The sequence below is a fragment of the Balaenoptera acutorostrata genome, chromosome 6 (genome assembly GCF_949987535.1).
Source record: "Balaenoptera acutorostrata chromosome 6, mBalAcu1.1, whole genome shotgun sequence".
NCBI classification, from domain to species: domain Eukaryota; kingdom Metazoa; phylum Chordata; class Mammalia; order Artiodactyla; family Balaenopteridae; genus Balaenoptera; species Balaenoptera acutorostrata.
The window spans coordinates 107,147,466-107,635,052 of NC_080069.1; the positions used below are offsets into that span (position 1 = coordinate 107,147,466).

The window sequence follows — 487,587 nt, forward strand, 5'->3', positions numbered from 1 at the left end:
ACATTTAACAAGAATGCATTCCTGTTTGATCAAATACCCAGGTACCTGGACCAGATGGAGAATGGTAGACCTAATTCATCTCCATCAGAGAGCATTTAATGGGCACCTATTTGGGCAGATATTATCCCAGTCACTGAGGGCACAAGACATAGAATCCTAAAAGGGCAGGAAGGGACTACCTTTTATGAAGGACATGCCACATACTACCATGCTTTCCACACAAGACATTGTAAAATTCTTGTGAAATAGATATTGTTATCCCACGTTACAGATCAAGGAAAGAGGAAGGAAGGGCAGAAAGAAGGGAGAGAGGGAGAGAGGGAAGCAGTAAAGTAGGGAGGAAGGGAAGAAAATGGAGGGATGAAGAATTTGAAGCTCTGTAACTTGCACAACTCCTGACACCTGGTGAATAGGCTCTCCACCCATTTTCCTCCATCACCTCTAATCAAGCTTTCACCTTCACATCTCCATCAAAGTTGTTCTTATTAAGGTTATCATTGACATCCACAGGGCTGTACCAAGTAGTCAATTATCAGCCCTCATTTTGAGGTCCATCACCTGTTAGCAGCATATAATGCACTTCATCACTCCCTCCTCCTTGAAACACTTTTTTCACTTGGCTTCCAAGACATACACACTCTCCTGGTTCTGTTGATGCCTCACTGCCACTCTTTCTTACTCTCAGCTGACTTCTGCTTATCAACCTGGTGTCTTGATACTGGAGTTTCTCAGAACTCAGTCCTTGGACTGCCTCTGTTCTCTGTCTACATTCACTCCCTGGGTGATCTCATGCTCTCTCATTGCTTCAGATATCATCTGCACACCAACAGCTCTTTTTCCTTCCATTCTGGATCATTTCTCTGAACTTCAGATTGGTCTATACAACCAGGTACTTGATATATCTCCTTGGATGTCTCAGACTTACTTTCAAAATTAAACTCCTTATCTTACCCATTAAACCCACTCCTGTGATGGACTCCCAATCTCAGTTCTGGAAGCTCCATCTTTCCCATTGCTCAGAACAACAACAACAACAACAAAAACAAACCCCTTCTATTTCACTCATACCCCATACCCAGTATTACAAGATATCTTGTTTGAGTTACCGTCAAAATACATCCTGGTCATCTCCATGGTCACCAGCCTGATGCAAGCCTCCGTTGTCTGTCACCCAGATTACTGTGTGGTCTCCCTCCCTTTGCATTTGCCCTAAAAGTTTGGTCTCAACTTGGTGTCCAGGGTGATCCTGAAAAACCTATCAGTTCCCCCTTTATAACTCTCCAAAGTCTTCTCCTCTCACTCAGAGTGAAATCCAAAGTTCTTAAAATGACCGACAGGGCCCTACTCCATCTGGTCTCACGTCCTGCCCTGAACTCATCACCCACACATCCCGCTCCTCGGGCACTCACTCTGCTCCAGTTCCACCGGCTTCCTTGCTATTCCCCCTTCCTGGAATTCTGTCCCTTAGACATCTACATGGCTGACTTCCCCAACTCCTTCAGGTCTTCACCTCAATATAACTTTTTCAGAAGGGATGTAATTGACCACTCTACTTAAAATTGTAACCCTACCTCAGCATTTTCTATCCCCCTCCTTTGCTTTATTTTTCTCCATAATGCTCACCATCATCTATTATTTCATACATCTTATTTGTTTTGTGGTTTTCCTCTCTTTCTCTCTCTGCACACTAGAAAGTAAGCTCCTTGAGTGCAGGTTTTTCTGCTGGTTTTCCACTGCTCTATGTAAAGCACTTTAGAGAAGTGTGTATGATATATTGGGCCTTCAATTAATATTTATTAAGTAAATAAATCCCAACAAGTAAGGAAAGGGAGGCATCAGTAAGGTTTAATATAGGCAAGGGAGGCTTCATGGAGAAGGAAAAAAAAGTTTGTTGAGTACTTATTGTGTGCCAGGTACTAAGTTAATATCTTACATCCATTATCTCATTAAATCCTCCTACAACCCTGTGAAGTATTATTGTTGTTGTTGTTGTTTCCATTTTACAGAATAGAACACTATAATGTCAGAAGGCTAATTCACCTTCTCAAGGTCACTACAACAATTTGTATAGACATCCAGAAGTCAGCTCCTTTTCTTTCTGGTTCCCAACCATGGGATACAATTTTAGAAATCTCTCATGGGGGTGGGGCTATCCTACTTAAAGGAAGGAAAAAAATTAAAGGAAGGCATATATAAAAAAGAAAGTTTTCCTTAATGTTAATATTATTTATTTTTGTCAATAACTATTATGATTTAATTCTTATAATAATTCTGTTATAGTATGTGCTATGTCCTTAGGGGAGAAGAATGAACAGAATATTCCCTGCCCTCAGTGAGATCACAATCTAGAAAAGCTGACGTTAATACAAAAATGAAAGTATTTTAATAGCTTTGTGCTTTAGGAGCACAGAGGAGGGAGCAATTGATTTCACGAGGATGGCGTCAGACAAGGAAGACCTCAGAGAAAGAGGACATCCAAACTTAATCCTACGGGATGGGGAAGACTTTGTAGTCCAGGCAGGGTCGCAGCAGAAGCAAAGGATGGAACCGTGGCAGAGTGGGAAAGAGCTTAGGTACAGTAAAGAGAAGATGTATATGTATAACTGAATCACTTTGCTGTATACCTGAAACTAACACAACATTGTTAATCAACTATACTCCAATATATAAAATAAAAAGCAAAAAAAAAAAAAAAAAAAAAGAAGGTGGGTCTGGGACTTTTCCCTAAGGGCAATAGGAAGCCATTGCAAGATTTAATCTGGGAAGTGGCCTTTTCAGGTCTGTGCTTAGTTGAGATCACTCTGACTCTCATCATGGAGGATAGGTGGCAAGGAAACAAACTGGGGACAGGATGCTAGTATAGGGGGCCTAGCAAAATCTGGGGAGAAATGATGAAACCAATGCTGGGGCAGGAGAAGTGGGAATGATGGATGATGATGATGTGGGTATACACATTTAGAGTGTTAAAATCAGCTGTTCATTAAATTGCCTGGGAAGATTAAACAATTCTGCTACCCTGGACACAGCCCAAATCAAATGAATCAGAATTTCTAGGGTTTAAAATAGTTTATAAAGCTCCCCAGATGATTTCAATGCATAACCAAGTTGGAGAACCACTGGTTTATGAATTACTGGTATGGATGACTAATTGGATATGACCAAGAAAGAAAAAGGAAGACAGAAAGGTAAGGTTTTCCAGCCCACATGACTTAAAGAAAGGCTATTGTTTCAGTGACTTTTCTAAAGAATCAGACTGGCTCCAGCTAGTACTTGATGAGTAGCCTTGGGCAAATGACACATGTCTCAGCTATAGAAAATGGTAAACTTACCTTATAAAAGTATTGTGGGGATTAAATGAGATAATGCATTTAAAACACATAGCATGGTGCCTGGAACAATGAAATTTTTATTTCATTTATTTATTTAATTCTTTTAGGCAAAAATGAGTCTATGGGAAAAGGAATGGTTTCCAGATGAGGGGTACTAAGTTTGGATCTCATCATACCATACGACTTAAGAGTGTCTGTAGGATATCGAATAGTCACTTGGAAGTAATACTTTAGTGTTCAAGAGGTAGTTCAGAACTATAGGTACAAATTTGGTACTGTTTAGTGCTAACATTGTTGGCATGTAAATGTATATGGCCACATAAATGTATCATATCATTTGGAGGGAGAGTAAAGTGAAAGGAATGGGTGAAGGACTAGTATATCAGGTACAGGCAGATCATTTTGAACCTCAGTTTCCTTCCCTATAAAGTGAAGATAATGGTAAATCATGCTTCAGAACATTTCTTGGAGAGTTAAATACGATAATACGGGTAAAGCACATTAAAAATGTGGGCTATAGGAGGCATCAAAGTGCATAAAAGCCAGAAGAGAAAAAAGGGAACAAATTTTCAAAAGAGCATTTTGTCAAGGAACAAAAGAGTCCCAAATTTGAGGAAAAGATCAATTGTGTCAAGTACATAAAATAAATCATTTGGGACCACAGTGTTCTCACTGGTATAATGAGCCCTCGATTAAAGGATAATTACATAACTTAATTTATTGTCCTACCTTATTTAGTTTTTTTTAACGTTTTATTGGAGTATAATTGCTTTACAGTGGTGTGTTAGTTGCTGCTTTATAACAAAGTGAATCAGCTATACATATGCATATATCACCATATGTCTTCCCTCTTGCGTCTCCCTCCCTCCCACCCTCCCTATCCCACCCCTCTAGGTGGTCACAAAGCACCGAGCTGATCTCCCTGTGCTATGTGGGTGCTTCCCACGAGCTATCTATTTTACATTTGGTAGTGTATATATGTCCATGCCACTCTGTCACTTCATCCCAGCTTACCATCCCCCCCCCCCATGTCCTCAAGTGCATTCTCTACGTCTGTGTCCTTATTCCTGTCCTGCCCCTAGGTTCTTAAGAACCATTTGTTTTTTAGATTCCATATATATGTGTTAGCATACAGTATTTGTTTTTCTCTTTCTGACTTCCTTCACTCTGTTTGACAGACTCTAGGTCCATCCACCTCACTACAAATAACTCAATTTCATTTCCTTTTATGGCTGAGTAATATTCCATTGTATATATGTGCCACATCTTCCTTATCCATTTGTCTGTCGATGGACACTTAGGTTGCTTCCATGTCCTGGTTATTGTAAATAGAGCTACAATGAACATTGTGGTACATGTATCTTTTTGAATTATGGTTTTCTCAGGATATATGCCCAGTAGTGGGATTGCTGGGTCGTATGGTAGTTCTGGTTTTAGTTTTTTAAGGAATCTCCATACTGTCCTCCACAGTGGCTGTATCAGTTTACATTCCCACCAACAGTGCAAGAGGGTTCCCTTTTCTCCACACCCTCTCCAGCATTTATTGCTTGTAGATTTCTTGATGATGGCCATTCTGACTGGTGTGAAGTGATACCTCATTGTAGTTTTGATGTACATTTCTCTGATGATTAGTGATGTTGAGCATCCTTTCATGTGTTTGTTGGCAATCTGTATATCTTCTTTGGAGAAATGTCTATTTAGGTCTTCTGCTCATTTTTGGATTGGGTTGTTTCTTTTTTTGATATTGAGCTGCATGTGCTGCTTGTCTATTTTGGAGATTAATCCTTTGTCAGTTGCTTCATTTGCAAATATTTTCTCCCATTCTGAGGGTTGTCTTTTCGTCTTCTTTATGGTTTCCTTTGCTGTGCAAAAAGCCTTTAAGTTTCATTAGGTCCCATTTGTTTATTTTTGTTTTTATTTCCATTACTCTAGGAGGTGGGTCAGTAAGGATCTTGCTGTGATTTATGTCATAGAGTGTTCTGCCTATGCTTTCCTCTAAGAGTTTTATAGTGTCTGGCCTTACATTTAGGACTTTAATCCATTTGGAGTTTATTTTTGTGTATGGTGTAAGGGAGCATTCTAATTTGATTCTTTTATGTGTAGCTGTCCAGTTTTCCGAGCACCACTTATTGAAAAAGCTGTCTTTTCTCCATTGTATATTCTTGCCTCCTTTATCAAAGGTAAGGTGACCATACGTGCGTGGGTTTATCTCTGGGCTTTCTATCCTGTTCCATTGATCTATATTTCTGTTTTTGTGCCAGTACCATACTGTCTTGATTACAGTAGCTTTGGAGTATAGTCTGAAGTCAGGGAGCCTGATTCCTCCAGCTCCGTGTTTCTTTCTCAGAATTGCTTTGGCTATTCGGGGTCCTTTGTGTTTCCATACAAATTGTGAAATTTTTTGTTCTACTTCTGTGAAAAATGCCATTGGTAGTTTGATAAGGATTCCATTGAATCTGTAGATTTCTTAGGGTAGTATAGTCATTTTATTGATTCTTCCACTCCAAAAACATGATATATCTCTCCATCTGTTTGTATCATCTTTAATTTCTTTCATCAGTGTCTTATAGTTTCCTGCATACAGGTCTTTTGTCTCCTTAGGTAGGTTTATTCCTAGGTATTTTATTCTTTTTATTGCAATGGTAAATAGGAGTGTTTCTTTAATTTCTCTTTCAGATTTTTCATAATTGGTGTGTAGGTATGCAGGAGATTTCTGTGCATTAATTTTGTATCCTGCTACTTTACCAAATTCACTGATTAGCTCTAGTAGTTTTCTGGTAGCATCCTTAGGATTCTTTATGTGTAGTATCATGTCATCTGCAAACAGTGACAGCTTTACTTCTTCTTTTCTGATTTGGATTCCTTTTATTTCTTTTTCTTCTCTGATTGCTGTGGCGAAAACTTCCAAAACTATGTTGAATAATAGTGGTGAGAGTGGGCAACCTTGTCTTGTTCCTGATATTAGTGAAAATGGTTTCAGTTTTTCACCATTGAGAATGATGTTGGCTGTGGGTTTGTCATATATGGCCTTTATTATGTTGAGGTAAGTTCCCTCTATGCCTACTTTCTGGAGGGTTTTTTATCATAAATCAGTGTTGAATTTTGTCAAAAGCTTTTTCTGCATCTATTGAGAATATCATATGGTTTTTCTCCTTCAATTCGTTAATATGGTGTATCACATAGATTGATTTGCATATATTGAAGAATCCTTGCATTCCTGGGATAAACCCCACTTGATCATGGTGTATGATCCTTTTAATGTGCTGTTGGGTTCTGTTTGCTAGTATTTTGTTGAGAATTTTTGCATCTATGTTCATCAGTGATCTTGGCCTATAGTTTTCTTTCTTTCTGACATCTTTGTCTGGTTTTGGTATTAGGCTGATGGTGGTCTCGTAGAATGAGCTTGGATGTGTTCCTCCCTCTGCTATATTTTGGAAAAGTTTGAGAAGGATAGGTGTTAGCTATTCTCTAAATGTTTGGTAGAATTCGCCTGTGAGGGCCTCTGGTCCTGGGCTTTTGTTTGTTGGAAGATTTTTAATCACAGTCTCAATTTCAGTGCTTGTGATTGGTCTGTTTATATTTTCTATTTCTTCCTGGCTCAGTCTCAGAAGGTTGTGCTTATCTAAGAATTTGTCCATTTCTTCCATGTTCTCTGCTTTATTGGCATATAGTTGCTTGTAGTAATATCTCATGATCCTTTGTATTTCTGCAGTGTCATTTGTTCTTTTTCACTTCTAATTCTATTGATTTGAGTCTTCTCTCTTTTTTTCTTGATGAGTCTGGCTAATGGCTTATCTATTTTGTTTATCTTCTCAAAGAACCAGCTTTTAGTTTTATTGATATTTGCTATTGTTTCCTTCATTTCTTTTTCATTTATTTCTGATCTGATCTTTATGATTTCTTTCCTTCTGCTAACTTTGGGGTTCTTTTGTTCTTCTTTCTCTAATTGGTTTAGGTGTAAGGTTAGGTTGTTTATTTGAGATGTTTCTTGAGGTAGACTTGTATTGCTATAAACTTTCCTCCTAGAACTGCTTTTGCTGCATCCCATAGGTTTTGGGTTGTCATGTTTTCATTGTTATTTGTTTCTAGGTATTTTTTGATTTCCTCTTTGATTTCTTCAGTGATCTCTTGGTTATTAAGTAGTGTATTGTTTAGCCTCCATGTGTTTGTATTTTTTTACAGATTTTTTTCCTTTAATTGATATCTAGTATCATAGCGTTGTCGTAGGAAAAGATACTTGATACGATTTCAATTTTCTTAAATTTACCAAGGCTTGATTTGTGACCCAAGATATGATCTATCCTGGAGAATGTTCCATGAGCAGTTGAGAAGAAAATGTATTCTGTTGTTTTGGGATGGAATGTCCTATAAATATCAATTAAGTCCATATTGTTTAATGTGTCATTTAAAGCTTATGTTTTCTCATTTATTTTCATTTTGGATGATCTGTCCTTTGGTGAAAGCGGGGTGTTAAAGTCCCCTACTATGATTGTGTTACTGTCGATTTCCCCTTTTATGGCTGTTAGCATTTGCCTTATGTATTGAGGTGCTCCTATGTTGGGTGCATAAATATTTACAATTGTTATATCTTTTTCTTGGGTTGATCCCTTGATCATTAGTAGTGTCCTTTTTTGTCTCTTGTAATAGTCTTTATTTTAATGTCTATTTTGTCTGATATGAGAATTGCTACTCCAGCTTTCTTTTGCTTTCCATTTGCATGGAATATCCTTTTCCATCCCCTCACTTTCAGTCTGTATGTGTCCCTAGGTCTGAAGTGGGTCTCTTGTAGACAGCATATACATGGGTCTTGTTTTTGTATCCATTCAGCCAGTCTGTGTCTTTTGGTTGGAGTAGATAATCCATTTACTTTTAAGGTAATTAACAATATGTATGTTCCTATTACCATTTCCTTAATTGTTTTGGGTTTGGTATTGTAGCTCTTTCCTTCTCTTGTGTTTCCTGCCTGGAGAAGTTCCTTTAGCATTTGTTGTAAAGCTGGTTTGGTGGTGCTGAATTCCCTTAGCGTTTGCTTGTCTATAAAGGTTTTAATTTCTCCATTGAATCTGAATGAGATCCTTGCTGGGTAGAGTCATCTTGGTTGTAGGTTTTTCCCTTTCATCACTTTAAATATGTCCTGCCACTCTCTTCTGGCTTGCAGAGTTTCTGCTGAAAGATCAGCTGTTAACCTTATGGGGATTCCCTTGTATGTTATTTGTTATTTTTTCCCTTGTTGCTTTTAATATTTTTTCTTTGTGCTTAATTTTTGATAGTTTGATTAATATGTGTCTTGGCGGGTTTCTCCTTGGATTTATCCTGTTTGGGACTCTCTGTGCTTCCTGGACTTGATTAACTATTTCCTTTCCCAATTAGGGAAGTTTCCAACTATAATCTCTTCAGATATTTTCTCAGTCCCTTTCTTTTTCTCTTCTTCTTCTGGGACCCCTATAATTCGAATGTTGGTGCGTTTAATGTTGTCCCAGAGGCCTCTGAGACTGTCCTCTATTCTTTTCATTCTTTTTTCTTTATTCTGCTCTGCAGTCATAATTTCCACTATTTTATCTTCCAGGTCACTTATCTGTTCTTCTGCCTCAGTTTTTCTGCTGTTGATTCCTTGTAGAGAATTTTTAATTTCATTTATTGTGTTATTCATCACTGTTTGTTTGCTCTTTAGTTCTTCTAGGTCCTTGTTAAACATTTCTTGTATTTTCTCCATTCTATTTCCATGATTTTGGACCATCTTTACTATCATTCCTCTGAATTCTTTGTCAGGTAGACTGCCTATTTCCTCTTCATTTATTTGGTCTGGTGGGTTTTGACCTTGATCCTTCATCTGCTGTGTGTTTCTGTGTCTTCTCATTTTGCTTAACTTGCTGTGTTTGGCATCTCCTTTTTGCAGCCTGCATTTTTGTAGTTCCCGTTGTTTTTGGTGTCTGCCCCCTTTGGCTAAGTTTGGTTCAGTGGGTTGTGTAGGCTTCTTGGTGGAGGGGACTGGTGCCTGTGTTCTGGTGGATGAGGCTGGATCTTGTCTTTCTGGTGGGCAGGACTGTGTCCAGTGGTGTGTTTTGGGGTGTCTGTGACCTTATTATTATTTTAGGCAGCCTCTCTGCTGATGGGTGGGGTTGTGTTCCTGTCTTGCTAGTTGTTTGGCATAGGGTGTCCAGCACTGAAGTTTGCTGGTCGTTGAGTGGAGCTGGGTCTTAGAGTTGAGATGGAGATCTCTGGGAGGCCTATTGCCGTTTGATATTACATGGAGCTGGGAGGTCTCTGGTGGCCCAGTGTCCTGAACTTGGCTCTCCCACCTCAGAGGCACAGGCGTGACACCTGGCCAGAGCACCAAGACCCTGCCAGCCACATGGCTCAGAAGAAAAGGGAGAAAAAAATTATGAAAGAAAGAAAAATATAAAATAAAATGAAATAAAGTTGTTAAAATAAAAAATAATTATTAAAAGAAAAAAAATTAAAAGGTAACAAAAAAAAAAGAAGAAAAAAAAGGAAAGCAAGAATGAAGAGAGCAACCAAACCAAAAAACAAATCCACCAATGATAACAAGTGCTTAAAACTATACTAAAAAAACAAACAAACAAAAAACGGACAGAGAGAACCTTAGGCCAAATGGTAAAAGCAAAGCTATACAGACAAAATCACACAAAGAAGCATACAGATACACACACTCATAAAAAGAGAAAAAGGAAAAATATATATATATCATTGCTCCCAAAGTCCACCGCCTCAATTTTGGGATGATTCGTTGTCTGTTCAGGTATTCCACAGGTGCAGGTACATCAAGTCGATTGTGGAGATTTAATCCGCTGCTTCTGAGGCTGCTGGGAGAGATTTCCCTTTCTCTTCTTTGTTCGCACAGCTCCCGGGGTTCAGCTTTGGATTTGGACCCGCCTCTGCGTGTAGGTCGCCTGAGGGCGTCTGTTCTTCGCTCACACAGGACGGGGTTAAAGGAGCAGCTGCTTTGGGGGCTCTGGCTCACTCATGCCGGGGGGAGCGAGGGGTACGGATGCGGGGCGAGCCTGTGGCGGCAGAGGCCGGCATGACGTTGCAGCAGCCTGAGGCGCGCCGTGCGTTCTCCTGGGGAAGTTGTCCCCGGATCATGGGACCCTGACAGTGGCGGGCTGCACGGGCTCCCGAGAGGGGTGGTGTGGAGAGTGACCTGTGCTCGCACACAGGCTTCTTGGTGGCGGCAGCAGCAGCCTTGGCGTCTCATGCCTGTCTCTGGGGTCCGCGCTGATAGCCGCGGCTTGCTCCCATCTCTGGAGCTTATTTAGGCGGTGCTCTGAACCCCCTCTCCTTGCGCACTCCGAAACAATGGTCTCTTGCCTCTTAGGCAGGTCCAGACTTTTTCCCGGACTCCCTCCCAGCTAGCTGTGGTGCACTAGCCCCCTTCAGGCTGTGTTCACGCCGCCAACCCCAGTCCTCTCCCTTGGATCCGACCTCTGAAGCCTGAGCCTCAGCTCCCAGCCCCCGCCCGCCCCGGCGGGTGAGCAGACAAGCCTCTAGGGCTGGTGAGTGCTGGTTGGCACCGATCCTCTGTGCAGGAATCTCTCCGCTTTGCCCTCCGCACCCCTGTGGCTGTGCTCTCCTCCGTGGCTCCGAAGCTCCCCCCTCTGCCACCCGCAGTCTCCGCCCAGGAAGGGGCTTCCTAGTGTGTGGAAACCTTTCCTCCTTCACAGCTCCCTCCCACTGGTGCAGGTCCCATCCCTATTCTTTTGTCTCTGTTTTTTTCTTCTTTCTTTTGCCTTACCCAGGTACGTGGGGGAGTTTCTTGCCTTTTGGGAAGTCTGAGGTCTTCTGCCAGCGTTCAGTAGGTGTTCTGTAGGAGGTGTTCCACGTGTAGATGTATTTCTGATGTATTTGTGGGGAGGAAGGTGATCTCCGCGTCTTACTCTTCCACCATCTTGAAGGTCTCTCTGTCCTACTTGAAATGTGAGATTCCTACCATTGAAAACGGAAGTGCAGTCAGTCACAAGATTCAAATACCATTTCTCAAGAGAAAACAGTTATTTGCTGGTTTTAAAGTGGAAATCAATTTCTTTCCTGGGTCCTCACTGAAGAATTCATGTGTGATGTAATGGGAGGTGTCCTCTTCAGTATCTCTAAAATGCTTTTCAAAATTAGTTTTATGAGCCTCCTCCTCGTAAAGTCTCTCTGTTTATACTACTCCATAAATGCATATTTACTAGGGACCAGACAATAATAATAGTGTCTAATATTACCATAATAATGAAATCAGCCACCATTTAGCGAGCATTTATTATGTGTCAAGCACTGTGCAAAATATTTTTATTTACATTGTTTTCATGCATCCCCAGAAGAAGGGAGAGGGCAAGAATTATTATCCACACTTTCCATATGGTGAATCTGAGGTTCCAACAGGCTGGATGACCACCCAAGGTCAAACCACTAATAAGTGTATGGCCAGGAAGCCTACTCACTTCCAAGGTCTGTGCATTTAGTGCTACTTTGCTTCAGAGTTCAACCTACTGTTTTGTAAACATGGTTTTCAATATGAGTGGTTAAGGTAGAAATCAACTGATGTTATCAATGAGGGAAGAGAAGCTCTGAAAGGTGAAATGCATTTCCTAGGGTCCCACGAGTCTTTTGACATGAGGTGCCATATGCTCAGCCCCTTCTGGCTAAAACTGTATTGTGTTCTGTTCTATCAGATATGACACTGGTTGCCATGAACAGAGAACAGAGGTTCTTACGTTCCTGCCTTCTTATGGGCAGAGAATATTTTCAGGAAGGTATTGAAAATGTCAGGCAGATTGGTTTAGTTATAACTCCTGACTCCTAAGCAATCAAAAAACGTATTGCTTTCTACTTATTTTTTCTGCACAAAGCACTAATTTTACTTTTAAGGTGAGTCAGAGAAGAAGACTCTTAGTGGAAGAGTTTTCACCTAGATCATCTGGTTCAGTAACACATAATAAAGGCACACCCTCTCTGGGGTAGTGTTGTCAGTCAATCTCCTTGATTTCACAATTTACATTCTCTATCTCTCCTCAGCTACAAAGAAAAGCCCCTCCTGCACTTCAAACAGCAAAGTCCTGCCAATACCCTGCCCACATCAGTCTCCATTCAAATGCCAGCAAAATGACCCCATGGTTAAAGGTAGTGAGTTAACGAATCAGCATCCTTTAAGATGTTTTTTCTTTTAACTGACACAGGGAATTGGAATGACCATCTTTGAGAAAGAGGCAATGATGTAACACAGCCTATTATCTAGACCTTTGGGACCTGCTGACAGTCCTGCTTTCGAATCTGGCCCAGTTGTTTACTTGCCGTGTGTCCTAGAGTAAGTCCCTCACTCTCTGAGTCTCAGCTTTCTCATTTGTAAAAAAAGGCAAATTAATTGCACCTATTTCCTATGATAGTTGGGAACGTTGTTACGGTGAACGTTGTGTGTTTCCATGTGGAAGGAGGCCCATAAGCAAACACTTACTTGTAGGTTCTCACTGCCCCTCATTTGTATAATTGGGATGAAGAACAAGGAATTCATAGTTCAGCACCATCCCTTTCCTCTTTAGAATCTTCCTGTCTTCTGAGAACCTGTGATCAGGTTTGCCCTCTGTCATGCAGTAAACTAGTCAGTGATGGTCCTGCACATGCCCGAGAGGCCTGGGGATATCCAGGGTTTCTGTGACCAGGTGGATGCCTCTGTCTAATTCTGAAAGAACTCCACTGTCCATTCTTAAACAGCTCTTTCAGTAATAAAGCCAACATTTTGCTCTCTATCAGCCCAGTCCTTTGTGTAACTTGGTTACACAACTTCAGAACTTGGGAGACTCCCTAAATTCCCAGTGGGATTTAAATAAAATAATATGGGTGAAGTGATTAATACAGTGCTCTTGGTTCTGTTTAGGAGGCATGTTCTCAGGTGTACTTTCTTCTAATGTGAACTTTGTGTGGCTTAGGAGGCAGCATTCTAATTGATGCATCTATTCCCCATTATTAATAATTAGTAATTATTGAGAATTTGCTAGGTGCAAAGTTCTGTGTTTGGCACTGTGTATAATGCAGTTGTGAAAGAGTGAACCTCACCCCGCCCCCGCCAGGATTTACCAGGCTACTGGTGAGAAAAAGAAAAATGTGTGCATATTTGCACAACCAGGCAGGAAAGAAATATACTGCAAGGGAAAGTAGATGAATTGCTAAGAGAAGCTGGTGTATAGCAGGTACAGTTAATTGTTTTTATTCAAGAAGAAAGCAGTTTTTAATTTTTTTTAATCATGAAATTGATGTAAGGCCTTGGGAAAGCTCCTTATTTTCGTTGGGCCTCAGTCCCACATCTGAAAATAGAGGAGGGTCATTGAATGACATGGTCCTTTAGAGTCTTCCCAGGCTGACATGCTTCAGTCCATTCTCTTCCTCTTTCTCAAGGTCTGTAAGGGCAAAAAGGCAGGGGAGGATCCTTAAATAAACCTCATGGTGCCTTGGGGACTAGGCTAGGAGGCACGGGGAGGACAAGCCCTGCTTCCCTGTGCCCACCTTACCTCTGCGTGGTTTCATTTTATCCCAGTTCATCCCCCACAGGAGTGATTCATGCTTCTTGTTGGTGACATGACACCACTCATGCCCTCCTGGGTACCGTCTTCACTCTGTCGTTAGTCAAAACTAAAACCAGCTTCAAAGAGAACCAGGTGTGTCTCTGGTCTTGCCCAGGCAAACTGTAATGAGGCAACACCAGATTTTGGTTCCATCTGTATGTAAGCAGAGAGTCACCAGAAGTCCCAGGGGGAGCCCTACCTGGGGTGCAGAACTTGGCACTTCCGTGCTTCCCATTGGGAGAGGGTGAAGAGTGGGGTAGAAGGAGCACATGGTGTATTCAAAATAGCCCATCCACTTAGGTCAGTACTGGACTCCCTCAGATCTGAGGCCAAGTTAGGGTGAGAGAAGGAAAAGATATGATGATGATCATAGTGATTTTTTTTTTATTTTATTTATTTATTTATTTATTTATTTATTTATTTATTTATTTATTTATTTTTGTCTGTGTTGGGTCTTCGTTGCTGTGCACAGGCTTTCTCTAGTTGCGGCAAGTGCGGGCTACGCTTCATTGCGATGCACAGGCTTCTCATTGCAGTGGCTTCTCTTGTTGCACAGTATGGGCTCTAGGCACACGGGCTCAGTAGTTGTGGCTCACGGGCTCTAGAGCACAGGCTCAGTAGTTGTGGCAGACGGGCTTAGTTGCTCCACGGCATGTGGGATCTTCCCAGACCAAGGCTCGAACCCATGTCCCCTCCGTTGGCAGGCGGATTCTTAACCACTGCGCCATCAGGGAAGTCCCGAGCATAGTGATTATTTATTGAGTATCTACTATGTGCTAATTACTGGTCTAAGTGCTTTATATACCATTCCTTTTAATTCTTGAAACGACACTATGAGGTAGTTACATTATTATCCTTATTTTACACATGAGGAAACTGAGGCACACAGAGTTGCAGTAACTCATCCAAGGTCACACATCTAGTAAGTGGCCGAGCTGAGATTGAATTTTTGTCCATCTCCAAAATCTCTGCCCTGTACTGCTATTTTATATGACATCCCTCTTATGAGGTCTGTGTACGACAAGACAGTTGTTATCCACTGGCCTCACTTTTCCTTGTCTAAACAATGGCTCTTTGCCTCAATAGAAGTTTTTTTTATATCTGCTTTCTTCTCTCTATCCTGGCAACAGTGCCCTGGTCCAAGGCAATCTTCTTTCTCATCTAAAGTAGGTATTCTTACCCACTCATCTTCCACAATGAAGCATGTGGGATATTTCTTAAAAGCAACACTGGTCCCTGATCTAACCCTTACCTAAACTCTTCTGTCGCATAGCCCCTTTTACATGCAAAACAGATCTTTCCCATTCCAGTCCCGTGTCCTCCTCCAGCCTCACCCCTTGCCCCTTTTTAAAATACACTTTATTCTCTACTCAGAGTAAGTTTCTGCTGCTTCTACTAAGTGGCATAATTTTCCCATGACCTTGTAACTTAGCATGTGCTGGTCCTTCAGTCTGATCTTGCGCCATCCCCAATGCACCCCACCTCAATAATTCCTCTTTATCCTTCACTTGTAGATATGCCGCCATGGATGTCACCGCTACAGGATGACTCCCCTGATTGTCCTTATCCAGATTTAGGTGGCATCCTATGTGCTTCCACCACAAGCTGCACAGACCTTGTTATACCTTCTCTCCTATGTCCATGTTTTTATTTCTTTATTTGCCTCACCAGATTGTCTGCTCTGTTAGAGCAAGGACTGTGCTTCTCATTATGTCCCCTTTCCCTACCTCCATTATATTTGTTGAATGAATGAAGCAATAAATAAGAAACAGATGAGAGAGATTCAGTGTTGGTTATCATGGAAATTAGAATCCAGTCCCACTGTTTCCCTCGTGCTCCAAAGGTTCTTGGCAATTTGGAATATAAAAAAGCTAACATAGAGGGAACTGCAGCTCATGTTCAAGTCACCAGTATTCCCACCCTCCTTATTGGACTCTTGCTTCCTGAAAACAGAAGTTATAGTGCCTGAATGCAGTGGGAAACTCAGCAGATGTGCTCTAAGCATGTCACACATCTGCCTGGAAGTATTAGAGCTGGCTGGATTAATAATGCATTAATAGCCCCACCATAAAATACCATAAGTATTTTAGATAACAGAAAAGAAGCCCTTTTGCCCTTGAATGCACTTTGATGTTCACTGAGAGAAGGAGAGTCTCTCAAAAGCAAGAGGGGAAAAAAAACAAAAAAACTTCGAACTTTCTTATACCAGGAAAGATTGGAATTTTCAGACTTCACCTCATTAAGAATACTGTGCAGTTTCCAGTCCTCTGAAGACCCTCGATAAATATTAATTGAATGTGAATTGAATTAAGTAGAAAAACTATTAATGATTTGTTTTTTTTCCTCAGAGCAATTTAGGGAGCACTAATAGCTGCCTATTACCTTTCAATAATGAAAATTTCTGTGTCAGGTATAGAGGAGGGAAAGAAGTGAGATGGGAGAGAGGAGAGATTACAATCAGACAGATCTGGGTTCAAATTCCAATTATGCCATTAAATCTCTGTGTCTTCTCAAAGGACTTATTCAAATGAGTCTTGACCTTCTTGCCTATAAACTGGAGATATTGATACTTATTTTTTAGATATTATGATGTATTGTGAGAATAAAATATATAAATATTTTAGACTCTAAGTTAGAATCTACATTAAAGAAATCACTCATCTATCCATACAAGTCATGCCAACATACTACCATGTCAACATATTCAGACATTTCCATCTCTCTCTCTCTTTCTGCATTTAAGTATACTTTATTTAAAATAAGTGATTGTTCCCTTCCAAGATTCTCTTTCTGGGCTAATGTCAGGAAATCGATTGTTCTATACCACTTGAAGACTCTGTTTTCACCTCCTAAGTTTTCCAGGTTTCTGAGAGCACCAGTCAGTTACATAGGGGATATATTTCTACCTCTGGACTGAAGGATTCCTGGGATTGGGGACTTTTAATGATAAAATCAGGAAAGTCCCAGACAAACTGGGATAAGTTGGTCACACTACTTCCTAGCTTTGGCCCAGTTGAAAAATAGACTCAAGTGTCCCATAGGGAACAAAACCCACTTCAGAACTTACCACATGACAGCAACAGCTGAGAAGAGCAAGCATATCCTAAGCTTAAGTTAATCCAAAAGAGGGGGAACTTCCAGGCCAGATGGAAACAGCAATTTTTAACACCCTAATTGTCCAGTAGAATAACAAGGCTCATCAGAAGCCAGACTCCTACTGTCTCATTAATCAGGGAAGAATGGGTAAGAGTGGGAATGAGTAAGAGAAGGAAAGAAGGTCTGGCCTGTTTTTCTCTTCAAGAAGTCCCTTCACCCATCTGTGAGGAACTAGGAAGTAGATTTCTTGGTTAGGACACTATGTCTCTTCCAAGTCTCTACCTAAGATGAGTTGTGACATCGGCATGAATTTGAGACACCAGGAGACTAAACTTGAGTCCTGGCTTCCCATGAGCCCCAGCTGTGCGATCTTGGGCAAGTCATTTACTTTCTCAAAGTCTTAATGGGGAATTTAACATATAATCTGTTTAAAAGAGCTTTGCAAAGTACTGGATGAATGTTTTGGTTTGTATCATTTAAAGCAGTACTTGTCAACTGGGGGTAATTTCACTCTCCTCCCGGTGGACATTTGGCAACATCTGGAGGCATCTTGGGTTGTCATACTTGGGGAGAGGGCCGTGTGCTATTGGCGTCCAGGGGGTAGAGGGCAGGGATGGTACTCAGCATCCTACAATACACAAGGCAGCCTCTTATCACCTCCCAAAAGATAAATGTCCAGACCCAAATTGCATGGGTTGAGAAGTCCTCATTTAAAGTTGATCTATACTAATTGTCTTCTGCTCCACAGTTTAAAGGTAGTATCTGAATAAAAACATTCAAGGGGATTTTTTTTCCCCACATGATCAACCAGTAATAGTCACCAGTGATTAGATCCATCTCGTATTCTCTTTCGATGCATCCATATCAGGGGTGAAGATATTTGATTCCTTGATCTATTGGCTTTTCCGAAGAAAGCATTTGTTCATGTGCATATGTGTATATGCGTGTGCATGTGTGTTCAACATCCTCTTTGAATACTTTTTGGTTTCACCTATAAAATAATAGTTTGTGAAAGACCATAACAGGCCTGTGAAACTGTAGAATGATATTTTATGCTGGAAATGACACTGTCCATAGCCTCTTACAACTGTTGCATATTTACCAGGATTCATAAAATTTTCACTTACCTTAGTTCATCCTCAGAGCACCCCTGTAAGGTAAGAAGAGCAGAAAATATCAATATTATCCCCATTTAACAAGGAAGCAAACTGATACCCAGGAATTCCATGACTTGCTTAGAATCACAAAGATATTAGGTAGTGAAGATTTTTCTGTCTCAACACTAGAAAGTTAGCAGGTCTATATATGAAGCCGATATATATATCCATTTGTGCTAAGATTATTTGTTTTGGTTTAACATTTCAGTTAAAATCAGCAAATGTTTGTTAAGCATGGACACTAGGTTTGGAGAGACCCAAGTGGCACAATTACTGCCATCAAATTTTCAGAGACTAGTTGAAATTTTTATCTAAATATTGGCTGGATATAATAATGTTAAGTAAAATTGTGTTGATCTCTAAATTACTAGAAGGAACAGATGTTCAAATGAATTTGCTAGGAAAACTGTGTCATCACATGAAAGTTAATTAAGAAGTTAGCATAAATAATTAACTCTTTCCAACATGACATATGTTATATACTAAAACATGCATTTATGCAGATATATTTTGTATTCCCAGTTGGATTTTAAGGCCTTTGAAAGTAGTGACACTTCTCATATCACATGTAGGATGTTGCCTAGCTCATATTTGGGCCATAATTTAAAGAAAATGCTTGCAAGGAGGAGGGACGATGACTGAATATATTGAAAAGATGGCCTAGAAAACCAAGGAAGAACTACATTGATAAAGTAATAATTATATTTAAAATGTGTGGTGGTTTATGGTTTTAAATGTTTTCTATGATTAATATCACCCTTCCAAAGAAGTAGGACTCTTTACTGCATTGAATGTATGTATTCCCACTTACTTATTAAATTTTCTGTCAGCAAGGAATGGAGAAGAGCCAAAGAAGACAGGCTTGTATTCCAACCCTGTACTTGGAACTTCCTTCAAATTTCCCCTGGGACACTGAAGTAGATTCTTCTCTTTGCCTCACTTCTGGGACAGGGTTGTTGTGAAGATCTAATAAGACACCTCTGTTCGTGTTTAGCCATTGAGTTGACCATGTAGTATCCTAAATTGACCTAACTGTCATCCAAGTGCCAGTACGTTAAAGGTTCTCCAAGAACTGATGAACTCATCCATCAAGAATATAACCAAAAAAAAAAAAGAATATAACCAACTGAGCAGAAAAGCAATTTTAAACAAGCATCTCTTTAAGAAGGAGAAATAGAAGGAGAAGGCTGGTGGGAAGAGGGGTGAGGGGAGATAAAAACATATCAGGAAAGGGACAGGCAACACCTCCAGTTCTTTGACCCCTCTAGTTTCTCCCTATCAGTCATGCCCAGACTTCACTTCCTTCTTCCTTCCCCAGCTTAGATTCTGGATGCCCACTTTAAAGGATTCCTTTATCCATAAACTATTTTCATTTCCTTCACCATGGAACATTCACTGACCTCTCTGGGAAAACTATCCTGAATAAATCCAAAGATCTTCCTTATTGGTGTTGCCATCTGCACTCTGCTGCTGAACACTGGGAGAATAAATAATTGCCCAGTCCTGTGGATTGAAGCTACAATAAGTTCATAGTCCCAAACCTCACTTTAGCCCTCAACACGGAAAGCAGTCTGTCATGTTTCCAATCACACTGCTACTCTCAGGCTTCCTGCTTTGCAACTATTTCACCACCTCCTCTTGGTCTGGAAGCTCCATCAATTCTTTCTTGGCTCTTCACAGATAAACCCTCCTTTATAATAGAAGCCAGCACAGGGGAATTCCTTCAACATCCTCACACAAGTCTTCAAGATAAGCTGCCTATCCATCCTCTGTCCTCTGTTCCTCCTGTCACAGAAAACATTTGTGTATGTCTCTTCCTTATTCTCTAAAGATAATTCCTTCATCAGAGTTCTGGTGAACTTCTCCAGTACTTTGTCCTTTTAGCAGTCTCCTCATTATATATCATCAGCCTCACTCCTCTTTCTCCCATGAACTGTTCCCATCAACAGTAGAGTTTAGTTCACCCATGTTAAGATATTGAAGTTTCTCTCAGATTAACAATTCATTAACAATTCATTCATTGCTCATCTGAATGGCATACGCCAACATGTAATGTGCAATTTGTAAATATCAGTTGATGAATCAAACTTGCTTTGCCCCACCTCTCCACTATGTAATTAGCCAATTCATCGAAGACTTCACTGTTGCTAAATCCCATAAATGTTTCTCATTTCTTATATAAATGGTAATTCACAGCATATGACACTGCGGTCCCCATGTCTCCTGATGTTCTCTTTTCTTTCTCTAACAGCTCTATTGAGATACAATTCACACACCATAAAATTTACCTTTTAAAAGTACAATTCAGTGTTTTTTTAGTATGTTTACAGAGCTCTGCAACACTAACCACTATCTAATTCCAGAACATTTACATCACTTGAAAGAAATTTCATATCCTGTAGCAGTCACTTTTAACTACCTTCTACTCAGTCCATGGCAACCACTAATCTACTTTTTACTTTTTTTTTTTTGTCTCTTCTGGACATTTTAAGTAAGTGAAGCAAATCAATGTGGTATTTGTTACTGGCACCTTTCACATAGAATAATATTTTCAAGGTTAATTCATACCGTAGCATGTTTCAGCATATCATTCTTTCATGGCTAAATAATATTCCGTTGTATGGATATACCACATTTGTTTATTCATTTATCTGTTGATGGATATTTGGTTTGTTTTTTTTTTTAACATCTTTATTGGAGTATAATTGCTTTACAGTGGTGTGTTAGTTTCTGCTGTATAACAAAGTGAATCAGCTATATGTGTACATATATCCCCATATCTCCTCCCTCTTGTGTCTCCCTCTCACCCTCCCTATCCCACCCCTCTAGGTAAACACACAGCACCGAGCTGCTTTCCCTGTGCTGTGCGGCTGCTTCCCACTAGCTATCTATTTTACATTTGGTAGTGTATATATGTCCATGCCCCTCTCACTTCGTCTCAGCTTACCCTTCCCCCCACCCATGTCTTCAAGTCCATTCTCTACGTCTGCGTCTTTACTCCTGTCCTGCCCCTAGGTTCTTCAGAACCATTTTTTAGATTCCATATATATGTGTTAGCATACGGTTTTTGTTTTTCTCTTTCTGAATTACTTCACTCTGTATGACAGACTCTAACTCCATCCACCTCACTACAAATAACTCAATTTCATTCCTTTTTATGGCTGAGTAATATTCCATTGTACATATGTGCCACATCTTCTTTATCCATTCATCTGTCGATGGACACTTAGGTTGCTTCCATGTCCTGGCTATTGTAAATAGAACTGCAGTGAACATTGTGGTACATGTATCTTTTTGAATTATGGTTTTCTCAGGATATATGCCCAGTAGTGGGATTGCTGGGTCGTATGGTAGTTCTAGTTTTAGTTTTTTTAAGGAACCTCCATACTGTTCTCCATAGTGGCTGTATCAATTTACATTCCCACCAACAGTGCAAGAGGGTTCCCTTTTCTCCACACCTTCTCCAGCATTTATTGTTTGTAGATTTTTTGATGATGGCCATTCTGACTGGTGTGAAGTGATACCTCATTGTAGTTTTGATTTGCATTTCTCTAATGATTAGTGATATTGAGCATCCTTTCATGTGTTTGTTGGCAATTGGGGTTTTTTTCCTACTTTTTGGCTACTATGAATAATTCTGTTACGAATATTTGTGTACAAGTTTTCGTGTGGGAATATATTTTCATTTTTCTTGGGTATATTCCTTAGAGATAAATGTGCATTCGGATCTTTTGCCCTTTTTAAAATTATGTTATTTGTTTTTTTACCAATGAGTTATAATAACTTTTATATATTTTGGATATAAGTCCTTTATCAGAGATATACTTTCCAAATATTTTCTCCTAGTCTGTGGATTGTCTTTTTATTTTCTTGATGGTGCTTTTGAAGCAAAAAGATTTTAAACTTGATGAAGTCCAGTTTATGTAGTTATTCTCTTTTCATTTATACTTTTGGTATCATATCTAAGAAAGGTTTGCCTAACTCAAAGGCATGAAGATTTAATACTATGTTTACTTTTAAGAATATTGTAGTTTTATTTCTGATATTCAGGTCCATGACCCAGTTGAGTTAATTTTTCTGTATTGTGAAGGGTCCAACTTCATTCTTTTCCATGTGGATATCCAGTAGTCCAGCACTATTTGTTGAAAAGACTATTCTTCTCATTTTGGTTTGTCTGAGCAACCTTATTAAAAATCAGTTAACTGTAAATGTAAGGATTTATTTCTGGACACTCAGTTCTATTTCATTGAGCTATAGGCCTATCCTGATATCAGTACCACATTGTCTTGAATATTATATCTTTGTTGTAAGGTATGAAATCAAGAAATATGAGTTCTTCAGCTTTGTTGTCTTTTTCAAGATTTTTTTTGCTCTCCTGTGTTACTTATACATCCTTAGGAGTTTTAGGATCACCTATTTTTCTGTGAAAAAAGGCAGCTGAGATTTTGATAGAGATTACATTGAATCTGTAGTTACACTTAGGAGTATTGCCATCTTAACAATGTTAAGTCTTCCAATACATGAATGTGGAATGTATTTCTATTTAGTTAGGTCTTTGATTTTTTCAACAATGTCTTGTTTCAGTATACATCTTATACTTCTTTAAGATATTTATTCCTTGATTTTTATTATTTTGATGCTATAATAAATGGAATTGTTTTCTTAATTTTCTTTTTGAAATGTTTATTGCTAGTGTATAAAATACAATTGATTTTTGCCTATTGATACTGTATTCTGTAGCCTTGCTGAACTCACTTATTAGTTTTAAAATTTTTTTGTGGATTCCTTAGAATTTTCTATATAAATAATCATGTCATCTACAAATAGAGATAGTTTCATATCATTCTTTCTAATCTGGATGACTTTTATTTCTTTTCCTTGACTTATTGTCCTAGTTAGAACCTATAGCAAAAGTCAAATAGAAATGGACAGAATGGACGCCCTTGTCTTGTTTTTGATCCTAAGATTTCAGTCTTTCACTGTTAAGCATGATATTAGCTGTTGGTTTTTCTTAAATGCCTTTTAACAGGTTGAAAAATTTCCCTTCTATTCATAGTTTGTTGAGTTGTTTTATGATGAAAGAGTATTGAATTTTGTCAAGTCATTTTTAGGTGTGTATTGAGATGACAGTGTGGTTTTTTTCCTTTATTAATATGATATATTACGTTGATTGATTTTTTTAGATATTAAAATAACCTTATATTTCTGGAGTCTTTGAGTCAGGTCAAATAAAGGCAAGCTCTGTGAATGGGGTATTCCAGGGAGCTTCCAGGCAGAGCAAATAGTAATAATTCTCTGAGAATGGGACTTTTGGGAGATCTCTAAACTCTGTCCCTACTAAGCTGTGCTTTTCACAGCTACCATGATTATGAGGCTGTTGGTTTTCATGGCTACTGTGTGGGAAGAAGGAAATAGACAAAGGACATGTTAAAATGCCACAAAGCTGCTTGCTTTTGTTATTGAGATTCATCTGTTTTTCTTCAACAAACACTTCAGATTATTGCAAGCTCTTGGTTAATTTCTAGAATTCTGAAAAGGTTGATTTTGACAGTTTTTCCAGTATTCTCCTTGCTTTGATGGAGGAGTGGATTTTCAGAGGTCTCTGCTCTGCCATTCTGGAAGTGATCCTCCTCCTAATTTCCTCTTATCTTTCTGGCTACTCTTATGAAATTTGAAGGCATCCCTCTTAATGTGCCTGACCCATTACTATTGTTTTTGTTTATTTTTCAGGTTTCTGTATTTGGACTCTCTTTCCTGCTCTCACAACTTTCATCATCTTCTCAGATGTCCTGATCCATTGCTATGGCTTCACTTAGCATCTCCGTGCTAGCAACTCCACATTTGTAACTCCAGCCCAAATACTTGCTCTGAACAGCACACTCGTACCTCTGTCTCTCAGTATACCTTGGAGGACCTACAGGCATCTCAAACCCAATCTGTCCCAAACTAAATGCATCATTAACCTTTTTCTCCTACCTCATATCTGGCACTACGGTATATACACAGCCAAGAAAACCAACAGTTACCCTTGACACCTTCCTTTCTTTAACCCCTCCAGCAAATCGAATGATCATTTTATTTGATCATCCCATTTTTGTGCTTCTTGATCATGTTACTTCTTTTCTGGCTCCTTGTCACATTTAGAATTGAATCCGAGTGCCTTAATGCTTAATGGGGTCTACAAAGAACTTCAGGATTTGGATTCTGTCATCTTCTCCAGTATCATCTCTCCCTATTCTCCCAGGCATCTTAAACTTTCTTTCCCATTATATTTTGCATAAGCTATTTCAAGAGAAATCCTTTGTGCTTTTGTTAGTTCTCACTTTTTTTTTTTTTTTTTTTTTTTTTGCTTATGCTACCTTGAGTTGGATCCTGTTGCTTGGAATCAAAAGATCCTAAATAACATGCTAAGCTTCTCAGTGTAGCTGCAGCATCTGAAACCTTGTTTTACTCATTATTCTAACTTCACTCATCAGTGTTTCCATACTCTTAGCTGAACTGACCAGGCTGCTGAGACACCCACTGCTGTCCATGCTTTTCTGTTCCATCTTCTCGGTGTGTCCTCTTACCAGCAAAACTCTTTCATCTCTGCTTATACTATGCTAAGAGATTGGTACCACCCATTATTTCAACCCCTGAAGAGAAAGTTTCTCTCTGTCTCACTCACTCTTTTTATCTCTCTTCTCAAATAGAATTCCCCTTCTGATCACTTCTCCCAGGAGAGGAAAAATATGAATATTCACTAGCGAAAATGTACATCTAGTATATGAAAGTCTATTGTCCTTGAGGCAAAACCCTTCTAGGCACTTTTAACTCTTCTGCGTCCAGTATGTTTAGATTATATAACCCCTTTGAAAATTGTAAAATCAAGTAAGATGGTTATTCTTTATTCTAACTCTGGGGGAATTTAGGTCCTGGGTTCCTTATTAGTTTAAATTCATGTGCAATGATCATGGGGGCATCTCAAGGTAATACACTGTGGTCTGGGTCTGACTAGCATGTGTTGTAACCCTTTTTTCTCTTACTTGCTAGCTCCTGATTTTGATACAGTTTTTTCACCACTTAATCCCAGTTTCGTTTTTTAAAATGTATTTATAAATGGGGCAAATTCAGTCCAAATTCAAGATGATTGGTAGAGCTATGTGAATGGATGTGAAAAGCCTAACCCTGGACCTTATCAATGGTAGCCACTCAATAGATGGCAGCTTAGTTTACTAGCATTATTGTGATTACCCAGCCTGCAACCTCTGTTCTGTTAACAGATTTCAGCCCACTAATCTTTTGTTTCTTCATCCTAATCCTTCACTTCCTCTGACTGTTCCTTTTTGGTTCCGAGCAAACAGGCCACTTGTATCTGGATCTGGCAGATTCTGAAATCTCTGCTTGGCTTTGTCAGACAAGTTCAGGCAAGTACAGACATGTCCACGAGTTTCTCAGAAGGTTGACTTTGCCAAAGCCAGAACGCCACTTCCCCTCCCTTCCCAGTGGGTCCTGTGCTCCAAGCTGTTGGACATAAGTTCGTGCTTTCGAAACTTCAGTATTTACACAGAGTCTGTGCCTCTGATTTACCCAGTGTCCAGCTGCTGACACTTATCTTGAAATTTCTAAGTGCAAGACTGCAATCAAAGTGTCAGGGCACAGAAATGAACAAATAAAGATGTTTGGGGACTGCCTGCTTTTCTCATGCGATTTGCAAATTTTTCTTGGCTTGCGTAATCTGAGGTGGCTGGGACCATGGGCCCCTTCATTCCTTGGCCCAGTGGTACAGCACATGGCAATGTTACAAATACAGGAGCTGGACATGCAGGAGGGGCCTCACCCCTGCTAGGAAAGCGTCCACCTCTGTGCCTCCCAGACAGCGTTGACGCATTCAGACAAGCTGGACAAAGAACGTACAGTCTACATTCCCTGGCCTTTGAAGGGAAGATGTTGCAATGTACAGGCAATTGGAGTGTTTGCCTAATTCATCAAAACATTCACATTTGCTAGTAATACAATGCATCTATGATGAGAAGGACCCAAGGGGAGCTCTGTGGATTGAGGGTAAAATGGCTCATGACTCCTAATTTCTACCATTTGGCTCAGCTTTGAAGCAGCCTTCCCTTCATTCATGAAAGTGTTGCAGTGTTGTTTAAAATGCATGGGCTTTGGAACCAGATGGATCTGTGGCTCAAACTTACTAGCTGTGGGATCTTGGGCAATATAGCCTTTCTAAATTCTCTTCTCTCATCTGGAAAGTAAGGGTAGTAAAACTAAACTCAGAGTTTTTATGAGGATGCTTTGAGATAATGTGTAGTGCTTTAGCAGAGGAACAGACACGGTAAGTGCTATAAATGAACTTTTATCATTCACTTGCTTTATAAGCACCTACCGTGTACCAAGCACTCTGCTGGGCCCTTCCCTTAACAACATTTTCCACCTTAGAGTTGGTGGAACATTTGAATGGGGGTTGGGAGACAGGGAGAAGCATATTTCAAAAGAGGCAAAGAAGGCTTGAGTTTCATGCCAGTATCACCTCTGACTAATCTACATGGTTTTAGACAAGAGACTTCTCTCTAAACCTCAGTTTCCTCCACTGTAAAGCAGATTAATTATTGCTATTCCACAGAGCAAATGGGACAATAATAATAATAGTAGTTATTATTATTATTATTACAGCTAGTGTTAATATAGAGCTTATTAGTTTCCTAGCACTTTCTAAGCATTTCAGATTTACTGCTTTATTGAAACTTTGCAACATCTCTAGGAAGAATTATTATACAAATTTTACAAATGAAAGGACCAAGGGACATAGAAGTTAAATGACTTGTCCATAGCTACCAATCAGAAAGCAGCCAGTCTGGCTCCAGAGTCTTTTCTCTCAGTCATCACATTTTGTATTAGGTGGACTATAAAACCCAACATAAATATGGAGGTTTATTATTAAACTCTGGAAAATTCTACCTAATGAACTACACTTTGCTTCTATGATTGTAGCACCCAACATGATTCTTTTTAAGGCAACTGAAACAATTGCTCTACAATGCATTTATTCCCAACAGTTTATTGTGAAAATGTTCAAACATACAGACACGTTGAAATATTTTACAGTCAACATATATACCTACCATCTAGATTCTACAGTTAACATTTTGCTATACTTGACTATCACATACCTAACCGTCTCTAGACCTCTCTCCCTCTGTCCGTCCGTCTGGTTTGTGATACATTTCAAAATGAGTTGTACTCATCACCATACTTCACTCAAATTCTCCAGTATGCATACCATTCATTAGAATTTAATATACTTTATGATTTTTTTTCTTTTCCAAAATGTGTTTTAGGTTCCATATCTGGGATGAAGATTTGACAACCTCAGAAAATAATTAAACTAACCTCAAACCATGGGGTATTTTACTTTTAATAATATCATTTTATTATTGTTGTTGTTGTTACTGCTATTGTTGATTTTCACACCTGTTTTTTTTAACACTAAGGGCCAGTCTGCTATTGAGCTGCTTTCTTCCCAGCTCAGACCTTCCATTTCATCCCAGACATAATGACTCCTGCTCAGTTTTTCCCACTCCCACCCTCACCCTCTTGTGCCCAAATCCAACCACAGTTTGCTCTCTGCCAGACCGCCATATATCCAGTGGCATTCCAACGCTGCCACAGAATTCCACATGGTATCCAAGTATCTGTCTGACCCAGCCAATTATTACAATAACACCTTATATTTAGTTAGTGCTGGTTCATTATTTCATTCAGTAAGTATTTATCAAAAGTCTATTTAACCAGGTGACCAGGAGAGGGAGAGGCAGAGAGTGGGCAGTGGGTACTGAGGAACAAAATAATTAAATCAATCAGCACACAGTTATTGCATGACTTCTGTGTACAGAGCGTCACCATCAAGGAGTTTATAGCCAAGATGAAGGAAGAAAACAAAAGCTCAAGAAATAACTGGAGACCAGCTGTAGAGGGAGAAGCAAGCAAAAGGTCTGTTTGTGTGTCTGTCTGCCAAAGAGATGTAGAATAAGGATTTGATTGGGATTTCTGGAGAGAAATGAGGCTGTAAATAAATATTGGATAGACCCAGGGCCATGTACTAGTGGAGGGACGAAAGAAGGCTTTTTTGAAAGGAGGAAAGAATTATGTTAGGCAGTTGTTAAAATGTCTTAGAATATGTGGAGGAGTTGAATGATAACATCAAGGATTTAGAGCTGGAAGAGATTGCCACAAGGATAGATTCTATAAAATTATAAAGATGGCTATGTTGCAGCATCGAGACCTTTTCTAGGATTGTTGAGGCTGAACTTGTTTGGCAACATGCTAGGTACCCCAGAGACAAAGGTGAGGACTGTTGTTGAACCTGGTGCGTGATCAGCACTGCCCTTGAGCACGCATGATGGCTTTGACTGAATAATAAAAAACATCTTTTAGGGCAAATTAATTTTTTAGATTGATCTCTCTCGGCAGGTTAAAAACAAAAACAAAAAAACCCCTCATTTCACCAAGCCCAGACACACAGCTTGGGGAGTAGAGCACAGATTGGATTTCAGCCCCGACTCATACTCTCAGGCGAGTATGACATGACAGCCCTGCCCATGCTTCCAAGCAACATGACTGGGAGAGGAGAGAAATGAGTTTACCTTGATACACCAAAAAAGGAGTCAGTAGGTGTCATCAAGGGCATGCAGGGGGTGAAACCATCTCTCTGGGTGGCTGTGAAGTTGAACGAAGGCATTAGAAAACCTCCAGTGCTCTCTCCATCTTGAGGGTTTGGGGGCTGAGACGCTATTCTATGGTAACCTCAATTCCTCCCCCCCCCCCCGATTACACTGCCCTTTGTATACAAACAGGGTCACATTAAAGATGATAACACCTATTCTGCATAACAAGGAATTCCAACTGCAAATCTCTACATGTTGACTCTCTGAAGACAGCAGGAGATGTCATACATGGGTGACAAACAAACCCATTTACTCTTTGTGGTACTTTATGGTGTCACCATGCACGTCCTTTACTTTCTCAGTGCCCCCTCTTTTATGGTGGACGACGATGAGTCCGCTTGGAGAGGGGCTCTCAGCACTTCCAAGGGTACTGTTGTATTAGCGTGCTCCCAGGACTGGTACTTGCAGATGCTCTGCATTTTCAGGCATCTTCAAAACGCCCCGGTTTGACTGTGGTCTCCCTCAGAGTGAGGAGGAGGATATTTGCACCCATTCTGTGCCGGGTTTCCTCTCCTGGGCACTGCAGATGCCCTCTTTGTACTTTTGTGCCCCACAGAACCTTTGAATAAATAGCTCCTTCAACTTCAGTCCCTGGACCATGCCAGACACATCATAGGCACCCAGTTGTTCTCACCATTCCTCTTTCCTCTTTCTCTGCAGCCTTCCCCACTCCACGCCCTCTAACCAGTGCAAACTACACATATAAATAAACACACACCTGGCCAGCTCTCCAGACATGTATGAATCCCAGTGTCAGCCTCAGTTTGGGCTCATATTGCTACATAGTAAATCTATCACGAGTATTTGTGAAGTCCTCACAGGATGCCCAAATGAACTGAGTTCTTGGGATACATTTTAGATGGAAAATCAGTGGACCCTGCTGTGCAGAAATGCAGTCAAATAAGGACAAGTTTACTTTTAAAACATAACTTTGACTTTTTTTTTTTGTTTTACAAAATAAAACAGTCTCATTTTAAGCATTTAAAAATTCAAACAAAAATGAAAGAAAAATAAGGACTGAAAAATCTCACTTATCCAGACAAGATACGTGCTAATTTTTGATTTTTATCATTCCAGGACTTTTCATAATTTATTTAACTAGGTCAGAAGTTGGAGAAGTACAAGTTATTTCTAACATTTTGCCGTTGTCAACCATGAACGTTCTGATAATCGTATCTTTGAGGAGATCCATGATTATTACCTTAGAATAAATTTCCAGAAGTGAAATTAGTGCCACAGACCTCCACAGTATATTCCATTTGGCAAGTTATGCCAACTCCAACTTCAAATTTATCCCAAATCCCAGAACCGTTCACCAGTTCCACTTCTACTATTCTGCTCCATGTCCTCTTAACTCCTGGTCCACTTCCCCCTAATCCATCACCCTAGAACTTCTCTCCCTAGTGTACCACTCTAGTTCACCTCCCCCTAATCCATCATCCTGGTCTATCTCCCCCTAGAACATCTCCCCCAGTCCATCACCCTAGAACATCTCCCCCTAGAACATCTCCCCCAGTCCATCACCCTAGAACATCTCCCCCTAGAACATCTCCCCCAGTCCATCACCCTGGAACATCTCCCCCTAGAACATCTCCCCCAGTGCATCACCCTAGAACATCTCCCCCAGTGCATCACCCTAGAACATCTCCCCCTAGAACATCTCCCCCAGTCCATCACCCTAGAACATCTCCCCCTAGAACATCTCCCCCAGTCCATCACCCTACAACATCTCCCCCTAGAACATCTCCCCCAGTCCATCACCCTAGAACATCTCCCCCAGTCCATCACCCTAGAACATCTCCCCCTAGAACAACTCCCCCAGTCCATCACCCTAGAACATCTCCCCCTAGAACATCTCCCCCAGTCCATCATCCTGGTCTGTCTTCCACTAGTCCATCACTGTAGTCTATCTCTCCTCCTCTTTACTGCCATAGTTTGACAAGTGGCTTCCCTGTCTCTACATTGACTCCTTTAGGTTTTTTCCCCCACCTATCAGAATGAGAAATCTTTTAAATGTAAAGGCAGACCATGTCAATCTCCTACTCCTAGAACACAGATTCAATCCCCCATCATGGCCTTCAATGTGTCAAAGTTCTCTAAGAGGTAGCCCCATCCTATGCCTAAGGTCTCCTCTCCCTGCTACGTCCTCCCCACAGGCACATTCCTCTCCAGCCAAACTGGCCCTCCTACTGTTCTTTGAATGAAACATGCTCCATTACTGCCTCAAGACTAGCTTTTTCTCCTCCAGAAAGCTCTTTATCCTGATCTTTATATGAGCCCCTCCATTAATTCATTCTAAAATAGTTTACCACCCATCACTCTCCCTCCTCCCCACCTCCAGAATTACCTTGTCAACACCCTGCTTTATTTTCACCATAGCATAAGTCCTCTTATTATAAGTGTACTGTCTCCCCACACTAGAATTTTAGCTTCATGAATCCTTCATCATTGTGCCCCCAAAAAACTAGAAAAAAGTAACCTGCCTTACTAGATGTTCAATAAATAAATATAAGTTGAATGTATAGATGAAAGAATGAATTATTATTCTATTAAAGTGTATGCAGAATATTAAAGTTTTAGATGTCTATTGCCGAATTGACCTTCAAAAAAAGTATATCTTACCTCTGCTCTCACTAGCAGAAAATTAAAGGAGATAGTTTTAATTTGATGTACCCAGATTTCCTTCATGTTTATTTTCTTAACATCTCCACAAAATGTTAAAAGTGCTATTGGTTAGGAAAGAAGTACATTAGATAGTTCATCTCATTATAACTTTCCCTAGAAAATGACTCAAAATAAGTGTAATATAAAATTCTCTGAAGGGACTTCCCTGCTGGTGCAGTGCTTAAGAATCCAACTGCCAATGCAGGGGACACGGGTTCGAGCCCTGGTCTGGGAAGATCCCACATGCTGCAGAGCAACTAAGCCCGTGCACCACAACTACTGAGCCTGCGCTCTAGAGCCCGCAAGCCACAGCTACTGAGCCCATGTTCCACAACTACTGAAGCCCACACGCCTAGAGCCTGTGCTCCGCAACAAGAGAAGCCATCACAATGAGAAGCCCACGCACCATGACTAGAGAAAGCCTGCATGCAGCAATGAAAACCCAACGCAGCCAAAAATAAATAAATTAATTAAAAAGAAAAGTTATATATAAAAAAAAAACTCTGAAGAGTAGCAGAATTTTCCCCATAACTGAGCTTCCTTTTCTCTGCTTATAACTATATGTGTGAAGCGGGCAAGTAAAAGATGAAAAAAGTCAAAGTAGGTAAAACTTAAAAGACAGTTTGGTATTATGAGAAAGTTCTTGGTCCCTCGAATCAGACCTATCTGAATTCAAATTCTAGAACCACTGTTTACTGACTGAGCAACCAGGGACATCTCTTAATACCTCAGTGAGACTCAACGCCCTCATGTACAGAATGGAGATAATCATTGCTCCCCTTTCTGAGTTGCAGTTAGGATTAAGTAAAATACCAGGCAGGGTTATTTTATTGAGCACATGTAGAGCAGGGTCTAATGTGCACCATAAATGAAAGCTATTTTTATCTACATTCTTGTCATGTTGGTGACTTCAGCTGCTCATTGTGAAACCTTGAGGAGAAAGGATATCATGAGATAGAAGAATTGTCCTCCAGTATGTGAGGAGTCATTTTGTGAATGAAGGGGATGCATTTAGGAAAGAACTAAAGTTACAGTTTAACAGACCCTGGGGAATAAAGGAACTTGGCTCTCCAAGCTAGATCTGTCCAGCAAATAATGAGGTTCATCATGAAGCAGTACACACCTGAAGAGGCTAGAAGGACAGGCATAGGTAAAATTTGACTCTGGATAATATCAGCTCTGAACTGTTCTTGATGCTTAAATTTCTCTATCAGTGCACCTGTGTTTTGCTTGTCAATAACAGAGGCATTTAAAGGAAGAATTTTCCAATAGCTTCTGAGACCATGCCTCTCCATCTCCTTCTCCATTGATACAGAAACTTGGCCTTGGGCATTCATGGGCAATTATGAGAGAAAATTAACCCCAACATTCTTACTATCTAAGTAGTTGACTGGGAGTGTGAAAATGCCAGTGTTCTGTGAAAACTCTTGTTTACTAAAATAATTTGCAGCTCCCAGGTCTTTGGTTGTCAGCAAATTACAGTAAGAATAAAATAACTTCTTTTATTCTGAAACTTACTAAGGAAACCCAACCCGTCGTCCCCTCTTTCTTCTTCTTTTAACACCTTCCCATCTTTAGTACTGAGGTCAGAGAACTAGACAGTTCATTGGGTGAAGACTTAACAGAAATAGAGGATTTACTGGTATCTGCCCAGTGAATTGTAGTTTCGTATTTTCTCCAAAATGGCTTGCATATATCTATTCATAAGTCCTATAGTAGAACATCACCAGGGTTTACCTAGCCTTCTCAGCCAAAACATGTGCTATGTAACTCCAGTCCCTATAAAACTCTTGCTTACTGAATGACCTTGAGAAAGTTGCTCTCGCTCAGTCTCTAAGAATCATGATTAACAGTGCAGGCTTTGAATCACACTGACCTGGGTCCAGATCCTAGCTTTGCCACTCACTAGTTTTTTGACCTTGGATGACTTTCTTAACCTTTTAGAGCCTGAGTTTCTTCATCCCTAAAATGACTATTGCAATAACTGTTCATTCCTCATAGAGGCAGCATGACCATTAACTGCAATACCATAATACACAGTGCTTAACCAAGTGCCTAGCACATTATAAGAGCTCAATAAATGTTCCATTATTATAATAATTATATAAGTATGTCCTAGTCCTAGAGAAGCCTTATATAAATAAGCTAGTGTCCTCAATTCTACATCATTAGTTGAATCTTTGTGACAACATGGCTGTTTTCCCAGTCACCCAAGCCAGAAATGTTTTATTCATAAACAAGGGGTCATCAGAGTTCTATCATGAGTCGGGCGCTGTGCACATTGTGTTTCAGATGCGTTTCTTCCTCCCAGGGTTCTTACCATTTGCAAAGTCATCTTGGACTTCTTCCTCTCTGAGACCCTTCCCCCAGCCAACAAGTGACTAAATTCAGTTGATTCTACTGCCTAAATACCTCTCCATCCCATCAGCTCCCCTCACTCCATCTCACTCCCACTAACCCTCACTTCTAGTCGCATCATCTCTTGCCTGTATCACCACAGCAGCATCTTCACTATTTTTCTCGGTTCCAGCCTCACACTCCCGCCAGCTACTCTCCAGTCAGGCACAAATGAGTTGCTCAAATACAAACACAAGCCTTATCCTGCTCAGAACAAAACTCAGACTCCTTGACATTTCATATGAGGTCTTTCGTCATTTGACTCCATTGGCCTCTAGCCCGATTTTTGGCTGCTTTCCTACGTGAGCAGGCTCTGACCCAAGAAGCCACTTAAAATGACCCGAATATGCATTTGCTATTTCACGTTTTATGCTTCCAAGCCTTCCCACATACAGTTTCCTCGTTTCAGAAGGCCCTTCCTCTCTGCCTACTGGGAAAACTCACTCTTCAATATTTATTTCAAATGTCACCTCTACTGTGACCCATCCTCAGAGCGTTGATCACTTCATCTTCCGAACTATCTCTATACCTTGAATCTACTACTCTTTGTTTCTCTTAATTATTCATTAGTTTTCAGGTCAGATGTCACCTCCTCAGAGAAGGCTTTCTTGACCACTCCCTACCCCCAAAGAACCCCACAGCCATGAATTTCTACACCAAATTATTTCTCCTATGACTTCTTGCTATTTACAAATATAGTTCACTGAATCTTATGAACAAACTTTTGCAAAACAACCGCATAGTTGTAAAACTATAAAACAACAGTTTTTCTCATACTACAAGTTAAGAAAAATGATCATGTATTTCGTTTTGCATGCAAAAACAAAACAAAATCTTTACCATCTCAAGGAAATGCTGGACTAAAAACATGCGAACTATTCAAACCTTTAAATGCTCCATGTTTTATTTCTACATTAAGCCAGATCAGGAGAAAATCACATCCCTGGACTGTATTCTTTGGGCCCCCTAAAGAATTGTCTTGTTTGGAATTATGATTTAACACTGTTGTCAGCGTTCATCCATGCTGCTGCTATTATAAAAAACAGATGTTTGCAGCACATCTTTTGGACTCTTGATCAAAGTGCTACTGAGAACATCTTCCAATGTATTGCTCAGTGTCTTTTGTGACAAGTTCATCTCAGAAGTAAAACCCAGGACACTGTATGTAACCTATGTTTTCTTCTGTTAAATGCCAACGGATTGATACCCATCCTGTTTCTCTCTTTGCTTAGGCGTCCAGGAAACTCAATGCTCATTTTGACACTCAATTGCCATAACTTAACCAAGATTTTTTAAAAATATACTTTTATTTTCTCTTTCCATTACTAACTCCCCTGCCTCTTTTCCAGATTTTAAAATGTGACTTTTCCCACCTACTAGCAGGATTTATGGCCAAGAGAGGTGTGTGGTAGTAGAAAAAGCATGCATTTTAAAGTCACACAGTACTGAGTTTCAAGGTTGGCTCTGTTCGTTATTAGATGTATAACCTTAATTTCCTCTATTCTCAGTTATCTCAACTTGAAAACCAAAACATAATGCCATCTAGGTGTGGTTATAAATATTATATGTGAAAATATATAATATAAGAATACTTACTGCAGTCCTTGAGATATGAGTCTATTTTCAATTATGTTTGTTGCCTCCTCAAATCCTATTGGAAAGTGGGGAATAAATGTACGGACAAATGATAAAAGGGAGAATAACAGTGAAGGCAACAAGATTGCCCACGATCAGTTGTGTAACGGATGATAAGAACTTGATCTTGGATGACTTCATAGAGAAAGTAAAATACTGGGCTTTAAAGGATGCAGAGGATTTACATACATGAAGACTACAAAGAGGATGTTCTGGATGGGTGAGGCTTTGGTAGGAAAGAGTGAATTGAAAAAAACTAAAGCAGGCAGACCTGATTGTACGTTTATGAACAAAAGCACCAGAGTAAGTACTACAATGAAAAGTTAAAAATTCAGAAAGTTTCTGTTTATACAATTGAGACTCACTGAGCATAGAATGAACAGTTAATTTCTTAGAATATTAAAGGGAAAAACAAGGGTGATATTTGAAGCATTCCTCTCCCTCCTCAAAGTTTAAACAATTGAAGATACAGAAGCTATAAACAGAAGTAGCTCTAGGAACCCCAGGATTATCCATTCACTCTTCAGAAGCCAAGGAACAGATTCACGGAACTAGAGAGCAGAGGGGCTATATTGGGTTCTCAGCATCACCTAGGGCTGCACATCTGAAGAAGAGAAGAGAGCGGTCCAAAGTCTCCAAACAAGATAGGGGTAGAATGGGGACCAAACTTCAAGTTCCTGACTCCCAGTCTGCACTGGGACTCCTGCTTTGTCTGTACGCCAGGTCCTCTCCATCGCCAGGTCACCGCAATCTATCCTTTCCCATCTGAGTATGTGAAAGGGAAGTTTGTGTAAGAAAAATATATTTTTATCTTCTACCTCTTGAATCTTGATCCATATTAGTGACAAATTTTATGGTGATCAATGAGGCCGAAGAGGTCTGCATCATGTGCGGAGCAGGCTTCTTGCTCATGTGTACGTCTGGATCTGAAATACCAGAAGAAAGGGTGTCTTGAGAGTCTGTTGTGCGGTTGCCAACTGAGTGTTTGAACTCAGATGGATCACATGCAACACTTCAAATGGTCTTCAGCTCAGTATCCAAACATTTGGTTTCTTATCTATGCTAATTCCAAATTTTCTAAAGTAGCTGAAAGTTTATTGTGGATAAGTTCATACATGCCTGAAAAAGATGCAGCTGAAGTAGGTTTCACTTGTTGGGTGGGGCTGGGATTTGCCTTCCCAAATGTGTAAGAAAAACGTTTAAGTAGAATGAAGAGAAATAATTCCTGGAAATAGAATTTTTTTTTTTTTAATCTAGAAAGAATATAAAGATGATCTATTCTGGAGATGAACAGTAAGTAGGTTGAGTAGTCAGCTGCTCTCTAGTGGAATGTGTTGAGGATCCTGAAGCTAAACTCTTGCATATCATGAGAGAAGATCACGTAGATTGGTGATGTCTGCCATGAGCTTGGAAGGTGTTGGTGGCAGCACACAGGTCAGACATAAGCCATCGATGATCTGATCTAATGCAGTCACTCTCTAAAGTCAGAAGGTAATGATGACTAGGTAGGTGTCATCCAGGTGCACAACCTACATTTTTTATGGGCTTCTCTTACATGACTTTTTATCATGCTGGGATGACTTCAGACCTGTTATCTTCCAGTTGATAGAGAAGAGGCTCACTACCGCCCATCAGTTTCTCCATGTGTTTTTTAACTTGAAGCAAAAACAAAGCTATTAGTGAAATAAGGTCTCTTCCCATCCAAAAAAAAAAAAAAAAAAAGGTCTCAGATGGGGCCCCTAGACCTCCATGTGGCCTTGTCATGGCATCTCAACTCTAGCCACTCCACTGGAAGAACGTTTGGATTCCTCATAGATGTTCTCAAGTTAGAAGGAAAAGCCCAGCCTTTCCTGCCTTTCTCTAATTGATGCTTGTCTGCAAAGAGAGTAAACAAGGCCCAGATTTTTATTCATCTGTGGGGTTGTGGGTAGCTGTTTTTTTTTCCCCTTGAGCCTGCCTGGTTCCATATTACATAAAGGAGAATTTTAGAAAGAAGAGCCCTGCCTGCATGCGGGGAAGAATCAGCCAGGCTACACATGCTTGTGGCATATGGGAAGAGACTCCAGCAACGTGAGCAGTGTTGGACAGATGTGCTGAGGAGGGATGCTTAAGGAACAGAGTCCTCTCCTCCATTTTTTAGTTCTTCCAGCTGATCCCACCCAAACAAACCCTTCTTAGTATGTCAGAGCCACAGATGGACAGAAAGCTGCCCATACTTTCTGTCTCTCAGTCTCTTATCCCCTTTTTTTCCTTAGTAGGATTTGAACTATGGCTTCAAATGGCTTTGAGCTTTCCTCCACTAATTCCCTAGACTTCTAGGGAAACATACACCCCCACAAACATGTGTGGACAGAAATAAACATCTCATACAAAAGAATATAAACATCTGGGTTTCAACGCCAATTTCTAGGATCCACTGTGTTTTCCAAGAAGGGGAGGCTAGTGTCACCTGGACCTGAATAGAAACACGTCGTAAAGGTTTAGAAAATAAAATTCAAACAGTAGAGAGTAAGAAGCCCAGGGATGTGCCAGATGGGTTGGACTTAATTTTAGAAGATCTGAGCACTAGCCCTGTCTGTCTGTCTGTCTGTCTCTGTCTGTCTGTCTGTCTCTCTCTCTCTCTCTCTCTCACACACACACACACACACACACACACGCACAAACTGCATGTTCTTGGGAAAATTATTGTCTTTTCTGGGCCTGAGTTCCTTCTCTATAAACGTTCTCTGCCATCCAGCCTCTTTGTCCCATAATAGCACTTGTTCCTACAGAACTTTGTATTCAATTCCGTTGCCTGATTGTTCCCGCTGCATTGGACTGTGATATATGCTTGGTCTGCTAATGTGAGGTGAGAGAATCTGAGTTTTAGAGGCAGATTTGGGTTAAAATCCTGGCTCCACCCCCTCAGATGTATGACCTTGAGCAAGCCATTTCTCCATGATTCATTTTATAAAGGGAGGAAAACAAAACATGGTGATGATAATGTCTACTTACTAAGGTTCTTTTGAAGGCCGAAAGTTAGAGCACATTCTTGTAATGTCTTGCAATAGCCTACAATGGAAAATAATTTGAAAAAATATACATATATAACTGAATCACTTTGCTGTATACCTGAAACTAACACAGTATTGTAAATCAACTATACTTCAATTTTAAAAAATCAGGGCACATATAAAAATGCCTACTTATGTGTAGTCTTAAGATACAGTAAATCTTACTTTCCTTAAGTTTCCTTAATATGTAGCATAAGCCTGGCATATAGTGGGTATTCCAAAAATTCATTTTGGAAAGAAAAAAAGAGAGTGAAACAGAGCAAGAAAAAAAAAGAGGGGAGAAGGGAGAGGGAGGGAAAGATAAAAGGAGGGAAGTAAGGGAAAGAAGGAGGGAGAGAGAAAGAAAAGAGGAAGAGAGGAAAAAAAGAAAAACAGGAAGGAAGAAATAAAGGTGGATAGGTAGAAGGGAAGAAGAAGTGATGGAGGAGGAAAGGAAATAGTGTTAGTCATGCCCTCTTCATCAGCCTGTTAGTTCCTAAGGGGCACCTGTGGCATACTCATATCTTTACCCTCAATTCCGAGTATTGACATTAGCATATCATAACTACTCAAGTAATGTGTGCTGGCCAGATTTTATTAATCTTTAAAATGAGGATAATGATACATGTCACACTTTATATAAGATTTCTGTAAGCATCGGATGAAATGTTGAGTGTGAAAATACTTCGTAAATATAGCAAAGGTGCTGATGACAGACCTCGGGTCTGATCTAAGATGTTAAGCTTGTCCCAAGCCCCTATTTGTATAATCTAATAAACTGGGAACTGAGGAGACTACTTAGTAAAAGTAGGTACAGACATATGCAGACACATTTAATAATACTCTGTGTGTGGAAGGATGAGCAGAGGAGAGAGCTGAAAACTGGAGTATACAATCCAGTTGGACAATGGGTTTGCTGAGAAAGAATGCATCATAAAAGAAGAAGGAGCTTGGGAAGTAAAAGGTGGGTAGAATGGGAAGAGCTGTCTAAATAAGCTCTAAGCTCTTTATCACTTAGGAACCCAAGCAGCCCTACTGTGGGACTTCACCAAGTAAAGGAAGAAAAAATCTTCTCCCTTAGCAGGAAAATGATGAGTTGCCACATAGGACTGGGGGCATGGTATACCAGATGACTAAGTGTAGTCTGTGCCAAAGAAGATGTCCATGTAGACAACTTTGTGCAAACTCCACAGTGCAGAGGCTAGAGACAATGATTTATCACAGTTTTTTTATGGTAGATACCAGTGGTTCATGGTAGGGAGCCAACGCTGATAAAAAATGAAAAATAATTAGACCAGTACTTAGCAAGAGTAAGTAGTCAATAAATTGTTAACATCAATACTATTGTTATTAGGCTGGCTATTGCCTACAAAGTTAGGGTAGAAATTTGACAGCAGGACCTCAGGGGTAATCCCATCCTACTGGAGGATGTCTCCATTCAATTCACTAAAATTTCTGAGCTCTTAATATTGGCAAGGCATTATAAGGGTTATAAAGATTACTGCGACTTTCCTGTTTTTTTCAGTCACAGAAGATCAAAATTCATGAGATGCCAATTAACAAAACTATCAGTGAGACAGAGCAAAGAGTAATTACACCCATTAATTGTTAAAAACTGTTGTGACCTTTCAAAGGAGGGGATTATTTTACCTAAGGGGAGGGTCAGAACAGACTTCATAAAAGGGAGGTTTTCAACAGCCTTGGAAGAATGCATGGGGTTTGGACACACACACATATGAATGAAGGAGGACGGATATTTTAGTGAGAGGAGGAAGGAAGTACAGAGAAACATACAGACTTGTTACATGTGACAAGAGGACTGAGAAATGAGGCTGAAAATGTAGGCTAGGAGCACAGGCAGAAGGTCTTCAGAAACTCTTAATTTTACAGGCAATGGGGAAGCATCACATGCCTTTTTTGAATGGACTGTAAATTCTGTACAGATAGAATATTCAGTTTTGTGTCTGAATTTCTCATGACCTTAATGTAATGACTGGCAAATAGCGCTCAATTATTGTTTAAGTGAATAGTGGGTGGATGGGTGGATAGATGAACAGATGAATTAAATAACAGTTATGGAAGATGTGCACCCAGCTGCCTTGTACTCATCTGCTTGTTTATTCATTCATTCATTCATTCCTTCAGTATTTAGTCAATATTAAATAAACAGATATTTCAGAAACTGTGCTGCCTGCTGTTTGTGCCTTGAACCTGACAGCAATTCTCCTCTCGACATAAGCCCAGGGAAGACCATCTTGCCTACCCTGTGGAGAGAGTAACTTTTAATGTAGGACACCCTGCATATTGGAAGCCAGGGATTTTTTTTTTTTTCTTAGTCATTTTTGTTGAATCATTGAGTTGATTTTAATAAGGAGGACAATTCTTTAAAACTTTGGATCCCCCCAAAGCCAATTTTTATGTTTCCCCAAGCACTGCAATTGAGGCTGCTCTGCCTGGCTATTAATACTCTAATGGAACTGCGCGTGCCCTCTTACAGAGGGGAAATCAGACATTGGGCTGAGCTGATTAGAAGTGATGGCATGGAGCTTCTTCCTGAGAACGGAAGTCCTGTAACCTCAAATACCAAGGACTATAAATCTCAGCAATATATAATGATAATTGGTTTGAAAGGCCTAATCGACACAGAGAACGGAAGCCAAGAGCAGAATGCTCAAAACTGGAAGCACCGGGCCTCCGCCTCCTTCCAGAAGGAGATGTGTCATTCTCTCCCTCAGTGCTGGGAACAGCAGTAAAGGATTTAAAAAGCTGACCTTCACTAAAGGCCAAACTGGAGGCCCTGCCTGATGGTTAGTAGGGTCTAAAATAGAAGTCTATCTGCAGCACATTAAGCTGGGAAACTGGTAAAAATCTGGATTCCTAGCTGTGATTTTAGACATAGTGAATCAGAATCTCTGAATTTGAGCCTAGAGGTTAGTATTTTTAACAAGTTCCTAACTGACTCTTATGCGCAGTGATGTTTGAAGACCACTGCTGCAAATTTCAGTCTCCATCTAGTGCTCTGTGAGATCTTCCTCAGTTCCCTGCCTCTGTGTGATAGTGGAAACACCTCTGATCTTGGGTTTAACAAACCCATGTTCGAGGGGCTTTCAGCAAGCTCTGACTTCTTTCTCCAAACCCCTTTCTCCTGATTTGCAAAATGAACAAACAAAGTCTGCCAGGCTATGTTCTTATAAGATCCTGAACAATTAGGCAGAATATGAAAACATGAGGACCTGGTAAAGAACCAATATTATTGGTCATGGACTTGAAACATGCATAACTTTGGAGAATGTAAAAGAAGGATTTGGTATTATCTGTGCCTCAATTTGAGACTCACAAAGTCAAACCTTTTTGAGCTCAAAGGCAGGTTGACTGAGATACAAAGCATTGGGCAGTCCTGGACTTGACTCTCAGCCACATTGCTTTTAAGCTACAGAGGCTTAGGCAAGTCACTTAGCCTCCCTCAGCCTCGAATTTGTCATCTGTAAAATGGGCATAAACCATCTGCCTCTTGTAGTTACTGTGTTAGAGATATTTATGTAATGTATTTGGCATGTATGAATACTAATACATGAAATCAGTGATGATGACACAAGCTGGCTTGAAGTGGAACTGCTAAAGCCTCTCATAACCTTCCTTAGCCACGCCCCCATTATTTGATGTTGGACAACTGACATTTTCTCTATCACGTGTAATACATCATGCAAGCTTCAGGTTCCTAAGTTACCCCTTTCTAAACAGATAGTCACTTAAGTGCTCCCACCCCAAAGAAACTATGGAGTCCTCACTCCATAACTATTTACCTGTTTAACATTTATGTAACTTTGAGGAGGTCGCTTTCCTCCTCTGCACAATGGCCATACTAACTGTACCTTTATTAGGATAAGTGATGCTAAATGTTGTAACAGATAAACCTTGAAATCCTAGTGCATCCTTATTAAAGTGAAAGATTATTGTCTACTCACGTCTTAGTCAAGTAAGAATTAGCCAGGTTTGGGAGATTTTTATCCATGCAGATTTTCAGGGACTCAGTCTCCTTCCACTTTGTGGCTCCCATCTTTAACACGTTGTTGCCAAGGTCACTGCAGAAAGAGAAGGGAGACCAAGGAGACAGAATGCCAGACACTCAAGTGCCTCAACGCAAAAGTGACACATCTCTTCTGCTCATGCTTCACTGACCAGAGCTGCTCACTCTGCCCCATGTAGATGCAACAGGGGCTTGAATAAAGTCTCTGGCAAGCACTCACTTCCTACCACCAACTTTACATTATGAAAGGAGAGTGCAAATCTCTGTCTCAGCCACCATTACTAAGTCATAAAGTTGCTGTGAAGATTAAATGAGAAAATGCACATCGAATGCTTAGTGCAGAGCCTGGTATATAGCATCTAATCAATAAATGTTAACTGAAGCCATCGTTCTTAACGCCACAAGGTTAATTTCATTCTTTGTAAACACTAGTGGAATCCTTTGGATGCTAATGACTTATTTAAATACCAGATTGGCTATCTTGATGATCTATCCTGATTTTAGTCTGATTTTCATTAATTCATTCAACTCACACTTATTGAATGACTACTGAGTACCAGCAGTGAACCACACTCTCCCTTTGCCCAAGCATTACATGGAATGGTGGAAAGGACATGAATACTATGCAAACAGTTACTTAAATGGTTGTTTAAATTGTAATTGCGATAAGTTACATGACAGAGAAGTACAGAGTACTAAAAAAGTGCATACCTAGAGGACCAGCCTAGGCTGTAGGTTAAGCAAGGCTTCTCTGAGACCTACAGAATGAATGGAAATTGGCCAAATGAATAAATGGAGGAAAGATTTTAAGCAGGGGGAACAGACATGAGCCTCTTCTTTTGGATCTCACTAACTCAGTCCTGGGGATCATTCAGCTTGGATAGCAGACCTCATGGAATGTTCCAAAGAATCATCAGTTTAAAAATACAAATAAATAAAAGCATCCTGGTAAATATGTCCACAAAGAACATTAGCAATGTACAAAGAATACACAACATCCAAACACTTTAGCAGCTCTAAGGAACTTACAAATGTTTTTATGCAATTACAAACTTCCTTTTCTCTTCTTTGAAATCTTCAACAAGTCTTTCTGTACATAACTTTTCTCAGCTTGATTCCAGTCGCTGAATGTGTTCAAAATAGAAATATTTTTGTGATTTGTCCTGCTCTTGGCTGTATATCCACTCCTCGCCAGTTCTTCCAACACCCATCAAAATGCAGAAATATCTTATATTAGATGTTCTTATCACAGAAGAATAATAATAAATAAGAAGTCAGGAGGAAACTTTTGAAGGTGATAGATAGGTTTATGGCTTAGATTGTGTTAATGGTTTCATGGGTGTATACTTATCTCCAAACTTATCAAGTTGTATACATTAATTATGTGCAGCTTTTCGTATGTCAAAAATAATAACTTTAAAAAGTGAAATAAAAATGCAGAAATAGTGTGCACATGTGGACTCCTGAGCACACACACACACACAACCTGCATAAACAGAGTAGGGGAGTATTACTGGGGGTGATGGAGAGTTCTACTAAGTAGACTGAAGGATTTTATGTCCTGGCTCTGCCATTTGCTTGTTGTGTGATCCAAACTCGTTAACACGGCATTCAAAGCCCCTCGTGGTACCCAAATCTGAGAGCTCAGCACCTTCCGCCATTCTTCCCTGCATGTGCCCTCAGTTATAACCAGAGCAAGCATCTCAGGTCCCTGATGGATATTGTGCATCCACTGTTTTATACATGATGTGAGCATGTACCACCTGAGATGCTCTCCATAAGCACAGCCTCTGTCTCCACCCTCTTCCACGCACAGTATTACTGAGCAGCTCGGGATCCTGCTCAGTATTAACATGGATCTCAATCTCTATCATTTAACTTTTCTTAATCTTATATTTGCCTTATTCCCTGTGTTCCTATTGCTGTGCTAAAGCCACTGGTAGCAGTTGTTGAGATATTTTCTAATTATTTATGTGCCTTCCTCTCTCACTAATCCATGTAAATTCCCTGGCAGGGGTCGATTGTGTGTGTGTGTGTGTGTGTGTGTGTGTGTGTGTGTGTGTGTGTTTCCCCAACACCTAGTGCAATGTCTGATTGCACATAATGGGCATTTAATGCATGTTTGTTAATCACATGCCTTTTCTAATCATTTGTCCTCTCTGAGCCTCAGATTTTTCACCTGTGGAAATGAAAAATAATACCCTACTTAGTTCACTCATCCTCCTGTTAAATGAGAACATGCATGTATGGTGCTTAGCAAAGAGTCTACCATAAAGTACGTGGGAGTGATTGATTAACAAACATTTGCATGCCTACTATGTCCTAGATCAGAAGCGTAAAAATTCTTTGCCGATGATTAAGCACTCTACAAAAAGAGGCATATATTTAATAATCATAATGAGATTATTACAACATTAAGACAACTACGTGCATACATTGCTGCTTGTTTAATTATAATAATGATAATAATATGAATAACCCTGTTCATGCTCTTGAAGACTAACGAGAAGAGTAAGGAATGCAGAGTTTGTAAACACTGGGGTTCTGAACAAGGTGATAATACTTGATGCATAACCAGTTATGAATTCCAGGGTCAGTGAATTTAATACATTTTATATCATTGCAAATGTTTGCTCTACTCCCAGGGAAGATTAAAAAAAATATTCTTGTGTTTGGCTCAGAAGCTTGCTTCTCTCCTGGCAGTGTGCATCAGACTAAATGTCACTAGAATATTTCAGCATATGTGGGTAAATATTTACACTCATTTTAAACAGATATTCCAAATTCCTTGTTGTTTTTCAGCAGAGGCCTAAACCTGGTGGTAAAAGTCATGAATAGAACTTTTTCATTCTCACTAAGTGAGAAGGGACTTTTCAAGGATTCTTGCCTCCAGGGTGCTCTATTTTTCTCCTCCTTTCTCTTTGGGTTGAGTTGTTGGAAGGGAGAACTGGCCCTCTGCCATGGAACTCTCTACCAAGCCACTTCGAATTATTGCTACATGGTACCTGAGAGCCAGTAGAGATTCAGCTGTGATCTCAGGGGGAAAAAGATATATAAAGGAAAAAAATATGGAAGCTATGATATGAAGAAGTTAACTCTTGGAAAAATGCACAATGCGTAGTGTTATGGCCTTGGGTTGCAAATGAATGGACAAGGACTTAGACCAAACTTCTGATTCTAAGAGGAATGAGAAATTATGATTGGAACAAATCAAAGATTGTACTTGTTCTTTGGAGATGTAGAGAGCAAAAAGGGTACATCAGTGGGAGGATATTGCTGGATTTGCAGGTTGATGACACACAGAGATTGGGTTATAGACGTTTTTGTTTGTGTTTGAGATGCACGGAAATGTTGTGTATGTGTATGTATATCTGTATGTATGTATGTATTAGCAATTTCCCTTGCTTTCTAAAATTCATCAGTAGTAGAGGCACTCATTTAGAAAAGGAAAAAAGACCTCTGCTAATAGAGCAAAGGAAGAAGCTAGGCAAAGCTTCAGTCTTGTCTAATGGGCTACTCTGAAGCACCATTGATGCCACAGAGTTGCCCCATCTTGAGGCAAGAGGATCCAGTTTTATGATCCTGTATCAGTTAATTCTTGTGTCTGCAGGGTTTCCAAGGGGTTTGAAGGTTAGGGCTACCTCCTAGGCTGTCTGAGTAACTCACCCTTGGCCAAGAGAAATTCTCTAGCTGTGAGTTCAGTGATCTGTTTGTGACTCACAACCGCTGAGGGATGGAAGGGAATCTGTGTGGACATCAACAGCAACTACTATATCGGGGTTGAAATCCATAGAGGGACAAGTTAGAATCATAGAGTGCTGTAAATTCAGAGACAGAGGAGCTGGTTCTTTTATTCTATTGATACATTGATTAAACATCCATCCATTTTCACTGGTAAAACTGCTATGCACCAGGAATACAAAGACCAGAGGCAGCCACTGTGTATTCTGCATCCTAGTGTAATCGGGGTAAGAATTCCGCCCTAGAATCTAATCAAGGGGAGAAAAAGGACACAGAAAGTCCTGATGACAAGACAACACTTAAACATACTTGTGCACCTGCTAAGTGAGCAGTCCTACGCTTTGTATCATGGAGGCAACAAGGATGTGTAAGTGTGGCTTTCACTTTTGGGAAGGCAATGAGTGAAAAGGGCTTCATAAAATACAAGGCATGATGTACTCAGTGTCTCATAAGAAGCAGGAAGTTTAAGTATGGAAGGACCCAGGGGAAAGAGAGATCATCAACTGCAGAAATCATGGAAATCTAAGAATTGACATTGGAGCTGACTCTTAAAGGATGGGCGGGCAGAATATGAGCATACGTCAGTGGGGGAAAAGGTATTCCAAACAGAAGGAATGGCTTAAGTAAAGGTAGAGAGAAAATATAGTTTCACATAAATTGTGCTATGTGATTGCCAAATCGTGAAGTTTTGCCGGAATAGCAGGTTAAAAATAGGGAAGCAGTAGGAGATGAGCATGGAGAAGTAGGCAGACCTTCAAATCTAGGCAGATGAGGATATGAGAACTTGATCTTCAAAACACTGGGTAGCTATGAATGAATTCTGAAGAGTAAAAATTCATAATTAGAGCAGTCCGGTGGGAGGGTAAATTTGGCAATGCAGAAGGCAAAGACTGAAGCAGGAAAAGCTAGAAGAGACTAAAGTAAACTACATCACAATTCTGCCTGACATATGGTTACTTGTCATGGGGTTGTTAGAATAGAACACTTCAACACGAATAGTGAACCTTAATGTAAACTAGGGACCTTAATTAACAATAATTTACAAATATTGGTTTATCAGTTGCAACAAATGTACCACAGGAATGCAAGATACTAATAATAGGGGAAAGGAAGGGAGGGGGGAGAGGAAGAGGAGATATATGGAAATTTTCTGTACTTTGAGGAGGTATATGGAAATTTTCTCTACTTTGAGGAGGTATATGGAAATTTTCTGTACTTTATGCTCAAGTTTTATGTAAACATAAAATTGCTCTTTAAAAATATGCAATTTTAAGAAAATCTAAAAAAACAAAACAAAACAAAAAGACATCCCCACCACTTTTACCCAGCCCTTTCATCTGGTCAATTCTTACTCATTTTTCAGAATATCAGTTTAAACAGAGCATTTTTCTCTGTTCCTCTAATAGTTTAGATCCCTTCTAGATGGTTTCATACCACTCTGAACTTATTCTTAACTCTATGATCATCCTTATAAGGTTGATGACTAGGAATATTCTAATTACACTGTTATGTGAATGATAAATGCGTTTTATTGTATTAATCCACTGAGATTATGGTGTTTCTCATAGTAACTAAAGTTGCTTACTCTAATATATGTGTTCAAAAAATATTGAGCATCTTATGGATTAGGCTTGTGTGTGTTTTATTTACCCTTAATTTTCTAATGCCTAGAAGAACACCTGACTCGTAGGAGGTACTCAGTAGATATTTACTGATTGCATGTTTCATTAAAAATTATTTTATCATAGATACGAGATATTGGTTAAGACTGTTGGCTTGGAAATAAGATAGTCTTTGGTTTAAATGTTAACTTGTCTTTTCATTTTTGCTTTGTGATATTGGCCAATTCATTTTACATCTTTAAACATTTCTTCTGCTGTGTAAATTGGGAATAAAAAGATTTCCTATGCCATAGAGTTGTTGTGAGAAGTAAATAGGATATTGTATGGTCTTAGCCCAGGTTCCCCAGAAAACAGAGCTTGATGCGAGGACTAAGCACAAATGCTCGGTTTCGGCAGGTGCCATCTCAGGGTAGCAAGAATGTGAGAAAAGTAGAGGGAGCCGTGGAGGGATGGACATAAATGCAGGGTGATACACCACACTGCTCTCCACTGTTTGATGATCGACCATGAGGAGACATGGCTGTATCATGAGAGGTGGATCCACTTGGTCTTTTGGGCCATCTCTAGGCAGTTAGTATAGAGAATCCATTCCTCAGAATGGTCGATATGACAGAGGAAGGAAATGGGTCTCAACCTCCCCTTCTGCATGTGGTTTCTCACCGTTAATATCCCATGCTTCTGGACTGCTGCATTTGGCTCTTTTGACAACTGCTCAGAAAATCTGATCTCCTACCCCGTGCTATGCATTTCACCCAAGTCTGGAAGTAGTAAAGGAAACTTGAAAGTCAGGACATGCAGCAGGTCAGTCTGGCTTTGCAGGGGCAAACAAGGGGTGGGAGGCTGACCTTCCTGGGGAAGCTGCTGGCCAGATCCAAGAGGCAGGAAGCATCCACACCCGACCAGAGGTAGTTGGCCATAAAGGCAAGCTTGTGAAACTCCCCTTGCAAAGGAGCTATGATAGCTGACATGCTATATTCTCACATACGGTATATGGCATACAGTAAGGGCTGAGTAAAGACTGAATTTTGTTTGAAATATTCATTGAATGAGTGTGTAAGTGAACAATAAAATCAATTTTTAAAAAAATTCTCAGCTCTTAGACCTAGAGAGGATCTTAGAGATTGGCTGTTCCAAATTCCTCTTTTATAGAGGACAATACTGGGGCTCATGGAGGCAGATTACTTTTTGAAGGTCTAATGGCTTCTGAGCAGGCATTCCAGAATTCTCTATAATCGCTTTATGCCGTGCTCCAGTAACTGCAATGCAGTGGAATCCGGTAAGCATAATGAAGGCAGCTATCTTCGTTTTCAAGTACTCAGAATGTGTCAAGCACTTTTCATCCCCCTGAGGTATTTGCTATCCCTGTTTCATATGTAGGAGAACCATGGTTTCAAACGGTAAAATACCCTGCCCTATTATTAAAAGGTAAAAGTCAGAAAACAAACACAATCTTGCTGTTCCTGATGTTCTTACCTTCTTTCACTGCATTACACAAACTGTCATGCTAGATGAGGAATTTCCCCTCTTGTGATTCTTACAAGATTCATGTGCAGAGGGGAGATGGAAGTCCCATAACACGTAACAAGAAACAGGGGCACAGAGGGAAAGCAAGAGGAGTGAGCCTTGGACCAGCAGAAAATTTAAAACTGAGATTCCCCCTTCTCCATCTGCTGTATTTGCCACTTTTTTTTTTTTTTTTTTTTTTACAAGAAAAAGTCCCTTCTGGGAAAGACTCACTCAACTCCAGATACTTTTCCAAGACATTCTTGGAGCTGAGACTAGCATATCCAATTTGGCGGCGAGAAGTGTGATTTTAATTAGGCCATTTCCCTCTGGGGACTGGGGGCTCTGTTGGCTGAACTTCATAAAGAAGCATGTGGGTGGGCAGGGTGTAAGGAGCTCAGAGGTGAGGAGCCTTCAGGACAAGCCTCCCGAGGGGACTGGCTGTCATTTTGTGAAATTTTCCCTATTCCTTCTTCCTCCTAAAGTAATTGGAAATTGCTGCACCCGGGAAGAGATGTGGCCTCCTTCAGATAGGAAAGGGCTTTGGAGCTCTTGGATCAGAGCCAGCTAATATCCAGGGCATTTGTTTTTCAGCCACAGGGCCCCTGTGTGGATCAGTCACTCAGTCCGGACAGGTGTCCACCTTCCTTGCCCCAGGGAATCCCTTTGGGTCCTAGAGAGACTGCTTGTGCCATTCCCCAAGTGAAAAGTTCATGTTCCTCCTGGTCATGAAATAATGTGGTCCCAACCTTCCCTCCCGGGGTGTGTCCAGTGATTTAAGGCTTTTGACTTCTGCACTGGAGAACGGTACAGAGATAAATTGTTGGCTACCGACAACGTCTCTTCCAGGCTGCAGAAAGCCAGGGCAGTGCAGCTGTGGGTGGGCTTGGTCATTCAGGAGAGGCTGGCCAAAAGCCGCCTAGAGGATGGAAACCGAACAACTCTCAGAAAAACCGAGACTTGAAGGAGGACCCAGGAGACATCTCCTGCAAGTCTTCCCTGGTTCTTTAATCCTCCTTTGAGAACTGGACATCCACTTCTGATTTCCAGAGAATCAGAGGGGATTTTTCTAAAATGCAAATCCAATCACCTCAAGTTTCTGCTTTAAAACACCCTAGTGGGTCCCTGCACCTTAAAGTCCTTGCCACTGTATCAAGCTTTCTTTATGTTGTGGTTCACACATCTCTCTCCAGCTTCGTCTGCTCTTCTTCCACACCCACCCCCTACAGTTCCCAGACTAAATTATGCCCTTCACATACTCGTCCATACCCTTCCCTGCAATTGCAATAATCTTTAAGGCTTCTCTCCTGTCAGTGGGCTCCCATGCCTTCCATCCCGAACCCCTCCTGTAGTTGCTTGGCTAAGTTTTGCTCATTATTCATGTCTCTGATTAGAAGATTAGAGGAAGGCTTCTCTGGAAAGCCTTCCCTGAATATTCCTCCCAGACTCATTGGCAAAATGGGAACACCTGTTTTGACATCTATTTTAACACTTAACATGCTCCATTATAATTGCCTGCTTAATTTGCCCTCCCTATTCACTGTAAACTGTGAAACTAAAGACCAGGTTTGTGTTTTGTTGATCATTATATTCCTTGTTGAGTGTCAGACATATTTTAGGCATTCAGTAAATATCTGTTAAATTAATAAATGAGACCCCAGAAGGCATCCTGTTAAACCTTTAATGATCTTCATCATTTCCTGGGGATTAAATACTTCTCTTGAAAATCTACAGAACTGGGGGGATTGGTGCAGCTTTTCACCAATAATTTACAAGCAGCCCATAAGGACTGCTGGTAGTAAACGGAACTTTAAAATTTTTCATACACACTGAGTTTTGGTAATACTTTAAAATATTGATATGAAGTATGGCAAGAACAAGTGTGGGCACACTGTGTTAGGTCTGTCCTGTCTGTATAGTTGCTCAAAGGGATACACGTGAGCACGTTAATTAACGTGATTGGATTCTTTTGCATTCATGATACACAACTAAGAGATTGGACATAGGAATGATGGTAGAGAAGAATGTAGGCATATTCAGGAGGTAATGAGACTCTGCTAAGAGAGAGACAGCTGTCCTGTGTTTTTCCAATAGGGAGAGTGCTAAGCTAAACCTCGAAAATGATTCAGCCAGGGTAAGAACCAGGGGACAGTCAAAAGGAGAATCTGGCTAGAGGAAAGCTTATTTGTAGTTGGAACAAGGCAATAAGAAGAATAACTGGAATAAAGGAAAGTTTCAGACCTAAATTTTACAAATACCTTTCCACTCTGGGCAGCATTCTATGCTTTATGGAACATGGATAGACTCTGAAGGTCCCAGGGAACCTCAAAGTTGGTTTCCACCCAGATCATCAGTTTTAGCCAGAGGGATGGCAGAACGTGCCATGGAGATGGTTATAGAACTAAAGACCTCACGAAGGAATTTATAACCATAGGACAGAGTGCTGACAGTTGACTTCCAGGCTCAAATGATTGCCATGACCTAGGTTATCTCTCCCACTTGCTTCTTTCCTGTTACATGAGTTTTACATCAGGAGGAGGAGTAGAATTGACAGAAATCCCCCAACACTTCTATTCTTAGGCACTCCTCATGGCCCCTTAACTTAGCAGAGGTGAACAATAGTTCCTCATAAAAATAATGGGCATAATCCTTTCTATTTTCTAGTATAGTAATTCCCAGAGTGACTTCCGCAGAACATCTGTTCTGAGAAATGTTCATAGATGCTGAATAAAAAATGGTTCCAGGCCAAAAAGTTTGGGAAATTATACATGTTGTAGTCCTTTCGTAGGTAAGCATATTGTACATCAGGACATTTAGGACTTTGGTGAGTTCTTTCAGAGAAAACAATCAGATACTCCCCGTTTATTAAACAATAAAACTTTTTTTTAAGAAATACGAAATTAATATTCTACTGAAAAAACATTTAGGGAAAGTCTAGTACATCATCTAAGGATTGTGATTGTAGGTACTCAAATATCTTTACCCAATATTTTGTTTATAAAATTAATAAATAAATAATTTGTCTATTGACTTAATCAAAATTGCATGTTAACTAAGCAGTCATCTGTTATTATAAATGTTTGTGACCTATTTTGTATTGCCTCTGTTGTTTTGGATAAAACATAGTTTCTATTTTATATTGAGAACTAAAAAAATTAAAGTTCACAAACATTTGTATAATGTCCTATAAGTGTAAGATGCTGAGTTACACATTAACACAGGAGATAGTAATAATAATAACCTTGTAAATAGTAATGGCTTTCTTTTATTGAACCCTTAAATATGGATCAGAAGCTATATTGGGTACTTTTACAACTGTTTTCTCATTTTATACTCCCAATAGCCCTATAAAGACTATGTTATTATTATCTCCATTTTAGAGGTGGAGAAACTGAGAACCAGAGAGTTTAAGAAAATTTCCCAAAGTTATACAGCTAGTAAGTGGTATAGACTGATTATGTAATTGGTGCTCTTGACCTTCAACAAACTAGTGTTCTAGATCATAGAAATGAAGGGTTTATGCACACCAGGTCTTATTTTTGTTGCTTCTGGGAAAACGGTGCTTTTTATTCCATCTAAGATCAGAGTGAATTCTCTGCCCAAGCTGAACAAAGCATTAGGGGGCCTACCAGCCTTCATTTAGAAAATAGCTTGTAAAAGTGGGATGCAACAAATGCAACCCAGACTGGAGCCCTGGCTCTATAGATGAACATTATCTGTTACTGTTCTCCAAGAGAAGAATTGTTTGAATGTCTGAGGTTGGGTCTTGGGGTACAGTAATGGACCAAGAGTTCTGCACAGTTGTAATTAACATCCTAAAATGCATCTGAGAAGATGTTTGTCATTCAAAGTCAAAACGAAACGAACCCTTGGCCAACTCAGAATTCTTAAACAAATGAAAGAGATTTTCTTGGGTGCAAAACTCCACATGGGTTATAAGGAAACTTCCCTCTTTTGACTAATGGAAGTCCTTGGTGAAGACATTTCAGGGCCGGGGAGCGGCTTTCAAACCAACAACCCTGTCTTGAATGTCTACTGTGTGTTTCATTCTAAGGTGGACAGAATTAGTAAGACTCCTATAATCTAAACTGTCTTCTCCCTCTCTACCTCAGCAGCCAGACTTTCTATTCTAAAACACAAAGATGATCATGCCATACCCTTCTCAGAACACTCAATGGCTTACCATCACACTCAGTGTAATAAATCCCTATTTAAGTTTGAGGGCTTACATCGTTGAGCCTTTACTTCACCTCTCCAACCATACCTGCAGAGGTATACCATGAAGAAATGTGTCAGCAAAGTAAGGCTTTGGATCCTTCTGTCAGGAATGGGAACTATTTTGAAGTTTTAAACAGAGGAGTGACATAATTAAGTATTTGATTTACTTTATTTTTCTTTCATTTGTCCTGATCACATTCTCAGTGACACCGATTATATGTATGTTTTATCTCCTTTGTATGTCTTCTGTAAATATTTTTTCCAATTCTTTTTTTTTTAATATTTATTTGGCTGTGTCAGGTCTTAGTTGCGGCATGTGGGATCTTCATTGCGGTGCACGGGCTCTTCATTGCAGTGTGCAGGCTTCTCTAGTTGTGGTGCACGGGCTTCCCAGAGCATGTGGGCTCCGTAGTTGCAGCACGCGGACTCTCCAGTTGTGGTGCACGGGCTCCAGAGCTCATGGGCTCAGTAGCTGAGGTGCGCAGACTCTCTAGTTATGGCGCACGGTCTTAGTTGACCAGTGGCATGTGGGATCCTAGTTCCCCGACCAGGGATTGAACCTGTGTCCCCTTCATTGAAAGGCAGGTTTTTGACCACTGGACCACCAGTCTCTCCAATTCTCTTTTAAAATTGCTTTTAATTTCTTTAGCTCACTTTCCTCAAGTCTGTAGGCTTCTATAGCTCTAACATTACATCTACTCATAGAGATGGTGCTTTTAATGCAGGTTTCAGTGATGGTTATATTTTTCACTTTTATTTCATTCCTGACCTTTTTGTGTAGTTCATTTATCTTATCGTTGTTGCTGCTGTGCCTTGAGTCCCTAAATCTTTTTTGAGCTTTGAATTCACAAAAAATTTGTGTTTACATCTTATAAATGCGGCAAAATATTTGGTAACAAATATTATTTTATCTGTGGTAACATTTTTGAGGGTATTCGTCAGTTGTCAGTCCTTAAATTTCCTTTTCCCCTTTCTTCTTGCTGGTATTTTAGATACTATGTTGACTTTTCTTGTATTAACATCATCATTGAATAAGGTTAGTTTTTCCTTTATTGCTTTTTGTGGAAAATTAGTGGTGATGGGAGAGAAGTGCCACTAGTAGAACTCACCTGCTCACAGTCTAACCCTTTGTAATATATAATACTCTCTGTGTGTGTGTGTGTGTGTGTGTGTGTGTGTGTGGAGGGGTGTAAAAATGAGAAAGAAGTATAAACTTTTTGTTTTGTTTTTATTGAATTTTGTTGGTTTTAGAGAAAAGAGTGGGATTAGAGATACATTCAGTTTTCCTTCTTAAAAAGCAAAATGAAGCTATGTGTTTTCAAAGATCATTCTAGCTACACTGAACAGATTGAAGGGAGGCAACGAATGAGGTGAGGAGCTGTAAGGAGACTATTATAAAAGTGTATATAAAATAGGATGGCTGATGGCATTGGAGATAGAGTGAAGAGAGTGGAGGTAAAATCGATAAGACCTGATGATTGTTCCAGGCTGTGCCCTCAATAGCCTGTGATCTTTTCAAAGGCTGAAGATATGCTTATCCATCTATATACTCCCAAGGACCTAAACCAGGCACTGAGTATTTATTACAACCAGACAAGAATGCATATTTTAATTCCAATGAATTAAAACATTGTCCTGGATTAAATATTTTCCATTTCTCCTTAGAAACTGCTGAGATCACAGCGGGGGAATTTGCGTTATACCTTCTTCTGGGGAATGTGTGTGCATGTGTGAGATTTTATAGCTGTTTTTTTAAAAAGCCCTTTAATGCTCTGGAAGTAACTGATGTGATAAGTGGCTTCTCTCTAAACATGTTTCCACATTTTAAAAATGGGAATAATAATAATATGCTACTACTAATAACAACTTGATGGGTTTTTCTTGGGATGAGTGAGCAAATGTTCAGTGTGCCTCTCACAGGCCTGATTTCTTCTAGGTGCTCCCTCAGGGAGCCCCCATTTACTCTTTCTCTCTCCTTTCCGTACAGAGCATCTCAGGCTTGGTTCGATTCTTACCTTAGTCTTGCCGGTATTGCCTCTCTGTACGACAGTCGTTTCCACAGAGTTTTACAGTTATCTGTTTATGTGCTTGTACCCCTACTAGGCCAGTGATCATGACACTTTATCCTTGTATCTACCAGTACCTCTATGTAAAAGGTCTTCAGGACATTCTTAATGAATAAAATAATTGGTTCCTAATGGCAGGTCATTCCTATCATGACTGAGGATGCAAATAGCCCTCCCTACCCCCTTTCTTAGAAACACAAGGATTAAAGCAAGGCCACCCACAGCCTTTGATCCTTGGGTTTAATAGAGAGGCTCAGCAGTAACAGAAACAACCCAAATATGCTGTATTTGGAAGAGTATGTTTCTCAGACATACGGGCTTCTGTGAGCAAGAGTCACAAGCTGTCATGTTTTGGTGAGTCATGAATGGCTTTAGTGTCAAACCAGTTCCAGAAGAAAAGGAGAAAATGGCTTTAATTCATGAAAGAATACATTCCATCAGAGAAGACACATATTTCGGAAGCAGAATCCAGCATCTTAGGAAAACACAGTCTCTCTCTATAAATGTGTAAAATAAAGCAAAATTGCATTATCATCCAACAGCTAGATTTTTTTTTTTCTCCTTTGAAAGTGTAATTTGTTCCTTAGCAAGCCCTTTATTTTTATTTGGGAAATTGAATAGTTGTAACTAGCCCAATGGAATTGTGCTTTGTAAAAGCTGGCCTCCGACAAATCAGTGTCACTTCCTTGTCTCTCTAGTGGCGCCATAGCTCATCCTAGCAGGACAGGCAGTTGGCAGTTGTTTCCTGAACTCCTGCAAGGTTCTCAGCAGTGCATTAAATGATGGATGGCTAGAAAGTTGGTGACTGAGGATGGGGAGGGGAGTGTCTACTGTTAGTTCAGTCACCATTTTATTGAAGCTGGCAGAAGAACTATTGCCCTTCCTGAAGTCTAGCAATGCTTTTATGAAAACAAGCATTTTTGTCAACTAATTTGTTTTTATAGCCAAACTAAATGCTACGAACCAAGCGAAAATTCCAACTTGGAATTTTACCCCTTGTTTGTTATGATGAGGGAGTTAGCTCCGTTTTTCTGGAGGCTAGCTATGTACCAGGTACTTTGGATGTTCTACCATGTAACTCTTATTTAAAAAGAAAAGGTGGTGAGTTGGGGGGAGAGGAAAATTTAGCCTGGTCCAGAGAAAGTCAGAATTATCTTATTTGATTGATAGATTTATTCTGTTCTTCCTTAATTAATTTAAAAATTATTAAAACTATATATTATGTATTGTACAAAGACCAAAACATTTAGAAAAGAGATACCATAGGCAGTGGTTCCCTTTTATACCCTAGATTATTATTATTAAAAGGGCAGCCACATTTTAACATTCTTATCTTTTTATTTTTTAATTTGGATTATCTTATGGTTGTAAGCATTTTTTTTACTTTTTTTTTAACTTTTTTCTTACAAAAGATAAGAGTTATATTTTTTTCACACACACACACACACACACACACACATTCACATACATCCTCTAATCATGACCTTCCAAGTATAATTATATCAAAATAATACCTAAAACACTCTAATGGGTCCCTGGTATACTTACATTGAAGATCTTGCCACTGCATCAAACTTCCTTTATTCTTTTGGCTAAAATTACATTCATTCCCATACAGTTGTATAGTTACAGAATTACTGTACCCAGCTGAGCCACCAGTTTTTACATCGTGATTACATTTCTGTTTTTGTATAGTTTTTTATTTGTTTTTATTGGAGTTGATAATTGCCTCCTTTCATAATTTGCTTAGTTTTTAAAGTGCCTGCCATTATAGTAATCTGTATTTTCAATAGAACCGCAAAGCTCCTTTCAGTGTGAACAAAAACAGTACTTAGTTCAATCAGTTCTAGTTTGTTTTTGTTTTTGTTTCTTCACTTGAATACGGCCCTTCTAATGTTCTGTCTTCTGGCTCCTATGTGGAATGGTTGTTCCCTAGGTCTTTTATCTGTCATCCTGAGACTTTTCATCTTCATCATTCTGATATTTTCCTTTTCTTCTCTTCTCCTGCATTTGGTCCAAGTTTTCTTAAGAGGAAGTCTTCCTCTTTCTTGCTTTACTCCCTCAGTTTTTTGGGAGCATATCCTCTAATAGATTCTTGAAAAAAAAAAGGTGAATAGGGGGCAAATTGTTCAAGACCATGTATGTCTAAAAATGTTTTCATATCAAAAAGCATTTATGGATAATGTTCAAATAGAAATTTAGGTTGCAAGAAGAAGCATGATAGACCACAGGGCCAGAAAGGTGAGGAAAGACCAGATCATTTAGGACCTTCTCAGCCTTGGTAAAAGAAGTTTGAAATTTATTCTGAATGAAATGGAAAGCCATTGGACAGTATTGAATAGCAAAATGTCAAGATATAATTTTGATTTTTTAAAGTGTTCTTTTGCCATCATATAAAGATTAGACTAGGGGGAGAGAAGATGGCGGAAGAGTAAGACGCGGAGATCACATTCCTTCCCACAGATACAGTAGAAATACACCTACACGTGGAACTGCTCCTACAGAACACCCACTGAACGCTGGCAGAAAACGTCCGACCTCCAAAAAGGCAAGAAACTCCCCCCGTACTTGGGTAGGGCAAAAGAAAAAAGAAATAACAGAGACAAAAGAATAGGGACGGCACCTGCACCAGTGGGAGGGAGCCGTGAAGGAGGAAAGGTTTCCACGCACTAGGAGCCCCTTCGCGGGCGGAGACTGCGGGGGGCGGAGGGGGGAAGCTTCAGAGCCACGGAGGAGAGCACAGCCACAGAGGTGCGGAGGGCAAAGCGGAGAGGTTCCCGCACAGAGGCTCGGCGCCGAGCAGCACTCACCAGCCCGAGAGGCTTGTCTGCTCAGCCGCCGGGGCGGGCGGGGCTGGGAGCTGAGGCTCGGCTTCAGTCGGATCGCAGGGAGAGGACTGGGGCTGGCAGCGTGAACACAGCCTGAAGGGGTTAGCGCACCACAGCTAGCCGGGAGGGAGTCCGGGGAAAAAGTCTGCAGCTGCCGAAGAGGCAAGAGACTTTTTCTTGCCTCTTTGTTTCGCGGCGGGCAAGGAGAGGGGATTCAGAGTGCCGCCTAAACGAACTCCAGAGAAGGGCGCGAGCCGCGGCGATCAGCGCGGACCCCAGAGACAGGCGTGAGACGCTGGGGCTGCTGCTGCCGCCTCCAAAAAGCCTGTGTGTGAGCACAGGTCACTCTCCACACCGCCCCTCCCGGTAGCCTGTGCAGCCCGCCACTGCCAGGGTCCCGGGAGCCGGGGACAACATCCCCGGGAGAATGCACTGCGCGCCTCAGGCTGGTGCAACGTCACGCCGGCCTCTGACGCTGCAGGCTCGCCCCGCCTCCTCCGTACCCCTCCCTCCCCGCGGCCTGGGTGAGCCAGAGCCCCCGAAGCAGCTGCTCCTTTAACCCCGTCCTGTCTGGGCGGGGAACAGACGCCCTCAGGCGACCTACACGCAGAGGCGGGTCCAAATCCAAAGCTGAACCCCAGGAGCTGTGCGAACAGGGAAGAGAAGGGGAAATCTCTCCCAGCAGCCTCAGAAGCAGCGGATTAAAACTCCACAAACAACTTGATGTTCCCGCATCTGCTGAATACCTGAATAGACAACGAATCAGCCCAAATTCAGGAGGGGGACTCTGGGAGCAGGAGATATTAATTTTTCCCCTTTTCCTTTTTTTTGTGAGTGTATATGTGTATGCTTCTGGGGGAGATTTTGTCTGTATAGCTTTGCTTTACAATAGCTTTATTTTACTTCACTATATTATAGCCTCTTTCTTTCTTTCTATTTTTTCTCCCTTTTACTCTGAGCCGTGTGGACGAAAGGCTCTTGGTGCTCCAGCCAGGCATCAGGGCCGTGCCTCTGAGGTGGGAGAGCCAACTTCAGAACACTGGTCCACAAGAGACCTCCCAGCTCCACGTAATACCAAACGGCAAAAATCTCCCAGAGATCTCCATCTCAACATCAAGACCCAGCTTCACTCAACGACCAGCAAGCTACAGTGCTGGACATCCTATGCCAAACAACTAGCTAGACAGGAACACAACCCCATCCATTGGCAGAGAGGCTGCCTAAAATCATAATAAGGCCACAGACACCACAAAATACACCACCAGACGTGGACGTGCCCACCAGAAAGACAAGATCTAGCCTCATCCACCAGAACTCAGGCACTAGTTCCCTCCACCAGGAAGCCTACACAACCCACTGAACCAACCTTAGCCGCTGGGGACAGATACCAAAAACAACGGGAACTACGAACCTGCAGCCTGTGAAAAGGAGACCCCAAACACAGTAAGATAGGCAAAATGAGACGACAGAAAAACACACAGCAGATGAAGGAGCAGGCTCAAAACACACTGGACTTAACAAATGAAGAGGAAATAGGTAGTCTACCTGAAAAAGAATTCAGAATAATGATAGTAAGGATGATCCAAAATCTTGGAAATAGAATAGACAAAATGCAAGAAACATTTAACAAGGATGTAGAAGAACTAAAGAGGAACCAAGCAATGATGAAGAACACAATAAATGAAATTAAAAATACTCTAGATGGGATCAATAGTAGAATAACTGAGGCAGAAGAAAGGATAAGTGACCTGGAAGATAAAATGGTGGAAATAACTACTACAGAGCAGGATAAAGAAAAAAGAATGAAAAGAACTGAGGACAGTCTCAGGGACCTCTGGGACAACATTAAACGTGCCAACATTCGAATTATAGGGGTACCAGAAGAAGAAGAGAAAAAGAAAGGGACTGAGAAAATTTTTGAAGAGATTATAGTTGAAAACTTCCCTAATATGGGAAAGGAAATAGTTAATCAAGTCCTGGAAGCACAGAGAGTCCCATACAGGATAAACCCAAGGAGGAACACGCCAAGACACATATTAATCAAACTGTCAAAAATTAAATATAAGGAAAACATATTAAAGGCAGCAAGGGAAAAAAAACAAATAACACACAAGGGAATCCCCATAAGGTTAACATCTGATCTCTCAGCAGAAACTCTGCAAGCCAGAAGGGAGTGGCAGGATATACTTAAAGTCATGAAGGAGAAAAACCTACAACCAAGATTACTCTACCCAGCAAGGATCTCATTCAGATTCGATGGAGAAATTAAAACCTTTACAGACAAGCAAAAGCTGAGAGAATTCAGCACCACCAAACCAGCTTTACAACAAATGCTAAAGGAAATGCTCTAGGCAAGAAACACAAGAGAAGGAAAACACCTACAATAACAAACCCAATACATTTAAGAAAATGGGAATAGGAACATACATATCGATAATTACCTTGAATGTAAATGGATTAAATGCTCCCACCAAAAGACACAGGCTGGCGGAATGGATACAAAAACAAGACCCATACATATGCTGTCTACAAGAGACCCACTTCAGACCTAGGGACACATACAGACTGAAAGTGAGGGGATGGAAAAAGATATTCCATGCAAATGGAAATCAAAAGAAAGCTGGAGTAGCAATTCTCATATCAGACAAAATAGACTTTAAAATAAAGACTATTACAAGAGACAAAGAAGGACACTATATAATGATCAAGGGATCGATCCAAGAGGAAGGTATAACAATTGTAAATATTTATGCACCCAACATAGGAGCACCTCAATACATAAGGCAAATACTAACAGCCATGAAAGGGGAAATTGACAGCAACACAATCATAGGAGGGGACTTTAACACCCCACTTTCACCAATGGACAGATCATCCAAAATGAAAATAAATAAGGAAACACAAGCTTTAAATGATACATTAAACAATATGGACTTAATTGATATTTATAGGACATTCCACCCAAAAACAACAGAATACACATTTTTCTCAAGTGCTCATGGAACATTCTCCAGGATAGATCATATCTTGGGTCACAAATCAAGCCTTGGTAAATTTAAGAAAATTGAAATCGTATCAAGTATCTTTTCCGACCACAACGCTATGAGACTAGATATCAATTACAGGAAAAGATCTGTAAAAAATACAAACACATGGAGGCTACACAATACATTACTTAATAACGAAGTGATTACTGAAGAAATCAAAGGGGAAATCAAAAAATACCTAGAAACAAATGACAATGGAGACACGACGACCCAAAACCTATGGGACACAGCAAAAGCAGTGCTAAGAGGGAATTTTATAGCAATACAAGCCTACCTCAAGAAACAGGAAACATCTCGAATAAACAACCTAACCTTGCACCTAAAGCAATTAGAGAAAGAAGAACAAAAAAAAACCCAAAGCCAGCAGAAGGAAAGAAATTATAAAGATCAGGTCAGAAATAAATGAAAAAGAAATGAAGGAAACAGTAGCAAAACTCAATGAAACTAAAAGCTGGTTCTTTGAGAAGATAAACAAAATTGATAAACCATTAGCCAGACTCATCAAGAGAAAAAGGGAGAAGACTCAGATCAATAGAATTAGAAATGAAAAAGGAGAAGTAACCACTGACACTGCAGAAATACAAAAGATCATGAGAGATTACTACAAGCAACTATATGCCAATAAAATGGACAACCTGGAAGGAATGGACAGATTCTTAGAAATGCACAAACTGCCGAGACTGAACCAGGAAGAAATAGAAAATATGAACAGACCAATCACAAGCACTGAAATTGAAACTGTGATTAAAAACCTTCCAACAAACAAAAGCCCAGGACCAGATGGCTTCACAGGCGAATTCTATCAAACATTTAGAGAAGAGCTAACACCTATCCTTCTCAAACTCTTCCAAAATATTGCAGAGGGAGGAACACTCCCAAACTCATTCTACGAGGCCACCATCACCCTGATACCAAAACCAGACAAAGATGTCACAAAGAAAGAAAACTACAGGCCAATATCACTGATGAACATAGATGCAAAAATCCTCAACAAAATACTAGCAAACAGAATCCAACAGCACATTAAAAGGATCATACACCATGATCAAGTGGGGTTTATCCCAGGAATGCAAGGATTCTTCAATATACGCAAATCAATCAATGTGATACACCATATTAACAAATTGAAGGAGAAAAACCATATGATCATCTCAATAGATGCAGAGAAAGCTTTTGACAAAATTCAACACCCATTTATGATAAAAGCCCTGCAGAAAGTAGGCATAGAGGGAACTTTCCTCACCATAATAAAGGCCATATATGACAAACCCACAGCCAACATTGTCCTCAATGGTGAAAAACTGAAACCATTTCCACTAAGATCAGGAACAAGACAAGGTTGCCCACTCTCACCACTATTATTCAACATAGTTCTGGAAGTCCTAGCCACAGCAATCAGAGAAGACAAAGAAATAAAAGGAATCCAAATCGGAAAAGAAGAAGTAAAGCTGTCACTATTTGCAGATGACATGATACTATACATAGAGAATCCTAAAGATGCTACCAGAAAACTCCTAGAGCTAATCAATGAATTTGGTAAAGTAGCAGGATACAAAATTAATGCACAGAAATCTCTTGCATTTCTATACACTAATGACGAAAAATCTGAAAGTGAAATTAAGAAAACACTCCCATTTACCATTGCAACAAAAAGAATAAAATATCTAGGAATAAACCTACCTAAGGAGACAAAAGACCTGTATGCAGAAAATTATAAGACACTGATGAAAGAAATTAAAGATGATACAAATAGATGGAGAGATATACCATGTTCCTGGATTGGAAGAATCAACATTGTGAAAATGTCTCTACTACCCAAAGCAATCTACAGATTCAATGCAATCCCTATCAAACTACCACTGGCATTTTTCACAGAACTAGAACAAAAAATTTCACAATTTGTATGGAAACACAAAAGACCCCGAATAGCCAAAGCAATCTTGAGAACGAAAAATGGAGCTGGGGGAATCAGGCTCCCTGACTTCAGACTATATTACAAAGCTTCAGTAATCAAGACAGTTTGGTATTGGCACAAAAACAGAAATATAGATCAATGGAACAGGATAGAAAGCCCAGAGATAAACCCACACACATATGGTCACCTTATCTTTGATAAAGGAGGCAAGCATATACAGTGGAGAAAAGACAGCCTCTTCAATAAGTGGTGCTGGGAAAATTGGACAGGAACATGTAAAAGTATGAAATTAGAACACTCCCTGACACCATGCACAAAAATAAACTCAAAATGGATTAAAGACCTAAGTGTAAGGGCAGACACTATCAAACTCTTAGAGGAAAACATAGGCAGAACACTCTATGACATACATCACAGCAAGATTCTTTTTGACCCAGCTCCCAGAGAAATGGAAATAAGTACACAAATAAACAAATGGGACCTAATGAAACTGAAAAGCTTTTGCACAGCAAAGGAAACCATAAACAAGACCAAAAGACAACCCTCAGAATGGGAGAAAATATTTGCAAATGAAGCAACTGACAAAGGATTAATCTCCAAGATTTACAAGCAGCTCATGCAGCTCAATAACAAAAAAACGAACAACCCAATCCAAAAATGGGCAGAAGATCTAAATAGACATTTCTCCAAAGAAGATATACAGATGGCCTACAGACACATGAAAGAATGCTCAACATCACTAATCATTAGAGAAATGCAAATCAAAACTACAATGAGATATCATCTCACACCGGTCAGAATGGCCATCATCAAAAAATCTAGAAACAATAAATGCTGGAGAGGGTGTGGAGGAAAGGGAACACTCTTGCACTGTTGGTGGGAATGTAAATTGATACAGCCACTATGGAGAACAGTATGGAGGTTCCTTAAAAAACTACAAATAGAACTACCATACGACCCAGCAATCCCACTACTGGGCATATACCCTGAGAAAACCATAGGTCAAAAAGAGTCATGTACCAAAATGTTCATTGCAGCTCTATTTACAATAGCCAGGACATGGAAGCAACCTAAATGTCCATCGACAGATGAATGGATAAAGAAGATGTGGCACATATATACAATGGAATATTACTCAGCCATAAAAAGAAATGAAATGGAGGTATTTGTAATGAGGTGGATGGAGTTAGAGTCTGTCATACAGAGTGAAGTAAGTCAGAAAGAGAAAAACAAATACAGTATGCTAACACATATATATGGAATCTAAGGGAAAAAAAAAAAAGGCCATGAAGAACCTAGTGGCAAGACGGGAATAAAGACACAGACCTACTAGAGAATGGACTTGAGGATATGGGGAGGGGGTGGGGTTAGATGTGACAGGGTAAGAGAGTGTCATGGACATATATACACTACCAAATGTAAAATAGATAGCTAGTGGGAAGCAGCCGCATAGCACAGGGAGATCAGCTCGGTGCTTTGTGACCACCTAGAGGGGTTGGATGGGGAGGGTGGGAGGGAGGGAGATGCAAGAGGGAAGAGAAATGGGAACATATTGTATATGTATAACAGATTCACTTTGTTATAAAGCAGATGCTAACACACTATTTTAAGGCAATTATACTTCAATAAAGATGTTTGAAAAAAAATAATAATAAAAATAAAATAAAAGAAAGAGATGAAAAAAAAAAAAAAGATTAGACTATAGAGGGGTCAAAAGTAAAGCATAAAGGTCTGTTGAACATGCCTGATATAATCCACGTAGAAGAAATGTGTGTCTTAAACTTGGTCGGCAATGGAAGAAGGGGGTAGTGGGATGGTATGAGTATGATGTGAAGAGTGATGCCATTTGCCAATATAAAGAAGACTGGGAGAGAAATAGGTTGGGGAGGGGTGATAAATGGATAACATCAAGAGATTTCTTTTACAACACATTACTTTTGAGAGGAGATGCCAAGTAACAACTTAGATATCTGAATTTGGAATTTAGGGAATTTAGACATGATATTTAAAGCTATGGGACTGGATGAGACTATCTAGAATGAGAGTTTGCAAACTACAGCCTGTAGAACAAACCTAGCCACTGCCTATTTTTATAAATAAGGTTTTATTGGAACACAACCATTCTCATTTTTTTCATGTAATGTCTGTGGCTACTTTCATGCTACAATGGCAGAGTTAAGTAGTTGGAACAGAGACCACATGGCCTCAAAACCTAAAATATTTACAAGCTGCCACTTTACAGAAAAACCTTGTTGAGTCCTGACCTAGGGAATAAGTATAGGTAAAAAGGAAAAGAAAGTCAAGGACGAGCTCTGTGATTTCCCATCATTTAAAAATTGGGCAGATGAGGGTGATCCAGCAAAAGACACTGGAAAGAAAGTGAGGAGAGGAAAACCAGGTAAACCTTAGGTCCTAGAAACCAAAGGAAGACAGTGTCTTAAGAAGGGAGTGTTTAACTATGAGAGATGTTGCTGAGGGGTGAACTAAGGTGAGGACTGAGATTTGGCCACTGGGTTTGGCAAGATGAACTGTAATGTCCTTGACAAGAATCCTTCATGTGGAGTACTAGCAACCAAGTCTAATGGGAATGCATCCAAGGGAGAAGGGAAGGTGAAGAAGTGAAAATAGTGAATGTGTGTGGTAAGAACACTTAAGATGAGACCTACCCTCTGGACATGGAAACAATCTAAATGTCCATTGGTAGATTGATGGATAAAGAATATAAATAATATTTTGAGCTTTGCTATGAAAATTAGCAGAAAAATGAGGTGGGAACTGAAAGGAGGCAAGGGGTCAAAGAAAGTGGAGCAGGTTGGTTTGTCAGGAAGTAGACTTTGAGATGGAGATTGAGATGAGGAGAGTTTACTAGGTCATGTTTTTTCAGAATCAACATCTTTGGAAGGGAAGGCAAAATTGAACAGAAGGTGAAGTTGGCTGAGAAGAAGTCCAACAAAAGCTTCAACCAAATCCAGGGAGAACTTAGAAGCTGAGATGACCCTTCAGAGACATCCTTCGATGAAGGGAGGAGGGTCAGGCCTATTTACACCCTCATTGATCAGTCATTGGATGAGGGCTGCCCCAGGAAGGAGGGACTCTCTTGATCAAGGTGGCCTTGCTCCACAAAGGCAGTTCCTTAAGAGGCATGAAAACTGAGAGCTATTGATCAGCAGCATTCCCAGTGGCTAGAAGAATAAGTCTTTCATTCCCAAAAAGGGCTCTGAATGGCACATTCTAGAATTCACTTTGGAAGGGGCTTTAAAGTATGGGACTCCCTGCTATCTTTTTTAAATCTTGTCAATGCCTCTCCCAGATTGTCCTTCACAGTTTATGGCCTCTTTACCAAATTGGAATCATGGGTGGAAAGAAACTCATTGAGCCTCTAATCCAACCGTCTGCCCAGGACAAAGACACCTTCTATAGATGATTTGCCTTGTGCTGTCCATCTCTGTTTGCAGGCATCAAGGAGTAAGGACTTCAGCATATGTTTCTAGTATTGAGTAAAAATGGTTCTCCCTGTAATTTCCATCCTCCAGTTCTGGCTCTGTACTAACAGGATAGGTATAATTTCTCTTTTGAAGGAGAGCCTTTCAGAGATTTACAGGTACCTTTTAGTCCTCTTTCCCGACCTACCTACTCTTAATACTCCTCTTCTGCCAGCCAGAAGTGTCCTTCATATTCATTCAATTTAATCAGCAAACCCGTATTGACTCACTGGCCTAGGTGAGGCACAGGGACAAGTATGTACCCTAAACACCAGGAAATAATTTCTAGTATTTTTGTCATCCCACTTGCTCTCCTGTGTCATTTCTAACCTAAAGTGGGGTGGTTCCTCTTGGTTCAGGATTTACTCCTTGCTCCTCTTTCTTTCTCATGATAGATTCTCTCCATAGAAAAGCTTCCCAACAGATACCATTTACCGAACACTTACCCTGTGATAGGCACTACACTAAACACATTTCAATCATTCCCTCATTTAATATAAAGAAACCTAGAGGTAAATACTGTCATTATCCCTGTTTTACAGGTGAGGAAACTACGTCTTTAGAAACTTAGGTAACTTGCCCAAGGTCTTAACTAGTAAATAGGGGAGAGAAGAGTCAATTCCATGTCTGTCTGACTCTACAACTTGTGCCCTTAACCGCTGGGCTAATCTCTCCATTACCAAGGCTCTAAAGAGCATCCAGTGCCAGTTACCCCCAGGTGGATATCTGCCCTGTTTGGATTGAATTGCATCCCCAAGAAAGATATGATGAAGTCTTAACTCAAGCTTCCCATTCTCAGCATGTAAATTTATTTGGAAATAGGATTGTTGCAGATGTAATTAGTTAAGATGAGGTCATCCTGTAACTGAGTGGACCCTTAATCAAATATGACTGGTGTCCTTAAGAGAAGAGGGAAATTTGGACATAAATATAGAGAAGATGGCCATGAGAAGAAGGAGGCTGAGATTGGAGTTAGGCTGCCACAAGCCATGGAATGCCTAGGGCTACCAGAAACTGGAAGTGGCAAGGATGGGTTCTCTCCCAGAGCCTTCTAAGGGAGCTCAACCCTGCCAACATCTTGATTTTGGAATTCCAGCCTCCAGGACTGGGATACAAGAAATGTTGGTTGTTTTAAGCCACCCAGTTTTTCGTCCTTTGTGATGGCAGTGCTAGGAAACTAAATACAACCCCTCTGTCAGGCCTCTCTGCTCTGCCTCAGACTCATTTCCTACTGTTCCTCAGTATCTCTCTTTGATGGGCTCTGAGGCAGGTGGCACTGGACATGTTGAACAGAACTTCACCACCTTGCCTGCCCTCTTCACCGTGCTCACTTTCCAGTGCTCTCTCTGCTCAATTCTCAGTGCCCACCTTCACACAGTCACTCACTGAAAGGCCGTCGTTTACTTTTCATCCCTTTTAAGATATTTATTGGGTGCCAGACACTGGGAGATGTGGTGGGGACAAGAAAGAGAACAATTAAGGTAGCTGATGCTTATGTGAAGCTCTTCTCAAGGCTTTGCACACATAACCTAATTTATACTTCGCAGCCATTCCATGAAGTAGGACTAGTCGTCCACCCATTTAACAGGTGAGGAAACTAAGGCACAGAGAAGTTGAATAAATTGCATGGAATCACATAGCTGACCACTAGCAGGACCAAGATTTGAACCCAGGCAGTCTGGCTCCAAAGTCCGTGTACTTAATGACTAGGCTTTCCTGTCTCTTGGGAGGAAAGAGCTCTTACTTTCAGGGATGATAGAGAATTTTAGAGGAGCTAAAATATTAAAGAGATAATTATGTGAATGAATATAATGTTATAAAATGTGATAAGTGATATGAAGGAAAATTAAACAGCATTAGGAGTGAGGCTGGAGGACCAAGTTTCCCCAGAGAAGAGACACTTAGAGTGCGATCTGACCCAGGAGTAATATTTTGCCAGGTAAAGAGAGCAGAGAAGAGAATTTCATGGCACAAGGAACAACATACATAAGGTCTTGTGATGGAATCAAACCAGACACTTCCCCTTCCTTCATGTCCCAAGTCCAGTTGATCACTGAGTGCTGATGGATCCATTTCCTAAACATTACTCTACCTCTCTACTTTTGAATCCATTTCTTAAATATTTCTCAATCTCTCTACTTTTCCACAGTCACTTCTACACAACAGTAGTGACCTCCTAACTTCTCTCTGTATGTCCACAGCTGAGTCCCCAGTCAGAATGACACAAGGCAGCCATAGTTATCATTTGAATGCATATTTGATTGGGTATCTCTCCTGCTGAAAAGTCTTCAGTAGGGTCCCCTCGCTCTCAAATGATTTCCCAAATATTTGCCCTAGTGCTATGGGCACCTGAGATTTCAGTCTGTCCCTGAGGTTTCCATCTGTCCGGTGTCCTTTCTCAGCTCTGACAATAGCAGTCCATGCTCTCCTCCTTTGCCTTTGGAAAGCACCTCTATACCAAATACTTCAGGAGATTATGGTGGCTCTATCAGTTATAGGACCTTGCCCTCCAGGCCACAGGGGTGAGCATATGACTAAGAAGTGATCAGTTACTGTACCCCATCTCCTTAGTCACAGTGATTTGTCTGAAGCAGTGGTTTTCAAAACTGAGTGTGCCTGGAGGGCTTGTAAAAACACAGATTGCCAGGCCTCACCTCGGAGTTTCTGATTCAGTTGGCCTAGGGTGGGGCCTGAGAATCTGGGTTCATAACAGGTTCCAAGGTGATACTGTTGCTAACATCGAGGCTGAAGGTCAAGTATAGGCCAGAGAAAAGCCACAGAAGTTCGTATGTACTCAATACAGGAGAGAAAAGTTCTCCCTTTCCTTTGGAATCTATCGCTACAGAGATATTTGGAGCCATAAATGGCCAAAACCTATCAATCCCTAACACCTGGAAAGAGTCTGTCTTCAGGGTGAGATAACGTGGCCAAAATAAAGAGGAAAACAGACCTAAAAGTTAAGGAGAGTTTGTGCATCGTGATTTTAGACCCTGGATCTAGTTACCACCAAAGCTAGTGTTACTTCTGTTTTTCTTTTTTATAATAATATGAACAAAAACACTCCATGTTATACCCCCCAAGCTCTACCCCTCACTCCTGTCCCACACACGCTTTCTTATTCAAATGAGAATTACAGTATTTTTTTCAAACACTTGTAACAGATTGGCCCTGATTATAAATGCATGGCCTTCAACACCCTGTCTTATCTGTTCCCAGTCTATTCTACTCTGCCTCATCCAAATTTGGCAGCCTTTCCAATTTCCTTTGCCTCCCTGAGGACCTTCGCACATCTGTGTGGTTTATTCCAGAAACCTCTCCCCCAACCCTCCTAATATTCCTGCCCACCTAACTCCTGTTTATTCAGGTCTTCAAGAAGTCTTCTCTCACCAAATAGGTTGGATAAGCTTGGTCTAGGCACTCATAGAGCTACCTTTAATTACCACACAATACGTATGGATCTGTGTAATTAATTTTTAAATTTATGCCTCCTCCACTAGAATGTAACTTTTATAAAAGCTCAGACCTATGTCCCATTTAAAACTCAATCAGAAAGAATAGATAGATTGTACTTTATCAAAATTGAAAATTTTTGTGCATCAAAAGACAGTATCGACAGAGTGAAAGGCCATCCACAGCTTGGGATAAAATATTTGCAAATCATATATCTGATAAGGGATTAGTATCCCAAATGTATAAAGAATTTCCACAACTGAACCAAAAAATAAGCAGCGTAATTAAAAAATGGGCAAAGAACTTTAATAGACATTTGTCCAAAAATGTTATACAAATGGCCAATAACCACATGAAAATATGCTCAATCCCTAATCATTAGGGAAATGCAGTTCAAAACCATAATGAGATACTACGTCATACCCATTACAATAGCTGTTATGTGTTGGAATTCTTGTGCACTGCCGGTGGGAATGTAAAATAGCACAGCTGCTATGAAAAACTGTGGCAGTTCTTCAAAAAATTAAACATAGAATTATCTTATGATCCAGCAATTCCACTTCTGGGTATATACCCAAAAGAATTGAAAGCAGACTCAGGTAGATCTCTGTACATTCATGTACATAGCATTATTCACCATAGCCGAAAGGTGGAAGCAACCCACATGTCCATCAGCATATGAATGGATAAACAAAATGTAGTATATACATACAATGAAATATTATTCATCCTTAAAAAGGAAATAAATTATGATTCATGCTGCAACATGAAAGAACCTTGAAGCCTTACGCCAGGGGTCCCCAACCCCTGGGCCATGGACCAGTATCGGTCCGCGGCCTGTTAGGAAACGAGCCACACAGCAGGAGGTGAGCGGTGGGCGAGTGAGCGAAGCTTCATCTGCGGTAGTTCCCCATTGCTCCCCATCGCTGGCATTACCACCTGAACCATTTCCCACCCCCGCACCACTCCTGTCTGTGGAAAAATTGTCTTCCACGAAACTGGTCCCTGGTGCCAAAAAGGTTGGGGAGCGCTGCCTTACGCTAAGTAAAACAAGCCAGACTCAAAAGGACAAATACTGTATGATTTCTCTCACTGGAGTAGTCAAATCCGTAGAGACAGAAAATGGAATGGTGGTTGCCAGGGGCCAGGGAAAGGGGAAATGAGGAGTTATTGTTTAATGGGTACAGAGTTTCAGTTGAGGAAGATGAAGAAATTCTGGAGATGTATGGTGGTAATGGTTACGCAACAATGCCAATGTGCTTCGTGTCACTGAACTGTATATTTAAAAACGATTACAACAGAAATTTGATGTTATATATGTTTTACTATAATAAAAAACAATAGCATCAATCAATAGCCTACTATTCTGCGTGGCATATGATAGGTTCTCAATAAACATTATTGAAAAATGAATAAATAGTAAATGAATCAAAAAGTGATAAATCAATGAATTATTAAAAAATTAAAAAGTAACTTTATAAACTTTAACATAGAAGGAAAAGCACGACCTCTTTGAAATCCAGAAATAGTTTATAAGACGTTAAATATACTAGTATTATCTTATTTTCCTAAGGACAAAAAAATACACTCAAGCATACACACAGAAAAAAGTCTGCAAGTTCCATCCATTAACTGTGGTTATTTCTGGTGCAGAATTATGGGTGATGGACTTTTAGTTTCTACTTTATATATTTTAGTACTCCGAAAGGTTTTAAAATAAGCACAAATTACTTCTTATATTAAGAAGTAATCAATACATATACTTTCATTTTGAAAAATAAGTGCAGAGTTTGAAATGAAATACCACACTTTCAATGTGGTCTCACCAGAGCATGTTGAAGATGGCCATCACTTGCTGAGTTTGGGAGGCTGAACTTCTAATTTAAGAGGGATGTATCACATGCCAGACCCCAACAAGGTGTTTTCTGGCCTCAGGTTAATTCTGGAAAGGTTAATTACTCTCACAGCCTAGCAGCCCCACTCTCTGGAGATTTTTCTGGACAGAGCATGGTTTTCAGTACAAAAGAATGAGGGCATTGGAACTTCAGGAGACTATGCTCAGAAGTAACCTTTTGCGTAATGGCTATTTTAACCCTCCCTCATCCATCCCACACATTGCACACAGTTTGTCTAACCAGGAAACCCTACCCAGGAAAATCAGGCCTCAGGTGGAAAGTAGGTGGCATTCAGCCTGGCAGGAGGGATGTTATTGGTGAGTCACATCCGGTGGGAGCTTGAGGAGCAGCTGAGGCACCTCCCTGTCTTGATTTTGTCAACAGTGGTACATGAAGTTCACACTGAAGCCATGGATGAGAATCCAGGGGCTGTTTTGGGAAAAATGACTATGCAGAGAAAGAAGTGGATTCTTCAATGATGCCGTGACTTTTAGTAAATGCAAAGAGACTATGGGGAGTAAGTTTGGGTGCAGTGTTGTCTTGGAGAGAACGTGGAGGGGGAGAGGGTTTTGGATAGAAAGAGTCCTCTCCTGTTGGTCAAACACACCAGATGCTGTTCCAGGTCTGCCATTAACTAGCTCTGGGGTTTTGGACAAATCATTTAATCTCTTTGAATTTCTCTTTCCTCTGTGAGGCAAGGAGTTTGAACCAGGTGATTACCGAGGTATAACTTAGTGTGGTAGCAACAGCTTGATTGGGTTTCATCTCCCAGCTGTGCCACTTATTAGCCAAGCATCCTAGAGTTAGTCCTCCTGCCTTGCAAGGTGAGCCAAGAGTGCAGCGTGGTTCACCACATGTTTAGGTGCTCATGGCAGTGCCCTTCACGCTACCATGAATGAGATCATATCCTACCCACCACACTGCTTTTTTTAGTGGCAGTTAATAATCCTATGTGTTTATATATGTGGACCACCCAAATTGTGGCTAGTCACGGACGTGGTGTGTGGGCCTGATGGAGTGTGAGAGTGTGCATACCCCTTCAGGGATCATTCTCACTTATCAGCTAATGGAGACACAGAAAGGCTAATGAACTTGTCCAAAGTCATACAGTTAGTAAGTGGAACAACTGAGATTTGAACCCAGGTTGTTTATTTCCGAATCTTTTGCTCCTAACCTCCATATTCCACAGCTCATCCTGAGTGAAATGTCTTATGAGCCCCTCATTCTTTTTTCCTGTGTATCACAAATCAATGGAAACTTAACATCTGAAAACACCTTTCAGTTGCCTTGACATTTGCACTTCCCCGGGCCTTCCTGAGAAATGTTCACACTCCAGCCACTTTTGAATAATCCTTGCTTGGAGTTTGCATTTAAGAAGGATCTGCTTGAGCCATGGCACACATTGATGTGCATTTCTGAAAGTGTAGGAGTTTTCAAAATATTCTAAATCACTTCCCTAAGAAAAAAAGCCAGAGGAAATGAATGAGTCATGCTGATTAATATTTGAACATAAACATTTATTGGGAAAACCTGCAGAGAATGTGGGCTGGGAAAATTCCTTTGCCCCCATACAATGTGTTTGTAAGTCATGGGGATTTGCCTTCCTCTGTATTTCCTGTGTACCCTTCACTCAGTTTCTCTGCTGCTTCAGCCAGAGACCTAGATCAGATCTCATCACAACCCTTTGACTGGTTTCTCCCTCCCTTCTTAGACAAAAGTCGGTTGCTATTGATTCCTTGACTTTGCCACTTATTTGTTCCAGAATCATCCATGGTTCTTCTTTCCCTACTGGTACTGGACCTTGGTACTCAAGATCTTTGTTATCTGACCCCAAGCCATGGACCGTACATCATGTCTACCTATTTTTCTCCCTTACCTGTCCTTTGCTCCAGCGGTACTCGACTGCTCCATGTTCACTGAACACGTTCTCCATCCTTTATGCTTTTGTGACTGCTGTTCCCTTTGCCTGGGATGTCCCTGTCTTCATCCTTCATTCCCAATTCTCATTTTTCCTCCAAAGCCTAAACTCAGTGTTACCTCTTAGATGGCCTCTTGCATTGATTCCATCATGATTTCATCACTCAGTCCTCTGAACCCCAGTCTGCTTGGCTGGTTGCTCTGTTATGGCTCTTAGAATGCAAAGTTTGGGTCTGTGAGTGCCTTAATACCCCATCTAGCTGTAGCACCCTTACCTGCCCAGTGCAAAAAAAGATCACACTGGGAACTGGATATAGGACCCAAGTATTCTGACTCCTATTCCTGCATCAGGAATGACTCAACATTTATTCGACACATATTTTGAGCACCAAGAACTGTACTCTGACTAAGGGATCTCATTCAAAGTAAAAGCCCATGGCTTTGAATGGCCTTTAAAGCCCCACATGATCTGAGTCTTCACCCCTGCTCTAACCCTCCCTCACTTGCATCCAGCCTCATTAACCTCTTTTCTGTTCCTTGAACATGTCCCCACCTCTGTGTTTTTTACTTGCTCCTCCTCCTGCCCAGAATGGTCTTGCTGTAATACAGAGCTGCCTCCTCCTCTTCCTGCTTCAAGTTTTTGCTTAAATGCCCCTTCCTCTGTCAGGCCTTGTCTCACTACATAAAGAAAATCGCAGTCACCTCACATGTTGACTCTTCTTATCCTTTGCTTGATCTACTTCCCTCTTTAATGCCTATCGTCCTCTGGCTCACTGTATACATTTTTTTCTATTCATTTATCATCTGATTCTGCCACTAGAACATTAGGTGTTCTATTTATTGCTGAACACTTCATACGTAGGGAAGTACCTTACACATGATAGGAGTCTTATTACTATTTATTGAATAAATGAATGAATATAAAGTTGAACAAGACATGCTTAGCCTTTACCCTCTTGTTTCTCATGAACCACTGGGAGGATAGGCTTGATTCAACACCCAACTGAGAAGTGTTCTGGTCTGGGAAGTAGAGACAGCCAACTCAGACTAGGACAGCCAAGGAAAATAAGCAAGTCATTATCCTTGCCCTAAAAGAGTTATGACTTTCCAGAGGGATAAATAGATAAATAAACAAATAAATACCAAACAATGTGGAAATGACTTTGCCAAAGGACAAAATAAACTCTCTCTTGTGCACATCTTATCCCTCCCACTGTCTATAACCTCCTTGAGGAGTTGGTTCAGAACTAATTCATCCCTTTTTCTTCACAACCCACCAACACTCCACCCCACCTCCCACCATCCCCCAGGTACAGTGACTAGAGGGAGGGAGCATGCAAGAAGATGTTTGATGTGTGAATGAATGGCTCCTGAAACAATATGCAAGCATGTAGTCCCTCTCACCCTTAAGCAATAAAAATGCCAGTGATGATTTGGCTGTGAGATGATTGTATTTTTCTGTTTATCCATTTGGCTGGCACAGTAAGGCGGGGACTTCACGGACATTCACTCACTGATATATGGCGTGATAAAAGCAGGCATCTGCCTGTGAAGAGCAGTTCTCCATAAAGCTCTTCTGAGAAAAACAGGTCCAGTAAACTGAGCTCACACCCATTACTGGAGATATCTCCAAATTTATTACTGGAAGCTGTATTAGGAGGAGAGTTGACATAGCTTTCTTCTGGTCAATTTCATCAATGGTGATTCGGAAGGCATGAGATCATCTAAACCATGGAAGACTTGTTGCCCTCATTCACCCACTGGAAGGCTGATGCAGGCTGCTGTGACCTGAGGGGACACTGCCTGCCTTCGATGACTCCCTTGTCTTCAGATTAATAGATGAGAAAACTGGGGCCCAGAGGGGGAGGTGATTTGTACAAACTCAAACAGCTACGTTTCAGCAGAGCCTGTACTAGAACCCACCATCTGCTGCATGTTGGTTACCTAAGCATTGCTTGCATACTTCCAGTGACAGAACTTAACACCCACTTGAAACTTCCAGCTTTTTTAATTTTAATTTTTTATTAATCTATAGTTGATTTGCAGTGTTGTTAGTTTCTGGTGTACAGCAAAGTGATTCAGTATATGTATGTATGTATATATATATGTATATATATATATATATATATATATATATATATATATACATAAACACACATACACACACGCACACGTATTCTTTTTTTTTTATTGGAGTATAATTGCTTTACAATGTTGTGTTAGTTTCTGCTGAACAGTGAAGTGAATCAGCCATATGTATACATATATCCCCTCCCTCTTGGACCTCCCTTGCCCCCCCATCCCACCCATCTAGGTCATCACAGAGCCCCAAGCTGAGCTCCCTGTGCTATACAGCAGGTTCCCACTAGCTGTCTATTTTATACATGGTAGTGTACTTATGTCAAACCTAATCTCTCAATTCATCCCACCCTTCCCTTCCCACCCTGTGTCCACACATCCGTTCTCTATCGTCTGCGTTTCTATTCTTGCGCTGCAAATAGGTTCATCTGTACCATTTTTCTAGATTCCACGTATATGTGTTAATATACAATATTAGTTTTTCTCTTTCTCACTTACTTTACTCTGTATGACAGGCTCTAGGTCCACCCACATCTCTACAAATGACCCAATTTCATTTCTTTTTATGGCTGAGTAATATTCCGTTATATATATGTACCACATCTTCTTTATCCATTCATCTGTCGGTGGACATTTAGGTTGTTTCCATACCCTGGCTATTGTAAATAGTGCTGCAGTGAACACTGGGGTACATGTGTCTTTTTGAATTATGGTTTTCTCAGGGTATATGCGCAGTAGTGGAATTGCTGGGTCATATGGTAATTCTATTTGTAGTTTTTTAAGGAACATCCATACTGTTCTCCATAGTGGCTGTATCAATTTACATTCCCACCAACAGTGCAAGAGGGTTCCCTTTTCTCCACGTTTATTGCTTGTAGAGTTTTTGATGATGGCTATTCTGACTGGTGTGAGGTGATACCTCATTGTAGTTTTGATTTGCATTTCTCTAACAGTTAGTGATGTTGAGCATCTTTTCATGTGCCTCTTGGCCATCTCTATGTCTTCATTGGTGAAATGTCTGTTTAAGTCTTCTGCCCATTTTTGGGTTGGGTTGTTTGTTTTTTTGATATTGAGCTGCATGAGCTGCTTGTATATTTTGGAGATTAATCCTTTGTCCATTGCTTCATTTGCAAATATTTTCTCCCATTCTGAGGGTTGTCTTTTTGTCTTGTTTATGGTTTCCTTTGCTGTGCAAAAGCTTTTAAGTTTAACTAGGTCCCATTTGCTTATTTTTGTTTTTTATTTTCATTACTCTAGGAGTGCATCATAAAAGATCTTGCTGTGATTTATGTCAAAGGGTGTTTTTCCTATGCTTTCCTCTAAGAGTTTTATAGTGTCCAGTCTTACATTTAGGTTTTTAATCCATTTTGAGTTTATTTTTGTGTTGGGTGTTAAGTAGTGTTCTAATGTCATTCTTTACATGTAGTTGTCCAGTTTTCCCAGCACCATTTATTGATGAGGGTGCCTTTTCTCCATTGTATATTCTTGCCTCCTTTATCAGGTTCAGTGCAATCCCTATCAAATTACCAATGGCATTTTTCACAGAATTAGAACAAAAAATTTTACAATTTGTATGGAAACACAAAAGACCCCGAATAGCCAAAGCAATCTTGAGAAAGAAAACTGGAGCTGGAGGAATCAAGCTCCCTGACTTCAGACTATACTACAAAGCTACAGTAATCAAGACAGTATGGTACGGGCACAAAAACGTAAGTATAGATCAATGGTAATGATCCTTAGAAAGCCTAGAGATAAACCCACACACCTGTGGTCACCTGATCTATGACATATATATTCTTTTTCATTATAATTTATTATAGGATATTGAATATAGTTCCCTGTGCTATACAGTAGGACCTCAGTGTTTATTTATATATAATAGTTTGTATTTGCTAATCCCAAACTCCTAATTTGTCCCTCTCCCACCCCTTTTCCCCTTTGGTAACCATAAGTTTGTTTTCTATGTCTGTGAGTCTGTTTCTGTTTGTCAAATAAGTTCATTTGTATCACATTTTAGATTCCACATGTAAGTGATATCATATGATATTTATCTTTCTCTGTCTGATTTACTTCACTTACTATGATAATCTCTAGGTCCATCCTTGTTGCTGCAAATGACATTGTTTCTTTCTTTTTTATGGCTGAGTAATATATATATATATATATATATATATATATATATATATATTACACACCACACCTTCTTTATCCATTCATCTGTCAATGGACACTTAGGTTGCTTCCATGTCTTGGCTATTGTAAATAGTGCTGCTATGAACATTGGGGTGAAGCTTTCAGTTTTTATACTGGTGTGACTAATAGGACTAATATTTGGTTGAAAGCACTCTCATGAGGTGAGAACAAAAGTAATAAAATTCCAGAAAAATGAATTAATTCAAGAGAAGAGTTAGTGACAGTGATCAATTTGTTATTTCATTTATTCAACCTAAATTACATATCTACCAGTAACCTGTCTTGAGTACTAAGGATTCAGAGTTGAACAAGACATGGCCTCTGCCTTTCTGCCAACGTGGTTTGGAAATGTGGCTCTTAGGGTATTAATAGCTAAAGTAAATAAAGAAGTTTGACTTGTACATTTATAATGTCTATAAGAACTTGAGAGTTGTGAGGAATGAGGGGACCATGATTCAGGGCAAGAGAGATGTCCAAGGGTCATGGCTGGCTCCTCAGATACCCAGTCTGGACACCCAATTTTAAACTCCCCCAAAGTGTGCTTGATATTGTTGCCTAGCCAAAGTCAAGAACTAGAGTATAAGCTCCCCCAAATCAAGGTTTATGCCTGATTCATTCCTGTGTTTCCAATGACTAGCTAGACTTGACACTTAGATGATGCTTAGCACATGCATTCTGAACTGTTGGATACAGACGTTGATGAATTTCACAAAGCAGCAGAAAATCAAAGGCCAAAAAAATATGTGGTTTAGACTCCAAGTGCCAATAAAATGCCATCTCAAGAAATTAGTGAGGATGGAATATCAAGAATGGTGAAGTAGGGTTTGTGCTAGATTTTGATTAATGATAATCCTTCTCATCTGTTTGGTGATTTAGATGGCATTTCTATATCCACAATATCAATCTAGCTTGCAGCAAGCTGTAAAGTTGGCAGGGATTATTTATTACCCCCACTGTAATAGGGGCAACTGGCTCTTGAAAGGATTCACCCATAGATGTGCTTCCCTGCACATTATTTGTGCTTTACATCAGCATTTTGCAATTATTGGATTCTTAAAGTGTTTTCAATGTGAGCAAATTAGACAATGTGGTAAATCATTAGCAAAGATGGTTACAACAATTCTATCATCGTTGTATGTCCACATTTGTCAATGTGTCTTTGCCACTACTCCTATTAAGAAGTGGAGTTTATTTCTCCACCCTTTGCATTTGGGCTTGGCCATGTCAGTTACTTTGGACAGCAAAACATTAGCAAATGTGACAAAAGTGGAGACCTGAAAAGTGCTTATACATTAGAGCGTATACTTTTTTGTCTCTGTTGGAATCCTGAGACCACACCACATTAGAGCTCAAGCTCACCTGCTGGAGATGCATCCCAGTTAACAGCCTATTACTTTGGACAGCAAAACATTAGCAAGTGTGACAAAAGCGGAAACCTGAAAAACGCTTACACATTAGAGCATATACTTTTTTGTCTCTGTTGGAATCCTGAAACCACACTGTATTAGAGCTCAAGTTCACCTGCTGGAGATGTATCCCAGTTAACAACCTTCCGACAGCCAGACCTGAGTGAGGCCATACAAGACCCTCCAGCTCTAATAAAATTTCCAGTCAGCTGCAGCCATTAAAGTGACCACACATGAGGCCAGCAGAAGAAACACCCAACAAGAAACCAGTCCAAATTTCTGAACCATAGGATAGTGAGAAAATGAAAAGGTGTCCTAAGCCCCTAAATTTTAAGTGGTTTTATAGTGAAAGAAAACTGGTGCAAAGGATATTAGTAAAACATTAAATAAGATATAGACCCATCTTGGATTCCTTATGCCGTGAGTGTGAATGGAAGGAGAACAAAACTTAAGTAATTCCCTTGTGGTACATATAGGAGGAAAGGCATTCAGTTTTCTGATGAAACTAAACAGTATAGGACTATTACCCTTCTCTGTTCATGGCCAGAGTAAGAAGATAGATTAATTTGGAAAGGTACTTCCATCTCTATTAGGAAGCCCCCATAGCACATTATTTATGTATGTAGGACACTGTAGCCAGCATCCACTGAGACTCTCATTCCAGAGATCCTGATTATCCATTGAGACTCCAAATATAAGTAACTGTGTGGAAGGGTGGGAGGCAGTATCTAGAATTGATTTGGGGAAAAACATCTTTCATTATACCCACATTTGTTAAAGCAGGGGAGCATAAATAAGTCTGGCCTTAAGATATAACTTATACCTATAATAAAATACTTAGGAATAAATTTAACCAAGGAGGTGAAAGACCTATACTCTGAAAACTGTAAGACATTGAGGAAAGAAATTGAAGGTAACATAAATCAATGGAAAGGTATACCAGGCTCATGGATTAGAAGAATCAATATAGTCAAAATGTCCATACACCCAAAGCAATCTATAGAGTCAATGCAATCCCTGTGAAAATACCCATGGCATTTTTCACATAAGTAGAACAAATAATCCTAAAATGTGTAAGGATCTACAAAAGACTCAACTAGCCAAAGCAATCCTATAAAAAAGAACAAAGCTGGAGGTATCATGCTCCCAAATTTAAAACTATATTATAAAGCTATAGTAATCAAAAAGTATTGTACTGGCACAAAAACAGACACATTGATCAATGAAATAGAATAGAGAATCCAGAAATAAAACCACACTCACGTGGTCAATTAATCTGTGACAGAGGAGGAAGTGTATACGATGGGGAAAAGACAGTCTCTTCATTAAATGGTGTTGGGAGAATTGGACAGCTACATGCAGAAGAATGAAACTGGACCACTTTCTTACACCATATACAAAAATAAACTCAAAATGTATTAAAGACTTAAACATAAGACCTGACACCATAAAACTCCTAGAAGAAAACATAGGTGGTAACCTATTTGACATCAGTCGCAGCAATATTTTTTTGGATATGTCTCCTCAGACAAGGACAACAAAAGCAAAAATAAACAAATGGGACTACATCAAACTAAAAAGCTTTTGCACTTTGAAGGAAAACATCAATGAAACAAAAAGGCAACCTACTGAATGGGAGAAGATATTTTCAAAGATATATCCAATAAGGGATTGATATGCAAAATATATAAGTAACTCATTTAACTCAATATCAAAAAACAAAAAAAAATGTAAAACATGGGCAGAGGACCTGAATAGACATTTTTGCAAAGTAGACATACAGATGGCCAGTAGTTGCGTGGAAAGACACTCAACATCACTAATCATGAGGCAAATGCAAATCGAAACTGCAGTGAGATACCACCTCACCTGTCAGAATGGCTGTTATCCAAAAGACATGAAATAACAAGTGTTGGTTAGGAAAGGGAACCCTTGTGCACTGTTGGTGAGAATATAAATTGATGCAGCCACAATGAAAAACAGGATGGAGTTTCATTAAAAAAAAAAAAAACTAGAAATAAAACTACCATACAATCCAGCACTTCTGCTTCTGAGTATTTATCTAAAGAAAACAAAACCACTAATTTGAAAAGATATATGTACGCCAATGTTCATTGCAGCTCTTATTTACAGTAGCCAAGACGTGGAACAATATGAATGTCTATCCATAGATGAAAGGATAAAGAAGAAAGAAATGTATAAATTTCATAAATACATATATATATACACAGACACACTTTTAAAAAGGCAAATATATATCTTTAAAAAGAATGAAATCTTGTCATTTGTGGCAACATGGATGGAGCTGGAGGGTATTATGCTAAGTGGAATAAGTCAAAGGAAAACAGATATTGTATGATTTCACTTATATGTGGAATCTAAAAAAACTAATGAACAAACAAAACAAAACAGAAATAGACACAGAAAAGAAACTCGTAGTTACCAGAGGGGAGTGGGATGGGGGGAAGGTTGAAATAGGTGAAGGGAATTAAAAGGAACAAGCTTCTAGCTATAAAGTAAAAAAAGTCACAGAGATATAATGTACACGTGTAAGAGATATAGTCAATAATATTGTAACAACTTTGTGTAGTGAAGGATGATAACTGGAATTATTGCAGTGATCATTTCATAATGTATAAAAATACTGAATCACTATTTTGTACACTTGAAACTAAAATAATATTGTATGTTAATTATAATTCAATAATAATAAAAGGCATAACCTATGCCTGGTCAAAGAGATATTTTTAAAAAAGAAGCTTTAAAGGAAATGACCATATAATTTACAGTGCTAAGACACTAAAGGAGTGCTAAAAGTATTAAAACAATTACATTATTATTTTTATTATACAATTAATTTATATTAATACATACAACATCATGTCATTTGCAAACAGTGATAGATTCACTTCTTCTTTTCCAGTTTGGATTCTTTTCATTCCTTTTTCTTCTCTGATTGCTATGGCTAGGACTGCCAAAACTGTGTTGAATAAAAGTGGCAAGAGTGGGCATCCTTGTCTTGTTCCTGATCTTAGAGGAAATTCTTTCAGCTTTTCATCACTGAGTATGATGTTAGCTGTGGGTTTGTTATATATGGCCTTGGTTAGTTTGAGTTATGTTCCCTCTATGCCCACTTTCTTAAGAGTTTTTATCGTAAGTGGATGTTGAATTTTATCAAAAGCTTTTTCCTCGTCTATTGAGATAATCGTATGGTTTTAATTCTTCAATTTGTTAGTGTGATGTATCACATTGATTGATTTGTGAATATTGAAAAATCCTTATAAAATCCCACTTGATCATGGTAGATGATCCTTTTAATGAATTGCTGGAGTCAGTTTGCTAATAAATGTATAATTACAGATTTTTTAGAAATATATGGGGTTTTTGCCTAACAAATTCGTTTTAATATGCTGGTGGACCTTAAAATAGTGCTATGCAAAAGCTATTTTTAAAAATTAAATTTCTTAAAAAACCAACAAGTTCACATACACTTTCAGAAATGTTCTTTTTTTTTTTTAACACCTTTATTGGAGTATAATTGCTTTACAGTGGTGTGTTAGTTTCTGCTGTATAACAAAGTGAATCAGCTATACATATACATATATCCCCATATCTCCTCCCTCTTGTGTCTCCCTCCCACCCTCCCTATCCCACCCCTCTAGGTGATCACAAAGCACGGAGCTGATCTCCCTGTGCTATGTGGCTGCTTCCCACTAGCTATCTATTTTACATTTGGTAGTGTATATATGTCCATGCCACTCTCTCACTTCGTCCCAGCTTACCCTTCCCCCTACCCGTGTCCTCAAGTCCATTCTCTACATGTGCGTCTTTATTCCTGTCCTGCCCCTAGGTTCTTCAGAACTATTTTTTTTTCTTTTAGGAATGTTCTTTTTTTAAATTCCATGTATTGATTACCTGAAAAAAGGAAACACTTTTTATCAGTGAATATTTAGATAATATAGTGACTTTCTTTGTCATACCTATATCTAATTTGGTATCACTGATATTTTCAGAAGAATGGTTTTTGCTCTTAGTATGGTCTTTTTTTGTTTTGATATTTTCTTTAAATTGTTTGAAATCTTCTCAATCTTATGGTTAAAAATTTTTAAATTTTTGACACCTTCAGTTGACTCTTTCTGGTAGACCATAAAATTGAGAAAATACTCAGCAGATACTGAGGTACCTGGGAAGCTCAGAGTAATTTCTGCTAAGTAGAAGAAATTATCATCTCTATTTTTCACATTAAAATGTGTAAATACTTGAACCAAATAGTTTTTACAAGTACTATCTTTTCCCCTCAATTTAGCCAAATGGCTTTTTCAACAAATATTCTTACAAGACAAAACTCATCAAATATGATAGTAAACTTAGATGCTGCAAAATTGTGCACCTTCTCAATTTCATTCTAGTATGGTACAGAATATAAAATTATCCAATTAACAAAAGGAGCAGCTCTTCGAAGGAAAGTCACTACAAATCTAGATACTTCCAAATGACATTTAACCACCCCTTCTGCCACTGTCCATAGCCAATCATCATCATCTAGCAGCCATCTCAAGACAATCTTTAAAAGTATTTTCAAATAGATTCAGAAACTCAGTACTTAATTTTTCTTTTTTTAAATATATACTTTTTAAAATTTCATTGATAACGAAAGGATTTTTTGAAAATTTTAAAAGCATTAACAGAAAATTAAATCACTATAGTTGTAGGTTTACACCATATAATAAATTATAAAAACCCCTGTAGCAAGTCCAATTTGGAACTGTCTCTATGGGAGGACCACTCAGTCTTTATTTTTGACACACATTTCATGCATACCTCATCTATTTATTTCTCACTGACCTGCCTGGCCATTTCCTCTATCTCATAGCCTGTGACAGAGCCCATGGCATTACTGCATGGTTCACCAAGTGGCCAACAGGGACAACGCCGCTAAATTGTTTTTCTAGCGCCTCTGGACACAGGAAGGATACAGCTTTTCCTAGTCAGTCCTGTCTCAAAGGAAGTGTTGGTTATTTTTAAGTGTAGAAAGAGTCTGAAAAGAAAAATGAGCTATGGATGATTGTCATTTAGACTTAACTCTAACTTAAAGGAAGACGTCAGTGTACAGTGTGTCTCACACTCTATTAGATGAGGCCATGGTGAAACGTAGAACACAATGTGAGCGTCTTCCACACCATTCCAACTAATTTAAATGCAACTATCAGTAATGCTTTACTAAAAATGGAAAACCTTGGGTAGATGGTAACCTCAGACAGTAGAAAAATTTGTCTCAGGCAAACTGAGTTCTATGGTCACCTTGCTTTAAGGTGTTTCCTTTCTGGCAGATCCATATTCCCCCAAAAAATGGTATTTGACTTAAAATCCTGGTTGAAAATAGTCTTATTTGATTGGCCTTGAATAGGTAAGAGGAAAATTTAAATTAGGATAAATATCAAGAACTATAAAATATTTGTATTCAAAATGAAAAACAGACCATCTTGTATGCACATTCCACCTTTGTTAAAAATACATCCAGAAGGGAAAGTGACTTCCCTCTCATTGCATAAGTGCACTTTGGAGGAGGATGACATACAGATCATGTGGTTCCTTCTAGTTTTTTTTTTTTTGTTTGGTGTTTCATTGGGTACCGTTGTTGTTATTTTAACAACAGCAGCGGATGCTCCACAGTCTTGAGGTCAACATTCAGACTCCTTAGCTTGGAACTCAAGACCCTTCATGATATGATCCCCATCTATTACTTCAGGGTTATCATCCTCGAGCTTCTCCTTTAGGTTCTTTCTTCTAGTCCAAGTACAATTTTCATTTCTTGTAACATGTTTCATGCCTCTGTGACTCTGCATATGTTGTTGCCTCTGCCGAAAATCTGCCTTAGCCCGTGTCTTTTATTCATTTAGCAAGTATTTACTGAGTGGTTATGTTACTTCAGACTCTGTGATGGGCATGGTGTGTCAGTTTGTTTTTAACGAGTAGATACATAAATGAATGAATGAGGCACCTTTTTCAGTTTTAAGAATGGGCAGGCACTAGAGCGGGGTGAGGTGTAACATTCTAGGTATAAGGGATCACATGAGCAGATAGCATAGAAGCAGACTCAGAGATTTTTTTTCCCTCTTTCTCCCTTACTCTTTGGTTTACTGCAGGAGAAAAGGACAAAACAAGAGTTGGAAAGTAGTCCTTACCTCATACCATTTAATTATTCTTACATTCCAGCTGATCACACCAGATGCCTCAATAGAAAGTAAAAAAGCAGACAATGACATGGTTCCAAATGGCAGAATCATGGGTAGAAATAGGACCATCTTTAAGGACAAGCTTAAATGTCACCTTCTCCAGGAAGCGTTCCTTCATATGCAAACCTACTACAAAGGGTACGATCTCTCCCTCTTTTGTCTTCCATAACACTTTATAGCCACCATTTTTTAGCATTTATTTACTTTTATCTTGTATTTATAGTGATTTATGTCTCCTTCTTGAGTCCTTACATACTTTAGAATATTGTGAGCTATCTGAGGACAAGGCACCAAATTCATTCATTTTTGCAGCGCCTGCCAACATGTCCTTAGTGTTTGGCAATTTGATTGGAAAATCTAATCTATTATTTGGATGCATTTTAGCTTAACCATTTTCACTCAGTTGCTTGCAAAACGTAGAACTATTATTTCTTATATGTGTATAACACTTTCCAGCCCCTTCTTTATTGGCCTCCAGCCACATCAGTTTGGTTCCTTAAGCACACCAAATTCTTTTCCACTTAATGTCTTTCACACAAATTGGTTCTTCTGCCTGAAACACCAGTCTTTCCCCCTGGTACATGTGTGTGGACACACACACACCACAACGCCCCACACATACACCTTCTGCATAGCCGGGTCTTTCTCAACTTTCAAGCCTTTACCTAATTGTGAACTGCTCAGTGAGACTTTTCCTGGACCACTATACAGCTAGCCCTTCAAATGCCCAGGTTCCTCACATGCAGATTCAACCAACCTCGGATCAAAATATTCAAAGAAAAAAAATTCCAAAAAGTTCCAAAAAGCAAAACTTGAATTTGCCACACATAGGCAACAATTTTTATTGCATTTACATTTTATTTACAACTATTTGCATAACATTTACATTGTATTAGGTATTATAAGTAACCTAGAGATGATTTAAATTATAAGGGAGGATGTGCATAGGTTACGTGCAGATACTACACCATTTCAAATAGAAGACTTGAGCATCCTCAGATTTTGCTATCTATGGGGGTCCTGGAACCAATTCCCTGTAGATACCGAGGAATGACTCTGTTGACTCCCCTTTGCTCAGTATACTTTCCCATGCCATGATACTCCCCCACCCCTTCTTTCAGTGCATTTTTCAGTTTGTAACTATATACTTATTTGTTTGCCTCCTTGTTTATCATCTGTCTTTCCAACTATATTATAAGCCCCCTAATGGCAGATGAGCCTATTTTATTCACAAGTGTATATCCGGTGCTTAGCATAGTATTTGGCATATAGTTGGCATGCAACATATGCTTGTGAAAAGTATAAGCTTCAAAATGCTGTTACAAAACTTGCTGCTACTTCCAAGTCTTCCTACAATCTGGAAGTTGGAGATGGGCAATGGAAACATTCCTATTTCACACAGAAGCATGCTAAACCATAAAGGAATGATTAACAACCAGCAGTGAATCTGTGAAGAAGCTGTTCTAATCTCCTAACTTGTAACCCATTACCTACAACCCCAGGCGAGCTCTCCTGCCCTTTTCAAATGAGAAACAAAGTTAACAAGTGCCTTTAGCATGACTTTGACCAAGGACTGCTCAGGAGACACTTTGAGGGATCTCAAATGCCCACTTGGGCAAGCTGCCTTCCATCAGAAGCAGGCACGTGTTGTGGGCTCTGAAAGGGGAAACCTTCTCTGTGTCACAGCTGAAAGCAGCACTTTGGATATTTAAAGCAATCCCTCTTTTAAAAAATTAATGACCTGAAAGGGGAGAGAAGAAGCTGCCTATGTAATATGGAAAGAGGAGCTGAATGACCACAGCCCTGGTCCCTCTCCAAATGATGTCATCATCAGTCTAGATAATAAATTTGTAACAACGTGGCTGAAAGAGATGGGACACAATTTCAATATAAGTCAAAGGAGCTGGTGGCAGCAGAATCTAAGGGGAGGAATTTTTAAAATCTGTCTGGCCTCTGGTTTTCTATTCCCTGGGTAATTAGATTATCCAGAGAGCAGAGCAGAAACCACAGTGAGCTCTGGCTCTAGGAGCCTGGATGTGCCCAGCCCATCAGAACAGGCAGAGTGGCCAGCGGGCCCTTCTCTGCTATGAGTCTGCTGAGCACGCCCTTCTAGTTTGAAAGGGGAGAAATGGGAGAACACTTGATTTGTTTTTTTCAGAAGTCAGCCAGTCACTTAACATGTATCATAAGACGTGATCCCAGAGAATGTTTTCCCTCACCGTAGAGGGCCATACCATCTTTCTTGTTCCTTTCAGGATCTGTTCCTGGTGATTTCTCCCTGGATTGGTCTGGAGTCTGCATCCCTTACCATGTTTATGTTGATCTTGGCTATATCACATATGCTTTAAATTACTCGAGGGTGTCTTGTTTTAAAGTATTTTTCATTTCATTCTTAGTGTCAGAATGTGATAGAGCTCAGTTATGGCGGCAAATCTAGTCCCAAGGTCTTATATGATCTACTGTCTAGCGATTCTCACAGATCCTCATAACTATAAATGTTTGATAAGAAAATGAATTAACGGGCTTCCCTGGTGGTGCAGTGGTTGAGAATCTGCCTGCCAATGCAGGGGACACGGGTTCGAGCCCTGGTCTGGGAAGATCCCACATGCCGCGGAGCGACTAGGCCCGTGAGCCACAATTACTGAGCCTGCGCGTCTGGAGCCTGTGCTCCGCAACAAGAGAGGCCATGAGAGTGAGAGGCCCGCGCACCGCGATGAAGAGTGGCCCCCACTTGCCGCAACTAGAGAAAGCCCTTGGACAGAAACGAAGACCCAACACAGCCATAAATAAATAAATAAAATTTAAAAAAGAAAGAAAAGAAAATAAATTAACAAATGTGTAAGTTTGTAAGAAGCACATCACCACCTCTTTTATGTCAACTCCAGTGCTTTCCTAGTCCCAAAGATAGACTGGCAGCCAGTGGGTCCATACGTTCAGGATTCAGCCATCTCACCTGGGCACTGGCAAGTCCACTTCTGTCTATTCCCATCTTCGTCCAAGCCACTGTCGCTTCTCTCCTGGCCGACTGCAGTAACCTTGTAAAGTTTCCCCACAGTCATACTTTTTTCCTTTGGTTTCCAACAGTCTTTTAATTTATGCATAATAAATTCACATGTAGTAGAAAAGTTGTCTTTTTATTTGCTTAATTGGACAATACCAAAAAGGTATTCTACACGTTTTGTCACAAAAGGGGTTTTGCTTTTATCAGAAATGAATATTTTGTATTTGTCTATGCCTTTGTTAAATTAACAGAGACATTATTGATACCTTCTAAACTAAAAGCAAAATCAGAATTTCAGGTAAACTAATCATAAAGATCATTAAAATAAAGCAACCATAATGAAAGCCCCACGGTCATATTTGCTCCCCTCCATCACATTTTCCATAGCCAGTTTGGTTTTTTAAAATATTAATTGTTTTTTGTTACTCTCTTGCCTAAACACTTCAATGGTTACCCACTGCTCCCTAGATAAGGGCCAAGATCCTTCCATGAATGGCCCATAAAGCCCTGTGTGGTCTGTTATCTGTCTGCCTCTCCCATCTCTCATTAAAGACCCATGGCTTCCTTGAGCACTTTCTTCAGCCACACTGTCTTTTAATTTTCTTCATCATGCCTTGCTCCTTTTCATCTCTAAGACTTCACATTTACTGCTTCTTCCATCTGGAATGCCAGTGTATCCTCACTCACACCTGGTTAATTCTAATTCATGCTTAGCTCTCAAGTTACTGCGTCACTGAAGTCTTCTTTTTTTTAAAAAAAATTATTTATTTATTTATGGCTGTGTTGGGTCTTCGTTTCTGTGCGAGGGCCTTCTCTAGTTGTGGCAAGCGGGGGCCACTCTTCATCGCGGTGCACGGGCCTCTCACTATCGCAGCCTCTCTTGTTGTGGAGCACAGGCTCCAGACGCACAGGCTCAGTAATTGTGGCTCACGGGCCCAGCTGCTCCGCGGCATGTGGGATCTTCCCAGACCAGGGCTCGAACCCGTGTCCCCTGCATTGGCAGGCAGACTCTCAACCACTGTGCCACCAGGGAAGCCCTGGAGTCTTCTTTTAACCCATTCCCTCAACCAAAATCAGTGTGCGCACGCACACACACACACACACACACACACACACCCAATAGCCTTTCTCACAATACCTTGGCATCTCCTCCCACTCAACAGAACCTTTTCCATTTATAACAATGTTCGTTTCTATATGACCAATTGCCTAACTGATTGTAAGATGTGGACGGGGCGCTGTTCACTTCCCAGAGACTAGGGGGGAGCATATGATCAGTAAGCACTTGTCGAATGAGTAGAAGACAATTTGTCTCTGGTTTCATGACCCTGGGAAGTCAAAGTCATGAGTTCAGTTCTGAGGAGCCCAAGGACACACAGACCATACCCCTTAACAAAGATGCTGATAAAACGGAGGTTTGAAGAGGTTAAGGGCCTTGCCTGAGGTCACATAGTTTGGATTTAAAGCCAGGTCTGCCCAACTCCTGTAATCTGTTTCTTTTACACTTCACCGTAGGGCCTCATCTTCTGACTATTTAGAAGTAGTTTCCCTGCAGCCTGGAAATAAAGCAACAATTCAGAGGACATACTTGGTGGATGTAGGACAGAGGTGTGATTCGTGGACATAGGAGGGAAAGTCATGGTGGAGAAGCATTTCACAGAAGAAAGGGGGTCCTGTGTGACGGAGTGCAGGGAAGTTTTTTTCCCTCTCGGGTTAAGGTGTAAAAATATTTCTCACTAATATTTTCTTGACAGTAAAAACTGAGTTATGATGATGCGTTAATATGTAGAAATATTAGAACGCAGGGTGTAAGTTGTAAGAAAAAGCGAGATATCTGTCTTTGGAGTATCTTGCCAGATGGCTAGTGGAGAAAAGTTTAACTTCAGTTGAACATCTGGTGAAACTTTCTTCACATCTGCAGCTTTCCCCTACCTACCCCCCCATACCCGCCTCAGTAAAGTTCTTCCTATGGAAATATCTAAAATTGGTAAGAAATCAAGTACTTAAAAAAATCAAGTGACAGTTTTCCTTTTTTCACTTGTTTATATTCTTCCAAACCGTCTTAAAGAGAACTTCGTGAATTTAGTTTCTTAATGTTTTAAATGTTTGAAAAATTGTAAAATTGCATGAATAAGAAATATGCGTGAATGAATTAAGCTTACTACCACACTCTTGTGAGAGAAAGGATTTGCTTAGCAAATAAATAACTTTGATATTGTTGGAAAGAACGTTTAAACACCAAAAGAGAACAAGCTATTCACAAGCACTTTACATACCAACCCCTGAGAAGCTTATTACAAATCACCTGTCTTTTATTTACTAAGATATGTCCCTAGAGACACCTACTTGGCAACTCTAGTTTAAATTAATATATTTTCTTTAAAAGATAATCTGCATTTACTTTAAAACTTTGGGTGATTCAAAGCATTACAGATTCATACCGATAGATATGTATTAGTCAGAATTAGGAAAGCTTCAGAGTGTTTACGTAATGCCTTCTATTTGGAAGTCTGTTCAAGGGCTGCAGAATCTCAAGCTTCTTTTCTTTCTTCTCTGTCTCTTTTTTTCTGTGTCCCAGTTTCTAATGCATGACTCTGCTTACTGTAATTGAATGCTTGAATTTAGCAGAGAAGGTATACAGAGCAAAAGTACATCAACAGCAAGAACAGCAGCAAAAATTGAAGTTGCCTATCGAATCTTAGAGTTCAATATTTTCGGTTCTAAAAAACTAACCAGCGTTTTAAAAAAATTTATCACAACACAGTGGTAAAATGTCAATTATGTGTGTACCATTGTGTAGGCACTAGAGAGATATAAGTATGTTCTAGATCTTCAGGAGTTTACTCTTGTTAGGGAAACAATATCTTGCAATGTATATTGATATAGATCAGTGGTGACTTTGCTCCCCCCGCCCCCAGAACATTTGGCAATGTCAGGAGAAATATTTTGGTTGTCGCACTTGAGAAGGGGTACTACCGGCCTCTAGCACTTAGGGGCCAGGGACGGTGCCCAGCATCCTGCAATTGCCCGGAGAGTCTCCCACAACAAAGAGTTATCCAACCAAGAATGTCAGTAGTGCCACAACTGAGAAACCCTGATGTAGATTTGATATCAGTTCACTAAAATATGAGATCCTTAGGTGTAGGACTCCTGTGGTCTTTAGCTCTGAATCCCCAGTGCCTAGCCAAGAGTCTTGCACATTTAAGCAGGTATTAAATGTCTGGTTGTTACATGAATGAATGAGTAAATGAAGAGCAAAATTGGGGCATGAAACAGAAAGACCACGAATCTCATCAAAAAAAAAAAAAAAAACTAGCTATGTGGGTGAGAATCCTTTTTCATGTAGAAGTTAGTTTTCAGACCACTAGTACTACTGATACTTCCAAAATGGCTACCTTTTATTGGGAGACCACTGTTTGCCAGATACTTTCATCATATGTGCCCAGAAATAACCCCCAGATATATAGCAGTTCTCCGTATTCCCAGTGAGAAGATTAAGACACATTTGACCAGCTCGAAAATATTAATTTTAGGGATGAAGATTAAATAGTTAAATATCTACTTATGTAATTGATTCATTTAGATATATTTAAAATTACATATTATATTAATATGTTAATTTAGAAATATGCTTTTTCCCCCACACTCCTTTATTTCGTAAAACAATTTTATTCAAACTTTAGACATGCATGTTTCAGTATTGCTCGGTCATTACATCACCTTTTAAAATTCCTTGCATCTAAGTTGTTTCAGATGTAGTAGTTTTTTAAACTATATATAATTCTATTCACTCATATTTTTTTCTCTAAGCCAAAGGCACTCATTTATGTATGATTACGAAAGGTTACTCTTTTCTTCCTATAGATAAAATTATTCAAGATTTTCACAATGGAACCACTTAGTGTATTGCTCTTAAAAGTGCTATCTACAGGACTTGTTTATATGCAAATCTTGCCTAAAAGACCATCCTCCCTCTCACCCCATTCTCCCACCCGCCTGTCCTCTCCACCCACACTTCACTCCCAGGATGGGGCAGTTACTAAATATGTGTTACATTCAATTGCCTTCTTTTGGTAACTGCTTTTGTTAGATGATTTCATAAGGATCCAACCCTAGCACTGATCAAGGTAGTTACAGGATGATGAGCCTTCCCCAAACAAAATTGGTTATTCAAAATATAGTAACTGAGAGAACATTGTAAGCCCTCAAATGAAAGGCGATTCTACTTTATGGGGCACAGTTTTGAGGGGAAAACTCTTACCTGTTATTGAGACATATACAGTGTAGTTCCCCCTTATCCGTGGAACATACATTCCAAGACCCCCGTGAATGCCAGAAACCACAGATAGTACCGAACCCTATGTACACTATATTTTTCCAGCATTACTCTGCACTTTAGGGCCATTATTAAGTAAAATAAGGGCGACTTTGAATGCAAGCACTGTGATACTGCAACAGTCAACCTGATAACCAAGTTGGCTACTACGTGACTAATGGGTGGGAAAGACTGAACAAAGGGATGATTCAGGTCCTGAGAAGGACAGCTTGAGATTTCATTGTGCTATTCAGAACTATCGCAAATTAAAACCTATAAATTGTTTATTTCTGGGATTTTCCTTGTAATATTTTCATACTTTGGTTGACTAGATAACTGAAACCATGGAAAACAAAACCTTGGATGAGTGGGGACTACTGTACAGTGCATTTTCTCACTGAATCCCAACAGCAACCCCAGTTTTCCTCGTTATTTGTATCCCATCCTTATGAAGCTCAGTGTTGTGGTCATGCAGGGTCCAGGCCATGTGGCTAATAGGAGCTGGACCACAACCCACACCCAGGTCTCTTAGGCCTCAAAGACGAACCTACTTATCATTTACCCAAACAAGTTTTCGTGAGTGGAAACCAACTGGGAAGGTGTTGCAGGGGAAAGGCAAAAACATAAGCAAAGGAGAAAAAGTAAAAATTCCCATGACACTTCTTCTCCTAAGTTCAGTTTCCTTTCCAGTTGATGTCTAAGGCATTTGCTAAAATGAGTAATATTTTTTCTGATTTTGTACATTAGACATGATTAATTTAACACTCCTTAGAAGTTAAGAAAGATTCCTAAGAAAGGTTAATTAGGATCTAGGTACTGAATGCCATGAACTCTGGTAGTCAAAGTTAGGCAAAAATATTTAAGGTTTCCATTTTAAAACTAAACACACAAAAATAAAATTTTAAAACAAATTCAAGAAACTAAAATATCACTTTCATCAAAAGTCTTTGAGTAATTTTTTCCAATGATAAGACTATTGGTTATAGCCTTCCTGAATGTGATTTGAGTTCTAGGTTTCTTCATCAATAAAATTACTAAACCACCGTGCTGGTGTGAGGTTGGAGGAGATAAAATATTTGAAGCACAGTGCATTAGGCCTGGTTCACAGAAAGCAGTCAATCAAAGTTAGTTCCTCTGCTTTTGTTCTATTCTTCTCTGATCACTTCAACATTTAGACCAATAGTAATACTTGAGGAAGAGTAGCAGAGATGAGGCTGAAGATGTTGTAATGGTTATAAATGGAAAAAAAAAGAGTTAACATGAATATCTTTGTGTACTACAATGTTTGCATTGATGTTAGTTATAATTTAAAGAAAATCTTAGAGGTCTAACCTGACTCCAACCTAGTATCTGAAACTCAATTATGGAGCTGCACCACCTTCAAAACTCCACTACACCCATTGGATCCTGGTTTCCAGTTCCATGCTGCTTAAACCTGGCCATAGTCAACCAGCAGAAGGCAACACAGCTTCCTTTCTAAATCCCACCACAGATTGGCAAGCGTGTTACATTTGATGAATTTCAGATGTGTTTGAGGCAATGGTAATGAAAGACAAAACAAGACCATTGAGTTGGTAGCAAAAGGTCCTCAGAGGATACATCAGTTCCTTAAATGCAGTAAAATAAATGTTGCCATTGGTCTGTAATAATTAAGAGGAGACAGTTGCTGGAAAGGGTCTTAGAGATTACCTTTCCAACACAGTTGTAATGCAGATGGAAGAACAGAGGTCCAGAAAAGAGGAAAGACTCGCTCAGAGTTGCACAATGAATCATGACAGAACAAGAACTAGAATTCATATCTCTTGGGTCTCTAGTAACTAACCAGATATAAATACATGGATACATACATACATAGCCATTCCTTAAGAAAGCACTCTTAGGGCACTCATAATTTCACTTTGACATCTTTGCACAAAGGCTGTTGTAGCATTATGACCTAAATAGGAAAAAAGTGACATCACTTCTAGGACATCTGCCCCTAGTAGGTAGCATCTAAGACCCTTGCCAAGGACACCTCCAATCTCCTTGGACATGCTGGGTCAGCTACTTGCTTGGCTGACATCAGCCTGACTCACACCTTCAGAAGTGGCAAGATGTGCACAGTAAGGAATGAAACAAACTCAGGGTCAAAGCTAGGTCAAGTTTTCCAAAATCATCCCCAAACCCCTTCAGCTAATTGGAAATTGCTGCAGAGAGCCTACCTCTACTCTACAGCTGAGCAACAAAAATGCCTCCAGTGGAGACTTTACCTCCCAGAGGTGAGCTGAGATCATTTCTGGCAATGTAGCGCTCCCTGTTTATTTTTAGATCAATACAGTGGAGCTCATTGGTTGACTGCTGGGCACACACAAATCATTTGGAGCTACAGCTCTGAAAAAATGTCTTCTAAATAAGTGTTCTTTAATCTGTTTCTGTCAGCATTAATAATATGACGTCTACCGAGCTCTGCTTTATTGTTCATGTACACATGTATGTGTGTGCGTCTGTGTGTTGAAGGGACATGTGTAGAATAGAGATTGGCCCTGGAAGACACTTAGTAATTGTCACTTCTTTTTCATTCATAGATTTATTCAGGTTTCTTTAATAAATAACTATTGTGTTTTACCACATGACATTATCATGAACTGTTGGCTAAAATAAAATAATCAATAGAATCATTTCCATTATTAAACAAGCAAGTATTTACTGACTGCTTTCTGTATAGTAGACATTGTACTAAATCCTCGGGACATACTGTCAAATGAATAGAGTCCCAGGAACAGAAGAGGACATAACCTAGTGAGGGAGGGAGCTGTATAAAGAAAAAGGATAATACAGTATGGTCAGTGATAGAAGAAATGCTGCATAAAGTGCTGTGTGAGCAGAGAGAAATGAGCAATTAATTCTGCCCAGGGAAAGTAGGGGAGGATTCCTGGAGCAGAGGACAACTGACCTGGGGTTTCCCAAGGGTTAGGAGGAACAAAAGGATAACAAAAGAGTTTTTCAACCATAGGAAACAGACCTCATCTTCCTTCTCTGGAGGATTGAAGCTTCCTGGAAAAGGGAGTCTGAGAAAGCCCTTGGAGATGCCCTAGCTGACCCATGGCCAAAAAGAGAACCTCTATGTCTCTAGCCCTCTTGATTTGGGCATCTCTCATGAATCCAAAAATTGCTGCTGTAGGAAAAAAAAAAATGAAGGAACCCATGTGGGTTTGGAAGGTGCTTTCCCTCTGAATCACTGCTCTACAACACCCAAGCAGGACTTCAGGCAGGGGCAGAGTGGGTTTCCCTAGGCCCAGCCAAAGTAAAGCTTTTTCAAACCTAAGATTTAGAGGAGAAAAATGAAGACTTTGTGTGTATGATGCTGGAATAATCAACCTCACCTTTCTAAATTCAGTAGTGCTGTTAGTATATAGACCCCAAAGGACTTGGAACAGTAGCAAAGCTGTTGGGGTGCCCAGGAGCAGGATTCTAGAATTAAGAAAGCTGTGGGTTGAGCCCCAGCCTGAGATTTTAAAGGCCTTTGTTCCATTATCAGTTCTGCCACTCACTGTCTGGTCTTGAGAAAATGGCATTGCCTTTTCTAGACCTCACTTTTCCCTAATAAGATGGTAATTGAATTACCCCTTCTTGTGTGATTCTTAAATTTAGGATTCTAAGAGTCTGTTTAGACATGTTTGCAGCCTAATGGATCTCATTAGATTTGGACCCTTCATTGGAAAGTCAACCATTTTGGCCAGATCTTGATGGAAGCTGTCTATGCAAGAGGCTGGTGAACCCACACCTTCACAGAGAGGGACACCCCTCAGTGATTGCGGTAGATTGCATTATTTGTCTATAATTTTTCCTTCCCTCCCTGACTTTGCTATCCTTCTCCAGAAGTATTCTCCCTGGACCCACTGTCTTGGGCCAAATTTTATGACTTACTGGGGACAGTGGAATGTGGGCAGAAGTAATAGTATGTCAGCTTCAACCTGTGACCTTAAGAGGCATGGCAAATTTATGCCAGCTTTTTGGAGCTTCTTCCCTCTGCCAGGAGATCAGCATGCCCCAGAGAGCCATTGCTTCTTCAGTCTGGGTCCTGGCATGAGCATTTTGGAGCTGACCTGAGCCCATCCTTAAGCCTAGAGCCCAGCAGAGCCCAGTAAAGCCCTGCCATATGATGATACACAGATTACTGTATATACTGCAACTGAGTTGCATCAACTGTGTACCTGTTAGCCTGGAATATGTTTTCATTGTTTTAACCCACAGAGAATGGGGATTGTTTGTTATGGAACAGCATTATTTCAGCCAAAAGCTGGCTAGTGTGCTGATCCTCTTTGGATTAGACTCTGTAGATGGCCCTGCAGTGCTGTGGAGTAATGCACTGTATTAGTTTCCTATAGCTGCTGTAACAAATATTAGTGGCTTAAACAACACAGTTATCTTATAGTTCTAGAGGTCAGAAGTTTGAAATAAATTCCCCAAGGCTAAAATCAAGGTGTTGGCAAGACTGTATTCTGTCAGGAGGCTCTAAGGAAGAATCCATTTCCTTGTCTCTTCTAGATTCTAAAGGCTGCCCACATTCCTTGGCTTGTGGCTCCCTTCCTTCATCTTCAAGGACAGCAATGTTCTTGTCACATTGTCGTCTCTCTGATTCTCTTTTTCTGTCTCCATCTTCAAGTTATAAGGACCTTTATGATTATGTTAGGTCCATGCAGATAATTCAGGATAATCTTATCTCAAGGCCAGCTGATTAGCAACCTGAATTCCATCGACAGCATTAATTCCTATTTACCGTATAACCTAACATGTACAAAGGTGCCAGGAATTAGGAGGTGAGTGTGTTTGGGGGTGTAGGGAGGACATTATTCTGCCTGACATAGGAACCGTTGCTAATCCTGTACTCATAGAAAGACAAGAGTGCTAAAAAGAAATGATACAAATGAACTTATTTACAAAACAGAAACAGACTCACAGACTTAGAGAACGAACTTATGGTTACTGGGGGGAAAGGTAGGGGGAAGGGATAATTAGGGAGTTTGGGGTTGACATGTACACACTGCTCTATTTAAAATGGATAACCAACAAGGACCTACTGTAGAGCACAGGGAACTCTGCTCAATGTTATGTAACAACCTAAATGGGAAAAGAATTTGAAAAAAACTAGATACATGTATACATATAACTGAATCACTTTGCCATACACCTGAAACTATCACAACATTGTTAATCAACTACAATCCAATATAAAATAAAAAGTTAAAAAAAAAAGACAAGAGTGGAGGGAGCATTTGCCTTGTGGCTCCTGCCGATTCCTCCAAACCCCATCCTATAAACCAAACCAAAGACTAGGTATAGGAAATGTTTTTGGTGCCCCACATTATATACCCTCAACCTCTTACCTTAGTGTGACTGTGATGGGTAGTTCTGTGCATTTTGATTTCAACCCGCCTCAAGGGTACACTACCAACTTCTCCACATTTCTCCCTTATGGCCTTTTCTGGAACTACAGAAGCCTGCTCAGTTCCTATGCAGACATAGCCTTCACTGGCGGGGTGGAAGCTGATGAATAAATGCCCAGCCTTCTGGGAGGACATGGACAGGGAGGCTCAATTCACATGGTTTCTAGAAGGGTCTCAGCAGGACTATAATAATCCTCAGCTCAATAACCCCCATTGATTAGCTTTTCCTTATTCTCTGTCTCTCTCTCTCTCTCCCCACTCTTTATCCTACTTTCTGGATCACCTCCCAAATAAACTGCCTAACACCCAGACCTTATCTTAGACTCTGCTTTGTAGGAAGCCAAGCTGATACTCCATATTTGGTATTGGCTGAACAACCATGCCTCAGGATTGAAAGAACCCTAACCAACACCCAGTCTAACTTGTGTAGGAATATCTAGACCAGCTCTTGTGATTCAGGAAGGCCGTCTAGTCTGTAACATCTCTCAGCAGAGGTTGTGCAGTCTCTGCTTATGTATCTCCAGGGATAGGAAAATCACTCTTTCCTCACGTTGTCTCATGAGGCAAACCATCCTAATGTAAGACAGCTATCAGTAAGAATGTGCTTCCCTGAGAAATTCTCTCATGATTCCTAGTTTAGTTTTAGTAATCCTTCTGTAATGTCATATATTCTTTCTTATAAAAATGCTCAGAGACTTAGAGACCAAAAAAACAATGCAAACTAAAACTTTCCTTCTTCATATTAAGCCTAGGGCCTTCAACAGTACCACACAAACTCAAATATCCTTACAATTGATGAAATCCTCTTTGCCAGTATACTTAAAACTTCATAGCTAAGGGGAACATAATATTTCATGAGTAAGCAAGGTAAATTGGTATAAAAGCTGGGTTCAAAAGTCAGCTGTGTCACTTGTTACTTCTGTGTGCATGAGGAAATAAGTGTCGCTTGCCAAGCCTCAGTTTCTTCATCTGTAAGATGGGGATAATGAGACTCCCCTCAGAGGGTTGTCATGAGAAGAAAATCTATTAACACATGAACTACCTGGAAAAAGCTCTGAAATGTTGTCATTGTTCATACAAATGATTCAGTTGTTCAATTTCAGCTCTGCCTCTAACCAAGCAACAAAACACCTTCACAATAAACATGGAAGTAGAGCCAAATTTATAATAAATTATGTCTTCACTTCTAAATGACTAAGATATTCTGTACTGAAATGACAAAGACCATGGTGAGTTATAGTACTACATTTCTACTGCACCTTTGTTTTGTTTGGTTACGGATGCTATGAATCAACTTTATTACATGGGACCAAATGTTCCATGTCCTGACACTTTTCAGTCTACAAATCCTGGTCCTTGCCACCCTTGTCCATGTACCGCTTCCCTTATGTAATAACAGTACAGCAAATTTCCCTTGATGTTATCTCACAGCAAAGAAAAATGGAGGTTCAGAGGAGGCGAGGTACTTATTGACTTGGTGAACTGGTGTCAGAAAATGGGTTGAGAATCTGAGGCAGAACAGTACTTGCCAGTGGTGCAGCAAGTACAAGGGCCCTGAGGCTGACCTTGGCCTGTTCAGAGTAGCACAAACACTGGTGTGTCTCTAGGGAACCAAGTAAGGGGGATCGTGGTAATGGATGAGAGCAGAGAGGTTAGCAAGAGTCTGATTCTATGGGGCTTTTTAGGATATGGGGAAAAGTTCATAGTTTATTTTTAGTAAGATGAGAAATTTGGGGAGGTTTCTGAAGGGGAGTAACATGATCTGATTTCTGTTTTTTAAATCATGAAGTGTTGATAATTGACGGTGGAGAGGGAGAGTGTCCCAGGGAGACTGGTTAGAAGGCTGTTACAGGAGTCCATGCGAAAGAGGATGCTGGTTTGGAATAGCGTGGTAGTGGTAACAACAGTTGGATTCAGGACATACTTTGAAAGTAATGCAGTTAAGATGCGGGTTGAATTGGACATAGATTGTTAGGGAGTAAGAGGAATCAAGAATCACTCCCGCCTTTTGAGCCTGAGCCGTGGGGAACGTGGCGCCATTTCGGTGAAAGTGGAAAACTACACAGACGCCGCGGGGATGTGGTACAGAGGGAGGGCAGTGGAAATCAGAAGTTCAGTTTGGGACGTATCGCATGGGAATTGTCCTTTAGATATTCAACTGTAGGTATCAGTTATGTAATTAAAGGGTTGAATCTGCGGATAATTGGTGAGGTCACAGTATGAGAAAAGAAAATGTGGGACTCATCAGCATATGCATGGCATTGAAGGCCCATGAAGTCAATGGGACCACCGAGTGGTGGAAGTGTTCCTAAAGTAGGGGAGGGCCTGACACTGAGACCCAGTCTCCCCAGGTGTGGAAGAGGAAGAGGAAGCCTGTAAAGGATGCTGAGAAAGAGAGGCCAATGAAATAGGAGGAAACTGAGAGCGAGTAGCAACCTGTATGCAGACTGGAGGAAGTATTTCAAAGAGAAAGTGAGTGACAGAGTCAAATGATGCTGATAGAATAACTAAGAATAACTAAAGTGGCTGAGAGCCCATATAATACACATTACCATATCAATGTGCCCTGCAAAAAAAAAAAAAAGACCTCTAACTTTATTGAATGCATTTCCCAAATTGATTTGCCCAAACCATATTTTTCTAGTTAATATCAGTTACCATGCCTGGAATACTCAGTTCATAAAATGATGTTGTAGATACAAGGAAAGGAGAAGGACTGATCACCTGTGACTCCCATTCCCAACTCTCTCCCCTTCCTTTTAAGAGAGATCCATGAGAATTGTAAAGGGCAAGATGGCGTGCATCCTTGCAAGTGTGGGTAGCCTTTTGGTCTGACGTCAGTTAGGCAAGGCCTGGTTTCTTGGGTATGAGAAGACATCACATATGAAAATAAAGCCACAAGCAAAATCCAAACCACAGCATTCAGAGGTTTTCTTGTCACAAGCCAGGTCCGAACATTGGCAGTGCTACTCCAGAGGACCTGATGCAGTGTGGGCAAGACCTTGCCTGGCCTCAATACTACCCTCCCTTCCCGGAGTCCACATTCCAGCGTTACTTAAAGAGAAGTGTCAGAAAAGATTTTTCTTTTCCAGATCATTGGCATATGTTTGCTCAGATCTATTTTGAGGGCATTAGCTCAACATTGCTGTCTTTTCTTCCCAAAGAATTAAGAAGAGTATTTCAAAACCACATTTATTTTCTCTCTCTCTCTCTCTTTATTCCTCTGTTCTCCCTATTTTCTGTCCTTGCTCCTCTGTCCTTCTTTCTTCCTTGACCTACTTGAGTTTGGCATGGATTTTATCTGTCATGGCGTGGAAAAGGCTGTTGGTGCCCAGGACTTGCTCCACTGCATTGCTGACCCTTGGCTTTCTTAGCATTCATTTACATTGCAAACCAGAGAAGCTGCAAAGGATGTAGAAACTTCTGTCAACCAACTCAATGCAAAGCTCGTGCTTACTGATCTCATCCTATATATTAGGCAGGATCTTTGTTGAAGAAAAAAGGGAAAAAGATGGACAATTACTGAAAGTATGAGATACATGTTTTCCTTGCCAATAGCTATCAAAAGGTTCTTCTTACTGAATCCATACAACCACTCTGTAAGGGCAGCATCATTATCCACATTTTATAGTTCAGGACACTTAGGCATACTGAGGTGAGGGGACTTGCCCAAGATCAGTCAGAAGTGGTCCATCAGCCCAGGCCTTCCTTTCTCTATGGACCAAGGTTTGCACTTGAGCTGACTCCGTAAGGGATGGAGAGAGAAGCAGGAAAACAATGATTGTCTTCTATGAGGAAGGATAGTTTATTTAAGAACACAAATAAATATAAGATGCAATACCTCTACCTTTTTGGTAAAAATCAGCTTTAAGCACATCCCTCTTCTTTGTTTGTTTTTACATGATCCCTATCTACCAGGCACTAGGCTGGACACTTTGCATGATCCCTGAAAGTCAAAACAACCTTGTCATGTAATACTTTTAGTTAAAAAGAAAATGCATACTGTTTTCCTTTCTCCTTTCCTTTCTTCCTTTTGTTAAAATTCCCCTCTAAGGTACTCAGTGACACAGAATATTTTAATGATCATACTGGCCATAGACACACGTACCCTAGAAGAGTATCAGCATTTACTCCCAAGTTCTTTTTCCCAGATTGGAAAAAGGTTATCAATGTCCCCATTTGACACCTTAAAAAAAAAACATATATACTGAGGATGGCGTGAAAAGAACCTGTCTCATCATCTTAAAACATCTCCAATTTTTTTTCCTATTTCTCAGCCAGAAGTTCTCCCTAATTTGGCATCGCAAAATGAACAGGAATGTAGGAGGAAGCTTTTATTTCTCCTAGAAAATATGATCTGCTCCTGTTTTGAATCACCTTCAAAAAACTAGATATTTGGTCCTACAAAGTTGTGTTTCCACTGCAAAATATGGGAACGTTTACATATTGGTGAACTGCAGTAAATATTAGATTCTTTCGGCCACCTTGTTTCTCAGCTCCTACCAGCAGCCTCGGTACCAGGCCAGTCCATATTTTAATCCAAGGCAGCTAGCCACTGTTCCTTCCAGGGGCCCTACTCAACCTACCCAGAGAAGGACGGAGGGGACCTCCTACCCACCCCATCGCACGAAGGGCTATGCTCTTAATGAGTGTATGATACCCTGGTCTTTCACTCATTCCCTCCTGGCTTCAGAAATGAGGCAAAGGGATCAGATATGACTATGGAATGAATCTGAAGTGGCAAAAAATAAGAAACCCATACACTCACACACACACACACACACACACACACACACACATACATCAGCAGTCCAAGTTGTTTTTGGTAAGTTGCTTATAGCGTAGTCATTTATCAAGACATCTATTATGCACACACCTAGAGAAGAATGAAAGTCATGGGCTTATTCTTTCAGGAGTCCAACTAATCCTTCTTTAATGGCTGGTACAAAGACTTGTTCCTCTCCCATCAGTTTTGGGCTCTGAAGGGCACTTACGTGTTCCACCGAATTATACCGGATATATTAAATTAATTCTATTAGCCAGCTTATCCTATAAATCTTTAACCCAGCCCTGATACATATGCATTCACTGGTATAAATGACTTCAAGCAATTTCATAGCTTGCTCGCTGGAGCCGTAGCTACATTGAAAGGTGATCCAGGCTCTGACCTTACTGCATTCCTCAATGTTAAATAATCGGCTAAATGGTTACAGCCCTTTTGCAAAACGGGGTAGTGCATTCTCTTCTTACCCCCTCCCACTCCATTGCTAGCTTGGAATTTGCCTTCAAACCAACTGCAGTACCCATGAACTGTAATGGGCAAAAACAAGAGATGTGAGCAGCAAGGTCTCCACTGAAGACTGAATGTAAAGGAAATCCAGGAATGCTGTTTCGAAATCCTGCCTTTGCCCTTGTTGTCCCCTAACCCCTACCCATCTACCTGGCATATGCTCACTTTCACTCTGTTTTCTAGGAAGCTTTTCCTACCCACCCACCACGGCTCTACTTAAGTGCCTCTTCATTTTCTTACAGTATCTTGTGCTTACCTCTATCAAAAATAATCACAACCATAGTAGTACAGTTAGTCCCCGTTCCGAGAGTGCGTTCCGAGAGTTCCGTTCAGAGAGCGCGTTCGTAAGTCCAATTTGTTCGTAAATCCAACAAAGTTAGCCTAGGTACCCAACTAACACAATCAGCTATATGGTAGTGTACTGTAATAGGTTTATAATACTTTTCACACAAATAATGCCTTAAAAACAAACACAAAAAATAAAGAAAACATGTTTAATCTTACAGTACAGTGCCTTGACAACAGCTGGCATACAGAGGCTGGCGTCAAGTGAATGGGCAAGAAGAGTTACTGACTGGAGGAGGGAGAGGTGGTGGGAGATGGTAGAGCTGAAAGAGCGTCAGCAGTAGGAGACGGAGGTCCAGCTGCAATTTCATTCACGTCTGATGTTGATGGAACGCACATTCAAGGTCTTTGAAAGTTTGCAACTCGAAGTTTTGTTTGTAGGGGACTTACTGTAGTAGCTAACATTGAGTCTTTACTATATGCCAGACACTTTTCTAAATGCTTCATAAACATTACCTTACTTAATCCTTGTTACTACCCTATGAGGCAGGTATTAGGCTTATCCCAGCTTACGTATGGGACAACTGAGGCACAGAGTAGTTCAGTAACTTGCTCAGGGACACAAAGCTGGTAGGAGGTAGAACTAAGACTAGACCCAAGCAAGCGGTCTAATTCAAGTATAACAACTAATACTGTTGAGTGCTAGTTATGGGCAGATGTTCAGTTGTCTATGTGCTTTATCCCATTTCATTCTTCAGGAAGTCACGTGCAGTAGTGATGGCATAGTAGACCCATTTTACAGATGCAGAAGTACCATGATGGGTTTGAGTCCATATAGTGAGTAAGTCTAGATCCAGGATTCAAATTCAGGTTCTCTGTTCCTAAAGCCCAAGCTTTCCATCACTATGCCTTAATATACAGTTTTGTAATTGCTTATTTATTTTTCAGTGAGCTTTCCTTGTGCACAAACTCAATAAGATTTCATTTTTCTGTACTGACCCCCCCCAACACAATACCTATGATGTGCCTCTTTTTATAAATGTTTGCTATACTCACGTGACATGAATATATTTTGAGGCTAGCCCTGTCAATTTACATCATCAGGGGATAGAGAACTTCATGGGGCAGGAGACCATGTGTCTTAGCTTTGTCCATGTGTTTGCTCTGTTCTGCCTTTCTGAAAGTTGGTGAGCATGTAGAAATCTCCATCCCCTCCTTTCCCATGAAAGTGCATAAGATCTGGGTAGTGGAGCTCCAGTGTACATTACAGGGCTAGGCTGGTGTAGTATGACCCTGATATCTCCCAGTATCGAGGGCGTTTTTTTGCGTGTCATGCCAGAACTGCACCAAGTGGTTACAGCTAATCAGAGTAGACTTCAGAAGAGCAAAAGCTGTAGAGTCAGAAAGTTCTACATTTGAGTCTATTCTTGGGGTATCTTACTCTGGAGAAATGACTTAGCTTTGCTATGCTTTGGTTGCTTGTATGAAAAAAGAGTAGTACTTACCTTATAATATCCCCGGTTGATTAAATGAGATTATATTCATTAAGTACTTGACACAGTGCCAGGCACTTCATAATCTCTCAGTAAGAGGTAGCGATTATAATGATTATGCTAGGCCATCTTTGCTTTTCTTCTACTCACCTCTTGGCCATTTTCTTTGCTCTCGTATGCCCAGTTGTAGTCAACGTGTTGTTCTATGAATATTTGCAGAACCTTTTATTAATGAGAAGCAAGAAACTTTCAGTAATAACCTTGTGTTTATGGAGTCCTTGCTATGTGCCAGGCGCTGTGCTGAGTACTTGACACAGGTTAACACATTTATTCCTCACCACACCCTATGAGGTAGGCACGGCAGTTTTCCCCATTTTACAGATGAGGAAATAAAGGCTCAGAAAAGCTAAGCAGCTGGCCCAAGGTCATGCAGTTAGTAAGCGGCAGGAAAGGGATTCCAACTGAGGCAGTCTAACTCTACAGCCCGATCTCTTACCCAACCTGGCATGCTAAAATTTCCTCCACGTAATCCTGAGTTAGGTCTCTTGTTTTTAAAACGGGTGACAAAGAAGAGCAAACACTTGGAAGGTCAAATTTACCCAGCTGTAAGCAACATTTGGAAGTTGGCTTGACAACGTGGAAATCTGTTTGTTTGCAGGCTTTTATGAGTAACTTTGTTGAGTCCCTTTGCTAGCCGTCTTCTGTGTACTCCTTACAGATGATCTTCAGTGAACTTGTGGGTTCTGGGAAGCAGCTGGATGGTTTGCATAACTGCCTTTACACTTTTCTGGCACAGATGTCAACTGTTCTTAAATCTGACACAGATAAAACTCAGTGGCTGTTGATTAGACTCTTGACACAGTGCTCTCCAGTTTTCCTTCTATCATATTTGACTGCATTCCACGGTGATGCTGGTGACCTTCTAAGCTTTCTCTGAAACCTTATCGATGATGCAATTATACGGCCTCTCAGTGGGTGTCAGAAGTCCAATTTGGATGAGGCGCCTCCTGCCTCCTTCTTGCGGATTCAATCCCTAATTCCAAATAGGTGCCCTCCTCAGACTGTCAGCCGTCATGTTTAAAACGAATGTGGGATTTGAAAGGCTAACTTAAGGATGGGCTGGAGCTTGTGTTACAGAAAGCACTGCCAGCATGCATCTTCTCATATGTTTCTCCCACTTCCAGGAAAGCAGTATTCTGATTTTTAATAGTTCCACGTTCAGAAGGCAGTCCAACTGGAACAAGGAACACACATTCCAAAGTAGACTTGCAACTTCTAAAAGACATTCGTGTTTGCTCTACATGGCAAAACGGCTCAGTGAGAGACCAGAAGAGTTCATGAGCAAGCCGCAGTTTGAAAGATGGTGAATGTACATTGTTCTCCCTTTGATTAGGTGGGATGAGTTGTATGCTGCTGAGGTTTGGGCCACATTTAGGAGATGGTATGGTGAGTCACCTAGAGGACCTGCCATTTAGAGTGACAGCAAAGGCTTTCATACATGAGATATGGCCAAGTAGAGAAAGAAAACAACGGTGAACTAAGATTCAGGAAACTGGAGGGGTAGTCTTCCATCACGCCTGGCGTAACCTCAGCAGATCCTGCCTCCTCTCTGGGACTCAACTTTACCATCTGTAAACTGAGAACATGGGTCCTGAGATCCCTTTCTGTAGGAAAAACTTTCTTGTTCTATGTAGAGCCTGCAGGAGACAGCATGTACCCCAGAGCACTTCTCAGGATGCAAAGTTGGTAATAACTAGGTGTCAGGAAGAAAGAAATGACTTTCAGCTCTGTTTTCAAGGAGAAAAAACTCACCACTCATTGGCCCAAGGAGGCAGCCAGTATTTCCAGAAGTCTGGTGTTAACTGATCTCAAATCTGAACGCTTGTGAATTATAAGGCCAATTTTCCAATCAATTCTGGCTGAAATTCAGAACGCTTGTTGAGATTTAGGGGCTGGTGAGAGGACAGAGCTGCAGAATTGCCAGGGATAATTTCTATTGCCATGTTCTGGACACAAAACAAGTCCTAGTGATGATAATAATATTAAAAAAATATATACTGGCAGGGTTGCAGAGTAAAAGTAAGAGTAATCCAATCTGGATGTAAGGAATGCATTCAAGCCCATTTCCAAATCAGTAACAGGCAGGCAGGATTTAATCCTTAATGTATTTTTAACATCTTATAAAAAGCTGTTGCACTTGGTGCTTTATTTGTTCTTTAAAGGGGGGAAACACACTCAACAACAATGGCAAAATTTTCCTCCAACCTGGAAATAGGTTACAGAAAGCTTTCTGATGCTGTTAGTCAGCCCCACTAGAAGGTGGTGGTTTTGCATTTATTACCACTATTTAAGGTTAGTATTTAGGAAGTAGGACCCATCCAATGCCATGTCAGTGTAGGGCTATTCAGTGTCTCCAAGATTTCAAAATTCAATAATTGTCATTATAATTACCAGGAGTTAAGTACCTACTGTGTACCTGGAACAGTGATGACCTCTTCACATGGAGCCCTAATGGCTTGGGACCCCATGAGGAGCCATTACTATCCTGTTTCAGAGGAGGAAATAGACCCTGAGCAGTTAGGAAATTTATCCACGGGCCTGTAGTTGATAGCTTTGAGGTTCGAACTCAGTTCTGTCTGATTCTGGAACTCATACTGATTCTGGAGTTCTGTGCCAACACTATAGGATGCCTGTGACCTATTTTCTGTGACCATTAATTTGACACCTGGTACTATTTGAAGCGTCTCCCATGAAGCTCACACTTCACCCAGTCATGGTGCAGAAGTAAAGTTGTTGGCCAGTAGACTGATAAAGACAGCAGCTGAGTGTGGGAAGTTTTGTTTAATTTTAAACAACTTAAAATGTAGTGTATAAATAACAATATCTTTCCAGTTATAAAAGCAATATGTATCCATTGTTAAAATTTTGGAAAATCCAGAAAGTCACAAAGATGAAAGTAAAAGTTATCCCTCATCCTGCAAATATGAGAAAACCATGGCTCACATTCCTTATTCTGCATTACATAATGGTTAAGTGCTCAAATTCTGGAGCCAGACAGGCTTAGGTTCAAATCCCAGTTCAAGCAATTATTAGCTGAATGGATTTGCATATATATATATATATATATATGATTCATCTTTTTGTTTATTTCAAATTTTGTTTTAAAATAACTTATGAATTACATCACTTAGAAATGAAACTAATAGCCAACACTTCTATAACATTGACTCTGTGTCAAGTACTGCTCTAAAGCTTCATAGATAAACTCATTTTAATCTTCAGAAAAACCCTATGAGATTGTCCCCATTTTATGGGAAATGATGAGGAAACTGAGATAAAGAGAGGTAAAGGATTTCCGAAATCACATAGCAAGAAAGTGTCAGAGCTGGAATTTGAACCCAGTAGTTCTAACTCCACAGCCCATGTTCTTAACCATTAATGATACTACTTCTGGTATTATTTAATATTATTATTGTTTCCTTCATAATTTTTATTTTACAAAATTGGAAACATACCGAGCATATTGTTTTGTTATCTGCTTTCTTCATTTAACAATATGCCTTGAACTTGTTTCCAAGTCATTAAATACTTTTAGGGAACACAATTTTTTGATGTCTGCGTGGTATTCAATTGAATGTCTGAAATGTAATTAACTTAGCCAAATCTCTATTGTCAAGCATTTCAGATGTTTCTAATTTTTCACTGTAATAAACAATGCTGAGATGAACATCATTGTACATGCATTCTCTGGTTATTTCCTTTGGATAAATTCCTAGAAATAGAATTGCACAGTCAAAAGAGTATGATGGCGTTTTATGTGGATATTGGTGTTTTTTGTTTCATTTTTGAGAAATTGCAAATCTCTCTGTAACCTCACCACATCAGGAATACTCCTGTAGCAAGGGAACTATTAAAAGTCACAAAACTAGCATTAGGACACACACATTACACATAACCCAACATTTATTGCATATAAAACCAGTGGTTCATCAGAACAGAATTCGTGCTAATTCATGGTAACAAAATGTAATAACTACTTAACCCTACACATTGGGACAACCCTACTCCAGATTCTGGAGACAATCAGGTTCACAGAGTGGTGAAGGGAATAGCGATTTATTGAGCAATTAGTACATGTCCACACCAAATTCGGTCCTGTAGTGACCCTGCCTTGGGCGATGGGAAATGTACTTCACAGATAGGAAACTGAAAGGTTATATGACTCACCCAGTGTTGTAGAGATAGTGAGAGGCTGTCAGTATGAGACACACTCCTGCCTGTTTTCACTTTGCCCCTTCCATATGCCAACACACTACCCCGAAAATTTAAGAATTCTATATCTGGACTTGTCAGGGGAAATGCCACTGTGATCTCGGGTTCCTGCAGCCAGACTTCAGTTTTGGGGTCCTAGGTCTATTATTCATTTCTGTTAACTTCAACTGAGACAGTTTAGCCTCAAACCTCACTGCACAGGTCTTTCCACACTGTCAGTATCACTCTCTCTGTCTGTCTCTCTTTTTTCTGCAAAGGCCACTGACTTTATTGATTTAAAAAACTCTACAAGGACAGTGACTGATCTGCTAAAAAAGGAGCCAAATGACATAAAACAAACCAGAGGTGAGGGTAGGGGTGAGGAAAGGGGCCAGGAATCCACTCAGAAAAAACTGGTAATTGTTGACAGAAAACTGGCAGGGCAAGGAAAAAGAAGATGGATGCAAGAGCAAGAATTTCAAAAAGGTTGGCGTGGTGAGGGGAGAGAACTCTCCAAAGACCCTGGGGTGCATGGAAGATGGTTAGGATAGCAGTGATCTTCTCCTTGTAGAGGCTGGGGGAGGGGTCCTCACTTGGCTGCAAAGTTGGGTGTTCATGGGGTGACAAATTCATCCTCCTTTGCATGGGACTTCTCCAGTTGTATCACTGAGAGTCCCTCATTCCAGGAAAACCAGGACAGTTGACCACCCTGAGTGGTCACTACAGGATAATCCTGGGTCAGACATTCACAGATATATTTTTCTAAAGAATCAATTAATCTATTCCTTCACGTTCATTCACTCACTCCATCCTTCATGCCTGGTCACTGGACAGCCGTCTCGTACTCACCTTTGTACTCTAGCTGCAACTGAGATGGAGGAAAAATTGACTTCCATTCTTCCCTTGGTTAACTGTTTCCGAGAGGAAAATGACAGAAAGACTAATTCTGTTGTGGGATAAATGCAGCAGTGTAAATATGGAGCAGGCACTAAAAGGGCACTAGGAGGACACTACCATTTAGGAATATGAGAAAACAACTTCCCGGAAAGGGGATATCTGTGCTCAGTACCGCAGGTCCTATGGGACTTGGGCACTGGAAAAGATGGTCCAGGGAGAGGGAACAGCAGGAACAGCTCGGAGAGAAGGGTTTGGTGCATTTGGGAAACTATAAAGAGTTGAGAATTGCTAGAACGTGGGATAAGGGATGCATGGGGTAAGGGTCCTAATGCCAGGACCCTAGTCAGAGACAGAAGGGAAGTGGGGGTGGGGGTGATGTTTGCTGAAGAAACTCGCATCCATTACAGGAAAAGCTGCAGTTGGGAGGAGGCGCAGGGATACAAGACCATAGTAAGACCTAATGCAGAAAACAGGAAAAAAAAAAAAAATTGGGACCTGGTGTTTTGGGATTTTATTTACAAGGTGACAGTAGGTCATTTGTTCATTTATTCTCCAATTTGTTCACTAAATTATATTTATTAAGCGTTTACTATATGCAAGAAATTGTTTTAGATGCTAAAAATACAACAGTGAATACAAACAAGGTAAAGTTCCTGCTCTCATGGAACTAGGATTCCATTAGGGGTCTAACAAACAACAAACAAATACATAAATAAAGGAGTTCACCTCAGCTAGGAACAAATACAATGCAAAAATAAACAGAGTAATGTGACAGCAAGGGGCTGAGTAGCAAATGTGATTGGGTTGTCAGAGGAGGCTTCTCTGAAGAAATGTCATTTGAGATGCAACCAGAAGAATGAGAAAAGCTAGTTGTGCTAAGATAGTAGAAGATTGTTACAGGCATGGGAATAGCAAGAGTAAGACAACAGCAAGCTCAGAAGGTTGGAGGGATAGAAACAAAACCAGTGAAACTGGAAGCTGGGAAGTGAAAAGGAGAAGAGACAGGGATGAAGTTGGACCATATAGAATAAGGCCCTGCAGACTGGAAAGTTATTAGAAGTTTATCAGCAAAAGAGTGGTCATTCAAACTAGGGCTTTCTACATACACACACACATACACACACAGCATCGTATACATCCCCATAGACCACCATTCAGTGTCCTGTATTATAACATTCCAGCTTTATGACCATGGGAAAGCCATTTAACATACTTACTATATACCAGGCATATAGTGGTAAAGAAAACAGGCACAGTTCTTATCTCCATGGAACCTTGTCTCTCTGAAGTTTGGGTTCCTGACCCAAAATAATTCTCATGTCGTAAAGATTATAATGATCCAATAGGGTTACAAGAGACAAACACCAACTCAGTGCCTGCTACACAGAAAAAGACCAATAAATGTTAAGCACTTACCCCTTCCATTATGAAACCATCATTCATGAGGCCAGCTCAAGGTCTTTTTCTATATTTAGCTAGTGCTATCTTAGTTCAACCCAGTTAAAAGTTTCAAGAATAGATCCCCCCTTGGAGAAGGGATGCATCCACATTTTGGTATTCTCACTGCTCCCTTAGACTTTCAGGGGCTACTAATTCATTCCAAACGCCAGTCATGATAACCCTAATTCCTTTTTCTAAAGAATTGATTACAAAGTTAGAAAAACAGTGAGGATGACCAAAGGTCAGCATGTCACTAGATGTCCCTGTGTTGATGGCCAAAAACAGTGGAACACATGTATATTCAGGGTAGAAGTTGAGGCTATGGCAGATGCCAGATGGAGAATCTTTTTGGCTATTAATTTTTGTTTATGTAGTATCTACTCACTTCACTCACTGGAACCAGCATTATGCAGGGTCATGCACTACGCACTAGCTATCAGGAATGGTTACTTATTACTAGCTCAATAGGTGGACAGGGGCATGTCATTTCCGAAGGAAGCCATTTGCAGGTTTTTCCTGCACTTATTTTCCCATGTTCAAAAATTCTTAGAAAAGTGAATGATTGCTGATAGGTTTCAGAATTTCTTTTACTTGAGCAAGCTCCAAAGGCATTTGGAAGTTTCTTCAGCCATGCAGGTTCCCAGATTTGAAAATCTAGCATCTAGCATCATCAAGCAATCACTTCTCAACCCCTACTATATGCCGTATGTTGCATGCCAGGAAGTGGTTCACAAAAATGATATGAACTAGAATTTTGTCCTCAAGTCATTTATATTCTAGTGAGCATGGCTTCCCACTGCCTTCAGGCTAAAGCTTCAACTCCAAGCAAACCCCCAGGAGGTCCTTGGCAGGCTGCCTCTGCTCCACCTTCACAAATCCTCTGGCCAAATAAAGGAGTTCTCTTTCCCTGGATACTTCTTGTACTTTACAGCCACTGCAATCATGCCTCTCCTTAAATTTGTCCCAGATGATTTCCCAGGAACAATTTGATGTAGTGAAAAGAATACAAATATCAAATCCAGGTTCTGCAACTCACTTGCTGTGTGTCCTTCTGCAGGTCAATTTCCCTCTCTGAGCCTCAGTCTCCCTAGCTGTTAAATGAGTGGGTAGGTCTATATCATCTCTACTCTTCCTTCCATCGCTGATAAATTCTAGGATTCTAGAGCTAGGTGTAGAATGAACAGGACATCTCAAGAAATGTTCAGCATGACTTTTCAGACCAAGAGAAAAGAAACATCTTTCTTCTCAATTCTGTTTGCCCAGAGTGGTGAAGATGAGGTCGGCTGAGCTAGTCCAGCACACTATGCATGCTATTTACCTGCTTCTGTTTCCTGATGGGCCTCTAATAACACTGACTGAGGGCTTACTTAATATCATTCATCAGCTCTCACATCCTTACCCCAATTCTGAGAAGTGTGGATTATTATTTCCATGTTCCATGTGGATGTATGGAGGCTCAGGCAGGACATGTGACTGAGGTTGTACAGTAAGGCAGGGAGTCAGGATGTAAATCAGAGCTCAGCCTCCTTCTGGGACAGCACAAAGCCTCCCCTGTTCAGCCCATGTCCTGTCTCTGATCCTCATGTCTGGGTCTCCATGCAGAAGTGGCTGCATCAGAAGAGCCTTTGAGGCTGAGAGCTGTGCCAGCACACGTTTACACTGACTGGCTTCCCCTCCACGGGGCGGGGCAGAGGCTAGCTCTGTATGTGATATAGGGAAACCACAACAAGGCAATCCCTGGAACTATAAAATCAAATTAAATCAGGGATTCTGGCTGGGGATTTAAACATCTTAGCCGCTCTGATTTCTCTGGAGAAGCCGGGAGACAGAGCCAACTCCCAGCATGCACTCTCTCCCCAGTCATAGCATGTTTTTTGCCTTAGGTTCTCAATCTGGTTTAAGTTGGCCATTTGGAGAGGAGAGAATTCCTGGGCTTGGAGAAAAGAGAGCTTTCTGGGCTTGGGGAAGACTTTTGTCTGCCAGTCTATTCTGCTCACCATGCTAGGAAATCTGGAATGCTGGTGGGCTCTAAGGGTAAATAAAAAGAGGGCTGGCTCCCGTTTACTGAGCCTGGGCAGCCCTCCAATGAGCTTCACACCTGTTAATTCCAACCGCAGTGCCATCACAGCAACACAGGCAGGTACTTTCCTCATCGCCAATTTAAAGATAAGGGAACCCTATCTTTAGGCTCCGAGAGACAAAATAACTCCTCCAAGGTTATGCAGCTGGCAAAGATGAAGCCGTGTTTCAAATTCTGGATCATATGAACCTCTCTTCTTTTAAGCCACGTGACAATATCACCTCCACTCCCATCCTGAAGAGAAATTTAAAAAGAACAATCCAACCTACCCCAAAGGAGACATTAGTTTACAGCTAACTGGAAGTTTTTTTTCGGGGGGGGCGGCAACATATATGCATACTTATGACAAGTTTTCAGACTGACATTGACACTCAAATAAATCAAAACTCCTAGCACAAACCATTTGGTAGGAGGAAGTGTACAAACAAAGCATAATTGAAGAGGGGAGAAAAGGAGAAATATAGAGGTATAATGTGTAGTTTATAACTGATGATATTTTACATGACATAGTAATTTAGCTTGGAGATTCTGCAGCAGTCTAGCAAGACTGGAATCTCAAATAATGTTAGGCAAATTATTTAACCTCTAATTCTTTCTCTTAATTTAAAGAGACAATAATAATATTGCTACCTAACAGGGTTGTAGTGAAGATTAAGTTACTATATACAATGAGCTTAGAGGACTAGTTGAGACAGTTAATTATATACATGTCTTATTTTTAACTGGCATATTGATATATAGGTCATATGCCATACAATTCACCCATTTAAAGTGTAAAATTTAGTGGTTCTTAGTATATTCACAGAGTCGTTGACTATCATTACAATCAATTTTAGAACATTTTCATCATTTTAAAAAGAAACCCTGTGTCTATTAGCTGTTACTGCCTATTTCCCCAAACTCCCTCGCCCTAAACAATCACTAATTCAGTTTCTATTTCTACATATTGGCCTATTCTGGAAGTTTCATTAAAATAGAATCATGCAATACGTGGTCTTTTGTGGCTGGTTCTTTCATTTAACTTACTGTTTTTACAGTTCATCTTGTAGCATGTATCAGTACTTCATTTCTTCTTATGGGTGAGTAATGTTCCATTGTGTGTATATACGATATTTTCCATTTGTCAGTTGATGGATGAGTTGTTTCCAATTTTTGGCTACTATAAATAATGCTGCTATGAACATTTGCGTACAAGGATTTTGTGGTCAGTTGTTTTCATTTTTCTTGCATATATAGCCAGAAGGGGAATTGCTGGGGCATACAGTAACTCTATATTTAACTTCCTGAGGTGGTGCTAGACTATTTTTCAAAGCAGCTGCACTATTTTGCATTCCTACCAGCAATCTTTGTCAACACTTGTTATTGTCTACTTCTAATTTTATCCATTTTATTGGGAGTGAAGTGGTAACTAACTGGGGATTTGATTTGCACTTCCCTAATGGCTAATGATGTTGAAGATCTTTTCATGTGTTTACTTGCTGTGTGTTTATCTTCTTTGGAGAACTATGTATTCAGACCCCTTGCCTATTTTTCACTTGGGTTATTAGTCTTTTTACTATAGAGTTTTAAGAGCTCCTTACATATTATAGATATAAGTCCCTGATGAGATATATTATTTGCAAATATTCTTATTATCTAAGATCATGAGTTGCTGAAAGAAAAGGGGTTTTTATTCCTTTGGATCAGGAGCTTTGGAGTCAGTTCTGAGTTTGAACATCTAAGATTACCAATTCCTAGCTGTTTGACTTTGGATTGGTTACTTTGCCTCTGTAAAGTGGGACTACTAATTCTGAAGCTTCAGTTTGTGAGGATGAAAATAGCTAATATGTGTTTGTGTATGTCACAATGCCGAGCATGTAGGAGGCATGGAACAACCTGGATCTGTTATTATGGTACAGTACATCAGAGTTCAAAGCATTTTTGTGATAATTGACTTATTTTATTTTCAAGACAACTGGGACATCTGATAAGGTATTGATTATTAGTTTTATTTTATAACCTAGATCACTTGCTTCAGGAGGTTAAGTAATAAGCCCAAGAGACATAGCAGTTACATGATAGATCTAAAGCTCAAACTGCTTTCTTCCAACTTGAAGTTTAATGCTGTATTCAAAGGACTTGGTGGGACATATCATGTTTTTGTGTGTAACCAGAGGATGGAAATTTCTGGGAATTGAAGCAGCAATCCAAATAGGCAGGTTGCAAGCAAGTAAATTAAAACATAATCAATCAATCAAATCTCCTCTGGCTAAAACAGTATCTTCCACTCCCGAATTCTATCTTGTAATGTAAATTTGCTCTTCTCTCATTAAGAGATAGTGTTTATTCCCCTTCATTTAAATCTGAATTGGCCCTTTGATTTGACCAATAAAATATGGCAGAATTGATGCAGTGTAATTGCTATGAAGAAGTCTAAGTGGTCACATGTAACAGCCCACATGGAAGAGACCCATGACCCTTGGCTGATAGCCCCAAATGAGGTTCCAACCAGCAGCCAACACCAACTGCCAGCCACGTGAGTGAGGCCATTGTGGACCAACCCCAGCCAATATAAAGTGAAGCAAAATAATCACTCAGCCAAACGAAACCCAGAATCATAAGCAAATAAGTTTTTGCTGTAATCCATTAACTTTTAGGATAAATTGTCACATAGTAATGGGGAGGCAAAACCACTTGAAATTCTCAGGTAAGGAAGCAATGTCAGAATATTGTTTATTTACAATTTGATATAGCTAAAGAAATGCATGCCTTTTCTACTTTACTCAACTATAAGTAAGGTTTTGTTACTTCTGGTTTTTTTTTTTTTTTTTTTAAATAAAGCCATTGAAGGTTTTATTTTTTCCTTTTTGGCAATATATTTGAGCACTTTAATTCTAGAGAAAATATAACTTCTAAATAGAACATCGCATCTGAATTTTTACTTTATCTTTTATCATATTTTCTTTGACATTATCTCCTGAACAAAATGACTGAAATTTTAAAAGGCCAAAAATGTCCTTTGACAAAATGTCCTATGACAAAATTGTTACAATGTCCTATGACAAAATTCATTTAAAAGTAACAATATCAAAAACCTTTCTATTTATTTTTAACATCTTTATTAGAGTATAATTGCTTTACAAAGTTGTGTTAGTTTATGCTGTATAGCAAAGTGAATCAGCTGTATGTATACATATATCCTCATATCCCCTCCCTCTTGCGTCTCCCTCCTACCCTCTCTAACCCACCCCTTTAGGTGGTCACAGAGCACCCAGCTGATCTCCCCATGCAATGCAGCTGCTTCCCACTAGCTATCTATTTCACATTTGGTAGTGTATATATGTCAATGCTACTCTCTCACTTCGTCCCAGCTTACCCTTCCCCCACCCCGTGTCCTCTAGTCCATTCTCTACATCTGCGTCTTTATTCCTGTCCTGTCCCTAGGTTTATCAGAACCGTTTTTTTTTTCTTTAGATACCATATATATGTGTTAGCATACAGTATTTGTTTCTCTCTTTCTGACTTACTTCACTCTGTATGACAGACTGTAGGTCCATTCACCTCACTACAAAAAACTCAATTTCATTTCTTTTTATGGCTGAGTAATATTCCATTGTATATATGTGCCACATCTTCTTTATCCATTCACCCGTTGATGGACACTTAGGTTGCTTCCATGTCCTGCCTATTGTAAATAGAGCTGCAATGAACATTGTGGTACATGACTCTTTTTGAATTATGGTTTTCTCAGGGTATATGCCCAGTAGTGGGATTGCTGGGTCGTATGGTAGTTCTATTTTTAGTTTTTTAAGGATCCTCCATACTGTTCTCCATAGGGACTGTATCAATTTACATTCCCACCAACAGTGCAAGAGAGTTCCCTTTTCTCCACACCCTCTCCAGCAGTTACTGTTTGTAGAGTTTTTGATGATGGCCATTCTGACCAGTGTGAAGTGATACCTCATTGTAGTTTTGATGTGCATTTCTCTAATGATTAGTGATGTTGAGCATCCTTTCATGTGTTTGTTGGCAGTCTGTATATCTTCTTTGGAGAAATGTCTATTTAGGTCTTCTGCCCATTTTTAGATTGGGTTGTTTGTTTCTTTGATATTGAGCTGCATGAGCTGCTTGTATATTTTGGAGATAAATCCCTTGTCAGTTGCTTCATTTGCAAATTTTTCTCCCATTCTGAGGGTTGTCTTTTCGTCTTGTTTATGATTTCCTTTGCTGTGCAAAAGCTTTTAAGTTTCATTAGGTCCCACATATTTATTTTTGCTTTTATTTCCCTTACTGTAGGAGGTGGGTCAAAAAGGATCTTGCTGTGATTTATGTCATAGAGTGTTCTGCCTATATTTTCCTCTCAGAGTTTTATAATGTCTGGCCTTACATTTAGGTCTTTAATCCATTTGGAGTTTATTTTTGTGTATGATGTTAGGGAGTGTTCTAATTTCATTCTTTTACATGTAGCTGTCCAGTTTTCCCAGCACCACTTATTGAAGAGACTGTCTTTTCTCCACTGTATATTCTTGCCTCCTTTATCAAAGGTAAGGTGACCATACGTGCATGGGTTCATCTCTGGGCTTTCTATCCTGTTCCATTGATCTATATTTCTGTTTTTGTGCCAGTACCATACTGTCTTGATTACTGTACCTTTGTAGTATAGTCTGAAGTCAGGGAGCCTGATTCCTCCAGCTCCGTGTTTCTTTCTCAGAATTGCTTTGGCTATTTGGGGCCCTTTGTGTTTCCATACAAATTGTGAAATTTTTTGTTCTAGTTCTGTGAAAAATGCCACTGGTAGTTTGATCAGGATTCCATTGAATCTGTAGATTGCTTTGGGTAGTAGTCATTTTATTGATTCTTCCACTCCAAGAACATGGTGTGTCTCTCCACCTGTTTGTTTCATCTTTAATTTCTTTCATCAGTGTCTTATAGTTTTCTGCATACAGGTGTTTTGTCTACTTAGGTAGGTTTAGTCCTAGGTATTTTATTCTTTTTGTTGCAGTGGTAAATGCGAGTGTTTCCTAAATTTCTCTTTCAGATTTTTAATCATTAGTGTATAGGAATGCAAGAGATTTGTGTGCATTAATTTTGTATCCTGCTACTTTACCAAATTCATTGATTAGCTCTAGTAGTTTTCTGGTAGCATTCTTAGGATTCTCTATGTATAGTATCATGTCATCTGCAAACAGTGAGAGTTTTACTTCTTCTTTTCCAATTTGTATTCCTTTTATTTCTTTTTCTTCTCTGATTGCCATGGCTAGGACTTCCAAAACTATGTTGAATAATAGTGGCGAGAGTGGACATCCTTCTCTTCTTCCTGATCTTAGAGGAAATGCTTTCAGCTTTTCACCATTGAGAATGAAGTTGGCTGTTGGTTTGTCATATATGGCCTTTATTATGTTGAGGGAGGTTCCCTCTATGCCCACTTTCTGGAGAGTTATTATCATAAATTGATGTTGAATTTTGTTGAAAGCTTTTTCTGCATTTAATGAGATGATCATATGGTTTTTCTCCTTCAGTTTGTTAATATGGTGTATAACATTGATTGATTTGCATATATTGAAGAATCCTTGTATTCCTGGGATAAACCCCACTTGATCATGGTGTATGATCCTTTTAATGTGTTGTTGGATTCCGTTTGCTAGTATTTTGTTGAGGATATTTGCATCTATGTTCATCAGTGATATTTGGCTGTAATTTTCTTTTTTGTGTGACATCTTTGTCTGGTTTTGGTATCAGGGTGATGGTGGCCTCTTAGAATGAGTTTGGGAGTGTTCCTCCCTCTGCTATATTTTGGAGGAGTTTGAGAAGGATAGGTGTTAGCTCTTCTCTAAATGTTTGATAGAATTCGCCTGTGAAGCTATCTGGTCCTGGGCTTTTGTTTTTGGAAGATTTTTAATCACAGTTTCAATTTCAGTGCTTGTGATTGGTCTGCTTATACTTTCTGTTTCTTCCTGGTTAAGTCTCAGAAGGTTGTGCTTTACAAAGAATTTGTCCATTTCTTCCTGGTTGTCCATTTTATTGGCATATAGTCGCTTGTAGTAATCTCTCATGATCCTTTGTATTTCTGCAGTGTCAGTTGTTACTTTTCCTTTTTCATTTCTAATTCTGTTGATTTGTGTCTACTCCCTTTTATTCTTGATGAGTCTGGCTAATGGTTTATCAATTTTGTTTATCTTCTCAAAGAACCAGCTTTTAGTTTTATTGATCTTTGCTATTGTTTCCTTCATTTCTTTTTCACTTATTTCTGATCTGATCTTTATGATTTCTTTCCTTCTGCTAACTTTGGGGGTTTTTTTGTTCTACTTTAGCAGGTGTAAGGTTAGGTTGTTCATGTGAAATTTTTCTTGTTTCTTGAGGTAGGATTGTATTGCTATAAACTTCCCTCTTATAACTGCTTTTGCTGCATCCCATAGGTTTTGGGTCGTTGTCTTGTTTTCATTGTCATTTGTTTCTAGGTATTTTTTGATTTCCTTTTTGATTTCTTCAGTGATCTCTTGGTTATTTAGTAGTGTATTGTTTAGCCTCCATGTGTTTGTATTTTTTACAGATTTTTTTTCCTGTAATTGATATCTAGTCTCATAGCATTGTGGTCGGAAAAGATACTTGATACGATTTCAATTTTCTTAAATTTACCAAGGCTTGATTTGTGACCCAAGATACGATCTACCCTGGAGAATGTTCCATGAGCACTTGAGAAGAAAGTGTATTCTGTTGTCTTGGGATAGAATGTCCTGTAAATATCAATTAAGTCCATCTTGTTTAACGTATCATTTAAAGCTTGTGTTTCCTTATTTATTTTCATTTTGGATCATCTGTCCATTGGTGAAAGTGGGGTGTTAAAGTCCCCTCTATGATTGTGTTACTGTCGATTTCCCCTTTTATGGCTGTTAGCATTTGCCTTATGTATTGAGGTGCTCCTATGTTGGGTGCATAAATATTTACAATTGTTACATCTTTTTCTTGGATTGATCCATTGATTATTATGTAGTGTCCTTCTTTGTCTCTTGTGATAGTCTTTATTTTAATGTCTATTTTGTCTGATAGGAGACTTGCTACTCCAGCTTTCTTTTGCTTTCCATTTGCATGGAATATCTTTTTCCATCCCCTCACTTTCAGTCTGTATGTGTCCCTAGGTCTAAAGTGGGTCTCTTGTACACAGCATATATACGGGTCTTATTTTTGTATCCATTCAGCCAGTCTGTGTCTTTTGGTTGGAGCATTTGATCCATTTACATTTAAGGTAATTAACAGTATGTATGTTCCTATTACCATTTTCTTAATTGTTTTGGGTTTGTTATTGTAGGTCTTTTCCTTCTCTTGTGTTTCCTGCCTAGAGAAGTTCCTTTAGCATTTGCTGTAAAGCTGGTTTGGTGGTGCTGAATTCTCTTAACTTTTGCTTGTCTGTAAAGGTTTTAATTTGTCCGTCGAATCTGAATGAGATCCTTGCTGGGTAGAGTCATCTTAGTTGTAGGTTTTTCCCTGTCATCACTTTAAATATGTCCTGCCACTCTCTTCTGGCTTGCAGAGTTTCTGTTGAAAGATCAGCTGTTAACCTTAAGGGGATTCTCTTGTATGTTATTTGTTATTTTTCCCTTTCTGCTTTTAATATTGTTTCTTTGTATTTAATTTTTGATAGTTTGATTAATATGTGTCTTGGTGGGTTTCTCCTTGGATTTATCCTGTATGGGACTCTCTGTGCTTCCAGGACCTGCTTGACTATTTCCTTTCCCATAATAGGGAAGTTTTCAACTATAATCTCTTCAAATATTTTCTCAGTCCCCTTCTTTTCTCTTCCTCTTCTGGAACCCTTATAATTCGAATGTTGGTGCATTTAATATTTTCCCAGTGGTCTCTGAGACTGTCCTCAATTCTTTTCATTCTTTTTTCTTTATTCTGCTCTGCATTAGTTATTTCCACTATTTTATCTTCCAGGTCACTTATCCGTTCTTCTGCCTCAGTTATTCTGCTATTGATTCCTTCCAGAGAATTTTTAATTTCACTTATTGTGTTGTTCATCATTTTTTGTTTGCTCTTTAGTTCTTCTAGGTCCTTGTTAAACATTTCTTCTATTTTATCCGTTCTATTTCCAAGAGTTTAGATCATCTTTGCTATCATTACTCTGAATCCTTTTTCAGGTATACTGCCTATTTCTCCTTTATTTGTTTGGTCTGGTGGGTTTTTACCTTGCTCCTTCATCTGCTGCATATTTCTCTGTCTTCTCATTTTGTATAACTCACTGTGTTTGGGGTCTCATTTTTGCAGGCTGCAGGTTCCTAGTTCCCATTGTTTTTGGTGTCTGCCCCCAGTGGATAAGGCTGGTTCAGTGGGTTGTATAGGCTTCCTGGTGGACGGGACTGGTGCCTGTGTTCTGGTGGGTGGGGCTGGATCTTGACTTTCTTGCGGGCAGGGCCATGTCCAGTGATGTGTTTTGGGGTGTCTGTGAACTTAGTATGATTTTAGGCAGCCTCTCTGCTAATGGGTGGGGTTGTGTTCCTGTCTTGCTAGTTGTTTGGCATGGTACATCCAGCACTGGAGCTTGCTGGACGTTGGGTGGAGCTGGGTCTTAGCATTGAGACAGCGATCTCTGGGACAGCTCTCACCAATTGATATTACGTCAGTCTGGGAGGCCTCTGGTGATCCAATGTCCTGAACTTGGATCTCCCACCTCAGAGGCTCAAGCGTGACACCAGGCCAGAGCACCAAGACCCTGTCAGCCATACGGCTCAGAAGAAAAAGAAGAAAAATGAAAGAAAAAAATAGTAAATTAAAATAAATTTTTTAAAATTATTGATATAAAAAGGTAAAAAAAAAAAAGAAGAGAGCAACCAAACCAATAAACAAATCCACCAATGATAACAAGCGCTAAATACTATACTAATATAAACATAAAAATCAGAAACAAATCAATCGCAGACAACAAACCCCAAGTATGCAGTTGCTCCCAAAGTCCACCACCTCAATTTTGGGGTGAGTCGTTGTCTATTCAGGTATTCCACAGTTGCAGGGTACATCAGGTTGATTGTGGGGATTTAATTCACTGCTCCTGAGGCTGCATGTAGAGATTTCCCTTTCTCTTCTTTGTTCGCACAGCTCCTGGGGTTCAACTTTGGTTTTGGCCCCACCTCTGTGTGTAGGTCACCCTCAGGCATCTGTTCCCTGCCCAGACAGGAGGAGGTTAAAGCAGCGGCTGATTAAGGGGCTCTTGCCCACTCATGCCAGCGGGAGGGAAGGGTATGGTAGTTATAATTGGAATGTGGGGCGGACCTGCGGTGGCAGAGGCCTGCATGACGTTGCAACATCCTGAGGTGCTCCATGTGTTCTCCTGGGGAAGTTGTCCCTGTATCACAGGACCCTGGCAGTGGCGGGCTGCACAGTCTCCCAGGAGGGGCGGTGTGGATAGTGACCTGTGCTTGCACACAGGATTCTTGGTGGCTGCAGCAGCAGCGTTAGCGCTTCATGCCCGTCTCTGGTGTTGAAGGTGATAGCCGTGGCTCGTGCCCATCTCTGGAGCTCGTTTAGGTGGTGCTTTGCCTTCTGTGGGCACATGGAGAAGGAATCCCCTCTCCTCGCACACTCCAAAACAATGGTCTCTTGCCTCTTAGGCAGTTCCAGACTTTTTCCTGGACTCCCTCCCTGTTAACCTTGGCACACCAGCCCCCTTCAGGCTGTGTTCACGCAACCAACCCCAGTACTCTCCCTAGGGTCTGACCTCTGAAGTCCGAGCCTCAGCTCCCAGCCCCCACCCTACCTGGCAGGTGAGCAGACAAGCCTCTCGGGCTGGTGAGTGCTGGTCGGCACTGATCCTCGGTGCGGGAATGTCTCCGCTTTGCCCTCTTCACCCCTGTTACTGTGTTCTCCTCTGTGGCTCCAAAGCTTCTCCCCCATCCCGCCTACCCCTGTCTCTGCCAGTGAAGGGTGTTCCTAGTGTGTGGAGACTTTTCGTCCTTCACAGCTCCCTCCCCAAGGTGTGGGTCCCATCCCTATTCTTTTGTCTCTGTTTTTTTTGTTGTTCTTTTGCCCTACCCATGTGCGTGGGGATTTTCTTGCCTTTTGGGAAGTCTGAGGTCTTTTGCCAGCGTTCAGTAGGCGTTCTGTAGGAGTTGTTCCATGTGTAGATGTATTTTTGATGTATTTGTGGGGAGGAAGGTGATCTCCACGTCTTGCTCCTCTGCCATCTTGAAGTTCCCCCCTAAGGTTTTGTTTTACTGTATTCCCAGGAATTCCCAGAAAAGACAATCATATTCATCCAGCCATGCCTGTTTGCATCCATCCATCCATCCATCCAACAAATATTTAATGAATGTCTACTGATTTTCTGGCATTGTGTTAGGCACTGAGTATATAGAAATGAATGAATGAGAAACCACAATCTCCTGCTCTTGTATACAACTAAGGAGAGGGAACAGATATTGAACAAGTAACTAAGCTGACAGACTGGAAGGAAACAGGTATCAGAAGTGCTTATAAGAGAGAATATTAGGCTTTCCTACAGGTCAGGACTAGCTTTCCTATCAAGAGCCAGTTGCTTGGTGTGTGAGAAGGTGACTATTTCTGTTTCAGTTACTACTACTGCATCATAACAACCTCTTCCCCCATGTCCCCCAGATAAAATAGTGTTATAAAACAACAATTTTATTATACTTATGAATTCTGTGGGACACAGCAAAGGGAGGATGACCTGTCTTTGCTCTATAATGTCTGGGGCATCATCTGAGCAGACTCATAAGCCAGGTATCACTTGATAGCTGGATGCTGGAAAATCTTGGGATACCTTCACTCATATGTCTTGCATTTGATGTTCGTGTCAGCCAAGACCTCAAATGGGCTGTCAGGCACCGCCCTTAAAACGTGGCCTTTCTACGTGCTCTGTCCACATGGACTAGTTTAGACTTCCTCTCAGCATGACAGCTGGATGCCAGGAGTAAATACCTCAGAGGAGACCTAGGTAGAAGCTAGGGAACTTGCCTTCTATGACCTCGCCTCAGATGTTACAGATGTCACTTTGTCACAGCGGCAAGTCCACTTAAATTTAAGGGGAGAGCACCTAGGCCCACTGCTTTGATCAGAGCAATGTCAAAGTTACATTGTGAGAGGAATTTTTGGAATGGGAGAGATGATTGCAACCATCTTTGGAAAATACAATCTGCCTGAACATGTATCAGAGCAGTGTTGTTCTTCGATATTTAACTATGGGGAAACATATTTATAGTCCTTAACTTTAACAGCTACTCATGTGCAGAAGCCACGTAAAGGCTGAGAGGTTTTGGATCTCTAAGATCCAGACAGAGTATTTCAGGAGCAAATTCCAAGTCCAGGCATTTATATAATCCCTTCCTGAGAAAAGGACCAAAGAGGTCTGTCTCTTTATTCATGATGATGTGACAGAAAGGTCTAGATTCTTCCAATTGATCACAGATCCTGAAAGAAACCAACTGCTCAAATTATTTTTAAAAGAGGATCCATGAGTAAATATGCTTTGAAAAAGTCAAAAACTTTATTAGATCGGAAGGGCTAAATGAGTTATCAGGGATGTGAATTCCTCAGCTCATTCATTAACTTGATCTCCAGGAAAATCATCTCAGCCTGGATTAGATTACTGTCCTATCTGCTCCACTCTAATCTTGGGATCACCTCTGCAGCCCCCACAGCACTTGCTGGGTGGATTATGGTTGCCTGCTTATTTATTTACCTCCTTCATTAGATGTGAGCTCTCTGAGACTAGAGACCAGGTCTCATAAACTGCTGTATCCTCGACATCTAATTATCTCATGTTCAGTAACTGAAATAATAGTCATGTGTCCTATCTCTTGCTAACAGCTTTTCCTGGACCAAAGTTCTACAACCCATAACTATTAGAAACCCAGTGAGAACTTTTCCATTAGGACTACTCAAGCCATATCAAAATTCCAAGGAAAAAAATGGCTGATTCTAGGACAGGGAAAGGAAATATACAAGATGATCCAGCAACAGTTTGTAGTGCCAGGAAGTAAAGAAGTGCTCAAGAAATAAACAAACATAGCCAAAGCAATCTTGAGAAAGAAAAACGGAGGTGGAGGAATTAGGCTCCCTGACTTCAGACTATACTACAAAGCTACAGTAATCAAGGCAGTATGGTACTGGCACAGAAACAGAAATATAGATCGATGGAACAGGATAGAAAGCCCAGAGATAAACCCACGCATATATGGTCACCATATCTTTGATAAAGGAGGCAAGAATATACAGTGGAGAAAAGACAGCCTCTTCAGTAAGTGGTGCTGGGAAAACTGGACAGCTACATGTAAAAGAATGAAATTAGACCACTTCCTAACACCATACACAAAAATAAACTCCAAATGGATTAAAGACCTAAATGTAAGTCCAGACATTATAAAACTCTTAGAGGAAAACCTAGGCAGAACACTCTATGACATAAATCACAGGAAGATCCTTTTTGGCCCACCTCCTAGAGAAATGGAAATAAAAACAAAAATAAACAAATGGGACCTAATGAAACTTAAAAGCTTTTGCACAGCAAAGGAAATCATAAACAAGACGAAAAGACAACCCTCAGAATAGGAGAAAATATTTACAAATGAAGCAACTGACAAAGGATTAATCTCCAAAATTTACAAGCAGCACATGCAGCTCAATATCAAAAAAACAAACAACCCAATCCAAAAATGGGCAGAAGACCTAAATAGATATGTCTCCAAAGAAGATACGGAGATTGCCAACAAACACATGAAAGGATGCTCAACATCACTAATCATTACAGAAATGCAAATCAAAACCACAATGAGGTATCACCTCACACAGGTCAGAATGGCTATCATCAAAAAAATCTACAAACAGTAACTGCTGGAGAGGGTGTGGAGAAAAGGGAACCCTCTTGCACTGTTGGTGGGAATGTAAATTGATACAGCCACTATGGAGAACAGTACGGAGGTTCCTTAAAATAACTAAAAACAGAACTACCATATGACCCAGCAATCCGACTACTGGGCATATACCGTGAGAAAACCATAATTCAAAAAGAGTCATGTACCACAATGTTCATTGCAGCACTATTTACAATGGTCAGGACATGGCAGCAACCTAAGTGTCCATCGACAGATGAATGGATAAAGAAGATGTGGCACATATATACAATGGAATATTACTCAGCCATATAAAGAAACAAAATTGAGTTATTTGTAGTGGGGTGGATGGACCTAGAGACTGTCATACAGAGTGAATTAAGTCAGAAATAGAAAAACAAATATCATATGCTAACACATATATATGGCATCTAAAAAAAAAAAATTGGTTCCTAAGAACCTAGGGGCAGGACAGGAATAAAGACGCAGGCATAGAGAATGGACTTGAGGACACAGGGAGGGGGAAGAATAAGCTGGGATGAAGTGAGAGAGTGGTGTTGGCATATATACACTACCAAATGTAAAATAGATAGCTAGTGGGAAGCAACCTCATAGCACAGGGAGATCAGCTTGGTGCTTTGTGTCCAGCTAGAAGGGTGGCATTGGGAGAGTGGGAGGGAGACCCAAGAGGGAGGGGATATGGGGATATATGTATACGTATAGCTGATTCACTTTGTTATACAGCAGCAAGTAACACACCACTTAAAGCAATTACCATCCAATAAAGATGGTAAAAATTAAGAAATTAAAGAAAAGAAATAAGCAAACAAACAAACAAATCCTACAGTGATGAGTGTCAAAAGGAGCCAACTGAAAGAGATGCCTATGGCCAAAGCTCCAACATTTTGAGCAACAAAAGAAATGAAGTAGCACTGGATTATAACCCTAAATAGAAAATAAATATTCATGAGTCCATACTGATGTAAATAAATGATTGAATAAATAAAGAAGTCAGTTAGAAGAGACAAATCTCCCACCCAGAAGGATATCGAGTAATTTATGTAGATTACCTCTGCCCTCAGGGAGGTGGAGACTGATTCCCATTCCTTAAGTGTGGGTTCTATAGGGTTCCTCCTTTCCAATGAGCACGATACAGAAAGTGAATAAACAAAGGGTAACTGTACAGTGGAGAAACCTGACAAATGGTACCTCAGCCAGGTGATCAGGATTAACATCAACAGTGATAAGTTACATTGATAGTATGTACCCTTAATATGATGGGATGGAAATGGGACTTTACCTCTGTCATTTTCCTCCTTCAAATACACAACCTCAGTCTAATCATGAGGAAAAAAAACCTCAGACAAAGCCCAACTGAGGGGCGTTCTACAAAATACCTGACCAGTACTCCTCAAAATGGTCAAGATCATCAAAAACAAGGAAAGTCTGAGAAACTGTCATAGCCAAGAAGGACTTAAGGAGACATGATGAGTAAATGTAATGGAGTATCCCAGATGGGATCCTGGAACAGAAAAAGGACGTTAGGTAAAAAGTAAGGAAATTGGAATCAAGTATGGACTGTCATTAATAATAGTTTATCAATATTGGTTTGTTAATTATAACAATCATACCAATGTAAGATGCTAATAATAGAAAAAACTAGATGTGAGATATATTGCAATTCTGTACTATCTTCACAATTTTACTGTAAGTCTAAACCTGTTGTAAAGTTAAAAAATTAGTTTAAAAAAATTCCAAGAAAACATGTATATTTTAAAACCCTGACTTTCCCAGTTGAAAACAGAACTCATATAAACCACCAACACAGCAAAGTCAGTAAGTAAAGGACTCTTAATCTTTCAACATGCTGAAGCACCAGCAGACTTTAACATTCTGATTCTCATCTTGTTCACTGAGTGAATTGCAGCAGGGGAGTATAGGAGGTGGGCATGAAGTTGTCTGAAAACTTTTGCCTTAAGGTCTGGTGCAAAAGACCATCTGAAGTCTGGAGCAAAAACTGTCTCAATCTATGTAAATATCAGGAAATTAAATTCCATATGTGTGTGCCAGATGCTTTCAGCTGCCACAGCTGTGCGCAAACGGTGAGCAGACAGTTTGGATTGTCAAGCAGGAGTGTCATTCTTTGCAAAGGAGAAGGCTGCGGCTGCCAGTTGGAGGTCAAAGGGTAACATGTACGAGTGACTTGAGTCCAGCAATCTGACAAGTTAAATCACTGGACAGTTGGGAATTCCTTGTGAGGCTTAAAAGTTGGAAGAACTTGTTAAGTGTGTCATGGTCTTTGGAACCGGAGATTGCCTTTGAAATACGTTGTTTATTTTAGAAACCACATTAAAAATGCACGTGTATGATGAGGACAAGGATGGCAGGGAGATTTCCATTGTGATTAAATATGAATGGTCATTGTAGGAAAGAAAAGAACATCATCACATATAAAAAGAAAAAGATAATAAAGTGTGGTTATTATGAATAGAATTGATACATATGGGATAGCTTTTAAGCTTTCAGCAGGTGTCCCAAACCTCTCTAATGCCTGTTCATTTGGTTTAAATGCTGTTTAAATATGAAGATAGCAAAAAGCCTGGGAGTGACTAATATTTCAGAAATGAGTGGTAGAGCATAAACATTTCGGGATTAGACATAAGAAGTGATGTATAAAAGTTCCAGGTCTAGGGGCTTCCCTGGTGGCGCAGTGGTTGAGAATCTGCCTGCTAATGCAGGAGACACGGGTTCGAGCCCTGGTCTGGGAAGATCCCACATGCCGCGGAGCGGCTGGGCCCGTGAGCCACAGCTGCTGAGCCTGCGCGTCTGGAGCCTGTGCCCCGCAACGGGAGGGGCCGCGATAGTGAAAGGCCCGCGCACCGCGATGAAGAGCGGTCCCCGCACCGCGATGAAGAGTGGCCCCCACTTGCCGCAACTAGAGAAAGCCCTCGCACGAACCGAAGACCCAGCACAGCCAATAAATAAATAAATAAATAAATAAATAAATAAATAAATAAATAAATAAATAAAATAAATTAAAAAAAAAAAAAAAAAAAGTTCCAGGTCTAGCCATCTGTGAGAGGATGGGAAGATAGGAGACCTAAGAAAGGGACCATTTTCAGGAAGAGCTCTCAGTATCAGGAGATTAGAATTCTACTTTGAGCTCTGTCACTAGATTTCTTAGCACATTGTTTCTTGGCTGTGAAACATGAAATAGAGCTGAGGCATTGGCGTTTAAATCCCTGAATTTGAGTTCCAGTTCTGTACCTTGTTAACTCTGTGACACTTGAAAAATAACTTCATCTCTCAGGACCTCGATTTCTTAATCTGTAAAATGGTACCACATCTCTCAAGTGTGGTGTAGAGAATTCAATTAGTGAGTCCATTTAGAGACCTTAGCCCAGCGTTTGGTGCTTGCTTAATAAATAGCACCTGTTTTTCTTTCTAGGACTTACACAACATTCAAAGTGACCTTGAAAGACTAGAATGCTAATCGGAAACCAACAGAGAAGGATTTTGAAAGAGTTAGTGTGAGACTGAATTTAATGCAAAACAAATCAGTGGCACAAGGTTGGGATGGTTCTTTGGATTTAGGTATGGATTTGTGGAATGAGAAGCCTGAGACAAAGTCACATTTCCAAAGTTCATTCCGTCTGGTTAGTCTAATAGGGTGTCCAATCATTTATGTAGTCAGAACACACCAATAGCATTGGCTTTAATTCTGAACATCTCATTATAAGAGGGGTATTGACAACCTAGAATCCCAAAGAAGACTGCGTAAGATCAAAAATATTTTCAAAATGTTGTTACTTGGCACAGTTGCTGGATAAGTTTGTTTTTTGTTTTTTGTTTTTTTAACCATCGGGAACAGATGATTCATGATGTACACGATAGCCCTCTCCAAATATTTGGAAAATACCTATATAGATAACTATGAAAACCACTTAGTGGCACTTTGAGTGACAGGTCTTGAGTCAACACAAGAAATTCTCCATATCTTATTTTGTCCTGCCTTCTGAAATATCCAAAACCTCTTCCTCCATCCTCATTCTCAGCTGGTAGCCTTGCTTGATGTTTCACCAAAAAAATGCAACCAATCAGGAGATAATGTTCACAAGCTCCCACTCTCACATCTATCTACCTCACATTTATACCAGTAATCTATTTTCTGACCTGCTACAGACTAGGTGTTTTCAGATTTCTTAGCCAAGACCGAGATTTCTACCTCTTAAATAGACCTGTCCTCTCTCTCTCTCATCTAGTCAAAAACATTGCTCTGGCAATTCTCCCCTCCTTTCTCCTGCATCATTAATTTCCCTTATCTTCAGGATCTTTCCTGTGAGCATGTAAAATTGGTATTATTTCTCCCATTATCCAAAAAAATGTTTGACCCTATTTTTCCATCAATAACCATGTATGTCTCTTTCCTTTTATACAAAAACTGGAAAGAGTTTCTAATTTCTCTCCTTCCGTTCTCCCTTGAACTCACTTCAGTCAGACTTTTACCCACACTACTCCACCAAAACCACTCTTACCAAAGTGATCAGTGATTACTGTGTTGCCAATGCCAATGGTCCATTCTCAGCCCTCATCTTGCTTGACTTCGCAGCAGCATTTGGGACTGTTGATCTCTCTTTCCTCTTTGAAACACTTTATTGTCTACCAGGAAATTCCTTTCACCTGGTTTTCTCCCTTCCTCTCTGGCCTCTGGCTGATCCTTAGTCTCCTTTAAAGATTCTTCCTAATCTCTTCATTTCTAAGCATTGAATGTCTAGGACTCAAATCTAGGATGGTGTCTCTCTGTCTCTGCTTACTCACTGGTTAAGCTTACACCATTCCAGTCCTTTAAAATGCCATCTCTGTGATAACTCCAAGATTTTACCTGCAGCCTGGTGATATAACCCCTGAACCCCAGATTTTTATAACCAACTGTCAACCCAGCATCTCCACACAGATGTCTCATTTGGTATTTAAAATGAACTGTCCAAAATGGAACTTCTACTGTTTCTCCACCATACCTGTACCAAACCTGCCCTACCCGTAACATCATTTTGTACATTGTGGATCATGGAAAGGCCACCTTTTTCTTTCTTAAGGCCAAAGCACTTATAATGGTTTTTTTTTTCTCTCTCTCTCTCTCCCTCTCTCCCCCTCTCCCCCCATCCCTCCCTTTTTTCTCTTTGTCTCCAATCCATCCATCTTTGGCTTTACCTTCTTACCATTTCCACTGCTATCTCCTTGGTCCAAACTTCCATATCCTTTCACATGGATTATTTGAATAGCCCATGATCTGTTTAACCTGTCTCCACTCCTGCTCCCTTCAAAATGTGTTCAATGTAGCAGCTAAACTAGTCTTTTAAAACTTGTCATAGCATGACGCTCCTTACTCAGATCCCTCTATAGGTAACCTCTCCCATTCAGAGAGTGAAAGCCAATGTCCAAATCATGGCCAATCGGGCACTACATGCTCTGCCCATCACCGTTGTCCCTCTGACCATCTATCCTAAATATTCTTCTTTTTTTGCTCTCCACTTCAGCCACATTCCTCCACACTTCAGGTATCCTGTCACCTTTGAGACTTTGTGTTCGTTGTTCCATCTACTTTGAATGCTTTTCCTTCAAGTAGTTTCATGACTTACTTCAGGTTTTAACAGTGACATCATCTCGTTTTGACCCTCTCTGGCCATTTACCTCCCACACCTCCAACAGTTCCTGTCCTCCTTTCTTGTTTTATTTTGTTCTCCTTAATATTTTTTAACAGTAACATAGTATGTGTTTTGTTTGGGTTTTCCCCTAGAATATGAGTGTCAGCAATGTTTGTCTGTTGTTCACTGACACATTCTCAGCACCAAGAACAGCCCCCTGGCTTATAGTATGTATTCAACCAATATTTAATGAATAAGTGACTGGTTGGAAGGATGGATAGATAAGCTAGACTTCTTAGGAAGGTGGTAAGCTCCCTGTCATTGGGCATACATCATTCAGGGATGCTGAATATAAGACTATTGCATAGGATTGGTGATTTCCAACTCCATGATTATACGAATGTTACAACTTAAGCGATTTGGAGATTTGGATGTAACTATGTGGTATTGACAATTATAGAGGATAAAACAGCATGACGTAATGTTTACACCTTAAAATAATCATGAAAGTGTAGATGGCATAACCTTATTTTATGGATGAACCACTTGTGTCCCAGAAGTTTCAAATAATCTGTTCTATGTTACATAGCTAGTAAGTGACAACAGAGAGAACTAGTGAAAGTAGCTCTCTCTAATAAACCACACTTAACCCTGGCTTAAAGTCTGGGTCTGTGTAAAATCGTGTGGGCAATAATAATTATTTTTTACCGCTGCGCCTATAGTTGAAATTTAATTTAAAGAAGACTCATTTTATATTGATTCTGAGGAAGTGTTTCTTGCATTAGGCATAGGTGCTTTTTTACCTATGTAAATTATTTTTTAAAGTATCTTTTACTACAGTGTTTCCTAAGAAAGAGAAAATTTTGAACATGGTTCCAAAAGGAGTGTCATGCTTTAATTTATTTTATATATGGAAGCAGGTAGAGCATTTGAAAAACATTCTGCCTTATTGTCCTGAGCTAAGAAGTAAGATCTAGATCTCTTGCTGTTCCTTTTACCAAGGGTTATAGATTTGATCACAGGAAGGTGAGGTAATGAGGCCCAAGGAGGTGATGATTCAGCAGCTGAACCACAAACAGACCCTTAAAAACTCCTGAATTGGAGACCAGAGTGCTCACTTTCTTCTGTGGTGACAAGGGAGTGACCTGGGGTTTGGCTCATAAAGCCCTCGTCCCTTGGGGCCTTGTGAAGAGCACAGGCAGCTTCTGTCTTTGGGTAGCTGAACCCTGGAAGGGGCAGGAAGAGCAGTTCAATCCTCAGGTGGTGGTTCCTCCCCCTAGGTACAAAGTACATTTTACTAATGCTTTGAAATGGAAAGAAAACCACATCTTCAGCTCCTGAGGGAAATCCACCCTGTTCAGTATCAGGGATGGTCACATCCTGGCTGTTGCCCCTTAAGCCTTCTTGGGATTCAACCCAGCCACCCGGCCTCTACTCCAGCCCTCACTTCCATCTGGCAACATTACTGGTCAAGCTGGCTTGTACCCCTAGTGATAATTTTAAAACCACATCTCAACCTACACCGTCCATGTTGAGAGACCGAGTGACTACATCTTGCCCTGCTCCTTTTCCTTTTCCTTTTTTGTTTTCAACCCACATGGAAAATTCTCTCTCTTAAAAAGGGAAAAGTCATGGGCTTCTGACATCATTATGGAGAGTGTGTGGATCGGAGCACTGGGACTCTGATGCATTTGCTTACAGAATGTTGGGAGGAATGAGGGGCGTGTATGTGAATCACTCAACACAAGGTGAAAACATTGGTGGAAAAATCCAGCCACCTGATGACTCTGAAATTTATTTAAATATAGTATCCATGACCCATGTTTCCAGAGAATTTAAAACAGTGGTTTCCATTGACCACACTATCCAAATTCCAAAGAATCACATACTTAAGCGTTCCTTTATGGACTTGACACCAGAGGAGGAGGAGGAGAGAGGAGAGAGAAGGGACCAAAGTAGTTCAGAGTGATATGTAAATAGCTTAGTGATATGTAAATGTGGGGGTGTGTGTGTGTGTGTCTGTGTGTGTCTGTGTTTGCAGAAGCTTGTTGGCCTCAAGGGGAATACAAAATATTTGGGGCGCGCCAAGGTATATGGTTTCTTTTACATTACGCTATCATATTGGGAAATCTTTCAGCCTCCCCTAGCATCCAAGACACAAAGAGCTTAAGACACAAGTTTGCCAACAAAAACTACCGTTTCCAATGTCACTCCTGTGGGGCCCAGCTCAACACCACTTGTCAAAGTAGCTTCCTGTACCCATTGCTCACCAAATGTCCTTTGTCTCTGTAATATGCTTGGCTCATAGTTTTAGAAGCTAACATTTTCTAACTGGGGGCTTTCTGTTGATGCTGGAGGGGAGAAGAGCAATACAACAAAGGTAGGTTTCCTAAGTGGTTCTGAACTTTCAGTGTGTAGTGGTCACAGAACCTGGGATTCTTCAGCTATTTTGTGCAACTTTGGAGTTTTACAGAAACCTCTCTTGGCCCTCCTCCAGTTTTCTCTCTGTTTTGTTGGATGTGGTTGATCTGTTAGGACATATATTCCCAATTTCCTCTCCTCCCCCTTCTTTGACGAACATCCTCATACTATTTACCTTTTGTATTTACCCCTTATACACCATATTGGATTTGTGAGACCTTTGGTTTTCTGGGTTCAACTTCTTAGAACCCATTTCTTTTCTCAGTCAGACTTTATGCTGTCTTCTGTGTCTGGATTTTTAAGAGCAATTGAGGTGGGGAAGGTATAGTTGATCTCTCTGAAGAAAGAGTCATACTATCCTGATCTACATGCAGTCTCCATCCTACAGCTTACCTCTGTTCTCTCCAAATTTTTCTAGAAAAGTTGATCTTTAACCTTGCTTTTACTATAACCTTGCTTTTACTATAACCTTGATATCTTTAACCTTGCTTTTACTATAAAGTAAACTAATTATATATAAACTTGATATCTTGATACCTTTAACCTTCATATCTTTAACCTTGCTTTTACTATAAAGTAAATTAATTAAATGTGAAATTTTATTCATTCATTCATTCAATGAGCCCCTATTATGAGTTTAATTATTATTTTCTCCTCTGGATGGTTCTTCTGCCGTGAACAATTTTCTCTCTCAAACCTGCTGCATTTAATAAATATAAATCATTTTCCCCCTGGAGATAGGCCATATTGCTACAATGAATTAACTTGAGTCTGGTCTAGAGTACTCAAATGTGACATTTGAGTTAGTCTTGGTGACCTGAAAATGAATGAATGCCTTATCCCATAAGGCTTAGAACAATGAAAGTCATTGGTAACTCCAGTATAACCCTCAGTGATAGTTTTCCAGTATGTCCAGGGATAACCTCTTGCAACACTCATTTATTTGGTTTTATCAAAAGAACGTTTTAAGTATCTAAATCCAAATTATGTTCAGTGAACACTTGTATCATTTTCAAGTCTAAATTTTTCACTCTGTTCTTTTTCATGGGTTCTCTAACTGTATATTCCACTGTTTACTGGGCAGCTCGAACTTGGATTCCCACAGGAGTTTCTAACTTGGCATGCATGCCTAAAACTGAGCTCATCCTTCTCTCCCTCTACTCCTATCCCAGTGGATGGTAGGACCATCCACAAATCACTTAACCAGAAACCAGGAAGTTATTCTTGACCCACTTTTATCCTTTACACCTTAAGCCCTACCATCCCCAGAATCCTAGAAAGGCTACTTCTTCAAACTTCCCTACATCTGGCACCTCCACTCCATCTTGCGGATGTTAGGCCCTTTTTACCATTTGTTCAATTACAATAACCTCCTAACTGGCCTCTGTACTTATTATACCCCTTCTATTCTATTTGGTAACCAGAGTGGTATTTCTTAAGCACCACTCTATAGCTTAAATCCTTCACTAAGAAGTTCCTCATTGTCCTCAAGAGAATTTCAAGTGATTCTTTTTGTTAGATACAAGCCCATCTATCTCTTTGATAGCATTGCCTTCCATAAGCACTCTCTGCTATAAACATACTAAACCTCCTTTAATTTTTCATATGAGTCGTGCTTTCTTGCTCAAAGATGTCCTTGCCTTTCTACATGCTTCTGCTTTTGCTTTGGAACCCTCTCCAGGGGCACAAATCCCGGTATCCCCTTAATACCTCTGTGCTGAATTCATTCATTAAATGATTACTGAGTCTCTCCTCCATGATAAGTGCTATGCTAGGCATTTGGGATCAAGAATAAAACACCATCCTTTTGCTTCAATTGTCAGAGTACATAAGAGAAATAAGAGTATAAATAACTACAATGGATGGTAAGCTGGAAAGAAGAGGATGGCATAAAGGAAACAGTTGTGGTTGACCAAAAAAAAAAAAAAAAAAAAAAAAAAAATTTTGCTTTGTAATAATCAAAGCCAGGCGGCACAGTGACAAAAACTGGGTGTCAGAGGTTTTACAAGTTCGAATACAGGTTGCTCTTACATGCCCAAGATGAGTGCTGAGTGCATGTTTACTACAGTAACAGTTTGGAACCTTGCTCTGTGATCACAGTGTAAGCATTTGTGGGTTTTTTGGTTTTTTGTTTTTCTTTTTCATTTTGAGGAAAATAGTTTTATTCTAATGTATTTTCCATCTGATCATCAAGTATTTTTTCCATGCTTTCTTTTTTTAATTAATTTTTATTGGAGTGTAGTTGCTTTACAATGTCATATTTCTGTTGTACAGCAAAGTGAATCAGCCATCTGTATACATATATCCCCTCTTTTTTGGATTTCCTTCCCATTTAGGTCACCACAGAGCACTGAGTAGAGTTCCCTGAGCTGTACAGTAGGTTCTCATTAGTTATCTATTTTAAGCATTTGTAGCAAGGACTGTTGTTAAGGTTTTTTTGACAGTTACAAAAATAGGAAATCTTCTGTTTAGACCAGAACTTGAAGTTCATCTATCTTATCCCCCAACAAATGCTGTAATCTCCTCAATAAAATTCTCTACATGTGGTCTTTCAGTCTCTGCTTGGATATTTCCTATTGAGAGAATCCCACCGCAACTTTGAAGAGACAAAGAGTATTGTGTTTAGAACTCAATGATAAGTGTTCAAACCCTGCTTCAGTCATGCATTGACCATAAGAATGCAGCTAATTCAATTTCCCTCTCTGTTCATCTCTGTATTAGAATGAACTGTAGATTACAGGGCTAGTTATTGAAAAGTGAGAGAGAAAATAATGCGAAAATTCTCAGCACTGCAACTAACACATAGTAGGTGCACAATAAACAGTAGTCCCTAGTACTGTGTGATGCTCTCTCCTTTATAAAATACCTCTTAGGACTTCACTCTTACATGGCATTTCTGCTTTTATATGTGGCTAGTAGCTATAAAGTTTGCCATCTTGCTTATTAAATCTAACTAACACCCCCCTAGAGATGCGTAATCAAGTAATTTTGGCATGTAAAGTAAAATACAGCAAATGTTATTGCTAGGATTATTCAGCTGCCAGGATGTCTTATAGTGGTACTCAGACGATGGGTTACATAGGAAACTCTGGGGTAAATAAAATGAGTTTTTGCAAACTTGTAAATGGTTCATTTAACCTTATTCTTCAGGGAGAGAGAAGAAAGGCTTCACCTACCTCCTCCTTGAAAGAATGAATATTAAAATTTTGCATTCAGCAGCTCAGGAAGTTTTTTTTGTTGTGGTTTTTTTTATATTTTACTTTTTTATTAAAAAAAAGATCTCTTCTTAGCCTCTGGACACATTCACAGAGATCAGAGAAAATAAAAATATTAAAGTATTTTTATTGTCTTTTACAAATCTTACCCCTGCTAGAATGTTAGCTTTGTAAGACAAGAACTGTATGTATATTCTTCAATGTACTAACACTGGCAAACTGAACAGAACTTGGCCCAGAGTAGTTAAATAAAATAATTCTTTTTAAATATGCTGATATTCTTATGTCAAGTAAGTACTTTAGCAAAACAGTCTTCATTCTAATGTTTTACATGGAATGGGCGACTGAAATGGGAGAAAAGGACAAGTGTTCAGACACTTACGTATGAGGCTTTCAGCATCTTGTAGAAAAAGACAAAAAAATTTAAGGAACAAAGTAAAGATTGGATGTCCAAATAGAAACTCATAGTTAACCTATAAAATAGTTTTCAGCCTTTTAACATGACAATATAGATAGATTTGCTGACATGAAATAATGCTAAAAATACAGTTTTGGTTGAAGAAGGGTATATGCATAATGACATACCACATTTTTGTGGTATTTCGTTTCCTTTCAATTATTCTATGTGTTAACTTTATATTTTTTTAAAAATCTTTTTACATGATGTTGATTAGAGAAGGCTTTTCCATCAGGAGAAGAATTTCCTATCTTTTTAATTTGTGACAAATGTAGTTTTTGCAATTGGCGTTGTCTTGCACCAATTTCCTCCAGAACGTTTTATTGACACATACCTTGCTTGACTACCCCAGTTGGGCAAGGTCATCTCAAAAACTTGTGAATGTTTAGCTATTAGTAATCAGTTGTATTGGATGTATTTAATATATATTGTTCTCTTTGGAAAACTCAGTTTGAACACATGTTGGGAAATGGCCTTAAATTTCTCTGTCTAAAAAAAATTATCTAATTTTTGCTGTCTCCCCACCCCAAACCACCCCCATTCTTTAGAATGATGTTAGCATAAAATCCACATTGCTTCTTAAAAACAAACAAACAAAAAGATGAAATTAGCTATTCTTTGGCAGAAAAAAATAATTTACTATAAAAAGTATCTTAAATATGTGTTTTGATTATAAGAAGATAAAGAAAAATAAATTTAGACAATATTTTTTCAGTGTCAGAAATAAAATGTGCCTTTTATTGTTTTTGGGTTTTTTACTTTTTTATGGAAATATGATTTACTTACAATATTAGTTTCAGGTGTACAACATACTAATTTGATATTTTTATAGATTATACCCAACATAAAGTTATTATAAAATACTGGCTATATTCCCTGTGCTGTACATTACATCGTTGTGTATTATTTGTTTTATACATAGTAGTTTGTATCTCTTAGTCCCATTTATTGTTAATGATACATATAAAAAAAAATCTATTCAACATTGAATGTGGGGTTTGGGGGCATACAGGGACAAATATATTATCACCGTGGTTTTTGATATACTCTTAGACTCCCCCTCCTCCCTGGAAACCACCATTCTACTGTATGTTTCTATGAGTTTGCCTATTTTAGGTACTTCATATAAGTCAAGTCATGCAACATTTGTCCTTCTGTGACTAGCCTATATCATTTACCGTGTTGTCTCCAGGTCCATTCATGATGTTGCATATGGCAGGATTTTCTTAGCACTGAATAGTATTACATTGTACATATAAGCCACATTTTCTTTATCCATCTGTCAATGGACATGTATTGACTATTTTGAGTAATGCTGCAATGACTATGAGAGTGCAGATAGCTCTTTGCGATCCTGATTTCAATTCTTTTGGATATATACCCATAAGTGAGATTGCTAGATCATATGGTAGTTCTATTTTTAATATTTTGAGGAATTGTCTTACTGTTTTTCATAGAAGCTACACCATTTTACATTCCCACCAACCAACGGTGTACCAGGGTTCCAATTTCTCCATATCCTCGCCAACAGTTGTTATCTTTTGTTTTTGTTTTTGTTTTGATAATACCTGTCTTAACACAAGTGAAGTGATATCTCCTTGTGGTTTTGATTTGCATTTTCCTGATGATTAGTGATATTGAGCATCTTTTCGTAAATCACTTATTGGTGATTTGTATGTCTTCTTTAGAGGAATGTCTCTTCAAGTCCTTTGCCCATTTTTTAAATTGTTTCTTTTTCTATTGAGTTGTTAGAATTTGTTATATATTTTGAATATTAACCCCGATTAGGTATATGATTTGCAAATAATTTCTCCCATTTCATAGATTGCATTTTTACTATGTTGATTGTTTCCTTACTATGCAGAAGTTTTTTGGTTGCTGTAGTCTCACTTGTCTATTTTTGCTTTTGTTGCTTGTGCTTTTGGTATCATCTCCAAGAAATCATTACCTAGACCAATGTCATGAATTTTCCCCCCATGTTTTCTTCTAGGATACTCACGCTTTTAAAGTCAATAAGTGTTAACTGAGTCATTTGATCCCAGATCTGTACTTGATGGGTCATTGATGAGAGGTGTGACAATTAAAGCCTGTGGGCCTCTATTTGTGCACCTAGGAAATGGGAGTTGCTATCTGACACACACTTCTCAAGGTTGTTGACAGGATTTAATGAGATGCCGTCTGTAGAACTGCTCTGTAAACTGTGAAATGTTAACACAGCAGTGAGATAAGTTTTTGTTGAGAGAAACACAGCTTGGCTTGAGGATGCTGTTAATTGCTGTTAATGGGGATTAACATTTGTGACAGTTTTTGATAGCAAATTAAATCAGTCACCAGCCTCAAGAAGCCCCTGGCCCCCAGCCACAGCCCATCACTCCACTCGATTTTCATTGCCACACTTTTCACTACGTATTTGATGTTTCTTGTGTATTCTTTCGTTATGTCTGTTTCCCCGTATTATAATGGGGCTGCCACATGAGTGGTGACCCTGTCGATCATACTCAGTGATCTATTCTCAGTGCCTGAAATAGTCATGGTCACAGAGTGAGCACCTTGTGTGATTATGGAATAAATAAACAGGTGCATGAATAAACAGACTTGAATGTTCTGGGGCCTAAGAATATTTGAAAAAAAAAGGTACTTATTTCTATTTTCCAGATTAAACTCAGAGAGGTTGAAAATAGTTAGAAAATGACTCTAAATCTCATGTCTTCTTTCTTCAACGTATTGTAAGTAGTTCTCTTGTGTGGTGCATCAATCTGTTAAGGCTGCCATAACAAAGTGCCACAGACAAAGTAGCTTCAAAAAGAGGAATTTATTTTCTCAGAGTGCTAGAGGTTAGAAGTCCAAAATCAAGGTGTTGATGGGTTAAATTTTTTTTCTGAGAACCCTCTCTGATTTGTAGATGGTTGTCTTCTCCCTTTGTCTTCACATGGTCTTCTCTCTGTAACTGTATCCAAATTTCCTCTTATAAGAAAACCAATCATATAGGAATAGGGCTCACCCTAATGACTTTTTTTAAAAACTTAAGTACCTCTTTAAAAACCTTATACCGAATGCAGTCACATCCTGAGATATTGGGAATTACGGCGTTAGTATATGAATTGGAGGCAGGAGGACATGATTCAGTCCATAACAGGTGGTGATTTGAAATACCTGTCTTGTCCTGTTACACCTTACATGCTAATGTCTAATTATTTTGAAAGACTTTCTGTAAGCATTATCACCCAGGATTTTCATACCTACAATCTGAAGTGTACTGGGAAGATCTCTTTTTGAAAATGAAGACAAGGCAACTCTTTTCTTCTTTTTGAAAAAAACATACTGATCACCTACTTTATGCTAGTCGCTGTCTTATTTAAGGGTCCAAGAGAATAAATAAGACAAGCAGAGCACTTCCTTTCAAGGAGTAGCCAGTCTAGTAGAGGAAGAGGACAAGTCAACAGAGAAGAATGATGCAGGGTATTCTCTGCTGTGACAGAAAGAAACATGGTACTCTGTTGGAGCGCAGAAGGGCAGCTAATGGACTTATGGTGAGGTAAGCCTTCCAAAAGGGAGTAATTCCTAAAGAGCCTTGAAAGGCAAGGTAGACAGGCAGGGGTAGAGAGGGGTAAGTATAGAGGATTTAATGGTGGTCACCCCAAAAGATATGTCCACTGGAACCTCAGAATTTGACCTTATTTGGAATAAGAGTCTTTGCAGATATATTTAAGGTGAGCATCTTGAGATGAGATTATCCTGGATTAGGGTGGGCCCTAAATCCAATGACAAGTGTCCTTCTAAGAGACAGAATAGGGGAAGACAGCAACAACAGAGAGAGCGGCCATATGAAGTCAGTGCAGAGAAATTGGAGTGTTTGTCTACAAGCCAAACAACGCCAAGGATTGCTAGGGCAGTCACCAGAAGCTCTTGTGGTGCATGAGCTTCTGGTGAGGCATGGAAAGGATCCTCCCTTAGAGCCTCCTGCCAATACTTTGATTTTAGACTTCTGGAGTCCTCAACTATGAGAGAATAAGTTTCTGTTGTAAACGATACAATTTTTTTGGTGATTTGTTACAGCAACCCTAGGAAACTAATACAATAAGTATTCTAGATGGGAAATAGCATTGCAGAGTTTTAGTGGCAAGAATCTTGGCATGAACTACAGGTGGTCTAGGCTGACCAAACACGGTGTGGATCAGTGGTGATAAGGGAACACCTGCAAAATAAGTTGGGGCCTGACCTTGATGGGAAAGTCACTGGGATAAGGCACTTTCACATTTTGAGATCTGAATTCCCTTTTCAATAAAATGAGATGGGGCTTCCCTGGTGGCGCAGTGGTTGAGAATCTGCCTGCCAATGCAGGGGACACGGGTTCGAGCCCTGGTCTGGGAAGATCCCACATGCCGCGGAGCAACTGGGCCCGTGAGCCACAATTGCTGAGCCTGCGCGTCTGGAGCCTGTGCTCCGCAACAAGAGAGGCCGCGATAGTGAGAGGCCCGCGCACCGTGATGAAGAGTGGCCCCCACTCGCCACAACTAGAGAAAGCCCTCGCACAGAAACGAAGACCCAACACAGCCATAAATAAATTAAGTAATTAATTAAAAAACAATAAAATGAGATGGTTGGGCTCAATATCTTTAAGAACTCCTTAAATTAAAATAATAGCACTTCTACAAAGTCAAATAAATAAAATTAATTTGGTGTGGTAGTGAGAACATACCAGAAAGTCCAAAATAAGTTAAAATTTAAATTCTTACTAAGAAAACAAACAATACCTGAGGCCTCTTGCATTTCCTTCTTTGTCCTTCCATCTACTTCTACTTCTGCCCAGGTCTTTATTAAACCAGAAGATGGAATCTTCTGGAATCTAAGAAGATGAAGAGTGAAAGCCTACATGTGAACAGGCCATGCTGGGATCAGATTTTATTTTTCAATGGCTCTTGGGAGCCATCTCAGTTCTTTCTCCATTCATAGTCCCTTGCTTGATTCCCAAGCCATGGGGAGGCATAAAGCGCCATCACTGGCTTGAAGGATCTCAGAGTCCAATGGGGCGGACAAGCAGGGAACAGATAATTGTAACCAAAAGGCGTAAACATGGCACTGAGGAGCAATAGAGAAGGGGCAGGAGAAATGCAAAAAAGCTTCTCAATGGAGGTGACCTGTGAAAATAGAAACCATGTGAGCAAAGACGCAGAAGCTTGAAGCAGCATCATGAATTATAGCAACATTCAAGGCAAGGAGACACAGTCACAGGTGGCAAGTGGTGAGACAGAGAAGTGGGATGGATTTCTCATGACTTTGCTGGCCATTTGAGGCTTTCTGATAACTTCCACCGTCTTGTCCAGTTCTAGGATTTCTGTGAGACACCTAAATCTATTGCCCTCATTAGTCCCGCCCATCCTCCTATCTTTGTGCATGTAGAACTCACTATACAACCACAGACTCTCCTTACTCAATTCCCAGGTTAGTGCTCCTACACCATTCATGAGGACACTCTTTGTTCCCAGAGACAGAAAACCAACTTGAATTAGTTTATGCAAAAGGAAGGAGGTGTTTATTTGTTTGTTTGTTTGTTTGTTTGTTTGTTTTATAAATTTATTTATTTATTTATTTTTGGCTGTGTTGGGTCTTCGCTTCTGTGCGAGGGCTTTCTCTAGCTGCGGCAAGCGGGGGCCACTCTTCATCGCGGTGCGCGGGCCTCTCACTATCGTGGCCTCTCTTGTTGCGGAGCACAGGCTCCAGACGCGCAGGCTCAGTAATTGTGGCTCACGGGCCCAGTTGCTCCGCGGCATGTGGGATCTTCCCAGAGCAGGGCTCGAACCCGTGTCCCCTGCATTGGCAGGCAGACTCTCAACCACTGCGCCACCAGGGAAGCCCTGTTTGTTTGTTTTTGTCTGATGTAACTGAGAAGGACAGGAGTTAAACTGGAAAAACTAGAATGGTTTCTCCATGAAGCCACTAGCAGCTTTAATGATCAAATTTTCCCAAGAAAAGAAAGGGGGAGATTTTTCCTCCTGGTTTCAGTTGGGAAACAAAAATCACGGTCTAGAACACTTATTGGCTCAGTGTCAGCCAGTCATTGTGTTGAGCGGTGTTTCCTCTAGAGGACACGTTATTGAGGGGAGGGGAGGTGGGAGCTGGGGGAAAGGAGAAATGGCTGGATGGCTGCTTAGAGTAGGAGTGGAAGGTATGGAGTAGGACAGCATAGACGCGGACCCTGGGATGGTTGTCGTGAGCTGTGAGGCCATCCTAATCTGTGTCACTGCACCATCCCTTCCTTTCAATACGCACCTTTTAATACAGTGGGTCCTCATGCAGAGCCTATTGCTGAGTCCCACAAACCTTCCTGAAACACAGTTCTAATGAGCATGGAAGGCTGACTTTGTAATCACAGTGAATTAAGAGAACACAACCAGAACTGTGGGTGAGGAAGCAGGGGGAGGCATTAGTTGGAGGCAGGTAGGGACAGGGGAAGAGAGGAAGAAACCTCCACAAAAACAGAACCATCAGGTCCCCTTAATGGAAAAGGAAATAGCTCAGCACCCCTCAGGGATGTGCTGAGAGCATCCCTGTGGGACCAGAAGACCTCTAATGTCCCTCCAAGATAGAACACTCAGCGAGGCTGGGTTTGTGGCTTCAAGAAGCAACACCTGGGCAGTCTTTCACCAGCATGTAGGATCACTCGTGGCTCTGATGGTACCCCCCCACCCAACGCCTACATGGCAGGTAATAAAAGTCAGGGATGCCTTCTCCGGAGGGCAACACAAGGTTGTACCGGCCCGTGCCTGAGTTCAGACCAGGTTTTTGGAGTCAGGTGGGCGTGTGTAGATATTTTTAAGCTACAAGACTCAGTGACACTGAAAGAGCCAAACAGCTGAACCTTTCTTCCAGTTTTCTGAAGACACACATCAGTGTGCAGGTTTGAGTGAGGAGTTATGTTCCCTTGGTCCTCAGCCTGGGCCCCTCTATGGCTCTGCCAGAGGTGGGGATTCGTGGGAGGACACAGCTCATTGTGGCAAACCTCAGCTCCCCGGCATGTCTGGCTCTGGCAACCGCCAAAGGTTAAAATAATTTTAATAAAGTCTTAATGAACAGCTCAAAGCCTCGGAGTTATTCCTAGGTCAGTGGAGTTGAAGGCAGAATTCTGGGATCAGTCCATTTTGTTAGAGCCGTTTACTGTCATGGTTCATGTCAACCACTTACCCACAAAACATTGGCAGGGCATTAAAGTTCATATTTATAGTAAGGATAAGAGTGTTCACCATGTGCCAGTAACTGTGCTAAGCACTTTGCAGACATGATCTCATGTAGTCCTCACAACAATGCTGGGAGAGTGCTCTTACGGTTATCCCTATTTTACAGGTGAGCACACTGAGGCTTAGCAAAGTTAAGTAACTTTCCCACAGGGATCTAGAGAGTAAATGGCAGTGAGTGGACTCAAATCCAAGTCTCTCATACCAACTGCAAGCCCATGTGTTTTGTATGTTTGCTCATTTTTTTGCTATGTAGTATGTACTCCTTACCCATGGGTCAGGCCCCGTGTCACTTGTGGGGACACAGAGATAAATAAAATCATATTTCTATCCTCAAATTGCTCACAGTCTAGTAGAATAAATAAGTAAACCATTATAATACAGTAGCATATTAAAAAATGTCCTAAGGCAAACCTGGAGAAGCTGTGAAAATACTGAGGGAAGGAGATTAACCCAATCTAGGGCATCAGAGGTTTCCCCGCAGGGATGATTCTGAGCCAGGTTTTGAAGGACGAGTAAGACTTGGTCGTTTGAACAAAGCAGGAATGGAGTGATCAAGTCATAAGGAATCAAGGATTTGGTGTATTTAGGGAGCTTCCAAGTAGTGCAGTAAAGCTTGAATTTACATTAAGCAACGGGGAGCCAGTGGAGGAGTTTATCTGGGGAGAACTGAGAGCTGCAAACGTAGAAGCTCACACTGGCAGCACGTTGGGCTACTAGCAGCAGCGAGCTCAGAGCTGGGGCTCCGGTTAGAAGTTGGACAGCCACGCGTACTGTGTCTCTTTCGGCATCAGTGCGCATGCTGCCTGTGTGAAAACTGACACGCGTGGCCAGCGCCTGGCTCCCAACGCACCTGTTTTCCATCCGCTCATTTGCACCTTAGAGCGTCCAACTGGTCTCCTGTAGGTCCCTGCAAAGTTATTCAGGCACAGAAGTTGAAAAAAATATCCTAAAGTTTGTTTTCTTGTGGTTGCAGCTGATTGAAACCACATTTGTCAGAGTGTAAGGAGGAAAATACCCCGGTATTGGAAGGCAGCGTGTCAGAAGAGGTGAACGATTAGGTGTCTTCATCTGTGCTACGATATCCTGTGCTGATCCAGAAACTGGCCTGCTGGAATTCTTCCTGAGGCTGGGAATATAAGGAAAGATCCTTGAGTCATGGAAAGTCTCCCCGCAAAGCACCACCACCTCTGGTGGGACAGTTGAGCTGCTTGTATCTTCCCATAAGCCCACACCTTTCTTCTCCCACAACTCCTATGAGTGTGGCAAAGGTTCACATCCTGCTTCGCCTCCAATAGGGGAAGAAATAAAGTAAATCACCCAGTGGAGGAAAAGGAGCTGGTGTGATTGATTTATGAGAAAAGAATGGTTACAGGAACTATGTAGTGCATAGTTGGATAAAGAGCTAAGGAAAACAACAGGAACGTTTGCACCTTTGGAGAGCAGCTCTTGGGAGATGTCAGGGGAAAGGGGTACAGGTGATTGGAGACAGAATTCAAAGAAAAAAGGGAGAGAGAGAAACGAACAGGTAGTGCCTTTCTGCAGATGAGAGAGTGTAAGGACATTGATTAGTTTAGTATTCATAGTCATATTGTGAGATATTATTAGTCTCCTTTATGGAAAAGCAACTTCCACTCAGAAAGGTTGAATTATTAGTCCCCGAAGTAACACAACTAGTAAACAATGCAGGTGAGTTTTTGAACTCAGGTGTGTTAGACTCCCGACCTCCTGTTCATGAACTTACCACATAAGCAGGGAATCTGTATTATTTTTATTAAAGTATAGTTGATTTACAATATTGTGTTAGTTTCAGGTGTACAGCAAAGTGATTCATTTAAATATGTATGTATATATCTATATTATTTTTTCAATTATTTTCCTTTAAAGTTTATTACAAGATACTGAATATAGTTCCCTGTTCTACACAGTAAATCCTTGTTGTTTATTTTATATATGGCAGTCTGCATTTGTTAATCCCTTGCTTCCCAATTTATCCCTCCCCCACCTTCCCCTTTGGTAACTATAAGTTTATTTTCTATGTCTATGAATCTGTTTCTGGTTTTAAAATAAGTTCATTTGTGCTATTTTTTAGATTCCCCATATAAGTGATATCATATAATATGTCTTTCTCTTTCTGACTTACTTCGCTTAGTATGATAATCTCTAGGTCCATCCATGTTGCTGCAAATGGCACCATTTCATTCCTTTTTTATGGCTGAGTAATATTCCATTGTATACATGTACCACTTTTTCTTTATCCATTCATCTCTTGATGGATACTTAGGTTGCTTCCATGTCTTAGCCACTGTAAATAGCGCCACTATCTTTTAGAATTAGAGCTTTCATCTTTTCCGGATATATACCCAGAAGTGGGATTGTTGGATCATATGGTAACTCTATTTTTAGTTGTTTAAGGAACCTTCATACAGTTTTCCATACTGGCTGCACCAATTTACATTCCCACCAACAGTGTAGGAGAGTTCCCTTTTCTCCATACCCTCTCCAGGATTTATTATATATACACTTTTTGCTGATGGCCATTCTAATTGGTGTCAGGTGATACCTCATTTTAGTTTTGATTTGTACTTCTCTAATAATTAGCGATGTTGAGAATCTTTTAATGTGCCTGTTGGCCATCTGTATGTCTTCTTTGCAGAATTGGCTATTTAGGTCTCCTGCCCAGTTTTTGATCGGGTTGTTTGTTTTTTTTGTTTTTGAGTTGTATGAGCTGTTTGTATATTTTGGAAATTAAACACTTGTCAGTTGCATCATTTGCAAATATTTTCTCTCAGTCTGCAGGTTGTCTTTTCATTTTGTTTATGGTTTGCTTTGCTGTGCGAAAGCTTTTAAGTTTAATTAGGTCACATTTGTTTATTTTTGTTTTTGTTTCCACTACTCTAGGAGATGGATCCAAAAAAATATTGCTGTGATTTATGTCAGAGTGTCCTGCTTATGTTCTCTTCTAGGAGTTTTATGGTGCTGTCTTATATTTAAGTCTTTAAGCCATTTTGAGTTTATCTTTGTGTATGATGTGAGAGAGTGTTCTAACTTCATTGATTTACATGCTGCTGTCCAGCTTTCCTAGTACCACTTGCTGAAGAGACTGTCTTTTCTCCGTTGTATATTCTTGCCTCCTTTGTCATAGATTAATTGACCATAGGTGTATGAGTTTATTTCTGGGCTCTCTATTCTGTTCCATTGATCCATATGTTTGTTTTTACACCAATACCATGCTGTTTTGATTACTGTAGTTTCATAATATTGTCTGAAGTCTGGAAGGGTCATGCCTCCTGCTTGGGATTGCTCTGGCAATTCTGGGTCTGTTGTGGTCCCATATAAATTTTATAATTATTTGTCCTAGTTCTGTGAAAAAATGCCATGGGTAATTTGTTAAGGATTGCATTGAATCTGTAGATCGCTTTGGGTAGTATGGCCATTTTAGCTACATTAATTCTCCCCATCCAAAAGCATGGGATATCTTTCCATTTCCTTGCATCATCTTTGATTTCCTTTATCAGTGTTTCATAGTTCTCAGCGTATAAGTCTTTCACCTCCTTGGATAGGTTTATTCCTAGGTATTTTTTTCTTTTGATGCAGTTTTAAATGGAGTTGCTTTTTTAAATTTCTCTTTCTGATTATTTCACTGTTACTGTAAAGAAATACAACTGATTTCTGTATATTAATCTTGTATCCTGCTGCCTTGCTGAATTCATTTATCAGTTCTAATAGTTTTTGTATGGAGTCTTTAGGGTCTTCTATATAGAATATCATGTCATCTGCATATGAGAATTTTACCTCTTCCCTTCTGATTTGGATACCTTTTATTTCTTTTTCTTGTCTAATTGCTGTGGCTAGGACTTCCAATACCGTGTTGAATAGAAGAGGTGAGAGTAGTCATCCTTGTTCTAGAATTTAGCAGGAAGGCTTTCAGCTTTTCACCATTTCATATTATGTTGGCTGTGAGTTTGTCATAAATGGCTTTTATTATGTTGAGATACGTTCTCTCAATACCCACTTTAGCAAGAGTTTTTATCATGAATGGATGTTGAGTTTCATTAGATGCTTTTCCTGCATCTATTGAGATGATCATGTGGTATATGTCTTTTCTTTTGTTGATGTGATATATCACATTGATTGATTTGCATATGTTGAACCATCCTTGTGACCCTGGAATGAATCCAACCTGATCATGGTGTATGATCCTTTTTATGTGTTGTTGGATTTGGTTTGCTAATATTATTTACTGAATATTATTAGCCTCCTTTACAGAGGATGAACTGACACTCAGAGGTAATAAATTATTAGTCTCCAAAATAATGAAACTAGTAAATGGTACAGGTGAGTTTTTGAACTCAAGTCTGTTAGACTTCCAACCTCTTGTTCTTGAACTTACCACATAAGCAGGGAATCTGTATTTTTGAGGTTGGCTGATGAGATGTAGACCTGATAATTTGATCAAGTCTGATTTTAATACTTCAGTGCAGTTCTGTATGTGAAACTAGGATTTTAGTCTTTACTGTATAGTTCAACCAAATAAAATAAAAATATCATTGAGGAATCAAGTCAAGAGGGAAATCAAGTCATCCTTCTCAAAGATTCTAACCCAAAACAATGAAAAACAGCCTAGAAATGATCATCTCATCTTTTGGAAGAAGAAGTGTGATACAGAGGTTTAAAAGATTGGCCTCAGTTTAAATTATATATCTTCCCATCTTCAAGCCGGATGATCTTGATCATGTTGTATGTTTTTTTTCTCTCTCTCTCAGCTTAATTATTTCATCTGTAGACTGGAGATGGCCTTTCCTACCTCACAAATTAGTCACTAGAATTAAATGGGACAGTTTTGTAAAAAAAGAAATAACTAATACAGGGCTTGGCAAACACCAGGTACTCAGTAAATGCCTAGTGGCTTTAAATTGTTGTCAACAGCATGAAATGATGATGATATTGTTGCTATTATTGCTATCGCTGTTTCCACAGCTACTATTATTGTTGCTGCTTCTAAAGTCTTCTGCCTCTAATAAAGAAATTCCCTTGATTACTTCTGATGGAAATTGAATGTCTAGTTCTTTCTTTGATTCTCCCCCCCAACACACCCCTTTGGCTTTTTTCCACTGAAACAGAAGGAGACCGTCAGAGAAGAAATACACACACAGGCACACAAATGCTTAACAGCCAAAATGGTGGAATGCATCTGCCAAAAATCTACAACTTTATGCCAGGGGCAAACATGTGACTTTATTTTCCCCCACTAGGATGGACTTGTGCTGTCACAGCAAAAATTGATCTTCTGTTTGTGGGAAATTATACACAGTTCCCTCTTGTCTGTGCTGGGGAAAATTCAAGTCCAAATCTTTGCTCACAGATTCTGGCAAGTGGCTTCTGCTTTATATCTGTTGTGTTTTTTTTCCCCACAAATATTTATTGAGCACTTATTATGTGCCAGGCACAGGGCTAGTCATGAGGAATATAACATTGAGCAAAAGCCTACTTGACCCCTGCCTTTGTGAAGCTTTTAGTCTGGGGTGTGGGGAGGAGGGGAAGATAAATGTGAATCAAATACTCATAAAAATGTGATTGCAGCTAAGATGAGAAAGATAAGACTTGAATAGATGAAGAGAGAGGGAAAAATGTCTCGGTCATCGTTATAAGAAATGCTGAAAACCTTAGAGAATAAAAGATTGACAAATTGAAGAGAAGTGATCTGAGTTAGAAAGGGTCTGGGGCTTTGATGTCTGACCTGGGGTACAATCCCAACATTGCTGCTTATGGTTTAACTGAGTCCCTCTGAACTTCAGCTTTCTGATCTGTTAAATGGAAATAATCCTTGTAAGGCTTAAAATAAATAATGCATAGGAGTCTGTTCTCTGTCTTCACAGCTCTCCATGCCTCTGCTCCCTCGTTAACTCCTATACACATGTAAGGTTTAATTTTAAACATCTTTTCCTCAAGAACGTCTTCTTTGACCCTCCTAGTCTAGGCTAGATCCCTCAATCATATACCACAATAGCACCATGGCCTTGCTCTTTCTGCACTTACTACACTGATCATAAAATATATTTTCGTGTATATAACTGTTTAACGTCTGTCTCCCCCGCTTAACCTTTGATGATGGGGACCACGCATCCCCAGGTCTAGGCACATGGCTAAGCCACAGTAAATTTCAATTTGTTTGGAATAAAGTTGAACAGTTGAATGTGCTGGGGAACACAAGCCTGGCAGAGAGCAGGCCTTTAGTAAAAGGAGTTGTGATTGTTACATTGGTTGATGTCAGTGGTACAGAATAATTTTGCATGATGGAAATCACTGTCAATAATAATAAAGGTTAACCATGACTTAGGTTTATGGCTATGACTCCCCTGTTATCTTACAGTTCAAGAGTTTCTGCCTTCATCCTCTTCTCGGAGACAAACCTTACCTGAACTTCTACCACTTTTACTGTGTTATCCTGTCTATCCTCACTTCTCAACCATACTCCACTTAGTAGATGCTGAGGTCCCTGAAGGCAGAATCACCCTATTTGTTCTAATATCTGAAGTCCCTGGCTCAGTAAACTTGTGAGATGGAGTCTGAGTGACCCAAAATCACCATTGATTATAAATTCTTATAACCTTGCACTGGCCCAGCACTTACAGCTTCCAAAATACTCATACTCATCTTTTTACTTAATCCTCACATTATACCCATTTGTTTGATAAGAGAACTGAGATTCATTGATGAAAGTGGAGTCCCCATATCCAAGTCCCACTGCAAATGATTTAAATTGGGAATCTCAAACCAAATGCCCTCTAGGTAGCTGAATGGAATACAGTATGCTGGGCGGTGGTGCTGGATGGTGGAGGGCCCACACTGCAAGAGGAGCAGTGCCCATCAATCGCTGGCAGGCAGTGTTGCCAGATACACCATTTTTAAAAAACAACAATGAGAAATCTGGATTTTTATATGAACCTCACCACTTTTTAGTGTTGGCGTGTGATTCAGATTCTTTTAAAACACATTGCAGTCCAAACAAAACACAGCCACGGGTCGAATTCAGCCCCTGGACCACCAGTTTACAAGCTATGATTTAAACTTTAGGATCTTCCAAAATAGTTTGCATCGCGCATCCCAGAGGGCAGAGTCTCAGAGCTGGGCAGTCCTTGGACTCGGTGGATACAACTGGGTGGCTCTCAAGTATAGTCCACTGACTAGCAAAATGAGAATAGAACATAGTGGGCATTTTAATGTCCTGACTTGGCAGAATTAAAAACATTTTGTATTCCACTCTTGATTTTCTTAAAGTGTGCTCGTCTGTGAAATCCAGAAATCCGGAAACAAGTGGTTTAGCAGAACCCTCACTTTTTTAAAATTTTTTTTTTTTGAAAGGATTTTCTTTTATTTATTTATTTATTTATTTATTTATTTATTTATTTATTTATTTATTTTTGGCTGTGCTGGGTCCTCGGTTCGTGCGAGGGCCTTCTCCAGTTGCGGCAAGCGGGGGCCACTCTTCATCGCGGTGCGCGGGCCTTTCTCCATCGCGGCCCCTCCCGCTGCGGGGCACAGGCTCCAGACGCGCAGGCTCAGCAATCGTGGCTCACGGGCCCAGCCGCTCCGCGGAATGTGGGATCCTCCCAGACCAGGGCTCGAACCCGCGTCCCCTGCATTAGCAGGCAGACTCTCAACCACTGCGCCACCAGGGAAGCCCCAGAACCCTCACTTTTTATGGAAGAGAAGACAAAGATCCATGGACGTTAATTATATGAGCCCAACCATCAGGTTTAGGAGGACTCCCGTCCTGTGTAAGGCGTCTCACTTTGCACAGCTCTCAAAGTGTTCAGAACCCTCTACCTCCTGACTCCGCTGGCAAAACTGTCACCTCCTTAAGGGCAGGAGTCCTCTCCTCCTTGCCTTGTGTTATCAGAAGGGATATGCATACAGTAGGTGCTTTTTCAGTACTTGTAGCTCAGATGTCTGCCCCATCCTCTCCTGTGAAGTTCTGCTCAAGTGTTCACAGTTTTACTGAAAACCCACATCTTCAACAAAAGCCTTCTCAAATCCCTTCAGTTCAAATATTTTTTCCTTCCCTGTGCGCCTATGAAATATTACTGCCTCTCTATCATTACTGCCGCCCTGTGCTAAAGTTACCTTTGATTTATCTGTTCCTGCAGAAAAGATTGTAAGCCAGTGGTGGGCAGAGCCCATGTCTTATTCAGCTCTTCATCCTTCCCACAAAGATGAGCTCAGTATCTTGTTCAAGGAAAGTATTTAACAAGTATCTATTGAAGTGTTTTCCTTTCAATGACCGAGCATAGTGCTGGCACATGGCAGGTTCTTAATAAATGTCTTTTGATTGCTGTTCCCTTTTAGAAGTTAACACAATGCCCAGAATGTAGTAGGCACTCAAAAAAAAATTTTTTTTTTTTTTAACGAATGAATGCAAAAATGCCCTGTCAGGCTAAACACAGAGACCTTTCTTGAAAAACTCTAGGGAATTTTCAGAAAATTACCACCTCAGTCCAAATACCCCTATTGTGAGATGTGAAGGGAGGGGAGTTCGGTGCTAGGGAGTCTCTTGATAGTTGCTTGAGGCAGGGCAGGGGCTAGAGTGAATGTTCTGTGGTAGAAAGTTAAGAAGGTGTTTGCTTGTGGGGCCATGCAAGTCTCGATGAGGCCCTTGTAATGATGAAGTGAGCGCCTTACTTGCCTTCAACTCCCCAGTTCCAGCCTATCTGAGGTGTATTGTTGGCTCCGGTATTAGTCAGCTCCATCTGCCATGACACAGTACCACAGAGCGGATGATGAAAGCAATAGAAAACATATTTTTTAATAGTTCCAGAGGCTAGTAGTACAAGTTCACGGTGTCAGCAGCTTTGGTGTCTCCTGAGGCCTATCTCCCCGGCTTGCAGATGGTTGCCTTCTTGCTAGGTCGTCACATGGTTGCTGCTTGGTCTGTGTGTTGTCTGTGTCCTAATCCCCTTTTCGTATAAGAACACGGGTCATACTGATTTAGGGCCTATGCGTATGACCTCATTTTACCTTAATTACCTATTTACAGTCCCTGTCTCTCAATACTGCCTCATTCTACCTACTAAGGGATTAGGACTTAAACATATGAATTTGGAGGGGGACACAGTTCAGCCAATAATAGCCCCCCTAGCACCACAGCTAATAACTTGTTTGATCTCTCTGAGATGTTTTTTTACCTTGGGAAATTGAAAATTGTAATGAAACCATTAAGAATGTCCAAAGAAGGTTATGTGGACTTTTATACAAAGTAACAATACTTGCTCCTGCAAGAGATAAAAAAAATCCCTTCTTCCTGCCATCCGTCCCTGTACCATGCCAGCACCTTCGACTACATCTGTCCTCTACCTGTAGCATCAGGCAAAGAAAATTTACGGTATGCTAGACATCTCTGTTTATGATATATGAATTTTGTGATGCAAACAGGCGGGGAAAGAAGAGAAAGGCCCTGAATCATTTATGTTGCCCATAAAGCACAGTTACAGACAGTATCTAATTTTAAATGCCCATAATTTCTTGTAAAAAATGATTTAAATTATAACAACTCCAGAAATAACTTTAACTGAGGGATGACAAAATGTTTAATTTACTGGAGGAGATTGTCAGTGGACCCTGGCAGGTTGAAAGGGACAGAACTATTTACCTGGATCATCTTTAACTAGGATAACTGCTAACTATGCTAAAAATAAAATAATAATATTTTTTAAGTATAAGGACAGGACTGGGAACCCTTTGAAGTTAAATATTTATATAGTTCTGTGTAGTTCAGAATATTCCAGAAACATGCTGGTGTGCTTTCTTAGGGCATGCATTATCACTTGAGCTGTTCAAGTAGTTCTCAGAATCTCCCCTGTCTTTCTTTTGGAAGCACTGGAATCAGTGCCTCAGCTCCTGTGGGCCTGTCACTTTGGGGCAGGCAGGATAGACTAGGAGGGCAGTAAAGGCAGTATGAGGTGACGAGAATGGCAAAAAGAGAAAGATATTAGTTGGGAAAGAAGGTTGCTGCACAATGAAGCTGGCCAGGACCTATCAAGCAATCCACCTTCAGAGTTAAGCCTCACCATGAAAGCATCATGAAGACATGCTCTCTGAATGGCCAAACCAGGCAACCTCCTTGTCCCACAACTTGACTTTCCTGTTTTCTAAACCTTGGAATCTTTGTGTTACATTCTGAACAATATTCCAAAATTTATTTTCTGTTTTATCAATTCTTTCTTCAGTTGTGTCTAAACTGCTGTTTAAAACTCTTTTCTGGCTTTATACACTTCAGATTATCAGTTTAGTTTTCAGTCTCTAAGTTCTCTTTTGAAACATTCTTCTGCTTTTATAGCGAGATATATATATGTGTGTATGTATGTATGTATAATTCAGATTGTTTTATTATCTCACATACTTGGAGTTGCTTCTTCTTCCATCTGCTGTCCTTTGTAGTGGGCTGTTTCTACACATGATTATTAATATTGTTTTTGGCCTCATACCCTGTGGAGGTTTCGTTTTTGTGTCCAGAGGGAGAGTTCTCATCGTGGTGCTCAGGGCATAGAGGTCAAGCCTAGTCCTGCTCAGAATTTCCAGCAACAATTTAAAGGAGGTTATCAGGTTTCTGAAGTGGAGACTGGATTGGAAGCCTAGTTAATAAACTGGCCTAGAGTCAGGGTCCCAAGAAGATCTGTTGGGTCAAGTTCAGCAAGATATGCGAGGACAACAAAAATGCCATGCTCTGCCTGTGAAAAGCTGCCTGCAGTTTACCGAACTTGTCAATTGCTTTTCTCCCTTTGAAGTCTGGCACTTATTTTCCTGCCCAGCCCTTCACCTTTCTCCTGTTAATTGCCTGCTACTAACCCTTCAGGTCCAAATCTCAATGTTTTTTGGCTCTGGAGAGTCTTCCCTCATTACTGTCTGGAATAAATGTCCTTCCATTCTACCACAGTACAATGGTGTCCTATACTTTCCTCCATCATGGTGTTCATTACACTCACTGATCCTTACTCTCTCCCCCATCATTCAGTAATTTCATTATTAAGTAAAATTCTTAAGGATAAGTATCGTATTTTAAGATAATGATTAAAAAATAGCCACTGTATTGAGCACTCACTATATGCCAGAAAGCTAAAATAAGAGTTTCACATATACTTTATCTTTTACTATTCACCAACTTACAAAATTAGGCATTTTTATCTCCACATTAAAGATGATGAAAAGGAGGCTCAGAGAGGTCAAGAAACTTTCTTAACATGATTCAGCACATAAGTGACAAGTACAGGATCCAAATTAAGATCTGTCTCCCACGCTTGTATTCTTAAAAATGTGCTATATTGTCTTTCCATACCTGTATCCCCATTACCTATAGAGTAGATGTAAAATGCATATTTAGTGAATAAATCCATGTGAATTCCTGGGTAGTGGAATAACAAAACTTTCCAGAGGAAAAGGAAAACGGGAAATGCAATGTTCTGGTTATATATTGCTGCGTATGAAACTACCCGCAAGCCTCAAAAAACAGCTCTTCTGTTTATCTCATGATATTGTGGGTCATTTTGTACGGTTCGGCTGGGCAGTCCTTCCACTCCGTGGGGCATCACCTGGGGTCATTGGTGGTACTCAGCTGATGGCTGGTCTGGTCTGGAGGACAATTTGGTGGAAGAGTCTGGAAGGCTGGGCTTAGTAGCTTGGTCCCTCTCTCTCTTCATGAAGTCTCAAGGCATCTCTACATGATCTCTCCAATGGAGTAGCTAAAATTCTTACATGGCAGCTCAGGGCTCTAGGAGACCAAGGTAGAATCTGCCTGTCGTCTCCGAGGCAAGGCTTACAACTGGCACAACATTACTCCCACCACATCCCATTGGTCAAAGCAGTCACAGGCCAGCCCTGATTCCACAAGAAGGGGAAACAGACACTGTATCTCAGGGAAAAGTGTCAAAGAATTGGTGGCCATCTTTATTTCATTACATTCAGTGGCTTAAATGACAAAAGTGGTGCAGTAAAAAAAAAATGTATCCTTTGATGTAGGGGTACATAGTACTTATCTCTGGGCTAAATCAGGTCTCTTATTATCCTCTCCCATAGCACCCTGATCTTTTCTTTTCTTTTTTTTTTTTTTTTGTCCTAACTACTGGACCGCCAGGGAATTCCCCACCCTGATCTTTCCTTGCCCTGTCCTCATCACAGAGTATGGTAATATGTTTCACTTGAGATTACATGACTGAAGCCTGGTTCCTGCTCTAAACTGTTAGCTCCATGCGGGAGGGAGCATTTCTGTTCTGTATGCTACTGTACACCCGGCAGTCAGCACAGGGGCGTACACACGATGGGCACTCAAGAAGTATTTGTTGGATGGATGGACAGATGGGAAGGAGAATGTGTAGATGGTCCTTCTGCCCACTGGAGAAGGTGATTAGACCTCATTTCACCCTTTATCAAAAATTATCTTTGAGGTTCCTTCTAGCCCTGACATCCTGTAATTCACCAGCTCGTCATATAAGATGACTGCAAGGAGAGCAGAGGCCAATGAAAGGATAAGGCTGCCAAGAAAGCTAATGAGATCTCAGGCTCTTATGAATGAAAATGCTGAGTCCAAAACAGTATGCTGAGCAATGTTCTGGCCTCTAAGTGGAAACCACCTCTGCTTCTGGGCACAGCACTTTTAGAAAGATTTAACAAATTAAAAACTGCCCAGGGGTCACTATACTGGTGAGTGAAGGGCCCAGATGTCATAGAGAAGTTGAAGAAATGGAATATTTTTTCCAGAGAAGAAGAGACTTCAGGCTCATCATAAATATATGTAAACACTTGAGTTGTATTCTTAAGGCGGAAGAGGTAGACTTGTCCTGTGTACCCAGAAGGCAGAAAGAACTATAACCAACTGTTGAAAATTATATGAAACGAAACTTCTGTCCAACTGAAATAAATTTCTAACCAGCTGCCTGATAAATGCTATAAAGTTTGGAGAGACATTGAGTTCTCTAACACCAGAAGTATTCAAGAAAAGATACCTTTTGCCTAATATAGATGTCAAAAAGAGAATCAAAGCACAACTTATGACTGGACCCAATGACCTGAACTGCCAAAGAATGATGCTGGGTGGTATTAGTGGATTTGGAACCAGAGGACCAGGGTTCCAATGTCAGCTCTACCTCTTTGATGTGATGTCAGGCATGTAACTCTGTCTCTTCAAGATGAGGCTGGTGAGAATTAAATAGGATAATCCATATAAGTACCTAGCATGTCAAGTGGGGCATAGTAAACTTCTAACAAATGGCAGTATTTTAAAATTATTTCTATAGTATTATTGCATGAAGGGAAGAAGACAATAAATATTTTCTGAACATCTGCCTTAAACCAAACCATACATGTATGAAAGTCTTTATACAGATATATTTTCCCTTTCATGACCCTGTGATGTAATTAGTTGTTAAAATTCCCCTTCTACAAATGAGGAAACTGGGACTCAGAGAGTGGAAGCAACTCACCCAAAGTCACGTATTTAGTAAGTGGAGTTTAAATCCAGATACTCTCACCCCAGAGCTTGATATTTTAAAATTTATCTAATATAGCCTTCTGCAAGTATGTTCTCTTATCCTAATGATGCCATTTTTTGTTAAGTATTATGCAAAAAATTGTATTATTTCCTCCACTAAGCCAAGATTTTCGGGGGCTAGGAATTACACTCATGTGCTGTTTGTACTCTGTATTTCTAGCTCAATTCTTGGCACATGAAAGATCTCAGTTTTTCTTATGCACTGTAATTTTGCTGCAAATTTATTTCAGAGAAGATGATTTCTTATAGTATATATTTGGGGCTGTTGGAGGCTAGACATTGAAAGCCTACAGTCCATAGCCATAGTCCATATTTTAATATTTCTTTTGGGTGATCCTCACCCCATCTACCCAATCTGACCAGCAAAGGACCTCCCTCCAAGTTCATCTGCCTGTGTTTCCAATTCAAAGCATGTGTAATTCAAGGTAAGTTGAGGGACACAAGCTTGTCCATTGCTAATTATGTGGCTTTTCATAAGTTATTTAACATCTGAAAGCCTCAGTTATCCTATTTGCAAATTATGTACAATAAGCCCTCTCTTACAACAATTTTGCAGGGATTAAATGAGATAATGTAGCAGAGGCAAAACTATGTGTTCAGCAAAATGTTTCATTTTCTTTCTGGGAACATGGGTAGTCTTCCCAGCCCCTCTATATCTAAGTGACAGTATTAGTGCTTAAATGTAGTCAAAAGAATGGAGCAGTTGTGATATGGGCCAGTTCCAGCTCTAGACCTTAGAACCTTCTACTCATTGATACGTCATGAGTTGCCAGCTAGATGTAAAAAAATATCCAGTGGGAGACTCTGAGGTCCTGGAGGAGAGCTGAGAGGAAAGGTACCACTCAGAGAGAGGAATGCTGCTCCAGCCACATCGGACTGTGATAAAAGCAGTATAAAAATGTTTATTTAGGGATTGTTTATTACAGCAACTAGTAGTACTTGTTGCTGTATAAGCACTCCATAATAAGCATCAATTGTTTGCATCTTATTTTCCTTCCCACTCATTTAACAATATGCCAAAGTAAGGGCATTTTCAAGTATTAATTTCATTACAATTTATAAAGCTTCTCATCTACGTGCAAAAAAATATGTATTTATTTGAATTTTGCAACACTCTAGAACTGGCAGGGAAACACTGCCTTCATTTTTTAGTTAAAGAAATTCAGAAGAATTAGGAGGAAAGGAGAACTCTTGTATGTGTGTTATCTGTGAGCCTGATCGCCAAGTAAATGCTTCATTTAAAGTGCCTCATCCCTGGTAATGGAGATCGTTAATACTATTTAAACATTTCAGATGAGGACACTGATACTCAGAGCAGGACCCAAGTTTGCACAGCACAGTTAGTGATAAAGTTAGAAGTTTAACCTGAGCCAGTGTATCTTCAAAATCTATGCCCTTTGAACATGTAGACAGTCTAGCCTCTCCAAGGTCACACAACTAGCCTACCGCCAGAGCTCAGAGAAGATTGCAGAAGTGTTGAGTCCTAACCCATTTCCTCTTTCACAACTCCACACTGCCTTCCTCTGCAGATAAAGGATCTACCCAGTCGTAAGTGCTTACCATAGCCACCCAGAAGATAGGAATCTTTTCCATCTGCATCTCTTCTCAATGAAAACATTTGTAGCAATGCCTGACTGAATCAATCAATCAGATTTCAAATACTTAGAATTAACTGTGATGACCCCTTTATGAAATCAAATAAACCAAAAGAAATACGCTTTTTACATCCCAATAAATAAATGTATCTTCCACAAGGGAAAACGTGGGTGCCATTTGCCGTTGAGTAACGTGGCAACAGATGGAACTCAGCGGGAGGCACAGAAATCCATGGGTGTTTCCTGTGGAGATGCTGTTTGCCAGAAGAAAGCTGAATTGTGAGGCTGTTTTATAGCAATAAAAATAAACAACGTTATTCAAACATAACTAATCTTCCTCAAAATATTCTTCCTTCCTTGGTGTTTTTGTTCTCACCAGTGTTTGGGGAATCTCTCCGTAGGTTTGAGTCACCAAACACCTATTTTGATTTTTTTTTAACGTTTTATGTTTAGAATCAGGTGTGTCATTACCCACTGAGAGCTTAGTCATCCTTTCTTGGGGTCACATCAGTGCCTCCGCCCATCCCGAAGTCTAGCTTTTCAGCCTCAATTACCTCTACATCGTTCTCTCCACCTTTGACTGCAGCTCCTCCAGCTGCCCAGTGATCCCTGTATATGGCTTGTATCATCCCATCTTTATATCTTTGTCAGTCTTCCCTCCCTTTTGGTTTTCTCACCTTCAGAGCATCCTAAGAAAAATCTCTCCATCTTTCCACATTCTCCCTCCTTTCTAAAACAAAAACAAAACCCTTTTATTTATTTGTGTGTTTTTTAAAATAACTTTCTACCTGCAACATTTCTGTAGATGTTCATTTATCTTAATTCTCCAATTCCATTTGTTTTTAACATGAGGAAAAAAATAAGGGCATTTTTAGGATTTGCTGAGAGACAAATGGCAGGAATGCAGGAAACCAACATGTTTGGAGCACTTGAACTGTGCCTGGCATTATGCCATATACTTTACAGATCTTACCTTATTGAATGCTTACGATGACCCTGGGAAGGAGACTGGCATGTTCCTGTTTAACAGTTAAAGAACACAAGACTCAAAGAGTTTCAGGAATTTCCCCAAAATTACCCAGCCATAAAATAAGTGGTCCTGTGTAGGATTTAGAGGCAAAGAGATCTTGACCCAAATCCAAGGACACAATTATATTCAACTTCTGTCACTGAGTAAACGAAGAACATAAATACCAATAGGATTGTTAAAGAAAAGAGAAACATACATATTTAACTCTAAATTTCAGAAGGACCCACATTATCTATCCTTAGTTTCATGGAGACTTGGATTCTAAACAGTGTCTACATGACCTATCAGTGCCTGCTTGACAAGCCAAGCATTTTTTTTTTTTTTTTGGTCTCTCTCAATCTGAACCAAAAAAAATGTAGAGGTTGGTTAATTTGATGCCCCCTAGGAGACCTGACCAACTTCTCCTTCTATCTATTACTTTGGAGTCTAAATAAGATTAAACCCAGTAAATTCCCAGTAGTCAAGGAGGAAAAGGAGAAGGAAGAGAGGGAGAAAAAAGAAAGATGAGAAGAAGAAAAATTGTACACGATTACTCATGTTCTACAAAACACTTTCTAATTCCGTTTTTTATTACCTGAAATGCTTCACCTGTCAGGAGTGTGAAAGTATCCTCCTTTGGGAAGTAGGAATATTTCTGAAGAAAGGAGTATCTCATATACATATTAGGTATATTCGCTAATGGAAGAACTCATCACCACTTACAGTGTTACCAAAGGGATTGAACTGAGGCTGATCAGTTGTTGGGATCCAGCTGCCATCTTGCAGGAAATACAGAGGGCAAGGGAACAAGATGTTTTGTGCCATGAGTGTGCAACTAACAAAATCCAGAGTATGTGATACTCCTCAAATGCCATAGGTTTTCCCACAGATGAAGTGTAAGGAAAATCAAGAGGTAAAAGGTGAACTATAGATTAAAAGTCTCATTAAATTTTTAGAAAATAATGGGCAAGACTAAATCATAATCTCTTGGGATGCACACTTGGGAGACAAAACTATAAAGAAACGGAAGTGACTAGAAGGAAGTCAGGTTGTTATTTTGTAGGGGAGAGAGAGGGGGTTGATTTGGGACAAAACACAGTGTAGGGCTTCTGAAGCAGTGGGTAAAATTCATTTTCTTGACCTGGGTTCTAGTCACAAAGGTTTTGGCTTTATAGTGATGAATTAAGCCGTACATTTGTTCTGTGTGGTTTTCTGTATTTGCATTATATTTTTCAATTAAAAGAATAAAATATCCAATTAAGTAATTCCCTGAGACTCTAACTAGAAAATTGGAAATTCATCTTAGCCAAGTATTGAATTCAATAATGGGGAGATTTCCTCAATCTATAGAACATAAACAGAAAAAAGTAAAGCAAGAAAATATTTCCTCTTGTGAAATTTGGAGTCACATATGCCTGGACTCAAAGCATTCATTAGATCTGTGATTTTGGCTAAGTTTTCACCCCTTCACTCTCTCTGAGCCCTAATTTCCTCATATTAAGATGGTGATAACTAGATCTTCTGCAAGGACTTTTTATCAGGATTAGATAAGATTACATGTAAAAATAAATTAAATAAAAAAATGCCTGAAATAGAGCCCTCATGCAGGAAAGCCTCAAATGACACCTCTGCTTATTAGACACAAGTTTTAAAATATTGATCTTTTGACTGTGAAATGGGTTCAGACAGGACGTAAGTTGTGAATTAAAGCTGGAGAGGAGATTTAAATATTTCAGCTCAGGAAGCAAGTGATGATCCAGTGCCCAGGTATAGATTCACAGGGCAGCCAACAGGAACCTAAAATAGTTGTCAGCAAATGGAAAACAGGCACTGTATGAGAGACCCTTGGCAGTAAAACTGGTACAGACACTAGAATAAAACTTAATTTTCTCTTCTGAAGTAGATGTTTGCATTTCTCTCTGGGGGCCTGAGGGGAGTGCTATCAGATACCACCTAGCAAAGTATTGAGTTTGGTCCTCCTTGAATTCATGAAATAAATAGTCCACTTCTTATCAGGTCTGTTGTCTACTGTCTTTCAAACTCTGAGAGAGATATATGGCATGGGGATGTCAACTCATTCAATATCCACTAAATGTCAGATTTTGTGCTATATGTTAAACATGCATTATCTATCTTTTTAAAAAATATATATTTATTTATTAATTTATTGATTTGGCTGCACCAGGAGGGATCTTTAGTTGCGGCATGAGAACTCTTACTTGAGGCATGTGGGATCTAGTTCCCTGACCAGGGATCGAACCCGGGACCCCTGCATTGGGAGCACTGGACCACCAGGGAAGTCCCGCGTTGTCTGTCTTAAAACACACACATACACAACTTAAGAATTAGATATCATGGTTCCATTTTAGATATGAAAAAAACTGAGGCTCAAGAAGTTTAGACTACTTGTCCAAAGTCATAGAACTAGCAAACAGGGGATTGAAACTAGAGTTTATTATGACAGTTTCTAGGCTATACTGTTTAACTTAACATCTCCAAAAATACATACATAAATAAATACATATATATAATAAAATGTATTAAACACAGAAATACATATAACACAATATATATTTATATAGATTAGCCCAGGGCCACCCAACAACTAGATAACCAGATGATAGAAGCAAAGATTTGACCCAGGCAGTCTGACTGAAGAGACCTAACCTATATTCACACTACTGTGATGCCTGTAAATAGAACATCCTCTCTTTCCTTGGGAAAGCAGGAAAGCATAACTCCAAACCAGAATAGAGATGACTAAGTAGTGAAAAGAATATCTGGGAGTTCAGCAACCTCAGCTCTTATTCTGGTTCAGAAACTAGATTTTTGCGTAACTGGGGCAAGTCATTCATTCATTTTTTTTTTTTTTTCCCTGTATAAAAGTATTTTATTCCAAGTCATTCTTTCTTGACTCTCAGTCTTGTCAGAGATTTTTCAAAATGTAAGGAGAATACTGGGGAACTCCTGAATTTCTGTAGGGTCTGTGAAGGGGTAGGGGTGGAACCAGTTAGATAATGCCATGAGAGAAATGAAGAGAAACTAATATAGCACTTAGTAGGGCCCCCCCCCAAAGCTTAGTATTGCATCTTTCACATATATTAGCTCATCTAATCTTTTCAGCAACCCAATGAGGTAGGTATCATTTCCCCATTCTATAGATTAGATAAGCAAGATTTATGAAAACTGAATAAAAGGATTTGAAATTCAAGTCTTGTTGACTTCAAAGTCAATTGTTGATCCAACCCATCCCCCCACCCCCCACCCCTGCCACTCTGGAAGAGGAGAATTTCTTTCTAAAGCCTCAGAGGTAGAACAGTTCTGAATGATGAGAAACTGAGCCCCTGACACTGCATCAGAGTCATCCGGGGCTTAGATTAACAGTAAAATTTCCAGGTCCCACCACAGGCCAACCTCTTTAGAGCAGCCTGGGTTGTGTCCCAGAAATATGTGTTTTAATGAGCTTTTTGCATGATGCTTATGAACACTGATCTTATAAAAGCACTTTGTGAAAGGAATAGTGAATGGAAAATCGGTAGCCTCATGCTGTGAACACAGAAGTAACCAAGATTAATCACTGGGGCTATGGAGGAAGGTAGGATATGCACATATGCATAAATGTGTGTGAGCGTGTGTTTATGCATATGCGTGTGTTTGTGTGTGTAAGTATGTGAGGGGTGGGAGTGCATGCATGCCTGAGTGTGTGTGTGTGCGTGCATGTGCGTGTGTGGTGCTAAAAGACACTGGGGAGAGGAAAGAAAAGACAATCCTGTGTCTAAAGGACTGATTCATATATTCACTCAGATGTCAGGTCTTCCCAGATTATATCTTGAACCATTCTATTCAAAAGCTCATCTATCATTATTCTCCATCCCTTCATCCTGCTTTATTTTTCTCTCTAGCCCTTACCTTATCATATGTTACTTATATTACTTCTTGGTGCATTTACTTTTTGTCTCTCCTCCGTAAAATGTAAGCTGCATGAGGGCAGGGACTTTGTTTTGTTCAGTGTCCTACATCATCATCTAAACAGGGCCTGGTATGTTGTAGAATCTCAATAAATGCTCGTTGAGTGAGTGAATAATAGATGGCCTTCCAAAGAAGTTTAACTTAGTGAGTTTGGAAAATCATCTGGGGCTGGCCATTAAGAGAAGGATTAGGCAAACTTCCCGCCACATCAGTAGGAGGGAGAGGATTCCAGGGGAAGCAGCTCAGTGAAAGAACCTAGAGAAGTCTCTACCACCTGGGAACCTTAACAAGATAATTTTTCTCTCTGAAAATTAGTTTTCCAAGGAATAAGCGTCTTTACCTCCTGCATGGTTTGGGTTAGGAGAGTTAAATGTGAAAATGCTATAAAGGATCTAGCACAATGCTGAACACGAAGGAGAAACTTAGCACAAGTCCATTCCTTGGGGAGACACTATAATGAAGTAAGTAGTCTAGAATGCAGCTCTGAAGTCATTTTGCTCACATTCTTGTTCTGGCTCCACCATTTCTTTACTGTGGGACCTTTGGAAAGTCACTAAATCTCTTTGAGTCTTCGCTCTTTTATCTGTAAAATTTGACACAAATGATACCTGTCTTTAGGGTCATTGGGAAGAGTAAATGACTGGCCATAAAGTAAGGCCAGGGAAGGTTTCCTGGACAGGGTAATACATGAACTAAACCTTGAAGGATAAGTTGGAACTAGGTAGGTGAAGGGCTGAGATACAGTGTCCCAGACAGAGGATCAGCATTGCCAAAGGCATGGTCAGGAGAGTGAGCAAGGCCTGTTTGCATAACCAAAACTAGTTCAGTGCAGTTGAAGCATTGGATCTGAAGTGAACACTGGTAGGAGATAAGGCTAAAATGGTAAAAATGGGCATAATCTGAAGGACCTTTCAGATAAGTCAAGCCAAGTAGGGAGCTTGGTCTTTATTCTAAGAGCAATGGAGTGGCATTCAAATATTCTGAGGAGGGGAGTAATTCCTTTCATTTTAGAAGATCATTCAAGGAGAAATGTGGAGAATGAGTTAGTGAAAAGGCTAAAGGCCAGAGAATAGTTAAGGGATAGTCATAATCATGGAGGTGGGTGACGGATGATGGTGGCCAGAAACAAGGCAAACACACCAAGGAGAGAGCAAGAAAGATGTGAAGAGAGCAAGAAGGCATTAAGAAGACAGACTCACAACCAAGTGTTGATCACAGAGAGATTTTCTAACATAGGTTGAAGGCAATCTTCATAAAACTTGTGTAATTTTCCCAAAATAACAACTCAGATTTTATCAGCAGGACTTAAATGTTGGCAATGATAGTTACTGGTTCAGGAGGAGAGGCAAGAGAGATCAAATTTTTGAGTACATTTTTCATGCTCCGTGAGGCAACACAATGAACTTCATTTAATATTTACTGTAACATTATGTGGTAGATGTTGTAAGCTCGAGTTTACAGATAAGTTTGAAAACATACCAATTTTGCAAAATATGAATGGGGGAGCTGAAATTCATACCTAACTTTCTTCGACTGCAAAGCCTGTATATTTTTATGAGTGTAATATTTCAAAGGACATAATAAACACCTTCAAGATTCTAAGGTGCTTCCCAGGTGACAGTCATTCAACAAACATTATTAGCATCTATTATGTGCCGCTGTTTGTACTTGGTGTAGGCATAGGTAGTGATAGACTAGATAAATTCCATGACTTCAGAGAGCTTTTAAATGTGTATACATAAAGAAAATGGAAGGTAATTTAATGTCTTAGGAGAGTAATGGTAAACAAACAGGAGGAGCAGATTGAGTTATAGGAAGATCATGAATTTGGGTACTGCCATACCGAATTTGAAATGCCAGAAGAAGATTCTATGTGGGGATATCTAGGATATAGGAGTAATATATTTAGAAATAAGCTACATGGTTGTGGTGTTTGAGATCTTAAGAATAGATGGCTTTGCCACTGATAGGGTAGAGTCTGGAATAGTATATTCCAATATGCTCCACAATCTTTACTGGGGACTTCCTAAGATGAAAATAGGGTAGGTAGTGTATCCCAGAGTGTATTCATCATAGAATCCTTTCAATAGAGAACCTTTCAGAATTAGTGTTCCATAGAACATACTTTAAGAAATTCTGACCTAGACCAGCAAAGAGAAGGTACTCTATTGATGAAGACAAACTAGGTTTTGCTCCAGTAACAAGCAGTGTCCAATTCTCAGGGGTTTAAAATAACAAAGGTTTATTTATTGCTTATTCATCATCAGTTGGTGGAGGAACTTTACTAATTGCTGTCACTCAGGGATCCAGATTGGTAGAGCAGCCAACATCTTTAATGTTGTTGGTCTTTGCATCAGAGGGAAAAAGACCTCTGGTTGGTCTCAAGTTCATCCATTAAATTCCCTGGCATGGAAGAGGCATATATTACTTATCTTTACAACTCATTGTCCAGGACTAGTCTTACGTTCCACTTGACCACAAGAAGATTGGGAATGTGATCCTACTATGTGCTCAGGAGGCTTATCCTGCCATACGATTAGAATTATTTGGTGAGCACCAGTAACATCAATCCCAAGGAAAAAACCTTGAGGAATTTCTCTACGTATAGACCAAGAGTAAGAATCTTGAACAAAGGGATAATGAGAGAGGTGGAGTGAAGGATTTCTGAGCATAATTCAAGAAACAGATTTTCTTGGGCTCTGATATTAAAACACTCTTTCCAAGCTTTTCTTTCAAATTTCTTTCTCCTTGGAAAGGGCAACAGGGATTACTGGAAATTCTGTGCGGTCTAAGTTTGGCTATGATATTCTAACTTTTCACCATTTCTTCTTCCCATCTAAGGTCACATCTTTTTGGATGGAGGTGTTGATTCACCATGTCCTGAGTCCTCACCTGTGTCACTCTTTCTTCCTGAAATCCCTCCTCTTTCATGAACTCTTTCTAGTTAATCAGCTTTTCCTTTTTCTCATGGTTTAAGGAGGTTAGACAAGAATCATCCCATTTGACCTTTGTGGATTTCACTCCTGGTGTTCTCTTGCTCAGAGTTTAGTGCACGCCTTCCAGGAGCCCCACCCCTGACTAGTGGATGACCTGTCCTGCTGTCTTATCCCATGCCAACCACCCTGATCAACGCATAAACCAATTTTTTTCACCTTACTTAAGGTAACATGATATAGTGTAACACACAGAATTTGGAGTCAGATATACTGAGTAAAATCTGGCTCTACCACTTCTATCCCTGTGACCTTGGGTGAGTTACTTCTCCCCTCGTGAATCTTCCTTTTCTCATCTGTAAAACAGGGTCAGTGGCACAAAACATCACAGACCAGTTGTGACGATCTTAGGAGAAGATGGCAGTGCACAATTATCAGGTCCTGTATCAGCTGACTATCACTGCATACCAAACAATACAAAAACTTAGTGGCTCAAAATAAAAACAACTTACTGTTTTCCCCAAGTCTTTAGATCCATTGGAAATTTCTGATCTGGCCAGGCCTGGAGAACCTCAGGTGGGCTCACACATGTGTTTATAGTCTGCAGGTGGGTCCACTGGGTCTGGTTGGTCTAGGACAGCCTCACTCATCGTTTAGCAGTTGGCCAACTGTTGACTTGGACAACAGGGGAGACGTGATCATGTGTCTTTCATCATCAAGCAGGCTAGCCTGCACTTGTCTTCATAGCAGCTGGCAAGGATTCAAAACAGAAAGTAGAAGTATGCAAGGCCTCTTGAACCTAAGTCCAAAACTGGCACAAGGTCATTTCTGCCACATTCTTTTGGCAAAGCAAGGCCCAAGACTAGCCCAGATTCAAGGGTTGGCAAGGTAGACTCCACCTCTTGATGGGGGAAGCTGTCAAGTGGCATTACAAAAGGTGTTGATACAGGAATGAGTGAGACGTAGCTGTTTTTGCAAGCAGTCCCATCCTCTTTCTTCCCCTCTCAAGTCTTTCCTGTCGTGCTCTAGTTCTGGTCGAGCTGATTGTGAGCTTCTTGAAGGCAGGCACGACACATGATACATCTCTATGTTCCATGTTTCCTGAGCATCAAATGAACACCAGCACTATCATCACCACCATTTATCAAATGTCGAACTCATTCCACGTTCTGTTTTAATCACTTTTCAATGTATCACCTTGTCCTTGCAACTGTTCTATTTATAATTGTTACTCTTCCCTGTCTTCCCATTCCCATGCACTTAGTAGGTGCCCAATAAAAATCTCTTAAATGAACCTTTTGTTCCTGCCCCAAGCTATTATGTGGGGTTAGCACCTACTTTGTGTTTCCGGGAGATGGGGCCAGAAGTGGGACGATGAGTCATTCGTTCCCATGTCTGACTTCTCCCAGCACCCACTTCCGTGGCTCACCTGTCTCACCTCCAGTTCACCCCACAGACGCATTATCCTGGGTTGAATTCATGAACTCTTGTAATATTTCCCATGCCCTGAAGTGCCCATATTACTCATTTTGCTCACCCACACACCTCCCACTCCCCTCCACTCATGTCTTTGCCCACAGTCCTCCCAGCCTTTTGCTTATGTGAGTTTATCATAGTTATTTTTCAGAGAGAGATACTATAAACCCTTATGCTTAGTCATAAATAGCAATAAAAATACCAATGTCTTTTTATTGCCAAGTACTTGTCCTGACAGCTCATTTGATTTCTGGAACCACCCTGATGGATATGTGAGGCAGGTACAATAGTCCCTATTTACAGGCATCAAAAGCAAGGCATGGAGAGGTTTTAGTGGGTTGCTCGAGGTCACATGAATACAATGATGTTCAAGATGAAAAGAAAACTAAGGATTTATGACTGATAGACCAGCAATAGTTCAATCCTCTTAGCATTCAACCTCATCTATTCTGCAGTTTCTCACATTTCTCCAGCTTTTCATTCTGTTGTGCAGCAATGCTAACCGAATATAATCAAGGAATACCTAATGGATGTTGACTACCTGCCAAGCATAATTCAAAAATGGAAGGCATGAGAAGTCTGTCCACCTTAGGAGAAACACTGTGGTGTTGTACACGAGTGTTTGGATTTCGGCAACACTGATTTCTAATCATGTTTCTATCCCTTGCTCATTTTGCGATCTTGAGCAAATTGCATAATATGTTTGATCCTCAGTTTCTTCATCCCTTAGAAGTGGGTATTAACCTTCGCACCACAGGTTTATTAGAAAGATTAAATGAGATGATGCAAATAAAGCTCTAACACATAGGAGCCATTCTGCAGGACATTATTGTTGTTGTTGTTAATAAATACGAATGAGGTAAGAATGAGTCATGTTAGTCGATTGCTCAGCTCTCTCCTGTTCAGTCTTTATCACATTTATGTCTCTGTTATTCATTCCGTGTTTGTCTTCTAAAACTATAAGCCTTTTCTGTTCTACATGCCTAATTCCAGGATGACCTTTCTAGCTCAGAGGGGTAATTTGGAACATAAGTGATATATTTGGGTCCCTTAAGTGTCTTTCTTCCTCTTATGCAAAAGTGGATATGAGCTAGAAGGAATGGTAACTTAGGATAATATCCAAAAAACCTAGGGAGGCAAAACAGTGAGTCCTTGATCTCTGGACTCAGTTTCTGAATAGTAAACACAGCAGCCTGGACCATGGTGCTAAGGAGGTCAGTTAGTTCAAACCCTCATGATCTAAAATTCTTTGAAGTCAATTTTACATGTATGATAGCTTTCTTACTTTTTGAGATGTATCAAAACCCACAAAAGTTAAAGACAGAATCTAGACAAATCATAAGACTCTGCCTCAGGTGTTTCATGTTCCACAACACTGTAATAATAGGTAAATCAACATCTTTCTTATATTTGTTTTGTGCCTTTTTATTTACAAGCAGGTTTGTGTTTACTTCTTTCTTACTTAGCCCTCTCGACACTGTGTGACAGTTAAAGTGATACTGTAGCTCATTTGTAAAACTAGAGGTGAAGAAGTTGGACTCAGAGGGCTGAAGCAGCATGCCCAATTTATTGAGTTAAACATCGGAGAGCTGTCAATCATACTTCAGTAAAGTGGTTTAGAAAACATAACTGGATGTTGAATGCACTGACACCAGTGTTTTTCCATCCCAGTCCAGCCACCTCTCTACCCCAATGGCTGTGCTGCAGTAAGATGAAATGGGATCAAAGCTGGTCTAATCAAGGCATTTGCTTCTACACTCAGCTATGCAGGAACACTTTAAAGCATGGCTTTTTTCCTGAGGATTGGAGAGTTGGAAAGAACTGAATGGAACCGTAGAAGACAGATGACTCTGATGAAGGAGCAAGGAAGGAACTTAATAATTCAGTGAAATTTAATGGGCTTTCAGAACATGCCAGCAATCTGTTCCCATTCTCAAACCAGATGCCACCAAGCCAGCACTCTTCCTGTCTGCCTGATCCATTTGGGCAGTCTTACTGGGGGGCAAAGGAGGGTTTTTCCTAGAAGGTGGAGAAAGGTTTCTTCTGAGAAGCTCAGTGTGAATGCTGGGACCTGATTTGCGCAGATGTTGGTGGGACTCAGTGAGGCAGTAAGAATCTTAGGGACTTCCCTCCTTTTGGACCCATTGTTAGACACTAGAGCAGCAGAGATGTCCTAGATACAGTTTCCTGGCCTCATCACAGCTAGCTCACATCTGTGATGTCATGATGTCCATTACTATTCTGGAGGTCAGTTTCCCATCTGTAAAACAAGGAGGTTGATCTCTTGTCCCTGAACGTCCTTTGAATGGATTTCAGTCACTTAGTAAAGTGAACAGTTCTTGTCAGGGCTCCTTTGGGTGAGACAGGCTAGTTGTATCACTAACCTTGAGTAGATTAGTCTAACTGAGGCTATTTCTTCATCTGTAAGATAAGCATAAAATGATGGCACTTGGCTCCTACATTGTTGAAAGGATAGAGTCAGTTCTTACATGTAAAATTCTTTATTGCAGAACTTAGCACCAAGTACTCAGATTTTAGCTGCCATTGTTATCATGATTTGCAGTCTTCATTCTTTTCTTAATTAATTTTTATTGGAGTATAGTTGATTTACAATGTTGTGCTAGTTTCTGCTGTACAGCAAAGTGAATCACTTATACATATACGTATATCCACTCTTTTTTAGATTCTTTTCCATATAGGTCATCATAGAGTATTGAGAAGAGTTCCCTGTGCTATACAATAGGTTTTTATTAGTTATCTATTTTACATATAATAGTGTGTATATGTCAATTTACAATATCCAGGACATGGAAGCCACCTAAATGTCCAACGACTGATGAATAGATAAAGAAGATGTGGTACATATATACAGTGGAGCATTGTCTTTATTCTGATCATTATACCTTTTCTGCTGCCCCGTGAGCCTCTGAGGACAGAGAAAGATGTGAAGCAAAATAGCATCCCTGTGGACTTCTTGGGCCTCCAAGAAAAATGGATATTTTCCATCCTCGGGGCTATCGATTAATAATATTTTCTTTGGAAAGCAACTCCCCCAAAGAGAGAAGTATTTAATTTCCAACATAAGAAAAAAGAAGGAAACAAAGATTAGTCACAGCCTTAAAATGTTCAGACGCCATCAGTGTTATTATCTCAGCAGCCAGGTACCCAGCGCTTCCACAGCTATTTAACATGATGGGGAGTTGCTGACAAGCTTCTCAGCAGAGCTCTCACTTGCAGGTGTACAACCACGGTGTTAGCTAGGATTCTGTTTGAACAACGTGCTCTTCTCATGCCTAAATGGAAGGGCTTTTACTTTCAGGGTACAATGGCTGCTTAATATGGAAATGCTGGTTTTCAGCTGCCCATATGTCTCTGCTAGTAGATCACCCAAGAAGATCTAAGCTCCCCTTCCCTAACACACTGGGGTGCTTACGTTCTATCAGATGGAACAGAGTCAAGTGTCTTTTGGTTGGTCTCTCCTTTCATTTTGCAGCATTTTATCACCAAACAGGCTCAGTTTCTTACTTGTCTCATATCCTTCTATTCAGATGGTAGAAACAGTGAGCTGGGACTGTGTGTCTCCTTTTTTTATTTGGTTATTTATCAACATAAAACATACTATATAAGAAAATTCAAGCAACGTAGAAATTTGCCCATGAAAGTGTAAAATTCCTTAGCCAACCACATACCCCAACCTCTACAAGCCCATAACCCCAAAGATTGTGACTCTTAATGGTATAATGTGTAACCTTCCACACTTTTGTCTATAAATTTATAATTGTACTTAGATGAGGGAAAAAAGCTGCTGTATTTGGTAGGATTCATTGTATAAAGGACATTTGTTTGGGAATATGTAAGAAAGAAAATAGGAGCCCCTAGTATGGCTAGAAGAGTTTGGGAGGAAACATATAAACTCAGGAGTTAGGCTGCTACCCTGAAGGTGGAGGACGGGCTGGGAGAGGGCTGGAGGAAGGGAAGGAAGTGACATTGAAGTGACACTGAAGCCAGAAAGATGGCAGAAAGCCATACTTGTTTCAATGCCACCCTCTAGGCTCAATAATAACTCTACAAATCTTTAGCAACATCAACCCAAAACGAGAAAAGATTTGGATATGAGATGATTCTTGGAGATATAGGTAAAAAGATTGAATTTTGTATCCCAAGTTCAAATGGTGTAAAATGGAAGCAGCATGAGTATATGTAGAAACATGCATATGGAACAAAACGTGGGGAGAAAAGTCCTGAAACTTGCAGAAACCGTGGGGAAGATTTTTAAATATTAAGACATGGAATTTAGATTAGGACCAACATTAACTGCGCTTCAGGAATCAAGGGTTCTAGGGGTGGGGCGGGGTGGGATGGGTTGGGAGATTGGGATTGACATGTATTCACTGTTGATACTACGTATAGAATAGGTAGCTGGTGGGGGCCTACTGTATAGCACAGGGAACTCTACCCGGTGCTCTGTGGTGACCTGAATGGGAGGCAAATCCAGGAAAGGGGGGATGTATGTATGTGTGTGGCTGATTTGCTTTGCTGTACAGTGGAAACTGACACGGCATTGAGGAGCAACTGTACTCCAGTGAAAACTAATTAAAATAAAATAAAACTGTAAAAAAAAGAAGAATCAAGGGTTCTCAGCTGCTGATATGCTGTATTATACGTGTATATATATGCATATGCATGTTTACACATGTATGTGTGCATATAATATATACACACACAAATACATATATATGTACTATTGTTTTGCAACTTGCTTTTTCACTCAGAAATAAATAGTGATATATTGTATTTCAGAAATATTTAGTGATTGCCTGCAATGAGTCAGACACTATGCTACAGGCACTGGAAAACAGCCATGAAGAATCTTTCCATGTCAACACCAACAGATCTATATCATTCTTTTTAATGACCACATCAAATTCCTCAGTGGAAAGTTCTGTTTTGTTTTGTTCTGTTTCGTTTTGGTAACAAGTCCTCTAGTGATAGATACTGAGGTTATTTTTAGTCTTAGATATTATACACAGTGCTCTAGTGTACTGATATATTTGTGCAAATATATATGTGCAAATACTTTTGGAGGTAGCTTGCTTAGGCAATACTGGAGGAGTCGGGGCACATGCATATTTTAAAATTAAATCAGTGCTGCCAAACTTACCTCCAAAAAGCTAATGTCATAAAAAGTTTACTGTATTAAATCTCAAAGAACTGAAGACTATTGTAGAAGCAAAATCCCTGTTAGATCCTGTCAAGAATACTGATGATAATAATGCTGATGATGGTTAACAATTATCATATTCTTACAGTGTACCAGGTTTTACTCTGTACCTTTTAAACCTTGGGGGTGTTACACATGAGATAAAGGAGGCTCAGAGAAATAAAAGTAACTTGCGCAAAGATACATGGCTAGTGAATGGCAGAGCCAGGATTTGAGCCCTTTTCTTTCGTACTCCAAAGCCCACTCTTCCACTTCAACTGTACACAAGGGTTTGCCATGCACTAGTATCATGTGTTCCACTAGGGAAAACTGCATAATAAATGAAAGGGTTCAATGACCAAACGATTTTGGGAAACATTTTATATAGTCTGTACATTTTTGAAAATTCACAATATTCATTAACTAAATAAATCCTCTGGAAGAAGGTTTTACCAAGCCAAGTAAACATTTCTCAAACTTATTTAATTATAGAATGCTTAGATTAAAACCTGTCTATTCTGAGGAACACACTTTGAAAAATGCTGTGTTCATTGTACAGTGTCTTTATGACTTATCCATGGAATCTCAGGAGTTTTTGAATGGTGTTTAACATCACCTGCACTGAAAGATTGACATGGCCTCCAACCTTTGCCGGCCAGCCATTTTCATCTTAAGACACTCCCGTTGTTAGAGAATTGTGTCTTGTGTATTTAACCCACATATCCCTGTGACATTTAATCACTGACTCTAATATTACCCATCTGTAGTTTCACATAGTGTATTGAATGCTGCTTACCCCTTCAGATTTCTGAAGCCAGTGGTCACATCTTGGTCCATCCCTCATCATCTTATCCCTACACTTCAAGGTCCAAGTTTTTCACCTGCTCTTATCTGGCTGTTTTGTTTTTCTCATTGCCTCATTCTCAAAATGATTCTCTCTTTAGTGTGTTACTCATGGTCTGTTTTGTCATTAAAGTGTGATACCTAGAGCTGTACACTCCTTTCCAGATGTGGGCTGATCAGCATAGATGAGGACAGAACCAGACTTTCCCTCACTCTAAACATTCCATTGCTATCGACACACCCTAGTTTGGGACAATTTTGGTTTTGCAGCTGCAGCACACTAGGAATTAACAATTCAGCCTCCTAGATAGCTATTACTTTGTGGGAGCAGGGGAGAGGGAGGCTGTTGACAGTGGCGACTTCTGAAGAAAGCAGATATATAAGTGATTATGAAGGTTTTTTCAATATGTTTCTGACCCCAAAGGAATATTTTGCTGGCCTAAAGAGATCTCTCTATTCTTAGAGAAGTCGGTAAGTTAAGGGGCGGGGGGGGGGGGGGAGGGGGGCGTGGTCTGGGGGAAGACGTAATGAAGAGTAAAGGATAATTATAGGAATAATTTTGGCAAATTTCGCAGGAAAGAAAAAAAATTTAAGGTATACACCAAAAGAAAATAATTAAAAATAAGAGTAAGAAGAGGGTATAACTAATGTTTTACATGTCTCCTCTTTTAAACATAACCTAAAAGAGAATATGATCCCTAGTTTAAATGTGCAGAAACTGAGGATTTGAGAAGTTAAAAGACTTGTCCAGTTCTAATCAGCTGGTAGGTTATAGAGTCAAGATTTCTGCCTAAGTATATTTGATCCTAAAGCCCTAGAATTCTATAATTCTAAGACATTTTCCTCAAAACGCCTAGGTGAATCCCAGTGGTGCTGGGATAGAGCAGCAACAGTCAGTGAGCCAAGGGCAGAGGGCGGGGCGTGCGGTCCTGGGCAAGGCGCAGCTTACAGAGACCTGAAATAGCCATGAGCAATTGTCCAGTAAATCAGCCCCCTTCACAGCCTGCCAAAAAGAAACTCTCTCTCGGTTCCCCCAGCATGAATTAATTCTGAAAATCAAAAGGCTTATAGAGAACATGTTGGAGGCCTCCTATTAGGCTGCCTTGAACTATACTTTTGAAATTCTCTTGTTCCTTCTTTTAGGTTCCTCCGATCCTGGGGTTACCCCTGCAGTGATGGAGGAGCTACATAGGGCTTGCTGGTGTAATTTTCCTGTGTACAGGTTGGGGTTGGCCAAGCTATTCTTGATACTATCAATCATATAAAGATATACCATTTATTGAATGCTTATGTGCCATGCACATCACCCAATGATCAAATCATATTTTCAAGTTTTATTATTGTCATTTTAAACATCTTTAAAACAACAGCAACAACGACAAATCACAAAGGAGCAGGCGGAAGCTTTTGGAGGTGATGGTTAAGATTAGTATCTTGATTGAAATAAGAATTATTATTCCCATTTTTATCTATAGGGACACTACAAAGCCAACTGGCCCAGATTCCCAGAGTAAATAAGGAGAGGAACCAAAATTCAAACTGAATCTGTCTGAAATCAAAGCCTAGTTAACCCAATATTTAACCTGAGGCTTCTCAGACTTTGAAATGTATTGTAGTCTCCTGGGCTTTAAACACACACCCCAGTTCAGATTCTGATTTAGTGGGTCTATGTCGGCCATGGTATCTATATTTTGACAAGCACCACCAGGTAATTCTGAGCACTATATTTGCAAAGAAAACTTTTTGAGACTATAAAGACAGCCCTTTCTTGGTATGAATTTTCTCCTTTCCCCAAAATGTGAATGTGGTCTCCTTCTAATTAAAAAAAAAAAAAAAAAAAGCTGAAAAACTGAAAACAAACAAACAAAAATCCATGTCCAGAGAGAGGAAAAGTGAGTGAGGTTAGGACACTGAAGGAGGATGAAATTATCTTTCCTGAAATCATGACACTCAGTGATTTCTAGTTTAACTTGAACAGTGGGTTCTTATCAGAGTGATCTTACTTTTCTTTGTCCTACTGGCTTCCTGAATTGCTAATTGGAGCATTCCTTGGACCAGAGACAACACAGTGGCAAGAAAGAGGGAAAGCAGTGACTGGGCAGGGACTTGGCTGAGAGATCAATTGCCTCTTCCCTCCTGTCCCTTCCAGACTCCTGCACCCAACAGGAGTGAAGAGAACTGAACAAAAGGGGCCAAACGATGAGCAGTTTCCTGTGGGATATGAAATTTATAACTTAGGCATTGCCTGGAAATGCCATAAGAAATTAATATTTGTTACAGAAACAGTGGGGCTGCATTAATATTTTAATGGCGAATACATATTTAATCCAAAACTCTGGTTGGAAAGAGGACAAGATAACCATGGCAGGAACAGTTACACCACCGAGTTAGAGATGTTAATGATTCATCGGCTCTGCCAGTGGTGATAATGCCATACAGTGTATCCATTATGCAATTCCTTTGAAATATTAGTAAGTCACACCTCAGAATCCAAATCAGGAGAAATGTTGTTTATTGTTTGAGAGTCAATATGAAGCATTAGACAGAGCAAATCTTTGGAATCACGGGAGCCTGGAATTGGGTACCAAGTCTATGGTTTACTGGCTGAGCAACTGGAAAGAAGTCCATTCACTTCTTTGAGCTTTATCTTCAAGGTGAGATCAGCACCTACTTGATAGGATTGTTGGCTGCATACATTATTCACTCAATTGTTTTCTTTTTTGGTTCTCCTTAAAATATGGTTAAAAATATGGTTAAAAAAATTGAAGGTGGTTGCAGTGTCTCTTAGTTTAGCACCATGTCTGCTTCTCAAAGAAACACAATGAAATTTTCATTTTCCTGCTTCTCCTGGATACTTATGTCTATCATCATTATTTTTCAGTGAAAATTTTTATAAGTGGTTTGGGGAAAACTATCTCTCTAATTAAAAATCCAATTCTATGTCTATCATCAAAAAATCTACAAACAATAAATTCTGGAGAGGGTGTGGAGAAAAGGGAACCCTCTGCACTGTTGGTACATCATTAGGGATGTACTAATCTCTATTAGTACATAGCTGGAATCTACAAAACACTTGTAAAATAAATTTTTAGAAAATACCTTCAATGGAGAAACATACTACGTTCATGGACTGGAAAACTCACAAAGTAAAAATGTCAGTACATCCCAAATTGATCTATAGGCTTAATGCCTTTTCTATCAAATCCTCTGAGGATTTTTGTAGATACAGACAAGCTGATTTCAAAACTTATATGAAAAGCCAGAGTAACTAGAATAGCTCAAATGATTTTGAAAAAGAAGGATAAAGTTGGAGAAATTACACTACTTGATTTTAAAACTTACTTTATGGTTACAATAACCTATGCAGTGTAGTGCTGATGGAGGGATAGCCACATAGATCAATAGAACAGAATAGAGAAGCTAGAAATAGATCAACACAAATATGCTCAACTTATTTTGGAAAAAAGTGCAAAAGCAATTTCATAGAGAAAGATATCCTTTTCAACAAATGGTTCTGGAACAACTGGATACAAGAAGCAGGGGAGAGAGGGAGGGAGGGAGAAAAAACAGTAGGAAGAAAGGAAGGAGTCTTGAACTAAGCCTCAGATCTTACACAAAAATTAGCTCAAATGGATCATAGATCTAAATGTAAAGCATGCAACTATAAATCTCTTAAAAGAATGCATAGGAGAAAACCCCTGTTACCTAAGTCAACTGAAAAATTGTTGTGTGATTTCAAAAGCATGATCCACAGTAGAAAAAAGAAGTTAAATTAGACTTGATAAAAGTTAAAAATGTTAGACACTATTAAGAGAATGAAAAGACCAGCCATAGACTAGGAGAAAATATTTGTAAATCACTTATCTAACAAGGAATTTGTGCCCAGAATATACAAAAAATGCTTTAAATGCAAAGATAAGAAAACAAGCCATCCTACTAGAAGATGACAAAAGACTTAAGCAGTTGCTCCACCAAATGGAATACATAGAAGTCAAATAAGCACATAAAAAGATGTTCAGCATCATTTGTCATTAGAAAAATGCACATTGAAATCACAATGAAGGACCTCCCTGGTGGTCCAATGGTTAAGACTCTACGCTCCCAATGCAGGGGGCCTGGGTTCAATCCTTGGTCAGGGAACTAGATCCTGCATGTTGCAACTAAGAGCCCGCATGCTGCAACTAAAGATCCTGCATGCCACAACTAAAGATCCACCACTCTGCAACGAAGATCCTGCACGCGGAAACGGATCCCACGTGCCACAGCTAAGACCCAGCACAATCAAATAAGTATTTTAAAAATAAATAAATAAATAAAATCACAATGAGATGCTACTGCACACTTAATAAAATGACTAAAGTAAAAAGTCCAGTAGTAATAAATGCTGGTGAAGATAGCTCATACATTGCTGGAGAAAGTGTAAATTGTTATAGTCACCCTGGAAAACTGCCAAGCAGTCTCTTACAAAGTTAAACATACACTTACCATGTGACCCAGTAATGGCCCTTCTGGGTATTTACCCTAGACAAATGTCCCAGTGTTATGCAAAAGCCTGTATATGAATGTTCATAGCATGTTTATCTGCAATTTCAAAGCACTGGAAACAATTCAATGGACAAACAGAATGAATAAACAAACTGTAGTACATTCATGCAATGGAATACTACACAGCAATAAGAAGGCACAAATGATTGATACAGCCAACAACTTGGATGAATCTTAACGTTGTTAGGCTGAATGTAAAAAACAAATCTTAAATTATTACATACTGTATGATTCCATTTATATAACATTTTTGGAGTGACAAAATTACAGTAGTAGACAACAGGTCAGTAGTTGCCATGGTCAGGGTTGGGGAGATTAGTGTGACAACTAAGGGGAAGGAATGAGGGAGTTTTTGGGGGGGATGATGAAATAGTTCTGTGTCTTGATTGTGGTAGTGATTATACAAATCTATACATACTATAAAATTTCATGAAACTATACAACCCAAAAAAGTGCATATAAAAAACTGATGGAGTGTGAATAAGGTCAGTAGTTTAGAAGTGTTATGCCAGTGTCAATTTCCTAGTTATTTTAATGTACTGTCACTATGTAAGATGTTACCATTGAGTGAAGAAGGATGAATGGCATGTTGGAACTCTCTTTACTGTTTTTGAAACTCCTAAAATACAAGAAGAAAAGAAACTTGAATATCCTACTCATTGTCATTTAACTCTAATTGATTTTTTTTTCCTTTTTTCCCTGCTCCAATGAGACCATAAGCTACTGTCTTCCAATAATCTCAGCAGTTCCCCTCTCCCTTTGCCCAGCTGTCATAGAGAAAGTTTTTAACAACAACAAAAACGTGCTACTTTGGATAAAAATGTACTAGTAACTAAGCTAACAGTAAGAGCACTGCTCCCTGTCAATAGTAGATCCTCCCCTTTGATAAATCTTCACGGAATGTCTATTATGTGCATAATGTCACAGTATGTGTAAAGACGGGAATAAAGGTATAGAAGCATTTATCCAGATGAAGAACCAAGGAAGTGGAATAAGACAGAACACAAATTATTATTATACAAAGCAGAAAGTCATTCTTGGCAAGGAGAAAAATATATTGCAAAGCAGGTTCAAAGTAGCAATAAATTTTAATTCATATATTGGAGTTCTATGTAGAATTTCACTGGAGGAAAAAAGATGTATCCATTGGTAAGAAACTGGGGGAAAAAAAGACCAAAACCCACTGTGATAGATGACGTCAGTGAACTACAACAAAACTTTAAACATTCATCGTTCTGTGCCTCCTTCTGGATAGAATTAAGTCATGGAAAAAACTTGTGTGAGCATTCACCTTTTTGTTTTTCCTGGAAGAGTATTTGAAGGATACATGGGAGAGAAGGCATGATGGATGGATGCAAGATGGAGAAAAAGCCAGCAGCCTGAACTCAGCAGTAAGAGTCTGTAGTTCTGTTGAAGTTTCCGCTTGGTCATGGAGGGAAAGCAACCATACAATTCCCTGCCGGAGGCTGTACAGAATGCCTTACATGTCTAATTTCATTTAATCCCCACAAGAACCCTAGGAAGTGGGACTTGTGTCAGCAACAACAGAAGTCACCTCTGCTTGTCTTAAGCAACAGACCTTTGCTGGGCAGTAGACACAGAGTCCTCTGTGGGCCTCTACCACCTATGCATGCAGACTCTACTCCTGGACGTCTCTGCCTCACCTGAGCAACCTCTCTCCCTCATTCCTTCATATGTGAACCACTCACTCAGCCTCCAAACTCCAAGGCAGGAGTATCCGATCAGCCAGATCCAGGTTATGCCCTCCAGACCAGGACACCTAAAGGGATGCAAATCCCCACATTGGCTTCCCTACTTCCCTCCAAGACTCACAGTGAGGTCCCTAAAATTGGGAACAGTTTTATATCGATGGTAGACCAAATGATAATTACTGTAGGTACTATCATGCCAATTTTATAGGTGAAAGCACCGAGTCTCAGAGAAGTATAAAAATTGTCCAAAGACTACATAGCTAGTTTTTTTAAAAAACACTTTATAGATGTATGATTGACATGTACGAAGTTGTACATATTTAATGTATACAACTCAGTGAGTTTGGGGATAAGTATACAGCCATGAAACCATCACTGCCATCAAAGCCGGAAACATCACCATCCCCTCCCAAAGTTTACTGCCACAGTATCATGACTATTATTATTGTTCTTATGGTAAGAACACTTAACATAAAAGCTGCCTTCTTAGAAAATTTAAGTGTACACTACTGTATTGTGAACTGTGGGCTCTATGCTATATTGTAGACCTCCAGAATTTATAGCTTATATAACTGAAGTTTTGTGCCCTTTGACCTCCATTTCCTCCCAGAGCCCCTGGTAACCACCATTCTACTCTTTGCTTCTATGAGTTTGACTATTCAAATTCCACATACAAATGAGATCATTACAGATGTGTCTTTCTGTGTCTGGCTTATTTCACTTAGCATAATGTCCTCCAGGTTCATCCATTCATGTCCCAAATGGTAGGGTTCCCTGCTTTTTTAAGGCTGAATAATACTCCATTATATACATGTCATGTTTTCTTTATCCATTTATCTGTAGATGGGCATTTGAGTAGCTTCCACTTTTTGGCTATTGTGAATAATGCTGTTATGAACATGAGTGTGCAGATATCTATTTGGGTCCCTGTTTTCAACTATTTGGGTCCCTGTTTTCAACTATTTGGGGTATATATATACAAAAGTAGAATTTCTGAATCATATGATAATTCTATTTTTAACTTTTTAAGGAATTGCCATACTATTTTCCACCTTTTACATTCCCTTCAACAGTGAGCAAGGTGTCCAATTTCTCTACTTTCTCAACAATTATTTTCTGTTTTGTTTTGTTTTTGACAGTAGCCATCCTAATGTGTGAGGTAGGTACCATTGGATAATTTTTAGTGCATGTTCAAGACTGGCTCCCAGAGTCCCCTAGTGGGATAATAATCCCAGTTGCCCACACGCAGTGGTAACTTCCTTATTCATTTCCTTCCCTTCCTTGTCATACTTTCCTGCTCGTCTACTGGTGTTTCCTCATATTACTTCCCCAATAAACAGTTTCCACTCAAATTCTTACCTCAGGGTCTATTTCTGGGGATCTTGAACATATGTGAGATTATGTTTTATCCCTTAGAGTACTGCTTGACACCACCTACCTTGATCAGTTATGTTAGACTAAGTTGCTTCTCAACCTTAGTTTTACAAAGGATTACCTGTCCCCACAAGCAGTCTGTGGTCAGTTAACTTCCTAAATACTATGAACATAATCCATGAACATAATCTAGACTCTTAAAGAAATACAGGATTCTTTCACTCTATCCCATAGATAAGAAACCTTCCTTTCTTTGGTATACTCAAAACTCATAAAACTGCACAACTTCAGAGGTAAGTGGGAGCTCACAGAACTACAGAGCAGTTGTTTTAAAACTATGTTCCGTAGATTCCCCAGTGTTTGGGGGACTCTACACATGTATATTGCTTTTGGTACAGCACTCTGGTCACAGTTTCTCCTGTTACCTCTATTAGAAAATATCCAGAATCTCCAAGGCAAGTTTGGTGTGTTTTTTTTTAACATTGTTATAAATATCCACATATCTTTGTCAATCAGGACTTTATCAATACTGTGTCACCATGTGATAGCTCCAAATTTCTTGATTTTTATATTAATCAAGACAATGAAAATATGAAATCATTTCCAGGAAAAAACCACAAATTGCTGTTTTTTTCTTGGGTATATGCTGGGGGTTCCAATATAGTTTGATTAAACATTAACCAACAACCAGTAAGGTTTCCATAGCCATAAAAGTTTATAAACCATAGATCTAGGTCAAGTCCTCATACAATTTATAATTTCCCTCCACAATTTCTTGACATGTGTGCTGAAACATGACAAGTTCAAGAAAGCATCTACCTCCTGGGGAAGTCTGCTTTATTTTAAGATATTTCTGATTGCCATGAAGGTTCCTGTTTTTCCCTCCTCTTGAAATCTGCCTCCCTGCAACTTCCACTCTTCCATCTAGGAAAGATCTTGTCTGCTTACTCTTTCAAGGCAGCCTCCAGACCTTGTTGGGGTGGCCCAGTGTTCTCATACAAGCAGGCAAGAACCCTTGCAAGTATTTGAACTCTTGTACCTTTGACACCCAGTGAGGAGAGGGTCCCCCTTCTCCTCCATTGGCTGGCAGCAAGCCTTTCCTCTCCAGTCCCTCTGTAATGCTTAGGAAAGTGATGGCAAAGATATGGATTTCACCAAACTTAATCAGAGGCTTAAGCGAATCAACAGGGGTGGGGGTAAGAAGGGAGTTAGGGGTGCAGAGAAGGGGTTGCAACTTTCCAGTTCCACAACATATGGCAGTAGTTTTGCTGAAAGCTCAAGACAGTATTTATTTCATACAGCGACATTGCCCCAAGAGGCACACAGGCCAAATTTCTAATACGTGAACCCTAAATCCAATTTTTCAGAGCTCCTCCTCTTCCTCTGATTTTCCTCCCCCCACCCCCCAACTCCCCTCCGTGCTAGTTTCTCCTCCTTATTTTTTTGAAGACTCCCTGTTCTCCTTGAAAGCTGGGGCAGAATGAATGGAATGTTTTGATTTACTACAGGCCCCCTGAATTCTATTTTCCCAAATCAATTAATTTCCACACATTCTGACAACAGAGGGGTAGTAGCAAGAGCTGAGGCGGGCAGCGGTTGGGTGGTGAGAGGTTAAGGTATAGCAGGGGGTGAGGGGAGTGGGAGACTGGAGCTCCCTGGAGGGGTGTAGCCAGGGGAAGATAAATTACCCCTGTGCTTGGTGTTGAGAGAGAAGGACTGGGGGAGAGCTTGGTATCTGAGATGAGCGCACTTGAGTACTGGGGGCGGGGGGTGGTCGGCCGTCAATCAAAAGGTTAAAGAAAATAGAAGAAAAAACAGGCAACTTTATTCCAAGAAGATAGGGAACCAGAGAATTAGGCAGTCTCCTAGCTCGCCTGCTTGCCGGGGGCCGTAATTACGTTTTGTTGCTTGCCCCTTTACTCCTGCAGCTGCATCTCAACCAGAGGTAGTCAGTGGTATTTCTCTAGAGCAAATAGTCAAGAATTCTGGCGGGAAAGATGCAAAGAGGAAACTTTTCTTTTCCATCTTCCTTTGTTTCCTTCTCTTTCAATCTCTTTTATTTCTCCTCCTTCCTTCTTTCCTCCCTTCCCTCCCATTTCCCATTCTCCCTCCTCACTTCCTTCCTCCCTCCCTTCTTTCTTTTCTTTCTTCCTCCTTTTTCTCATTCTCTCCCTTGATCACTCTTCCAGAATGTACTAAGCAGCTATTTTGTGTGAGATTCTATATTAATTATGATAAGACCAGAGTTCTAAGATACCATACAATTCAGTTGAAAAGACATTGCCTCATCAAGAAGCTCTGTGCTAGATGCTGGAGATAGTGGATCTAAAAAGAAGAACACAGCACTGACTGTGAACTCAAGAAATACATTGCTATGTAGGGGAAGATAGACATGTCATTACTCATTTGTTTATTCTTTGAATCCCTATGTGAAGTGCTGGGACTTTTGACTAGTTTTGAATCTATAACATGTAAGACCATGCCTAGTCACTAGTTGACATACAATAAATATCCAATGATGAAAACAACTACATTTATTAGAACACCTGTGATGTGTCAGATATTTTGCATGCTTTTTTGTTAATCCTTCCTCCAACCTCATAACAAAGATATGGTTATTCCCATTTTACAGATGAGAAACAGAGGCATAGAGAGATTAGGCAGTTTGCTAATGTTAAACACCACTTAGAGGTAAAATTAAGATGCTGATTCAGGTCTGCCTGATGCCAGTACAGAATATTTTCCTACTCTTCCATGCCTCTTTCTGCAAAAATTTATGAATAAAAAACCCCCCAAAACACTAGGTATTCATTTCCAGTTGATGAGATTACAACCTTCCTAATTCAAAAAAAGAAATCATAATTGGTAGGAAATCTAGGTTGTAATGTATTTTGCATTGCATGAACTTTATAAATCATGAACACCCAAATTTTACTATTACAGGCTTCTACCTGCATGATTGAAGGACCCCACATCATCCAGCTGCAGTGTCTTTCTAGTTTTTTTTTGGTATCAACATACGCTCAGTAGTTAGTTAACTCCTGTTCCTCTGTTCTGGTCCCTTTGTTGGTGTCTTCTGCACAAAGTCACTTGGGATAGTTGCTCACCTTTAACATGGCATTCATGACCCTGAAAGGGAGTAATGTGCTCCTGCTGAGGATGGTGTATCCCAGGGTCCCACAGAATACATCGCCAAAGACTAACACTCTAATTCCACAGCATGCCCAAGGTGGATCACCAGGGAGGCTCTGCTCCTGCAGTAACTGACTCATCACATGTCTTCACCACCATCTCAGCAATCAGTAGGAGCTCCTCGAGTTGCCAAACCCGGCTGTTTTGTCTGCAGTACACCTTACTTACATCAGAGCCAAGCTGTGCTCCAGTTAGAAATAAGGAGGTTACTCCACTCCTCAACTCTGCACGGCTCCATCACCTGAGCCTGAAGGAAGTTTGCTTGTATGCAATAGATTGACTGCAAAAGTTTTCACTCCCCCCTGCATCAATATCCTTTTATGGTAAACCCACTAACTCTGGGTTGGGCCATGTGACTGACCAATGAGATAATGACAAACTTGATGTAAGCAGAGGCTTGAAAAAGTGCTTGCAAGAACATGCCTGGAACAGACTGCTAGAGAAGGAGGCATGTGAAGCAGAGGTAGTTGGCCCAGCTAAGACTATTGTAGATTTGCCAACACTCAGCTGATCACCTGAATCCCATGAAGATCAGAAGAACTGCCCAGTCAACTCAGACTTGTGAAAAATAACATGTTTATTTAAAACCACCACTTTTTTGCCGTGGTTTGTTATATAGTTATAGCTAACTTATTTATTTATTGTGAGTGATGTCTCACAAATTTTTCTTGAAAACAGATTGCTTAGCTCTTGTCAGCAACATTTCTCTCTAAAGGGTCAGAACCCATCTGAGAAAGAAGCATCGTCCTCTACTTTCCACCTCCTGTACTGCCCTCTCCTTCCACCTTTTTCCCCAGAGATCTGTGTATGAAACTAACCTCTGATGCTATCAGAAAGCAGATGATCTGTTACCCATTCTACTCTTCTATTCTTTACTTTTCTCCCTTCTCCCTTTCTCCTCTTTCCCTGTCTCTCTCTTTCCCACGTTCACCAGGGTACCAACCTACTTGCTCCTCCTTCACTAAGAGGGAAAAAAAAAAGAAATACAAAGCACTCAGATAAATTAATTCATGCAAATAGTTGCCTATGGGTCTACCAAATCTATCACTTCATTAGGCATACATAGACAAGGCTAAATTCCCTTTAGGCTAAGCCAGGATCTCACAACAGAAGAAAGAAAGATATGTAAATATAATTGATATATACTAGTATATTATATATACACACAGATGTGACTTGTAGGAATTAGACACAGTAAGATTAAATCAATAAGAATAAGCAAAGGAGATTGTGAAGATTAAAGTCAGAGAAGATTGCATTACGCAAAAATACATTGTTACTACTGAGAGCAGGTGTCACTACTATTTTGGCCGCTGTCATACATTCACATCACACATACCTTCATAATTTTTCTTAATGATTCTCAATTAGCAGGATAATAATTAACAATGGTTTTGTGCCTGCATCTTGTCTTATAATTTTGCCAAGTATACCTGAGAAGTTTTGACCTTCCAGGAATCCATTCATGGTACCTAGTAGGGGAACAGCCCCAGATTTGCCAGGCCATCCTAGTGGCATCAAAGTAAATCAGTCCTGCTTCTGCTTGCATGTTTCTAGGAAGTTTTCTTAATTTCCCTGATACCTGCAGACAGGCCCTCTTTTCCTTTGATCCATAATTTTATTTTACCTATTACAATCAACATCAAGAACAGCATACCTTAATTCTATAAGCCAGGAAAAAAAAATAACCTCTACACTTCATGAGCAATTTCAAATCGCAAGCAATGAGCTTGTGAAATACAAGGACCAATTCTGAGCATGTAAGTGCAGTAAAAGGAGCACCGGGCTAGGAGTCAAGAGGCACCAGTTCTAATCACAGCTCTGCCCCAACTGACTTGGTGAACTTGGACAAGTTACTCCAGGCTGGAGTTTAGTTTTCTTGTCTATTTGTCTGTGAAATGCAAAGTTGTACTAAATGTTCTTTAGGACTCTAACTTCAAAAACGAAATGAGTCAATCCTGAGGTTCTCAGACTGTAATGCAAAACTTGAAGCAGCACTGCTTGAGAGGTTAGCTATTGGAATCCATCACCGGACTCCAAGACACCATGATCTTTTGCCTGGACCACTGCAATATATCCGGAATTGATATTCCTGCTTCCGCTCTGTGTTCCTACAATTTATTCCCCAGATAGAGTCCAGAGTGATGTCTGTAAACACAGATGACATTGTGTTTGCATTATCCGTTGAACTTAGAATAGAATTCAAGCACCTACAAGGCAAAACTTGGCCCTTGCTTTCACCGTCAGCTTCACCTCCCACCATCCTCCCAGACTGGAAGCCAACAAGGAAACAGCAACTTCCATCTTGCAACTACATGGAACTGAATTTGTCCAGTAACTGATATGAGCCTGGAAGTGGATTGTCACCCAAGAGACCCAAGAAGGAACACAGCCCTGCTGACATCTGAATTTTGACATTGTGAGACCTTAAGCAGAGCCCATTGGACTTTTTGTGAGCCTCAGCCAAGCCAAACTGGACTTCTGATGTACAGAATTGGGAGATAATACATTGTGTTTTTTGAAGCCACTAATGGCATCATGTTTTTTTTTTACAGCAGCAATAGAAGACTAACATAAGAGACAGAGCTCATCTAAGAGGAGCCCATGAAGAAGGAGACCCTCAATCTTTTTTTTTTTTTTTAAACATCTTTATTGGAATATAATTGCTTTACAATGGTGTGTTAGTTTCTGCTTTAAAACAAAGTGGATCAGTTATACATATACATATGTTCCCATATCTCTTCCCTCTTGCATCTCCCTCCCTCCCACCCTCCCTATCCCACCCCTCTAGGTGGTCACAAACCACCGAGCTGGTCTCCCTGTGCTATGCGGCTGCTTCCCACTAGCTATCTATTTTACATTTGGTAGTGTATATATGTCCATGACACTCTCTTACCCTGTCACATCTCACCCCACCCCCTCCCCATATCCTCAAGTCCATTCTCTAGTAGGTCTGTGTCTTTATTCCCGTCTTGCCACTAGGCTCTTCATGACCTTTTTTTTTTTTCCCTTAGATTCCATATATATGTGTTAGCATACTGTATTTGTTTTTCTCTTTCTGACTTACTTCACTCTGTACGACAGACTCTAACTCCATCCACCTCACTACAAATACCTCCATTTCGTTTCTTTTTATGGCTGAGTAATATTCCATTGTATATATGTGCCACATCTTCTTTACCCATTCATCTGTCCATGGACACTTAGGTTGCTTCCATGTCCTGGCTATTGTTAAATAGAGTTGCAGTGAACACTGTGGTACATGACTCTTTTTGAATTATGTTTTCTCAGGGTATATGCCCAGTAGTGGGATTGCTGGGTCATATGGTAGTTCTTTAAGGAACCTCCATACTGTTCTCCATAGTGGCTGTATCAATTTACATTCCCACCAACAGTGCAAGAGGGTTCCCTTTTCTCCACACCCTCTCCAGCATTTATTGTTTCTAGATTTTTTGATGATGGCCATTCTGACCGGTGTGAGATGATATCTCATTGTAGTTTTGATTTGCATTTCTCTAATGATTAATGATGTTGAGCATTCTTTCATGTGTCTGTTGGCAATCTGTATATCTTCTTTGGAGAAATGTCTATTTAGGTCTTCTGCCCATTTTTGGATTGGGTTGTTTGTTTTTTTGTTACTGAGCTGCATGAGCTGCTTGTAAATCTTGGAGATTAATCCTTTGTCAGTTGCTTCATTTGCAAGTATTTTCTCCCATTCTGAGGGTTGTCTTTTGGTCTTGTTTATGTTTTCCTTTGCTGTGCAAAAGCTTTTAAGTTTCATTAGGTCCCATTTGTTTATTTTTGTTTTTATTTCCATTTCTCTAGGAGGTGGGTCAAAAAGGATCTTCCTGTGATTTCTGTCATAGAGTGTTCTGCCTAGGTTTTCCTCTAAGAGTTTTATAGTGTCTGGACTTACATTTAGGTCTTTAATCCATTTTGAGTTTATTTTTGTATATGGTGTCAGGGAGTGTTCTAATTTCATACTTTTACATGTACCTGTCCAATTTTCCCAGCACCACTTATTGAAGAGGCTGTCTTTTCTCCACTGTATATGCTTGCCTCCTTTATCAAAAATAAGGTGACCATATGTGCGTGGGTTTATCTCTGGGCTTTCTATCCTATTCCATTGATCTATATTTCTGTTTTTGTGCCAGTACCAAACTGTCTTGATTACTGTAGCTTTGTAATATAGTCTGAAGCCAGGGAGCCTGATTCCTCCAGCTCCATTTTTCGTTCTTAAGATTGCTTTAGCTATTCGGGGTCTTTTGTGTTTCCATACAAATTGTGAAATATTTTGTTCTAGTTCTGTGAAAAATGCCAGTGGTAGTTTGATAGGGATTACATTGAATCTGTAGATTGCTTTGGGTAGTAGAGTCATTTTCACAATGTTGATTCTTCCAATCCAAGAACATGGTATATCTCTCCATCTATTTGTATCATCTTTAATTTCTTTCATCAGTGTCTTATAATTTTCTGCATACAAGTCTTTTGTCTCCTTAGGTAGGTTTATTCCTAGATATTTTATTCTTTTTGTTGCAATGGTAAACGGGAGTGTTTTCTTAATTTCACTTTCAGATTTTTCATCATTAGTGTATAGGAATGCAAGAGATTTCTGTGCATTAATTTTGTATCCTGCTACTTTACCAAATTCCTTGATTAGCTCTAGTAGTTTCCTGGTAGCATCTTTAGGATTCTCTATGTATAGTATCATGTCATCTGCAGACAGTGACACCCTCAGTCTTCCTCCATCTCTTATGCCTGATTTTCCATTCTTAGAACTTTTTATTCTTCTCTCAAGTAACACCAATCTTAAAATTCAAATTAGTCCCAGCTTCTGGATGAAATCTCAGGTGATGTTACTGGCCTGCCATTATGCACAGAGACAGCAAAATCAAGCTCTTAGATGTACCAGGTTGAGTTCCCCTGGAGTCTTGGGACTGATGTCTGGTACCACACTTGAAGATGGAAAGGACAGATGGGACATGTTCAACATGGGAAAGAGCCTGAAGATTATGAAAAAGAAGGAAATGATCATTTTGCCTAGAGAGAAGGGAGCTCAGGGGAGGCAAATGTTTTATAGGTTCAGGAAAACAAGGAAACAGACTTATTTTGGCATCAGGGAAGAAAAGTTAAACTGATGGGTACATATGCTGGACAGCTTAGGGCCCAGAAAAAAAAAAATGCTAGCCATAAAAGTTGTTCAGTGCTGCCTTAGGAAGTACTTAGACTGAGGATGTTGTGCTGGGAGAGCCCTGCCAAACTGGCAGAACTTGGAGCACTTCAGAATCTTGGGCCAGCCTTCTCATTTTATCAATGAGTGATCCAAAGCCCAGAGAGCACGACTTGTCACGTGACCTTCCGTCTTTCACCACGACGAAATTCTGTTTAAATGACCTGTTTTATGGGATTATGAAAGGCCCGTGGGAAAGACCATCTCAGAGAACACGCTGCAGCCCTTCAAGAACTGTCTTACCTTCCCCTTCTCTCTAATTCGGGATCTAGCTCCGAATAAATGTAAATGGTACATTTACAGTGACCTAATCCTACTGCTTATATGCTTTGAAAAACAAAACAACCAAACAAAAAACTTCCAGGGGGCTTCCCTGGTGGCGCAGTGGCTGGGAGTCTGCCTGCCAATGCGGGGGACACGGGTTCGAGCCCTGGTCTGGGAGGATCCCACATGCCGCGGAGCAACTGGGCCCGTGAGCCACAACTACTGAGCCTGCGCGTCTGGAGCCTGTGCCCCGCAACGGGAGGGGCCGCGATAGTGAAAGGCCCGCGCACCGCGATGAAGAGCGGCCCCCGCACCGCGATGAAGAGTGGCCCCCACTTGCCGCAACTAGAGAAAGCCCTCACACGAAAACTAAGAGACCCAACACAGTCATAAATAAATAAATAAATAAAATAAATAAAGTATTAAAAAAAAAAAAAAAAAAAAACTTCCAGGATTTCCAGTTCTTGTCTGACCCCTCAAGTAAAAATCCCCAGGCTTCACATACATCTGGAACTTCTATTTCCTTTTGTACTGTGTCTTGAAAAGGTATTTCTACAGCAAATCAAGATGCTTAATCAAGTCCAATCAAGATGTTCAAATCCTATCTTACCTACTGAAAGGGATGCAAACCTTCATTTATTCACTCACTTGAAAACATGAGTTCCTTCCATGTTAAATATAAGCGTTATAGAAATGAACAAGATAAAATCCCCACCCTCTAGTAGCTTCATAGAGTAATGACATGGGAAGGGACCCCTGTACCCTACTGTGTCATAAGTGCTATAGTGTGGGACTCTCCAAGGTGAAGGGAAGAGGAAGTGCAGAGTCCTGAGGCATCAGGAATGGTCATGCCCCACATACAGTTGGACTGTTGCACCGGGAGCTTAAGGATGGATGGACTGACAACAGATGTGGGTGGGACGTTTGGCTGAGACTATGCATGCCATGTTGAGGAACTTGTATTTTATTCGGAAACTAATGTGCATTAGGGGATATTTTTAAAGGAAGGAAAGGACATGGTGATATTTTGCTTTTAGAAAGAGACTACTGTTACAAATGGGGAAGACCAATTTCCCATAATCCCCATAGTAACATCCAATTTTATATTATGCTAAAAATTATTCCACTCATTACAGTATGTTCAGTGGGCTCCTCTTTTGGCTACATAATGTAAGCTACTAGTTTTCAAACTATATATATATATATATATATATATATATATACACACACATATATATATATACATATATATATATAGTGATTAAACAATTTTTATAATATTTGCACATTCATATTCAAAGTAGCATTATTCACAGTTGCCGAAAAGCAACCCGAGTATCCATCGACAGATGAATGAATAAACAAAATGTGATATATACATTATACATACAAAGGAATAATATGCAACCTTAAAAAGGAAGGAAATTCTGATACATGTTACAGCATAGTTGAACCTTGAGGACATTATGCCGAGTAAAATAAACCATTCACAAAAGGACAAATATGGTATGATTCCATTTAGATGAGGTACCTAGAGTCATCAAATTCGAAGAGACAGAGAGGAGAATGGTGGTTGCCAGGGGCTGGAGGACGAGAAAATGGGAAGCTATTGTTTAAGAGACACTGAGTTTCAGTTGTAGAAAATAAAAAGTTCTGGAGATGGATGGTGGTGATGGCTGCACAACAATGAGAATGGATTAATGCCACAGAACCGTACATTTGAAAATGGTTAAAATGGTAAATTTTGTGCTATGCATATTTTATCACATTTAAAAATTCTATAATATGTAAACAGGAGGCAAAATTCAAATCCAGTTCGGACAGAATTCTGGGGTAAATTTCCACACTGTCCAACCTGTCAGTCACTGTCTTCCTTCCATCTTCCTCTGGATTACTTCTCAGCTGCATTTCTCCTCTTAAAAAATGATATACCTGTCCTCTTCTGGTTCATATAAAACAGAGACCAGTTCTACTGTTTGTCAAACCCAAATGACCAGAAGGTCTGTGAGATCATTTCATACAACCCACATATTTATTTATACCAGGAGACAAAATTGGGCCAACTCTTGTCCATTTCATTCTGTTGAATCAGGGAAATTCCATCTCTCTCATTGCGTGTGATCATACTCCTAGGGCCTCAGGTAAACGGACAGTCTGCCATAAGTCTCCCTCATACTTGGCAAGAGACCAGGAGCTCAGACATCTTCGAAGAGAGCGAGAGGGAATGTCTGCGAATGGAACCATCCCAGAGACCTCTCTGGACCACTCTTGGTTGGAAACCAGGGAGGATGTTTGCTGCAGAGTAGGACTCCAGGAACCTAATGCCTGCTGAGATGACACCAGAAGACAAACCAAGTGAATAAATGGAAGGTGTTATCAGAAATAAATGCCATGAAGAATTAGAGGAAGGTAGAGCAGCCCAAGTGCCACAGAAAGAATGCTAAACTGGAGCCAGGTGTCCTGGGTACAATCTGCTCTGTGATTTGGGGCAATTATCTTCACCTCTCTGAGCCATAGGAGCCTTACTTGTAAAATGAACACACTACAGAGTTATACACATAGGAAATGAGATGATCCTTCGGGTATGCTAGCAAGAGGTGGTCCAGCTCTACATTATGCGCACATCTCTCCTTGACACACATCTGTGCATCTCTCCTGCAAAAGCTAATACCACACATTTTCCCCATGTATGTCACTATCTTGCTGAATGCCTACTGTGTGCTAGATGTTGTGCTGACTGCACATCTTAGATCTCATTCTTGCCTTTACTTTCAATTCATGAATTGCTTTTGGGATTTCCCTCTGACTTCTTCTTTCAAGTCCATCTTGTCTTGCAGGTTTTGAACCATACCTTGGAAGAAAAATTGTCATTCAAGTCCTGACTATGGCTAGCACCAAATAATGCTCACAGGTCTCCTAGAGGTCTTCCTTTCCTTACTCGTTCCTAAGTGGGCTTGCATATTAAATTGTCATGCTACTCACTACACTTACTTATCTGCTGAGGGCATCATATCGGGTGGGGGACTAGCCAGGGCCTTAACAGTCAGACAAAATGATCATCATTTCATTTCTCCAAATGATTCTGACTCCCTCTTGAAGATTTCTTTAAGTGATGCCTTCAAAGATCATTTTTTTTTAAGAGAAATTGCAAGGCTTTGAAGTATGTTGAGCAGCTGATAGTATGTATGTATGTATGTATGTATGTATGTATGTATTTATTTATTTATTTATTTATTTATTTAATTATTCATGGCTGTGTTGGGTCTTCGTTTCTGTGCGAGGGCCCTCTCCAGCTGCGGCGAGCGGGGGCCACTCCTCATCGCGGTGCGCAAGCCTCTCACCGCCACGGCCTCTCCCGTTGCGGAGCACAGGCTCCAGACGCGCAGGCTCAGTAGTTGTGGCCCACGGGCCCAGCCGCTCCGCGGCATGTGGGATCCTCCCAGACCAGGGCTCGAACCCGTGTCCCCTGCACTGGCAGGCGGACTCCCAACCACTGCTCCACCAGGGAAGCCCCCAAAGATCATTTTTAAATGCACATTTAGAAAATGTTTATTCTTTGGGGGAAGAAACAATCAGTAGATGATATTTACACCTGATTATGTCCAATAACCAGGGACTGGCTTTCAAGGATTTTAAATGTGGAGAAGACATTTGAGATCATTTGGGCCAGAGGTGGTGAACTTAAATGTCCGCCAAGGCCAGGAAGGGAAAGTCAAATATTCAGGCAGTTTGTACAATGATGTGATAAGAGCTGGGTTGGAAAGTGAAAGGATTCATGAGAACACAGAGGTAGGGAACATAACCCAGCCTAGTGGTCACAAAAAGCCTTCCAAGCCTGAGAAAGAGTTACAAAGGAGGGTGATGGATCGATGGATGACAACGAGGACAGCATTCCCTGGAGTCTGTAACCAAACCGCACATTCCCAAGGGGAAGAGGGAAGTTATCATTTGACCATCCCAATAGGTGGCATTTTAATAAATTCCAGCTTTGTGTTTTGGGAAGAGGCATAACACAGTTTATTTCCAGCCTTCCTGTCATTAAATACATTGAAGAAACTGAAAGCCCATTTGTCGGTGATGGCATTGAATGAACTCAGTCTCCAAGTGGGATTCAAAATGCTGTCCTGGTTGACAGATTTTTGGGAGAACAGACTTTGGAACCAAACCGTTGGTGTGTGATGCCTAGCTCTACCACTTACTAGTTTGCGTGTTCTTGGGTGAGTTCTTCTTACCCTTTTCTGTGCTTCAGTTTTCTCCTTATAAAATGGGAATCATAATAGTACCTGATTGTAGGGTTGTTGTAAAGATTAAACTGTAAAATTGCAAAAAGCATTTAGAATGGTGCCTGGTACCTAGTAGTCATTTAATGTAGTCACAATTATAACTATTATAGAGGTTGGATTCAGTGATCTTTAAAGTCCCTTCCAGTTCTGGGATGACATGATTCCACAGGGAGATCATTAAATCTGAAGGTCTATATATGCATTTGCAGTGGGGATGAGGGGATGGTGAAAACAAATGAAAAAGTTAAAAACAACTCTAGTGATGAGGAATCCACCTGGTGGATTCAATGATGCTTTCAGTGAGAGCTCCCCATCCTTTTTAGAAGTTGAGAATTGTTCATAAGAACAGGAGAGAGAGATAGGGAGGGAGAGAGAGAGAGAAAGGAAGAGATAAAGAGGAGACAAGTGATGAAAATTTCCAGTCTGGAGGACCAGAACTAGTTTGTTTGTTCATTCAACAACCATTTTGTGATCATCTTCTATGTGCCTGGACTTGCCCTAGATGCAGGGGTACACGAAGGATTAAGACGCAGTGAAAGCACTAGCGCTAAAGGAAATCGGGAGAGACTGAAGTAGAATGGAAATGTGCCATTAATGCCACCTGGGATGCATCCAGGTCTCTGTCATCTCTCATTTGAATTCCTGTAACAGCCTCCTGACTGACCTCCTTGCCTCGCATCTTGTCCTTCCTCACCCACTCTCCTCGTTGCATAGCAGAGGGCTCTAGACGATGCAGATCCGTGCCACTCCGTTGTTTATTTAGTGTCGCCATGGTCTACAGGATCTTACAGCATCTGGTCCTGGTACACTTCTCCTGGTCCCCTTCTTGCCTCTCCATCCCCACCCCCATCCCCGCACTTTCTTCCCGTTCTTGAACCTCTCATAGCTTACCTCCAGGCTTTCACAGTACTGTTCACTTGATGGCAGCAGGCTTCCCCTGACACAGCCTGGCTAAATCCTACTCATCCTTCAAGCCTTGGCTTAGATTTCACTTCCTCCAGGAAGACTTCTGGGATGCCCTCTGATATATGTACACACACAGACACACTCACAGATCTAGATTAGGTGACCCTCCTCTGAGACCCCTCAGTGCCCTGTACCTCCCTATTGGAACACTTATCATAAGGCTTTCTAATGTCCCTTGTCTCCCCTAAACACTAAGCTACACACATTCACCTACCATGACTGTCTCGTCCACCACTTGCTCCCAGCATATCCCAGAGTCTCTAGCACAGAGTCAGCGCTCAGAAAATGTTTGGTGCTGTGCCTTTCCGTCTAGGAATGGCAACCCAAGACCATGACCAGTGAGCTCCCCAATACCAATCTCTCTGTCCCCCACCACTGATCTGAGAGCCTAATTCCCCCCTACTGTGACCCTCTCCTTCTGCACAAATCTTTCTTCCTCTCCTTCTCTTTTACCTCCCATCAGTTTTGGAGCCAGTCTTTGCTGTGCTAGACTTGTGTTCACTTAGAAGCCATGGCTAAACATGGCCACACCAATCCTGGCATCCAGGCTTCCAATCACCCAGATCCTTGGTGACCTGAAAACAAAACATCTGGGCAACTGACTCATCTTGGTTTTCTTTTCATCCACATGGTTTGGCACTAGTTAGGACTGCTGAAGGTTGGGCACTGAATCCCTGATGCCGTGACAATTTTCCTCTTGTCTCTTGAAATCATCAAAGACTTGTATACATGGGCGAGGCTTTTTTAATCAGGGAACAGCTGGTTGTGGTGGGGGATCTATTTGTTGCACCCACTATTAATTAGTAACATCTTAAAAAGTGGAACCAGTAAAGGGAAAAAGGAAAGCTTCTGACTGGGAGGAAGAATTGGAAGCCATATGTAAAAGCTGTGGGCAGCGAAGGCTGGATTCACATGGCATGACTGAGGATTCTCAGGTGAAAGGCAAATATTTCTCCTCCATGACTTTAGAGAATGAAGTTGTGATCAAAAGTTTCAGGGAAGATGATTTTAGACTATCAACAAAAAGGACTGAATCAGAAGATACTATTTTTGTTGTTGTTTTGCAACAAACATTTACTATACACCTATGCATTCTGGGCCTGTCCCTCAACAAGGCATGTGAAGAGCAGTTATAAGACAGAGTTCTTGCTCTCAAGGAGGTTACAGTGAAATGGAGGAAAATTGACAGAAAACCAGAAGATGCAGTGTTTAAGTGCAATGACACACACGTGCATCGTGGGAGCAGAGGATCAAGGCATCTTTTTTGGGTTTCAGACGTGGTACTACCACTTACTGATGAAGTGATCTTGAGTAAATCTCATAACCTACCTGGCATGATGCGAGTGGACCTAAAAGGATTTAATATAGGCAACAGCATTTTGTAAACTTGCAATTGATTTATCGGGGTTAATGTCCACCATTAAACTGTCCCAGATTCACACAGGGCAATCTTGTAAGTTGTTGAGCTTCTGGTCATTAGAAGTATTTAAGGAAGCCAGATGGCTTCCTGGATAAGGAATGTTTAAAGGGAAATTCCTGCACTGGGGAGAAGCCTATAAATGCCTGAGGATCTCTTATTTACAGCACCTTGTTGTAAATAAGATTAGTGAATTTGATTCTGGTTCTAGAACATAGAAAGTGTGTCAAAGTCAGGAAGCCAGCAGCCATCTGACACTGAAGAATAATCTACTCCGACCAATAGGATCAAGAGGGCCACCCCTGACCCCGCGCTGGCCTTGGCTTCCTGATTAAGAATATTTCATCCTAGGCCACCAGCAAGGAGGAAGGGCAATTTCCCTCTTCATTCTCCAGTGCCCCTTGATCTACTTCCAAAGTTCCTTTTTCTAAAATTTCTGCAACTCCTCCTTCTGTCTTATCCTTCTCTCATCACCAAGTCCTGTTGATTTTACTTCCTAAACATATTTTGATCATCCTCCAGGCATTACCTTTGTTCAGACCTCATCATCTCTCACATTAGTCCTTTGGTGTCTAGTCTTGTCTCTTCACTTCCAGCATCCACCATATTCTTTGAACAATAGCCAGAGTGATCCTTTAGAAATGCAAATCTCATAATATCAGTCCCTTATATGAAACCATTCATTATCTCCCATTGGCCCCAAGATCAAGTTCAAGCTTGCTGGACATCTCATAAGGGCTTTTGATCAACATGCACACTATGCCCTGGTCAGCCAAACCAACGGTACCTTTCAAATTGTCTGTCTGAGACCTTCCACAAGATCTTTGCACATGCTGTTTCCTCTATTGGGAAATGTCAGCCCTCTCCCTATATGTTTAAACTTGTGTTTTCTTCCTCTTTCAAACTTTCCCTAACCTTTGCCCTCTTCACCCCTCATCTAAGTTAGAATTAACCATTTATCCCTTGAGGATTTCCAATACTCCACGTGCACCTCTACTGGAGCAGTTTAAATGCTTCATTGCACTCATTTCTTTACAAAAGTATCTTTCTCTCTACACTGTGATGTCTCTGAAGCCAAAGACTGCATTCCCAGTTGCCTGACATAGTGTTTTTCAATTAAGAAGTGAAACTGCCCAACTACCACTTGATGTTAAAAAATAATAAGCAAACTTACATATTCATTCTTAGGCTTTTTTCATTCTATAAGAAGTTCCAGGCACTGAGCATTGAGCCAAAGATAAAATCAAGCAGATTTTAAGATCTACCCTCTTTCTTCAAGTAGCTCATAATCTCCGGACAGGAACCTGCTAATTAGACTATATAATTAGTGTCATCATGGAGATCTGAAGAATAATCAAGTGAGGCGAGATTTTTCATTTTCCTGTGCCACCTGAGGGCATGGAAAGCATGACTATCAGAAGCCACATCATGAACAAAACATTTCTTCAACAAGAGATAGTCCCATTTATGTTTCTGTGGGATGAGGACACAGATTAAGGGTGAGCTGCTGATCTTTAACAAAATCTCGACTCTGCCCATCAGGGTTCAGATGGCAGGCATATGGGCAGTAGCCAGGGCTTCTCTCCTCCTCTGTGGAAGTTGCAAGCCAGTAGCACTTTGCCCCACCTGGGACCCCATCATCATGAAGGAGAAGGATTCAAGGAGCATATCCAGCCTTTGATGGGTCACCATCTGGAGCTGTCAGATTTCTTTCCCCCAGGAGATAAAGGTGTTGTTTGGAGCTTATTAATTCAGAAAAACAACAACAACAAAATATATAATTACCTCAAAGTTTTATCTGGGAGGGGTGAAAGTTGCAATACCCATGCATAACTTCTCTGAGCAGGTGGCTGTTCATTGAGAACAACGTGAAGGGCATAATAGCCATTCTGCAAGGACGAGGAACACTAATGAGTACTTTTTAAATGGCATGTTAATCTGTGTGGCAGACTTGCTTCTGCTTTGTAGAGACGTGTAGCTCCTTGGATCAGAACCACGCCATTTGCAGAAGCCATAGAATTCCTAACAGTGTCATTATTATGACTGACAACGAGTTGGGCTTATTCATTATCCTAACAAAATTTCTAGGCTTTAAAAGTGTTTCGTGAGCATATCCCACAAAAAAAGATTCAGTTGGCCTAGTGCTATCTACAGGGATTAAGGTAGAGAGGACTGGGCACTTTCATAGGACTCAGGAATCCTGGGATCTTGTCTCAGTTACGCCCACGGTTAGTTGACATCCCCCCCTTCCTCTATTTTCCATTCTCTAAAATGGGGATGGGAGCTACTGGACAAGATAAGCTTCTTTCTAGTTCTGCCTCCCTTGGCATCTGTTTCCACGGGTTTTATTAACTCAGTTGCATCTCACTCCACAGTGATAGTATAATAAAATATTGTAAGGAAATGTTCAGAGGAATTTCATTAGAACATCAGAATTTTCACACTGATGAGATCAGGAATATAGAGCTCTTTGAGTTCTATGGTGCTTAGACCCTACAGTCCACTTTAGTGAAGTCTGATGTTCATTAAAGTGTTTGAATTGTTCCCGAAAGTAATGACAACCATGTCAAACAGGTGACAGAAAATATCTATTATACAACTACTATGACTGTAAGGGATCAAATCAAGTACACAAACTGTACTTAAGCAGACTAACTAGTTGCCATTGTGGCCTGGTTCAGTACTCAGATTATTAATACTGACCATGATAATTCCTGTCTGTCTCTGTATTATGTTCAGAAGACTTTTCAATTCACACATGGTATTTCTTAGTGGATAAAGAGAGCAAGCTATGCAGGGCTGAGTCCTCTTCTGACAGATACTAGCTGTGTGATTTCAGGGGATAATAGTTGTGAAGCTTACAGCACAGCATCTGGCATAACGTGAGTGCTTGGTAAATGTGGGATTAACTGCTGTCATTTACATGTGACCTGTGAGGCAGGCGGGAGGTGGAACAGTTACATTCATGTCCCAAGTGGCCCACTGACCAAGTTTGCTTTAGGCCACTTCTCCTTACTCCTGAATCTATGTTTTGTTCCTGTAATGGCATGTTACTTAAGAAGAAAGAAGGAAGGTGTGTGTGAGAGAGAGAGAGAAAGAGAGAAAGGAAGAAAAGAAAGAAAAATGAGTCCAGTAGCATTCCTTGCTGGTGGTCCCAAGTAAGCAGCGTTTCATTCTACAGATCTGAATGTCAGCACCTCCTGCAAAGGTTCTATTGCCATTATCAAACTAATATTTAGCCTCCCTGGTAACAGACAAAAGGACAAACCTGTATTTATAGCAGAGTATGATACCTGGGCAGAGAGTTTGGGAGCCATGTTAGTGGACAAATCAAGTTCACAACTCAAGTTCGCTTGCTAAGGGGGTGTCTCAGTTTCTTCTCTGCTTGCCTGGCAAGGCAGACACACAAGATGTAGCACAGAGAAAATGACAGGTGGAAATGCAGAAATTATATATTTATTTGCATCAAATTCTAGGTTCCCAGGTTACCTTCCCTAGTCCCTCAGGAGTCTGAAATCTTTTAAAAAAGAAAAAAGAGAGAGAGAAAAAAAAAGTTGCAATGAAAATAAAGAATGTCATTTCTCTTAATTCCCACATGAACTATAGACTGAGAATGAATGAGTCCATTTGGATAGAATGGGATCCCTTGGAACGCATATCTGTGGTTGAAATTGCTCCTTTAAAAGTTGCGTAACTCTCCGTCTATCATTCCATGGGTTCCAGGCATTGGCAACAGGCTGGCTGCGGCGTGAGATACAGACACCAAAGGCAGACAGCCACATCACTGAGCACATACTCTGGTCCAGGCGCTGTGCCAGGGGCTTTAGTGCACTATCTCGTTCGTGCCTTGCCTCACAACACTGCGAAGTAGGCAATTTTAAGCCCATTTACAGATGAGGAAACAGAGACCCAGGGAGAGGTGAGGTCATTTGCCCAGGAGCATGCATCTTGTAATGGACAGAGCCAGGAACTAAACCCATGCTTGTCATGCTCCAAAGCCTGTTTCCAAGACACGAACCCTCCCCAGATCCTTGCATCCTGCTTGGCTGGAGAGGGCATTTGCATAAGACTGCAAAGCTAGAAAGCTGCTTCTGCAGGAGATACTCCCATGAGCAGGGTCTGTGGATATATGGAATCATCTCATTTTCATAACCACACTCTGAAGTGAAGGAGGCATTGTTATTTCCATTTCTCAGATGGTGAAACTGAGATGCAGATGGTTAGAGTGATTGTCAGAAGAATAATGGTGGGATGGCTGCTCAGGTGTTCAAAGAACTTTTCCTCGGGGGTTGGCCTTGAAGATGAGGCGATGAGGGTCTCTTTTCTCCTTCTGATGACTGAAAATGGAAGCATTAGTGGAGAGTAATTAAGAGCAAAGTCTTCAGGTCAGTGCCTTTGGCTAAAATCTCACACAGCCCCCAAAAAGTCATTTAGCCTCTCCTGGTAAGCCTCAGGCTCCCCATCCGAAAAGAACGACTAAGAATCGTGCTTATTTCAAATGGGCATTGAGAAGATTTGATGAGTTCAAGCTTAGCAGAATGCATTGTCTTAGCAAACACTAGCTTGGCGAAAAGAACGTAGGTTAGAGTTTTGGTCTGGACATATATCTTCTAGCCAGGTGATTTGGGGTAAACTGCTCCCTTTTTCTGAACTTGGATTTCCTCATCTTTTAAAACAAGCAGAGCAAAACCAACCTAATTGAGTTGTTGTGAGAATATGTGCCCGCAGGTCCACGCATGGCATACAGAAGGCACTCAACAAGTAATGCTATTCTTAATGGGTATAGATTGATCTCCTCAGAAAGCATTGCTGGATTAGTTTCCCATGTCTTCACTGAACAACAATTAATTGCATGCCTTCAATCTCAGATGATATAAAAAGTGGCCAATTGGACAGTGATTCTGCAATTCCTAGAAAAAACAGAGCCCATTGGACTTCAAGTCCTAGCCCACCATTCTGAACTGTGCCAACAGTAACATGGAGTGACTCCACAGTGTCAACGAGAATGAGGGAAGAATCAAGTGGAAAGGACTCTTAGGGGGAACATCATCCAGGGGTCTTAACAGGATTCCCATTGGAATCAGGATGATGATGGTCAGCCCTCTAAGATCCGACGTAAATTATCAACATGGAGTAACGACTGGTTGGTCACAGGCATCAACCAATCAGAAAGAACATTGGCCCTAGAGAACAGAATAGACAGCGGTCCTAGAGCACAGCCGTACCGGTGCACGCGTGTTGGCTATCAGACTGGGGGCTGGGTAATTTTCTACCGCCAAAATCTATCAAGTTTTCCTTTTGATAGATTCTCAAAAGGAAAGGGAAAGGATTTGTCTAAGGCAACACAGAAATTTAGTGACAAAAATGAGAACACAGCCCAGATTCTTGGCTCTTACAAGAACTCTTCAACCAGTCTAGTCTACCTCATGGTCGTCATTGAACACCACAGAAACAGGTCCAAGCACAAACTGGTCACTTCTCAACATGACCCTGCACATCAACTTTATATGCCCCTTTCTTCTGAAGAACACCAAGCTCTCCACATATACTAGGGCCATTGCCTAAGGCTATTATTGTTGTTGGTGGTTGTGGTATCTATTAATTGTTTGAAGTTAGTGCTTTCATATGTGGTCCAAGTCAGTCGATGGTCTGTCTTCTCTCAGGATTGAGTGGTGTTCTCTCTCAATGTTCATTTCAGTAGTGTTGCCCGTTGATTTCACTGTGGAGGGCTGGCCACTGCTGGTTCTCTGTATCTGTGGATCTAAGGACAGGCTTGGGGCACTGCACAGTAAATCTCCAACTGTTTGAAAGGAACTTTTAAATTTCTCATTGATGTCATTTGTCCTAAAGGTTAAAAACTTGGGCTTTGGAGGCAAGCATACCTGGTTTTTTGTTGTTACAAATTCATGGGTGTTCTAAAGCTCCTTTTCTTCTCTGTAAAATGGAGGTAGTCATATTACCTGCCTCTTAGTATTGTTACAAAGATTAAATGATGTTATATATAAGCACTCACCACCTATAAGCAAACAATAAATTTCAACTATTAGAGACAAAGATGATAATTTGAAAGTGAAAAATCGTGTTAGACAGCTAGCCAGACCTTGGCACAGTGCCAGGCATATAGTTGATAATTGATAAATAATTGTTGAATGAATAAGTAAATTATCATCATCTGCATTAAGAAAGGCAGTGTTATAGTGGAAAAAATATTGGCTTGGGAGCGAGAAAACCAGACAATTATCTCTTTGGAGTGGTTTAGATGTGTGACTTTGGGAGAATCTCTTCCTCTCTGTGAGTCTTCATCTGCAAAGTGAGAGGGCTAGACTTAACAGGAGGCAAGGCACTTTTAATTTAAAAAAATATATATATATATTATATATATATATATATATGTCAATGGGCTGATGCAGCACATACTAACATCATCCTCATATTCGATCTAGGTAGAGTTATGTCCGCATGACAAGGTAAGTAGCAATACAAGGTAATGCATGATAGTGCTGGCTGAATGGTTTGAAGATTAACTGATTGGTGGAGGGTGTGAGTGAGCTTTCCTGAAAGAGCTACAGCTTTCTTCAGCTGAGTTTTAAGAATTTGAAGGACTCCACATATAAGTGATATCATATGGTATTTGTCTTTCTCTGTCTTACTTGCTTCACTCAGTATGACAGTCTCTAGGTCCATCCATGTTGATGCAAAGTGGTACAAATGAACTTATTTACAAAAGAGAAATAGAGTCACAGATGTAGAAAACAAACTTATGGTTACCAAGGAGGAAAAGGGGGAAGGGATAAATTGGGAGATTGGGATTGACATATACACACTACTATATATAAAATAGATAACTAATAAGGACCTACTGTATAGCACAGGTAACGCTACTCAATACTCTGTAATGGCCTATATGGGAAAAGAATCTAAAAAAGAGTGGATACATAAATATGTATAACTGATTCACTTTGCTGTACACCTGAAAGTAACACAGCATTGTAAATCAACTATACTCCAATAAAATTTAAAAAAAAAAAAAATAAAAGGCACATGCAAACGAATAGAAAACAACAACAACAACAGAAAAGAATTTGAAGGACTCAAGCTGAGGTAAGATGAAAGAAGCAGGGCATTATTCTGGAAGTCACACGTAGGCAGGAGTTACAGAGGTTCCCAAAGAGTTCACCCAGTGTTCACTGATCTCCTATTCAGCATAAACCATAGGGAGTTAACCCCATGGGGGATCTCAAAAGGCAGAAAACTCAGGCTCATCTTTAAGAAGCTTAAGACCTGTCACAGAAAGCAAGACAAGGACATAAATCCAACAGTGTAGGAGAGGAAACAAAGCTAAATAATCCTCTGGGAATGATTTATTTTAATATTTAATAAAGAATAATGTTATGGAGAAGGTGACATTTGCACTAGATTGGAGAAAAGCACGTAGGTTAGAGTTTGGGTTTGGACATATATCTTCTAGCCAGGTGATTTGGGGTAAACTGCTCCCTTTTTCTGAACTTGGATTTCCTCATCTTTTAAAACAAGCAGAGCAAAACCAACCTAATTGAGTTGTGAGAATATGTACCCACAGGTCCATGAATGGCATACAGAAGGCACTCAACAAGTAATGCTATTCTTAATTGGTATAGATTGATTTCATCAGAAAGCATTGCTGGATTAGTTTTCCATGGAAAGGCCTTCACTGAACAACAATTAATTGCATGCCTTCAATCTCAGATGATATAAAAAGTGGGCAATTGGACAGTGATTCTGCAACTTCTGGAAAAAACAGAGTTGAAAGCATTGTCCATTATGTGACTTAAGGCCTCTTCTCAAATAAGCCACAGGATACATTTGTCCTGGAATTAAGTGGAAGGGTTTATCACACATTTTATTTTCCATTCAACAAAAAAAGGTGAAACATACCGAATGAAGAAAACTCCCACCATTGCCCATTTCTGATTTCTCACAAAGCATCCTTTTCTGCAAGATTATGGAGATATTCTGATTCCAATTTTAAATGTACGAAGATTAAAGGTAGATTGGGGCAGGCACCCGCCAAGCAGTTAAGAATGTGGACTTTGAAGTGAGATAGACTTGGGTTCACGTGTCATAAAAATCCAACCAACTTTACTGAGCCTCATTTTTTTCTTTTAATCAGCAAAATGGGAATAAGAAAAGCTACAGATTGTACTTTTGAGGATTAAATGAAATCATCTATGTAACCACTCAAGATAGTATCTTTCATAATAAATTCTAGGTAATTATTATTAGTGAAGAGAATAAAAGATAGAATTCTTAAAATTACATGTTTTTCTACAAATAGAAAAAAAATGCAGTGTCCAGCAGTGATCATCGTCAACTAAAATTCTCAGCTTAAGAAATGCCTTGGGCATCTGAGTTGAATAAAATGAAGCTCTTTGGTGTGCGTGAGCCGAAGGACCAGGGTTGGAGTCTAGAAGTTGCTGTTTCAGCTTCCTGGTCATAAATCTGCAGGAAGACTAGAAGAGAACTCCAGTTCATTCCAGGGCCAGCACTCGGGGACACAAAAGTTTCAAAAAACTAGAGAGGAAAGCATCTGGAGCTCGCCAGCTGCACCTCCAGCCAGAGTGGTCCCTAACCCCCATCTAGCCATCCCCACCTCAGGCATGACAGTGTGATCATCGGTTCTCTTTTCTTTGTGGTTTTGTAGAACAGGCAATTATTAAATCCTGAGATTAATTTTCTTTTTCAGATGGAGCTTGGAGATGCTAAAAAAAATACTCAGGGGCTGAAAGTAAAATTTATTTTTTAACATGATTTAAGAAGATAGAAGGATAGGCAGAAAACTGCTGAGCAATTCAGATAAATTAGGTTCAAACCTACCTCCTAGTTTTGTGAAAAGTTGAAACAGCACAGTGCCGGACACATAGCTGGTGCTCAGTGCAGACGAGTTGTTATTACTGCTGGCGTGATTCTTACAATTGTCAACTCTAGTTCATGTGTTAAATGAGCATAATTAAACTCCTGTACGGGAGGAAGTAAAGAAGCTAATGTTTCTCCAGCACCCACTGACATATGTACTCGTCACTATGCAATAGGATACCCATCCCTATCGTCTCATTTAATCTCCCAGATGACCCCATGAAATCTGTGAAAATGAAAAATGAGATTCAAAAGGTTAAGTGATTCTTCTTAGCCCCCAGAGCTAGAGCCCAGAGTGCTAGATCCAGATTGGCTGAGCTCTCTACTATTTATTTAGTCTCTGTGATTCAGGATTGTTTTTCTTTTTCTCCTGTAAAATGGGATGATTATCGGACTTCCTCTGTCAGCTTGTTCTGAGGATTAGATGGACTTATTCCTATAAAAAGCATTTAAATATTGCTTGGAACATAGTGCATACTCAATAAATGTAAGCTGTTATTAGAATTGTTCTTTAGCAAAGGTAAGATGTGAATCCAATTTCTTCTCCAAAGCCCACATTCTTTTTAGTCACCATCACATGGGCAGCCAGTGAACTTCAGTAAATCTGTCTGGGTGTCCACAGATGCATCATCTGGGGAAGGGGAGGCTGGCAAAATAAAGAAATTATGCATTTACTAAGAGCCTAATATGTTCATAGCACTGACCTTATTGGCATCATAGGAAGAACTAAAGAAGCATAGAGAAGCAAAAATATATACATACATACATCTACACATGTGTATGGATTTACAAGTCTCTGTGTGTGTGTGTGTGTGTGTGTGTGTGTGTGTATTTTTTTTTTTAATCATATAACCAACGTTTCCTTACTAAGGTTCATGGGAACCAAGTTCTTTTTTTTTTTTTTTAATATTTATTTGGTTGCACCAGGTCTTATTTATTTATTTATTTATTTTTTATATTTTTATTTTTGGCTGTGTTGGGTCTTCGTCTCTGTGCGAGGGCTTTCTCCAGTTGCGGCAAGCGGGGGTCACTCTTCATCGCAATGCGCGGGCCTCTCAACTATCGCGGCCTCTCTTGTTGCGGAGCACAGGCTCCAGACGCGCAGGCTCAGCAATTGTGGCTCACGGGCCCAGTTGCTCCGCGGCATGTGAGATCCTCCCAGACCAGGGCTCAAACCCGTGTGCCCTGTATTAGCAGGCAGACTCCCAACCACTGCGCCACCAGGGAAGCCCCGTGTGTGTATTTTTTTTTTTTCCTGAACCAGCAGCTATAGTTATGTGCAAAGTGCTGGACTAGGCATTTGGGGAAACACAAATATGAATGCAACAGACTCTGTCCCACACGAAAAGGGAGACAAGCAGATAAATAATTAAGTGTGATAGTTGGCTTTGGGGATGTGCCCAGAGAAATTCAGAGGAAGTTTTATGAGAGACCAGAGGAGGGAGCCCTTCAGGATGGTGGGGGAGGGGTGTGGTGATATAACTGTCCCTTGAAGATCCTTACCCTAGATGGGTTCTAATCTTGCAGGAAAAAAACATAAACAGGACACCAGGAACAAAGGAGGATCCTATCTAATCAAGTTCCAGATTCTACCAGACAGACAAATGCTTGCCTCGGAATTCTGAGGTAAGAATAATCCTTCTGGCTTGGAGTAAGAAATAGGTGGGGCTCAGACTATAGATGAAAGCTGACAAAAGCCTCAGGGGCCGTGAAATGTAGATCCTTGGAAAGGAGGAAAGGTTGCTCATTTAATGAGCTCCTCCAGCGTATCACAGAGCACAGCATGCTCAGGACAGCTCCGTGATAAGGTCACTGAGATCAGAGAAGTCCAGTGACTTGCTGAAGGCCATAGGAACCCAGGACGGGGTGACTCTGAAATGCATACTTTGAACCAGCCTCACTCATTCAAGCCCTTCCCAAACTTTATGACTCCACTTAAATGTTGCCCTCCAAATTTCCAGTGAACCCTTATACCTCCTTGGCAAAATGCCTTGCTTTTAGTTATTACCAAATAAAATGAATATTGAAGGAGTGTATCCTAAGAGTGGAGGAACAGTTCTTTTTGTTCTAAAAAGTAGTTTTCACAGTGAAATTCCCCAGAAACAAGGGGCCTTTTGGGGGGGTGGGAGGGAATTGACCAAATATGAGATGATTAGATGGGAATTATTGCCATATTCCAGTAATTAGGGGCTCCATTACATTTCAGGTTTGGAAGTGATCTTAGGAATCTTCGACTCCTGATCTTTCCTTTTACACAGGAGCAAACTGAGGTCAAAGAATTCACAGTCAGGATTAGAACTCAAGTCTCCTAACTCTCAAATGATTGCTCTTTGAGCACAAATGATGAAAGGAGACGGGCCAAATCCACGAGAGATTAAGGGATGGAGTAAAAGAGGGATGACAGCATTTGATACATTATTTGTTATATATAAATAAATAAGAATGTCATGCATAAACCAATGATAAGGGTGGGTCATGAACCAAGGGTTACATTTCATCCAGTTCTATTCGCTCAGTTAAAAACAAACACATACATGCGTACATAGATACATACAGGCATAAAAGTAAGTGTGGCTTCCAAGACAGGTGGGATAGAATAATAAATGTATGTTCCATGAAAAGACCAGTGAAAGGCGTTGCCAGTTGCTTCCAACGCATTTAGGGGCTGAGGTCCAGAAGCTCAAGGAGCTATGAGACTTGGATCTGTCCATTCCTTCCCATCATGCCTGCCACAGGACAGAAATGGTGACTTGGCCTCCCAGATTTTTGTTCGTCTTTGACAACAACAGTGGAATAAAATGGATTTATATAGCGTTTTTATAGTTTACAAAATATTATACCCCAAAGTATATTTTAACCTCAAAACACATTTGTGAAACACATATCCCATTTTAAAGGTTCAGAAGTGCAGGGCTAGCTAAGCGACTCGCTCCACTGATACATGGTGGAGTGAGTGGGACTTAGAACTATAAGTCCCGTGTTTTCACTCCTGGTGGGAGAGTTGACAAAGTCCCAAATGTCTAGGAATACTCAAAACTATTGTATAAAATGACTTAGAAGCCCTTGGAAGGAATACAGTTTCCAAATACCTAGTAGCCACAATTGAAGTGAATTAGTAGTCAGGTTCCAATCTCTATTGAGAAAACAGGGGGATTTTTGCAGGATATAATATACGTAGTTCAATATAGGTCTTATTATTATTATTGAATGTCAATCGTATGACTTTTATAAGTGACTTGGAGTTGCAGAAAGTGAAAGATTTGCCTAGGCAAATTCCTCATCCATGGCATTCTGCACCAAAGATCATCTTCTTTCAGCCCGTCTCTGGAAACATATTTAGGCTATAATGCCATTTTCATTTTATAACTGGAGAAGCTGATTTCATACATTCTTAGGCTAAGACTATATGGCAAGTTCTTCCCAAACCAAGATCTGAATCTGGGATCTCCCGTCTTCAGAGTAGTGCCATAATCCCTGCACACCACATTCCGGCTTTTATAGGGGACGTCTGAGTCATTCGCTCATTCGACAAATCCGCATACTTTCACCAACACATATTCTCCACCGGTGTCCACTCTCCCTGAAGCATGCAAGAATGACCCCAGCTCTCAGGCAGGATCTGGAGCAGCCCTGAGGACAGGAACACATACATGGGAGGAAAGTCGAGTTAATTCTTCCAGCTCACTATCCCCATGCAAAGCTCACACAGCATATTTTTATCACTACATTATTTGAACAGACCTGTAACTAATAATTTGTAATCCACCACTGCTAACTCATTTTAACTTATTAAACACTTGGAAGGGAAAAACAAAAACAAAAACAAAAAAGCAAAAAAAAAAAAAAAAAAAAAAAAAAAAGAACTGTTTTGCCATAAGGGGGAGCCTTTGAGTTCTACAAAGAGGGGGAAAAAAAAGAACAAAAATATATTACATATATGTCCCAGTTCAAAACAGATCTACAAAGCAGCCAATGGTTAGATCCTTACCTGTGACTTGAACAATGTCAGAGCACCTGAATTTCTTAGGTCGAAAAAAGAAGGCAAAATAATAGGGGTTTTTTTTTCATTTTTTATATAAAAATAAAATAATTTCTAACAACCAACAGAATATTTTTAGGAGTGTTCAGGAGTATTCAGAGACCTAGTTGTGCTGAGCGTAAAGCTTCGGGAAGGCAAATGCCTCAGAAAATGCCTTTCCTGGTTGCTTCTGATGGTTCCGTGAGGGCTTTGGGACAACATTTGGACTAGCTGAAGCCAGAAAGCACCCGGGGCTCAGAGAAGAAGGGCACGTTCATCATTGTATAACTTTAAGGGAATTCTGAGAGGGAAAAGGAGAAAGGGAGAAAAGGAGAGGGAAGGCAAGAGAAGGGAAAGAAGAAGGGAAAGAGGGAGAGAGAGAAAGAGACAGCATTACAACAAAATCTGAGAATCAAGTTTCAAGACTCTTTATGTGCTATAGAGAAGGATGAGGTTTACCAGCAAAGTGCAAAGGGGATCCTGAGAGAAGAGATAGATTTTTCTCCCGCCAGGAGGAAAAAAAAAGGGGGGGGGGGGAGAGTGAAGGAGGGAAAAAAGCAAGCAAACCAAAACAAAAACAGGAATGTGTGTTTTGAGCAGGAATGAGGAGAGCTGGGAGGACCATAAGGGGGTGTGTACAGAATTTCATTAAATTGTTACTTTAAGATTGTCTTCTTAAAAAAAAAAAAAGGAGGGGGTGGAGAAGCGGAGCGAAGGAGGCAAACGGGAAAGTGGAGGAAGGCTGGGTAGCTCGGCCTCTCCAAACTGATTGATTAGTCATGATCCCCGCAGTTTTAACTGGGACTCATTCAATTGGGAAGGTGGAGCGCTCGGGAGCAGATTAGCATACGCTTGTTTACTCATCTTCTGAGGGATTTTTCCCCCCTCTTTCCTTTCATTTTGTGAAGAAGGAGGGAGGGGAGGGGGGACGGGGGGGGAGAAGGGGGCTGTGGCTTGTGTTATAAAGGACGCAAAAAATAAATAAATTAGAGCATCTTTTGGGGGGAGGGAATTCAGCGGATCAGTGTCTTAGAGGAGCTTTTTTTTTTAAGAGCGAGAAATCATATAAAATAAAATGAAATAAAACAAGGAGGAAGGCAACCAGCTGTTAGAGGGGGGAAATAAGGCAGATAAAGGAGCGGGGAGAGAAATTAATTGCCAACCAGGAGGAGTTGGGCTGTATTTTTCAAAGGTGGGGGGAGTGGAGCACACACCTTGAGGAGGAAAGCGAGAAAGAAAAGAAAAAAGCAAGTGGACGGGGGGGCTCGCCCAAGAAGGGTGAAGAAGCGAAGAAAGTCGAGGCGCCGAGGCTCCTAAAGCTGGCAGCTCCGGGCGGCGGTGCAGGGGCGAAGGGGGGGCGGGGGGGACCGTCGGACATGCGGCTCTGGAGTTGGGTGCTGCGCCTGGGGCTGCTGAGCGCCGCGCTGGGCTGCGGGCTGGCCGAGCGCCCCCGCCGGGCCCGGAGAGACCCGCGGGCCGGCCGCCCCCCGCGCCCCGCCGCCGGCCCGGCCACCTGCGCCACCCGGGCGGCCCGCGGCCGCCGCGCCTCGCCGCCGCCGCCGCCGCCGCCGCCGCCGGGCGGTGCCTGGGAAGCCGTGCGCGTCCCCCGGCGGCGGCAGCAGCGGGAGACGAGGGGCGCCGCGGAGGAGCCGAGCCCGCCGAGCCGGGCGCTCTATTTCAGCGGGCGAGGCGAGCAGCTGCGCCTGCGGGCCGACCTCGAGCTGCCCCGGGACGCGTTCACGCTGCAAGTGTGGCTGCGAGCGGAGGGGGGCCAGAGCTCTCCGGCGGTGATCACAGGTAGGCGAGGGCGCCCAGGCGGGCGCTGCACCGGCCCTGAGGCCCCAGGGGCGCGCGGGTGCTTGGGCGCTGGTGGCGGGATCGTTGGGGGCTGGCGGGTGTGTCTGTGCGGGAGCCGCTGTGCCGGCGGCGCGGCGGCTCCGGGGCGAGCTGCGAGCCTCACTTTGCCCCATCTGCGGAATGGGCGCACTCGGAAGGCGTCTCCGCCTAGTCCCGCTGGAAGAGCGCAGGGAGCGCTCCCGGCCTCCCGGAGACCCGCAGTTGGTGAGGGCTGGTCCCCAGGGAGCCTCGTGCACGTGAACCGTGTTTTGGATGGTGAGAGGTACTGTCTCCGTTTGGGATGGAGGAATGACCCAGTTGGGATGCATGTGAAAAGTGGCTAGGGGACCGTTGATTTCTTTGGCTTTTTAATGGAGGTGACCCTCCCCCTTTACTTGGCCCCGTTACCCTGAAAGCCTACGAGGACAAGGTGGTTGTGATCGCCAGGACTTAGAAGTCCTCGAAGTGCCCCCAAAGTTGCTCTGTGGTTGCTGCCTGCCTCTGGGATTCACCCCCTTACCCCAGGCACACACAGACACGCGCACACACATTGCCATCCCATGTCCTCGCTTTCAAAGCCTGTCACTCGGGGCTGGGGTGAGACTTTGATCACGCACACCCCGCCAGTCCTCTCCCGACTAGGCTGCGAAACGGGGCGCTTTTCTCATTTGGGACTTTTACGAGCCCGTAATGAATTTGACTTCTCCCTCCTCACCCCCCACCTCACCCCCCCGCCGCCCCCCGCCCAACAAACACACACACACACCGTTCTACAGCAAAGCCTGTAGTGAAACCGGACACTTTGGGAGGGTTGCAAACCTTAGAAATGCACCAACATCCATTTTTTCCCCCTCCTAATGAATCTGTGGCAATGCCTTTAATAAAACTGGGGGGCGGAGGGGGGCGGCGCTGGAGGAGAGAAGGAAAGTTTTGCCTCTTCTGGCTGGGAGATTCCCTTCCTGCACAAACAATCTTGCCATGTCCTAGGACGTCTCAAAGTGAGAGTAGGGGTTCCCCTTTCGCTGCAGCCAGGAAACGTGTGGAGGCGTTTTGCGATCCCACCCCCTTACACACACTTTCTTAGAAGGGAAAGCTCTGAGTTCTTCCGGCAGTCCGCTTCTTTCTATCTTGGCGTGGACTTTCTCAACCGTTGCGCTAACTCTGTCCTATTTACATCAAGTCCATTTAGAGGACCCAAACTCCGCTGCTATACCAAGAATATGCCCCCAAAGCTCCCACTCTCCCGCTACCAAGCCGAGAGCTAGAAAGTGACTTTCCCCCATACCTGACGTCATCACATGCTGCTTTTTTTCTTTTCTTTTTTTTTTTTTTACCCCCCCCCCAACCCAGGAAGGAGATGGAAACTGAGCTTATTCACTTTTAGCCCTCAAGCCCTAGTCAGCCAGAGGGGGTTATAATGTAGAGTAGAGGGGAGACGTTATTCATAATAATAATGATGATGATTATAATTCAGGGCTGTGGTATGTTTACTTCTGTTTCGGAACATAGGAAAAACACAGAGCCTGCAGATTGGAGGGTTTTTTTGTTTGTTTGTTTGTTTTAAATGAGTAGATCTAATTTTTCCTAGTCTTTACCTGTCATACCAGTGATTTGGAAGGCTTCTCCTCCAGAGAGGAGAGTGCAGGGTTATATAGGTATCATCAATGAAAAGGTAGTAAATACATTTTTTCAAAAAAAAAATATATAGCACCTGGGATTCCACAGGAACCTGCTTTATAAATGTCTGTAATTCAGACAAGGAGCCTCTCTTCACACACGCTCTTTTGAGGACTCATTCGCTCTCTCACACAAAGATTGTGCAGTAAAATCCTTTAATTGGATGGGGGACGTTAGGTTATTATTGCTTGTATAAAATGCCTGGTCCATTTTATGTGTGGAAATAACATTCCTCTCAAAACGAGGAAAAAAAAAAAAAAAGTCACTGCTGCCGTGTAGCACCAGAAAGCTCAGAGCTTTTCTCCCGAGGATTCTGGTGGATTTTTTTTTTTCCCTCCCCTAGTTGAGTCTGAGCCAGATTTGCGGTGTGTAAACACCTGGCCTTGAGCCAGAAAAGACTCATTCTGCGTATCCTCCACACGGTACAGACTGTTGGACTAAAAAGAACCTGCTTCTCCTTGAATTAAAAAGCAAACAAACAGAGGTTCTTTGCAGAAGCACTTTTTCAGCTCCTTCCTTCGTGTAAGTTCAGGCTGGGAGAGGCCGGGCCGAGGTGGGCAGTTTGGATGCCGGTGCCAAACCATGTCCTCCCGCTGCGACCTCGGGTGCCCAGTTTGCTGCCTGACCTCTGCTGGCTCTCTCTGGCTGGGCGTCACCACTTTCGTAGGAATCCCTGGTCACCTATCTTGAGAGAGCAGGCATCTCTCAGCAGGGACCGCGCTGCTATTTCAGGCAGAGGGTTGCTGCCTTGCTGTCAGGCCAGGCTGCCTTACATCACTCTTTGCTGCAGGATTCAATTGGGTTTCGTAAAGGTCTAATTTTATGGTGCTGTTAACCGGGTTTGTCGTCTGGCAGAGGCAGGCCTTGCCGCTCCTGGTAGGCGGGCTATGCTCCCAGATCCGCCTGGGATGCTATTTCTGCCCCGGTTCAAACTTCACTGACACCAGTTCAGACAGGCGCTTGGAGAGGCAAAGGGAAGGAGTGAAGGAGCAGTTTGCTTCTGAAGCTCAGAAAACATGCCTTTTATTTTTTCCAAAAGGGAAGAAGAGAAATATATATAAATACATATATATATATATATATTTATATATATATTAATAAATAAAAATGGGAAGGCTTATGCAGGCATAAACAAAGCTAAAGTGAGAAAATGCCTGTGTGCAGGAGTCTGAGGGTTGAAGAGCCCATCAGCGATGGATGGTCTGAGGGTTGAAGAGTCCCTTTAAGGCGATTGTGAAGAGGGTCCTTGGAGGTTACCCAGGCCAGTTCTTCTCTCTTTGGCCGAATAGGGAGACAGAGACGCGGAGAGGGAAGGGATGTGTGCTGGACGACACAGCTCCCCAATGCCAGGAGCTAGGATTTGATCCTGGGCATCCCCGCTTTCAGACCTTACCCGCTACACTGCTGAGAGAAGGTGTCTGAGAAGCACTGTCACCTCCGACCCCTCACAGACCCACCACCGAGGCACAGCCCGCAGCCTCGGTGCTCGGCAATTTGGGCTCCCTTTCAAGTCTGGGGGCGGGGGGCTTCCTGACACATCCCTTCGCCTTTGTACCATACCAGGCAGGATCCAGACCCTTGCCCCTCATCCCCAGCTGCCCTCCCCCACCATACCCCTCCAGTTTGACAGAAAGAGAAAAGAGGAAGAAAAAGAAAACAATAGACCCAATTTGCTGCTCCATGGAGCAGAGGCCCTGAGCAGCAGTTAATCTTGTTAAAGTTTCTCCTGACCTGTTAGATAAGTGAAATGTGGACCCCACAAGTGCTGCCCTCCTCCCACCCCCAGCCCTCAGTGATCCAGAATCCCTGCTCAGAAGGAGAAAGGGATTTACCTGAATCCCCTCCAGCACCTCCGCTTTCCACGCTTTTTTCTTTTGTTCTAAATGTTGGACTGTTGAGTTTACCGGCTACTCAGAAGAGACTTTTTATTTCCTCCCTTCTGCAGCCCCTACTTCCCACAACCCAACCAACCCCCTAAAAAGAGTGCCTGCATTTCCCCAACTTCAGAATTGTAACAGGGAAGGCTAGATTTCAACAAGTTCATGTATTAACATGGTTCTCCCCACAACATTCATGGTGACACCTGGGGTCTAGGATATTGCAATAGTTAGAAGCCAGTTTTAGTAGCTGGGTTGCCTCTGCGTGAATCTACCCCTGCCCCTAACTGGTTGTGTGACCTTGGGAGAGTTAACTGATTCCTCCGGGCATCAGCTTCTTCATCTGCAAAGTGAGCATAGCACGAGTACCTGACGCGTTACATGAGCTCATACATGGAAAGTGCTTAGAACTGGACTTGGTAGATAGTAAGCACTCAGTAAACTTTGATCTTATTATTGGACATGATTTTCCAATGACCTCAGTCTTGGCTTTATGGACTGAGGACACTTAAAGGCAGGAAGGAAAGCAACTCTTCCTGGGTGCCTCCGAGGTGCCGGGTACTGCGCTTGCCTTGTGTCTGCGAGTTTCACCCTCACAACCGCCCTGGAAGGTGGACGTTGTCACCTCTGTTTTCCAAATGAGGAAACAAAGTCTCGGAAAGTTGAAGCGACTTAGTCCAAAGTCCCACGGGCTCTTCCAGTGGACAGAGCCCAGATATGAACTCGAGTCTTAAGTGCCTGTTTCTTCTTCAGCAGTCTTTTTGGAGAGAGAAGGAATGACCCCCATTCCCTTCTTTAGACCTGCTGCAGAATGTCGCCACTCTTTCCTGCATCTCTTTGTGCTGACCATACGCCTACAGATTAAAGGGAATAAGACATGAATCTAAGTCTCACGTGGAGCTCTGGGTTTGACCTGGCAGATCTGTGTTTCTTTTCACGTCAAATTATCAGGCAGACTGGGCTTGGAATTTCTGTTGCCAGTGACTTGCTGTGTGATTTGAGTCAAGTCACTTTCTCTCTCTATCCCTTGGTTTCCTCCTCTGTAAAATGGGCATAATGATATCAGGACATTGAAGTGGAATAAACAGGCAGAAAGCACCTGGCACAGAGCCAGCTCATATTAGGGATTCAGTCAATGGTAGTTGGATCTGGTAAGTAACCACCTTCCCTTTCCCAATTTGCCAGCTTGGCCTTCAGAAAGTAGGACCTGTTTGTGCATTATTAGGGCTTCCCCTCTTAAGTTGCTGGGGAGTCTATCTAGAGTAGACAGTGTATCTTGGGGAACAGCTGGACCCCTTCAGATCCCTTCCTTGAACTTTGATTTCCTTTTCTTTGACCTATTTGGATGACCCCTTGGTGATAAGAGCCAGAGGAGGTCCAAAACCACGGAACCAATGAATAGGAAAACCAGTTAGCATCCAGAGGGAGAATGCACCCTCAGGAACAGAAGCCAGTCTGGTCACAGTGGGGTCCAGGTCACAGCTGTGTTGTCACATGCCTCTTGCTCCTTCCCCAGATGCCCTCCGACCTTCACGTTCCCTCACTCAGCCATTCACGTGGACAGATGGGGTAATGGAGGCTGCATTGCCCTTGCCCCTCTACGCAGAGGAAGGCAAACTTGAGGCTCAGAGGTGCGGGGCTCAGGAACACGGGATATGCGTGGTCAGCTGGGAATGGACTGAATCAGGCAGCTCATGGTACAACAGGGAAACTGAGGACCAGTGTCACGCAGGGGCTGAGAACTAAACTGTATTCACAAAGTGCCCCTCTCAAGGTAGCCTGGGAGATTGTTTAGTCCAGTAGCTCCCGTCCCCCATAGCACTGAGAATCATCAGCTTTTTAAACATCCTGATGCCCAGGCTGCATCCCCGGGATTCTGATGTCGTGGGTCAGGGGTTGGCCTGGGCACTAGTGTTTTTCAAAGCCTTCTCAGGTAATGTGGAAGGGCCACCAGTGGGGAGAATCACTGATCCAGTCTGATGTCTCCCTGCTCTGCAGGTGGAGAAACTGAGGCCCAAGAGGGGAGTAGCATTTCCTGCTTATCCAGCTGGTTGGTGGCAGAGCTTTGAGAGAACTTTAGCTATCCCAATTCTGAGTGGCCAAACACCAGAAAGGACCTTTTTTCCATTCCCAATTCCCCTGCTGACCCTAAATGCCTAGGGGGGGGGGGCGGGGTGGCACTGACATTCCATTTTTCCAAAGCTGGTCCTATATGTGAAGCCACACCCTCTCCTTCTGGTGCCTCCTTTAAAGTGCAGACAGTCCTAGAAAGGGGGTAACACATGGAGTTCCATGCATCTGATTTCAAATGGATGTCTCACCGTGCTTGAGAGGGGAGTTTTTTTCTGAGCAGGAATAAGGAGTGTAAAGGAAGGCGGGAAGCCCTGCTGTGAGGCATTCCCCACTTTGCCCCGGGCTAGTCCTTCGGAAGGCAGGCAACTGTTCCTGTTATTTCAAACCCCCTCACCTTGAGATCACTGTGAAACCAGCACTGGCTGCAAGGTGTCTTAGATGAGGAAGAGAGATGATTCCCCAAGGACCCCAGGTAGGAGGACCCCCTATACAAGCAGCTTGTTCCTCGTCTACCTATCGCCCAGGACTTAGGAATCTAGCGGGTGCCTGCTTCTCCCCTCACCTGCCGCCCTTTCTCTGGAATTTAATTTCCTTTTCCTCAGTGTCTCTTATCTTTTTTCTTGCTACACTGAGGACTCTCCTTCATGGCTTGATGCATTTACTGGAAATGCTCAACTCAGAGCTGACTTGTGGGTCTTGGCCCCTTGGCTCCTTTGAAAACCTGGAAATGGGACCTAGGAGCTCTGGGCTCAAGTCCTGGCTTGGTCTCCTGTGAGCTGTGTGACCTGGGGCCTCTGGGGAGAGAGTTTCAGGTGTGGTTACATTCAACATCCGTATCTTGCGGGTTGTCACGGGAACCAGGTGAGACGATGGCAGGAAAAGCTCTAAGCCAAGATCAGGGCCCAGTCCATAGGTCGACAGTGGTTGGAGGATCCAGAAAGTGAGAGATGTGAGGGGTTTGTACAATCAAGGTCATACCTGGAAAGGCACCTTTATTATCATTATTCACACTGCAAATGATAAACAGTGATCGAATGAGCAAACCTTTTCCTACGCGTGACCTCGCTGGAGTCCTTTGATGTTGGAACTTAACAGGTCTGCCTTACTTGCTGTGTGACCTTGACAACTTAACTGCTCCTCTCTGTGCCTCAGTGTTCTCAAGGTGCACACTGAGGGGTAGCAGTGGAAGAAGGGCTTTCAAACTGTGCCCCACAATCTTAGGAATGCCCTGGGGAGAGGCTGAAGGGGAGCCCTCTGTCTCCCCGCATCTTCCCTTCACCTCTTCTGCCTAAACTGTGATTCTTCCAGATTTCTTTTGAAGGAATGTGCAAGTTTCTCAGTGACAGAGTTTGAATGGACATGGACTGACGTTGTTAACTTTGTTAGGCATCATAACAGTATCGTGATTATATATTTTTAAAGATCCTAATCTGTTAGAAATGTGTACTGATGTATTTATGGGTAAAATGACGTTATGTCTATTTTGTTTGTTTAAAGTGTTCCAGAAAAAAAAAAATAGGATGTTGGGAGGAAGAGTGGTAGATGAAAGAAGATTGGCAGACTGATGATTGTTGAAACCAGGTGACAGAAACGACAGGCTTCAGTACTTTTTTGTCTGTCCCTCTGTGTGTGCTTGAAGAATTCCGTCATAAAAAGTTTAAAAGGGTTTGAGAGCCACAGGAGGAGCTGAAGTCTTAGATCCCTGCGTGTTCTGTGAGCTGACAGGTTTCCAAATGCATTTCTGCAACTTGGAGCAGGTTAGGGACTCTCCCAAGGTCACACAGAGAATAACTGAAAGTCAGCGTGCAGTCCAGGCTTCTGACACTAGGAGCTCCCTCTGCCCGTCTCCCTGCACACCTGCAAACTCAGGTGACTGACCATCCTGGGAGAGCTTGAGGGGAAGGAAAGGAAGGACGGGAGTCTTAGGAGGGGCATGTCGGAGGGGCAAGTGGCTCTTGCAGCACAATAAGTAGTTTTTGAGTGAGGGCATTCCTTGCTGTGTGGAACCCTTCCACACACTGCGAAGCATTTCACATCCTTGGTTTTGTGCATAAGAATTGCCTAGGATCTCCTAATCATTGTGACAATCCAAAACACATTGTGACCATTGACACGCCCAGGCACACACATACACACACTCACATTTCCACATACCCCTATTTCTCATTTTTCTGGCTCCTTATTTCTCTGCATCTCCCATTGCCCTGGAAGCCTTCTAGAACCTTGTAAAGCCTGGTGCAGGCATGGGGGGTGGTGAGCTGCAGTTGACTGATCTCAGAAAGAATTGACACGCTCAGGCAACAGGGGAAAGAAGCATATGTTTACTGAGGAAGTATTTTGTAGTGATTGATGGTAGAACTCAAGAGTCAGAGTGCCTGAGTTTGATTTCCTGATTCTCCCACCTGCCAGTTATATGACCCTGGGCAAGTTACTTAATATCGCCAAGCTTCACTTTCCCCCCTGTAAAATGCGGATGATACTGGCACCTACTTCATAGGGTTATTTTGAAGATTAACTGGGCTTCCATGTGGAAAATGCTTAGTAATGGAATCTAGACGATGGGTAAGCACCCAGTAAACGTTAACTCATATTGGTTTTATGTGTCCGGCCTCGCTACACATTATTTCTAATTCTCTCAATAACTCTATAAATTAGACATGTTTATCTCCTTTAGCAGAGCCAGGAATTGCCTTTCCCTCCCTCACCACTCAGGAAAGGTTTATTCCTATTATCTTAACATAAAACAAAAACTAAAAGGAAAGGCAAACAATAAACATTTCATTGTTTCCTATTACAGAAGCAATGTGTGTTCATTGTCGAGAATCTAAGAAATGCAGATTAGAAACAAAGGACAAAGTAAAATTTGTCCATCCCTGCCCAGGCATTCAACAAGTATTTGGTGAGTTTCTGCTACATGCCAGGTACAGTTTTTAGGTCCTCAGTACAGAGCAAGGAACAGAAGAAAATATCTCTGACCTCAGGGAGTTTATATTCTGGAGTGGGGGGTTGAGAAGGAGGAAGAGACAGAAGATAAATGAGTGAGCAGATACATCACGTAATGTCAGGTGAATGTTTATGAAGAAAAATAGAGAAGGGAGGAGGCCTCAGGGCATTGAGCAGGAGGAGTGGGGGTGGGGCTGGGGGATGTCAGGGCCAGGCCAGGTTAGTCCTTAGCTTGCTGTGTGACTTTGTGCAGCTCACTTTCCTTCTTGGGGCCAGTTTTCCTCATCTGAACAATGGGAGTAAGGAGGAGTGTATCAGTCTTTGTCCTTGAGACCCATCTAGCAGAGATTCCCAAAGATTCTATAATCCCCATCAGGACTGACCTAAGACAGAACTGCAATGTTAGTAGTAGTTCCAGGAGTGCAGCTTCCTCTGCTCGGTGGTGCCTGTGCCCCTCAGGGGCCAAGTGCCCACACACTTCCTGCTTCCTCTCCCTCAGCTACACTCATTCTTTTTTTTTTTTTAATTAATTAATTAATTTTATTTATTTATTTATTTTTTGCTGTGTTGGGTCTTCGTTTCTGTGCGAGGGCTTTCTCTAGTTGTGGCAAGAGGGGGCCACTCTTCATCGCGGTGCGCGGGCCTCTCACTGTCGCGGCCTCTCTCGTTGTGGAGCACAGGCTCCAGACGCGTAGGCTCAGTAGTTGTGGCTCACGGGCCTGGTTGCTCCGCAGCATGTGGGATCTTCCCAGACCAGGGCTCGAACCCGTGTCCCCTGCATTGGCAGGCAGATTCTCAACCACTGCGCCACCAGGGAAGCCCTATACTCATTCTTGAAAAAGGCCATGGTGTCCCATCTTACTAAGGTATCATTGACTGATACCAACCTAGAATGTTGCTCTTCCAGGTACATATATACTTTGTCTCCTCAAAAAGCTTCCTATCCAAAAGCAAAGTACCAGTGGGTAGAATTTCAGTCAAAGACTGACTGAAGACATTATGTAGGGAATATTGGTACTTCCCAAGAGCTGGAAGCCATCTCGTTAATAATAATGCTAATAATAGCTGCCATAAATGTTTTTAAAAAACTCACTAAGTGACCTTCCCAGTGATCACATCTTGGCTAATGGTTAGAGTACTCGAATTTCATAATTTCTTACTCTATTGAAGCCATTCCAGGCAAGTTCCTGGACACTGGTGTAAGCCACTGGCCTTTTAGTCATGCTTATCATTTTAATCACGTCACTTCATGATTAAAATACTAAAACTCTTGAGTCTGTAGCCATCTGTTTGCCTATTTTACTTCTGGGAATCCCTAGCACTGTCATCCCCAGATTTTTCTTCCAACAAGAGAAAGAAAATGTTTTCCAGTATCATTTGTCACAAACCCAGGGTCCATAGAACCTGGAAGAGTAGGAGAGGCGACCCTGTTTCAGTTTTGCAGAACCTGAGAAGGTCCCAGGTTCCAGTCCGTTTGAAGGGAACAGAGACAGAAACTCTAGGAGGTGGGGGTGGGGGGTGGGGTAACAGCTTGGGATCTGAGTATGTGGGTAGGGGGAGCATATGACTAATTGCAGATCCCTGATCTAATCTTTTGCCTTCAAGAAACTAGTGGTCTAACCTGTACCTGTCACCTTTGTAATCAAGAAACTCTTCCTATATCTGTCCCACATCCATCTCTCCTTAATTCTTTTTGCTCTATAAACATGAAATGTGGCTGAGCAGAATATAACCAGATGTGTTTGTAAAGAGGGGGTTATTTCCCCCCATGAGATTGGAGATCTTTCAGCTACAAAGGCTGATGAGAGTACAGAGAAAGGTATGATAACAGACCAATCAGGAACAAGGTGGCTTTGCCTTAAGAGATGCAGAGTACACAGAAAACGTAAAAAGGGAATACATACTCTACTCTGTTTGGTGAAGAAACATTCATGTAAGTCCAAAGAACCAAGGTATGTGAGAGTCAGAATCTAAACCATTTATTTCAAAGATGAGACACCAAGGGGTGGTGAAGAAGTGACTTGTCCAAAGCAGTGACCTTGCTGGGTAAGATCCTCTATCTTCTGAGTCTTAGGCCAGCGCTAGGTCTGCTTCTCTCCTGACTTGGCATGCTTTCCCATGGAATAAATACCATCTCTCTGCTGATGAACATCATTTATCTCCAGACTCTGCTGGACTGCGGACTCATAGATCTAGCTGTCTACTGGAAATGTCAACCTGCACTTCAGACTCAACATATCCAAAATGGAATTGTCTTTCCTCCAAAATTTCTTCCATCCTCATCCAGTGTCACCTGCTCTAGATATATCTCCCATCATGTTTATTCAGTCATCAATTCCTGTCTATCCTGTCTTCTTAACATTTTTATAGCCAACCTTCCCCCTTCTTAGCTTAGGCCCTCTTCATCTCTTGCTTTGACTATTTCCTTAGTATTGTAAATGCCCCCTTCTCTGAGCCTCAACTCCTACACATCCTTCAACTTCCCACAGTCAAATCTTTCTAAAATGCAAATCTGACTGTACTGCCTCTAGCTATAGGCCTTTCAGTAGTACTGGAATTATCTACAGTTCCACCAGATAGATGCCTTAGGCTTTTTTCCCATCATTTTCATTATATAACATACCTCCTAAATCCCCAGGCACCATTTTGCAGGACACTTAAGTCTCTGTAGGATTCTGCTCAATGTTCCGCTTTTCTGGGAAGCCCTTTCTGACTCTTCCCCAAGTATAACGGTTCCCCCCCTCCCTTATCCATCTACCTCTACTATACCTTCTGCACGCGTCTATCGAAACACCTGGAATTCTTTATCACATTTCATTCTCTGCATATTTGGGGTCCTCTCAACTTCTCCACTGCCTAGCCAAGTGCCTGGCTTATAAAGGAACTATAGGTATTTTTGTTTAATGAATGCATGACTGGATAAGAGAACCAGCTAAATTTCTAATGATTCTGGGAGAAAGAGCTTGGGCATGTTACATTACGTAACCCAAAGCACATGACCTGGCCCGTGCGTCACACTCAGAAACATTACACAGTGGTTAATTCCATTTCCCCTTGAGCAGAGAAGTCAGAAGGGAAAAAGATATCCGGCCTTCCAAAATGGGCGGGGGGGGGAGCAGTGTATTTAAATGCCTCCTCAACTCACATTTTGGCCTTTCTAATCCAAGCCACGTTTTAGCCTTGGTCTTGCCCTCTCAGCCCTTCGCCTGTTTGCAAAGCATTTATTTTGTGTGTGAACTGCAGCACGTAATCCCAAGCTTTGCTCTCCTCTCAGATTTCACCCCTCTCCCCTTATCAGGTTCTTTTCAGGTCTCGAGTGTCCTGGCAGTCATATCTGTTGCCTGCGTTTTCATCCATTTCCCTCCTTTCTGATCAGCGGGCCTTCTTCCCCTCTGCTTCCCTTGATCTTGTGAGACCTTGTGGTGACCTCGGGATCTGGAATCCTCTATCCGCTGTTTATGTACCCTTGGGGGAGAGCACGCATTCTCAGCAGTAATAAGAGTAATAAAAGCAGCTAGCTTATAATGAGCACTTACTATGTTCTGGCACTGGGCTGAGTGCTACACTTTGGACCCGTTGAATTAGGTTTAGAAAGTGACGTGACTTGCTGAAGACCTTACAGCTTAAGGATGGTGGAGCTGGGGTTCAAGTCAAGGCCAGTTTAATTTTATCTCTATCCTCAGGGCCTAGTGCATTGCTTAGAATACAGTAGCTGTTCAGTAAATGTTCCATGAGGGGATGAATATGTGAGTGAATGATGCATGGATAGATGGATGGTTGGGTGGATGGATGATGGTACCCCCAGTGGCTAATGCAAACATCTAGAGATTGTAGAACAAAAAGGGAAGGAGTGGAGGGAGAGAGAGATGGAAGAAAAATTGGAATGAACATTATAAGACTTTAAAGAGATTGGCTAAGAAATCTCTTTGTTGTGCAGAATATATTTTATTTGCCAGTGACTTTTGAGCAAACAGACCATTTATGTCCACCAGAGCATTTCCCAGTCTACCAGGAGATAATACACTTTCAAAGATTCTCTCTGCCAAAAACATTTCTGGATTCCTCTTTCGGGAATCAAAACCTGGGGCATATTCCCCCAAATATTCTCAAAGGAAATACACTGTCACCCTTTGAGGATGGACCTGATACATTCTGAACCAGTGTGGGACCTATGCAGGTAATCATGCTGCATGAACTATGGGGTTCTGAACAGAAGAATGACTCTGGAGTTAACAAGGCTGATTTGTGATGTGCTCTCATTGGAGCCGATTAGGCCTCTGTAGAGCCAGTGGTAAGCTCTCAGGATGACCCCTTTACAGAACAGCCCCACTGGGCTGATTAGAGCTGATCTGCTAGAAACAAATATGGTATCTTGTTCATCCCTTTCCCAAGACATTAGTTTGCTTTTTAAAATCTGTTCAGTTTATAAATGGAGAAACTGAGATCCAGGCAAGTTAACTTGTTAAATTAAGCTAAATTGAGTTGAGTAAGGTTAAGCAGCAAACTGGTAGCAAAATTGAAACTAGAATTCAGATCTCTTGACTCCCAAATCAGTGCTTTTTCCGCTGGACCACTTTGTTTTCCTCTACGGTGTTGGATGATGGTTACATCTGTGGGTTCACAGCAGCGAGCTTATTAGAAAATGTCGTACAGCTGTTTATTAACTTTTCTTAAGTATTTCTTACGTGACAAACCTCTGTCTTAGGCATTCTGTGAAGTTCAATAGTAAATGGCAGTTCATTTAGAGAGGTAAACCTCCCTTCTTTCTTTCCTTCCTTCCTTCCTTCCTTCTTTCCTTCCTTCCTTCCTTCCTTCCTTCCTTCCCTCCTTCCTTCCTTCCACCCACCCATTTATCCATCCATCCATCCATCTGTCCATCTATTTGATAGATAATTATTGAGCAATCTTTATGTCTTTGTGTATTACACATCAAGCAAGGAAATGGGGATTAAAAAGAAGAACAGGGCACAGTTCCATCCCTTGAGGAACTCCCAGTCCTAGTGGCAGAAGCAGACTGGTAAACAGATACATGACATGGTAACTGCTATAACTAAGCAATTAATAGAGTCCTGGAAGAGCACAGAGGCAGAAAAACTGCGTTGTTGCACACCCGTGTTTATTATGGGGGCTATAATGTGCTCTGAGATTTCAGAGGCGTACGAGATCCCTTCCACCTGCAACGGTTGGAGAATTGTTCACGAACAATGAACATGTTCATGTACGTGTAGTGTGTGCCTTGCCCTGCATGTGGATATACCATGCATGCCATTTTAAATGTAGAGACACAAATCAAAGTAGAACAATAAACACTTTTTGATTCATGTCTCAGCTGAGGACCTTGACCTAGAGTAGCTTTGAGGAGTATGACACTAGGAAATGATTGGACAGTTCAATCTGTCACCACCCGAATCCAATCCAACAGCCCCTTATTGCATTTATCACTCTGTTGTGTGCCTTCATACTTGTCTGTCTTTCTCCACTTGTCTCCAAGCTCCTTAGGAGCAGAGACCATTTCTGTCTCCATCCCTGCTTTATTCCTACCTGTCGCACAGTACCAGCCATGCCAGTGGTGCTTGGTAAACTTTGTTAAATGAATTGGAGATGGCTCCAAATAAGGGAGAAAAGAGGGTGATTGAAAGTGGGTGCTGTGAAGGAAAGGTGCTTCGAGAAATGATACGAGCCTTAGGAAGGACCAAGCAATGTGGGCAAATATGTTATGAATGATATTAGCCATTCGATATGGCTCTGGTTTCTCTGAGCCAACCCGCTACCTGTATATATTCTTCCCACCTTTCCCTGTTCCTGAGCCTCCCTTCTTCCTACTAAGCCAGCCAGTGTACCATTCTGTTGGTTTTAAGTCCTTTTCCCCATGGTTTTCTCTCAGCTTCTCCAATCCCATCCCTGGAGAGAGCTGTTAAAGAAGCAGGTGCAATTGTGTGGGATGTGCCCATGCTGTTCCTGCAACCCTCACCTGTGCCTTGGAGACCTCCCAGAGGATATGAAAGCAGAGTGATGGCGAGAATCAAGTCTGCCATGCTCAGTGCACCTTCCCAGGGCCTGGCGCATTGCTGGGGTTCAGCAGATACTTGAGTGAACTTCTGGATGAATAGATGCTGTAAATTTGCAATGCATCTGGTCCAGTCTGCTCAGTTCACAGATGGAGAGAATCTGGTTTCCAGAGGAGGCAAGGAAATGATCCCAAGTTCCATTCCAAATTCCGGACAGAGAAGGACTGGAGTCCAGTCCTCCTGACCATTCCTTCTGTCCTGCCATATTGTCCTGGAATTTGGGCCCAGCTCTCTTGAACTTGGTCACAAAGATTTCAGATCATTGAATCCTATAGTTGGATAGGGCCCAAACTATCCTTTTTACAGCTGGGAAGTCTAAAGTCCAAAGAGCGGAAGAGATTAGACCACCCCAAGGCTTCCAAAAAATTTTTTTTTAAAACTCTATGTGTCTCCATAGAGTCAACAAATACGTAGTATGTGCCCAGTACTCGTAGAGCTGCAGCACGGGGCAGGACAGAGCAGGTCCCCGCCCTCGTGGACTCTCTCTTCTTGTGAGGAGAGAAAGACAGTAAACAGGAAAACGATTGTAAGGGCTTGTATATTAATAGTGACAGGTGATAGAAGCGGGTGCTATGGAGAATGACTGGAGTTGAAGAACATCTCTGTAGGTGACCAAGCTGTAGCTTGAACGACAGATGGGGAGGAACAAGCTATATGAAAAGACAAGTGAAGAGAGTTCCAGAGAGAGAGAGAGAGAGCTGGAAGAGGTAACACATAGACCATGAGGCAGGACAAGCTCAGGGTTGAAGGAGCAGATATTCAAGCCATTGGGAGTCATGTGTGTCTGGAGCTAAAGGCAGCCCACGTCATGGAACGTGGATTTTAATCTAGATGAACTAGGCAGTTATCAGAGTTTCAAACAAAGAAGTTACAGGATCTGGTGTATGTTTTCCAAAGATCACTCTGACCTCTATGTGGAAAATGAATGGCATGAGACCAAGAGTAGAATCTCAATTATACCACTCTTGTGGTGTGAATTGATTGTTGATATTATTACTTTAGTTATGACTTAGTGTTTTGATTGAGATCATTACCATTTCCTTACTAGTATCATTACCAACTACAATACCTGAATAGCACTAATATTTGAGATCAATAGAGGAGGTGGGGGGGTTCCTTGCACTTTGTTCCAGGAGGACTTGAAGAGATTTGTGAACCCCAAGACATTTTCTGTAAAAATTTGAGGCTGTGCACATTTTTCTGGGGAGAGGGTCGAAAGTTTTCATCACTTTCTAAAAGGGGTCTATGGCCCCCAAATGATGACTTAAATGCCTAAAAGAAGGGGACATATGAGGTCATTTCCTGAAGCCTGGTCCCAGCTCTAAAATCTGAACATTCTAGGAGATCTGTGAAAATGAGAATGTTGATGTGGAGTTGTCATATCAGACTGAGGAATTGCACTTTCCTTCATCTGTACCCTTGCTGGAGTAAATAGAATTGGGGACTTTTTTCCCTCTGAGGAGTAGTTTATTCCTTAGAAATATAATCTACAACTTTGTTTATTCAAACTCTGGTCTCTGAGTTTTAAACTAGGCAAGTTCACTTCAAATGTGGCCTTAGGTGGTCCTGATCATAATTATTCACTGTGGATTTTACCCATGAATCTGTGAATCCAAATATCCATCTACTCGTCCATCCATCATCATCCAACCATCCACCCACCTACCCTTCTTCCTTCCCTCGCTTCCTTCCTTTTCCCTTCGTCCTTCTCTCCCTTCTTTTCTCCCTTCCTCCCTCCCTCCCTCCCTCTCTCCCTCTTTACCTCCTCCATACTTTGATCTCTCCATCAACCCATGCCCTCACCAATCTATCCTTCTGTCCATGTAACCTTCTATTACCAGGCGCTATGCTAGGGCTAGGGCAGGAGTTAGGAGACTCCAGTTCTTATTCTTCTGCCACTGCGACACCTTGAAAAAAATCTCCTGAGAAACCTCCATTGCACCCGTCACTTCTACTAGAGTACATTTTGAAAACCTCACTTCAGAAGCTGAAAACTGCTTTGAGAAAATTAGCTATGCCTGCTTAGTTACATAATTATAAGTATTTCCAGTAGAGCTCCGAGTCTGGGTCTAGACTCCTGGAGGCTTCTTTATCAACACTAATATTTTAGATCAATAACAGATTCTACCCTTGGGTCAGCAGGTAGTGGGAAACCAATAGAGAATGTGAAATAGAGGCAGGGCTCCTTGGGAAAGGACAGGCTTTATAAAGGGAACAGAAAAGGGAGCTAACCGTCACCTAGCTCCGGGGACTCTCTTTGCCCACAAACCCCAAAGCCCTGGTATAGTGACTCTGAGCCTTCATGATCCGTGTGTGCCCCTGGATGCATGATGTAGCAGGAAGCCCTCGTGGCATGGGGTTGTTTCAGTTTCCGAAGCATTCGACATGTACCTATCATATTCCCACTCGCCTTGTAAAACAAGCATTTTCATTTAATACAGTGAGGTCTTTGTATTCTCAACAACAAACACATGGTCTAAGGCTCGCGGACACAACCTGCCTTTTTCTCTAACACTCTCCCCCTCACCCGACTCTGTCCACCCTTACAAAGCCCAGCGTCAGCAGAAATATCTGTTTACAAACAAGGGCTCCCAGAGAACAGTATCAGTAGCTCAAACAAACCTCTAAAACACGCCCCCAACTCTGTCCTTGGAATCCCTGTGAACAGGGTATATCCCTGGCAGCAGCTTTTGTGGAAGGCTTCCTGCCTTTCCATCTTTCCATCTGTCTTCATGTCTGGCTTCTCTGTCTCCTTCCACTTATTCATTAAAACCGTGAGGATCCTGGACTGCAGAGGCAGTTGGATGCTGGTTTGGGCCTCATGGATATTTGGAAAACAGAGCCCCGACAGGGAGTGGCCTGAGAACAGCAAGGCAGACCCACACACATCCAGCCTGCCGTGTCATCTGAAGCAGAAGCTGATTGAAGAAGGATTATTAATTGGGTGGATATGATAGTCACATGATGATCATACAGCTCTAGATCATTTTTCTAGGATTATCAGCAACTGAAGCAATTCTTTTGTTACTCTCTCAAACTTGAGTCTCCTATAGCTCCCTATTACCTACACATGGTAATGATAATAGCTAACATATTTAGCACGTAATATGCGCCAGACACTGTTCTGAGGAGTTTGCATGTATTAACTCTTTAATCCTCACAAGGACCCTTTGATGTAGATACTATTATAATCCCAGTTTTCCATATAAGAGAACTGAGATACGGGAAAGTTAAGTGACTTGCCGAAGGTCACACAGCAAGTACTGGGTAGAATTAGTCCCCAGAATCCAGGTTCTAACCATTCCTCCACAAACCTCTCTAGATCAGGTCAGAGTTCCTTAGCCTCACATTCAACTTCCTCCTCAGACGTTGTTTCCTACCATGACATTTCCTAGTTCCTTATGTCAGGGGTCCTCAACCTCAGCACAGATGATGTTTTGGAATGGATTATTCTTTGTTGTGGGAGTTTGTCCTGTACGTCGTAAGATGTTTAGCGGCATCCCTGGTCTCTACCCACTAGATGCAGAAGCAACTCCCCACCACCCCCAGCTGTGGTGATCCAAAATGTCTGCAGAAACATCACCACATATTCACTGGTTGAGAACAGTTGTCTTACCTGGACTCACCTGATTAAACAGAATTATCTGGTGTTCTTAGAACACTCTTCCCACCTCCATGCTTTTTCACATTTAGTTTCCCCCTTGACCTTGCAGGGTCCTTGGCCTCCTCACTATCAGTCTTTTCTCTGTTCCAGAGTCAGTTCCTCAACATCTTTTACAGCCAGCGAGGAAATACTAGCCTGTCTGGGTTATTGATCTGCTTGTTTTTATGGTTTTCTGTTTAAAAAAATGGTCACCGATTCCAAACTTTCTATTTAGAATCCCCTGAAGATTCCACAGGAGTCTTGAATTAAAAGCTCAGTTCATTCCATGCATTCAACAATTGTTTATTGGCTCTACCTTGTGTCAGGTCCCAGGCTAAGCACTCAGAGTATGAATTCACAGGAGGTACAATACCTGCACCTCAAGAGTTTATGTGATAGGCTATCAGAGGTGGAGAAGAACTTAGAGATTCACTCTCCACTCTCTCCTAGTTGAGTAGATGAGGGAACCAAGCCGCGGAAGGCAGATGATATTTCATCAAGGTCAATTAGAGACCAAGCTCAAGGCTGAGCTAGATCATTCTCCACCTAGCGGAATAAAATTTAAATTCTGAAGTCCCAGGCGGCATCTAAATACCATTTATCCATCTGGAGTTTTAAAGAGCTCCTTTGAGTCATAATTTATGATTTTCTAGCAGATATCAAAACAATAGAAAATTCATATCTGAAAAGTCTATCAGCCCTCTTTTCAAAATTTTGCTTACATTCCCTGCTTTTCATGATAAGTCTTTAAGGCTGAATGGCTCCAGATTGCCAATGAGCACTGGACAGGGAGTCCTGAGATAGGAGTCCTCGTTCTTTCAGCTCTGTGGCCCTATCGATAAGAGCATCATGAAATCGCTAGCTAATGATCCCTACCCCCATGGACTCTCTTTCCCAAAACCCACCAGTGATTCCCTATTGTCTATGGAATAAACTTCAGATCTCTTGGCATGGCATTCGCAGCCCTTTGCAATCGAGCCTTAGACGCCCCTCGCTATCCCATTTCCCTTTATGTGCACGCACCCTCAGTTCCATCAAAAGCAGATGTCTTCTTCGTCTCCAGAGTCATCTTCCGGTGACTTCACAGCTCTTGCTTTTGCTCATCCTTCGTCTTCTGTTAGAAGGTCTTTGCCCAGCCTCCTCCCCGCCGCCACCGGATTCCTGTTCCTTGTGCAAGCTCAGTTCTTGTGTCACTCGTCCAAGAAAACTTCCCGGAGCCTCCTTGTCTGATTCAAGTGTTCCCTCCGCTGAGCTCTTTGGCTTATACCTCTACTAGAACTTACTCTATTATGCTTTCTTTATTTGTAATTAAAAACTCCATCTCGTCCTCATGTAGTCAGTTTTCCCCGGCTGGGCAGCATAATTCAGAACTCAAGTGTGTGAACCCTTGAGACTAATTGCCTGGGTTTGAATCCCATCTCTGTCATTTGCCAGTGAGTTACTCAGGCTTGGGCAAGTTAGTTGGGCTTCTCTGAGTATCATTTTTCTCACCTGTAAAATGGAGATGACAGTACCTCCCTGCTCGGATTACCGTGAAGGGTACCTGAGCTACGCCACGCAAAGAGCTAAGCACGGTGCCTGGCACGCAGCAAGGGCTTCGCAAACGTCAGCTCTCACTGCCCTCCCTGCTTTGGAGAGTAATTCCGGTTGGCACCAGCCCGGCAGAGCAGGGATCTGCCTGTCTGGCCGCGTCCCTTCCTTATCTCCCTTCGCCATCTCTCTCCCTGAAAGGCTCACCCCGGGCTGGGTGGCCGGATGAGGTGATGGCAGCCTCGCCCCAGAGAGGAGCTTTTGTTTCCGGAGCTCAACCCATACTGTCTGGGGTGCGTTTTTACATAACTTGCTGTGGGCCTCTGTCACTTAACGAAATTTACGTCATTGGACTCGCCCATGTGGGAATCTTCCCCATGCCTTTGAGCTCCTTGGATTGGCTGCAGGTGCTCCATGCCTCCTCCGATGCGTTTCTGTAGATGCAGACCCAGCTTTTGTAGGGATGGACCCAAGGCCGACTCATCCATTAGCTGCAATTGGCACAGTGCCTGAGGTCCACAGTACTTTCAAGGGGCCCATAAAAATGGCTTAATTTCTTTTAAAATCAGAAGAAAAAAGCTAATACAATAATAATATATATGTAATAATGAATCCACCCTCTTGATAATATATATCTTTATACCAATACAATCATAAAATATAATTATGTATGTTTAGAGAGGAAGGAAGAAGTCCCCAGGGCCCATGAAAGTCATGATCCCACCCTGAATGAAAGGAATTTGCCCAAGATCAATAGTACCTTAGTGGCAAATCAGGACAAACGTTCATGTCTCATCACTCCCAATTTAGAAATCTTTTCCCTGTGTTGAAGAAAAGCCCTGGAAGTGATTTCACCACAGTCTTCTTTCACAGATGAGAAAAGGAGGCCAGAGAAAGCACGACTTGCCTCAGGTCACACAGCCTAGTCATATGGCAAACGGCTTTCCCGACTTTTTTCTTTTATACTTTTTATTTTTTGGGGTGCATCGGGTCTTAGTTGCGGCATGCCGGGATCTTTCGTTGTGGCGCGGGCTTCTCTCTAGTTGTGACGCGTGGGTTCCAGGGCACGTGGGCTCTGTAGTTTGCCGCACGCAGGCTCTCTAGTTGACCCTCTCTAGTTGAGGCTCAGTAGTTGTGGTGCTCAGGCTTAGTTGCCCCACAGCATGTGGGATCTTAGTTCCCCGAGCAGGGATGGAACCCGCGTCCCCTGCATTGGAAGGTGGATTCTTTACCACTGAACCACCAGGGAACTCCCCTTTCCTGACTTCTTGTTGCTCTTTTTAGTATTTTACACAGCCAACCTAATGCCCACCCATGCCAGCCTCCTGTTAGATGGATGGAAAATTTGAGGACCAGGAAATAGAGGGGCTTAACCCAGTGTCACAAAGATGCCTATCCTGCCTCCAAGTCAGGACTGTTATTCCAGTTCTATAAAGATGGGTCCAAACCTCAAAATCTTCAAATTGGGTTTCTTCACAAGTCTTGGCATGTATTTCATTTGTTCATTAATTGGTTCATTCACTCACTCATTCATCCATTCAACAAATGTTGATTGAAGACTTACATCCTAAGCACCCTGTGAAGGCTCTAGATTCAGAGTGGTAAACAGATGTGTACTCTTTACCCTCTCAGAACCTCACTTTCCCCACTTGGGTGAGAAGAATCACAGTTTCTTAGAGAGTTCTGGGAGAAGCAAATGAAATAATTAAGATCCTTTGTACACTTTAAAACTCCAAAGAGCGTTGAGAATGCTTCCTGTATCGTTATAATTGACAGAGTGTATAATTAATACGGAGAAGATTTAAAACATTGACTGTAGGAGGAAATAAATATTTAATTAAAAAATAATTTCTGCTTATGCTTATCCCTACACAACGTTAAGACATTGGTTAAGCATCTGGCTTTGGAGTCAGAGAGCTGGGTTCTAATCCTATTTGTGTTATTACGAGTCAAGTGACCTATGCCCAGCCAATGCAACTCTGAGTCTCAGTTTCCTCACCTGTAAAATGGGACCAAGAGGACTTATCTCGTAGAGTAGTTGTAATGATCCAGTGAGACGATGCACGTAAAGTTCTTGGCTTTGAACATGGCACGTCATCAGTGGTGGCTCTGTTTATTTCTCAGTAGGTTCATGTGGCTTGGAGTGGCATTAGAACAAATCAGAGTAATGATCCTAGGGATAACGTAAAGAAGCAGGTGTGGTAATAATAGGTCTTCCTAACTGCATAGTATCAACTCTTACTGTATCTATGTTGCCTCAACAGAAGGCCTGGCATTAGCATTAGGGAACAGCAGGTCTCTCACCAGAGAGTATAGCTCAGTGCCTCGAATGTCTAGCCAGGGCTTGATACAGTGGATGCCCCGGTGAATATGTGTTGAAAGAATGGGTGAATGGATAGACTAATAAATCAGGCAGGACTCAGGGATGCTGATTTATGGAAAAGAAGAGCCAAGGGTTACACGATGGAAAGCCTCAGACACCTCTAGGCTCTCCTGGGGTAAAGGGTACTGAATAACTCTGTGGGTTCCTGCAATCCAGATCCTGCACCACTGGGTGGAAAGGAAAGGGAGCTGATTTTGGCTCACTCTAGGTGAGCACTGAGAAATGCCCAAAGGTGCAAAGGCCTTCTTCAGGTGATCGGAAGTTCTCTGGTTCTGGAAATATGCACAGTCACTTGTAGAGATGTACAGGCGATTCAAGCAGGAGGTTGGGTGGTAAAGGTCACGTAATGACTTTTAAGGGAACCTCCGGTCCTGACTGTGCCCGATTCCATGAATGTGAAGAGTAAAGGGCTTGGGGCTGCTGTGAAGTGTGAGGGTGGCCAGAGGCTTCCATCTTGACAGTTTTCTGTGAAGCAGTGCCATTGCCTCTTAGGGTCGGTGAGTGAGCAGGGAGAGCCTGTAGGTCCTCAAATCATTGAAAAGACCAAAGGTAGGCGCCCTTCTCCAGGGCAGCTCCAACATCAGCACCGCTGAGTCCACCAGGGGCTGGTTCGTGCGACAGTAACTTTTGAAGGTGAACAGATGAAAATACGTGACTTCCTCCTCCTCCTCTCTTCCTATCCTCTTCATCCTCTACCCCCACCTCCTCCTCTTTCTTCTTTGTCTTTTTCTCCCTCTCCTCCTCCCACTTCCTTTTTTTAAGTTGATATGCACCAATTTTGATGACAGTGTGTGAAAAAGAGAGCGATGAACAGGTCTCTATTTCAGAGGACAGTGTCAGAAAGGTTAACGTTTAACAGCACAGAAGAAGAGGGGAAAAAATGTTCCCAATTCTGAGGAAAAGGAACAGCCGTTTATTATTAATACCAATTTAGAAAGTGTAGCTAACATTTATCATGTGCTATGCAAATGAGTATTTGTATTCTCGTACTAAATCCGTAAAATGTCACTATGCCTTAAGTACTGTTATTATCAGTTTACAGTTGAGGAAATTATCAGGGAGGTGAAGGGATTTTGCCCGAGGCTACATAGCTAACAAGCAGCAGAGCTGGGGACTCCACAGTACAAGTGCTTAATGCTTGTTATATTGCCAGAGCCCATGTGCCAAGTCTGGGTACATTCATTATCTCATTAGTTACCCCTACAACCAGCAGAGGTAGATAGTATCATCCCCATTTTACAGATGAGAAGACTAATACAAGGAGAGATGCCTTGACTTTCCCAAGTCGCACAGCTAGTGAATGGCAGAGCCAGCATTTGAATGTACATTCTTTGGTCTCTAAAACCCTGACCGTTCTATTTACACAGAGCCTGATTCCATGTGAGCAAAGGAGGCCAACTGGCGAGGAAAGATCCAGAGGGAAACACAGGTGCACCTTGAGCCCTTAAGAGCACTTTGCCATCCCAAGCACATTATATAAGTCTGTGTATTAATACAGCAAATGGATTTTTAGGAGCCCTTAGACATATTCTTGTCAACCTTGCCTTACATCTGAATGGCCTTAAATAGTTTACAAGGAAGTATGCATACATTTATCTCCTTTCTCTCTCAAAAAAGACCTTTGACGTATATAGGAGAAGACTTTTTAATCCCTGGAATACACATGGGAAAACAGGCTCAGAGAGCTGAATGAGCTCATCCAAGGTCACACAGCTAGTAGAAGAGTGAGTGTCAGGGGTTTTTCAGGTAATGGTTCCCAGCAGGGAAGAAAAAAGAACACAGGCAGAGAGCAGACACGGATGCTACCGTGGATGCCGGCCATGCTGTTCCTCCTGGTCCTGCAAAGGCAGATGTGGTCCCACCTATTCACCCGCACGGCCAACACACAGGAGGCGCCTGAGCTAATCCTGACCTGCTGAATTGCTCCAAAGGGTCACTCCTGATGCTCCAGCCTCTCTCACACCAGGAGACAGGGATGTCCAGAACTCAGTAGAGTGTGGATAAGCCTCCAGCCAGGCGTTGATATGATTTATTCCAAGCCCCCTCCTTCCACTGAGCCTAAGAGCAACCCTTTGAGGCCAGGTGGGCCCGGAGGGATGAGGGTGCTGAGGAGTAGCCCCTCAGGCGCCCACCTCGGTGACGTCTCAGCCCTCCTCCGAATGCCTGGTGCTGCCGAGTCCTCCAGGGTCGTCTTGGTGGTCCTCCCCCACAACTGAACCAAGTGCGGGGACCATGGGTGTACTTAACCCAAATCTGTCTGTTTTAATCACCCTCCTCTAGACAGATAAAAGCTTTCCATAGGATTGCTCTCTCAGGCATTTCTCTGTGGCTTTGATACCAGCCATTAAATCATGGAAGGGAAAACAAAATGAAACAAAACAAAAAAAGGACCAGCTCCAACCTTTAGCGTTTAATTTTTTTTAGCCTCCTGAAAGAAACCAGATTGTTGACCTAAATTCCCCCCTTTCATCCCCACATCCTCTCACCTCTGCTCGTATTCCCCTGGCTGATGTTCCACAGCTAGTGGACATCCTTAAGTTGGAGGGCCTGAAATGGCCTTCCTTTCCCTCCTCCCCGTGCTCCTCCATTACCTTACATCTCCCACAGTAGGAACCAAGGCTGGGACGTCTGAAGGACTTGCGATCTCAGAGTCTCAGGGAGTCTGAGATGGAAGGGACCTTTGGGGCCATCTGATGCAACCCTCCTATTTCACAGGCAGCGTTTGACGATGCCCTGGGAGGGGGGGTTGCTGCTTGCCCATCGACCCACAGCAGTGAAGTGGCAGAGCTGGAACACAAGAACCTTGACCGTGGGCTAAGAGTTTCTCCCATGGAAGGAAAGCATCCTGGAAGAGAGCTCTGGCTTTAGAGTCAGCCCGCCTGTGATTCCAGTGCTCTCTAGCTGGGATCCTTGGAGGGAAATCACTTAGCTTCTCTGCACCTGTTTCCTTCTCTGTCAAAAGAATATCAGTAAAGCCCACTTCACCGGGTTATTATGAGCACTAAATGGGATGTCTGTGCTTAGCAGAGAGACTGCTACCTAAAGGCTTTTAGCAAATTCTCGTTATATTATTATCATTACAGTTGTCCCTTGGTATCCACAGTGGATTGGTTCCAAGACCCACCACCGATACCAAAATCTGCAGATGCTCAAGTCCCTTATATAAAATGGCATAGCATTTGCGTACACTCTCCACACATCCTCCTGTATACTTTACAACATCTCTAGGTTACTTATAATATCTTATGCAATGTAAATGCCAGTGCACGGCGAGGTCCCCATAGCTGAGGTCCTGCTCATCTGTGGGGGGACTGAACTTGAAATCAGGAGTCTTGAGTTTCAGTCTTTCCTACCACTTAGTGCTGTGTGACCTTGGGCAGGTGACCAAACCCCTCTGAGTCTCAGTTTTCTCATCTGTAAACAGCACCTATTATACAAGGTGCTGTGAGGGTTATGTGAGACACCTTGGCCCAGAAGCAGCTATGTACATGCTCAACGCACAGCAGGGGCTTTAGAAGTGCACATTCAAGCTGGAATACAGAAGCATCCCTCTCTTGTGAGGAAAGTTTCCTGTGTGGTGACGACACCACCCATTTTTGTATCCTCCTAATACACTTTGCCCTGCTCCCAACAGGATAATCGAGTTAAGTTGAGGCAATGTGTTGTAACCAAGAAGGATTCTGAGCTGGGCACAAGGCAGTGAAAGATTTTAGAGAAATTTCAATGGGAGAGCTTAAAAAACTTGTTGAATGGTCATATTATAGTTCGCTAAGGTTACCATAACAAAGCTCCACGGACTGGGTGGCTTAAATAGCAGAGATTTATCTTCTCACAATTCTAGAGGCTAGGAGTCTGACATCAAAGTGCCTGCAGGGTTGGATTCTTCTGAGACCTCTGTCCTTGGCTTGTAGATGCCCATCTTCTCCATCTTATGTCTTCATACTGTCTTCCCCTTGTATCTGAATTTCCTCCTCCTATAGGGACAGCAGTCATAATGGATTAGGGCCCACCCTAAGTGACCTCATTTTAACCTAATTATCTCACTAAAGACCTTATCTCTAAATCAGTTCATATTCTGAGGTACTAGGGGCTAGACTTCAACATATGAGTTTTGGGGTGGGGACACGTTTCAGCCCGTAACAGATGGAAAAGAAGATGGCAGGCAGCCAGGCGTGTGACGGCAACCTCGAAGAAAAGATGAAGAAAAAGAACATTGCAGTATAGAGCCCGGACATTGGAACAGAGCTGGGTCAGAAACCAACAAGCAAGGAGGCTAGTGATGGAGGTTCAGTTGCTGGAGGGCAAGGCCGGGAAGGCATCCCAAACTCCAGATAGTCAACCAGGCCCAGGCGAATCTTGCGTCCCAGTGAAGTGCGACAAGCCAGGTAGAACAGATGAAGCACTGGTAATAAAGAACCACTGATTCTCAGTCCATTTCTTTTAGGTCCAGGCAGAAGAACAACACAGAAAGCAGCCTCCTGGCTTGCAGTTTAACTCAACTTGCTTGTGTTGGCGCTGCTGACCTTACAGAAACATTTTTGGAGGGGGGGCATGTCCTCAAACAGCCCACAGTAAAGTGTTTGGCACTTGGCACTTAAATGCAGTGATGTGATTAAGAACCTGGGCCTGGGAACCCTATGGACGCGGATTCTAAGCTGTGTTGCTTTGGACAAGCCGCTGCCTTTTTGAGCCCATGTTTTCTCTGCAGAATGGGCTGCGTTGATAGTTTTGTTGTGAGGATTAAGTAAGAGAATTAAGCACTTTATTAAGCACGTGGTGCTTAGTAAGTTTCTAAACAAAGGGTAATGTGCTCTTATAAGGGACACAGCAATAGCGAAGTGTCCCTCCTTCCCTCCCTTCCTTTATTTTATGCTTTCAATGACAGACTCTATGGAGTACCTGCAAGGTACCAGATGCTGTGTTGGATGCTGGGCATTAGAAATGAACCGAACAGACATACTCAGGAAACAGACATTGAATGCGTAATTACGGAAGTGATGAGTTTTTGGACGGGGAGGAGTATGATGGATGTGGAGGAGGAAGATTTGTCTGTACCCGGGCTGGAGCGCTGTGGTCACACAACACTGCCCTGGGGTAGTGACATTACAGTGGCCCTGAGAGGGTGACCCCACAGCCCATGGGATTCTCCCACTATGGCCCTGGCATAGGTTTTGGGAGACTCCCTACAAGCCTTCTGCCTTTGGACTTGCCTCCTTCATACATGCTCTTCATCTCTGGGGTGAGATGAGACAAAAAAGAGGCAATAAAAATAAATAAACATCAAGCTTCTGCTGGAATATGAAGCCCTTTTCCCAGCAAACCTAGCTGCAGGAAGATAGGGACACATTAGAGAGGCCAGCTGACCAGGGTTCAAGTGACAGGTGATGGTCATGAGACCCAGGGCAGCCCCTTTCCTGGTCTGGGCCTCTACTTCTCCATCTGTGCAGGTGCCCCAGTCACCTCATTGGCTGGTGAATGGGCTCTGGCACTTTCACTGCCTGCTGCTTCCGTGTGCTTATAGCTTTGAGGCAGGTTTATGCTAATTCGATGTAGATGCTGTGCAGGATGGCCTGTGGCCTTCCGTCTTGCCCCCTGCGGACGCATCCCCTGAGATCCACCTCTAGTACCACGCAGATGGTGCCGACTTCAGACCAACTCTCACTGTTTCTTTCACTGTGTCTCTCTGTCTTCCTGGAGAACCGTGGGGAAGGATGGCATGGAGGTGTGGTGGGGTTCACCTGTGTCTTCCCGAGAGCAAACACTGTTCCTTGTCCGGTATGGAGACTCACAGAGGACGATCGTCCAAGCATGCAAACATTGGCGATGACATGAGGCGTCCAATTCAAATCAACAACGTGTTTTTGAAGCATCTCCTACTTACAGGGGACCATTCTAGCAGTGGACAAAAGAGCTCTTAAATTGTAGCGGGGCGATCATTTACTCCTAACCCCTCCTTTTTCAGAGAAGGGAAATGAGACCTGGCAGCATAAGAGGTGGTGTGACTTGTCCCCAGGCAAGGTCATCCAGCAAGCTGAGCCCAGATCTCTGGGCCCAGATACCTGGTTCTGGGCTGGTGATACATCAGTGCCTCCCTTCCAGCCCTCTGAAATGTGACTACTGTTGATTACGTTATTTTTGTACAGAAATAAATCCCATTCACCACTACACCCCACCCCCATCCCTATTGAAGTTCAGTGATTTCCTTTCACCACTAACACTCCAGGTAAATATTTCCCTCTGAACTTCTGAAGCCACTGCTTCAAGGTCCTCATTTCCCTTAATGTGCTTCCTCTTGGTTCCACTGAAACGAGAAAAGAGAGGGTTCTCTTTGCCCTTCCTCTCTGCTTCCCGGGGCTAAGCCACCTCTTGGTCCTTCGCTCCGTGTCACAGAGTCTAGCCTTTCGCACTGCTACCCTCTTCTCTCTCAACTGCAAACGGCGGTGGCCAGAGCCCGGGTCCCCAGCCCCGGGAAGGTCCTGAACTGAGGGCACCCTACAGATGTGTAAACAGTTTACCTTGCTAACCCAGCCAGCCGCCTTCCAAAGGCAACAGGAAAACCAGGACTGAGAGCCCCTGGCAAAATAAAAACCTGCAGAGAGAGAGAGGGAAAGAGAGAGGGAAAAGGATCCTGTTTCAGATGTGAATTTTCTCATTAGAAGAATTTTCTGTTTAAGGGGGAGGGGTTGGCCAGGGGAGGAAGAGAAGGTGAGCTGAGAGGTGGGATGGGGGGCACAAGCGGGGGTTGCTCCAGGGGCCTGTGCGCTCCTGCTTTCCGTAGCCAGCAGCAGCAAACCTGGGGGAACTCACTCCAAACCTGGAGTCAGAGCTTTGGCCTCGGTCAGTGGGGAGGTAGCTTTTAACATGCAAGCCTCATAATAGTAGCAAAGCCAAAGGGGATTTATGATTTCTAAGTAGAGTTTGCCAGTGGATTTGAGGAGGACTTGTGCTTTTTTGAGCCCTCATCCTACCAGCTCTTGATATATCAGTCAGGATGCCTTTAGGGTACCCTCTCTCTCTGGTGTTTCTGTATTTTGTTTTTAGTCATTTTCTACTTTTCATCCTTGACATCACTCCCAGACCCTCCAGCATCTTAAAAATGAACTCCCATTTGGACAGCCACTGTATGCCAAGAGTAGTATAGCCACTATGTCTTTTAAGTATGACAGCATACGTAAAGAGAGGTACAGATGAGGGAATTTAGATCCACAGAGGTGAAGCGATCTGCCCCAGATGTACAGCCAGTAATTGCTGTCATCAAATTACCCGGAGTCCAAAGATCCTGCCCTTTCTACCTGACCAAGAACACACTCTGTCTTCTGATTCTCTCTGTCCTTTATCCAGGGAGACATAACTCAGTGCCTTTGATTCTGTTTGTCCTTTTCTCTTCTCCCACTCCGTTTAGAATCATTCGTGTGCTCATTCGTGAGGCACTTGCTGAGTGCCTGCTGTGTACAGGGCATAGTGCAAGGTGCTGGACAGGGTACAGATGACCCAGACAGAGCCATCACTCTCAAGAAGCGTCCAGTCTAGGGGAGACTCCAAAACCAGAGAACAGGTGTCTAGTTTCTGAAAAGTAAAATGAATTCAGAGGAGAGAATGATTGCTCCTCAGAGGACCATCAGTGAAAGCTTCTTGGTAGTGGTGGTTTCTGTTTTAGCCATTGGGAAACTTGGGAACACAGAAAATCAGACTTGACCCAGCATGTGGGGGGGGACCTCATTCAGTCCCCTCCTTTTCCAGGGAGAGAACCAAGACCCAGAGGAGCTACTTGGTGCTTCATCAAGGTGTGAGAGCAGGTTGACATTGTAGGAGACCCTGGCCATTACGTGAAAGATTATAGGACAGGAGGGGTGGTAGGAGAGGTGTAGGCAGACTTAGATGCCTGGCCAAAACTACCATCTATGTCAGCTGCTAACAGAGAGATTTACACAAATTCTAAGGCCCCAGTGACCACAGAGGAGTACAGACTGTGTGGGCCTCCTCTACCGATTTTGCTGGAAGCCGTCTGTGCTCATTTCATGAGTGCTAATGGCAGATGCACACTCAAAGTTATGGTGATCGCAACAATTCTCCAGCTGAAAAGTAGGGACTGTGCTTCTAAATGAGCATCTTTTATTCATTCTCCTATTCCTCTCTTTCTCCTCCCACCTGGCCTCATACATCATCCGACATTTAAAATACACTCTTAATTAGAAAGTCTTCTTCCACATCCAACTGGCTGTCCATGCCAGGGACACTGGGTATATTCCAGAAAGACTGGGAATGGGGGTTGGTGAGTATAAAAATAATTAGATCCAGAGAGAATCTGCTAAGTGACTTCTCGGGGTTCCTGGAGTAAGTCTAGAGATGTCTGGCTTGGAACTTTCCCAAACGCCCAACTAAACCTTGGGACACCCCCAGGCAGGTGGTTTGATCCAGATAGATCCCTGGTGGCACTGATGAGGGAGTGGGAGGTACCATAGAGTTAGTCCCTAGGACAGTGGACCCCGGGTCTGATGGATCTAGGATCCACTTACCAACCAGTTGACCTCAAACCCATCCATCTCTTTACTTCCTTCAATTTCTGTTTCCTCCTCTGTTAATATCAGCACCTTGGGGGTGCTACACGGATTAAATGAATTAATGCGTACACAGACCTTAGCACAATGCCTGACCTGCGATAGAGGCTTGGACGATTTTACTTAATGAAGGCATCCCCGACATCTTTTTGTGTTAAGAGGATGCTTTTTATTTTTTGAAATATTAGCATTGGTGTTAGAGAAAAGCAAGCTTGAATTGGCTCTCAGGAAATTTGTCAATGACTCTATGTAACCTAACAAATGCCTTCCGTTCTCTGGGTCTCAACTTGCTTACCTTTCAAGTGAAGGAGTTGGAAGTGTTTAAAAACCTTTCCAGCTCAGAGAGTAAGCATGTCCGCCTTTCTTTGGGGGTGAACGTCGGGGCTAGCCAGGACTCCTGTTACAGACAGAAGCTTTACTAGGAGCTTTGCAGCCCTTGACCCTCACTTCTCCAGGGAACCTTCCCAGCAATCCACCACCGCTGATCTTTGATGAGTGCTGGTGGGTGATGTACGCCCCAAGTTTCGGTGACCGTGGTCCGAGCCGTCCTTCTAAATGAGCATCTTCTATGCGTCATCATCTCTTTGATTCTTCTCTCACCTCTTCCTCTCACCACCTATGTCATTCTACACTTAAAATACGCTTTTAATTAAAAAAGTCCTCTTCCCCATCCAACAGTTTTGCAAAATCAAAGGTTTTCAGATTTTAGTTATTATCACTGTTGTTTTCTTTAGCTCAAGTACCTATTCTGCAAACAGATATCTTTCTTGTATGCCCCATACTCAGAACCAAAAAAAGTGAAACCACATGGGTTAAAGTTGTGGTGAGACCCTCCCAAAGGCAACTCACCTGTGTTCTCCCTTCCTCTAGCCCTTGCCTTGCCCTAGAGGTTGGTCCCAGAGGCTCGGCTACTCACTGCCAGGATCCCACTGAGCACGGTTTGAAAACTTCCTGGTCTAGCACATCCTGATATAAATTTTATCAGAGAGAAATAACTTACCCTCCTCCTTCCTCCATCCTTTATTTACTCATCTTTCTCTTTTGGGGCCACATAGGGCTATATGACAAATGTTCTTATGCCTCACGTGACCGAGGATGGGTCGTGGGCATTCACACCGTCAGTGACCAAGGCAACAGAGACCCACGCTACTTTTTCTCCTTGAAGACAGACCGGGCCCGGCAAGTGACCACCATCAATGCCCACCGCAGCTACCTCCCAGGCCAGTGGGTACACCTGGCTGCCACCTACGACGGGCGGCTGATGAAGCTCTATGTGAACGGTGCCCAGGTGGCAACCTCTGGGGAGCAGGTGGGTGGCATTTTCAGCCCACTGACCCAGAAGTGTAAAGTCCTCATGCTGGGAGGCAGTGCCCTCAACCACAACTACCGGGGCTACGTGGAGCGCTTCAGCCTATGGAAGGTGGCCAGGACGCAGCGCGAGGTCCTGCTGGACATGGAGACCCGCGGCCTCCACGCTCCTCTACCTCAGCTCCTCCTCCAGGAGAACTGGGACAACGTGAAGCGCGCCTGGTCCCCCATGAAGGACGGCAGCAGCCCCCGCGTGGAGGCCAGCGGCGCCCACGGCTTCCTGCTGGACACGAGTCTGGAGCCGCCTCTGTGCGGGCAGACGCTGTGTGACAACCCCAAGGTCATCTCCAGCTACAACCAGCTGCCGCGTTTCCGCCGGCCCAAGGTGGTGCGCTACCGCGTGGTCAACCTCCACGACGATGGCCGCGAGAACCCCACGGTGAGCCGCCAGCAGATCGATTTCCAGCACCGGCAGCTGGCCGAGGCCTTCAAGCGCTACAACATCTCCTGGGAGCTGGAGGTGCTGGAGGTGAGCAACTCGTCCCTGCGCCGCCGCCTCGTCCTGGCCAACTGCGACATCAGCAAGATCGGGGACGAGAACTGCGACCCCGAGTGCAACCACACGCTGACCGGCCACGATGGCGGGGACTGCCGCCACCTGCGTCACCCCGCCTTCACCAAGAAGCAGCAGAACGGGGTGTGCGACATGGACTGCAATTACGAGCGGTTCAACTTCGACGGCGGGGAGTGCTGTGACCCCGAGATCACCGATGTCACCAAGACCTGCTTCGATCCCGACTCTCCGCACAGGTAAGAGCCGGACTCCTCCCCCTTTTTATCCCTGCGCGGCTCCTGACGCCCGGTGGGGTTGCGGGAATCTTCCAGTTCACCCAGAAGATCGACCAAGTAATCACAGGGACCGTACCCCTAACCAGAATATTTATGGAGCGCCTCCTGTGGGCTGAGGGGAACTCTTAGGGCCCTGTCTTTGCAAGGGGCTCAGGGTCTACACCGGGCCACCTGGGCTGAGGACAAATACCTGCATCATAAAGAGCTGTGCTGTCCAGTGCTGTAGTCACTGGTCACGTGTGACTGTTTAAATTTAAATTAGTGAAGATGAAATACAGTTTAAAATCCAGTTCCTGAGTCACACCAGCCACGTTTCAAGAACCCAGTAGCCGCCCGGGGATAGTGGCTACCACACTGGACAGAGTGATAGGACCGCTTCCATGACCGCAGAAGGTTCTGTTGGGCAGAGCTGGTCGAGCTGGGATTGGCTGGGGTCAGACAGACTGGGTTCAGGTCTATTTCCTCACTTTGCGACCTCTTACAAGGTATTTCCTCATCCGTAAAATGGGAATCAATGGTATCTCCTTTGTCAAGCTGCTTCGAAGATTGAATGAGGGCACGTAAAGCACATGTCTCTTCTAGGGGCTAGCAGGTTATTACCGCTTAGTAAGCGTATTTGTCATTTCTTGAACAATGAAAGGCAGCATGTGCCGTGTGTACAGGAGGTCAAAGAGGAACAGCTGACTGGCAGCCTGACTATGTTGCGGAAGGCTTAGGTACAGTTTGGACATCGGAGATCAAGTTGGGGGAGAGAGGAGGACACTCGAGGCAGAGGAATTTCATATACTGCTGAGAAGAGGGCGGAAAGGGGAGTCTTCTGCCTAATGCCTGACTTAGCCTCTGCCTTGTGCTACAACTCTGACCAGCAACCCCAAAGAAAGACCCGAGGGGGAGCCGTGGGTGATCTGTATTTGAGGTGGGACTCAGGGGAACTAGTTCTAAGCCAGAGAGACAGTCCACATCAACTTTCCTGATTTCCCAGATTCACGCTGAACTTTTCCATTCTGTCCAACTCGCAGGACCCTGGACTTGCTGATGGCTCGAGCACGTTTGCCGACCTCTGCAGGTTTTGTGCTGACTCTTCTCTTTATGTCTCTCTCACAAGAGCAAGGGCCTCCCATGCATAGACAAAATACCTATGTGCAAAGGAATGACGACGCTGGCAGGAGAGTGTCGTGCCTGGCACCAAGCCACAGAGCGCGTCAGCTCAGCCTCCTGGCACCGGGAGGGCCCCTGGACTCTCACCTTGGCTCAGAGACAGGAGCAGCCCGTGTGGGAAGAAGCCTTGGTGTGTGGCCAGTTCCTTCGAGGTCACAATGCACTTTCATCTCTGCTCTCATTTGGGCTTTGACAGAATTTGATGAGGCAGACTAGACAGGGTTAGCATTTGCATTTGACTGATGGGGAACTAGAGGGCCTTAGAGAGCGAGATGACTCAGCCGCAGTCCCAGGTCAGGAAAGTCATTTGGCTAAATCACAAATGCAAGCCTTCCGAGATGAATGCAGTATGTGCGCTGCTGAGCTAGACCCCAGGAGTTAACCGGTGTGCCCAGGCAGAGTGGGCGTGGGGGAGGCCTAGGGGCCAGGAATACTGGAAGTCATCCACTTATTTGTACATTTATTCATTCATTCGTTCATGCAACAAATGTTTATTCAGCACCTACCAAGTACCAGGAAGGTGGGTACCCTTATCCCTGCTTTGCTGAAGGAAATCCAGGATTCAGAACACGGAAGGGATTTACCCCAGGTCACTCAGCTAATAAACAGAGAGCTTGGATTTGAATCTTGGTCTGTTGACTCCAAAGCTCCCACTGAAGGGTGGGGGTGGTATTTTTAAGTCCAAGGAACAGTAAGAGGCAGAGTCAAAGGACAGGGCTGACAGGCAGGGTGGCTTTCCTAAAGCCTTGGGAGAAAACTGCTGAGTATGACTGAGTCAGGACCCAGGGCAGCTGGCCTTTGTGGCGGGCACTCTGTGCTTGGGTGCAGGGGCCGCGGGACCCCAGGTCCCAGATAGCTCACAATCAGCAGACAGAGCTGGCAGGCACCAGTGGCCTCCTCGTTTCTAAGTCACGGGACCACACGCCTAGAATGTCCGTGAGCAGCCATGTGCCAGCGCTGTGACCACTCACGCCAGGGCCTGTTTGTTTGCTGGCTGGAAAGTCATGTGTCCTGGGTGAGCCCCACCGGGAATGTGTCATCTCCTGATGGAGCTGGGGTGACAGCGTTCTGGCTGAATCAGCTCTCCCATGTGCAGAGAGAAACCTGTGGAAGTTTGTGGAGAAATACTTGCTTTGTGACTTCAAAAAAACAAAGAGGGAGGGAAGGAGGGAGGAAGGAAGGAAGGAAGGAAGAAAGGCAGGGAAGAAGGGGGGGAGGGAGGAAGGAAGGAAGACACCTGCAATAGAAAATGAGATTGACATTGTCTAGGTGATTTTTAATGAAGAGCTGAACTTATCTTTTACCCAGGATGTGCTCCTGCGTTGCCCGCCCCCCTCAATGGGTAAAGACAATAAAGACAATAGTTCAGTTACTACTTCTCAATCTATGGTGAAGAACCAGTTTTGTTTCCTATACGTTGCAGACCAATACTTTTGTAATATACAGAAAAAATGAATTGCTGTAACATGAATTCTTCACCCCAAGTATGATGAAGCAGTGTCAGAGTTCTCCAAAAGTTCCTAAATGCCTTCTCTCCACTTCTGAACTTATTGTGACATAGACTAGTAAGAAGCAGTTTGTGCACTGCTTACTTTGAGTAGCACTGATTAAAATTCACCATTCTGAAAATTTATGTAACGGTTCCCTTGAGTAAAATAAGATCCACCAGTAATGCAGCTGGGCAGATTGGCAGCGCCATCAGAGAATTCCCATTTCTTCTAACACGTTTGAGCTCATTCTTTATCTCCTAGTCCTTGGGCCCCGTAGTCCACGTTCGCAGGAGCTCATGTGTTACAGGGGAGCACCCAGTCCTAGCAGAAGGCTGCAGAAGACATCGAGATGGTGTCCAATGTCAGACCTAGAAACATCCTCAGAGCTCAGTGGGTCCAAATCCCTTTTCCCCCATAGAGGGAAGCTGAGGCCAAAGCTCACATGGTTCATTAGTGGTCAAACTGGGGCTAAGGATGCTCTAGATTTCTAAGTCCTGTAAGGTTGCTCTAGATTTCTAAGTCCTGTAAGGATGCTCTAGATTTCTAAGTCCTGGTCGTCTGCCGTGGCACAGCTTCTCAGAACTACCCTGACATTCTTGCCATTCCCAGATACCTGCCCCCCTCATGTTCTGTCCTTGCTCTCTTCTTCCCTAATATCCCTGAGCATTTGGGATTATGAAGTGCTGAGTGAGTGAGTTTGGAAGAGAATCGGATAAGGGCCTTGGGTTTTCATGAGCCACTGCAGAACTATTAGAGCTACACTGGCCATGAGTTCTCCTTATTAAGGACAGCCAAGTGAGGATGTGTACAAAGAAGGGGACTGGGGCTGCGGGGGGCCCAGGAGCTGTACTGTATAACTACTTGAAGATGTTTGGCTTGGATGAGAAAATTCTCTCAAGGCCATGGCCATAGGGCCATAACACAGGTACTTCAAGTCTCCAAAGGCCTGTCCTATGGAAAAGGGAACAGAATCATACTATATGGTTTCTAAGCCATGGCTGGGACCAAAGTGATGCAATTACAGGAGGCAGCTGAGTAGCAGCTAATGTCATCCCCGATCAGAATGGTCCTGCCTGGGGAGTGCTTCTCTGCAGGTGAGTGATTTTCCCTCCACCTGAGGCATGCACAGTGAGGTTGTAGCCAGGATTACAGCAAAGGTGGAGAAGGTGGCCTTGATGGTCTTAAGGTTGACCACTGCACAGCCCAACTTTTTGCTGCTGTCTTATTCCAAGTCATTTTAGGGAATCAAATGGTGACTGTTTGTATCCTCTCTAACAGGCATTTATTGGGTATATATATAGCCCTGCGGGCCTCTCTCCTGTTCACCGGGGATGTTGCAATGAGTGGGGCATGTTTCTCACCAATGAGAGGCTTCCACGTTCATGGGGGACTCATATTCAAACATGAGAAACTCTGATCTGTGGTTTTAGAGACACACAGTGGGTCAGGAGACCTAGAAAGCAGAGGTGTATGCTGACTAGGGAAAACAAGGCAAATCTGCTGGAGGAGGCATGATTTGAGTAGTCATCTGGGAACAGACAGCACCGAGAGAAACAGAGAGAGAGAGAGAGAGAGAGAGAGAGAGAGAGACAGTCTGCACCAGTCAGGGTCCTAGCAGGAAACAGATGGCACGTTCAAACGGAATAATTCAGGAGAGTTGAAGGAGGGGCTGTTTGGAAGGAGAGGCTATTTACAACAGTGCAGGCAGGGTTCAGGACAACCAGCAAGGCAAGGGTCAAGTACAGTGGGGACCCATTTCCATCCTTGGCCTGTAGGGGCAAGAGGAGGAAGTAGTTACGGAACCCAAAGAGAGTGGCTGAATGGCGAGGGTGTCCTGGCAGCAGCTGGGGCTCTCAGCAGAGAAGAAGAGGCAAGCTTCAGCCCCCGGGCCAGAAGAGAACCAGAGACGTAGATTTTACGTGATCATTCTCTTGCACCTTCCAGTCTTCTGCCACTGCTTCCCATTGGGGAACCAAACTGGAAGTCATGAGGCAGAGGCATCTGTCGATGACACACCAGGAGGCCAGCCTCCCAAGGGCACGGAGCAGGGTGGAGAGGGGTCAGGGGATGGATGCGGATGAGCGAACAGAACACGACCAGAACACAGAGAAAGCCAGTCCATGCAGAGGGTGCGGCCTAAGCAAGGAGGAGGGGGCGGAATGGGATGAGGAGGGGCTTGGAGAATAAGGAGTCATTCAGTGTGGCTGGGACCAGACCATAAGCAGAGAAGGGTTCAATTTATCTCATGGAAAACTCTAGCCAGCCTCTCTCCCTTCCTTCATTTCCTTCTTATTTTCTTCCTTCCCTCCCTCCTTCCTTTCTTCCTTTTTTTCTTCTTTTCTTTTCTCTGTAAATATTGGTTGAATGTTCCTTTTGTGCCAGCCTAGTCCCTGCTCTATGGGAGCTCACCATCTAGTGGATAAGACAGATGAATAAACACACCACTGCCGTCACTGGTATGAAAGAAGGACCCCCAGTCTCAGCCAAGAGGAGCTGTCTGGGGGCGGAGTACAGGTCTTTTTATCAGACTGGACAGTTAGAAAAAGACATTCCAATGAATCTTGGCCATTCTCTACAGTAGTGGAGAGGAGCCAGGTAGGCAGAACTTCATCTGCAGCCATTAGAAATGTCTACAGACAAGTGAGCGTGTACTTCACACATCTTTTTATAAATGAAGAGGAATACCTGGATATTAATAGAAATCCCCAGTTTCAGGAAATCCAGGGGCAGCTGACACTTTGGGCTGTACACACCCCACTGTGGGAAGGTGTTGCAAAACACCCACCAAGTTCCTGCATGGACCCCTCCAAACCACAAGCTCTGGCACCGTTAAGTGAACTTCACCTTTGTCCTTGAACATCTGTTCATATGGAGTAGGACAGATAGAAAAAAAGAGACTTCCCTTACACCCTGATGGCTCACAGGGAAACCTTTTCTTTGTCTTCTCCTTATTATTATTTTTAGTGTAGCAAGGGCATTCCCCTGGGGCCATGCTAATTTTTTTTTTTTTTTTTTGGGACCCAAGTTGGCATTGCTGGAATCTTTGGGAAGGGCTGGAATACGCCTTGAGGCAGCCTCCTTGACCCCTCTGCTGGCCTCGGTAGTTCTCAGTCTCTTCCCCTGCCCCTTATCAGAAGCCATTAGATGATTTGCCTTCTAATGAGAAACTCTGTTGGGGTCTCTCACTTCTTTTCTGGAATGATCTCATGGAACATATACTTCCTTCTCCCCTGGTCCCTCCAGATCTGGCACGGTTGCGTGGAATCCGGGACCCTCCACCGAAAGGAGCAGTGGAGTGGTTCAGCCCATCCTGCCGTAGATGGCGGAGAGTGAGCTCCCGAAAGGGGCAGCACCGACCCACGCCTCACAGAGAGAGTGGGGCCCCGGGGTCTCATCTCCTACTCCCAAGGCATTTCAACCCACTCCATTGCCTTGATGTCTTAGCCGGCAACTTGAAACTTGGAAACAATCTATTTAGGATGGTCATGTTCTTACTCATCATCCATATTTTGTTAAGGCACTTCGATATCCAAGGTACTGTGATAAATGCCCTAGGGATCCAAGATATAATCTTGTGTCCTAGAGGTACTTGTATGCTGTGGTTTAATTACATTTTGTTACAGTCATTCAAGAGATGGCAAGAGAGCAGATGATTCAGTTCCAAATGAACCACACAGATGATAAGGCTTACGTGAGCTCTGAGAAAAGGCAGGTTCACCATGGTTTGTAGAGATTAGGAAAGGTTTTCTGGCGGAGAAGTTTCCAGCGTTCGTAGGCTTTGGAGTGATAGAAAAGAGCAAGGTGAGAGCAGAGGAATTGAGGTGGGAAGCTGTAGGGAAGATATAAGAAAGAGGCGGGTCTGCTTGGGACTTCATGCAGGTAGATGCTCCCTTTCGATCATCAGGTTGTAGAGCTCCCACAGTCAGACTGATATAGAATGAAAGAAGAATTCAGGGGAAATAGATTCGAGCCCTGACTTGGCAGCTTCTTAGCTGTGCAGTCTTGGGCAAATCTGTTAATCTCCCTGAGCCTCCATTTCCACATCTGTTGAAAGGGAATGATAATAATATCTGACCGCCAGGATCACACAGTTGCCTTGAGGGTCACATAAAAAAAATATCCCAGAAAGAGTTCTGGGAAGAGTTAACCAGCACGCAGATGAAAGAAGGCATTGTTATTTTTTCAGTAACTTTGTTCATTCTTTTCCAGTAATCATGTAAGAGAAATTGCTTGGAATTTTATAATCAGAATATCTGAGTTTATTTAACGTGACTAACGTTCATTAAAGCAATAGCAGGAGTCAGGCCTGGTGTGGTGGAGAAATGATGGGTGTTGGAGACTGACCAGAGTTTGGGTCTTGGTTCCTTGTCTGACCTTGGCCTGTCTTTCAGTAACAGTTGCTGACTTCTCATCGGTAACAATTGGGTGAGAACAGCTATCCTGTGTCATGTCATGAAATTTAAATGGAGCCGTGGTGTGTGAAACACCTGGGACAGTGCCTGGCACATAGTAGGTGCTGGGGAAATTTCCCTCCCTGCTCGCATGCACACGTGGGCTCCTCTCTGCCAGCTTGGTTTTACAGAGACTGCAGGCTGATAAAGAAGGTCTGGCTGAAACTGCAATACAAACACTGAGGGCATTTACCCAGATTACTTCCATTCTTAAAATGCTAACTTTTTTTTTTAAGGACTGGCCACAGAATTGGTCTTTTTAAATGAAGACCACATAAACTTACATCAGACTCATTGAGCTTACACACTAGTTTACTTTGAAAACACCCCAAATGTCTAACTGTGTTAGAGGATGCATTTCCGCAGCATGGAACGATCCCAGGCAGTGCTGGGATTGGTCATAGCGGGTGGTATGCTGATTTGGTTGAAGTTTTCTGGATTTTCTGACCACGTCCAACCCACATGTGTGCTTGAGTGTAGATACACAAACACCCTATCCAGGCCCCCTGGTCCACATTGTCCCGTTTTCTTTGATTCGGTCTGGGTTTCCCTCCTGCTTTCCTTCCGAACAAAGTCTACCTTGACTCACAGGTTCCATCTGTGACCCTTGTGCACGTGTGACTTTGGTCTTTGAGAGCAGATGAGAGGGGTGATGGAGAGCAGGAGAAGAACTGCTCGTGGCCCCTAAAGTTGTGGTTAATGGAGGTGCCCAAGACAGTGATCTACGGGGAAGAAAGGGGGATCAGGCAGTCCAGCAAATAAATAAGAATACAAGTTTCAGAGACACAGTGGATGTGAATCAAGCCACTTAACATTTCTGTGACCTTGAGTGAGTCTCTTCCTTTAGCAGAGACTCAGTTGCCTCCTCTGTAAAATCGGGAATGAAAGGAACATTGGGTGGTTTAGAGGATGCAGTGAAATTACACCCGGGCAACCCTTTAGGACAGCACCTGGCATTTAGTGAACACTGAAATAACAACGGTTGTTTGGGGATTTTCTGTCTCTGGGAAATCTTCTGACCTCTGACATGCACATCCCCAAACTCCCAGCCCCTCTCAGATCCTGAGCCCCCTCGCTAGACCCTCCAGGCCGGAGTGGGAGTTGGATATGACCTAATCACTCTGTATTACCAAGGGCCCTTTGATTTTGGCTCCTGTAGGTTCCATTTTTAAAAGATTTTCTTTCCTCCCAAAGCCATGCTAAATGCTAAATGCTAATGTATTCATTTTCCGAAGAGATAAGCAGCAGGCCACATGAAGCGTATGCATTTCCAACAAAAAGCAAAGGCCCGTCCGGGGTCCCAGGATCCCATTGAGTAGTTTACGCGCACGCGTCCTGGGGAGGGAGCTGCAAGCCAGGCGGGTGCCCACAGCGTGCTCAGGACCCTCTGGGCAGTGCAGGATGGGCCTCGTTTTCCACTAGCGCCTGGGACCCTGGCCACAGCACACCCATCTCAGAGTTTACACGTGAAAGTGGGAACCTTTTCTCCAGGACACCCCAGGGAGGCCCCCAACATGCCAGGATTGGAGCTGCTCCCTCTCTCATGCCTTTCCTAGAGGTGCGTTTCCACCCCCAGTCCCCTGGACAGAGGGATGGAGCGCGTGGTTCCCTTTCGAGGGCCTCAGAGGGAGGCAGCCGGCTTTTTTTCCACTCTGGGTTTGGCTCGGTCAGCACCCTCATTTTCCTTTCCGCATCCACTGGTGACGCTGACCGCTCATGACAGCCTCAGCGCTCGGTCAGACGCCCTCCCAGGTTAGGAAGCAAAGCGGTTGCGGGTGTGAGGGTGGGTTGAACAGACACCGGTACCTTTTGTTTCCGTGAAACGCATTTCCCTAAATTGATTTCAGCCCGGCTGGTACCTTCACACTCACCGCTGGCCGATTTTCCACCTCCTAAGAGGGCACCCCTCACACCTCCGCTCTCACTTTCTGCGGACACAAAACCACTGTGTGGACAGCCGTGCGTGTTGCCCACGGGTTTGTCTGCAGACCTTGAACAGGCTCCCGTTTACCCGTTGTTATGGAGGGGCGTTTTCTTTCTCCTTCCCTCTCTGCTTCTCTTTCTCTCTCTTTTCCAGGTTCTAGGTCGTTTTGTTGGTCTGGTGGTGGAGGGTGGAGAGTGAGGGGATTAGTGTCTCTGTTTCGAGCTTCTGATGTTTGTGATTCCAGCCTTTTTTGAGCTCAGCCAGCCAGCCAGCCACAGCTCTCAGCCTTGAGCTTGGCTTCTCACTGCTGAACTATGTTTATAGCCACCGAGGGCAATGGTGACTTCCACTCCACCAAAGCCTGGAGTATCTCAGAACCGTACAGAGGGTGGAAAAGCGACATGAGGGAGTTTGCCTGTGGCTTGGCACGGCTCAAGGAAGGAAGTGACTAGATCCTTCCAGTAACTTCCTAGCCAGCATGGAGTAAGTCACTTCTATGACTTCAAATTCTGCATCTGTAAAATGGGAGAATTGGGATAGAAGAGTTCTGAGGTCTGTTCCTGCTCAGACATTATAATTCTGGTACCAGGCTTGTGGGACTGGAGCTAGAGTAAAAAAAGGCGGGGGTTTAATATTGAAAAAGGTACAAATGCGTTGACGCTGGAGGCATATTAGGGCAATAAGACGGTCCCTGCCTTCAAAGTGTTTGCCAGCCCCTGTATCTAATTGAGTACGACCTGTATGCAGTAACACTGAAGGAACAATTTTACTCTGTGACCAGTTGAAAAAAAATCCTACTCCTGTCACTCAAGTCCTAGCAGTAGCCTAAGGAAAGAGCCCCACCTTGGGCAGTCTGCATGTCTGCTATTTTCTTTTCCCTCAAGCCCTGAATGTGGCATCCTCTTTCCAAAAATCAATTTGAATTTAATTCTACTTTCGACATCCTGACATACAGTGTCATTACTGTCCAGCGTTATTTCCCTATATGTGACCTCTGACTGTCACATGACCCTTTGAGAGCTGTCTCTTTTTTAACCCCTCAAGAGACCCAAATTTGTGACAGTCACTAGACTTGTTCGAGATCATCCAGAGAGAGCTACATCTCTTATAACAACTGTATAGTTCTCACTTTAGCTACCTCTGTGATTTGCTGAAGGCTAGGTGATTTGTATGGGCCCAGACTGAAATCCAGAAGTTGCCATATTGACTCGTATTGATGATAAGGTTGTAATTCTTGCTCTATCCTCCCCAAATATAAAATTGTTGGGTCAATCTTCACATCACTTAAGTTTTACATGGCTAAAACTTAGAGGAAAACTACACGGTCTACTGAGATATGCCTGTACCTAGAACTCTGTGGCTACTGCAACTTACAACATAGAGGTGATTTGTCTTTATTTAACTGCACATCAAGTGTAAGACCAACCACAGGACTGTCAGCAAGCCGTGTATATTCTTCTTAGTGTGGTCAGTTGTATTATTTATCAATTGTGGTTTTCATCTTCCAAGAAGAAAGCCAGGAGGTGGAAAGAAATAGCTGAGGGCCCTGGAACTGCATGCTTCTGTTATGAAAGCAATAATTCGACATGCAGTTATCACGTTACTGTCCTGATACTTTTGAACACGCCATCACACTTCGACTGTTGGTCTTCCTTACTTATCAGGGGATTCTTCAAGTTTAATGGCTTCTCTGAAAACAAGTAAACTTGGAGTCCCTGGGGCTGTCAAAGCAGAGGTTGTAGAGCCCCCAGGAAAAGATGTTAGGAGAGTGACTGTTCATTTGTGCGTGCGTGTGTGTGTGTGTGTATGTGCGCGTGCACACACGTGTGCACAGGCATGTCTACCCTGTGCAGCCACAATGCTAGGTGCTGGGGGTACAACCATGAGCATTTCACAAGATAGGTGTGATTCTGCCCTCCTGGAATTTCCTGCAGGTAAATAAGTAGCTAGTTGGATAAGTGCTGCTGTGGAGAAGTCCAAGGTGCTGAGGGAAGAGAGGATGGGTACTTGACTCATTAGGGGTCAGAGTCGCTTCTAGCTGGGTCCGGAAGGATGGGTCATGTTAACCAAGTGAGTGGAGCTGAGCTTTCCAGGAACCAGGTGTTCTGACACTTTGCCTTCTGCCCCAGAAGTCTCTAAAAGCCATTTTCAAAAGACAAATGAAAAAATAGGAGCTGAGTAGTTCCTAGTGAAAAGTATTCATTTTAAATTGGTGTCCTTTACTCTGAGATTATTTTATTCTTTCCTTTAGAGTCCTACTTCAGTACCCTTTATTTTATTACGTGAGGGTCCACATATATGAGGGTTTCACCTTTTGAATGCTTTACTTATTTGTCAAAATTAGAAATTGCTACTTTCACCTCAATTTTTTAAGATGATCCAAAGATCTGAGGACCTCTCCATTAGCCCACGCTCCCTCTCTGAATCAGCACCTTTCTCTCCTCCTGTCCAAATCCTCAGGGTTCTCGATCCCCACCCCCATCTCCTTTATGATCCTATTGTGCAGAGAGCTTCAGGCCAGTGATTTTCCTAAGGGTTGACCTTGACCTTCCACGTGACATGGCAGAGGGCACAGCCCCAGAGTGACAGAGCTGATGGGCCTAGAGTTTAGGGCAGCAGTGGTAGGGGTGGGGAGAGTGGAGTTGATGTATACAGTCTGAGAATCATGAAGGAGAGACATTCCAGTAGACCTCATCAGAAGCCAGACCCATCCTTTCACCTCCTCTCACTCCCGCCCCCACTGAACATCAAATTGTTCCTCGTGCGTAAATGCCTCTCCTTCTCAGATATTCTCATATCCACCCACCCCCTTTTCTGCAAGCCACTGCCAATGCCTTTACTTTTATCCCTCTTCTAGTCCATCATCCACATTCTTCCAGAAAGCTCTTTGGAAAAAAATGAACCAGATCATTTTATTCTCTTCCATAACAATCTGCCAGGGTCTACTTAAAGCTTTCAGGATGTTGCCCATCTTCCATAACCTGGTATACAAGGTCCTTCCTGATATGGCCATCGCTGACCCCTCCGGCCTCATCTTGTGAAGTTGCTCCCATGCTCCCAACTTGGAAACCACAGCAGAAGACTTGTAGTGTCTCACTCTTCTTATGCATTTTCAGGCCTCTTGGCTTTCTGGAGCTTTTGCCATTTTCCCTGTTTCCTACACTTGGTCCAGGGTCTATTCTTCCTGTGAAAACCTCGATGATATCTTATCCCCCTTCACGTGGATAGGTGTCATTCCTCTGTGCTTCCATCACATTCAGCACTCCCTCTGTTGTAACACATATCATAAGAGAAGGTAAGAGACTAATAGTTATAGTCTGTGGGATTCAACAGACTGGGGACCATATCCTGAATTTGACATCTATGAGTAAGAGGGAGGATCTTGGAAAAGTGGTGTCACCCCACTGAGCCCTGGTTTCTTCCCCTGCAAGTTGAGGATACTCATGCTTAACACATAAGGTTTTTGTAAAGCTTCAAAGAGATAATATAAAAAAGGACTTCAACAGTGCCAGTGTATAGTAAACTCCCCCAAATGGCAGGTTTTATTAGTATTATCAGATTGTGTTGTGATCATCTGATAATTTGTCTTGCTTCCTTCATAAAACTGCTAACTCTTTGATAGTGAAAAGTGTTTCTCATTCATATTTTATGCCCAGTTTCTAGCTTAAAGTATGGTATATGATATAATCTCAATAAGTATTGGAGAATGAAAGAGGAAAAGACTAAATAAATAATATGCAAGGAGAAAGGAAGTTAAGAAGGAAAGAATGAAAGCGGGCAGGCAGGCAGGGAGGGAGGGTAGAGGAAAGGTAATGAAAGAATGACTTATTCAGTAAAATAATGAAAGAATGGTCAATTTTTCAGTTGATCCTTCATTGGTACTGTTACATTTTTCTGAGATTGCATGTCAAGCTTCCATATAAAAGCTGTTATTTTTGAAACCAATCATTCAGGATTCCGAGAATTTAGTAAACTCTCCAAGCAATTTTTTTTTCCTGTGCCTCTTCTTACAAGAGAGGCAGCGTTAGGCATTTCTGACAATGAAACTAAGCAGGAGAATAAAGTCCAGATCATTAGGGCCCTTGGGATAAAAGTACAAAATCCAGGTTTTAGAACTGGTCACAGTTTGGAGAAATCTTGTTATTTGGAACAAGGATATGGATGCAATAAACATTCTGAGGTTTATCTTGCTTTAATGACTTGCTTTGAGTGGCTTTGATCTTTATATTTGATAATCACTTTCAAATGGTCTGGTGTGTTCTGGAAGTGGAGGAGTGGTTCACGGAACTGAGATCCTCCTTAGGAATGACAGACTGCAATCAGAATTTGGAACTAGGCAGTGTTACAGGACTTTCTCTATGAGTTGTAGAAACAGGGCAACTGCCTATGAGGAAGATAAACACACTGGTCCAGTGATGGGAACCAGGGTTCACTGATGGGAGGGAGACACCGTGAGCAGTGGGACCTAAGATCAGTTTCCTCTAGCTCCATGGGCAAGCTAAATGGAATTGTGCATCTTGGGGCCTTTTCATGAGTTGGGCACTCTTTTAGGGACTTTCTTGTGTATTACTTCCTTGGATTTTTTTTTTTTTTTTTTTTTTTAATGAGGATCTTGAATCAGATGCGTATGTTTGATTGATTGATTGATTGATTGATTTTGGCTGTGTTGGGTCTTCGTTTCTGTGCGAGGGCTTTCTCCAGTTGTGGCAAGCGGGGGCCACTCTTCATCGCGATGCGCGGGCCTCTCACCGTCGCGGCCTCTCTTGTTGTGGAGCACAGGCTCCAGACGCGCAGGCTCAGCAGTTGTGGCTCACGGGCCCAGCCGCTCTGCGGCATGTGGGATCTTCCCAGACCAGGGCTCGAACCTGTGTCCCCTGCATTAGCAGGCAGTCTCTCAACCACTGCGCCACCAGGGAAGCCCTCCTTGGATTTTTATATTCCACTTTCTAGGTTGAATTTGATCATCCCCATTTACAGATGAGGAAATTGAGGTTCAGAGAGATTGAGTCCCTTCTCCAAGGTCACAGGGCCACTTGGTAGAAGAGGGAGGATTTGAACCCTAGTCTGCCTGTCTCTTAAGATGTGGCTTTTTTCCAAAAGAAAAGTAAGGCCAAGGATGATGGCAGTCAGACAGGCCTTGGTGTGTAATTCCAGAAGAAAATAGTAAATACAAAAATATGCGTAACCAACTTTGACATACGTATGCCCCGCTTTCATATCATTGATTGAAGAATAGACTTAAGTCCAGAACCTTTCTATCTAGAATTCTATCCAAGAACATGTAATTATGAAAGTACCAGAGAGTCTTACTGTGTAAGACTGTTCTCTACATGGGCTACAAGGAGAATAAGGGTCCAAGGTATTCTATTTAAATGTTACACTGTCATATTTAAATAAATTTCCCTTAAAAACAAAGATGTGGCTTTTTCTGTAGCACTCTGCTGCCCTTTCCCTTAACTTGAAAGAGTTGTCCGCAGCCTCTAGCTTGGAAATGGCCTGTTCTCAGCTAGGAGCAGCTCAGGCAGACCCTCCTCAAATTGAGGGCGTCAGCACATGGCTGACACTATCCCTATAACCCACCTGCACCTATCAAGGGCCCAGGGAGCAGGACTTCGGCAGGGCACCGCTCAAAGATCTCAGCTATCACTTCTGCAGTGGGGAGTCAGTTTGCTCTGAGTGGGAATAGAAATAGGTGCTGGTCAGTCTTGATCTGGGCTCACTGGAATCCGTACCTCTGACCAACCATCTTTAAAATGGGAGAGCCAGAGTATTATGCTTCTAGAATTGGAAAAAACTTGAGCCTTTCATGATTCCATTTGAGGGATTGTTGTTGTTGTTCTGCATTTTGAATGTAGTTCCCTTTTGCTTCTCATTCAATAAAACAGGCCCTGACAGCCCTCTCATTGAGATTATTACAGTTGTACCATCTCAGGCCAGTGCATTTAGGAAATATGTTGCTGGCACTCACCAGCGAGTGAGATGCATAAAGAAAATATTCTAATGACAGTTGAGTTGAGAGAGCTTTGATCTCCCTCCAGAACTGCTCTCATGGCTTTGAAATGCAGTTTTGGCAGAGGGGTAAAGTCTGGGCACCTTGGCTGGGCCCCCCTGAAACTGACATTCCAGGGGACCCACAACCTTCTCAGGAGGAGCCAGGTACAGGAGCTGTGCAGGAAGAAAAGAGACACCAAGACACCTCTCTTGACAGGCAGTTGGGGACAGGATCTAAGTGAGGAGGGACTTTCCAACTTAGCCCAACGTTTCCCAAACTCTATTGGTTATGCTGTTATTTGATTTTTGGCAAAGGCAGAGGTGGGACGGGGGGAAAGGATTACGATCAGATATGTTTGGGAATACTTCATACGCTCTCTGTCTTATTCCCATTTCGTATATTAAAGGCTCTGAAAATTCTTGCAATTAAAAAATATATGTATTTAACCTTGTTTAACAGAGCGTGTCCAAAGCCATCTGACCTGGAAACCCTTTTCCTTTAAATATGCCTCTGCTTCTTGTGGATTTAGCCTTCTATACACGGTGATTTAGAAAACACGGGTAGTTCACAAGCTCACTGAATAGATGGGAACTCTGAGCTGTAGACTAGGCAGCTGAGCATCATGGGAATGGGCCAGAAATCCAGGCAATGTAGGTTCTGCACAGGGTGTCCAGCTGAGGAGGAGGGTGGATGCTACAATCCTTCCCATGCCGAACTCTCCAAGCTGTGCCCCCTTGCAAGGAGCTATGTCCCACCCCCACCCCCCGAAGGGAGAGGCGACTTTATTAGTGGGTGCAAAGGTGCTGTCACATACAGGCTAGTGAAGAGAGGTCTACACCCCTTATTTGATACCTTGGGGAAGTCGCTTCACTTGCTTGAGTCCTGGGCTTCCTCATCCTGTTTTGAAGTTATGCAATTTACAGGAGAGATAGGTGCTCAAAAGCTGTCAACCAGAGGTAGCTCTATCTCTCTTTTTTTTTTTTTTTTAATTTTAATTTATTTATTTTTATTTATTTTTGGCTGTGTTGGGTCGTCGTTTCTGTGCGAGGGCTTTCTCTAGTTGCGGCGAGCAGGGGCCACTCTTCATCGCGATGCGCAGGCCTCTCACCATCGCGGCCTCTGTTGTTGCGGAGCACGGGCTCCAGACGCGCAGGCTCAGTAGTTGTGGCTCACGGGCCCAGTTGCTCCACGGCATGTGGGATCTTCCCAGACCAGGGCTCGAACCCGTGTCCCCTGCATTGGCAGGCAGATTCTCAACCACTGCGCCACCAGGGAAGCCCCAGCTCTATCTCTCGAAGGAAAGTTTTGGGGAGACACAGAGCTGATAAAGACTTGACTTCTCCCTGCTTGAAGCTTACCGCAGCCTGATGGAGAAGACAGTGACGATAACACAGAGCAGGGTGATAGGTACTGGAATCCAAAGTAGGGGACTCTGGGGAGGGAGAAGTCATCTTCAGCTAGAAGTGGTATTGATGATTTTGGTGTTGCTAATAATTTTCATTGTAATTAATATAATAATAATGCAATCAAAATAGCCTAGGCTAGTCAATGAGTGTCTTCAAATGTGCCAGACACTGTGCGAGGAACTTTTTCTGCACTGCCTCTAGTCCTCCTGACACCCCTGAAGGGTGGACATCATCGCCCCATTTTACAGGGGAGGGTGGTCACGAGTGGACACATGGTATACATTACATGTAAGCTGAGCTTAGCAGGGAGGGTAAGATTTTATAAGGCTGAGATTCAGGAAGAGCACTCATAAGGCAGAGAAGAGAAACTGATGGACATGCTTCATGAATGGGCATGATTGGGGAAAACCAGAGGTTCTCGGGATGAGGAAACCGTAGTAACTTGAGTTGGACTTTGTGGGAGGGAGAAGAAGATTGGGTGGTAGGGATGAGACACTGAAAGCCGAGACGGGGAGAGCCACCCGGAAGGCAGACTGTCAGTTTAGGTTTCTTCCCAGTAGGAGGAAATAGGAGACCAGAATATGGAGGGGACTTTGTGCCAGGCTGGTGCTCGTTTCATCCCTCTGGTATCCCCATGAGTTCGCTGAGACTCAGAGAGGCAGGGCAACTTGCCCATGGATCTAGGTCTGTCTGTCTGTCCAACTGAGTAGTACCTGCGCATAAATTAATAAAGACACAGAGTTTTGGATTTGGATTGATTTGGGGGGGGGGGGATAGTTTTTTTTTTTTTTTAAAGAAATTTCACCAATTTATAGTATACACAGGGGACCAACCTCCCCTCAGTGGCAAAATGGAAAGCAAGTGGCCCTGAGCAAACCCTTTTCCTCCTCTTATCAACCCATCTCCCTAAACTCTAATGATCCTTCTCACTTTGACCTTCTCTGCTTTCTCCTCCATCCATCAACAGAGGGAATAAACAAACCTTAAAGAGATGGGGGAGGAAGGTAAATACATGGATTCGTGTCCCTAGGATTTTCCCCTGATACTTTTGGGAGACACCCAGCTTGGCTCTGAACTGGTGGGAAGGCCTCAGCCAGCAGAAGGAAATCTTTTGGCCACAGAGCCGTTTTCCTTTGTGTGGGTCCCCCCCTAAAAAAGAGCCGGAGAGGAGAGGGGCCAGTGGGGTCAGGGGCCTGAGTGGTCCCTCTTTTGGGAAATGGGGGCTTCTCAAAGTGTGAAGGAAAAAAAAAAAAAAAAAACACCCACATACAAGCAAGGGAGAGGCCTCAATATCCCACATCTCTGCCCTGGGCCAGGATGAATACCACCCCCTGAAAAGATTGGTTTCTGCAATTACATGAGAATAAACAACCAATTAAAACATCTCCCTGCCCCTGCCCCACCCCTCTCTTCCTCTCCTGAAGCTTTCTCAGCCTGGAGCAAAGGGGTGAAGAGGTGACTTTCTCTAATAGCATTTGTGTTCTCTGCCTGAGAGAACGCTTGATGGAAATGGACAAATCAATTAGAAAATAATAAATAATGTGGAAAGGGCCGATCCAGGAAAATCTTGGCTTCTCTGTGTTTTCATTCTCCTCCCACGCATTGTTTCCTTTCACAGTGGCCCTGAGTGAGCTTGGACTTGAGGGTGAGGTTGAGGGAAGAATTGGACACATCTAGATTTGGACTTGGCCTTGTCTGTATTTATGTGATCTCTGAACCCCTGTTCCTTCATCTGCAAGATGGGGATAAATAATAGGAATTGCTAAACATTTCCCGAGGGTTTCTACGTGCCAGGTATTATTCTAAGCCCTTTACACTTTCTTTATTAACATCCTAAATCCTCAGAACAACTCTAGGAGGTAGATACTATTATCATCCTCGTTTTGTGTATAAAGAAACTGGGGTGCAGGAAGTTAAGTCAATAGCCCAAGGTGACCCAAACATCCAGTGGAAGAGCTGGATTCAAACCCAGGACTCTGGCTTGAGAATGAGCCATCTTACTCACTCTGCTACGTGACTTCAAATACTGCAAAGAGATGGGACAACAGGTGTAGCTAGCACAGGGGCTGGCACACAGCAGGAGCCTACTGCATGCTGTCTTTGTCATTCCTCATCCCCACTCGGATCAGAAAACTCATTCAAACTCGTTATGAGGCTTCTAGTCTAAGAAGCTGAAGTTGGGATCTCTGGGGAGAGGAGGTATAGCAGCAAAATTTCGGATCAGTATTTGAGCTTCTGTGGCTGTCCTTGGAATTACTAGTCAGCTCAACCTATACACAGATGTGCCGTTTCTAGGCCTTGCTTGTGTCTCCAACTCATGCTCACCTGTTTGGGAAAAGCTGCAAAAGTTACGGTCACCTGACTATCATGGGCTGTTGATCCCATGGGTGGCCAGGAGGGCGCTGTAGGTCTCAGACATATCCTGTTCCCGTCGGAGTAGAGGTGTAGGTTTGCGACCCATAGAAATGCCCTGGGAAGCACCGGGCAGCCGTTATTAATCCCAGTATATTGATAAGGAAACTGAGGCCTCATAGGAAGGAAGTGCTGAAGCTGAGACTGGGACCTAAATATTTCAGATTTTCTCTTTCCCAATGTAAATTCAGCTCCATCAACGTCTCCTGAGCGCTTGCCCAGTGTCAAGCCCTGTGCAGAGAACTGGGTAAACAGAGATGAATTAGGCACATTCCCTGCCCCCTGGGAGCCACAAACAGTGGTAGGTACAGACAGGTAGAGTATTTGGAATGGTGTGAGAGCAAGTACTCATAGGAGGTAGATGAGTACAGAGATGGTAAAGGGGGTGGAGGTGAGATGGGACTCAGGGAAGTCTTCCTGGAGGAGTGGTACCAGAATGGACTTCGGATTTGTTCATCAGGGGATAAAATGGGAGCAAAGTCCCTGACAGAGGGAACAGCATGAGTAAAGGCACTGAGGATAAAGGCACTGCATCTTGGGGGGCTGGCGGGGGGTGCTGACAACACACAGTGGGAAATTCAAGAGAGGGAACAGAGAGAGAAGAAGCTAAAGGGGGAAACGGGGTCTTGCAGGCCCTGCTGGGGATCTCTGACTTTACTCTTTCGCATGTGGGATCCCCTTCTGTGATTCCAGGAAGGAAAGAGAAGGGCAGCATCATTAGTTTTCTACTGGCCAGGCTCTGCACCAAACCCCCGTGAGAAACCACACTGGGAGAAAGGGAAACTCTTCCAACTAGCTGTGTGACCTGAGCGAGGTACGAAGGCTCTGTAAGCCTCTTTTTCCTCCTCTGGAAAATGGGGATAATAATACCACCTACCTCGCTGTTATTGAGAAGATTAAGATGATAATCCATGTAAAGTCAGACCACATGAAAGGGCCCAACAAACGTTAAATATCATTATTCAGAGACTTTATCTCACCTACTACATCAGGCTGCCTGCTTGCTTATTTATGTATGTTTTTATTCATTGATGCATTTCCAACTTTACTCAAGAAATGCTTACCAGCTGTTCACAAGGGTCCCTAAGATAGAGGATGGCAGACATAAAATGGGGCTGAAAGAAGCATGAGGGTGAGCAAGATCCCTCTCTCTATTTAGAAAACGATCCATTAAATAATATGCCTCCAAGAATATGCAATGGAGAAAAGGCAGCCTCTTCAATAAGTCGTGCTGGGAAAACTGGACAGCTACGTGTAAAAGAATGAAATTAGAACACTCCCTAACACCATACACAAAAATAAACTCCAAATGGATTAAAGACGTAAATGTAAGGCCAGACACTATAAAACTCTTAGAGGAAAACCTAGGCAGAACACTCTATGACATAAATCACAGCAAGATCCTTTTTGACCCACCTCCTAGAGAAATGGAAATAAAAACAAAAATAAACAAATGGGACCTAATGAAACTTAAAAGCTTTTGCACAGCAAAGGAAAACATAAACAAGATGAAAAGACAACCCTCAGAATGGGAGAAAATATTTGCAAATGAAGCAACTGACAAAGGATTAATCTCCAAAATGTACAAGCAGCTCATGCAGCTCAATATTAAAAAAACAAACAACCCAATCCAAAAATGAGCAGAAGACCTAAATAGACATTTCTCCAAAGAAGATATACAGATTGCCAACAAACACATGAAAGGATGCTCAACATCACTAATCATTGGAGAAATGCAAATCAAAACTACAGTGAGGTATCACCTCACACCAGTTAGAATGGCCGTCATCAAAAAATCTACAAACAATAAATGCTGGAGAGGGTGTGGACCCTCTTGCACTGTTGGTGGGAATGTAAATTGACACAGCCACTATGGAGAACAGTATGGAGGTTCCTTAAAAAACTAAAAATAGAACTACCATACGACCCAGCAATCCCACTACTGGGCATATACCCTGAGAAAACCATAATTCAAAAAGAGTCATGTACCACAGTGTTCACTGCAACTCTATTTAACAATAGCCAGGACATGGAAGCAACCTAAGTGTCCATGGACAGATGAATGGATAAAGAAGATGTGGCACATATATACAATGGAATATTACTCAGCCATAAAAAAGAAACGAAACTGAGTTCTTTGTAGTGAGGTGGATGGACCTAGAGTCTGTCATACACAGTGAAGTAAGTCAGAAACAGAAAAACAAATACCGTGTGCTAACACATGTATATGGAATCTAAAAAAAGAAAAAAGAAAAAAATGGTTCTGAAGAACCTAGGGGCAGGACAGGAATAAAGACGCAGACGTAGAGAATGGACTTGAGGACACGGGGAGGGGGAAGGGTAATCTGGGACAAAGTGAGAGAGGGGCGTGGACATATACACACTACCAAATGTAAAATAGATAGCTAGTGGGAAGCAGCCGCATAACACAGGGAGATCAGCTCGGTGCTTTGTGTCCACCTAGAGGGGTGGGATAGGGAGTGTGGGAGGGAGACGCAAGAGGGAGGAGACATGGGGATATACGTATACGTATAGCTGATTCACTTTGTTATACAGCAGAAACTAACACACCATTGTAAAGCAATTATACTCCAATAAAGAGGTTAAATAATAAGAATAATATGCCTGTGACTGACCCAAAGCTTTATCATTCCTATTCTGATGGGAGAATCATACTCCACAAGGGAAGCGTTCTTATTTATTGTGCACCTACGATATGCCAGTCTCTTTCCAAAGGCCATTTCTTTCTCTCTCCAGCATATGTTTGTTTGGTGTATTAAAGAGCTGATGATCGTAGCGTGGGGAATTAATTTAATTTCCAAACATGTCAGTCTATATTCTAAATATCTACAATGGCAGCTACCCCAAATACCATATCCCTTAGCCTATTTTATGGACAAAGAAATAGAGGCTTACAGAATGCAGAATCATCTATGGGAGGCACATAATGCCCCAGTCTAAAGAGCATAAGTTTCCAAGCTAGACAGAATTGGCCTTGAAACCCAGTTCTGCAACTTTGGGCAACCTGTTTAATCACTTTGGACCACATGTTGCTTATCTTGAGAACAGAGTAATAACACCTCCTTGCAAGATTTGAGTAGAGATGCAAAGTAGGCCTCCTAGTACAGCTTCGTATTTGCCAAATACATGGTCCGAGGTCCATAGTGAATGAATGACATAGGGAAGACGCCAAGGCTAGAGTACATGTTATCTCTTCCATGGTCTGTTCTCAATCTATATCCATATTATGTTGCCCTACCATCAGTCCATACAGCAGAGTCCTTAGGGGCACAGGTGTTGACTTTAGATAAATCTAGGTTTTAAACTGAACTCTGCTATTGTTTATAAGCTGAGCAATCTTCAAGTTTCTTTTTTTTTTTTTTAATTTATTTATTTAGTTAGTTATTTTTGGCTGTGTTGGGTCTTCGTTTTTGTGCGAGGGCTTTCTCTAGTTGTGGCGAGCGGGGGCCACTCTTCATCGCGGTGCGCGGGCCTTTCACTATCGCGGCCTCTCTTGTTGCGGAGCACAGGCTCCAGACGCGCAGGCTCAGTAGTTGTGGCTCACGGGCCCAGTTGCTCCGCGGCATGTGGGATCTTCCCAGACCAGGGCTCGAACCCGTGTCCCCTGCATTGGCAGGCGGATTCTCAACCACTGCGCCACCAGGGAAGCCCCAAGTTTCTTAAACTCACAAGGACTTAATTTTTTTACCTGTAAAATGGGATTATCTCACTTACCATAGAAGATTGTTGGAGGCAGTCAGTGAGGCGATGTTTATAAAATGCTTAGCCAGGTGCCTGGCACAATCATGACTCAATTAATTTGGGAGGACCTGTTATTTGAATACTACCTTTTTTTGGACGGTGATGACAGCCAAGGTTCTTTTTCTCTTACAGAGCATACTTGGATGTTAATGAGCTGAAGAACATTCTTAGACTGGATGGATCAACACACCTCAATATCTTCTTTGCAAACTCCTCGGAGGAGGAATTGGCAGGAGTAGCAACTTGGCCGTGGGACAAGGAGGCCCTAATGCATTTAGGTGAGAATTAGAAACTTCTTCAGGAAGAAATTGGATTAGTACAGGAATACGTTTAGTAGTGAGGATGGTGATGATGGGGACCATGGTAGTCATGATGGTGAACAACCTACTTACTTATCACTTGTTAATTTTTCAAAACTCTTTAGCATTCCTCATCTTTCACCCATCAAGTGATGCTTTGAGAAATATCACAATGTTATTAATCCTGTTCTACCAATGGAGAAACTTAAGATCTAGAGAGGGAATGGGACTTATCCAAGGTCACAAACAAATCAGCGGCAGAACCACAACTGGAATTTAAATTTCCAACTCTCTTCATCTATTGCTTTCTCCTTTTACCCCCTGCCTCTTAGTTCATGCAAATATCTTCTCTACCTAGTAACCACATTGTGCTGGCCCAGCCAGTGATGGGTTGACTTGAAAGATGCCAAAGAGGCAAGAGAGAGTTTGTAAGAACTCGCTGTTCCTCCATATTCCACCCACCAACACCACCAGGAACTCTTCTTACATTCAAATTATGCACATCCATAAACAAGACATACGTTTACACAAACCAGTCACCAAAAGTCAGAAATGACAATGGTTTCTGAACCAGGCCCTGTAAGCAAACGTTGTTCTTTAATTTTAATTTTTCCATGCTCTCTTCCAATACACGTCTATAGGTAGACATGCATTTTTCAACTTGTGCATATTTGAAATCATAGCATACATGCATGTGTTCTTTTTCACTTAATATTCTTTTTTTCACTTAATATTATGCTATCTACATTTTCCCATGTTGCAACAGTCTTCAAAATTACTTCCCACCCAACTTTTTTTCATTTAACATCACAAGAGGAAAGCATCTCTCTAGGTTATGTCCAGTTCTCTAAAGACAAGATATTTTTTAATAGCCACATAATGTTCCATTGAGTGAGAGCACTGCAGTTTATTTGGCTATTTTCCCCTTGTTAGAATGTTCCTATTATTTACACCAGTGAATAGTGATGACTCAGTGAGTACCTTCATCTGAGAATGTTAGGGCTCAGCAGAGTGATGGTGCTGGATCTTTCCTCGGGCCTGTCTGGTCTCCTGGTGATACAGCCAGAGTCCAGTAGCTGCTCTAAATCCACAATATCTTGGAGATAAGGGACTCTGCAACTTCAAACAATAAAGTTGTGTTGAGTCAAACTCTAGACTTAGTTCCCTCCAGACCACTATCTTTTCCTAGTTGTTTTTAAGAGAGCGAAACCAGTTTGTGTGTCTGTGTGTGTGCACACACACATATGTATGGTTGTGTAAATAGATAGAAACAAAAATAAATATCTAGCGGTTCTGACTGGGTGGATTTTTATGCCCTAGGAGACATTTGACAATGTCTAGAGAAAATTTTGGATGTTACAAATGGGGGAATGCTACTGGCATCTAGTGGGTAGAGGCCAGCGATGCCGCTATATCTCCTCCAATACCCACAGTAAAGAATTATCCAGCCCCAAATACCAGTAGTGCTGTTGTTGAGAAACCCTGAGATAGGTGATGGCTGGATAGACAGACAGACAGGCAGACCTAGACAGACAGGGGCGGGCAAAAGAGAGTGTGCAGCTTAGGCAAGCTGAAGCTGATTAGCTTATGTCACATGCCTAACATGGTGTATGGGAATCTTGCTGGTCCAGGGCCAAAATACATGGTTGTTCTTAGCTGTGACTTAACAGGATGGCCTTAGGCAAGACCCTTTCCTTCTCCAGGTCTCAATTTCTTCAGTTTTTAAAGGAATAGGTTAGACGTAGAGGGTCTCCAAGGACCCTTCTCAGTGCTGAAATTCCGTCCTCTTGGAAAATCAACCAAAAGGGTCATGATCAGAGTTTTAGAAGGGTTGAACAGCAGGCTTCTAAAATTAGAGAAAAATACTCCTGATAATACTGTGAATTTCAGACACTGGCTCAGGACCAGGAATACAGAAGGCTATAAATCCATAGCATGTTATAGTATTTCAGGATGATGTCAGCCTCAAGCTATTTCACCTTTTAAGAGAAGCAGTGGAACAGGACTCAGGCTCTGTGCTGTCACCCTGTGAAAAGGGGAGAGTTGGGAGGGGATGAGGTGAACCAGACAGAGCCAGGCTGGACGTTAAGTCTGCAATCCTGTCATTATCCCTGGAAATACCTCCGGGGTCCTGCCAGCCTCCCATTCCCCATTTACCTCAATGTTAAAGCTTCATAGAAAGACAGAGAATCATTGGCGCTATCTATCGTAGCTGTTTATTTTAGAGCACGCCAGAGATGCAAAGTCACTTTCCCAAGATGACACAGCCAGTGCGAGACAGAGTGAAGATTGCAATCCATGTCAGGCTAACTCCAGCTGGCCTCCAGGCTGCCACCTCCCCATCCTGAGACATCTCGATCATAAGCAATTCCTCTGCAGTAGGCCCAATCAAACCCAATTTATTAAAACCATATATATATATATTTTTTCACCCTCTTTTCCTGCTGTTATGCCATGATCCCTGGAAAAAGCCTTGGGTGGGAAGGCGATTATGTTTCATATTATGATTGACAGAAAATAATTGAGAGAGATTTCCTGTCTCAGTTTCTCTTCCTCCCCGCCTCTGCCTGCCCCTTCTCACATACACACGCGCGTGCACACAGCCCCACACATCCTCTCATACATCTTTATCTTTGTGCTGGAAGGCTCTGAGCAGTTCAGAATTAATAGACTCCGTGAGCCCCATGGCTGAGCAGGCTTACCCTCCCAGCAGCTCAGTCCAAGATAAAACTACCCCCATGCCTGCTCCAGGCTTGCCAGCACAAATCAGCAAGGCCCTGGCTCCTCTCCACTCTTTCGTAAGATCCTGCTCTGCGCACAGTCACTGCTTGCAGGTTGCTCAGACTTGCATCTTAACCTTCCCTTAAACACACTTGGATTTCCTTCTTTTTTCTTTGGCCACTCCGCGTGGCTTGTGAGATCTCAGTTCCCCGAACAGGGATCGAACCTGCGCCCCCAGCAAGGAAAGCACCGAGTCTTAAACGCTGGACCGCCAGGAAATTCCCCACACTTGGATTTTCCAGTTGAAATATCTCTCTGCCAGCCTGTATGTATTTCTCCAGTGCCTAAAAATGAACATAGAGCCATGCTATCCATTGATTTTCCTGACATCTGGTCCATCTATCTGCCCAAGTGGAGCAAAGCTCAATCTTTTAAGACGTGGGGTAGATTATTGCTTCTCAAACTAGAGCGCACAGGCAAGTCCTCTGGGGCTGTTGTTAAAATACTTATTCTGATTCTGTAGGTCTGGGGTGGGGCCTAAGGGGCTGCATCTTTAGTCACCCTCCAGGTCACGCTGCTTGTTCTTGAGCTACACCTGGAGTAGCAAGTGGTTAGACAGCAAGTAAGGCACTTGCTGTGTGTCAGGTGCTGTGTTGGCTGCCTACGTGTGATTACTTTGGCCTCGTAAACCATCTTTAATTGGGTCGGCATTCAGCAAATACTCAACATACATTTAATGAGATGCCATATTCTGGACCCTGTGGTGAACATTAGCAGTAGAACTCAGATTAAGACCCCTGGCTTTGGAACCCAAGGATCTCGGGTTCAAATTCCAGCTCCCCAGTTACTAATTCGATCATGGGCCAGTTACTTCACCTCTCTGTGAGTCAGTGCCGCTCTTACTGGGTTGTGAGATGATTCAGTGTGATTATACACGTTAAAACACTGAGCACAGGGCCTGAGGATACATAATGAATGCTCAAGAAACAGTGGCTATTTTGACCAGTGTTGTAATGGTGAGCACGCCATGGTGCTGGACGTTATGAATATTCACTCTCAAAGGGTACAGAGCTGCAGAAATGGGATTCAGAGATGGCAGTTGACTTGCTCAACTTCACAGAGTTAGTGAAGGCAAAATGAGAACCGGAACCGAGGTGTCTGGCCATGAGGGCTTCATTGAAGCAAATGCGCGTAGAGTGTTTGTGAACCAGGGCATGCCACGCTTCCTAAGAACTTGCAGCTGAAATGTTGGCCAGCCCAGAAATCAGAGTCCTTGAATTCTAATTATGCCACTTCTTCTAAGTAGTTTGAAATTCCCTTGGTTAAGTTGCCTCACTTTTTTAGGCATCGGTGTTTTCAACTGAAAAGTGAAGGGAGTGCACAAAATGACTTTTGAGACTCCTTCCTACTCAATCAGTGATTAACACCGCAAGTCGTAACAGCTCTCAGCAGTGGAGTCATAGGGTGGAGAAGCCTGTGGTTACTTTGGGCGGTACCCCACTGACTCTTGATTGGTTTGGGGATCCCCGCATCAGGAAGCAGAATGCCTAGTTTGCCTAATGCTCTGGCTTTCCCCTTGCAGGTGGCATTGTCTTGAATCCATCTTTCTATGGCATTCCTGGGCACACCCACACCATGATCCATGAGATCGGGCACAGCCTGGGCCTCTATCACATCTTCCGAGGCATCTCAGAAATCCAGTCTTGCAGTGACCCCTGCATGGAGACAGAGCCTTCCTTTGAGACCGGAGACCTCTGCAGTGACACCAACCCAGCCCCAAAACACAAGTTCTGCGGTGACCCGGGGCCAGGGAACGACACCTGTGGCTTTAACAGCTTCTTCAACACTCCTTACAACAACTTCATGAGCTATGCAGGTAAGGCCAACACTCTGCAGGGTGCACGGGGCTGGGTGTCACACGTGGCCTCTGGTCCTGGCTCAGAGAAGCCTCGAGCAAGCTGCTTGCCTTTTCTAAGATTTCTTCATCCCAACAATTCCTCATCCCAAATAATCAAGATAATATTCCTTCCGTGAGCACCTCGTGGATACAAGGAAGATGTTGTATCTGAGGGCTCCTCAGAAGGAAGCTCACCAGGACTGAAAGTAGGGAAACCTGCGTAGAAGGCCCAGCTCTGCCACAGGGTCACCTAATGCCTTGGGGTCTGTCACATGTCCTCTCTGGGTCCCGCTTTTCTCAAGAAAATGGAATCTTTGGAACTGACCTCCAAGGTTCCTCCTAGTTTTGCAGCTGTAATTTTCTAAGCTGGTGGTGGTTGAAACTTTATTTATTTATTTATTTATTTATTTATTTGAAACTTTTTTTTTTTTTAATAGGGCTTTGGGGAATCCTTTTTTATTTTTTTTTAAATTAATTAATTTATTTATTTATTTTTGGCTGTGTTGGGTCTTCGTTTCTGTGCGAGGGCTTTCTCTAGTTGCGGCGAGCGGGGGCCAGTCTTCATAGCGGTGCGTGGGCCTCTCACTATCGCGGCCTCTCTTGTTGCGGAGCACAGGCTCCAGACGCGCAGGCTCAATAGCTGTGGCTCATGGGCCTAGTTGCTCCGCGGCATGTGAGATCTTCCCAGACCAGGGCTCGAACCCGTGTCCCCTGCATTGGCAGGCAGACTCTCAACCACTGTGCCACCAGGGAAGCCCCTGAAACGTTTTTTAAAACATAGAACTCTCACATGCTCCTTTAGTATAGAAAAAAATAGAATGCTTTTGGTTTTGCAAATATGAAATTATTACATAAGTTGGATATGTTTTTCTCCTAACTGCATATATCCTTTCAAAGCCCTTTTTCATACCATCAGTAACAGCGTTAAAGACTCATTCTTTGGATTCTAGGATGCCCTGTACTTCCTTTTAGTGTATGTCAAGGCCACTTCCAGCCCTTATAACATCTTCGGCAAATTAGAACAAGATATCCCTTCCTTAGTGCGGTCACAGCCCTCACTACTGGCCGCCTAACCACGAGCTTTTGGGTAAGGCACCACCTGCAAAACTGCACATGGTAGCCCAGCATCCAATTCTATTGTAATATTCAACTTAAGTGTTTCGTTCCACCAACCAAAACAAGCGAGCTCTGTGAAGGCGAAGCTTGCCTCTAATACATCACTGTATTCTCAGTGCCTAGCACAGGGCCTTGTGCTTTAAAAATGTTTGTTAAGAAGAAAGGGAGGAAGAAGGGAAGAAGGGAAAGAGAAAGGCAGGGAGGGAAGAAAATGAATAAATTCTCTAATAACAGGCATATAAAATTGATTCTTACCAACAACAATATTTCTACATGTAAAAAAGCTTATTGTTCATAAAGGGCTTTAATATACACCATCTTATTTAATTCTCACAAGAAACCTATGAGGTAGGAACTATCACCATTTCACAGGTGACAGACAGTACAATCCAGAGGCTGACTGAAGTCTTTGGCCCCAGGTCGCACATCTGACTCAAAGTTTTTTTTTTTGTTTTTTTTTTTACTATGGAATTGCTTAGTTAAACCTCTAATTTTATTTTATTTTTTTTAACATCTTTATTGGAGTATAATTGCTTTACATTGTTGTGTTAGTTGCTACTGTATAACAAAGTGAATCAGCTATACGTATACATATATCCCCATATCCCCTCCCTCTTGCATCTCCCTCCCACACTCCCTATCCCACCCCTCTAGGTGGTCACAGAGCACCGAGCTGATCTCCCTGTGCTATGCGGCTGCTTCCCACTAGCTATTTTACATTTGGTAGTGTGTATATAAGCCTATGCCCCTCTCTCACTTTGTCCCAGCTTACCCTTCCCCCTCCCTGTGTCCTCAAGTCCATTCTCTACCTCTGCGTCTTCATTCCTGTCCTGCCCCTAGGTTCTTCAGAACCACTTTTTTTTTTTTTTTTTTTTTAGATTCCATATATATGTGTTAGCACACGGTATTTGTTTTTCTGTTTCTGACTTACTTCACTCTGTATGACAGACTCTAGGTCCATCCACCTCACTACAAAGAACTCAGTTTCATTTCTTTTTTATGGCTGAGTAATATTCCATTGTATATATGTGCCACGTCTTCTTTATCCATTCATCTGTCGATGGACACTTAGGTTGCTTCCAAGTCCTGGCTATTGTTAAATAGAGTTGCAATGAACGCTGTGGTACATGACTCTTTTTGAATTATGGTTTTCTCAGGGTATATGCCCAGTAGTGGGATTGCTGGGTCGTATGGTAGTTTTATTTTTAGTTTTTTAAGGACCCTCCATACTGTTCTCCATAGTGGCTGTATCAATTTACATTCCCACCAACAGTGCAAGAAGGTTCCCTTTTCTCCACACCCTCTCCAGCATTTATTGTTTGTAGATTTTTTTTTAATTTTTAAATTTTATTTTATTTATATTTTTTATACAGCAGGTCCTTATTAGTCATCAATTTTATACACATCAGTGTATACGTGTCAATCCCAATCGCCCAGTTCATCACACCACCACCCCCACCCCTGCTGCTTTCCCCCCTTGGTGTCCATACGTTTGTTCTCTACATCTGTGTCTCAATTTCTGCCCTGCAAACCGGTTCATCTGTACCATTTTTCTAGGTTCCGCATACATACGTTAATATACGATGTTTGTTTTTCTCTTTCTGACTTACTTCACTTTGTATGATAATCTCTAGATCCATCCACGTCTCAACAAATGACCCAATTTCGTTCCTTTTTATGGCTGAGTAATATTCCATTGTATATATGTTTGTAGGTTTTTTGATGATGGCCATTCTGACCAGTGTGAGGTGATACCTCATTGTAGTTTTGATTTGCATTTCTCTAGCGATTAGTGATGTTGAGCATCCTTTCATGTGTTTGTTGGCAGTCTGTATATCTTCTTTGGAGAAATGTCTATTTAGGTCTGCTGCCCATTTTTGGATTGGGTTGTTTGTTTTTTTAATATTGAGCTGCATGAGCTGCTTGTATATTTTGGTGACTCCAAGTATTTTTTTTTCTCGTTTACTTTCATGCCTCTCTTCAAATGAGACATAGCTGATGGCTGAGTGGGATATTGAGCATTTTGGGTGGCTTTGGAGCTCTGTCCCACAGAGATGCTTCGGGGGGCTGCCCTGAGTGGCTGTGTGACTCTAGGCCTCCATCTCTGCTTGAACCAGGGGAGCCCCCTTCCAACAGTTTTCCGTTTCTGTTGGAGTTTTGCCTCAGATTGCATTTGAAGAGAGGATTTCCCTCCTGAAACCCAATGAATTCGATGATTGCCCATGGGTCTTCCTGGTTTCCCATTTGGGCTGATGACCTCTGGGGGCCTCTCCAGTTTAAGGTTCCTACAGTTCACACCTGAGGTCTCTTGAAGGGTCAGTACACACCCTTGGCACCATAAACGGTCCTTAGGTTTGGGTCTCTAAAAAAGACCCGGGTACTGGGTATTTCCTCAAAAGCAGATTCCTACTGGGCTCCCATTCCCGGCCAAGCCTGCATCTCACATCCGGTGCCCTGTCCTCTCACAGGGCCCTGCTTACGTTCCATTTCTATAGCACCTTTCCTTGGCCAGCTCAATGCACATGGAAAATAAACAATAACATGAGTTTGGAAGTTTGCCGGCCTCTTAGGGGTCAGGAGCTGCCACTAGCTACCAGACCCCCATAAACTAAATCTTTTTTTGTTCCCCTTTGTACAGATCTAAAGGGTGATTGATTTAATGTTGTTTTTTTAAAGGAACCCCTCAGCTCAGTGACCCATTAACAGCAGAACTAATTCACTGAGCTACGATAACAAACTTACACCCGCAAAAGCATATTCAAGGCAACCACGAACTTTGAAATGTTTGTTTTCCTTAGGATCTCTGATAGATGAGGTGACAAAAGCAGCTGGATGAAATTCAAAATGCAGACCAGGATCGGGTTCTCAGGGCTGGGGAGAGCAATGCACAGGGGGTTTGCAGTCAAGGCAAGAGGGTGGAGACCTTGCCGGCTCAGCTGCTCCAAGTTCCTTCCTTCCTGGGTCCTCCAGCTTTCTGCAAAGCTGTATGTGTTCTGTGTCTGTGCTGCCCTGTATGGTAGCCATTAGCCGCTTGTGGCTATTGAGCACTTGAAGCACGGCAAGTGAGACCGAGGAACTGAATTGTTAGTCCTAAGTAATTTTAATTAATTGAACGTGGCTGGTGGCAGGTCTACAGAAATTACTGAGTGCCTGTGGCGTGCCAGACACTGTAGGAAACACTTCTTAGGCTTGTCTCATTGAATCCTCAAGATAACCCAATGGAGTAAGTGCTATTACTATTGCACCCATTTTACAGATGCAGAAAGTGTGGCTTAGGGATTTTAAGTCACTTTCCCAGGGTCACACAGCAAAAACAAGGTATGCCTTCTATTGCAGAGCCTGCATTTAAGCAAGAATTATTTGGCTCCCTTTCTGATACTGGGGAAGTTTAAGAGAGTCCCAACTGCTCAGGTTAAGCAGGCACCAAGCAGGTGATGGGGCAAGCCAGGTCGAGCACCGGGTGAGTGCTGTCACGTTGAGCTGTTGGATAATCCCCGGGCAGATAGAAGGGCAGCAGCTCCGATTTTACTTCCTGAAGGTAATAGGCCATAGGGAGCCAACCAAGAGGACCCTCCAGGCCTTGCCTCCTCAAGAGTGTGGAAACCAGGCCTTCCCCAGCCTTTGGGAGCAAGTGTCTTGCCACCGTTGTTCTGTGTGTCTCTCTTAATATGCATATACGTTTTGACCCAGCAGCCCCACCTCTAAGAAGTATATCCTAAGGAAATAAATCAGTTGATGTGTTTAAAGATTTAGTCCTAAAAATGTTCTTAGCAATGTTTATTCTCCAAATATTAATTAGGCATTTATTGTCTGCCAAGCATAGAAAAGAAGTGCTTTTATACGTGTGAAAAAATAGAAGCTTCCTACAAGTCCAAAGAGAATGGGTTGCTGAAGTAAATCACAAGGTACCTATATGATAGAACATTATGTGACCACTGAAGATGCGTAGCAGATGGTTGAGGGGCACAAAGCAGAGTAACATGGTGGTTCAGAGTGTGAAGTGTGGAGTGTGGAGACCAGCTTGAATCCTCTGTGTGCTAGCCTTTGACCTCAGGCAAGTTACTTCTCTCTGAGCCTGTTACTTCATCGATACCATGGACGTTAATCACCCCTACCTTGCATGACAGTAGGTGTGATTGTACAGGTGAAGGCTTTAGATCTGTCCTTGGTACTATAACTCGTGCTCAATAAGTGACAATTAGTAGGATTATTTGTTCACTGTTTACCGTGAAAACAGCCCAGAGCCTAATGTATAGCGTAAGACCTGGAATATATATCATATATCATCACAAGTATATATATGATGTTTGTGATGATAAGAATTACAGAAATTCCCTGTAGATATTCACATCCATCTACACATACATATATGTGTATACTAGATATTAATTGTATTATCTCTAGGTAATGTTTATGGTAATGTTTATTTCTTTGCAGTATTCTTGGCACATTCCAAATGCTCTACAGTGAATATAATCACTTATTGCTGTTGCTATTATTATTATTTTTAAAACAACAAAAAGGCAGAGACTTTTACAAAGGGCAACTCAGTTATTCACGCACTGGAAATGGTAAGCTTGTTAAATGCTTTCATCAGCTGTAGGAAGCAGTTAGCATCATGATTCCTTATTTAACAGCGGGTAGAAATGAGGCTGTCAGGGGTCAGCATTGTGCCCGAGGCTCCACAGGGAGTGGAGGCCCTGAACCTCCATGCTCTGTGCCCTTCCAGCTACGGATGGAAATTGTTCTTGAGAACAAAGTTTGATTAGAAAACTCAGGGCACAACTTCAACAGCATGGGGACTGGTGCAGACTCCCAGAATACTGAAATGCCCCCAAAGTCCTTTCTGCTTGGGGACAACGTGGGGACAGAAGAACAAGATGGGTTGGCTGGTCCTAGAGACCAGGATCAAGTGGCCACGGATATCAGGAGGGAAAGCCTGTGATGGCAGAAAGCTAAGAGGGGCTGACCCGAGACGTTAGCTAATTGAGGCAGAGCCTTTATGATAAACAGAAACCCTTACCTCACCCAAGATTCTGGTAGCAGTTCAGTCTCTAAGTGATCTACCCTGGGAGGGACATTTTCCGACTTCAGCTTTAAAGTTCAGATACAGTTCTGTTCTCCTACCAGGTTCTATCACCTGTCCGTTTTTCAAACTTTTTTATTGACAGACATGGAAACGGCTAATGTTTAAGTTATAAAAGGAAAATACGCTTCTTTGGGGGAAGAAAAGCAAACAAATCAGAATGTAGAGAGGAAAAAAATTGCACTTTTTCTTCTTCACTCATCTTGATAAATGTGTTATACGTTCCAGCTCATGGAGCCCACACCACAGCTCTAAGTAGTGGGGTTGATTTAAATGTCCCCAATTTACACACAAGGGACCTGAGTTTTAAAGTTACTTCCTTGTTTTGGAAATGACTGATTAGAATTCTCTTCTGTGCATGTGTCTCAAGGTACAGAGTCATCCCCCTACTGACAGATGGATGTGTTATTTCTAATATTTTTACTATGTAAATGATGCTTCAAAAGACATCCTTGTACGTATGTTTTCCCTCGTGTTTGTTCATGAGTATCGATCTGTTGAATTCCTAAATGGGATGTTGTGAGATCAAAGAGAATGAATACTTTACATTCTGTTATCTTTTCCTGCTTCTAGTTTTCCAGCACTCACCCACCTCAGCGCATATGCATGCGCGCACACACACAGGCACTATTCCCGGTCCCGAGGCAGTGAGCATTCACTGAGCATTGGTCATACCTCTTGATGTTGCACTTTTCATAACCCTCAGCAGTGTTCTGACATAAGCACTCTCGTTATCGTCATCATCTCCACTTTACAGATGGGGAAACCGAAGCACTGAGGGCATAAAATCATTTGACTCCGGATTCCTGACTCCAGGTTCCTCATGCATGAATCTAACTACAGAACCCCTACTTCCTTTGCCATCATGTCCTTCTCCTGCCTGTAACCTATCCAGTGGCTTTTCCAAAGCTTTCAGGATGAAGTGCAGAGTTCACAGTAACAAAGGAAAATGCACCTGATGATCTAACCCTTCTTAGACCATCAAGTGCATTTGGACTCTATTCTCCAGGCAATGGGGACCCATAGAATGTTTGGTATCCAGGAATTTACATGGGGGTATCTGGGCTTGAGAGTGAGTTGTGTAACTAGTCACTCTTTTACAGTGTTTTCCAAAGGACACCCAACGTATGAAAGACTTCCCCAGGGTGCTGGAAAGGAGACTGTCAAAAATTGCGAAGGGGATCAGAGGCAGCTTCTGTGTATAACCTCCTTGTACCCCGTCCCTTCTCAAAGCTGGATTCTCAAGGTCATGTCCAACTGCCCAGCACCTGCCCAAAGTTATTTTCTGTTTGTTTGATAAGGGGAAGTGAGTTTATGCTGCGGGATTCCCAGTGGCGGGTTTGTTTTAAGATCTAGTGATCTCCGTGCTCCGCCGTCTGGGGCCCAGCTGCGGAAACCCTGACCAGGCGGACATGTCTGGGAAGGGGTGTTTTTGGAAACGAAGCCAAAACAGCGCCTTGCTCTGCCCCTGGGGCAGCTGAATAAAGCTGTTGGAGGGAGAGATGGGAGTCCAGCTTCTTCCTTGGGGCGGGGAGTTGGAGGCAGGTGTGGATAAGTCTCGGGTCGTGGCCTTCATTCCACATCCTAGAAAAGAGAGACTAGAATTGAAGGTCGTTAGATCTAAAGACATTAAGAGATTGTATTCCAGCCCCCTCAGACTCAGGCTCAACTCCTGTTTATCAAGCACCTGCAGGATACTTTGCCTAGACAAGGTCTCGTGTACCCTCAGAAAGAAGTTCTCATATTGATTAGAAACGTGGCCTTGGAGTCCAGACTGCCTGGGTTTGAATCTCAGATCTGCCCCTAGCTCTGTGCTCTTTAAAAAGCAGGTAGACCTCTCTCAGCCTCAATTTCCTCCTCTGTACAATGCAGAAGTCACAGTATTTACTCCAAGACTAGTGGGAGGCTTATATGTGTCCAAAGCACAGTGCCCCATGCCTGGGAGTTTCCCGGTGATAGCACCGTGCAGACAACGTCATTGTCCTTGTATTCCCGCCGTGGACACTGAGCCTGGACTGCTTCTGCGTCTGCCTGACTCCTGGCCTGTGCCTGCTGCATAGGACACATCGGCTCTGCAGGCCTGAGCTCCCCCTCCCGCCCTGCCTCAGCTTTCTTTCTCAGTCTTAGCTGTGCAACCTGGTTGACCTCCAGAAACCTCTCCGGTGCATCTGCCTTCCTCAACATGCCGACTCCTCTTCATCAGTAGTCAGCGTCACAGACCTGAACAGCCTTATAACCACCTTGACCCACACAGCGAACTGACCTTCACTCTATAACTAGGCAGGTAGCTCCTTGAGGGCAGGAATGTTTTACGTTTCCTTGGCCCTTGGCTTAGAGCAGAGACTATGGAACCGATGCTCAGAAAGCTTGTTTGAAGGCCAGTATCACTGCATCAATAAATAGCACAATTAATGAATGAGTGGGTGAATGAATATGAAGGCGTGAGTGAAGGAACAAGTGAGTGCGTAAAAGAAGGAGTGAGTGGGTGAATGAGTGAATACGCAAGAAAATGAGTGGATGAGTGAGACAGGTTGAATGATTGGTGGGGGAGGGAGCGGTTAAGGGAATGTGTGACTTACTGACCAGTGGATTCGGGCCCCTTGGAAAGCAGCTTTTCTTGCCCTTGTCCTTATCCGTGACCTCCCTCTCCAGGCTCAGACGTGCCTTTTCAGTTCTGTCCTCCCTCCCCTTCCTCCTGTTCCCTCTCACCTGTCTCCAGAAGTGATGACTGCACTAATTTGTTCACAGACCATTAACTCCTGAGCACTGGAAGAGGCCAGCTCTGAGTTGGCAAGGGCTGGGGTGCTGGCTCCCGGTCCACCGGGAGACATCATCATTCTCTTGCCTGCCCGCCCGTTGCAGCGAGGTTCTTATCTCTCCCTCTGCCCGCTTGCAGATGACGACTGCACTGACTCCTTCACGCCCAATCAAGTCGCCAGAATGCACTGTTACCTGGACCTGGTGTACCAGAGCTGGCAGCCCTCCAGGAAGCCGGCGCCTGTCGCCCTTGCCCCCCAGATCGTGGGCCACACGACCGACTCCGTGATGCTGGAGTGGTTCCCGCCCATCGACGGCCACTTCTTTGAAAGGTGAGTGTGGCCTGTGAAGTGTTGATGCCCCTCTCTCTCTCCTGCCAAGAAGAGGGAAACTTGGAAGGGAAGCAGCCTTGGAGAGGGATTTCACTGTGGTTTTTGTTCTTCATCTTGTTTAACGAGTGCCCGCAACGACTAACACAGTGACTGGTCCATAGAGGCACGATGTAGATTCGGGGGTCAGGGAATACATGAATGATTGCTAACAGAAATTAATGAGTAATGATGCATATTTTAAGTGGTGAATATGTAGCTTCATTTTATTATTAAAAACATGGAAACCCTCTGTCACCAGAACCTCCTCTGGGATGGAGGTACTGGTCTCATCTCTGTGAGCTCGGGAGTTGAAGTTGCCTCTGGTTAATGGGCTAAACACCTTCCTATACGTATAGTATATGAAGGGTACATTATACATGAATACACAGGCATATATATACACATATATATATAATTTATTTTTTTAAGGCTTTTAGCTTTCTCTTGAATCAGCATTAAGCTGAGCAGGGCTCAACACTGATTTTTTTTTTTTTGGCTGTGTTGGGTCTTCGTTGCTGCGTGGGCTTTCCCTAATTGCAGTGAGCAGGGGCTACTGTTCGTTGCGATGTGTGGGCTTCTCATTGCGGTGGCTTCTCTTCTTGCAGAGCACGGGCTCTAGGCACAGGGGCTTCAGTAGTTGTGGCACACGGGCTCGGTAGTTGTGTCTCACGGGCTCTAGAGCACAGGCTGAGTCGTTGGGGCGCACGGGCTTAGGTGCTCCACGGCATGTGGGATCTTCCTGGACCAGGGATCGAACCCGTGTCCCCTGCATTGGCAGGTGGATTCTTAACCACTGCGCCACCAGGGAAGTCCCACATATATTTTTGTATAATTAGAATCTGTGCCTATGCCTAGTGTTGTTTTATAGAACTGAAGGTAGAATTTTTAGAAGATCAGAGAATGATAAACTGAGACACAGGATACCTCAGTTCAGCTCCTGTCTGCCACTCACTAGCGGTATGGCCTTGGGCAGGTCACTTTCCCTCCCTGAGTCTTATTCTCCGCTGAAAAGTGGGTCTAATGATGCCTCCATGGCCTGAAGGTGGAAACCTGAATCAAACGGTTTCTTGTGCTGCCTTTCAGCATCGGGACTCCCTGAGGATCTCAAGCGTTAGGGGACTTTAAAGGGTCATGAAACGTACTACGATGTTGACCTCTATTTTTGTTGGAACTTGGCTATAATTTAGGGTAGATTAGTATATTGCCCCCCTTCCAGCCCTTCTTGGGTATGTTTTATCCAATAATGATGATACAACACTGATGATGGTGGAAATAATAACCAGCTAATGATTAATTATTACTCTATGGTTGTGGTTGTCACCGTTTATCGAGTGCTTACTCTGCACTGGATTCTGTACTAAATGCTTTCTATACAGTCTCATTTAATCTTTCCAGTAATTCTATAAAAGGGGAATCAACTTCTGCATTTGCCAGATGAGGCAGGGACTGGCACACAAAGAGGTGGAGAGATTTGACCAAAAGCCCATTGCAGGTGGTGGGAGCTGGGCTTCGACTCACATTTTGCGGTGTCTTATCTTAGGCTCTCATGTTCTTTCATTAAGTCTTTCCAAACCTTGAATTATGAAGGAGGTGTTATACCCCTCCCCTCAAAAAAGGCCACAAACTGTGGCAAGGAGCTCTCACAAGTATGGGTGTATACGTGTGTGTGTGCGTGTGCATGTGTGTGTGTAAAAAACATACTAGATCATGGCATCACATTAAATTCGGGCTCCAATTTTCCACACTACTATCAGTCCCTGAATCTAGAACCTTCATTTGACAGCTGGCTGGATGTGATCACGGGGAAAGGAAATGCACTCCCTAGGCCCTCTGTAGAAACCCCCCTTCCTCTTCCCCAGCCATCCTCACTGGGAGCTTAGAGCTGGGGTTGGGAAACCTCATGTGACACTTCAGAGCAGGCTTTCCAGCAGCCCGTAGATTTATTTATTTTTTCTGTGGCAATGAGGAGTATCAGACTTTTGGTCAAGGCTTGGCCTCGATTCCACTTAAAAATGGAAGTTTTGTAAATGAAGCTTCCTGTGTATGTATTCAATGTGTATCTCATCAAGCGGCCATTGTCCATTAAATAAATACCATCTGATGGTTGGAAACCTGTTGGAGGGTTAATTGTTGTGTAATGAGATATGTCTCCATTACATAGTGCCCTCAGCTTCAATCAATATGTTTTTAATAACCTATAGTCAGTTGGTACTTGAGGCTCATACAATAGCTATTCTGTTCAGTCTAAGATTTCACAGCGGAGTTATCATATGTTAAATTCAAACTGACATTTTAGAAACATGTCTAATTAGGGTTAACAGCTATGTAGACCATAGTCTATGGCTAAAGGAAGTAGGTCAACAAGTTCAATAAATCGTTGTAAAGGAATGGAACTATCACTCTCCCGTACACACGGAGTTCATACTGGTGGAAATTGGCTTAGTACAAAGTGCACGAGCTTTGATGTCAAGTTGTCTGTGTTACAGTCTCAGCTTCACCACTCCCAGCCTATGGGACCTCGGGCAAGTCATCTCCCTTCTCTGATCCTCTCTGGCCCTCTGAGTCCTGTTCCATAAAAGGTGCTAACATGCTTACTGCACCTGGCTTTTGTGGGGAATTCAACAAGATGACCTCTGTGCTGTACCTAGCGCACACGCTCTGTGTTCAGGAAATACAAGCTCCCTTCTTGTACAGCTTTCCAGAGCTGTTGAGCTACTTGAAAAGTTCTCTTTCCCTGCAAAATCTCTGGTGTTTTCCACTACATTCATCAATGCCAACCTCTCGCCCCTGGCCATCCTCATGTCCTCCTGCTGTTCCTCACATCTGTGGTCTAAGAGAATACAAGGGTTTTCCTTAAAAAAACATATTCAGGTCCTCCCACAGCCTGTGTCCTCACACATGGGCAACTGAATAAATAATTCAAGGCCACCCCTGGCTTTTTTAACTCCTTTATTTTCATCTGTCTTGCAAACATGTGTTGACTAGATGGTTGCATTTTTCTGAACAGTGGGCTGTGGTGTATTGGAAAGAATGCTGGACTGGGGACCAAGAGACCTGGGTCTGAAGTCTTTGCAGCCTCATCCATTTCTTCTTCCTTTTCAGCCTCACTTTTCTGATCTGTAAGCTCAAGGGGATCTAGCCTTTCTCAACCAAGGTTCCTTTTCCAAATCTCAGAACACAGAAAATGACTTGAGTAACTGTTTTCTCAGTTCTCCTAAGGATGGTACATAACTAGTACCATTTTAGATGCATAGGAGAGAGGTTAATTCATTATGTACAGTGGATGCCTTAGAGAAGCACTGTTCAATAGAGCATTCTGCAGTGTCCAATATGGTAGCCATTTAGTCAACTGTGGCTGTGGAGCAATTGAAACGTGACAAGTTTAAATGAGGAACTGAAGTGAATTCTACATTTATTTAATTTTAATTCATTTAAATTTAAATAGCCACATGTGATTAGGGGCTGCTGTATTAGACAGCACAGATTTGGAGCTTTAAACTTTGATTCTCATGGAACCTGGGTAAGAAAGGTGATCTCTTCCAGTGTCAGCATCCTGTATTTCTCTCTATGATTTCAGTGTGTGCGTGTGTGTGTGTGTGTGTGTGTGGATACAGGTGCCCATTAAAATCAAAGAAATGCCAAAGATTAGAAACACATATTGTACGCTCCCTGAATGTGTGTAGGATCCTGCCTGATTTTGGTAAAGCCCATTTTGACTCTATGACTTTCTGAGCTATGATTTTGGGGTGGTTACTTTGTACTTATGATTCTCAGTTTCCTTAACTATAAAATGGGAACATCACCCACCATACTCAGGATCACCCACCTTTGCTTTTTAGTTACTGACTTTGCTTTTACTTGTGCCCAATTTATTCTTCCTTCATCATTCAGACTGATCATTTTAAAATGTGAATTAGGTCACGTCACCCATGCGTTATAACCCTCCAGTGGTTTCCCGTTACTTTTATGTGTAATCTAACACGTAGTCTACAGCACCTTCCATGATCTGGCCCTTGCCTTTCTCACTGCTCTTTCCTTCATCTGTGACTCTTGCCACCCAGGTTTCTTTCAGGACCCCTATTTACCAAGCCCTTTTTTCTTGCATAGGTCCTTTACATACCTTTAGACTGAACCTGGAATGCTTTACTCCCACTCTTTGTGTCATTCTTCACCATACCTTGACTAAGATCTTCTATGATTATGCCAATCTAAATAAGCCCAGCACGCTCCACCCCATTATTCTCTCCTACATCATCTATCAACTTTCCTTCTAGAAATGATGAATCTGTACTTTTATATCTATTTATCTGTTTGTTTAGGGACCGTTGCCTCTGCTGGATGGAAAGCTCTTATGAGGGCAGGTACCACACCAAATGTACTCACCCTTGTGTGGATAATGTCTGGTAGTTGTACAGTGCTAACAACCAGAGGCTGTTCAATGAGTATCCACTGAATGAACAGATGAAATATTGAATGAACACATGAACCAGTGATTGAACATGAGGGAATACACTTGGTAGAGCTCTGTGTAAATTAGGCACATTTATTGTCAGGTGGATGATGGCTTACTCACTCATCAAAGTGTTTATTGGGAACCTACACTGTGTCGAGAACTCAGTGACGTGCAGGTGACTATATGTGTATCATCTAAAACAAAGCATCTAAAGAAGTAGAAAGGCTCAATTACCATTAAGGTCGGTGTGACTCCCGATTCCATGCAAGGATGTTTGTAATCTCACTGTCGTCATAAAGCCAGTCCTGTGACTCTGAGTTGCTATGCATGGATTGTGGTCATTGTAATGGAACCAGAGTGGTGCTGAGCGCCTCTCTCTCCACTCCTCATCCCCTGCCTGCAAGCATATCTGTATAATCATCATTATTGCTAGTCCAGGAGTACCTTATACATACTGAAAATATATAGAAAGTTCAGAAAACCAGAAGGAATAAAAGTAGGGGGGAGGAATCATCCTGTGTTCTACCACCTAGAAATTACTGCTCATCATATTTTGTTGCATTAAGATTATTAGAAGAGCATTGAGATGCTGCTATAGATACGGTTTTGAATATGACTCTTTCACTTAACATGATAGCTAATGCCTTTTTCCATAAAATTTAGTAATCTTTATAATTATTTTTTATAAAAACTACTTACCATTCCATTGAGCAGATTAACCTTAGGCTATTTAATCATTCTCCTATCACTGAATATTAATGTGCTTATAACATTTCTACCTATGTATGTTTTCATATTTACAGTGATAAAGCTGAGGACGCAGAATCTGCAATTTGAGGGTCTAGACTAGGTGAATCATGGGTCTTAGCAACATATGGGAGTGACTGGTATTTATCCATCCATCCATACATACATACATTAAACTACATATGTTGACCACCATGTAAGCAGATAAGCAGGGACATGAAGTGTTCAGATTTAGGTTTGGGGCTGAGCTCCCTGGCAGCTGGGTGGAGGAGGAGTAAGGACCACCAGCAGACTGTGATGTTGACAAGCATGTGAGCCTAGGGTCTACGGAGGTTCCCTATGAAGCAAAAGCCCTAAGACTTGAGATAGGGTTCCTCCGTTGTATCTTTCAGGTAGCCAAAGTATAGTGATTCTTCTAGGAAAGAGGTATTGGAAGGACCATTGCATTTTGAGAAATAATGGGTTGGGCTATGACATTTCTTGACATTTTCCCTTTCCAGTCCCTCTGTAGGAGTTGCTCAGATTTACAGAGTTTTGGGCTCGCTCACCCTCGTACATGAGGAGAGGGCTTAGCCCCTCCCTTCCCAGCAACTGTCTCCTAAACAGGAGCCAAGTCTGGAGAACAAGTAGGATCCCAGAGGCTGTTGTGGCTAAAGGGAGATTGAATCCAGACACATAAGACACTAGATGATAGGGAAAGCCACCGTAATATTCTACTTCTGGGGCTGGGCTGGTCCCATTGAGGGATTGGCTTGCCCCTTGGAAAGCTGCTAAAATGAATTAGATGGCATGGTTAGGAAACCGTTTTTGACTATAAAATCAAAGAGTGACTCATCCAGCCCCAGAATGTCAGGGCTAGAAGATTCTTTAGGCATCATCTAGTTCAGCCCACTCATTTTCAGGTGAAGGAACTGAACCACGCCTTCTTCCTATTTAATACCTAGGATACTGGATGGTTCCTGCATATGGTAGGTACCTGAAAGATATTGTTAAAAGAATAAAATTTGAGGTCCAGTGGGGCAAAAGATTTTCTCACAACCACACATCAAATCTTTCAAGGGAACTTTAAATGATTGACGAAATGAAGATTAGTGCAGGTAGTAAGTTGATTCTGGGCTGCTTAGAATTAAAGTGTATCCCCCATCAGAACAGAAGCCACTTAGGGCCAAACAAGGCCCTCGTGGGCAATGGGGAAGAATTTCACTCATGGTCATATTCTGGAAGCTCTGGGAAAGATAGGGAAGATCGGAGAACATAGATTGGTTTGTAACCTCTGCCTTTGGCTTAGTCAAGCCAGGGACTCATTCAACTGTTCCTAAGTCGGTGCATTTTCCTTCTTTCCTTGGCCTCCTAGAGAATTGGGATCAGCATGTGACCTTTGCCTGGAAGGGAGAATCCTGGTGCAATATGCCTTCAACGCCTCCTCCCCGATGCCCTGTGGCCCATCAGGACACTGGAGTCCTCGGGAAGCAGAAGGTAAGCCAGCCTGAAAGCTCTTTTGCTGGTTGGGTGTGCAAAGAACACTTTTGATGTAGTTGGAGTTTTATGATTTTAATGGTCTTTTTCATGTATATCTCATTTGATCTGAAGATCACCCTACAAGGCCAGTACTTTTTTTTTCTGTCTTTTTTTTTTTTTCCTCAGCTTTATTGAGATATAATTGACATATAACACTGTGTAAGTTTAAGGAGTACAATGTGATGACTTGATACATGTATGTATTTCAAAGTCACCACAGTAAGGTTAGTTAACACATCTGTCACCTCACACTTCTGTTTTTGTTTTTGTTTTTTTTTGGTGAGAACATTTATCTAAGCAATTTTCAATACAGTATTGTTAACTAGAGTCACCATGCTGTATATTAGAACTCCAGAATTTATTCACTGTATAACTAGGAGTTTGTACCCTTTCCCCTACATCAAGGCCAGTATTCATGCATTTGTTCAACACGAGTCTTTTGAGCACCTGCACTGTCCTAAGCACATCATGCCTCTTTACATATGAAGAAACAAATTCCCTGAGGTATTCAGTAAGTGCCCAAGGCCACACACCTGATAAGACACAGTATGTGTATGTTTATATATGCCCCAGACCCTGATATCCTGGGAGGGCATAAATAAACAAGGTCACATTAGAATCAATACACATCACTAGCCTTTGATTCTCCTACAGTTACTTCTGGGGTACCCAGGGCCTTCTTACATGTGTCACAACTCTTCCTCTCGGTTTCCTTCCATGAAACCTCCTTTTCAGGATCCATTTATCCGCAAGGCGCTAGAAGGAAGCACCTCATGACCGCCCCGGTTGTGGCCCCACCCATGACCAGACCTTCCCCGCACAGGGACGCCTCCCAGGCCTCCCCAGGGGCCAACAATCTCTGTGCCACCTTACAGCACAGCTCACTGCCCCTCCGTCTTCTAGAGAAATGAAGAAACTGCCTTTCACCCAATGCTTTGTTGCACTCTCGCTTGGCCCTGAAGGAAGAGAGCTTGCCACTTAGAGAATCTCGTGGAGAATTGCCTATTCCGTTTCCTCCTGCAGTGTCTCTTTCTTGGGGGCACAGGTCTAGCCCCTGAAGCCGGGCTGGCGGAGATCCCGCATTCTCCTCTCAGTCCTCCGTCTCGCCCTCCTTTGCCTTCAGAGACTTCCACGTAGAAGCCCCCTCTCTGTCCTTCATTCTGCTCTGCAGGTCGGCTCCTGGCAGCTGTCTTTGGGTGGGGACCCCAGTCCACCAGAGGGAGCAGAATCTGTCTCCTAACTGAGGTTCAGTGAGAACTCCCCCGTCTCCCTTTATATTTTTAGAAAGAAGCTTGAAAAAGAAAAAGCCAGAGATAGAATAAAGCAAGGGAGAGGGATCAGAGAGGAAAGTGAGGGAGAAAAATGACAGCGCTGTGCTCTGTTATCTTCTAAAATAGCTTAAAATAAAAATGAGAGTCGAACTGGGGAACTCTAAACAAATTCATCCGGGATGTAAAGCCAGAGGGGTGCCTGGGAGAAACCCTTAGCTCAGCCTCACAGAACCACAGGCTGTCAGACGCGGAAGGGACGGCTGGGGTCATCCAGCCCCAGGCCCCACCCCGGGCAGGAATCCCCTTTGTGCCCTCCCTCACCGAGGCTCTCCCAGCACCAGCTCGTGTATTTCCTTGGCCTTCCCGTTCTAGCTCCATCTGTTAGAAAGTTCTTCCCGAAATCTGCAGTGGTAACTTTTTCACCCAAACCGAACCCACGTTGGGTTCTCACAGGAGAAGGTATGGGTCTCTTCCATGCAAGGAGTGAACCCATCTCATCTCTGCCCACCGTAGGGACGGTCCTGGGCACACGGACTGGGCAGAGCTGACTGTCTAATAGGGGAGTCAGATGAGTACGCGGGCGATCACCATCGGGCGTGATGAGGCTTGTGCCGCGTAGGGGGCCTCACCCCGAATGGAGACTCACGCCACCCAGGAAATGTTAACACACCAGTGAACAAGGTACATTTAAGAATATGAGAAAGAAAAAAAAGAAAAAAGATAAAAAAAAAAAGAATATGAGAGAAGTTGGATACATTTAGAGCACTGGTTTTCTCAGTGTGATCTGGAGGCTTATGGGGTTCCTAAGACTTTGTAGTGTGTCCTCAAAGTCCAGAGGTATTTTCATAATAATGCTATGCCGCTGTTGACCTTTTTCACGCTCATTCTTTCCTGAGGGTACAGTGGAGCTTCCCAGCAGCTGCATGGCATGCGATGTTTTACTGCTCTGCTAGCTAACGGGACGCATACTTAGGTGTTCCTGTGTTTTAAAGTTTCTCAGTTTTAATCCACAGTGTGGTAACGACTAATAGATATAATGTACACAAACAAAAGCTCTTCAATAATGGGGTAAGAACTTAAGTGGGTCTGGAGTATGAAAAGGGAGGTGTGGGTGAGGGAGAGGTTGGACTGCGGTGATATGTGTCATGTCCGGATGAGGATGGGTTTGGATTATTCTGAGGGCAGTGAGGAGATGCCACGTGCCTTGGCAGGTGCCTGGAGCGTGGTGAGGTGTGCCTCTTAGCAAGATCGTCTGGGCTGCTCTGTGGCGAAGGGATCGGGGGAGGAGTGGATGGGGGGAAGGGCGCGTCCAGGTGGCTGTTTCAGGAATCCAGCAGACGGATGGCGGTGGCCTGGATGAGGTCAGTGGTGGTGATACTGGAGAAGAATCAACGGAATTGAGAGAGATTTGGGAGGAAGCAGTAACAAGACTCTACCCTGAGACGTTTCTGGCTAAAATCATCTTGGTTTGTTCTACCACTTGAATGAAAGAAATAATTTCCTGGTATCTCCCCACACCTCCATCCAACCAAACTGTCAGTTGGTTAGGTCTGTTCCTGGTTCATCCCTGACCCTCTTCAAGCATGATATGCAGAGTGGGGTCCCCCTGAAGTGCTGAGCGCCCCCTGTACCCTGAGCTGACTGAGGCCTCCAAGGAAACCCAGCAGCCCCGGGTTTTCCTTCAGGATATGCAAATTTAGTACAGGCAGGCCAGGAAAAGGCTCTGTTCTTTTTTTAGAGCATCCTATTACAGACTCTGTGATCCATTTGGCTCAGACCCTTTTAATATTCTTAAAGAAATAAACTTTTCCATGAGCCAAACTCTGCAATTTATTTCTCAACTCATTTTCATCCTATTTATCTTTGCGTGTTTAAGTTTTTGGACTTCCCAAACTAACATAAAACTCCCCAGTCTGTGAGCGATGCCAGAGTATCTTTGGGGTTGGGAAGGAGCATGGGTGGGGGGGGGGTGACGAGGATGGGATTTTGGTCCGAGTCTGGCCATCAGTGTGCTCTGTGCCCTTGAGTGAGTCACTTTGCTTCTCTGAAGATAGCATCTTATCCGTAGAACAAACGTCCTTTCCAGCTGTGATATTTTAACTCCATATTAACATGATATTAACTCCATATTAACGTTATTATTAATGTTTTAACATTATTTTAACTCCATATTAACATGATAGAAAATTCTTCATTTAACAGATATTTACTGCACATTCACTATGTTCCATTAACTCCATTTCATGAACTTCAGGTAAATATAATCACAGAGATTCTTGCCTTTGGCCACAGAACATGGTTGTACCAAGAAGAAACCTATTTTCCCTTCTCTTGAGCAAAAACTATATTTCATAGATGAATATTTTCTGAGGTATTCAATACCATGATATGCTTGTAGCTCAGGAATTAGATAGCTAGATCTGATCGACTCAAATTTCAGTGAAGATCACTTACGCAAGCCTATAATACATTGCAACTCCTGGGTTTTCCATGAGAGATTAACACATGGCACTGGCTGTTTTCATTCTTACTTGTATGAATATTTTCCCCATTTTTCTGCCCAGAATATTTCAGGTGTGCTAAAGTATTCATCTAGAAAAAGCCTGGCGCCAAGTTGTTATATTTGTGTCAACAGCTGCAGTGTATATACACAACGATATGTAATAGATGTCTGTATAGATCATGATAAATGTAAATTTAAATCAGCATAAGTATGTATAAATATATTTCACATACATATATGGCCTCATCTCTAGTGGATAGCTTATATAAACATGTAACTTTTCATTTTGTCAGCATATATACAAAAAGATGTGTATTGGTAATGAAGTAACAGTTCCTTTGTACTTTTCTTCCTTCCCCCTTCCTTTCTTCCCTCATCCCTTCCTTTCCTTTCCTTTCCTTTCCTTCCCTTCCCTTTCCTTCCCTTCCCTTTCCTTCCCTTCCCTTCCCTTTCCTTCCCTTTCCTCTTCTCAACCCTTCTCCCAGATTTATCACCACACATCCAATTAGTTTCCCAGCTGTATCCATTTTTCTTCCGTAGGGACACTGATTTGTCCTCATCTCTGATGTTCCCTTTGTACAAGCAGCAGTTGTGTATTATCTGAATTAGTACAGCAGTTTCTTAACTGTTTTCACTGGAGTAGAAGCTCCATGAGGGCAGAGACCATGGCTGCAAAACCTGTTTTTCCAGGGACTATAGCCTAACACTGGACACAGACCAGACAGTCAACAATTATTCCCTGGATGGATGGATGGATGGATGGAGAGTACCTGTGACTCTAAACATTGGTTTTTCTGAAAGACAACTTTCATTTGCTTGCTTCAAATTCTTCAGTAGCTCCCCAGCTCTCTCAGCATAAAGTTCAGTTTCCTTAAAGTGATGTACAAGACCCTTCATAATCTGGGTTCGGCTTCGCATGCCAGCCTTACCACCACTTACTGCTTTCCCGTTGCACTCAAAACCACAGTCATCTTATTTCACATTCTCTCTCAACTGTTCCCTTTGTTTGGAATACCTCCTTTTCCCAAGCTTTCCCTTGTTAATTCTTCCTTATGTTTCAAAACAGAGCTAATGTACTTGTGAATATGTTCCTCTATTAAATATCTCATCCCATTTGAGTATTATAGCACCCCTGTCGGGTAGGCATCATTAGAGTAGGTGATACAGTGAGAAACTGTATAGTTGATATTTTAACCCATCTTTCATTCCTTCAAAGCTTGGCATGATCCCTGGACCAACAGTATCACATAGTATCCTACTCCCCACCAAGGAATTACTTAACCATCTCAGGCTCTGTTTCCTCTTCCGTAAAATGAGTTTCATAAGACCAACGTCATAGACTTACGGCCAGGATGAAAAGAGCTGAGGCATGTAACGTGCCTGGCACAGTGCCCAGCACACAGTGAATGGTCAGTGCGTGAAGCCTGGTATTATTAAAGGGATTGCTGCCTTTTTGATGGCTTGGACTCAGTGCCCCTTGAGGCTCTTTTGTACATCTAAAAGTTGGTCTCTGATAACCAGACAAGCACACGCTTTGCAAATATTTCTAGTCCTGTTTACTTACTAGAGCATAATGACCAAGCTCACTTTCTTGTCCTTTGGAAAGCATTTGGTCCCTCTGTTGATTAACAGTAAACCAGGGATGAAAGCATGAGCCAAACAGATTTGTCATCTTTGCTCTCCTGGGGCTCCCCACCACCGACAGGCATTTTCTCCGAGGAAGGGAGGAAGGTTGCCCCATTCCTTGCCAGTTGCGGGAGAGCCCACGGTGGAGGGCGGGGGCGTGTTCCCCTGGCACCCGCCACGGCACAGTGGGCTCTGATACTCCATGGAGCCTTCGCTTGCTTTTTCAGCTCCATATTTGAACAAGATAGAAGATTCTTCACTTAACAAATATCTATTGAATGTCCACTATGTTCACTATTTATGTGCCAGGCACTGTGTTAAAGACTGAATATGGTACTGAGTGAAACAGAGCTACAAAACAGAGACAAAAATGACAACTATCTTACAGGATTTTGGTAAGAATCAGATAAATAAATTAATGGCTAGGGAATGTGCTCTGTAGGTATTAAAACGCTGCCCTCAGTAAAGCTTTTTGAATGAATAAGTGATATATGAGTACCAACAACCCACAGAGTCAAAAGAATCAGGAACTCTTTGGGTTGGAGAATCGATAAGAAGAAAGGCTTCAGCCTAGGTAGGGAGTCTTGTTTGTGCCTTTGACTTAAACAACCGGTCTCTTCTATCCAGCATTTGCTGCAAGTAATAAATGAACCTGACCAAGGAGAGGTGGAGGGAATCTTGTAGTTACATCCATCTCTTCTTGTTCTGATGTGTTATATCTAAAAAGTCTTTTGAATTTTCCTTGTTCTCCGCCCCCCCAGCCCCCTTGCTCCCATCTCTTTTTCTCTTCTCTTTTCCATCTCCACTGGACATCTTCTCTCTTCTCCCTTGGCTGGGCAGTGGCAAGGAGATTGGAGGCATTTACAGCTTTCACTGGAATGGCTTTTCCACCCAAAATGGCTTTCTAGTTTTCATACTGTGGTGATTCCTATTATGCTGTAACATTATCAAAACCTTTTCGGACAAAGATTGATTTTTTTCCCTTTTGCTTTAGAAATGTCCAGCATCTCCACCCCCCATCAACCACTGATGCTAAAGAATGTGGCTGATAGGACAACCTGAGATCCTTCATCCTTCCCTCACCAGCTGATGTGTATCTCTTGCTAGACACCCTTAAATAAATTAGAGGCAATCACTGCATTAAGTCCTGATTACTTTTCTCAGCAGTGCAAAGGAGAGCTCTCTGAGGGTCTAGGACTAATGATCTCAGCAGAGAAAAATTCAGAAGTCGCTGCAGGCTGAGATCAGTGGGGATGAGGCATCGTCTCCCTGGGGAAAGAGTAGAAGAATCTCTCCTTCCTTCTCCCCCCTCCTAACCATCCCTCCCCTTCCTGAGTCAGACTGGACAGAGCTCAGAGAAGCTCAGTGGTATGGAATGACCTCATGTGGAGAAGGGGAGGAAAAGAGATAAGATGGCTCCAGGGCTGTCTTCCAGCTCTGTCATTCATGGTTCTAGACAGTTTCCTCCCAGAATACTCAGCCCAAGGGGCAGAAGCTATCGTTACTTACCTCCTCTTCGCTGGAGGTTTCTGGCCCTTCTGTCATTCCAAGCAGGTTGTACCAAAGGCAGTGCCACAGGGATGCTAGTTTATTTTAGTGGCTCTTGCATTCAGTCTGGAGAGCAACGAGGAACTTCAGGACGAGACAAAACTAGGCTCTAATGCCGACTGTTACACTTCAAGCTGTGAAACTCTGGTTAGTTCACTCCACATTTCTGAGCCTTAGTTGCCTCATCTCAGAAATGAGTCCTTGCAAGAATTAAACAGGTTCAGAGGACATAGTGAATGTTTAGCAAATGTGCGTTCCTTTCTTTCCATCTGAGGCAGAAAAGCCTACAAGTAATAAATGAGGTGGGACACTTTGGGCACCAACACAATCATAAGACACTTATTTGAATGTAGTTTTGACCAGATGTCTGGCGATTCGTCCAGATCTGTATCGCAGGTGTGGGGATGAGCTGGGTGCTGTGCACACAGCAGATTCACCAAGACACTGAGACTCTTCCCTCTCTTTTTACCCTCTCTGTGAGCTCCAGCCAGGCCAGTGTCACCTGAGGTCTGCAGGACACTCTGAGGACTTTCCAGAACTCATCCCCTCATCTCTTGTCCACAGGTCATCCAGATGTTGAACAACCCTGTAAGTCCAGTGTCCGCACCTGGAGCCCAAATTCAGCTGTCAACCCACACACAGTCCCTCCAGCCTGCCCTGAGCCACAAGGCTGCTACCTTGAACTGGAATTCCACTACCCCTTGGTCCCTGAGTCTTTGACCATCTGGGTGACCTTTGTCTCCACTGACTGGGACTCCAGTGGGGCTGTCAATGACATCAAACTGTTGACTGTCAGTGGGAAGAACATCTCCCTGGGCCCTCAGAACGTCTTCTGTGATGTCCCACTGACCATCAAACTCCGGGATGTGAGCGAGAAGGTGTATGGCATCCAGATCTACACGTTGGATGAGCACTTGGAGATAGATGCGGCCATGTTGACCTCTGTTGCAGACAGCCCACTCTGCCTGGAGTGTAAGCCCTTGCAGTACAAGGTGGTCCGGGATCCTCCTCTCCAGGTGGACGTGGCCTCCACCCTACACTTCAGTAGAAGATTCACAGACATGTAAGTGCGCTCTCTGGATCAAGTGGGTGGGCTGTAGAGGGATGTAAGGAGGGTCGGAGAGGCCTGCACTGGAAGGAGGTTCATCACAGCCAGACTCACTTCTAGGGATTTGTAACCTGCTGTTGGGTGTAGAATTGTCTTAAGGCAGAGTTGATATGGTGGGAAGAACAATGGACAAAGAACCAGGAGTCCTGAGTCTTGGTGACAGCCCTAACATGTAACTCTAAGCCTCTCTGACCTCTCTGCAGCTTAGTTTTCCCAACAGTAAAATGAGGGAGGCTGGATGAGAGTAGCAATGAGAAAGTCATGTATTACTAATGAAAGTACAAGAACCGAAGTTTGCTAATGATTTCCCTCTTATATTAAATTGAAGAGTATTCATGCATTGTGATTGCTTTTCCAGCGGGTGAGAAGGGGGTGAAGTTATAGCAGGTTGGCTGGGAATTGGGCGTGTTCCTGGATATTTGCATGAGAATATTGCTGGAAGGTGAACGTAACCAGTAGCAGTCCTTGTCTTCCGGTGTGGAAGAGAGGCTCATACCCATTGGATCCTTAGGAGCCTTGGCAGCTCTAGGTCTCCATGATTCTTTTGGGATACTCATTGCTTTGATGTGAGATACTGTTTGTCCTTAATATTCCTTTCTCAGCCCACCTCTCTATCACCTCTTCCTCAAATATCCTAAGGATTTATGTTTTATGAGAGGGGCTGCCTTACTTTGAAGTCCTTAGTGCTTTTCCTATATGCCAGACAACGGGCTAAGGTCTTTGCATCTTTTACTTATTTCATCCTCCCCACAACCACAGCCCTAGTCTCCTTCTCATTTTACAAAGAAGGAAACTGTAGCTTAGAGATATGAAGTCACTTGTCCAAGATCACATACTTAGGAGGTGGTGAGATCAGGATTGGAATTCATCCTGACTCCTAAGCCAGTGCACTTAACCACTGTTCAATTAAAAACGTGATTCCAATTTCTGCTTTAATCTAACAAATGAGGGAGCCTTAGCTACACCGAATTTGGGTACCAAGAGTCTATGAAGTCAACCACCAAACATTGGTTGAACCTCTTCTATGTACAAGTGACATGGGTGGGGGGAACACTTTGAGTATTGAAAAGAACAATAGCTCAAGAGTCAGACACCTTGTGTCTAGCCCCAGCCAGCCCACTTGCTAATGTTAGATAAATCAGTCAATCTCTTTGAGCTTTGATTTCCTCTTCCGTGTGATGAAAATGTTGAAGTCAATGGTTTCTCTGGGCCTTTTGTGGCACTTTCTTTGGTTCTAAGATGATACAAGACGCAATCTCTGCTCTGTCTACTTGAAAATATTTGCTAAGCCAAATATTATTAATAGAAACCAAGTTCTGGGGGAAACTTTTAATCTTTTTAAAAGACAGAACCACTTTCAAACACTTTACCAGCACTTCCTTTTACAATGCTGGCAATTAACGTGCACATCGCAAGCAAACCCTTACCCATTCATGGACTCAGAGATGAAGAACAGCTGTTTAAGAACTCAGAGGGAGCACTTGGTTTGTGTTCGAGAATGTGCTTAAAAGATCGTCTTGCCTGGAAAATATTCTATGACCCTGTCTCTTTCATCTCCTCACTTGTCTAGAACGGTAAAGTTCTATAAATATGCATCCACTTAACATTTCTGTATAAAACAATGAGGTGAAGAAATAATAGATGTCTTAAAACCTCAGCTTAAACACAGCTTTTTTTTTTTAGCCTTGAGTTGTGAGCCTGTGAGAGCTGACACAGGTTGATAAGTGTGGAATTGTGGAAGTTAAACTGAAGGAGGAAAAGCACCCTGAATTCTGTTCTCAGCTAAGTCGCTGACTTGCTGTGCATTCTTAGGCTAGTCACTTACTCTTTCCCGTGCTCAGAGGCCTTAAATCTATAAGGAGGAAGTTGTACTAGACTAGTGGTTCTCAAAGTCAGTTGCATGTTACAAAAATTGGGGGCATTTTAAAATCACCTCCAGCTCACTTGCATCCCCGCCTGCTTCCTCCTCCTGGCCCTGCCCCAGGTATTGATCTAATTGGTAAGGAAGATAAGGCCTAACCATTAGGACTTTAAAATCTCACTGGATTATTCTAACATGCACCCAAGTTTAAGAACCACTGCACTAAATCAGGCTCTCACAGTGTAGCCCCAGACTGGCAGCATCTGAGAATTTAGAAAGGCCATGTTCCTAGGTGCCAGCCCAGACAACTGAATCAGAAACTCTGAGTACAGGACCTTTCCAGATGATTCTGGTGGTGGTTGAAGTTTAATAGTTACTGCTCTAAATGATCTTTAAGGCCCAGGAACCTCCAAGGTCTCTTTACTCATATGAGTGACTACTCATTCAATTTACAAGTTTGTACTGAGAATGTTCTGTGTGCCAGAGTCTGTGCTGAGAGCTGTAGATTTCAGGGATGACTCAGCCCTTGCCCCTTTCCTGTCGACACTCACACTTCAGTGCTGAAGACCTTAACCACTTGGTAAAAACGCCAATTCCTATGCCAGTTTGCTTCCAGAACCACCACTATTCAGGTCTACATTGTGTACCATTTGTTCTTTCATTCCCAACAAATGTTTCTTTGGTCCCCACTGTGTTGCAGGCACAAGGTCTAGACTGAGGCCTTCATTGACCTTCCTCTTTGTCTTTCTTGAGTCCCAAGGAATTTATTGGAGACCTGGGCTGGGCCAGGCTCCACTTCCTGACTTGAAAGTTCTGTGAGACTCTGAAAAAATAAAACATCATTCCAAGTCAACCTACCATTTCAGCTCCTTTATCTCTTGGTAATTCGAGTTCTAAACTCCAACACAAATACCTCTTTGTGTGTGTGTGTGTGTGTGTGTGTGTGTGTGTGTGTGTGTATTTTACTGCTCTCACATTTTTTCCATATCAAATAAATTGGCTCTTAGACAAGTTCTATATAAAGACTGTTTTGGAGAAAAAGAGGAGAGAGAAAAAAAATGCTTTCTTTTTCTTCCCTGGCTCAACCCATTACATGATTCCCTTTGACCTTTGTCTTCATTTTTTCTCTCAACAAAAATATTTATTCTTTCTGTTATCTATACTGGAGATAGTTTCCCAAGGTATGACATTGATGAAGGGAGAGGCTTCTGTGCTTACCCAATGGATGCTTCTCGTAGACTGATTGCTTTTGGCCGGTACAAGGGAAAAATGGGGACTGTCTTCCTTAAGTGGAAGCCTCTGCATTGAGTGAGGACTGACACTGACAGAGGAAAACGGAACCAGTGCTGACTCTGCTTCTAACTCACTATGTGACATGAAGACACATTGCATCACCTTTTGGGGCTTTATTTTTTCTATCTGTAAAATGACGGGACAACATATGAAGCTTTTCTCTGTGGATAGGAGTTGTTCTTAGGTGACTTTTTTTTGTTTGTTTTTGGTAGTAAAAGGGACTCAGCAGAGATTGTTTATCTCTGAATCAGTACCCAGCGTGGACCTCACCGGTTCTGGATGGCCTAGTGAAAGGTGTAGTTTGTGAATAATTATGATAACGATAGTAATAACAATACCAATAACCATTTACTGAACATTGACTCTGTTTTAAGCGCCTGACACATATTTCTGAGGCAGGTGAATCTCAGAGAAAAAGCTGAAGCTCAGAAGAGTGACTTATCCAACCTAATACAGCTGGTAGTGGCAGAGCCAGGTTTAAAACCCAAGTCTAATTCCAAATTCCACCTTCTCAACCACAGTACCATACCACCTCCTGCTGTAATAATGCAAAGGCAGAATTTTAGAGCTCAGACGTGCATCCAAGCTGGCTACAGTTCAAGATACAGGAGGTAGAAGGCAGGATTACAACGCACAGGCCACCAACCCTCAAGCCGTTCCTGAGACCCACTCTTGGAAGTCCGGCAACATGAGGTACATGGCCAGGTCTTTTTGTGTCTGGCTGGGAAGAAGGAGCAAGGATACTTCTGTTTCTAAACTTGACTGCCAAGGGCTTCTGCACTGGGCAGCATGCTACTTGGGTCTGTATGGAATCTCCAGATTTCTCTAAGAAGTAAAGACTCTGGATCAAACTAAGCCCTTTTTTTTTGGCTTAGAGGAAATGAGATATAAAGCAAACCAGGAACAGTGAATAGCAGCTCACTTTCAATATTCGTCTATTCATCTGTTCGTCTATCCATCGTTGATTCATTCAGCAAATATTTACTGGATGTCTATTACACACTATGCACCATGTTAGGAAATGATGATACAGTGGTGCCAGGACAGGCATGGAGTCTGCCCACATGGTGTGCCCACTCTTTGGGAAGAGAGGGGGTTAGGAAAGCAGTAGCACTGCAGTATAGTCAGTGCCCTGATGGAGAAAACAGAAACAGAAAGTCAGTGGTTTCTAACCCAAACTTGGAAGAACTGAGCTGTAATTGAGGAATATAAACTCCTTGAGGACTGGATTTTTGCTGGTTTATCTGCTGGTGCAGTCCCAGTGCCTAGAACAATTCCAGGCACAAAGTAGGCACTCAGTAAATATTTTTGAATATTTGAATAAATATGCTCTTTGAATAAAGAATGGGAAGGAGTTTAACAGCTGAAGAGAAATGGAGAAGCGGTAATTTACTAAGTACCTACTATGTGTCAAATGCTTAACTAAGGGCTTTATTTAAGTAATCTCATTTGACTTAATCTGTACAACGACTCTGCAGCGTAGGTGGTCCTATCACCAAATTACAGATAAGAACCTGAAACTCAGAGATTACCCAGCTATCAAGCTGTGTAACTATAACTGGGGTTTACACGTAGATCCATCAACTCCAAAGCTAGTGCTCTTATTCATTCTCTAGTTGAACAACTATGTTTGTGTTGCCTACTTTGTTTATGCCTCTCTGTTCTTAGAATCGTTGATTTAGAGCTAGACATATTCTTAGAAGTCATCTCTCCCAACGAGCTTCTTTGTGTGTCCCAATTAATTAATCTATTGATTCTTCTTTCACATTCAGACCTGTTAAGCTGCCAACATAATCTCTATTTCACCTCACCTCCTCAGTATTCTCAGTATAAGTCTTGGGGTAAATGAATAAACATAAAGGAAGGACATATTCATATGATCAGGGTGGAAATTGTCACGAATATGAGTCCACATTTTACAAATCAAATCTCAAATCTCTTCCTCTGGATTCCACATACTCAGAACCCCCATCAATCAGCCGAAAAACTTTCTAGTTCACTCATCAGTTCATTTTCTCAGTGAATATTTGTTGATTTCCACCATGAACCCAAGTACTTTGAAGGCACTAACGATGCAGTAGTGAACAGAGCAGAGAAGATCCTTGCTCTCATTGATCCCTGTGATGTAGTTGGAAGAGACAAACCAGAAACACTACATAATATCTCAATTGGGTAGGATTTAGTAATTTTAGATAGGTGGTCAGGAAAGGCCTCTGTGATGAGGTGACATTTGAACAGAGACTGGAAGAGTCTCCTAGTGACTCATAATAAAGGCTGGGTGACCTGCCATCATTGAGATCCCAGCCTGTTTGGAACATAGGTGTCTTATAACGTGATCCTTGGTCCTTGATCACTGTTTGGCTTATCTTAGATTTAACTGTGCCTGCGTTTTTTCTCTCACCTGGTTCAGATTCTTAAATACAAAATTTAGCATGCTCATTCGTAACAGAGTCAAGGGTCCATGAATGCTTGTCAGGTAAATGAGTGAAGAGTGAGTCAGCAGTAGAACCTCTCAGAAAAAGGGTCTCTTGCTTCCACGGCTTAGCCGTAGTATTGACACGTGATGCCATAGTAAGCCTCAGAGGGTTGGGAAAGGTTAGACCAAATCGGGGTCAGCTGAAGCACAGGTGGCTCCTTCGTGCTGTTTCTATGACTCTCAAGGTGAGTCACCGTTTCATTTTTTTGTCTCAGCCCCATTTCTTTTCCTGGCTCCTTCTGTATGTCGCCTAGTCATGCATTCTTTGTTCTTGTATGTATTCATTTTTTCATTCATTCATCAACCAAATAGTGAAAATCTAATTTAATCATATTCAGTGATACTTTATTTCACAGATATTTACTAGGTGTCGGTTCTGTGCCATGCTCTATGCTGGAACTAGAGATCCCTAGTCTTATGAGCACAGAGTTTAAAGGGGGAACGGGCAAAGAAATCAGGTGATTATACTGCAGCATGAAAAGTGTGTGGTGTGAGGATCATAAGAAGGGTATATAAAACACAAGAAGCGTATCTAACCCGCTTGAGATGGTTTAGGAAGGTTTCTTGGAAGAAGTCATGTCTAAGCTGAGACCTGAAGGATGAATAAAAGTTGATCGTTGAAGAAGTTTGCCATAGGATGGATGGTTGAAACCAAGTGGATGCTTAGCAAAAACTGATAAATGAATGAATGCATAAACGAAAGAATGAATGAACCAACCTACTCTACTTCATGGCAGAAGAGCATGTTCAGTCTCAGATCAAATGTAGAAATGTAGTAATCTGAGCTATCTATCCACTTTGGTCCTTAAATCTACTTCATTCCTTTTAACTGCTACATAACATTCCACAGTAGGAATGTGCTACAGGTTATTTAGGTGTATCCATGGCCATGACTACTCAACAAAATGGAAGTGCTTTGTCTTTGCCCATTTGATGGGTAAAACATGACTTCTCATTGGTGTTCCTGTGATTGATCATCATGAATGAGCATCTTTTCAAATATTGACTGGCTATTTACATTCCCTCTTCTGTTACTTGTCTATTAATATCTTTAAGTGGTGTCTGGTTGTTAATCTTTTCACACCTCAGTTTTCCCATCTGCTAAATTGGGATTTTAATGTCAGCCCTCCTGCATATCCATCAGTGTTACTGGAATCTAGGGTAAAACGGGTAGTCAAGCGGGAACTAGCATTTATGAAGAAGTTACTCTTAGTAATCATTTATTCTTTGATATATTTCTCAAATGTTCCTTGGATGGGAACCATGCCACATTCTGAAGATACAATGGTTATGAAAAACCAACCCAGTTTCTTACCTCAGTGGAGTGTAAATTTAGTCACTGTGTTAACCACCATCACTTATGCAGGTAGCATTTACTACTAGCCATACTAGCATCCCTACTGCTAATAATTACCATGTAGTAAATACTTCATGTATGCTCAGTATTTTTATAAGCCTACCAATGAGGTGTAGTTATCAGTATGCTTTATTTTTAGATGGGGAAGGTCAGACTCAAAAAGGTAAAGTCATTCATTTAAGGTCCCACAGTTAATAGATGCTCGAGTCAAGTTTTACATCTCCTTGCCTGACCCCAAAGGGCATGCCTGGCAAACTACAGAGCATAATCATTGCTATGACAGGAAAAGGACAAGGTGGCATCTTTTTTTTTTTTTTTTTAATTTATTTATTTTTGGCTGTGTTGGGTCTTCGTTTCTGTGCGAGGGCTTTCTCTAGTTGCGGCAAGCGTGGGCCTCTCACTATCGCGGCCTCTCTTGTTGCGGAGTACAGGCTCCAGACGCGCAGGCTCAGTAGTTGTGGCTCACGGGCCCAGTTGCTCCGCGGCATGTGGGATCTTCCCAGACTAGGGCTTGAACCCGTGTCCCCTGCATTGGCAGGCAGATTCTCAACCACTGCGCCACGAGGGAAGCCCCAAGGTGGCATCTTGATGGATGGAGAAGGTAGATGTTAAAACTAGCTTTTCTCGTTTCCAAGAAGCAACAGAATAAACACACAGAAGAGAACTTTTTCTTTTTCATTTAGGTTTTGAACATTTAAGTAGATGAGGAGGAACAGGTTTGGCACAGTGTGGGCATGGTCAGACCAGCACGGTTTCCAGGAACCTGTTGTTGAAATGCACGCTCCAGGCTGGCCCCCTTTCTGAGCAGGGCCTTTCCCCACACCTTTCCAGCATGGCCTTGCCTGCGTTCCGATGTCCACCAGGACGGATGAGCAGCGTCAGGATTGATAGCTGTTCCTCCAAGTCCAGAACAAATACTTCCGTTCCGAGCCCAGGCTAGCAGTGTACATAGTCAGCACAACCTTCCTCTGTTTTTGGAAGCCAGGCATCACCCACCTACAACTCCCTCTCATCAGTCTTAGGCCAAGTACCTCTCAGAATGAAATACAGGTTCCAGGAACATTAGGGTAAACAAAAGGGTTTAGCAAAATCCACAGATCTCTGGGGTCAGCAGTAGCCGTAGAAGTGCTGACTGTCTCCAGGTACCTTCACGATTTTGAAAGTATGAAGGGCCCCTGGTTGGTACTAACACTACTGAGGTCACTTATCTAAATTCCTGTGGGTCAGTCTGATGCATTACTGGACCATTATCGTGTCTCTTCTACATTCTAGTGTCTCTTCTACAGATATTAATTAAGACTCACAGAAGTTAAGTGATAGACCCAAGCCTCTGTTGATAAATTTATTCATTCATTTGTTCAGTCTTTTAAGAATAAGTGCCTTCTGCATGTCCGTCTCCATGCTGGCACTGTAATCGTGAATCTTATAACTGGATAGGGGGGCTGGTCTGAATAATAGCCCAAATAAAAATATAATTACAACCTGAAGATTTATTATTATGGGAGGTTATAATAGAGCATAATGCCCCCTCAAATTAAGGGGGGATATACAGAAGACGAGACTGGAGTTGTAAGCAGGGGCCATATTGTGAAGGGAGTTTATGTTATGGAGTTTGGATTTGTTCACTGGGAAGTAGAGGACTAAACCAATCAGATCTGTGTTTCGATGAAATTGCTCTTGGTGCTGTGTAAAGAGAGGATTGAGGAAGAGTGAGAAAGTCCATTTAGAGCTTATTGCTAAAGTGCAAGCCACAGATGATGGTTATCTATCTGCAGGAGAAGTGGATGAATTGGAGGAATGTTTTAAAAGTAGAACCAACGGGACTTGGAGATGCATTGGATGCAAGGGTTCTGAGAAGGAGCTGTCCAGTGACTCCCAGGTTTCTGGTTTGAGTATCTGGAATGAGGGAAATGTTATTTCCTGAAATGGAGGAATAGATTTTAATTTAGTGTTTTGTTAGTGGGTGGAGTAGATCAAGAGCTCCTTTGGAAAACAATGAGTTAGTGAAGTCGGGTTGCAGTGGGTGTCCTGATGTCACCTGCTTCTTTGTTCTTTTGCCTTTCTCCCTGTGGGTAGGTGGGACAGACTGGACTTGGTTGTATGGGCACCGATTCCTGATTTTTAAGAAAACAAGTAAATGAATAGGAACGAGAAGGAAAATAACAGCCGTCAGAGTAATTACAGATGTGGGAATAATGGAGGAATTTATCTCACACTGGGCATTGGCAAGAGGAGTGGACAAAATCCATTCAGTCTGTGCTCAGAGATGGTGAGAATCCTCAGGACAGAACATAGTGGGTTTATGTTGTATCTGTTAAAGCAGGAACCTCAGACATTACTTAGGAGATGCTGAATTTGGGACCAGGAGATCTGATTCCCAGGCCAGCACACAACTGTCTTGCTGCATGACCCTGGGCAGATTCCTTCAATGCTTTGAACCTCAGCTTCTATCCCTGGAAAAAAGTGGGTGAAGATTCCTATCCATACAGTCTCACAGAGGGTGTCCTGAAAAACTAATGAGCTAATGGACTTGCAAAAACATGATGCAATGTGGGGGAACTATAAAGATTTAAATGTTCATGATTCGTCCTATTGTTTGGTTTTCATTAGGCTTGTTCTTGGCCAGGCCGGAGAGTAGGTGTGAAAGACAAACACACAGACACGCACAGACACACTCATGAAACAGTTTCCCGTTCAACTCTACGCAGAGTTCAGTGCTGGATTAGAAGAAAGAAAAGACCATTGCACTTTAATCTCTGTAGCTGAGCTAAAGAAAAAGAGAGAAAACCCATCAAAGTGCTGGCCCTGGAATCAGGAGACATGGCTTCAAGGACCGATCTCCTGAGATTTTCCCTATATTACTGGCTCATGATTCCCCATCTGTGGGCCCAAGTCCCCCTTCTGTAAAATGAAGGCCTAGGTAAATGACTCCGAAAGTCATTTCCAGCTCTGACATTCTATTCAGACCCTCCCGGAGTTCTTACCTGCCCCGAGTATGTCTAATTCAGTAAGAGTAGAGGGACCAGGCTGCATGTCCCGTGCGAGCTCAGAGACTGGCCATCTGTAAAGAAAGCCTTCCAGGTGCACTGGGGCCCTCAGAGCTCCTTCTTGACCTACTTTCTCTCTCTCTTAGGGCTTACCGATTGTTTCCATTTGGGACAATTTCAGAATGTACTGGTGTATTTTTCCTGGTCAGCGGCATTTTGACTTGACAGTGAGATACCAGAGATGGGAACTAGGTAACATTTGCCATATTATCTTCAGCTTCTTTGCAAGGACAGGCATGAAGTAGATGGTCAATAAACAGGTCAATAAAGGCATGAATGAATGAATGAGTAAACTCTTCGGCAGATCAATAAGTGGTCAGAAATTTGTGGTAATACAGATGATAGCTGGTATATTGGAGGTCTTCCTTTAAACGTCTAAAATGGATTAGTTACCAGAGGGGCAAAAGGATCAGAGAAAATCTTATAGCACGGTCTCTTCTCCTCTTGGGGCTGCAGTCCCCCTAAAGGGAAGGGATGGGGCCAATGTCAGTCAGTCTACCATTCACTCCACAGGCATTTCTTTAGCACTGTCTTTGTAATGGGCCCCGTGCTGGGCAGTGGAGAGAGATAAACCGGGCAGTGAAGAACAGTCCCAGCCCTCTGGGAGCTTCATCTAATTCATATGAGAAGGGGACACCTAAGTGGTAACAAAAGTGAGAAAGGTGTTATGATAAGAGAAGCACAAGGGCTAGGAAATCCTCACTCAGCTAAAAGGTCAGTGACATCCTCCTGGGAAAGGTGGCGTCTACGCTAAGGCCAGACCATTTAGCCAGGGAAGGGAGGGGGGACTGTTTGCTCATGGTGGCTGAGGGGTCAATTTTGAGGAGGAGAGTTTGAGCAAAGAGGCCAGAGGGATTGAGAGGAGGCCGGCAACGTTGGTTCTAGAGTGCCGTGCTAGAGGGTCTGGACTTCATCCTGAGGGTGGTGAGGACCTGTTAGGGGTAAGAGAGAATCCTGATCGGGTTTGGTTTCAGGACAGCTCTTTGGCTGTGTGGCTGTCTGGGCAGATGTAGGGATAGAGGCACAGACTGTAAATGATGAGGGAGGTAAGACAGTGTTGCCAACACTGAAGTAGAAGATGGCCCTGGTCTAGGGTAGTCAAGGCGGGAATGGAGAGAACTGGATGGGGCTGAGCAGTACTGATGGGATGGATGTACCCCGTGACTGGTCAGAGGGAGGAAGCAAGTGAGTGGGTCCTAGAAGTGCCTATGTTGTTGGCGTCACTGAAACGCATACTGTGGAGATAGAGGGATGTTTGGTTTGGGATGAGAGGGGAGGAGTTCAAAGCTGTCTTCCCATTATCAGCCTGTGAATTGGTGGGGGCAGACAGCTACAGTTTGCTTTGAGCCATAACATTTGTGTCTACAGATTCAGGAGCAGGTGCGGTGAGCTTGTGCATGTGCACGTGTGTGTGTGTGTGCATGCATGACTCTGTGTGTGTGTGTGTGTGTGTGTGTGTGTTTTGGGGGGTGGGCACACAAGACCTGTGAGACCACCTGTTTTCATCATCCATCGATTCTCAAAGTGTTGTCCAGTGTTCTCAAAGGTCCCCTGTTGGGGTCGTGGGGTTAATCTTCCGCCACACTAATACCTATAACGTTACAAGGCATGGGCTTTGTTTTCCACCCAGGATTAATCATTCACTCATGGGCTTTAATACAAGCCAGACACCACCTCACTGTGCCTCATGCAGAGCAATGCCAGTGCCCCCTTCCATTTTAATGCTGCTTTCGCGTTCTTGTTGTCAGAGTGGGAAGTAGGTTTTTTTTTTGCCTCAGCTTCAATATCCTATAAACTGAAAAGTTTGAATTCTTCCATCCAAGGATGTTAGTCACAAAATGCCAGGAAAGCTGGACTCTGCCATTAATTTTCTGCATGACTTGGGGCCACTTATTCCCTCCTTCTCTGGGCTCTAGCATCCATCCCACAGTGAGACACTGAGCAACCAATATCCAAAGCCTGATTTCTACATTTGTGTGTTTCCTTCTTGAGCTAAGCTCCTTGTATACAAACTCAGTCCCCAGAAGTTTTCAGCGGAGAGAATTCTGAGGTGCTCACGCCTCCTCCTGCCTAGGAATTAGACTCAAAACCTCTCAGACCTGGAAGGAACATTGAAGCACCGACACTCTACAAATGAGAGAATTGAGCCCAGAGAGGGGAGGCCACTTCCTCAGTCACACAGCCCTTTGGTGCCCGAAGAGGGAATTGAACCTAGGGCTCCTGATTCCCAATCCAGGTGTGCCTTCCCCCAACATCGCAGAGTGCTGGAGTTTGGCCAGACCTTGGGATTCAGCTTGGAGCTCAGCTCTCTCTGATCATGAAGAAGTCTCCGTTGGCTGCTCAGAGTGAAATCATAGCGCGCTGACATTAGTAACGTCATGGCAGCTGGTGCTGGTGAGGGGGGTGGTATAGGAAATGAGAGAACGCATTTGGCCAAGCTCCGGGTCCACGTGACCCTCCAAGAGCCCTCATTTCAAAACAAACTCAATCTTTTAAGTTCAAGTTCTCCCCTCTCGTCAGAAACGTGACTTCCTGCTTCTAAGAAGCCAGGCTTACAAAAGGGCTCGGAAGACTTCGCGGACATCAAATAGCTCTTACAAAATAGCGTTTTGATGAGTTAAGTGTAAATGAATCAGAAACATAAGGATTACATTTTCCCCAAGCGCACATGGGTTTCAAAATTCGAGGGGAAGTGTAGTTTGCTAACTGCACGCCGACTTTCACCGAATCCAAAGCATTCATGGGGAGGGTGGGGCTAGGGGGGCGAAGAAAGAGATGCCCAGCCCCCAAATGGTTTTAGATGTGATGCCAAATTCGAAAATGCTGTTGGGCTCACCCTCTGCCAGTAATAAAATCGCTGGCCACCCAGAGAGGCCACAGGAAGGAGAAGGGAGGCTGCTTTCCCCACTGGCCCCTGGTCCTCAACAACTGTGTTCAGTTAGTGCCGCTCAATCACCAGCTGTCACTGGGTCCCTCTGTTGACTCCTGGCCCCCGTGTGGCCTCCATTTTCACACTGTGCTGCATGCCTTGTTTACCTCCGACTATATCTGGGGTTTTGGCTCCCAGGGGTCTTGGCGACCGGTCAGTTTGTCACAGGCCCCTGCTCTGCAATCAAGAGACCTGTCCATCACCAGCAGGGGTGTTTGGGGAAGCTGTCACACATCACCTTTGGTTGCGTTCAGGAAAAACAAGAGTCCCTTGTAGTTCTTTTCCTCTCTCCTTTCTTTAATGCTATCCAGGTGTGGCGTTTCCCCCAAACTGGTAAATGTCTTCCCTTCAAATCTCAGCCTGACACAAACAACCAGTTAACTCTCAGGGCTGCTGTGACCTTATCCCAGGATTTGAAACTCTGAATCTTTTATAATTTCCACATTGTCCCCCCATTCTTTCTCTTGTATTTTATTTCACTGCACCAAGAAAGTAGAAAATCATTTCAGTTGGTGGTAAAAGATGATTAAAACAAAATAACAAAGGTCTTGGCTGCAAACTGTTAGTTTTATTAAATGTGCTACTGAGTTTTAAATTGGTACCAGGGCAAATCTTTGTACAATTATATCCAAGGCTGCTGGAATTAATCAGTTGCATGTATACATTTGCTCCTTCCTGAGCCTTATACGGAGTGAGGGCGGCATTGTCAGTCTGAAAAGAATGAGCTGTGTGTTACCTGTGCGAGAGGGGTGGACCCTAGTCCCATTGGGAGGGATACACATGCCCAGTGGATTCTCAGATCCCTGCCTTCTCATTCTTCATTCATTTAATCCAGACCACGGGTTGGAGCTCACAGTGGTCACCAGGAATAATAGTGGATGGATATTGTAAGACCGAAGTCCATTTTCCCAAACAAAGATTCTTTTCTTGGCAATGGAATCTCACCATTCTGAGATTAAGATTTTGTTAAAGCAAAGCTTTAATTTCCACACGAATGGAAAGGGCCGCAGTCTGCTGAGTGCCGGTCGGTCGGTAGGAGGGTAGGTGGCAGTGGAGGGAACCCAGGCTGTCTGAAGACCTGGGTGCTGGTTCAGTATCTCGACTACTGCTAATACATCTAAGTTCTGACTTCTACAGCTGGAGGTGTGAGACTTGGGAAATCATTGCATCCAGTCCCCTGCTTTTACAACAGTGGGTTTCCATCACTCAATGACTCAAACCCTAATATCTCGCCTCAGAACCTTCCGCCATCTACCTTACCCTCTCAACTGACCATTCTAGTAAAACTTTAGCACTTCCTTTGGCTTACCCTGCAGGCCAGTCTTAATGCACTGTTCTTTATCTCAGAAGGTTAACCTGTGTCCTGTTCTGTGCTGTTTCTATTGCTCAGAATAACATGCTTATCATTTATGTCTTGACATTCTCCTCATGTGCACTGTCTCAAACTATTAATTCCTTCAACGGATGTTGTTGGAAACCTAGTCTGTGCCAAGCGCTGTGCTAGGTACAGAGATGTAGCAATGAAAGGCTAATGTTTTTTTTTCTGTCCTTAGAGCGCTTAATGTACACCATGGAAGACAGGCATCTGATTACAACAAAGGGTGTGAGTTTTATCATAAAGTATGGGGGGATATGGACACTTGTAGAAGGAATCAACCTAATCTAGGTGTCAGGACTCTCCCTTTCTCATCCTTCTAACCACTATTGGGCCCTCCTCTCTGTTGGTGCTCTTCAAGCTCTGCCTTGAATTACAGTCAAACTGTACTTGGCTTATCCTCTCTTTTGCCCATTGAACTATTTGAGACCAGTGATGGTGGTATCTTCTTCATCTTTGGAATGACTCCTGCCGGAAGCTCCATACATGCTTTTTATTTGAATTGCACAAGGAAAACAAGGTCCAGAGAGGAGAACTAATTCATCGAAAATCACAACCAAAGTTAATGGAATAACCATAGTCATTTTTCCTGACGTGGTCCAGGTGATATCCACAGTGATGTCAAACTGCCTTTCAAGTTGTCCCTTCCCAAGGGCAGAGGATATTCTCTACTTCAAATAATCAACAACAGCCCTCTTCCGATAAAACATAAGACCAAAGTATCTCTCAACCTAGAACAAAAGTAAAGTGTTCTCTTAAGAATTCAGGGTGATACCCAAACAAAATTGGAATTAAGGAGTATATTGTTATCACATGTAGGAAAAAACAGTGTATGTAACCTTAATGTATGAATGTTAAGAAATTCTTTGGAGAAGACTACACACAGCTTCAGTCATTCAGTGAGGAAGGATATTTTGTTGTAAGTTTTAGTTCTTTTTAATCAAAATAGAATATGACAACGTCTAGCATAGTGCCAAAACTTGGTAGGAACTCAATTTATTCCTGCATCAGTCCATCCCATGGGCAGATATTTGGTCTTTCTACTTTTCCCCCAAACCAGTTATCTATACTGCTACCAAAATGGTCTTCCACAAAACAAATATTATTATGCCCTTTGACTCAAAAGCCATTTCTGTCCTCCTTCTCATGACGTGGCTTCTCCTTACCCCTCCTGTCAAGCCAGTATACCTTCTTGGAGAAGTTCAGACTCCTCCTCAGCCTGTGTATGATATTACTCATGCTCGCTACAGACACCTACACTTTTTAGGCTGCGTTAAAGCCATTCATTTTAAAGTCTTTTCTTCCCCAGAAGCCTATGAGCATCCTAAAGGCAGGACTATATTTTACTGATCTTTGAATCCAAGAAACCTAGGAGAAGCTGGGACAACCCAGTGAATGCTATTTGGATGAATGAATGGATGAACAAATGAAATGATATAAATATATTTATCCAGAATTTGAAAAAGTAGTCAAAGCCATGAAAGTAATTAACTAGCATAAAGCTAACTAGCTGGGTCTACTTCTCCTATGCTCCTTTTTTTTTTTTTTTTAATTTTTTATTTATTATTTATTTATTATTTTTTATTTTTGGCTGTGTTGGGTCTTCGTTTCTGTGCGAGGGCTTTCTCCAGTTGCGGCGAGCGGGGGCCACTCTTGATCGTGGTGCGCGGGCCTCTCACTATCGCGGCCTCTCTTGTTGCGGAGCACAGGCTCCAGACGCTCAGGCTCAGTAGTTGTGGCTCACGGGCCCATTTGCTCCACGGCATGTGGGATCTTCCCAGACCAGGGCTCGAACCCGTGTCCCCTGCATTGGCAGGCAGATTCTCAACCACTCACTGCACCACCAGGGAAGCCCTCCTATGCTCCTTTATTCATGAACACTAGAGATGAAGTGGTATTGACATATTCGTGATCTTATATTCATAGAAAATTGTATGTGTTTGTGTACGATTATACATAAAAAGATACATGAAGGGATGCTGACCAGAATGTTCTTGATAGCTGCCTCAAGGTGATGGAATTTGATATAATTTTACTTTATTTTAATTCTTTTACATAGTGCTTCAATTTGTTAAAGCAAGTATAGGTAATCTTTATGGATAGAAAAAAAAAATAAAGCAGTTGGGATAATATACTATCCCTACTCAATTAAAAAAAAAATCGGCTCTCACCTAGCAATATGTTAGTGCTTAAGCTATTTTGCTCTATAATTCTACATAAGAAATAAAATCTACTTTAGTCTGAGTTGCAGCTTCCTAAAAGACTTTAGGACTATAATGGGGAGCTTGCGTTATCTTCAGATAGTTTCAGTGTTCTGTGCTTGATTGGATATTAATGCATTGCTCACTAGCATTTACTTACCCAAGGAGTCATCTCAATATCATGGAAAGGTCAAGAGTCCTAGAGTCAAACGGCATGATTTAAATTCTGCTTTATAATTATTATCTCCCTGACCTTGGGCAGATCACTGAACTACACTGAACCTCAACTGCACAATGCAAATGATTTCTACCTTACAGGTATATTTTAGAAATTGTATGTGGAAATATGGTGGACTAACAAACTAAAAATATTTCCAGTACAAACCTCTATTCCAGATAAAATACAATTGATACAACTAGCATCCTTTAAAATGCATGACTGAGATCAGAGAAGTCGAAAAATGTGTTGCTAAAGGCAAAAAAAAAAATGGAACTGAGAACTAGACAGGTAAGCCCTGAATCTAGTTTTATTGATGTAGTTTGGATAAGGGAGAGCCATCAGTTTTGGCAACTGAGTGGATTGAATATGCTTGCTTATTCTAGGAGTGGAGATTTGGCCCTGAAACTCTGCAGGGTGGGGACTTATAACTAAGGGCTTCAAAATAAGGTTAGGACCTCTGAAAGTCTACATGCTTAGTGAAAGAGTATACTAGGGAAAACATATCTATGTCTATGTCCTATACCTCAGAAAGATTTGAGGTTTGAGTTTACACTGCTTAGTATGGTCTGGGAATGCCTAAACTGAAAAACTAACTGGAAAAAAAAAGAAGAAGAAGAAGAAGAAATCGTTCTAGACAAGTAATGTTCCAAGGGTACCTAGAAGTTATCCTCTGAGGGAGGATATAGACTTGACCTTGGGGACGCATGATTGTCACAGATTAAAACCCAATGAACATGAGTTGACATGTCAAAATTAAAAACACAGAAAAATGCAAAAATATAAGAGTAAGGGTCAGAAATCAACATCAGAGTTTTTATTAAACTTTGATTTTGATAATAAGTATGCATATTTGTATTTTAGTATAACCAAAAAAAGAAATATAATTAGAAAATATAGTCTGCAAAAATTAGATGGATGGACTAAGAAGGGCTAAAGAGTAGAAATAAAGAAATCCAGTACACCCAAATGAAAGCGAGAAAGGGGGAAAATAAATAAGCAGAGAAAAATAATGATAAATGGAAAGCACAAAGAAGATGGGAGAAATAAATCTAATATACTAATCAGATTAAAGTCGACTATGAAAATGAAGACTCTCAGGTTGGATTTAACTAAGGCTAAGTTCACTGAAAGGTAAAAGGTAAAGGAATGCAAAATATTTGCCAGGCAAATACTAACCAAAATGTTCATTAATATTATTATCAGGCAAAGGAAACATTAAGACAAAAAAAAAATTCTAAGATAAAGAGTTCACCATATAAAGATAAAAGGAAGTTATATAATGATTTTGAGCTTGGATATACCAAATAACATGACCTGAAAATATATAAATCAAACATGACTCTTACCTTAAAAAAAGTGATAAACCTATAATATTATGATATTTTAACATACCTTTCTCCATAATTAATAGAACAAGCAAACTAAAATAATGATATAGATGATTTTGAACAACACAAAAAATATGTCATCTGATAAAACTATATATAGAACCCTGCTACTGAATTAAGTATAAATATTTTCTTCTAGGATATGTAGAACATTTTTTTTTTTAATTTACCATGTCCCAGGCCAAAAAGTAGATCTCAGCAAATATCAAAGAATCAATATCACATAGAACAGTATTTCTGTCCACAACACAGCACATAAATATATAAACAAGTAAACAAGTGGACAAGTAAATAAATGAAGAAGATAAAAAATTTTGGTCAATTAAATGTATGACCAAAAAGCAAAAATCTTACACAAGTTACTAGCAGACAGAGTTTATCAATGTATTAAAACCCACACAAACAAACACACGCATTGTGTCAAAGCTGGATTTTCCTAGAATAAGATGAGACTTTAAAGTTAGATGGTCTATGAATGTAATTCACAATACCAGCGTATGAAATGATGTTTTAAAATAAAATTGTCTTACTAGATGCAGAATTTTAAAACTCTTAATAAAATCAGGTCCCTTCATGATAGAAAACGAAACAAAACTAGTAACACCATTGGCTCTACCTAAACCAGCTTGGTGAGAAATACCAACAAAATTTCTGAGGATTGAAAAGGGAGAAACTTGGGACTTCCCTGGTGGCTCAGTGGTTAAGAATCCGCCTGCCAATGCAGGGGAAAACAGGTTTGATCCTTGGTCCAGGAAGGTCCCACATGCCGTGGAGCAGCTAAGCCCGTGAGCCACAACTACTGAGCCTGCACTCTATAGCCCGCGGGCCACAGCTACTGAGCCCACACGCCACAACTACTGAAGCCCGTGCTCCTAGAGCCTGTGTTCCACAACAAGAGAAGCCACCACAATGAGAAGCCTGCGTACTGCAATGGAGAGTAGCCCCCACTTGCCGCAACTAGAGAAAGCCCACACGCAGCAACGAAGACCCATCACAGCCATAAATAAATAAATAAATAGATAGATAGATAGATAGATAAATAAAACTATCATTATCCTCATCTATAAGAGACTACAAAGAAAAATTAATGAGAATCAACAAGTTACTGGAATGAATAAAACATTCTGTGAGAACATATGAATAGAATATCAATTTATAAATTATTTTTTGTCAGCTACAAGACATGAGGATACAAATATAGATATACATGCACATGTGTGCATACATGTGTGTGGATGGATAGGTAGATTAAAGCTATCATTTACTATAGTACTGACATCTATAAAATGCTTAGAGTTAGGAATATATCCCTAATAAAAAATCATCACAATTTTTATGAAGAAAGCTTTAAAACTTTACTGAAATCATAAAAGAAGACCTAAATAAATAAAGAGATAAACTGTGTGTATAAATGGGGGATACAATGTCATAAAGAAGTCTTTTATCCTCAAATGCATCTATAAATTCAATGAAATTGGAATTAAAATCCCAACAGGCATTTCAAAACATGAAACTAAAATTTCACATGAGAGAGCAAAAGGGTCTTTTGACGGAGAAAACCAAAGTATAGAATGGACTTGTAGCATAAATCAAGACTTGTTTAAAACTATGGAAATTAAGACAGACTGCTATTGATAAGATAATAGAAAAAAATAGACTAATGAAACAAGATAACCCAGAAAAAAAAAACTTATCTAAGTTCTGAATGATATATGGCAAAGACAGCATCACAATTCAGTAGTGAAAGGATTAACTTTCACATAAATAACGTCAGACAAATGATTCATCCCTATTTGGGGGGAAAACAATCCTTACCACACATCATTTTAAAAACTATTTGTAGTTGATTGAAGCCATACATGTAAAAATAAAAACTTAAAGCTATTGAAAGGAAATAGGGGAGACTATTTTAATACCTTGGAGTAAAGAAACATTTATTCAACAAGCCATGAAAAGGACAAATCAAGAAGGAAATGATTAAAACATTTTATTCAACAAAACAACCTAAACAGAACGAAATAAACAAAAACAAAACTAGGAGTCACAGACTTAGAAATGGTATTTGCAGAACTTTTAATTACAAAGGATTAGTATCCAGTATCTGTAAATGCATGACATATCAATAAAGAAAAAGAACCCAATTTAAAATAGGCCAAAGTGATGAACAAGCAATCAGCATGCTAGAAACATATGTGGTGAGCAAACACATGAAATGATACTCAGGCTTGTTGGTAATCAGGGAAACACAAAGTAAAATAGTAATTAAATACCATTTAATACCCATCAGATTGGCCAAAAATCAAATGTTTGGTGGAATCAAGTGCAGCCAGGGACCTGGAGCAATGGGAAATCTGCTGGTAGGTGTGTTAATTGGTATAATGATTTTTGATAATAATTTGGCAATATCTAATAAAATTGAAGATGCAATTATCTTCAACCTAGCAGTACCACTTTAGATATATTTCCTTCAGAAACTCTTGCTTTATGTGCAAAGGGACATGAACACAAATATTTAAGGCAACATTATTGGAAATAACAAAAAAGATTACATAATAATGATACTACTAATAAGAGAGATATAACCCAGGTGCCTATCAGGAAAGAATGGTCAGATGTAGTATGTTATGTTCATACAGTAAAAGACTTAGGTCCGTGAAAATAATGAGCTAGATCCACATGCAGATCTATTGATCATCTACATGATCAATATGTATGATCTCAAAAGCAATGCTTGGTAAAAAAAAAAATAAAGCCAGATGCATAAATAATAAATGTAGTATTAAAACATCTAGGAAGTTCAAAACATGCAAAACAATACGTACGTTCAAGAAGTATGAAAACATTCATGGGAGAGAGGGAAATGGGATACAGGAAGAGCACACGGGTAGGTTGAAAACAAATATATAAAACAGTATATTTTATTTCTTTTACACCAAAAATAAAAGATATGGAGAAAATATGGCAAAAGTTGACCAAAAAAAAAAAAAAAGTTGACAAAGCTGGGGAGTAAGTGTATGGACATCTGTTATAGTGTTCTTTGTACTGTTCTATGCGATTAGTATATTTTCTATTTAAAACAGTCGTAATGATATGTATAAAGTCCCTTGGCACATCATCTCAGGCTCAAAAAGTGATCATTTCCTTCTCTTCCCATGCGTGGCTGGAAGGTGGTATACAGAGTGCCCAGGCATTACCCTCTCACCCTTAGTCCGAGGCAGCACTGGAATACTTGGGCTCTTCCTAAGCCGGAGGCATCCTGGGTGGTCCCCCTACCATGTCTCCCAGCTCAGTCAATCTGGGTGGTAGACCTTGAACTACACCCATTCTCAGGGCAGAATTTTAACTGCTGAGGCAGCTTCTAGCCTGTAGAAAATCTCATGGCAGAAAGATGCAACACTACATTCCTCATTAAATTAGAGCTGCTCGTCACATTCTTCCCAGATTCCCATTTTGTAGATGAAGAAATGGGTGCTCAGAGAGAGGAAATGGCTTGCCCATGGTTAGTGAGTCAGTGGTGGTATTTAAAAGGATGTGTGTCTCTCCTGACTTCTAGAACTTTCCAACTGGTCTCTGTATGGATACTCTACTTGATTCCAAAACTAGGTCTTTTAACTTCTATTCTGCTGTATTTTTCAGTTTATAACAGCTGTGGCTTCCATCTCCAGATAGCACTGTCTTGGGATGGAATTAGACTTGGCTCAAGTCCCTGCCCTCTGACAAAAGCAGTGTGACTATAGGCAGATAGCTTAACCTTCCTAAGTGTTACTTTCCTTATCTGAAAACTTTTCATAGTAATTATTCAAGGGACTGTTGTTTTGATTAAATGATAGTATTCCTATGAAGGCATAGTGCCTGGCATATGATAAATAGGAAACAAATGGAAACTACAATTGCTATAATTATTGCAGAAGGTGGAATATCAAAAAAGTATAACACAGTTTAGTTACACAGACTATTTGGAGACATAGAGTGTGATAAATGAATGCTATAATATGGAAACAATAGGAGGTCAATAAGGAGTAATCAAGAGGCTCAGAGAGAGTTTCCTAGAAGAAGCAAAATGGAATATTTCCATTGTGCAATGAGGTTCTCCCTCCCTCTTTCTCCTATTGTACTTTCATAGTTCTCATTTTATCTTCACATTGGTATGGGACAAGAATCATATATCTCAATTAAAAGATAGAAAAACAGACCGAAAGAAGTAAAGTGACTTGCCTGTAGATTTCAGAGGGGTTTTTAATTGACCTATCATGATATTAATTACACACCATAATTTTAAGAAATAGACGTTTTTGCCAAAAGCTAAGTCATGGGGTACTTAGGCTCCTTAATAACATATATATTCTTAAGATAATGATTTTATAATATATAACTAAATTTTCTATAAGGTTGTGCTCCAAATTTGATACACATTACCATCAATACATTTTCTGAGGAGGAACACTGAAAAATCATACCACTTAGGAATGTCAGTATTTTTGTTTCTAATTGCCAGAAATGCAAACCTAAGGCAGATATGTCATTTGAGACATTTGTGAAACAATGATGGTTAAACATTAAAAAAAAGAAGTCATACCAAGGCTGCAAAAAAACAACCCTTCTAAATAATCTCATCACATTTAAATACTGTCATTTAAATTTACTAGCTAAAAACATGAAATTAATCTGAGATGCAGTGTGAAGAATTAATGATTAAATACTAGTGGAGGTTAGCTTTTTAAATAAGGATAAAATAAAATGGCCCTCAGAATTCTATGAGAGAAATCAGAAGTGATGAAACTAATCACGTTTCAGATGAAGTGGTAAAATTTTAGTTCCAAACAAAGAGTAAATAGGAAGTTTCAGCTTGGTAGCATGCTCCCATCACTGCACTAAATGGGGAGATATTGAGCTGGAGAGTAGCTTTGGATCTAAGCATATTCTGATGGTGTTGGAAAGACTGGAAAAGGGAGATGCTAGAGGCAGGAGGGCAAGCCAGAGGCTGCTTCAGCCATCAAGTTTGGGATGTAGGTGGCAGCAGGGGTGCAGAGGGAATGACATGGAAGCTGTTGGGTGGGGGAAATTGACAAGGCTTAGGGTCTGCCTGGATGTGGGAGGCTCAGGAGGGGAAGGAGTTCAAGTGACAGCGTAAGACTTTCCAGATGGTTTTCAGAGCAGCTGAAAGGAACAACTTGACATAAATGTCCTACTTTTAGACCAACCATGAAATAGGTCCTAACCTCCAGCAAAGCCTTCAGAAGCCACTACCCTGTCCTTCTGGAAGAACTCTCTTCTACCTTAGGCTCTTGAGAAAAGAGCCCTAGTTTAGCATGAATGGTAACCTTAACTTGGAGAACATGTAGTTTTATCACAAGAATTGTTCAGTGGAAAAATATAATCTTTTTAATAGCATTTGTATCCTGTTCTTTCTTCCCTAGCTTTTTATGAAGGGAATGACTTGGGCTTCTGTTTTCCTATCTGAAAACTTGGGATAACAACCCCTGCTTCAAAGAGCCGCTCTCAGGCTTCTGTGAGATAACGATGCATGTGCCATGCACACACAGTTTGTAAGGAGGGTTATTAAGGTTCCTCTGCCAATCAGATATGTTCTGTATGATGCTGGTGGGTAACAAGGAGGACAGTAGTGGAAGTTACTGGGGGACAGATTTTGCCCCAGGGTAAAGACACACCTTCTGGGATCCAGAAATTGCAGAAGTTGAGAATAGCCACCTAGAGAGAGAGCAAGCTGCAGGCAATGAGAGTGTTCTAGCCAAACGATGTGGTAGAAACGAGACTTTCCATCAACCTGTGGCACACATGATAGATGGTAGCCTCATTAATCTTCATGGGTTTACCAAACCAAGCTTATATATAGTTATCTGTCACTTCTGCCCTTCTAGGAAAGAGAGCATAGCATAATTCCAGTGAGTGAGAATGTTGATAGTTCAGCAATAATTGTAATGGGTTAACATTTGTTAACTATCTATCATTGGCTGGGCACACAGGTGCTTTATATATGCTCTTACATTCAATCTGTGGGGAAATGCTGTGAAACTAGGTTTATGACTAATTTGAAATAGGCTCCTGCCTATGACTTCTCAGCTGGCAAATGATGAAGCCAGGATGGAAGCACATGTTTGCTTGCCTCACAGTGGTGTTTATTGAGAAGGAGGAGGAGGGGGAGGAGGGGAGGAGGGAGGGCAAGGTATGGGGAGGAGGAGAGCATTCACAAATATTAGCAGAGCACCTAAATATTATCATCCATAAATCATTTGGACACACACCACACATGAAAAACACAATGTAGAGAAGTAATTTTCACACTCTCACGCTTTTCCACAGAAGTGCTCCGTGTGCTTCAGACGGTGACCATATGCCCCCGGTGGCCTGGGAGGTAGCCTGAAGAAACTTCTTTATTTTATTCCATAACACGGTCATGACTGTTTAATATAAAATGTACCTCCATATTTTAGAGAACATTAATGTACAGTAGAATGCATGTCATCTTTATCTTGTACCTTCATGTTTCCCCTGGGAAAATCACTCTTCCCCCTGCCACAATATTCCAGCTTTAGTAGCATTATCTGAAAATGTATACATTCATTAGTCTAGAGGTGGTTAAAATATCCAGTAAACTTTTTTAAAGGCCTATAATTATACCAACAAATTAGCATTTCGGAGGTTTACAAGGTACCAGTTATTCACACATTTATACATACAGTATCTCAAGATTTTTATGCATTTCATCCACTTAGTTTTCATTGACAGAGCACTGCTGGAATCCCCAGGGACTTCTGGTCTACCCTCAATATTCCTATCTGCTTCAGCACTGCTAAAACAAACTCTCCTTTGGGTAATAAGCCCAACATTCTCAGGAAGGCTGTGTTCCTCACCAGCCTCCTTCAGTGCTCATAAACTCCAGCTCATCATTGCGTTGAGAGTCAGGAGACGTTGTCTGACTGTTGTCGCTGCACCTGCTATCTTATTGGACTTATCCAGACAGCCCTAGCCCTCAGAGCAGCTGAAACAACAGATGGGCAGGAGGACTTGAGATGTTTTTGACACTGTCCTTTTGTTTATGGAATTCCCCCCCCCCCTCACCCCAACTCTGGAATCTGATAGGAATTCTCTTCATGACCATTTTGTGTTTTTTCCCATGACACATTTTTATTATTAAAAAGTAAATAATTGGTGCAGAGGGAGATGAAAGAGAATAACGTTTCCTTTTGAAAATGGTCAAAAAGGAAATGAGGATGGTGATTTGGTCATGTGGATAAATATATCTTTGCCTGGAAGATAATTGGCAGTAGCCAGATTCCTTTGATGGCAGGGGAATTCAAGCAGGGAGATGAGAGGGGATAAGAAGGGGAGGGAGGTACTCTGGTGTAAGGTTGAGTGTGAGGAAGGTAGAACAGGTATTGCTCTAGGAGGTCTTGAGAGCAAAGGAGAGATGCAATCTAGGCAAATTGGAAAGCTAGCAGGAACCAGTGCCTGGAATTGCGGTTCCAGGACAAGATGCCCCTTTGTAAGGAGTGAGATTGTTAAAACAAACCTGAGCTAGAGATTAGGGAGGCAGAATGCAGGATATAATTTAATGTCATATGGTTGTAAGCATTTTGCTCAATCTCTCTATGCCTCAGATCCATCATCTGTAAAATAAACATGAAACTACTAGTACACATGTAGTATTGTTTTGGTTCTCAAATGAGAAAACACGTGGAAAGTGCTTAGTCCCGGTCCTGACATTCAATTAATAGACGCTGCTATTATTATTATTTTAGTCAAGAGTGAGAGGCACAGGGAGGAGCAAGTGGCAGGGAGATGGAGAATCACTGGATGTGAAACGTAAGGAAAGGGCTTGCTTGCTTGTGATGGAGTTTCTGCTCAGATCTTTAAAAGAGGGCAGTAGATCAGACAATGCCCACAGAATCTCACATGGTGCTTTCCCACCTCTGTGCCTTTGCTTCTCCCATTTATTTTTCCTGGATGGCGTTCTCACAAACACCTTCAAACAGCCACATACCGTACAATTCTTATCCACCAGGGATATTGTAAGGGTTAAATTAAAGATAAAAAGGACCTAGTAATATTCACGGTAATATGTCATTTTAGTGACATTTAGATGCTACATTTTAGTGTAGTCCATCATGCATGGGAGAGTGCCTTAATCACAGTAGACATTAAAAATTATTGGATAACTAACTTATATGTGGAATCTAAAATATGACATAAATGAACATATCTATGAAACAGGAACAGACTCACAGACATAGAGAACAGCCTTGTGGTTGCCAGGGGGGAGGGGGGTGGGAGAGGGAAGGATTGGGAGTTTGGGATTAGCAGATGCAAACTAGTATACATAGGATGGATAACCAACAAGGTCCTACTGTATAGCACAGGGAACTCTATTCAATCTCCTGTGATAAACCATAATGGAAAAGAATATGAAAAAGAATATATATATGTATAACTGAGTCACTTTGCTGTCCAGCAGAAATTAACACAACATTGGAAATCAACTATACCTCAGTAAAATTAAAAAAAGAAAAAAACAAATAAAATTATTGGATAATTAAATGTGCATGTGATATCAAAAACAAGGAAGACTGGTAGACATGTACTCAAGGGGATCCATTTTGTCTGTCCCCAGCCTTGCATCTGTATAGCTAATAGTCTTCTTTATGTTTTCCAGGGATCTAAATCTTGGCAGTGTGTACCAGTACTGGGTCATCACTATTTCAGGAAACGAAGAGAGTGAGCCATCACCTGCTGCCACATACATCCATGGAAGTGGGTACTGCGGTGATGGCATCATCCAGAAGTAAGTAGGCCTAACTAAAGAGAGGGGTGGGAGCGACGTTAAGTAGGCCAAGAGATGGTCAGGGTGCCAAATAGAAGAGCTTATGGGGTACTCTTCAGGGTTGAGCTGTGAGTTACCAGGGATCCTCAGCAGTCTGCCAATTTGTCTGCAAGCAGTTCGCTGGCCTCAGAGAAAAAGCAATGATTCTTTTCTGAACAAACACGTTTCTCAAGCATGTAATACAATATAAGATTTCCATAGAGCTACCATTATGCACTTACTACCAGTATGCTCTTGTTCCTAATTGTTTTATGTGTACTACAAGGATTCTATTAGTTTTTTCCACCCCAGGCCACATTCACTTAACAGGACACAGTGCACCTAGGTTAAAACACTTTTACATTCTTTGCTGGTTACCATTTACATTTCTTAAAACTGCATGTTTATTTATTATTTCTGTTGTATCGTGTTATATCAACAATTTACAAACTGGGTCAGAGCCTTATAAAAACAGCAGAATATTTCAACGCTCTATAATGTTGAAACCATAATAGTAAACAGTACTCCAGAGTGAATATTGAATGTGATTATAAGTTCAGGGAGGCAAGTGTAAAGATTCCACACGAGCAGCCAAAAAAGGAAGAGTGTGATTAGAAGATGTAAAGCTGTGTGTCTAAAAAATGGATTTTATTGGATCATCAGTCCATCCATCCCCTGTCCACAGGGCAAGATGTTATGCAACTGAGAAATAGTTGCAAGAAGCCATCAAGACTTTTGCATTGTTGGAAAAAAAAATAAAATAAATCTTTGAGTATTTTTTCCTCCAGAATAAGCACAAAGGTATTTTCGGTCACTAAATTGAATGGTTTTCTCCCTAGAGATGAAAAAGAGACCAAGAATCATGCACAATTAAGTTCCTTATTGCTAAAATTGTGTTCTTTATTGTGAATATAGTTACAAGTCACACTATTGCTAAGGGACTTTTAAAACTATTGTCAGGTTTAATGATAAACGTTACGTATGGAGATGACACAACAAGCTATTGGCAAAGTTCCTTCATTAAATGGCACTGTTGGGCGTCACATAATATCTGTGCAACATGGAATTGCAATGACTATTTCTGTAGGGGGAGGGGCACTCTAAAGAGAATTTGTTTCACAGTTGGATGAAACCACTGATGTACAGAACATGAATCGCCTCATAGGTATAGTTCATATATGAAAGAGAAGGGCTCGATGACTGTTTCTTTTGGTTTATCATTGACACTAGTGCTTGAGGTCAAGAGCAACTTAATTTGGTACTGATGATTTTGTGGTGTGTAATATACACTGGAAACCTGCTATGAAATGAAAGAACCAGATAGGAACACAGCAAGGATGACACAGTGATGCAAGGAAAGAGTTTGTACAAGAATACCCATCTGCACAGACATCTGTTATTGGCCAGCAGTTTGCTTTCTGATCATGACTCAGCCTTGAAGGGAAAAGTAGATGTCCAGAATATGATCAGATGCGGGCCAGTGAGTTACAACTGCCCAACTTACTGTGCAAAAAGATAACAGTATGTGTAAGATGCTGCACCCCCATACACACTGAAGTATGCCAGCTGTTACAAGAAGGGTACTAAGTCAAGTTTCTGAAATAACGAATGACTTTTTTTTTAATGTTGACATTGATAAAGGCCAGTAATGATTATTTGCACAATTTCAAGTGGCTTGCTGAAGGGATGTATCTCAGGGATATATATTCATGTCTTAAATGTCCTGCATCTATAATTTCAAAGCTGAATTACCTAGATTTCCATACGGAGGAGATAATATAAGGATTTTTAAGGGTTGAATTACGATACAAACCACCTGATTGCCAAGAATTTGACTCCTCAAGCATAGAAGATAAAACTCCTCACTTGTCAGAGAATGAAATTGATGGTGTGCTGTCATGTGTACTTAAGATCCTCCTCCAAATGCAACAACCAAACATGAAGATATGGTTTCTGGTGCTTAATGTAACCGAAGTGGGCAAAGGGAAGATAGTCACTGTTTTCTCCCACATTAAGACATCGACTTCTAGCTTTTGATGCAGCTGTTGTCTGATGGAACCCCGAGCAACTGAGCAAGACAATCTCCAGGGAAAGTGCCCTGTCATTTGTGGGTACAAGATTGAGCTACATATCCAGAATATCCAGGAAACAGTGACGGTCATTGCTGACAACCCATAATTGTGATTTGGGATTTTCTAATTTAGCACAAGGAATAAAAAAAGAAACTCACTAGATGTAGGAACTGATCTATTGTTCAGTCTATCCATTTTGGAATCAGATATAGGTACACTGGTAAAATACCGCAAACAATATTATTCTTCTCACTGATCTAAAACTACTAGTAGTAGTAGTAGTAGTAAATTTAAATAGTATTCTTAACAAAGATTTTTAGTATTTTTTTACCTAGAATTAATATCCTGCATAGATATCAAATACATGTTGAATTACCTGCAGGTACCAAATAGTTGTTGGCATACTTTATAGAAAACTGAATGCAGCTTATGGATGATTCCCTAAGCAAAAAAAACCAAAACAAAATAAACTTTGAAGGAAAGAAAGGATGCCGTCTTCGCTAATTGGATTTTTCATGGGATGATCCCTGCTAATTTACTGTACATATGCAAAGGAATTTACAAATAAATACAGATAGACTCAACACTCAGTGAGGGCCCTGATGAATGAAAGCACTGGGTGAATCTTATAATGATAATTATAAATATTTATTGAGACTCTACTAGGCAGGAGGCACTGTGCTACATTATGATCTCCTTGGGTCCTTCCAACAACCTTGTGAGATAGGTCTTATTACCATACTTTACAAAAGAGACAACCTGCACACAAAGACTAAAATGGTTTTCTGAAACTTACACACCCAGTAAGGAGCAAAAGCAATATGTGAGCCCAGGGCCCAGGTTCTCATCTGGATTTACCATTGCCTTGCTGTGACTGACAGCCCTGCAAAACTAACAAGTGAAGGAGTAACCGCGTGCTATCGGCTCTGTCCCAGACACTGTACCAGGCGTCAGGGTGCTAGGATGACAAAGACTCTGTCACATCCTTTGGCATCTTAAAGCCTAGGATAAGGTGCTCTCAAGTAACAGGCAAAGGCAGTCAGTTTGACAAGTGCTCTGATAGATGGAGCCCCTTGTCTTTGGACTCAGAGAAGATGGCCACCCACTCCAGCCTGGGAGGTCAAAGAAGGTTTCTCAGAACCTGTCTATCTAATGATAGATCTGTCATGCCTAGAAGATGTTTGTGGTGACCCTAATGTTTTGCTTAAACCAATAGAACATATTGTTTGGGTGGTGAGGGAACGGGTTAGAAGTGTTCTTTGTGGCTTAGGGAAACCAGCCCAGGTTAAAAAAAAAAAAAAAAAAAAAATCTCTCCCCAGATAACCCATGAAATAGCTAAGAAGCACAAGGCCACCACCAATTTCCAGTGTGCAAGATTCGCTCCAGAGACTGGAATATGGGCCCAGCTTGGAATATATCAACAGAATTCTTTTCTCATGGGTTTGCAGACAGGAGAGAAATTGGGTGGCTCTTCAGAGATCAATGCAATGTCCTAGTCATTGTGAGGATTGATGACAAGGCACCATCCTGCTACTCTGACACCTCCTAAAAGCAACAAACATTTCCCAGTGTAATTGCCCGGGTGGAAGGCAAAGTCTGAGGCTTCTTCCATGCTGGGACAGGTCCCAGCTGGTCTCTGGGGATGAAGGGGCAACTGCCACACACTCTGCGGAGACCTCCCAGGACAGGTGGGTGGGCATGGGAACTGTGGCTCTCTGAGCATCTACTGTATGTCGCACGCTGGGCCAGCCGCCTTAAGTTACATTCCATTTTTGCACCAACGCTAAGGAGTAGGTGTAATTACCTCCATTCTAGCCCATGAGAAGACTGAGATTCAATGTCCCGAGCAGCACTGTCCAATGGATTTTCCTACAATACTGGAGATAGATTCTGTGCTGTCCAATATATTTGCCACTCACTACATCCAGCTATGGAGGACTTGAAATGTGGTTACTGTGACTAAGGAATGGAAAGTTTAATTATTTTTAATTTTAATTGATGTAAATTGTCAAAGATAGAAATATCAGAGAGAGAGAGAGAGATTAAGGGACTTGTCCGAGATCACACAGTTTGGAACATGGGGCTCTAAACCCAAGTCTCTGTTACTAAAAGGATGGGAGGGACCTCTCTGGTGGCTCAGGGGTTAAGAGTCCGCCTGCCAATGCAGGGGACACGGGTTCGAGCCCTGGTCCGGGAAGATCCCACACGTCGCAGAGCAACTAAGCCCGTGCGCCACAACTACGGAGCCTGCGCCCTAGAGCCCGCGAGCCACAACTACTGAGCCCACGAGCCACAACTACTGAAGCCCGCGCTCCTAGAGCCTGTGCTCCGCAACAAGAGAGGCCACCGCAATGAGAAGCCCATGCACTGCAACGAAGAGTAGCCCCCGCTCACCGCAACTAGAGAAAGCCCGCGTGCAGCAACGAAGACCCAACGCAGACAAAACTGCAGATAAATAAATAAATAAATGGATGGGAGTTTTCCAGAAAGTGGTAACCCATCCAAACTTGCCGTTGTTACTCCTCCTTCTCTTTCCCTAGGTCCAATTCAGAGAGCATTGCTCATTTTCTGCCCATCCTAACCACTGCAGAATCATCCTTAGGTGATGGAAATAATTCCTAAAAAAAAATGAGAGGAGGCGTTTTTATTTCTTAACAGCATAGGACACAGGCCTTAGAGTTCTTGACACTGTGAAATGACACACCCAATGGAGAAGGCAATGCTTTCTGATCTAAGGAAGATCAAACCTGAACATGTGGATGGAAAAAATCTTTACCTTTAAGTGCACTGGGGGTATGGGGATAGGGCTAAGGCAGGGCATAGTGAAGAACAGCATTTATACTTTAGAGGCTCCAAAATTTCCTTCAAGTCCTCAATTTTAAAGTGGAAGTGATGGGACTTCCCTGGTGACGCAGTGGTTAAGAATCCACCTGCCAACGCAGGGGACTCGGGTTTGAACCCTGGTCCAGGAAGATCCCACATGGCCGCGGAGCAGTTAAGCCCATGCGCCACAACTACCGAGCCCGTGTGCCACAACTACTGAAGCCCCCGTGCCTAGAACCCATGCTCCGCAACAAGAGAAGCCACCACAATGAGAAGCCCATGCACCACAACGAAGAGTAGCCCCTGCTCAATGCAACTAGAGGAAGCCCACGCGCAGCAACAAAGACCCAACACAGCCAAAAATAAATTAAAAAATTTTTTTAAATAAATAAATTAAAAAAATAAAATGGAAGTGAGATTTCCCAGACACACTGGAGCAAAGTCTGTGCATCCGTTTGTTCATTCATTCATCCTCTTACTCCCATCTGACTTGCTAACTTAACTAAGGAGATCTCAGCAAATGGGTTTGAAGCAGGAATTCTACTTTGTCATCAGAAACACAGTAAGGCAAACATAATAGAATCTCACAAATTCACCTTGTACGCATCTCATTTGGAAGAAACGGAAGCTCAGACAGGGAAAGGGACTTGCCCGAGGCCTCACCGGAAAGTTCATGGCCCCGGAGAGGGACTTTTCCATGTCCAGCTGTGGGTCTGAAGCTGATCTGACAAATTTCCCCTCTATATCCATTCTGCAGAAGCCAAGGTGAAGAATGTGATGACATGAATAAGATCAATGGGGATGGTTGCTCCCTTTTCTGCCGACAGGAAGTTTCCTTCAATTGCATCGGTAAGTCTTTGTCCTTTCTCTGGGCCTGGCTGGAGAAGTGCAGAATGGCTAGTCAGTTACAGTAACAGCAATAGTTATAACTAAATGATAATTCACTCCTTGATGTTACACATATTTATTGAGTACCTCCTAGGGGGCCAGGCACTGTTTTAGGTACTAGTGAATACAGCAATGGAAACAAACAAAATGGCAGGTATCCCTGCCCTCATGGAGCTTATGATCTCATAGATGATGGTGATGATGGGTAACCCTTTTGATCAAGCTTTACCTTACATACGTTATTGCTCTTCTTCATGCCAACTTCCAGGATAATTATTAGCATAGATTTTTAAGGCTTTTATTCTTACTTTAGAGATGAGAAAAATCAAAAGCCAGAGAGATTATAAAACATGTCCAGAGTCACACAGGTTAGGATTGAAGACAGAACCAGGACTCGAACCTGATTTTGTCCGATTCCGACACACAAGCTCAGTTCATTTTGCTCTACAACCTCTAGCCAGGATCCAGTCTCTCTGACTTGAGAAAAGAGAAATAACAGACCAGCCTGTGTTTAGAAAGCAAATGTCCTTTTCCCACCTTTATGGAGTCAGATGGGAAATTTGTTTTCCTCTGCCTTCCCCTGGAGTCTGGCTGATCTTGTTGTTTTAGCCCCACTTGGGAGGCCCTGGTCAGCCCGGGGCTGGTAAACAGACGGGGACTGGGGGGCAGGGATGGAATTCTGAGCTGGCCCAGATGAGATCATGCTTCCTTTAAGATGCAAATCGATACCTGAAGATCAAAGGTCCCCTGGCTAATCCCTTGGGCTGGAGGTGAAAACTAATCACAATTCATTTGCAAGTACAAAAGAGAGAGGTGTTCCGTCTAAGGAAGGGATGAAAACGTTGGTGGGAAGATTTCTCACTGAAAGGCAATTTTCTAGGAGAACCAAAGGGGAGGAAATGTCATCGGTTCCTCGCGTTTGCCGCACGTTGCAGGCGAGCTTTTAGACCTTTCTTCCCCTGGTATATTGTGAGCTCTGTGAGGTTTTTACCATGTATCATTTACCTCGTATTCCATTCTCAGACACATTTATTGAGCACCTACTATCTCCTTGGCACCAAGTGTGGGCTGAGCAACACAATAGAGGTGTCCCGAAACTGTTTGTGGATGGAAAGAAAGGAAGATATGGAGGGAGGAAGGACAGGAGAGTTTCCTGTCAGGGCCTTGGGTTTTTAAAGGGCAGAAGATTTTTTTTTTTCTCTTCTCTGTTGATTTGAGTATGATTCATAATAAAACCTTGATATGAGCCTAGTGGTAGGGTGGAAAGAGCCTTGGACTAAATTTAAGAAAACCAGGATCTCTGGTCCCAGCTGTGCTGAGAACTTGCTGCTTGAAGCTGGCCAAGTCACTTCCTAGACTGGACCTCAGTTTACCTCCCATAAATTGAAAGGATTGGGTTAGGTGGTCTCTAAGAGCCTTATCTGCACTTCTGTTGTATGGTTTCCAAAGTGTGTGACTATTTCTCATAATCGTGAGTTCTGCTTGAACCAACTCTTGGCTTTGCCATCATCCTCGTGACGCCCAACATTACTGTCAGATCTTGCTGGAAGATTTCCACCTGTTTTACTGGCACTAAGATGGCATGTGACTTAAGCGCTTATGGGAAGAAGGTACGATGTGGTTAAGTTAGGATATGGTACTGTGCATGGAACAGATCTGCAAATTACAATCCTTGGGCCAGAACTGGCCTACTGCCTATATTTGTAAATAAAGTTTTCTAGAACACAGCACACGCATCTCTTATTATCTATGGCTGCTTTTTTGCTACGACCGTAGAATTGAGTGGTTGCAATAGAGACCCTATGGGCCAAAGAGCCTAAAATATTTACTCTCTGGCCCTTTACAGACAACATTTGCTGGTCCACGGATTTGGGGGTCATTGATACTATTGGTTTCTGGAGCCTAGTGTAAAGAGGAGGTGAAAGTTATGACGTGGTTCACCATTTCTTAGAAAAATAACTGAATTTTATACATACAGTGGTAGGGCTTCGGGGACTGTGAGTCCGGTCCTATCTTGCTTTAGCTCTTTGGGTATTCCTTCCCCACCTACACTTTGGCCAAAATGACTGGAATAGATCATGATTTTTCAAGCTGCGTTAACTGAAAGGCTTAAGAGGAGAGGAGTGAAGATGAGGGAGTCACCAAGAGGATGAGACTCCGAGCCTCATAGATCCACTTTATATACTGTTATTCTCTAGTAGATCCTAAGTGTTCTGCTGCTGATGATGATATGTACTGAACACCTATTGTATGCCGAGCACGTTTATAACTCTCATTCTCCTAACAACTCTTTTCGTGCCCTGCTTTTCAAAAGAGGAGGCTGAGGCATGGGGAAGTGAACTGAGGATATTCAGTGAAGTGGTAGAGCTGGGACTTTCACCCAGAGAGCCTGACTCCAGAGCTTACTGTGGTGAGCTTCCTGCAAGATATTTTTTACAGGACAGCTCTTGGTCTTGTAGGGCTTTGGCGGTGAGCGAGGAACCATACTACTGTGGAACAGTTCGTGTAATGAATTAATGGAATGGAATACAGAACTGTCGGTGGTGTGGATGGTGTCCAGGGAAGGCTGTCTGTTCCCCCTGCGTATTGAGTTTGGTTGTGTTAGAGGAAGGACCTCAGCTATGCACCCCCCAGCTCACCATTTAGAATTCCATTATAGAGACACAGAGATTCAGGACATGCCAGGAAGAAAAGAGTCTGTCCAGAGATCCCAGTGCCTAGGAACTATATTCCAAGGACACACTCCATGGCTTTGAGTCTAGAAAGGCATCTTCCTCAAAGAAGAATAGTTGGAAAATAGACAGTGAATCCGTGGCTCCCAGAAGATCCAGGTTTAATGAGTCAGAGAAATGAGACTGGAGTGTGGGAGGCTTTGCTGGGGCGGATGTTGTTCTTATCACTGCATATGTCAAGATGGTGATCAAGATGGTAGCCAAGAGAACAGGCTTGAACAAGACTGACTTGTGTTGATACCCTGGCTTAGACATGTGACCTTGGCTAAGCTTCAGTGTTCTCATCGAGAAAATGGTAACAGTCCTGGGACTTAATTGTGGAAGATATTTACCAACATTTGGGGGCACTTATTATCTGAATCCCTTTCCTAGATTTAGGAAAGAACTCTCCTTGTTGTAATAACAGTGAGACAGAGCCCCACGACAGAAGTTGGTAATGCAAGCATCTCCTCCTCCCAGTCTCCCTTGTAGCTGAATGTGGGCATGTGACCTACACTTTCCCCCTGACCCCCAATCATACACACCAACCCAAGACTGAATCATAAGACATAGGGACCCTGCAGAAGTCATTTTGATGAAGATGGCGGGAGTGACCACAACCCATGTGTTTCCAAAGTACCAACGACAGCATCTAGTGTTAGTGCTGAAATGACTTTGTGTGGCCACAGCTCTGAGATGTCTTCACAAGAGCAGTCCTGGGGGCTAATCCTGAGCTTGGAATCAGGCTTCAAAACACTCTCCAACCCTCCTAGGGAGTCTTCCCTAAGTATCCAATATACTTTGAATAGATTTTGCTTGTTTGCTTGTTTTGCTTAAGTTAGCCAAGGTTGGTTTCTGTTGATTGTCACTTAGAATCCCTACTGAAGATTGTTGTCATAAGATGCTGTGAGGTTTAGCCCCATTCCTAGCAAGCTGGATGTGCTTACTGCGCACTAACCATTACTTCCCTCAGTGTGTGTTGGGGTGGGGGGTGAGTGTCAGCCACAACCACCATGTATGGCTACCCACCAGGTGGCATGCCTTATGTCATGCACCTTTGTTTAATGTGAGCCTGTGTGAGGTCTCTTATGTCCAGATGAGGGATCTGAGACCTACTAGGCTGCCTGAAGTTGCCCAAGGTCACACAGTTCATAGAGCTATGATCCCATCTCCAGACGGAGAGCCTCAGCATTTTCTACTCTGCAACTCTGCCTCCCCAGCTGAATGATTCCCTTCCATCCTTCCTTCCATGTTTTCTTCGTCCCTTCCTTTTCTTCTTTTTTATTTTTTTGTCACCGACCATTTAGTCGGGCTAATGTTTTCCCTGGCTTTGGTAACACCAGTGTGAAGGTGGGTGACAGATTTATGGTGGCATTCTCATTCACTTTGCAGGAGCCCACACATCCGGAAGTATTCCCAAGGTGCCAATGTGTTATTATGCAACACCCTGGGACTTCCCTTTCCCACTTTCCCACCCCCAGAGCCCTCATCCCCAACACATAATAAGTTGCTTGTTAAAAGGAACACCACCCACAAGACCTCTTAGGCAATGAGTCTACATCCCCGGCAATGTGGAACTTATCTTGTCCTTTTCCCCCCTTTTTAAAATATAACATACACCAGGCCTGAGGTTTCAGTTAAAAAATGTGGTATCAGTGAAATGATAACTCCCCACACCCCATCCCAACAGGCTCTGGCTGGAGGCATTGTTCGCAGCGTTGGGAATTCTGTTTCTAAAGCACTGAGTCATAAACTACAGACAGGCTGCTGATAAAAGCTGAAGGAGGGAAGGTAATGGTCAAATTAGTCAGACAAAATGTGAAGCATCCCCAAAAGGGGTTATACTCAGTAATATATCTTGAGCGGGTGCTGGAAATATGCTACCTTCGGAGATGGCGTTTAATCCATTACAGGAGATGCGATTGTGGAGGACTTCTCATGCTGTGTTGATTTAGCACCCTGTGTCTTTCAGGAGAGCTGGGTCCAGGTCTTAGCTCAGACTTGAGAGCCTGGGTTGCAGCTTTGCATCTCCCCTCGGATCCTCAGTTTCTCCCTTTGTGAAATGAGAGTGATCGTGCTGAGGGCCCTAAGGCTTCTTTCCCTGTCTGCCAGGGAGGAATCCTCCATCTGTCAAACATCCATTTAAGGGCTTTGGGGTTTCAAATCCTGCTTGATGCTGATATATAGTTAAGAAAACAAAGCAAACGGACCCCCACGTTGTCTTTCCCAGACACACACACATACTCCCTGCCTGTCTCTTTTTCCCGCTCCCTCCCCTCTCCCCTCCTCTCCCCCATTCCCTGCCATTAGCATTACTTTGTCTCTGGTCGGACACAGCATCTCCAGCCCTGTCCTAGAGCCAGGGCCAATAACTCAATTATCTGTGAGCAGATAAGGGGGAGGAGGAGGGATCAATCCACTTCCCCACCAGTCACTGGGAGGGGCGGGGGTCACCGAGCCTTGTGGCCCCTCTGTCAGGCTGCCCTGGCCTGCTCCGAGCCAAGGCGAGAAAGGAAAACAAGAAGATGAATCGCCATGTCTTCTTGGTGGATGTTCTGATGAGACTTTAGAACAACAGTGACTGAAAAGGAAAACAGCATCTGGTAGGGGGAGGTGGGGTGGAAGCGGAGGAAGAATGGGCTCTGCTGGGAGTTGCGTTTATTATTATTTTTCTTTCTAACAACATGAAATCATAATAGATGATCCACCTCTCACCTTAAAAAAAAAAAAAATTGAAATTGAAAAAAAATAAAATAAAACTTCTCCTGGCTGCACGTAGTCCTTCAGACCTTCCTCTGTGGAAAATATAGTGACTTTCACCAAAATACCTTCTTGAAATAAAGCTTCTTTTAACATGAAGACAGGTCTTTAAAAGAAGAAAAGAGAAATGTTAGTGGTAGTCATGGGAGTGGTGCTGAAGGTGATGATGGTGATGATCTGTCAGCTAGCATGGGTGACATGCTTAGTCCTGGCATAATGACACATGCCGTAATGATTAAGAACATGGATTTTGGGTGAGAAGCCAGGCCCAGACCCATTTTATCTGTGCCTCAGTTTCCTCATCTGTAAAATGGGTTCGTAATAGTTCCTGCTTCTCACAGTTGTTGTGAAGGTGAAATGAGGCTCTGTAGGTAAAGCATTTTAAAACAGTGGCACCTATTAGGTGTTATATATGTGTTTGCTAATGCTGCGATTATTATTGTTATTAATATCATTAATTTGAAAGCTATATCAGTCTTCCCAGGAACCCTATGAGATAAATAATGTTATTATCCCAGGAGTGTAGAGGAACGAAAATGAGGTTCAGAGAGGTTAAATAATTTGCCCAAGGTCACACAGCTAGAAAAAGCAGAGATGGGATTCACAGTACCTAGGCAAAGTCTGCGCACTTAACCATGAAGTTATTTCACTTATCAGGCACCCAACTGTACCAACTTCTGTGCTTAGAACCCTTCTTTCAAATGATTCCATTTACCCTTCCAGCAACTCCATTTAGTCAGAATAAGACTGCCCATTTTGCTGATGAGGGAACAGGGACACTGAGGTGAATTGCCCTAAGTCATACAGGCAAGAGGCTCAGAGAAGGAGACCTTAAATCCCGTCTGCCTGCTTCTAAAGACCGTGTCCAGTATCCAGACGAACCCTCGCAAAAGCAGTAGATAGCCTCTCTTTTTCACTATTTCTGCTTTGTTGCCACTGACACAGCAGGAAACAAAAGTGAATGCATATATCCTTCCTGTGCTTTTTCATGAGTCATGAAGATGACAATTTTCAGTTATTATCCCCCTGTGAACATTCCACTACACAAAGCCCATGCCCCTGACATAGCGCCATTCTGTGTTTTGGACTGTATTTTTGATTTTAACAGCTCTCCCTCCATTGAATATGGCCACACTGTTTTTTAGCCTAGGAGGAGTTTGACACTTTGTCCCGTTGTCATGGCAATGTGTTGGCGACAGAGGAGCCTGAGTTCAAAGGTCTATTGGTTGTAATTACTACCTGGGTCATCTTGGGCATCTCCCACCCACTCACTGAGTCTCAGTCTTCTCTTCTGGGAAATGGACACAATCACAACACAGTTATGTTTAGAGGAAGACGGAAATAGCGCCTATAGAGTGTCTAGCACAGTGCCTGGCAGTTAGTAGACACTTCTGCTGTCTTCGCCTTCCTCACTTCCCATCTCAGTTGTGGGGGATGCAAAGGCCACCTGTCCGTCTCCGGGAAGAACGGTCCTGAGCTACATCCTGCCATCATGAGAAGTGGCTGAGGCCCCTTGATCTCAGTCTCCCCAGCTGTAAAGTGATGGGGGTGAGCTAGATGAGCTCCCCCAGGCTCTTCCAGCCCCGACTTCCAGAATTTAAATCCCAGATCGTTATTGTTTTTAAACTGTGCATTTTAAAAGAAATGAGGGCTTGGGGAGGAGAAAGGAATTCCTTTACCCCGGAGGGTCAGAGGGGGTCACTGAGGGGACAAAGACTCAGGGAAGGGAGGTGATGGGGCGGACGGCTGCCGTGCAGGGTGGGCCCAAAGATCTGAAGTCCTCAACCGGGAGGTCTGATGGACGCATTCAAACACCCTTGAGTCAGCACCAGTTAGGATCAAGCCTGCCATCCAGCCTCAGACCACGGCTTACCACCTCCTTTAGAAGCCCGGGAGGCCTACCCCACAGAGAGGCCAGTCAGGAATGAAAAGAAACAGGATGGCCTCAGATGCCAGAAGGGAGGAATTCTCGCCCTCAGTCCAGGTTGGCCTCCTGACTCCCAGGGAGGGGTCAGGCTCAGGAGGACTCGGAGCTTTCCTGAATTCAAGGAATTAAGACCAAACTTTGATGTGCGCATTTGAAACGCAGCGTCCAAGGCAGGTGAATCTGGGTAGCCAAGAACCAGGGCTTCTTTGTGGCATTTAAAGTGACCAGAAATCTACCTGCCCATTCAGGTGCCTTGATGTGCATCTGCATCTGTGCAGTCATGACCGAGGTAGCCCAGGAGAGGGGAGAGGCCTGGGGGGCAGGGGCCTTTCCTAGCTCCGGACTCTCTGCGCTTTCTTGGGGACCATGGTGGGTTGGAAGAGACATTCAATATTCATGAGCTGTGATCTCCACTTGAAGGGAGTGCCCTGGGGGAAGTTGAAATATTAAGCAAGTGAGGGATGTAGGCCTAATTGTATCCTCCTTTTCTTTTTTGGACAGAGAAGTAATGTGCTTAAAATAAAATGATAGATGGGCAGTCAGGACTCTGTGAAACCCCACCGCTGTGGTCTGCAGGATAAAGCGGCTGTGTGCTCTAACATATGCCATCAGACCCAGGCAGGGGATGGTGCAGATTGGCTGCTGGGTCACGTCATGCCATTTATTCACACGTTTATTGAAGGCTGCTGTGTGCCGAGCGCTGTGCTAGTTGCGAGGGAAGTGGCAGTGAACAAGGAAGACCAGGGAGGCCAAGGAAATGACACTAATGACTATTTAAATGTAATTGTTGGAAATGCCACTGAGTGGAAATATATGGGGGTTTGTAAGTGAGGGACCTCCTCACGTCGAAGGGCTAGGAGAGCCCTCCTTGGAGACAAGACATTCAAGCTGAGACTTGAAGGTTGAATAGGAAGTGGACAAATTAGGGTGATGGGGAGCAGGGTGATGGAGTGAGGGTTGCAAGAAGTTCAGACTGTTAAATCCTCGAGGCAGGAAAGAGCTTTTGAAGGGGTCAGAGAAAGTCATCATGGCTGGATGGTAGTGAGGGAGGGGAGAGAAGAGGCTGGACCCTGCAGGCTCTACTCCTCCAGTCCCTGAGGACCCCAGGGAGGCTGCTGCTTCCCGGCATGAAAGGAGGAGAAGGCACGTCCTCTGTGTGCAGTCTATACTTGCAGCCACGCGCTGTACTGGGCACAGGAGGCAAATGCACGCTTGCCTAGATCAGGGGTCAGAAAACTACTGCCCGTGGCCAAACCCCAGGTGCTGCCTATTTGGGTAGATCGGGTTTGACTGAAACACAACTGTGCCCCGTGGTTTAGATATTTGCTACTACAGAGACAGAGTTGGGTAGCTCCTAGAGACCCTGTATGGCCCACAAAGCCAAAATATTTACTATCTGGCCTCTTACAGGAAAAGTTGCTGACCAACTGCTGGCATAGATGGATGAGTCTGTAGGTGGGTGAAAGAATAGCCAATGAGGGAGGTCAAGGCAGATGAGAGACAGAGAGGGGAGACTGTCACCTCATCCATCTCGCCCCTCAGCCTGCAGCAGCATAGCAGTAATTATATTCACTCCCCACAGTTTTTGTGTACACGTCAGTTTCCCTCACCCTTGAAAGAAGTCATCCTGCCCATCCCTGTGTTCCCAGCATCCAGCTAGAGCCAGGCATTGTCTGATGCACTGGATCAAATGATACTTCAAAGCAGAAAAGAGTGGCCAGAGGAGCCCAGGCAGCTTACTGCCTAAAGCTGCAGACAGCAGCCTGGACCCTCCCTGGGCTGTAGAAACCGGCACGTTCATGTTTATTAAGCACCTACTACGTGGTCTCATTTCAAACCCACAGCATCCCTGACAACCAGGCATTCTCATCACCGCTTTCCAGATGACACAGCAGAGCCCCCAGTGTTTAAGTGACTTTTGAGAAAGTGACCTCCATTCAGTAAATGTTTATTGAGCTGGAAAACCAACACAAGAGGACACAAACTTTCGCAAGTGTCACTGCCATGCCAGCAGTGTGCCACACACAGGGCTCTCCTCTCTCCTCTCTCAATCTTCTCGGGGCTGCTGGAAGGCAGGGATTATTACTCCCATTCTACGCAAAAAGAAACTGAGGCTCAGGGAGATGAAATGACTTCCTTAAAGCAGGTGGTTATTAAGTGGCAGAGCTGGGATTTGAACCAAGAACTGCCCAACTTCAAAACTAGAAGAGCCAGTGCCCTCCTTCAAAATACCAGACCTTCTGAACCAGTAGAAGAGATGACATATGGATATGTGTTTCCAGCCCTCTTCCATCTCTTCATCTCAAACAATAGTCATAACAGTAGAAATTGCTCGTTATGAATTGAATGCTTTTCCTCTGTTAACTCCTTTGACTAATTGTGTTGACCCTATAGATAAGGAAAAAGCAGAGAGATGTTAAGTAATTAACCAAGGCTCCCAGTAAGGGATTCCAGCCCTGGAAGTCTGGCTCTTAAACCCTCAGGTTGAACCACTAATTTATGCTACCTCTTCATCATTAAGATTATCTAATAAAAATGTGTACTCTCAAGAGCTGAAGAGCCTACCAGCAAACAGATAATGAGAAGGGGAAACAATGAAAGGTGCAAAAGGAATTTCACATGACAGAAGGATCTGAGGGTCTCTTTAAGAAACACTGTCTGAAGTGTTTGTTTACAGATCATTAACTCCTCAACAGAGGAAGAACTAAAAGCGATTTTTTTCTTGGCTGCTACTGATTAAGTACCAAGGAGAAATTAAGATAAAGCAAATCTGAAATTATAATAATTTTTAAGGGACTGGAGTTTCAATTTTAATTTGCCAGGAAGAAAGATAAAATATTCCACACCCGGTGTCTGCAGCTCCCCTTACAAACTCTAGGGTTGCCTTCTCTGGCCTCGAGGCAACAGCCTCAGGGGTCCTGCAAAGACAGCTGGAAGCAAATATGTTCCATCTCACACTAGTGTTTGTCTCTATTAAGCTCCTGCTACATACAAAGCTATGTACTAGGCAGGATGCAGATGGGAGTGACAATTGGCCCAAGAAGAAGTCCTTCATTGGAGGACTCCAGAGGGCAGTGGTCCTTAAAGATCTGTAGGGATCGGTATGAGGGGGCCCCAGAAGGAGTGGGAAAACCCCTGGTTGGGGGTGGTGAGTCTGTGAAAGCTTCCTGGACAGCTGGCCTCAGTAAGATAGGGTGCAGGGGCTCTGCTGATATAAAGGTCCAGAATGAGGGTTCTCCTGCAGTACTGTGAGTAGACCAGTTGACCTGACGCAGCAGCACAGGGGACTGCTTCTTAGCTCCAGGCTTGGTCCCCAAGCATCTTTTGCCGGCTGTGGAGTGGGAGCTATGTTCCTTACTTTATAGGGCAGCTGTGATATAGTCTTTCATACATTTCTGAATTTATTCATGACATATTTGTTGAGCACCTCTTACGTGTCAGGTTCACGCTAAGGCACTGAGGTTGCCAGATCTGCTGGGCTTGGGACAGATCCTGTTCTTCAGAAAGTGATCAATATATATCGATCCTTAGGGTTATTAAAAATAATAATCTAGTTCTTACAAGTAGAGAACACCCCATCCCTGGAAGAGATCAAGCAGAAAGTTCAGAACCATCACTCAGGGAGGCCATGAAGGGGCTTCTATTAAACAGCATGATTACATAGACATACTCCAGTATTTTTCCTCCCTCACCTTACCTGGTTCTTTCTTGAACTTAACTTCCAAGGCCTCTGAAATGTTACCTTCTTCCAGTTTTCCTTAACCTCTCTGGCCATCCCTACACAGACATGTTCCGCCTACCTTTTAAATATTCTTTCTCCAAAGTTCCATGATGAGCTCACTACCCCTTCTACACACCCTCTCCCTGACCCCATCATTCAAAACCAAGGACTCCAAAATCTGTGTCTGCAGTCTGAGGCCTTTTTCCTGACCTATGGACTTGTATATCAAATGATTCTATCCAATGCCCTGCAGGCACTCAAACCCAGCATATCTGATACAAGGCTTACCATTTTCTCCCCACACCTGCTGCAACTCCTGTTTTTCTCAATCTCAACTGCTGATGCCACTAGCCAACCAGACATTTGAACTAGAAGCTTGGGAAACCTCTTTCACTCGTCCCTCTCTGTCATTTCCCACATCCGAACAGTCGCCATTCTGCCCATTTTACTTGGAACACTTTTTCCCCCCAAATCAGTCCTGCTTCTCTCTCCCTACCTGAGTCCCCCAACTCCCCTCACTTGAGCTCCTGCCTGGACTACTGTACGAGAACTCGAACAGGTTCCTGGCTCCCCATCTTTGCTTGCACCAATCTGTCCTCCAGTATAATGAGAGCAAGCGTCCTAAAATGCAAATGTCGTTCTGTCCACCTCCTTTTAAAAGCATCAGGTGGCTCTGCATTGCCCTTGAGATAAGTCTCAATTCCTTACCGTGGCATTCAGCATCTTCTGTGCTTTGCACCTACCATCCTGTTTCCAGCTTCCTCTCACTTGCTCAGAGAGGCCCCCCCCCCCCCCCCCCCCCCGCCACCGCACCTGGAATGTATGCCCCACCCCCATTCCTCCTCCCAGAGACTTAGCCCAGGAGTTGCCTCCTAAGGGAAGCCTTCTCAAATCTGGGTAAGATTGGGTCGGGGTGGGGGCGGTCCCTCCTCTGTGATCCTACAGCATCTCCTACCTCAGAGCAAACTACGGTGCAGTCAGTAACTTACTTACTTGCCTCTCTTAGTAGCCCCTGAGCTCCTGGAGTGCTGAGCCCCAGTTTAATTCATTCGACTTCCCAGGATTCATTCCAGGGCCTGGCACATAATTTGTAGCTCAGTAAATATAGAATAAATGAGTGAAAGAAGGATATATTTCTTAAGAGACAATTTTATTCTTCAGGCAACAAAGTGTGGTAGAGCTTTGTTGGTCTTTAGAGTCAGACAAACCTCAGTTGGACTCACAGCCTTTCCACTTTCTAGCTGTCATCTCGGGCCAGACGTCTCAGTCTGAGTAGCTCAGTATGGTGGTTCTGTGCCCAGGCTCCGGAGCTTGGTTGCTTGGTTCAAATCCCAGTTGTGCCACAAAAAGGGGTGTGGGCTACTTTAGTTTCCTCATCTATAAAACGGCAGTATTACCATACTGTGGACATGCCACAGAGCTAGAAAGCACCCTAGGAGTGTTTGCCATTAATGCTCTTTGAGCTTTATTTTACTTTCCTGCAAAGCAGAGACAGCTGGAATGGTCACTCCTTCTCTATCTCACAATACCGCCCATGGTCATAACTCTGACAAGGTCCACACGTTTTAGAACATTAGCAGAAGCGGCAGGCAGTACCAGTGGCTTGGGTGAACTCTGTGATAACCCCCAAATCAGGCTGCTTTTCAAAACCAAGTCCCAGTTTCCGCTGGCTTCCTTTCTGGGCGGGAGCCTAATTAACTAGTAGCTGGAAAGAACTGCAGGTAGGCCGCCCCCCAGGCAGAGAATTCAAAGGGAAGTGGAGAACTGTGTAAATAACACTGCTTTAAGGGGCATTTAAGCCAATGGTCTTTGTTAAGGAAATTGATGGCTTTGTAAGTACTGCCTCTGAAGGGAGTACTTGAGTTGACGGTCCCTCATCTCCCCTCATAAATTCCCTAATGGACTGTGGGCCCAGAGGCTGGGCCCACGCCTGTTCGATCCCTTGCCAACAAAAACTCAGATTCCCCTTGAAAAAAAATTTTTAAAGGTTTAACCAAAACATGAGTTACTGAGCCCGTGCAGTTTAACTGGCACAAGGTAGCCGAGACAGATTGTTTCCTTTAGGGAAGGGAGACTCCTGATTCTTCACAGAATCTTTTTTCATGCTAGATGCCCGCCATGCTAGGCGTTTTCTATACTGCTTCTCATTTTCATCCCCCTAACGTCTGGGAAGAGTCATTATTTCACCAATTGCCAAAGAAGAAACTGGGACTCAGAGATGAAGTGCTCTGCTCATCAACACCCGGCTAATTAGTGAAGAGCAGGGATGTGCCCGCAGCTCCGTCAGACCCCTGAGCCCCCAAGTACCACAAAATCACAGGGCATCTCAGAGAGAATCAGATCAGCTTGTCTCATTAGCTCCTCCTCAGCATCCACATCCACACAAAAGACATGAACTGGGCAGCAGGGGTGGATGGGAGGGTATGGATTTTGGAATCACAGTAGTCAGGGTTTGATTCCTGAAACCTTAGGTAATGCCTTACCCTCTTTACACATCAATTTCCTTGTCTGTTAAATGGGAATAGTAATAGCACCAAATACATAGGACTCTTCTAGGATTAAATGACATTACATATTTAAAAACATTTAACATTGTGCATGGTACGGACCAGGTCATCCAGTCATTCACTTAGCAGATACCCTTATTGCATGGTAGCTATCATTTTTGTTTGTTTGTTTTTATTGAAGTACGGTTGATTTATAATGTGTTAATTTCTGCTGTACAGCAAAGTGATTCAGATATATATATATATATTTTTTTTTTTTACTTATATTCTTTTCCATTATGGTTTATCACAGGATATTGAATATAGTTCCCTGTGCTATACAGTAGGACCTTGTTTATCCATTCTATATATAATAGCTTACATCTGCATGGTAGCTATCATTTTAATTAGAGAAGTAGAGAAGTACAGTAGAAGCAGTCTTCTGTTGGAAGACAAAGAGAGGGGCAAGTAGCCCTCCTGAGTGGATCGCTAGAGGGATTTTCCAGAGGAGTGTCTGGTTAAATATGGATAAAGGATGAATGGAGACTAGTCATAGGAAAAGCAGGGTTGGGAATCTGGAGGGAGCTTCTGCACAGGTGGGGAGGTGAGAGGGAACATGGTCCGTTCAGCCTGTCTGGAGCTAAAATTAGATTACATTAGAAAGAAGGCTGCAGAAGCAGACAAGGACCAGATTATGCGTTGTTAATTGTCATCAAGCCTCTGTCAGAAAATGCTGATTGAATAACTCAGTACCTTCTGAGGTAGCCAATTTCATTTTCAGGCCAACTGTAGTTTGTTAGAAGAGTTTTTTGCTGTGTCCCCTCTGAGCCTTCTCTCATTCAGGTTAAGCAACTCCATACCTATATGAGCATTGCTTAGTGATGGCATCTACCTTGGGCCCCATCCTCTGACCATATCCTAGTTCATCAGTGGCCCAGAACTGGTCTGTCCAGCCATCTCTAGGATCAGAGGGGGCTTCTCTGACCTCTGGTCTAGGATCGACTGTCTTCTCAGTAACGTAATCTGCGATCTCACATTCTTGTTTGGGCCAACACCTTCTCCAGTTGGTAGAAACTGATCTCAGAGTGACTGCTACTCTTTGGGACTTTTTTTGAGCATGAATAGTTATGCTGACCCTTATCTGTCACCTCTGATGAAAAACAACAGTGGTTCTGATTGATATTTTCAAATATTCCAGGTTAACTCTTAAGATCTAGGACCAATTCCCCTTCTTTTCTATCTTTCTTTCTCCTTCTCTCTCTTCCATCTTTCCTTCCTTCTTTCCTCTCTTCTTTCCTTATTGGGAGGAAAGGGAGAGACATACACACACATTTCTATAAAAAACAAAAAAATACAGTTCAATAATACAAATCAAACATATAGATTCAAATTAACATGAAGTCTTCTCCAGGAACAGAAGAGTGGTCTACCCATCGTGCAAGATAAAGAAAACTTACGTCAGTGCAGTTCTGCCTCTTGACTGGGCTTCTGCTCTTTAGAGCACTGCAGCATGTGTTATAACTCGGAGAATAAGGAAACTGTGGCTTGAAGGCCTCATCTTTTTGGTCTTATCTTAACCACCTGGCAGGGGGACAGTCTTCAAGGCTGGCCAAACCGACCAGGGCCCAGGGTGAGAGGGATCCATTGTGACACTCCAGTTTCTTGTGTGGGAACGCCACCAAGAACCCAGCACACTGTGGTCACGTTAGTCACTACAGTTATGCCAGACCGGGGTAACTGGCTTGGTTTTCATGTGGTGCCTTCGATTCCTTGGCTGCTGTTAACATAGCATCCACTTGTCCAAAATTCTCTCTTCTCTGACATCTTGAGGATGCCTTAACAGATTGGTGGGCTGCTTGTTTTGCAGGATTGAAGAATAGATATGCATATGTGCATATACTGACTTTTATTTGAATGCACTGTTTTGCTTTATGCTCACATACATGGATTTCTCACAGACCAATTTCTGTTTAATATTGCATATTCCCAATATTTATAGAATGAGCCTTAATTAGCCAATCAAACCCTTGGCCCATAACAATGAGCTGTGCAGCATGCAGTGAGTTACTTAACCTTTCTGAAACTCTGAAACTTTCACTTGCTGTGTTTGCAAAAGGAAGCATGTAGACTAGATAATTTCTAAAGACTTTTGCAGTGCTAAACCTTTATTCATTCACTCATTCATTCAGCAAATATTTCCTGACTGTCTTCTGTGTTCTGGGATTGGAATGCAATAGTGGGCAAAACAGCCTGTGTTTCTGCTCTCTTGGAGCTGCCATTTTGCTTTTGAGAGAATGCAGTGATCAAGGAAACTTTGAAGAAGCCATATAATACTATGTAGAAAATAAAATAGACTAGTAGAGTAGAGAGAGACTGGAGTGAAGTTAGCATGGTTAGAGAAGACCTCATTAGGCAGGTGATAATCGAGCTGAGACTGACTCAGTGAATTGGAAAGGCCATGTGATGATTTGAGAGATGAGTTCTAGATTGTACCTGCGATAATAAAATGTAGAACAACAACATGCTTGAGTGTTTTCCATAACACTATTTTATCTGATCATTACAACCACTTTCTCTAATGGGTAGGAAAAGTGATATTGTCATTTTTTTTTAATAGACAAAAAGAATGAACCCCACAATGATGATGTATGTTGCCCAGCACCAAACATAATCTGGTGACAAAGCTGGGCTTCAGATGTTGATTTCCGGTCCCTTGTTCCATCTGCTTTTTGTCATAGTCATCTTCTGCATTCTTTGGAGAGTTCATCTGTACCCTTCTCTGTTTTAATTTTGCTGAACCCATTTCCCCATCTTCAGACTGAAAAATGGATTTAATGATTAAAGGAAAGGTACAAAAATCAAGAATCAAATACATTTTATTGTTTTTTAAATTTATTTATTTTATTTATTTATTTTTGGCTGCGCTGGGTCTTCTTTGCTGCTCGCGGGCTTTCTCTAGTCGCGGCGAGTGGGGGCTACTCTTTGTTGTGGTGCGCGGGCTTCTCACTGCAGTGGCTTCTCTTGTTGCAGAGCTCGGGCACTAGGTGCGTGGGCTTCAGTAGTTGTGGCACGTGGGCTCAGTAGTTGTGGCTCGCGGGCTCTAGAGCGCAGGCTCAGTAGTTGTGGCACACAGGTTTAGTTGCTCTGCGGCATGTGGGATCTTCCCAGATCAGGGCTTGAACCCGTGTCCCCTGCATTGGCAGGCGGATTCTTAGCCACTGCGCCATCAGGGAAGCCTGCAAATACATTTTAGAATGAATCAATTGAAGGGAATCATAAAACAGTTTGATTTAACTTTCTTTTTTACTCAAGGGGTAACTGTAGCCCAGAGAGGGAAATGACTTGGTCAGAGCTATGGGTATTTTAGTGGACATTTATTTTAGACTCCAGTTCTCTTGACCAGGCTGCTGATCTTGAGGAAGTGTCCCATTCTTTCTCCCTCCCTCCCTCCCTTCCTTCCTTCTTTCCTTCCTTCCTTTCTTCCTTCCTTCCTTCCTTCCTTCCTTCCTTTCTTCCTTCCTTCCTTCTTCCCTTCCTTTCTCTGTCTCTCTCTCTCTCTCTCTGTTTGCTGTGGAGTGATGAGATCACATTAAAACCCCTGATATTCCATTTGTAGTTTGCTATCTTTTATCACCCTTTTTTTTTTTAACCATTTTTTGCCGACTTTCTGCATATGAATGTTTCAGATTATTCTTCTGCATTTATTATTAGCTTATGTCATGCAAAACAAATCTCATTTTGTTACTTCCTGCTCATACTTTTAAAGGCCTTTGGGTCCTAGGTATCACCCTTCCTCCTGTCCTGTTTCATGGCCACTGTGTCATTCACTGTGGTACTGAATTTTACCCCTCTTTCATATTATGAGATCACGCTGGCAACCAAAATAGACCTAGCTGAAAATCATTCAGGGCTTTGAACATTCTGCACTGTTAGATGTATTGTCATTTATTAGGATCACTATCTTTGCTTACAATCTTTTTAGGCCATTCAAAAAACTATACTAAATTCAAGGTGATGTAAATGTATCTTCAAGTTTCAATTCATAAGACCATCAAATCTCTTTATTAAATTTCAGTCTAGTGTGCACCACCTTTTCTCTCCAGATATTCCATTTCTTTGCAGATTCAGTCAAGAAAGAAAATAAAACAATATGTAGGACAGATGGTGAGATGTCTTATTGGAAAAAAATAACATGGGATGCTTTATATAGAATTGGATTTTCCTCCTCAGTATGTGCTAGGATTTATAATATGATATCATTATAATTAATATTTTCATTAAAATCTTTCTACAGTACAATCTACTGAAACAGATTCAAATCAGGTTTGAGACTTCTTCAATACAATCAATAACAGAGATTCTGAAACTCGAAAGAACTTTGTTAATTCATCATTTACTGAGTACCTGCTATGAGACTGGCATTGTCCTAAGAATTAGGGGTGCAAATAGAAGTGTGATTGGGGCCAGCCCAGAAATATCTTACAATCCAAGAGCTATACACAATCACTCATTCATTCATTCATTTGTTCATTTATTCTTTTTTTTTTTTTTTTGGCCACACTGCGCTGCATGAGGGATCTTAGTTCCCTGTCCAGGGATCGAACCCATGCCCCCTGTAGTGGAAGTGAGGAGTCTTAACCACTGGACCGCCAGGGAAGTCCCTCATTCATTTATTCTTAAATATCAATTACATAATATGGGGAGGCAGTTTTCTTGATCCTAAAGAAAGAGGTACATTTTGAGATAAGCTTCCATGAAACTCATGTCATCTAGAAGGAGGAGAACAATAATAAATACAATTTATTTTTAGATAGTAATACTGTGAAGAAATAAAATAAGATTGTGTGCTACTTTCTAATGGGGATGGAGGAATAAGATGTGAACTTACTGTAAGTAGGCAGGGTTGTTATTTGAGGAAGTAATGTTTGAACTAAACCCTAAGTGCAGAAAAGAAGAGATTGTGAAAAAAGCCAGGGGAGAAAAAGTGTTTCAGGTAAAGTAAATATCAAGTTCGAGTTTTCTGGAGCAATAACAAGTTTGGCTTATTTAAGGAATAGATACTTGTTGAATGGATGGATGGATGGATGAGTAAATGAATGGAAGGCAGTGAGCAAGAAGGATAATAGTAGGAGATGGTCAGATAAAGTGGGGACTTGGCCGTGATACAGTCTTTGGATTTTGTTCCATGCGAGGAGTTTTAGGTTGGAGAGTGGCCTGATGTAGTTTATGTTGTTAAAAGAGCACTCTAGCTGTGCTCTGGAGGAGGGAGGATTGGGAGCAGACATAGAAGAGAGACTGGTTAAATGAGCATTGCCATAGTGATGGTGGCTTGGATTAGGGTGGTAGTGATGGAGCAAAAGTGGATCTTTCTGGAATATCCTGAGATCAAAGAGTCTACAGGATGGGCTCATGAACTTTGTGTGGTATTGGAGGATGAACTGAAAAAACCAGAGATGACTCAGAAGGTTTTAGTCTGGCCATTGCCAGGCAATGTTATCATTTACTACGGTGGGGAAGAAAGGACTGTGGGAAGAATCCATTACTTTTGTTTTAGACATGTTGATTTTGTGATGACTTTAAATAGATATTTAAGTAGAGATGGCATTGCAGGCAGCTGGGGCTCAGAGAAGAGGTCATCGCTAAAGAGATGTTGGAGTCATCGGCACATCCACACTCTAACATTTTTATTTAAATATTGGGACTGGATGAGAGACTGTAGATAGATAAGAAAAAGAGGGCCCAAAAAAAAAAAAAAAAAAAAGAGGGCCCAAGACCTCACCCTGAAAGCTGGCAGCATCTAGCAGAGGGAAGCAGAAGACAGCAAATGAGTCTGTGTGGGAAGAGCTGAGAGCCAGAAGGGGCTAGAATGACACGGTGGTGTGGAATCCAGGAGGGAAGTACTTCAAGAGGAAAGGAGTGGGCGATTTCTTCACATGTTTCAGGACTGTTGGACGTCATAGTTAGTTTTAGCAATGCTGAGGTCAATGGTGACCTTGACAAGATTGATTTCTGTGGGGTGGTGAGTTCAGAAGCTAGATGGGAGTGAACCGAAGAGTGAATTGTCGGAGAGAAAGTGGGAAATGCAAGTTTAGATAACCCTCAGTAAATTTCACTATGAATCATGGAAAGGGAAACGGGAAGTAGAAGACAGAATGGTAAGGATATGTGAACTGAAGGGAGGCTTTAATTTTTTTAATTTTTAAAATGTGCATTGCTCCCTTTTTTAATTAACAATTTTTACATAGGCAATATCCTGCTTTGCTGGTTTGGAAAAAGAGAATCGTGACTCAGGGAATAAAGGGAAATGGTTTGTGCTAGACAAGTAGTGATGCAAAAGAGTGACAGGTCAGGCTTCATGAGGCTGAAGGTGCTAGAGTTAAATCTTGATGCAAGACACAAAGGCGAGGACTACTAGCCTTTCAGGCTAAGGAAATAAGAGGGGAGTGGAGAGCTCTGAGGCATGAGTACTGGGAAGGAACTCTATGCTTTTAGAGTGGAGGGGTGGTTGGAAATGAGAATAGACAGGGAAGTTGGAGCTGGATTACAAAAGGACTTGAGTGCTAGATGGGGAAGCTCAGATTTTGCAGGAGTCAATTAAGAATTTCAGACACGGTCCGATTTAGGTTAGTCACTCATAGGCTGCTTTATGAGAAGGTGTTGAAGTGGGGAAGACCCAAAGCCAATTATGAGAGTGTTGTAGGGGGCGAGTGGACAGAGGAGGGGCTGTCCTGACGGTACTCTCTGTGGGCGTGGAGTTGGAGTGATCATTTGAGACTACGTCCAGATTCACTCTTCTTTTCCTAGTGCTTTGGGTTTGCTAGATGGTGGCTGGTTGTCACAGTGAAACACAGGAAGGAACTTCTGGCCCACTTTGGTACGTGGCCGGCCCTTGAAGGAACCAGAAGCCCACTGAAGCTCCTCAGATTCAGTAGACCTAATCGGCATCTGAAGCTTGTTAGCGGATTCATGGTTCTTTAGAAGCCCTTCACCACCCTGTCTTTTGTACTCTGGACCGGCTGATCTGGTGGCGGAGGTTAAGAACAAACCTTGGTTTGAATAGAACTAAGTGAGGTCAGCGATGTGGGTTTGCCTTGAAGCCTTTAAAAGATAGGCAATGTAAAATCCAGATATTTCTGTTCCAGAGGAAACATTTACCAGTACAGCTGCCACCCTGCCTCCAGCTTCCCCTTTATAAACCTTCAGGGGTTAAGCACTCCACCCAATTTCCCCTGTTCCAAGAAGCTATTATTTGGACACAAAGATTGTGCATTTTTTTGGTCTCTTTTTGTTGTTGTTTGGATGAATTGTTATGCGGCATGAAGTTTGTTGTGGTTGGACCCATCCTAAACCAACAACTGAACTTAAAAAATACTATTTTTTCTGGTGTTTAAAAAATAGAAAAAAATAGTAATCATTGGACTAAAAGAGAATATCCTAATGCCAATCCTGTTCTCTCAGCTGGAAATAGAAACAGATGCTAACTTCTCAAAAGCTGACCCATCTTCATAAACAGGAAGTTTAGAAAGATAGGTAAATCTACCCATCCTTTGGAAGGCAGGCCACTAAAAAAAGTGTGTGTTCAAATTCTTTGCGTCCTCCTTGAGTCCTAAACCAAAGCCATCTCCTATTACTTATAACTCTCATCTCTCCACCTGCAGGTAGTCTTATTTTTTTCTCAGTGGGCTCTTGACTTAGTAACCCCATTAGCTTCTCAGACTTGTTATACTTAGCCCATACCAGGGGCTGTTGTGAAAAGTGAAATCAGAGATTCCCAAAAGTAGTATTGAAACTTCGTTAAAGATAACAAGCTATTTTGTTCCAGAATTATATACTGGAAACCTGATCTGGTAAGGTGGCATGGTGCAGTAGAAAAGTCATTGTATTATGGGCTTAAGAACCAACGTTCTGGCAAATTTTCTTCTGAAGGCTTCAGAAAATTGCTTCAACTTTGCAAACCTCAGTTTCCCCATACGTAACGTGAAATGGTCGCGTTCGGCTCCAAAGTCGTCATCATCATAGACCATTTATTGATCACCTGTTATAAAGTGCTTTACCTGCATTTACCATTAGTCTATAAGTTCTGTGGGATCCTCAGGATTCCAGTGGTATCACAAATTACCAAAGTTCCTAATCAAGGTAAGTTAATCAGTGTCCCCCAGTTGGGCTGAAATAGTTGCGCTGTAAGTAATTATTTTCTTTTTCCTCAGGTTGTTGCTCCCCCCAGTCCCCACCCCCCTTTTTTTTTTTTTTTTTTTTTGGTTTACTTGGTTCCTTGCTGTTTATATTGAAAATAGCCCATGCACTCTCTTCAATCATTTCTATTCTTGAAGATTCCTTAGGATCTAGGGCTGGGTAAATAAAAGTAGACATTTCTAATTAAGAAGACTTCTCCTCCAACCCCTACCTCACCGCAGTATCATCATGGTTAAGAATAAGCCCTGTTCCTTTAAGACTTGTATCACTTTCCATCTCTAAGTCTATTATGCTGTTTGAACATACCCAGCACTTTGTCGAGGCAGTCTAAAAGCTAATCTTGTTTTCATTTTACAGATGGGGAAACTGAGGCACAGGGAGATGATGTAACATGCCCATGCTTATCCAGTAATCAGGGACAGATAAGGAGCTTGAATCCAAGGCTTCTAACTTCAAGGATGAAAACTCTTAACAATAGCTCAAATGCCAGCCTTTGCTTATACTTAAAAGTAAACTTGTTTTATCTCACTGAGACTTGGCTTTCCAAGCTTTCAAACAGGGGTGACAATCCCTGCTTATCTCAGATAGTGTCCTTCAGACATGCTTCAGGAGTACAGAGGCATGGCAGTTCAGCTTGATGCTCCAGACAGATGGAAATTGAAAATTAAGTCATTGAGAATCAGCATCAGCTGTGTCTGTCCAGTTACAGAGTGTCCATCTGCCTTGGTCTCTTGGAGCTGAGCTCATCTCTGGCAACTGAAAGCGCAACCAGGGAAGACAGACCTGGCAGTGTCTCCCCACCAACATCAAATCTCCTAGCTGGTGAGAGCAGATTTCTGTGTCTCACTACATGAAAGAGAGCGAATCTGAAATGAGGAGTGCCCTCGTACCAGGGGGAGGTGGGGTAAGATGGAGAAATTGGACTTCCCAGTGGAATTCCGCTGTAAGCTAGTCACCACTGGTGTCCCAGTTCCTTTCCCTTCACCCCGAGACCCAGTCTAAAGAAACGTTTCAAAAGGTACAGAGCCTAAACTATATTTGGACGAGAGTATGTGCATCGAGGGTGCTGAATTTTCCTCATTCATTCATTCAACAAGTATTTGTTTTCACAATACCCCTCCCTGTGGGATGTATTATTATCAATGCCACCTAGCTACTACCTGAGAAGGCAGGGGGCAGGATGCTCAGTGGACCTTGGTATTGACTTCAAACTCTGTTCCCTGAAACCTGCTCAGCTCCCAGCATAAAGCATTCAAGAAGCACCAAGTAAAATGGTGTAATGAAAACAGGAAGGCTGGTTTTGTTTTATTGTTTTGTTGTTGCTGCCTTTGTTTTTCCTGGCCACACATTTGTATTCCATTCCTCACCCTCCTTTCTTCAGTGCTGGGGGCATGGGAGTAGAGTGGGAGAGAGAATTCCCCAGATGAAGACTGGCAGATGCAGCTCAAGGGCCCCTGGGACTCTAGTAGCAAGAGAAACTGAATAGCAGAGTGCAGGGATGTTATTCAAAAAAAGGGACTCACAGTAGCTTTGTCAGCAGAGTCTTGGGGGAGAAAACAGTTCTCTCTCTCTCTCTCCCCCTCCCCCTCTCTTCCTCCTTCCCTCCCTCTCCCCTTTCCCCCAATTTCCTATCCCTCTGCCTATCTATCAATATATCAACTATCTACATACTACATATAACTGCCTATCTAAGTACATATTTACCTACCTATGTCTACCTCTGTCTCTCCTCCAGAACCTCCAGGGTCCACTGGCTCTAAGCAGACAGATAGATTGAGGTCTTCAACATAATCAGGAAGAAATTAGCCCTCACAAGAACTCAACGGTAGCCCCCGTTCCTGCCACTCTGAGGTCTCTTTGATGAGGAAATGAATCAACTTATCGTAGAGAGCAGATCATGGGTGATCTTATGATAATCTTACCCTATTTGGCTTCATATTCGAGGAAAAGAAAGGTGGTACCAAGAGTCTGGCAACCCCGTGACCTTATCCTCAAGAGGGTGTGCCTTCGTCATTCTGTAGATATGGTGTGCAAGGGGAAGACCCCTCTGCTAGATATCAAAAGTCCAGGATCCTACTTCTAGCCCTAGCACCAACTCTCTCTGTTGTCTGGAAGCAGATGCCTTACCTCCTACGGCTCTTAGTTTTCCATTCGATAAAATAGGTGAAGGGGCTGGGATTGTACACATCATCTCATGAAACCACTGAAACAATGCTGGATAAATATTATCTCCATTTTTTTTTTTAATGAGGGAAATGAAGTTCAGAGAGGTTGGGTTATGTAAGCCCTGTGCTGCTTGTATATGGCAAAATTAGGATTTGAACCTAGTTTAGCCTGATGCCAAAACCTATGCCCTATGCAGTTCCCTTTATTGGGTTTCTCAAGAGTAAAGTCTGGACTGATGGCTCATCGCTCGTGGATTGGGCCTGAGTTTTATTATATGTAAGTTGGCTACGTTCACCAAGAGGTTGGAGCTACTGAGAAGTGCTGAGCCTGTATTCTTTCCATGCTTGAACTGCCAGGCATGCTACTGCTCACTGGAGTCCTCAGCTGGCTCAAACTCATCCTTAAATAATTGAATTATAATGGATTGATTTATTCTGGCTCTTTTGATAGTATTTCACTATGTAAACTGTTTGCAGAAATAAACAAGGGATTTTGGAGCTTGGAAGGGGCTCAACATTCTGCTGCCCCTGAATTCAGTGATTCCTTTTTTCAGATAGTCAGCGTCACAGAAATCCAAGTCTTATTTCTACTTGACCCGGGCTCTTTCTATTTGGGGGAATGCTGCTTGAAAGGTTTTCAAGTGAGTACTGATTTTACAAGCTGATTCAATTCAGCCACTTAGGAATAAATTGAACCCTTAGGAGAAGAGTATTTTTTTTCTCTTGACCATTATTTTATTTTATTTTTTTAAAGGGTTTTTTTTCTTTTCTGTTTTTTTTTTTTTTTTTTTTGATGTGGACCATTTTTAAAGTCTTTATTGAATTCGTTACAATATTGCTTCTGTTTTAAGTTTTGGTTTTTTGGCCGCGAGGCATGTGAGATCTTAGCTCCCCGACCAGGGATCGAACCCACACCCCCTGCATTGGAAGGCAAAGTCTTAACCACTGGACCGACAGGGAAGTCCCTTGACCATTATTTTAGAATAAAGCTCATTCCTGTCCACTTCTTATGAAAGTTGTACGGCTATCTTGAGAGGTTGTCCTGGCTGGGACAGTGATTTCTGTATTACAGATGGGAAGCCAGAAGCTGAGAAGTGACGCTAATTGTGCAAAGTTACATAGCTAATATAAGGGGCAGAAGCCAAACCCTGGTTAGAAATGGGGCTTCACTCCATTATTTTGTAGTAAGTAGGGGAAGGATGGCCTAGATCAAGCAGTATCCTCAGGGTGACCATATGTTCTGTGGTATTTAGATTTTCTCAGGATATGTGCCTATTGCCTGGACAGTTTTTACTAGCATTCTCTCTCACTCTCAAAGTGCATTATTTGGATGATAAATTATAAGGTCACTCCAAAACACTGGATAGGGACTAGATTTTGAGGAGCTCACTGCATTTTGAAGGAGCTGCTGTATGTAAACATGATGGCCGCACGGTGTGATAAGTGTAAAGGTGGGGATCTTTGTAAAATAGGAACCCACATAGGAGGGGGCACTTAGCTTTTCCTAGAAGAATTGGGCAAGTATCACAGAATACCTGACATTCAAGTTATTAAAAGTTGGGCAGGATGATCTCTTTTGGATGGCTACCTCCAGATTTCTCCTTGTGTGGTTCTATATTGTAACACCAAGAAACATGTACTGTATATGTCCTACTTACTTAGAAGGCATCCAGTGAATTCTGTGCTTCTCTGATCTTTGTTCTTGCAGCTAAGTGAGCATCATTGCAGCCAGCTGCAGCTTTAAATTGTCCCAAGCAGAACTCCTTGCTGGGATTTGAATTACATGGGAGCTTGAGAACTCACTTGGCCTTTAACTGAAACACCTAATATATCCAACAAGGCCCTAGAAGCCTAGCACATTAGACAGGAGGGGCTCCTGGAGTCTCGGTAGTTTCGTCCCCTTCAATGATGATTGAGCCCAGAGAGGGAAAGAGATTTGTCTAAAGGAACAGAGCAATTTAGTTACAGACCTGGGACTGAAGCCAGAGTCTCTCATGTATCATGCACTCTTTATGTCAAACTGTAATCCTCTTTAGAGTTAAATAAACCTCAGTTTGAGACTATGAAGTTCTGTGGTGGCAGATAATGTACCCAGAACTTGGACAGTGAAAGCCTGAGTTTGAAACTAGGATCTGGCATGAACACACTGAATGACCTTGGGCAAATTATTAAAGATATGTGGGATCTCAGTTTCCTAATCTGGAAGACTAAAATAATAATTTAAATAATAACATCTTTCTCACAAGCTTGCTGTGGGGCTTATTTGGGGTAATGAAGGTGGAAATGTTTGTCAACTTTTGTTTGTGTGTGTGTAGTAAAAATCACATAATACAAGGTCTACCTTCTTAACAAATCTTTAAGCGTACATACAGTTTTGTTACCTATAATCACAATGTTGTACAGCAGATCTCTAAACCTTATTCATCTTGCATAACTACAACTTTATACCCATTGAACAGTAACTCTGAAATCTCAACCCCCTCCTGCCAGCCCCTGGCAACCACCATTCTACTCTCTCCTTCTATGAGTTTGTTTTTCATACATCATATAAGTGGAATCATACAGTATCTGTCCTTCGTGTAATGTCCTCCAGGTTCATTGATGTTGTCACGTATGGCAAGACCTCCTTCTTTTTAAAGACTGAATAATATTCACCTGTGACTCTCAGTGATGGGTTGACCACACTGATGATTCTGCTCATCTGATTCTATAGCTGCTGCTGATAGATGAGGCCAAAGGACAAACATTGATCTGGTCTCTCCCTTCTATGTCTGTCTCCTGTAGATGAACCCAGCCGGTGCTATTTCCATGATGGTGATGGGGTATGTGAGGAGTTTGAACAAAAAACTAGCATCAAAGACTGTGGTGTCTACACGCCCCAGGGGTTCCTGGATCAATGGGCATCCAACGCTTCCGTATCCCATCAAGACCAGCAGTGCCCAGGCTGGGTCGTCATCGGCCAACCAGCAGCATCCCAGGTGAGCTCCCAGCCACACGTGACATTTCCTGCAGACATTCTGAATCTCTGCCCTGCCCCTCAAGGTTGCCCATCACAAAGGCAGTGTCATTGGACATGGCCACTTGACCGTATCTCTAGCCAAATGTAATTTTTTTTTAAATGCATATATAGGGAATTCCCTAGCAGTCCAGTGGTTAGGACTCCACGCTTTCACTGCCAAGGGTACAGGTTCAATCCCTAGTGGGGGAACTGAGATCCTGTAAGCTGCGCAGCGTGGCCAAAAAAAAAAGGCGTATATAACTTTATTATATTTTTATCAAATATTCTTCCATAGGACTGTACCATTTTATATTCTTATCAGGAATGTATGAAAGTGTTTATTTCTCTTCAATTTTAACAACTGAGTGTATTGTCAACTTTTGGATTTTTACTATCTCCATAGGTAAGAAAATGTCATCTCGTTGTTTTAATTTGCATTTCTTTTACTATAGTGAAATTGAGATTCTTTTTGTATGTATCATGGTCATGTTCCTTTCTTTTTCTGTGAGCGGTCTCTTTATCCCATTTTTCTATTGGGACTTTGGTCTCTTTCTTCTTGATAGTTAAAAGTGGTTTATATACCAGCGAGATGAGCTCTTGTTTGTGATCTATGTTGAAAATATTTTCGCCCAGTCTGCAGTTTTCCTTTTGACTTTGCTTATAATGCTTTTTTCAAAATTTTTTATAAAGTCGTATTTTTAAAACAATTTATTGATATGTAGTTGATTTACAATGATGTGTTAATTTCTGCTGTACAGCAGAGTGACTCAGTTCTACACATATATGTTCTTTTTCATAATATTTTCCATTATGGTTTATCACGGGATATTGAATATAGTTCCCTGTGCTATACAATAGGACCTTGTTGTTTCTCTATTCTATATATACTAGTTTGCATCTGTTAATCCCAAACTCCCAATCTTTTCCTCCCCTACCCTCCTCCCCCTTGGTAGCCGCAAGTCTGCTCTTTATGTCTGTGAATCTGTTTCTGTTTCATAGAAGTGATATCATATGGTATTTGTCTTTCTCTTTCTCACTTACTTCACTTAGTATGATAATCCCTAGGTCCATCCATGTTGCTGCAAATGGCCAAATGCAATTCTAAGGTCTCATGAGACCTGTTTGTCAGCAATTGGACACGGAAGGGTTAAGGGCAAGAGACATCAGCATAGTAGGGGTAATGACTGTCCTCCTGTGTCCCTACCTATTGTAAGTTATATTTGGGGAGAGCTCCCCATTTTGGATATACCACTGGAATTCAGTGGGATAAGAACAAATTCTTGGGGAGAGTCTCACTTTTGAGGGGGGCAGAGTGTCAAGTTGTGTGCTCCTTGAGCACTCTCCCGTGAATTAACAGTGCCTCTACCATGAATTTGCTGTGTGACTTTGGGCTAGTCTTCCCACCTCTCTGGGCCCCCATTTTCCCCATCTTTAAATTAGAGAATAGTTGAGCTGGATGATCTCCAAGGACCTTCCCAACTCTAAAACGCTGTGACTCGTTCCTTAGTCCCCGAATGCACTATTTATGTCCCAGGGTTCTTCCCCAAGGGACTGTCAGGTTAGTTGAGGGAGCAAGAGTGTTGGGGCCACCAGAGCTGATGTGATTCTAGGGATGGCCATACTGTCCCCAGAGCCCCCTTTCCAATTATCCTGCTGAACAAGCACCTGCCTTCTTCCGAGATTCCTGTTTCCCAGAGACACGACTCAGTGCTTCCCACTGCCTGGCCCCATAGCTGTTTCTGAGGCCGGCCTCCCTCCTGGCCTTGCAGATGAGCCATTACTCCTAGCCATTCCTCTCTAATATTGCTTCCCTGACTCAGGGTCGGTGGGGTAGTTGGGGGGAGGCCTGGTTTCTAGATGAAAGAGAAATGTGACCTTCTTCTGGGGCCCAGTGAAAATCATCAGAAGAGGTACAAAAGGAGTCCAACCTCACTTACAGTGTTTATTTGATCATTTTTTCATTTATCTGATGGTGTTTACATGCATTAGATTCTTTATTTATTCATTTGCTTCTGACTGCCCCAAGGAGGATGGAAAGAAACGGAAGCGTGGTATTCCCTGACGTTTCCCATGTGTAGTGCCAGCCGGGTGCATGAATGAATGAATGAACAAACGAATGAATGAATAAATGAGTGCTTGTGTAGGCCTCATCCTGCCCCGTGCCACCTCTGTATTTGCTGTATCCATCTCTGGTTACACCCGCACTCTGAACTCTGATTACCTGTTTCTGTGTCTGGCTCCCCCTTTAGACTGCTAGTTTTGTGAAAACAGTTTTGAGGTTTTATCCACTTTGTTCCCCCATCTTCAAGCACAGGTCTAGATAAGACTAGGAGTTCAGGAGATGTGTATTTAATCGACTGTAGATACACACACACGCACACACACGCACGCACATTGCTACCTCTCTCACACAGAGCGTCCTGCTTCAGGCACAGCAGGGCTGGCCAGCAATAGAGCCAGGAATTCCAAATTCAACACCTCCATCCAGTTCCTAGAAATGTTTTAAAAACATCATTCAAACAAGGGGTATTATTAACACACTCAGAATCTCACATGAGCAAGTGTTGAGGTAGCAGCTGTGCTTAAAAACCACCCAAAGTTTATTGCTACTCATGTGAGAAAAGGAGAGAAAGAATTTTCCAGTCTTAGCATTTGAAAAGAGACTTTGCGGGGCAATTATTCCAGTCTCCTAAGGAGGGGGCTGTCAGGAATCATGGGTGATTATCTCTTCCTAAACAAAAATCCAATTAAAAAAAATCATTATAAATACTGGCTCTTCCATCTACAAAGAGGAGATGAGGAAACAAAATCATCCTATTGAATTATTCATTGTAACCAATTTTATTTTAATGAAACCGACTAGGTTCCATTACTCTGGGCTTGGACATAATCTTTGTTACAAGGAGACTTCAGCTGTAACTAAATTTGCCGTAATGAGATCAGCTCACTGGAGAATACAGGGTCAGGGTAGGGGATGTGTGTGCCGTCTGGGCGCAGGGCTGGGCAGGGCGGCCTGGAGGCCTGCAGAACAAAAGTCCCCCCCCAGTTCCCTGTCTCAAAGCAAGTGCCTGGAAGTCATTCACACACCGCCCCCGTCACGCGCAAGCCAACATGTGCGCACACACACGCACAACCTGCATAACTCTGAGTAAAGGCTCTTCCTGGCGTGTAAACGTAGCTCCCTTCTGACAAGAGAGAAGAGGAAGAAGTCTAACCGTGGCCTTCATTACCCTGTACAGTGATTAGAGGAGGCTGGTGGTTAATTTTCACCCTGTCAGGGCCTCCAGTGAAGAGGTTGATGGCTTGAGAGAGGGAGTTGGGGGGTGGTTTTTAGACGCACCGTGTGTCCCTTACCTTCCCTCAACACAATTATACACTCCTCCTCCTCCTCCCTCCTCTCTCTCTTTCTCTTTCTGTTTCTTTTACACACATACAGACAGGCACGCACACGCACAAACACATGAACAGCCTACAGGAACAGACCGTGTAGATGCAGGGGCCCCTATCCAGAGAGTGAGTACCAAAGCACAAGGAGGAGAGTGGGGGAGGGAACCAGCAGTTGTCGAGGTCCACCAGCCACTGTACTGGGCCCTCATACACACTTCATAGCCAACCCCCTCGCCATTCTTCAAGGAAAGAATTATTACCTACCTCTGAGAAACTAAGGGGTGGAGTGGTTTCTCCAGGGTCACACAGCCCATAGTGGAAAATCTAGGATTAAAAGGATCTCATGGAAGGTGACATTGGGAGCTTGGGAATATGTGGTCCTGTCCAAGAGCTGCAAGTAACTGGATTCCTGCAAAATATCACTGTGAATCAAGCAGAGAGAGTCGTGGATGGACAGATCTTCGTGTTGGTGGTACTGTGCACACCCCATTGAAGTGCTTGAATTCTCCTCCTCCAGACTTCCCGGGCACTGCCCACACCTTGAGTTCAGGAAGCTCCCATTCCCTGTCTCAGTGGCCCTGTTCCTGGTACCCTGGTGTTCGCTAGGATGCTCCATCAGGTTGGGGAGATGAAATGACCTCAGTTGTGTCCGTTGCCTTTTTACAAACCAGTTTTGTCCCACTCTCTGTCTTTCCCTGATGTTGCAAAAGTGATAAGTGCAGGTGTTTGTTGGAGGTCTGTGCCGAGGTCTGTGCTGGAGCCCGCGGAAGAAACCAAAGAAGTCAGAGACCCAACTCTGACCTTGTTAGCGTGCAAGACTTAAGTGTGAGGCTGCTCTCGAGAGGAGTAGCCCTGTCGGAGCAAGAGGGCAAGTGATCACCGTGACTACTGCAGAGACGCCGCACTCTCTGTGGTAGATGCGTCTAGAAGATGGTTGAAACTTCCGTTTTCATTTTTGTGTGAGCCCTCCACTTCTCATAGTTCCCAGTCTCTCTTCTCCCAAATTTGGTTACAGCCAAGCTCCTCCACCCCGAACGTTGAGTCTTCTATCCAAATGTTATCAGGAGTATCAAAACTTCCCAGCTCTGCACAGTGAGCTGAACACTCTGTAATAAGAGACATTCTTTGGATGTTTTGGCCATGCACCTTTCTGGCCCATCTGGAATTCAAGAGGTCCCTGAGACAGAACAAAAATGGAAATGAGTCGAAAGTACTGAGTTATCTCTCTTCTGGGAACCTCAGCCCGATTTGGTTTAAGTGTTTGCAGAGATCTCGTCTTGTTCTCATTTTGTCTCCACGTCTCACCTTTCTCCGGTGCTTTACACCATAGGCCGCCAAAGTGAGATGTAGACATTCCTTCATCCCGCCCCCACCGCCTGCATTTCCACCCAAGCCCGTTTCCTCCTGTCCAAACGGGTCCCTCCCTCCTCCTGCAATGGCCTACGGGGGCATTGGAGGCATGAAGACTATCAGAATGCACAGTGCTCTCCCAGGGATTACAGACCTTCAGTCAACCGACCAGTGTATCTGGTTGATCCTTTGAGGGTAACATTTAGATTAAGCATTTCCAGGGCTGTAGTTTAAGGGCCAAAGTTAAGAAAACCTTTCTAAGAATGAGAGCTGTCCGCAGTGAGATGAAGTGCCTTGTGCTACAGTAAGCGCCCCATCACGAGGCACGCAGGCTGCGCTGGTGATGGCACAGGAGATTCCTGCATTAGGAGGAGGACAAGGCCTGAGCATCTCTCCTTGCTTTGTGATTGATTCTGACTTTGTATCCACCAACCCATGGTGAGGAATATCAGTTCTTTGCCACCTCACTTTGAGTCGCTATTACCTGTTCCTTGGCATGTCCCTAAGATTGTGTGCCTCTATTAAAATGCAAATCATAATTTATCTTTAGGGATTAATTCATTTATTCATTTGATTAAGTGGAAATATATATGAATCCTCCGCTGAGAAATGTGAGCAGGTAGAGAACATGGGCATTCGTGGGGTCAAGTGGAAATCATGCAGATGTGGCTTTGCCCTCGTAGCTTTTCCTCTTACTTGGGAATCTTGAGCAAATCATTCCTCCAGGAACCTCAGTTTTCTCCTCTAGAAAGAGGGAATGATAGCCTCTACTTGGTGGGGATTAAGGGAGTAAATGCAGAGAAAACTGTTCTGTTGTTGTTGTTCGTTTTCCACTCATTGGGTAGTGCAAATGTTAATTCCCTCTTCCATTCATGTTAGGCCCGCTGCTGCACGCCCTCAACCCCAGAGCCACCCACGGTGACCCACACAGCACAGAAGCTCAGTCAACATCTGGTTGAGTGAATAAGCACAGTTGCATTAACAAATGCTTCCCGCGTGCTCAGGACTGTACCAGGCATTTTGAGAAACTCCAAAGAAGTGCTGGTCCTTTTGTAGCCCTCAAAGTGCTCACTATTGCATGGCAGGGGTGTGTCCAACTGGAAATAGCAGCCAAGACCCAAGAGTATGAGATTTAGAGGGAGTTTCCCTGAGGAAGAAACCACACTGCTATCAGCTTACTCAGCCAGCAGGGATGAAAGCCAGCATGCAGGGGTGGAAAAGTCCTTTGCCCACTTTCAGAAGGTCCTGGACAAATTATAAAAATAACATTTACCAAGTTCATCCAGGCTCTGCATCAAATTCCTACTTAACTGCTACAAGAATAGGAATCGCTGTTCTCACTTTACAGATTGGGACAGTTAAGGCTCAGGGAGCTGAGTGACTGACGAGTTTGGGGGTTCACAGTTCTAAGAGGCAGAGGCAGAACCAGGATTCAGGCCGCTGTGTTCATCATAGGAGCCCAGGTGCAGGACGAGGCAGCTTACGCCTGCTGCCATGGCTGACACAGGAAAATAAGTGAGGAGAGCTGTCTTTTGCATCTTTTCTTACGTAGTGTGCTTTCAAGGAACACAAGGAAAGTGGGAGCCCCCCCGCCAAGGACCCCAAATATTGCCCTACTGTTTCTGCCATGCTTCCTACATCTCTATCTAAGGGCAGTCGTTCTTTTGGGTTAAGTATTGCCCTCTCCAGAAAGTCATTTAAAAAGCGTGCATGAAAATACGGGAGAAACATAGGAAATGTTTTAAGTTGCCAAGCCCTGAGTGTAAAAAAAAAAAGATTTCTTAGATTTTGGATCCAATCCATGTCTAATTACTTCTGGGCTATGGGAGAGAAAATGAAGAAAAGCACAAACAGGACAATTGTAGATGGAGGAAGAAACTTTGCTCCATTTACAGGTTTGTCACAAACCATGTGCTGTACCCAGGAAACCTTGAGATGTTAGTAAGGGAATCGCATTCCTCGATGGCTCGCCCGGAGAGCAGGGACCATTTATCTGTGCTTTCTGCATCCTTGTGTCCAGAGGAAGGGAGCAGAAATCCACCGGGTTCTCTGGACATAAGGGTGAGAAGTGTTTCCACAAGCACCGACAATGCAGTGTAGGAAGTGCTGGGACAGGGGAACCGAGGGGAGGGTGGGGAGATATTTCCTTTGGGAGTGATTGCTGAGCGGTGACTGGAAGGATAAACTGGGGGTAGGAGAGGGGTGTGCAAGGAAGGGCATGTCAGAGAGAGAGACAGAGGCAGACAGAAGGAGACAGACAGACATCCAACAAAAGGCCAATAAGAAATTCAGGGGAAGTCAAGAGAGATGGGCTTTGAAAATGATGCGGGGATGTCCTTCAGATGCTTGAAATTTAGACTTTATCCCGAGTTCGAGGGGTTCTAAGCAGGGGGCCAACAGATTAGATGTTCATTTGGGGATGAAGATTGACATCTATGAACATCTCCTGGGTGTCAGACCCTGGACGAGTGGGTCGAAGCACATTTTGAAACTGAGAAGTTTTGTTTCTCGTCTCTCAGAATGAAGAGCTGCCTTCAGTGCGGGAGGTGAAGGATCTCCCCTGTGCCACTCTTTCTTCTACTTCTTTCTTTTCTTGCACCCGCTACTGGCATTGCATTGAAACAGCCCCACGTGGAAATTTTGCATGGACGAGCAATTCTCTGATGCTGTTCAGATGATTATATTGGCAAAGGGCAGGGGGCAATCGTGGTCTCAGCACCCAGTGCTGAGGTCACTGCTGAGACGTGTCCCTTCACCGGCGTGTGCAGGTCTTCTCACTGGTGAAATGGGACAGCATCTGCCAGTAGAGGGAGAGGAGGGAGGCCAAGGGGATGTGCCGAAATGTCAGAGAAGATTCCAAGCAGTTTTCCCAAATACTCAAGGGATCTGCTTTCTTCTGGTGGTTTCTGAATAATTTTTCAAGAGCACATGTGTGAGTCATCTAAGGAGACAGAACAGAAAGTCCCATGGTCTGTTACAGTCTGTCCCATTGGTGTGGGGCACCCAGAAATCCCTCCAGGAGAGCAAAAGCCAGCTCCTGCATCAGAAAGGGGCCCCCTGCACTGGTGGCTGTAACTCCCCGAACTTGTCCTCAAAACGTGGGCTGGGAGGGACTTTAAATCTACTAAACTGTTCAGGACCCCAGCAAAGGACTCCAACAGACTCTCCACCCCCTCTTCTTCTCTGCCTCCTTAACTCCTTCACTCTTTTGATATTTATTCAAACTTATGAAATGTCAGATGCTATGATTGGCCCCCCAAAACTTTGAGTGATGAGAGTTTTATAGAAAAAAAATGAGATTTAGGATCAGCTCAGCCTGGCTTCCAGTTCCGGGGTCACCACTTACCAGCTCTGTCACTTTGGGCAAGCCGGTTCTCTTTGCTTCTACCCAATCTCTTATCAATAAAACAGGAGTGATAGCATCCATGTGGCAGATGCTTGTCAAGGATGAGACAATTGATCAATTGATCCACAAATATGGTTTTCCTTCTGATGGCAGCTGAAAACTTTTTAAAGAAATGCTTCTTTCTGCCCATGAAGCTTAACAACTGTGGGATCCAGTTAGGAACAATTGAGTTTTGGGTTTTTTTGTTTTTTGTTTTTTTGGCTGTGTTGGATCTTCGTTTCGTGCGAGGGCTTTCTCTAGTTGCGGCAAGCGGGGGCCACTCTTCATCGCGGTGCACGGGCCTCTCACTATCGCGGCCTCTCTTGTTGCGGAGCACAGGCTCCAGACGCGCAGGCTCAGTAGTTGTGGCTCACGGGCCTAGTTGCTCCGTGGCATGTGGGATCTTCCCAGACCAGGGCTCGAACCCGTGTCCCCTGCATTGGCAGGCAGACTCTCAACCACTGCGCCACCAGGGAAGCCCCAATTGAGTTTTGTGTTGTTATTTTTAAAGGAACACTCTTTGGGACATAGAAATCTAAGCAGAGAGAGAGACTTTGAAAGTCTCTTGGTCTTACTTCACTTAATTAAGATTTGGCTTTGACTAAATAACTTCCCTAAAGCCCCCCATCCCCTATCTGTTATGAAAGGATTCTGATATTTGGATTCAAAACCCACTATAATCTTCTTGTGAACCTACTATGTCCAAAGCATCCTTTTCAGCAGGGGGTTGGGGTTGAGATGGATAATTCAACCGCTGCCCTCAAGCTGTCTGTAGTGTCCACGGAGGAAGGGGAACACTGGAATAGGTACCTCTAAGAAGAAAAGAAAAACTTGGGCAAACTGCTGTGATACATGGACACACGGAATAACCCTTAGAGGGACATACGTTGAGGGGGACGGCTGTGCGTGAATACAGTGCCTGGCGTTTGCAGCAGACATGCGTGGGTTACCAGGGAAGGTGCTACATGGAGCAGGGAAGGCTCTCACTTGCCAGTTGACTCTGGTCTTGCAGCCCAGGAACAAGCAAGGCTTTGTGGTTCGGGGCTGCTTCCACTGGCTCTTCACGGAGAGCAGACACAGCTGGGCCAGTTTACCCCACAGCCCGTCTAGGAAGACCCCTAGGTCTTCGTGGTCCCTGCTTCTCCAAGCCTGACCCACTCCCATCTCACTGTCTGTATCCTCCGCGTCATCTCTCCCTCCTGATCCATTCAGGACCAGACTCCTGCCTTCCATCCCTGCCATCCACTCAGACTCCCTCCAGACCCTTCTCCATCCTCGTCTTTCATTTTCTTTTCTTTTCTTTTCTTTTTTTAAAATTTTTATTTATTTATTTATTTATTTATTTATGGCTGTGTTGGGTCTTCGTTTCTGTGCGAGGGCTTTCTCCAGTTGCGGCAAGCGGGACCCACTCTTCATCGCGGTGCGCGGGTCTCTCACTGTCGCGGCCTCTCTTGTTGCAGAGCACAGGCTCCAGACGCGCAGGCTCAGTAGTTATGGCTCACGGGCCTACTTGCTCCGCGGTATGTGGGATCTTCCCAGACCAGGGCTCGAACCCGTGTCCCCTGCATTGGCAGGCAGATTCTCAACCACTGCGCCACCAGGGAAGCCCTCTTTTCTTTTTTTTAATTATTGTTGTTGTTTTAAGCAGGGGCACCGGTGTTTAGCCAGCATGGCCTTTGCTGTGTAATTTAGTTTCGTGTCCTGTACCCAAGAAACATGTAAAATATGTAAACAGCGTTCGCTCTCAGAGATTGTAATGCGCGTAGGAAGCAGCGGCCGGTCGAGCTTGCTGAGCCCGCTGCTTCGGCGGTATTGGATTCTGTCCCCAAAACCACATGCTCATTTCTCTAAGTCTGGAAGTAAACTTTCTCAAGCCAGGCCCAAAGGATGGGGTTCCAAGGGGAGTTGGATGATGGTTGTGCATAGGATTTTGCTTTTGGTGTGTGTGTGTGTGTTCATTTGTTTGTGTGTGTTCTTCAAACCCCCTACCCCCCACTCTCCATCCCAACATCCTTACATTTTTTTTTTAAACAATGTTTTTTTAAAAAATATTTTAATTAATTAATTTACTTACTTATTTATTTTTGGCTGTGTTGGGTCTTCATTTCTGTGCGAGGGCTTTCTCTAGTTGCGGCAAGCAGGGGCCACTCTTCATCGCGGTGCGCGGGCCTCTCACTATTGCGGCCTCTCTTGTTGCGGAGCACAGGCTCCAGACGCGCAGGCTCAGTAGTTGTGGCTTCACGGGCCCATTTGCTCCGCGGCATGTGGGATCTTCCCAGACCAGGGCTCGAACCCGTGTCCCCTGCATTGGCAGGCAGATTCTCAACCACTGCGCCACCAGGGAAGCCCATCCTTACTTTTTAAATTAACCTGTATATGCTATCTATAGAACCAGATCAAAAAGGGCTTTCCACCCTCTCCGCCACCTTAGGCATGGATTTCTTAAAACGCACCTAATTCTTCAGCCAGATCCAAGTGCCAGATGCTCCTGGATATATTGGTGCGTGTTCATTTTTTCAGGGAGAGATGGACTGAGAGAGGCAAGTGAAAGGCACCCATGCTGAGAGGTATGCTTCTCTGCCAGGGTGGTCCAAGAAAGACTTCCCTGGGGCTCCTGCCCACCCCGGAACCCTTTACCCAAACCGGACCTACGTATGCAGCTGGTGGAAGGGGATGCTTGGCTGATGCCCGCATTTCTCTCCATCCTGGGAAAGAGCCTGAGTTTGGGAGAGATCTGGTCTGCTGGCAGGATACTGCTCTCAGGAATGTGGATGCTGCTTGGGTGATGCCCAGGTCTGCAGTGTAGCCTCCTGGGGCAAGGGGTCCAGGAAGAGAAAAGCAATGCAGAGCAATGTAAGGAAGGAGATAAACCGACATGCATCAGGGAGCTATGGTCAGGAGTTTATATTCCAGAGAAGGCAGAACTGTGTCAGTGTTGAGAGCCCGGGCTCCAGCTCAGCTGTCTGATAGGACTTTCATTGACGATGGAAGTAGTCTATATTGGCACTGTAGCCTCTAGCCACCTATTGTTTTGAACCCTTGAAATGTGGCTCAGGAAAGTGAGGAACTGGATTTTTAATCTTAATTAGTTTAAAATTAAATAGCCACAGGGAGATACTGAGCAACCCTACTGGAGCAGGTCTAGAGTCTATCACATCCCAGTGCTGCCACCTACAGTGAGATCTAGGGCAAGTTACATGGTCTCTCGGCCTCAGTCTCCTCATCTGTAAAATAGGAAAATCAAGTGGCAATTGTGAGTCTTCCAGAAAATTGCACACATAAAACACTTGGAATTTTGCTTGGCATACAATAACTGCTATCTACATGTATTCAATTCAGTTATTGCATTAAACCTTTATAACCAATCTGTGTAGTAAGAACTGTGTTCCCATTTCACAGATGGGGAAGCAAAGCTCCACACAGGGTCCCCTCCTCCAAGTGGTGGAACAGGAGGAAAGCCAGTGCTTTCAGGCTCCACAGCCCATGCACTTTCCAGGATACACACCACTTTCCCCAAGAATTTTTTTTAAATGTGTGGTCACTGCCGTGTGTTCCAAGATGAAGAACAAGGCTTGGCACACAGTAGGCATGCGATAAATACTTAAAACTAAATCTGCACTTTGTTCTGTTAACAACTTTGCACAGAAAGTAGGAAACAGCTACTGGAGGCCAGGCCCCAGGAAAAAGGCTCTACCCTTTTGCCTCTTATTATTCTGGTCTTAGGGATGTTCTCATGACTAGATTTCTATGGATATTGATGGAAACATAAAGGGCTGTCTGTCTGGCTTGAGAGTGTATGGTTCGCCTTCAAACAGGCCTCCCAGTGAGAGGCCCAGCCAAGGAAGGTGTGAAAGAGCAAGAGAAAGAAGGGAGGAAGGAGAGGTGGGGGAGAAGGGAAGAGGAATACAAAATTAAGGGAACTATACTCAATATTTTGTAATAGCCTATAAGGGAAAAGAATCTGAAAATTATATATATATATATATATATATATATATATATATACATACATACATATAACTGAATCACTTTGCTGTACACCTGAAACTAACACAACATTGTATTAACATCAACTATACTTAAAAAAAAAAAAAAGGCCTATTACAAAGCTACAGTAATCAAAACAGCATGGTATTGGTATAAAGAGAGACAAACAGATCAATGGAACAGAATAGAGAGTTCAGAAAATAGACCTCCTAACATAAAGAAAACTGATTTTGACAAATGGACAAAATATTTGAACAGACACTTCACCGAAGATGCTCAATATCATTAGTCATGAGAGAAGTAAAAATTAAAACCACAGTGAGATATTGCTATACATCTATTAAAACGGCTAAAATTAAAACAGCTGACCACATCAAGTGTTGGTTAGGATGTGGAGGAACTGGAACTCTCATACACTGCTGGTAGTAATTTTAAAAGTACAATAACTTTGGAAAACAATTTGGCAGTGTAATCCAGCCATTGTATTCCTAGGTATTAAAAGAAAACATGTCCATTCTAAGGGTTGAGAGATATATATATATATGTATATGTATATATATATATTCATAGCAGTTTTATTCATAATAGACAAAAACTGAAAACAAACCAAATGTCCATCAGCTGGTGAATTGAATAAATAAACTATGGTATATACATATAATGGAATGTTGCTTGATAATAAAAATAATGAAGGGAGAGATGAAAAGGAATGACTAAACAATAATAAATGACAGTAATACCAATGACATAATAGTACTAACAATAGTTGATAATAATGATAGGAGCAGTGTGAATGGTCCAGCTCTCAAGGCGGTTACTCCATGTCAGGACCTCTAGCCAGAGGTTCACACTGTTTTAGCACATTTATACCCACCAACCCCTCTACGAGGTAGTGGCTAACTTTCACTGGTTTTCAGAGGACTAAATTGAGACTCACAAAGGTTAAGTAATTTACCCAAGTTTTTTCTACAACTAGCCTAGGGGTGGGGCAAGGAAATCTAGAATTCGACCCCAAGACTGTCTTCCTCTAGAGCCAGGAGGAAAGAAGGAGGAAGGGACGAAGGAGGGAAATGTTAAGTGTGTTTCTGGCATGCAGGTCTGTGTGTAAACACTTGCACGTGCAAGAGCTCTTTCAGTCCTGAAACAACCCTTCAGAGTAGGTACCATCATCTGATTTTGCAGTGGAGGAATTCAGGCTCCTTGAAGCGCTCAAGGTCATGATGCCAACAAATGGCAGAATATGAGATTCCAGCCCACATCTCTTCAATGCGTGTGACTTCCACTGCTCATGGAAGGTTCAGGAAAGTGGCAGGTGTAGGATTGTTGAGGAGATCACATTGTGGATCCCAGATCATGCTGGGATGGTTCCCATGGACAGCGTCTCAGAACAGCCGCTTCAACACCCTGCCTTTTTTTGCAGATGTGTGCCGCCTTGTCCAAGGGCACCGCTAGGGGAAAGCATCACTGCGGATAGTCTCCGTCCCTCAGAGGAATCTGCTGGTGGGGTGGTGGACACTTACGTCAGCAGTATCTGTTGGGCATTTGATGGGCAAAGCCCCCAGTTTGCATATCAGGGTCACTATCCCTACCTCTGAAATCTGGAGAGGGAGGCCAGAGAGAAATGCCACCCTTCTCCTTAAGAATGAGCGCCCTTATTTGAGCTGGAAGGTCAGCAGGACACTGATAAAAGCATAAGTGATCCCTATCCTCTTGTTCCTTGCATGCGTCAGAACATTGCATCCTAGGAGAAATCAAACTGAAGGCAGCCCTGGCAAGATGACCGCCTGCTCTTCGAAAAGCAAAGAGGAGAGGCAATCACTCAGTGGTTTCCAGGGTGATAGGAGGGGATCAGAAAACCCTGAGGTCTGCAGTGAAGGGCAGAACCCAAGGACAAGGCACCTTGGCATCAAGTGGGGTTCCCTGCAGGCAGTGTGACTCATATTTCATCTTGGTCACAGCTTGGAACACACAGGTATTTATTAGGAAAGCAGGAGAAGAGGAAGAAGGGGAAGAAGGGAGAAAAGACACAAAAACAACCTGGAAACTCCTAGTTCTATGAACTTGAGAAAGTCTTGTTCTTTTAACACACAGATGTTTTTAAGTGAAAAATCACTCCTTTGACCTTTCTTGAATAGGCCAGTGTGGTCAAGACTGCCATTAACCACTGCTCAACTATCTTTAACCAAGGGTTTCGGTGACCAGGCACCAAGCTTGGATGTGGTCACCACTTTCCTGATTAACCCATGGACATCTCAGGGCTCCCAGAGGAGGCAAAGAAGAGGTCTGGTGGTTTCTTAAAACATCCTGCTTCATTTGAGTAGCTCTGAGCTGAGAGTTGGAGATTTCCGTGCTTCAGTGCTTTGCTCCTGAGTTGGCCGTGTCTCCCAATTCCACTCTAGAGCCAGTAAAGAGGGCATTTTAGAGTGAAGCTAACTGGATTTGTGTTCTCAGTCTTTGATATCTGATTTTCTAAACAGGAAGTTTTGGGGTGCTGGATTTAGAGCAGACAGCATTGGTTGCTCCTATTCTAGAATTATGATATCCTGGTATTCTGGTCTAGAACTGGAAGTGTTTCCATGCTCAACGTCCTGTTTTAGAACTGACAATGCCTCTGGGCTCTGAAATACAAATCACGATGCTGCAGGATTCATATCTGAAGCTGGCAATGCCTCAGGATTTTCATCTTGTGCTGGCAGTATCTCTGGGTTTCGATCCAGAGTTGAGTGAACATTCGGGTTGAAGCTAACAGCATCCTCTTGATCTGATCCAGAGTCAACGCTGCTTTTATATCCTGACCTAGAATTCATGAAATGTTGTTAATTGCTTTCAGTACAAATTTTTTTTAAAAAGAGATTTGGAAACACAAAGTTAGCAATGTGTTTTTGAAAATATAATGTGTTCAGAACTGTGTTTGCAGCAAGATTCTACATCTTGAACTTTATCCTTCATGCCTCTGTTATTGACATCATCTGGGAAACTGGGTTTGCCATGGCTCAGCTGTGGCCCAGTTTTTCTCCTTCTCTTGCCTTTTTTTCTCCAGCCCCTGCTCTTCAGAGCCCACTTGACATTAAGATTCTGCATTTCAGGCCCGGCCCTTGGGCATGGACTGTCCCTCCTTTTCCATGCCCCTCTCAACCTGAACGGACCTCGAATACGGAACCCACCACGCTGTTGTGTGGGTGTTTGCTGGGACAATCCTTTACCCTCCATCACATCCCCCCAGGGTTCTGGGCGCTCTTTGGGAGAAGGGATTTTATCTTTATTGCCTTTTTTCCCCCTCTGGGATCCATTTTCCTCATATAGACCACGGGAGATAAAGAACCTAACTCGTAATAAGTGCTGTGTAAGTGTACGTTGAATGAGTGCATGAATGAATGAATGAGTTGGTGAGAGAGGAATATAAGAAAAATTTGAGCTTTGGCTGGAAGAAAATTTGTCTTCCACAGGAAAACTGAGATCTCTGGGAACCCCCAAAGCCCTGTCCCTCACCCCTAAAGAATTTTAAGACGGTCCTGCAACCCACTCTTCTAACCCTGTCAGCATCTTACTGTCGGAGGAGACACATGTACCATGAAGTCACCCACGGACCATCTGGCCGGGGATCCCGTGTCCCTCCTCTGCTGCGGGAGATTACGTAAGCTGGACAGCAGCCTCCAGATGTTAGCAGTTTCTGCTCATTTCTTTCCTCCCTTTTCAGCAACAATAATAATAATTAAAACAAACACAGGCCTCATCCCCTCCCCGCACCCCTGAAATTACAAACAGGTGGGCCCAGATGCCCTTCCCCTCCAAAGGCCGAGTCTCGAAGTCCGGTCCCGAGCCTCGGCAAGGCCTGCCCTGCCCTGAGCTGGGCAGCCAGACCAGCTGCCCCAGGCCCCAGAGCGGGTACATGGCCGTGTCATGAGAAGGGCCTGTGCTGGACTTTCCCTCTCTCTGGCTCCCACCCCCAAAGCCTTGGCCTCCAACTTAAATGGATGTATTTTGGAGAACTAGGTGGCTTAAGAGATTAGTAATGAGATCCCAAGTCTTTCAGTGCTGGGTCAGGAGTTCAGAGGCAGGCCTGGGTGACTAGTGAATGGCGTAATTACGGGGAGATGGGGAGCAGGCCTGCGGAGGGCCCGTGTGAAATGAGCCCGGCCAGGCCTTTAAAGGGACGAGTTGTCAGCTGCACAAAAGCCGACCGCCACATCCGACACTAATCACTCTCCCCTGTTAGAGGATTTACTAGCTGGAGGAGGCCGAGCCCCCTGGCCAGCGCCTCCTCAGAACGGGTGTCTGGGTTCCGGTGATGAGCACGGCCCGATGCCCGGCTCTGCTGTCTGTGAGATCGGAGATGACGCCGACCCCATGGGGTGGAGTGGTGAGAACTCGCGTTTCATACAAACTCAACGGCTGACCTGTGTCCTTATTTTGATTATGGCCCCCACTGCCATGGTGGTGATTATTTCGTCCTCTCCCTCGGCTTCAGTTTTCCCACCTGTAAGCGGGTAATAGGAATCTCCCCTTCACACAGGACACGAGGATGGGCTTGACGGAGGTGAAGGCAGCTGGCTGCTTCCCGTCACCACTGTTACCGCTGCCGTTCCCAGCATCAGCACTTACACTAGGTGGGCCTGTTTCCTCATCTGTGTCATAGGAGGCAGCCTTACCGTAACACAGGCAGGAATCAGACCCGGACTTCGCGTTCCTGACAGCTGCGGCCTCGGGGTGCCATTTATGCCCTTTGAACCTCGGGCGCGTTACCTGTAGGGTAAGCGAGGATGGCAGTTCCTGCCTTACACAGGAAGGAGAGGCTCTGCACTTGGAACACAGTCGCTGGTTTAAGTGTGTTGGCAAAGGAACACACTTTGTCTTTGCCGTTTATCATGGATGCTTTCTCAGGCCTCTTGCATACATTTTTCCCTTGGAAGAGGGTTGGAACATCCAATTTCTGTCCCCTAGAAATCCTGAGCTTCTGTCTATAAAATGAAGCCACTGAGTGAGCAGTCCCCATCAATGCTATGACTCTGAACCATTTCTTTTTTTTTTTTTTTAATTTTTATTTATTTATTGATTTTTGGCTGTGTTGGGTCTTCGTTTCTGTGCGAGGGCTTTCTCTAGTTGCGGCGAGCGGGGGCCACTCTTCATCGCGGTGCGCGGGCCTCTCGCTATCGCGGCCTCTCTTGTTGCGGAGCACAGGCTCCAGACGCGCAGGCTCAGCAACTGTGGCTCACGGGCCTAGTTGCCCCGCGGCATGTGGGATCTTCCCAGACCAGGGCTCGAACCCGTGTCCCCTGCATTGGCAGGCAGACTCTTAACTGCTGCGCCACCAGGGAAGCCCCATTTCTTTTTTAAGAAATTTAGTTTCTCCACCTGTAAAAATGTCAGTATGCTGTGGAACAGTGGTGTCTTAAATGATTTCTTTGCTCCTTTCGCCTTGAGAGCCTAGGCTTCTTTTCCATGACCATTTGATCAGGCCAGGAGTTTGAACCCCAAACCACAGGATTCCAGACGTGTGGGGAGGTGCAGGCCAGGAGGGTATTAGACCCCTAAGGAGTGTGAAATGCCTGATGTGTTAGGGACAGACCCTGGGAGCAATGAGGTACTAATCACCCCAGAGCTGAGCCCCAAGGCTGGAGGGCATCTAATACCGGGGTATCTTATCTGGAAGTGTCTCCTGGGTGGAGGCCGTGAGGTCTGCTGCTATTTCCAGATCTCTGGGTGGGAGGAGGAGGTATCCCTACATTCCATGCGCCGCCGGCCCTGTGCACAGGAAATGCTTCTTTGCTTGATTGTCTGTCCATGCCAAATAATAAATCCTGAAATTGAAACAGGCAATCCAGCCCTCCCCCTCCCTTCTATCTTTTTAAGGCAGGTATCAAAGGGGAAACTGCTCTAGGGGCCTAGGGAAAGTGATCATTGTTTCTAATGGTCACTAAAGAAAGCCTGGCTTTTCTTCCTTCCTTTCTCTCTCTCTGTCTCTCTTTCTCTCTCTCTCTGTCTGTCTCTCTCACTATTAAGTGTGTAAAAAGGAGATTGGAGGAGGGGATTGAAAGTGTGTGCGCCCACGCATACACACGTGTTATGTAATGTTAACCCTCGGTTGCCCTTAGAGGTTTTTTTTGTTGTCGTTGTCATATTCAGAGGGTCAGTTTGGAGTCAGGGGCATAGGAAGGAGGTCAGGATGGGCAGAGGAGTGGGGAGAAGAACCCAGGTGGGAGAGGACTACAGTACTCCCAGCCGGTGAAAGAGGCTCTGAGCCGGAGTCGGAGCGTTTGGGTGCCTGTGTCCATGTCACCTTAATGGACACCAGGTATGTGGGGCACATGTTAGAAGCCTGATATATAGTAAAGGATCAATAGCATTTATTGTGGTTTTTGTTAGTTCATTCAACTAAATATTTGCTTAGCGCCTACTCCAGGCCTTCCTCTGCTCTTAGTATTGAAGATATAACAAGTAAGACCTCATTCTTGCCCTCAATGCGCTAACAGCCGAGTTCGAGGATTGCACATAGGGCAATCCTAACCCATCATGAGTGGCTTAACATTTTGTTAAGATGGTTTCAGAGGTCTACACTCAGGGGAACAGCAGGCACTGTTTAATGATATCTGTCCTGGGCAAGAGATGGGGGAACGGCAGCACTGATCCCATGTGTTTGCCTCAACCGGTCTGCTGGGCTGAAGGGCCCTTGTACTTCCTTTAGCTCTCACTAAGGAAGGCACTGTCCTCGAAGCTCATGCATGTAGACACATGGACAGACGAGAAACCACAGTGCAGTGTGTTGCACAAAGGCTGTGACAGAGAGTTCTCGGAAAGTCCAGCCACAGGGTGGGAAGAGGACGGACTTTGAGTCAGACCACTTGACTTTGACCTCTCAGCCATAGGGGAGTGACCAACGCCTTCCAGACCTCAGAGTCCTTATCTCTACAAGAGGGACAAAAACCGCCTATTCCTCAGGGTTATTATGAGGGCCAGAGGAGATAATACACGGGCAGCGCCAGTACTGGGAGGCTGTCCCGAAGAGTTGGTGCCCTTTCCCTCCCCCACAGGAGCTCTGAGGAGGGGGCAGTATGTTCTTGAAGGAACTGCCAAGCCAGCTTTACAGAGGTGGCTTTATTTCACCTGGACCCCTCTGTGTCCCGGTCTCCTGAGGCAGGCTTTCCCTCCTGCAGTCTTCATATCAAGGAACCCTGCCCACCTCTTCAACCTTGCAATTCTTGGGGAAATAACTTGGCATTGAACCTGTAAACCTGAGGTTAAAATGTGGCCTAAGTAGAAATATTCGGAAACACTGCCTGGGGACTGTGTGTGTGTGTGTGTGTGTGTGTGTGTGCGCGCGCGCGCGCGCGTGTGTGTGTGCGTGCCTGTGTGTGCGCGTGTGTGTGTGTATGTGTGTGTATGCGTGTGTGCGCTCTCGTGCACGCACTCCTACGCTAATGTGTATTGTTATTGTCAGCATGCACCCCACCCTCCCCACTCCCTATTCCTTTTCCTCTCTTTTTCTGTGAGGCCCATTCCCAGGTCCCTTTGAATTGAAAGAGGAAATTGGAGAGGATGGGCTAGAGGTTTGACGAGCACTTCCTCCCTCCTGTGATTGACAAAAGGGCATGTAAATCTGTAAAAGTGAAATTCAATAGAAACCTCAAGGCATCTCCCCTGTATGGGAAAATACCAGAACTCCCACTCCCCCTCTTCTCTCTCCATCCCCCGCCTTTGTGTACATCGTGTGTGGGTGGAAGATAAACTGGATTTAAAAAACCCTTTGAAAGCAAGACATCGTTAACTCCTCTAATTGAAAGCAGTCTTCTGCAAGGGGGGAGGTTTGGAGGCGGGTGCTGGATGTAGTGGCTGGCGGTGCCTGGGGTGGACGAAAGGGCCCAAGTCCTGGGGCCACAGAGGCCTCTGCTGCTGTCAGCCGAGGCCTGTCCCAGGGGACCCTACAGCGGTCTTTCAAGCCAGTCTCTCTGTTCCCCACTGAGCTCTGTCCCCCACCTGTCTATCAGATGTGATGGCAAGAATCAGGTCTCGGAGGAGCTTCCCAGCTCAAACATCCAATGATGTCAAAACTTTGGGAGAAGAACTTCCAGCTCTTTTGCAGCATGCACAAAAAGAAAAGAAAAATAAAACAGGAAACACATTGCTGGAATGGCTGCAGTAAACGTTTAGGTTACTTCTCCAGTTGTCTTAGACAGAAAAGGCGGCTGTGATATTAGCTTCTGGCCTCAGAGTATCAGAGACATGAGATCCATGAGTCAGCTCAGGCCCACAGGAGGATCACACTTCACTGCAGAATCAAGACTCTCTTCAGCAGCCCTCGCTGGAAGAAGCTGGACGTCAAAAGCTGGCCGAATGTCAGAACAGAAAAGCCCTTTGGGGATCCATCTTACTCTGTCCTTCTACAAGTGGGGAGGATGAGTGTCAGAGGAAGCCAGCCATTGAGTCAGCTCTAGGAGGCAGGTCCCGGAGCCTGGTGATCTTGGGCTCTTTCAGCCAACAGGCCCTCCCCAGGGCAGAGCTGTAAGGCCCTGCTTTTGTCTGCTGAAGAGGCTTCCCGGAGAAGCAACAAAAAAAATTCCCAAGTCCGTCCTCCGGAACAGCCCTGAGCAATGTGTAGGCAGACCCTTTTCAAGTTGCATCTACAGGTAAGAGTGGAGTTTGCGCCTGGATTTGCATCCTGGTTCTACTAACTTGTTGTGTGACCTTAGGTGAACTACTGGGCTTCAATTTCCTTATCTATTAAATGGGTATAATATTTATACTATATTTATATAATATAAATATATTTGTAATATATTTATAGTATACATTTATAGTATAAATATAAGTATATTATATTTATAAGTATAAGCATATTATATTTATATTATAAATACAAGTATATTATATTTATATTTCCTTATCTATTAAATGGGTATAATATTTATATTTATATAATATAAATATATTTGTAATATACTTATAATATATATTTATATTATACATATAAGTATATTATAGTTATATTATAAATATAGGTATATTATATTTATATTATAAATATATTATATTTATATTTATATTTCCTTATCTATTAAATGGGTATAATAACAGTACCTATCTCACAGAGTTGAAGGTTGCGTGATCTCGTGCATATGGAGTCCTGGAAGCAGTGGCCAGCATAGAACAGGCAGTCCGTACGGTGTACACTGCTATTGTTATTGTTGTTAGAGGTACTGGGTACCTCTTGTGTCCGGTGTGCTGGGCAATCTGCTAGGATTTATTTGAGGATGAATAAAACGTGGTTCTCACCTTGGAAGCCTTCAGGGTTTAAAGGGGTAAGACTGCGCTCTAAACAACTATAATCCAACTTGACAAGTGCTGTAACTGAGGTATATATAAAGAACTATATGGACACATCAGAGGGAGCGATTAATTCTGCCTGGGGGGCGAGCCACGGCTTTCCGAGGAGGGCTGATATTTGAGACTGGCTTTGAAGTGTGTGTAGTATTTCACGGAATGGGCCGTCCACTGCAGTGGGGTGGAAATCTGGGCACAACCTCACAGTCGTGGAGTCCACGGCGTGTTGGGGGGAAGGGTCGTCCAGCGGGAAGCGAGCACCCCGGTGTACTTGCATGGGTGCCTGCCCGCAGCGTGAGGCCGGAGCGCAGCTGGCTGTGAACGTGGGGGTGTGGCTGGAACCAGCTCCCGAAGGCCTTCGTAAGCCGCGTCTAGGAAATTCTCCATCCTGTGGTCCACGGACAGCCGTGGAGGGTGTGATAGGTAGCAAGGCTATGTGATGAGTTTTTCGCTCTGGAAAGTTAATTATGGGGACCTTTGGAGCAGGGAGAGTGCAGTGTGTGGAGTGAGTAGAGACGAAGAGAGTGGTCATCGGTACCCTCTTCTCCATCAGCGGAAGCGGAGGTTTTAACCAAGACAACAACAGTCGTGGTGCCACGTGATTGAGTACACAGAACGTGGAATCGGAGGGATCAGAGTCCAGCATCGGTTCTCATACACAACTGGATATATGATGTTGAAAGAGTTAAAGCTTCTTTGCCTCATTTCCTCATCGGAAAAATGGGATAATTCCAACCTCACAGAGTAATTGAGAGGATTAAATGATACTGTGACCGTGAGACCTTGGTGGATAGTATTACTGTGGGTGTCCTTAAGCGCCGGGGACAACCACTGCACCTCACAGATGGGGAGACAGGGTGGGAGAGATGTCCAGCTAATAAGTGACAGCCAGAACCAGCCCAGGTCCCCTGTGTCTCTTGTTTGGTATTTGAAGTAAGCACAGATATCTCTGAAGATGACAGAGAGTCTAAGGGAGTGCGCTAAAGATGAGACTTTCCCCCTCAAGGTCAAGGGGAAAACGGGGTTGCTCGCCCCTTGGTTCCTGCAGGCCCTAAGATGGGGATGAAAGGCAGTGACCTTCTCAGCCTCCATCCAAGACGCAGGGCTGGGCTTCCTGCAGAAGAGAGCGACATGGGCACCAGAATTGCTGCCATGAATTCTTGGGGGAGGGGTAGAAATCTCACTGGAGATGGTTCTACACAACAAAGGTAGGATTTAGAGGGTGCAGAACATAGGTGAGGGCAGGGCATCAGTTCTGGGAACCAGAAAAATTTGTATTTTCATATTAATTTTGCCACTTACTTGCTGTCTTATAGTGTGTAAGACACCTGCCCTCCCTTGACCACTGAAAAGGGAACGGTCTCAGCAGATAACCTATTTAAGTCCTTCGAACTCTAAAACTCTAAAATAAAGAAGCGTGTAAGTGTTGGCTGCTTAGGGAAAAGAGTAGGAGAAAGTGCAGCCAGACATCTTCCCCTGGCTGTTGGGAAGAATCTGTCCAAAGGTAAACTGGGCTGTTTATTAATGGAAGTGAGTTCTCTGTCCATGAAGTAATCAAGAAGATGCTGGGTAATTCCTCCTCCAACCCTGAAAAGACCTAAGTGAGGGTGCTTGCCAGCCCAACCACATCTGCTCTTTGCCTAGCAACATTATATGAATTTCTCTTTTTGCCCCTTCACTGGATCATTTATTTATTAATGTATTCAATAATTCAGTAAATATCAATATCTTAGTTATTCAAAACAATATTTGTTTTATTTCATTTTATTGTCATGAGAACACTTTAAAAGAAATCTACCCTCTTAAGTTTTTATGTGTACAATACAATATTACTGACTATAGATACAATGTTGTACAGCAGATCTTTAAAATTTAATCATCTTGCTTAACTGAAACTTTTTGTTGATTTATACATTGATTAGCAACTCCTTTTTTTCCTCTCCCCGCAGCCCCTGGCAGCTACCATTCCACTGTTTGATTCAATGGGTTTGACTGTTTTAGATACCTCATAGAAGTGGAATCATGCAGTATGCAGGATTCATCTGTGTAGTCATATATGGCAGGATTTCCTTCTTTTTAAAGGCTTAATAATATTCCATTGCATGCATATACCAAATTTAGTTTATCCATTTATCTGTTGATGACATTTAGGTTGTTCCCACATCTTGGCTATTGCGAATAATGCTGCAATGAAGATGGGAGTAGGCAGTTCAGAAAGATCAGTTTCAGCTAGAAGAGACCCCCTCCATATCTTTCTAGAAGAACCTGAAGCCTAGAGGCTGCCAATATGTTTCTAGAGCCTCCGTGATGTATTCCACAAACCAGTGAGTGATGTAAAGGGAAGGAGGAGATCTTGTTCATAGCAGCATGACAGAGAGGCCAAAAAGGTTACTCTTATCACCCCCCTGACGTCTCTGGGGCTGGGGGCGGCAAGGTGGAGCCCTTGGCATCATGTGAAGGATTTGTGTGTCAGAGAATGGGAGGTAGAGCAGAACGGCTCTGCCTGGGATTTGAGAGAGGTGCAGATTGGGAAGGGAGAGGGAGTGGGAGAGCTTGGAAAGGTCACTGAAGAAACTGGGCGAAGGTGATGGTGAGTGAGGAGGAACTCGGGGTGATGGTGTGAGAGCTTGAGTCCACATGGGGTGTGCGATGTAACTCTCCTGCTCGTTCCCCCACAAAATGTTCAGTAAAGTCTACACTGCTCAGTAATATTTTATGGAATTGGACTTGCTTTTTTAGAAGGTGTAGAAAAGTGGGTGGATGAAAGCAGGGCATCCCCACAGAATCAGGTACCTTGGGATCACACTTAGGTGTGTGACCATCCTTTTGGCCAAAGGCAAGGCTCTTTTCCTCTCAGAGAGAGCCTGGTGTACCACACGTCTTCCATAAATGGCTGCTGAATGAGCAAATTCATGCAAGGTCTATAAAAGCTGGGGGCTTATGAGTGTTTGCAGCCTTCCCGCACCTCCCCAGGAACACAGATGGTTTTAAGATCAGCTGGGGCTTTGGGCAAAGGTTCAGCTGGATTTGTTTGTTCCTCTCTGATCTACTTTGACTGTCCCTGGTCAGGATCGCAGCCAGCCTGAAACAAACACAAAACTAAGTAGGAAACCAGGAGAGTAAAATAACAGCAGCACGTTCCTCTGATGTCCTGTCTAGTGCTGATAGAGCTGACAAGATAAGAGGAAACTGTGTTTAAGTAGCGAGAGGGCTTTGTTCAGGTCCTGAGACTTCTCTGACTGTGAATGCTGTAGATGCAGAGATAAACCCCCCGCTCTAGCCCTCCAGAGATGTGCTCCACCACTCTCTGCTGGGGGACAGGCAGCTAAGAACACAAGGGGAAAGAATTTCAAGATGATACATGTCAAATTGCTGGCCTGGATTTCAAATGCCATAGATAGTTTATGCAAAGTCTCGCACTGTTGTAAAAATGTAACACAATCCCCTGGCAGATCTGCATGAGCTCAGTCTCAGTTGTTTTCGAGAAAAAATAAACAAACTTGAAAAACGTCTTCCAGCACATTAAAGTGGCTTGTTTTACCCATAGTCTCCTCGGTATTAGGCTTCTAGAGATTTGAGTAACCGAAGCCGACACCTAATTCCTGGCCAGTGAGATGGCTGATTCTTGGCACTTTCACTCTCCTTAGGACGTTACCTGTGACGTTCAGGAAACTAATACTGTATTCCCAGGACCCACTGACACCTTGGGGAGGGGGGAGGGAAACTTTGGCAATGAACAAGTTTCAGTACTCTTCAATGTTTTTAAAGCAATGAAGCTCTTATGAAACATTACAAGGCAGCTTGATATATAAAACAGTTGAGTGAAGATGCGCTGGTTGAAACAACGGGGCAGAAGCTAAGTACATCTTCTCACATCCTGACCCTCAGACTGACATCTCCAAGCAGCCCTAGGAATCCATAGGCAACACCTTGAAAACCTATGACCCAATCCAACATTCAGATGTGAAAGGTAAACCGAGGTCCACAGAGCAGGGATAACTGGTCCACAGTCACACATCAAATTGTGAGGGAGTTTGAACCAGAACCAAGTCTCTAATCCAGCTCACCATGGCAGAACTTCTCAGGTGACAAAAAACTTTTCTTCTTCTGTTTGAGGTTTCAAGAGTAAACTGAAGATGTTAACTTTAAGGTAAATTGGGTAAAGCATATATGGAATTCTTGGTATTATCTTTGCGAGTTTCCTGTAAATATAAAATTACTCCAAAACAAAAAGTTTATTTTAAAAAAAAGCAGTGCATCTTGCAATTGTGGATTACAGTGCAGCCATGTGTTTTAGCTTGACTTTGATTAGTGAATTTGATGTGTAACTCTTCCATGCTATTTTTAATTCTTCTACACTCATGTATATGAATCCCTGGGTATAGTCTTGCTTTGCATGATTTTTATAAATAGCGTCATAATACACTTACACCTTGTTCTTTTTTAGTCACTCAGTGTTATGCTTTTGCAATCTCCCCATGTTGAGATCTATGAACTCACAAATAGGGCTTCCATTTTGCTTGGCCAGGGTCCATACTGAACCAGGTGTTAAATATTGTTAGGATCATCACTACATTTGAATCTCATTCAGTCCTCTTAATAGTCTTTTGCTTACAGAATCCTATCATATGAATATATCATATTTTATTCATCCCTTCTTCAACAGGTGAACATATAAACTCTCCCTAATCTTTTGCTACTATAGATATGGCTGGAATAGATAGTCTTGATCCTTGTATATGTATTTTTTTCCTTTTCTTTTTGTTTGTTCTACATGTGTATGTTTGTTTTACATGATTGAGATTAGATTATCTCACTTTTTTTCATAGCTTATAAGACCTTAGAGTTCTTTAGGTTGGCCTTACTTTTTAGATGCGTAGCCTGAGACCCCCAGGTGTGGAATGACAGGCCCAAATTCCCGGGGAAGATTGGAGAGAGAAGCCGCATTAGAGGTCCGAGGGAAAGCTCTAATTTGGGATGACCTTCTGCAAAAAGTCTGACCAATCTCAAGAACACCTCGGCTGTTCCTCTCCTTTTCCATCATAGCTCTTTTCTAGTCTACAATTTATAGTAATGTATGCATATGTGATTACTTGATGAATGTCTGTACACACTGGCACTCTAAGGTCCGTAGCATCTGACCCGTCTGCCGTCTTGTCCCAGAGTACTCGGCAAATAGCAGTTACTCAATAAATGTTATTGGAGTGAATGATTGAACCAATGGAATGAAATGACATTTGGATACACAAGATACTCCTCAGTTTGAACAATACTACTTGTCTCTACATGCTTCATGTTTCTTTTAATACAATTTGATATATCTATCATTGAGAATGAATGTGTATGTGTGTGTATATGCAAATCTATACAAATGGTAGAGCTGATTTTCTCTGGGGAAAGCAAATGCTCACATTGTCATAGTCTTTGTTCTGTCATTAATATAACTCTGAGCACAATTGACAGATTTGCTCTAAAGTGGTCTGCTTGGTATTCAAGAGTCTGTGAGATCCAAGCCCTCAGGCCTGCCTTTGATGCCACTTTGCCCAAGCTCTGTTATACCAGGCAGCTTGTCACTAAGCATTCTGGGCTTCTGCTTTCCTCTGAGCCCTTGCTTCTATTCTCTGCATGTGCAATGCCCTTCCCTTCGTAGCTACCCTGTTCTTCCAGACCCAACTCAAATGTCAACTCTTCCAGGACTCGTCCCCACGAGAATGTCTCTGACATCTCTACCACCAAAACGTGTTATCTGTCCTTTCCTTAATAACACTGAAGATTTTCTCTTTTACATTAGAATGTGGGGTCCCGGAATAGACTCTTGTCAGTTCATCCCTATTTCTTCCTGCAGTGTCAAGAACGAAATATGTGGATAGTAAAGTTTTGTCAAGTTGAATTTAACTCAACCTCTGAGACCCTCTAAAACATTTGTTTCCCTTTATCTTTTTCCAGGTGTGTCGAACCAAGGTGATAGATCTCAGTGAAGGCATTTCCCAGCATGCCTGGTACCCTTGCACCATCAGCTACCCGTACTCCCAGCTGGCTCAGACCACTTTCTGGCTCCGGGTAAGTCAAAGCTTTGAGAGCCTTAGATTCTCCAGCAGTGGCCCCCAGGAGGCACTGCCTCCTGTGACCCTTTCTCAAGATGGCTTTGTCTACCCACTGAGGGTGTTAATTGTAAGGACAGAGAAGAAAACACTTAGCAGCGGGATGCTTCCTGGAATGGAATCCCTTAATTGCTCATGGGATGCCTTCAGTCACTCTTATTTTGGCCAAGAGTTTAGATACCATTTATCTGCCTGGAAGACCATCATTGTTCAAGGCCTTTTAAATTGCCTTCTCCTTGAAGTTTTCGCTGACCCCCACAGAGAGAAGGGACTGTCCTCTCCCTTTTAGTCCTCCACGTGTGGTCATCTATTGGATGGCTCTTGTCAAGTGCCATGGTATTCCATAGCTGTCTACGGGCCCATCTTCCTGACTATGGACTGTGATTGTTTCAAGTTTTGATTTGTGTGTTACTGACCTACATTGAACTCCACCGTCCACAGAAGTGCAAGGGCATGTATCTTATTTACCTTTGTCTCCTCGACGCGTAGTACAGAGGTTAGTTAGCATGGAGAAGTGATGAATAATAATAAGTACCATTTTGCGTGGTTATAATGTATGCCAGACCCCTTACTATCAGTATTCTTACTGGAGCCTCCCAGCCATCCTGTGATGTAGCTATTTACGTATCCATCACTTGGAGGTGAGGGAACTTAGGCCCAGAGCAGCACAGCCACCAGTGGACGTCACACAGCTTGGAAAGAGCAGAGCCAACGTTAGAACAGTCTCTGACCTCAGAGCCTGTGTTCTTCCCTCTGAGGTTTCACTGCCCACCTGTTCCCATCACGGGACCGCAATAAGTAGTCCAGCTCCCGAAATGGAAGATTCTCCTCAAAACCCCCACCCCGTGGCCGCCTCCGCACCGCGTGCCTGGCTGCCTGGGTGAGCCTCCTGTGTCATCTGCGTTTCAGGCGTACTTTTCTCAGCCAATGGTTGCTGCAGCTGTCATCGTCCACCTGGTGACCGACGGGACCTATTACGGGGATCAGAAGCAGGAAACCATCAGCGTCCAGCTGCTTGATACCAAAGACCAGAGCCATGATCTAGGTGAGCGTTGCCCTCAGGTGCGGCGTGCTCTCGGTACCTGCTTCTGCGTATGCCTGCGGGTGGTTGTAAGGATCAGCTGAGGATGAGTTCTCCCCCACCCCTTTCCTCTTTCTTGCTTCTCTACTTGCCATTCTGGTTGCCTTCAAATCAGGATGTGTTTGTGTATCCAGAGAAGCCCGAATCTGACAGCCATGGGCATAAGGGGTTTCATGTCAAAGTCCTCCTTTCAGTAGCTCCCTTCTACCCGACGCCTTTACCCTCAGGCATCCCATGAGATCCTCAAAAGACCCTGGGAAGGAGACTGAGTAAAGGTTCTTTCCCATTATGTGTGTCATCACCCGAGACCCAAAGAGAGGCATCGAGAGGCCCGGGTCACGTGGAAGGAGCCAGCAAGAGAGTAGGGGAGCCAGGTTTTCAGAATCATCGCCCGCCGCTCTTTACCCTATAGCCGTGGTGTCCGTGATAGTAAACGAGCCATTGCTTGAGACGTTGTGACCCGTGCGGAGCACAGCACCCAGCGCTCAGGAAGTCCCATCACCCCCTCCCACACTTCCCAGACACCCTGCCTCATCTACCTCTGGGCAGCCAGGCCAGGAGTTTGGAATTCCAAGCCAGTGCTGAAGTCCAGGCTTCAAAGCTGTGCCCGCACCATTCCACAGGGAGCTCATTTCAAAGACCCGTAGGAAGCAAGCATGCAAGGGGTCACTTCAGGGTCAAGCAGAAGCCAAGGCAGGAGGAGGGGTTTTGTTTTGTTTTTATGTTTACTTATTTGGTTAGTTTTCAAGGCAAGGGGGAACACGTTAATAAGGAGGAAGAAGAAAACCCTTCTGGATTTATCTGGATTCCTGGGAAATGTCCCTAAGTGAGAAGCACATATTTTCATAGCTGTCCTGGCATTGCAAAGGGCTCTGCGGAGAGATTTTCAGAGGAGTAGGGAAGAGTCAGGTTCCAGCGAAGGTCCTTAGATCTTGCTGGTTGATGCCTGGGGTGTCCACATGTCCCTCCCCACTGGGTCTCCTGTCCTGTGTCCTCAGCATCCTGGCACCCCTTGCAGAGGCTCTGCAGCTCTAAGACAGTAGACCACAGAAGGGGACCTGCCGGACTGGGAGCCTCATGTCCCCAAAGAGCAGGCCTCCCAGGACATGGTTAGGATCGTCCCATTTTTCAGATGCAGGCACTGAGTGTTAGGGGTTTGGTGCATTCACATAGTAAAGAAGTGGCTAAGCCAAAAATTGAACTGATGTCCATCAAACACCAAAGCCAGCTTCAGTTTTACTGAACTCCCACCCACCCCATCATTCCCTTCCCTCCCCTTCTGATGTACCTTTTCTCCCTGTCCCTCTCCCTCCCCCCTTCCTTTTCGAAGGCTGGGGACTTCTAGAAAGAACTGAGAGCTTCTGAGTGAAGCAAGTTTGGATTTTCCTTGGACTTTATATGGCTTGCTTTTCTGTATCCCTCTGGAAAGCCACCTCCTGATCATGATTCTCTGTCTCCTCTTTGCAGAATGGGTACAGAGGTCCTTACCTCACAAGAGCTGCTCCCAGGTTCCTAGATTAAAAATGAGAGTAGGCTTTTTACCCCGGGAATGACTTATTCCTGTGAATTATTTCCATCATTTTTATGACAGACCGGGAAGGCAGCCTGAAAACTAGCAACTCAGACCAGCAAGCCCTCATGCAATGTGGGAGGGAAGCGAGGGCCAGTGGTGCTTGGCCAAGGGGGTGGCCATTTGGGGGAGGGGGAGGGGCTGTGAGCCCTAGGTGAAGGGAAAGCTTAGGGGGCAGTGAGGCAAGGGGATTGGAAAGATTTGGAACCAAGAGAAAAAGGCAGACAAAGAAACTTTCAATCAAACTCAAAATCCCCACTGGCCACCCAATGGTGCTTTTGTGCAGTGACATGAAAGGGTCTGGGGGCTTCGGGAAGGGCCCGTTGGGGAGGGCGTGACTGGCCGTGAGTAATGAGCCTGGCCCCTCGGCCCTCTGTCTCCCCTGACAGGCCTCCATGTTCTGAGCTGCAGGAACAATCCCCTGATTATCCCCGTGGTCCACGACCTCAGCCAGCCCTTCTACCACAGCCAGGCGGTACGTGTGCGCTTCAGTTCACCCTTGGTCGCCATCTCGGGGGTGGCCCTCCGTTCCTTCGACAACTTTGACCCCGTCACCCTGAGCAGCTGCCAGAGAGGGGAGACCTACAGCTCTGCCGAGCAGAGGTAAGGCACCCTGGGTCGGCTCGCCCTGGGCCATTTTGTAGCCGAGTGGAGAAGAAGGGATTCTGGAACCGGGCAGCCATATGTGTTGCAGTAAAAAGTCTGTGTGTCTCTCCCTTCCCTGTCCTCTGGCCTCTGGTCAACTCTGCCTTAAAGGGCTCGGGAGGCCCACACGTCTCTGAATTCCAGGGGTGAGGGAGGGCAGCAGGAGCATGTTGTGGAAAGAAGACCTCCTTCTCCTGGCTTGCAGTCCCAGAGCTGACGGTGGCCTGCGGGATGACCCTGGGAACATCACTTTCCCTCTCTGGGCCTCAGCAGCCTCATTTGGATGGAGAGAGGAGAGGTGGGTTAGCTCTCTTTCAGCTCTGAAATACTGGGATATTCTGCTTCCTAAGTAGCACAGGCAAGGGTCATAACCCTCCTAAATTTAGGGGGATGCCAGGGGACTACTATTTGCTTCATCCCACTTCACTGTATATTTCAGGGTTGGGTAAACCTCTATGTCTTCCCCACACGTAGCTCCTGAGAGATTCTCCCAGTGGTCTCGGTGTCTGTCTTTTAACTGCATGACGTTGCTCCATCAGTACCTTTGATCTGGCATCTGTTAATGCACCTAGTTTGGAGCTCCTAGAAAGAATATGAGCTTTAATGATACTCTTACCTGGGTTTGAATCTGCCCCTTCCTGACTGTGTCCTTGGACAAGGCACTTCACTTCTCTGAGTCTCAGTTGTCTGTTTTGGAATAAAAACGGGTGATAGTATCTACCCCATAGGGTGGTCGTGAGGATTAAATGGTGCACTGCAGGCAAAAGTGCTCTTACAAACTATTAAGCACTGTGCAAAGGTAATGTGTTGATAGAGAGTATTCATCACCACTTTCTGATGTGATGGTGGTGCTTTTCTGCACAGAATTCTGCATAAAGTTCTTAGAGTTGAGCCGGGAGAAGCCTCGGAGCTCATCTGGTACATCCACAGTGTCCAAACTTCCACGTTACCCTCTGGGTTTTCACAAGCGGAAGGACTGGTTCAGGGTCCCACATCATCTCTGACATTTGTTTAAAGAGTTGGGGTCTCTGTGGGGTCCCCGCCGAGTGAGGGCCTCTGAAAGGCAGTTCAGCCCTGACCTGTATACCTGGGAGCAGGAGAGGAAAGAGGAGTGGGGAGGGGGACCCCAGCCTTTCCCATGCCCCTGCTACCACAGAGGACACAAAAGGTGGTTGCAAAACCCACATTGTTTTGCACCCTCTGTCTCTAGCTTCTGTTGTACAAAGTCTGTCGCAATCCTTTGGAGGCAAAAGAGCTCCTTAAATATCACTCGTTGTATTTCACCCTGAGAGGGCGTTTTCATCCCTGGCTCTCCAGGCTATAAAAGTAAGTTAATTCTCAGAACCCAGGGAAACAATGTCGATGGAAAATGCAAATCCATCAGACCTTCTCTGCAATGCTTTCTCATCCTTAGCCAGCCACCAAGACCATCCCCGAGTTCACTGAGCCCAGCACTGGCTTCTCTGAATCCTTAATTAGCAGTTCCCGTGCCCGAAGTAAACAGTAAGAAGTGTCTAACCTTGGAAACAAGTCCATCAATGAGTATGTGTTGAGTTCTTTGACCTGCTGTGGAAAAACACTGAACTGGGGCAGAACGTTGCCCTGTCTCTGGCTGGTGGTGGAGCTGGGAGCCAGGCCCTCCTCCTCTCTGGGCTTCAGTCTCCCCACGTGTGAAATGACGATGGCGATGGATCCGTGTTCTCTGTGGCTCCTTTCAGTTCGAACAGTCTGTGATTCTCAAGAACTAGGAGGGGCGAGAGGGAAGAGGAAGGGACCCACATTGGCTTCATTATCTTATTTCATTATCACCCCCGTCCAGTGAGGTATAGACAGAGTGAGCGAGTCAAGGCCATCCAGGGAATGGGAGGTAAAATCCTGCTTTGTCTGCCCCTAAGAGCCACACTGTGCCCACCAGGACCAGGCACCTCCAGGAGAGAAAAGGACTTTTCATGTGCTCACTTGTGAGCATTTAGTCAGTGAGACTGAGTTAAGTGACGGAGGTGCAGCCATTTTGGGGTTATCAAAGTCTGTCGTTATGGGATTATCAAAGTCTATGTGTTCTCATTGCAAGGGGCTCTGAAATTATATATTATATATATTGTTTTGTCCTGATGCTAACCTGATCCCTGAAAGCTGCAAGGCTGGAAGAGATTCTTTGGTTCTGCGTCCTCATTTGAGGATGGGAAACCGAAGGTCCAGGTGGGGGAAGTGTTTCCCAGAGTCGCCCAGTGGGTTAGGATGCAGAACCCAATGGCGTTGGAATCCGGTTCTCAGGACTTGCAGGTCAAAGCTCATCCCTCCTCATCAGAGGTGTCAGAACAGCTGTGTCCCGGAGGCCAGACTAGGCCACAAACAACTTGTGCTTGTTTGGCCCTCATTCGGCCCCTTCTTTAATTAGTTGCAGCATTTAACTATCAGGAGAGTAAGTATTAAAGACCACAGTTCTTCCTCCTCTTGAACACATCAGAGGATTTGGAAACACCAGGCCCTCAGTCCGGCTCGGCAACGCGGGTCGGGAGAACCTGCTCTGGCCGGCAGGTGGTCTCCCACTGGCCACAGCCCTCTCGGCTCACCTGGCCATTCAGATGGTCAGCCGGACCCGCAGCTGCTGACTTCGCCTCCCAGGGCTGCACCCAGCACATCACCGGCTCGCTTCTAGAACTGCAATAAGGTAGAAGAGCCTTTTAGGGCCCCTTCCCGCAGGAGCCTCGTTTCTGGGCAGGAAAACGAGTCTTATCTCGATCATTCTCTCAGCCTCGCTTCTCTAGCGGTCCTGAAGCTGGTGTGCCAAGAGTAGTTTGCCCTTCGTTCTCCAGTGTTGAGCGTGCTGTCTTTCTGGCTGTCCCCATCTGAGCAGCTCAGAATGATTTATAAACAATCTTCCTGGGCTTCCCTGATGGCGCAGTGGTTGAGAATCTGCCTGCCAATGCAGGGGACACGGGTTCGAGCCCTGGTCTGGGAGGATCCCACATGCCGCGGAGCAACTAGGTCCGTGAGCCACAACTACTGAGCCTGCGCGTCTGGAGCCTGTGCTCCGCAACAAGAGAGACCACGATAGTGAGAGGCCCGCGCACCGCGATGAAGAGTGGCCCCCACTTGCCACAACTATAGAAAGCCCTCGCACAGAAATGAAGACCCAACACAGCCATAAATAAATAAATAAATAAATAAATAATTAAAAAAAAAAAAACAATCTGCCTGTTGTCATCGCCACGGCGCGTGGCATGATTGCAGCTAAGCAGGCACAGAAGCTAAGCCGTGGGTCAGGGGACAGAGCCAGGAGAGGAGCCCTCACCAGCCCTTTAACCTCTGGCCTTGGCTGTCCCGGTTGAGGGGTACATACTGTCCCCCATTATGCACGACTGGGGGCCCTTTCAGTTGACCGCGGGGGCAGCATTTGAAGGACTGACTGTGGGATCACTTAAGGACATACCTCTACATGGAACTTGAGTCTCTAAGTAAATGAATTAAATATGTATAAGAAGAAAAGAAAATTCATAAGTATCTGATTATCTCTGCATGGGGAGAGGGGGTGTTTCCACCTTCACCCAGGCTGTGAGAATTTTATTGGTAAAATTACCTGTGTCCCTTCCCCCACTGGCATCAGCCACTTTCCTCCCTTCTGAGAAATGTCTTATTTTTTCCCTTTCTTTTGTTATTTTTACTGACAGCCCATCACTGGTATGAAATCCTCCCCCCACTTTTTTTTAATGAAGGCAAAGGCTTTTTTGTTTTGTTTTGTTTTCCTTGTTTTGATTTTTGTTTTTGTGTTTCAGAAATGACAGAGCTATGTCAGGGAGTTATTTGGGAGGGGCAGTTGGGGTAATGTTTATCATTTTTGGACAATGTGTTCACACAACCCTTTCCAACTAACGGGACAGCAAAGGGAAGAGCAGGGACTTAGGGACAGACAGGCAGATCCGTGCTGGAATCCTGTCCACGCTGAGTGCCTTTGGACAAGCAATTTAAACTCACTTAGTCTTAATCTCTTCTTCTCAAAAATGGGAACAGGGCTTCCCTGGTGGCACAGTGGATAAGAATCCTCCTGCCAATGCAGGGGACACGGGTTCGAGCCCTGGTCTGGGAAGATCCCACATGCCGCGGAGCAACTAGGCCCGTGAGCCACAATTGCTGAGCCTGCGCGTCTGGAGCCTGTGCTCCGCGACAAGAGAGGCCGCGATAGTGAGAGGCCCGCGCACCGCGATGAAGAGTGGCCCCCGCTTGCCGCAACTAGAGAAAGCCCTCGCACAGAAACGAAGACCCAACACAGCCATAAATAAATAAATAAATAATTTTAAAAATATATATCATTCAAAAAAAAAATGGGAACAATAATACTACCTCATGGAGTTATGGTGAGGATGCAGAGAAGATAACGTAGGTAAAACACAGCTGCCGATACCTGTTACTATTAATTCCTTTCCCCCTTTCCTTCCTGTTCCTGTAGGCCAGGTTTAGACAAATGTGCTGAAAAAGCAGGGACTCCACATTCCCTAAGGTGTGTTCTGGAGGACACTAGTCCTAAGAAACATGCCACGAAGAAAGGTTATCAGAGCTTGTGAAATGATGTGCACACGAGTCCCTTCTGAAGACCCACCATGTGGATTAGAACATTCAAGGTTCTGAGAAGTCCTGCAATGAAGAAAACTGACTGGTCTCATTGACCCAAAGCTGCCCTCCCCATTAGAGCATAGACCTGTTTGGTCCGGTAACTCATATGACCAGTGAATGTTTTCCTTCATAGTAGAAAGAGCCAGAGGAGAGAGACCGCCTTCTCATGGAGCGTCATAGTTGCTAAAGCATTTCTCATGCCTTGACCTTTCGGCTCTGCAAACACGCTGAGCTCCAGCCTGTGCTGGACCTTTGCACATGCCCTTCACTCTGCCTGGAATTCCTTCTGCCCCAAACCTTTGTATGGCTAATCCCTTCCTCTCATCCAGGTCTTAGTTCAGGTGTCCCCGAGGAGGCTTCCCCTGACCCCTCTGTGCATAGTGTCCTGCCCACCCCTCCGCCAACAGTCACCCTCTATAATGTCACCTGGGTTTTCAGTGCCCTTACAATATGCATCACTATCTAAAACAAGCTTATCGATTACTTTTTTGGGGCACATGTCCTCCCTCCTCAAATACACACGGTGACGGGACTCTTCCACGGTAGCCCTAGTGTTTAGAACAGTGTCTGCTGTGCAATGAGAGCCCCAGGCAAGTGTGTTGAATGGATGAGCCAGTGGCTTACACGTCCCCTGGTTTTGACAGTCTTGAGAGATGGATCATTTTATCACCTCCACTTGACAGAGGAGGAAACTGAGGCTCAGGGTGTTACATAACTTTCCAAGATCAAACAACTGATAAACGGCAGAGCTGGGGCTCCCAAATTTGCCCACTTGCTATAAGCCCTAGGTTCTTTCCATTCTAGGAAACCGAGTTTTCCAGTTTATCCTTTTCCTACAAAGAAGAACCTTAATAAGCACAGAAGGAGGGAGGGTGCTGTTTTTATCTTAATGGCCCCGTAGCCCAGAGAAGCCCCAGAGCCACTGTCTTTCAAAAAGGGTTCCCAGAGCCCCCCTGGTGGTCATCAGATGGGAGCCCAGGGACCTCCTGGGAGTGCAGAGCGGAGAACGGCCAAACTGTAAGGTAAAGGTCAGAAGACTGGCTTGGAAGCTGGTAGCTTACAGAGTAAATCTATTTAAATTGGAACCATGTGGCTCTTTCCCCCAGCGCTTACACAACGTGAACAGATGCATTGTTTGGTGTCAAAGACCTTGCGTTGACTCCACAGCTACGGTCTCCGCATGGAGCACCGCAGAGGCTGTCAGGAGCAGGAAAGAGGGCGGAGAATCAGAACGTCTCAGCAAGTGTCACTTAATCCCACTCACCCTGCCTTTCTGAAAGGGGGGGGGGCGGTGTGTGGAGACTGCAAAGCTCACATCGGTGCGGGTCTGAGACCTGAAGCTAAGGCTTGCCCTTGTCTGCGTATTTTAAAAGTGAATTTGTCTGTGATAAGTTTTAGAGATGTTAACTCCTCACACCCGCCCCCCCACACCACCCACCCCACTTATCCCACTTTAATTCTTACCATACTTTTGAGCAGGGGATAGAGAGTGGGCCTGAGTAACCATGTTCCTATAAAATCCTCAGTGGGGTATCCTGGAAACTGGCACCAAGAAAAGAGTTGGGAATTTCTTCTTAAGTAGGTTTGACTACCCACCACTCCTTGTGTCCTAGATAGAAACAGGAAAAAGAAAGCTTTGAGGCTCTGGATGGCAACCTCGCTGTCTGTGCGTACTGTATGCCAGGCGTTGGGTTAGACAGAGTCAGAGGGGCAAGTTAGAGAGAACTGCCTCCTGGAAGCTGTCAGTGTTCAAAATCAGCATCTCAACATCTGCAAAGTGCTTAAGAGTTATTGCAAGACACTGCCACCATTTGTTTCTTGCTGTTTAGGAAACAGCTATTTCATGCGAGGCATTTTTGTTGGCAGTGGGAAGTATACAGAGGTGAAATAGGCGTTATCTCTACCCTCAGGGAAGCTCTTGTCCAGGTGTGAGTGAGGTTAACAGCAAGAACTTGGGCGTCACACATCTGGATGGGAACTTAAACAAGTAACTTGATCTTGCCGGTCCCCGATTTTTCCAACTGTAAAATGAATAGCACTTAGCTCATAGGGTTGCCATGAGGATGGGTGAGCTCATGTATGTAAGCAATCGGTGAATAGTCGCTAATGTTATTAAGCATCTGCATGACGGTAATATGAGGGGAAAGATCACCTGAGCACAGGGGTTTTATGTTTTTTCCGTTTCCTTAAGGGTTAGCACACATTCCGGCACATGGTGGGCACCCGGGACCTGTGTTTTCAATGCATGAACCAAGAGACCAGGCTTTTAGAGAAAGGAGGGCCCAGTGCGGCAGGGGAACTTGCCTGGGATACGAGAAAGCTTCCTGTAGACACTTACATGGAGCTCAGGCTTGAAGATGAATGGCATGATCTCTGCACAACTTTTCTAACAATTCATGAGTCACTTTACAGTTTATAAAAGACTTCTACTTTCAGTACCTCAGTTGAATCTCATGGACCTATAGGTTGGCCGAATTTGAGAGTACGCTGAAGCTCAGAGAGGTGATGTACTTTGCCGAAGTTAGACAGCTTCTAGGTAATAGAGCATAGATTTAGTCATACCATTAGCTACCATTTATTGAGTGCTTTTGTGTGCCAGGAATTCCACTCTGTGCTTTTGCTGAACTATCTGATTTAATTCTCACAGCGACCCTCGGAAGTGAGTACTGTTATAAAATATGAAGAGGCTTTCATTCAACTCAGTGCCTGGCAGATAAGAGACTCAAAGAATACATGCCGTAATCGTAATGATCCCCATTTTGCAGACGGACAAACTGAGGTTCTGCAAGGTTTGAAGATTCATAACATATAAGGTTTTCAAGCTGTAGGATTTGAACTCTGGTTTGTCTGTTTCCATAACTTGTGCTTTTAGCAATAAACTTTGACCACTGCCTCCAGAGTCTTGTTCACTCTCTGTGTCTCCAGTTTCAGCCTCCGGAGATTTGGAGAGGAAGCCCGTGAGGTTTTGTCTTGCAGCTGGAGTGCAGTCGTCCTGCAGGAAAGCGCCCACTCACCCTCTTGTTTCTTTCCTCCTCAGCTGCGTGCACTTCGCATGTGAGGCCAATGACTGCCCGAAGCTGGCCGTGGAGAACGCTTCTCTCAACTGCTCCAGCAGTGACCGCTACCACGGTGCCCGGTGCACCGTGAGCTGCCGCACGGGCTACGTGCTCCAGATACAGCGGGACGATGAGCTGATCAAAAGCCAGGTGTGCGCAGGTGCCGGGCCCAGAGCTCCTCTCCAGCCCAGGAAAGGCTGAGCGGGTGTGGAACCTCCTCTCTGCTGAATCCTCAGCACTTAAAAGTACTGCTGCCCCATAGTAGATGCTCAATAAATAGGTGTGGATTGAATGAATGAGGGAGTCAATCTGGGATTCCTGTGCAGAGGAACATAGAACATGTACCAGAGTCCCCATATAGGTTGCAAATCTGGAAAACCATGGGCTGAGCATGAATTTTGGACTGAAACCGTCACAGTCAGAACTCTGCTACAGTCAAATGGGCTGCTTTCAGAAGAGGTGAACCCTCTGTCAGTGAGGTGCTCATTCATTCATTCGAACATCTGCACACTGGGAACCAGATACTATAGTAGGTGCTAGAGAAGAAAGGCCACTGAGCTAAACCTAGTTCCTCCTCTCAAGGAGCTTAGTGACTAGTGACCATGAGCAGAAGATGAGTGAGTGATGGCCTCACAGTGTGCTAAACACTGTAAAGGGAAGTGCAGGGTGTTGTGGAAGCACAGGGGGAGTCAAGGAAAGCTCCCTGGAAGAAGTGACATGAAAGCTGAGAACTAGAGAGACAGACAGAGGGGTGTGTGTTGTGGGGAGGGAAGGAGGCAGGCTCTGGGCACAGGCAGGAATGGTATGTGGATGCCCATTGGTGGGAAGGAGCACGCCACAGACAGATGTTTCTCTTACTGAACTCACCCAAGCAATGAGGCTGGAGGGGCAAGCAACTTGCGCTGGTGCAAGGCTCTGTTGGCTTGGTCAGGAAGTTTGAGGGTCATCTTTAGGGCAGCAGGGAGCTGTTGAAGGAAGTGGCGTGGTCAGATCATGGTGGATAAAGGTCCTTCCAGCGGCCCACCTGGGTGTGGCTTGGAGTCTGGCAGAAGAGTGGCCGCAGGGAGAGCCATCGGGAAGTCATCAGAAGAGCGTGTGGAAGAGGGATGAGTCCTGCATGAGGGTAGTGGCAGTGAGTGGACTTGAGATGTAGCAGAACGTTTCTTCGGCCAGTGTGGCTATGGGGTCTCGGGTGGGTGAGGGGAGTGGCAGTTAGTTAAGCCCTGAGATTTGGGGATTCCAGGTGCAGCCTCTTGAGGGACCCTGCCAGCAGACTCCCACTTCGTGCTCCAGGTACACAGGGCACGTTCCTTGTTGCTGGGAACACCTGTTTGCACAGTCCCCGTGGGACCTCTGGGACCCTCAATTGCTTGTCTTAGACACCTGCTTCTGTGTGTCAGACACGGAAGGTCTGAAGTCCTGTGGAAACAATTAAGCTGGTTTTGGCAGTGAGGGACCTCTCCTCCCTTGGATGTGTGCTTAAGAGGGGAAAAGTGTCCTATGCTTTTAAAATCGCAACTCAACATTTGGCATCCCCGATCCCCTGGGATTTGGCAGTCGATGCCAGTCCCTCCCTTGGCTCTGTAGCATGGCCTCGCCCTTCCACCCCTAGCCCTGCCGTCTTCTAGTTTGGGTCAAATCCCTGTCGACCCTTTCATTTTCCCAGGCTCGTTCCTTCTTCGCGTCTACCTCTCCCAGCTATTGAGCCATCACATCTCAGGGTAGGGAGTGGCTCTTAGAGCGATCCTTGGGTTCAACGCCCAAGGGACAACTCAAGGAAAGGGATCTGCCCATGATCTCATAGCACACAGGACCAAATCCAGCTCTCCAGTCTCCCCTGGCGATGCCCACTCTGTGCCAAGCACTAGAGGGTGAAACACACAATCTCCTCCAGGGCCAAGAAAAGATACAAAGATCAACAGCCAGTGTCCCGCTGCTGTGCTGTGTTTCAGAGGCTATTTCGTGACGTCATCAGGCCCCGAGAGGTCTGAGTCTTAAGACTCTCAGCAACAGAATGGAAATAATGATCTGAGAGGCTCTCCAGACAGCAGTGAAGAGCCTGGGCTCGATTCCCACTTATCCTTTTTCCAGCTGTGTAACTTGGAGCTAATCACTTCATGTCTCTTCAGCCTCAGTCTCTGCAGCTGTAAAGTGGGAACTGAAACACCTCCTTCAAACAGTTGTTGGGATCCTGGAAAGGGAGCTAGAAACACTAAACATTGATCTCTGGGCGCCTGGCAAGACCCTGCGCCGCAGCCTGGGGGAGAAGGGGGTCTCGCCACGTCTTGGCGGTTCCATCTGCCGTTCCTCACTGTGCCCGCCCCCGCCTTTCAGGCAGGACCCAGTGTCACGGTGACCTGCGCGGAGGGCACGTGGAACAAGCAGGTGGCGTGTGAGCCCGTGGACTGCGGCGTCCCGGACCAGCACCACGTCTACGCCGCCTCGTTCTCCTGCCTCGAGGGCACCACGTTCGGCAGCAAGTGTTCCTTCCGGTGCCGCCACCCGGCGCAGCTGAAAGGTACCGCCCTTCCTGCGGGGGACCTGGAGGCTGCTTCCAGCTCCTCCAGCTGGGGCTCAAACACCAAGGGGCGGACAGGATTTTATCTGTGCTTCTGATTCCTTTCTGCGCATTGTAGTTACGTACACTGCCTTGCTGTGCAGCTGAGGGGAAAGTGGAGTCTGGATACCTACGGCATCTCTTAAGATCTTTCAAATCTTGCAGAAGAGGAAGGAGACGAGAAGGAAGGGGAGGAGGGTAGAAGGAAGGGAAAGATTCTAAGAAAGTAACGTTTGGAACTGAGATGACTAGTTCACTGGGTAGGTTTAGGGCCCAGTAAGCCTAAGAGGTAAGTAGTAGTAGTATTCTCATTTTCACAGAGGAGGAGATCCAGGCTCAGAGAGCCAAGTTCTTGGAAAGAACTTGTCCAAGGTCATGCTGTTAGTGGGGGGGGCTCCACCATGGGGCCCAGGTCTGTCTTTTTCCAAAGCCCACTGCTTCTCCTTAGGAAGGGCTAGCCCAGAGAGGAGTGGTTCTGGGCGGAAAGTGCTTACGGGGATCTCGTGGGCGGGGTGCTTGGGGTATTCGGGTGAGTAAGACATAGTCTGGCAAACTGGAGAAGAGGACTTATGTTGGAAATGAGTGAGAGGCTGGCCTGGGTGACCTAGACTGTCAAGACTAAAAGGGCTCCTTAAACTCGTCAGGAATAACTGATGATTGGAAAGATGGTGAAACTGAGGTCCAGTGAGAGGAAGGAAGGAACTTGTACAAAATCGAAGAGCAAGTTAGCGGCATTATCAGAACGACGCTCTTGGCTTCTAGTTGCGTATTGGATTTGGACATTATACTCAATTCTCACAGGTGCCAGGACTCTCTCCTTTGCTTGGTTTATCGGAGGAAACATTGCCCCTTTATCAGACACCCCAAATGATATCTCACTAAGCAGGTGTCCTACCTTGGGGTTCATCATTCTACAGCGTGGGAATGAGTGGACTTCTGTGGAGTTGGGGGGGGGCGGTTTGGAGGGAGGTGTGTAAATCCCCTTCAACTTAGATGTCATATTGCAAATTCATGAGTTTCAGGCATTTTAATGATTAGAGAAAGTCAATAGTGTCCCCAAATTTTCAAGGAAATACAGAACTTCAAAAGATTACTACATATAGTAAGACTCAATAAAGTGTATAGACTGGGTGGCTGGATAAATTGATGAAAGTAATACCATAAGAAATGTTTCTTTTAAGAAATTAATGAAGGACCCGGCAATCTCACTAAACTTCCCCAAAAGAAAAGCAGGAGACACTTCTGGGATACATCCTTTTGGTCCCCTCATTTTTTTTTTTTACCCAAGAAGATTTGAATGTAAAATCATTTTATTTGAGCTGCTATAGAGATTGAGATCTGAGAGAGGTGAAGAGACCAGTGGAAATTGTAAACCCTCCATCTTTCAGGTTACCTGAGCCCTTCCCTTGGCCCCATTTGCCCAGAAGTGGGGCCTGTTAAATAACTCCAGACTAGGAAATCACACTTCACCTCTCAGAGGCCCTTGGGAAAGGGAGGTGTATAAATTAGCATTGATTGCTACAGCCCTCATTGTGGCTAATAATAATCCTTAATCAGAATGATTCAGGCCCTTCTGCCATTGCTCCTCTGCTTGACTCTGTTGGAGGGGGTGACCCCACCATGTAGACATGGCCCCAGGAGGACCGCCATTTTGATAGTTGTTGATACCCACTTTGCTCTTCCCTTGAAAACACAGGGCAGCATCTCCCCAGTGGCCACATTGACCCACCAGGACCTACTGGCATACCATGCCCTTGGTTCTCAGCATCCTCTGATGCTCAGATTCCAGGTTTGATGCTTTGGCTTGGATCTTCTGGCAGCAAAAACTGGGCAGAGGTCCTTTTGCCTCTCTCTTGAGCTTGTTAATGATGCCTCCCTTCTTAAGCCAGAAGAGAAAGAGGTGATCAAAACAAAATTTTACCACATTTCTTGTTTGCTTCCCTTTCCTCCCTTCGTTTTTCCTTTCCCTGCAGCGTGATTTAAGCAAAAAGAATGTGAGCTTTCGTCAGACAGACTGGGATTCCACTCCTGGTTCTGCCCCAACTGTTTGATCTTAGGAAAGCAATTTCACATCCTTGAGCCTCAAGACTCTCCTTTGTAAGATGGCTGTAGGAGTGGCCATGTTGAAGTGTCATGTTGAGAATTAAACAACAAATGGTGTGTACAAAATGCCAGGGCCAGAGAAAGTGCTTCGTAAATACTCATCTCCAAGGGGCACCCTTATGAGAATCCCGGCAGTGGCTACTCTCTCGGCCCCTGACCTCTTTGTCCCACGGAGGCCTTAGTCCTGGGAGCTGTGGAGACGCGGTCCATCCTCCGTGCTCCTCTCAGGACCTGGAGGTTAGTGTCCTCAGGCAAACAGCCACCACCCAGGAGAAGCACTGAGTGTGGCCCTAAAACTGGTATAATAAGGGTAGCACCACAAACTCACTTGCCCCCTTAGAATCCAGGTGTACGCAAAATACCCTGCGAACTCACAGCCCTAGAATCACTCCCACCAAGGTTCTTTATCAAATGACCACTAAAAGCACAGACCAAACCTGCAGACATGCACGAGGGAACAAATACTCTCAAGTTAAAAAAAAAAGTAACTTCAAAATCAGAATCATAAATGTTTAATTAAATGGCTAAAATTGCAACGTTACTTCCATGACCTCGTCAGCCTCACCTCGACCATGTGGGGTGCCCTGGATATCAACTCTGGAGTGGGGCTTCTGAAGCAAGCATGTGCTCATCCTACAAAAATCTTTCTAGGGACTTCCCTGGTGGTCCAGTAGTTAAGACTCTGTGCTTCCACTGCAGGGGACGTGCGTTCGATCCCTGGTGGGGGAACTAAGATCCCGCATGACGCGTGACACAGCCAAAAAAAAATCTTTCTAAAAGGCCCACTGTCTACTTCTGTCTAACCTCAGATTTCAACTCAGTCTATTCACTAGTTTCCAGAAGATACCGAATACCATCGAGCATCTTCTGATTTCTTAGACTCTCCTGAAGATAGGGACGTGAGGTGTGTGCCCACAACCTGCAGTGTCCAGGTTCCTGCCCAACCTCCGCTCTCTTCCTCACCCCTTACCCTCTCCCTCAGAATCCTGTCCTGACCACCCTTCCTCTAGGAATTTCACATCCTCTCTCAGGCAGAGACCCTTTCATCTTTCTCAGAAGCAGATAGCCAGCCCTGGAGGATTCCGCTTTATCCCAAGGGTCTCATCAGGGCATCTTCCTCATAAAAACAGGGTCACCCCCAAAGAGGAATTCTCATACCACTCGTAAGAGAATGCTGCTTTCTTCCTCTTATCATTCTCCTACTTTGGAGATAACAGGGTCTGGGATGTCCCTGGGTCCAGACCACCACTAGGTGCTAATGATAAAGCACTACTCAAATCCTTCCTGGGGACCTGAGGAGCACTGTGGAGAAGAAACTCGTTCAAGATCACGCAGCTGCTTACGAAGCCGCCTTTAGATATGAGCAGTGATAAGAGTACAGGCCAAGCAGCAGTTTTATGTCTTAGATAATTCTTCCCGTCTCCCTCACTCCCTCACCCCCACTCCACGCTGAATGGTTGCTCAAGCTTCAGGAGTCAAGCCTAGTCGTACTTCAGGGTTCTTAGCTGCTGCCCCAGAATCCCTTTGGCCTTTTCTAAACCATGCCCCTCAACCCAGAACTCCCATCAAACCCTGAAACAGAGGGCAGAGCTGGGAGAAGCCTAGAGGTCACCAAGGCTAATCATTTCACTGTGCAGTGCAGAACCTGAGGTCCAAGAGAGGAGGGCATTTATGCAAGGTCACGTATGAGTTACCATCAGCACTGGGGCCAGAAGGTCACCCAGGGGTCCTGACCGTAGAAATGGTGCCCTCTTGCTAGGGGCGCCGTTCCCAGCAACCTGGTGAAATAATCCCACTTTTGCCTTCCCCAGCCCCTCCTATATGGCAGGTGTCCAACATTCCAGCCTCTTTGCTCCCTCTTCTTAGGACATTCTCCATCAATTATCCCTGTCTGTGACTGCATCTTAGCACATTCTTTTTCTTTGTGTCTAACATACGGGGCCTCTCGGTAAAGAAATTTGGAAGTGAGAGACACCGTTCTGGACAGCGGGGAAGGGGAGGGAGTGGTGAAATCTTACTCTCTGACTGGTTTTGATTTTGGGATACTCCACTCGTCCACATTCCTGATTCCATGAGGTTTTCTCTAGGCAGCAGTTCCTCTTTGGCCATGCTCTTGGGTGCAAGCTCTGTAGCGGGGCCAAGAGAGCACGCAGGAGTCAGACAGACCTGGAGTGAGCCCCAGCTGTAGTTTGAGCAGCTCACTTTCCCACTCAGGGACTCACTTTCCTCACCTACAAAATGGGATTAACGACAAATCGGGTTATTAGGAGGATCAAGGAGGTGGCGCCAATAATTCTTCCTAGGCCTGCCTCGTAGGCTCAATTACAGACAGCTATTGGTAGAATTCCTTTCAGACATTTAACGGGGGGAAATGGACAATTAAATAATCAAAATGTACTCTGACTCACCCGGGCTGGAGCTGCGAGAGCCCAGTTTTACTGAGCAAATGATGCTTTCTGGGACTGCCAAGCCCAGCTCAGATTTTCTCTTTAACTCCTTGGGATTCTAGGAGCCTAGAAATGTGCTTTCAGGACTAAAATCGGCAGATGATTGCATGCTTCTCTTGGTACCTCCATTTCTCCTGCCTCAGCTTCTCCCTGACTTTATGCAGCCCTAGCACTGGGTGAGGCCTCTTCTCTATTTGTCTTCCTTGTTCTTCTTCTTCTTCTTGCACTGACACGTCTGTCAAGGTCTGTTTCTTAACAGGAGCAAAGAAGTTGAATCTCCTCCCTGTTCTACCTTTGGTTAATGCAACCTCCTGAGTGCTGGTTTGTCCTTATCCTGGTCCAGCTAGCTGCATTTTTGTTTTCTTACTACAGTGGCCAATATCCTTCTACCCACATCCTAAAATATTAGAGCTGGACAAGAACTTAAAGACAGCTTTGGTTTAGGGACAGAGAGGTTAGGTGACTTGTTCAAGGTCACACGTAGATTCATAATACTCCACGCATTTAACAAATGGATACTGAGGGCTTCCTATGTGCTTGCCACAGGGTAGGTTCTGGGAATAAAAGAATGAACAAGACCAAGCCCCAGACCTTAGGATGTGGGCAATGCCAACACCGTATACAAGGCAATAAGAAAACCAGACATAGGTCTCCTGGCATTTCCCTCCTTGTATTCTACTCTAGGTTAATTTCAATCTTAAAGGCACTCTCAAAGAAATGTGGTCTTCTAGATACTCTTCAAAATACAATAATAAAAGAAGATATATTTCTTTTGACAGTACATTTATAATTATTTTAATACTCACTAGAGATTGAAATTTCCTTAGCCTGTAGACAGGCTGAACAAGATTCATTTTCCTGACTTTAAAAGATGAACAAACAAAAGTACAGGGTCACATAACTTTCTGACACCGTCTCTGACATCGGCACTCTTCCCCTCAACCGGGGATTCCAGGCTCAGAAATGCCTTCACCTCGTGTCCTGAGTCATGTTCTCCCAGGAAACACAGGGAGAGGAATGAGAAAAGGAGGCAATGGAAATGATAGAAGCGTCAGGATCTCTTCTAAAGCCCGTTACCTCTGTGGGCAGCTGGAGCTTAGTCCCGCCGGGGAAGAGTGAGAGACAGGGTAGAACATTCCTCTGGAAACTGTCTTGTTAATGCCGCCGCTCCTTCCCTGGTTGAGTGCTGCTTCCAGGAGCACTGACACCTCAGTGCTGTGAGCTTGCCCTGTGTGCAGCAGAGCCTGCCTGGTCAGAACAAAAGGCCTCCAGTGACAGATGGCTGCAGGTGCGGTAGGCATCCTTCAGTGTATAGAGGTCAGAGCCAAGGGGACGAGGGCAGGGCATGGACAGCGGTGTCCTACCCTACTTTCTTCAAAGCCCCAGGGCGGCTGCAGGGTGGCGGCCACAGCTAGGGCGTGGAAATGCTGATTCTGCACAGTTCAGTGCTTGCTGTGAGGTGGGGCATGTCCATGGTCCTGAATCACCGGTTCCTGCTTTAGCGTGCTTCTTCTTTTGACTGTGGTGCATGGCTAACTCCTATTTACCCTCTCCCAGAATGTACATTTCTGGTTTGCATTTTCTCTCTTGATCAACATTTTGCGATTTTTATGTTAGTTTGCCACAAAGGAACCATGACTTCCACTTCGCGATCTATGATTTGCATAGCTGGTAGGGTGTACTTTTAAAGCACCTTAACCCTTTTTCCAGAGGTATTTTATCCTTCTTGGGAAATTTAGAGAGGGTGTGTGCTTCCCTTATCTTTTGTCACTCCCCTCCCCACTAAGTGCTTGCTAAGCCGGGGCTCTCCCAAACACTGCCCCCGTCACAAGGGCCAAGCGAAAAAGCAGTTTATGGTCTCTGGTATTCTGGAGCCCTCTCTGCTTCTGTGGAAGCCAAATGAGTCATCCTTCCACACCCTTTTTTCTTTTTACTTGATGTAGAAATATCTGTAGTTTGCGGTGTCACAGTTTATCAACGTGGGATCCTCTGTGGGGCTTGCAGACCCTAAACTGTCTTGTACTCCCCAGATGACAGACACAGGAGGAGAAAGAAGAAAGTGAAAGGGGAGAGAAGCAACAGAGGAGCCTACATGCCCTCCCACCTTTCTTCTTTTTCATGCTTTATTTCTCTCCACAGTACTTCCCACCTTCTAGCCTACTAAGTAGTTTGCTTTTTTAGGATATTTTTATGCGTTCGTCCCTATTCCACTAGAACATAAGCTCCAAGAGGGCAGGGTTTGGGTTTTGTTTTGTTCACTGCGCTGTCCCAACGTAGACAAGAGTAGCTGGCACGTAGTAGGCACTAAATAGATGCTTGTTGAATGAATGAAGGCTTCCATGCGACCCCTGTGGTCCTTTCAGGTCTGCTACTGAAGGCAAAGGTTAGGAGGGAGAGAGGGAGGAGGTGAGGAAAATAAGAAGGGAGGGAAGGCGAGAGAGAAGAAGCAAATAAGGAATTTGACGGCACAGTTCATAAATGTTGTTTCATCTTATCTTCTCATCACCCTGAAAGGCAGGAGCATTTGCTTTCTCTCTGTAGATAGGAGACTTGGGGCTTGGCTCTCTCAGTGTAGATCCTGAGAGCTCTGCTGAGCAAGTATAGCCAACTTGCCATTAAAAACCACAGAATCAGCTTTAAACCCCACTTTCGTCTTTTACTAACCAGGAGAACTTGGTCAAGTCACTTGTCTCTCTTAAGTCTCTGTTTCCAAACGGGAGTCATCCTACCAAGAGCACCGTGGTGAGAATAAACGAGATCACGTAGCAGAAGTACTCAGTACATCGTAAACGATCAGTAAATGTCAGTTTCATCCCAGTCACCCCTCCAACTTCCCAATCCCGGAGCCTCCCATGTGATTCCAGTCCTGGTTGTCAACACCTTTCAAGAATAACGGGGAAGAGGAGAGTTTGGTTGAGAGATCCAAGTTTCAGGTCCGTCTCTAATTGTCTTGGGGAGGTTTGGGGCAGGCTGTGCATCGATAATATACGACCTGGCAGTGAAAAGCCTGAGTCCCCGTCTTTTACTTTCATGTGTAACGTTCCCCATCAGGCCGGCTTCCCGATGGCAATCAGCACGTCTGTTGGAGCTGGCACGGGCTATGGGGGACGTGCTCATTTCTCAGCCGCTTTGGCAAAGCTTCACCGAATACTGGGGCCTGAAAAGAAGATCAAACCTCCAGATACCACAACGTTCTCACTTCCAGGCATAAGGGGGGCTAGGACAAATACAGGGGTACACGGCTCAGAGAGGGAGTGGCAGTTAGAGGTCACACAGCACACTGATCCCAGAGGTCGGAGATGATTCTGATAGGAGCTTGCTCTGCCAATTATGAGAGGGCAAGTGCCTTCATCTCTGGGCTCGAATGTCCATGGCAAAGGAGGGAGGATGGATTGAAGGATTATGGAGTTCTCTTTTCTATGCAGTATAAGAGGTTTCAGAATCAAGAGTCAGGAGCCTTGAATTTTAATTCACTGTAGACATGGGGTACGTCACTCCCCAAGTTACATCTCCTTTGTTTTTGTGGCAGCTCTTTCTCTCCCTAGGTTCCTCAGTTGTAAGTGGAAGGTTCTGGAATTATATGTGAGAGATCCTCTGGTTCTTCACATTGGCTTCAGTCCAGGCAGTGCTTGAATTGGGCTATCAGAGACCACCCTCCCCCCCCACCGACCCCACACACCCCCCCGCTAACCCTGCCTGCCTGTGTCCTCCAGGCAACAACAGTCTCCTGACCTGCATGGAGGACGGGCTGTGGTCCTTCCCAGAGGCCCTGTGCGAGCTCCTGTGCCTGGCTCCACCCCCGGTGCCCAACGCAGACCTCCAGACGGCCCGCTGCCGGGAGAACAAGCACAAGGTGGGCTCTTTCTGCAAGTACAAGTGCAGACCCGGATACCACGTGCCCGGCTCCTCCCGGAAGTCAAAGAAGTAAGTGGGGCTGCAAAGGCAAACTCACAGGTGCTTGAGGGGAGGAGAGCCAGGTCTGGCTGTCTGGTTAGAAGGAAGTGCTCACTTCTCTGCTAGAGACAATACCCACCATTCCTCCCATTCTCTTTGGCGGCTGGAATCTAGAAGGATATTGTTAACAACTGCATGCTGGCTGTGTGCTCTCAGGCAAGTGACTTCACTTCTCTGGGCCTCTGTTTTTCAGCAATAAGATGGAGATGATAATAACAGTTACCACATAAGACTGCTGTGAAAAATGAATGAGGATGTATATGTAAAGTGCTTTCCAAGTGCCTGGTATATAGTAAATGGTGGGTATTGATACCATCCTTGCGCCAGGATCCATCAGAGGAGATGGGCCAGCAGGGCTTGAATTTTATTTCAGTCCACAGGTAACTCTTGCTTGGCCCTGAGAAAGGAACGTTTACCTTAACCCCTACCACCCAACAGGGCAGGCAGGGAATCAGGAAGAGGAAAGGGAGATGTGAGGCCAGAGAAACGTGGGTACAGAGCGTGGCTCCCGCCATCGGGTCCTTGAGATGTCTCTTCTTTTCTCTCTCCCTTGAAGACGGGCCTTCAAGACCCAGTGCACCCAAGACGGCAGCTGGCAGGAGGGGGCTTGTGTTCCTGTGACGTGTGACCCTCCTCCACCGAAGTTCCACGGGCTGTACCAGTGCACGGATGGCTTCCAGTTCAACAGCGAGTGCAGGGTCAAGTGTGAAGACAGCGATGCCACCCAGGTGAGACTCCTTGAACTTGAGGTCTATACTTAGGTCCCACTCCTCTCTGCTTACCAAAGACCGGCCAGTGTTTTAAGAACCACGCCGGCTAGGAGGCTCTCTGCGGATGCCAGGAGTGTGTAATAGCAACGTCAGCAATGCAGACGTAAGGAGCTGGGTTCTCGCCATCTTTCTTTGTAATCTGTCTGAGCCGTGTTGTCCTACCTGTATCACTGCCTTTTACTGGTTCAGAGATTCTTAGCTCTGAACCCCTATGAAAGAAATCATGTGTGGAATCCCAGTATATGAAGTCGATCTGAGTTAAGGAGTGACCAAGGCTGTTTTGCCAACTTTCTACCACCATCACCACTTATGTTGGTCCCTGAAATACTTAAAATCATGACTTTCACTATCTTGAGATGTCAATTGGCTCCTCAAGCATAAAGAGAAAGGGAACCATATTTAGACTAGATGGACAGTTTTGAGAATACTATGGAAGAAGGAAGGACAGAAGGAGATGGAATTTTATCTCAATCCACATGTAACTGAGACAGAGTCCAACACTCCTGCCGGCCCTGCGGAAGGACTTCTGTGACCGCGTTTTCCTTCCTCCTGACACATACTCCCCCACCTCCGCCCACTAAGACGGGTAGGGAATCAAGAATGGGAAAGAGAATGAGGAGCCAGCTGGCTCCAAAGAAGACTTAAGTCCACAAGGAGCTCCACCCCTGAGAGAACCAACCATTTAGGGTTGACACCTCAAGCCCCATGACTCACAGGTGTGCAAGGCCAGGGTTCAGCCAACTGGGCCCCAGTGCAAGTTTCTCCCCCTGTCAGTCCTTAGTCTTTATTAGCATCTACCAAACACCAGACACTGTCAAAGCAACATCCTCAACCCCTCTCACTCCCGCTCCCACATCCAAGTGGCCACCAAGTCCTACCCGTCCTCTCTCTCAGTCAGCTCCTGAACTGTTCTCACGTGTCTCCAGTGCTACCACCCTGTCTCAGGCCACCAGTACCGCTCTCCCGGGCCGCCATGCAGCTTCCTGACCATCTCCCTGCTTTCTCCTTGCCTCTCTCCAGTGTATTGTTCGCGTTTCAGCCAGAGTGGTTTGTTGAGAGCACAGATGTGATCATAACAGTTCCCCCGCTCAAAGCCCTTTGTGAACCAGCGACCCCCATCTCCCTTAGGATAAATCCCACCTGTGCGTTCAGGACGTCTCCCCCATCAGCAGTAAGACGGATCTCCCCTTCACCTGGGCATTCTCTGTGAAAAAGCCCCTGTCACCTTTTCCAGCCACCTCACTCCTAACCATCCTTCACAGTTCAGCCCAGGTAGCCCTCCTTCCAAGGACCTTTTCCTGACCCTTCCACTGTGGGCTCTGTGCCCCTCCTAGGGGTCCCCCCATTCACAGCATCGACCACACTGCATTGTAATTCATTTCACATTCCCCCCGCCAGGTTCTGAAATGCCTGACCACAGCTTTCATCTTCCCTGTGTTTTCAGCACTTGGGACAGTGCCAGGCACCTAATAGGTGCTCAGGAAGTGACCGGGCTTGAGAAAGAGCTGCCGTGAGCATGCAGGCCAGTCTCCTCATTTTCCAGATGAGAGAGTCACTCACCCATCCAGGGTGACATAGCTGGTGTCGGCTGAGTCAGAATCGGAACCCAGGTCCCCCCCCAACTGTGGACAGACCGAATCCAATAGGCAGTACCTGAAAAACTCAGGCATGTCTGTGTACCCGAGTCCTTCCCATCCCCGGCTGCCAGGGAAGCAGAAGCCAGTGCCGAGAACAAGCAAAGGCCAGAGATTACCATGGCCTCACGCAGCCGATCAACTTCCCTCTCGCTCCCTTACATAAAACTGTTGCTAACAGTTACCAGAACTGCTGAGCCGAATAATATTCTGGCCGTGGTCACGTTATCAAACCGAAACCCAGTCTGCCTGCGGCCTGCCAAGTACCTTTCATGGCCAGTTTGTATTTAAAGGAGAGGAAAATGTAAATTTATCAGACGACTCAAGCAGTTCTGTTTGGCAACTGGCAGAGAGGCCAGACACAAAGGAGCAGGGTATTGCTTGCCGGCTAAAAGAATGAGGGAACGCATGCCAAATGGGCTCCTAATACAATTGACGTTTCTAGTTTGTACTGCAAATGAATTTCCTCTACCCTCAGACCAGGGGCCTGAGAGCCAAATCTAGTATTCACCTCAGATCCCCTCTTGCTGCCTGTAAGCACAGCGGAAACGTACGGCACGGAGTATCTTGAATCAAACAGCTTGTGTGGAGCGAGAATTCTTTGCTTTCCAAACAAGTTCCAGATCCTGGCGAGAGAGGACAGGGGCTGTTGCAGGGGAGGTTCACATACTCCTTCCCACTGCCCCTAAAAGCAAATTAGCAAATCAAACCTCGACTTCATTCATTCCTTGGGAGCCAGTATGACGCTGGATCTGGTCCTGGCTTCACCACTTACTAGCTGGAGGACTTGGGCAAGTTGTTTAACTCTTTAAGCTTCAGTTTCCTCATTCATAAAATGGGGGAGGGGAAATAATGCTACCTACCTTATAGTTTATTTGTGAGGGTTAAATGAGGTAATGAAAGTAAGGCATGTCTATGAGTAACCCCTGGAATTGTAGAGTGTGCAACCTATGCCACCACGCATGGCAGCCCTGGGGAAGGCACAAGTGAACTAGCCTGCCTTTCAGGTCACTTCTAGTGGAGAGATGCCACTTGCATCATGATTTGCCACGTGGGCTCTTACAGAACCTGGAAACAAAGGCAATGGCTTGAGAAGGCAATGGCTTGAAAGTTAGCCCTCAGTAGCTAGCCCCAGAAAGTCAACCATCATGCATGAGGCCAGGATTTAGGTTGGGGAGACCAATAGGAACCATAGGAACCTGACCTCTTGCTCACATAAACCTGTAGAATATATAGACTCTCTAGATGAACACTACCCCGTAGAACCTTCTGCTGTGATGGAAATGTTCCATGTCTGCGCTGTGCAGTATGGTGGGCTCCAGCCACGTGTGGCTATGGACCGCTTGAAAAACGGCTAAGTGACTGAACAGCTAAATATTCCATTTTACTTAATTTTAAATCATTCAAATTTAAATGTAAACCGCCACACTTGTATAGTGGCTACCATATTGAACAGTTCAGCTCTAGAATTTATAGTGTTATTATCCCTGTAAACCAAGACAGAGAACCTTAACAATAACAGCTTTTAAAAAAATTTTTTTAAAGTATTTCCTGGCTGCCAAACTGAAGCCACGGATTTTCTCTCACTTTGACACCTCATAATAAACTTCTGAAAAAAGAAGCAATATGCCCATTTTGCAGATAAGGGAAGAAAGCTTGTGAAGCCAAGCTCTTGCCCACGGTTATGAGTTAGTAGGTGGTGATGACTGGCTCCAGGGCCCTGCTTTTCCCACTGTCTCCAGACATTTCCAGGGCAGGCGAGTGGCAAAGGACAGGGATTCCATCTCCAGGCGACTGGGGAGAAGTGCTAATTGTCTCAGCATTTAATCCAACTCAAATGCTCCTGAGCTGTCCGAGGTGATAGCACAGTGAGAAGCGCCGTGGGGGGCTTTGTAGGTGATTAGGGGAGTGGGCTGTCTTGGGATGGGGGCAGGGTCTGTGGGAGATGCATGCACAGGGGCTGCAGCAGGAGAGGAAGAAGCTAAAGGTGCTTTCGGAAGGAAGTAATGCACTCAGTGGTGGACTTCAGCAACGCAGCAGGAGCCAGAGAGGACAGGTGGGGGTGGAGCCAGGAACGCACCCAGTTCTGTGCACGGATCACAGAGGAAGGATGTAAAAGCCTTTCTGCCACTAGTGGTGTGCAGCTGGCCCTGCCTTTCTGGGTCTGCTCTGGACACAGCACAGCTCTCATATGTACAATGCCTCCCAGAGCACGGGCAGCTTCTAGTTTCAGGGTTGTCACATGCTTGCCCGAGAACGCAGGGCTTCCTAGAGGAAGTCAGAGACATCCCAGGGCCATGTGATGTTGGAGGTGGGCCAGACCTCAAGAGATTTTTCTACTGCAACCCAGTTACCTTATAGATGGGACCACTGGAGCCCAGAGAGGGGAAGCAACGTACCTCAAGTCACACAGCAAGTTACTGATACCAGCAGAGTCAGATCTGACACAGAGTCTCAGATCTCCTAACCAAGTCATTGCACAAGCCACATTTTCTGCCCATCCTTACTCCGGGAGCTGCGTGTCACCCCTGTATCTCACTGGGAGGAAGCAAAATGCATGTAAGGCCATTGACTGGACACATAGGCAAAGAGTGAACAGCAGCTGTGATTTATTGAGCATTTACTACATTTCAGTCTGGGCTCAGTGCTTTACACAGACTACTTCATTTAAGCCCCACAGCATCTGGCATTACTGTCCCATTTTGAAGATGAGGAAGATGTGATTCAGTGAGGTAAAGTGGCTTGCCCATCTTATACAACTAGGAAGTCCAGGTAGAACTGAGACTCCAGTTGTTAGGTCAGGCTGCCTCCAAAGCTTAACTGTTTATATCCTGCACTGCACCTTGCGGTTCTGCCTTGCTCTGACGTTACCATGTTTCTCTCTGCCATTATCTTGTTTGTTTTCATTTCTGCTAAGTAGAAAAAGTCTAGGTCTCCCTCTCCACTCATCCCCCAGCCTCTCCTCCCCACCTCCCCTCCCATGCATTGTAGTAAAGCTCAGAGGCTTACAGGAAGAGGTCTGGCTCTGGCCCCGATGACCTCCGTGACTTGGGCCTGCTGCCTCCCTATTTTGGTGGCTGCCGTCTCTAAAACGTGGGTGATGCTTGGGCTGATTCTGAAGTTCCCTTAGAGACAGTGCAACAGGGTGGTTAAAGAGCTCAGCTAACCCCTAGAGAGCTTGATGTGTGTGTTAAGCTCTAACTGCTTCACGTAACCTAACTCACTTAATCCTCGTGGTGACTTTCTCAGGCCATGAACTGCAGGCTTATTTAACAGTTGAGGAAACTGAGGCAGAGAGAAGTTAAGGAACTTCCCCAAGTCTACACAGTGGGAAAGTTGCAGAGATGGGATTTGAACCTGGGCAGCTGGCTTAAGTCCATACTCTTAACCATTACACCAATATCATTTAAAAACTCATCTTTCACTTCCTAGCTGAGCCTCAGTTTCCAAATCTGTAAAAGGGACATAATTTCTACACTAACTACATTGTTAAAAGCATTTTTAAATGTGCGTAAAACACTTGGCACATAATAGGTATTTGATACTATATGATATGCCTTCGGCTCTTTGTGGACCTGTGTAGCTAAAGAGGGGTCGAGAGAGCACAGTATGCTTTTTTACAGATGGATGCACGGGCACAGAGAGGCAAAGTGCTTTGCTGAGGGATGCTCAGCCCCCTGGTGAGAATTTTCACCCTGGCGTGCAGCACTGTGCACTTGGAGCCAAGTACACACAGTGGGTCCCCTGCCCTGTGGTCTCTGGTCTTCCCAGATTGGATCCTCAATGTCAGGTCATCTCTGATCAAACTAGACTCAGCATCATGGATCTACTCTGAGGGTCTGCACCAGGTGGCAGGCAGCCCTGAGTGCACCAAAATCTATTCCCAAAGGAGGATTCGAAAATCGGGAGAGGCTCCAGAAGGTCTGCCGTGCAGAGAGCACAGTAGGGGCAAAGGTATGGTGGTGGGAAGCAAGAGAAGTGCGCAGGAGAGACAGGTGACCACAGACTAGCAGGAAGGACATGCGTGTAGCAAGAGATGGGGCTGGACACGTCATCTGGGTTCCACTGTAGAAGCCCGCCCTGGACTGCCAGCCCTCAAGTAAGCCTTGTTTGAAAGTCCAGTCCAGAAGGATTCCGTCCCCTGTAACGCCGATTTAGTCAGCAGCAGAAAGTGTCCGATGAACTGGGCAGGAGGGAGAGAGTCAAGAGGTAGCAAGACCAATACCTTTACGCTCCCACCTTCTATAGTGGAGCCTCCCCAGTCTGAAATTCCCTGAGCAGATTCCAGTCAGTTCTAATACATTCTCTGTTGCAAACCGAGCTCTCCAGCCAGCTCTGGCCCACATAGTGCTGAGGTCTGCAGCCCTTCAGGGGCTGGAGGCCAAATGCATCATAGGCCCAGGCCAAGGCTCCAGGAAATTGGGGTCAGTTTCCTACTCCCATGAGGGCCCAGCAGAATCACGGGGCCTGGGGCTCTGGGAGGGAGAGTCGGGGTTCTCTGAAGCCACACGAAGCTGCCTACACTTTCCCTGAGCTCACATGGAACCTCTGGGTGGACTCAGCAATCATCCCACAGCTGCGTGCTTGGGATGGGCCACCCTTCTCCGTGGCCACAGAGGCTTCCACCACAACTGGACCCTCCTCATGCTGGTCCACGTGAGGCCCAGAGAGGGGCCCCCTTTCTCTGTAAGTCCCCCTCCTTGCAGCTGTTTTGTCAGACACGGGAGCTTCAGCCTGCATCAACCCTTTCCAAGAGTTTATTTTCTCATGTGTGCACTCATTCATTTATTCCCGTATTCATTCATTTCTTCATTTACTCATTTCTTGATTCATGCATTCATTTCTCTTCTTGTGTTTTAAACAAATTCCTTCCGTAACTGTCACCTGTTGACTCCATATTTTGTTAAACAGTTCTTGAGTGAACAAAAATACTGAGTGACGAATGAATGGACCAAAGGCCAGGACCTGTTAAGTGTTGTGGAAGGCCCTGGGGACGCAGGGATGACTAAGGAGCTCATCGTCTAGGAGGGAGCAGATGATAAAGAGGCAGTGGGTGTCACAGACCTTCAGGTAGTGTTCTCTGCGGGACCGGGGTGGCATTAGGACAGGATGGCTTGTGCCAGAAAAGGTCTGTGCCGGTGTTTGGGCAAGAGGGCAGGGGAGAGGGACAGAGCAGACAGAAGGAGAAGCACGGCTGTGTGACACCTCACGTGGTGCATTCAAGAATGCAGGCAATTGATGGAGTTCAAGGTTAGCGGTAGTGCCGCGGGGAGCAGGGAGCTGGAGGATCAGGCAGAGTTAAGGCTCTGAGGGCTCTGGAGGCCAGACGCAGGGGCTTGAGTGGCAGCTGAAGGGCATGGGAGCCATTCTGCAGACATTTTCATTGGTGGAGCGTGGTCAGCTGCTCTGGCCTCATGTAGAGTTTCTCTTCTCATCCTAAATGTGAAAGAGGGAGACGATATACAGCTTGTTCTCACACAGGAGGCCCCACTGTGCAGAGACTACCCGTGGTTCTCAATTCCCAGGGGTAGAGTCCAGACTCCATAAGTGGCTGTTTAAGGCTCCACACCTTACCTGCCGTACCAGCTCATCCTCCCCGACTCCCTCCCTCCCGAACTTGCACCTACCCTTTGGCCTTCCACAGATGTCCTTCCCTCCCTGTTCTGCCTGATTCCACAGAGAATCTTGAAAACTCTTTTCCGCATGTCACCTCCTCTCAGAGGCCTTCCCGGATTTCCCCTCACATCCGGTTATTCTGCCCGGGTGCACACAGCGCAGTCACTGAGCACGGTCACGCTGGCGTGGCTGGCGGCTCACGGGACTGTCTTCCCTCCCAGCTTCCTGGGGCACACACTGGCTCACTTCATCTCACGACCCCACGGTCCTGGACCCAGAGTGGACACTAAGAAACGGTCTTTGGATTTAGGGGTGGTTCTGAAATTTCAACAAAGCTGGACATCCCGTTAGAACCTTAGACATGCAAAGCGGTTTGGAGGAAGGACCACATCTGCAGACTGCATTTGCCCGTGACTTTGCAGAAGATTGAGAAATGGGAAATGTTGCCTATTTTAAAGACTCAGGGGGGAGGGCACAGATGGAAGTATCCCCCCACCACGCTCTCGGTGCCATTACTGCTGGAATGGAATGGAGCAGAAAGAAGGAAGGGAAGGGGAAGGAGAGGAGGGAAGCCCTGGAAGAGAAAGCTCCTCAGCAGAGCCAAGGTTGCCTGCTTAGCACATGGCAGAGCCCTGGCCTGGGACGCTTTCTCATCGATTGAGAGGAAACGAGCCTTGGCGTATGCCTGTCTCCTTCCAGACAGCTCCAGGACCCATGTTTACTCACAGTACACGTTGGGGGTGCACGTGGGCCCCACCTTCTCAGTTTAAAAAAAACCAAACAAACAAGCAGAACAAATTTCTCCGATTGAAATCTCCGAAAGAGCACTACTAAGATTTAGGAAACCTGGGAGTTAAACTCTCCAGGATGCTTTGAGCAAGTGTGTTCCCACACTGAGTCCTCAGTTTCCCTGTCTGTAAGATGGAGATATTACAGTTCCTCTGTCTGAGGGCGGTTGGGTTTCCACCACTGTTAAGAACTTGTTGTTTTAACATTTTCAGAGCTCTGGGGAGATGCAACACTCAGAGGCTTCTTCTGTGGAGGGTGGGGTCTCTCTTGGTCCTGACTGTGCTTCTGTGGCGTTCAGGGGCGCGGGAGCAACGTCATCCACTGCCGGAAGGATGGCACCTGGAGCGGCTCCTTCCACGTCTGCCAGGAGATGCAAGGCCAGTGCTCAGCCCCGGACCAGCTCAACAGCAACCTCAAGCTGCAGTGCCCTGAAGGCTACGGCATCGGTACGACGGGCGTGTCGGGGTGAGCAGTGGGAGGGTGCATCCTTCCAGGAGCTCGGGGCTCACGCCTTGCCAAGGAGTTGGGCAGCTGTACTGTGTGAGACCTTGCACGAGGCACTGGGGAAACGAAGAGGAATGAGACCAGACCGTGTCCTCCCAGAGAGAGAGTTCAGGGCACGGATGTTGGCAAAGCAGTGTTGGGTGCGCGTGCACAGTTACGCTGGAGTACGCAACAGCTGACCGGTGCCTCCGGGGACGCAGAAGGCTCCCAGAGGAAGGGGTGCTTATACAGGGATTTGCAAGAGCTTGTGGGGCGAGAAATGGCATTCCAGGCAGAAGGAATCATGAGGCAAAGGGAGGGAGGTATGAAAACACGCATCCTATTTAGGGAAGCAATGGTGGTCCAGTGTGGCAGGCTTTGTTGTTAATCTTAACGTTTACGTAATGCTGATCATTCGTAGTACCGACTGTGGGTCAGTGCTGCACCAAGCACTGTAGAGGCATTATCTCGTATCCTCTCAATAACCTTTAGCGGATGAGGAAATTGAGACTCAAAGGGATCTTTGCAACCTCTCCTGCTCCAAAGCCTGAGTTCTTTCCATGGCATTCCAGTTGCCTCCTAAATAAGGATAAATAGCGTTTTCAGAATACTATTTGCGTGGTGATAGGCCAGCTTGCCAAGTGAAGGGAGACAACCTGGGGTTTGATGCCAGGAGTTTGCCTGGTTGAAACCAGGTGTCTGGACAGACGCATTAATCACAGGCCCACGGCTTTCTGGGGAGCTGGGTGTGCATTGAGTCTAACCTCAGTTGAGGGCAGTGATACTGACCTCTTGGGCTGATTCCCTAATTGACCATGATGAAAAGCCCAGGGAATTGGACGTCCTTTCTCATGGCCAGTGTGATTTATGGGACAGTCACCAGGGATGTCTGGAGCAGAAGGTTATCTGTGCAGACACTCACTCCCAGCCACACAATGTGTTCCTCAGCTAGTAAAACGAGCTATCGTTTCATGTCCAGGAGGGAGGCCCATGGCTGGAGAGCAGAGGCGCGAGGGGGCCTGACCACTTCCTTTTAAAGATGGAAACATGTAGCCTCCAAGTGCAGAGGTTCTTCCCCTGAACTTAGAGTAGGGATCAACCCTCCTTCTTAGTCCAGGATGGGTCAGAAAACACCCATGGACATGTTTGCTGTCCCTGCTGATTCCAGAGGTACTTTAAGATCTTGCCGAGCCACCGATCCAAAGGACCCTGACCAGGAGGGTTGCAGAGAGGTGGGATTTATAGGGCCTGCCAGTATAAGCTTTCTAGAAAGTTGGGGCAACAGGTGTAGCGATGGCAAGTAGCTTTGGCTGTTCCATCCCAAGGCCAAGGCTTTCTCCTCTCCATTATCCCTGAGGGGTGTTCACGGCTCTGGACACTTCTGTCTGTGATGGGGTCCCTGTCCCCAACTCAGTCAGGGCATGCACGTGGATACTCAGTCACACTCACGACTGGCCTTGAGCAACCCTGGGAGAAAAAATTCTGATGAAAAACAGACCTCCTGCACGTCTGCATCCACTGACACATTCAAGCACATATATTCATATAGGCACAAATAAACAAGCACAAATGCTTAACAACCAGATGCAAACACACACATCATGTGGTGAGCCCATGCCTAGCACGCACGCTTCAGCCAGACATCACACAGATTCGTCACCCATGAACCTACGTGTAGCTCGCGCACACATACACAAGCACACCTCGTGGCCCCTTTGTACCTGTATTGTGTGTACCTGTCACAGGCACATGAAAATGAGCCAGAATGCCTGGCTCTCTGCTGGCCCACAGAATGGTCAAGAGGTAGGGGGAGGGGGTGACGGTAGCGTTTGCTTTACCCGCTGAGCTTTTTCATGGTCAGAGCAGAAAGGGAAAGCAGTCTGTCTGACATTGGAACCTGAATCTCCTTCCCCTCCTCATGGCTCCCACGGCCGTGCAGATGCCAGTTTTACGAATACGGTGACCCAAGATGGGTGGTGGGCAGGTGAGGGCGCACGGGGAGAGCTGAGAGAGTAGAAGCGGCCTGGGGCACTGAGGGGGGGGTGGCCGGAGGAGGGAGGGGAGAGGCTTCTCTCCCCCACTCCCCAGCCTGCTCTCCCTCCTCCCGCAGGCTGAGCCCCTCCCTGGGGAGAGCCCACCTCACCAAGGAGAGGGACTCGACCACAGGCCTCGTAAGCAGGGCAGGGGTGACGTGTGTGTCCAGCCTGGTGGCTGGGGGCCACGTTCTGGAGCCACCCCCAGCAGCCTGGGGAGGCTCGTGTGGCAGTGAGGAGTCCTCAGAAAGTTGTTGCTGCCACCAAGGCCGCTGCCACCTTCCCTGCTCCTCCCGGGAAGGGGAGGCGGGGACCGGTGAGATCACCACTCTGTAATGATGCCGATTAGGGCTCATATATCACAACACAGCGGCCTGGTCCTGAGGCCCAGAGCTGCGGCAGGGGGAGGGCAGTGCAGAGGGGGAGGTGCGGGGAAAGAGAAATTAAGATGCGACTGCTTCGTGAGGCGGCGGTGGCCTCCTGTGTTGACCAGATCTTTTTTTCCCCCCTTTTGGGATAAATAACCTTGGTCTACTTGTCAGAGGCTGCATCTTCTTTTTTCAGAAGGATTTTATCATCGCAGCCTTGTTTCATGCTTGCTCCCTAAAACCTTCAGAGCTGATCTCGTGACAGACACGCCACTGAGCCTCTCTGGCTGCTTAGGCATCCCTCTTATTCGCATCACTCGTCTTTTTTGTCTTTTTGTGGGTCCCCCGTTTCTTTCCTTTCTTCTGACCCTTCACCCCTCTCTGTCCCCTTCCACTGCTGCCTTCTTTTCTCTTCCCTCTGTGTCTCCGTCGTATCCATCACTGGGCTTGGAGTTCAGAGGGGTGTGGGCTTTCATTCATGTCCCCCTACTCGCCAGCTCTGTGACCCGAGCTTCACACACGGCACGCTGTCACCTCTGGGGCGGATGTGATGACACTGGGTGTGCAGGGGAACGAGTGACGGGTGAAAACCACTGGCAAGGCCGGGAATACCCCCATCCCCACCTTCTGGGCTCAGTGGCCCCATGTTTAAATTCAAGAGGTTCCAAAGATTGTCCTGGACCCACCACCCCACCCTTGCTACCTCTTCAGATTTTGTGAGTCACTTAGATTGAAGAGGATGACGAGGTGGCAACAGGAAGGGCACTGGATAAACTATATATACATACACAAGTGTCTATGTATGTATAGCTGCATGTATGCATAAACATATATACATACTGTGTGTATACACACACACACGCACACACACACGTTTGGAAGGGAGCCTTTAGAATGGCTCACAGCATAGGCTATTTTTCAAGAGAGTTGACTCTTGTAAACCATTTAGTGTTCAAGGGTGGTCTTGGCACTGAGGCCGGGGAATGACCTCCTTAGGGCCCTGGCCAGATTCTGACACATCAGTTCTTTGTCCATATGAATGAGCACCTTTTTTGGAGTCCTGGGGACATCCCACGGGATGAGCTTGATTTTTAGGAGACTTCAGAATCAGTGAGGTCAGGACAGAGAATGTATGAGTCAAATTACAGTCATCTTGCTAACCCACAGCTTGAAAGTCAACTGAGGAAGTCCCTGGACCAAGGGCTTCTGTGTACTAACCCCGTCCCTGTTGGTCATGGCGTCTTCACCGACTCACTGCCTGATTCATGTTTCCATCCCTTTATCCACTTACGCAGTCATTTATTCATTCACTCATCCATCTAGGTACCCACTTCCTCCCCCATGAGATACCTCATTCATCATTCACTCATTGTGCCAGTCATCCATTCATTCATTCATTCACTCTTTCGTTTCCTCAACCACCCATGCACCCGTTCACTCTTGTCCCTTTCACTCACTTCACAGATACTTACTGAGTGCCTACCATCCTCCCTGCACAGTGCCAGGCTCTGGGCATAGAAGGGGGAGCACAGACAGTGCCGGCCTCATGGAGTTACAGCCGAGCAGGGAAGAGAGCTATTGGTACAACAGTCACCAAGCCGGTGTGACAAATCTGTGATGGGTGCCAGTGAGAGGGTTTGGCCTGTCAGGAATGGAGGTTTCCTCCGAGCAAGCGGCACGTGGATTGAGGTCTGGAGGGTCATTAACTAGTCACACGCTAGTTGGAGAGGAGCGGGGATGGTCCTGAGGGCACAGAGGAGGGCGTGAATGCAAGCTGTGTGGGAGGGGAAGGCGTGGGGCTGAGACCTTGATGCTGCCTTCACAGGCTCACCGTTCATTTGGTTGACGCCTGCTGAGCAGACCCTGTGTGTCAGGCACTGGGTTAGGCTCAGAGAGGAACCGACCCCATCCCTGCCCTCCCAGGGCATGCCTGTTAACTGGGGAAGGGAGGGACAGGGGGTAACACCAACCCTGGAGCGAGATTCCTCAGTGCCGAGCGCTGCCCTCCCTCAGCTGCAGAAATCAGGGCAGGCTCCTTGGAGGATTTGAACTGGACTTGGAAGAACTGGCAGGATCTGACCGTGCAGAGGCAGATCGGGGCGGGGGGGTGCGATTCAGGAGACAGGATGAACAGGGGCAGAAGTACAGAGGCGAGGAAGTGGGGGACTCCGATGGGAAGCCAAGTGCCGTCCGGTTAGTGGGAGGGTGTGAAGACGGTTAGTGGGAGATAAGGTTGACCAGACCATGGGAGGCCATGGATGCTGAGCAAAGGGGTTTGAACTTTGTCCCGGATGCGGGGAGCCTCCGAAAGGTTTCTGAGCAGAGGAGGAGCGAGTCCAAACTGGGCTGAGGGCTGCTGAGCCTGGCGGTGCGTGCTAGCTGGACTGGAGACAGGAGAACAGTCAGGGAGACCAGAGGGGGCGCTGCCGGGGCGTTCACTCCTGCCCGCTGCCCTTGAGGGTGGGCGTCCCCACTCACTGGGCACCAGGGAGCAGCAGGGTCCACTCTGGGGGTGGGGCGGCCCCTGGCATCGGGGGACGGGGGCTGAGCCACCACCTCACTGTCGGCTTCCCCTCAGGGTCGGAGTGTGCCACCTCGTGCCTGGACCACAACAGCGAGTCCATCATCCTGCCAGTGAACGTGACCGTCCGCGACATCCCCCACTGGCTGAACCCCACGCGGGTGGAGGTGAGTGGCTGGGGCCACCCACCTGCGGCCCAGGGAGGGAAATGGCCTTGCTGACCTCTTACACGCTCTGGTCCTGCCTTAGTCCCTCTACATACGTGAAAGCATCTAACGGCCACACCTGCTCTGTGGAGTGAAGACTTGTTCACCGTCATTTTTCCAGCCCTTAAGTGTTTAATACTTTCCCTCTGACAGGCCCTGTGCTAAGGATCTTTTATTTACTGTCCCACTGAATCCTGATGACAGCCTAGGAGTAAGAGGACTAATGCGCCTAGTTTACAGATGAGGAAACTGAGGCCACAAGAACACCTAGATAGAAAGAGCAGAGTCAGGTCACAAACCTGTGTCTGCCTGACTGGAAAGTCTTCACTTGTCAGGATGGTGCTCTTGGCTTCTCTCGGATATTCCATAGCCTAGGCTTCTGGTATCTTTCTCGTGCCTTGCTTATTTGGTGGAAAGCAATTACTATGTGATACGGGGAACTAGTAACACCAATTGTGTATGAAGCACCTACCGTGTGTTTGTGCACCCAGAGCTTAGCATACGAGGTCTGAACGAGGTTCACACCTCCACTGGTCTCTCAGGGTGGTTATGTGGAGCGAGGGCCACTGTCTGCACCCTCCCCTTGCGGACACTGAGACCTCAGGAGCGGGCGATGGCCCAGGCTGAGGGCTCGACCCCAAGCCTGCATCCAAGGGCTCTGCTCTTCCCACGGTGCCAGGCTGCTTTGGCCCCGGCTGGAAGGCCATGTTCACATTGGGGCTGGCCGCTCCCACGTTCCTAGGTGTCACCCGATCAGTCGGGACCCCACTCTTGTCCTCCGGGGCAGCACAATCCCAGGCCTCATGTGCCAGCTCTGGGCACTGGCCCCTCACGCTGGAGGAAGTGAGAGAGGCAGGGCTGCAGGGCGGGTTCAGCCTTTCTGCCGGGGCGCTGGAGGCCTTGCCGTCTGCCCGCCTGCTGCAGATCCCGATACCGGGTGCACTGTTTCCCCGATGAGCCGAGAGCACGGCTGTGAGGGCTTACTCCGCACCCTGCACCTGTGGACCTGGCGCTGGACCTGGCCAGCGCCCCCCTGCTCCCCCATGCACCCCGGGGCTCTTCGCCCCGCCTTCCTCCTCCTCTCCCCCTACCGCTCTCTGCCCGTCTCCAACTTCATTCCTTCTCCTGCCTCTTTTTTCACGCTCTTTCTCTCTTCCTTCTCCAGATACCTCTGTGACCTTGCTCTGCCTCCCTCCTGCCCATGTTCTTTCCCACCATCCCCACTGTTGTCTCTGCCTCTCTCTCGGCCTGACTCTCCCGGACCTCCACGAGCCCACCCTGCTTGCCTAACCTCATGCCCCTTCATCTGTTTCCTGCACTCAGCCTGCCTCTCCCCACTCCTGACCCAGAGTCCCCAGATAGATTCTCCCCAAGCACCCCATGTACTCTGATGGGCTGTACGCGCCCAGGCGCACGCACAGAGGCTGTATGTCAGAGTCTCAGGGAAGTTGGAGAGCATCAGGTACACGCCCCTCATTGTACAGATGGAGAAACTGAGGACCAGACAGGGAGGGGACTGGGCCAGGTCACGCGGGAAGCAGAGCCAGGATCTTGGCGGGGAGCTCCTTGCACTCCATCCCGCCCTCCCTCTACTCCACCCTGACTTCCACCCAGCAAAGGCAGGGACCTACACTCTGCACAGAGCACAGGAGACCTCGCTCACATCGCCTGTGCCTGGGACCCACACCGGGTTCCCCGACCCGTCTCCCACTCAGGCCTTTCCTCGGTGCCCCCGGGTGAATTCCCACCCTTCCCTCTGTGAGTCCCGGGCACTAAAGAGTTCAGTTATAATTCACTGTGAAATAAATCCAGGGATTTGAAAGTCTGCAAAGCGCCCCCCTCGTCAGTCGCCCACCCGCTGCCTGCCCGCTCCAGCCCCCCACCCAGTTCCCTGGTCCGCCGGCCTTTATTGATGCCGGCCTGCCCAGAGAGCCATAACGAGGTTCAGACCTCCACTGGTCTCCGGAGGCCTCATTATCCAGGAGGAAAAAATGTGCTAGAAAAAGGGAGGAGGGCGAAGGGCGGAGATTGATGATTTCCAGGAACCAGGCAGAAAAGCCGGCCTCTTCTGCACCCTTGCCCCTTCTGTGGTGAGAGCTACAGACACAGAGCTGCTGGTGCGGGCACTGCCAGGCCAGAGCAGGCCCTGGGCCGCCCCTCTGCTTTCTGAGGGCTCACCTCGGAGCGCCAGCACAAGGTAGATGGTCAGGGCCAAGGCTCCGCTCCAGCTACTGTCCCATTTGTCCCCAGCATAAGAGAGTGAGAGATGGCAACTGACATTTAATGGATGCCTGCTGTGAATCGGGCATTGGATCAGACACCTTCCAGCCTTGATTTGCGCACACACACACACACACACACACACACGCACGCGCACCCGCACACACCCACACCCACCCCCCCCCCACACACACACACACGCGCACACACCCCCCTATGAGGTGGGAATTAGACTCCATTTTTCCAGTAGAGGAAATGGAATCTCAGAGATAGAAGCCACTTGCCTACGAGGAATTGAACCCAGGTCAGTCTGATGCTGCCGTTTACTCCTCCAGCTACCCGTGCAGCCTCTACAGTAATAATAACAAAGGCAAAATGTTTACGATCGCTCACCAGCCGGTAAATAATTCACAACTGGCTCTCCACAAAAATGCACCCTCTGATTTGTAGCACTTGCCAATTCCTGAGGCGTAAATATTCTCACCATAGCAGATTTCTGATTTTGCAAGTGGCTCAACACTCAACACAGGTCGCAAGAGATCAGCACTGTTGCCTCTCGTAAGCCCACACGAGCCCGCTGCGGCCCACCACCGGCACTTACCGCGTGACAGGCTCTGTTTTAAGCACTTTACGTGTATTGGCACGTATGACGAGAACAAGGACCGCCTAGACGAGTGGAATATCAACACTGAGGTCACGTGCAGGATTGGTGACCTTCGTGAAGGCGGGCCCGTGCTCACCTTATTTACCCTGGTGCACCCCTCAAGTGCCCAGCACGCAGTAGATGCTCCCTAAATGTTTATGGTGGCTGAGTCAGGTGACCAAGGTTCACCACCTGCTTGCTGTACGTGCCAGAGTTGCCCCATCTGTGAAACAAGAGCTAGACTGAAATCAGGAGTCACTGACTCACACACCGATGGGAACCAGACAGGTGGGATAAATGGGTGAAGCAGGCCAAGCATGTGATTTTGTATTTTAAATACTGAGGCATAGGATTGGGCTGGCCAAAAACCTTGTTTGGGTTTTTCCGTAAGATGTTATGGAAGAACCCAAACGAAAATTTTGGCCAACCCATAGCAGTAGCAGTAGCAGTAGCAGTAGTATTTACTATAAATACATCAGACAGACACAGAGGAACTTAAAGAAAATAAAACAACTGCCCATGTGCATACTGCCCAACTTAAGAAATGAGATATTACACATGCAGTTAAAGTTTTTCCTGTTGAGATTAAGCTCACATGCTAATCTTAAGCATTAGGCTTGATCAATTTTATGTTTGTGTCCACTCGTGAAACCCAGATCAGGGTGGGGACCTTTCCAGCTCCCCAGAGAGGGCTTCCCTTCTCCATGGCAGGCAGTACCCACACCACCAAGATACTGGTTTTGCTTATTTTTGAACTTCATGTTACTGGAATCTTAGAGTATATATCTGATGAAATTCTTTTTAGGCATATGTTTTACCTTCATAAAGAAAAACACTCTGTCCTTTCATTTCCTTTAAGTTCTCCCCCCTTTAAAGCCCCCTCCCACGTATGCAGTTTTCAAAGCAGTAGAGATACAGAGAAACCTTCCTCTAATCTAATAAGACAATGCAAACTCTCAATGATAGATGGAAACATCCCTCAGGCTCAATGCTGGAGAGACTGCAGGGAATGGTGGAGACTGTGGTCAACTGTGGAAAACACACGCTGGCTGCCAAAGGGGGAGCCTCTAGCGGAGTGTGACAGTGTGGAAATGTGGGTTCAGTGTGGCCAGATTTTCCTTTTTTTCTTGAGTACAAGAAATCTGGAGTTTTTAAAATACGAAGTCTCTCATGTTTTATATATTGGCAACTAATTTTGACTTTTGTTAAGCACTCTGTGTGCCAAACCAAACATTTCTGTGGGTTGTGTAGCCCGGAAGCTGTTGGCTTACAACCTCTGGATGAGACAGACTCTTCCAGGCTGGACATCCAGAATTTAGGGGGGCAGCTTCTCTTCCATCAGCTCCTAAGGAGCACCTCCAGTCGGCCCTGCACTCCCCCTGCTCAGGGTGCCGAGAAAGCCTCCCAATAGGAAGTGCCACTCGCAACCTCAGAGGCTTATCCTGCCTCTAGGTAGCTGGGATCCTGGCTTTTTAAAGAGCTCCTGAAAAAAAAGGGATGGAAGGAGGAAAGAAAAGAAGAGAAGAAGAAAGGGAAGGAGGGAGGAGGAGGAGGAGAGGGAATTAAGGAAAGGAAAGGGAAAGTACCATTTATTGACTCTCTGTGACATGTAGGCACTGTTTGTGAGGCAGTTCCATATATACCCTTCATCGTGTCTTCACGCTCCAAGGAGATAAGTATTGTCACCATTTTACAGATGAAGAAGCTGAGGTTCTGAGAGGTTGTCACTGCCCAGTTCACATAACTCACGTGATTGAATCAGGATTAGAACCCAGGGCTAATTCTCATGCATTCTGTTCTGCAAGGAAACTGCCTTACACGTTATAAATAATAAACATATGCAATACATCAGACAAAGGATGTGAAATTCATTCCTTGAAGAGAAGGCATCAGTATGGAAAACCCTGCCGAGAGTCTAGAGGTCAGAGGTAGAATGGTTCTGATTGAATACGAAGTCCAGTCTGTCCACTGTGCAGAAGGAGCTGTCCTGTGCCCCGGAGGGGAAGCCCGTAGATAGAGAGGTGTGTGCAGAGACCAGCGATTCCTCGTTCACTCCTGGACACACTCAGACATGCACTCATTTGCCCATTTGTTCATGAACTCATTCAATGAATATCGATTATGCACCTCCAAATGGTAGGTAGTCTTCAAACAAGGGATACAGAGTGGAAAATGCCTAGGTTTTTAAAAAGCTTACCCAGAAGAAAGCCAGAAACTCCATAACAGATAACAAAAGCAAAAATAAATTACATAGTTCACTCATAGAAGGTCCTATAAGTCGAGGAATAATAAAGGAGAGAAGAGGGCTCATCCCAGAAGACATCAGAAGGGGAGTCAGGTCTGGGCCTTAGGATGAGGGGGTTCTTTTAAGATACTTTCTCATGTCTTTGGCTCTGCCTGGGGCCAGACTTCTCTGGGCTTCAGCTTTTTTTTTTTTTAATTTATTTATTTATTTTTGGCTGTGTTGGGTCTTCGTTTCTGTGCGAGGGCTTTCTCTAGTTGCGGCGAGTGGGGGCCACTCTTCATCGCGGTGCGCGGGCCTCTCACTATCATGGCCTCTCTTGTTGCGGAGCACAAGCTCCAGACGCACAGGCTCAGTAATTGTGGCTCACGGGCCTAGTTGCTCCGCGGCATGTGGGATCTTCCCAGACCAGGGCTCAGACCCGTGTCCCCTGCATTGGCAGGCAGATTCTCAACCACTGCGCCACCAGGGAAGCCCCTGGGCTTCAGCTTTTAGACACTCTGCCTCTACATTTGTCTCAAAGCCTCTCTACCTCTCTGAACCTTGGTCTTTCCATCGGTCAAAAGAGTAACCTTTTTTATGCTTACCAGTTCGGCGGCTGGAGGTATTTGAAGGAGAATATAGTTTTCAAACTATAGACCTGGAAATAAGACAGATGTGTGTTTAATTCCTGACTGTCATTACCTATGTGTATGATTTGGGGAAGGTTATTTAACTTCTCTGTGCCTCAGTTTCCTCTTGTGTAAACCAGAGTCAAAAACCATATGTAAATACTGTATGATAATCACTTATATGTGGAACCAAAAAATAATACAGATGAATCTATATACAAAACAGAAACGGACTCACAGACATAGAAAACAAACTTATGGTTACTAAAAGGGAGAGGGAGGGAGGGACACATAGGAGTATGGGATTAACAGATATAAACTACTATACATAAAATAGATAAGCAACAAGGATTTACTATATAGCACAAGGAGTTATATTCAGTATAATAACCTATAATGGAATATAATCTGAAAAAAGTAACTGAATCATTTTGTTGTACACCTGAAAAAAACGTACCTATCTCATAGTTATGGTAAAGATGAAATGAGATAAAAGCACTGAGCCCAAGGCTTGGAGCATAATATACTCTTAATAGAGGGTTTTGTGTTGATGAGAAAGCTAATGATGATGGGGTTGTTAGTGGTACTGTGACAATAAGGATGATGGTGGTGGTACCGGTGGTGGTGATGATGAGAGATGATGATGGTGATGGTGATAGTGTTATTGATGACGATGTTGGTGGTGGTGATGATGAGAGATGACGATGGTGATGGTGATAGTGTTATTGATGATGATGTTGGTGGTGGTGCACATGGTGGTGGTACTGATGGTCATTACAGCCAAGAAGACAAGACGGTCTATTCTTCCTATGCAGCAAGGCAGCAAAGAAAGCTGTCTTACAAAACCTGGTCTGAAAGGGCTCTGACTGGGCTAGAGGTCCCACTGGCATCAAGAGGAACAAGGCTGGCATTTGAGGGGCCCCACTGGGATCTCCCAACGTATGGTGTAAACAGCCTAGCCTTTCCTTCAGCTCCTGCTGCGTGTCGCCTTTCCCAGTCCTCCTCGCAGACAGAGGGGCCCTGTAGTGAGACAGGTGGGGCGTGCAGCCCTGAGGAATAGTGGAAAATCCAAAAGACTTGGAAAGATAAATAGGCTCATGCAGATAGTATAAAAGTCCTTTTTCTGAACTCACGTCAGGTAAACCTCAACTGACAGAAACTTGTGCAGCCACACCAAGACACTCCTACGGATGGATTAAATTAGCTCTCAGATAAACAGGGGGGAGGGGTGGGCATCGAGTCCCTTGTGGATCCTAATTCTGCTGTTTTCTACTACTTGAACCATTACCTAAGTGCCCCTCCAACATCCCTGAATTTTGGCCAGGAACAGACGCTCAGACCCAGAGATGGAAGTCTGGTTAAAGCTTCTCAGAGGATGAAAGCAGGTGATGCCCTCTGCTTCTGGCCCCCATGGCTGGGAAGCAGAGGGGCAAGAAAGTAGCTGAGCTGGAAGGAAGGGACACTAGAGTTCTCACATTCCTTCACTTGGTCAATATGTATTTGTTTGCTGTGCTCCGTCCTGAACCTGGGGGGGAGGCAGATGTCTAAAACCAGGGCCTGCCCTCTTACCTGTAGGAGTTAGTCCTGGGTTGACCACTTCTACATCATTTATCTCAGTGCTTCATCACAACAAGCCTATGACATTTTCAGTACCCATTTCACAGATGGGAAAACCTAACCTCAGAGTGGAAATTTCTAGTCAGAATTGCAACCATGTCTGTCATGCCTCATTGCTCAGTCTTTCCCATACATCACCTTCTTGTGTTTTAGGAGAAGGCAGACAGTGTCAACAGAGGCAGTAGGGGCTAAAGAGTAGATTTCACATCGTGAGACTGGTTGGCAGATCTTCAAGTTAAGTTGTTTGTCCAAGATCTTTAATTAATTCAATCTACACTAAACTGGTCCTCTAAACTAGATGCTCTGCTAGGCATCGTAAATGCTCTTCTGATGCTCTAGAAGAGAGGAGGACAGGTAAAGAAAATAATTGTCCCTTGGTAAAATCATCTCTATCTTGAAATGGATCCATTCATTTATAACATAAATATTTGCTGGTCGTCCTCCTTGTACCAGGCACCATTCTAGGCACAGAAAACCCAAGGGTGAACCAGACATGCTGTGGGGCAGAGAAGAAAGGCACCCAGCTCAGCCAGATCTTGGAGTCACGGGATTCCACGTTCACCAAGAAACCTAATTACAGTTTTACTCCCATATAGGTCTGCCCTTGGGGAGAGAATGGGCTGGTCACATGGATTTTCCACATTCTAGCCCATGTGAATGTTCATTTCTTAATTAAAATTAATCAACTGGCATTCAGCCAGCAGGGAGAGCCCTGATCATAGACACTTCCATGGCTGCTCCCTGACAGTTACCTGTCATCGCAAATCTAAGCATTTGCCTCCAGGTTATTTTAATTTGATTTTTTTTCTTTTTTTTAAAGAAATCATTGTAATATCGCATGAAAAGTAAGGCATCTAGGGCAGAATAGAAAAAGGAGCTTCTAAGATTATTATGTTAGCCCTAGTCCTAATGCTATTTTATCCTCCTAGTTTTATTTATCTTTCTGTTTTCACCCACTTAAAAAGAAATTATTGTGTTGGATTTTATGTTATGAGCTGCCATAAATCCTTCCCCAAACGATTGCTTGGTTTCAAATCTTGGTTCCTTTACTTAACAGCTATGGAGCTTGGGGAATTTATTCTCCTTATGATACAAGGTTAATGCCCACCCCACTGCATGGTGGTGAGCAATAAATAACATAATGAATAAAGTAATTAGCACCATGAATGCACTCAATACATTTTAGTATAATAATAATAATTATTATTATTATTTCATTACGGGAGGTTATAAGTAAATACATATATGTATACCTGAAGCTCTGCCTGAGAGGGCTGGGAAAATCACCACAAAGGAAGGTAGTCTTTTTTTAATTCTAAATTTATATATTATGTATTTTTTTTAATTTTTTATTGGGGTATAGTTGATTTACAATGTTGTGATAGTTTCAGGTGTACAGCAAAGTGAATCAGTTATACGTACACATGTATCCACACTTCTTTAGATTCTTTTCCCATATAGACCATTACAGAGTATTGAGGAAGGTAGTCGAACAGAACTGTAGAAGATAACTAAAGATTCTCCAGGTGACAAGATGAGGAAGGGCTTTCAGTGAAGGAGAGCGGCAGGAACAAAGTCACAGAGAGATGAGTGTGGGCAGCCTCAGGAACTGGGAGCCTAGCCCGCATGGCCTGGTGGCAGGTGGATGCAGAAAGGGTTCTCTGCATCTCCAGGGTTCCGAACCAAAGGTTAGTTCATGCATCCTCCAGGCCACTGCTCTCAAACCGTAATGTGTATCAGCATCATCTGGGAGGCTTGTTTATACAATGCAGAGTCCCAGGCCCTGGCCTCAGAGATTCGGACTCTTTAGACCCAAGGCGGCACTGAAGAATCTGCCTTTTCCGCGTGCTCCCACGTGATCGTGATTAGAGTGGTCCTCAGCGCCTACTTTGGGAAGCCCTGTTCCACACCATTCTTCCACACACACGCACTCTACCCTTCCTCCTTCCTCCCACCTTATCCCCGACTCTGTCCATGGGGCAGACGTCAGCCAGGAATTTTCTGAAGTGCCTTTCTGATCACGTCTCGGTCCCCCAATTCTCCTTCTCCTCAGCCCTTCTTCCTGCCAGGGAAATACAGAATCGTGACACCTGCGGTGAACACAAACATTATTTTAGTCTTATGGGTCCTGTTATTGCAGGTACCTGGGCAAAGTCTCCGTGGAAATGCCAGGGTGAGGTCAGGACTTGGAAGATCCAAGAAGAGGGGTGGGTGGTTGAATGTGGTACCAGCCCCAAACCCATCTGACCTCTTCCTCCCTCTCTCTGCAGAGAGTTGTCTGCACAGCTGGTCTGAAGTGGTATCCTCACCCTGCTCTGATTCACTGTGTCAAAGGCTGTGAGGTGAGTCCCTCAGCATGGTCCTACAACCATTACTGTTATTGTTATGTTAATCATGACTACCATTTACGGTACCTACTAAGTGCTATAAATATCCCTGGAACAGACTTCTTGGACAGGAGTCAGCAATCCCACTTTATAGGTCATGGAACTGATGCACAGAGATATCAGCAAACACACTCAAACATACATTTAATGGCTAAAAGAGTCGGGATTCCAAGCCAGGTGTTTCTGGCTCCGAAGCCTGTGTTCAACATCATATTGCGTCTGTAAGGGAGGTTGGGAGGGAGGAGGCCATATTCATTTAGCAGCTATAATGTGCCCGGCATTTTACCAACATTGCCTCATTTAACTTTTACAGAACCACATGAGGCAGTTTTTGTTTTTTCATTTCTACTTTTCCTGCAACCATCAGTTGCAGATCATTTCCTCTGCCACGCGTCTTTGTCATTCACGCGTTCTTCAACTCCAGAGGTAATTTGGACACCTTAGACTCAACCACTGAGCTGAAGGTGGAAGATCCCCTCCGACCCTTCAGTTCTCTCACTTGGCGGTGGAGCCATTCCCTGGAACTTGGCATTTTGGAGCTCTGTCCCTGGGTATCAGTGACAAGCTTGGGGAGGGGCAGGGCCAGGGCACTTGGCATGTCACCTGTGTTCTCAAGGGCGTGCTGCTGTCCATGGAACTCAGAGACATTCTGTGCACCGCTACGCCCACTGTGAATCTTTTCAGCTGGCATGGAAAGGAGGTCCCAAATCACATCCAGGTGGATGTCCAAATCTCTGTGGTGCCCCCCAGGCCCCCCTCAGGAAAATCCAGGTGAAAAGGACTAGATTGTGCTCTAGAAAACTTTGTATTTGATGAAATTCTTAAACTGTCACAACCAGACTGTTCTTCTAGATGATGGGGAAACTGACACCCAGCCAGCAGCCGGGTCTAACATTTGATAGAATGCCAACTGCCATGGCTCTTAATGTGATCTACCTTCCTCATTTGTTGTGTAGACTGGAAAAAGAGGGCCAGAGGGGGGATGGACCGGCCCAAGGTTGCACAGCATCCTAGACACAGAGCCAGAGCATGAACCCACATCTCCTGACTTCCAGGCCCGTGATTTCTCTCCTGCACTAGGCCACCTTCTGCCCACGAACCGTCCCCTGACCTGTAAATGTCACAGGACAGTCCCTGGGTCACATTTCTTTCTGTGTATTGGTTAGGGAATCCCCAGTGGCATCTTCTCAGGGCACAGGACACTGTAGTCTTTAAAAACTCCCGTTCTCCCAAGATTCAGCAGGAGTGACAAAACCAAAGCCAAGGACCTGAGGCAGTTGCTTCCTTACATCTCTCTGGATCAGTCCAGGATTTCAGAAAAAGGAAGCTTGGATTACCTGGGCACTCGTTCTGCTGAGTCGGCGGTCTGGGCAACCAGTGTGACAGCGGAATTCAATCCCTTCTTTGACTCAGCACTGAGGCCTAAGAGACCCACACCTGTCAGGCTCTGAGCTCTGCCAGTGATGCTTATCGCCTTTGCCCTTGCAGGTGCCCCCTCATCTCCTTTCCTGCTTAACTTAGAGCTAATAATTTCTCTCTTATCTGGGGCTGAAAAGTATGCTTAGAAGAGATACAACTGCTGGGTCCAGGGAGGAGCCATCAACCTGGAATGTCTGCAGTAGCCAAGATTGATAAAGGGTCTTGAGGCCCTTTAGGCCCCTGCTATCTGCCCCAAGCTGTGTCCAAAGTAGTCATTTACTTACTTGTTCATCAAAGCTTCACTGGGTGCCTATTACGTGCCCAGCACTACCCTAGGTACTGAGAGTGCAATGGTTTTAGTCAAGTGAAAACAGTACTGTGTTCTCCCTGACTCATCTGGATATCTTCTTGCCCTTCATCCATCCATCCATCCATCCATCCATCCATCCATCCACCCATCCACCCACCCATCTACCCATCATTTTACTAGATAAACATTTAGGAAGATATATTTAATAAAGTTTTGCTCAAATTGCCAGCATTTTGCTAAGAAATCTAAGATATAAAAATGGATGACGTACATTCCCTGTCCATAAGGAACTTACAGGATAGTAAAAGAGATAACGGTTAGAGAAGAATTCTAAACTGATATACCAAGAGCTATAACCAAAGCAGGTACAAGAAGCTGCAGAAGCACATGGCATCTCGGGGGTTGTAGGAAAGACATTTTGGAGGGGTGATGTTTGAACTGGATCTTGAAGGATGAATTGTTTTCCAAAACACACTATTAGTAGAAGCAGCAGCATAAGAAATACCAGAGACGGGAGCAAACTCTAGGTTGTAGAGCTTTTCACATGTTATTCTCTCCCCCTAGAAAGTCTCCCTTCTCCACCCCCCACCTAATTAACTCCTACTCATCTTACGATGTCAGCTAAAACGTCATTTCCTCGGGGACTTCTTCATGGAGCTCTCTGATTAGGTCAGATCCTCCTACTTTTAACTCTAACAGCATCACATACCTTTCCTCTGTAACTCTTATCAGAGTTGAAATTGGCCAATAGGATAAGTGATTATTTGAATAAAGTCTGCCTCCTTACTAGAATGTAAGGTCTTAGAGGAGCAGGAGCTCTGTCTATATTGACTCACTATTACATCCTTTTTTTTTTTTTTTAGCACAATGTGTAACACATAGTAGGCATTCAATAGATAGGGTTAAATAGAAGATGGATGGGTGGGTGGATGGATGGATAGATGGGAGGATGGATGCATGGATGTGACAGCAGGAAAGGGTACATAGAAGAAAGTAGCTAGTAATGAGACTGGAGATATTTTTCAGTGACCAAATAAAAAAAGAATCTTTTTTATTTTATTTTTCTTCTTCCTCTTCTTCTCCAGCTACTCCTTTACCAAGCCAGTTCCTTTTATTTTAAAAAAAAGGACATTTGGTTTCCTTTATTAGTCTTTATATATAATGTGAGAAAGAACGTAGGGAACAGAGCCCACAGACAAATCTTCTAAGGCCCAGAAAGAGCAAAGGGTTTTTTTTTTTTATTAAACATCTTTATTGGAGTATAATTGCTTTACAATGGTGTGTTAGTTTCTGCTTTATAACAAAGTGAATCAGTTATACATATACAGATGTTCCCATATCTCTTCCCTCTTGCATCTCCCTCCCTATCCCACCCCTCTAGGTGGTCACAAAGCACCGAGCTGATCTCCCTGTGCTATGCGGCTGCTTCCCACTTGCTATCGATTTTACATTTGGTAGTGTAGAGCAAAGGGTGTTATCCTTTAGTTGTTTGTGCCTCTCTGCTTTAATGCGAATGTGGTAATGTATTCGTTGTGGCAGTCACACGGCAGAGTCACACCTGTGCTCACAGCCATGTGCATGTGTACCCACGGTTGAGTACAGCTCTCTCTCTGTTCTTGGCTGTGTCTTGCTAAAATCTTTTTTAGACCCTAATAGGGCAGTGATGAAATGGAATCAAGCATCATGAGTTGGGGGCACAAAGACTCTGTGAATTTGGAGCATAGATGCAAGAGACAGGGATGCCACATAGGATGGACTCCTTGTGAACTTGGCTCTCCCCAAAAAAAACCCACAAAAGGGTTTTTCATGGGAGCCCACAAAAAGTCGACGAGTCACTGAGCATTAGAGATCCCCAACCCGAACTTTAATCAAAGGGGCTTCACTTTCATCTGCTTTTTATATTAAAGGGTTACACATTACCTTTGATGAGGGTAGGGGTATGTTCATTGCTTTGAGAAATCAGTGGTCTAATTCTGCCTCTTTATTTCACCACTGTGAATCCTGAGACCCAGAGAAGATAAGCCACTTAGTCAAAATTACCAAGTAACCAACCAGTGGCTGAGGTTTGGAAGACTAGAACCCAGGTTTTCTAAAGCCCTGCCAACTGCCTTTCCACTATACCAGTATGATTACGATCTGTCCCTAAAACATCTTTAAGAGCCAAGTTGTGCCCAGCATTAAACTCCCAGGCGGTTGGGAGACAGAGACAAACCGGATATTGGCCTTGTCTTTGAGGAGCTCACAGTCTTGCACCAACTACAGGTTCATAAACCGTAGAAGACAGCGTGCTAAGTGTCCAGGTGGGAAATGCAAGTGCTGGGGGGTTGCAGAGACCCCTGACTTTCCCCTAAGATGATTCTGGGTTCAGATCAGTAATAATTTAACTCCATCATCTTTTCCTCATCTTTCAAGCATCACAGAGTTGGAGGAACACAGGGAAGAAAAGAAAGAAATCAGCATATGCTAGGTATAGCCTAGAAGGGTAAAGAAAAATGAGAAACCAACTTAGATTGAAATCATTACTCTGCCTCTGCCAGTTGCTCTTGGCCAAGTCCCTTTCTTGCTCTGAGCCTCAGGGTCTTCATGTGTGAAGTGGGAAGAGCAATGCCTACCTTACGTGTTTTATTTGAGAACAAAAGAAGTAAGAAAACATGGAAAGTGTGTGACATCGAGTATATCTGTACTCCTGTGTTAGAGAAGAAAGCACCCATAATCATACACCAACCATTATGCCAAGTTCCTATGGATTCTTACGTTGTCTTTACAATTCTTGTGTAGTTTACATTCAGCTTCCTAATATATTTGCATATATATTTATTGTAAATTATGTTTGTAGTTACCTACTACCAGGAAAAGTGGGGGAAAAGGGGCTCAAATTTTCTTACCATTTCTTCAAGTGGAATGAGCCCCCTGCTTCAGGAGGACATAGTGGTCTATCCTGCTGCCTTTGCATACCCAGCATATAAGAGTATGTCTCCTAGCATAAGCATAGTTTAGTTGGGAAAAACTTGGCTAGATAAGAGCCTTTAAAAATGGTAGAAGTGGGCTTCCCTGGTGGCGAAGTGGTTAGGAATCCACCTGCCAATGCAGGGGACACGGATTCGAGCCCTGGTCCGGGAAGATCCCACATGCCGTGGAGCAACTAAGCCCGCGCACCACAACTACTGAGCCTGTGCTCTAGAGCCCGCGAGCCACAACTACCAAAGCCCGTGCTCCTAGAGCCTGTGCTCTGCAGCAAGAGAAGCCACTGCAATGAGAAGCCTGCGTGCAGCAACGAAGACCCAACAGAGCCAAAAATAAATTAAAAAAAAAAAAATGTTAGGACTGGTAATTTGTCCAAAAGGGTATAGGGATTTGAAGCCAGGTAGGCTGACTGTGGAGGTTTGTGAGAAGATGAGATACAGCTAAATATCTACAGAGGCCAGCCCCCGTTTACTCCAGGACGCTAACCAGGCCTCCTTTCCTTCCTGCCTCTCTCCTCACGTACAGCCCTTCATGGGAGACAATTACTGTGATGCCATCAACAACCGAGCTTTCTGCAACTATGACGGTGGGGATTGCTGCGCGTCTACGGTGAAGACCAAAAAGGTAGGCCAGCGTGCCCCCCTCTGCAGCCACCTCTGCAGGGCCTCTCCAGCTTACTGGGCCAGGATCACCCCTACGTGCTGGACAACCCACTGCCCTGGTTGTGTCATCACTCACCTACAAGCTTTATTGTATTACGTTCCATTGTATTTTTCATTCTTTTAGTCAGTAGTTGAGCTAATATCATGTGTTAAGCCCTGAACTAGATGTGGAGGTTCATGGATGATCTTTGTAGATGTGGTCCCTTTTCCTCAAAGCTTAGAGTCAACTATGGAAGCAGACAAACTAAAGTGCAATACTTTTTAAAGGAAAGGACAGAGTTCTCTGAGGGCCCAGGCAAAGGGTTGGAGAAAGCTCTGCAGAGGGATCTGCATCAACGCTGAAACTTGAGGGATGAGGAGAAGGGGCAGAGAGGTAGCCAGGAAAAGTGTCTGGGGCAGGAGACTGGCATGTAAAATCCTAGAGAGGACACACATGTTCAGGGGGTATGGCTAAAGTCTAGGGGAAGAGGGAAGATGGGACACTCCCAATGAGGTCAGTTATGGCCTTTAAGCATTTTATAATCTCTTTTGTTGTTTACACCTATAGAATTAGGGGGTGTGGTCTTGGTTGCCATTTTCTTCCTTAGTATATCAGGATGTTACAGGAGTGATTCGAGTATTTATAGTGAAACTGGAACATCCAGCTGAGATGCATCTCACCCACCCACAGAAGAGTGGCCACCTCCACTTTCCTCCTGATGAGAGCTGGGACCAGAGTTTGGGGCCCGAGCCGACAGTTGGGAGAGAGGTGGCCAACCTGGCCAATGTGAGTTGAAAAGTATCTCCTGTGATGAACGAGCTCACGGGGAACTATTTCTTCTTCTTTCTTTTTTTTTCTTTTAACATGTTTATTGGAGTATAATTGCTTCACAGTGGTGTGTTAGTTTCAGCTTTATAACAAAGTGAATCAGCTATATATATACATATATATCCCCATATCCCCTCCCTCTTACATCTCCCTCCCACCCTCCCTATCCCATCCCGCTAGGTGGTCACAAAGCACCAAGCTGATCTCCCTGTGCTATGCGGCTGCTTCCCACTAGCTATCGATTTTACATTTGGTAGTATATATATGTCCATGCCGCTCTCTCACTTTGTCCCAGCTTACCCTTCCCACTTCCCGTGTCCTCAAGTCCTTTCTCTACATCTGCGTCTTTATTCCTGTCCTGCCCCTAGGTTCTTCAGAACTTTTTTTTTTTTTTTAGATTCCATATATATGAGTTAGCATATGGTATTTGTTTTTCTCTTTCTGACTTACTTCACTCTGTATGACAATCTCTGGGTCCACCACCTCACTACAAATGACTCAATTTCGTTTCTCTTTATGGCTGAGTAATATTCCATTGTATATATGCGCCACATCTTCTTTATCCATTCATCTGTCGATGGACACTTAGGTTGCTTCCATGTCCTGGCTATTGTAAATAGAGCTGCAATGAACATTGTGGTACATGACTCTTTTTGAATTATGGTTTTCTCAGGGTATATGCCCAGTAGTGGGATTGCTGGGTCATATGGTAGTTCTATTTTTAGTTTTTTAAGGAACCTCCATACTGTTCTCCATAGTGTCTGTATCAATTTACATTCCCACCAACAGTGCAAGAGGGTTCCCTTTTCTCACCACCCTCTCCAGCATTTATTGCTTGTAGATTTCTTGATGATGGCTATTCTGACTGGTGTGATGTGATACCTCATTGTAGTTTTTTTTTTTAATTAATTAATTTATTTATTTATTTATTTATTTTTGGCTGTGTTGGGTCTTCATTTCTGTGCAAGGGCTTTCTCCAGTTGCAGCGAGAGGGGACCACTCTTCATCGCAGTGCGCGGGCCTCTCACTGTCGCGGCCTCTCCTGTTGCGGAGCACAGGCTCCAGATGCGCAGGCTCAGTAGTTGTGGCTCACGGGCCTAGCCGCTCTGCGGCATGTGGGATCTTCCCAGACCGGGGCACGAACTCGTGTCCCCTGCATTGGCAGGCGGATTCCTAACCACTGCGCCACCAGGGAAGCACCTCATTGTAGTTTTGATGTGCATTTTTCTAATGATTAGTGATGTTGAGCATCCTTTCATGTGTTTGTTGGCCATCTGTATATCGTCTTTGGAGAAATGTCTATTTAGGTCTTCTGCCCATTTTTGGATTGGGTTGTTTTTTTGATATTGAGCTGCATGAGCTGCTTGTAAATTTTGGAGATTAATCCTTTGTCAGTTGCTTCATTTGCAAATATTTTCTCCCATTCTGAGGCTTGTCTTTTCGTCTTGTTTATGGTTTCCTTTGCTGTGCAAAAGCTGTTAAGTTTCATTGGTCCCATTTATTTATTTTTGTTTTTATTTCCACTTCTCTACGACGTGGGTCAAAAAGGATCTTGCTGTGATTTATGTCATAGCGTGTTCTGACTGTGTTTTCCTTTAAGAGTTTTATAGTGTCTGGCCTTATATTTAGGTCTTTAATCCATTTGGAGTTTATTTTTGTGTATGGTGTGAGGGCATGTTCTAATTTCATTCTTTTACATGTAGCTGTCCAGTTTTCCCAGCACCACTTATTGAAGAGGCTGTCTTTTCTCCATTGTATATCCTTGCCTCCTTTATCAAAAATAAGGTGACTGTATGTTCATGGGTTTATGTCCGGGCTTTCTATACTGTTCCATTGATCTATATTTCTGATTTTGTGCCAGTACTATACTGTCTTGATTACTGTGGCTTTGTAGTATAGTCTGAAGTCCAGGAGCCTGATTCCTCCAGCTCTGTTTTTCTTGCTCAGGATTGCTTTGGCTATTCGGGGGTTTTTGTGTTTCCATACAAATTGTGAAATTTTTTGTTCTACTTCTGGGAAAAATGCCATTGATAGTTTGATAAGGATTGCATTTAATCTGTAGATTGCTTTGGGTAGTATAGTCATTTTCACAACGTTGATTTTTTCCAATCCAAGAACATGGTATATCTCTCCATCTGTTTGTATCATCTTTAATTTCTTTCATCAGTGTCTTATTGTTTTCTGCATACATGTCTTTTGTCTCCTTAGGTAGGTTTATTCCTAGATATTTTATTCTTTTTGTTGCAATGGTAAATGGGAGTGTTTCCTTAATTTCTCTTTCAGATTTTTCATCATTAGTATATAGGAATGCAAGAGATTTCTGTGCATTAATTTTGTATTCTGCTACTTTACCAAATTCATTGATTAGCTCTAGTAGTTTTCTGGTAGCATCTTTAGGATTCTCCATGTATAGTATCATGTAATATGTAAACCATGACAGCTTTACTTCTTCTTTTCTGATTTGGATTCCTTTTATTTCTTTTTCTTCTCTGATTGCTCTGGCTAAAAGTTCCAAAACTATGTTGAATAATAGTGGTGAGAGTGGAAAACCTTGTCTTGTTCCTGATCTTAGTGGAAATGGTTTCAGTTTTTCACCATTGAGAACGATGTTGGCTGTGGGTTTGTCATATATGGCCTTTATTATGTTGAGGTAAGTTCCCTCTATGCCTACTTTCTGGAGGGTTTTTTACATAAACGCGTATTGAATTTTGTCAAAAGCTTTTTCTGCATCTAATGAGATAATCATATGGTTTTCCTCCTTCAATTTGTTAATATGGTTTATCACATTGATTGATTTGCATATATTGAAGAATCCTTGCATTCCTGGCATAAACCCCACTTGATCATGGTGTATGACCCTTTTAATGTGCTGTTGGATTCTGTCTGCTAGTATTTTGTTGAGGATTTTTGCATCTATGTTCATCAGTGATATTGGCCTGTAGTTTTCTTTCTTTGTGACATCTTCATCTGGTTTTGGTATCAGGGTGATGGTGGCCTCGTAGAATGAGTTTGGGAGTGTTCCTCCCTCTGCTATATTTTGGAAGAGTTTGAGAAAGATAGGTGTTAGCTCTTCTCTAAATGTTTGATAGAATTCGCCTGGGAAGCCATGTAGTCCTGGGCTTTTGTTTGTTGGAAGATTTTTAATCACAGTCTCCATTTCAGTGCTTGGGATTGGTCTGTTTATATTTTCTATTTCTTCTTGGTTCAGTCTCAGGTTGTGCTTTTCTAAGAATTTGTCCATTTCTTCGTGGTGTCCATTTTATTGGCATATAGTTGCTTGTAGTAATCTCTCATGATCCTTTGTATTTCTGCATTGTCAGTTGTTACTTCTCCTTTTTCATTGCTAATTCTATTGATTTGCGTCTTCTCCCTTTTTTTCTTGATGAGTCTGGCTAGTGGTTTATCAATTTTGTTTATCTTCTCAAAGAACCAGCTTTTAGTTTTATTGATCTTTGCTATTGTTTCCTTCATTTCTTTTTCATTTATTTCTGATCTTATCTTTATGATTTCTTTCCTTCTGCTAACTTTGAGGGTTTTTGTTGTTGTTCTTCTTCTTTCTCTAATTGCTTTAGGTGTAAGGTTAGGTTGTTTATTTGAGATGTTTCTTGTTTCTTGAGGTAGGATTGTACTGCTATACACGTCCCTGTTAGAACTCCTTTTGCTGCATCCCATAGGTTTTGGGGCGTCGTGTTTTCATTGTCATTTGTTTTTAGGTATTTTTTGATGTCCTCTTTGATTTCTTCAGTGATCTCTTGGTTATTTAGTAGTGTATTGTTTAGCCTCCTTGTGTTTGCATTTTTTACAGGTTTTTTCCTTTAATTGATATCTAGTCTCATAGCATTGTGGTCAGAAAAGATACTTGATACAATTTCAGTTTTCTTAAATTTACCAAGGCTTGATTTGTGACCCAAGATGTGATCTATCCTGGAGACTGTTCCATGAGCAGTTGAGAAGAAAGTGTATTCTGTTGTTTTTGGATGGAATGTCCTATAAATATCAATTAAGTCCATCTTATTTAATGTATCATTTAAAGCTTGTGTTTCCTTATTTATTTTCATTTTGGATCATCTGTCCATTGGTGAAATTGGGGTGTTAAAGTCTCCTACTATGATTGTGTTACTGTCAATTTCCCCTTTTATGGCTGTTAGCATTTGCCTTATGTATTGAGGTGCTCCTATGTAGGGTGCATAAATATTTACGATTGTTATATCTTCTTCTTGGATAGATCCCTTGATCATTATGTAGTGTCCTTCTTTGTCTCTTGTAATAGTCTCTATTTTAAAGTCTATCTTATCTGATATGAGAATTGCTACTCCAGCTTTCTTTTGTTTTCCATTTGCATGGAATATCTTTTTCCATCCCCTCACTTTCAGTCTGTAGGTGTCCCTAGGTCTGAAGTGGGTCTCCTGTAGACAGCATATATAAGGGTCTTGTTTTTGTATCCATTCAGCGAGCCTGTGTCTTTTTGTTGGAGCATTTAATCCATTTACATTTAAGGTAGTTATCGATATGTATGTTCCTATTACTATTTTCTTAATTGTTTTGGGTTTGTTATTGTAGGTCTTTTCCTTCTCTTGTGTTTCCTGCCTGGAGAAGTTCCTTTAGCATTTGTTGTAAAGCTGGTTTGGTGGTGCTGAATTCTCTTAACTTTTGCTTCTCTGTAAAGGTTTTAATTTCTCTGTCCAATCTGATGAGATCCTTGCTGGGTAGAGTAATCTTGGTTGTAGGTTTTTCCCTATCATCACTTTAAATATGTCCTGCTACTCCTTTTTGGCTTGCAGAGTTTGTGCTGAAAGATCAGCTGTTAACCTTATGGGGATTCCCTTGTATGTTATTTGTTGTTTTTCCTTTGCTGCTTTTAATATTTTTTCTTTGTAGTTAGTTTTTGATAGTTTGATTAATATGTGTCTTGACGTGTTTCTCCTTGGATTTATACTGTATGGGACTCTCTGTGCTTCCTGCCCTTGATTGACTATTTCCTTTCCCATATTAGGGAAGTTTTCAACTATGATCTCTTCTAATATTTTCTCAGTCCGTTTCTTTTTCTCGTCTTCTTCTGGGACCCCTATAATTAGAATGTTGGTGCATTTAGTGTTGTCCCAGAAATCTCTGAGACTGTCCTCAATTCTTTTTATTCCTTTTTCTTTATTCTGCTCTGTGGTAGTTATTGCCACAATTTTATCTTCCAGGTCACTTATCCGTTCTTCTGCCTCAGTTATTCTGCTATTGATTCCTTCTAGAGAATTTTTAATTTCATTTATTGTGTTGTTCATCATTGTTTGTTTGCTCTTTAGTTCTTTTAGGTCCTTGTTAAACGTTTCTTGTATTTTCTCCATTCTATTTCCAAGATTTTGGATCATCTTTACTATCATTCCTCTGAATTCTTTTTCAGGTAGACTGCCTCTTTCCTCTTCATTTGTTTGGTCTGGTGGGTTTTTACCTTGCTCCTTCATCTGCTGTGTGTTTCTCTGTCTTCTCATTTTGCTTAACTTACTGTGTTTGGGGTCTCCTTTTCACAGGCTGCAGCTTTGTAGTTCCCATTGTTTATGGTGTCTGCCCCCAGTGACTAAGGTTGGTTCTGTGGATTGTGTAGGCTTCCTGGTGGAGGGGACTGGTGCCTGTGTTCTGGTGGATGAGGATGGATCTTGTCTTTGTGGTGGGCAGGACCACATCCGGTGGTGTGTTTTGGGGTGCCTGTGACCTTATTATGATTTTAGGCAGCCTCTCTGCTAATGGGTGGGGTTGTGTTCCTGTCTTGCTAGTTGTTTGGCATAGGGTGTCCAGCACTGTAGCTTGCTGGTCGTTGAGTGGAGATGGGTCTTTGCGTTGAGATGGAGATCTCTGGGAGAGCTTTCGCTATTTGATATTATGTGGAGCCAGGAGGTCTCTGGTGGACCAATGTCCTGAACTTGGCTCTCCCACCTCAGAGACACAGGCCTGAGCACCAAGACCCTGTCAGTCACATGGCTCGAGTACCAAGACCCAGTCAGCCACAGAGCTCAGAAGAAAAGGGAGAAAAAAAGAAAGAAAGAAAAAAATAAAATTAAATTAAAAAGTTATTAAAATAAAAAATTTTTTTAATTATTAAAAATTTAAAAAAAGTAATAAAAAAAAGAAAGAAAGAGCAACCAAACCAAAAAACAAATCCAAAAATGATAACAAGCGCTAAAAAGTATACAAAAAAACACAACAGACAGACAGAACCCGAGGACAAATGGTAAAAGCAAAGCTATACAGACAAAATCACACAAAGAAGCATACACATACACACTCATAAAAAGAGAAAAAGGGAAAAAAATGTATATATATTAAAAAAAGGAGGAAGAGAGCAACCAAATCAGTAAACAAATCTACCAATGATAATAAACTCTAAATACTAAACTAAGATAAACGTAAAACCAGAAACAAATTAGATGCAGAAAGCAAACCCCAAGTCTACAGTAGCTCCCAAAGTCCACTGCCTCAGTTTTGGGATGATTAGTTGTCTCTTCAGATATTCCAGAGATGCAGGGTATGTCAAGTTGGTTGTGGAGATTTAATCCACTGCTCCTGAGGCTGCTGGGAGAGATTTCCCTTTCTCTTCTTTGTTCACACAGCCCCTGAGGTTCAGCTTCGGATTTGGCCCCGCCTCTGCATGTAGGTCGCCTGAGGGCGTCTGTTCCCGCCCAGATAGGACGGGGTTAAAGGAGCAGCTGATTTGGGGGCTCTGCCTCACTCAGGCCAGGGGGAGGGAGGGGTACAGAATGCAGGGTGAACCTGCGGCGGCAGAGGCCAGCGTGACGTTGCACCAGCCTGAGGCGTACCGTGTGTTCTCCCGGGGAAGTTGTCCCTGGATCACAGGACCCTGGCAGTGACAGGCTGCACAGGCTCCCAGAAGGGGAGGTGTGGATAGTGACCTATGCTTGCACACAGGCTTCTTGGTAGCTGCAGCAGCAGCCTTAGTGTGTCATGCCCGTGTCTGGTGTCCGTGCTGATAGCCGCGGCTCGTGCCCGTCTCTGGAGCTCGTTTAGGTGGTGCTCTGAATCCCCTCTCCTCGCGCACCTGGAAACAATGGTCTCTTGCCTCTTCGGCAGCTCCAGACTTTTTCCTGGACTCCCTCCCCACTAGCCGTGGAGCACTAGCCCTCTTCAGGCTGTGTTCACGCAGCCACCCCCAGTCCTCTCCCTGGGATCTGACCTCCGAAGCCCGAGCCTCAGCTCCCAGCCCCCGCCCGACCTGGCGGGTGAGCAGACAAGCCTCTTGGGCTGGTGAGTGCTGGTCGGCACCGATCCTCTCTGTGGGAGTCTCTCCGCTTTGCCCTCCGCACCCCTGTGGCTGCGCTCTCCTCCGTGGCTCCGAAGCTTCCCCCCACACCCCATCCCCCCCACACCCCCGTCTCCACCAGTGAAGGGGCTTCCTAGTGTGTGGAAACTTTTCCTCCTTCACAGCTCCGTCCCAGTGGTACAGATCCTGTCCCTATTCTTTTGTCTCTGTTTTTTCTTTTTTCTTTTGCCCTACCCAGGTACGTGGGGAGTTTCTTGCCTTTTGGGAAGTCTGAGGTCTTCTGCCAGCGTTCAGTAGGTGTTCTGTAGGAGTTGTTCCACATGTAGATGTATTTCTGATGTATTTGTGGGGAGGAAGGTGATCTTCATGTCTTACTCCTCCATCATCTTGAAGGTCTCTGAACTATTTCTATTTTTATATTCATATATATTCTAAGCTGAAAAATCATTTGACCTTATCTCTCATTTTAAAGAGGGGAAACTGTTTTTGAGATGTGAAGGGCAAAGAATCACAGTCATTTTGGCTATAGAGCTCTGTGATGATCTGGTCCAAACTTCTCGTTTCCTTAATGGGGGCTCTGAGGCCCGTAAAGGAGGAATGATTTGTCCAAGGTAGCATAGTGAGTGATAGAAATAGAGCAGGGTTCCTGGCTTCCTATCCTAGTCCCTTTATACTGTAGCGTCCTTAAGAGAATTTGTTCCTTCAAGAAAGATGCTCTGATTCTAAAATACAGGGGTGAACAGGGCAAGACCCAAGAAACACACTCAAATTGGAGAACTGTTACTGTATCTCCTGGTTGGCTGCAGGCTTCTTTGGTTGCATTTTTTGCTGTACATAGTTAGTATACTTAGTATATGGTTGTGATGTACAATAATTTATGTAACCATTTATCTCCAACGTTGATTTTAACTTTTAGGTTATTTGATTTTCTCACAATGATAATGATGCTAATGAACATCTTTACACAGAAATATTTCATAGCTCTAATTATTCATTTACAACTGATTCTTGGAATTAACATGAGTAGGATAAAAGGTGTGAGCATTTTTGTAATATTTTAATTTTATTGGCAAGGTTGATTTACAAGGTTGTATTAGTTTCAGGTGTATAGCAGAGCAGTTCAGTTATACATATACATATATTCATTCTTTTTTAGATTCTTTTCTGATATAGGTTATCACAGAATATTGCATAGAGTTCCCTCTGCTATACAGTAGGTCCTTGTTGGTTATCTATCTTATATATAGTAGTGTGTGTGTGTTCATCCCAAGCTCCTGATATATCCCTCCCCCCCACACTTCACCTTTGGTAACCATAAGTTGGCTTTCAATATCTGTAAGTCTGTTGCTGTTTTGTAAATAAGTTCATTTGTATCTTTCAAAATTAGATTCCACATATGAGTGATATCATGATATTTGTCTTTCTCTGTCTGACTTACTTCACTTAGTATAATAATCTATAGGTCCATCCATATTGCTGCTTAATGGCATTAGTTCATTCTTTTTTATGGCTGAGTAATATTCCATTGTATATATGTACCACATCTTCTTTATCCATTCCTCTGTCGATGAACATTTAGGTTGCTTCCATGTCTTGGCTATTGTAAATAGTGCTGCAATGAACATTGGGGTGCATGTACCCTTTCAGATTATGGTTTTCTCCACCTATATGCCCAGGAGTAGGATTGCTGGATCATATGGTAGTTCTATTTTTAATTTTTTTAAGGAAGCTCCATACTGTTCTCCATAGTGGTTGTACCAATTTATATTCCCACCAACAGTATTAGGAGGGTTCCCTTTTCTCCACACCTTCTCCAGCATTTATTTTTTGTAGACTTTTTGATGATGGCCATCCTGACCAGTGTGATGATAGCCATTCTGACCAGTGTGAGGATACCTCATTGTAGTTTTGATTTTCATTTCTCTGATAATTAGTAATGTTGAGCATCTTTTCATGTGCTTTTTGGCCATCTGTATGTCTTCTTTGGAGAAATATCTATTTAGCTCTTCTGCCCATTTTTTGATTGGGTTGTTTGTTTTTTTGACATAGAGCTGCATGAGCTGCTTGTATATTTTGGAGATTGATCCCTTGTCAGTTGCTTCATTTGCAAATATTTTCTCCCATTCTGTGGGTTGTCTTTTCATTTTGTTTATGGTTTCCTTTGCTGTGCAGAAGCTTTTAAGTTTAATTAGGTCCCATTTGTTTATTTTTGTTTTTATTTTCATTACTCTAGGAGGTGGATCTAAAAAGATCTTGCTGCGATTTATATCAAGGAGTGTTCTGCCCATGTTGTCCTCTAAGAGTTTTATAGTGTCCGGTCTTACATTTAGGTCTTTAATCCATTTTGAGTTTATTTTTGTGTATGGTGTTAGGGAGTGTTCTAATTTCATTCTTTTACATGTAGCTGTCCAGTTTTCCCAGCACCACTTATTGAAGACTGTCTTTCCTCCATTGTATAGTCTTGCCTCCTTTGTCATAGATTAATTGACCATAGGTGTGTGAGTTTACTTCTGGGCTTTCTATCCCGTTCTGTTGATCTATATTTCTGTTTTTGTGTCCGTACCATACTGTTTTGATGACTGTAGTTTTGTAGTATAGTCTGAAGTCAGGGAGCCTGATTCCTCCAGCTCCGTTTTTCTTTCTGAGGGTTGCTTTGGCTATTCGGTGTTTCCATATAAATTTAAAAAAAAAATTTTTTTTTTTGTTCTCGTTGTGTGAAAAATGCCATTGGTAATTTGAGAGGGATTGCACCGAATCTATAGATTGCCTTCAGTAGTATAGTCATTTTGAATATATTGATCCTTCCAATCCAGGAACGTGGTATATTCTTCCATCTGTTGTGTCCTCTCTGATTTCTTTCATCAGCGTCTTAATAGCTTTTAGAGTAGAGGTCTTTTGTCTCCTTAGGTAGGTTTATTCCTAGGTATTTTATTCTTTTTGGTGCGATGGTAAATGGGATTGTTTCCTTAATTTCTCTTCCTGAGATTTCATTGTTAGTGTATAGGAATGCGAGAGATATCTGTGTATTAATTTTGTATCCTGCAACTTTACCGAATTCATTGATGAGCTATAGTAGCTTTCTGATAGCATCTTTAGGATTTTCTATGTATAGTATCATGTCATCTGCAAACAGTGACAGTTTTACTTCTTCCTTTCCAATTTGGATTCCTGTTATTTCTTTTTCTTCTCTGACTGCCATGGCTAGGACTTCCAAAACTATGTTGAATAGAGGTGGTGACAATGGACATCCTTGCCTTGTTCCTGATCTTAGAGGGAATGCTTTCAGATTTTCACTGTTGAGAATGATGTTATCTGTGGGTTTGTCATATATAGCCTTTATTATGTTAAGTTTCCTCTATTCCCACTTTTCTGGAGAGCATGATCATAAATGGGTGTTAAATTGTATCAAAAGCTTTTTCTGCATCTATTGAGATGATCATATGGTTTTTATTCTTCACTCTGTTAATGTGGTGTATCACACTGATTGATTTGTGGATATTGAAGAATCCTTGCAGCCCTGGGATAAATCCCACTTGATCCCGGTGTATGATCCTTTTAATGTATTGTTGGATTTGGCTTGTTAGTATTTTGTTGAGTATTTTTGCTTCTATGTTCATCAGTGATATCGGCCTGTAATTTTCTTTTTTGGTGGTATCTTTGTCTGAGTTTGGTATCAGGGTGATGGTGGCCTCATAGAATGAGCTTTGGAGTGGTCCTTCCTCTGCAATTTTTTTGCAAGAGTTTCAGAATAATAGGTGTTAATTCTTCTCTAAATGTTTGATAGAATTTACCTGTGAAGCTATGTGATCCTGGACTTCTGTTTGTTGGAAGTTTTTTGATCAATCACTCTTTCAATTTCGGTACTTGTGATTGGTCTGTTCATATTTTCTATTTCTTCCTGGTTCAGTCTTAGAAGGTTGTATCTTTCTAAGAATTTATCCATTTCTTCTGGGCTGTCCATTTTATTGCCATGTAGTTGCTTGTAGTAGTCTCTTATGACCCTTTGCATTTCTGTGGTGTCAGTTGTAACTTTTCATTTCTAATTTATTGATTTGAGTCCTCTCCTTTTTTTTTCTTGATGAGTCTGGCTAAAGGTTTATGAATTTTGTTTATCATCTTCTCAAAGAACCAGCTTTTAGTTTCACTGATCTTTGCTATTGTTTTCTTCATCTCTATTTCATTTATTTCTGCTCTGATCTTTATGATTTCTTTCCTTCTACTAACTTTGGGTTTTGCTTCTCCCTCTTTCTGTAGTTAATTTAGGTGTAAGGTTAGGTTGCTTACTTGAGATTTTTCTTGTTTCCTGAGATAAGATTGTATTGCTATAAACGTCTCTCCTAGAACTGCTTTTACTGCATCCCAAAGGTTGTGCACCATCGTGTTTTGTTGTCATTTGTCTCTTTTTTTTTTCTTTTTAATTTCCTCTTTGATTTATCCAGTGATCCATTGGTTGTTTAGTAACATATTGTTTAGCTTCCATGTGTTTGTGTTTTTTACAGTTTTTTTTTCCTGTACTTGATTTCTAATCCAGTAGTGTTGTGGTTGGAAAAGATGCTTGATATGATTTCAATTTTCTTAAATTTACCAAGGCTTAATTTGTGGCCCAAAATGTTATCTATCCTTGGGAATCGTCCATGTGCACTTGAGAAGAAAGTGTATTTTGCTGCTTTCAGATGGAATATTCCATAAATATCAATTAAGTCCATTTGTTCTAATGTGTGTCATTTAAGGCCTGTGCTTCCTTATTGATTTTCTGTCTGGATGATGTGTCCATTGATGAGAGTGGGGTATTAAAGTCCCCCACTATTACTGTGTTACTGTTGATTTCTCCTTTTATGGCTGTTAGCACTGGCTTATATATTGAGGTGCTCCTATGTTGGGTGCATATATATTTACAATTGTTATATCTTCTTCTTAGATTGATCCCTTGATCATTATGTAGTGTCCTTCTTTGTCTCTTGTAACAATCTTTATTTTAAAGTCTATTTTGTCTGATATGAGAATTGCTACTCCAGCTTTCTTTTGATTTCCATTTGCATGGAATATCTTTTTCCATCCCCTCACTTTCAGTCTGTATGTGTCCCTAGGTCTGAAGTGGGTCTCTTGTAGACCGCTTATGTACAGGTTTTGGTTCTGTATCCATTCAGCCAGTCTATGTCTTTTGGTTGGAGCATTTAATCCATTTACATTTAAAGTAGTTATTGATATAAATGTTCTTATTGCCATTTTGTTAATTGTTTTGGATTTGTTTTTGAAGGTCTTTTTTCCTCCCTTCCTCTTCTGTTCTCTTGTCTTGTGATTTGATGTCCATCTTTAGTGATGTGTTTGGATTGCTTTTTCTTTCTTGTATGTGTATCTATTGTAGATTTTTGGTTTGTGGTTTCCATCAGGCTTTGATATAGCAGTCTTTAGCTGTACAAGATTGTTTTTAGTTGCTGATCTCTTAATTTCAAATGCATTTCCAATATCCTGCGTTTGTACTCTCCTCTTCTCATGACTGCTGATTTTTATATCGTATTTGTGTGTGGATGATTTCTTACCTTTACTTGATGTTTGCCTTTACTCATGAGCTTCCCCATTCGTAATTGTCTTGTATCTTTTTGTGGCCTTTTCTTTTCTGCCTAGAGAAATTTCTTCAGGATTTGTTGTAATGCTGGTTTGGTGGTGCTGAATTCTCTTAGCTTTTGCTTGTCTGTAAAACTTTTGATTTCTCTGTCAAATCTGAATGAGATCCTTGCCAGGTAATCTTGGTTGTAGGTTCTTCCCTTTCATCACTTTAAATATATCCTGCCGCTCCCTTCTGGCTTGCAGAGTTTCTGCTGAAAAATCAGCTGATAACCTTATGGGGGTTCCCTTGTATGTTATTTGTTGCTTTTAATATTTATTCTTTGTCTTTAATTTTTGTTAGTTTCATTAATATGTCCCAGCGTGTTCCTCCTTGGGTTTATCTTGTTCAGGACTCTCTGCACTTCCTGGACTTGAGTGTTTCCTTTCTCATGTTAGGGAAGTTTTCAGCTATAATCTCTTCAGATATTTTATCAGGCCCTTTCTCTCTCTCTCTTCTCCTTCTGGGACCCCTATAATGTGAATGTTGGTGTGTTTAATGTTGTCCCAGAGGTCTCTGAGACAGTTCTCATTCCTTTTCATCTTTTTCTTTATTCTGTTCCATGGCAGTGATATCCATCATTCTTTCTTCCAGGTCACTTATTTGTTCTTCTGCCTCAGTTATTCTGCTATTGATTCCTTCTGGTGTGTTTTTCATTCCAGTTATTGTATTGTTCCTCTCTGTTCGTTTGTTCTTTAAATCTTCTAGCTCTTTGTTAATCATCTCTCATAACTTCTTTGTCTGTGCCTCCATTATTTTTCTGAGATCTTGGATCATCTTTACTGTCATTACTCTAAACTGTTTTCCAGGTAGGTTGGCTGTCTCTCTCCTGTTCATTTAGTTGTTCTTGTAGGTTTGTATCTTGTTCCTTCATCTGAAACATTTCTCTGCCATCTCATTTTGTCTAACTAACTGTGTGTTTGTGGTCTCCTTTCTGCTGGTTGGAGGATTATAGCTCCTTTTCTGGTGTGTGCCCTCTGGTGGTTGAGGTTGATCGTGAGGCTTGTGCAGGCTTCCTGGTGGGAGGAACTGGTATCTCCCCACTGGTGGGTGGAGCTGGGTCTTGTTCCTCTGGTGGGCAGGGCTTTGTCTGTCAAGCGGTGTGTTTATAGGTGGCTTTAGGCACCCTGTCTGCTGATGGGTGGGTCTGTGTTCCTATCCTGCTGGTTGTTTGGCCTGAGGTGTTCCAGCACTGAAGACTGTAGGCTGTTGGGTAGGGCCAGGACGTGATGCCAAAATGGGGACCTCTGGAAGAGCTCACACCAATCAATCAGTATTCTCTGGGGCTTCTGCCACCAGTGTTATTCTCCCCCCCACCCCCGCCCAGTGAGCCACAGCCAACCCCTGCCTCCCCAGGAGACCCTCTAAGACTCAAAGGTAGGTCCAGCCCCAGCTCCTATGTAGTTACTGCTTTGTGCTGTGTCCCAGTGTACATGAAACCTTGTGTGCACCCTCCAAGAGTGGAGTCTCTGTTTCCCCCAGTCCTGTGGAGCTCCTGCACTCAAGTCCCACTGGCCTTCAAAGCCAAATGCTTTGGGGCTTCTTCCTCTCTATGCCAGACCCTCAGGCTGGGAAGTTTGATGTGAGGCTCAGGATTCTCTTGTGGGAGAACCTCTACAATATAGTTATTTTCCAGTTTGTGGGTCACCCACCTGGCAGGTGTGGGATTTGATTATCTTGTGAAAGTGCCCCTCCTGCCGTCTCATTGTGGCTTCTTTGTCTTTGAATGTAAAATATCTTTTTTGGTAGGTTCCAGTCTTTTTTATCGATGGTTGTTCAGCAGTTAGTTAGTTGTGATGTTGGTGTTTTCATGAGAGGAGGTGAGCTCAAGTCCTTCTACTCCACCCTCTTTTCCAGAGTCGAGTCAAGGGACTGCTTTTAGTTTGGATGCTTGGTGCCTCTTTCCTCAGAATATGCTGGCCGTTATTCCCTTGATATTGGGTATGCAGGTACAGCGGCCCTTGTACGTTCCTGGGACACTGGCAGTAGGGCCTGGTGCCTGCTCACGGATTTCCTAAGGGCGGGTGCTATCTGAGTTCTCCTGGGACATCGGGGACAGGGACAGGCTTCTGCATGCAGGTCTCGTAGTGGTGGCCTGTGCCTGCCTCTGGAGCCCACGATGGCGGCAGAGACTCGCGCCCGCCCCCAGAGCTCCTGTAGGTGGTGTCCTGTTGCCTGGGAATGCTCACAGGGAAAGAAGCTCTTATGGTGGTCCCACCCCTCTCCTCATGTGCTGCCCCCCAATAATGGTGCCTTGATTCTCTGGTGGGCCCAGTCTTCTTCTGAGTACACCCTTGGTTGCCACAGTCCAGCCCCTTCAGGCTGTTTCCAGACAGCCAACCCTGGTTCTCTCCTTGGGTCTGACCTCTGAAGCCTGAGCTTCAGCACCCAGCCCTCACCTGCACTAACAAACAGAGGAGTGTTTTAGGCTGGGGATCGCAGGGCAGTGGTGCCGACCTTCTGTGCAGGTTCCGCTCCATTTTGCCTTCCGCAAACGAGTTGCTGTGCTCTCCTCCTAGGCTCTGAACCTCCCTCTCCATCCAGTCTGCTCTCCCCGCCGCGGAGGATACTTCCCAGCACGTGGAAACCTTTTCTCCTTCACAGCTCCCTCCCTGGGGCTCAGGCCCCATCCAGATTCCTTCTTTTTCTTGTTCCTTTTGTCCTACCTGGTTATGTGGAGGTTTTCTTGTCTTTTGGGAAGTCTGAGGTCTTCTGTCAACATTTGGTAGCTGTTCTGTGAGAATTGTTCTACTTGTAGATGTATTTTTTAATGTGTCATGGGAGAAGGTGAGCTCCACGTCCTACTCTTCCACCATCTCCCTCCCCCCTCCAGGTGTGAGCATTTTTAAGGCTCTTGATACCTGTTACCAAACGAATACAGTGTGTCTCTTTCACTCCCTTGGAGTCAGCCACTTTAACAGTGAACAGACAATGAAGTTTGTGTTTTAAAAAGAAGTTTGTGTAGAATTATGAAATGTTATTCACCTGACACCATCAGCTGGAGAAAGAGCAGCTCCAATTAAAAGCATTTTCCTACCAACTATAACTTACATACTAAAACATTAAAAAATAAAACTAATTTAATTTTAGTGGGAAACTTCCTTAAATGGATTGTTATTTCTAGGGAGTGCGTGGTAGGGATGTGAAGTCATGATTGAGATTCAGGTGCAGATTCCAAATTATTACAGTCATCTGAATATATAGATATAGATATATAGATATATATCTCCAATGGCCATTTTGATTCTCTATTTCTATACTGGGTTCAGCTGCAGCAGTTTCAGGCTCCAGGGCCCTGAGATGAGTGCTGTCTCTTTACTAAGGGACCCAGAGTTAGTTAGCTTTTTGCTAGTTCTGAATATGCCCCCTAGTCTTTTTTTTCCCCCCTTTTCTTTTCTACTCACATTATAAATGCAATTTTGGATTTTTGTGTTAAAAGATTACCTTCTCCCACTTTAAGTTGTTGCTTTTTCCTGTCGGCCTAGGCCTCAGAGTGCAGGTGACCAGGCTCCCTCCGTGAAAGGAGATGTGTGCTCGTGGAGTATCTCTATGGGCTGAGCACTGGACCAGGCTGTGTGCACATGGTGGAGTCCCGACAGGCACCATACCTACCCTTGTACAGCTCGCAGTATGTTTTGGGAGCCAGATTTTAAGCAGTGAGGTATACAGCTATGTATTTAATTACCTTTGCAGAAGGGACAATGAAGGAAAGGTGTGGGATCTTTTGGAGAACAGTGTGTGTGAAGGTCAGAGAAAGCTTCCCTGAGGAAGAGACATTTACACTGAGACCTAAAGAATGAGTAGGAACTTTCCTGGTGAAGGTGAATAGTGGTCGGGGGCAGAGTGGAGATAGCTGTTGGAACTATGTGTGACCTGTGTATTAGAGAGGCTGATGACCTCTCTCATGGTGCATGTGGCTTTGTCATAGTTATTTGTTGTTCAGAAGTGTTTGGAACTTTCTTCAGATTTAAGACTCCTGGAAATCTGACTTCTGGAGAAGGAAGGTGATTTGAATTAAAGTCATATTCCTACAATTTAAATTTCCCAATCTAACTTCTACATAAACTCCAACTTCTTGGAACCTTTCTACTCTCTCATCCACAACCAACTATCCTTGCAGTGAGCTGCTGTACAGAGGTAGATAGTAGATAATAAGATGGAACACCCCTAAGTGAGCTGCCGCACGTCAGACACTGCCAGACACTCATCCTGTGTTGTCTTCTTAATGCCCATGTCAACCCCAGCAGGGTGCTGTTAGCCCCATTGCACAGGGGAACCAGTTTGGGCTCAGACTACTTACAGGACTTGTTTGAGTTCATTGGCTGCAAGTGCCAAGGCCCAAATTCGAACCCAGTTCTGTCTGACTCACTCACAAGCCCAGCTCTTTCCTTCTCCTGCATGGGGCTGAGTCTCAGAAGAGGAAAGCAGGTGGGGACAGAACCTTGTCCTCAGTGCACCTGGGCATGACCCTGCCTGTTCCAGTTGGAGACATTTCACTGTGGACCCAGACAGCCAGGGAACGCCTGCCCTTGAGAAGGAGAAAGCAGCTTTTCTCAGCAGCAACGACAGGGTGGGGAATGGCTGAGGCTCCCAGCCTTACCAATCAATCCTGACTACCCAGACAGGAGCTTCCCCTGAACACAAAGAAGTCCTGGTTTCCGTCTCCCGCTTCCACAGCAGGAAGCCTCTCAGGGCAGGAGAGGGGCCAGAGACAGGTTTCCTTCCTCTCCTCCCGCTGCCCTGCACCTGCTAGCCTGTTTAATTCCCACCTGTACCCTTGGCCCCGGTTCCATATTGTGGGAAGTTCCCTGCCCGTAAACTCCGAGCTTGGTGCTCAGGATCTCACTGACAGCACAGACTGACTTCATGCACCTTCCCAAATGACAGTAATTGAGCACTCACCATGTGCTTGGCCAGGGGTTAGAATCTCTGTGCATATTATTCCATTTAGACTCCAGAACCATCCAACAAAGTACACATTTGAGACTCAGGTGGAATCACTCGTACAGGTGGCAGATCTCTGTGTAGGATTTAGGATTTCCTGACTCCGAGCAAATAATAGTAGTTACTGTTTCTCGAGAGCGTACTGTTTACCAAGCATAGTGTCACCTGTTCTTACATGTGTCATTTCATTTCATCACTACAGTAGCCCTGTGGTAGGTGTGGTCTTTTTTTTATCTTCACCTTATAGATGATGCAGCTGAGGCTTAGAAGGGTTGAGGTCATACAGCCAGTAAGTGGTAGAGCTGAGACACAAAGCTCAGGAGTCTGAGCCGCACAGCACCCGCCTCTAACCCCCGTTCTGAACATCTAGTTGCAATGGGCTTGCACCGTGCCCTTCCTTCAGTGGATGGGCCTCTTGCTTCCTGGTCCTCCTGGCCTGGGTCCTAGGTATGAACTCCAGCCCCAGGGCTAAGCACTTTTCTCCTGGACTTCCTTCCTGCCTACTCTCCACCTAAACCTCTCCCCAGTCCCCAGAGCTGGGGCTTCCTCCCAGTCACTTGGGCCAGAATGATGTCTGTCTGCTCTCCCCAGCCTTCCTCCCCTTGTTTGTCTGTATAGACACCAGCTGGTCCCCACGTCTGCCTTGTGGGGTGACCTGGGCCCCGCTGGCCGACAAGAGCAAGACAGTGCAGGAAACTCCATCTGACAGGGGTGACCAGCTTCCTGCCCAGACACCTGTGTGCAGCTCAAGGCAGGCAGGAAGGGGCGGGACTCAGCTGCTCACATGCCAGCTTATTATTTTCCTGTTGGAGCCTTGAGTCTAGAATACAGAGCAGATTTCCAGAACGGTTGCTTCAACAGTTTCCCCTCGTAACAATAACAAAAACATATTCATTTCTAATTGGAATCATTCTAAGTAAGCATGTGTCGGGGGTGTAAGGGAGGAAGGAGAGACAACCTTAAAATATTGGACATACCAGGGCTTCCTAAGGCGTGGTGGCCTGGAACGCTGGTTACGGTCATGTTTCGGGCGGCTGCTAAGAGGCTGATTCTGGAAGATGTCTGGGGAGTCAGTCGGGGTGTAGTCCCAGTTCAACAACTTAGCTCTGAGGCCTTGGGCAGGCCAGGTTCACCTTAGGTTTTTATCTCTTGATATCTGGATTAGAGTCATGTCTAAGGACTCTCTACATGGCTCCCTGAGTGAGGTGGTCAGTGCGCGGGAACTTGAAAGCTAATCAGGGCTGGGATCAGGGGAGAATAAAAAAAATAATCCCAGGAGCATGTTTCAGCACAGGATGGCACGCCCAGCGGATGACGTTAAGTGTAGGGTTGCCACATGCATTTGCTAATCTAAGGGAAAACCTGGTTTCTTGAGAAAGGGCATGAAACCCAAACATAGCCCATTGGTCTAAGGAGGCTAGTGATTCTATAAGATATGGGAAGATAATCAAAAGCATCAGATGGAAAGCAGCCGTCTTCGCAGAGCTGATAAAGGGTTGGATGTTGAGCTCCGGAGATGGGGATGTACATCAACAGCTCTAACATCTCAGCTCAGCAACCAGAATGGTCATCAGAAAAGAAGTCAGGCAGCCTCACACCTCTATGCACAGCCCTTCCGTGCCTCTCCATTTTACCAGAGTGAAAACCAGTCCTCCTGATGGCCTGCATGCTCTGCCCACCCCCAGACCTCTCTGCCCTCACCCCCCACCATGGGTGCCTTCCTCCGCTTCACCCCAGCCCTCTGGACTCCTTGCCATCCCGCCCACGGGCCAGGCATCCTCCTACCTTCCAGTCTTCACCATTAGCTGTTCTTTTGGCCGAGAACATTCTTCTCCATTCATCCTCATGACTCACTCCAAGTCTTTGCCCAAGTGTTGTTTTCAACGTGCCCCACCCTGACCACCCACCTTACATCACCTCTGGCACTCCCACACCCATTTACCTTGGCTTCCATGCTTTCTTCCTTTCATAACACATCACTTCGGCACATACCGTAAAAGGTATTTATTATTTATTGTCTGGCAATCTCTATACCTCTTGCTGCTGGAATGAAAATTTCATGAGAGCAAGAAGCTGCCTTTATTTTGGTCACTGTTATATCCCGAGTTCTGGTGTACCCCATTGTTGAGAACCTGCTGTGTGATTGATAGATACTGTGCTAGGCATGAGCAAGATGGACCTGGGCCTCTCCGTGCCGCGTTCATGTCTTGGGGACCAGTGGCCAGGCATTAAGAGCACAGAAAACGCTAACGGAGACATAGCAATTGAGGAGCATCACCGTAGCTTCCCAGAGAAGGCAGCATCAGAGGTGAGACGTGGAAGGCGCAGTGGGTCTTACTCAGGTAAGAGAAGTAGGAGGAGGGCCAGAGATGAAGATGAGAGAGAAGAGTATTTCTGGGAGAGGGCAGAGTCTGTGAAAAGCCCAGAACAAGGGAACACATTAAGGAAACCCTAATCCCTGAATATGGCTAGAGCGCAGTGCAAGAGGGGAACGGGTGAGAGGTGAGACTAGAGGCATGAGCAAGGCTTTTATAAACCACGCTGGGGAATTTGAACTTTATCCAGGGAGCAGTGGGGGGTATTCAATGATTTTAAGCACTGAACCAGCCTAGAGGACCCGAAAAGGCTTCCTGGAAGAGGAGACGGATGTGTTCAACTTGTAAGATAAGTAAGAGATGACAGGCAAATGACTAAGCAAAGTAGACTAATCGCCTTGTCCAAAGTTCACTGCTTTCTGGAGTATTATGATTTCCCCCATTTGGGGTGTAGCTTTGACTTTTTCCTGTGGGTGGATTAAACACTCATTTCAACTTGATCCTATGAAAGGAATCAGACCTTTCTATCCCCCCAAATTATTATCCATTGTCAATGCCATCACCACTGTCACCATCACCAGCATTATTTACTGAGCACATACTATACACCATGCACTGTGCAAGTGCTTTACTTGAATTTTATACTTCTTATCCAAAATACTTCTCTGTGGCAGGACTGTTATTTCCCCCATTTTAGAGACAGACAAACTGAAGCCCCCCCCCCACTTCCCCCCCGGCCAAAAGAAGTAACTTGCCTACTAGCCTACACTACTACATGACTAACAGTGCAAGGAATCACACCCAAGCCTCCTTCTCATCTAGCCCGGTGTGTTCCTCCACTTTACCCAGGCTTTGTCTCCATTTTCTCCTCCACTTACCCACGTTTAAACAAGCTTCTGTATTCATGGACTGCTGCCTGCCCCGTGCCAGGCACAGATCTGCCCTACCCCAGAGGAGCTTGCAGGGGAGCCCTCATCCTCAGCGTCAGGCCTTGGTCTACTTGATGTCGCCAAGTCTTTCCGTCAACACTATGAAGACCCCCAGACTCACTGTGGTAAAGTGACTCGCCCAGGGCCCCACGGTGGGTGGGTGGGTGGGTGGGTGGACAGCCAGGCATTCTGACCGTCAGCGCAGGGTGCCTCCTGCTGCCCCGCACTGCACAGTCTCTGCTTGTGACCTCCCTGTTGAGTCTGAGTCAGAATCCAGCCTCAGACAGACCTTCAGCCAGGGCCCTGTGGCGTTTGCCAGGCTGCATTCCTGAGCCGCTCACACACGCGGGTGGAGGTGTTATCCTGGGCAGCTCACCCACTGGGAGAAACCCCTGTGCTGAGCACCACCATCTCCAGCCTAGAGGAAAAAGAGAGAATCCTGGCCTTTAGTCACCGACCGGGGCTTGTTGACAGAATCCCAGAGTGGGTGGCCAAGCCGTTTATGGGACAGCCTGGCCACATGGTGCTGGGAATCCCAGATGTAAACTGGCCACCATGGCATCGGTGCTGTGGGTGGTAGGCTTTCTTGGGAGGCCATCTGGGGGATAAGGTGGGAAGCTGCTTGGGGAATCAATCAGGGCATCTGGGAATCGGGCTCGGAGCCGGCTTTATCGGGATGGGACTCCTCTCTCCATATCAGTTTCCCCCTCTGTGAAAAGGGGACCCTGACTCCTATTCTACCTGCCTCGTGGGGGTGGTGCCGAGGGGCGGTTACAGATGGGCGCAGATCCCAAGCCCCTGCCAGACCAGTGACTCACCGCTTTGCATCTTCGTTTCCTCTAAGACATAAAACGAGGATAGTGAGAATAGCTGCCTTATTAGTGTTGCTGGGAAGAGTGAGTAACTGGGTGCCAGGCACAGAATAAGGGATAAAAGGCCAGTGGCTGTTAAACAAACAGACCACGCGGCAGTCAGCCCGGCCGGGGTGTGAAGGGGTGCCTCCCCCTTACTCTCACTTGCCGACGGGCTCTCAGTGTTCGGAGCGGGGCTTAGAATCCTGCAGCATCTACTAAGTGAGGCCCGGGGCAAGTTTGTTTCTTTTTAAACATTCTGAAGCCTCTACTTTCCCATCTGTAAGCCTTACCGAGGTCGTGTGGAGCCCATGAGCTAGCACATGGGAATCACCCAACACGCGGACAGTCTCAGGAGGCGCTTGCGTGTATGTGTGTGTACAGTGGTGTTCACGGCCTTGAACCTGGACAGACAGACAGGCTTCCCCGTCTCTTCCAGGTCAGACCTGGGAACACCTGGGGGAGTGGGCGGAGCTGGCGATCTCCACCTTCTCTTCCCCACTGTAGGCCCTCGATCCCCGAGGCAGGCACTGAACAGGCAGTTCACGGAGAGGCGAGAGGAAGGGCAAGGTGCCGGTGCTGGTCCTCTGCACTGGGACCTCCACGAGCTAGTGTGGAGACAGCATTGCTTCACTGGCTCCTCACCAGAACCCTTGTCTCACAGAGGGGAGTCCAAGTCCGCAGGTGCCACAGACCTGCCACAAGTCATGCAGTGCTGCCTCCCAGGCCCCTAGTGAGGGCTCAGTAGACGCAGCTGCGTTTACAAGCATATGGGGGGCCGCAAGGAGAACCTGGATCTTTCTTTCTTTTCCCTGAGACCAAACCTTCTAGACTTTGTTGTGTTCTGACTGAAATTCCTTCCCTTAGGTTCCAGACCCATTTCTTTAGGGAAACGCTGAAACTCCCTGGGCTGGCCCAGGGAGGAAAGCAAATGGTCACACTGTGCTCTCACAGCCAGACTGGCCAGACGGGCCTGAGACGCTAACTGGTGTAGGGCCCTGACAGCCGCTAACTAACTTTGGAGAAGCCAGTGGAACTGGGGATGGCAGAAAGGGGAACGTGTAAGACACAAGCTGTGGAGAAAGTCTGCATTTCTCCATCTTTTCTGCCCAGGGCATTGCCTTCTGGCTTTCTCAGACTGAGAAGGATTTTCAGACAGAAGGGAAGGTAGAGATCATTAAAATCAATCATCATCAATCAACCAACCCTTAATATACAGATGAGAAGGGAACCTGAAGCCCAGAGAAGGGAGGTAACTTGTACAAAGTCACACAGCTCATGAGTGCAAGAACAGAGGCTCCGTGACTTGTATTTTTCCTGCATATTTGTGCATTCATATGTCGCTCCATCCGTGGGTCCATCGAATGCCTGCCATATGGTAGATAAAGACTCAGTTCAACAACAGACGTGGTCCCTGCCCAGACTGCCCTGGCACACAGGTGCAGAAGTGATTCCGTACAAGAATGGTGAGAGGAGGATGGGATATGGGATATGGGATGAGCATGATGGTACCATCTTTGGTCAGACTAACGAGGGAGGAGCTGGTGCTTGAGATAAGACCCGGCACGTGAAGAGGAGCTGGCCAGGAAAGGGCAGGAGCAGGGAGGAACAGGGATGGCTGAAGGCCTAAAAGCAGGAAAACACGGGGAGTATTTGAGGAACCAGTAAATAAAGCCACAGAGAGTGAGGGGACGAAGGGAACCAGGGAGGTCTGAGAAGTGTGTGGAGATCATGCAAGGCCTTGAACTCTTGCTAAGGACTTTGTGTCTTATTCTGAGAGATAGAATCTGTTGCATGTTTGCCTGTGTGAGGTGCAGCAGGAAGCGTGAGACATAGACCAGATGTGAAGCCGTCCCTAAAGAATCGAGGAGCCCAACGGGAAAGAGTTAGTTAGTTACAGAGAAAACTTAACTGTGCAGAAGACGTGAGCGATAACTGGGTCATCTTAATGTTAGCATGGGCAGGAGGACGGGTTTTTGCATCCTTCATCTTTGCTCACAACCATCTGAAATACATTTTTTTTAAATCATCCTTTTGTAGATGCAGAAACTCAGGGTGATGGCGGTGAAGGGGTTTTTCCTAAAAGTGTTTCCCGAAGTTGTTCAGCGAGTATGAGGCAAACGAGGGTGCTAATCCAGGCCTCTCGGCTCCCGTGGTGGCGATCTCCCCACTGGACCTCAGCTGCTTGTTAGATTTGGACGTGGCTCTGCCCTCAGTTTCCCCACACGGACTGGAGGGTGTTCTCTAGGTCTCTTCCAATTCTAACATTCTCTGCTTCTCTTAGAGGTGAAGAGGTTGCAGAAGAATACCCTAGATCAGACGGTACCACCTCTGCCTAGGCATGGAGGCTAGGAAGTGTCCTGAACAGGGTACAGTGAGCAGTTGTAAGCAGCAAGGCAGGCTGTGCACGGAAGCAGCTCTGGGGATACTCACCACGGCATCACGCACCTGTGAGCTTAAATTGAAAAGAGAAACAAGTGCACTAGCCTGAGCACAGTGAGAGAGTCGGAGAGAGATGGAGAAGCAAACAGGCCTGCATTCGTATTCTGTGGCTCAGGCCCTGGGGAAACAAGAAGGAACAAGGCTGACACAGTCCCCGTCTCGCCTGCGTGAGAGGGTGGAGCACCGGGCATGCGGCACGCGCTGCCTGCTAGGGGTTTTTCATTGGTTGGTTCATTACCCCTTGTCACGACCTCTGGAGGGGTGTGCTTTCACCACTCCCATTTCACAACGGAGTTAACTGAGGCGCAGAGAAATTGTCACGTGCTCAAGGTCACACCTCAGTTAGGTGAAGAGCTGGGGCTTCTACTTCAATCTTCCTGTTCATTCCTACGTTTTAAATTGTTGACAAGTTGCAGGGTGGAGAGAGGTTGGGAGGGAAAGAGGGAGGGCGGCGGGCACAGGGGCAGAGAGAAAAAGAATTATAGAGAATGAGCCCACAAGCTAGAGAGACAAAGATGCTCTCCAGGCCTGTGTGAGCACTGGAGACCCTGCCCAGGCAGGAGGCGAATGAGGTCATTAAATCCATCTGTGCAGATGGGGGACCCTCTGGGGAAAGTTATATGCAAATGTCATGATGCAATGAGGTGAAATCCACTCGCGTCAGCCCAGGCTGGGGCTCAAGCAGGGACAGCACTGTGCTCTTTGGAAAGAGATCCTCCGCTGTGTGGGGAGGACATTCAGTCTACTGGGCTCTTTCTCACGGTTTCTAGAAAGGACAGCCAGCCCAAGGTCACACAGCATGTGAAGGGATGGACTGGGAACTGAAACTTGGGCCTCTCGCTTTCTCTTTTTAAATTTCCTTTAATTTTTTTCCAACCTTCGTAATATATACATATATCGAATTGTCATGTTGTGTGCCTCTCGCTTTTTCTCATGGTGAAATCTGCTCCCGAGATCCTTCAACCAAATTTTCTGCAAAAATCTCTCTGTGAAATGTTCCCCACCAGGATTTCAGCCCCCTAGAAGGTGGTCTGAGCTTGCTGACAAATGCTTTTGTTGTTTTCGTCATTGCCTCTCAAAATCAAAATTACCAATATATGCAGAGAGTTATGTTTTCTTAAAAGACCCTGTCACATCCTTTATATCACTTGATCACCACAACAGCCCTATAAGTTAGATATTCCATTGTACAGGTCTATTAACCAACTCTGGTGTAGTACATTACAATTTTTCACCCATGATTTCATTCAGCCCTCAGAGTGAGTCCACAGTGCAAGGTCGGTCTTTATTCTACTGATTCCACAGCTAGGAACCTGGGGCTCAGGGGGAGGTTGCTTGTCCTACTTTAAATACCAGATTTGTCACTTATTACTTTGGGCAAATGCCTGCCCCTTTCTGCACCTCAGTTTCTCCTTCTATAAAAGGGCGATTGTTTTAGTGTCTGTCTTACAGAGTTGTCAAAGGATTCCGTGTTTTCCTGTTTGGAAAGCATTTAGCACTTGGTCTGACCTGTAATAAATGCCCCTGAAAATGGGAAGTGCTATGATAATGACCATGGTGACCTTGATAAAAGTTATCACAGGGCTAGTAAGAAGCAGAGTCACGTCTTGATCTTGAATCTGCTGCCCCCCAGACCCAGTGATCTGCCCTGCACTGCCTCTCTGGAATTTGCTGCTTTGGCCTCAACCACCTGGCTCACTTCTTTTACCTTTCTCTCTGCAGGTCACCCCCTTCCCTATGTCTTGTGACCTACAGGGTGACTGTGCTTGTCGGGACCCCCAGGCCCAAGAACACAGCCGGAAAGACCTCCGAGGATACAGCCATGGCTAAGGAAGGACAAGGCGTTGTCAAAGAATTCCCAATGCCAGGACCCGCATCCCTTTGGTATTGATTTCACAGTCAGCTGCTCAACGGAATGGCCTCTCCACACCAGGGATCCTTAGCACCCAACCGGTCTGCCTTTAATTTCACCCAGGAAGGACTCGTAGTGGGGGCACGTGAACCAAGTCTCGCCATGTTGAATGATGGAATGGAATCCCATCCCAAAGTCTTAGATGGATTGCATATACAGCGTGCAGTCCCTGAGCCTCCTAAAATTCTAACCGTTTGTCACACGACCACAGCAAGAAACATGTATCTAGGAGTTATGTATCTAGGAGTGTGCCCATCTGTGGTTAGTAGGCATGCACGTGTACGCACCCATGCAAACATCCGCGTGAGGGCAGTTTTGGAGACTGAGCAGAGAGAGACTGGGGCACACTCAGTCTTTCCTCTCCCAAGCTCCTAGCCAACACTGTCCTTGGGAGAAAGAGAGTTACAGAAACTGCCAAGACCAAGTGTTGAAATGCTAAGATAGCTCACACCCTGAGGCTTAAAATACGTAAGGTGTGCACAAGTGTGCAGTCCTTTGGGATTGGAAGTGAAATGGTCTCTGATCACCTACCTTCTAGGGAAGTAGGACCCAGGAAGAGGTAAAGAATCCAAGGTATGCAAAGCCCCCAAATTCTTCCGCTGCCATGGGGGATTTTACCGCAACTCCGGGGTTCGAGGCCAAGCTAGAAATGGCTTAGGATTGCAATGTCAAGGTATTATAACAGCCCCCTGCTTGAGGCTTGAGGCCATAATATCCCTCCCATTCCCCAAATCTTGCCTTGGGACCACATTTGCTGCTACTTTTCCGGCTGCTCTATCCTATACATTGAGTACCCCAAGATGGTAGGACTAGGTTAGGAAAAACCCCACACAACCAAACAGTCTGCCTTAAAAGTGACCCACATTTTTCCACAGCTCCTCACCTCTTAGCCCTTCTGCAAGAGAAAACCCCTCATAGGCCCACATGGTGAGAAGTGAAGTCCCCCATGGGTGGGCTTCTCATCCTGGAAGGGAATTGAGGGACTTAAGATGCTGGAACCCTCACTGAGAGTCCAGAATGTCTAAGCCAGTGTTAGATTTTATAACCAAGTGGAACAGTGTTAAGTTTCTGTGATGTTGGAGCCCTGCAGAGACTGCTGGAATTTTAGGGACTCTTGAGTTACCATCCTTATCCAAGCCTTCCTGCCCCTCCAGGCTAGAGCAGGCTTTGGGTCTGAGGACCTCACTTTTGCCCCGAGTAGCTAGAGTTCTGGAACAGACAACTGTCTTGCATGGAATCTGTCTGGACTGTGTTCCAGAGGGGCTGTCAGAGGGAAGCCGAAGAGTTCACAGCCTCGGTCCCCAACACCCCAGCACGGCCATCATGCTTTCCACAGTCTTCCAGCTCCCGCTACCCCAGCCACACCTGTGGTTGGGCGGCCCTTCCCTCTCTCCTGTGCTCAGCCTCCGAAAGTTAAGAGGAAATTAGCCAAACGCGCATAGAAGCCTCCACCTCTTTGGGGTCCTCTTTGCCTCTGTTCAGCCAGTTACCTGTCCACTCCTTTTGAATTAATATGGGAAGAGATGGATCCAGAATGAGGTGGAGAGAATGCTTAAGTTTGACGTGATTTTTGAAACTGAGAAAGTGAGGTGATGGGAGTGTCTAAACTAGATATATCGCATAAAGATTGCTACAGATCATCTCAAGTCTAGTGAAGACAACCAACAAAAACAAGGTTTAGCACAGCAATGGAAAATACTAGGCACATGGGCTGACCCTCCTCATTCCTGCATCTGACGCAGGCGTTGTTAATCAGCTATAGCCCTTTTTCCAGGGACCAAAAATAACTTCAGAAACCTTCTTACTGTATCACTCCCAACAGCAATTACCTACTGATCAAGAACACTTGAGAAGATATCTATTGGCCATCTGTGGTCTGTTATATTAAGAAATATATCAAGGTGCTTTTTGCACAGGTGCCCACAAATAAGGATGCAGTGCTTAGGTAGTTTTGTGTGGCTTGTACCATATTACAAACTCTTAGATTGGGTTCTAGGCGCTCCACTGTTAAGGCCTGGCTCAAATCCTTTTATGTTTCCTCTCACAAACTTATATCTCATTTATATTCAGGGCATTTTTTTTCCCTCTAATTACCAGGGCCAATCCTTGGCAAAATAATAATAATTATATAAGCATTGATCCCATTTTGTACCCCTCTCCAGTATCTCAGAACTCTTGCCAACTCTTAAAGCCCCTCTTTTGCCCTAGCTGAGTTGTCAACCTGGGTGGTGCTAGCTAGGAAGGAACAAACTAAGAAAGATAACAGAGTCAGCCCTCCCAGTTGCTTTTTTACATCAATAAGTAGTGCAAAGCCTTGGAGACCCAAAGACAACATTACTAACGGTGGGGTGGCAGGAATCACAGAAGAACCTCACCAGCTTCCCTGAAATCGACTCTCATGCTCTTTCCTCCTTCACTTGCACACACACTTCAGCTGACAAAAGTTTCCTGAAGGCTGACTTCTTACCTTCAGATTCTCAGATTGATCAAGCCCTTATGAGCAAAGAGTCTTCCAGTCTCCTTCTTACCATCATTCAAACCTGTTACTCACAAATTCATATTTGCCAAGGATATTAGGTGGGAGAGGCTGCTTGATTGACAGCCAGCCTTGGGCCCACATGCAAGGTGTCATTAATAGGCCCTTCTCAAACCTTAGTGGAGGACAGTCAGCTCTGTTCATGCAATGCACTGATTCTCGGTTTCATTTTCTTTCTGGGGATAAACTCACTCAGTATCTCATCCCCTGATCATCATCTCCAGTTGAGGACAGTGGAGTACTCACAAGGAGGCAGCTCTGAAACCCTGTTGTCTGTCAGCAGCTCAGAGGTCCTAAAGCACTTGGAGGTTCTGAAGATGTATTAGCTTCTTCAGAACTTGGAAGTTCTGAAGAAGTATTAGCCTGTTAACAGCAAGGAAGAAAAGATAAGGTGGACAGTTCTCCAAGCCTTCTCTTAGGAAGACTTTCCAAGCTGCAACCCTACTGGCTGCCAGAGGACTTGCATTACCCCCCAGATTCTGTGCCAACCACCTTTTAAGGGAAGACTGTCCTTGGGAAGTCCATTCTGGTGGCTGAATTGGGGTGTTATGAAAGGGAGAGATCAATGACTGTAAATAGTAAGGCTCTGAAGATGGAGGGTGTCAGCTGCTACTCCTGGCTTCAGCATGTTGAGTCACTGCCTAGACAGTTCTCTTGGTCTTCTTCCCACCTTGGCCAATGCTTCAATGCTATTTGTTGAAAATAATTCTTTGAGACAGATTTCGGCTACCTCCCTTCCAGGTTTGATTTAACTTGGTTCTAACTGTCAATTTGTTATAGGTCTTACCTGTGTTAAGGAAGGAAGGAAAGAGAGGAAGAAAGAGAGACATAGAGAAAGGAAGGAAGGAAACCATAAATTCAAGTGAACAGTTTTGAGGTTTTGTGTTTTGTTATGTTTTTTTTTTCTGGAACTACTTCAAGTGGGAAAATAAAAAGAAGAAATTGATGGTGACAAAGCTGTACAGATAGAGATTAATAGAAGACAAGGAGATTAAAAGTAAATAAAATGCATGATTAAAAATAAGAATTTTTTTAAAACCTATTTTTGTGCTTTCTGAAGGACATTGTTTATTCTACAGACTCAGTAGGTAGACACAAGCATAAAGGTTTCCCTAGCAGGAGTAGAGTGGGATTTTATATTGCTGTCTGTTTTTTTCTGTACATTGTGGTAGGTCCAGGAAATAAGGCATCTTTCCCCTTAATATGTAGTTGTTGTTTGTGGGGGGGGGGCATTTTGTCTATTTGTTTGGTGTCAATCAGTGATAGCAGGGAATGGGGAGGGCTTGAAACTGGTTTTTCCAAATATTAAGGGGACATATTGTGTCACACTTTTCACATTATAAAATGTTTGTATTTACCATTAGAGCACTGGGCTTTATGAAGTCTGCACTTAGAATCACACTGCACAGTCCACTTTCCTAAAAAGCTGCTACATGACCAGACAGGTAATTCCCATGGTTTTTGAGAAACAGAACAAACAAAGCAAACAAAAAACATAAAACTAAAAAGCAAAGGAATAAAAGCCTATTCTTGTAATTTGCTCAAGTTTCACCAAATTCCTACCCATTGTTTGATCTTTAAAAGAAATGTGTAATAGCCAAGAGAGGAATTATGTCCCTAGAGTAAGAACACAGAATTCTTGACTCCAGGCAGCAGTTTGCTCAGTGATCTTGAACAAGTCATCATATTGCCTCTCCATTTGCCTCAGTTTCTCCAGCTGCAAAATGGGGATAATACTACTTACCTACCTCACAGTGGGAGGGCGGGGATTGTGAGGCCCTGAGGTTTTAAAGGGGCTGTGGCAATCTGTGAGAGCCAAGGCTTGACACAAAGTCTATGGGTTACTTTTCAAGAATGCACAGGCCCATTGGCCACTTAAGAAAGACAGGGAGTGCTCTTTGATATATCAAGGAATAAAGGTGGAGCTCCTAGATTAAAATCCACCTTAAGAGAGAGGCTTGCATTTGAGAATATTTCACTTGTAGATAAATTGGACTTTCTCCCCCTTATTCTGGCCTTTACCGGTTCTATAATTTGATTTAAAAAAAAAAAAAAAAAGAAAGAAAACAGTGACTTCCTACAGTGTAAAAGTCAGCTTACTGCTTGTTCAAGACTTCTGGGCCATTTCCAACTTTATAGAGGAAGGGAGTCCCTAAAATCTCTTTTTCTTCTCAGACTTAAAATTCCACATCGAGTGTTCCATTAAAAGAAGATACAGCATTCTGAGTGCAAAGTCGGGGCTTCTTAAACTCTACACCAGCAGTCAGTGAGGAGAAGTTTGAACAATTATTGACTTGCTTTCTTGGGTCTCTATAATCAATAACCTGTCCGCAGATATCTATCTATATAAAGATATTATATATAAATATAAATTTACATATATATGCACATGTATATATAGTTGTACATATATGTGTGTATATATATACTTAAATGTAATATTTACAAAATAAAACTGTGATCTCGTCTAGAGAAAATGTATTCATATTACAAACTGCTCTTCCATATTTATGTATCACATTATACCTTTTTATTATTGTTATAATTATTATGGGTATTTCTAATTATTATGATGTTGAAATCTGTTTCACATCTTCTGGAAACTACCAAAAAATGACTTTCCATTGATGTGCTTAAAATCTGTTCTCAAGAGAATTCTACTGGCCTACTATAAAAAAGAAAAAATAAAAGAAAAAAGAAAATCTAAGCACCAAAAACAAAACACAATTCCAATCCTTTTTCTGTACCTCACGCGCATAAATTTGCTGCTCCTTTTTTGGGTTTTATTTTTTCCTGTTTATGTGTTTTTATGGATCTAAGTTAAGTCTTTCAGCAATATATAAAAATGTAAATAGTAAACTTTATTTATTAAGAATGTCATCTTTTTTAATTTATATTTACACAATTGTTCATCTAATTTATTTTTTCTATACGGTTTTAAATACTCAGACATATTTTGCTGTTCATGATATTTTTATCCTGTTCTCATGGATTTGTTTTTCCATACTGTTTTCTCTGGTCTCAATTACAGGTTAGATCTCACAAAAAAATAATGTCAAAGACAGAAATATTTTGCCACTGTTGATTACTATACCTTAAAGTTCTATATTATGAAAATATATAATAGCTTGTATGCTTCAAAAGTAGTGGTGTGGTTTTTGTCTCTTGTGGAAATCTAAAAGACTCTCACATATACACACTAACATGGAAGAGAATCCCAGGGCCTAGAATTAGAAGATCAATGGTAGCAGGAAGTTGAATCTAATATACACCCAATCTTCTACAGAAATAATTCCTGAAGGCATCTACACTTTGCATATGCAAAAACTGAAAAACATTCTTACATGTTATAAGAAAGTTCAGTTTCCAGGGAGCCAAAACAAATATCACTTCCAGTCATGTCTAATATTTTTGATGCTCTCTCCAATGATAAACTTCAGCATATTCATTATTTTCATTTATTTTCTTCATACTGTAATTGAACACTCAGTCATCCAGTTTATCAAATGCACTGGCAGCTGAGACCAAAGTTTTGCTGTTTTCGAGCTGCCCACTGGATCTCATTTTTCATGAGATCACTTAGTAGCTCTGCAATCTTTGGAAAGCTATTTAATTGCTTTAAAATTTAGTTTTCTTATTTGTAAAATGGAAATAAAAGTACCCATCTCATGAAGTTGTTGTTGGAATGAACTAAGATAGATATGCGAAGATTTTAGAGCTGTGCCAGACACCGATTATATTAACTCTTGTTATGATTATTATGAGATACAGCTGCTTATGACAAGTATTAATAATGCACTAAGTTTTCTAATATCTACTTGTTTTTTAGAAGCATAAAAACAAGATTCACTAAAGCATTCAAGTACTTGCACAGGCATTGCATGCACTGTACACTGAGCTATGGGCTGGCAGTACCACCATAATATAGGTTTATCTGCTGATACTTGAAATGTTGAATTCTGCACAAAAGAGTAGTTTGGGGACATCATTGTGAATTACATAAAAGGGCAGGGGGAGAGAAGTCAAGAACTACCCATAGCAGGTTTTTTGGACTCTTCACAAACACAAGCCACTGGGAGACATGAGGGAGGACACCAAATAATAAAACAAGAGACATTGCTAAATTCTACCAGGTAACTGGCCATTTCTAAAGTTAGATAAATTATTAAAGAGAATGTTTTACTCAGTTCAGTTCAGTTCACTGTGAAGACTGAAACAAGATTTAAAGAATAGTTCATGAAAAGAGGCAAATATTTCCCAAATAGAAAGATTAAGAGAGAAAGTCTTTTTTGTGTGTGTGTATGCCAGTACCACGCTGTTTTGATTACCATAGCTTTGTAGTATTGTCTGAAGTCTGGAAGAGTGATGCTTCCAGCTTTGTTCTTTTTCCTCAGGATTTCTTTGGTAATTCTGGGTCTTTTGTGGTTTCCTATACATTTTAGGATAATTTGTTCTAGTTCTGTGAAAAAACGTCATGGGTAATTTGATAGGGATCACATTAAATCTGTAGATTGCTCTGGGTAGTACAGCCATTTTAACTATATTAATTTTTCCAATCCAAGAACATGGGATATCTTTCCATTTGCTTCAATCATCTTCTATTTCCTTTATCAATGTTTTATAGTTCTCATTGCATAAGTCTTTCACATCCTTGGTTAGATTTATTCCCAGGGTTTTGTTTTGATGCAATTTTAAAGAGGATTATTATTATTATTATTATTTTTTACTTTCTCTTTCTGATATTTCACTGTTCGTGTAAAGAAATGCAACTGATTTCAGTACATTAACCTTGTATTCTGCTACCTTGCTGAATTCGTTTAGCAGTTCTAATCGTTTTTGTGTGGAGTCTTCATCACCATGTGACAATTTTACGTCTTCTCTTCTGATTTGGATACCATTTATTTCTTTTTCTTGTCTGACTTCTGTGGCTAGCACTTCCAATACTATGTTTAATAGAAGTGGTGAGAGTGGGCATCCTTCTCTTATTCCAGAATTTAGTGGGAAGGCTTTCAGCTTTTCACCATTTAGTATAATGTTGGCTGTGGGTTTGTCATAAATGGCTTTTATTATGTTGAGATGTGTTCCCTCTATTCCCACTTCAGCAAGAGTTTTATCGTGAATAGATGCTGAATTTTATCAAATGCTTTTTCTGCATCTATTCAGACAATCATGCGTTTTTTGCTTTTCTTTTGTTGATGTGGTGTATCACATTGATTGATTTGTGTATGTTGAACCATTCTTGTGACCCTGGAATAAATCCAACTTGATCATGGTGTATGATCCTTTTTATGTGTTGTTGGGTTCGGTTTGCTAATATTTTGTTGAGGATTTTTTCACCTATATTCATCAAAGATATTGGCCTGTAATTTTCTTTTTTGGTCATGTCTTTGTCCAGTTTTGGTGTCAGGGTGATGGTGGCTTCATAGAATGACTTTGGGAGTGTTCCCTCCTCTTCAGTCTTATGGAAGAGTTTGAGAAGGATCTGTATAAGTTCTTCTTTGTATGTTTGCTAGAATTCCCCAGTGATGCCATTGAGTCCTGCACTTTTGCTTTCAGGAAGCCTTTAAATTACAGATTCTATTTCACTTCTAGTGATTAGTCTGTTCAAATTATCTGTTTCTTCTTGATTCCATTTTGGCAGGCTGTATGTTTCTAGAAACTCATCCATTTCTTCTACGTTGTCTGTTTTGTTAGCATATAATTGTTCATATTTTCTTATAGTATTTTGTATTTCTGCAGTATCAATTGTTATTTCTCCTCTTTCATTTCTTATTTTGTTTATTTGGGTCCTCTCATTTTTCTTGGTGAACCTGGTCAGAAGTTTGTTGATTTTGTTTATCCTTTCAAAAAACCAGCTTTTGGTTTTATTGATTTTTTTCTATTTTTTTAATCTCTTTTATTTTATTTTATTTTTTATTTTATTTATTTATGGCTGTGTTGGGTCTTCGTTTCTGTGCGAGGGCTTTCTCTAGTTGTGGCAAGCGGGGGCCACTCTTCATCACAGTGCGCGGGCCTCTCACTATCGCGGCCTCTCTTGTTGCAGAGCACAGGCTCCAGATGCGCAGGCTCAGTAATTGTGGCTCATGGGCCCAGTTACTCCACGGCATGTGGGATCGTCCCAGACCAGGGCTCGAACCCGTGTCCCCTGCATTGGCAGGCAGATTCTCAACCACTGCGCCACCAGGGAAGCCCTAATCTCTATTTTATTTATTTCCTTTCTGATCTTTATTATTTCCTTCCTTCTGCTGACTTTAGATTTTGTTTGCTCTTTTTCTAATTTTTTAAGGTCATAGGTTATTTATTTGGGATTTTTGTTGTTTTTTTGCGGAAGGCCTGTATCACTATGAACTTCCCTTTTAGAACTGCTTTTGCTGCATCCCATAGATTTTCTATGGTTGTGTTTTCATTGTCATTTATCTCGAGATACTTTTTTACTTCCTCTTTGATTTCATTGTGACCCGTTGTTTTTTTAGTAGCATGTTTTTTGGTCTCCATGTAATCTTTTTTTCTCATTTCTCTTTTTGTGGTTAATTTCTAGTTTCATGCTGTTGTGGTCAGAAAAGATGCTTGGAATAATCTCCTCTTAAAGTTTGTTTTGCGTCCTAGTGTGTGGTCTATCCTAGAGAAAATTCCATGTGCACCTATAAAGAATGTGTATTCTAGTTTCTTTTTTTTTTTTTTTTGGATGTAGTGTGCCGTAGATATCAATTAAGTCTAACAGCGTGATATTGGCACAGAAACAGACATATAGATCCATGGAACAGAATATAGAGCCCAGAAATAAACCCACCCACCTACAGTCAATTAATCTCTGACAAAGGAGGCAAGAATATACAATGGAGAAAAGACAGTCTCTTTAGCAAGTGGTACTGGGAAAGCTAGACAGCCACATGTAAATCAATGAAGTTGGAACACTCCCTCACACCATACACAAAAATAAACTCAACATGACTTAAAGACTTAAATACAAGACATGCTACCATGAAACTCCTAGAAGAGAACATAGGGAAAACATTCCCTGATACAAATCATAGCGATGTTTTCTTAGGTCGGTCTCCCAAGGCAATAGAAATAAAAGCAAAAATAAACAAATGGGATCTAATCAAACTTAGAAGCTTTTGCACAGCAAAGGAAACAAAATGAAAAGACAACCTATGGAATGGGAGAAAACATTTGCAAACAATGTGACAGACAAGGGCTTAATTTCCAAAATATACAAACAGCTCATACAATTCAATAACAAAAAAACAAACAACCCAATCAAAAAATGGGCAGAAGACCTAAATAGACATTTCTCCAAAGAAGACATACGGATGACCAACAGGCACATTAAAAGATGCTCAGCATAGCTAATTATTAGAGAAATGCAAATCAAAACTACAATGAGGTATCACCTCACACTGCTGAGAATGACCATCATCAAAATGTCTACAAATAATAAATGCTGGAGAGGATATGGAGAAAAGGAAAGCCTTCTACTCTGTTGGTGGGAATGCAAATTGGTGCAGCTACCGTGGAAAACAGTATGGAGGCTCCTTAAAAAACTAAAAATAGATTCAGCAATCCCATTCTTGGGAGTATATCTGGAAAAGATGAAAGCTCTAATTCAAAAAATCCATGCACCCCAATGTTCATAGCAGCACTATTCACAGTTGCCAAGACATGGAAGCAACCTAAGTATCCATCAACAGCTGAATAAAGAAGAAGTGGTGCATATACACAATGGAATATTACTCAGCCATAAAAAGGAATGAAATAATGCCATTTGTAGCAACATGGATGGATCTAGAGATTATCATACTAAGTTAAGTAAGTCAGACAAAGGCAAATATCATATGATATAATTTATGTGGAATCTAAAAAAAATGGTACAAATGAACTTATTTACAAAACAGAAATAGAGTCACAGAGGTAGAAAACAAACTTATGGTTACTAGGGGATAAGGGGGTAAGGGATAAATTAGGAGATTGGGATTGATATATACAGACTACTATATATATAATAGATAACTAATAAGGAACTGCTGTATAGAGAAAGACCCCTCAAGTGGCAATGTGAAGAAGAAAATGGAGGGAGCTAGGAACAGATGTAGGGAGTCAGAGGACAATGTGTAGTCCAGGAAAGAAATGATGGCTGTTTGGATGAAAGTGGTGACAGTAGGTGGACAGAGGATTTTATGCATTCTATTAAATGGTGAAATTAGACAAAATGATCTTCAGTGTCTAACATTCTGTGATTCTAGTAAGTCATTACACACCTCTGCTATTCACTGATTTTAGATTTTTTTTCAATCAATAGACTTTATTTTTTAGAGAATTTTTGTGTTTACAGATGAATTGAGTAGAAAGTAGAGTTCCTATTAGATTTCTCTTTAAATAATGAAATATTGGGACAGGGAAATCTAGCTGTTTTCTAGGATCAGCTATCACGAACTCTGAAAATCTAAAACCATGTGATCAGGTGTGTAGGTCTGGAAATACAAGTAATACTCCTTATGACCTCTCAGTGATTTTGTCATGATGATGTCTTAAGATCAAAGAAGGCGGCTTTGGGGAAGGCATCAGAATAGAGTCAGATGGGATCTGGGATGACAGCCATTTATATGTTATGTTATCCTGGGCAGTTCTCTACCTGTTTATATTTCAGTAGCCTTGTCTATAGAATGGATTCATCATTTCTGTCCTAGAAGGGCTGTCCTAAGGAAAATATATCATAATTTAAGTAAAGAACCCAGCAGGGGGCTGTCACATAGCAGGTACTCAGTATACTTCTCCACCCCATCCTTGGGTAAATATGACTCCCATGGCAGGCAGCACTCTTCAGGAGAAGTGAGGTTGTAGGGGGACGGATACAATACACTCAGCCTAGTTCTCCAATATTTACATGGAGAAAATGTACATCACTTTTACACCACCAGGCCTGAGGTTGTACAGTGTATTAAACTTGCTTCCATCTCTGTGAAATGACAAATCTCAGTTACTCGCCCATGAAATTGAACAGGCCCAGGGTGAAGACAAATTAAAAAACAAAATCAGTATTATTCTACTTTCTAGCTTGTACTTCAAAAGGATAACAACAAGAGTGGGAGTAAGGAAGGGATGTCTTTCTTTAAGACATGGAAGCAGATTAGTTTCTCTTTTTAATTCTCACAAAAATACTGTTCTAGGGATCATGAGTCTCATTTTTACAAGTGAAAGAAACTGAGACTCAGTGTTTAAGTGATTGTTCATAGTGAGTGGCCCCAAATCAAGTCCCAATCTCTTTGAAGTGTAAACACTACATTACACTGATTCTCTCTTCTCATGATTATCTTAAGTTTGTTTAAGCCAAAACCAATTATTTAAATACTCCAGGGATGGAAATTGTTTTAACTTAATCTCAACACATATTGACTGGTAGTGATTGCAGTGCTGGGAGGAGAACGGTTTTTATAACACATCCAGGCTCCAGAGAAAAGGTAATGTGACCTTGGGAAAGTCATCTCTCTGAACTTTCCTCGTCCATAGATGCCCATCATGGAAATGGAAAGGACAGTGGCAGTATAAATGTTACATTTGCTTTTCTGTGTTTAGTTTATTTGTCAAACAATAAACTGAAGATTGGGTTGGGGAGAACATCCTCTAGGGCTACATATCATGCAGCCACGGAGCCCCAGGTCTGCCTCCTTAACCAGTACTCTCCTTCTTGACGAATGTCTCCTGCCTAACCTGATTAGAGATATCATCGTCTTTGTACTATCCTCACCTCCTTGAACAAGTTAACAATTTGTACCATAACTGCTGCTAAGTGAGCATTTTTTGCCAAAAGTTGCCTTCCATGACTAGCAGAATCTTGGTTCTTGACATGGCACTGGCCATGTCCCAAACCCATGAGGAGAACGGAATATGTCCACTTCTCTAACTACCCTATCTTCAATTGACCAGTTAGTGTGGGAAAGACAACTCTCATAATAATCTTTAAAACAAAAAGGCTCCAAGACCTAAATAGACACTTCTCCAAAGAAGAAATACATATGGCCAATAGGCTCATGAAAAGATGCTCAACATTGCTAATTATTAGAGAAATGAAAATCAAAACTACAATGAGGTACCACCTCACACTGGTCAGAATGGCCATCATTAAAAAGTCTACAAAAAAAAAAAATTCTACAAATAACAAATGCTGGAGAGGGTGTGGAGAAAAGGGAACCCTCCTACACTGTTGGTGGGAATGTAAGTTGGTGCAGCCACTGTGGAAAACGGTACAGAGGTTCCTCAGAAAAGTAGAGTTACCATATGATCCAGCAATCCCACTGCTGGGCATATATCTGGACAAAACTATAATACAAAAGATACATGGCAGGCTTCCCTGGTGGCGCAGTGGTTGAGAATCTGCCTGCCAATGCAGGGGACACGGGTTCGAGCCCTGGTCTGGGAAGATCCCACATGCCGCGGAGCAACTAGGCCCGTGTGCCACAACTACTGAGCCTGCGTGTCTGGAGCTTGTGCTCCACAACAAGAGAGACCGCGACAGTGAGAGGCCCGTGCACCGCGATGAAGAGTGGCCCCCGCTCGCCGCAACTAGAGAAAGCCCTCGCACAGAAACGAAGACCCAACACAGCCAAAAATAACTACCTAACTAAATAAATAAAAATTAAAAAAAAAAAAAGATACATGGCTCCCCTATGTTGATAGCAGCACTATTCACAATAGCCAAGACATGGAAACAACCTAAATTCCATCAACAGATGAATGGATAAAGAAGATGTGATATATATTGGATTGGCCAAAAAGTACCTTTGGTTTTTAAGTAAAAATAAATGACACATTTTTCATTTTCACCAAGAACTTTATTGAACAACATATTCACCCTTTTGTTCCACTGCCTTCTGCCATTTTTTGGGCAACTTCATAATTCCATCTTCCCAAAACTTTTTATCTTTTTGAGCAAAGAACTGTTCCAGGTGCCTTTTACAGTCTTCCAGGGAATTGAATTTTTTTCCATTAAGAGAATTTTATAAAGACCAAAATAAATGGAAATCCGAAGGTGCAATGTCTGGTGAATACACTGGATGAATCAGAACTTCCCAGCCAAGCTATAACAGTTTTTGCCTGGTCATCAAAGAAACATGAGGTCTTGTGTTATCCTGATGGAAGAATATGCGTTTTCTGTTGACTAATTCCGGATACTTTTCCTTGAGTGCTGATTTCAGTTGGTCTAACTGGGAGCAGTACTTGTTGGAATTAATTGTTTGGTTTTCCAGAAGGAGCTCATCATAGAGGATTCCCTTCCAATCCCACCATATATACAACATCACCTTCTTTGGATGAAGACCAGCCTTTGGTGTGGTTCTAGTGGTTCATTTTGCTTGCCCCCGATCTCTTCCATTCCACATTATTGTATTGTATCCACTTTTCATTGCCCATCACAATTTATTTTAAAAACAGAACACTTTCATTACATTTGAGAAGAGAATCACATGTGGAAATATGGTCAAGAAGGTTGTTTTCGCTTAACTTACGTGGAACCCAAACATCAAAGCGATTAACATAACCAAGCTGGTGCAAATAATCTTCAATGCCTGATTTGGATATTTTGAGTATGTCGGCTGTCTCCCACATGGTATAACATTGATTGTTCTCAATTAATTTCTCGATTTGATCGCTATCAACTCAACTGGTCTACCCAACCATGGAGCATCGTCCAGCAAGAAACCTCCAGCACGAAACTTCACAAACCACTTTTGACATGTTCGATTAGTCACAGCACCTTCTCTGTACACTGCACAAATCTTTTTTTTGTGTTTCAGTTGTGTTTTTACCTTTCTTGAAATAATAAAGCATAATGTGCCAAAAATGTTGCCTTTTTCTTCCATATTCAATATTAAAATGACTACACAAAAATTCACCAATTTTGATGAGTCTTTTTTTAAATGCACGCTGATATGACAACTGTCACATACAGTCTAACAAAATTGTTTCAAATGAAGTTAAAGACAACTAAGTGCTACTAGAGCCATCTTACGGAAAAAAACAAACCAACCTTTTGGCCCACCCAAAATATACAATGGAATACTACTCGGCCATAAAAAAGAACAAAATAATGCCATTTGTAGCAACGTGGATGCAACTAGAGATTAGCAAACTAAGTCAGAAAAGAGAAAGACAAATACCATATGATATTACTTATATGTGGAATCTAAAATATGACACAAATGAACCTATCTATGAAACAGAATCACGGACATAGAGAATAGATTGGTGGTTGCCAAGTTGGGGGGGGGGGCTTGGGGGAGAGATGAAGTGGGAAGTTGGGGTTAGCAGATATAAACTTTTATGTATAGAATGGATAAACAACAAGGTCCTACTGTCTAACACAGAGAACTATATTCAATATTCTATGATAAACCATAATGGAAACGAATATTTTAAAAAAGAACATGTGTGTATATATATTATATATATATATATATATATATAAAATATATATATAATATATTATATATATAACTGAATCACTTTGCTGTACCGCAGAAATTAACATTGTAAATCAACTATACTTCAATTTAAAAAAATTGATAAAGAAAAAAAATCTCCATTTACTGAGAAATCACCCTTTACTCATTTGCAAAAACAGTATGAAATTTAGGTTTCTAAGAACCTTTTCATTTTTTATGGTTAGTGATTCTGTGATGGATAGACTGGAAAGTTCTGGACATAAAGGCAGAATTTAACTAAGGTAAAGGAAGGAGGGTGTTTAAACCATTCCAATTTATCCACAGAGGTGCTGCTTTTGAGAGCATCATTTATGCCATTTTTGGAAAGGATCAATGTTGATTTATAGAATTTTCATTTTGTAACTGAAGAAGTCCACAGTGAAGTGAACCTTTGGGCTGGCAATTAAAGCACCCGGTAGGGAAATGTTACCTTTATTTCTAGCTCACTCAATTTCCACATATCTACCTGCCCCATTGCCTTACTTCCCATATTCAATAAAAATAGGTAGAATACCCATTCATAAAGAGAGACATTTAAATAATTACCTCTTAGTATTTTCTTGATTAAAAAGATGCTATGACAGTATCTAATGCTGAAGATAAGCAGGTCCTAAAATCCAGGAATTCCACTTCTACAAGTACAACCAACAGAAATTCTTATGTATGTTCACCAAAAGACAGGTTCTAGAATGTTTATAGCAGCACTATTCACGATAGACCAAAGTTGGAAACTCCCCAAATGTCCGTCAACAGTATCATGGGCAAGTAAGTAGTACATCTTAATGCACTGAAATGCTATACAGCAATAAGAATAAATGATCTACAACTTTGTATGAATGAATCCCACAAAAATGGTATTGAACAAAAGAAGCAAGACACAAAAAATACATACTATATGCTTTCCATTTTATGAAGTACAAGAATAAGCAAAGTACAATTAATGGCACTGGGAAAACTGAATAGCCACATACAAAACAATGAAGTTGGACTCCTACCTCACACCATATACACAAATGAACTAAAAATGTATCAATGACCTAAATATAAAAGCTAAAACCATAAAATTCTTACAAGAAAACATAGGAGTAAATATTCATGTCCTTAGATTTGGCAGTGGACCTTAGATGTGACACTAAAAGAATAAGCAACAAAAGATAAAAATAAATTTACTTCATTGAAAGCAAAAAAAAAAAAAAAAAGTTTTGTACATCAAAAAACATTACCAAAGAATTGGAGAAAATATTTCCAAATCATTTATCAAGAATACGTAAAGAACTACTACAAAAAGACAGAGAATCCAATTAAGAATGGGCGATTAACTTGAATAGACATTTCTCCAAAGACTGCAGACACAGGATGGATAAATTTTAATTTTAATTTTAATTTTAAAAAATGGGAGAGTTAAAAAAAGATGTGGAGAAATTTGAACCCTTGTACATAAGCTGGTGGTCACATAAAATGGCTCAGCCGCGGGGCTTCCCTGGTGGCGCAGTGGTTGAGAGTCTGCCTGCCAATGCAGGGGACACGGGTTCGAGCCCTGGTCTGGGAAGATCCCACATGCTGCGGAGCAACTAGGCCCGTGAGCCACAATTACTGAGCCTGCGCGTCTGGAGCCCATGCTCCGCAACAAGAGAGTCCGCAATAGTGAGAGGCCCACGCACCGCGATGAAGAGTGGCCCCCGCTCGCCGCAACTAGAGAAAGCCCTCGCACAGAAAGGAAGACCCAACATAGCGATTAATCAATCAATCAATCAATCAATCAATCTTAAAAAAAAAAAAAATGGCTCACCCGCTGTGGAAAACAGATTGTTCGTTCCTCAAAAAGTTAAACATAGAATTACCTTATGATTCCATAATTCCACTCCAAGATATATGCCCAAAGTAACTGAAAACAGATATTCAAACTACTACAAGTACACATATGTTTACAGCAGCACTATTCATAATAGCCAAAATGCGAAACAGCCCAAATGTCCATCAATAGATGAATGGATAAACAAATTGTGGTATACACAAACAAATGATATTATTCAGCCATAAAAAAGAATGAAGTATTGATACATGCTACAAAGTGGATGAACATCCAAAACATTATGCTAAGTGAAAGAAGCCAGACACAAAATGTTACATATGATTCTATTCATATGAAATACCTAAAACAGATAAATCCATATAGACATAACACAGATTGGTGGTTGCCAGAGACTTGGGGAGGGGCACATGGGGAGAAGCTGATTGCTGGGTAAGGTGTTTTACTTTGGTGTGATGGAAATGTTTGGAACTAGATAAAGGTGCTGATTGCACAAGATTATAAATATATTAAATACCACTGAATTGTTCAGTTTTAAGTGGTTCCTTTTGTTATGTGAATTTCACTCAAATTATTTTTAAAAAGAGAATGAAAGCAGCTCAACATGAATAGCAACACTAATAATAATAATAATAAGGGGGAGGGGGAGGGGGGAGGAGGAGAAGAGAAGAAGAGGAAGAAGAAAAACTTCAATGCTGTTAGACATCAGGATAGTGGGACCCTTCAGAGGGTAGAAAGGGTAGTCACTGGAAGGGGACAATAAGGGATCTTTGGGGATGCTGGTAATGTCCTGTTTCTTGATTTGAGTACTGGTTACACAAGTCTACTCAGTTTATGAAAATTCATCAAGCACTTACCATAAGTGCACATACTTTTCTGTATGTATATTATAAGTCAACATAAAAGTTTTTTAAAAGATCCACTGGCAAAAATGCTCCATTAGAAAGAAGACATTTTTTTCTAAAAGAATTGAAAGCGGAAAAAGACCCCACTTCAGCAGGAAGTGGCACCCACATTTTTTCCCCAAATTAGCAACGATTCTTTAAAATACAACAAAGCTTGACCCTTCTCTTCCCCAAAGTGTGGGGAAGAGAAGCAATGTGTGCTGGTATTGTGGAAGAATGAAAAGTTAGGATTCCTGGGTTCCAGTTCTGCTGTTCTGCTTTATAGCACTGGGACCATGGACAAGCTATCTCACCTCTGAGACTCTTGATTCCTCCTCTGGATACTGGGGATAATGATGACCAAGAGGCAGATAAAATGAGCTGATCTGGGTCCTTTGCTCTCAGAGTGAGTGCTGTGATGGAACTGTGAAAAGTGCCATGGAGAAGTGGGTGCAGAAGCAGCCAGAAGACTGGAGTTCTTTCCCTGGGGAACCACATCCTACCCCAAACAGAGCTGGAGCAGTTTTTCATCTGCTTTACCCAAGGAGCTTCCATGTAATAATAATGCACCCCTGCCACCAACTATCCGATTTTGATGCCTGCCTTTTACTTCTCTGGGCTTCATATTCTTGGGAGGTTGGCTCAGATGTAATCACGTCAGTCTATGATTTTCAAACTCTTTGGCCATGCAATCCATTCTTCAAGTGCAATATTATATGAAATATCAAAAGTCAAAGAGCTTCTCTAATCAAAGAGGGGATGAGGGACCCTCCTAGTTAGCCCATTTCTATCTCCTCTAAGAAAACCAGGATCATCCCAGTGACAACTCCCTAGAGCTTTGGGATCCTAAAGAACATAATGTAAAAGCAACTGATCTAATCTGATCTTTTGTTTTCTTTTCTTTTTAAACAGATGGAGAAATTGACAAAGGTTCAGTAGGAACTTGAACTTGTCACTGGCCCAGAACCCCTGAGCAGGGGACAGGGTAACATTGCTGACTGACTTGCCTTGCTGCCACGTGGTATCTGGGCTCTCCCCACAGGGCTCTTGATGAGAGGCATGATCTGTGGGGTCTTGGACGACTGGACTCCACGCCTAGAGATAAAATAAAGGGGGACTGGAGGCAGTCAAGGCCCACGGTTTTTTGCGATTCTCTGTTTTCTCTCTGCTTGAACACACAGCCGGCTGTGGTCCACCACTGAGAGCGAGACGTTTCTTATCCCCATGTTACTCTGGAGCTGCACCATGCATCGTCCAACCTAGGCTACCTGACTAGCTAAGTGCTTTCACTTCCCTCTTTAACTCATGGCTCTCCAAGCTAAGCAGAATTCTTCCCAGAGGCTGCAGAGATGGTAACCAAGTCCTTTCAACAAACTCTGGTTGTCACCGTGCTGAAATCATAGTATAAATAGATCCTTCCATATGCACATCACTTAACAGTGATTTGCAATAGTTCAAAAAATATATTTATTAACCTTTAAAGATATTCATTTATTCAATTGCATGTTGAACAACTGTTTATTGAGCACTACTATGGGTAATGCATTAGACTAAGTACAGATAAGAGTGATGGCCAAGACAGACAGCCATAGTCACAGCCCTCACAGAGTGTACTATCCAAATACAGAGAGAGACAAGCAACTAGCTCATTGGTGTGCAGTGTCATAAATGGGGGAATCCATCCCAGAGGGAAAATGGTAAATGTTGCAGGCATAGCTAACACTATGTGCAAAGACCAACAGGGTGAAATAGGGCATGGCCTGCTTGGGGAATGGCAAGTGTTCAGGCTACTGGAATCTGGATTGGGTGTAAGAATAATCAAAGAACCACACTGGGGAAGAAATGTGCTAGTTGATGACAGAGTTATATAGACACCAAATTGCCAAGAGCTTTGAAATTATGTGTCTTAGTTTGGGTTCCTTCAGAAGCAAACCCCGAGGCAAGTATTTAAGTGCAAGTAGTTTATCTGTATAATGATCCCAGTAGCTACAGTAGAGGAGAGGAGATGTGAAACAAGCATGGGAAGGTAGCCAAGAGAGGATGTATCATCCAACATGTTACTACTGTGAGCTTAACTACAGCTTAATCCCCTTAGGGAACTCTGAGCCAGTGGAGAGCACCCAAGATGCTAGGTAATGGGGGTACTTATCTAGTCATTCTCATCAAGGGATTCCCCTGGAACATTAATCCTTCAGCACATTTGTACTTCATGCTGGTGGGAAGCATAGATTCAGGCCATCATAAAAGGCTCTCAGGCAAAGAGATGTGGATACTGACCATGGGAAGTTGGACCTGAATACTCCAGGGTGGCAAAGCTCAGGGAAACGGGCAGGAATTCACTGGGCTCTGGTACAGCACTAAAGAGTTTGAACATTATTCTGAGGTTGATGGACAGACATGCACATTTTCAGGGAAAGGGATGTAAGAAACAAATTTAAATTTTGAGGTAGACCGCTTTGTGTAGAACAAGGGTTGTAGGGGCAAACCAGGATGTGCTGAGACCAAATGGGAGGCTGGAGCAGTGGCCCAGGTGAGAAATGATCTGGCTGTGATGGGAAATAATGGGAAAAAGCAGCTGTGATCAAGAGAGTTGTAGGAAATAGTAGGATAGCATCGGTGATTATTTTGATATTGATGGCTACTGGGGAAAAAAAGTGGTATGATTTACTTAGAATACACACACTTGCCATGGACAACTGGATAATCCAGGATTTTTAGGGGCCAAATGTAGCCAGAAGAGGTAGATAGGCCGTGAGGGGTCAAATCAGTAGCAATTCATTTTTCCTAGAAAAGGAGAACTGAGTGCTGAGGATATGTGTCATGACAGACAAGGATGGTTGCATGAGTTCTTTTAACAGTTTAAATCCACAGAAAACTGCCCAGAGAGTTCCCCAAATTAGCTTCCTCACAGAGTAAAGAACTTTTTGTCCATAGTTCATGATGTCCCTGAGTTCTACTGAAGCTAGTGTTAGCAGAACGTCTTAGGAACAGTGGTGTTCTCAGCACAGCGGTCCAATCCCTTTTTCTAGACCCGTGGCACTCAAACTTTCACGTGCATCAGAATCCCCGGAAAGGCTTGTTAAGATTTCTGGGCCCCACTCCAGAGCTTCTGATTCAGTAGTGCTGGAGTAGGGCCCAAGAATGTGCATTTCTGAAAACTTTCCATGAGACACATTGCTGCTGATCAAGGGGCCACACTTTGAGAACCACAGATCCAATCCCTCAACCGTCCATATACTCACACACCTACTTTGCTAGGTGACGAGGATTCTAAATGGATAAAATAAACACCACATGGCCCCCGCTCTCAGGGAGTTCCCGGTCTATTGGTAAAGACATGAGAGTGGAAACACATGTTTTCTAATGTCAAAGGCCAAGACTGAGAGGGACTCAGGCTTGAGGATAAGAATGTGATGATCAAATGGAGCTTCGAACACGAAGACCAAGAAGGGAGAGAAGGGGGCTCCAGGCAGAGGGAGGAGCCTGGATAAGAGAATGCTGGTGGGAGAACGCATGGTGAGGAATTTAAGTCAGAATATTGTCAACACGTGGGCAATCAGAGGAGATGGGGCTGGAGAAGAACCCAGAAGGCTTCTTCGAGGAGCCTTGAGATGAGCCTTGAAGAACAAGTAAGGCTTCAGAAAAGAGAAGAAGGGTAGTCTGGCTGAGAAAACCTCAGGTTCCTCTGACTTCAGAGACCCTATACTGTCTCCCTCATTTCCTCTTCCTTCTTCAATGTATGAGGGAGCACACAGATGTTGTCCTTTGACAAAAGTTAGTCTAGGAGGCGGGGTCCTCCCCCGTGGCTCCTACCAGGAACCTGTCTGGGCTTTGCAAGGAAAAGCAGCGGCTCATTCTCCTCAATACATTTGCACTGAACAAACACATTCCTTTCCAGGATTAAAAACATACCGAGGTAACACAGACCACGTGTAGGACAAGAAGTAACCAGACATCTCATTTTCTCCAATTCCTGGACAGACACAGTGTGTCCATACATCCATTCATCTGTACACACACACACACACACACACACACACACACACACACACTCTCTCTCTCTCTCTCTCTCTCTCTCTCTCTCACTCTCTCTCTCCAAGCACAGGCCAGGGAGGCAGAATTCCCAAGGACCAATTTCAAAACCTCTTCGCAAGGAGCCAAGGAGAAAACTTAGTTTCCAGACATTTAGTGCACCATCCAAGACCCAAACCCAAAACCTTGATATTTCTCTTCCACTAGGGGAATAGCTTTCTGTCGAGCCATTACTAATTTTTCTCTGTGTTGATACTTTAAAAATATTTTCCATGAAGCTCCCTGCCAAATGCTTTCATCTCAAACATCTGCAGTTCTCCTGTAACTCATGTTAACACATATAAAGCATCAGTTACTGGGACTCCATTCACCTGTAAATTTGTCTCAGAGCCTGAAATTTGGAACTAGGCTCACCTCTCAAGGATACAGCTGCCCAAAGTTTTAGATTCTGCCTTCCTTGTAAGGCTTGTCTTTTGCTCCCATCCCCACCACCACCTACCCACCACTCACTTTATGCTCCAGCCAAACTGAACTTCCTTTGGTTACTGTAAAGTGCCATGTCCTCTTAGATCTGAGCTTTGGACTCAGGCTCTGCTCTTTACCTGGAACACTCTCCCTTAACTACACAGAGCTCACTGCTATTAATTCTTTAAGTCTCAGCTTAGATAAGTGTATTAATAATTAGTATTATAGCTTACACTGATTGCAGGCTCACTACATGCCTGACACGGAAT

General features: G+C 43.1%; 1 protein-coding gene across 2 annotated transcripts; it reads left to right on the top strand.

Annotated features, from left to right (window-relative positions):
* Positions 1-213,899: 213,899 nt before the first annotated feature.
* PAPPA (pappalysin 1) lies at positions 213,900-483,778 on the top strand. 2 transcript variants are annotated; one of them, XM_057548545.1, is made up of 22 exons: positions 213,900-214,727; positions 246,574-247,636; positions 270,403-270,548; positions 274,873-275,166; positions 284,286-284,478; positions 291,072-291,193; positions 298,748-299,246; positions 326,110-326,238; positions 331,910-332,001; positions 358,788-358,981; positions 386,372-386,485; positions 387,436-387,571; positions 389,567-389,780; positions 397,471-397,639; positions 399,824-400,007; positions 408,310-408,520; positions 409,107-409,278; positions 417,658-417,805; positions 422,822-422,931; positions 432,574-432,645; positions 437,909-438,007; positions 483,734-483,778. In XM_057548545.1, exons 1-22 carry the CDS (start codon positions 214,307-214,309, stop codon positions 483,758-483,760), a joined length of 4,809 nt encoding a protein of 1,602 aa, XP_057404528.1. In that variant the 5' UTR covers positions 213,900-214,306; the 3' UTR covers positions 483,761-483,778. The 2 variants fall into 2 exon arrangements, with proteins under 2 accessions (XP_057404528.1, XP_057404527.1); XM_057548544.1 differs by lacking the exon at positions 483,734-483,778 and adding an exon at positions 464,926-468,691.
* The last annotated feature ends 3,809 nt before the right edge of the window (positions 483,779-487,587 follow it).

Coding starts and splice junctions, on each gene's coding strand:
- PAPPA (XM_057548544.1), top strand. CDS start 214,307: ATGCGGCTCTGGAGTTGGGTGCTGCGCCTGGGGCTGCTGAGCGCCGCG. Junction 214,728..246,573: donor CTCTCCGGCGGTGATCACAG/GTAGGCGAGGGC, acceptor GGGGCCACATAG/GGCTATATGACAAATGTTCT. Junction 438,008..464,925: donor CTACGGTGAAGACCAAAAAG/GTAGGCCAGCGT, acceptor TTCTCTCTGCAG/GTCACCCCCTTCCCTATGTC.